The 559,869-nt window shown below is 44.9% G+C and overlaps 16 protein-coding genes and 4 long non-coding RNA genes across 45 annotated transcripts; 12 read left to right on the top strand and 8 right to left on the bottom strand.

The window, feature by feature from the left end:
* The first annotated feature begins 44,753 nt into the window (after window positions 1-44,753).
* On the top strand, window positions 44,754-56,630 carry LOC311420560. The gene is made up of 4 exons (XR_014684364.1): window positions 44,754-44,872; window positions 55,173-55,420; window positions 55,520-55,902; window positions 56,340-56,630. It is a non-coding gene; the product is annotated as an uncharacterized lncRNA (long non-coding RNA).
* On the bottom strand, window positions 54,008-56,631 carry LOC311420559. The gene is made up of 2 exons (XR_014684363.1): window positions 56,518-56,631; window positions 54,008-54,452 (listed from the first exon to the last, which is right to left on the bottom strand). It is a non-coding gene; the product is annotated as an uncharacterized lncRNA (long non-coding RNA).
* Window positions 56,632-65,532: 8,901 nt separating this feature from the next.
* On the bottom strand, window positions 65,533-69,796 carry SDF2L1 (stromal cell derived factor 2 like 1). The gene is made up of 3 exons (XM_084539071.1): window positions 69,578-69,796; window positions 68,617-68,813; window positions 65,533-66,675 (listed from the first exon to the last, which is right to left on the bottom strand). The coding sequence occupies exons 1-3, from the start codon at window positions 69,744-69,746 to the stop codon at window positions 66,397-66,399; spliced, it is 645 nt and encodes a 214-aa protein (XP_084395197.1). The 5' UTR covers window positions 69,747-69,796; the 3' UTR covers window positions 65,533-66,396.
* A 6,118-nt stretch (window positions 69,797-75,914) lies between these two features.
* YDJC (YdjC chitooligosaccharide deacetylase homolog) lies at window positions 75,915-91,210 on the top strand. 3 transcript variants are annotated; one of them, XM_084491610.1, is made up of 6 exons: window positions 75,915-76,072; window positions 76,434-76,606; window positions 85,746-85,905; window positions 86,461-86,560; window positions 87,341-87,518; window positions 89,664-91,210. In XM_084491610.1, exons 2-6 carry the CDS (start codon window positions 76,449-76,451, stop codon window positions 89,992-89,994), a joined length of 927 nt encoding a protein of 308 aa, XP_084347736.1. In that variant the 5' UTR covers window positions 75,915-76,072; window positions 76,434-76,448; the 3' UTR covers window positions 89,995-91,210. The 3 variants fall into 3 exon arrangements, with proteins under 3 accessions (XP_084347736.1, XP_084347737.1, XP_084347735.1); XM_084491611.1 differs by lacking the exon at window positions 75,915-76,072 and adding an exon at window positions 76,214-76,304; XM_084491609.1 differs by lacking the exon at window positions 75,915-76,072 and having other exon boundaries at window positions 76,343-76,606.
* Window positions 91,211-94,273: 3,063 nt separating this feature from the next.
* Window positions 94,274-337,425, bottom strand: UBE2L3 (ubiquitin conjugating enzyme E2 L3). Of its 5 annotated transcripts, XM_084491615.1 has the most exons (12): window positions 337,357-337,425; window positions 267,658-267,833; window positions 252,698-252,859; window positions 250,570-250,724; window positions 220,820-220,922; window positions 190,713-190,795; window positions 181,819-181,913; window positions 144,403-144,548; window positions 125,178-125,339; window positions 102,397-102,492; window positions 98,475-98,661; window positions 94,274-95,094 (listed from the first exon to the last, which is right to left on the bottom strand). In XM_084491615.1, the coding sequence occupies exons 9-12, from the start codon at window positions 125,187-125,189 to the stop codon at window positions 94,940-94,942; spliced, it is 450 nt and encodes a 149-aa protein (XP_084347741.1). In that variant the 5' UTR covers window positions 125,190-125,339; window positions 144,403-144,548; window positions 181,819-181,913; window positions 190,713-190,795; window positions 220,820-220,922; window positions 250,570-250,724; window positions 252,698-252,859; window positions 267,658-267,833; window positions 337,357-337,425; the 3' UTR covers window positions 94,274-94,939. The 5 variants fall into 5 exon arrangements, with proteins under 5 accessions (XP_084347741.1, XP_084347742.1, XP_084347740.1 ...); XM_084491616.1 differs by lacking the exons at window positions 181,819-181,913; window positions 190,713-190,795; window positions 220,820-220,922; ... (2 more) ...; window positions 267,658-267,833; window positions 337,357-337,425 and having other exon boundaries at window positions 125,178-125,342; window positions 144,403-144,654; XM_084491614.1 differs by lacking the exons at window positions 125,178-125,339; window positions 144,403-144,548; window positions 181,819-181,913; ... (4 more) ...; window positions 267,658-267,833; window positions 337,357-337,425 and adding exons at window positions 108,898-108,933; window positions 109,684-109,807.
* On the top strand, window positions 162,614-237,210 carry HIC2 (HIC ZBTB transcriptional repressor 2). Of its 12 annotated transcripts, XM_084491599.1 has the most exons (6): window positions 162,640-162,957; window positions 228,137-228,275; window positions 229,717-229,849; window positions 230,134-230,162; window positions 231,194-231,247; window positions 234,507-237,210. In XM_084491599.1, exon 6 carries the CDS (start codon window positions 234,543-234,545, stop codon window positions 236,253-236,255), a length of 1,713 nt encoding a protein of 570 aa, XP_084347725.1. In that variant the 5' UTR covers window positions 162,640-162,957; window positions 228,137-228,275; window positions 229,717-229,849; window positions 230,134-230,162; window positions 231,194-231,247; window positions 234,507-234,542; the 3' UTR covers window positions 236,256-237,210. The 12 variants fall into 12 exon arrangements, with proteins under 12 accessions (XP_084347723.1, XP_084347725.1, XP_084347724.1 ...); XM_084491598.1 differs by lacking the exons at window positions 230,134-230,162; window positions 231,194-231,247; XM_084491600.1 differs by lacking the exons at window positions 229,717-229,849; window positions 230,134-230,162.
* LOC311420567 lies at window positions 246,894-247,831 on the top strand. The gene is made up of 2 exons (XR_014684368.1): window positions 246,894-247,043; window positions 247,542-247,831. It is a non-coding gene; the product is annotated as an uncharacterized lncRNA (long non-coding RNA).
* Window positions 337,426-337,952: 527 nt separating the features above from the next.
* PI4KA (phosphatidylinositol 4-kinase alpha) lies at window positions 337,953-397,838 on the bottom strand. Of its 2 annotated transcripts, none has more exons than XM_084539253.1 (55): window positions 397,605-397,838; window positions 395,865-395,981; window positions 394,280-394,373; window positions 393,532-393,620; window positions 392,956-393,028; window positions 392,350-392,609; window positions 391,560-391,626; window positions 389,640-389,788; window positions 389,005-389,070; window positions 388,051-388,147; window positions 387,566-387,757; window positions 386,709-386,809; window positions 385,891-386,020; window positions 384,282-384,411; window positions 383,509-383,604; window positions 382,860-383,043; window positions 382,054-382,157; window positions 381,204-381,372; window positions 378,374-378,424; window positions 365,815-365,923; window positions 365,227-365,363; window positions 364,500-364,633; window positions 363,311-363,393; window positions 362,971-363,041; window positions 362,747-362,871; window positions 362,224-362,305; window positions 361,424-361,507; window positions 360,907-360,996; window positions 359,647-359,766; window positions 358,561-358,653; window positions 358,055-358,211; window positions 357,683-357,810; window positions 356,384-356,542; window positions 355,981-356,132; window positions 355,356-355,463; window positions 354,486-354,613; window positions 354,286-354,405; window positions 353,585-353,664; window positions 353,250-353,443; window positions 352,420-352,510; window positions 351,467-351,634; window positions 350,867-350,920; window positions 349,494-349,614; window positions 349,056-349,185; window positions 347,400-347,470; window positions 346,531-346,603; window positions 346,348-346,418; window positions 345,649-345,758; window positions 344,882-344,986; window positions 344,317-344,442; window positions 343,893-344,013; window positions 343,092-343,251; window positions 341,686-341,775; window positions 340,763-340,846; window positions 337,953-338,653 (listed from the first exon to the last, which is right to left on the bottom strand). In XM_084539253.1, the coding sequence occupies exons 1-55, from the start codon at window positions 397,821-397,823 to the stop codon at window positions 338,602-338,604; spliced, it is 6,369 nt and encodes a 2,122-aa protein (XP_084395379.1). In that variant the 5' UTR covers window positions 397,824-397,838; the 3' UTR covers window positions 337,953-338,601. The 2 variants fall into 2 exon arrangements, with proteins under 2 accessions (XP_084395379.1, XP_084395378.1); XM_084539252.1 differs by having other exon boundaries at window positions 384,282-384,414.
* Window positions 367,415-375,564, top strand: SERPIND1 (serpin family D member 1). Of its 2 annotated transcripts, none has more exons than XM_084539254.1 (5): window positions 367,415-367,565; window positions 369,462-370,349; window positions 373,666-373,939; window positions 374,525-374,669; window positions 375,067-375,564. In XM_084539254.1, exons 2-5 carry the CDS (start codon window positions 369,494-369,496, stop codon window positions 375,256-375,258), a joined length of 1,467 nt encoding a protein of 488 aa, XP_084395380.1. In that variant the 5' UTR covers window positions 367,415-367,565; window positions 369,462-369,493; the 3' UTR covers window positions 375,259-375,564. The 2 variants fall into 2 exon arrangements, with proteins under 2 accessions (XP_084395380.1, XP_084395381.1); XM_084539255.1 differs by having other exon boundaries at window positions 367,418-367,565; window positions 369,478-370,349.
* Window positions 397,839-397,883: 45 nt separating the features above from the next.
* SNAP29 (synaptosome associated protein 29) lies at window positions 397,884-407,936 on the top strand. The gene is made up of 5 exons (XM_084539256.1): window positions 397,884-398,327; window positions 399,415-399,611; window positions 400,575-400,660; window positions 401,725-401,829; window positions 403,572-407,936. Exons 1-5 carry the CDS (start codon window positions 397,899-397,901, stop codon window positions 403,727-403,729), a joined length of 975 nt encoding a protein of 324 aa, XP_084395382.1. The 5' UTR covers window positions 397,884-397,898; the 3' UTR covers window positions 403,730-407,936.
* A 3,896-nt stretch (window positions 407,937-411,832) lies between these two features.
* LOC311446297 lies at window positions 411,833-421,073 on the bottom strand. 4 transcript variants are annotated; one of them, XR_014698826.1, is made up of 4 exons: window positions 420,810-421,073; window positions 416,058-416,620; window positions 414,860-415,159; window positions 411,833-413,959 (listed from the first exon to the last, which is right to left on the bottom strand). It is a non-coding gene; the product is annotated as an uncharacterized lncRNA (long non-coding RNA). The 4 variants fall into 4 exon arrangements; XR_014698827.1 differs by lacking the exon at window positions 420,810-421,073 and having other exon boundaries at window positions 414,860-415,049; window positions 416,332-420,115; XR_014698828.1 differs by lacking the exon at window positions 420,810-421,073 and having other exon boundaries at window positions 416,332-420,115.
* Window positions 421,074-421,190: 117 nt separating this feature from the next.
* CLTCL1 (clathrin heavy chain like 1) lies at window positions 421,191-457,852 on the top strand. 2 transcript variants are annotated; one of them, XM_084539258.1, is made up of 33 exons: window positions 421,191-421,348; window positions 429,351-429,558; window positions 433,773-434,041; window positions 434,290-434,451; window positions 435,247-435,360; window positions 436,746-436,919; window positions 437,317-437,514; window positions 437,911-438,111; window positions 438,235-438,387; window positions 439,037-439,159; window positions 439,890-440,027; window positions 440,264-440,428; window positions 440,880-441,060; window positions 441,439-441,602; window positions 442,349-442,474; window positions 442,793-442,935; window positions 443,549-443,783; window positions 445,657-445,779; window positions 446,190-446,335; window positions 446,729-446,912; window positions 447,486-447,678; window positions 448,165-448,322; window positions 448,415-448,579; window positions 449,006-449,113; window positions 449,486-449,653; window positions 449,735-449,884; window positions 450,669-450,800; window positions 451,175-451,285; window positions 451,875-452,045; window positions 452,845-453,066; window positions 453,775-453,795; window positions 455,949-456,024; window positions 457,065-457,852. In XM_084539258.1, exons 1-33 carry the CDS (start codon window positions 421,307-421,309, stop codon window positions 457,178-457,180), a joined length of 5,040 nt encoding a protein of 1,679 aa, XP_084395384.1. In that variant the 5' UTR covers window positions 421,191-421,306; the 3' UTR covers window positions 457,181-457,852. The 2 variants fall into 2 exon arrangements, with proteins under 2 accessions (XP_084395384.1, XP_084395385.1); XM_084539259.1 differs by lacking the exon at window positions 453,775-453,795.
* Window positions 457,853-465,327: 7,475 nt separating this feature from the next.
* SLC25A1 (solute carrier family 25 member 1) lies at window positions 465,328-476,614 on the top strand. The gene is made up of 9 exons (XM_084539268.1): window positions 465,328-465,484; window positions 473,486-473,593; window positions 473,709-473,808; window positions 473,963-474,101; window positions 474,191-474,275; window positions 474,479-474,583; window positions 474,795-474,910; window positions 475,046-475,119; window positions 475,310-476,614. The coding sequence occupies exons 1-9, from the start codon at window positions 465,394-465,396 to the stop codon at window positions 475,422-475,424; spliced, it is 933 nt and encodes a 310-aa protein (XP_084395394.1). The 5' UTR covers window positions 465,328-465,393; the 3' UTR covers window positions 475,425-476,614.
* A 153-nt stretch (window positions 476,615-476,767) lies between these two features.
* LOC311446295 (somatomedin-B and thrombospondin type-1 domain-containing protein-like) lies at window positions 476,768-479,842 on the top strand. Its single transcript, XM_084539269.1, has 5 exons — window positions 476,768-477,562; window positions 478,261-478,443; window positions 478,536-478,626; window positions 478,979-479,152; window positions 479,268-479,842. The coding sequence occupies exons 1-5, from the start codon at window positions 477,349-477,351 to the stop codon at window positions 479,371-479,373; spliced, it is 768 nt and encodes a 255-aa protein (XP_084395395.1). The 5' UTR covers window positions 476,768-477,348; the 3' UTR covers window positions 479,374-479,842.
* Window positions 479,843-479,986: 144 nt separating this feature from the next.
* On the bottom strand, window positions 479,987-482,726 carry LOC311446262 (uncharacterized protein; the record flags this gene model as incomplete). Its single annotated transcript, XM_084539231.1, has 4 exons — window positions 479,987-480,453; window positions 481,075-482,145; window positions 482,260-482,490; window positions 482,645-482,726. 4 exons carry the CDS (start codon window positions 482,724-482,726, stop codon window positions 480,245-480,247), a joined length of 1,593 nt encoding a protein of 530 aa, XP_084395357.1. The 3' UTR covers window positions 479,987-480,244.
* On the bottom strand, window positions 482,436-494,037 carry LOC311446288 (tRNA (32-2'-O)-methyltransferase regulator THADA-like; the record flags this gene model as incomplete). Of its 2 annotated transcripts, none has more annotated exons than XM_084539257.1 (31): window positions 482,436-483,126; window positions 483,250-483,455; window positions 483,595-483,861; window positions 483,976-484,158; window positions 484,344-484,582; window positions 484,812-485,018; window positions 485,165-485,390; window positions 485,472-485,708; window positions 485,810-486,035; window positions 486,308-486,458; window positions 486,734-486,934; window positions 487,091-487,195; window positions 487,332-487,475; window positions 488,020-488,168; window positions 488,292-488,468; window positions 488,614-488,774; window positions 488,975-489,135; window positions 489,213-489,322; window positions 489,415-489,567; window positions 489,650-490,331; window positions 490,450-490,647; window positions 490,967-491,103; window positions 491,309-491,393; window positions 491,665-491,816; window positions 492,077-492,197; window positions 492,406-492,528; window positions 492,631-492,779; window positions 492,860-492,887; window positions 493,211-493,297; window positions 493,412-493,589; window positions 493,925-494,037. In XM_084539257.1, 31 exons carry the CDS (start codon window positions 494,035-494,037, stop codon window positions 482,855-482,857), a joined length of 5,628 nt encoding a protein of 1,875 aa, XP_084395383.1. In that variant the 3' UTR covers window positions 482,436-482,854. The 2 variants fall into 2 exon arrangements, 1 of the variants encoding a protein (XP_084395383.1); XR_014698825.1 differs by having other exon boundaries at window positions 482,992-483,126; window positions 483,250-483,367.
* Window positions 494,038-498,144: 4,107 nt separating this feature from the next.
* GSC2 (goosecoid homeobox 2) lies at window positions 498,145-500,167 on the top strand (the record flags this gene model as incomplete). The annotated part of the gene is made up of 3 exons (XM_084539232.1): window positions 498,145-498,442; window positions 499,293-499,540; window positions 499,973-500,167. The coding sequence occupies 3 exons, from the start codon at window positions 498,145-498,147 to the stop codon at window positions 500,165-500,167; spliced, it is 741 nt and encodes a 246-aa protein (XP_084395358.1).
* A 104-nt stretch (window positions 500,168-500,271) lies between these two features.
* ESS2 (ess-2 splicing factor homolog) lies at window positions 500,272-513,511 on the top strand. Of its 2 annotated transcripts, none has more exons than XM_084539261.1 (11): window positions 500,272-500,414; window positions 500,558-500,726; window positions 501,825-501,920; window positions 502,511-502,677; window positions 504,570-504,687; window positions 505,305-505,438; window positions 505,584-505,686; window positions 507,028-507,137; window positions 508,054-508,169; window positions 508,707-509,990; window positions 512,095-513,511. In XM_084539261.1, exons 1-10 carry the CDS (start codon window positions 500,295-500,297, stop codon window positions 508,990-508,992), a joined length of 1,419 nt encoding a protein of 472 aa, XP_084395387.1. In that variant the 5' UTR covers window positions 500,272-500,294; the 3' UTR covers window positions 508,993-509,990; window positions 512,095-513,511. The 2 variants fall into 2 exon arrangements, with proteins under 2 accessions (XP_084395387.1, XP_084395388.1); XM_084539262.1 differs by having other exon boundaries at window positions 500,274-500,414; window positions 502,489-502,677.
* On the bottom strand, window positions 509,276-512,095 carry TSSK2 (testis specific serine kinase 2). The gene has a single exon (XM_084539267.1). The coding sequence runs from the start codon at window positions 510,915-510,917 to the stop codon at window positions 509,949-509,951; it is 969 nt and encodes a 322-aa protein (XP_084395393.1). The 5' UTR covers window positions 510,918-512,095; the 3' UTR covers window positions 509,276-509,948.
* A 1,446-nt stretch (window positions 513,512-514,957) lies between the features above and the next one.
* Window positions 514,958-559,704, top strand: DGCR2 (DiGeorge syndrome critical region gene 2). The gene is made up of 10 exons (XM_084539260.1): window positions 514,958-515,308; window positions 534,487-534,609; window positions 544,341-544,466; window positions 546,644-546,854; window positions 547,830-547,906; window positions 550,529-550,705; window positions 552,649-552,852; window positions 556,841-556,993; window positions 557,666-557,902; window positions 558,671-559,704. Exons 1-10 carry the CDS (start codon window positions 515,230-515,232, stop codon window positions 558,910-558,912), a joined length of 1,629 nt encoding a protein of 542 aa, XP_084395386.1. The 5' UTR covers window positions 514,958-515,229; the 3' UTR covers window positions 558,913-559,704.
* The last annotated feature ends 165 nt before the right edge of the window (window positions 559,705-559,869 follow it).

Here is a 559,869-nt window from a genome sequence, read left to right on the forward strand (position 1 = left end):
GGGACAAAGGCTCACCTACTAAAATGATGGGGAAAAAACACCAGAGTAAAGAGACTGTGGAGCTAAAAGTGCCCATTTATCACTTGCAGCACTTCTGCTCACTTTACGGCTTTCTTAAAATTGATGAAGGGATGCAGAAGGGATCAGTGTGTATAGGAATTGATCCACAGGGACAGAACAAGAGAATCCAAACACACATACTGTGTTCTAGTTTGGTCTTGTACCAGCCACTGTGTAACCCAGCCCAGTTTTGGCATGGACAATAATCCACAGTCCAGCTCCTCTCCAAATGCAGCCTGCAATAGCAGAACAAAACAGCAGAAAAAATAAATAAATAAAAAATAAAAGGCAACATGATGCTGACCATCTAAAACCTGTGCCCCCACACACATGTAATTGCACTGCAGGCCTGAGGGTATGGCTGGGGGAGAACAGACCCCAGCTGCTTTCATGGGGTTACTTGCAAATTAACAGCAACCCACCCATGGCCACACAAGGCACCAGTCTCCAAGCAAGTAGCTGAGATCTGGGTAGTGCAGCCCATGTGGGAGCCTATCTGAGCAGAAAGATCTGCATAAGTTGCAATCTCACCACTTTGGTGTAGACATGCCCTAAGATCACCAACCATCAGCAGACTCAGCATGCTTCAACATCCGTGGAAAGCTTGTCCTCCCAGGAGAAGCAGAGAAGTCACTGCCACAGGGACGCTGATGCACAAGTTTTCTGAGAGCTGAGCTAGCACCCCAACTCCTGCACGCTTTTCCCAGCTGTGGTTGAACTTCACCTGAGAGACCTGGCTTTGCTCTTGCTCTGCTCTGCGTCCAGCTTCTCATTTTCCACCCTGAGGACCTGCTACTGCTGCCCACACTCCCTGAACCTGCCTCAAGGAGTGCTGGCACCAAAACCAAGCCAATAAATTCCCAAATGAGCTAGATCACCTGGAGGCACTCGTGCAGTCTCTACTTCATGTCCCCCAGCTATACGTACACTACTGTCCCATCTATAATACTGCAACAAGGAGACATGCAAGCTGGCCTGTCAGAAACCCAACAATGTTCTGGCAGAACAGACGGAGGTGTGCCCTGGCCATGTCTGCATTGGGTATTGGCTATAAGTGACTATATTTGCAGTTTTTAAATTCTTGTTCAAACGATACATAGATAACAAAAGAGCATGGGTAAAAAATGCTAAAATTGATACCTGGATGTGAGGAAATATGTATTTTGTAGTCTAGAACCATACAGGCATGTTTAGACAGCCTTGTAAAGTTTACTGTATAGCTAATTACTCATGTCTGCTTTCCAAGTGTCTGAGCTGTGTAAATTAGGGGTGAGGTAAATTCTTTGCTGTCACTTTGCAGAAATCTCATCTGGCTGTTGAATCAGTTTTTACTGGGTTTGGAAATTGGGATTTCTGCTCTGAGTTGGGCTTAACCCTCACTGCCGAGAGCTCTGCCAGCTGATCCCTTGTGGAGCCAGCCAAAAGCTCATCTTTGCCTGAATTTCACATCTCACTCAAACCAGGATGGGGCAGAATTCAGGACCTTGAAAACTTAATTGCATTTTTATGTTTTATCCTTTCTTATAGTTTTTCTCTATTCCACATTTCTAAAGTTAAGATTACCTAAAGAACCATAGCTGGGCTGCTCTTTGCTCAGGGACAACCTCCCATCTCCCCTCAAGTCTAGGACCTAGCTGAGATTGAAGCAGCTGTGAAAAGCTGAAGAATGAGTCTTGGAAAAAAAATGAAGACACCTTATAACCAGAAAGTTCTCAGAACTTAGTTCAGAATTACTGTGTTCTTAAAATTACACCTAGATGAGAGCCTCCTCCTTCCTCTGCCTGTGTCCATCGCCTACCCTAATAACAAATTTTTGCCTTTGAGTTGTGGGGTTGCTATTTCACTGCTTGTGGCCCTGGCCTTTGAGCCATGAGTCAATTTTGTTATATATTTGGAGCTAACACCCACGTTTGTGCCGAAGTCCACATTTGCCTTGCATCTCTGCTATTTGGAAGTTGTTTTGGCTCTGGACCCAGGCCACAGCTCCCTTGCCACAAGCTCCAGCGAGCGTCCTGCCAGCCCAGGCACATGCAGAGGCCAGGGAAAGGAGCCCCACATCTCAGCCAACTCGCTTGCTCTGGGCATTATAAGACCCTTTCCCTCTCTCCTACAGGAGACCAACACTTCCCTCACTCTCTACAATTACAGGTGAAAAAGCAAACAAAAAGATGCAATGGGGTAGAAACGTGGTAGAGAGGAAGTCTGACTGTGTTAGCTACCAACTCACTTGCTTTGCAGCTCCGAACAGCCCATTGGAGCCTACATTGGCACAAACTGGCTTCAGAGTCCTACCAGATACAACCTCGTGAGCAGAGTACACCCTTCCTGATGGGTTAGCCGTGATACACACTGAGAGCCCTGAGAACGAGACCCCAGACTGCTTTCTTCTGTCAAAGCTTGAGTTCATGCCTGCACAGCTTCCCCACCTGCCATGGGCTCTCCGCAGGCTTTTGCCTGCTCCCTGTGCAGCTTCACCATTCTCGTGTCTTTTCTCCCCACTTCACATCTGCGGCACAGTGGGGGATCTAAATGGGGAGATTTAGAATCTCCCACAGAAACCTCTCAGGGTTGGATTTACAGAACTGCTGCATTGTGGCTCTCACTTGCAGCAGAGTTAGCATCTTTGTGAAACAGGTCCCATTAAGACCATTACTACAACAATGAAAATCTCTTACTTGGGTTTTATTCTCCAGCTGCAACTACCTAACCCCACCTGGATAGTAAGAGCCATACAGCCTCCATTCAGAGTACCTTCAATGAGTTTGTTAGCCCAGAAATAACATCAATCAGCGATTGTTTTTGAGGTAGGGAAGTAACTTGACAGATTCTTTCAAAGGAGAATTAGGTTCCTAATTATCTGTGACCTTGCGTGTTTCAGAATCATTACAGCCATTACAGGACATCACTTGTCTTTACTTTGACTGTTCCTGCTTCCTTTGCATTCCTCGACATTTTCCTATTGATTTTCAAAGAAACTGATGGGGTCACGCTGTGGCCCTCAGCGGAGGAGATGAATCCTCAGTACCTCCAGCAGCTCATAATCAGAGCGTGGAATGAAAAGCCATATATTGCAGGATTGCTTAAACTCTGAGCCCTGTGCTGCTGGCTGGGAGATTGAGACAGAAGCAATGTCCACGCTGCATCGGGGTGGGCTTGCCAGTTAGGGCAATAGCCTGAAAAATGGTCTGGGACCCTGCTGGGATAATTCAGCCTTCCTGGGACCCTCCTGACTGTGCTGCAGATAAACCAAGGTCCTGGAAAGCGACAGTCGGGCACAGAGCCTGTATTTGCTGGATTTCCCAATTTCTCATTGCAGGCACTTGGCGGGAGTATAGCTGCAGCTCTTACAGGGAAACCTGAACAAAGCGGAGAGCTTTACATGGTGACGGGGTGGTGCGACTGTTCCTGTCTGAGTATTTTGAAATCGCATTCCTCTTTGCAATTTGATAGCTCTGGAGGTATTTTAATGCACAGCCTGCTGCCATCATTGTATCACCTGAAGTTGATGGGAGAGAGGCTGGATGAGCCAGTGGCAACATGGTATTTTAGACATATATTAACTATGAGCTGGAGCTGAAATCAAAGAACAGCCAGCTGTCGAGAACATTTCCATGGGAGGTGCCTGAGGTCATTTTTCCATCGTTTTCAAAATAACTCTTCACATCTCCGCAGAATTGCCTGGAAGACGCTGCCAAGGACACTTACACTCCATTTTGAGCCTCCATGGGTGGAGTGATGGAAAGGGTTAACCGGGCAAGAGGATCGTGAATCCTGGAGACATTTTCAGATACCTGGGGTACCTTCGGCTCCACAGTGTTGACCTCTGACTCTCGAAGTTTATCAGCACGTTCACTAATCAGGGGTGTTTAATGGAACAGCCACACAGATTCCTGGCATTCTTGAAACGTTATGACCCTGTCAGTTGTATGAAGACTAAAAGTCTCTCGCTTTTGAACTCGCTAGAGTTTGCACTGTCTTAGAAGCCTTTGATAAATACTTGCTGGATTTCTTACCTAGCTGCTCTAATCTGCCCAAGGTCATCATTCCAGGAAAAGAAAAAAAAAAAAAAAAAAGGTTTTATTCTGTGGGCATTCATCACTTAAATGGATCAAATCAATGTTTTCTCAAATTGTGGAGTGGAAAAAAGCATTGTGTGCCTTGTTTATGAAAGCCAACAGATAAAAGATTTATTTTCATGTTGCATGTGGTTTTTTTTTGTGTGTTCAGTGCCAGTCTCTAAAGACCAGTAAAAAACAAATGTCAAATAAATTTTTCCACAAAAAAAAAAAAAAAAAAAAAAAAAAAACTAACATTACTTAATTATCTCACACAAGTACCCAAAGGTTTTATCAACAGAGTCCACGTGGGTGTTCTTCCTTCACAGTTCACACTGGAGAGCTTCAGCACAAAGGTCTGGATTCAGTTACAATCAGGGATCCAAGCCTGGCTGGAGGAATGTATGATCCAAACCTTGCTCAGAATTTAAATGGACCTAAATTCAAATGGGTCAAATTGCCCACAAGTGAGGTGCCCAAGTCACTTTCAAAAATTAAACTAGTATTTGGCAGTATTTTTAATTCATTAATTTATTTTTATTTACTTCAAGTCCAACATACAAATATAGGACATCCACCTTCAAGTAAAAGTGCTTCAATTTTGATCAAGAAATATTTTTGTCAAATTTCTTTTGAATAAGTTCCACAGAGAGAAAGCCTTGCTGGCACAGATCGTGTGGGTAACCAAGCTTAACTCACCAGGGTAAGAAAGCCTTGTAATCAGAGTATGGCACAGCAGGCAAAGAAAAGAGGCTGGAAATATTGGGAGTTAACAGGTGACTTGATATGGATGGCTGTCTCTGCTACAAAGCTTTTAAAAGCAAACAGCTCACATAATTTATGAATGATTTCATAGGAAGGCTCACATTTATCCTAAAAGGCCATGCCTCAGCATAGCAGACCTCCCAGGAGACTTTTCGGGTGACTCTTCCTTTATCAACTTCATTTTATTACTCCTAGTTCTATTCTTCTGCCATTTCTCCTAAAACAGCCTTGATATTTTTAAACCCTTCACCTACTGGCAGATTATCATTAGATTACATTGTTCGGCTGAGCTCCATACCTCTGTTTCAAGATGGACAACAGTAAGGGCTGACCCTTCACGGGGCAGGGGAGAAGTGTCCAAAAAGAACTGAGGAGGGCAGATCCTGCACACGGAGGGAGCCAAGATGCTGCTGCTAAGCTGAGCACTGAGCAAAGCCACGTCTTTTGTGGGTGAATCTAATGCTCACCTATCACATCACATGCATCGTCCTCCACCTCTAGCTTTTACCCAACGCTGCAAGGAGCCAAAGAATGGAGACACAGTGAACAAGGCACTTCCCCTGTGCTCGACGCCACCGGCACCCAGGCAGTGCAGCAAATACCTTGTGTCCTACTGAGCCTCACAGAGGGGGGCTCAAGCCCAGGAAGAATTTTGTAGTGATCCTTGGAACATCTTGCTCTCCTCGTTACCTCTCCTGACCTAGAAAGAGGTGGGATCTTTGTATCTAGGTCAGATCTTAATCTTTTTTCCCCCTTTACTACAGAATCACTCCCTCCTGTTTCCTCTCAGCTCTTTTTAGGGTTTGCCCTTCAACTGCTAGTCAAATGCTTGTCTGTCATTCTTTCCTCCTGCCCTCTTCAGCCCTGGGAGAATCCTCTGTACTGAACAGGATGGCACTTTTCTTCATTTTTGCTCACTTTTCTTCTCCCCTCCCTTCTGCTCTGCCCCCACATCTGACGGATGTAATACAACGAGATATTTAAAACCACAGAAACTGTTGCAGAAGTGCCCACGCAAACCAGATTCTTTATTGCTCCTTGCTTACCTACTGGCAGAGCAGAAGTCAGCTGAGGACCCACTGGTGTAAAAGTGGGATAAAACTCCCTTTACCAGTGAGACTTATCTGTCCCCGGCCTCACGTTCCTTTGGTCCATGAGGCCACACAGCAGATACAACCACTCTGTCTGCAATCCAGCAACCACATCATCCAGCACACAAGGCCATGGAGGAGGATCAGGCAGGTCATTCAGTGCCCTTCCCTTACAGCCTGAGGGACACGGTGCCTTTCCCTCCATACCGCTCTGATGCTGGGCATACCTCTGCTGCCAGACCATTGATCCTGCTCGGAACTGCATCACCCTGAGCACGTTTACAGCTGCCCTTTCTGGGTGACTCAGTCCTGAGCTTACTGTACCTCTGTGCTCCAGGTCCTTGAATCTCGCTGTCACCTTCAGACTCAATACGTCTGAAGACACAGCGTCTCCCTTGAAAGCGATTCAAGGGCAAAACAAACCATCAAAAAACCAACCAAACCTCAAGGCCTGTAGTCACAAACACATCCCGTGAAGTCCTGAGCCTTGCTGTATGCTCTAAAAGCTGCAAACACCATCAAAATGCAACAGAAGTTGCAGAAAGGAAGGCCTGTGCAGGGGCTGCCCTACTGGCAGCTCGGTTGTATGTCAAATCCCAGGGCTGGCTAGCAGATACATTTCATGTGGTGTCCCTCCTTAAGAGAGCTTCACACTCGGTCCTCAAATACCTAGTTTTTACCTTGCAATCACTCCAAAGATACCCCTGAGACAAATAATTCGCACAGTCACCAGCTCTAGCTCCTCTATGTGAGGATGTTCTTCCTCTCCGACAGGGAGCCGAGTGCACAGAACCAAGCAGGTAGCTCTGGTCTAAGATCCAGCATAACTACTTGGCCACAGTCTACAAGTCCAGTCCTCGTTGACATTTTTGTCTACGCCTTCTATGGCTCCAATCCAGGTCAGCTTCACCATTAGCATCTTACAGAAGGAACCACAGAAGTCCTTTTGATCTAGAGTTTGCACTCACGGCTGTTGCCTGAACCAACACCAAAAGCCAGCCCACAGCTGCACTGGGACTCACCCCACATGCACAGCCCTTTGCAAACCACCTTGCAGCCCTGAATTTCCCTGGAGCAAGTGGCAGTTGGATGAGGAGACCATTGCTAACACAACCCTGGCACGCACTGCACAAGGCTTTGAGTAGAACAAAATGTCATCACTGATTTAACAAGTACCAAAATAAACTCAGAAATTACCACAATAGAGGGAATTGCAGAGCAATGGCACCACAAGAGAAAAGCAGAAAAATACCACGAAAGCCTCGAAAGGCAGCAGCAGCCAGGCCAAGCACAGTGCTCGTCCCAACCCCGCTTTCCTTGCAGAGGCAAGAAAGCAAGCCAGGGCTGAGCCTGCAGCTCCTCACCCATCCTAGGTGCCAACAAAGATGTTGATTTAACCAACTAGCTACAAGTAAAGCTTTTGAAAGGAATATCAAATAAACCATGGAAGCCCCATGTGTAAGAGCAGGCAGCATGGCAGTGCAACTCTGCAAAGGCCAGCTGAGACCTGTGCTAACCCAGCCAGGATCTGGCACTTGAGAAATACCAGTGGGACAAGTCTGGGAGGCGACTGCTGACTTGTACAAGAACTGCTGCTATGATCTCCCTCTTCTACCTATTCTTGTCGGGCAGGAAGGGCTGGACCAGCAGTCCCAGCTGCTCTGTTCCTCCTTTTCTTCTCCCATCGAGCCTGTGGACTCTGATCTGCAGCAGGGCCAGGCTGTGGGCACTCGCCCGCTTCCAGTCGCCAGCATTCGGCTGAGAGGCAGCTCTCCTGGTTTGCCCTCATTTCTCCTCTCCACAGCCTCCCCCTGCCTTTTAGAGATTATTGCTGTCTGAGAGCTGAGCATCTTCTGTGTTATTAAGAGCAGCTGAGTTAGTTTAAAGCAGCAGAGCGTTGCCAAGCTGACCTGGCTCACCTAATTCAGGCTGTGCCATGAAGGGAACAACAACTGCAAAGGGAAGGACAGCCGGGAGCTCAGCCCTGGGGAAGGCTGGAAGAGAAACTGGAAGGGGGGTGCAGCTACAGGTACAACAGTTAATAGAGCCCTGGCTGTCAGACGCCAACTCTTCCGTCAGCAGAGACAAGTAGATCCCACACTTTGACCACGTACTTTTTTATTTGCTGTTGCAGCTACTTTGGTTGCACACAGGGATGTGTCCAGTTGGAGGGTCAGCTTGGACATCAGCCCATCTCTCAAGGACCCAGCTCTCAAGGACAGAGCAGGAAACGAGCAGGACAGCAGCTCCTACCTGGCACCTATCCCCACCCCATCCCTCTCAGCTCTTCCTCTAAGAGTGAGTCCTGCTCCCTGAGAGTCTGGGCATTGCATGCTCAGTAACGCTGGGCAAGTACTGGGTTTTATTCCTTCACATCTGTTCTTTCCTCCCCTATTCTTCCTTTTAGGGAAGGGGCAAGAAAGTAAACTCTAGAAAGCGTTTGAAACCCGCCAGCCCCTTGGAGGCTGGAACATTTTCCACTCACAGGAATGTTACTGGTTTAAGGCTATATGGCAAATTGCTCATTTAAAGCGAAGCTCGTGAAACGTTAATGTGTCCATATCCCTGCTAAGGCTGCAGGATACTTTGGCTGCTGGTGAAAGTTTAATCGTCCAAGCTAAAGTGAACAATTTAGCTGAACAGTTGGTTTCATGCTTCACTTACTGAACCGCTCCGAGCCGCGAGGCTCCCCGTTAGCTGTGCTGGACACTGCTTGCTCTCCACGCGTGCCACTTGTGCCTGCTGCTCAGATTCCTGTGTGCGCTGTTAAATCGGCACTGCGAGGGACTAAGGTGGACAAGCCGACAGCTGGGAACTTCAGTCACTGCCCCAACAGCTGGCACTCACGGGAAGCGCCACGATCTCTGCGGGTTGCCAGCAGAGGCAGCTCTGCCGAAGGCTGGCTGGAGGCTCCGTCACTCGCACAGCTCTCCCGTTTTTGCTCCTTAGATGAGAAGTTATTTTTGGCTCTGTTTTGCTATATTAAATATTAGCTCTAGGCTTTCCCCTATGTGCTGCATAATCCTGTTCTGTATGGGTTTTTATATATTGTTCTTTTGACATTATCACTATTGCGTATTAATAAATTAAACTTTCAATTCACGCTACTCTTATGGGCCAACGTATATTGCTAGGGGGTGAAAAGAAGGGATTATACTGGCTTAAGGTGTTCTGCTCTCGTATCGCATTACAGCAGATACGTAAGAAGGATCAGGGAGTTTTCTTGGCTCCGAATCATTATATTAATAGAAGAATTGCAGGGTCATAATTTTTATTACACTCTTTTAATAAGCTATTGATGTAGACACTTTTTACACCTATGGGGAATATACAATTATGCTGGAATTGTAACATTGGATGTTCTTAGTGGAATATCACAAGGTATTAGGAGGAGTACAAGACTTCACGTTACATTGAATGAAGTATTAGCAAGCCTAGGGGGAAGCAAAGGTTTGAGATAGAAGAAAGAATAAAAATGTCTGAATGTCACAGTGTCTGGGCTTTGCAAGTTTGCAATTAGCATAGCAGTCAGGGAGCTGGTGCCATAGGCTGACCTCCTTAACAGGAGCACATGCAGGTAGGTGCCTGATATGATGCTGCATACAGTCAACAGGATCCAGTAAGAAGAATGCACCGGAGGACAGCCCCCTGGTAGCATGTAGCTTATGCAGGGGCTTCGAGGCATATGTTGCATCTCTGCCTTATGAAATGCAGGGCTGAGTTGTACAAAGGTGAGGTGTGGAGTAAAGCAGTGTCAGATGCAAGTGCCCCACCAGCCTGCTCCGAAACAAGGGAAAGGCTAGAGGCAACTGATTTTCTTTGAGATGGAGCCTGATGAGGTAAAAGAGATTAAGCACTACAAAAATCCCTAAGAAAAAGCAGAATTATAGGATTGAAAGCTGGAGTCAGAGAGGCAGAAAGCTCGCTCCGAGGCGGGCAGCTGCTCTGCGTTAACTCCGGCACACATCCAGCCGCACTGCAAGTGCAGCCCTGGCCAAGCCACCTCCACTTCTGCACTAAAAAAACAGCAGCTGAAGCCATGTGCTTCCCCCAGAAAACCCATGCCGTGTCTGACTATTGCAGGGCATCTGCTATAGCAGGCACCTCATTCTGAGCACATCTGGCAGCTCTTACAGCCAGCCTTACTGCCAGTTTGTTTCTTGCTCCAGCAGCCAACACCGCAAGCCCTGCATCTGCACTGTCAAACACATTCTGTCCATGGCTTAAAGACTGTCCCCAGATCGGATGTTCCTGTAGCCTCAGAATCATACAACATCTGAGATATTTACAGTTTCATAAGGGGCCTTTAGGTGGACAAATTCAACTCGCATTTCCTATGCCTATTATTATGATTATTTTGTATCCTGCAGGACTCCAGATGTGACAGGCTCTTTACAAATGTTAAAGTAAGTTGGTTCCTCACTCTGAAAATCTCAGAGAAGAACAAAAACCTGTTGCCTTAACTGCTTTGTTGTTGTTTAGCACTTGGCACCAGCCACCAGCTGAGATGCAAACAAGTTCTGCAGAGACCTTTGCATCTGAGTCCCAAACAGTGACTCCTGGGTTATGATTCCTGCTTGAAGCCCTGTCAAATGTATCTTAATTTGTTAACGGTTTTGCTCCATTAGGCTGACTTTGCTAAAAGGCTATAAAAAGTAATAGTCCATTTGTGAGTTTACTACTATTAGCTACAAGTGTTAATTCATGCGCAAAAAACTGTACAACTATATACATCCAGCCAGTAATGAAGTAGGGGAGATTACAGAGTGGGTGAGGAAATTATTCCCACTGTAGATTTGGTGCGTATTCATCTGTAAACAGCCACCCCTCCTGCTTCAAGAAAAAAAAAAGAAAGTAATAACTTCTTGGTTTTAATCACACTCTGTCAGTTCTAATTGCTTCACAAACAACATCACGGGGTGGGTAATTGGCTCCTCAGTTTCTCCATCCTAATGGTGTGACTACTCAGGAGAGGGAAACATCCTCATCCAGTCCAAAAGCTAAAATACACCAGTAACAAGCGCATGGAAAACGAGCCTTCTAATTTCTGTGCGAGTCATGAGGTACCTCTGCAAGGCAACACTCGCATGCTAATGCTTAATTAGCGAGTGAGAACAGGGATTCCCCCCAGTGAGCCAGCCGATGAGCCTGCAGACACAAAACTCTTGCATTTGGAAAAGTGCAGGCTGGGGCCCATCACCTACCTGCACAGCGGTGTGAAGGGAGATAAGCCCTTTGCCACCTTTCCCTGTCCTGTTTGCCAGTGCTTTTCCTTTTCCCAGGACACGCAGAGAGGAAAGTGAAGCCTGGCAGGCGCTGGGCCCTGCTCTGCTCTGCATGTGCTCTGTGCCTCAGTGCTGGGCAGAGCCAGCACCAAGGCGACCAAAGTGCTTTTGGAGAAAACTTGCAGGAGCATCAGATCTTCCAGCTAAACCCCTGGCAAGCTGGCATCACCAAGCACTTCTCCTCTCAAGTGATCCCCTAACTGAGCCCTAACTATTGAGGATAATTTTTATTTTCACTAGCTAGAACAAAATTCCTCAAAACTAAAAGCCAGCAGATACCAATAAAACACGGTATTCCCTAGTCTTGAAGATAAAAGAATTGTAGTCTTCCAAGAAGAGTTCCTAATCATGTTGTGTTTCAGGAGGCCACAGAATGAGGAAAGTCTGATAGCACAGCGTCCCATTGCCACAGCTCACTAATTACTCAAACACATTGCAAAACAGCATCAAGGAAAGGCCCCAGCCCAGCAAAGCACTCGCTCCGTGTGCATGCAGCTTCACTTGTACCTAAGCCAAGTGACTTGGGACTCTTGAGAAGAATTTTCTGGCTTTCTACATCAGCTCTGTAGCACTAAGAAATTTTTGCCTGTCTTTAGCAAAATAAACATGGCTGTGAAGATAAGATGAATAGGAAAACAAAAGAACTTATCATAGCTAAACCGAGCCTCAAGTGAGACCACATGGAATGAGACAACAGGGAAGCTGAGAAAAGAAAAATATTAGAAAAATGCGGGTTGTATTTAATGAAACAAGATCGTGAAAGTCAGTGCAAAGCCATAGTGGAGGAAGGGGAACTACTCAGAGAAATTAGATGTTTTCTCAAGAGCTACATGTGCGGGATATCCACTTATGAATAAAAGACTCCAGTAGAAACTGTGCACAGAGACCTGGGATCAATGCTGATCAACATTGCAGACTTGCTCAGAGTAAGAAGCTACAGAAACAAGTACGGTTTGATTATTTTGAGCCATTAACCAAGTGATATTTCTCTCTCTAAAGCCTTCCTATGGAGCAGTTGGGTTTCCTGAGAGATATGAGAGAGGAGTAGGGAAGGAGCATTGCGCTCTGTCAGTCTGTGTAAAGCTCCTTGGCATTTTCATCAGGGCCAGGGAGACTGAATTTGCTCACTTGTCCTTATTCCAGGCCAGGTAGGCACATTCTGCCTGCTCAAGGCAACACTGCAATGTCTGTGCTGCCTGCTGTGCCTGAATGCTCGAGGAACAATGCTACAGAGTGTTAGGTCGCTCCTGCTCTCTCCTAGGCAGATGGGTGAGCTCAGGGTGGGCGATATAATCAATTGAAAACATGAAAATGTTTGCAAAGCAGTACCAGTTCCTGTAGGATACCAAGTACCAAAAACCTGCCAGAATTTGTTATCCTGTGTTAAAAATTTATAAAGTTTCTAATTGATTTATACTGATTAAATGGCAAGTCACCGTAGAAAGGTCTCTGGAAGAAGATAAAACAGGTTGTGACCAAGGGCCAAAAAATAAAAATAAAATAAAATAAAATAAAATAAAATAAAATAAAATAAAATAAAATAAAATAAAATAAAATAAAATAAAATAAAATAAAATAAAATAAAATAAAATGCATGCAAGAATCTTGTGCTATATCACACTGAGCAGAGAAAGCTCAGGAGAACTTAACATCACTTTGACTGCCCCATGTGTAGAAGTAGGAGACACTAAATCCAATATTAGCATTTATCTGGAGAAATTTCTAAGCCCCAAGGAAGTTCTCACTACCCCCTATGAGAATGGTGAAAACAGGACACGTTTTGTGATTTGTTGATCAGCAGCAGCATGTGGCCACCCATTGCCTGCCCACAACAGCCTGTGTTATGGTCAGAGGCACACAAACACTCTGGCACCTTCCACCATATCAAGTCTGCCCTGGTTAAGACAGGTCTGGGAATATTCCAGAACATATGCTTAGCTCCTGGGGAAGAAAAGAAAATGACAACTAAATTAAAACAAACAAACAAACAAACAAACAAACAAAAAAGAACATCACCACTGTTTGCTTGGTCCAAACTTCTTGCTCACTCTTGTTTGAATGAGTTTTAAGAGGGTAACTTTTAATGATGTTTTCATTGAGTTCCGCCTTGTTTGCATTACGTCACACAAAAATGCACTACAGGAAGGTTCTTCATCATGCCATTATGCTATTAGCAATAGTGGGAGAAATTGCTATATTTGAGTATCAACAGAAATAGCTTCATTGCCTTTCAGAAGAAATGGGAGAGGAAAGAGAAAAAGGGACAATCAGCTGATATGTCAAACATCCATATACAAATGATGATTCAGAGAGGGGTTATAATGGTACCAAGGCTAATGAGACACTACAGATAAAATAAGAGACACAAAATTGAGTTCACTTTACAATCTGAGTGTATTATAGAGCTAATCAAGAGGAAGGAGGAAAACAAATCATTTCTTGGAGAAGTGGAGATGGGGAAAAATATAGTCAGATGACTCAGTGCTTCTGGGTCATTGCGGTTTCAACTGTCCATCAACCTGCCTGGAGAAGTTTGAAGAGCACTTTTAGGAATGTTTTTAGAAATACTTTCTTGACTGATAAGGCAAAATGAGGACAAGGAAGTGGTATATGTTTCTAGATCTGACATTTACAGCTAGGGAAGAAGCAGAGCAGAAGAGGGAATCTTGACAATGGCTAATTAGAGAAATAGGTATGCTTGCTACAGGGAAGTATGCATTCATTATATCACCTGATATTGCTCCATTGATCAAACTTTTATAAAAGTGTTTTGCATATACTAGTGTTTTACATATACTAGTCTTTTAGTAACAACTCTTTTGGGTTTAAGTTTTAGATTTGCATCTCTTTCATTGCTTTCCCTGTACAAGAGGGAACATAATGCTTTCACATGCTCCCTGCTAGCCAAACCTATGAACAAGGCAAACATCCAGCAGTTAGTAGTTTGACAGATTTGAGAAACACACAACCAGGATTCACATCTGGACACTGGAAATAAAAGGGAGACAGACTCAAGGTGCAAACTCGCTACCTCTGGGAACAGAGAGTACAGTGAAAACCTGATGTTTCTCATTGCCTGCCTGGGTCCTGAGCTTTCCTGAAAAACCACCCTTGATTTGGAGCACTGAGTTAGAAATGTTTCATGCTATGCTTTCCAAATTTCACAGAAGCAAAGAGACCATTTTACGACTTGTCTAATGAAGTATCTGATGCATTCTGTTTACACTGGATATCAGCACTGCTGGGAGACTCTGGGTTTAGGTTCTTCAGACAAAACTTTTTGCAAGCTTATGTAACCAGAACCGGTTCATCTTTGATCCAGTTTAAGAGAAATTCACTCGTCTATGCCCATCACCAGCCTTTTGTAGACGATGCACTAGATTAGCCCATATATCTTGTCATAATATATTCTAAGTGATATGTGATGACGGCAAATCTGTTATCCATTAAAAAGGTGCTGAAGACCAGCTTGTCGGAAGACTTTTTTTCCAGTTTTGCTCCTCATTAGTTTTTGAAGCCTGGAAGTTATAGAACAAAGTTCATGTTAAAGGCTACCACTAATATTATCATGCTGCTTTAATGCTGAAGTAATCAAATATGTGAAAACTATATTCCCAATTCCTAGCACCACATTTTTATTCTAAACATTAGAAGAGCACACACATCCTGGAGAGAAAAATGTTTGCAGCTGACTGATATTTATCTGAAAAGTGTGATTTCCTCAAAAGCAGCTTGATGCAGCTTCCTGCCTGCATGTCTCACACTGCTGGGGCTCTCATTCAATACTTGCATGCTCTGCGAGTGGACACTAAAGGGTGTAAATTCATTAACCTCTATTGATGATATGCTCCCTTCATACGCATATGCTGTTATAAAAAGTGAAGTCAGAATAAGACTCCAGGCTTTATTTAGCAGTATAATTATTTTTTCATGACCATGGAAAGGTACTTCATTTGTTCCCCCCCCCCCTCACCCCCCCCCAATAACAATGCAGAGAGGTAGAATTAGTCTTATTCTCTAAACAAATTCTAGTGGCTATGACTATTTTTCAAGGAATTGATTTAGCTTTAGGCATCAGGCACTTCCCTCTGATTGAACTGAACCCAATGCTTTTCACCACAACCTTAGGAACTAAATTTTATAGTTTTCCTCTTATATCAACCAGCAAAATATCTCAGACATATCCACTCCATCCTTACTCAAGGAATTCAAGATAGATGAGAAAATATTTTGCACATCCATCATTTGGAAGCAAATGCCTCTATGCCAAAATTTTCCAATCATCTTCACATGTTGCTTCGATACCTTAATACACTTCAAAAGTCTATTATAGACTTTTGTAGGAACTATTTGGAGAGGTTTCAATACCATATATCAGAATCTGTGATGACTTGGAACTATTTTATAAATCAGAGAGTTTGGCAAAGACATGAGCATATCTCAGTGTGATCTTGTTCTGACTGATGCGACAAGAGAAACTTCACATCGGAGCACAACGTGGAAACAGACGCTTGTGGAATTCAGGGGTCTCCAGCAAAGCCACAGTCCTGGGCTGTGCAGGGGGCAGAACAGACAACACTGCACATCTGGTAGAGGACACAATGAAACTCAACTTGTAGGACTCCGAGTGGTCACTTCCAAGTATTTGGAAGTGTTTTTCAAGTAAGACATGCAGAGTTCACAGATTTTGTTTGATGCAAGTAACATTTCCTAATAATAATAATAATAATAATAATAATAATAATAATTCTAGAAAGTATATTATGAAACACTCAATAATCAGCATTATTCAGACTTCTCACCACCAGAGATACTCAGGTGCACAACAAAGGACTGGAGCCTGTAGCTGTAACAGCAAGAGTGAGGTCTATCACGGTAACAGAAGTGGTTCTCAGAGCATTACCTGCTCGTATGAAAACAGCAAGTCTTGGAAGGGACCCTCAGAAAGCTTCCCTGGCCACATTCAGCTCTTCTTCACTCCCCAAAAGCTGCTCTCCTAAGACATCTCTTTGTAAGGACAACCCTGCATCAGCACATGGCAGCTTTCCAGTATTAACATTCTTTCCTAAAGGTACAAACAATGATCTTTATCAAGAGGTTGGGCTTTCCTGACCCTTTAAATGATCACTTGAAAATCCCTCCAGGTATTTTTAAAGGTTTTTAAAGAGGTCTCTTTCAAAGAAGGAAGCACAACAGCAGAAGCTCTCTCGTGGCAGAGGGTTCCAGAAAGATTTTGCACTTCTGTTCCTCAGTAGTCACCGTCAGCCTTACTCTTGTAAGTGTTGGAGCCCTTCATTCATATCTCTGAGTATGAGGAAGTTCCAGCATCATTGTAAAGGGTGGGAGCTGACGGCAGGCACCACCTACAGATAGGACTGTTTATGCTGACGCAGGATAAATGGATGGAGATCTCCATTAACTGTAACCACGGGGGTAAATCTGGAAGTGTTTTCTTGCACAGAGAGATAGCACTGCCAGCAAGGAGTGCAATGGAAGCTGCACTATAGCTGCAAGAGGTGCTTCGCAAGGAGGGTTCCTACTATTAATATTGTCACTATCATACCAGATAATACAGTAAAAAGCAGCAGCTTGCAGAAAGGCTTAGGCTAGAGTAAACTGAGGAGTACTCTTTTGATTACAGTGTGGGGTAAAGTCCACGGGGTGTTCTCATATCTCTGCAAGCTAAACATTTGTTGCACACTGGGACAGCCCTGCTGTGTGTATTGCAGTAACACCTAACTAACACCTAATGCAAGAACCGGCAGCAGGGCTGCCTGCTGGGTGCTGTGCAAAGCAGTGAGCATCAGGGCACGGGGACAAGATAAAGGCTGGGAAGTGTGAAAGCCCTGCTGCCCATCACAGCGTGCTGACGGGCAGGGAAGGCAGGTGTCCTGCTCAGCCATACCTACAAAGCAGGGTCCCAGCCAAAGGTACTCAAACCTGAAGCTATCCTGGTCACCCTGATTGTCCCCGTGATTCTCCTGGCTGGGAGCAAATGCACAGGGAAGGGCAGACAGCAAGCCTGGGAGAGCAAACATCCCTGGTTCTGGCTCCCAACCACATGCTGATAGAATGGTACAGGAGGACACATGTAGGATATCACTGGAGCACCCTGATCCGCCATGGGAGGCAGATGAGAGCAAAGCTGCTTGGGGCCAGTCCCACCCACTCCCATCAGAGATCTCTGTGGCAGACAAATATTTCTCACCTCCAAAAAGAGCTCCAGCACAAAGCTTTGAGTCTCTGGCAGAGGTGTAGCTCTTCTTTCCACGCACCAAGTATTTCCAGATCTACTTTCAGTTCCCTCCTGCAAAGCAGCACTATGTAACATGCAAGTCAGTGATGAAGAACCTCCCCCTTTCTGAAGCCTTTAGAAATGGCTAATTTACTACAACACAGAGAGGAAGAAAGGACATTGAAACACATCCCAGCCTGGGCCTCGGAGCCATCTCGGGTTCGGGAGGGAAGGAAAGCACAAATAGCTCAGAGACCCCCCAGTCTGGCTTTCTGCAGGACCTCTACATATCAAATTGAAATGGGCCTCTTTTTGCCCCTGGCTGTTCCTATAGTTTAAATGCTTTAACCTTTAAAGGTAGCATTCAGGAACCATGGTACTTAAGTGTTAAAACTAACTCGGAGTGCATTTTTGCAAAGAGGAAGGAGTTTTTCAGGGGCTTTTACCTCCCAGACATGCATTTCATTTCAGCACAGGTCATGTGCAGTGCTGGCTCTGCCCGTAACCTGCCCACGGTCCTTCATCTCCCCAATTTCCTCAGCCTTGTCCTGAGAGGATCAACAGACTAGGTACAGAGGATTTAAGGCTTCTTTTACAGTGGTGCTGAGCCCCCGCTGCTCCTGGCAGTTTTGGTAGGAAGGGTGCTCAGCACTTCTTGAGGAGCAGGCAGTTCATCAGCCATTTAAGCTCCCCGAATGTCAAAATCCCACTTCTCTGCTCATGCAGCTGCTTGTCCAACCCCCTGCTCCTCATTCCTGATCTCTGTCCTCTTTCATTCTGCCTCCACTGTTACTTCCCACTTCTTTTGCTTGCTGTCACGTCTACAGATCTTGGAAAAGGCTTTTCCTGACATGATCAGATTCGTGCCTCCTCCTTCCTGTTGTTTTCTAAGCTTTGCTGTTCTTCTGTGTCAAGTGCCCTCTCCTCCATCCTCTGCACATGGCTACAACCATCTCCCTCCCAAATCTCTCTTCTGGTTGGGGTACCAGCAGTCTCCTTACAGCCAGGCCAAATGGGGACCTTTTTCTTCTTGCACCTGAAGATCAAATCTTCCTTGGGCCAGGGGGTCAGTGTTCCTTCTTTCCAGACTTCCTCAGCTACTAATTCCCCCTTTTCCCTGTCTGAAGCTCAGGCTTCAAGTAATTTTTTTTTTCTGTCCTACCAGTATGCTGGCCCTCCATAGAGTTCTGTCCATCTGCTATGCTCTACGATACATTTTTCTCTATACATTTTAACCACCACCAACTACCTCTGCAGGTGAGTCCCAGCTCATCTTGCAGTGAGAAAAGAGCTTGTTTTCCAGGACAAGTCACCCCTCACAATTTGTTTGCTGAAATCACCCACAATAGCATTGAAAAGATATTTTTTTCTCGTAAGGATACATCTACATTGAGAACAAGAAGCAATCAGTTCTTTTCATGCTCTGATTGCCATTAAAGTAGTTAGGCTTGGGGTTTGCAAGTAATTACCTGCATTCCTTATATAACATGAATATAGCAAAATTTCAGCTGCAATCTCCCTAGGACCGAGTAGCCACCAGACAAAAGGCAGCTGCATCTCAGCCTGCCTTGCATTTGAGAGCAGGGCAGAAAGGTGAACGTTTCTATATGCCATTACAAAACCAAGCTTCCAACCCAGCACAGCAGCCAACAGCTTCTCAGTGTGCCCATGGCTGTCTATCACAGAGCAGGTACCGGAGCACGCATATGGGGCAACCAAACCCACTCACCAGAGACCCAATTTCTGTAAAGCCTCCAAGAGCAAATACATTTCATGTTTCTGGCCAATTCTTCTCTAAAACTGGAGGATAACAGGTGATATCTCCACCTAACCAGGTATAACAAGCCAAATCTACTGCCACCAACACTTCACCTCCTAACTCCTGCCATACCCTCCTAATTTCCCTATTTTATTAGTCACCTCTCTAGACAGAGGCAAGACACAGCAGCAGAATACCTTGATTAGAAGCCAAAGCAAGAATTAAGTTTTGGGTGTAATGGCACATGGACACAGCTTGCAGTCAGGTCCCAGAAAAAGACAAGACATTAAGAGAGGGGGAGAGCACAAACTGCAGTTCTACCTTGTCCTCCAAAATTCAGGAGGTAAGACATAAGCAAACTGCTTCAGGGTGGGGGGGAGCACAAAATAACCTTATAAAAGAGTAGCCCAGCTGAGTCCCAGCCCCCAGAGCTCACCAGATGCCTCAAAACAGTCTTCAAGCAAATGTACTCTAAGGAAAGAGGAGAGGCTGAAGGAACTCAGCACTGTTGAATGACTCCAGTGCTTGGGACAACAGCAAGTGCCCCCCAGCTGTGGCATCCCAAGAAGGTGCAGCATGAGGGACACATGGAATGAAGAAATAGCTAGCCAGAAAGCAAAGCCCCCTTAAAAGCGTGTTTACTGCCTGTGGATCTGCACTTGGTTGCTACTAACAAGCTTAAATGGGTTTCCAAGTCAAAGGTGGTTATTCTCTTGAATGCATTTTTCCTCGTTTTTTGTTTTCCTTTTTATTTTCTTTAAATAGCTTTTTATTAAATAATCTTCATCTTTCCTAAATTGTCGTTTCCCTCTTTCTTTCTTGTTGGTTAAATCTGGGCTGAGGTTCGATTGCTGTAGGACAGACGTATGTTAGGAAATTTGATGCAAAGGACAAGAAAACAAAAATCAGAGGTATTTGGTCTGAAAAGAGGCTTTGTCCAAGGCATAATTCTTGTGTGTTTAAGGACAGAGTAATAGATTTGGAAGGATAAGTCATATATCTTAGGATTTTCTTCCCTGCCCCCTTTGATTGATTAATTCCAGTCTCTTCAGATCTTTGCCTGTTCCCACAAACCTGGAATCTCAGGATTGTTTGATTAAGTCATGGTTACCATGACAATAAAAGTGCCTCTGGCCAGTTTGACCTTTGACTGGATTCAATTCACTGAGAGAAATGGACAGAGACTATAGAAAAAGCTTCGGCTTCACGTCCACTCCTGCATAAAGCGGGCTCCGTGCACTTTCAGGGAGTGAGCTGGTTGCCCTTTTCAAAAATATAAAGCAGAAAGGCTCTGGAAAGCTTTTCTGAGGTTTTGGTAACCAACCTCATGGTTAATATCACTTCAGATATAAAACGCACACAATCACAAGGTGGGAGACTTATTGGAAAATGTGGCATTTATCACAAGAAAAACAAAAGCTGGGATCGGGTTTTGCGTGTCTGACACCCAGCTTAAAGCCACGCCACATACACATGCACCAGATATTTTGTAGGTATTTACGAACACCTACCTCTGTAAATATGTAGGCACACAGAAAAGCAGATTTCAGACTTAAAGACTCGTTTCTTCCCCTTCCCCTCCGGCCCCACCCCCATGCTGCAGGCATTGTGCTGCTGTTGCTCATATAGATAATTATTCCTTTTCAAATACTTTCATTGTAAATCCATTTCAGCAAAAATAGGGGGGGTGAGGTGGCGGGGAGAGATTTCAAAATTAAACCTGTTACGCGATTTGTAAATGGGCCTGACAGAATGACAGCCGAGTGGCCGTTGCAAGGCAATTCATGCATGCAAGATTGCCAGATCCCTGGTGGGAGAGCACGCCGCGCCCGGGCGGGGGCTCCCCTTGCGCCGTGCGCCTGGCTGCTTGGCGCACTGCAGCCCCCTCTTTTTTACTGCTCTTTCTCCATGAAGGAGAGAAATCTTTTCTTTAGCCTAGGTCAGGGCAACGATAAAAGGTGGCTAAAAAGGAGGCTTGCTTCTGAAGCCACTGGCTCCCCAAAATGCCATGGATCAACACGGTGGCAGACGGAGTCAATGGTGGAAGCCGTTTGGGAAGAGCGGGCTTGGCTGCGCATGGACATCGTGCACACCTCCGGAGAGAGGGACGGCCCCTCCTCAGTACGCTTGCCCAAGGTGAACATTAGCCAACGAAATGGCACAGAGCCAAATAAAGGGAAGAAAAATAAACCCAGGCACTGTAAAAACAGAGTGAAAGAGGGTGTCTGGGCTGAGGCAATAGCTGCGTTGACCTTACTTGGGTAATAGACGCCGCTAGCTTAAAAGGCAGACTGGAGTAGGCAAACGGGAACTTAGAAATTCATTTTCCCAGTGTAAGTCCAGTTTTGGACTTTGATTTGTTTCTTATTTATTGTCAGGAAGCTCTTCCTCTTCTCACCTAGTTACCTTGAATGCTGAAGCCATAGCAAACTGAAGGGGATTATTCGAGCCCTCCCACACAGGCTTTTTGGACACAGAACCCTCCCGCTTTCTGTGCCAGCTGTCAGGACCATAGTCTGTCAAGTGGCACATTTTCAACAAGTTCAGTAGAGAGCTAGCATTTAGAGTGTTTTGGTTCAGAGAGTAAGTATTGGAAGAAATATTTGTTTGGGAGGGGATAGGGAATTGAGGACTTTGGCTATTTTTATTTATTTATTTTTAAGGTGAATGATAACAAAGGAAAAGTCAAGAGAAGTGTACAGGAAAATGATCATTTCCAGAAGAAACTCTCTCCCCAGTGGAAAAGCATTTTTGCTTCCAAGAGAAATCAAAGATAAAATTTTCAAGAGCACCTACCTGACTTTCAAGGAAAATAAATTCCTAGAGAGCCTCTGACTTTGGCAAAAACATATCTGAATCCTTCTACTTCCACAGTTCCTAAGTGAAACTGTTTGAATCGGATGATGATTTTGCCTCTGAAGAAATAGCAGGCACCTACCTCACTGGCTCATTCACCATCCTTTGCAGCACGACAGGAAAACATTATTAATGTTGCATTTGCCTGTTCCATCTCGGCCTTTCCCTCCCCTCATTCTTTTGATGCTGAGTGCTTCCAGTTGTGCCAGTCTGTAAACTCTCGGCAGTATTTTGTATTTTCCTTCAGTCTCTCTCTCCTTCTCTGTAAGATTTCACCAGCCTATTAGTGTTAGAATGTGAGTGTTTATTAAATCCAGATATCTATTTATCTATTGGTCTATCTTTATGCAATTCATATACATGCATGTCTGCTGAAGCACGGTCCTGGGTATAATGTTCCATTAGAGTGAAATGTTTACATAAAGGAAACTGAGGAGTTTAGCTATTATAAACCTGGACACTGTCAGTTTACTTACAAGAATGTCATATACAGTCCATAGCCAGCCTTAAATTGAGACCCTATCACATCTCTCCTTTCATATCTGTCCCTTTTTGTCTTCACGTGTGGCTTATCACAGGCACGGCATGGATTACTTCAGATGCAACAAGAATCTCAGTATTAGCAAGTAGTAAAATTCCTGGCAAAACAATGTATGTGCATGGCGACTATCAGGCAGTTTCTTTTTGTCCAAGAGGATGTCTATCCCTATAACTTCAGGAAAATATCACACAGACTGGTAAGTGTGTCTCTCCCTCAGGAATAAATCTATGCGTAGCCACCAGGTTATTTCTTTATTGAATCAAAAGCTACATGCCAAGCCGCTGGTGCCCCTCTGCCCAAGGTAAGCAGTGATTTGAGAAGGGCTAGGGAGGAAGCAAGGGTCATGGGATGAGTCAGGGATACCCGCCACCAGGAGAGCAGCCTGGAAATACCTGCCAGTTGGTACAGGCAGATATTCTGCTCCGGGAAAACACGCCTTATTTTTAGATCCAGTCAATAACAGGATGTTAGGTGATCACCGAAGACAGCTACTGCTGCATTTCAAACCCTGCCAGCTAGCTGTACTCATCTCCAGAGTAACCCTTAGCATAATCACAAACAACTGGTGTGATTTTAAACATAAGTGGCTGACCGTGGCTCGCGGTGCCATTAGCCAAGCAGAGCCCCGTCCCTTTCCCCCGCCAGAGCCTGCTGGTCGCACGGCGGCTCTTGCTGCTGCTGCCTGCCCGCTGCCTCCTGCCTCACCCTGAAAGGCAGCCGAGCTCTAATGACCTCCCATGCACTTACATCTAGCAGATACGTTCCTGAAAACAGAATCAGACCTCACACATCTACGACCACTTTAAAAGGCTTCCCACCGCACCTTCTGCTCTCTGTTCTCTGCACTTGAGCGGAAGAATTGCACAAGTCTCCCCCTCCCTCCCATCCTTTCCACCTAAACTCTTCCCGACAGCAAGAAAAACTCAGACCAGCGAAAGGAAAGTCAAAGAAACAACCCTGGGGCCTGCCTGCTCAGAGAACAATTTCCATATCTGGCTTTCACTGCTTCTGGTGGGCTGGGTGCAGCCGTGCTGTGACTTCTCTCCCTCTGTGCCCTCTGCTTTCCATGGCTCCACGTGGGGAAGGATTTTGTTTGCCAAATCAAAGCAGTCAATGGGAGAATCCTTCCATCAACACATCCCCAAAACTGTCCCTCCTTTCCCTCTGATGCCCACCCACTCAGCAAAAAAGGGCAAAAGAGGTAACAAAAGCAGTCTTGGCTCTCCCCTTCTCCCCTCACAGCTGTGACTCCCAGCTGCCAGGTTTACAGAGCACCTCTTGCTGATGGCCATGGGCTGAGGCACACGAGGACAAACTCACGGGGCACGTCCAAGCCACGTGCCACAGCCAGGGCGCGAGCAGGGGCTGGAGACAAACAGGCATCGCTGACGCAGTGCCAGGACTCATTCACCAGGCGGATACTCAGAGCTGCGCAGCAGCATAATGGGTGACTTCTCCACACCAAAGCACGTAACGCTGTGGTACAGGGTCACGGTATCACACCATAGCTGGCACACCCTCCTAACAGCTCTGCGACAGACAACCGAGATGATGTGATGTGCAGCCACACACACAAACTGGTAGCGGGGCCCAGAGGTCCTTCAACAAGTCAGTAACACAGTGAAACTATGAGGTTTTAGGCACTGGTCCACAAAAGACACAGGCAGACAAAAAAGATGGCTTTCGTACAAACTCAACCCACCAATTTTTCACTGAAAGCAGATCACCAGGGCAGCCTTGTCCCGAGGTCTCACCTGCCTGTGCCGTTCCCTCAGGCTGTGCCAGGCGTTGCTCCGCAGATCCTGTCAGGTGCTCTGGGCGGTTTGGCAGGACCACGACCACACAGCCATAATTCGGATTGCCAAAATTTTAGATCACTGGGTTACCAGGGGCTTAGCAGGAACAATCCCATATCAGAGAATAGCACAATTCAGGGCAATGGCTTAAATCCAAAGCACCACATCCCTTCTTCAGTACAAAACGCCCCCAAATTTCCTAGTGACTACAAGGGACTTCCAGCCATGTCTTTTTTAAGGATTAGTACCGGAGAGAGATAGTTTGCGTGCAAGATTTGTGACACCTGTATATCAAAGGCTCTCTAAAATATAAATTAGCACTAGTAATGGGCTGAGTCAGATTTTCACTTTACCAGATAATAGCTTTTGTCATACAGATGTATACATAACTTCTAATCCCACCTACATTCTAAATTAGCATATGAAAATCTTAGCATAATTGATTTCTGAAGAAGTAAAACAAATACCGATAACTATTTAAAATTAATTCAAATTTGGAAGAGGAAAAAATTCCCCCAAAACCTTGACAGCTTCAACTCTCAGAATGAGATGCCATCTGGGCCACCTTCCTTTACTAGTCCTAGTTGGGATTTCTTTAACTAAATAGTTGTAATAAGTTATTTTGGAGAAGTAAACCAAGAAGACAGCTGCAATCCCTTTAGTGGAGCACAACACACATACACCTTCTTCCATTTCCCCTCTGCTGTGCTACATTCACCTCCTTTTGGGCACCCACCTTTGGGGCTCTCTGTTCAGTGCCCCTTGAGCCCAAAGGGCTCCCAGGGCAATGGTTTACCCTCCCCAGACGAAGACTCATTGCTCCTTTGAGTTTTTCTCTCTCCCACTAATTATCCCCTCCACTTTCACAGTCACATTGCCTGCCCTTTGCTACGGTTCAGTCATCTCTTCCCTCATGCCTCTCCGGTGACTGGAAGAAGGCAGAAGGAAAGCAGTGACTCACAGCAAGTAAATGGGGTTTGAACTTCCTTTGGGTCTGCATTTCTTCTCAAACAGAGCTAGGGAAGCTCTGCCAGCCCAACACAAACCCTCCTCAACCAGCGCTCTCCCTCACTGCTGCCCTGGCCTTATCCCCATTTCGGGGGAGTGAGGACATTCACTGTTGAGAACCAGCCGAGGTGAGGAGCTGGCTGTTCTTCTGAGGCCAAGGATGCAAGGTGGCAAACTTAATTCTCCTCTCTTAACTGCTTCTTCACTAAATCTACGCTGCCTGCTAATCTCCCGCATCCCTATAGAAAAGTCACGACTGAAGACTCAAGTTGTCAAAACATCACATGTCTTTTCCACCAACGCTGGTGGAAGCATGGCTGTGCTCAGCTGGAGCAGAGTTGAGCGAGCTTTTAGAGGGTCCCTGTTTCCAATTTAGCACAGCTCCCAGGAGGTATTACATTTCCTGGTGCAGAGCAGAAAACGCTTTGAGATCCTCAAGCACAAAGCCCTGTTGTTTTATTCATTTGTACTGCTGAGCAAATTCTCTTTTCAAGGCTTCCAGTGGGGAAATGTCCTCCAGTTTCTTCATAGCAAAGTCCAGATTAAAGCTACCTTCACCCTTTTAATGTCTAGAAAGCACAATTCCTTCAAAGACCAGCTTTATTTCCTGTATTCCTGGAAGATCTTTTTAATTGCAAGAAATACACCGTTCCTAATTACAAAAGCATTTAAGCTCATCCTCTATTCTGTTGTGTTGTTGGCAAAGCCCCTGGAAGAGCTCTCCAACCTGAAACTTCCAAGGAATCTATTCGGAAACCCATTGCAGCTTCCAGATAATGCCCTGCCAGCGTTATTAAAAGAGCAATGCACGAGCCGGCTCATACTCGCATTGCAGTCATTCTTGGCACTCCCGCGGGCTCCTCCATCCAAGAATCCTGCGCAGCTCATTCCACCAGCTGCCGCTTCCTACCGGCCCCATGACTGACGCGCGCAAGCACCTTCCACGATCACCTGAAGCTCACGCGTTTTACAGCACTTCATGAATTACGCTTTACAAGGACCCTCTGGTGTCATCCCCGCTTCTCCCACGAGAGAAACTGAGGCACGGAGCTGATCAGAAGCAGCTGCAGAGGTCCTCGCACCAGCGGCCGAGGGCAGGCTGGCTGTCTCGGGAATTCGGGACAGGCTCTCTGATGTTTAACATGGTGAACACCGCTGTCCCCGAGCACTCGTGCTGTGCTACCGTCAGCCAACCACATCCCAGCATTTTTTCTTGAATTTTCCCCAGATTACAACCAGGGCAAGTTTGCTGCTGCTTCAAAACAATGTTTCTCTGATTACAACCTAGGCTGACAATTATAGTGATTTAAAACCAAACTAATTGTGAAGTACTTTGATCATGCTTAGCACAACTTGTGGTTTGTAGGCTGAAAATAGTTAAAAGGAACCCTTGGGTTCACAATTTCCTTGCATATAAATTTTATTTTGATACATAAGGTATGATTTTAATATTAAAATTAACCTTGTGCCTGTGTTTTCCCCTCATCCCATTTCTTCTTTGAATATTATTGCCAGTATAATTTTCTCTCCCTTCACTTAATATTTACCACACAATTTGTTTTAGCTTAAACTTAGCTTTCCTTATTTATTGGCTTTTATTGAGATGAGTTTTCTGAAGTATGTCTTGATTTTGGTCTCAGTTGCTTCTTTTCCTTTGTCAAAAGAAAAAGGGTTGGCAATGCAAATCGCTCCCCTGCGGGGGCAGAGAGAGGGCATCCGAGCAGCAGACCCAGGGTACCGTGAGGATCTCTGCTGATATCACAGAAGCCCTGACAGCAATTTGCACTGCGTTCATTCAGCTCATGCACAGTTTTTGTTAACATAGTATAGGCAATAAATCCTGTTTCCCTGTCCTTCCTTCGCCTTGCTGAGAGTACAGGACGTTTGCTTTTGCAGCGCTGACAAGCCTCATCGGTTGGCTGCAACCAAACTTTCTGGCCAAGCACCGTATGCAGACCCCTATTTCAAACCATGTTTATTTGTGGCACAGCTACCAGGTAGCCCTGGGCCCTGTGTTTGGAAAACCCTCACGGCTCCCCTGCTTCCACCCCGCTGCTTCTGCCCCTTCCTGCAGCAAGCCTCCACCCAGGGCTGCTCTGGACTTTTCCTGCCTCTGGCCCAGCGCGTGCTCGTTTTCGGCGTGATTTCAGGTACAAGGGGCTGCTTCAAAGGGAGGTGCACATGTTGGTCCCATCCCCGAACTGGCGCCTCTCTGCCTGGGAAACCTGAGAGTTTCTGTCCCTGCTTATGAACCGTGACATCTGCGCATTCCTCGGGCGCTGACCCCCGGGGGCCACAGGTCACCCCCAGGTCAAGCAGTTTCCTCTTTCACCACCAATAGAGACCTTGACTAGAGGTAAATTATGTTGCAGTTTAAGGAAATAATTTGAAACACTCTTGTAATTATAATAAATTTTGCTGTTTACATTTTAATCTTCAACCCTTTCACCCTCTGGTTCTCTTGTTTAAGGAAAAAAAAAAAAAAAAAAAAAAAAGTGGGGAATTATATATTTAGCAGAAAAACTCCTGCCATGGTGGACAGTTGGGTAAATAACTTGAGTCCCAGTAACGCAACAGCTCCAAGGTCTTTGTCTGCCTTCAGCATGAGCGTGCACTTTTGTAAGTGCAAGATCTACTTAATCTTCAGATAAGTACGCTCGTGCAGTGCGGCTGGAAACATAATCCAGTGTCAGGAATGCCACGTGATAACCAGTCCTCGCGGCGAGGAACTGTAAAGTTACTTGAAGCAAAATCTTGAGCACCTTACTCAGGCAAAATTCCAGTCGGCTCCAATGAAATCTTGCAGTAAACCAGACTTTGACTCATGGCTATAGAAACAGCAGCTGTTTTACTGAGCATACGTTGTCATCTGATCATTTTCGCTTGCTGCTCAGGAGTGCTGATGGGGTTGGAAAAGTCTTTCATTCAAAGGAAAGCGTTCAAATAACCAGAACAAAATCCTGCTAGCTTTCAGCTGGGTACCATCACTCCATCTGATATTTTACAATGAGACCCTGCACACGTACAACCATTCCCCACTCACCCAATGCACACCATCATCCAAAAACTGAATGTGGGGCAAAGAAGAATGACTACAGCAGGAAGGTGACATCGAGTGTTGCAAGAATGAACACTCAAGGAAAGTGGAGAAAGCAAAACTACTTGCTACCAAACTTGAATTCTCAGGACGAAAGCATGGGGCTTTTTTACAGGGAAACCTGAGCTTGGTGCCCATCACCACTTTGAATGAGCAAGAACTAGGGCCCCCCTCCTGCGGGTGTCGGGGGTTTGCCATCCCACATCACCCTGCTTGAAGCTACGTGGTGTCAGCACAACACAGCGAGGCCAGGGGAGCAAACGGAGCAAGTGCAACTGGTATCAGCACACTCTGATCTTTGTTCTGGTGCAGACCAGTTGTGTGTCCTAGGGCAGACAGCGTAACTCTGCTCTGCTTTAGCAACGGCACTTGCAAAGCAGGTACAACAATCACCTTCATAAAATGCCGTCAGATTTACAACTGCAAGCTGCTACTCGTAGCAATATTGGATCTATGTTAGGTATTATTACAGAATGCCACGTGCTTTGAGAGCTTTGGATAGCAATGGCTTACAAAGAGAAAAACATTGCCTTTAAAAAACAAAACAAAACAAAACAACCACCACCAAAAACCCACACAGACTAGCACAGGCTAAAGGTACTCACTCACCAGCAGCCACAGAGGAACCTCCTGCAAGGCACAGTCACTCTCAGAATTAGCCCTACAAGGCTGAAGTAGCCGGAGCTGTCAAACTTAAAGCCTAGCCCTGCATGCAGCGGGGCTCTCTGGGAAGGGGGTCCCTGTAACAGCGGGCTCGGTGCAGCTGGGTAAGCATTAAGCGGTTTGCTTGCTGTAATGAGCAGCTCGCTGACACCAGGTGGTCCTAAAGCATGGGCAAGATAAGCCCCAACACTGCTTACTGAAAGAGGAAAGGGAATATAAGGAATCACTGACCAGTTTTCTGGATTTTCCCGTACTTGTTTCCGGAATGAGCAGGGGCAGTCAGTCCAAGGAACTGCTGCCTGCCTCTGGGTGCTGCTTGTGCATGGGGGAGCCAAGGGGCAACCTCGGATTCCTCCTTCCCCAATCACAGTCCTATCTGGGGCAGCACAGCTCCAGCTCCCCACTGCCAGCACTTTCCCACCTCTCACCATGTCGGTTATGTACCTGACGGATGCACAGTCTGTCCTCAGCTGAAATAATGCTGTTCTGCTCTAAAGGGAGGACCGTGGCGGGGAGTAAGAGAGGACAACTTCCTCTGTGGGACCAAGGGGAGGGAGGTGTCTGTTCTCTGCTTGAGAGCACAGGGAACAGCGAGACACTGGGCTGAAATGTGGCAAGAGTCTGTAGCTGGCAAGCACTGCATTCCTGTTGGCAGAGCATGGTCTAAGCCTCTTTATCCTTTTTTCCTTCCTGGGGATCCTTTCCCTGGCCAGCTGGAATAGGGTACCAGTGTCTTGGTCTTCTGTCGTGGCACGTGAAACGAATCCTGTTGTAGCAAGCTCTGATGGCAGCGTCCTGCACCTCTGAATACGTACTGTCCCTTGAGACACACACACACAGCCTCCAGCTGGGCCAATGAAAGCCGCACGCCTGTGTCCAGAAGCAGTTTCAGTCCTCACGCTGATCCACATCAATGATTTCAGCAGAAGATGCTGTTGGCTGGTTAGGGACTGGAAGCTCTCCAGACCTCAGTTCTGGGCTGCAGTGGAAAGTCTGTTTCTTTAGCACTCTGGTGCACTTGTCGTCCTGCACCGACGCAGCCTAATAGTGTAATTCTACCTGCATTCAAAGCCAGCAGCACAGTCCCACTGCTTTCAGATGGAAACTGTTCCAAGCCCTTAATCTTCAATTAAGTGGCCAAATTAGAAATGAATAAGCGCCTTCCATGTTCAAAGGGTTGAAAACAGCGATACTCTATGTCTTCCTAAAACACGACAAACGAACCATTTCCAAACAGTGTAACAAAGCAGGGCTACACAGAAAAGCATGGAACTGGGTAGTAAAACAGACACTGCTTTACTCCAAGTGTCCCCCCCGAACTTGGTCAGCTCCCACGTGGGACCTTTTCTACACTCTGCATGGACCACAGGAAATGATCTCGGCTTCTGCAGTGCTTGCTTTTCACCCATCTGCTGCTGAGGGGTTTCTTAAAAGCAATCTCTGTCTCAGTGCAGAAGTCCTGCCAGGAATAGCTGGACTAACAGAGCTTTCCTCATCTCTAGTTTCTGAATGCATTAAATTAGATCGGTATCTTGTTTCGGGACAAACCTAGGTAGATTGCTCTTTTGATCTACTAGGGCCATGCCTGTGTTCCTCTGATGACAGGATATCACAGAAATCTCGCAGGAGTTTCCATGGATCCTTCCCAGGAGCAGCAGGTATCTGCCATTCCTATCAGCAGTACTCAGAGCCGTGGCAGCAGTGCTGATGGAGCTGCAGCACACAGGTGTACAGGAGTGGAGACGAGACAGTGCTAGATCCTACATCGCAATGAAATGTCTTATTGTCTGACTTCTCTGAGGTTTCAGGAAACAATGGAAAGCAAGAGAAGGCAAGTGAAAATCTGTCAGTAAATAGGCTGGTCCACATTTTTGTCCAGCCCTAGTTTCTATGAGAACTCCTCAGTTGCTTTCCCCAGAGGAGCCGTTGTCTCTGCGGGACAAACCAGTCAAATCCCAGAGACAGGTTTCTCTGGGAATTCAACCACGGGACTGCTGCCCAGCCCTCGCCCCAAGCCAGAGACAGAAGGCTAAAACTAAAATCCAAGAAGCGTGAACTAAGGACACATCAGATTATGAAAGCAGTCAAGATACTGTGATCATTAGCAATCTCCATGCCCTGTGCTAAGAATATTTATTTAAGCAGATCTGTATTCTGTGGGTCCTCTAATATATTTTCCCATCAACCCGTAGACCGTTTACAATGTTCATGCTCAAAACTTCAGCTCCCTCTCCCATTTTCTCTCCGGAGTGGAGAGCAGATTGCCCCCCACTCACACACACTCACATCTAACCAGACACATGGGTAGGAGGGGTAGAGATGGAGATATTTGCTTTCCCCACAACATATAAGTACAGGAGGGATCAGGGTAAGACCTCTTGTGATTTCATCCTCTGAGAAGCAAGCAGATGCCTTAGTGACACACTCACAGGATTCCAGCATTACTCAGAGCATTCTCTCCTCTTGTATCCAAATGTGGATGATGATGCACGACCGAGTTGTAGTCATCTTGCAAGAGGGATGTTCTACCACTGGGGAGTTTTGATTCTCTTCTTACAATTTATTACTCTCTCTCTGACTTTCATTTTCATTTAGTTATTAAAGCTCTGACAGTGAGGATTTTGCCCCACAGGGTTAGAGACTTGATCCAATTTATTGCAGCTACTTTTTCTTTCTTGAAATAGCAAAGTTAGCTGTTAAAATATTTTGGTAGATATTCAGCAAACTTAAAACTCAGCTGGTGCTTAGGTAATCCCATGGACCACAGGAGAGCATCGTGGGGAAGCAAATGGAGAGGGTAGCTGATTCATTTTCCACACCTGCACATTTCTAACAGTGTCTGGGACTCAGATGAAAAACGAAGCACGCTGCCTGCTGTCCATGTGCTGGCCAGTCCCTGGTCACCTGTAAAGCAAAAACTGCTTGTATTGGGATAAACACCTTGTCTGAGCCTTAAAGCAGTGCCAGGGGAGGGGATGGCTGGTCCCAGCAGACAAATGAAGGAAAAGCAGAGTGCGGGGCATGCACCCTGGCACAGGGGAGCGGAGCTGGGATACATCATTCTCTCTTCAGTCTGACTCCAAACGGGCAGTGCTGTATTGCTGAGGCTGCCTGCAACAAAAAAAGGGCTCTGACACCTGTGGTGTTTGTGCGGTATAAACTTTGCCACTCTCTCCTACTCTCTGGGCTCTGACATTTCTCCCACTTACTCTTCCCACAAGCTGCACAGTTCAGGAACCCACTTCTGCTTCTGTTCAGGCAGTGCAGATTACTCACGTCTCTGCTGCCTGACTTAACCCTTTTTACCTCCTGTATCTCCACCGAACGCAGAGCTTTTGTTTGCTGCGTACATCCTTGCAGTCAGGAGCCAGTGTCTCTTGGTGCACTTGACACCTTAAGAAGGAGGGACCCACAGATTTGCACTGGAACTGAAGAAACCACAGTAGAGAGGAAAAAAAAAAAAAAAAAAAGGATTTTGGTTGTGTCTCCCCTACAAGGGTTGACTTACAGTGAGCACCTGGCACCAGAAGCCTCTGCCTCAGCTGCTGCTGGGAGGCACAGTGGCAGCAGTAACAGCAGAAATCTCACCAGGACAGATTTTTATGTGAGCGACCTGCTCCCAGTGAAATCACTTTGAACAACAAGACAGCTTTCTTCAGTCTGAAGAAATCGGTACGCTCACCCCAGCCACTATTTATTTTATAAGTGTCCTGCGTGTAATGAAAGGAACAATCTTTCTTACCATCTGCCTTACTGAAAGGCACATTTTGTGTGTCGACCAGTTTCAGAGAGCTAATGGCAAAGTGCACATTACGAGCCCAGCAGTGAAAGCATTTGTAAACATCATCATCATCAAAGAGGCCTAGAGCTGCAAAGGCTGTTTTTTGCCTTGTGAGTTTATGTCTGTAAATGACTAATTGGTAAAGTTTTATCTGCAGAAGGTGGTTGGTGGTGGAAGATATTTACAAGAAAGAAAAGCAGGAAATAATTCATCTTGAGAAGCTGAATCTAATCCGAGATGCTCGCAAATTAAAGTGGGCTTTAAAAATGGGTTTATTTTCTTTGAAAACATATCAAAAAATACAATTCTAGTTTCCATGAATGAGGAATGGAAACGGGCTGCCAGAGGGTGCAAAAAACTGGAAAACAGGTGAGCAGGAGGCTGCGTGGCTGGCTGCTGCAGCCAGGATCACCGCGCAGGAGTTTCGGGATGGAAGAGCTGAGCACTTACACCCACTTGCTGCACTTGCCACTAATTTACTGAAAATAAACAAGATACTGGATTTTGAATGACACAATGGCTCAGCTGTGGAAAATAACCACTTGCGTCTTACTGCTTTATTTTATGCAACCCTCCAAAAATTCTTCTTCTTTGAAACAAAACCAAAAAGGAAAAAAAAGAAAAAAAAAAGGTATTGTAGGCTAGAGAGCAGTATTTTCCTTTAGGCCATGAAGTTGTTAAAATCATTTCAAATGAGGTTAGTGTTTAGTCTTCGCTGCAGGAAACATTGCTCTACCTGTCTGAAATGGCTCTTATCAGGAAAATAACGCTCGCTACCTCTGCCGAAAAATCAAGGGGTGACTCTTTAAAACAGTTATATGACCTTTAAAAAGTACACAAAATAAAGGAACAACAAGGATGTTGGGATCCCCATTAGTTAAATGGCCTCCTAGGCTTTCATTGGGTTATGGATGTATTTAACTAATAGAAAACATCGCCCAGTCTGATTCCTGTCTTAGAAGGAAAATAGGGATAATTTAGTATCAGGAGTGATTAATGTCATTTACTTACCCATTTTGTTATAGCTGTTACTGAATTTAAAATGCTACTCACAAATTAAATATTTTACAACCATTTTGCTCCTAATTGGTTGCAGATCACAGATTTCCTTTAAACATAACGGCTGTTTAGGTGGTGGGGTTTGCAATGCACATTGTTTTTTTACAATCACTTTCGACATTTTGAGAATTTGTTTAATTTTGATTAATCTTGGTTAAATGAGATGAGAGTGTTCTCAGACTATTCTCTGGAACAGTCTGTTGTTTTGAAGTGTGGTTTAAGTGCACAACAACCTTTACCATATTAATTTGCACTCTTTGCCATATGTATGTTGGTTTTAAGAGTCTGAATTAATGTAGCTTAAAGAGATGTTATCTTGATTGTTCCTTGAATCAGGATAGTTTAACAAACTCTTACTAAAAACACCCCATCACATAATGAGTCTAAAGGTTTTAGGGATTTCTTTTGATGATGTCTTTTAAGGTAGCAGTGAATTCAAACCCAAAGGAGCAGTGATGAAGCACAGAGTGTGCATCCCATACATGAGCAGTGGAGGAAAGCTGGTTGCTTTTTACAGGAGGCTAACAAATAGCAAGTTTTGGTGTGCCAGAAACTTCTGAAAGTTGTGCTGAAACCAAGATAAGGTCTGCCAAGAGCCAGGGAAGAGCAGTAAATAAACTTTACACTGCATCCGAGTCAACTCCTGTTAGACAAAGCTTACATGCATACTTGGAAGAAACCCTAATAGTCTGTTTTAAATATTATCAAGGTATTCTTACTGTGGGTTGGTTTCTTTGTGTGTGTGTGTGGTTTGTTTAATCACAGTCAGAGCACACCTCTCCTCTCTTAAATTTTTACATAGGAAAGAGAAAAGCTGTCTGAGCTGAAACATAATGATGCTTGAAGTTTCCACTGTCAGGTCTTAGGAGAGCATTTTTTCTCTTAAATTCTTAAAATTTTAAAGGATTTTGATGGTGTTTACAGCACCAAAGCAGCTTCATTCTAAGTTGAGGTCCAAAAAACCTGCTCTCTCTGGTTTCTGCCACAAAGCACAAGTCTTCTTCTTCACTGGTAATATTAAATCAAGTACTTGGAAGAACTGGTGAACTGCTGCTGCCCTGCACTCACTTTCCCCTTTCTCTAGTTCCCTGTCACTCCTGTCCAGGCAAAACCCTACCCTTCCTTGATGGCACTGTAATTCCCCCCAAATGTCCTCTACCCAGAGGAGCTGCCCAAGGACAGAAGCCCTGCCTTGCCTCCCCACTGCAGCTCTGCCATCCCACAGCATTTGCCCACCTCGAAATGTGTGCGACGTGCTGCAGCAACCACGCATGGGCTGTATTTGCCCCTTCCTTTCCCAATTCAAACATTTGCTCCCTGATCATCCAAATATTGATTTAAACACTCTTTGATGTCATTTGGGAAAATACATTTGAATGTTTTAAATGTGGACTCAGTCCACTACAAGGAATACTCGGAGGACTGAGACAAACACGGACCCCTTGCACTCCGTTAGCTAATGTCATATTCCCTCCAGCATTTACTAAAATCATTTAGTCAGAAAGATAACATTGTGGATAAGGAATATTTTTAAATGTTTTCAAAAGCCCCTGTTATCTGTTTGATCTTAACAGATGACTTCTGCAATCTAAATTCCACCTTCACCGATAGAGAAAGCTACTATTCTGTAAGAGAGTGTTTATAGTAAACCCTATCTGAATTTGTCCTGGGTTTGGTCACAGGCTCCTAACAGGTTTGAGCTCTCACTGAAGAATTAGTTCTCCTTGTGGGTTGTTATTTTCCAGGTACAGATCTCAATTAGCGTGAAAAAGCTCTAGTTCTCACAGAACTGCTCCCAGCTACAGGCTGCTGCATTTAAGCAGGACTTCCCAGTTTCTAGGTGTATAAACACCCAAATTTCATTGCTATTTTTTCCCCATTGACATGAAAGGCATACATAAACATGCTCAAGAGCTAGCAGTGTTGACTGAAATATTTCTAAAGGCTCTTTTACACCTTAAGCACCCACCACTTCCCTGTGGTTAAATGCACAATGTGTGTGCGATATTAACCAAAGAAATTCTGTAATTGCAAAGATTATTTTTCAAGGCTTGTTAATTCATTTATTTTCATTTTCCACTTGTGCCAACAAAGCCTTGCTTAACTAGTTCAGTATCTTTCATTACAACTGACGAGGAATGTGAGGTTATAATTTAAGGTAGGTGCTCTGCTCAGTTAACCAGAGGGATCTGAAATCTGGATGTGAACTAACAAGCGAGATTTTAAATATAAGTGAAGCACTGATCTCTGATGAACTCAAATAATTGGTATACAGCTTGAGAGAAAATAATTTAACAAAATGCCAATATTAATTGTTTGGGATTTGTGAGAAGAGCAAACCACACAAGTTTGAAGGTAATGGGAAATTAATCTTGAAACAAAGTTTTAATAAAGGTGGTTTCAAACGAAGCCTCGCTGGTGCTGCTGAACAATACAAAGGTTAGATTTAACTTTGGAAGCACCCACCAAGGCTGCAGGTTTAAAACAAAGTTATATTGGTTAACAGCTAAAAGCACTGGAAATCAGTTTTCAATTCATTTCTAGGACGTAATTCAGCAGCCATGCCAAGCAAAACTGCAAACACTTCTTTCTGCAGTTTTCTGTTTCATTCTGAAGGACAGTTTATGAGCTAGTCAAACTGAGAGCACAGAGCCACGGGTCACCCCCCGCGCCCCCCACATTTAGGCTGAAGATTCACAAGGTTTGTGAACTAAAGCATCGGTTTGATAATCAAACCATAACTTCATCACTCCATCTGTGCAGGTCAGTTACTTTTACATACACAAAGTGCATCTGCACAAGTGTTTGCTGGTGGGATTTTGAAGTTAAAAAAGGAAAGGGTGCTCCCAGCATTAATCAGGGAAACAAATACTTCTGCTCACACCGCACTGAGACAGGCTGCGGTTGCACCTCAACAAACACACAGCTATCCTCGTGTTTGGCACATATTTTACAGATAACCTAAGGCAGAGAAAACCTCTATACTGATTTATTTTCATATTAAATTCTTAACTCAGAAGTGAGATGTGACCCTCAGATAAATCTCCCACAATACCCTGCTGATTCCTCCCGTTTGGTCAGGGCTAACAGATTCGGATTAATTGGCAACTCTGCTGGGGGGGTAAGGAGGGAGGTTTGTTCTGCAGTTACTTTTCTTGAATGTCAAGCAGATTAGTGCACTAAAATGCCTGGGAGATAAATATGCTGCAGATTTCAAACAAATGAAATTCCAAAATTGTTTGTTGAGATTAATTCAGTGAATGAAGGAAATCACTCTCCTTTTTTCATGCTCTCTGAACTGTGGGTTATACAGTTGATTTTGTTTTGTTTGTAAAAACAAAAAAACATTTAACTATTTCAAAAACAGCCACTAGATTTGGAAAGAAGGAAAAAATTAATCCCAGGTTTGGCTTCTGATTAAATTTAGTGGATTTTTTTTTTTAATTATTATTAACTAAATGTTCTTCTTGACACCAAAAGAAAGAGTGAGATCCTGAAATACTTTCAAGTCTGTGTTTTGTTGCTGCAGAGCACTCTTAAAAAAATGCTTCCAACCCTTCACAGCACAGCTCCCTGGCTAGCTGGAAGCACATTTTAATTGTTTGATGCAGCAAAATGACCTTTTTACTTTTGTTCCAAACAGAAGTTAAAGCACATATTCACAGAATTGTGAAGATAAGCTCATCCTAGGTATTTTAGGAAGGGTTTTTTATTAGTAAATATTTTGTTTTAAAATGCACATATGAAAGCTTGTACAATGGTGAAAGGATGAGTTTCCTGAAATTAGCTAATCCTGAAAAAGCTTCTTTCTATTTAAAATTGTATTTGTTACTGAGAAACCCAGGGTTCTCTAAAAATAATATGTCCTGGAAAGCTTCCTAAGGCATATTCTGAACAAGCTAGAAATAACTGTTGCATATTTGTCTGAATTAATACAAAATGTTTGGGACAATTTTGTCTAAATAAAAATCATTAAATAAAAATAGGAAGCATTTGAACTGTGATTTAAATACAACTTTACACTAAACAATTTATTGAAAAAAACTCTTTAGTTTTAGTTATATTAGACAGAAAAAGTACTTTTTTGTTGTTTTTTTTTTTTCCTTGTATAGCTCCACTTAAATTATCTCGCTCAAAGTCGTGCACTTTTGAACCAGTAAACTCATTCCTCAGTTAGTGTTACACTGATAAACTAATTTCAAACAAATGTAGCTCAGTGCCAACACACAATTTCAACAAGTAGAATTACACCAACAAATATCAAACAAACTATTTGACTGTTTGAGCCCGTGTGAAATCTGAGAAAGGCAGATTTCTCAAACAATTGTTACAGGAACTTGGGGTTGTTTGCTGCTTTGGAGCTTTTTTCTGTTAGATGCAGCCACGTTACATTGTACTGATGAAACACTTTCAGGCTGCTTTTTGCTTTTAGATTTTACATTGAAACGAAGCTTCCAGACACAGCTATGAATTTTCTTTTAAATGATGATTAAGAACTGCTTGCTTTCTAAGGAGAGAACGTAGCTATTCACTTTTAGACCCATGCCAAACCTCTGCAGTATTTCTTTGAGCTAACCTTTATCCCCTTTCTGGACTTGCCTTGGTCTCTGCTAGAGAGCAAGTCAGCTGTAATTACTTACAGGTGAGTTATTCCATACTAATGAAATAGCTCTATGAAAACGATGTTATTGAATTGAAACGTAGATGGCAGAAACACATTGATTTATTTTGCATGGATTTTTAAACGCTTAACAATCCCCCCCTCTCCCCTCGGTGCTAAAGAAATTAAGACCCAGCAGCGAAGGGGAAGTTCCCTCCTAAGCGAGCCCCGCACCACTTTTGCTCGGGCTGGGGGCAGAACGAAAAACCGGCTCGGTTTAAGAGCTTCCTGGCAAAACCTTTCCTTGCTGACTTCCAAAAGCCCGGTGCTGGACATAGCAAAGCGCAGCACCCTCGCCTCGCTCGTGACACTCTCCGCCAGATGAATTTGTTTACCCCGTTGTGCCTTTTTTTTTTTTTTTTTTTTTTTTAAAGCGTGGGTAACTCCACCCATAACTCTGCAACTCCCCACTCTCCCCGTCCTTTTTAACCTGTTAGGCACTGCTCCTGACCTCCAGCCATCCTCCCCGCCGCTCCGGCCAGCAGGCGCTTTGCAGCCCCGGCCGTGGAGTGGAGCAGGAGCCGCCCGGAGCCCGCAGCCCCTCGCCAGGAGCCCCCAGCAGCTGCCAAACCAGCGCCGGGGGGGCCCTGCCCTGCGGGGTGGGCGCTGCTCGGGGCTCCCCTCTCCCCATCCCTACGGAGTTATTGTTATGATTATTATTTAGCGTTATTTTTTTTTTCCTTTTTTTTTTTTTTTTTTTTTTTTGGCGGGGGAGGGACGGGGGGGTTGTTTTGTTTTTACAGCAGCCATGCAGAGCCCCGGCTATTGATTTTCGGGCAGATGAAAGGGATTTTTACAGGCCTTCCCTGTGGAAGGGAGCAGCAGTAAAAGGTGATACCACCCACTCCGAAGGAATGCTGTGCATGCAATTAGGAGCGAGCTCCCAGCCGGGGGGTTCCAATTCAAAGCAAGGCGAAGGCTCCCCACCCCCTCAGCCCCCAAATCCCTTCAAACTACCGAAGCCATCAATACGGATCGATGCCGCCCGCGCCCCTTAACCCCTTCGTGCCCGCTCCCCGCCGCCGCCGGCCATGGGGTCGGGGGTCGGGGAGGGGGGGGGACGCGGCCACCGCCAGCTCCCTCCGCTCCCCGGGCACACCGGGGGCACCGTGGCCATCCCAGGGGGTGCCCCCACCGCCGGGGGGGCTCCCCGGGAGCGGCATCGCCCGGCCGGGGCAGCAGCGAAGCGGTTAATCAATAGCGGGGCTGCGGGCAGGGGAGGGGCGGGCTGGAGGGGGGATAAAAAATGCAGAAAGGAAGGAAATGGAGGGAGTGAGAATTAGAGTCGCTATAAAACCTCCCCGGCCTGCCTTACAAAAGCGGGAGGGGGCGGGGGGGAGCCCGGCCGGGCCCCGAGCCCCCCGCCCCAGCAGCGGCCGTGCGGGGCTGCGGCTGCCGGCCCGACCCGCACAAAGCGCGGCGGGGCAAAAGCGGCGGAATTCACCCGGCTTGGGGCAGGGGCTGCGTCTCCCCCCCCTTCTCTCTCCTCTTTTTTTTTTTTTTCTCTTCCCTCCCTCCCATCCAATCCCTCATTCATAACTTGCATTTAGCGACTGTTTTTCTCATTCATGTTCCCCTCCCTCTCGGACACTGTCAAAGCGAGCACAAGAGCCTGCTTTGTAGGGGTTTGATCAGCAGAGATTTGAGATCTTGGGGCTGGCTGCGTTTGGGTTACATTCAATCACTTTTGAAGCTATCGATTGGATATGTTTATGGAAACACGAAAGGTATTTCTGGCCATCCGCTAGCTAGGAAATGATTGAGATTATTTATTTTTATCGAAAGGAACGAGGAGGTTTCTCCGGCTCTCTGATTTTCAATCCTGCAGACAGGGAAATGCCATTAAGAAACTATTGCGTTTGTATCACGTTAAAACGATTGTTCAGCCTAAATAAAGACGTGTTTGGGGGGGTGGGCGCGGGTGCGTTTTAAACTTTTAAAAATCGTTTCTGACAGCTTCTCAATTACTAAAACGTTTCCGAGGGTGGCTTTTTGTCGTGAATAGTTCTTTTGTTTATATTTTTCATTTAAAAATCCTCTAAGCAGCTGCATTTGTTGAAAAACTCTAAGAATGAAAAAAGGAAAGAACAATTTGAATTTCACTGGTGTGTAGCCTCGTATATCTGAATAGAGATATACACTCACAGAACAGTTTTAAACTGTTTTGTTCTCCTCTGCCTGAATCGAAGCCCATTCAAATAAAACTTTTCTGTAAACTACTTGGATAAAAATACGAGGATGGTGAAATCTCACCTATTTTACTGGCAACTTTAAGGATCATTCAAATGAGTGCTTAAAGAAAGGGTCCACTTCATATTGAAGACTGTGTGTTAAAAAAGAAAAGTCGAGGTAGCTGTGCAAAATGAGGTTTAGGATTTTAGACGAGCCCAGAAGTGACTTTGATTCCCAGACTACATGCAGGGGCTTTCTGAAGTTGAGACAAACCAAAAGTCCAATCTGTTTAAGCTTAAACATTACTAGTCAATGCTGCCCCGTGAACATTTTACGAATCTATTTGTTCCTGTCTCCTGTGGAGTTTTATCAATTCGTTTTGAATCCAGCCTTACAGTTTTGTCCACAGGAGCAAATGTTTGCAGGTAGTGAGCCGGGAAAGAAAGCAAAAACACAAAAATCAAATGTATTCTTCCTAAATGTAGCAATCTTCCACAAAGATGGACTTTAAAGTTAATTTATAACAGCCTCTGTAAATATCGTTGGAAACTTCTATGAAATTTTCCTTGCCCTCCTCTTTTCCCTTTGTTCCTGCCTGTCACCCACATTCACGAAGCATATGTATGTTCAAGACCTAATTAGGAAGGTTTTATATGGGTTTGTACATGTGTTTTCACACAGACGCTAACGGCAGAGCGTGTTACTGTGCCGCTCGGGTGGGACTAGGGGAACCTTGCAGACGGGAAGAGCGTTATTAAAGAAATCGTAATTAATAGCATTAAGAAGCTGATTAAAATAAAAAACGCGTTATTGCAGCAGGGGTCTCATTAAGAAATAGTCATGCCTGTCTGCCACAGATTTAAGAACTTTCAGCCACAAGGCCTTGAACCGAGGCAGCCCCAGTTGAAGGAACGCGGCGCAGACTCCTCCCCCGGTGACATCAGATTGAGTTACACTGCAAAACCACCCCAGGACCGGGGAAAAAAATTCTGCTTTTCTCCCTCCCCTCCTTGATGTTTAAAAATGATAAAAACGCCATTCTTCTCCAGCGCTGGACGTTTGCAAGGAGCCCTTCTTTAAAGCGACCTAACATCACAACAAACGTCTTTCATCCGCCTTCCTTTCCAAAGGGAGGGAAGAGCACAACTGCCCGTTTGCAGCAAAGCACCACCAGAAAAATCCAAAGAATTCCCCAATGTCCCCCAGCCCTGAAACACAAAAACCCAGCCGGTCGGCCCGGCGTTGAGGCAGAGTAATGCTCCTTTCGTAGAGCAGGAGGAGCCCGGTGGGAAGAGCTGCACGACGAGGCTGCGGATCCGGGGCTGGCGAGCAGAGCTGCTGATGGGGAACTTCCATTAACTTTATTTACAGTTGGGCCAAAATTAAACTGACAAAGCCGTTCGGAGCTTGCTGTAAAGTTACACATTTTTCATGTAAACATCCAAGGCAGTTGCCTTTCTCTAGGATGTGTCATTTCCTGTGTGGCTGCACTAATATATTAAGGAAAGGGATTGCAGTGGATTTGCATATTTGTGCACGTATAGACACTGGGCGTAGGAAAGCTAGCAGGATGTTGTATATATACAACAGCAGAAATCGGCAGAAAGCGTTTTGTTCAAAAGTTTGACCACCCTGCAGTAAGAAATTGCTTCAGATACTCTTGACGTTCAGGACAAGGCTGGCAATGAAAGATTTGTGGACAAGCCAGTGTGGGACAGAAAAGCCTCTATGTTTAAAGACTCGGGGAGGAGGATGTCATACTCAGGACACAGGTCACCAAAAGGAGCTACAAAACCAACTTAGTTCTTACCGGCTCCCTCACTCATTATTTACTGTGCCTCGCTCAGTGCTAAACATTTAGCAAGGCAGCTGCAAAGAGACACGGACCACCGACAGCAAGCTGAAGGAATTAACTGCAGGGATACAGGGGCTCACCTTTGCTCCAGGAAGGACATCTTTCTGGTTTTGCTGTAAGATAACTTTTTTTTTTTTTTTTTTTTTTTTTTTTTTTTTTTCCAGCAGTAAAGTGTCAAACCCACAAAGGAAGCGATATAATTAGTGCTGGTACCTACTACAGACCCGGATCTCTGAAGAGACCAGTGCAGCTTTTCAAACGTCTACCATTTTGAAATCAGAAAAACATTTTCTAACAGACAGAAGAATCCCTCTTGAATCCCCCCTGGCCCTTTTGAATTCACGCCCTGCCTTACATCAAACGCTTTTTTGCTGATTAACTGCACAATCAGGTCCCTGCAGATCAGGGGAAGAATGGAGAAGAGAAAAGCAACCTCTTTTCCAGAGAACAATACCATTATTTCAGCTCCATTGGACAGGAATGTGTGATTTCACAGCCCACTGCCCTTCTCTCCCATCTCCAAAAACACTGCCAGAGATCCACTGCCCCAAGTCCCCACCCATTCGGCCCCAGAGCCAGCGGTTACAACTTGGGTTCAGTGTCTGTGCGTGGGGGCTACGCTCACACGAACATACTTATATGGAGAAAATATCCAAATGGGAACCGACTCCCAAGCCCAGGAATAGATACAAAGGAAGTTTAGTTTATTTTTGAAAATAGCTAATATCCTTTTTCTTGTATAATGTAAAATTCTTGTTCACATGCACACGAGATAGATTTTTGGGTCGGGCTGTGTTTGAAGGTAGTTAACAAATGAAAGGAAAGGAGATTTTGAAACAAAAATCATTCATCACTTTAGGGAGAAATATGTTTTTCAAATACTGATTACTTAACAAAATGCTAGCAAATACAATAGAAAAAAAAAACCACAACTTTTTTTTTTTTACATACAGAAGTGTATCACTTTCTTAAAGCTTGTTCAGTTCATTTGCTGTTAGGTTGGTCTCGTTTGAGTGCTAAAACACTTTCATTTTAAAAAACATCTGTTGAAAACAATTGTTGAATAGCTGATTCCACAGGAGGAGCTATTTATTTCAGAGGTGAAAGCAACTGCACAAACGTGAGTTTGTTGGTTAACAACGTGGCAGAAATCTTTTCAAACAAGAGCCACCAGCACATGCCCGTGTTACAGAGACCGTGCCTCATTGCTCTCCCGGTCCCCGTTTACCCATTTTTTTCAACAAATCCCGCGCCGTGCGGCTGGCAGGGTGGGAGCCATACCACGCAGCCTCCCTCCCTACCCCCAGACTCGGCGATAACGCGCTGTGAGGTCAGCAGCGATGCCCGGGGGGAGCAGCCCCCGCTGTCACGCCGTGCCCCCCGCTGGCCCCCGGCCCTCGGTGCCTGCCCAGCGGAGCCCAGCCCTGCCCGGCCCGTACCCAGCGCGGCTCCGGCACCGAGCGGACCCGGGGGAGCCGGGCCCGGGGCTCGCACACGCGGGGTGCCCCGGCTCGAGCAGCGCTGCCCCTCCTGCTCTGCCCAGCTCGGCGATTTGTTTTGCCAAGGCAGGGCTTGCTTTGCTACTCGGGTCGAGCTTCGAGAGGGCAATATGCACGGAGTAGCCGCGATCTCTCGGGCAGAGCAGAGAAACACCGACCACACCTCTCAGATAAGGGACCGCTGGGGCTCGGGTTTGTTCCCCCAACACCAGCAGCCCCGAACAAAAGAGAGAAAGGGGGGAGAAAATAATATTTGCTCAGGTCCCCCCTCCGCTCGCCTTTGATTTATCTGTTTACAGCCGGGACCCCCTCAGTTGAAACAAAAAAATCAATGAAAATGTAGTTGCAGAAAAGGCGGGCAAACTACTGAAAAAAAAAAAATTTGTGAATGGAAGAATGTGTTTGTGCATTCATTGTTAAAATAAAGCGCAGGCCGTGACGTCGGCCGCCGCGGGCCAATGGGCGGCGGGCTAATATTTTTAAATATCCTCCCCGGCGGCCAATGGGCGAGGCGGTGGCAGAGACTAGCGCAGGGCCCGGCCAATGGCGGGGCCGATATGCTAATGAGGACTTGGTCAGGCAGGAGCTGAATGTCAACTAGTCAAAGATGGAGGCCGGAGCGGGGAGGCCATGAGGTTCGTACCGGAGGGCTTTGCCCCGAGCGCCGGCGCTCGGGGAGCGGCGCCCGAGCCCGCCCGGAGCGGGGCCGGGGGCTCGGGGGGGCTCTGGGGAGGCCCCGGGGGGTCCTGGGGGGGCAGCGCGGGGCCGGTCCCGTCCCGTCCCGTCCCCGCTTTTGCGCCTCTTTTGGGAAGTTTCGCCTCCCCGCCCCGCGGAGCCCGGCTCGCCGCAGCCGGGGGGGCTCCGGGGCTCCGCCGCAGCCTCCTCCGGGGTCGCAGCCTGGGGGGCCGGGGAGGAAACGGCGGGAGCGGAGGGCCCCGAGGGGGAGCGGGGGGACGGCGGGGAGCGGCCCCGCTGCTGCCGTGCCCGTGGGGGCCCCGCGGGGCTCGGGGCAGCGGCGGGGGCGGCCCCCTCCGGGCGGAGAGCGGGGCGAGGCGGGGGCACCGCGGCATCCCCGAGCCCCGCTCTCCCGGAGCGCTTTCCCCGTGGGGCGGGCGAGCCCGTCCTGCCCTCCTTCCCTGGCTCCATCCCTCCTCGCCTCCATCCATCGCTGCCTCCTTGCTTCCCTCCGGAGCGGCTCCGGCGGCGAAGTTGCTGCCGGTGCCCCGGCGGGGGCCGCGGAAGGCGGCGGCGGGGCCGGGGAGCGAGGCGGGGAGCGGCCGGGGGCGGCCGGCGGCCCGGTGCGGCGGGGAGAGGCGGGGATGCGCGGGAGGCGTGCGGGAGGCGGCTGCGGGCGGGCTCGGCTGAAAACGCTTTGCCTAGGGGCGAGCCGGCTGCTCCCCTTCTTGCCCTTTTCCTCCCCCTTCTCCCGGTCCCTTCCCCGATGCAAAAAGCTTCGGAGAAAGCCGAGCGCGGTCCCGCGCCCCGCGCTCCGTTCGCCGCAGCCGAGCCGGCCCCGGGGAGCTTTGTGCGGCTCGGCTCGGTCAGCGCTGCTGCCGGCGGAGCCCCGCTGCTCTCCCCGCACACACGGCGTAGCTCGCTTTCCTCTAAGAGGTCCCGCTCTCTTCCCCCCTTCTCTTTTTGTGTCTCTTAAAACCCCCGAAGAGCGAGGCACTAAGTCACATGCTATCTCCGGCCAGTATTTATATTGGCTTAATATTTAAATCTCGTAAAAGTAATGCTTTGCTTAAATAGTCCAGAGTTTTTGCAATAAACCAGGGTGCGCAGCCCAAAGTGTTTCTTTGGCATTCTTGCACTTTGCCCCAATTCCACTCCGTTTCCCTCCAGTGTGTGGTCTTGAGTTGTGTAAGGAAGGCTCGTACCCTCGAACACAAACTGGGGCTCGGGAATTTTTAAAAAAAAAAAAAAAAAACTTCCCAAAGTTTAAAGCACATTCTTTCTTCTATCTCTCTCTCTCTTTCTCTCTCTCTTTTTTCTTCCCCCACCCCCTTCTCTCTTTCTTTCCTCTTTTAAACATCTCCAAACTAGCCTAGGTTTCTGGGTTAGGGAGAAATTCTTGTCCAAAAAAAAGGAGGAAAAAAAATAAAATTAAATCAGCAAATAACAACGATGCAGTTTAAGATTCTAATTGGTTGGGACACTTCCAAATCAACTGGCTTTTTGTTAATACTATTCTGTAAATTTGACAACCAAAATTCATTTAGTGCATTTTCTCACTCAGCCCAAACTCCCCCAGACTCAAATCAGTTTAATTCATTGTAGCATTTGGTACGATTCTTACTCATCTGTACAGCTTATGGAAAATTGTTTTCAAGTTTGGATTTCTTTGCCTAGAATTTCTTTGCATTGTTTGAAGCTTGAAATCAAAGTATTTTGTAATTTCTCCAGTGATTCTTATTTAACGAGTAGTTACGTTTTCCAGCTTTAAGTTTGAAATTGTTTAAAGAAACAAATGGTAACCAGTTTGAAACCTAAAGACTAACAAGTTGACTTTTAAATGTTACTTATTGCTAAAATTATTTGGAATGTCTGATTTGTAATGATTAACTGATGTTTTCTCCTCACTACCCCTATATTCTTTCTGAAAAAAAAGAAAGAAAATAATTCAATAGTAATGTTTTCACGATGAAAGCAGATGACTTTTAAAGGTCTCTCCCCTCCTGGATGGCAGTTGTTTTGAAAGCTTGTTTAGATGCTTGCAAAAAATAGCAAAACTTCCTCAGCACTTAAAAATAAATAGAAGCAATTTAAACTACTAGCAGGCATGTATATAATAAATACCAAATATTTTAGCAGATGATTCAGATGAAAGCAATAGAAAGAATATGAACTTCTCCTGCATTGTGTCTTTGAGATAATGTTTAATCTACTTCATTACACACCTACTTTTGTAACGTGCTGGGTCCTGAAATGCAAGGAGGACAATCCAATTCTGGTCTTTGCTTTCATGTGCTCTAATGCAATACATTTGTCATGGAAAAGAAAAAAGTCCCTAAAACAACCTTGTCTAAATTCTTGCTGAATTAAATTTTAAGATGCAGTTGTGAAGTATTAAAATCTGACTTTAAAGAATAGCATTGATTCAATGTGGTTGTCGAAGAAACTCCTTTTTTTTGAATATAACAAATCTGTTTTATAGTAAATCATGCACAGAAGGCCATCACTTGGAGAAGTTTCTAACTGATTTATCACTTATATTGGAAAGTCTCTGAAGTATGCTGTTGTCCAGAGCCCTTTTTCTGTTGTACTACTGGCAATTATGATGAGCAGTGCAATATTAAAAGGGCATTGGCTGGCAGAAACATGACCCCCTTTAGCAGCCCACCCTCTTCAGAGTGGGCAAACAACCCTAAAATAGATGCCTCCTCCAGTGTATTTATGCACGTGTGTGAAATAAGGTTTTATACATGTGGGAGTGGTTTTAAGTAAGGAGACAGATCCTGGGTTGTAGATTTTATTTGTCCTTATATATGAAAGGGCTGGAATAGTTTAAACACATCCTATTTAAAACAATCTCTAAACATTTCTGGGAGCTTTCAAGGCATCACATTACCTGCTTTGTTTACCGATATCCTGTGAGTAATTCATTATTCTACACACTTAAATTTCTACACACTTTCATGCAATATCTACATGGAAATTTTATAATGATTTCTTCATAGTTTTTCCCCCTTAGAAACTCTTCCCTGTATGTTCAAGGTGGTCCCTACCAATGTCTGTAGGGATTTAATGCTGTTGATTTGTTTCTATGAATCTGTTGTGTTTATGCTGTGATTTTTGAGTGGTGACACTGAGATATGCGTGAGATTGAAGCACAGACACTATGTATTTTTGTATACAAGTCCCATCGTTTCTGTAACATTTTCCTCCACAGCAAATCAAAGCACTGTGTATTTATACCAGTCTATATATACACACACATCAGGCTTTTTGGTCTGTACTGGTCAACCACTAGAAAACACACAGCACAATTAAGAAAACTTCTGAAAGCACAGGAAGGGGCTGGCACTTTGTGTGATTTATTTAAATCGTGCAGTTCAGATTCATTGACTGACCAATTTAGTTTTTATAGAAACACATACATTTGGGAATGCTGAATTAAGCCCCTTGTTCTTTTTATTCTCCATTACTATAGCAAAATATTTGATTGTATAAAACCTTCATAACGTACCGTGCCTAGATATACTGGGCATGTAGCAAAAGCCTGAATGGTTTGTTTAACAAGCCATACTAACAGTGCTCTTTCTCTCTCTCTCTTTCTTTCTTTCTCTCTCCCTCTCATTTTTTTAACTAACTTTTTGTTATTGTTGTTTTTTTTTTACCTTGTCTAATTACGATTGCAAATAAACTTTGTCATGCAGAGTTTTATTGGGGCTAAACATAAAAACGTTATTGTGGTTAACACTGTAATGTAACAGTCCCTTACAAAAGGATGCAGGGCAGCTGTGCAGAACGTGACAGTGGCTGCTGGTATCGCTGGCTCTGACAATGTTGCACTACTGTCTGCACAAATAAAGCAGTGCAATAATATTGTCAAAGCATTTGGTTCCAGTCCTAATACATCCTTATGATCAGTTACTGTTGCACACCCAGCCCCTGACATTATGGGATTCTGTAGTTATTTAATGCATTTTAGGAGGCAACCATCCCCCTACTCTGATTCCTCCTCCCCACCCTGCCACAAAGGCTCGAGCGAGCGTTAAATTGTCAAGCTTGTGTAGAAATTGCCTAAAAAATCCATCCCCTCGTGTTTGTTTGTTTATTTTGTGTTTAGGTTGAGTGGTCTGTATGGAAATTCCTTGGGTTTTGTTCCCCGTTTTGACTGCTTCAGTGTACAAAATGGATTGCCCTTTCTGCCACTAGCGTGGGTTTGTGTGTCCAAGTTGTAAAATAAAACGCTGGCCTATTCACATTTTAAAGCCCTCTTGTCCTCCTTTAGAGCAATCACCACCTTTAAAAATATCCTGACCAAGTCTGAATATTTTCTTGCTTCTGCTTTAAAAATTAGTCTTAGGAACGTCAGGATGTTGTTATTGTGTATGGAATTCAGTGGCTTTAATATATACACGTGTATTCACAGGCAATTTAATTTTTGCTTCCTATTGATGTATCTTCCAAGTTCCATCGTATTTCACTTTTAGAGGAATTACTGTTAAGACTAAAGCAATATTGATACCTTCATTTTCATTAAACAAAACAAAAAAAAAGAATAGGAGGCGCGTAAATAACAATCAATAGATTTTGAAAGACAATCTTTCTCTGCAGTTCTCAATAGCAAGCGTGGAGCGGGTCTGAGAGACGCAGGGATGATGCAGGCCTAGGAACCGTAATATTGCATTCAGAATTGATCTTTAAATAACAATCTGTTGGTGACTGTCACTCGCGGTGTGGTTGGAGGCAGATGTGGTATTTTCACTTGCAGCTGCTAAGAAAGGGGTTTGGAGGGCTGGGGGATGGGACCTTTCTCTCTCTCTCCCTCTCTCTTTTTTTTCCTGAAGCCTTGAGCTGTTACCTTGGGAGCAAAGGGTGGGGGTGGGGAGAGCCGTCATATTGGAAATCAAATCTAGGTAAAGGAGCATTTTCAGATTGCATTGCGTACCCCAAGCCAGGCCAGGGTGTGCTAGCGAGCGAGCCATGGGGAGGCAGAAAATGGAGGACCACATCCTGAGGCGGGGGGGGAGGTAGGATCCCATTTTAGAGGGACAAGGGGAAGCCAAACCTCAATAACGCCCTCCATTCCTCAATGAACAAGTGAGCAAACAAAAGGCACCTTTTCGGTCCCCGGGGTGGTGAGGAGCTGAAGCCTGCCTCCCTTTCACACCCCGAGGAGAAGGCTAAGCCTCTGAACCCGAAGCGGAGGCTCGGGGCCGGTGGCGGCTGCGTTGCAGTGCCCAAGCCTCAGAGGAGGTAACCCGAGCCTCATGGCTCCCTCTCTCTAGAGCTTTCCTTTTCCTCCATCTCTGCGCGTTGCAGCCCGGTTGCCATTTTTGCGTGCGGTAAGGAGCAGGGAGGCCTGGTTAGCTGAGGCGCCTTCCCCTCCTGATTTTTAATTAAAAGCTAGGAGAGAGCAAGGTCTGTAGAGACCCTGGCGGTGAGGGGGGGACACCATCCCCCCACCATCACTGGGAGCAGAAGAGGGAGCAGAGGGGATGCGTGAGGGGCCCTTCGCTGCCTCCCTCTGAGGAGGCCGGCAGGGAGGAGCGGTGCCCGGCTGGAGCCACCCCGCTGCAGGCAGCATGGAGCCCACCGGGCACTGGGGGCAAGGGGCAGCCACGGCTTTAGGCCAGGCTGTAAGATGGCCTCTCCGAGGCCCGAGCCCGCCTTGTTTGGCGGTGCAGAGCTCCTGGGGGGAACGCACACGGAGCTGCGTGTCCATGTAAAGTCCTGACCTTACAGACCAAGTGGTAGCACTGCTTGGAAACCTCCCCTGGGCAGGGGGGATTCGAGGCGTGCGATGCAGGGCAAGGCCTGGGTGGTGACAAGGACTGAGTTCCACTCGCCAAGGGCCAGGGGCCATTATCAGAGTCCTGCTTATGGCCACTGGGGCCACTGCAGGCCCTCCACCGAGCTCAGGCTGCCAAAGGCAGCCCTGGGGGCATGGGGGGCGAGGACTGGGGTTCCCTGCAGATCTGGGCCTGGGATGGAGGTTACACATTCCAAGCCCTTCCTTCCCCACTCGCTCTTTCTCTCTCTCTTTTTTTTTTTTTTTTTAACCCTGCCTGGCTGAGGAATGTAACAGCGAAAAAAAAAAAAAAAAAAGGCACTGGAGGAAAGCAAAAAAAAAAAAAAAAAAAAAGCGGGGGGATTCGGAAGCAAAGGCCCCTTCAGGAGTCTGTATTTGTGCAAGGGAAACCATTTGCATGTGTGTGGAGATGCCAGAGTTTGTCTCCAGTTGGGTCGGAGGGGGAGGGCGCGGGAGGAATGCGGGGAATCAGGTCGGGCTGCGGGGGGAAGGGCTCCGGCAGAGCCTCCATCCTGTTGTTGCATAAACTTGTTAAAAGAACCCCTCCTCTGTGGAGGCAGCACACATAGGGTATTAGTGTGGTGGAGGAGGCCAGACCTGCGCCCTGGCTACACAACCAATTGGAGCGGAAAGTGAAATCAGATGGTTTAAGTTTTCAGAGGGATTTTTTTTTTTTTTTTTTTTTTTTTTGCAGGGGGACTTTTTGAGTCATTGCATTGAGTGCTCGAGCCCTGTTAAGGTCGCTCCTGCTATCGCTGCTCTTGGGTGGTGCGGGGACCGGGGGTGGGGGGAGTGCAGGAGGTGCCCGCTCCCCTCCTGCGGGGCCTTGCGGGGAGCGCAGCCCTGGGCGAGGCGGTGAGGGCTGCCCCCAGCCCTGTGGGGCTCCCGATGGGGTGGCAGGCTCCGAGGTCAGCCCCACACACACGTCTCCACCAGCTGAGGCTACTGGCAGATGCCCCGCTCACCCCGCTGTATGCACAGGGCTGTAAGCGGGCCCGGCCCTCCCCAGGTGATAGGATTTAGCCCTATTTTGCTCCTGCTTTCAGTACCACAAGTCTTTTTTTTTTTTTTTTTTTTTTTTTTTTTCCATCAGACAGCAGAGCGCTGGTAAACACCACGCAGAAAAGCCGTATTGTGGGGTTACAAAGTCTAGGCTGTTTAAGGAGCTCTGTCATTCCTTTTAATGGAGCTCACTGACGCAGATCTGGCTTCTGCCAGCCGAGGAAATGTTGCTGCTGAGAAAAGGGTTATTGAAACCCACAAACTAAATATTATAAGCAAGAATCAAACGGCGGGACATTCTGGTGTGTAATCCCTCCTGATTGCAGGCGGAGGGAGGGGGGACATGTTGATAAGTGGCTGTGGGTGACAGAGGCCCCCGGCCTGGTGGGTGAAACGGGCTGGGGAAGGCAGCGTCTGTGGGGAGGACTGCCAGCACGGCCTCTCCGGAGGCTCACACCTGGACAGGTTGACTCTTGCATGGAAGCAAGAATCCCCTTTTTCTCTGGACGGATTTGTAGTAACTTGCAAGATAGACTTAAGGAGCCAGGACTGGAATGCTAAGAATTTTCTCTTTCAGAAAAAAAAAGGGGGGGGGGGGGGAGAGAATTAAAAAGGCAACACTTCCCAGTTTTAAAACAATGATACAATTACTAAAGAGGTTGGAAAACTCTAAATCAACCCTCAGCCTACAGCTGTTTCCAAAGTGTTTGCTCTGACCTTTGGTAATAGTGTCAATTTTGCTGCAGAAAATATATTGTGGACTATATAATGTATTTAATTGCAAGATGGCTTTTAAATGGTCTCCTTTCCCCAGGCTAGCGAAATGGCTGTGACCAGGGAAACGAGGCTGGACCGAAGCTTTGTTGTCCTGCCATGTTTTGTGAGGTTGCAACCAAGATGAACGTTTTAAAAACACTCTTGCCCGAAGTGGCACCTTTAACCACAAGGGAAAACAAACAAACAAACAGCAGTGAAGGGAAGGGGAAATGGCTCCCTAAACTACACCAAAGAGGATGAGGTCTGATCTCACATGGAGCGGGAGGCCTCTGAGCTCCAGAGAGGCTGCTCACTACTTTATATTTATCCCCAGGCTTCATCATTGGGACACTTCAGTCTCACCGACGCTTTCTGCTAACATCAGAAAAAGGGGGCTTAAACATCCAGCAATGACTCCACTACAGTTAGAGATTTCCCCCCAACACTGCCAAAAAAAAAAAAAAAAAAAAAGCTTTGATTATTGAGCAACATATAAAGCGTTATTTCCATACTAGTCTGGGTGACATTTCCATTTAGTTTCTATAACTGTGATTAAAGGCGAGAGAGGTTTCTAAACATATCTAGAGATGCTGAGCCTCCTGGAGTATAAATAGCATGCATTTCATAATCTCGTGTTTAAACGTTTATTTTAAAATAACCCCCATATACATTCCAGAGAAGTCTCCCTGCTATAGGGCATAGATTGACCCTGGCTTTGCACATATTGTTTGCAAACTGGGGAAATACTATTGGGTATTTGAAGCTGCCTTTATTTTTCCTGTCTTGTTAAAAAAGAAAAGGGGGGGAAGTGTGGGGAGTCCTGTGCCAGTGCACCACTTGGAGATAAGGAAATTCTTGAGACACATCTAGGCTCTCAGTGCAGATCCAGAAGCATAAAGGCATAGTATCTTAATTGCCTTTGCTTGGACTTTAACTCGTGGCTGACGTCTCTAATTACATCCCTTACTCCTTCCTGCCAGTTGTAGCTTCTGCAACTGCTGAAATTCTTAAGTTGTGTAGAAATTGTCAAGCCGTGCTTTCCCCCACCAGTACTGGTGCATTAGCAACGTCACTCGATGTGTGAATTGTACGTTTTGACTGTACGCTCACCAGTGGGCTTGTCTTTGGGCCACTGGAGAAGTTAAATTGTGTGTGTTAAGCATAAGTCTTGTTTGAAATAACATCGAGGCTGAAGAGTGGAAAACACATGGTAAACATAAGCAAAATAGAGACTGGACGGGAGTAGATGGAAAGGTAAGGCAGAGCCTAGCTGCATTTTTTTTTGTTCTCAGTCCAACTGGATGTCTAGGTTGCAGGGATTGCTGAGAAGCAGAGTGGCAGGGTTAAACGTGAGGGTTTGCCAAGGTAACAAGAATACCAAAGTTTGATAAAAACTCATTCTGAGCTGCTTACAGCAATCTCTGTGAACATGGCCTCTTAATTAGCGTGAGCAAAGGTTAATACAAATAAATAACGTGGAAGAAAGATTCCTGTTTGCTTCCAACAAGCATCACAAAGGACAGGGATAGGGAGGGGTTGGGGCAGACTGGAGATTTTGTTTATCAGTCCATTAGAAAAACAAACAATTAATGGAGCTTCCCCTGTTCTCTTTTCTTTGGCATGTCCTCGGTTTTCAGCTGCTTTGGGCAAGTCAGGCAACATCAAAGGGGATGCAGGGCTGCCTCACACCAGCATGCCAAACGCCAGGGATCTCTAATGGCAAAAACCAGATCAATGTGGTATGCATAAATTAGCCAGGAATCCATGAATTAGGGGATTGTCTCTCCATTACACTCTTATTTAATCCACTGGAAAGCAGGCTGAGGAAAGAGAAGCTTAAAGTGTCAAAATCATGAACTGGTTTGGGATGGCCTGGGAATGAAGTTTCCTTCATCTTCCTCTGGACTCTCAAGTGTTCCTACGTGAGGAAGGCGCTGGGGCAGGTTCACTGGGAGCAGGATTACAGAGGAAGAGCCCTGCTGGCAAAGCAGCCCCAAAGCTGGAGGTGCCTCAGCCCCTCCCTGGGATTCCTTTCTGTGGCCGCTGGTGTGCTGAGCCCCAGCTGAAGATCGCGCCTTCCAGCCTAGGACAGAAAAGGTGCCAGGGAGGGGGGCAGGAGGAGAACAAGCTAAACAAAACCAGCTAGGGCACAGCACGCGTGCGTCTCTAAACAGTGTCTGATCTGTGTGCGTTAACGTGAAGTCAGTGCTGGAGAGCCAGCCCTGCCGATCCTGTTTCGCTTTCTAATTTTTGGTGTGTACTTAATCCCGTGATTTCCAATGAAGGGAGGGATATTTTCAAACACTGGGCTCTCCAAGTAGGACAGCCCTGGAAAGGAAGTTCTCCGAGGGCTTGATGCCTATTACTAAGAGGTTCAAAATACAACTATCAATTAACCAAATAAATAGTGCTTCCCAGCCCCTACCAGCTCAGGCAGCTAATTGACTGAGTTTATTAATAAAGGAGAAATTCACACGCAAGAAGAAGGTGAGAACTGGGGACAGAGGTACAGAAACCTGGGTAAAATCCACACTGGTGTTACAGACATCCTGGGAGAAAGGGACGGTGTCCCCGCACCGATTCTGCGGGGCCAGAGGTTTACTGCTGCTGCACCCTAGCCTCCCGGGAGCACAGGGTGCTGCGATGCACAGGGCAGTGCGCTGCTTTCTAACTTTTTACCCCTTCCCCATTTGCAGGCATGGAATGAAGCTCCCTCCAGTCACCTGCCGCAAGACACATTGTCCAGCTTCCTAACCTTAAGGATGAGACCCTATCAATATTGCCTCTGCTTTTGTGCTCAGGGTAGTAGTGCAATATTGCTTATAGGGTCTTTTCTTTTGGGGGTATTCTTCATGGAGAGAAGACAGCCACAGCAGGAAAAACTAATCCTATGTGCCCATCGAGTTAAGGGGAAAGTTGTGAAATATCGAGCCTTGTTAGATAGGCAAGTAATGGTGCGGAGACGTTACTTGTGACAAATAATTGTGCTATTGTGGTGACTCAGGTCGTGAGTAATGGGCGTATTTTCGATGCTATCGCACAGGATTCAAAATGGCCTTGTGTTTAAAAAGCTCACGCGGTGACTGAAACTGGAGAAACCCATCGTGTCTCCATTTTAAATAGCACGAGTCCCGAGAGGTTTGAAGGGTGCCTATTTTACATCACGCTGTAAACACCCACCGAGGGATGGGAGGAGATACATAGCCACACTTGCTGTTTCCGCGCCTGATCCCAGCCCGAAAACCAGCACTGTGCGAAGCAGGGCGCCGCACAAAGGGGCCGGGGCTCTGCTCCCGCTGACCTCCCCACGGCAAAGCTCTCGCCTCTGCCCGGCGAGCGTGGCCGGGCCCGCGGCTCGCAGCGGGGTCGGGCGGTGGAGCGGGGCTGGGCACAGCCCCCGGCCCTTCCCCAGAGCCGTTCCCGGAGGTACGTGGGAAAGGAGCAAGGGACGGGGGCGTTAAATCTCTCCGCTTTGTGAGGGATCAGCTGGGGGCTGACAGCAGCCGGGATGGCCGAGTGGGTGGCCCTGCCTTCCATTTCAGGTGGTCCCCGCGGTCCCTTTTGGGACCTCTGGGGCCCAGGGAAAGGGGTGGTGGGAGGGGACTTTGGGGCCAGAGCGGGGCTCGGCGGAGCAGCCGCTGCCTCTGCAGGGCTTCACAAGCCGCTCTCAGGGCGGTGTGGGGCTGCTGCAGCACAGCCAGGCTCGGGGTGCTGCCGGGGCTGCACTCGCTGCTTGGGGCTTCCCCCCCTCACACACCCACCCAGCATCGCTCCGGGGGGAGGCAGCCAGCTCGGGGACAAAGCCAGGAAATTCCTCCCCCCCCCTCCACCCCTAAACCCGGGCTCTCCCTCTGTGCCCCCAGCCCAGCAGCCGGGCCAGCGCTGGGACCACCGGGCGGGCTGCCCCTCTTTCCCTGTTGCACTACTGTCACGGTCGCAGCGAGCAGTGCAATAATGAAAGGGCGTCAGTGCGCCGGGGAGCGGCGAGAGCCGGGGCCGAGCTGGTGACAGCGAGCAGGGCCGGGCCCCCCACCCAAGAGCTGTCTGACGGGGGGCCGGGGGGAGCCGGGATGATGACCCATGGCCAGGGGGAGCTGGGCACAGGGGCAGGGCGAGGTGAGTGGCCCCACACAAATAAAGTGACTTCCCATGTCCCTGTCGCTGCCTTTTCTTCCTCGGGGGGGTTTCTTGCAGGTCACCGGCCTCCCCAGCGGCGGCGCACAGATGCGGAGCCCCCGCAACGTGGTTTTGTGGGGCCGGCCAGGCCTGTGCTTTGTGGGGAGAGGCTGAAGGCACTAATAGGACTGGGGGTCTTCCTGCCCTGTGGAGAAGCGGGCGGGAGGCATGCCCTGGTGCTGGGCTCGGCGGTGGGGTGGGAGGGGAAGGGGCTGCAGTAAGGGAGAGCAGATCGGTGCTCTGCAGCTGGGAAGGCCAGGAAATAGCCCCGTGATTATTAGTGGCCATGGCGAAATGGATCCTTCTATAAAAGAGGGCCGGGGAGGGTTATTTCCTTTAGCAAAGGACCTTTCCACTCTGGCCTTTTGAACCCGCGCTTCTCCCTGGCACTGTTTCTGCTTCATCATGACTTTTTGCAGAGGAAGGTGAGTGCAGAAAGCGGACCGGCTCGAGGCGAGGGCTGCAATCTAATCCTGATGAAAAGGCTTTTACAGCCTATGCTTCATTTCCTATTTCTTTTGGATTCTCTCTTCCGCCTCTCACGTGCACAAGCAGATAGAAAAGCCGAATCCTTCCCTGCAGTCTCTCTCCCGGGGAAGAGTCAGCCCCCTCCCCAGCTTCACCTCCAGGCTGTGCACACACAAAATGGCTGCAGCAGCCTGTGGGTGGGCATGGAGAGCTCAGGAAGCCGCTTTTCTTTTTCCCACCCTGCCTGCCCAGGAAGCCCTTCTGCTTTTATTTTCTGTGGCATTTCGCTCTCGCATAGCTCTGTGCAAATCCAAGGGGGTCTCCTATGTGTAAGCTATGCATGGAATGGGAGCTGGGGAGGGAAACGGCCAGTTTGCATGAGAAGGGGACCTGTCGGGCCCCAGTGTTTATTTTTTTGCTGACCTTCTGGGGATATGGTCAGTGAGAGCTGTGACAGCTGCTGGAAGCGGCAGGGGCTTTGAAGATTGTGAAGGTTGTGACCTCGAGGCCCCTTTCCTCTCTCTGTCCCAGGAGCTGCTGAGTCAATCAGGGAAAAGGGGAGGTGAAACGGGGGCTGCTCTTTAGCCATTTTTCAATCGGTGAATGAAACAGGAAAGGACAAATGCAAGAAGAAAAAAGAGCGATTACTTCCACTTTGGTGCATTACTGAGAAGGGGGGATATCTCTTTGGCAAAAGATTATAACAATAATGGGAAACCACTGTGCTCCTGAGATCCAGCACCTTGAATAAAGGGGTTGACTGGGCAAGGAGCTGATGGCAGATCAATAACGCTAAATTAGGGGGAAAGCCTACAAACTCCTCATGGTTCAAAGCAAGAGGAAATCCACCTCTCATTTCCACCTGATACTAGCTCTAGATGTAGGGGGGGAACCCGGGTACCACTATCCTCCACCCCCTCCTGGACTTCACAGGACCACGGCTTCACCTTCGCTGAGCTCAGCTGAACGCTGTGGCTGTTGTAGAAGCCACCGAGGAGAGCTGCACCGCACACGCCAAAATAAAGGGACAAAGTACATTGTGCTGCATCCCTGGGGTGTGCATGCTTTCTAAGAGCACGGGCTTGCTTAGAAATCCACGCTCCGGGCAGCCCACGAGAGGGCTCTCAGCCCCCAAGTCCTCTCTAAGCCCAGAAAGTGGGGTTTAAGTCTTTTTCCCTTTCTGGATAACATGATCCTATGGATCTATCCTTTAAAATAGTAATCAGAACAGCAAACACAGCGCCTGGCTTCGGTTGACCAATACACAACAGAGGCAAAGAAGGCAAACAGCAGGCTTTTCAGTTAGTTTACACAGGGGGCACTTAAATACTGTATTGGTTACATAATACCATTTGGGGGTTGGGGTTTTACACATTCTTCTACTAAATATATCTGTGAGATTTGTTTTAAAGTGATCAACATAAATCCAGCCACAGCTTTAAGGGGGAAAATTCCTGTGATTAGACTTAATACCAGTAGGTAGCTCACAGTGTATTTACTGAAAACCAACACACAATAGATTCCCCCCCCCAGCCTCGTGCTTTGCTGCGGTGGAGGGTGTTGCTCTCCTCTAGAAGGGCTGCCATAGACAGCCACTTCCCCGCAGGAAGCACAGGCTGCTGGTTTTAGGGCCATATCCTGCTACTGTTCCACATCCAGCCCTCAGGATTCATCCCAGCGCGGGCTGAAGGCAGGATATGGTCTGGCAATCTTGACAAACTAAGTGCTAAGCAAGAGGGCGAGGCATATAAAAAAAAAATAAATATCTGAGAGCCTTCTTGGCTGCGACTGATTATAAAAGCACAATTCACTGTTAACTCCTCCTGAGAATCCCATTCACATGGGATACCTGAAGGTATTTTCCCTTCCTGATGAGCCTTCTAGTAGGCTCATGTTCCCATCCAAAGGGAGTAGCAGGTGGCCAAACTGCCCCACTGGAGGCTTGACAATGGCATTAGCTGAAGCCTGGCTCAATCTGTACACAACTCCTCAGACTCCAGCTAAGCCCTTCCTGGGAACAGCAAGCGTCCCCGGGCAAGGCCCGGATCTAGCAGCCCTGTGTCCTTGCGAGGCACCCTCTGCTCAGAAGCGAACAGATGGGAAGAAGCGTCTCAAAGCGGCACAGCTTTAAAACCGTGCTCTTCTCTTCAGCGTGTTGTCACCAGCACCTCCTCGGGCAGAGCTCTCTGCCATAAGGAGCGAGCAGAACGGCGGGTGGGCGGCTAATTGAGAAGGGGAGTTCCTCGGGGGCAAACCCGAAGTCTTTGCGGGTGCACAGAACAAGGTACGCTGCCTGCGCTCAGCACCAAACTCCAGCTCAGTACAAATCCTGCTTACTGGCTCACCTGGGAGGTGGGTGCGCCTGGTCCTGTAAACCTCCTCAGCCACACAGTGACCGGGTGGTGGCAATAAGCTGCTGTGCACGGTATAAACTCAAACCTAACAGTCTGCAGGGGTGTAATAAGCCAGTTACCTTAAAAGTCACCCTGCTACTACTACACCAAATGGCAGACCTCTACCTCCCTCAAAAACTGATCTGCTGAGAAGCACCACCTTTGCCAGGAGCTGCTACTTCTTTACCAGCAATTTACCCAGTTACAACCAGTAGGGAGTGACACTGGGTACAAAGGCACACTGCGCTAGAAGACAAACTCTGCTTTGTCCCTCCTCTGTGAATCCCCATCACGTTTCAGGATAAGTTTGGGTTGACAACAGTCGGTTTTACACAGCCCACCAGCAATTCTGTTGCTTAATTTTCCCTTTACAGCAGTTACACCTTTAACATGATCTAAATAATTTAAAGAGGGAGGAAGAAAAAAAAAAAAGAAAAAAAAAAAAAGGAAAGAAACAAAAGGCAGACTCTGCCCTGAGAAAAGCAGAAAATGAAAGACTTCCAGACCTGAAGGAAATGGGGATCTCTCAACAGCCCTGGAGAAGCAGGGGAGGCCACCTCATCTGTAAGCTGTTAAGAGACACCAAGCACCAGTAAAGGATTCCTCACTGCCAGCCCCCTACACCCCGACACCAAGCAATTCATTTAGGGCGTTTATGGCAGCGTTTGGAGCAAGTCAGAGGGCAGTTTTGGCATTCCCCTGTTGAATCTCTGGTCAAATTCTCTGATCAAAATCAACTCCTTCCCCTCCTCACACACAGACATCCACCCCACCAACCTACAGAAAGGTGAACGCTTGAAAAAAAAAAAAAAACAACAACAAAAAACAACAACAACAACAACAACAACCCGAACCAATACAAACAAGAACTCCCCCCAAAACCACTACAGACACACCAGCAGCAGGAGAGCTTTTAAATCGGGACGCGAGGCAGGTAGGGGTGGAAACCGGGTTAATCCCGAACCAGGGCTCCCGCACCGCTTTCCATTATCCCGTACGAGGCAGCACCGGAGCCCCGTGCAGGTGGGGCGCAGCCAAACCCCGCAGCATCCCCGCCGGCTGCCGCCGAGCCCCGCAGACCGCGGGGGGAGCGCAGAAAAGGGGCTCCTGTGGCTCTCGAAAGGAGCCCGCTGCCAGCCGGCCCCGGCGCTGGGTTCCTGCGGGGTTGCCCTAAGGGAAGGCGGCCAAGGCCGGGGACGGGGCGGTGCGGGGGGAGCTCCGGCCAAAGCCCCTCCTTGAGCCTTTTTGGATAACCCGGGGGCACGCAATAAAACGGGTGTGGGGAAGAGAGACCGCTCGCCAGGCGGTGCTGAAGCTAGGCACTGCCACGCTTCCAGGCATCCCTGCCCCAAACATCCCCGAAACCCTCGCACATCCCTCCCTGCCCCTACGCTCCTGAACCCTAAACCCAGCGGGGTGTATCTGCTGGACCACCAGAGAGCAGAAAATGCGCCCTAGCGTCAAGGTGCCTTTCTGGCAAGAGCGGGCAACTTTCCTAGGGAGAAGGGCACTAGAAAGCAGCCCAGAAGGAGCGCAGTCGATACACATCATTATTTTTCCTCCCCAAACGCCCTTTATCGCAGCACCCCGCTCAGCACCAGCCCCCCCAGCGCCGCCGGGCAGCATCCCGGCCCGCAGCCGTCGGAAGCTCCGCGGCCGGGGCTCGGCGGCGGGGTCTCAGCCAGGGGGAGTAGGGAAGGGCTGGGGACACGGAGCTCCCCCCGCCCGGCCCCCTCCAGGTCCCTGCTGAGCCCCACCGGGCTCAGAAAGCCTCTCTCCCCGGGGGACGTTAGGAACACTTGTTCTCCACCCCTAAAAGCCGCACGGGGAAGCCTCACGCCTCGGGGAGGGTCGGGTTTTCCTCCTTTTTCCCCCTTGCCCAGAAGCCCTGCAGGGGCTGCTGCCCGGTGAAGGCAGCTCCCCAAGGGCCGACCCGAGGGGCTTTCCCCCCCCAGGGGCTCCCAGCCCGGTGCCGGGGCACTGCTGGGAGCTTTAAGCAAGGTCTCAGCTAACCGCAGGGAACAGCCTCCCGTCTCACAGGGAAACCCGCGGCCACGCAGGAGGCAGGTAGATTTTAACATTTTACCCCAGAGACTGAATTTGAAGCTCGACTGGGAGACCCCCTCCCCACCCTGCTTCTTTTGTACACGGTGCACCACAAACAGGCGTTTTGCTGCGCAGCTTTAGGTAAAATTCCCCCCGGCTCGCCAGGAATCACCTCCGCACCCGCACCCAGGGAGGGCAGAGTTAATGCACGCAGCAGGATGATTTCTGCAGGAGAGACAGCAGATGGTGCTCCCTCGGGAGCAATTTCGGGAGGAGCCTCGCTTTCTGCGCTTCCCAGTTTCTGCTCGAGCCGCGCAGGTTTGACGCTGCAGCAGCCGTGTACAAAAAGCTGCTGGCACAAACCAAGAATCCGTCCTCTTTGAGCAGGAGGGGAAGATACAAGCGGAGCAGGTCGGCTGTTACACGAGTGCCTCACCACTTGGCACCCCACGAGTCCTCCGCATCTAACCCAGTAACCGCGCCAGCCCAGTTTGGAACAAGCTGGGAACTGCTGGAAGCTCGCTACGGGGCGCTCCCCCGCAGTGCCAGCAGCCGGACAGGGCTGGAAACCCTCTCCCTGAAGCCCTCCAGCAGCAGCAGAACCCTTCAGGTGCGAGGTGAGCGCTGGGGGCGCCTGGCAGCGCCCCCCCGGGGGCTCCGGCCGGCTCTGTCGGGCGGGCACCGGCGGGCAGAGGAGGGAGCCGGGCTTTGCCCGCAGGCAGGAGCCGAGGGGGGGGACACGGGGACCTCCGGCCACCCCCCGAGGACGGCGGTGGCGGGGCTGGCTCCAAGCGCTGCCGCCTGGGCTCGCAGGAGGCTCCCGATGAAGAGCGGCTTCGCGCTGGGTGCGGGGGAATAGCGGCGGGTGGCTGATGCTGGGAGAAGGCTGCCAGGGAGAGGCACAGAGGGAAGAAAAAAGGAAAGCAAACCAAAACCCTACGTCCACTTGGCGAACGAGCCCCGGCTGCCCTCCAGACGCCGCCGGGCCCCACACAGAACCGGGCTGGCTCCGGGGGGGAGAGCATCGCTGCTGCCGGGAGCCGGGGCGGGCACGGGAGCGCTCCGGCTTCGGCTTTTGCTTTCGGAAGCTCGGAAAGACGCCGCGGGATTGCTGCATGCACCCAGGGAGCTCTTTTCTCCTCCCTTCAGCCCCCCTACACCGAAACCGGCACCTCCTTTTATTACGCAGCTAACTGCCCTGAACCTCTAACCTTAAGCAAGCGGACCTCAGCCTTGGCCGCGCTCCACGGGCAGCCAGAAACGCCCGGCGCATCCATCCCCTGCCAGCCTGCGCCCCCCGCACGCTTCCCTCCCACGCCAGCCAGGCACGGCTGAGGGCAGCGACCCCCGGGGGCGGCAGGGACCACCAGTGCCCCCCCCGGCCCCGGCCGTGCCGGGGGTGCGGGCTCCGAGCCCCCGCTGCCTTTGCCCGGAGCCGGAGAGCCCGGCACCGGCGGGGCAGCAGCGCTCGCTAGCGGCAGCTCGCGTCCCGCAGCCTCTTGCGGCTCTCGCAAGGCTTTAGGGCTTAAAAAGGGGTAAGAGAAAAGACCCAGGACCTGCCCGACCCCTTCTTTCCCCCCCCAGGCACAAGAGCCCTGCTCGCGCGCACGCCCCCCGAATTTGGTGTAGGTAATTTAAAGCGCTGTTTCCCACGCAGGACGGAGCAGTCACCTGGATTCTGGTGTCGAGAACAAACCCTGAAGCGTATAAAGGATCCTACGGGTCTCCATGGGGTGCCTGCAGACCCAGGAACGAGTGGAAGGTATTGGAGGAAAGTAACAACATCAAATACCGCTGATTAAGCATCACTGGAACAGGGGTTGGTCATTTTTTTTCCCCTTCTTTCAACTTTTTTTTTTTTTTTTAAATACTGGTTTAACTTAATAAGAACAGATATACCCACTTAGCATTCCCAAACATAACGAAATAAAAATGGTGGTTTATCTTTAGCTTTGTCATTCAGAATTAAGGATCAGCCTGCAGTAAGTCTCTTCTGGCAATTTAAAGCAGTGAAAGCAGTAACAGATCTCATTTATACTGACAAAGAAGGCAAAGTATGCGGCAAGTGTCCGTATGCTGAGCAGTTAAGACAAACCTTTAAAAAAAAAAAAATGCAGGAAATAAGAGAGTAAGAGTGTTTGCAGTCACAAGTTTCCCTATCCCCAAATGAACATGCCTCCACAACTGCGCCATCCCACACTGAATTAGGTATAGTCTATATACACACATTTACATGAAATAAATGCAGCATTTGTCAGAATTTTCAAAGTAGACAACTTGAAGCAGATTTCTTTCAGCAAATATTCCCACTGAGAACAATTATGAAGATCCCTCTAATGCTTTTCCCCCCAAAGCTTTTCTAGCTTGTTAAAGGCAGCATAACACTGGCACACCTTCTCACAGAGCTCCTGTAACAGCACAACGAGCAACAAATTGCAGAGCTCCTACCAGTTGTTTGAAAGCACTACATTCTGCTAGCATCAGCAACCAAAATGTGTTTTTTTTACTTAACCTTAGAGCGCACACAGAGCTTTGGAAGGAGGTACTATAGAACTTGCATTGCCACAGTAGAAAATAACAAAGGGAAAAAAGATAAAGAAGCAAAACAGTGTTTCAAGCTTTCATATCTATATCTGAGTATTTCACGTTTTAGTCAAAGTCTCAACATCTTTAGGCAGATAAATAACACGGAAAACAAGCAAAACCAAAATCCAATAAAAGAATCTTCAGTTTCTGAAGTCTCTAGTCCTCAGCTGTGGAGGATGAACTGAAAACTTGAATTCTAAGCAGTCAGAGTAAATAAAAACACTTGAAAGAGATTCTGAAGTCTCAGTAATGCAGTTCAAAGCATAAAATACAACATTAAACAGATACTAATGGAGGTCTTGTAAGTCTAGGAGTTATATAAAAAGGGAAGCACATTAGCAGTTGTACAAGCCATCATTTTTTACAGCTACGAACCTCTGCATTTCCTACATTAACTCATGACTTTTATAGTCTGCATTTAGCACGTTACCAACGACAACAGTTATCTCAGCATTCCAATAGGCTTTTCCAAACTAAGAGGTACTTCAACTCGAGTTGTTTAACAGCATAACTTCTGTAGTGAAAAGAAGCAAAACAAACAAAGCTACCTGGCATGCAGACTGATGTGAGCCACACAGACCTACCCTTTCTCAGCTAAACCAGTATTCCATAAGTGCACCAACGAACACATATTTAACTCTTACTGACAGAGAACTCATTGCCAAATTTATTTTTTCCTTATGTAAATGCAACACCTGCAATCCTTAAATAGCAACATTCAACTAAGATTCATAAGAAAACAAAATAATCTTACCTTATTTGAAGAATAATCAGGCATTGCAGAATGACAGCTACAGAGGAGTCTTGTTTTGTAGGATGTGAAGGGTCTTCCCTAGTATCAAAAACCCTTAACTAAAAACTGGAGCTAGCCTGTGAAGCACCACTGCATAAGGCACTAGATAAGAACCATACAAGTGTAGGTACAGCTAAAGTCTAAATGAAACCGTGTTGGTGCGTTGCACCTCATCAACACAACTCTCTAACACAGCACCACATGACTGACAATTTAAAAGCAGCAAATCACTTTCCTGCTTCTTTAACTGATTGACTAATTCAAGACATAATTAGCAAGCTGTTTACACATGGAAACAAAACCACCTGGGTTTTCTGACTTTTCACACTCATTTAGCGAGCTTTCCTGTTTAAAACCAATAGAAAATGTATGGTACTTTAAATTTTAATCAGTGGTTCCAGCAACACTGTATAGCACATACTCAAGAGTTATTTTTTTATAAAAATAAAACACAGGAACACAGAAATTGATGCCTTATTCATTGTAGATTCCTTGCCAGCACTCTATAGCATACCTCTCTGATAAAAATCTAGAACCAAACCATTTCTAAAATTAATTATTTTTCTGGATTCACACAAAAGAACTCCACGTGGGTATAAGTCCCACTATTTATTCATCTGGATTCTCATACTGGTCTTGCGGTGACATGCAAGTACAATATAAATCAAATTCCTTCACATCAGTTTATAAAATTATAGTATTAATTAAACGAGAGTAGCTTCGTGCACCAGTTCTTAGAGCAAGACAGTCTTACCATTTGATAATTAGCAGTATCACCATTGCCAGAAAACCCGAACTTCTTGGGAGAAAGGAAACAAAAACTTTTGTCTTCTTATGCCAATATATACAACATTTTCAACTCTTTCATACATATACAACAGAACTCAAGAAAGACACTGGAAGCAATTTTCAGACAGGCTGTGATATTTTTCTGGAAGGCTGAGTAGCTGACTTCAAACCGTTCAAAAGATACTACATTCCAAGCATTATATTCCCTTTCTAGACTTGCTCCAACTCCTCCGAAATAACATTCTCCCCATTAACAAGTAGAAGGAAGTTTCCAAATATTTAATGATAATTGGAAAAAGATTACAAAATACAAAGTTTTGCTGTATTTGGGACTACAGAAATGTATTACTTGTTTTTTTTTTTTTTTTCCATTTCCTTTGAATTTGAGAAAAAATAACAACCAAAACAAATGATAGTGAAAACTAACAGACGTATGAACTAGTTTCACCAAATAAGCTTGAAAATTTAGAAAGGATTTCTTAAATAAATCTCAGTGTCTGAACCCAGCAGATGTCATTCCCCACAGAAGTGCTGCATTCCTAGAGTGAACTAATGCCCTTCAGTAACACAGAAAGTCAGTCACTTAGGCAAGGCAGGACTTGTAAGAGACCAAGGGTTAGCATCTCCGAACACTGGAGTAAGCTGAAGCATTTTGGATCCTCTGTCAATTCAGAGCTCATCGTGTTTTGCAGGGTCCATACTGGGTTTGATGAAGACTCCTTCCATTGCTTTCCAATAGTTGTGGTGATTAGCGGTGGGCATGCCATGAACTTCCCGTTGGCCTCTAATCGGATGGCCATATTGCTCCCCCGTTATCGAAAGGAACACCTCAGTTCCTACGTGCTTGAAGCGCACCGCATCCTCCCGCTCCCAGTGTGTCCCACTGCATTGTACAATCCATATATCGAGGTCATCGCCTTCACCATCATCACCAAAGGCACTTACTTCCTGTTAGAGACACAAACTTCCTGAAGTGAAAATGTAAGCAAACACTCAACACGCACACAGAAATATCAGCCACGGAGCCAGCAGAGTTTAAAGGCAGGGATGGAGAGGAAAGACAAATATGTTCAATTGCTTTGTCAACAGCGGTCAAATCCTGAAGCAGTAACTTTCTCACACTACAATCTGAAGATAAGATGCCAACAAACTCCAATGCACAATCTGAGCAAAGAGCCACCAAACCCCAACATATATTAGAAATTAAAGAGGACTTGAGCACAGAGATCAGAACAATCCTTCTGACAAAAAAAAAAAAAATCAAAAGAAACACTAATGCTGATAGAAGTTTTCTCCACTAAAACAAGTTTGTAACTGTAAATATTTAGCATGACCACTTTCAGAGTTACCACTGCAACAGACTTTTTTCAGCATAATGTGTTTTTAATCACAACATTGCAACAATTTAGCCTAAGTAATTGTATTCCTTTTTTACTTAATGACACCAAGATTACAACTGGGTTAACAACTATTTTGGTTTGCACTCTTACTTCAGACAGACAGTTGAAGGGCTCTTAAAAAAAAATAATAAAAAAAAAGATAAAGCAAATGAATTCCTGCTAACACAGAAATTAAAGATCAGATTTCATTACGCACCCCAAAATATTCCAAGAGTTTGCAGAAACACGGTAGGTCTCAGCTCAAACCATTTAAGACTCGCTACAGATTTTAATTCTTAAAAAATTTGATGACTAGAAGTGAATAACAACTTGAAAGTAGAACAGAAATAGTTTGTACCTAACAAGTTAATGTTTTAGGGTCATGTTATTCAAGTTTATGTAGTCCAAACAGTGTTAAAGGCAAGCTATTAATTGAAAAACACACTTATTTGTTAAGAATATGAAATTAAAGTTTGTGCTCAAAACCACACCATGCTTCAGTAAGATAAGTCACAGTACTATCAATCTCAGGGAAGCCACGCAAAATCTCCTTTTGCTTAGAAATTATGCAAGCACATAGCTAATGCAAAGGGAAAAAAAAAAAAAAAGACAGTTGCTGAATATTTTTTACATTAATGACAGTGTTAAATTGTTAAATTAATTGTCTAAATTGACAAATGGTGGAAGTTTTAAAAAGTCCATCTGTTCTTTGAATAATTCTTCTGATATGTTATTTTTCCATCACTTCTTTTGTTTTGATAAATATGTAAAATAGATGTTCTAAACAAAACTAGACCTTATTTTTTCAGCCACCTTCACACAAATCTGTTTCAAACAGAGTCTGGTCTTTCAACTTAGAATCGAATGGCCTAACAACTTGGCCTAAAGGAAAACTAAAATGACTGCCAATAACCAATAAATTTGGATTTTTATTTTTATTTTTATATAGTGAGAAACAGTGTTCTAGAAAATTATAAAATGACAAATAAATGTGATTGTGAGATGATTTTTTTTTCTAGCAAAGTAGACAAATAAATAAGAATAGAGAACTAAAACAGGGACAGGGAGATGATTGAGACTAATGGATTGGAACTCCAAGAAACCTGGATGCAGAACAGCCTAGTGTCCTAACACCAGATTTGCTGTCTGGTTCTAGACCAGTCTTTATAATGCTCAGGAAGGTGCCCAATCTCCTGGACTGTAAAAGTCCTGAATACTTCAGAACAGCTTTCCCAGTATCAGTGGTGCAGAATAGAGAAACAAATACAGGTTTGTTAAAACTATTCTGGCAAACAAGTACTGGTAAATATTTCTCTTAGAATAATGTATTAAAGTTCTTGACAGAGACAAAGATGCAGAGAAGAATCCATCTGGACTCAGCATATCCAGCGATACACTTTCTGGCAGTACACATGCCTGATTCTCCATTTTTCTTGTTTTTGAAGAGAGTTAGTGTCAAAAATCAGCCATGCACTGTTTATGCAAAAGCTTAAGATCTAGAACAACTTACCTGGTTATTGGAGAGCGGTGATGGGAAGTGATGAGTGTGTAAATTTTTTCCTGTGTTCACATGGGTAAGTCGTATTGCTTGCCCACATTTCACTGGTGTTCCACGTTGGCAACTGCCATCACTCTTCCCCCGAATCCGCCAGTAACTGTTAGCATCATCTGAAGCTTCAACTCCTGTCACTGATTGCTGCCCGCTTCCTGTTGGAATAGAATTAATGGCAAGAGACTTAACCCACTTCTCCAGTTCAAAAAGTCCTGAAAGAATTAGAGAAATCTGCTTTAATGTTCTCATGCCCTTGTATTTAAGAAATGCTTAGTTCCCACAGTCTGTTCGCTTACTCTGGTGGGAATGCAGGTACCATACAATACTGCACATTGAGGCACTTCAACACGCTACATGTTAGCACATGCAAATTGCCAGAGCTCACAGTGAAGTTCTGACTCATGACAAAATTACTAAAAAGTTCTTCAACAAAGCACTCAGCAGCCTCAGTCTCACCAGAGCAGGTGCTCCCCAGAAGGTGCTGCTGAGGCCCCAGACCCAGACCAGGGCTCTCCTCGAGGACCAGGCAGCACATCAGCACCCCAGGGCCCATGGGGTTCACCTCCAACGCCTTCCCGCACCCAGGCCTCATTGTCCCCCTCTCCCTGCTGGGCTGCCAGGCCTCCAGCCCACCCCACAGCCCCACCTCCGGCCTGCTGCCCCCTCTGCCCCAGCGACACGCACCTCAGAGACCCCAGCTTCCCTCCCTGCTCCCCTTGCAACCCCCCTGTCCCCTCAGGACCCCCCCGGCCATCTCATTTCCCCTCAGCCCCCTCTCAGGATGCCCCCACCATTTCCCTGACCCCAAATCCCCCCTCCCTGCCACTTCCCTGTCCCCTCAGGACCCCCCCTCACCTCCCTTCCCCTCAGGGCCTCCCCCATCTCCCTTCCCCTCAGCACCCCCCCCCCCGCCGCTCACCGGAGCCGTACTTGACCTCGTGCGAGTGCAGCCTCACGCTGTGCCGGGTGTTGAGCAGCTTCAGCACCGAGCCGCAGGTAACAGCGCCCGGCGCCGGCTCCCTGCCGCGGCACGGCCCGCGCAGCAGCGCCAGCAGCAGCAGCGGGAGGAGGCGGCGGCCGCCCCGCATCGCGCCTCAGCCCGCCCGGCCCCGCTGCCCACAGCGCTTCCGCACCTCCCTCCCCCCTCCGCCGCCGCCTCGGCCAATCGCCTCCCGACAGCTCCGCGGCCGCCCAATCGCCGCCCGCCCTCCGCTCGGCTTCGCTCTCTCATTGGGCAGCGCCGCGGCGATCTCAAAGCCCGGGGACCCCCGGCACGGGGAGCTGATTGGGCCGACGGGGAGAGGCGGCCAATCAGAGCGAGCGGCGTGGCACCTCCCAGGGGAGGACGCGAAGGAGGACTGCGGCGCCGCGGGCGGGCGGGCGCGGGGGTTCCCTGGCTGCTGGGCAGCGCTGACGGGAGCGGGCGGGGCGGGCGCTGGGTGGCGGCCCCGAGGCCTCAGCGCCTCAGCCCGGGAAAAACGAAGCCGGGTCTGGTCAGCGCCGGGCGGTACGCGCTGCCCGAGGAGCTAATGGAGACACTTAGCGTGTGGTGATTTCCTAGGGTTGCACCTGCCGCGGCTGTGTCTCTGAAAGACTTACACAGGTTGTCAGGAGCTGTCCTGTACAAAAGGGTCACCACTCAGGTTAACACACGACCCTCACTGGTTTGGAGGCTGCAGGTTGGCAAAGGGCACGCAGCCCGTTAGTTTTGCCTCAGAAATCGCTCGTTGGGTTGCCCCGTGTATCGCATCACGGGCGGCCTGGTGTCAGCCTCAGGTAACACTCCCAAGAGTACAACAAATTTATACTTTATCAGGATTTTTATCTTAACAGCATGGAAACACTTAGGCAGGCACCTGCCTTGGGACTTCACTCTTTGTAACAACTGGATTCTGTGTGAGAACAGCACAGAACTGCAACACTGCACCATTACAGGATGGTTTAGAAAGTGCACACGTCCCTGGCTAGGGGAAACATCATGCGATGCGCAGCTGACTCCTTATCACCTACACCGATCTGTGAGGCTTTTTCCTACCCATGTGATGCCGCCCCCTTGAATGGTTAGTCTTCATGCTGGCTCTGGCCTGGTTTTTGTATCTGTATCTCTGAAGAATCTCTGACTTAAATGTCAGGCCTGCATTAAACAAATGTGGCTCCTGAACCTAGTCACACAGGCGTACATGTGCACACGCATACACACAGGCCCAGTGTGTTTTTCTGAGGACTAAAAGTTCGTGGCCCCAGAAATGTTTTTATTTGCTCACAGAAACAAACACAAACCCCACAGATTCGATAGTCAAACGCCGTATTTCTTTGTCATCCTAAGAAACCTTGTTCCTAAAACTAAGACAAGAGCTCACATTTGCTGCCCTTGTTATAAACAGGGCAAAACCAGATGTCTGTAGTTGCCATTTTAGCCGTGGAAAATCAATAATATGGGGCTTTAGCTGGCACCTGTCTATCTTTCTGGGAGGTCACTCAGTCTCTGTGCATTTAGTGCCATTTACATGGTGCTCCCTACAATGCTTTTCAGTTGTACTTTAGAAACATAATTGGGTTAGAACGGTTGCCAACAAAGAACCCCATCAATGCCAAACACCCATGGCAATTAACAGCCACCTCACTGTGACAAAGCCCACTATTGTTTCTAGCAGGCTGCTGCAAGCTGCAGGTAATTTTTTTGTTGAAATTAAGCGATGGTGCAGGTTGGTAATGGAAACGACAGCTATTTATTTATTTATTTTAATAGGAATCTCATCATGACTCTTTTTTAATGCACACAAAATAGTTGAACAACACTGTAAAAGGGGAGAATGCAGTATGTAACAAGGATGCCTTCTGCCTTCAGTCACTTAACCCTGCAGTCATTTTTCACATTTGGTTCTCAAGGACTGAATGCACCTACTATCCCCACTCAGGTGTGCTTCAAAGTGTGACCTGCCCCTCCCTGATAGGCAAGTTTTAGTGGATTTGGCAGGGCCAAACGCTTTCAGTGCACATGAACAGGAGACCTGAGGCACATGAAAACTGGCAAACTCAGAGAAGCACGTTACAGAAAAGGACATTCCTTCTTTTTACATTGACCTCTGTTAAACATGCTTTTGGTTTCTATTTATTTTGCATGACAAAAGCAGTGACCGACAACTAAGGTAGCATAGCAGGCATCTCCTGAGCTTGATCTACAACTGAAAAAGCGCTGGTGTATCTTTGGATAGAGACAGCCCCCAATTTATGAAGAACCTTGCAATAATATTGCCTGGATTCTCTTCCACAGACTGTCACTAATCTAAGACAAAATATATAGGGCACAGTTCTGACCTTCTTAAGACCTTATGCAAAAATAAATGTGTGAGCTTTTCCATCGACTTTTCTCTGCATCTAGTCCTTTCACTGATGTCAGTAAGGACATATTGTACTGAATTCAGGGAGTAACACTGGGGAATTAGGCCTGTAAACATTCTGTGGTTCTTTCTGTCTCCTTTCACCCCATGCTGATGAACTGACAATTATAACCTTACTTCAGATCTAGTATTTATATCCATTGGCATGCCTTACAACAGAGTTCTTCTAACTGTGACCTCTAAGCATGACCTAAATAGTAAGAAGTAGTAATAACAACAAAATGCTGTCACCCAGGGAGAAACCAAAATGGCAAAAAAAAAAAAAAAAAAAAAATATGGCTTGCAAAAAATTTACATAATTACAGTTTATCATTTAGCCCATACTGTTTAAAGGATTAGAAACCCAAAATCAGATATCCAGAATTTTGCATCAGAAGATAAAAGTAGAATATAAGAATAAACAGAATGGAGGAGTAAGCAAAATAAGTAAGCAGAAGATATTTGGCAAAATATACAGATATTTAAAGTGAAGCATTTTTCATCTGGGGGAGTTTTTTGACTGCCATCTTCTGCTTCTAGACTGTGAAGAATTGAGGACTTCCTTAAAAGTTCTGCAGAGTCCTGGCAATCTGTGTGTGGTAACAGTCAGCATCTTTCATCTACTCTTCAGAACAATGCTTGTGCTTCAAGAAGATGGGATTTCTCCTCATAACTCCAAGGGAATTATTTTATGTGCCCATTCAATCAGCTGAGATTTTCCAGGATGCTTTCAGTGATGCTGAGAGATGACAACGCTTGCTCTAAGTGATCTGACGGATTCAATTCCATGTGTAGTAATGTTACTGAGAAGCAGGAATGAATGGGCTGACTTTACATTATCTCAAACTCAGTCAGAAATCACAGATGCTGTAGCTTAGGTCACACTCAAATATTAATTTCTACCCCACATTGGACACGCTGAAGGAAAATCAGCAGCAGAGAGAAAATAACCCTCTGAAATAAATGGGAAGTGTCTCCCTACACCTCAACATGGTACCAAATGAGTACCAAAAACCTCCTGTCTGGGTCACAGAGGATTTGAGATTGGCACTTGAGCAGTACCCGATAATTTAATGCAAATGTAAAGTTAATAATAAGGTCGTGGGTCAAACCTTGCCTTTCACTTTGTGCCCCCACGCTAACACTGTGCACGTTGAGGCACTGACTGAAGTTTGTATGTCTGTAAATTCAGAGGATTTCAGAAGGGAAGGTGACCGATACGCCACGTGTTATAGTGTAGGGAGATCTCTGAGCTCGTAGCAGACGTACCCTAGAACTTGGGGATTTCGCCCCTTTTGATGCGAGAACCCCCAGGGCTTTTCCCAGCGGAGGGGTGGCTGCGCACTGCTCCTCCCACTGGTTGGGGGGGGGTTGGCAGAGCACGAACTGGAGCAGAAGCGACCCTGCTTGGTCCTGCAGCAAGCCGAGGCCGAGGCCGAGGTCGAGGCCGAGCCCTCAGCGCCCTCAGCCCCCTCAGCAGCCGCTCCTCGCCCCGCCGTGCCCGCTCCCCCCCACAGCCCCGGCCCCTGGCCACAAAATGGCGCCCACGTGCCCGGGCCGCGTCTCCTCGCTGCCGGACCGGGTCACTACGCAAGCGCAGCGGCCGCCCCGCCGCGGAGCACGCCGGGAGTTGTAGTGCGGGATGGCACCACAGTGAGGCGGGAGGGGCCTCCCAGCAGCGGGGCTGGCGGCGGGGCGCGGCCCCCAGGGCGCAGAGATGTCCTCAAGGAGCGGGGAGAGGTGCTTTGCTGTCTCACCCAGCGCTGTGAATTCTATGAAGCCTGACCTGGAGTCCAGCTCTCCTCAGCACAATGTCCCTTTGCTCCTGGTCAGGTGTACTCAGCACAGATACTGCGAGTTACAGCTAATGAACACACGGCCCTACAAACACTCCTGTGTGCCCCATACCTCAGCCTTTCTGAGAGCCCACACCACCTCTTTCCCCTTCTGCATCTTTTTTTCCTCTGAAAACAGATCTCCTTAGAGGGATGAAAGGGCTTTAATTTAAAAATTAATACACTGAGTTACAAGATTTTGTAAATATTCAAGACGGGGGAAGAGAAAAAAAAAGTTAACATTCTTTCATTTAAAGAGTGGATTTTACATCATCTCATTCAAACACCTTGTCTTTTACAATTCATACTTTCAACAAAATTTCATGCTCAAGGAAAAGACAAATGAAGTCCTACTGTGCTACCATTGTAATCCCAAATGAACTAACTCACTGCAGCTGAGGGAACAAGAAAAGCAGCATACATTTTCTATGTCAACAACCAGTTTATTGGAAGCATTTGCTTTTAGGAAATGCTTTTGTGAAATACAGGAAACCTCTAAATCTGCTACTGAATAACTGGAAGTTCAGGAAAGAAATGCAAGCTGAAAACCAGTGAAGCCTCGTAACTTGAGGATGGAGAAAGTTCTTGCTGGCTTCTGTGACTAGGACAAGGTTGGTTGGGCTATGTTTTTTTTTTTTTTTTTTTTTTTTTTTTTTTTTTTTTTCAGAAAGCTGGAAGATGCAGCTTGTGCTTTGTATGTGCCCTGGCTCATGCAGTTCATCCAGAAATGCTGGCCAATATTCTCTTTTGTGACCTTAATGAAGAGGAAAGAGTAGCCAGATAAAACCTGCCTTGCCTTTCAGCTCTAGGTTGATTTTGTAAGCGGCTTTCCTCCAGACTACACAGAGGGTGGGATGCAAAGGCTATTTTGGCAGCCTGCAAGGGTGTGCAGGCTGCAGAGGAATCATGGTTCTGGGGTCTCAGGGAGATGTGGCACTGTGGCAAAATTTGCTTGCTGTGTTTGCTTCCAGTCACAGGAAGGAGAGCTAGATAAACAGGAATAAAATCAAAAAATAAAAGCCTCCAGGAATTGCATGCAATATTTAAGAAGGATGTTACTGTTAATAGCATTAAACACACACTAAGATTAAGAAGGCTGAGAAGCCAAGCTTTGTCTAAGATTCTTATGTAGCACCTCTCACCTGTGCAGAGGCAAGCAGCACTGTCGGTACTAGAAAGAGGCAAACCAAAACCCAAGTGGTTTGCATTGGCAAAGGCAGGATGTACTTGTTTTTCATTCATGACATTACTTCAGAGCCATGCTGACTTAATCTGTTATAGTAATAGCCTTCATCGGTAGATGAAGCCTTGAGGGAATGTGAGGTTCACGTCCCAGAAGAGGAAGCAAGCAGCGGTTGCACAAATATCCGCTCTGAAATGCCAAGGGCACTGGAAACCCTTTCAGAGCATCAAAAACTTGTCTGTAACAGAAACATACAATGTGAAATCATGGAAATACTCACAGGTATAGCCAGAACAGAGATTTAACAACTTCTCTAATGCATTTTAGCATGTTTCTGTTTGGTTTGGTTTTAATTTAATTCTGTGTAATTTTTTGATGAGAAAAAAGAGCCACTAAGGGGGCAGAAGGCTGTCTCCACCTGTGCCAGCAGGAGTGGCCAGGTACCTGGGGCTAACATTACAGCCCGAGAAGGGATGCGCTCTGCTTTGGTGGCACTTCAAGTTCTCCTTCCCCAGGCAAACCCGCAGGCTGGCATCTCCCCCACCCAATTCCTGAGGCGCTCAGCGCTTTCACTTCCACCCCGGCAGCCCGAGACCAACACCCGGGTACCCCGGGGGCTGTGAGGGAACCCCTGGCTCAGGCCTCCCGCAGCCCCAGGCCTCGTTTTCCTCTCAGGAGCCTGAGGCAGCGCGGCCGGGTCCCCTCACACGGGGCAGGGCCGGGCCGGGCCGGGCAGCCTCGCCTCACCTCAGCGGGGCCGGGGGAGGCCGCGCTGCAGCCCGCGGCCGCCAGGGGCCGCCGGTGTGGCGGTGCTGCCGGCCGAGGGGGGGCCCGGCGGTAGCGGCCGGCTCCCCGCGGGGGCTGCCCGGCGGTGCCGGGGCTGTGAGGGGATGCGCGGCGGGGCGGCGCGGCCCGAGCTCCGCCGCCGGAGCCAGCGGCCCCCCGGGACGGCAGCGGAGGCGAGCGGGACCCGCACCTGGTGGCGGCCCCGGGCTCGGCAGCGGGCAGGAGGGGAGGTGAGCGGCGCCCCGCAGCGCCGGGGGGGCGGCCGGGACCCGCGGACCCCGGGAAGGGCCCGAGCTCGGGGGCCGCGCCTCGCCTCTTGCCCCCCGGGCACCGGCGAGGCGGCGCCCCGGGAGCTTTGCCCTCGGGCCCTGCAGGCCGGGAGGGAAGGGAATTTGCCCCCTGGGGCGTTCGGGCGGCCAGGTAGGGAGCGAGCACGGCCCGAGCACGCAGCTGCCGGCGGAGGTGAGGCAGGAGGGGTTGGCCACGAGCTGAGTCACGACGGGGCTGCCCCCGCCGAGCAGCGCCTGCTCCTGCTCGCCCCCGAGCTGCCGGCCGTGCTGATTGTGCCTCCTTTCCTTTTTTTTTCGCCAGGGATGACCTCTAAGGATGGTTCAGGTGAAGCTCATAGTCACGGGAGATGACTTCGGCTATTGTCCTCGGAGAAACCAAGGCATTGTGGACTGTTTCCTGGCTGGAGCGGTGTCTAACGTGTCCCTGCTCGTCAACGGAAGTGCTGCAGCAGATGCAGCCAAGCTGGCAAGGAGGTAAGCTGCTTTCTTTAGCTCCTTTGTGGACAGCCTCCTCAGGCTACCCGAGGGAAGCCGAGCCTGTGAACTGTAGTATAGTGTAGCCCTAGTATAAACACTGTATCATAACCTGGATTGGTATAAGAAAAATGGATTATAGGCATCTTAACTAACTCCTCATATCAAAAACACCAACCTACAAGTCATACCCAAAGTGGCTTTTCCTCTGGTGTTAGCTCCTACACCACTCATTTTGTTATGGTGATAGAAGGCCAGTTACACAATTTGACTGGTACGGTTTGGGTTGGTGGATTTTCTTTCCCCACACTTCTGAAAGATGTGCCATCAGAATGAAAGTCCACACTATCCTGCCAGACTAAACTGCCACCCCTAAAACTATTGAGGCATAAAAGCACTAATTTTTAAACCTAATCTGATTAATTTCAGCCAGACTGAACATGGAATTAACCAGATTGTTTTTGGAATCTGGAAGCAGGATTGTTCTGCAAAGGCTCACCTATAAAGCTGGGCAGTGGAAAACTCAACTTTTTCAACAACAAAAAAAAATTTAAAAACACATCAGTATTTCTATTTATTCTAGACTTGATAAATCCATTCATAAAACAAACAAACAAAAAACCTTCAAGCATAACAAGAGATGATACCTTATACCTGTCTTGTACCTATCACTTTTGCTCCTTCATGAACCTTTCAGAGGTTTCTGGCACGGTTTGCTCTGTAGCAAATCAAATGGCATGCATCGTTCTGTTGGACTAGCCCAGCAAATCCTTTAACAGGAAGCATTACTTCAATTTAGAAGGTAGAACCCAGCTAATACTATAGTTCCGGAGGGGAGGCACTTTGGAGCTGGAGCACATCCTGAAAAGAAGAAGAGCAGGGCTGAAAAAAGGGAGGAAACAAACTGTAATGGGACTAGATAAACGGAGACCTTATGCCTTACGTATATGGCTCCTGCAAGGGACAGTTTGATGGGAGTCATGCTGTCCTTGTTCTCCCAGAACACTTCTCCCTGATTTAATTGTACTTTTGGAGGTACTTAGAAATTGCCTGCAGCTTCCCTGGTGAAAATGAGTATTGTGTAGTGCAGGAAAGTCAGGGTGCGGTGTTAGTGGCAAACTGGTCTTCTGTTAAAAGGGCTAGAAATGACACAAACACTGGGAGGGAACCACCTCTGGGCTGATAAGGGGAAAGGCAGCAGGGTAGGCACAACACTGCTGAGGTGTCTAAAAGCCTGTTAGTAAAACAAATGAAATGTAAAATGAGGAGGTAGAGGCAGCACTTCTCTCAGACATGCAGGCACCATGAAACCCTTTAAGCCCAAAAGCTGCGGTAATATTGTCTGCTATTTCAGCTGTGGTCTTTAGTAGGCTTTTAAATATAGAATCCACCTGGCCTCATTTCCCTAGCCAGAAAGTAGGCTGTGCAGTCAGAGGTTTAAAAAGCATCTTTGAATCCAGGTCATGACACTTGTGCTGACAGCTGATAAGGGTATGAAAAGCCAGGTTGGAGGGCTGGTGACAGCAGAAGCTGCTCAACCTGCTGCTGCAATTTTCCTTTTTTAGGGGCGGTTTTGAATTGTATGTGTGAACAAAATGGATTAAAAATCTATTTCTGAGAATATAATCTGGGTGACTTCAGGAACATCTGTTAGCATCAGCAACCCACATTCTACAATTCCTCATTCCTGAGTAACTCACTGCAGCTGTATTCAGGCCTACCCCTGCACTGGAGAAATATTTGCAGGTGTAGGACACAGGATTTGTCTAATGCAAAACCTCAATTCACGTGCTGAATATACATGTACTAAATTGGCATCTGAACATGTAAACAAACTTGTGTCATCCCTCATGTTCCCATCATGCAGAGATTTGCACAAAGTTTTGTGGACGCAGATGTCTAATAGGTTGGACTTACTAAAAACATAATTGAATCCTCATCTTGTGGTGCCATGATGAAAGGCAAACGGGAGTGGGAAAGTATCACTGTTGCTTTGCTGCCTTGCCACTGTATTGCCACTTCCCCCTGCTTGATGTTGTCTCCTATCCCACTGTGAATGATGATACCTTGCAGCATTTTATGTTTTAGGGGATGAAAATCTGCCCTGTTTTCCTATCCCATGTTTGTCTTCCCCTACAGCCACCCTGCTAAGCAAGTACCAAGCACACACACACACACACACACACACACATATATACACACATGCTCAACTCCCCAGGAGTGCTTTCAGCCTGCCACTACACAGAGGTGTAAGCCGAGAGGCTGGATCTGTCACCAGTTGAAAAAAGGCTTGAAGCAAGCAGCTTCTGCTTTCCTGGGGTGCATCCCAGTGCTGTGGGATTTGAACTTCTGCACTCAGTGCCAGGATTGTCAGACTGCTGGCGTTTGTGACTTGTGGAAATCATCTGTGTGCTTCTTGGTTAACTATGTCCTGGCTGCTTGTCACTGAAGGTCTTGAGCTCTCCTCACCTGGTCTGCAGTTAATTGCATGCATGCAAAGCTAATTAGTAACAAAAAGGCTTTTCTTGCAGGATAGTCTTTTGTAAGCACCTTATGCTGTCCTGCAATGTTAGGACTCACCATCCTTCAAAAACACAGTTCTGGAATTTCATTCTTCCCTTCATTTTCACAATAACTCTGTAGGCTTCTGGGTATGCCATCTGTTGTCCTGTGCTTTCATTAGAAGAGCTGGCAGAAATGTAACTGTAGTCAGCAGCTGTTTGTACCAGCTCTAACACAAACTAATTGCAAAGCAGCAGAACCAAGCAGTAAATAATATACCTTCCATCACATTCAGGCTCTGGATTTGGGGTTTTTCACACTCACTTTCACAACTGGGCTAAAAGAAAGGGCCCACTCACTTCAGGCAAGAGAGTAGTTTCAGCAGAGGTCTGATTCATCCTCAGATGACAAAACTATTGACAGCAATTGCTAGAGCAGTGTGTAACCAGAGCAGCAGAAGGGAGAACAGATTTCTATTGTTTTTTTTTCCAGTAACTCAAAAGTTTTCTCTTTATGAGGCATAAGGCAACGTGATATCCTGGTTATCCAAAAAGGTAATCTTAATTGTGTATTTTATCAAGCCCCACCTTGAATTCTGGCAGTCATCTTGGTGCTTCTAGAGCCTTTCCCAGAGATGAGAAGAATTGTTTTGTTAACTGAACAGGTCTCTTCATTTTTCCTTAGAAACAAATATGGAGATAGCAGAAATACAGAGACCTGTGAGTGTTTGCTGCCTTACTTCCCCCACTGTTTATCACTCAGCTCAGTTGTGACTTTTAGGCCCATTTTCTAGATGATTATATCCAAACACTTGATAAAGAGTGGCATATTTTAGAACACAACCTCAGTCATCTTCTTTTTCCTTTCTGTTAAATGCTGAACATCAACTACACAAAAGCTGAAGCCCCCACATCTGGGTACATTTAACAGAAGAATCTAACAAAACCACATTTAATTGCTGTCTATGTTTTCACTTCCTTTCCCATCAACACTAATTGCAAAATGTGTGTGTAAATTGTGACTTAATTCTGACCCTCCCAGTTGACATCTGACTAATCTAGAAGTCTCTCATGCTTTCTCATCATCCTTTTATCTGACTGTTAATCACACGGCAGACAGCCCAACTGTGTTTGGATTAGGGTTAGCATGCTGAGATGTTAAACTAGAGACCTAGATCAAATTAACTCCACTGGAAACAGCACTTTTTGCTGATGTAAGGTTATGGATGTTAAACCTAAAGCCAATAAAGATGTAACTGAAAAGAAAGTCAGTTCTAAGCACTGTTATAGTACTGGTTCTTAATACAACAGAGGCTTTGGAGTGCTCCTCCCACCAAGAATAAATCCTTAGCAGTAATGGAGCAAGACAAGATACAGTTTTTTGCGATAGAGTGAAAGTGGGGGAAAAAGCGTGCAAATGTCCACCTGAAGAAACTGAGATGTGCCCTTCTTTGTGCGGAGCACAGCCTTGCTTTGCTTGGATTCAGACACTTGGACATTTACTGAAGCAGGATGTCTGCATAAAGATATTTACATGGGGCTCTTAATTGCATCACATGGGCTGAAACCCGATGAGCCAGTAACTTCCCAGATAAGGATACAACCAGGATGTTGAAGGTGGGATCTATTTACCCAGCAAGGAAACGAGTAAGTGCCACGCTTATCCCAGAGTATGCAGCCTTGAGTGAAACAATTGGCAAGGTCTGGGCCTGGGGAAATCACACAATTTCCACAGCTATTGCAGCTGCTCGCAGGGACTGCACAGAGTCCTCTCTGTGGCCAGGCAGGGCACTGTAGTCATCCACTGAGCTCAGAAACGTGCAGCAATGCTGGCAGCATCATAAGGAGTGCCTCAGTACAGTGACACGGTCCCTGGGGACCCTTTACTGCTAAGGACATGAATGAGCAGGGATTGCAACTGCACAAAAGCCCATTGCCTCAGCTGGGCCATTTGTTCAGAGCACTCGTGTGGCAAAACAAGCAACTACTTGAAAAGGAAGCAGTTTAGCCGATTGTATTTCCTCTATTTGATAGCTGGGCTGGGCGTGTTGACTGAGAAAGCTTTCCAGACTTAATTCCTTGTTGCCTCTTGGAGCATTTGTTGCAAGGGTATCTCCTTTCTTCCCCCCCTCTACAGGGGATGCAGAGCAGTGAGCTGCAGAGCTGGGCTCCCTTCAACAGCCAAATTGCTCTCAGTGGAAGCAGCTCGCCTTAGTGGCTGCAGAAGCTGCTGGCTTAAACTCCTCTCAGCAAGATCACAGACCCCAGCCCAACACTCCTGATGTAGAAGCAGGAACATGCATTTGTAGGCATTGTCCTTTGGGTTCATCAGGATGGAATTAAACCCTTGTGCTAAATTCACTTCACATCCGTGCATTCTCCAGGGCAGTGGGAGTGCAAACACCTAGACATGCACCCCTCCGAAGAGGGGGGTGGAAGGGTCATTGCTGCCTTAAAGAGCCACCAACAGGAGTTAAAAGAGACCAAGCCTCAGCATCATGTTTTGGCAGTAGTAGCTGTTAACTGCAGCTCTTTTATTGCAGAGACTGGTGCTCAAACCTTGGTGCCAATTGTTTTGGATCAGACCTTGAGTCGAGCAGTTAGATTTGGCTGGTAAGGACCAGCAGGGCTCATCCTGTCCCATCTATGGGGGAAGCCTGAGGGCAAACCCACAACAGCTGAGCTCTGGTCCCAGTATGGCATCACCTGCCGAGCAGCTTGGGCTCTTGGTATCTGCTCCAATATTCTGTCAGCTTCAATATCTCAGTTACTGCCTTTGGAAAGATCTCGGCAACTATCAAGCACGTTGGTGTAGAGGAAGCAGTTACCTGCCCGCTGCTGAAAAAGGGCCCTTCCAGGGCGTTCCTCTAACTTCACTTTGCACCATGGCTTTCTTCCAGTGCCACGTGCCTTGGCATTGCCCTTTGGTTGCAGCAGCTACATTTCACTGGTGAGAGGCAGTTGAGAGAGTTAGTCCAGTGCTCACAGGAGCAGAGGAAAGCCTGTGGAATCAGTCTTAAAGGCCAAGCCTCCAGTCAGGACAGAGCATTACTGGAGCCCAGTTTCCTGGGGCACAGCCCAGCAGTTACCATAATGCTTGAAGTTTTGCTCATGTTTTCATCCTTTCACTTCGGGCTTCAGATACTTGTGCAGTGTCAGACTGTTAGGGACACTCAGCTGCAGGGCGTTTGGTGCTGATTAGGAGCATTTGGCTCATTTCTTGTAGAGGACATGCACTGGCCTGGGTACAGGAAAATGCTAGCTAGCAGCAGAATGCTGCTGAGCCCACTGCGGTGTCCACCTTCACACGTCCTTAGAGCTCCTGGCATGCTTGCTTCTATGCATCTCCCACAGACAGATACTCCCAAAGAAGTTTCTTGTGTGCTGTGTTTCGAGTTCTGGTTTCAGTGCCTTTATCCCAGAGCTATTAAATGCTAACAGTTCCTCTTCAGATGCCTCAGTGTGGACAGTCTGTCAGACCAGACCAGCCAGGACTAACTCCAGGAGAAAACTATTAAGATACTCAGCTGGTGTTAGCCCAAGCTCTGAAACACGCTCTAAAGTTACGGAGAGAGGCTCTCCTTACAGCAAGAACAAGGCCAGCTCTCTGCACTTCCACATTCTGCGCATTCCCCAGCTCCGGGGCTGGCTTCAGCTCAGGCAGAGGAGCGGCTCCAGTGTTCTGCAGTGCAGTGCTTGGCTCCTCGGTGTCCCACACCTGTCAGAGGGGCTTGCCTTTTCCTGGGGATCGCTTCACTCACAGCATTTGAGGCATCGCACAATTGGAGGCAGTTCATTTGATGCCCCTGGGAAGCCCAGCTGTTCATTTCTGGCCCTCCTGCAACACATGAGAAGGCAAGTGCTCCACAAGAGAAGTCATCCATCTGCTGATTCATGGTAGCACATGAATCCTTTTCTTGTTGACAGCAGTGGCTGTGATGCAAGTAGTGCTGTCAGCTGACGTAGTCAGAGCTTCCCAGAGACACGGTAACCAATCTGCAGTGGGTTTCCAGAAGAACAAGCTCCCCCTCTGCCTTTGGGCTCATGCAAGGTATGCATCAGGTGACAGGAGGGAAGGGATGCCCTCTGCCACAGCTCCTCTTCTGCACCGTAGCTGCCTCCTGCCCTGCCACCAGCTGCCTGTGAGCTCAGCAGAATGCCTCAGGGTCCCCGCTCCCAGTGGCAGCATCTTCCAGCGATAACTTGGACACGACCACGCTAACTCCTTCCATGTGCTCAGGCCCCTGGTGTGAAAACCAGATGGTCAATTATACAACCAGGTCCTGCTGCAAAATCACCAGATCAGAGGAGTCTGAGGACCTTTTCCTCCCTCCACAAGCTGTTTTGCTCCATGAAGCAGACATTCAAACTGCAGAGACATGGACTCGTTTTGTTTCACAGAGCTGTCCATACAGCTTAACACTTCTGTCTGCCAGGAGGAGGAGTACCTAGCAACAGACTACACCATCCACCTGGAGCACAAGACATGGAGGAGCCAGGAAGAAAATTTCAGTCCTTCAAGGACTAAAACCTTAAAACCTGGAGGAGCTAAATGGTTCTGATCCAGTCTAATCCATCCACAGTCCCTCTGCCCCCTGTAACTTGGTACTTCACTAACCAGCCTCAGGGCAGCAGACAGAAGGGGAGATCTGGTTTTCCACCAGCCCTTTGCTTGTCTTGGACAAAGTTCATGGCAGTCCATCTATCCCGGGGCACCTCTGTAGGTTTTCACATTCTCTTTTTGCAACCAGAACACCATGGAGTGTTTCAATGAAATCACTCCAAAATTTAGCACCCTTCAGCCATCCTGTTTCCATTCCAGAGAAATCTGTTCCAAAAACAGGACTGGAAGCAACCACTGCCACCAGAGATCTGTCCTCCCATAGGCATTTGGAATTATTGCAGAGCTCCTCAGAGGACCCTGAGAACATGTCTGAACAGGAACCAATTTATGATAACAGAACGTGGAGCTAGAGCTGGACAGGACAGTTTTCTGATCCCATAAAACTTTAACAGGCATTTCCACATAGAGATGAAAGAGATATCTGACTTGGAATAGCTCTGGGGGAAGGTCAGTTATTTGTAAGCTGGGCGTTAACTCTCCTGCCTTGCTTGTCATTTGTGTCTTGGGAAGGAGTTTGTGATGATCCACATCTCCTGTTGGAACTGTTCTGTTTTGCAGATATCCTTTGAGCCACGGGCTTGATGCAGTCTGCTACAGTCTGATGAGTCTTAAAACCCTGAACCAGAAAGGTCCCTCTTCCATGAATGCCTCTTTGTGTGTGGAAAAACTTAAATCAGCACTTACATCAACACAAGGGAAAATTAGCTCCTAGGCTGGATAAGAAATTTTCTCATTAAAACTTCTTGTCCAAACACGAGCATTCTCTGAAATGCATCTGTTTCAGCTTCATCTGGAACCACCCTCTCTCTCAAGACAGCAGGGATAGAAGGGAAGTTGGTTGGCCAGAGAACTTGAGTTTTCCTAAATGGATGTTGCTTTTGGTCTCCTCCTTGTAGTACAAGCATTGCAACGGGCGCAGACCAGGCCCTGTTTTAGCAGCTCTGTGCAGAAGTTCCAGGAAAGATTTAAACCATAGACTTGTTGCCTTGAAGTTCACTTGGCACCGTGACTCAGGCTGGACAGCACAGAAGGGGCACTGCACTCCAGCTAGAGGGTGTCTTGGGAGAAGTCTCAAGGCATCATTTTGGTCACCCTGAGAGGATTTTGGGAGCAGCAGTGAGACTCGCACAAGGCTGAGCGCTCCCAGGTCCTGTTCTCATTTTAGGGGAAGCCACAGCACACAGAAGGAAGCACCAGCACTGTGCAAAGCCTGGTGGCTGACAGGAGCTCTGCAGATACACTGGTAGTTTTTGTTTTAATTTGTGGAGTGCAACTTTCTAACAACTTGGACCCTTTCATCTCCTTAGCAAGGCCCTACACTTACACCACTAACCTCCTGTGTAACTCTTCCTCTGTGCTGGAGATGCCACTTGGTACAACCCAGCTCTGTCATCTGCACAGGTAGACAGAAACCTAGCCACTGCAAGCAATTTCAGCTGCTGCCTCTCGGACCAGGTTACCCCTAAACTCTGGCAGTATCTACACTTGCAGCCTGTGCTGTTGCCATAACTGCTGTCTTTGGCACTGCTGATACATAGCTGGGTTCTGCTTAAAGGCAGCTTTAGAGGTTGTCAGATAAAACTCTGATGTCTCAGAAACGCAGCATCTTCAGTAGTGTGAACTCAAGGGAGTACCTGGGCTAATGAAGTGCTTTAGAACGGAGTTGCAAGGTCCAGATTTCTGTCAGTCACCAATGAGTTCAGCACCATGCAGTTAGAGCTTTTAGTGCAGTTACAAAATTTAGCCTGAAGTGCCTTGTGGCTGCTCTCCACTCGAACTAGGATGAGAACAGAATTGTGGGTGTCTCAGAACTGGACAGGATTGTTATCTGGTGATATCCTGCTCTGGTCTAGTGTTCTGCTTTCTTTTCTAGAAGAGCAGAGGTCCAAAGATGTACTCGTGTAAGCACAACACTGTTTAGATCAGAGTAGCTCTTTGTCTGAAATCTCATCCTTTGGACCCAGTAAGGAAGGTAGAGGTGCAAAGCTTAACAGATATTTCAATCCTGTTACAGATACAACATCCCAATAGGACTGCATGCCAACCTCTCCGAGGGCTCCCCTGTATGTGAGGTGCTCAAGACAAACTCTTCTCTGCTCAATGAAGATGGATTTTTCCACGGGAAGATGGGATTCAGAACAGTCCTATCAAAAGGTCTCCTGAACATGTCAGAGGTAGGAGAAAGCCACATACAAGCATGCAACTGATAAAACTTAGCCTGCACTTATCCCAGGATGTAACAGTTGAAGGTCGTTGCCAGGTCCCAGCTGGGAGTACACCTACAGACAAATCTAGGTTGTGTTTTGGCATCTGGAACTGCCTGTGTCCTACACCTAATTTCACCACAGCCTCTGCAGCCTCTGAGAACCCATTCCTCCCTGCTTCAGTGACACACATGCTAATGTGCTGTTAGCTGCTTATCTGATAGGGCAGAAGAGACATTGGAACAGAAACTTACTAAGAACCTAGAAATCAATAAAAGGAAAATGTCAGAGAAGTGCTAAGTAGGCTTTGCATCACCTTGTCAGAGCCTTTTGTTCTCTAGGGAAGTGGCTGGTTTTGCCCCATGAACAAAGATAAATGTGTTCAGGTGATCAAAACTGCCTACAGGATTAAAGCTGCCTTTCATTTTAAAGGGAAAGGGACAGCAAAATCTCCAGGAGGCACTATGTGCTCTTCTGACCTCAGCCTACTGACAGGTCTTTCTTTAACCCCTTTCTACTGTACAGGTGAAGCAGGAGCTAAAGGCCCAGGTGGAGCTGTTCCATGAGCTGACAGGCCACCTACCTCCTCACATGGATGGGCACCAGCACGTTCACGTCCTCCCAGGTAAGAGGGCACTCCTCTTCTTCCCAGCACCAAGCAGGTGAGAGACAGTCAGCTGAGAGATGACTCCACTTGCCATGGCTCCCTAGGCAATAAGCCTTCTAAGACCTTAAAGAGGCTCTACAATTGCAGTTTGAGCATTCTCACCTGGGTCAAGTTAGTCACTGAGACTGAAGCTGGTAGCTCTTTGAAGTGCTTCAAGATCTCTATCCTGTCAGTTGCATTTCCACACCAATCGTTGCAGGTCTCAGCATGCTTTCCATCGGTGGGCAATGCACGGGATGGCCATCCACCAGCTAGCAGCAAGTACCTGTATCCCTGCTTTTCAACTAAGGTCATTGTGGTAGAGATAGAAAACAGCAAAAATCAGTATTTCCCCATGTCAACACAGCTGTCTCTGGATGACACTGCTCTTAGTAATTTACTCTTTCAACAAATACATCTGTGCAGAGGCTTGGTGAAGAACTTCTTCCCAGCTGTGCAGATGCCTCAGTTGCACTCTACTACTAGGCTAATTTAGGAGAAGTTGGGGGACTAAATGCTTAGAGCTGAGGGGAAGATGAGGCACTTGTAGCAGGTGTTGAGGGAGTAATGTTCCCAGATATTCCCAGTTTAGAAGGGGACTCCCATCAAGATGAACAAAACCATTTCAGCAGAAGAGAAGCCAAATGAGTTTTTTTTTTTTTTTTTTTAAATGCAGAGAGGAAAAGATGTCTCTCTGCTAACAGGTTGCAGGGGACGTGTTTTGATTCCTGACTAAAGTAACTCTGTTTTTACTTACAGAGGTCAGGAATGTATTTGCAGAGGTGTTAGAAGAATATGGGATCAAATACACACGTGTCCCAATAGAGCCAGGCCTTCATAAGTGTGACTGGATCACACCATCCCTGATGGACTTCTATCTGGGAGTAGAAGAAGATTCTATTAACACAGTGGATGTGTTTACAAGTCATGGAATAAGGTAAGACAGGCTTTACTCATCCTTTTTGTGGTAAAGCTTTAAGATCTTGTCAGTTCCTGATAGGATCTTTTCAGGGATGGAACAAGACCTTGCTCTCTTCAATTTGGAGTTTCCAAGGGGATTCAGCAGCAGTACTAAAGCAGTGGAGACACTAAGGGTAGCATGCAGTTTTGTTTGAACAGGGATAACTCACTTCTCACCTGAAAGGGATTGTTCTTTTCAGGGTTTGCTTCTCAGCCTTTCCAATCAAGTAGATTAGTCTGGCCTCTGGGACAGTAGGAGACTGAAGTGCTACTTTAAGACCGAAACTTTGTAAGTAAGATCACGGGGAAGGTTTCAAAAGATAACTTCTCATCTCCTTGGAATAGTGGAGAAAGGGTTTTAAGTAGCAGGAAAGAGACTAATTAAAAACAAGTATCTGCAGTTATGGGGAGACAAGGTCAGAGAGCTTGCAGTGCCACAGCAAGCGATCACTGCTTTAAGCAGTCTTTTCAGTGTCCTGCATCTCAAAACGCAGCACCTGCACCTCAGTCCCGCACCTCAAAAGCTCAGCCCTTCCACCAGTAACATACTTCTTTTACAAGCTTAAACTAGCTTTTACAGGTGAAAAGTTCTTTAGCTGAGATCCTTGCAGTCACCTGTCCTTTGTGGCACATTTCATTACTTTCTCAGTCTGCTGAGGAAGTTGTTTTCTTGGCTTTTACACAATTTATTTAGGGTATCAGTTATTCTCAACACCAACAGAGCACCAGCATTTCACTGTGCTTTTCCCAGGCAGAGCACACAGACTCTCCTAAAACAGCCAATTTCTGAGGAGAAGGGCATGGTAACTCAGAGTGGGAAATCAGGAGAGATTAACCTACCTTTTAGGGCAGCTTCGCACCAGGAATAATGGAGGGGAGCTTAGCAGAAATCCTGCATGCTCCAGGGCTCTCTGTGCTATATCACAGGACCTCCAAGAAGCCCCTGTTGCAGCACCCACCCTGCTGGTCCTCAGAGAAAGGGCTGCTATGGGAGCTGCATCTTTATACCCGCTGTGGCACTGCCCCAATAAGTGGGCATCTGCAGCTGCCTCCTGCCCAGAAACACTGCAGTGGGCCAGGCTCCTCCTCTTTCTCCAGGTGCCAGGGAGAGTGAGGAGGAATGGACTGCTACCAAAGAAACAAGTAATGTGAAAAAACGCAGGAAAATGTGGGGAAGGTGGTCAGCTGAAGTCACAAGAGAACAAGCTGCAATTCAATTTCTGCATCTGTGCAAGGAGATACCACACCGAGCCCTCTGAGTACACTTAATGACACTGTAGAGGGCAAGACTGTGCTTACTGCGTAACAAGGCTGTCCTTTGAGCAAGTTTGATCAGTTTACAGTTAAAAAAAAATGTTAACTTTTTTCTTTCCCCAAGTGCTGCAAACTCAGATCTGATGAGGGCATTCAGCTGGGCTCATCCTTGAGCACATGGGTAGAGCATCTAGCTTCTTCCAAAAGCCTGCTCATTCTGCCCTCAGATACACTTGTACATCCTTCCTGGGCTTTTATGCACCAAGCTAGAACTGCAGTTTGCAGCCAGACATGAACAAAGAATTGTGCTGAAGCTACATAAGAAGCAGCCTTCAGCTGGTGTCCTCTTAGCTGTGTATGGTCTTTAGTAGTAACAACATTTTGCCCGGTGCTTCATCTTGTCCTTTGAGTTCTTGTGGCTCTTTGACATATACTAGGAGAATGATTTGTTAACCAAGGTTGTTTCCATTTTATTTCAGTCACTTCTTTTCCCTACATAGCTGAAGGTTATTATCTGGAGGTGGTTATTATACAGGTTTTAATTGGCCTATAAATAGTTATTTTAATCGAGTGGCATTTCTCAGTTTAGCTTCATTCTTCCCTTCTGTGCCAATGACGTGCACCTGTAAGCTCTCAGATGCCACACAAGGCCAGTGCTGCGATGCAGTGTGCGTTACCAGAGTAATAACAGAACCGCTGGTGTCGGGGCTCTGCTGTGCCTTTCTGCCAGACTGCAGAACTGCTGCGCTAAATAGTGGCTTGATTTTGATCAGGAAAGAAACTGTGATTCCTAAGCCACTGGACGTGACACACTCCTGTCTAACTGCCTTGTTAGCATTAATATCTGTGTTCCCACCTCTGGCTGCAGGTGGCCAGACATTTACATAGGTTTGAGTACCATGGGCAAGAACATGTCCGTGAGCACCATCTGCAGTGCCATCGACGCTGCCGTTGTGGAGTTCACATCCAAGGCGCCGTCGCCCACACACCCGATGCCACGGAGCAGGACCGTAACGATTGAACTGATGGTGCATCCAGGGTACCCGAGCATCCCGCCCATCGGTGGCTGTGGGGAAGGACCAGACGATTTCTCACAGTCCTGGGAGCGCCTGCACGAACTCCAGACATTAATTAAGCCAGAGCTGCAGAGCCATTACAAAAGCAGGAACATCCAGCTCTGTTCATTCAAAGATCTCTAAGGAAGCAAACATACACACACACACCTACGTTTGTATTTTGGGGGTGTGCAGAAGCCAGCCCGCTGCTGTGTTCGTGCTACCTCCCTGACAGGAGCCGGGGATGGCCTGGGAATGGCGTTAGGCCTTTCATGGAGGGTGCAACACCCTGTGAGCAGTGACAGTACCCCAAAGCCCAGTTTTTAGGTCACAGCAGCTGCTTTGAATGTTGCAGCTCTTTGCAGTGTAGCCCACTCGCACACCATTCCGTGGCACCAGCGTGGCAGCAAAGGTCAGCTCACACTACCAGAGGTCAGTTCTGGCTGATGTGATGGTAAACAGCACGAAGACATTTGCTGGGAGACCAAGGAGCCTGCTAGCACCCTGACAGGCACGATCGTTTCTGTTTCAGCAACATTTTTCATTTCTGGACTTATTGCCAAAACAAAAATCAAACCCACACGCTGGGTAGCAAATGCTTTGGAACAACCCATTGTTGCAGGCTGGCTACAGGGGAACTAGAAACCTGCAACATTTCATTTTTTTAACGCATGGTCTTGCTGCATGGACCCTCACCTGCTGCTCGTGCCTGCCCACGGTGCCAAGGGCTCGCTGCTTCGGAGCATTTCCCCGGTCAGAGCAGTCGGAGCGTGGTTTTAGCCTGACGGTGAGCGCAGCTATGCTCCATGGATGTCCCCGGCCAGCACCACTTAAAGCTCTTTCTATTTTTGTTGCCTCAGCGTTGAGCCATCACAGGAGAGTAACCATCAGTGACAGCCCTTTCATACTTTTTTTTTTTTGGGGGGGGGATGACTTTACAGGAACAGCAACTGTTGACCCAGCTGCTGTTTCAGTAGCTGCTGCATGTAAGAGCTCACCAGCACCCGTTACTGCGCTGCCCGCTGCCTGCCATGAAAAATGCACGGGATGGCCATCCACCAGCTAGCAGCAAGTTTTCAAGGGGACAAAGTTCTTGTACCTTTGTTCATTTTTATTCCAATCATGAAAGCATTTGAACTCCAACAAGCCCTAGTTAATCCCATGTTTAACTGCATTTTTAACTGTGGCCCTGTCACTTGCTCGTAACTTTCATGTGGGGAAAAAATATTGTTTACACTAATTTTCTGCACAAAAGCACTCTACTTAGCATTACTTTTAACTGTTTTTAAAATATTAAAAATTTCAATATGACCATCATTCTTTTAAATGAAGAATAAACTCAGGCCTTTTTCTATTGTAATGCTTCAAGAGACTTTCATTTTTATTTTTAGCTAAAAAACGCTCAAGTATCCACTCTAACTGTGATCACCTGCAGAATGCCAAAAGAACATCCTTTTGTACCATTAATGGGAACCAGTTCACCTTTCCTTCCTTTTGGACATCTGAGGGAGTTTTTGTTCTGTACAAATACAAAAAAGAAAAACATCACCAGGGACATTTTATGAATATTTTTTCAGGCTATTTCCTAGATTACTATCACAGAGTTAATTTTACTTTTTTTTTTTTTTTTTTTAAACAAAAATCTGCCACACCGTGCAAGTGCTATACAAAGCAGTTTCAGGTTACAGTAGTAGCTAGCATGTGGAATGACAACTTCTGAAGCTTGTCGCATTGGTGTTTGATGGTAAAGTTTTTGTTTCTGTTGTCAATACAACATATAAAAAAAAAAGATGGTAAACCTGTGGAAGGTGACTGAAGATCCTGAGCGCAGTTAGACGTGTGAGTGCCATCTAGTGACTGATGGTATCTTACGTACAGGAATATGCCCAACACCCATGCAGCTTAGCTAATAATAGTTCTCTGCTTTTAATGTAATGGGACCATATTTTGACATGTAATTTTTAACCTTATTTTTAACTTTTAAATTGCACCATATCCTGATTGATCAATTTGCTCTGATCACAATCAATGGGTTACAACACGTTGACTTGTGTGCATTTTCTGCTAGCTCAACACAGAAATTAACGTGATGACAGCAATCTTAACCTGAGTTGGCTCTGTATCGTTAAGAAAAACATACTATAAATACCGTATTTAAGTGAACAGCATCAAAACACAAATTTTTCTTTTAAATTCAAATGAGTTTTAAATTGAAAAATGAATAAAGAACTACTAAAGGACTTCTAAATAAGAAACCTTTCAAATACATAAAATGCACAGGGTGAAGTTTTCTCAGCAATTCTATGAAAGCTTTAAAAAACAACACTGAGTTCAAATTAAAAATGCATTCAGACCACTACGTATGAATGACGCTGGATCAAGATACTTAAAAAGAAGTCTGAAAACAAAACCATGCCACACCACCTTTGAGAGCAATTTTTATTAGGGTAGCAGTATGGAATTGCAGAAAGCCTATACCAGTGCTCCTGGGTGTAGTTTCACCAGTACGTTGTTTTTATTTTGGATTTTAAACTGCATGTTTAGAATTCAGCATGGCTTAGGGAACCAAAGAGCACAAGAGCTTGATTTCCTGAGTTAACAAAGGATTTGACTTCTCCCCTGCCCCCCCCACTTCAACCATACAGTACAGTATTTGATGTCTCATCTTTCTTTCCGAGGGCCACCTACAGACAAAAGCCATTAAGTATGTTACACACCTCATAGTTTAGAAATTGAGCTATGAAGAACACACAACGAGAACTGATAGCAACACCTGTCTTCTACATGATCTTTACAGATGAATTCGAGTAGCCGGTGTATAGCACTGCTAGAGGCCTGTATGAATCAGCTGCAGCTCCTTGAATTACACAGCCCTTCCAGTTCCCTTTCAATGGCATCCACGTCACACTGATTCAAAGAAATGCAGTCTTTAACCTGAGAGGCTTACAACCAGAAAGTATATTGTTTAGTAGTAACAATGGCAGCAAACTAGTGCCAGAATTGTTTTAAATAATGATGATAAAAAAGCAAATTTAAAGAATGGAAAGTTTCTATGCCAGCAGACATGATCGAAAGGTACAGTGACTCATCTGATGCAGAAGTTACACACACTTCAGTTTGACAGATAATTTGGCATTATTTTATTATGAATCCGAGTGAGCATGAATGAAACAAAATCAGTACCAACTTTCTGCAAATGAAGACACAAAGATGTGAAAATTTGGTAATAGACAGTGCTCTCACAAGCCTGAAAACACTTAGGAAATGCAAGTTTCCGTAAATAAGGTGAATGTGGTTTAACTTTATTTACCTGCCAAAGAATCTGTCTAAGAACACTTAAACATAAAATTTCTTAGCTCCCTAACTTATAAAAAAATTTACTTTCAACAGAGGTGAGGTACTGGGCTGTCATTGTTTACACTAAGTCTGAAATAAAAGCTGGCTGGATGAGAAGAGTGAATGAAGAAATAGCAAATATACAATACATTAAAAACCAAAAAAAGAGACCTACCGCTTGACACACTAGTTCTGAAAGGTTGCAGAGGCTGTATTAAAACTGAATTTAGGAGTAAAAACAACCATCTGGGTGTGAGGGATTTTCTAGTTCAACTTCCTGCACATCAGCGTGATATGTACTCCCAGATACCTATGGATTTCTGGAAACATGTTTGCTCATTAACATACCCCAATTCCACAGGTGGGGAAGAGAAGGCAGTTTGATTGTATGGCAGTTTGACTGTGGAGCTATGATCACACTTCAGATTTAGGACAGGCAGGCAGAAGAAAAGCAATACATGGAGTAGAGGGTGCTCAGTTTTGAGCAGAAAGGGCGGCCTTCAGCATGGGCGTGCCCTGGAGCAAAGGGAAAAGAGCTCTGCCTGATTAAGTTAGGGTGATAGAACAATACTTGAAGTAGTCATTAAACCATCTAATGTGTATTTCTAAAACATAGGAACAGCAGTAGTGAAGTGTACTCTATTACAGTTTATTGCTTAATCCTATTCTCATACTATTTTAAGTAAGAACTGTACAGCAACTGGGCAGGGAAGCAGCATGAGTGCCACCCCTAAAGCACAGATGTTCCATATGCATTCTGATGAGAAAACACACTCAGATAACTAGCAGTGCTGACAGATTTAGTATTTGAATTCAAAATAATTTCTAAAATCAAAATTATTTCTAAAATACTGACTTTTGACTCAAGAACAGTTTATTACTTTGGTACCTCTTGGTCCTCAGTTTCTGGAACTGGTAGCAATGTTCTGTGCATGTTTTCCTAGCTACTCTGCATAGGCATAAAGAATAGAAGTGAAAGGAGTTTGTAATCACATTCCACTACTTGTTTGCTACAGATTAGTTTTTTCCATAGTTTTCCAAAAGCAGGACATAAGCCATATTTTAATTCAATCACGCACACAGAAACTTGGGTTTCCCCGTTTAATAAACATTTTGTGGTAACACCAGCCAGATTTACATAAGACCTGGACATTATTTCTGATTGTATTTGTGGGGTTTGTTTTTTGTTTATTATGTTACAAACTGAAGTTAAAGGGAACTTGCAGCAAGTCCCATAAAAGCACAGTGCAATGTTCAAAGAGAAAAGTAAACAAAACTGCCAAACACTCAATCATTTTCTGCCAGAACTGGGATATTTTTTTCTAAGACATCAGTTTGGGGGAAGGAGAGAAAATTCAATGAAGAATTAAGTGAACTCAGGATAGTGGGAACTGCAAGGAAAAAAAAAAGAAATGACAGCCACAACCTTTTCAATTTAAGGGCAGAATATAAGTCTAAGATATTTTTGATAAATTCTGACAAGAAAAAGAAAACAGCATACTTTAAAGTATATTGAAGCAGTGATTTTTAAACAAAGAAAGCAGAACTAGAACATCTTAAATTTTTAATCCTTTCTTTACAGGTTACCTAGCCCACTTTTGATTAAGAAAACTGTAGAAAGTTAGTAACAGCCACAAGTTAACACCGAAAGGTGGCACTTGTCAATTTTCCATAGAGTCCTGCTTTACGGGGTGTCTCAAATGCACTGCTCCGATCTTCTATCATACGTTGCTGACATCAACTGTGTCAGATTTTAGTCCACTGGTCGCTTTTCACCATATTTCTTTGTAAACTCTTCAGCGTTCTTACAGAATTTTTTACGGTCCTTAGAGTATTCTTCAGCTAGGTCAGCCCGAAGGGGGTGCTCGGGCTGTGGATCATTCACCAGTGCTATGAGGGACTGGATTACTGTCAAAAGAAGTATAAATATTGTCAGATACTAAGATGGTTCATTTTTAATATCAAAATGTAAGCAAAATTCCCCAATAAGAAAATAACTTTAGCAGTATGCCAAGACTGAGTTTGATACAGTGAACGGGTACCAAAAAATCCTATCTGTAAGCAAGATCAACTACTTCAGCATAGATCAAAATGCACTTCAAGTTATTTCCCATGTAATTAGCATCCTATCTGTGAAATACTTTTCACACAGCTAAGGAGGAAACGAAGTTTCACAGACAAGCTCATCTAAAATGGACTGGATGAAGTGAACACTGGGATCTCCATTGTGAAGCATTTTTTCCTGACACCTGTCACAATGAGTTACACGATCCAGTTGTAATTGGGTCTGCTTCGGGAAACCATTTCTTCAGCTTTATATCTTTCTATGACTCTTACCTCCCCTACAAACACCAGACAAGTCTTGTCATTATTCTGAACTGCCAAATATATCTCCTAGTAGAGAGATACTGCGGAAAACAAATGGGTAAGAACTGTAAGATGCTTTTTACCTTACTGTTGACAACTATTTCATCAGCACTCCTCATCACTGTCAAAGGAAGTCATTCTTACAATAACTACATCGCACTTCACATTTACACAATGAACCTCACATACTACGATGTCATTTATTGCTACATTTTCCTCATATACATTCTCATGACCATTTAAAGCTAAATTGGTTACAACAATCCTGAGATCTGATACCCATCCACTGAGAGGGAGGTACATAACAGGGCAAGCCTACAGACAGGACACAGAAAAACACATTTCTCTGTAAAAGAATAGCAACAACATTCCACTTGAAGTAAGTTTGGGCTATCCAGAGCAACACAAAGCAGTACCAAGATACTTTAAAGTAAGCGTACCACACCTGTTAACTGCATACATTACACACCACAGCCAGCCTCCTTCTGAACTCACATCAAATTCTGAGAGCCACAACATCCAGTGGCAGGGAGCTGGAGCTCCACAACAGAGCTACACGTTGTATGGAAAGTCAGGTGCTATTGTTTGTTCTGAAACTGCTGCCTACCAGTTTAACTGCATTCTCCCTGGTTTGGCAATGTCAGTTCTTACAGTACCTATCACTCTGGTAGATTCTAGAACAGCTTCTTTCAGAGCACAAATCTCCTCACACTCGTACTCTTTTCTACCCTTACCTGACACAGAGGAGGGACACACCTCTCAAAACAAACTCCCAAGAAGTAAGGTTGTCAGTATATTGCCAAGCAGGAACCTTTCTTAACATAAATCAGAGTTTAAACTGTAACAAACTTTCTAAGGAACGCAGAACTGGTACTAGCTTACTTCACAGCAACTTGCCTGTCCTGTACTTCTGAAAAATGTCATCATATTGCTAGTATTTACTTACGAGACTAGGATCAATACTGTACGTAACCCTTTTCACTCAGTAAAACATAAAGCACTGTAACAATCTAGTAACACTTTATAGGAAGTTAACCCACAAACCAGGAAAAATTAGCATTTTTCTTAATTCCCTAAATTCCTAAAACCAGTAGTTGTCTCAACAGCCACAGCATTTTAATACCATACTGTCACCATAGTCTTAGTATTAAGCTAAATTAATAAAGTTCAACTGTAAACACTATACAAAAGATGAGTTGATGATCTATGATAAACCTCATTTCTCTATCCTCTGACACTTGACTGATCAAAACCAATTATTTTGATATCCATAGTAATAACATTGCCTTATTTCCAGAAAAAGGCCTACACAGCAAACAACCTGAAGTTTATTTTTCTGTGCAGAACAGTCCTACAGAAGAGGGGACAGACACTTAAGCAGGGCTGTAATGATATTGTTGCAGGCTCATATAAGGATGAATTAACATCAGACATTGACACTAAAATGACTTTTTAAAGAGGAAAAAAGATGCACAAAAGACCATAAAACCGCAGAATGAGAAATTTGAAATATTTTGGTACCCAAGATCTGTTCCAAATTCTAATTGTAAGGTACTTTGTATTGCTTTTCTCAGAAAAAGAGGATTTTACTACTTCTTCAGGAAACTCTATTTCCCACACACAAATGATTTCCTCAATAGTTCCAGCTGACACCAACTCACACTTCTAGCCAGGTGGAGCCAGTAAGTCATTCCTTTTCTTCAACTTAATTAGCTTTCTCTAGTTAAGACAACTACTAAGTTGTTCACAGAAACCTTCTACACATTGCTTCAACTTCATTTCTCCAAAGGATCTTTGTCCTACATAATCTAAGAAAAATCCAGAACAAATTGCAAGATTTTCACTATCTACTTAACAGGTTCTTTTTGCTTCTGTCCCCACTTCCCCCCAACATTCAACTGCTCATTCTTTTCCAAAAGACATTTATATGTGTGTATATATATGTGTGTGTGATATATATACAGATATATATTTATTTTGTCATTGGGGTAAGATGGTGCAAACTAAGTAGTTTTATTAGCATAGAAAAATATACAGAAAAAGAAATCTTAACTAGAGCATTGTTTACTATCAGGAACAAGGTTCACATGAAAATAATCCTAAAGAGTCTGGAAGATGGAAATACCTTTTCCTACAGACCAAGACATATCAGTGCCATTGAAGTTCTTGCACTGGATTAAACTGCTACAGATTTGCATTCAACTTGTTAAAACAAGCAGTTATTGCAAGAATGCTTGCCTTTTTTTTTTTTTTTTTTTTTTTTAAAAGTGTACAGTAGTAATCACTTAATATCAAATTTCTCGTTCCCTGCCAGAAAAAAAAGTGAAATTCTCACCCCAACAGGAACAACAACAGACAAAGCCTATTCATATCATACTCTCAGTCTGGCCAAGGACCCAATGAAACTTTTACCTTAAAATATTTAAATTCTTATCCAAAGACATTCTACACACTAAACCTCACAGCAGTGATCTTTTAAGAGCTAAGAGTTGTGTTATAATTTAGTTTTTGCTTAACCAAACAAGGCAAACGACACATCTGGATTATAAAGTCACTGTTTAAAATGAAACACGAAGTAATACCCTCACCATTCTCTCCTGACTACCAAGAGAAATGACTTTTTTAAAAAAAAAAATATACCATGAGCTACCACCTTAATAAACTCATCAGTCATTAAGTTTCGTGGTTTACTGGAGGTGGAAATGCCACAAGTCAGTGTCATTACCTTATGTTCTAATAACAAAATGAGATTCCAAAAGAGTTGCACACTGTGCTCACATCATGTGATTCATGATGCAGAGCTTATGGAAACAGATACATCAGGAAAGCAGTCACTGCCTGACAAGGTGAAACGCTACTAGCTTCAAACACACAGTGCAAAGTCTCTTAATATCTGTTTTTTTCCCCCCATGGACTCCTACCTTGGTCAGTTTTGGTTGCTGGCTTCCAGTTTTCAGCACTAATTACTGGCAGACAAACCTGACCCTTTTCATCGATGTTAGGGTGATAGATCTTCGTTTTAAATGTAATCTTAGGAGGTTTGAATGGATATTCTGCTGGAAAGTTGATTTCGATTCTGAAGGCTCCTTTGTCATATGGAGGATTGTCCTGCAATAAGGTAACAAAAATCAAGAATGTAGCATATTCTAACAAACAAAATTTAAGAAAAAGCAAGCTCCAGGCTTCAATCTATCAAATGACCTCGTTTTAAAGCACTTTTTTTCCCCAAACACACTGACATGTCCATGTGTCAGAACATCAGAACCAATTTGGTAAGAAAGAAGCAATACAACCTATATCTTTGTATTCACCCTGGAAAAGGAGAATTATCACTGTTCTGAAGCAGGCTGACATTTCTACTGGTAGGAAAGCACCCAATACCATTAACTCCATGATCAGAGATCTATCTAGTAAGTACTTTTATTCCCACACCTTTGTATTTCAAAAAAAAGCATTGTAAACCCTTTCTGAGACACTAACAGGAAATCTGGCAAGGAAATTGGTTTCTCTAAACCTAGTTATTTTGTGTGTCTCACAACATGGTGGTTCGAACAGCAAGGCAGTTTGATTTGTCAGATTTCCCTATACATTCTGAGAACCTTTTTGTGCTGACTACATAAAAATCTGCTGAGCATTCATTTGTACTAAAGATAGATATTCACTGCGTCTGCTGATGAGAACATTCTGAATTCGTATGCAGTTTTAGCACCCACTGTTATCAGATCATGTTTGAAGGAGTACGATGAAAGAACTGTGAAGGAGGCAAAGCAGATCTTCCTGCTGTAACAGAAAAAAACAATGCCTAGAACCTCATTTAGAAAACCTGTTAGACTATTGATATTGTTTCAAATACTAACTGCAGAAGAAAGGCAGAAGAAAAATAAGTTATTGCTACATTTCAAGCTGATAAAAATGCCATTCTGCAATGAAAACTAAAACTGTCATGAAGCCTTTCCAGATACTTGAAGAAAAACAGTTGAAGACTGAATGTTTCCAGGCTGCGTTAAGTATAATCACGCAGATCCTTCAAGACCCATCAGATAATTTCTTTCAATCAAACTCACCCACGAGTTAAAAAAAGCTTTACCAATATTTGGGGGTAAGGAGCATTTTGAAGTTTTATTTTAGTTTCATCCACGTGGGGAAGGCTGGCTGTGCATTTCTAAGAAATAAAGCACAACTTTTTGAGTCAAGGCCAGAGGTAAGTAAAGTGCCTTAAAATCACTTTATCAAAGCAATCATAAAAACCTGGTAAATTTAACAGGTAACTTTCTGGTCATAGCGACCATTTCAGTATTTAATACCCTTTCCCCCCACCCTGTTCACTTGTTCTTACCTCCACCACGTGCTAGAATTTGTGAAGATGTTCAATGAACTGATACAGGAACTGACCTGGCTTAGAAACATCCATTTTCTGCTTGGCTCTCTTTCAGTCAGAACAGTTCTTCACTATAACTCACCAATAAATTTAACTAAAAATGTATGTAAAAGGGTTGCTCATCTTTTCAATAGACAAAACACAAACTATTCCAGCAACTAATTTCCAATAGTTTGTTACATTTATTCTGATACTGACAAGGGAGAGAATCAGAATTATAGTGAAACACAGATCAAGCAGTTGACTTACATTCACCTGGAGTATTTTGCTCTGCAAAAGTTTATCAAAACTGCTTGCTATGGACAGAGTAAAATGAAATTCATGGTACACCAACAGTCCCTCTTAAAAGGGCAAGGAGCCTGAAGTTTTGTACTGATGTTTGAAACAAACAGTGTACTTTCCCAACATAGGGTACATAAGGTGCCCTATTCTAGGATTTAGAACAGGAAAACACATTGACAAGCTGTCTCAGTTGAACACTCTGGAAAACTAACAGTTGTTCCAAAGAGCAAAATATGATATATAAAGGTTTTTAGAGCAGTATTTTTCACAGTAATTCTGCATGAACATGCAGAACTAACATACTAACCTTCATATCTTTTAACACTTTCATTAAGAAATTGACCAAAATAATGCCTAGTTAGAGTTTAATAATCAGTAACCAGTTAGTCTTACTAAAATATGAGTAGTATGTCATTAACCCCTTACCATGCACAAAAATGGAAAGAGCAAGTAAAACTTCAAAAGCAACAACTCAGGAAAAGAAACAAAACAAACAACCTATACTTGCAACCAGTTTGTATTTGACATTTTTAAGCCACCAACCCCAAGAATGCAATAGCTAAAAAATTATGCTTCATAGAAAGCATTTGTTTTTAGTATTTCCTCTGAATAGTCATCCATACTACTCTTTCAACACTTACAACACATAATTATTAATTACTATAATAAACGTAGATTTCGTGACAAAATTCCCTCTTAACTACACCAGTAATGAATTTATTTATGTGCCCTTGCAACAGGGCACAGTATAAAGCAAAAGGCAAGCATAAAGTGTGGCTCATTGCAATGATGCTCGAACACTTGCAATGTGAATCTCTGCAAAGAAAACAAAGTTCATGCTCATACCCTTGTGAGCAGAAAGTATTAGAAATAGAAATAGTACACCATGTACTGCAAATTTTAACAGGAATAAACTTTCTGGTGTTTTGCTTTATTAGCCACATTAGCGTATTATCAGAACACTATCCTGTTATACATGAACCACAAATAGCGGAGTGGCTTACAAAGCACACCATTCCTCAGTTATGCCAAATCCTAGTGTCAAATCCTGCATTCTGTATTTGCGAGAATAACCTCAACCACTAGAATTATTTGCAGAAATGCATGTAAAGAGTAAACTAAATCTGTTTTACAGTACCTCAAGTTCAAAGGCCTCGCAATTATCTCAGCAGAGACTGCATGATCCAAGTTCGGGAATGCCCTTCAGCTAACACAGCACAGGCACTGCCAGACTGTTTCAAAGTGTTTTAAAAAGATTTACGCTGGTCAGGAGACCTTTTAGGTAGTACTAAAGGGAAAGCAGAACTGATGCTCTACTGGCACGGCTTCTATTGCTGCAGACATTCGAGTAGCTCATGTAACTAAGTAAGCGTGAGCCATGGCTGTGGAAAATAAAGGAGGTGAAAATCCACATGACTTCAATTTAAAGAGTTCAGTTCTGGGAATCCAAACCTTTTCCTTGCATCAAACTTTTTCCAATACTAAATTTTGTTCTAGAAATACAGTCAGTTACAAACAAAACAATCCAACCAACCAAAAAAAAAAAAAAAAAAACAACTGAAAACCGAAACACACACCAAAAGCTATTGAGAAGTAAACGAAGTATTCACAATTCAGACTTTATCCTATGATGTAGATTTTGTACTTTCAGATTAACATAACAAACCACAAAATGAACCTGCCTCTCTTTTACAAAACCTTTCCATAGTAACCCAGTGCCATCACTGAGCCCCAGCCCTTGCCAGTTGCAGCTGTCTGTTGGACCAGGCCTACAGCTGCGCAGCATCCAGCCAGGTATCGATCAGAGAGGTCTAGAATCTCTTTCAATTACGTATGGATTTTTCTTCACAGGAGTTATGAGAAACACCGACTAACGTAATCAGACATGGATAGAATAAAACCACACAAGACATTCAAGTAAAATGAGACAGGAAGGTCACAGTATTTGCCTAAGATCAGAGAAGTCTAAAGAGAACCAAGAATTAAGTCTAGGGCTACATTAAATGCCCAGAAAACCAGAACTCCAAAAGCCAGTTCTTACAGCAGTAAGAAATAGTCTTGTGAGGGTGCAAAACTAACAGCACTAACAGTCACTAACAGCAGTGCTAACCTGTGCATTTGTGATACAAATGATCGTTGCTTTATTTTAAAGCTCATTAGAATAAGGAACCATCTATACTCACAGGAACAATAAGCCCTTGCCAGGTCAATAAATTAGCTTCATCAACCTGGATATTACGGAAGTTTTTCATTCCACATTTGCGGATTTCTTCAAGCTCCTGGAAAACAAGCAGAGTGTAAGCGAAAGTTAATAGTAACATCAGACAAGATGCTCATATCAACATTTCAGAATGCTTGCAGGTCAATGTGGGTTCTTTAATACTAAAGAATATTGAGATTTCAGTGGTGGCAACCCACATAAAACAGAAAATTTTGCCCCTGTGGGAAGTAAAATTTTATGAGACAGGGTATTTAAAAATAGTTGTTTTTTGGTAGGTCACAGATACAAAAATGCTTTGTTAATAACACCACTATACATACAATGAAGTAGCAGTATAAGAAAAAGTATATTTTTTAACTGTTTTTACATCTCAAATGCAAATCAGTGCCTTTGATAACAGCAAAGAACAAAAATCAAGTGCAACTGAGGACTTTTCTGAATGAGAACTATTGATTCGGAAGAATTACTTCATAACAGCTTTAAACACTTAAGTCGCTAGACAGACCCATTATTTCAACCAAAAACTAACAGATTCCTGCTAGATCAACTTAAACTGATGCAAATCCAGTATCCAACCCAAGGTAGACTTATTTAGATCAGTAACTCAAGAAGATGCTTCTTCATCTTTGGTTCATACCTCTGAGTTAGCAGCATTTATTAAGATGCCGCTCTTTATAACTACATCACTCTTGAACAAAGCATCTTTCTGCACCCATCAATCACCTGTCAAATTATTTTCGATTGGTTAGTGATCTATCACCAAAACAAATATTTTAGCTATTTTCATATTTAAAGTCACCTATAAGCCCTACTGTAGCAACTGTTTTCCAGAGTATTTCATCTTGAAGCTTTAAGACCAAAAAAAAACACCTCAAGGCTCCACTTTTTTTTTTTTTAATTATTATTTTTAAACCCGGTAGTGATAGGCCTTTGCTGTTGAATTAAAGAGCTTGACCTTTAATGAGAATTTAAGTGAATTCAAATTCAAGTCATCCCCAGTGAAACGTAAAATCTTCCCGATGATTTCAAGACTGAAGCACATGCCTGTATGGCCACACACATTAGGAAAAATGTTGCTTCTGTGCACTCTGCCAGCACACAATTCTTTGCTGAGTGCAACCACATTCGTGAAACTAAGCTGTATGTTATGATAGGAACTCCAACTATAAACTCCAAAAACACTATATGCCGGAAAAAAAAAAAAAAAAAAGTCAGGTTTCACAGTAAATGGGTTTCTTTTTTTTTTTTTTTTTTGGCTAAAATATTAGTATTTCATCATAGAACAACCTTTTCTGCATCTGCCTGGCAGAGATTTAATACTTGCAGTGATCTCTTCCATAAACTTAGCAACATGATAAAACACAAACACAAAGGGGGAACAAGATTTCCAAATGCACAAAGAAAATAAAAAAAATCATGACAGCTACACACTAGAAGATGAACATTTCCACTTCCACCCACTGAAAGCAGGAGCACACTCAGAACACAACAGTTTAACCTTGGTGTCTCAGATATTGAACTGATGCCCAACACAATCTTCATGACACTAAAACCAGCTGCTTAGTCTGGATCTCTGGATTAATCCCCAAATTCCACTGCTGTTAGATTTGTGCAATATCACAGACATTTTTGTTGTTGTTATTTTGCTTTTTTTTAAAGGATAAGAGGATTATCTTATTTCCTTAATGCAGGAAAACATACGGAAAAAAAATAATTCCATGAAGCACATTTAGAGGGATCCAGAGCAAGCCAAAGTACCCAGATGAAAATAACCTTTATTATCACAGGTATGAGAGATCATTTTTGACCTCTGAAACTGCAAATCTGCACGCTGCTTTACAGCTGGCTTTGAATGCTCACTGCACAAAGCATCAGCTCAGGAATGACCTGACCAACACTGCTCATCCTGGCTGGTTCAGGAAAGGAACTAACTCACAACACTGCTCTAAGCTGCTTGCTGTCTACACTTACAGAACTGTGAAGGCCTGCAAACAACCCCTCCACAGGGTGTAATAGGGATAAACCCCCTTCTACACCAGATGTAACGCACCAAACACCAGGACCAAAACAAGCCAGATTAACCATAAGGCAGTCAAGCATGAATAAACAGGCAACACAAGTAGTTTGCCTCTAAATCACGGGAAGAAAAACGGGTTTGGATATTTTCTAGTCAATATATTTAAAATGTTACACGTATATGGAAACCTACAGAAATCCCCAAAACATCCCAGTGAGGGTGCAGCTTCCATGTGCAAATTATCATCACAGGTTTGGAAAAGTCGCATGAAAGGAAGAAAAAATCAAATATGCAAAAATTATTCCCTGTTTTCCCTCAAGTCCACCACACGGGAGAGGGAATTAAATAGCCTGGAAGACACAAGGGCAAAGAGCAAGCAGAAACTGTGTTCAGGGCACCTTCCTCTTTTAAAATGACTTGCTAAGCCTATGCAGGAGTTCCCTTTCATAATCAAAGAAGTGGTAAATTACTGCAGTGCATTGGGACTACATTCTGTGCTTCTGCGGCTGCCTTGGGTCTTGAGGTAGTAACTAATAACTGAAAAAGGAAGCAGAGGAGTATAAACTCAGCAATTCCTCTCCTCACACAGATATGACTTGCATGAATTATTTGCTTAAGACGAGTTCTAATTTATCCTAGAAGTGTATTTACAGTGTAATACTATATTTGCAATTCATATTTTTAGGTTCTTTTTTGTGTGTAATTCATCAGGAGTGATAGAGATTCAGTACTCGGGATTAAAAGGGCACAGGGGGTGTTTGTGTTTTTTTTTTTTTTTCCTGGCAACTGACAAAACCCCTAATAAAGATCTAAATTACCTCCGAATTACAGAGGCAGACACAACTAAAGCATACACATACAGTTAGGAGTGAATGAGCTACTAAATACCATCAAACAGCACAGATTAAAAGTTCATACTGTATTTAGCATGAGCTTGAGTAAGTCCAAAGAGACAAAAATTACTTGATGATGTTAAAGGATATAGTTCAAATATTTACTTTAAAATAACCCTTAGGAGTTTAGGCAGACAGTGAATGGATTAATTCCTATTCCCATTCTCTACCCCTTAATTTTGTCAAGTAACATAATTAAAGGCGCACAGAAGGAGTGTAACTAGAGGTTAGAACACTGCAGTAAGAATTTAAGTCATCTTTCATTACTCTGTTATCAACCTTGCACGTGGCCTGCCTGCACTGGTTTGCCCGTTTATAAAACAGAAACGTCTTCTTATTTCAGGGGGCTCCCTTGGGACAGGATGTTTGTAGTTTGGAGATGTTCAGAGAAAGTGTTACACACAGTGCGTGAAAAGGGGAAAATGTTGTTTTAGAGGCAATAACTGGTCTGAAGGCAGTCCTACAAGTATGCACTACCCTTCTCGTATATAATCAATCAATAAATTGTTAAAATTTTAATTTTAGCTTTGAACAGCACAAATGATTACATGCTATTGAAAATAAAATGTTTGAAATGAAGAAGAAAATTAAGTGGCATCTGCTTAAAACATACTCAACTCTTAAAAAGAAGGTTCAAATATTAAGTATACACCTAAATCCATATATTCTCGTTCTAATAATTTTTAGAATTCCCAGTTCCTCTAAATTCCATCCAGGACTAGGAAAAAAATGGTTCTGAACACAGGCCTGCAACTGCTTTGCCTGTGCATCTCTGAAGTTTGGGGTCTTGTCTAAAAAGAAACAAACCTAGTATGAAAACACAGCGAAGACTTAACACCAGTAAGAGTTTAATCCAAGATATGGGAGTAGGGGGTAAGGGCTTATCCTGACTTCACCAAGTTCTGCATCAAGCCCAAAATGCTATTAAATTCACAGAGAAAAATGAGTTTACTGAAACAACTCCTCATTTGTCTTGTGTTTACAATTTCTGTTTACCTGGTCATAAATAGAATCTCTAAGAGAAGTGTGACAAAGTTAAACAAGGCTCCAAAGCACTGATAAGGCGCTGGCCAATTTTACTCTCTGAATCTTGTATACTGCTGAGAAAGGTCAAAAAACAAAAACACACATTAAAACCAAGTATAACAGAAAACAAAACAAAACAGATTCTAGCTCTTATAGGAGCTATTATTAAGTTTCCACTGTGACATTACAGCCTGTATACACACCATGTTTTTTATTTATTAATTCTACTTTTTGGCAGAATATTTTCCATCTGATCTTTATTCAGAAATGTTTTCTTAAGATGTTGATTATAAATCCTTTTGCCACTCTTCAGTTTCCAAATAGGAAAGTAAATCAGTATTCTCACTTTTCCATAGGGACAACCATAGCTGCTCAAAGCCAGACTTCCCTTGTTACTGAGGACCAATGTCTGGATCCACGTAGAGTAGTTTTTCAATAGCGAAGTTGGTCAAAACACCTTTATTTGGAATGGTTATACTGTTTACAAGACCACAGCATACTGCAGATTGCAGGCCATCTACAGCAGGTACATGGGTGTGGCTTTGTTTTTCTGTTTTATCATGAAGTTCAATAGTTGCATAAATGTTTGCCTATGCAATCATGGCAGCAGAGTGAGAACAGCAAGAAGAAAATACCTGTTACTTATTATTTAAATCTATTTTCAGTTCTTAACGCTAAAAATACTTTTGATATCTAAAAGACAGGAACAAAAGCATGGATCCTACAGAAACCTTGGCTTGCTCATATTGCAGATGAACACAAAGAAGCAGCTCCAAGCCCGGGACCAGCCAGCCTCCTCAGATGTTGCTGAAAAATGCCAGTTGAAGGCCCATGTCGGTACCACACGCTACTCAAACCCCAAGTACTATGACTATCCAGCCCCGAAATAGCCTTCCCTTTGCAACTACCCACTACCTCTCCACATATCATTTAGCTCCAGATCTCCAATGGAAAGCGGCTTGTTTTTACATCAGTGGGTGGCAACTGTGAAAAGCACTCGAGTGAAATCTCTGGCACGTCTCCTGGAGATCTGTGTTCCCCATCAGAAGTGTTTGGAGACAATTTGATTTTTACGAGAAAGGGTCTTGAAGCAAAGCAGCTCCCTTGAAAGAGAAAGCTATGCTGCTTTCCTAAATCTAATTACTCTGTATTTGCCGTTTTTTTTTCCCCCCCTCAAGAGATGATCCAAAACAACAAACCCTTGTTGAAGACTGCCTTATTCCCACCTCTCACATTTCATGAGGAGCTGATATCTGACAGCTGTGGCTCTTTGAAGAGGTGTAATGGTGGCTCATAGATCAAAACTCCACCTCAAATGTTGGTGGAACGTGATTCATTAGCTATGAATATTTCACATTTTTACTAACCTAGGTGTGCTCCTGGAAAGACTTGAAAAAACAGTAGAGAACACTTGAGTTAGACTAGTCAATGGTATAAAGTCAATGGCATAAAGCTACAGGAAGCCATAAATAAGGTCGCTGGCCCATGAAATGTAACTTGTGCACACAGAGCCTGATATAACAAGACAATCTTATGCATGTTATAACTTGACTTTTTTAGGACTTGATTTTTTTTTAGTACTTCTTTCACAAGGAGGCTTGTGAGTTGAAGATTCCACCATCAGAAAAGGACATCCACTTCCACCTGCAAGGTGGCAACAAGGCTCCTGTTGCCAGTTTTCTGTGTGCAGGTAGCATGTTATTACAAACTTACTACATCCAGTCTTTGTGCCACTGTGATTAATGTGAGTAACTATGCTGCATGACACGCATCCAGAAAAAATTACAGTACTTCAAAATGCTGGCAAGAACTTACGGAAATGGGAATTACTTTATTTTATGTGACCTATAAAAGGTTCAAAGTTTATTCTCAGCTACCAAAGACAAACTTGATATTTAGCCCAAAGAAAGACAGTTAATGCTTATCCTAAATTATTTTAGGAAATGGAGTGACATGCTGAAAAACTATTTCCTTTAGTTACCATCTCTCATCATTCTATGGCCCTGAGAAATAAACACCACATACCCTTCAATATTGCAAAACTTTAACAGTGAAAGACTTTAAAAAGTCATTTGCTGATCTATGAATTTCCACTTTAGAACTTAAACAACGGTATCAGGTTGATACAGATGAGATCGGACCTGCAAAACACCATGCTGCAGAGATCCGCATTACATCATCTGCACAAGAGCTCTGGTTTGTTCCTACCGAGATGAATGAAGACTCAAAGCATGTTGGACCCTGCAAAAAGCAGAAAGGTAGCTGCCTATTTAACAGCACTGACAAGTTACACAATAAAGCATCTCACAGCTGTTGAACTCGCATAGAAAAGCACACAACGCACAGTCCATAAATATAAGGCAATAAAAATGAAAGTAAAAATGTAAGAGGGAAGTTACCAATGCCTTCTTCCTTCCTAAACCACTCCCTCTGAAGAGCAATTGCCACACTGTTTTTCTAGAAAAGAACATCACATTATCAAAAGTCATTTTTACGGTATGCTTTCAGTGGAAAACTGAAGTATTACCTGATGGTTAAGAAGCATAGTGAAACTGAACGGGGGCTGAAAAGCAAGAGGCACTGTAAATATTAAGGACAATTTACTCACCTCCTGGATTTTTATGTCCTGTGCTATTTTTTATTTTTAAATAATTACACTTTTTCCCCTCTAACAAGAAAGTAGCAATGCTCTTTTGAACAATTAACAGATTTTTCAGAACTAGCATAGAAACTGCTTTGCAAAAAGATAGTTAACAACAGTTCAGTTTATCTGAAACAAAGGACCTTATCTGAGTACAAAGGAACAGGCATATTGATGATTCTAAAGCTGTGGCAAGAACAACTGCTATCAAAAATGAAATAAACGAATGTCATCTCACCGGGATCCTTAAGGACAATTAAAGGCTTACTCCTATTGATTCAATATATATGAATGACTCTGCACATAATGTATTTACTATTTAATTTGTGATGTCTACATAGCACAATTAAAATGTTAAAACTACTCTTATGGAAGCAATACTAAGCTATTGTTTTCTCCAAAAGTGACCGAACTTCAACGGTTAATTAAGCATTTGCACACTTAAGGAAATACAATTTCAAATATCTACATATCCCAGCCCTACCAGGGGTCTGCATCCTTGAAGATGCTTCTAAGTCCTGTATTAAAAGGCTAAGTTTAAAAGAATCACCCATATATATGCCAAATCCTAGTGCACGGTTACATTGTACTCCACAGGGAGGTGGTTTCTAATCAGGTTAAAGCACTGCCTGATGGTCTGAGGGTCCTTCCCCTACGTTTCACAGCACTAACCTGTAAAGTTCATTGATTTATGTTCCAGGCATGCAGATACTGTAGGGTACTGCCACAGCATTTTACAGATGACCAGATTTTATGTCACTAAGTACGCGTGTCCTAGGCAGATTCCACTGCAAACAGCTTGTGACATGAATTGGCAATTACATACAACACACAGAAGAAGCTTGCACCTTTTGGGGACAATGAGTATCTTTTTGTTTTTAAGAAGTATCTCAGCCCTCATACAAGACGATGATAAAACAAGCCCCTCAGACGAAACGTCGGTTTAAAACAACACGCTGCCTTTGTCGAAGCCGAGCTGCAAACAGCACCGCACTCAGGCGCGAGCCGCCGGCTGGGGACGCAAACATCACCGCGCCCGGCGGGGCTGAGCAAAGTGCTGAACCCGGGTCCAGACTTCACCGATAAGCCCCGGCCTCACCCGGCCGCCGGCGCCCGGAGCCCTCCCCGGCAGCCCCCGAGCACGGCACCCCCCGGGCAGAGCCCTCCCGGCCCCGGAGCCCCGCTCGCTGCCCGGGGCAGGGCTGGGGCAGGGCAGGGAGGCCGGGGCGCCTCTCCTCTCCTCTCCTCCCCTCGCCCCCTTCCCTTCCCTTCCCCTCCCGTCCTTCCCCTTCCCTCCCGACGCTGCCCCGACCCCTGGCAGCGCCCCGGGGCTCGGCCTCTCTCCGCGGCGTCCCGGCAGCGGCGCTTCCTCCCCCCCCGGCCCTTCCTCTTTGCTTAGTCACCGCGGGAGCCCCCCGCGGGAGGGGACCCGGCCGGCCCCCGCCCAGCGCCCCCGCCCAGCCCCGGGCTCTCGGCGGGGCCCTCGGCGGCGCCTCAGAGCCCGGCGGGCGGCGGAGGGGGGGCGGGGGAGCCGGGGCGGCCCCTGACGGCCGCGGCCTAGGTGCCGGCTGCTCCCCGCCCGGCCGCCCCGGCCCGGCGAGCGGCGAGGAGCAGGGTGGGAGCCCCGCCGGGCTGGGAAGGGGCCCCCCGGCCGCCGGAGGGGCGCTGAGGGGGAGGGGGCGGCGGCGGGCGGGCGCCCCCCGGCCCGCGGCGGCGCGGCGCTGCTGTTACCTTCATCAGCCTCCTGCTGGCCGCCATCTTGGCTCTGCTGCTGCCGCCCCACAATGCATGGCGGCGGCGGGCAGGGCGCTGCGGGACGGAGCTTCCTGGGGCGGCGGGCGGGGAGGGGCGGGGCGGGGCTGGGCGCGGGGCAGGAGCGGCAGCGCCAGGCCGCGGGGGGCAGCCTCTGAGGGGCAGCCGCAGCGCTGTCAGCTCCGGGTCCGGGCACCTCAGTTGCTCCCCGAGGGGTTCTCCCTCGCCCCAGTGCGCTCAGGAGATGCTCCAGGATCTGTCCTGCCCCTGGCTGGGAGCTTGTTTCCCTTTCACTCTCCCTCGCGTCAGCCAGTGGCCTCAGCTGATCTGACACTTGTTCTACAATAACGCCACTTTTATCACCCAAAAAATCTCCCAAGTTTTAAAATCAGTTTTACAGACTCAGACAAAAAATTAGGTGTAGTTATCAGAGGAGGCTTCCGGAACTCAAAAATGCAACAAAAGTTGATCGTAATGAACAACAAGCTCATTATTCCCTGAACAACTATTTGGTAACAAATATTTTGCATTTATATAGTGCTTGTTGCTCCAAAACCCACTTAATGTTTGTTAATGAAATAAGCTATACAGGAACCAACTTAGTATTCCCCACTTCATATGGGTGTTGTAAAATAGTTTGTAAACATCTTTGAAGATCATAATGTAAAATGAGATCATAACTCTAATGAATGTGATACATTCAAAGATTACCACATCCATTTTACTCAAGGAAAATGGAGTCAGAGGAAGCTAAATGAAAGGGGCAGACGATCTGGCTGAAGTAGCGGACAGATGTAAAGCAAGCAAGTGTGCTGGCCAGCTGGAGAAATTCCAGGTGTGTCAGGCAGGTGCACACAACGTGGAAACAGAAATGCAGAGACTCGAAGGAGTAGTGATGTGCTGCTGAAGTGGGGTGCTGGTGCTATCGATTAAAGAATTCTGGTCTGATAAAAGGGCTACCTCAGATTATATGCTATTGAAGTTCAGAAATACCTAAGTCTGATACCATGGTAACTTGGAAGAACAGTTCTTACAAATTATTTTACAGATCTCTAAAAATAATAAAAAATAAAAAATAAAAAAGCTGCTTTAGTTATTATCTTTATGTGACTGAACTCTATTCATATCTTAATTCAACTCTTTAATTTTCCATGACCAGCATACGTCTGAAATATTCTCTAATTTTTTTTGTTCAGAAGAGTTACTCAGGCCCTTGCCTATACCTGCACAGAGGCACGTAGCCTCCATGCACAAAAGATAATACTAAAAGCAGCACAGGGAAATCTGTGTTTACTATCTATAATTTTAATCCATGATTTTTACAGCTTGTAAGAGAGTGTCAGAAGTATCTGGGATAATTACTATGATAATCCGCATTTCCTTTGACAAGAAAAAATACCACCCACAGTATAACTAACAATAGCCCAGCCAGTTCTTAAGAAATCATTGCTGAGTGTAGCTGTCCTCACAAACTGCCACTTGATGTCGAAATCCTTTATTACAGCAAGGTGTTTGAGAAGTTTAGGCAGAACTGTGCACATTTCACATACCTGCCACCAGCATCCTGGGTCCTTTCAGTGTCCAGTTTTGGACTGTATACAGAGCAGATGCTGTGATGCCAACACTGTTGAATGATGCCTTGTTTATTAGCAAGGGCTGAGCAACCATGTTCATATTGCTGGATCTCTCCGGCATGTCAATTACTGGCAGTCATGCAATGCTGTTGTTCAATACTGAAATAACAGGAATTTCCCTTCAGACAGAATTTCATCAATCACACCTCTTACTTCCCTGCTAGTGACAAGAACAGGTCATTACTTATACTGACTTTTGCAGACAGTTCTGCATTTTTGAACTTGTTGTTGTTGTTTCCAGGTTGTATCATTTTAATTGACAAGAGTACCCAAAAGACAGGTTTTAGCACTTGTCTTGGGATGTCTTCAAGGGACTGGCAGATGTTACATCTATGCCTGCCCACTTCTAAGATCATTTTCTATGATCTATTTCTATTTAGATAAGGGACATAACCGTTCAACTTCAAAAAGAAGAAATAAAAAAAAAGAAATTGTGTAAACAGCTTGAACAGGTGAACCACAACATAGCCCAGTCCTTGAAAATTTTAGAGAAAAGAAAATTTCTGTGAATATTTTCCATTAGGAAATGACCGTCTGAAAGAAAGCAAAAGAAACAAACAGAACTTTGTTCCCTTTGCTATTCCCCTTTAGTTTTCACAAATCTGTTGCTGTATTAATTCTGTCTGCACAACTTGAATATATGAGAAATATGCTGATTTGCAGAACAGAGACAAAATTCAGATGCAAAAGTTAATTAATTAATTCAGAACACAATAAAGGGATCTACCTGTGGTCTGCAAGGGTGAAGTTCACCTTCAGAAGCAACTAAGATAAAAACATAAAATAATTAATGTCTTAAATCATTATATGGCTCTAAATTGGAACAGTTAAAATGGATTAAAAAGACTTTTTTCTTTTTTTTTTTTTTGAGAATCCTCTACCCTATATTCCTGTACAGTTGCCAACAAATTTAAGTTTTTACACAGGTTTTCTTGTCCCATCAGTCTCTTAGATCTCCAATGATAAGCATTTTAGAGCAATCAACTATATATTGTGATAGAACAAATATATGGTAACTATCGTGCATCTAGTAAAGAATTATAAACTCATTTTCCTCCTCCTGTGTTTTGTATTTTATGTACATTATTAAATTGATTCTGCCCTTTATGGAACCCTTTCCTCTTAAACACAAGATTCCTTGACTATTTACAGAAAAAGGAATACATTAAGTCCCCTTTGCTCCAAGGTAAAAGGAAAAAAGAGCTCTGTTGATTTCTTGTGTACTAAGAGTAAACTTAACAGAATCTGGATCAAGTTAACACTGCATTGCACATACCATTTACCAGTTTGTGACCAATTTCTAACTCTGAATTACTTCCACTTCCATCCATGATCATGTAACACCCAGCTGACTTATTTAAATAACTCAACTGGCTTATTTAAATGAGTCACATATATCACTATGTTTTTAAGTTGCTTTCTAATGAAGCATAGCAGCAGAAAAAAAAAAAAAAAGGGAGAGCCTGTATCCATGACCTGGTCAGCACTGCACAAATGAGCACGAAGTAGAGAAAAGCACTGCAAGTTGCTGCTCTTGCAGCAGGCAGGAGCTCAGCTCAAACCTCACTCACACCTAGCGTCTCAGCTCAGTTCTTCAGTGCTGTGAGACAGTTTGAGGAAGGTTTCCCTTATAACTGCATAACTGTTCTGACAAGGTGGTGGTAGAAAGACATTTCAAAACAGCTTTAATAAAATCATTGCCAAATTACACCATGTTTCAATAGCAACTGTTTAAGTGTGCTGCTGGAAACCGACACACAGATGGTGAGGGAAGCGTACGAACTACCAAAGCAGCTACACCATGAACTGCAAATATCCCAGTACTTGAAAGACTGCTAGCAACGCACGCCTTCTGTTCAAGTTGCATTAGCATCTATAACCTTCAACCAGAGACGAGGTCCCACAGGTCTAGAGACTCTTCATTATCACAGTGATAAAGACAGATCTCTCACTGAAAAAACTGAGAAGTGAGCGGTGCATCCCTCTCCGAATAACTCAGGAGACAGGATGGCTGGTAAATGCGTGTGCCATTGCTTGGAAGATTATTGAAATGTACATTACAGCAGATATCTTGATGTCTCTTCTGAATTCCAAAGCTGGGCAGGTCCTAGTTCCTGAGGAGTTGTTCTCCTGTCCCAGTTTGGGGTGGGGGATGAGAATGGGGCTGTCCCAGTGTAAGGGTTTTAGATGGCCCAGCAGCATTACAGTTTGGGTAACAGACACATGGCCAACAGCTTTAGGGATAAATTGTTTCTCTCTAAGTAACAGTACAGTAACAAACACTAATCAGTCGTACAATTATCCATGTTGTTTCATTAGTACAATGAACTGTATTGGAACAACAGCAGATCCAGTAATTCTCTAGTATTAGAGTTACTGCGGGCTAAACTTCACATCCAGGTGCACAAAGACTGACAAGAAGCAAGACTTCTTCAGGCAAGTGACTCAGACTAGCCACCAGGCTTTGGGAATTCCCCGTTCCCGGATCAGACTGACCTCTCTTGTTGGTGAGTCACGGCAGCACGACCTGGACTTGTCAGCCAAGCGTCACATCCCACCTCTGCTCCTCCTCTGTGCCCTTTTTGTCCCTGGTGCACATGGGGCCTGGAAATAACCACTGCTATGGGCTGACCCCGGCCAGCAAAAAGGGAACGTGATGAAGCTCAGGTGAAAGAACTGGAGAATCAGCATCAGAATCAAACAGAATGATATCAGTCACCATTTCAGGAACTTGAACAGCTGAAAAAGAGGGAAAACATAAATGTGTAATTTAAGAGCTGCCACATTGCATGTTCTTCCATGGCACAGACCTCGGCGGAGGATTCCAGTGATCTTTATAGCATTAAAGATAACTCTGACACTTCTGAGAAGAGCCCTGGCATCCCACGTCAGTACCTCAGAATCAGATTCTGTACAAAACAAAAAGAGCCCTAGGTTTTTCCTTCTTTCAAAGAAGGACAATAAAGGATACAGAGAACCATTAACAAAAGTGTTCCTTAATAGTAGAGTTGCCAAGACAATCTCCAGCAAAACTTAACCGAAAACTTAGCTGAATACAGCTGTGATCTTTCTGATGATCCTAAAAAGCAGCCTGAAGCAGAGCTTCCTCTAATGGCTAGAGAATAAGGTTTATTCCTTTTGAGGTATGGATGAGGCTGGTTTCTCTGAGGAAAAGCTGACAGGCGGCAGAAGAGGACTGGCTCCCTCTAATTTTATAGTTTCAGATGATCTGATGACAATTTTGCCTCCACAGCCAACTGATTTCTTGCAGAACACAGATCATGAAGTGAGTTTTTGCAGCAAAGTGTTAGTATTAGAGGAAAAGGGGGTAGTCTTGACAAAGGAATCTCTGTCAGTGTTGGCTGATAGACGAGGAGACAGAGATTCCTCTTCATCATGCAGCAGTACCTTATCCAAGAAATCTCATCCTAATCAAACAATTTGCAAGAAGTATTATTATTGGCTGGGAGCCTCCACTTGTGCTAGCTGCGTGGGAGGAGGTGCAGAACTATAACATTTATGTAGATACCAAATGTAGTTTATATAGCCAGAATGTGAGATTTAGCTCAGAGACTCAAACAGCGACTGAAGGCTCGGATTTAAAGAAATAAGACCTACTGAATTTCAGCTCAAAGCATAAAATGGAAATGAAATTCAGATAAGAGGCAGCATACTATCCTGGTAGGGAAAGACTTCCAGACAGCTCCAAAAGGTTTGAAGTTTAGGAGTATCATTCCTACTTCAGAGGTCACTCAGAAGCCAAGCAGCAGCAATTATTTGCATGCTGTGTACCTTAATGAAAGGCACTGTGATGCAGCAAAGCCAGGGTTCTACTGCTCTGCTTTCCAAAGCTTGCAAAGCAACACACAGCATGAAGCAAAAGTGAGAGTGTGGCCTAAAGACATGAAATAGCACATTAACCAGAAGAAGCAGGAGGAAGAATCAGCAGCACTGAGACTTGTTACTCCACCTGCACAACTACCGCATGCTCCACTGGGTGTTCAGGTGGTAGCCTGGCTTCTCAGCTGTACCAGCGTCAGTTAATTCTGGAGGCTCTTCCAATGAAGACTGCTGTTTATATCAATGGATAAAGTGACAGAAGTTGCATCTCCAGCACTGGGAGCACCCTGGTGGTTCTGCCCCATTAACAGGTGCTCCACATACCTCAGAGTTTTCATAATTACTTTGTCTCCAGAGGAAGGATCTGTTGTTTCTACACAGAACGTCCTACACTGAACGTCAGGAACAGGAGACTGCAAATTGAATCATCCTAACTATCATAGTCATAGTTATGGTCTTTCTTTTTGGAAGAAGAGGGTCTAGCTTCAGGTGTTTGGGGGAATAAACAGCATAGAAACAGGAGATAACAATAATCCTACCTTGCAGGAATCTCTCTTTCCCTTCACAACATGTTTACATCAGAACAACATTGAGAGCATAGGCCAATTCCTGACATCTTTGCTTTCCAGCCCATTCTCAGGGGAGATAGGTAACAACAATTCTCTAAGTATATCTGTGGCACTTTTTGACTGTGATCCCATATCTATGTCACCTAATCTTGAGGCAGCTGAGGGTAAGGTGTCATGTAAGAGAACTCATTAAATACATGTGGAAAGTAAACCTCCATGTAAAGCTCAAAGTATTTGAGTCTGTGAATGATGATGGATTTCTCCTGCATGTGCAAGGACAGGGGCAGAATTATATGGCATATTGGGTATAAATGGCAAGGTTTTGGAAGTGGGGATCTGCTTGGGTGCCCTCTGTGCGAGGTGGTCTGAGGTGACCTGTGCCAGTCATGGTTCCAGCCAGCTCTGCAGCACACCATAGCTGGCGGGGAAGAAGACCGGCCTGGCTCAACAGAGAATTGTGGCTTGATCTTAGGAGGAAAAAGAGGGTTTATAAGCTTTGGAAAAGTGGGCAGGCCACTAAGGAGGACTTTAAAGAAGTAGCGAGGCTGTGCAGGGACAAAATTAGGAAGGCCAAAGCTCATCTGGAGCTCAATCTGGCTACTGCCGTTAAAGATAACAAAAAACGTTTCTATAAATACATCAACACAAAAAGGAGGACTAAGGAGAATCTCCATCCTTTACTGGATGCGGGGGGAAACTTAGTTACAAGAGATGAGGAAAAGGCGGAGGTGCTCAATGCCTTCTTTGCCTCAGTCTTTAGCGGCAATACCGGATGTTCTCTGGATACCCAGTACCCTGAGCTGGTGGAAGGGGATGGGGAGCAGGATGTGGCCCTCATTATCCATGAAGAACTGGTTGGTGACCTACTACGGCACTTAGATGTGCACAAGTCGATGGGGCCAGATGGGATCCACCCAAGGGTACTGAGGGAACTGGCAGAGGAGCTGGCCAAGCCACTGTCCATCATTTATCAACAGTCCTGGCTATCGGGGGAGGTCCCAATCGACTGGCGGCTAGCAAACGTGACGCCCATCTATAAGAAGGGCCGGAGGGCAGACCCAGGAAACTACAGGCCTGTCAGTTTGACCTCAGTGCCAGGAAAGCTCATGGAGCAGATCCTCCTGAGAGTCATCATGCAGCACTTGCAGGGGAAGCAGGCGATCAGGCCCAGTCAGCATGGCTTTATGAAAGGCAGGTCATGCCTGACGAACCTGATCTCCTTCTATGACAGAGTGACGCGCTGGGTGGATGAGGGAAAGGCTGTGGATGTGGTCTACCTTGACTTCAGCAAGGCTTTTGACACCGTCTCCCACAGCATTCTCCTCAAGAAACTGGCTGCTCTTGGCTTGGACTGGCGCACGCTTCGTTGGGTTAGAAACTGGCTGGATAGCCGGGCCCAAAGAGTCGTGGTGAATGGAGCCAAGTCCAGTTGGAGGCCAGTCACTAGTGGCGTCCCCCAGGGCTCGGTGCTGGGGCCGGTCCTCTTTAATATCTTCATCGATGATCTGGACGAGGGCATCGAGTGCACCCTCAGTAAGTTCGCAGATGACACCAAGTTAGGTGCGTGTGTCGATCTGCTTGAGGGTAGGAAAGCTCTGCAGGAGGATCTGGATAGGCTGCACCGATGGGCTGAGGTCAACTGCATGAAGTTTAACAAGGCCAAGTGCCGGGTCCTGCACCTGGGGCGCAATAACCCCAAGCAGAGCTACAGGCTGGGAGAGGAATGGTTGGAAAGCTGCCAGGCAGAGAAGGACCTGGGAGTGATGGTGGACAGTCGGCTGAATATGAGCCAGCAGTGTGCTCAGGTGGCCAAGAAGGCCAACGGCATCCTGGCTTGTATTAGGAACAGCGTGACCAGCAGGGCTAGGGAGGTGATCGTCCCCCTGTACTCAGCTCTGGTGAGGCCGCACCTCGAGTACTGTGTTCAGTTTTGGGCCCCTCGCTACAAGAAGGACATCGAGGTGCTTGAGCGGGTGCAGAGAAGGGCGACGAAGCTGGTGAGGGGCCTGGAGAACAAGTCCTACGAGGAGCGGCTGAGGGAGCTGGGCTTGTTCAGCCTGGAGAAGAGGAGGCTCAGGGGCGACCTTATCGCTCTTTACAGATACCTTAAAGGAGGCTGTAGAGAGGTGGGGGTTGGCCTGTTCTCCCACGTGCGTGGTGACAGGACGAGGGGGAATGGGCTTAAGTTGAGCCAGGGGAGTTTTAGGTTAGATGTTAGAAAGAACTTCTTTACAGAAAGGGTTGTGAGGCATTGGAACAGGCTGCCCAGGGAAGTGGTGGAGTCACCATCCCTGGAAGTCTTCAAAAGACGCTTAGATGTAGAGCTTAGGGATATGGTTTAGTGGAGGGCTGTTAGCGTTAGGTTGGAGGTTGGACTCGATGACCTTGAGGTCTCTTCCAACCTAGAAAATTCTGTGATTCTGTGATTCTGTGGATGAGCTTGTGGTACCTCTGTGAAAACACATTCAAAAGAAGGCAGAAAATTCTGAGGAGAAGGGAACGTGGGAATGACAGAACAACAAGGTCAGAGCACTATGAGGTGCCCCGTAGTGGAGCAGGCACACCCCTGAAGGGACTGCAACCTGTGGAGCGCCACGGTGAGCTCCAGGATGTCCACAGCAAGCTCTGCTGGGATGCCAGTGGTAGCCAGGCCACCCATACTCACCAGGCCAAAACAGTTGCAGCTGGAAGTGTCCTCAAACACATCCCAATGTGGTTTGAGGAAGAGCTGCCTGAGGGCCAGGGGAAGGTGAGCAAGCAGCTGGGGGCGGCCTGGCTGCTGGCCGTGGCCGGCCCACCACAGGTGGACAGAGGGGCCTTGGCCCTTCTGACTTCCTAAAAGCTTTCTCAAAGTAGGAAGACAGTAATTTTAAAAATATAATTCTATCAAAGAGGGACACAGCTTAAAAGCAAAGCAAAAACAAGACAGAGATTAAAAATGTGATTGTTACAAAAAACTAGTATGATTGGTATCCATAAAAAGCCTCCAGCCAATCTGTACATCTACCGTTACATGTGGCAGAAGAGACCACAATGAAAATCAGTTCCACTTCAAGTTTTAACCATTAAGGTAATATTGCTCTTTTTTTTTTTTTTTTTTTTTAAATGAAAAAGACAGAAATGCTAGTCCTTAAAAGAAGGAAAAAGGAGCTCTTTCATCTCTTATTAGCTATATGCATACTATCTAAATGGCTGTTGCCTCCACACCAGGTAGAAGTTGTAGCAACAGACATGAACTTCTACTGCTTTTCAGGTCTTCTGCAAGATAACACTCACTCAGTTGCCTGTTCCTTCTCCCTCTGATTTCAAGTTCTGTTAAAATGGAAGGAGCAGCTCCTTACCAGCAGTAAGCAGAATATTGCAGCAGGAGACAAGCCGCAGAGGCACTTCAGTTAGTACAGAGCCCTTTCATAGCAGAATCCATGTGACTTAGACTCATGACATTCTCATACAAATCCTGTTCATCTGAGATCTTAATGTGAAGAAAGACACTGCTTTCTTCAACCAGCAGAAGAAAACCCCACACAGCTGTTCTCACTAAACTTCATTTTATCTGGAGTGAACTTAGGAAACGTATATTTTTTTACCATTATTATTTTTAAATACTGCAACTTTACCCTGTTTGTTAACCCACAAATGTCTCTTCACCAGCTAGGTGTGTATATAGTGTCTCTATTTTTGTATGTAGAAGCCAAAAAAAATGAACATATCTTGTCCCAATTGAACTGAGTGTTTTTTTCCACTGACTTTCAAAGTATACAGCTAATGCTAAAATTCTTGTCCACTTCTAGATAGAAACACAGACTTTTATACCAGAAATATGTCTTAATTGATACATCACAGAGGAGTGACTGCCAAAAACAGTCTTCTGCTAGGACATGAATGAAATACCTATGAACATCATAAGTTCTCCTATACTCAGAAAAAAGTTATTCTTAGCTCAGATTTCAAAATGCAGGGTTCTGCTCAGTTAGCACTCAGGTATCCAGTTTTACAATGACTCCATCCATGTTGACAACTCCACCAAGTTACATCCAGAATCACCTTTTGTGCACTTAATATAAGGTGTTTCCCCCCTCCCCCCATAACTGATTAAAGCATTTTCTCTGTAGATACTTGTTTGCTTGGAATGTTACACTATTCTACTCATTAATGTTTAAAAATACACTAGAAATAAGGCAAGTATTTCTATATGAAAAAAGTATGATCGGATCTGGCTATGTTACATTTAGGGTATTTTAAATATGTAAGTGTTAATATATTTAAAGAAAATTCTTTATATTAAAGATAATTTATTTAGACCAGTGGAAGGCTTACTTTATTTTTTTTTAATAGTATTGTTTGTCTCTTCCCATATTTCACTTTTTAGAAAACAAATTTGTTTAGTTTTTGGATGTTGGAGATGGCTTGTTTTTAAGTAAGCCTTTATAGCAATAAAACACTCTTTTCAGCATTTGCTCTTGTCCTTCACTGAATGGTGTTTTCAAAAGTATAACTTTAATAAAGTTATTTAGCCCTTCTGATGTATTTCATTCCATGACTAACTGATAAATCAATCTCTTTGACGAGCAGGGGATCCTGTGACTGGGAGGGGGGAAGAAAAACCCACAGTATTCCTTTCCAACATTCAGTCATTTCCTAGAATTCTATAACTGAAAAACAATTGATAACGAAAGAAACACTTGCTTCTAAAGCAGAATTAGCCACGCAGAAAGCAATTTAAAATGATTGACTTCAGAAATAGCGATTAAAGCCATGAGATGGCAGCAGAGCCCAAGAAACGAGTACCTTATGGACAGTGACACAGCAGGGATGTCTGCGTTATCACCTCTGTCCTAAATGACTTTCCTAAGTGCCTCTGCTGTTACTTGCAATAAGAAGTCCAGAGAATGCTAATCAAAGCGCCTGTTCTTCATTTGTGAGTTACATTTCTTTTTGTATTTCTCACAGCTGCGATAATTTGATCAGTAATCAGATCTCTATTTTAAATAAGTGACTTCTCCCCTATCCCCCAAGTTTATGCACATTCTTATATCTGCCTCCACTTTGGAAAAGCCCGTTTCAAAAACAAGGATGAATTTTTAAACCAAATCTGAATTTCTAGTATTCATTGCTTTGACACAAGTAAGTTTAGGAATACTCCATTACAGAAATGTAATTGTACTTAAAAGCATGTATTTTTTTTAAAGATATCAAATATTACAAAGAAAGGTCTAAATTGAATATAATGGAATGGAGAAGATTGCAAGACTCAAGGTACTTAAAGGAAAAGTTAAGAAGCACTTTTACATCAAATAAATTGCAGAGAGATTGTCTCCAACCCTTAAAATACTTTAATACTTCTTCCCATATCCTGTCACTCTAAATTACGTCACTTTCATAGTGACCAAAAAATGTTTAAATATCACTGTCATATGGGGAGAAAAAAGGGACAAAGAGACAATCTTTTACCACAGTAACTGTTAGTAAAGATAGATATGAACTCAAGCAACATAGAAAGGATTGAGAGTGCTGTCAGAAGTCTGTCTCTCTAGTTGTATAGCTACAAGTTTGGGAAAAAAACAGAAAAATGAATAATCCAGTGGTCTAGAACAAGCACGGGTCCTGAAGATTGGGCCTGATGAAGTCAGGGGTGCAGGACAAGATCAGGACAGTTTGGGGATGGATTCTGTCTCATTTGTGGGGAAGCCATGGGGGTAGCAGGAGGCAGCGTGTCTGACGGCTCCTGCTGGGAAGGAGGGAGGACGTTGTACGGCTGCTGAAAGCCTGGATCAGCCATATCCTTACGGATCCCCAGCCACAGGTCAGGTTAGCTCTCAGCTTGCAACAGCCAGCAGGAAAGTGAGCCGGGCACTGCTGCTGAGTAGCAGCTACGAACTGGGCTGCCTGCCATCGTGGGGGGCACAGCCTGGGTCCTCAGATGGAGCTCACACTGAGCGGTGCTGAGCCAGGCTGAAGCAGAAAGCAACGCAGCAATAGGTAGAGCACTGGGTTTTCCTGGGGCGTCCTGAATACCACTAGGTACAGCTGTCTGAGATATCACCACCTGCATGTGAGCTGCAAGTTCACTGAAATACTAGGCAGCTGAAGGACAAAGGTGGTGTGTGTGTATCATTTGGCTGTGGACCTTGAAGGTGCTGAAAGGATGACTGGCAGGTCTTATGCCCTAGGAGGTGTTGTTTTAATTAAAATAACTGAAATTTCCATGAGATGCACAAAGACAGACCACTCTAAAGGACTCAAGATACTATAAAAACAACTGCACATTCACAGAGAGATGGCATTATATGACTGATTATTATTTTAATGTCCAATTTCTATGTTTAAGTAGGGCCATGAATGCCTAATTTAGTATTAAAGATATATTCATTCACATCCAGGGTTTAATTTGAAGAGCTATTGAGGGGTAACATTTAAATGAACCACCCTCCAGAAGCTGAACACATATTTTAATAAATCAGCTTTGAAAGAAGGCGTCATCTCTCAGCAACCATGTTCTCCAACAAAAATAATAAAAATCAGAGGTAATGGTCCAGACTCCTAAGTCAAGCCTTTGCCTACACCTGTGCCCTCAAAACTAGATTGCTTTGCTGCCCAGGCTGTGAGCTTCTGAGCCCGGGCTCAGGCATGGGTGAAATTCAGCCCTTCAGGCACACAGGTATGCAACATGACTGGTGGATGAGTGGCACTGGCAGACACACACACAAGCCCATAGGGTGGTTCACATGTCAGTCCTGTAAAATGCAGCCAAAAACATAATGCATCACTCCAGAAGTATTTCCTCTAAGAAATACTTTTTTTTTTTTTTTTTTTTTTTTTACAGCAAAGCTGACACAGGCTGTGCACAAACAGTCACCCTTCACAAGAAATGCTTAAACATTCTTAGTTTCTCAGCTCAGTTACTTCTGCACACATTTGATGGAACAGATCCTGTGGAACAATGCCACAAGGCCAAGTCTAGTTTTATTAGATTCCAGTATTTAAGAAACAAAAAACAAAAACAAAACACAAAAAACTAACAAAACAACACCCTAATATTATTTTAAGCAATGAAAAGCAGGAGTGGCATCCACTTTAAGGGGATATATTTTGCTATGACTTTTACCCCTGACCTTTTCCTGCACAGCATGTTTCATCCTCATGGCCCGAGCACAACTGGTGCTAGTGACTCAAGCTGTCACATCCATGTAAAAGGAGGAAGCAGAGCTGGCATTATGCAACTTGCCGCTTACTCACAGAGTGAATGTGAGTAAAGACAAATCCATGAAGTATGTGGCAGCCTCAAGGACTGCATCCTTCAGAGCACATTAGTCGTCTGGTTCCCCTCCACATGACCAAAAGCATGCTGTTAGTGTTCAGAAAGCTCCAGCACAATATGGTTTATAACAACTCATCTATGAAATATGGGGACCAAAAAGCTGTCTTTTTTTTTTTTTTTAAAACTAATGTTATCCATCCCATAAGAAGAACATTCTTAAAGGTTTGAAAAATCAAATCATAAAGTAGGAAGACTGAATTTTAAATTAAACTTATACATTACTTATCATCTCTAAAAAGGCAGGCAGATGATAAGAAGTATGACAAATGCAGAAATCCGTATTTTTAGCAACATTTCTTTACATATTGTATTGCAAAATAGCCCTCCAAATTCTAATAGAAATCACCATGACTTACTTTACCCTAGTAAAGAAAAATAGAGTCTAGAGAAAACACTGCTTCCATGGCTTATAGCTTTTAGAAATTACCTGCCAAGTGTGTAATTTTAAAGTGATTGTCTTCCATTAGAGCTACAATAAACAGCATGGTGGAAAATTCAATCTGATTAGCTTTTCTAATGAGCTGCAGGAGGTTGCGGAGGCCAGAGCAGAAGAATCTTAAACATTTCATCACTGATTACAAACCTGCCTCTGAATTAATCAGATAATGAAGTGCATGGATTTAAGGAACCTAATGCTGATCAACAAATTATCAGTGATCCTTGCAGATTTTTGGCAGGCTAAACTCTTTTTTTCCCCTAAGATTTCCTAAATCACCAAGGTTACAAAAAGCATGTACTATGTATGTAGCTTTCTCTGCAGTGACCAGCAGATTCAAACTTCATAATTTACAGAGCTATTTAATTTACTCACAACCTGTTCAATTTCCTTTCAGTCTCCAGGAGGGCTGTTGATATCACATGTGAAATTTAATTGAGACAGCAGCAATTAAGAAGATAAGATAAATCCAAACCTCTTTTAAGTACAGTTTCACTGGAAAAAAAGAAGCTCTTACTCTGTAAATGAGAGCAGAAAGGGTTTCAGGTATTGCTACTGCGCATTGTGCAAATCCAGATTTCTAAACAGAAACTAGCCCTGTCAGTAGAACTACTTACCACAGTGAGCATTCAAACTATGCTCGGGCTGACCTGCTGTTGTCTGTGCTGCTGCTGCATTCCTCTCCAGCCAATTCTTTCCCTTCTGTGTTGCTGGAGTTTAATCGTGCGCTTCCATTTTGCAGCAGAAAAACTGGCTGGAGGACCCCAAAGCAGTTGTATCTACTGAGGCAAAAGAACACAACAAATCAGTGCCACTGGTACTCAATATTTATATTTCAGCAACCCCAGTGCTCTCTGTAAGCATGTGTAACACCTCATGGTTCGTACTTCCTGTGAGACCTTGAGCTAGGTCTGAGGCACAGGGAGAAAGAGATTCACTTGCTGTTTCTTCTGAGTTGTGGAATACTTTGCTCTTGGGATTTCTTTTAATTTTCTGCTTAGTCACCAACTTAATACTCACTGAAAGATCAAAGCCATTACCGTTAAAATCTAATATACTGCTCTTGGCTACTGCCAAAATCAGGGTATGGACTAGATAGACCTTTGCTCTGATCCACTATGGCAGGTCTTATGTTCTTATTATGACTTAAAATTTACTTTCCCCAAAGGGATGTGCTTGTAGAAGTACATCTGTCAAGTGATTCATGAGAAGTGGACATAAAAGAGAACTGAATATGACTAACTGAATACATTAAAAAATTTAAACAAGTATTCCTGGCAAATGAATACTTGAAAGATCTTATGTAAAAACCCCGAATAACAACTTGAATTTGTCACTGCTGTAGTATCTGTTTTACACTTTAAATAGTTGCACCTTTAATCAAACATTTTTTTAACATTATGTATTGCCCTTTTCTTATAAAGACATATGGGTTTTTCCTTTCTGTCTCAGTTGTTTTGGATTAAAGAAGAAGAGGCAATTACAGGAATATCAAAGAAAGAGACAGAAGCAATCGCATGGATCAAATTATTATCTCATTGAAATCCAGGAGCCTGTTACTTTGTGAGTTCAGTCAGACTAGGATTCATCCTCATTGCTTGAAACAGTGGCAAATTTGTTTTAATCTCTGCACATCACTCATCTGTGCCCAGTATGACCTATCCTGCAAGGTTAGATTTTTGGTATTTGTCTGAATAGCTTTTAACATAGATAGCTCTGGAAATCAAAGATACTCTAGATAAAAATGCCAAAACTCTTTTGTAAAGTAGATTTTATAAGAAATTTCATTTCTTATTTCAGACTTCAAATGTTCAGAGTTACTGTGAAAGTAGAGGTGATTGATAGATTACTTTTTGAAAGCACGTTTTATTATAACACTTGTTCTTGAGGAGTAGGAATAAGCTCAGTTTTATGGGAATAACCATTTTATACATTACTCCTCACATCAGTGTGTATGCTTTCAAGTAGTGGCATGCACATGTTGTAAATAAGGTGTCTTTATGATTCCGATAGCGCATAATCCAAACAGGTCAGCCAAGGAAATAGAAATGGGACTGCATCTAAAGATGGAATGGCATAACACTGACACTCATATTAAACAATCTCATTTTTCTTCCAACTGCAGACAAAGCACTGCTCAGTGTGGTTTTGAGGGTGACACGTTGTCTCTAAAATGTCTTTTTCTAAGCACAATTTTGAACATCAGCTGTCTCATTGCTTTGGAGTTTTCATGACAGGCTCCATTTATAATGTTAGAAAACAGGACGCTGGAGCACCAGCAAGCCTTTCAAAACATCCAAACCAACAGGAATTCTGTTGGGTGCCATCTTAAGTTAAGTGGAAAGACGGCAACACCTAAAAATAAACAAAGATGAAAACTCTCTTTAAGCTATGATCAGTGGTGATTCTTGAGACATAAGAAAGGGTTTTCCATATCCCACCTACCTGTACAAGCAGACAGCAGAACAGAGTTGGGGAAACAGGGGAATAAAAACAACAATTAGCTCAGACCTGGCAAGTGACTAGTTTAGTTTAAAAATTTTCCCCCTCTGGGATTCCACATCCTCCCTAGATAACCTGGTCCACTGCTTCGCTGCCCGTAAACTCAGAAAGGAAGCCCTACCATTTAACCTAATGTACCTGCTGAAAATTAGCCAAGTATTTTTTGTTTTATGTTAGTAAACCTAAAGAGTGACTGATTGACACTTTAAGACATCAAATTAAAACACCATTTACATTGTTGGAGAATAGTAGTTTCCCTCATCACTCTTCTAAACTCAGAAAAGACATTTCTTTTAACCTTTCCTCCTGGGTCATGTTTTTTAAACCTCTTATCACTTTATCTCTCCCTCTCTCCTCTCTCCCCAGTTTTGCTCTTTTCAAACTGCAGAGTCCAGAACTAGAAACAGCAACTGGGCTGAACTCTAACAAGCACTAAACCGATCACAGCAAGTTTTCCATATGTGCTTTTTGTAGACACAGTCTGTGATAGATGACAACCCTCCATGCCATCCAGCTCCCTATGCACTAGACTCCTGTGCATTTATCTCATGGAGAACTAAAGTATTGCCACAAGTAACCAAGAGGAAAAATCATTCTAGATTTTAAAGTTAAGCAAATGTCTGAGAGCTAGCACATCGCCATGTGTTCTGACCTTGAGCAAGCTCAGCATCATGCCAGCTGAACACTACAGTAAGTGTAAGAAGGCCGTCCAGAGAAGTCTGTTTACTGGAGCATTATGATGGGTCAAAGAAAGTTCTTGGCAGGCTACATAAGCTCACGGGTCAGATATTATACAGGCCTGGTTTATGTCTTGCCTTTTATGTAGGAAGTTCTTGGGAAGTTCTTCAATAATAAAATTTCTGCTGCTCTTCTACACGTTGTTCCAATCTCTGAAGACCTACAGACTGAAAATCTAAGGTGCATGCTTTTGTTTACAGATGCTTGAAAATTCACGCATTTGCTATTGAAAATTATGGCCAGTAATTCCAAATCATTTAACAAAATAGAACATTTCCACATGGCTCCCAAATTCCTGTACCTCAAGGTCCTTCATGGCACACAGTAAAAATTAGATGGAAAGTCTGTAAATTATGGACACATATGGCGTGTACCTGTAAGGGTACCTTTAAATGATAGAAGATAGGCAGAACCCTAATGGATCAATGTGTATTCTTTACATGTATATGATTCTTTATATGAAGCTGAGAATGAAGGTAAGTCTTCAAATTAATTTTCTTTTAAACTTTCTCCGTTTTTGTAAAGCCCTGTAAAAAGCAACACTGTAAGTAGTAGTGGCTGGTAGGAGAAAACCAAAGTTTTAAACTGTACAGGAGCAAGAATAACTTTCAGGTCAGCAGTGTATTTTAATGAATTATTTTTTAATGTCCATATGCTATTAAAGTTATGTTTTTTTTTTTTTTAATTATTTTTTTTGGCGGGGAGAAGAAAATTAGTTTTGCATTTTCAAATACATGGCAGCATCTATACGAGGTTAGAGCAATGCAACGTAAGGCCAGCTCCAGCAGTCCTTACTCAGTTCTGGCTCGGTCAAGCAAGATCCACTGATCCTGAACAAATGTACACTGGACAATGACTTCAGGGCATGGCCTACAGAGAGGGCTTCATCCAGAGTCTTCGAACACAAACACACTTGTTAAGGCTATCACAGAATGAGTCGTTTGGTATGAATTTCCTTCATTAAGAGTCTAAGAGTGTCCCTAATAAAATTAGTGGAAATTGGCCTTCTGTCTTGAAAGAAAGCATTTTGGGGCATTCAGCTGAAATTCACAAGCAAAAGTTATTGCCACACAAGTGGGTTAGAATTTGGGTGAGACTTTGCAATGAGAGGAAACTGGGATGCTCTTTGGATAACGTAAGAGCAGTTTTTCATAATAAATGCATGGAGATGGCCAAATTCACTGCTGTCATCACTGCTCTGACTGTCTTGATTTAAATGAATTTCTCTCCCTTTACTCCAAACTGAGTACATCTCCTGGCCAAATACTTTTGAAAGCTTCCAGACTATCTAGTGACACAGCTAGACTTGCTAGATTAACTGCACGTACAAATTTGAGTGACCCAACTGCCACATGTTCACTAATCACTCGGGCCTGCTGGCAGCCCGGACCTGTGGCTGCTTTTTCAGTCCTGCAGAACGGTGAAGGCTGCAAGTCAAATCCGCTTTAGCTGAGCGAAGTGACTCGTATGCCATTTTTTGAATATATAGCTCTATAAATCTCAGGATGGCCTTTTGAACTGTATATTACTATAGAACTGTGGGAAACCCCTTTTGGGAGAGAAGTGGCACAGTTGATATTTATCACTACAAAGTCTATTGCAACACACTGTCTCTTTCCTTTGAAATAAAAGCTTTTGAATTACAGATGATCAAATATATTCACACCCCAAGCGAAACCAGAATATTTCTGGCTTTTTGCCAGTATCGGCTTGGGTGTGAAATATATGACATTTTGCATTATTTTTTTGCAGTAATAAAAGCACTTTCTCAGCTGAAATCTCCTCTGCCATCTAGCAAGTGCCACTGGGCTGCAGCTAGTTTAGATGCATGAGACTGAATCTATCGGTCCCATGACTGCAGAGAACAGTCCCAGGCACTGTGCTACACACTGCTTATAGATGCCACCATGGTACAATCACTGACCACATCTAGAATTTGACAGATTAGCAACAAGCAATACTTTGGGATATCAATTAATAAAGGTAATTACATTAATCTCTGCATGTGACCAGTGAAACAAGGCTGCTGTGCTGTCTGTGTGGAATGTGGCTGAGCTGGCGCTGAGAGGCATCTTACCTCAGCATTTCCAAAATCTCCAGCTCTGCAACCTGAATGTTGCATTAACTTATCTTCCCCTTTCATGTATTGACATTTCTTTCCTTTGGGGAAGGAGGCACAAGATTTTAACAAACTGAGAAAGAGGATGTTAACCTTTTAGAGGGATCAGTCGCAGAGTGAGTTCTGAGTTCACCTCCAATGCTCAGTGATTTCAGTGTTGCTGCTAATGTGTGTTTTTGTTTCAGTTCAGTGGTGCTAAAGAGGAAGAAGTATTCCTCTCGACAGAAAGGAGATGTCCCCTTATTAAAACCTGCTCACACCGTCAGGGGAAGAGAGTCTGGCAGATCAGCGAGGCCTCGCGGTGCAGAGGCTGACAGATTTCAGCCTGCTCAGCTGCCCACCTCCTGCTGAGCCGCAGCGAGGGAGCGGCTCGCACCGCCTCTGCAGGACCTAGAGGAGAAAGCAGAGCTGTCAGTACTGCTTCCAACGTCTCAACCCAATTGTCTTCGCTGTAATTAAACAGAAATAGAGAAGAACAAAAATTGCTTTTTCCTGCTACAGCAGTCACTTCTAACAGTCGATTTGTCTCCGAGCAGAGATCTCTTACTTGGGGCTTCATGTGACAGACAGGATCCTGCCGCCTGGGTCTTCATTTCCAACAGGGAATGCGTCAGGCTACGAGGCTTAGAATCTCACTTGGGGCTTATTTGTGGGCTGCCACCTTGGGCCTGATATACAAAGGTATCAAGGCCCCTCATGATGCCGACAGGAATCCAAGACCCTTAATTCATTTAAGCCTCTAAAGCCATGATCTGGAGTTTTGTGCTTAAACTGCTTAGAAGTTTATTAATCCCTTCTGGACAGCTATCCTCTTCCATTGCTACTTAAATGCCATTGTGAATCAGGAATGGTTTCATTCTTCAAATTCCCCCTTTCTTGAAAGGATTTTTTTTTTTTTAACCAGCTGCCACCTCCAGCCATCGATGTTTGGCACGGGCTCAGGATGCTGAGGGAGATCTGCGGTGTGTCCGAGTGCCCGTGTGCATGCGACTCACCAGTGGGAACAAAAGGCCTGGTGAAGCCTGCGTGTGCCCCACGCTGCTTCAAATGCTGAAAGCCACTTTTAGGAGACAATTTACAGAAAAATAAAAAAGTTTACAAACTGCTTTACGAGACAGTTAAATGGTTCCTGAGGGGGGGTCTTTATAATTGAATTATGAGAACAAAAGGAATCTGAAGAGCAGGCAGAGGCCTTAAGGCCCAACATGCTTGACCTCATTTGGTTTAATTGCACTGCTGGCTCTCTCACTACAACCTTCACTTGGAGAACAGTCTCTGGAAATCATTTAAACTCTTTGCTTCAGTTGCCTTTGTTAGTGATTTAGTCAATAATTTTATTACCTCTTTGGTGAGATAGCTCTGAGTGCCCCAGTCTTTAATTAAAAGCCTCTTAGGTTTGACTCTTTTAGCAATATGACCATATCTATCTGAGATCTTTATCAGAACCTCCCATAAATTTTATAACTTCCTCCGAGTCATCCTGGAGATGCTGTTTTCCATTGTGAATAAGCCTGACTCCCCCTGTGCTGCTCGTGTGTCCAGAGCGCGGTGCAGAGCTGAGGGCGAGCCGAGCCCTGCGGGTCCCCTCCGGCAGCAGAGCAGAGCCAGCGGGAGGGAGGCCAGGGCCACGCACGTCACTCGGCACGGAGATCGAAGAAGTGTCTGCAACTGGGGCCAAGTGGGGCCAGCAGAGGTACTGCAGCACTGCTGAATCGGGATTCGGTCCTTCCCCTGCCACCTCTCTCCTGCTGGTGGCTATGACAGTATTGATGCCACAGTCGCCAAGATTCTTCCCTCTCTTGGTACATAATGATTGTTAGATTTTGAGCAAGCCCTTCCTGCAAGCCTTATCCTTCAGACTGACTTTTTGTTTCTATCCTCCCTCCACTAACTTCTTTATTTTCAATACTGAGGCTATTTTTTAAAATGAGCTCCTGTTTTTCAGGGTGGTTTCTGTTCAGACCGTGATCTTCCTGAATCACAAACTCAGTGCAACATTTCCAACTCCAAGTGATCTGAAGTGAATGCCTGCAAAGCTGGAAGCAGTCACTACCCCTCTGAACACTACAGCGGTGGTGTTCAGTTCACTGGGAGCAGAGCAAGGGGCAGTAATGATTACTAAACCACTACAACTCCTGGTAACCTGATTCTGTCAAGGCTCGATCCTGCTGTGGCAGGGCTGTGGAGGGTGGCCTCCCTGGGAGCACATTCTGGAAACACATGGGTTTGATCCTGGCCAGTGTCATGCTCTGAATCCTTGTGCAAAGTGGGTCGACTGTGCCCCTTAGCAGATCTGTTCAGCCCCAACTGTAAGAATGGAGAGAGTTAGACAGAAACAGCAGCAGTGGGTCCATCCCAGCTGTCTCAGGTAAAGCTGCCAGGGAGAATATGCCAGGAGGTGGCACGTTTTCCCCCCATCCAGAGGTTGCTTCCAGCCTCCTCCCAGTGCAGGACTGGCCTTGGCAGACCCGCAGAGGGGCTCACGCATGCAGCAGCTCTCAACTGCTCACTTCTTTGGCTTCTTGCTGCTTGCTCAGCAGCTCTCTGTGCAGGTTCTCTAGGACTGGAGGAAGGCTCCCTGAACCTCCGACCCCACAGAGAATTTGATGACAATCTGCTTTCTAACAACACCAGTTCAGCCAGCTCTCCCATAAAAAGTGCCTGAGCATTGGTGCCAGCTGTAGCGCTGTCCTCTAGCTCCAGGCTCAGTCACAACCTTCCTGCCTCAGTTTCCCTTTCTGCAAAATTAGGGTAATCGTGCTGGACACCTCACGGGGGAGTAGAGGGGGCTCAAAGAGATTAATGAGCTCTTTGTAAAGTGCTTTGAATATGGATACAGCTACGGATAGTAAGTGCTAACTATCAATTATTAAGTGGGAGTCGGGTTTCAGGAGCTTTATAACAGGGAAAGGTTAAGCAAGTGTAATAGCAGAAGACATGTAATGAAGCTCAGCGCTGCCCTGTAGCACCGGCTATGAAAAGCTAATATCCACAGGAAAAATTCCAGCTCTGCGGCCTATGCAGAGTATTTTGCTCTGCTGCTATAATGATGACACTTAGAATTAGACCGACATAACCTAGAGAGCTCTGGGGACTCATCATCTCTGAGATTTCACTTAATTATTGGCAAACTCTGTCATTTAGTATCCCGAGCAGGCTGCGCTATGTATAACCAACACATCTAATTTGATTTCATCTTGAATTGCTCCTATGAGTGGTCTTGAATGGAACCGCATCTGGTATCTTGGCAACGTCTCTTCTTCTCTTGGAGAGAGCTGTCCTTGAATCTATAAAATGGATCTCTTACGGCGGGGGGTGCGTGTGTGTGCGTGTGTGCGTGTGTTGGGGGGGATAAACCCTCTGAGGGCACACAAAGGGAGGCTCTGCTTACATGCACATTTGATGTGTTCAGGTTTTTAATATTTTTTTTCCAGATAAATTATATCCACGAATCTTTGCGTGAATCTTTTTTGAACTAGGGCAGTGGATTTAAGAAGCACTGGGGTTACTTTACCCTTAATTGGGGCTTTCAAGAAGGAATTGGTTGTTGGTTAAATGCACAAAACACTGTTACTTTCCTCTATTTGCAATACACAATTAGAAGGGAGGGTGGGGGGATCAAATTTCACTGAGGAAGAAATAGTTATCATATAAGTCTAGTCAGAAATGTATTTTTCTGTGTAAGAAGGCTCAGGATTTTCCATGTGGGACACGAGGATCACTCGAGGATTCCCACTGCCTCAGGATTTCTCTGTCCAGCCTGCTCTTTCCCCTAACAGCTGGCTTGTGGAGAAGAAAACTCACCCCAACTTCCACATGCAGCAGAAAAATGGGAAACAATTCACAACTCATTACCTTCTTCAGTGTTTCGGATCTTAGGGAAAGCTCAGGTAAATAGCCTGTGGGTGAATGGCAATGGGTAAGTGGTGATGAGAAAATGAAGATGTGCCTTCTGCTGCTCTTGTTCTACATGGGGGAAATGTGCAAATAGCGCACACACATTTACGTGTGATTTTATTTTAGTAACTTCTCTCAGTTCCTACTATTCCTTGATAAAATGCCATTTTTTCTGAATTACTGGAACTTTACCTGCCACTTAAAACTTGTCCTCCTCTATTGCCGTACTATACTTAAATCACTGGAGTTATTCCAGACACTGCAGTATCCTACTCATCAATAAGAATCAATCCTGCAAGGCTGAAATCACAAGACTTTTTTCCATTTCTTTCCAAATATGGAGGATTTTATCAAATTTATAACCTAAACAGCTATGGGGAATCCTCTCCCTTTGTGTCATAAATGAAACATATTTAGGATCATATTTTGGAAGTAGTATGGCACTTTCAGCTCTGAAAAACAGAGAAGTACAACAGGAAAGCTCATGTTCTTGTTATTTCAGGTATGAAATAACTCAGGTTTATTTTTATGCTCTACAACTCAGAAACTGACACTTTTTTCAGTCTTCTCTTGTTTTTTTTTTCCAGACTATCAAATTAAAGTTTTAGTTGGACTAAAATATAGATTGGAATCATGAACATTATCAGCTACTTGGTAACTTGATGAAGTACTTGCCTACTTGATAAACTGATATTCTTGGAACTTTTTTTTTTTTTTTTTTTTTTTAACAGAAGGATCTTTTTCTGTTCCAAAGAAATCTGTAGTTACTTCTTGCATTCAAGACAGAATTTTATCAGAATCTAGGATGGCACAAACTGCCTATGTGCAACAGATACTTACTATTTACCCTTCTATCCTTCTTTGTCAATTCTCTTATGCAGAGTAAAAATGCATTAACACACGCATTTGTGAGTACACTGTGTTTGAGTGGTCAATGTGCATTCATCAGCTGTAATAAAATGCTCAGTGCTTCCTGGATGCACAGGATATGAATCAGTTAATGTGAAGAAGATGACCACATAGCATCATCATTACAGAACCGTATTAGCATTCTGCTGCCTGTGGAGCAGCTGTGGCAGTGTGTTACTACTCTGCACATTTCAACAGACTCAGCCAAAGAGAGGTAGATGAATGCAGTCCTCTGCTCAGGCACACAGAAGCTGATCATGAAAAGGTGTGATCTTTGTTTGGTATTTTCTTCTGGAGTTATATCCCTTACTTACAGGGCTTCTTTCTGACTGTTCTTCCCAATAACAACATGCTTTGAAGCACCGAGTAATAATTGCTGTTGTTATTTGCATTGCAGGTTTGATTGGATAGAGGACCTTTGTATGACGTTCCAAACAAATGGAGAAAATAAAAATGATGCTGACATGATGATGTTCTGGGTGATTAATAAGGGAAGCAATGTTTGGAATCAGGGTGGAGTTGGTAACATTGCAGGGAGATCTGTACGCCCTGCTGCAGCACAGTCCCTGCAGCCTGAGAGCTGTGTGGGGGACACTTCCTCTGGTGCATTGATCCCACTACATTTCAACGAAGCTGGATTAACTGGTAAAGAAAATGTTTATGAGCATCTATGAAAATAAGTGATGTCAAGACAAAACTAATCAGAACAAGTGGACTTGTACCTGTTTTGAAGTATAAGCAGACGTGGCTTTAATTTTTCTTTGATAACAGTTACTCAGCATTGGCCTTTCTCCAATTTAAAGAATAAAATCCAATTTCTGGTTGTTTTTGTATTTAAACCATCCTGCTGGCACTCTGCAATGGTATAGGTTAAAAAAAAAAAAAAAAAAAAAAGCCAGGACAGTCCTTTGATTAAAGAAAATTGATGACTGCCAGACTAGACCATTTCTCAAGGTCTCTGCCAGCCTTATGTTTCTCTCATTTGTCATCAGGTCTGGAAAAGTCTCTGCTCTCACTCATATCCATGTAGCTGCACCTCTTCTTTTTAGCCAAAGCAGTGGTGGTGTACAGAACTAGCTTGCCAAGAGTCAAAAAAGGAATTAGTGATCACGTCTGCGCAGAAACCAGACTTCTGGTTTTCCACTGCATAACCAGAGAGCCTGGCCTCCGACGGATCTGCTCAGCTGTCAGATCGGTCCCCCAGGGAGATACAATCTCTGCAAACCTCAGCACCTGAGCCTACCAGTCAAATGTTGAATTTGCAAACAATGTTTTTTAGGAATTCCTTTAAAATTCCTTCAGCCTCCTTCCAGTTTCGTTCTCATACCTGTCTCTTCACACGGCCACGCATCTCTTGCACACTTTCCAGGCCTCATAGGAAAGCTGCTCCCATCGCTTCCTTCCAAACAGCTTCTGGAGGCACAGCAGAAGGGAGCACATGTGCAGAGGTGGGGAGAAGAACTGGAGACAGGTTGTACTTGTGGGAAGATCAAATAGTCTGAAGAAGGGAACCCAGACTGTGCTGGCTTTGCCATAAAGCAGAGCATAAACGGGAGTCTGTGAAAGCTCTCAGAGGAAAATTTAACACAGAATGGCCAGAAAAGGCCAGGAATGTTTCAGACACCCTCCGGCCTGCCAGCAGCAGGTGTTAAATGCCAGGGCATGTGTGACACCTATGGCCATGAGACTGCAGAGTTCCCTTCCCTATTTAAATCGAACCTGCAGTGACCCCTCAGGATCCGCCTTCCACAGAAAATGAGGCTTCTGCAGTCTTGTTGTCTGCCTGTTCCTTGTCCCAGTAATGTTCGCAATGGATGACAAGTTTCGAGGAGAACCGTTTCAAAGATAGTAAGTTCCTACATTTCATGAAAGTGAGTGTCTGGACAGAATATGAAAGTTTTTGCCATAAAAATTTCCTGTAACAAAGATCTGGAAGAAGAAGTGAGGTTGTCCATCCCACTCTGAGTTTCATTCGAGTTTATCTCATTTTCCTCTGTGAAGTTTATCTCATTTTCCTGTGTGAAGAGTTTTTGAGTCTGAATCTGTTCTTGAAAACCTCTAGCAAGGGGATGCCTCAGCATCCGCTGGGAAACCCAGAGCTGCCACCCAAGGCTTTGCCTTCCTCCACACACTGCTGCCTCACCAGCTTGCTATGAAAGACAGTTTTAGAAAAAGTGAAATTAAGAAGCTTGAAAGGACATAGAAAAAGGAAAATACTCCTGAGAAACAACATTAGATATCAGCTCGGTATCCTGAGACAACTGCTGCAGACCACAGCAGCTGCCTATAGAGGCAGTCCCTTCCAAAATTTAACAGAATATTTGGAGAAACCAGTCCCAATAGTCCTGTAAGCACAGGCCAAAACACAGCAGTGCCAGATGTTGCCAATTTGTTGCAGACAATGTTTTGTATCACAACTCTCACTTAGGAGCAGGGGATGGTAAATGCAGCCCTACTACTTCTCTCCGGTAGCCTCTGCTCCTTGTGTCATTTCATTTTTGCTCCAAGACTACTCTACATACCATATGCTCTTGTGAGAGGCAGGGACCTGGAGCTAAATGTATATAAATACCACCAAGACACATCCCTCAGCCTTGAATCCGAGCGAGGATATTACTCCATTCTGAAGTGCAGCGAGATAAGAGCACGCAGCCAAATGCCAGCTCCATTAACAGCTCCGCAGAAAGCACACGGGTGCGCGCAGCACAAAGGCACTCAGCCCGCCGTGCAGCCACCTCCCGCACACACAGCACACAAGACCCCAGCCCTGCAGAAACTCAGCGTATTGCTGACCCATACATTTGCCTCGGGTCCCAGGCCGGCCCCAGCTCCGTTTGGGAACCCAGCAGAGGGCAGTCCTAAACAAGAGCCAGGAGATGTCTTGGGCGGCTGCGGCAAACCTGCGTTGGGGTCCTGCTCTTGTGATGCGAAGACCAGCCAGCTTGCTTTCTATTCATGCAGGGGCATTCAGCAAGGGAGGAAATCCTGACAGAAAACGAGCTTTCTGGGAAAAAAAGCAGAGACATTCGTTGGCACATTGCTCCTCTGCTGTGTGTTTGGTTTGCCAGGGGAAAAAGTGACAGCTTTCCGTGTCCTCCAGCTCACAGCCGTGGCTCCAGCCGCAGTATTTCTGCCAGGTTTGCTGGCAGTGCCTGAGAGCTGGGGATTATATTTCAGTATTTATTAGAAATAAAGCCAGGATATAGGGAAGGATAAAAAATCTTGTTTTAATGGGGAGAGTGCAAATGAGGCGTCAGCAGTTTTTGCTCCCCTTCACACCTTTGTGCTATCTTGTTGTTGCTGGTCTATCTTCCCTTCTCTCTGCCATCCTGCCAGACCAGCTCCCGTTGCCCTTTCACCCCTGCCATAGCGCAAAGGGGGGTTACAAATCCATCACTGCTCACAGAAAGCATTCAGCAGGGCTGCTCGGTCACCCTCTGCTTGGGTTGCTCTGTCTCTCAGCAATAGCTCGTGCATTTTGATTGCAAGCTCCGTGGGCCATAGCCACCCATAAATAATTAGGAAATACTGAGGGATTTAGCTCTGGCTTTCCCATTTTCAGAGCTGTCCTTTTCTCTGCTTTCAGTATCATATTTTATTTACTCTATGCTGAATATTCTGTCCCTGGACCTTCCACGTTTCCAGGAAAGTTACTTCAGGGTTTTGCCAAACTGGCTGGGGTCAGACAGACAGGGCAGGGAGGCAGCCGGGCATTCACACCTTCTTCCCAGCACCTCTCACGGCTCCGGAGTGTGCCAGCTCACAGTAAATCTTCCTGCTGCTTTCCGGGGAGCTAACTGCTTCTCCGCATGCAAAATTGCAACGAAGATGTAAGGAAGACTTAGTCAAATGTTTTGTGAGATAGGCCACTGTTTAGAAGGTAATCGCAAAGAATCAGGGAGGGCAGGAGCTGGCAGATGGCTGTGGGACAGGGGGTGGAAGCAAGCGCTGACTTCTGAACCGCTTCTGAGCAACGCCACAGCCCGGCCCGGTGCAGGTTGTGCTGCAGGATGGCGAACACGGGCACAATCTCTCTTCTGCCCTCCCGATTTAACGCCTGCAAGAAGAGATGAAAAACTTTTCTTGCCCTCACTCACAGGAGGGAAGTGATGGGTATGACACAAACCCCCGACTTTGGGAAATAAAGGCACTAAAATCAGTTCTACACGGGCTCCTTTGCTTCAGGTTTCAGCCAAACCCACCTCTGTCTCTCCATAGGCTCAGTTCTCCTGTAAGTGACAGAAATGTCTGTTGGACCAGGAGCTCGGGTCACGGCTCAGCCTCCAACACAAAAGCTTGTCCATCTATTGCTGGGTGTTTAAGTTCTTAGGTTTTGAATTCTTGTGGGCGACTCAAGGAAATAAATCTGATTTAGTGGCATTTAAAAAAATTATTGCTTGTAAGAGACACAGACAGATTGCAAACAAAGGGCTGGTTCCTGCTCCTGGTGCAGGCATGGAGCTGAGGCACCAGAGTTCACTCCTGACTGCTGCAGGACAAAGAACGAAGTAAGAGCCAGCTGGAAGGCCAAAAGCAGGCACCGACTTGCTGTCAGACCCTCGTGATTACCTCTGAGGGGAGAAACGCAGCTTGTAAAAAAAATTATAAGAGGATAACTGCACCTTCTCCTTCATGAAAATGAGCGAATTCCAGAGTGTTTCTTCCTCTGCCTGCTATGCGATTTGCTTCAGCTTCATTTCACGTGCTGTCTCACACAATAGCCTCCAGGGATTCTCAGGGAAAAAAAAATTTAGCTGCCTCACCTTCTATGCCCAACTCCTGCCTTCCTGCAAGAAAATTATTTGCTGCTTTCCTAACAAACCAGCTTCGGTTGTCACTGTAGTTAAGGTTATGTCAACACTTCTATTATAAACTCCTCTTGTCAGGAATTTACAAGTCGGCTGTAAAAATTCCCTTTGCACTTAATTCTGGCGTAGATGAAAAAGCCCCAGGAGCACATTAAAAAAAAATAATCAACATTTATGTATTAGATTTTAACACTTTCCAAGAAATGAAAATTTCCATGTTAGTGCAGACACCGTATCAGCAGACAAAGATGTACACCAATGGCTCCAGTCAGCGTGTGAATCCTCTGCTGAATTAAGTCACCTTGGAACGCTGCATGCCAGGGTTGCAAATGCAGAAACATCACTTTGAGAGGTACCGCTGGAACAAGAAGACAAGTCCCCCCCCAAAAAAGTCACCTAATTAGACTGCAGTAACTGAAAAGCAAGCCAGTCCCTTTACTGAGGGATACATCCTGTCTCTTGTACTGAGAAGCTGAGTTTAATGTATGAGGGTTTCACAGGAGTTGAGGAAGGATTATTTTCACCTGTCTAAAATATTTATCTCACCTTCATCCTCATTTGAGTTGCCCATAATCACCAGCACATTTAGCTTTTCTGGTGCATTACTGCCGTTTATTTTCATTTCAGAGACCGAACAGCGATACGGAGCGAGGTTAAATGATGTGCCCAAGGTCTCAGAGGACAAGCCTCTGGATTGGGAAAGGAACTTGTACCCGTGACTGGGATCCACCCTGGTAGATTCTCCATCCTCTCATGGCTTGCAAAGAAGTAACAGCAATTTATCGTCCTTAATACAGCTCTGAGCCTGCAGTTTCTTCCGTCTTCCCTAGCTACTGCTTGGCGGGGTTTAATAGCAGCTAGCTTCTCTCTCTCCCTCCGCTTCCCCCCTTGTTTTTTAGGGTTTAAAGAAAAGCCTTGAAAAGATCTGGATTTGGCTATGGGGAAGTCTAGAGCTCATGCATGGGCTCTGCAAATCCTTTGTCTATCGGAAGTTTTGCTGTTTACAGGCTGAAAGGGAGACAGGCCAGGATTTGCTGTGTTCACAGAGGTATGTACTTTGGGGTTTTATCCAGCCCCATACAGAAACAGCAGATTACATGGCGCTAAACAAACCTCCGTATGTCCTGAGGAAAAAAACAGGGGAAGGCAAGGAGAAGGAATAAGAAGATATATGTTTTGCCAGGGCAGACTTTAGTCTATTTTCAAATGTTAGAGGAAATCAACAACCAAAAGGGATCATAAACAATCCAGTCAGAACTAGTACATCTTCAGTAAGACCACATTTTAAAAGTATGATTCCAGCTCTGTAAACTATTTTACATATTTAATTTATGCAAATACCTACACCCATGAATATGATTTACCTTTGCAAAGTTATGCTCACGTTTGCAGCATTGCAAGCCACATTTTAAACAAAGGTTCAGATCTCTGTCTTTTACCTCCTTTCAACAGCACTGACACATGTACAGGGAACACTGCTTACTACAGTGACAACTAAGAAGGACAAGAAGTAACCCTGTGATGATTTAAGTCCAGTTTTGAGCTTGTGATGGTGTAAGTCTGGAGGGAAAATCACTGAATTTTGTGCAACAGAATCAGTCCCAAGAAGCGCAAAAAGCATTTACAAAGCAAGATTTTCTGTAATATGGTCCATTGGCTTTTGATAATAAAAAACACATTGTAAATGGCCAAGAAATTAATCTTTAAAAGGCAGCTGTAGCCCATGTGTATTAACTATTTTTTCAAAGACATTTCCTCTGGATTTTTGTTACCTTCTTTAATACGTGTTTCCAGCCAGCAGAGATGTTATGCTCTGTGGGCGAAATATAATATGCATTTTTAAAACATTTATAAATATGTATACACCCTATGGACTCACATGGCACTGTAGGAGCTGTGTTCTGGTCTGCCTTGAAATGAAGGCAGTCTTTAAAAAATAATTACAAGTATAGTAAGGTGTACGTTCAACACAATGCATGGGGATTTAGCCAAATAAATTTCATTAGCACTAATGAGAGGTGTGCAGCTAAAGCCCTGCATATCAAGACATAATGCATAAAGAAAAGCCTGTCTAATGATGCAGTTACTTATTAAACCAGAACAGCTCTGAAGGGCATGCATGTTTATCTATTTTTATTTATTCCTTTTCGAAAGAAATGAAATGCACACACACACATACACACACACAAGAGCATCAATATTCTACGCAACAGAGTATTTCTAAATTTTGATATATTATTATATTGAGAAATCATTTAAGTGATTCTTTAGCCATTATTATTTTCTGCAACAGTCATGATTAAAATGTCCCTTGAGGACATAAACCAGAAACATGCAAATAATTTGACTATGTGCTATGGCACTTTTGTGCTAGAATAAACAGGTGTGATAATAAAGGCGTTGGTGGGATATTTTAGTTGAGTTGAGACTGTGACATGTACTACTCAAAGCTGGGAAATTCTCTACCTTGTTTTCTTTGCTATCACTTTTGTCTTTATAAAACTTCTTTCCTTTTCTCAACAGCAGGGCATGCAGAGGGCACACAGTCTGTGTTATGGGAAAGCCGTGTATTTAGTGCATGCATGGAGGTCAGTAACTGGGTATTTTTCATCAGAGTTTTGTTAATTTCTGGACGTGAAAGGATGCATTTTTATTTTGGTTGTGCTATCTGAAGTAATTGTTTATTTTCTTCTGTGGATGGCAGGTAGGTTCCTTTGCTGAATAGATACAACGTGCATTTGCTGCCAAGTTCAGGGTCCGAAGATGCTGCTCCGATGTATCATTTCAACACTTCGATGCCATCTACTAGATCATTGTGTTATGGGGCCAAGTTAGGGCCAGCAGGGTAAAGGCAATTTATAACCCACATAGTGACATCAATCTAACCTAGCAACCTCCCTAGCAACACTGCCAAAGCATCACAATGTGGCCCCTATAGCTCAGATGATATGAAGATAGTAGCATTGTTAGGGTGGGAGGTTGCCACTTTGGCCTAGCAACAAATAACAGCCTGACCTTGGGATCTATTGAAAGCTGAGAAGCCAAGCAGAACAGAGGGAGAACCACCAAATGAAAACCCACGGGTTCCTGCCTGTTTCTTTTATGTAACCTAAACAAATTCTTCAGAGAAAAATATGGCTATGCTTCCAGACATGGTGCATGCATATATATTCAACATTGCTTTTCCACATGGCTGCTTACGAGCTGTACAGCTTTTATGCTGTGGTTTGGAAATCATAAAATCTGGGTGCAGGCAAATGACAAGTATAGAAATCACTACAGCCAGCTCAGAGTGGTGGCAAATGGGTTGCATGTTGCTGTTAAAGTGCACTGATGTGTGAGGGCTCGATGCACACAGGTATGGCACATGGTAATCCATGGGCTACACGCACGCCAGGCCTTAGGTTCACTCAAGAAACCTAGCTGGAGCCAGCTTATATGCAGTGTTTTGTCACTGAAAATAATGAAATGGATATAAATCACATCCCCCCCCTTCCCTTTCTTCTTGTTACTCATTCAAATGAGCCCCCTATACATGTCATTGTGCCAGTTCACCACAAGCAGCTGCTGAAGCAAGGTAACGTTTCTCTCCCTTATATACATCAAGTGCAGGGCATCCTCTGAACACACTCTGGAGCTATAAGGAGTTGCACCTGACCTTCTTGATGTTTCCAGTTCCTAACCATAATCCTATACTTCTGGTGTTTGTAACTGAATACCACTTACAGCATCTTGACAGTTACAGCGATTCAGAGGCAACTGAGAGAAACAAATGGAAAGTGTGGAAAAAGTAAGTGATGTGTTTGTTTCTGTGCAGGTGGCACTGAATGAGTATATGGTGATGGAGGTTACCTCGTGCTGAGCCTCCAGCCACTGTTTGGTCTTGCTTAAAAAAATCTATAACAATATTAGCCCAACAGTTCCTGTGAATCATAAACCATGTCATTTCAAAGCTATCCTGTACAGTGACTGCTTCTACGACCAACCAGTGGGGATAATTCACCTCCCCCTCCCGGTTTGCTGGCTTTAAGCTACCAGCTGGCCAGTGCAGGGAAGCTCAAATTGCAGCTGCCTTCACCCTGTTTAGCATTCAAGATAAACAGATGACTTTGGTTTTCAGCAACAAAATATTGCAATGGAACTATTTTATTTTCAGAAAAGCTATTTCTTTTGTTAAAGTAAATATTTGCAAAAATGCATGCATCTGTGTGCATCTGTGTGTGCATTAGACATGCACATATTTATATATAATTATATATATTTAAATGGGGATTTTTTTAGGTTTTTATTATCTTCTATTTTGTGACTTGTTTCCCCATTGTATAACACTTGGTATCACTTTCAGTTTATAACTTCACTTGAGAGAGTAGCCACAAGCCACAAATAGTCAATTGTACACTAGCAGCAGACTTTAACAAAGGGACTGATAGAGCTGAACTGGAAACGGTATGTCTATACTGCAGTCACTGCCACAGTAACCACAACCATCATTTTGGTAACACAAAATTGGGTAATTTATCTTACAAAAATGTAGTGTAAGTTTCATAATACAATATAGCATCTATTAAATCCTTTTTGTTTTCTGTTGAGACCATGACAAATTCAGACATTGTGCAAAAGTGCATGGAAGTTTCTCCTTTTGCACATTTCTTAAACTGAAATGTCTATATGCATTGAAAAATAGTGGGCACTGGGAGAAACCTCTCATGTTTTAGTGCCACTTTATCCATTCCATACTTCTTCAGACTGAAACTGGCCAGCTGGATTTTTCAAATACCTTGAATTTCCCTTAACAGCCCGTGTTGCAGATGTGCGTACCCAAACGGTAAAGCAGAAAGGGTGCAGTGGTAAACAAAGCAGCGTGCCTACCTCCCTGTGGTGCAGTGCTGCTGGGATTCCCATAGACACAGAGCAACATAAAATTTCAGCTCCCTGAAGGGCTTTCCTGCCCGTCTGCTCTTCCTCCTCCTGCTGCTGTCCCCGTGGCATGGTCTCCTCAGAGGGCAACTTCCAGGCTGTGAGAGAATGGGAGGAGAATGGGAACATGGATGAATTCTTACAGACCGACCATATGACTTTCCCCATGTGTTTCCCACTAAGCTTCTCGGTCAACAGTGGTAATCTCTCCCTAGCCCTAATGCTGGCTTTCCCCATGGGTCTAGAGGCAGCTCCCCAGCAGTAAACGAGCCTTCCCCCCGCCCTTTTCCATCTCATTTCCTTCCCCTCTTTGAACCACACTTCCTGAGGCAGGGCAGGGTCGCGTGTGGAAGTTTCTCCTCCATGCAGGGCTGCCAGAGAAGGAATGGTCGCTCCTGGCTGTGTGTCTTTTCCTTGGCACGGTGTTTTGCCACTTTGTGGAATACCGTGTGAAGTAGACTTGCACAAAATAGCAGAAAAGCAGCTCATTTCCTCCTCCTGCACCCGCTTTAAACCCCCTGCCATGGCAGCCTGACCTCTCGCCAGTCCCAGCCACTGCATTTGAAAGTTCCAGCTCCAAGCATCCTCTGCTCTGCTGCAGTGACTTCAGCCAGAGCAAGAGCCCGGTGTAATGAGGAACCAGGAGGAGATTCAACAGGACCCAAGGCCAGGAAAACAGCTTGATCTCTGCTTAAAAAATTCATTATGATTCATTTTTTTTCCAGTTCTGAAACTGAGTAATTGAGGCGAGTCCAGAGTCAGTCCCAGGTACTTAGAGGATGAGACAAAAGACTCTTCATGAATGTTTCAAGATCAGGCAATGCTTTCACATGACAGAGGTTAGGACTGCCTTGCATGGCTTTGTGGATGCGTGTACACTTAACATTCTTAATAGCTTTGTTATTTAAAAATAAAAGTAATCTTTAAAAATAAATACACCTGACTAAATACTTAAAATTCTTGTCCTTTCCCCTACAATTCATTCATAACTAGCATTGAAGCTGGGCCATTGCAACTGGGAGAAGTGAATGATTCTTCAGACAAGATACAAACACACTCTGCTAAAAGCAGACAGATCTGAGCATTAATGAGCACGTGGGGCTGGGGCAAGATGACAGCAAACTTGGGTTTGGATCTGGGATTTATTCCACCTGCGAAAGGGAAGATGATGGATGCAGAATCTGGGACCCAGTATACATAGAGTTATCTGTGTCTGATGCAAATATAGGGTCCTCTTTGGTGTAAATCATGGTAAACCTCATACACAAGCACTTGGGAAAGCGCAGGCTCACTCAAACCCATTCATTCTTGCACAGGAGGGAAAAAGAAGTGGCCCTGCATTTGTGAGAGGAATGTAGCTATATATAAGGATCTCCAGTGCCTGCGGTTAATGCCAAGGTCAGCTCCAGCTGACACCCGTGCCTGAGGCTGTGGGGGAAGGGGCTGCTGTACTCTGCAGTGGAGCCACAAGATGTCAGGAGACTGCTGCTGTGCTGCTGCTGCTGTGCTGAGCTGAGCTGCGCTGCTGCTGCTTTGCTGCTGCTGCTGTACTGAGCTGAGCTGCTGCTCTGCTGCTGTGCTGAGCTGCTGCTCTGCTGAGTTGCTGCTGCTGTGCTGCTGTGCTGCTACTTTGCTGCTGCTGCTGTGCTGAGCTGCTGCTCTGCTGCTGCACTACTCTGCTGCTGCTGCTCTGCTGCACTGCTGCTGTGCTGGCACCAGGGTCTGGGAGCTGCCTGCAAGCTCCTACTGTCATTTCTGGGGGCCAGCTTGCTTCTCCAGTGGGCTATCCAGCCTCCTTCCTGCGCCCCTTCATTTCTTGATGACAAGGTGTCACCAAGGAAATGAAGAACCCTCTACCTTTTGACAGCTTTTCCCAAGTCCCTATTTTACAGCTTGCTAACTCCCTCACCGTGTATCTACATGCAGCTTCCTCTGTTCTATCTGACTTTATCTGGTTGAGTGTGTTCATGTTCTCCACAGGGTCACTGGTGGTTACTTCATGCTATGAGGTCACTGATTCACCTCCTTGTTTTCAGAACCCGCCCTACAGCCCCCTGAAGTAAAACTGAAAACCGGTCATATGTGAGAAAAGAGCAGTTTGCAAGTACGCTCGCAATAAAAGGGTAAACAAGATCTTACTTGGGACTGTGCCTGGGCTTGCATCCAAACACGTTGTGCTCTACCTTTAATATAGAAGGATGCTTATAAAATGCATTTCATACTCACTGCATGCACTCCTCCAGTGAACACCCTGATAACCAGACACTAAGCTGGGTGCTATGTGCAAATCCTGCAGGAAACTGCTGGAGGAATAAATCCTTTTCCTGCACTTAAAGCACACCCCCGTGCTAGTTCCTGCATGTCAGACAGCCAGACCACAGCTGTGCACGCTTCTAAAGCAGCAATGCTCGTTCCACATGGTTTAGTTCAAGCAGGTGGTATTTAGGGTGTATATGACTGCTGCGAAATTGCACCTACATGTAATTCCTTTAAACATTCCTTCAGATCCAGCCTGGTGCAGAGCCAGCATCTATCTAATGGACTGACAGAGTGCTGTCCAAAGGGGAGCAAGTGATCCCCATTTTGTTGCTCCTGCCAGACCAAAACCGAAATGGTGGCCCAAGGAGAGGAGCAGCATCCCTCTCCCCCTCACAGGCACACTGCCACTTACCTGCCTATACTTGCAGAATTGAAATTCTTTTACGGAGAAGCAATTTTTTTTCCAAGTGTAAAACTGTTTTAAGTAGAAGATATGTGTCGCCAGATCTGCACAGTGCACAAACTGGACTGGGAATTTCAGGGGCCAGTGCTGTATGTGGTTGTTATTCTCATCCCCTTGCTCTGGCTGTAAGCCATTGCTCGTCTGAATCAGGAACTGTCTGTGAGCGTAACAGAAACACAAGCCACTTACCTGCAGGGAAGAGTCAGTCCCTTCTTCCACGCTAGGAACTTTATCTCCCTGTATGGTAAGTGCTGCAAAAGCTCAATTGCTTTGGACAATCTCCACTGTTAAGATACTTTCTGGTATGTGTTACATCTGATTACCCAAATGGCTACAGCAGTATACCTCCAGAGACTCCAAGGAGACCTGAAAGCCTTTGTTATATGGTGGCACTGCTGGTGCCAGGAAAGGATGAAGCAGTGCCACTGAGGTACCCCATCCTGTTCATGATCTGATCTTGACTGTATCTGAGTCCCTCAGCTTCTGGATACTGGACAGACACAGTGAAGTCTCTCTTTTGACACTAAGCAGCATCTGCTAAGATCTAAGAAAATCAGAAGACGCTAGAGAAAAATGAAGAGTACAAAATTTGTTAGGGTGATAGCACGTTTGCCAGGGCAACTTGAAGAAATACAACACAAAGACCAGCTTGTCTTGCTCCACATTGAAGAGTCATTGCCAGGGATGTCGAGGTGGGATGCAGAAATGGATGTTAGATAATTCGAAAGCAAAGCACAGGTACTGGCCTACAAGATATTTTCATGCACTGAACACTGCAACATTCAGCTCAGTAGAGACTGGAAATTTTCATTTCACAGCTTTTGACTTGCTATGTGAAATGACATGAAAACCACCAAGTTTATGTTCACATCAAAAAAAAAAGAAAAAAGAAAAAAAAAAGCACCAAAAAACAAGCACAGATGGCACCGTGTCTTTCTGGCAGCGTCAGCAGGTTGTATAAGGATTAAGCAGGTAAGAAGGGTGAAATGCAGGCCCCATGCCTGCCACTCATACAGCTCTGCTGCTGGAACTGATTTCGGCAGCATTGCTATTCTCTCCGTCCTGTCCTGTCTCCCACACGCTCATGCTCTCTGTCAGGCCTGAAGCTCATTAGTGGAGCAGTGCAGGATGCTCGCTTTGTCACTCTGCATTTGGTGCCTTGTAACTAGAAAATTTGTTTTCAGCTCTGTTAAGCAAGCGACTGACTAGCAAGTCAACTAGGAACATGAGTTATTTGGGAAACAGAGAAGTTACAAGCTCCTCCTCCGCTTTCAGCCCCACTGAATGCATCTGGTGCAAGGATGAGAGAAGGCAGGGAGTTAATGAGTGATGAGTGCTGAAGTTAAGTGGGAAAGGAGGATGTTTACAGGTCTGATCCTACTACCCGGCAGGTCAAGTTTTATGTCAACTTACTGCTGTAACTGTGAATTCTGAATTGAGCACTGATGTGTGAGAATGTACAAGTTGTGCAGGACAAGGCTGTAAAATTCACAGTATTTACCAAATTCTGCATTTGTTATCGTAATTGAATACCTGTATTTTATGAGGAAGTAGAGCATGCAGACTAATTCTTACTGCTGCCAATTACCGAAACATCAGGGAAGCAAGAATTACAGCCCTCTGCCTCTTTTAGGGATGGTGCACACTTGCTTCATGTAGAGCTCGACTGTTCTGTCATAGACATTTCTTTTGTGTGATTGCAATGTAGACCAAGCTCTGTTAACAAAAATTGTATGGCATTAGTTTTGTCGCTGTGACACCAGACTGGTGACAAAAATATTAATGTATTTGGCATTTTGAGTTGGCAAGCATTGAGAAATTATGGCACTTTCATTTTATCTTAACAGCTTATTTCCCAGAACGGTAGGGAGAAAGCTGCTAGATATCAAAACTGCTGGTTACTGACACTCTTGTACTTTAAAAGCAATTCTTAAAGAAAGCAAAGATAATGCTATCAAGAGCTGGTAGATAAAATTCTGCAGCATAATCTAATGGGATGTTTTTGCTGTTGTTATAAATAAAGTTTTTGATTCTGTAGATCCTGACTCCTTATTCATTAAGTGTACAGTTTATGTTCTGTGATACATATTAGTTTCTTCCAAGAGAAACTGCTTGGAGTTTTGTAAACTTACAGTTTGTTACCAAGTCAAGTAAGAAAGGTTGAACCTTAATAACCCTGACAATTAACTAACTTCCTCTATTTCAAGTAAGACCTTCCTTCCACTGCACCCAGCCCTCACCTTACCAAGCACATCCCAGGTGTTGCAGTACCTCCTTATCAAGACTGCCTTTTCCATGCAAATGTCTTACAAACCGACTTCCAGCTTGAAGCAAAATTTCTTGTGACTACATGGTGGTGGTATCCTGTCTGAACTGAAAACTGCGGGCTGACTACTTGCACGGTTGTGAGCAGAGAAAAAAATGTATTAGTTTCAGTGAAGCTTGTTTCCATGTTCAGAGTAAGACAAGCAGAAGATGCAACAGATTAGGGCAGCTGAAATGAAACTTCCCTATAAATATTTGCAATTATTTTCAAGAAAAATATTCTTATTACCCAGCAATATCTTGCTTCATATATGATACCAAGCATTTTAATAAGTGAACTCTCGCACTGGTTAGAATGAGTTAGCACTTTTTTACTTTCTGGGAAAGTTTTTTTTGCAAAACCACCCGACTCAGGCTGAGCATTAGCATGATGGATCTTTTTAGAAATAAATATTAAAAGAACCTGTGTTCCACGAGCCCAGCCCTTTCGCATGGAAACAAGGACAGCAATGTATTAGGACCGCTGCATGGTGTAGTGTGGTTTTGCACCTCACGTTGGTGGAAAAAACAAGTCAACAGCAGCCCAATTTGTAAACCAATTGCTGCTTCTGGAACTGATGGTCTCACGCTGCTAACTGGGGGTCTAGCAGGATCAGGTGTTTGACTGCAGCGATGACCAGACAAGGACAAATTAAGTGCTATCCTGAGCTGCAAGGGAAATATTACATTTCTTGCTCTACGTTAGCAACACCGAAGTTTTCATTTAGACTTCAAAGGCTTACACAGAGGCCAGAGCAGCATGTTGCTCTGCGGTGAGTTTACATCAAAAAGCAACAATGCTGGATTGAAAAGAAAACAAAAAGCCACTGAATTTGCTCTTGCATCGAAAAGACCACAAACTCTGTGAGCATTTGGCAGCGGTCATGTGACGGCCTTCCCCTGCCTCTGTTTGGTGGATTATCGGCAAAACTATTCGGACACACACACATGACCTCACAAAAATGTGCAGTAGCAAAAATTTACTTTTTCTCAAGCCAGAAAGGGAACATTTTTTTTTTTTTTTTTTTTCATAAGAGAGACCTTGCTTTTGCACTAGTGATTGGATTAGGTAATCACTAATTAGATGAAGTCATCACTTTCTATGTCACATATATCCAGTATTTATGGAGAATTTGCTCTTTCTAATTAACAAAGTAGGAATAGTTTCTCGACAAACTTCATTTTCCTGAAACTAAGAGCCTTGAATTTGTTCCACTTTTGATCTTTCTTCGGTGGCTATGTTTGCTTTACATTAAAATAACTTCTAACATTCCCATTAAGGATAATCCCTCCAGCAGCCACAGTATGACATTTCTATATTAATCTTTTAAGCATTTTAGAAAAGCAAGGTTTCATGTTTTAATAATCACAGTGTTTTTCTCCAAGGAGTTGTAAAAATTTATGGGGCCTTTCTATCCTATTTGACTTCTACATCTTTAGAGTTTGGTGCTAATGGCCCATTCAGCCTGCTTACTCTTTGACTCCTTTTTTATTTCTTTTTCATCTTCTTACAAAAGAAAAATTGCTTCCGTGCCTTATGCTGTTGCAGATGCTATTCAAGTGGTAAGTAATTTCAACCAACTAGCTGAAGAAAACCCACAGTTTACCCTCATCTTGGAATCACTTGGGGGTCTCCACTGTAGACATGTGCATTTAAGCACTTTAATTCTTAATTAAGAACAAAATATAGCCATTTGTTTAGAGCAGCAAAAGCGGAAACAGCAATATACATACATACATGTTAGCACGTTACCGAGCCATTAAAAAAGTTATTTTTCTGCTTTAAGATTTTATCCTATTCTTGCTTTTTTTAGCAGAAAAATAAAAGAGGTGAAGTATTTATGCTTATTATAATTTTAAGATGGCCATAAAAGTGGTTATGCAGTGCCCCTAGAAGCACTCTTGTCCCAAACCAGTCATGCTTTGTTCTACGCAGCGCCAGGAAAGCCACTGAGACTACTAAAAATCCAGCCACGCAATCACAGTAACAAAACCAGCAAATTCCTTGCTGTGTCACCTACACCTCTCTTACTGCTCACCATCACATGTTCTGAGAACCAAGTCTCAGCCCTTTAGGACAAAGCAATTTCCAAAGCAGAGAGAAAACAATATGCCCTCTTTAAGTTATGTTTGTCTCTGTTGATTTCTCCTGCTGAAATCCCTGTGTCTCAGCTAGGCAAGTCTCACAGCACTTGTGGTTACGAAGGACAAAGCCAATAAATACACTCTGTTCCAACGCAGGTGGAAGGCATTCAGCAGGATCAATTTCCTGTGAGATGCTTCGTGCAAGAAACAGGTTGACGTGCTTCGCACAAACGGCATTATCATCAGAAGAGTCCCAAACTTGGTTTTAGCCCTTACTGAAGCCACCATGAGTCAGTTCTCAACTGCCTACCCCGCAGAGAACCAAGGGGATCAGGAAGCTTTGCAGCACTTTATGTAGCAACAGTTACCTGTTTCTTGGTGCAGTCCCACTGTGACCAGCAAAGATACTGGGACAAGAGGATAAGGAACAGAGCAGTCAGCAGCACTTTGGAGTGAGTTTGCTAATGAAGGAGACAGAAGTTTCATGGGCTGGGAACACTCACCGGGTAAGCTGCAGTAACTCTAGAGGAGTGGGAAAATGTAGTTTCAGTTGCATATTCAGGACTGCAATCAAAGAGATAAGTGCCAAGAAAATCTGCAGCATCCAGAAACTGTCAGGGTTGTCTTGCCACAGCTTCCTCGGTGATCTTATCCTAAGACAAGTGTTTCATAACAGATTGAATGATAGCTAGACTGCGTGTGTAAGAATATACCAGGAGGATGCAAGTCTTTTTTTGCACCAGAAAGCTCCGTGCCATCCTCAAAAAAAGATCCTGTCAATCACCCCTGCCAGAGTCAGCAGTGCCCCAGTGCCCTGCAGCCCAGCAGGCAGATGGGGCTCCCTGCACCACAGCCTCTGTGCCTTGCTGCGTGCACACAAAGCCAGTCGCAGGAGTGCCTCTGGATGATCCGCAGAGGCGTGGGTTGCTCAGCTAAGCAGGGGAGTGGGATGCAGAAATGCCTGTGCTCCAACCAGTTTCTGACACGGCCTCCTGTGGCCCAAGGCACGTCACGCTGCTTCTCAGCCTCTGGGCAAGTTCCCAATTCCTAAAGCAAACCTCGAGCACTTTCAGACGTGCTGTTTGAGGCTCCAGGAGAAGGGGGGGAGCTGGCAGAAGTGCCCAGCTGTTCCGCTCCAGCTCCCCTTCCTTCTGCGCGCCCCTCATCCAGCCCCGGGGGGAGCACCGAGTCACTTGGTATGCAGCAAGGTGCGAGGGTTTCCTTCAGGAGCCATCCTTTGTCTCCTGCCTCTGGGAGAGCAAGTGCAGCGGATCTGTTCTGCTGGATGGAAAGGGCAGCGGTGTTGCTCTTCTGTTTCACAACCACAGACTTTTTCTGGTCCTTTGCTACTGCAGAATTTTCTTTGGGCTCATGTTTGCCCAAGCACTTGGAACAAAGATGTGCCACTTCGTTTCTCTAATTGTACAGCTATGACTGTTAAATTTCCTGCTCCGTATCCTTCTCTAGTGTTTGTAAAGCCATTGAAAAATATAATGTCTGAAATGCTGCATTTCCACTGACAATCTATAGGTATCTTTCGGCAAATAGTGTAGATGATAGATATTGTTTTGCTCTCCACATAAAATTCAATCTTCGGCGGACTTTTGGGATAAGTAGGCTATTACCAGGCAACGTGTTGCACAGTTTGCAAACTTTACATCAAGGAATGGAGCCAGCAGCACAATTTAGAAGCTCAGAATTCGTCACCAGAAGTTAAGCAAAAGATGAAAATATTTTGCTGTTATTCAGCCCAGAGTTCTGCTGGGGATCTCCCTGGCATGTTAATGCTGCATGGGTGGGACTGGGTGGCCACTGCAGTGTCTTTGGTTTTCCCAGTCCATGATATTTATAGTTCCCTGTCCCTGCACCATCCTGTCACCCATCACTGGTTAGGGCAGGCTAAAAGCTGCTGTAAATGACAGTCTGGCCCAGAGGCAATAAAATAGCACCTGCAACTCCCATTTTTATCTGGGTTTCTCGTATGTTGCTTTGTACATGCATTGTCCTTAAGCTCAAATGGTGTGAGAACATTGCCAGAGATAACGTGCCTTCACAGAAACTAAAGGAAAAAACAGTACAAATAGTAAAAAGAGGAGTGAGAAGCACAGTTTGCATTCCCATATATAATCCCTAAACTGGTATTATATCTAGAAATCCACAAGAAACCTCACTCAGCTGTTGGTGCTGATACAGAAAAGAATGAAAAGAAATTGCCCCAAACATTCATAACCACTTTTCTGTCTGCTCTTGAAAAAAAAAAAAAAAAAAAAAGGAAAAACAAAACCCACCACCAATCTCTTGTTCTTTGTCCTCTGAACTGTAGTCACCTTGCATTACACGGCATGAAATGACTAGCCAGGCTCCCCATTGTCGTCGGTGTTAATCACAGAAGATGAATATGAACTGACCAACAGTGTTTTTAACCTTGTTTAACAATGTCAGGCACTGGGCTGGATTCTTCTCTTCCTTTCTCCTGTATCATTCCAGCAGCTCCAGTGTAGTTATTCCTGATTTACACCAGCACCAGTGAAGTCAGAATCTAACAGAAAGGCATTTTCAAGAAGGAAAAATCCAACAACACGTTTGAAATATAAAAAAGAATGAGAAATAATACCAAAACACAGTGAATTTCTTATTTTTTTTCCACTCGGGTGCACACAACAGACACTTTCCATGAAAACAACATAGCATGTGCTAGAGTAAGACAGGCTGGCCTCTGAAGCAGATCCCTGCCAGCATAAAGCAAAATATATTTTGCTCATGTCTTTTCACTAGCATTCATAAACACTTATGCAAAATCATAGCAAATACTGTCCACATTGGTACCAAACCAGAAAACGTTTCTCTGGTGGTAGAGGAACTTTTATCTTCGATCACCAGTGCCCTGCTGGCACTGGAGCATATTTATTTTTTTAGCATTCAGTGACCTTTGGAACCAGTAAGTACAGAGGGCTGCCAAGCTGCCCATGGGCTCTCCCATGCCAGTCTTTATCTGTTTGACAAGAGGTAAATAGGGCAGGTAGCAGCACCCTGCAGGGACCATGCCCCGAGTGCACGTGTGTGTGTGTGTGTGTACCATGTGAGTGTGCCTGGGGACACACACACTGATTCTGGGGCCACCGATACTCAGTTTATGCACACCCATGTGTGTGCATGTAATCAAGGGGACTGCACCAATCTATAATGGGCAGGCAGAAGTAACACTTTGTCTCTCATATATAATTGCTACTGTATAATACAAAAGGAGGTATTGCGTGTCCATTGGATTTAAGGAACAGTCTTCACCTGGGTACAACATGTCCTAATATTCTGGTCTCCACTTTACATAGAAATGAGCCTTTTTGTTGTCCTTGCCTCTTGTCATTATCTTCTTCACCACATTAATTACAAACACTGCTGTGAACTGACCAAACGTGGAGTTCTTCCTGGCTTTACATTTTACACCAGGGCAGTGCTAACTCTGGGGAGTTTGCATTGCCTGACTGCTCCAAAGCAATTCCATTTTTTCCTGCTAAGCTCCCAGCTGGAGAGGCACGTGTTGTCCTGAGCTTGCTACTCCCATGTGAAGTCCCAGCAGTGACAGTTCACCTAGATGTGACTCTGAAAAAATGCCAAGTTGGGGAGGGAGGAAGAGGTGACTTTTGGTTAGACCTCCCCCAACTCAATCAAGCTAAAACTGCCTATGCCCTTTGCTTAAGTGCCACTGCTTGAGAAACAATCTCACTACGTGTGGCAAACATGTAACCTCAAAGGCATTCAGCTCAAACCAATCCTTCTGCTGTCCCCTGGTCACCGACTGGCAACAAAGCTCCACTTCGACACCCATCTGGCAACCTGTAGAGTTTGCCCTCTATTACATTTTGCTTCTATAAGCACTGCTATTATTGGAACTGCTTACTTGACCATATTGTGTGCTTTACCTCCATCTGACAATAAGTCATTCTTCCAGCCTGCAGCATTAATTACTTATGCATACTGTACACACTGCCATTCAAAGCACACACACAAAGAAAGCAAAAAGATTTTTTGTACAGACAAGTTTGCTGTTCTGTTGTGGGCTTTTTTTTTCTTCTGATTTGTATCAAATGTGAGGACAAGAACAGATTTTATGCTACCTGTAGCTTGAAAATCAATACCACGAATACTTAGAAATACCATTTAACAAACACTGGCTGGCTCTGTGGGTTATTACAAACCATACAAGATACAGCTTGGTATCTCTTTTATCTTCAAAAGAAAGACCATCAAAACATCACTTAAATGTGTGTGTACATGTGTATGTACACACTCACATATACACTTACATGTAAACTCAAAAAAATTAAAGTGGGACCAAAATTAGTCAAAATATACACATGCTTTTGGTGATAAACACTCTCCTATCTATTCCTATTCCTATTCCTATTCCTATTCCTATTCCTATTCCTATTCCTATTCCTATTCCTATTCCTATTCCTATTCCTATTCCTATTCCTATTCCTGTTCCTGTTCCTGTTCCTGTTCCTGTTCCTATCCCTATCCATATCCCTATCCCTATCCCTATCCCTATCCCTATTCCCATGCTAGCTTTAGAAAGCTAGCATCTCTCATCATTACTCTGGGCATCCTGATAAATGAATATCTGTCTTAATCCCTGTGATGAGATCCTACACAACAACAGACACAAAGGTCTAGCAGCGCTTTGTATAATGGCAGTGGTGCCTTTCTATTGCTACTGGAAGAGTTTCATCTGGGATCATCACATTTATCACTTCTGTTACTGCCTCACGTATCCATGGTTCACAGTCATGCACTGACAAACTAATGCATTCAGCTCCTTCCTTTTTTTTTTTTTTTTTTTTCCTTTTCTTTTTCTGTAGTCAGTTTTCTTCCTTGAAGAGAATTTATTTTCTTCATCCTTCTGTATGGGATCCTTTAGAGCTAATAGAGAAACTGACACATCCACAAAACAGTTCCTCTTTTCCTAAATTAGGAACCCAGAAGATGTGGGACAGACCTCCATCCCTGAGGTATCTTACTCTCTTTGTTGAGTACAGAAGCCTTGATGACCAGCTTGGTCATGACTAACTTTTGATGGCTAATGGTGAAGCACATTCCAAATGTATGCTTGTTTTTGCATGGAATTGTATCCAATTTTCACTGCTCGTTGCTTTCAGTGTCTTCCAGCTCACTGTCCATGACATTATGATCTTTTTAATGTCAGTGCCTCTTGATTTCATAGCATCAGACTTTTTTTTAGCACACTCCAGCTTAAATTACAATAGATCATTATAGTAAATATTAAACAAGTTCTGTCTTGAATCACCAGTAATCTCTCTATCCCAATAGTAATCTATTGGCACCTCTCCCTCAGACAATTCCTTATGCATTTTACTGTTCTTGTACTAATCCCCATCTTCACCATCTTAATTAATAACTTCCCATGTGGCATCATATCAAATACTTGACTAAAATCCATATAGATTAGATCTACTACATTTCCTCTTGCTTAGAATATCAGTTATCTCAGCAAAGAAATAGTTCAGGATACTCCAGCAAAATCAGCTTTGTGGTTACATTTTATCCTATTTATCATCTCTTTCGCTCTCCTGTTGTTGGGTTATTTTGTGTGTGTGTGTGTTTTGTTTTGTCTTTGGTTAATTGTATTTTCCTTCAAAACTCTTCTGAAAGCTTGAAATGGTCTCAAAGTCAAGCTAAGGAGCTCAGTGGCTACTTAGGTAATTTTTTATTACTTTTTAAAATAAAAGCATTCTATATATGTACTATTTTTAAAACATGCAAGAACCACCTCCAACTCAAAAGTGTATTTTAAAACTTTGCTATCAATCTGTTGTTTCTCTGGAATTCTGGGATGGAAATGACCTGATCTCCCTCACTTGAATATGTGGAGCTCTTTTATATTTACTTTCACATTTAGTGGGATAATTTCTATTTTCATTCCCTCATTCCAATTAATCACAGTGTTTTTGCTCCCTTCTTTAAATCCATTCTTTCTCTTAAAAGCTATGGCCAAGCTTTCATTTAGATTGTGTGTGCAAAAGTTATCTTTGCTCTTTTCCTTGTCCACACACTTCATAGTAGCACCTGTTCTTTTTTTGTTGCTCCCTGTTTATTTACATGGCTAAAGAAACGTTTCCTTTTTCTTTTAATTTCCTTTACTCAACTACTTCAGTGTTATTTTCAGCAAATCTCCCTTTATTCTTAAGACCTATAAGTTGTTTTTTGTTTTTTTTTTTTTTTTTTTCATCAGATGTTTTCCTTATTTTTTAATGCTCTCCCATAGTCTAGTGAAATTGTGCCATTGCACAGACTGCATTAACTAACAGGGCAGACACAGTTAAATACAGATGTTTTGTAGATAGGTACAAAGTGAGCATTCAGCAATGAAATTCATGGGCCAACAGAAATCAAAGATCTTGGTATAATGGAAGCAATGTTTTTATCTGATTAGAGTAGCAAAAAACCTTGCATCAGCCTCGCGTATGCCAGAATGCCTAGCAAAAAGCTTCAGCTTCTAGCAATAAAAATATTGTATGTTCCTTCTCTTCCAAGGAAATTAAAACTTTCTATCACTAAGAATACAACAGAAGCAGAAGGGTACAAAATGGTACTTTGTACAAGCACTAGATGACTAGCATTGTTTTTCAGGATGTTACCTTCAGGGTTTTTTTTTGTTTTTTTTTTTTTTTTTTTTTTTAGATGGTTTTCTAACCCCATGACTTTTAAAAGAAACCTTAAAATGCAAGCCAATGCAGAGCTGAGTGAATCTGTGATTAGTTGCAGTATAAAACTAGCTCAGAACTGGGGATGTTTGTAATTATTTTTGATACTACGATTTCAGATTACATTTAGAGATTTCGATTTGCCTTGATTATCTGTAAGTTTCCTAAACGACTGTAGTTTGCTTTTCAGCTGCGTTAGAATAAACCTGTGAAAAAATTCATCGTAGAATTTGGGTACTATCAACTTTCGGTTAGTAACAACAGGAACAGATATGAGAAATTAAGGTATCACTATAGAAAGGTCAGAACGAAATATTCTTTGTGTCCATCCACCTGCTGCAGTCAAAAGACCAAAGAAAGCAGTGGGGGAACCAACTCATCCAGTGAACTATATAGGGGCTTCACTGAGGATAGTATATTCATACATAGAGGCATCTGCAGCTAAGAAATGAAAGATTTTCACAACACATCTTAGCATAAAAAAATAGTCTCCCCCACGGACACTTCGAAGTCTGTTGGAAAAGACCTTCCAGACCTGTGTGTCACGCTGCAGAGAGATATTTCTATTGAGGAGACAGGAAAACACCTTCATTTCATGAGCTATCACCGTCTGTTCTGTTGCCATTCAAGCAGAACTCAAAAACTTCTCCCAGGTCACTGAAATGCCTCCAAGGATGCCTGGTTTTGGTTCCTATCTGACATTCTGGTCCCCAGCATTTTTAGGCACTGTCAGGACGACCCCTCTGCAGAGGCAGTAACTGCAAACCACTGCTCAGAAGCGTTTTTATTCCTGGAGCTAAATCCTTTTTCATTCTTGAGGAGCAGGCTGGCCAGCCCTCGCCTTCGCTTTGCTCTCAGACACACTGCTGGGTTGCCATTCTCTGCCCCGTGTGCTTTCCCGAGTTCCTTGAATCGCTGTTTTCTTCCTTTTCACTTCAACTTTTCCTCTCAGCCACCGGTTTACTACTGTAAACAACTGTTTTGCCTGCTAGATGGCACTGGCCATCCACCAGCGTCGGGACTGAAGGCAGGTGGCACTGAAGAGCTGTGAGGGCACATGGCCACACTTCGGTCGTTCCTCTATTGACTTTCTGCAGTGGCATTTTCTTTGCTCAGATTTCTTCATTCCCCATCCACAGCACTGACTCGCCACTGTATCAATTCTACCCACGTCCTCTTCCTGTTTTATGATGAGTATAAACTTGCCATTAGCACCGCTACAGAGGACGGGAGGTGCTCCTGAATCCATCAGTTGGTCGGAAACGATTAAAAACAAACCGAAGCCCTGAAATTCCTCTGGGTTTCTGCCACCACCTTGATTTGAATCCAAATATTTTGCCAGCAAGAACTTGGGGGTAAGCAATATTAATTACACTTTTATGCCTGAAAGCAGCATTACAAAGCTATTTGTGAATAGATACTGAGGGCTAACACACAAGGATGGCATGACATTCCCATGTGCTTTGAATTCTGGTCTGAATTCATTTTATGCAGTTAGGACAAAAATCTTTTCTTCATAGCTACCATGGGCATGTAGTATTCAACGCATTCATCAACACATTGGACTGGGAAGTCGAAGCTTTTATTTGTAGCTGCAGAGCACCCAGCACAATCCACTACCGAGTCCTTACTGTGCGCTTTTTAAAATAAATGTTAAAAAAAATACAGTCAAGCCAATTTTGGAAACAAAGTTAAGCACAAGTATCTATCTGGAACCAAGGTGCCTCTTTCTTTGAAGTGTCCATGAGCTCAAAACATCCTTCCTGATACACTCATTGTGCCACCACACCTGCAAACAGAAGGCCACCGTTGCCTTTTTATTCTGGTCTTTCACCTGTGAATGCCATTCTCCGTGCCGCAGTAGGCATTTGCTTTTCACGTACATGGGCACGGGTTTCACCCGGTGCTAGGCATGCCCACAGTGGGTGTGATTTCCTGGAACTTGAGGGTGTACCCTCTGCTTGGATGGCAAGTTCCCTGGCTGAGGTTGCTTGGAGACACCGTAGGTATCATGGTATCTCCCTTGCATGCCTGTAGATGTTTTCCAGGTAGGTGTGGTCATACTTCTACTTGGCTCATCAGATTCTCCGCAGATGTCCATGGTTCTAGTGACAGCGCCAGGTCTAGCTTTCTCATTAATTCCTTTTCAACCTTATAATTATCATGTATATATGAAGCTGAATGCAGTGTTGCATCCTACCATATCATTTCCAGGTGCCAGACACCTAATTTCTCTCTTTTTTTTTTTTTGTCTTCACTGAGACATTTCCTCCATTTCCTTAGGGATGCTCATGAATTGATCTTTCCCAAACCTTGAAAGGATTCAAATAAAAGTAAAGCTTTTTGCACACCAGCTCCAGCAAATCTTATGATGGGATTTTAGGATGTTTTTCCTCTTCTTCCCAACCTTCTTCGCTCTGTTCACACTTAGAGGTTATCATCTGCATAGCAAAGTTGGCACACAGACTGAAATGCTTATGCCTCAAGCCATTCCTGTGCAAAACCTGGCACCTTTGTTCAGATGTTTGATGAAAGTGGGTTTGAACTAAGACGTGGGTCTGTGAACTGGCAGGGACACACAGACTGTTCTGCTGACTCTGTTTCTGGGGCGGTAAGCTTCTGGGGAAGGAAGGAAGGCTGAGGGCAGGCAGTGGCATTGTTGAGGTCTTGAAATGACACACGGATTCACAAAAGTGAGTCTTTCTAAACTCAACTGCCTAAACCAGCCTGAAATAACTCCAGGATGCATTTTGTTTCCCTGTTTAGGTAACATGGTGCAAGGACTTCTGTTTATTTGCCTACCAATTCCTCTTGCACAGCATGAAGCAAATGGCTACCTACACCTCCCTGGCTATTTGCAAGGCCGCTTAGCTTTAAAATACAGCTAGGAGCAGCACCACCAATCTTAAATTAACTTTCCCGGTGGGGGAAGAGTCTTGAATTGATCCTTATCTACTTCACTGGGTCTTGTGCTGACAGTCAGGTTTGCTGTTCTCACTGCGGTTAAAGTGTTCTGCTCTTTATGGGGTGTACTGTGAACAAACCACCAGTCCAGACCTTTCTGATACGGCTGTTGTGATCTGTCTTATCTTTATTTGCTCCTCGAGCCACTTTGGTAGGGCTGAAGAAACCATCTCCTGCAAAAACACTTTGAACTCTGGATGAGCAACTAAAAAATATCTTTATTATCGGAGAAGGAGAGCTTAGGCTGCAGCTGCGATACAGCTGAGGTGTACGCGAGCTGCAGAGATCTGCACAGGAAGTGGCCGAGAGCCGCTGGTGTTGGAGCTGTTAGGGAATTCTTAGAGCTGTGCTAAATGGTAGGCTCGGCTTCACTAATGAATCACCTTGCTCAGGCTGCAGGGAGTTTTGGTTATGGGTGGCAGGGATGGCACAGAAGGACAAAGAATGTCATCTCACACTTGCAGCTAATACAGTGATTCTCACGTGGGATGGCGGAAGAGCTCTTGTGCATAATTACTATAAAAATGTTTATATGCATTGCTCCTGTATTACAGATTAACTAGCTACTGTCTTTATAACACTGAAGGGGAGAAGAGGAACAAAGGTACAATTCAGAATTCTGCACAGTTGTACTTCGTGGCAATGGTCAGTAAGATTAAAATATCAGTTCACTTAACATTTTACAAAATAGCATTTTGAGCTGGCAAGCTGTGCACATGCTTGGTGTAAGCATCTGAGTAGCCTCTGCTTGCTCAGAGTGATTACTGATGCGCTTAAAGTTAAGCGTGCATGAAAGTCTTTGCAGGACCAGGGATGCAAAATACAAATAACTTTTTCCCTCAATATACTTCCAATAGGTAAACTAACCAAAAAACTAAAACTTCAGATTTCTACTGATTCTATAGGTGCAAAGGCCACGTCTTCATCTGTGTCATGGATGGTACGAAACGCACTGTCAGTCCTTAACAAATAGACAGGAGTGATAAAAAGCTAATATGCAAATTGTGTTAACATGAGCATGCTTTCTTAATTTGTGTATAAAGCTCATTTAGGATTCTGATACATGTGCAAGTTATAATCTCTATAATTTCCCTTAAAACACACTTGAGACCTCATCGGTGATGGGGGAAATAATCTTAATAAATGCCCTTTTTTGCTGCTCAAAATCTGGGTGGGAGCTGCAGTATTTGGGCTGCTGGGAGCCAGTGGTCGGGCTCGGGGCTGGGTGTCGGGGTGTGGGTGGCAGGGAAGGGGGGCGGCTTGGGGTGGGGGAAGCCCTGGTCCCTCAGTGGGAATTACCCAGCTCCCATCCCTCTCCCAGCCCTGCCGCTGCAACATTTATTGCAAAAGCAGGAAATTGCTTATTACTAAACTAGCTGGCAAGGGAGCGGGAGCCGATGCTGTTCCACACTGGCACAGCACTTGCTTAGCTGCTGCTTCCCCTGCCTCTCCTTGTTCCGCTCTTTCTTCTTCTTCTTCCCCCTCTTTCTCTCTCCTCTCTCTCTCTCTCCTCTTCTTTTTTTCATTTTGGCTTCTATTCAAATGTGGGTCAGGGGTGAGCGGCTCCCAACGTCACAAGCTTGCAAGATGGCGCTGGGAGGAAGGCTGTGAGATGAGGAACAGGCTGGTATAAACCGAGAGGACAGGAGAGGGAGAGGAGGAGGAGAGGGGCAGGGGAAGCCAAGCTGCTGCTCCAGATGCAATAAGAAGGTAACGCGGAGCGGGGCGCGGGCGCGGCCGGGGGCGCGGGGCCGCGCGTCCCGTTGGGGCCGGGGGCTGCCGGGCTCCGCGGTGCAGCCCAGCCCCGCTCCCCCGCTCTTTATCCGCCACCCTCTTTCTGTGCCCGGCTGCACCGGGGCCACCCGGCAGAGCCGCCGGGGGGGTGGCCCCTCGGTCCCTTTGCCCTGCGCTAGCCGGGCGGCAGTGCCCCGAAAGCAAAAAGAGGATTTTCCGTGCTCGGTGCCGTGCCCCCTCCCTTCCCTCCCGGTCCCCCCCGGCTCTCCCAACGCGCTGCCCCCGGAGCTTTGGGGTCGGGGCGTGCAGACGGTGCGGTGGCCGCGGCGCCTGGCTGGGGATCGCCGCTGTTGGCTATTTGGTTGGAGCGGCTGGAAACTTTCCCCCTCCTCCCGTGCCATTTGTGTGTGTGTGTGTGTGTATGGGTGTGTGTGTGTGTGCACGGGGGTGCGCTGCCCCTTCCCCGGCGGCGGGGGGCTCGGGGCGGGGGGGCCGCAGCTGCCGCCTGCCCGCCGGGGGTGCCCGGCAGCCCCGGAGCTGCCTTTTCCCCATCCCCACTCGTGCCTTGCAAGTGAGCCGGAATTTTTGTGTCTTTATTTATTTATTTTTAACCCCCCCGAAGGGAAGGAACGGAGCCTCGGGGTGCAGGGGTGGGGGGGGTGGGGGTGGGGGGGCGTGTTTGTGTTGGGAATCTGGCCGTATTGTGGAGGAGAGGGCAGGGAAGGGGCTCCCGGGACTCGCATCGCCTCCTTCCCCCTCCCCTGTCCCTCGGCGGGGCTGCAAGGCGACGGAGCCAGGCCGGCATCCCCCAGCCAAACCCCCTGCCCCTGCCCCACCGGGCACCCCCTGGCCCCGCAGGCACCGCGGTGAACTTTTGCCCCGGCTCCCCCCTTTCCCCGCCGCCCCCCTGGGCCGCTCGGGATGGCGGAGGGAAGGAGCCTCCGGCCCCGCTCTCGCTGCCCGGCGCTGCGGGTCTCTGGCTTTTGTTACGGCACCGGCTGGGATGCAATGGACGGAGCGCAGGAGCGCGCACCCTGCCCGCCCGGCTTTGTGCCCCGGAGGAAATGCACGCCCCCCGCCCCGCCAGCCAGGGCGCAGCGCTGTTCCAAAAAAAATATATAAAAATATATATATTATTAAAAAAATAAATAAAAACGGTCCGTCCGGGCTGGCAGCGCTGTGGCCGGGGCTCGCTCCGCGGTGACGCCGGAGCCGCGCTGCCCGGTCCCGTGTGAACGCGGCGCGGAGCGGGGCGCAGCCCGGCCGGGCTCCGCATCCCGGGCGTGCCGGTGGCGGGGCGAGCCGGGCTTTTTGGTGGTGCTGGTGGTGTTGGTGGTCTGCTGTTTAAGAGAAAAGCAAAGCCTTGGGCGGGGAGACGGGGGGGGGGTGTGGGCGAGCCCGGGGGGTGCGCGGCCCCCTGCGCGGTGCGCGGCCCGGCTGCGAGCCCCGCGGTGCCCGCGGCGCCCTGCTCCCTCCCGGCCCCTTTTGTATGGGGCGAGAGCCGGCGGCGAGAAGTCAATAATTGACCCGGGCTTGGCCGCGGCCCAGGTGGCAGTGGGCACAGCGGCGAGCGGGCGGCTCTCGGCGCGCCCCCCGCGCCCCCCGTTATCGCGGCCGCCAGCTGCGCTCCGCCCGGCCCCGCTGCGCCATCGGGCGCTGGGCTCTGGGTGCCCTGCAAACTTTTCCGCCGCCCAAGCCGCAGCTTTTGGAGAACTCGGCTCGCCCCCGGCGGGCCGCCAGGCTTGTAACTTCACGCTCGGTATCCGCGAGTCGGGAGGGTGGACGCGGCTCGGCATCAAATTAATGAATTGGCTGAGGAAGCGAGGGGTTTAGCGGTGGGTGCTGCGACCGCCCTGGATGGTGCTTAGCTGTTAGAGTGGCTCAGAGGGAGCAGCCAGAAGGCAGAGGGAAGAGCATCAAAATTGCATTCTGCTAATAAACTGTCCTTTGACCAAAACTGGTTTAAATTTATTGCGGAATGCTGTTTATATTTGAATGGCTTCCATGTTTTTCCACAAATTAAAGGGGAAAACAATATGCAATAGTCACTTTCGTTGGAAAATGTCAGAACTGCGAGCAGATGTTTGCTATGCTTGATAAATACAGTGTATAAACAACTAGTATTTCAGGATGACTTATTACTATTTTTTATGACTCAGAACTATTGTATATGCTACAGCGGCTCTGGAGAGAAAGCTGTAAATGGCTCCTTAGGATTTCACAGCAAATCTACATGGAGAAAATGACATATGGAAAGAAAATTGACTTATTTCCACAACTGCAAGTGGCCTCCTTTTTGCGCCTTTTCATTAGCAATCTAATCCTAAAAGCATTAGGAGCAATTATTTGCAGTGGTGCCTGACATTCTAGGTCTAATTATTTAAATCAGTTTAACTTTTGATGGTTGACCCATCAGGTCAAATCTGTGTGCCCTTTGTTATATTTATTAAAAAAAAAAAAAAGGAGGGGAGGGGGGTCTTCAAACTTGCCACCTGCCACTGACATATCATTTTAGCTCCGGAGGAGATCAGCATTAAGAATAAGCAACCTCTTACATTTGTTACTTTCCATTCTAACACGGGTAAGGAAACCCTACATGAGCGCCGTGCTCTTTTGCATCTAAAATGCATTGCTTAATCACGGCAGACTTGTGTGGCTGGAGGGGTGCAAGCAGGAGGAATGGGAGAATCTGAGGATACAGCAGGTTTTTCTTATGTCACGCTTCCTAATCTATGTGAAATGCAGATGAGGCACAGATACATAAAAGGGATGATTTTTCAGTGTTTGGGGAAAATGCTTCTGCCAAGGAGCTGGGTGAGCTCTAAATCTTTAATGCATAAAGACATAGCTCATGTTAGTATTCACATACGTTGCTGGGCAGAATGACTTATGGATGTATAGATAGTAATAAGTATGGCAAGATGCTTCAAGCACTTGGTATCACGTGGTGCGTCCTAGTGTCAGTGCTGAATTGTTTGGCAGAAGCCAATGTGTGACAAGGGGTGGGGGAGAGAGAAAGAGAGAAAGAGGAGGTTGGAGGCCTTATTCCGGAAGGGTACGCGCTCAGTGCACTTTGGTTAGCTGTTTAGAATGACTGGAACAGAACCTAATGTTAGTCAGTTTGGCTGTGTTAGTCGGCTTGGCTGTGAATGACTGAAACTCCCTAACACGGCTACTGTAGCCCCAAATTGGTGGTCGCAGTACAAAATTTGAAGTTGTAACCAGCAGATCATGCAACAAGAGTTCTTATTTTCTAGCACCTTTACAGCTCACAGTAACTAAGAACTGTCAAACATAAACTGCATGTTGTGCATTCCTTTGACCTTGTCTAGAAAATAGTGCACGGCTACACGGCTATTTTTTGAGCTCTTGCTACCTTCTTTGATGACAGATGTAGAGAAACAGGATAATGTTTGAGAGCTGAAGTACATTTCCATTTGTATCAGAACTCCTGTATGTGCTAACTGCAGTGTTTAACCCTCATATCCAGTCTGATGAACACACTATAGCTTGAAAGACAGAAGGTACTGGCATTAGGAGGTTTTTGTGTTTCTCCTACAGAAAACCAACCTTCCAGCCCCCTAACCAAATCATCCTGATCAGGTGTAAGAACAGAGCTGCCCTCCCTGGCAGTATCAGTGGAAGAATATTGCCACAAAGTGGCATTGCAGTGTAGCAGCAAATGTGGTCTTGGAATGGAATAAAATAGAAGACATTTGTGACATAGCCACTGTATTGGCTATATGGTGACGGGCAAAGCTCAGTGGGAAGGAGAACCATTTCAGCATCAGTGGACATGCCCACCCTGCTGGGCTTGGAGAAAAATTAACAGGGCTCAGCTGTGGAATTAGAACAGAGTCCTGACCCAACCGTAATATCTTTTAAAAATAAAGATGATTTCTCCTTTGGTTTGGTGTGGATTGAACCACTAAGGCTGCTTAAATTGGTTTTAATCTTGCTGTAGTATCAGGGACAAGGACAATGTAATGTAACAGTGATTTCAGTTTGCTGCGCTGCAGCTCACTGGCAAAGCAACTGTATTGGTTTGTTTAGTGTTTTTTTCTTTTTTTTTTTTTTTTTTTTAATCAGCTGTTACAGTGTGCTTACTCCTCTCAAAACCAGCAGAAACAATGTAAAAAAACGTTCCTGAAAGTTGTATTTTCTTGTTCAGTTAGCATCTCCAGCTTCCAACAGAATGCCAATTTTATGCTGGGTTTCTTTCCTTGAAGTGTGTGAGTATTACGCGCTAGCTGTCCAAACATGTAAGTTACTCACACTTCTTGTTTGTAATTCCTGGAAAGAAAATTCACCCTCCAGTGCTGGCTCCCGCAAAACAAGGAAGAAACGAAACGGTGAGGTCAATCCTGAATTTTAAGCTGATATAAAAGGGATTGTTACAGTAGCTGTACGAAGGCGGCTACAACACCGCAATAGCTGTACCTGCTGTAAATGACAGGTGGGAGAAGTTTTGTTCTTTTTCATCTATGCCTGGATGACGGCCCAGTGCTGGCCACAAACTGCAATCCAGGATTAATCCTCACATAGTGTTTTCTTTCTATATATCAGATTTCTCATTTTGTTAATAAGCACAGCCTAGCATGCACTTCAAGTCAGCTGTTCTGGAGTGGAAGCAACAGGGTTGTGCATTATTGAAATGACGGCTCGCAGGCTTTCCTAGAGACCGTTTTGTCTGACCAGGGCAGGGCGGAGGGTGATCCTTGTAATCACAAATCCTAAACAGGGATTCTAGTTACTGATTTTACTTAATGGAAAGGGGTGGGGAATCTAGTTTATCCAGGATTACGTACGTACATTTTCTTATTTGGAGAGGCTAAAGAGTGATCTTTTACACTGAAAACCTCAAGTGGATGTTCAGAAATGGACCTATTGTGGGAAATGGTTGTCAGCAATAGGCTTCCTTCAGTGTGGGTTTATTGCTAATGTCGAGAGGACAAAACTGCTTGGTTCTGCTCCAGAAGACACACTGCAACATGCGCAGACAGCTAAGCTGGGAGATGAAGGGTCCCAGTCTTCAGCAGACAATTAGAAGAGTTTATAGAAGTGTAGGGAGCTTCCTGCTCAAAACAGTCATCAAGGGCTGCTTTCCTAATAAAAATGGCCCTGAAAATAGGATATACTTGCTCCTTTTGTAAAACTTTCTGTGACTTCTATGTGGGAACTAGGAACAATTCCCTCCTGTCCTTGCAGTTTTAGATACTGGATAGAAAAACTTGCCAGTGGTGTCCTCAGTCAGGTTCTGGATGGGAGGTAGAGAGCATTTCACTTCAGTATGCTGGCCTGAGGCATTAGCTGTCCTTCTGTCTCTTGGGTAAAGGAAGAGGGGATAGCTTTCAATAATATATGTTTGCCCTATCCACTACCTTCCCCCGCTGAACCAAACAATATGCAAGATAAAATTGTCTTCAGATCAGCCTTTTACCATGGGTTTAAATGAGACACAACAGACTAACCGGGGAAGAAACCTCAGATGGCAAACAACCTCGCTACGTTCTTTACACTGGGCTAGTCCCATTTATACATGGGCTGGTTTAAGACGACAGAGGTGTACAGCAGATTTTTTCTGATAAATGTGTGATCATTCCCTATTGTATAAGAAAGGATTCAGTGTGTGGATTCAGTTTTCTGGGCGTCACATAAAGACGCTGCCATGTAAGACTCCACTTACAGTGTTTCCATCTGCTGTCAAGATGCCAGCAGTCAGTTTGACAGTTTGGAGGTCTTCTCTTGTCCGATAAAGAACAGAATAGAGTGATTTGCATTGCCAATTTTAACTGTGAATTGACACCAGCCAACAAGAAACCTTATTTTAAAGCTCTCTTGCTTGCCTATATAGTAGATACTCTCCAGTGGAAAGACTGGATCTCACTGGTTTGTATCTATTAAAACACGTGGACATGCAACTAAACATACCATTAAATTTGGCATTGTTTTCTGTTAAGCAGGAAGACAGGGCTTAACACATTCAAGTTATGATTTAACATGCAAATCAGAAGCAAAATTAATTTACTATGTTATTGTTTATGATAAATATACCAAGCAACTTCTATAGCATTGATTTCAATTAATGCTATAACTGAGTATTTTGAAGTGCTAAATTAAAAATAATACTTGGAAAATGCTTTCTTATCAAAACACTTCTTGATGTCCTCCTAAGATCCCTTCCTATGTGACTTACTCCATGATTCTTATTCAGCTCCATTTTAAATGCAAAGCAAATGAAATGTTCTTCAAGCAAAAGGGGATTCATGATTTTCTAGCAATGCTGGTTTTTTATGAGTTTAGAACTAGCAGATACTAGTCTCTAACACCTAGTTTTAATTTGGAAGGAAGCAAGCTTTCCTGCCCTTCTACCCTTCCCAAATTTCCATTGCTTTCTCCAGTCTGAAAGAACTGGTTGTTGAACTAAAACTAAAACTGGAAGAAAACATCCCCTCTGTCCCTTTACAAGAGGGTACTGATGCAAAAGGTTAGTAAAGTGCCCAGAATTTGATGAAACAATAAAGTAGTGGCTTTCTCTATGTAGGATTTGACTTTCCTCAGATCATATACAATTGAAGACCATCGTTTTTTTAAAAAAGAGCTATTTAAAAGTATGCTTGAAATTATGCCAGTGTATAGTGAGACTTGAACTTGTGCTGTTTTTATGTAATGTTCTTTCCCCCACCTCTGGAAGGGTGAGTTGCTTTGTTGTTTTTCTTAGTTTCTGTTCATCCTTATAAAGTATATAAAGGATTCAGAATGGTCCTCATGTGGAGCTTTTTGCATCAAACTTCTTGAGTCCTTGAAAAAGGCTCTTTGTTCATTTTCTAGGCAGTTCAAATGCTCTTTGATAATGTGATATTAATGACATGATCATGCTCGGTCTTCAAAGAAAAACGTGGATGTCCTCCTTGGCAGGAAAATATCTACCAAAGTTGTATATGGCAGGGAATCCACTAAAAAATACAAATGTGCATGTACATCTATGAAGTGTACACAGCCAGCACTGAAGTACCAAAACACTAAATAAAAGGAATTCGGGGGTGAGAACGATAGCTGTCTTGTACTTCAGATATCACCAGACTGGTATTGGCTGGGAGTGTTTTAAAAGCAAAGGAACTTGAGACTTGGGAAATATTTTACACTGAAAACCTGGTTTTAGGTATTTACTGTTACGAATTGGTGCAGTGCTTGAATGTATGCACACATTTAATTCTTCTGGGTGAGCTGTGGTCTAGGGAACTCTGGGTTCAGTTTGTGTCACCAATTTAAATTTTCCATGCTATGGTCATAAAGGAAGTTAAGCAACTTAAGTTTTCTGCATGTTTAAAGTATGGAGAATACAATGTTCTTGGTTTGTCTTGTGTATTTATCTTATAAATACTCATCATATTTAAACGTTTGCACAACGGGACCCTGACCTTAGCAGGGGCTGTAAATGCTGTCATCGTACACATAATTCTAATCAAGCTTCAAAATGGTAAAGTTGCCAAAGGACTAACACTACGGTATTCTGCAAAACTCACACTGGGCAAGGAAGAATAGAAAAGATCGCTCTCCTGTCTTTCAGATATGCTGCATTTCTCTTTCTTACTGTACTTTCTCAAACAATGTTTCAAAAATTGTTATGAGAATTGAAACATGCCAGGTATAGCATTCCCCTGCATTGAAAACTATTTTTTTGTATTTTTTTTGGGGGGGGAGGTCTGTTTTGCAATGCCGGTCTCTTCCTGGAAACAAATAAGTCGCTCTAAATAATCGCTTTCAGGATGCGCTGAGCAGCAGCTTTGATTTTTTTGCCTTTCCTCCTTGGGTTGTGTGGTGCAGTGCCAGCATACAGCATGACGCAACAGTCTTGGAAATTCTTGGAAAAGCACTTCCGCTTGCTCTAGGTAAAAATTGTATTGGCAGCAAAACTGACTCTGCTGTTTACAAGTTGGCAGCATTCTTAAGTGAACTCCAAAAAGAGCAGTTAAATGTATGTGGTTCGGCATACCCATCCAAGACGCAGAGGTGTTTGAGACTGTTGGCCTGTTATTATGGGTGGTGCCTCTGGAAAGGGAATGTCTTGAGTATTTCCCCAAGAGTGGACTTCTTTTTAGTAGCTGTAGACAGCTGGCTTGTCCCAGTTTTGCTGGGCCTTCCAGTTTCTGGCTGTTCATTTTAAGTGATGGGTGTAATTGCCATAGTGATATTGCTTAGCTCCTAAGTGAGGGAAAAAGTCACCTGGGTGAGGGGAGAGGACTGTTACCCATTATCTTCATTCTGACAGTCAGTGTTACTGGGGCTAAAACAAAGACTTGAGTATGAGAACCTGCTTGCTGCTGATTTACCATTTGAATCTGGAAAAAAACATTTCATCTATCTGTACACCTCTCCATTGCTACCTGTGTAAGGACAGGATAGTCTGAAGATGGGCAGAATTTCCATTATCATTTAATCATCAGTAAATAACAGTAGTAGCCGCTATTGTCTAATATTTCACCCTGCTAATGGTACACGAGGATATCATGCTGAATGCTGTGCTAATAATTCAGTGGCTTGTAAGAGGAAGCAAATGCCCAGAACACCAGCACACTTAATTGTGCTGCAGTAGTGGAAACCACGCTGTTATTTAAAAGCTGTGTGAAGGTGTAACTAACAACAGAGGACAGTCATGGAAGACGTATATTTTAAGGGTCTTGCTGGAAGAGTGATCTTTGGAATACGGAATTAAAGTATTTACCTAACCAGCAAAGAGATTCTTTCTACCCTAGGATCTCAAAATGCTTTCTTAATTGGTAAACTATGCTTTGCAGTTCTACCTCTGGTATCTTCATATAACGATGCTATGCCCAGCATTTTTGAGATGTTTTTTATGACTTTCTGAAAGCTGCACAAGGGTTCTCCCTTAGCAGAACAGAGGGCACGGCCACAGCCAGACAAACCAGCTTCCACTCCCAGCAGATGCAGCAAACGACTGATTAAGCACCCCAGTTTTTCTCATTTGTAACAAACAAACAAAATCTCCCCTTCCCTTCCAAATTTTGAGAGGTTCACGTGAAATGGACCAGGGCTATGTGACACCAGCTGTACCATTTCAGGAGATCTATCAGTCATTTTAAACCTAAAACCCAGAGTATCTAACACCATATGCCAGAGGCTTGGGATGTTCCCCAGCCCTGAACTGGTTGGACTAGAAAGGGGGAAAGGAGTCCAGGTGAGTCCAAGCACATTTCCATGTGCGTCTACTCTGATATTATTCAGAATATTTGCCTATTTGTGCTTGCTTCCTCCATGGTTACACATGGACCTGTGCTACCCCCGTGTTTGTCTGCAGCGCCTTGGGTTGCATCCCCACCAAAAAGCAACCAACGAACAAAAACAACAGAAAAAGCCAACCAACCAATACCCAAAGAAACAACAACAAAAGAACACAACCCGCAAACCAACCAAACCAACCAAACCCCTCAAAGAGCCACCCTGAGCCTAGCTGGAGCACAGGGCAAACGTAGCCCTTCGCGAGGTGGAGGGGAGGCTGCTTCCCTACAATGGCTTTGACCATCAGAAGCGGTGCGTGGGAGGGTATCTGCCAGCGCTGGGGCTGTGCATTGACTGGCTGGGGTCACGTTTTTGTAAGTGAGAAGGTAGCAGCTGTCCTTTGTGGCATGCAGGACGCAGCATTTCAGGGGAAGTTGGGGATTTTTTTCCGCTCGCTCGGTGCTGTGCCACGCTGCTGTCCCACCCCCTCCCCCTTGTCTGCTTTTGGGGGGAAGGGGCTGGGTGCCCAGCAGGAACGGCAGCGCTGGCACCGGGAGGGAAGTTGGCCTCTGCTAAGCTTACACACGACCGGAGGCTAACCGGTCACGTTTGTTGCTTTAATTTTGGATTCGGTTCCCAGTTCTTTTAAATCTTCAGGGAGGGAAGGATGGCAGCGTCTGAAGTGGAGTCAGTGTAATGCCAGGGTGTGGGATTTCTATAATTCAGTGCTCGACTGGTTACTTTTTAGCAAAATGCTTGAAATTAAAGAAGTGGAGAGGCAATATGGACACGGTGGTTTTGCAATAAAACAAAATAATGAACAGTGCAAACTGGCTGTTGGTCAGAGCGCAGTCTTCAGGGGAAACTGTCTCTAATAGATGTCATTGTAAGGGTAATGCTGCACTTGGCACCAAAAATTAGATTTAATGCCATAAATGGAGATAAAGCACGTTGCAGCTGACAATATACTTCCAGACCATGTCCCTGGCTAAGAAGCTTGCAATGCAAGGCACAAATAGGTGCAGTATAGATAACTGCCTGGGGGGGAGCAGATTCTGCAAATGCTTACTCAGGCACTTCGCTTGAACCCAGTGTGACTGCTGGGGTAAGAGCTTGCACAATCCTGCCCGAGGAGCGGGGCTGGAGCCTTATAGCTGTTGGGTAAAGCAGAACTGCTCGGGGGGGTTATTTATTTTTCAAGTGCCTGGTGAGGCTGGTGTTAAGTAAAAGCCTGCTTCCGACCCTGACTTGTATGCCTGCTTATTTGCTGATATTCTTAATCACCTGTAATCTAGAATTGCAAAACTCCCGTGGATACGCTAGTGATGCCTTTGTAAAGGTTCTCTAGCAGAAAAAAAAATCAACTGGATTTAAAAATCACATGCTTCTTTCAACACGCTTAGCTATAACGTTCAGTCCTGCCAGCCTGGTGGGCTGAGGACATTTCGGAAAAGGTCAGAGGGCCACACTGAGTACTATGGGTCCAATTTCCCAGGCTGATTTGTTGCCTGAACACTTTAAAGGGAGTGGAGCACCTGCAAATCCCCTTCTGGGGATTCCCTTAAAATGTGGGGAAGCCTCCAACAGGTGTGTGGAGCTGGCATGGCCTTGGCCCTAGGTGGGGAGAGGTGTGGCTGGGACACGTCTGAACCCGCGCCTGGGCTGCAGCAGGGAGGCAGAGGCTGTGCTGGTAGCAGCTCCCAGCTCCTCTCACTTCCCCACGTGTAGGGGAGGGATGCTAACCTCCACAAGGCACTTCTGGGAGCTGTTTCTACTTTCCTGCAGCCCATGGAGAGGAAGTGGGCAGTAGGGCAGCATTTGTAGGGCAAGGCAATTGCAGCTGCTTGTCCCCCCCTTGGAGAGGCAGCGGCTTGGCTGCAGAGGCAGATGCTAATTGTATCAGGAAAGAAGTGGGAGGCAATAGAGCTGATTCAGATCCCTGGTTTAAAAATCCTTAGCCTCGCTGTGTGAATGCCTGATTAATGTATTTTCTTCTCAGATTCATTTGCTTTGAGGTCACAGTTCAGAGGCTCGAGAGAAATTGGCCAAAACATTACAGGTCTAGCGGGAGGTATGGCACATGCTCATCGCCTAGGTGCTCCTCATGCAAAAGGCTCTGACAAAGCTAACTCCCAGACAGGCTCCAGTACTTCTGTGCCAGAGAAGGCTTTGGCTGGGATGTCTGCTTGGGTAGGGGTTTGAATCTTCTCTTTTATTAGGGAGCAGTTTGTTGGCTGGCACTAAAAAGTTATTCCTTCTGATGGGTCACTGGATCTTGCTCGTAAAGCTTATTTAAAAAAACTTTATGTTTAAGGAATAAACAAAGCATTTATTTTGCTTTCATAAAAAAAAAAAGCATAAGCACTGATTTTGAGTAGGAAAGAAAAGAATTATTATTCATATGAAGTCAGTCTCTGCAGTGAATGACCAAAAAAAGCCAAATTGAGAGGGTACATCAATTCTACCGAGGGCAGAAGGCTTTTAAATTCTGTTCATCCCCAGAAGTCTTAGAGAGGAATAAGTTTTCTCTCTCTTGCTTCTTGTCAGAGGATTTGGCAGAAAGAAATCTACCTCCTTCTCAATCTAGTTTTTAGAATGCATTTGCTCTTTAAGAACAAGTCATCATGGTAATCCTGTTTCATGTTAACTGCTATGAAATATGGTGTTAACTTTTTAGCCCTATAGTGGCAGGAAATGGGATTTAAGATTTTTTTCCTTGAGTATGGAAGAGCTTAGGAGCAGGATTTCAATAATAAAATTCCTTACAATCCTCCCTCTGAGTCTATTCCCCTAGACTAATCTTCTTTCAATTCGTATCATTTGTCTATTATGCAATTTGGTGTACGACTAACCATGATAGTCTTTAAATGCAAGCTGATGCTTTAGATCCCAGTGCTGGCTTCGACTTAAGAGTCCATCGAGCCATCTTATTTTGATTTGTACTTTGCTTTGCTAACTTGCTGGATTCTTTACTTCCTCCAGAATTCTCAGCTGTGCACATACTTGCTTTGTCCAACCATTTCTACATATTTGCCCTATCACTGTAATCAGTTCATTCTCTGGCATGTGCCCATTCCTATCTGTTTTCTCTGTCTCTTTCCACACAGACTTTGCACCATGTTCTGGGATGTCCTTCATAAATACAGCAGTCATTTCTTCACTTTAAACTACTCCAGAACTTCAGAGAGTCACCAAAATAGTCTCGGACTGCATCCACGCAACTGCTGGTGTGGCATCTGTTTGTGCGTGAAGCCTCTCTTTAGAAGGAGATCTGTGACCCAAACCTCCCTGCAAACATTAGTCCTACTAGAATACATGAAAACTGCTGGGCAGAAATATTTTTTATTTGTGACTTGAATCAAACTGAGATCCCAGTAAATAAGAAAGCATCATGCTTTTAGGGAGATGAAAGAGAGGAATGTCCATTATGACTTGTAGGAAAATCTTCTGGCTGTTCTGTTGGAGAAGATGCCTTTCTGCTTCCCTCAGTTTACCTTTCAATGTTTGATTAATTCTTCTGGAGAAGAAGAGTCATATGATAAAGTTCTGAGGAATATTCCAGAAGAGAGGAACTTTGATGTTTTGCTGCTTTGTCTTGCTAGATACCAGCGGTTACATTGAAGCCTCTGGTTGTACAATTCCCACTTGTTTTGAGGCTCAAACCTCCAGCATGTGTCAAAGTCCTGCTTTCCAGGTCTACATGCCCTTATATCTGAGGGAACTTGTGACTGATGGAGGGTTTGATACCAAGTGCTCTCAAATCCCATTGAAATGAGTTGAGAGTGCTCATTGCTAAGATCAGGCCCAACAGCTGAGATGCAATTTGCAGATCAGATCAGGCACTTGGGTCACAGAGCTCTGGGGAGAAGCTGTGTGGGCTCATTCCCTGCCAGGGACAGCTTTGAGCCTTCTCATTACATTGATTATTACTTAATAAAGGCAAATATAACACATGCACTCTTTCTCTCATTTGAATATTGGTATAATACAAAACAAGAGTGTGCCTGTGTGGACTAACTGAACACATTTACGCTTGGTGCTCAGTTACAGCAGGAAAAAGTAGGTTTTGGTACTTAGTGCTGAACAGCAGAGGCCAACTCATCAAGTTTTCCAGCTGCAAATATTCTATGTCTGAATTTCTTAAATAGTGTGTGTCTATCACAGGCCCAGAGACATGACAGCACATGTGGAGCACATGAAGGGGAAGACACAGGACATGAATTTTTCTGCAGGTTTTAACAAAGCCAGAATTTTCTGTGCCCTCTGCTCTGCCACACAGAATGGAAGCCCCTGGGGATTTGTTTCTAGAGTCATCTGAGAGCTGCCAGCACAAAATGAAAGCCCCAAGGGTTTCTCCAGTCACTGAAGGGGCACCCGGTGCCTGTAAATGTGAAAATGCAACTAAGCTGCACTTTGAAAGTGAGAGGGCAGCAGCCTGGCACAGTCTCTTGGGAGTCACTGAGCAGTAGAGACTGACACAATGTGGAAATCACGAACATGTGCTTAAAGAAGTCATTTGGTTAGCCAGTATGTGACTTCCTACATCTGGGTGGCTGTTGGGCCCCACATCCCAAATGGGGCTGTCCCTCTGCCACCTTCCCCATGTCTGTGCATAAGGCAGCTTCCCTTCAGGAGGGGCAGGACACCTGCTGTGACACCAAGTCCTCCTCCATCGCAGAGCTGGGCCTGTGGGATGCCTGGCTCTAACGAGCAATGTGGGCTTTCCTCTGCTGTCCCTTTAGAGGGCCTGCCACCTCTGTGTGTGGAGACAGAGGTCTGCATGGCCTCTGTGGGGAATTTCACCATGAGCCTGCTCCCACTTCTGGCTCCATCAGACAGATACACAGGCCGTGGATGTGAGTGATGTTGCTGCCCTCCCCAGCTGCCTCAGGTGCAGCTCACCTTGGGGAAGTGGGGCAGAGAGCGCTGCAGGAGGGCGCTGGGGGGGGCGTGGGCAGCGCAGGGGGTCTGGCTCCAGCCCCGGGCTGTTGGGACCCCCGGCAGCAGGGCTGCTGAGTGGCTGCGGTCACGGACAGTTGCACCTGACGTGTGGGAGCTACCTGGCACCTTGTGGCTGTAGCTGCCCATTGATTTTTGTGGAATTGATTCATAGAGCTATTTAATGGAATTGATTCTTTTTACAACTTTTTTCCTCTCTTAAAGACCAACTGTTTTTCTTGAGTGATGGCTACAAGTTCGTGTTTATGTATTAATATACTCACGCACCCACGGCCCTGACTGTATTCCTTCTGCTCACACTGCGAAGGAAAGTTTCAATCTCAAATGCAATCTTAAATTTTAATACTACATTTGATGTATGACCTGGAATAAATTAAACATGCTAGAACTTGTGAGCTGAAATCCTAGTGGTGGGTATAACCACAAAGCAGTGTTCTATTAAGCCAAGGACTGTCGAGAATGTCTGTTGTGGTTGTGTCTGGGTTACGAGTGGCTCCCTTTGGTTTAGTGTAGGTGGATATTTTTATTCTGCCTGGCTTGTGAACAAGGGGATGAAAATTCAAAATTTACCTACGAGAAGTGTAGGACTGTGCCGAGTTTTCCTTTACAAGCCCATAGGTAGGAACCACATTTTTATCCTAAACCCAATATTTTTATTGTACTTAATCTCTTTCATTGATTGTTGCTAACTGGTTTGCATTAAGAAAATCTGGTATTATGTGCCTGGAGGAATACTATGAGAAACACTAAATATTATCATTCTTTGTCATTGTTTTGTACCTTGTAGGTCAGTTCTACCAGTAAGTTTAACTTGCCACGAATTTCTTTTATGTTTTTAGGATTCATTCTTTTTTCCTTCCTTTCTGTCTTTCTTCTTTTAAGAAGCACCAACATAAATTTGGGCAGGGTCCTAGCTCTGTGTGAGAATCCTGAAGGGATATTGCACCACCCAAACTTCCAGATCAGAGAGACTTAAAAATGTTGCTGAGGGGTTAGGATCCTGCTAACAACTGCCTGTCAGGATACACTGAAATACATAATCTCCGAAATAGCCAGCACCCAAGTCATACAAGGTATTAATAATCCAGAAGTATCTCCTTGAATGGCAATGCCAAACCAACAGGACATCAACAATCACAGTTGTTCCGTGTGATCCCTGTATGAAATTTAGCTAAGCAATTTGGCAGCTGTACGTACTACTAACTGCAGCCCTAAGCATAGTACATTTTGGTAATCTAGTTATCACCAGAGAAGTGACAGAGATAGTACAAGCCAACACCCTATTTGAATAGAAGAGCTCTCAGCTTCATGACTGCATATCAAAACTTCCACCCCTGCCCAGCTATCATTTGTAGCCATCTAAAAACTGTTGAGAATCCAGCAGGGCCCCCTACTGTGCATTTAACTTATACTGGGAGTTTAACAGGATGGCCAAGAATAATATCATTAGCATGCTGAATGTGCAACTGCTGTAGAAGTGGGTTGTACATGTGAACAAAGCTTAGTAGGAAAACTGTAGATGGTACGTGCATGATGCAGAGCAGATAATAGCAGTTCATCCGGTTGTCTTATATCTGCAACTCTAAATCCCACATGCCATTAGTTTTGGAAAAGGACTCCAAATGTAAGCAAATTGCCTTGACCCAGATTTTAAACTGGTAAAGGGACTTGAATTCACATGCAAGATGATATGGGCCTTTTTGCAAAACATGGTATTTAAATGTGGCTTGCTTAGAGAGGCTTCTAACAACAATCAGCCTTAACCATGTGTCCCAGAAGACAGCTAAGACTTTATTCAACATCTTAGTGATCCTAAATGGCAGTCTTTGAGAGGGAAAACTACATCATTACTTTGTAAATTAAACCTGCAGCAGTTGAATTATACTGTAGTTTTACAGAGGTGTTTTATATACCACAGCCACATTGTAAACTAGATTTTGTTTGCTTGGAATTATACTAGTGATTTGTAGTCTGTCTCTGACAGATGTGTATGTGTTTCTCTCTAACCATCATATGCCCTAAGCAATTATGCGGAGTTAACAAAACCTACAGAGAAGGCAACTGCTCTTATCTGTCTTGCCCCATGCCAAGTCTTTGCCTTCCAGTCTCTGCTGGGAAATAGTAGAAATTCCAGGCATTCTTTGGAAGGGAGAGGGTTAAGTTTAAAGAGAAGGGTATCTTGTCTTTCACCACTACTGGGGTGGAAAGTTTTTAACTGTGCCTGCTCCCTAAAGGTGCTTCATTACAGATGTGATGATACGGGTTTGACATGTCCTTGTAGGATAGCTTGGACATTAAGGATCTGTACTGCTGAGGGTCTTCCTTGTCACATGGACAGATTCTGGCATCATGACTCTCAGGGTATCAGAAGAAGCATTTATGTGAGTATGTGAGATTTCATAGTTGGTGGTACATATATTCCTCTATAGCAAAGACTATAGATAAAAGCGTTGTTTATTTTAGGGAATGCAAAGCCCTAAAGCTTTCACTAGGTGTGGTACAAGCACAGTCTCTTCCCTGAAGATGCCACAGTGTAAATGGACAGGATAAGCAAAAGGCAAGAAAAGAAGCAAAGCCATGAAGAGATGCATTTGAAGCCAACGTGTTATGACAGATACAAAGGACTAGGAGAGGGAGAGAACCTTGAGTTCCAGTTTACCTTGCTACCAGAACAGACTACTGTTATCATAACACTTTTTTTTTTTTTCATCCTTATTCTTCCAACTAAATTAACTTGCCTTGCCTCAACAACTGACCCAATCCCTGCAGTCTTCTGGTATATTTTAGCTGTTCCAGAGAACTGGACCAGCAAGCACGCTAACAGCTTACTGCACACTGACGGATCACTGCTGACACTCAGTATGGGAGTCTTTAGCTCATGGCAGAGAAAGGTAACCAGACAAGACAGCTTTGTGCCCAGGACAAAGGCAGCCACACAAATAGAAGTTGCTTTTGGGTTTGCACAGCTACATGTCAGTCTTGCTAGTTCTGGAGATGCTTACCTTCTGTTTTGTTTCCTGGTGCTTCCCACAAGCAGGAGTAAGACAAGACAGTGCTAACACCACACGCATCTGCCTTAGGTGTGTTCTGGGCATGCACGTGCATCTTACCTGAGCTGTGACTGAGCTGTAGCCAGCTCTCCGATTAAGTCATAATGGTGCAAGTTGTTCTTGACTATTTAACTTATAAAGAGCAACATCATTCCCCAAGACCGAGTCCAACCTCTGGGCACCTACCCTCAGAACACAGAGTGGAGGCAGTTTTTATGTGTCTTCCCTGAGACACAGCAACAAGAAGATAAAACACATACAACTTCTTACCACTCCATACTGCACAAGAGTGGTTTTATCAGAAAGGTCCTGTGGTTGTCTGCTCTAATCTTGCTTGTTTAAATTTTCTTGCCAGACTCCTGTCTTACCAAGCATTTAAGGGATTGCATTTCTGCAGTGCTTGAACTTGGAAAGTTGTGAGATGGAAACAAATATTCCCACTCCAGTATATGGTAAACTGGACCAAACAGTTACTTAGTCTTTGTGAGTTGCCTTGGTAAACTTAAAGACTTCCTTGTATTAAATAATGCAATAGCAAATTCTTCTCGAAAAATAAAAATAAAATGCCTGTAATCAGATAATGGTTGCTCTGGTGCTAGTGGTAACATGGCATTGAATATCTCTTGGTTTGGCTTCCACAGTTCAGGGGTGAGGGGAACTGGAATGGTGTTTACTGAGCCAATAAACTTCTCACTAAACATAATTCATGGGCTCTAGCTGGCTAATAACCAGGACCTCAATGCACTAACAGTTGGCCTCATACATTTTAAAACAAAGCTTTATTTGAAGTGAAAACTTTAAGAAAAATAAACTTTAGGATTTAGTGGCCTCTAATATTATCCGCCTCCATAGGCCATGGGAGATCTCATAACCAAGGAGTGCATTTTTAAATATTTCTATTGCAGATTTTTGACCAATGCTAAAAGACTGCTTGCTCCATAGATTGCCTCAGCATCATTTTTTGTTTATTTGTTTTGAAACTTACAGGAATCCATACAGCTCTTTTAAAACAACACTATTCGGGGATATTTTTGCCCTATTTATGTTTAAAAGGAATTTCTGCTGGCCATTTGAGTGCTCCAGGCAATCAGCGTTTCTTCAGTTAAAAGAATAAGGTGAAGCGCTGAAACAAGGCTCTCTTAAGATGGCATTTTTGAAATTATTTCCATGACCTTTCTTGTAGTATTAGATTTCCTCCAGAGAGGAGAGATCTTCATCTGAACAGGTTTATTTAAACACTTGCTAGGTTATGAAGCAGCATTTTCATTCCTCGCCTCATGAATGAAAACCTGTGCTTCTGCAGGTTGAATCAAGGAGTGCTTCTACTTGGAGCACTGCAGAACTTCAGATTTGGATTGGTTTCCAATCCTCATCTTTTGCATTTGTGGAGAAGAGTACTGCATTCCATATTTGTTTAGTTTCTAATGAATGTGATTTAAATTCTTAAATAATCCCTAGCAGTTCTCGGAGGAGCGTGGGTGAGTGGTGGTTCTGCCCTCTGGTGCACGTCTGACTTGTACTGGGAGCAATGTAGTTCCTTTATAAGGACTGGGAATTAGTTAATTTAGATTTCTGCTAATGGTTTTACCTTGTCTGGTAGACATTGCCACTTTGTGCTTCAGCTTCTTCCTTGGATGGATGGAGAAACAACGCCTGCCTGCCTCCTGTCAGCTGCTTTGAAGTCTGTAGATGAAAGATATCATATGAATGCAAAGTACTTGCCAGTTAATGTCAGTAAGTCATTTTGCTTGTACCTTGATGGAAAAAGCTTTATTGTAGGCTTACAATGAATAGATTTGCATATGCACCAGCAGTTCTTTCCCTTTTACTTAAGTCTTTTGGAGAATTATATTGACTACCTCTCAGAAAGATAAAGGGAGGTTAAATAACAAATAATAAAAGATTATTAGAGGAAATTCCTTGTCATGTGATACCTTAAAGATAATACTTGTTAATATTTTGAAAAAGAAAGAAAATAACAACTATGCACCTAGTCACAAAGAGTTCCTGCTAAAGAGTATCTCCTGTCTTTCAGGGATTATTTTCTGATGCCAAGCCAAACCTAGTTCCATCAATGCAGAGAGAAGTTCTATTATTGTACGCTGATTTGATAAGATAATATAATTAGTGTCTTGGTCCATTGATGCAGACCTCTACTGTCCAAAAACAACATTAGGTTATTAAATCAATTCTCATATTTGTTACAGTAATAAGCTAAAATAGCATTATTTAGATACCACTTGTCTAAACTTAGATAAGTCATTCAACTGTATCTGTGTTTGCTTATCCACATTCTTCTGCTGCTTTTAAAAACCAACACAAATTCAATAGGTAGGTGTAGGCTTTGGATTTCCTGGTTTTTATTATTTGGTGTGGCAAGGTCTTTGCTGTCGGCTATTTGTATCTTGTCTGTTTAGCTCTGCCTCCCCGTGAGCAGATGGGCAGTAAGGAAACGAGGGCTCCACTGGATAAATGCATCATCATCAGCTGCTTTCAAGAGTACCCATGAAGCAGGCTACAAGTGAGATAGTGCCTGGGCAGCTAATCTGAACAGGTACCTACCAGCAATTTCTGCTAACACACAGACTGGGAGACCTGGGTTTGAAGGTTAAACTGGCAGAGAGCCAAAATCAACAGATCGAAGAATATTCAGGTAGAAAGGCAGGGCTAAGTTTCCCCAGACTACAGTTGGCTTGAGGGACTTGGAAGCCCTCTGGCTCCTAGACATTCGAGGAAGAATGGGCCTTGCAAAATGCCCATTTCAAGTATAAATGCTATCTCCAAATACCTAGTTCCTAAGCTGCTACAAGTATTTATGATTCTACGGGAGATGTGCTGGCTTATTCAGAGGTGGCAGAGAATAGGTTTTGTAGGTAAACTTTGATGGGCTCTTTTTAGCTGTAGAGACACAGATTATACAGGACAGTCTAATGTAGCCTGATGTTGAGGGACTATTGTGTCTAGTGAGATCTGTGTTTTTTTTTTAATATTGCATTCTATATTAACTTGGGCTGCAGTCCACAATTTTGCTGTGGCCCCCTGTTCTGTAACACATTTACTTGCGTGGGAACATCCTGCTTTTTGAATGAGTGAGGACTTCCAGGGTGAGAGCCGAACCCTGATCAGCTTTGATCCCGATTCTGCAGTGGAACACAGAATTCTTTGAAAATGTAAAGAGCCAAGCTCTGCTGCTGTGTGCTCCCAGCGTGCTGCTGGCAGGAGAGCGCAGGGCCAGATGGAGAAGGAAGGCTATTTAACGGGCCGTGTGTTATTGGAACTTGCCATCTAACATTCCTCGCTTTCCCCAGTGTGTTCTCCCCCTTCCAGGGTGGAATGCAGTAATTGCCATACCAGAAAGAAGCCATGATCTGTCTGTCTAGTCTGGCATCCTCTCTCCAAGAGAGGCAAACACCAGATGCTTGAGGGAAAGGTACAAGAACTCCTAAAACAAACAACTAAGCAATAACTTGCCTATAGAGGAAGTTAGTGGTTGGCTTATGCCCGAAGGCAAGAGAGTTCCTAGCCTTTTCGTGAGTGTTCTGTGTAGCTGGGTATCCTCCTTCATGTACAACACACTTGCAGTTAATCCATTCTTGCTGACTCCTTGCCTTTTTGGGCAGGGGACCAAGGCACACTGCAGGTCAGCTGTACCGCTGTGCACTGTGCTCCAGTGGTTCTCAGTCTTCAACTTTCTGTGGGACAGGGAAAGCGAGATGTGATGTTGTTCCTGGGTGCATCACTGACATTGTTGCCTACAGACCAGTGCTCGCTCTGGGCAGCTGCTATTCACACCTCCTTTTGCTTTTCTTTCTTTTGCCAGCTGTGTTTGCTGACCTTTTTAATTCATCTGCCATCAGTAAGTAGCCCAGCCTCTTGTGCTAAAGGCATGAACTATGTTTGGCAGTGTGCTTTTTCGTAGGGCTCAGTTTTGCACATCTCTGTCCTCTGCTCTCAGTCCTTTCCACCTCTGTACAGAAGTCTTCCCACACTGTGCACGGCCTTATGCTGTGCCTCATCTCTTCCTGCGTGCTGGGCCTGGTTAACGTAGTAAATGTCCCTGGTCTTTCTGTAGATTTTCCTGGAGAGGATCCTGAGAGAGTGTGTTCCAGGTGGCACCACCAAATGATCGGATTTACCCTGTCCAGCAGAGTGGGATCTGAGCTCTCTCCTACTCCTCCCTTCCAAACACAGGAGCAGGAGGCTGGCTCCACTGGTGCAGAATCAAGGCCACCAGTAAAGGGCCACTGAACCTCTACTGCAAGGCAAGATAAGAACTAGCATCTAGTTCCCTCCCTCCTGGTGTTCTCCAGTGGCTAAATCTTTCATCACAAGCTGCACATACGGACAGCATGTCCTGCTGCACAGGAACATTGCTGGTAACTGGTGTGAAATAGCCTCCAGCAACTGAAAGCAAGAGGGAGAGAGACCTGCCTAGAAATGAGAAAGACCTCAAGCAATATCTTCATTCTCTGGTGCTGATGTGGAAGTCAATATTATGCAGGACCTGTGTTCACCTCAGGGATGAGGAAGGGGAGAGCGCTTTTTTAATTATGTATTGCTAATTCTTTCCCAACCAGCCAGCCTGGGATTTCCTTGCATTCTGAGGCGATGCTTTCATGTGTCTCCTGTTAAACAATCTTTACTTGCTTGAGAAGTTGGTTTTCCCTCCTGTCGAAGCCTGCATCAGAGCCAGAGTGTTGCTTACTTAACATTTATAATAAAAATTCTTTATCCTTTTTTTCTTCTTCTCCTGCTCAAAAAGAGGAGCGTGTATTTCTGGAGGGGGGGAGGGGAGAGGACGATCTTTGGGGTTCAGCCTATTTAGTAACCACAATTACCAGGTGCTCTCACTTCAAGCATTTGGTCAGTTTCCCGTTGGCTAGCTGGACTTCTGTAGTTCATTTATATAAATATAAGAGGCGTTATTGTATAGGTATGACTAGCAGGGAAAGAACTGGGTCTTCTGGTTCTGGTTTCCTCCAAGATGTCCCAGCAGTTTTAGGTAAACTGAAGTAGAGAAGTTGAGTCTCATTTCCTAAGTGACAGCTAGAAATTTACCATTGCTTGCTATTTCTCATCTATGAAATGATCTTTGCTGAACACTTGTGATGAAAAAATGTTGTGGCCATGCAGCTGAATTGTGGTGTTGTATGGCCATGCATGAAGCTAGCTCTAAGAGGTTTGGATTGCTTAGGTAAGCTGGAAACATACCAGTTGCTTACAAACAGCACAACAATGTTGCCCTAAAGCTTGAGAACTGTCTGGTAGGTGGTAGATGTAGGTCATGGAAATGGTGGAAGTCAAATCTAGATGTAGGTCCACAAGCAGCCTGTTGTACAGATGTGGCTGGGGTCTGGCGTCTGTCATTTCACTGCATGAAGTAATATCATGAGTGTTTCTCATGCGCTGCTGTCTTTTCCCAATTTTTATGATATCAACGTCCTTTTTCCTCACTTTTGCCTGCTAATGCTTTTATTCTTAACAACACATGTGCTCTGGTACATTGAAACAGAAGGCAAATGTAGAGCCAGAATTCTGTTTCATTGTTGTTTTTGTTTACTTTTAATGCAGCTTGAGATTTGTAGATATTAATAATTAGTAAAGTTGAATTTATAATTTTAGTTTGGCTTGTTTTTAATTGTGGGTGATAATTAACTTCAGCATGGAAGTGGGGGGACTTCCTATGCCACATTCAACTCCAACGTAACGTGTAACTTCATCCTTTGTTCAGCTCATTAATCCTGCATGGGCACTCTTAGAATTAAAATGCTCTTAATTCAGTAAAATGAGATAAACCAAATTAAAGTTCCTTTTCAAACTGGATGAGTGTGCCTGCACAGAGATGTGGTTTAGCTCATTCACTTTAAATTTACAACTTTAGTTAATCTGAATTAAGTTTCCCAAGTCCTGCATGTAAGACCTCTTTATTTAGAAAGAGCTGCTCTTGTGGAAAGAGGGATGGACTCAGCCCTGTCCTGAGGCATTCGGGCGTGCAGCTAGCTTTTTCAGGGAGAGTTTCTGGGCATTAGCAAATTGTCTACCACATCCTTTTCTTCTCCTCCCAGAACGCCTCTGTGCCACCTCCTAATACCAAAGTTTCTGAGCCCTTACCCTGAATACTTGCTCTGTTCTTATTTGCGGTGCAGCTGGAGAACCAATATTTCAGCAACTTACATTATTTAAGAACAGGGAAAGGCAAACGCATTGTAAAACCAGCCACGAACATACCCTTTGATTTGAAAGTCCTGGCTAGTGGACACTTACTGCCCACTCCAGATACAGAGCAAGAAGCAAAATGTGGCATCTCTCCACAGCAGTAAAGGTTTGCATTTCGATGTGAAAGCCAAACTATTAGCAGAACTATTTTTTGGGGTTGGACTTGAGCTTGGAGATTTGCTTCTGGACATACATGTTTTTCTGCCTGGAAGTGATCTTGTGGCCATGTTACACTTTTCTTATGAAAAGACAAACTGGTCACATGGGTCAAGTATGTCCATTTAGGACAAACACTGCTTAATGAAACTTGCTGCTTGCCAGATGTAAGGAGCGTTGGACCATGTGAGCTCTGCCTGCAAGTTTCACCCAGTCCTGTTTATTGCACTGTTTTCCAACTCTTGCCCTAATGGGATGTTGTTCACAGAATCCTTGCATTGTTTCACAGGTTGCTGTTTTTGCCAAAAAATCAACTGGGGAGGATCAGTTGGCTTCCTCTAAATTTTTTTTTCAGTTGGAATTTCCAGTACATTGATCACGGATGTTATGAATAATGGGGAGGAGATAAAAGAGCAAAAATTTTCTTTCACTCCAAATCTGAGCTGGAGTACAGAAGAAGACAAACACAAGGGAGGTGGTTTTCTATGGATCAGTTGAAGAATTCCTGTTCCTTCTAACTGGCAAAGTCATACGTAAAATGCTGAAGTCTCCAGAAGCCCCGAAAGCATCATGCACTGTGCGCGTGTACTATAAATAAACTTTTAAAAACCTGATTTAAAAACACCTCTGGCAAAGCACATGCTTAACTGAAACTCAGTTGGTGGAGGTTGACTCAGGGGTGTAGGAAGGAGATGGGGAAAGAGCAAGTGGGAGGAAATAAATGGAACCTGCTGTCAGAGAAAAGCCACTTGTTTGTAATTTTTAGGCTGTCCAAGCTCTTGGCATCTCAGCTTTGGGAGATCCCTAGTGACTTTCTGGATGTTTGCCCTTGGCAGGCATATGTTTGTGTGAACTGAGAATTCAAGTATTAACAAAGCTGTATGAGCAGGTTTATTCAACCTACTAGAAAAGGATCAGATGTCTTGGAATTGCGGTTGATTCTCTGGCTCTAGGAATCCAAATGCCTCTTGCTGACAGTTTCCAATCAATTAGACAAAATAATTTCAACAAGCCCTCTTAATGAATTTTCATACATTCAACCTGCAATTTAGATATCTGCATCCCTTTATTTTAAATGGACAATACTTTTGATCTGCACAGAACCAGAGGCTGTTTGGGAAGATGGAGCTCTCTTAGGGTAAATTTCCCTGATAGTATCTGTGTAGGTATGTAATCCGCATTGCTGCTGACTCAAGGCAGGGCTGGCTTACGTGCTTGCTTGTTTTTCAAGGATGTATGAAACCATGATGCATCTTTGAGGAGGGAAAATAGGTCTTTCATACCTGAGCCTTTTAATGTCAGCCACTAAGGGGTTAAACACATTGCCCAGTTCTGAGGAAGCCCCTTCCAAGGAAGGCATTGACTGGAGTAAGGTTTTGCTGCAGACACAAGCTGATGTGCTTGCAGCAAAGATTGCAGGCTTATCAGTAAAGATAAACACGCAAAGGCTTCTAAAACTGTGTGTCCCTGCCACTTGTTTGGGATCCTTTTTCAGAGACAAAGGGAAAATACAAGATCTTCTCCCAGATAGATGCTACGGCGAAGCGGGCAGCCAGCAGGCTGTAGAAACAGAGACCATGTATTACTGCGTGGTTTGGAACAGGTACAGGAGGTATTAGTTTACCTGATTCAAAATAGTACTTGAGACTTTGCAGTATCATGTGGGGTTGGCTCTTTCCACTCAATCATCAGCCTTTTGCAGAGTGTCCAAGTGCTGGACAATGCTGGGTTTTGTTGTCCTCACTTCGTTACTTCCCATGGCTAATTTCTGCATGCGGCTTTCTGCTGCTGAGCAATCTCCAGACTTTACTACCCATTTGTTTGCCATTTCCCACAACTACTTTGAATGTTCTTTTATTTTAATCCTGGTGCTGAGAGGAGGGGAATGGAGATAAAGTTTCTTTAACAGAATGGAATAAAAATGTGCAGGATCTGCTACAGAATTTCTGGGCATAGAACAGACCTCTTGAGTTGCCTGCAAAGGCAGTCCCAACGATAATATTAGGCATTAATAATACACCATAATTATGGTGTAGCCTTATATATCATATATTTGTCTTTATTTCCCCCTTTTCCTACTTGTATCATCAACACTGCAAAACAGCAGATGCAGAAATCAAGCAACTTGCCTCTTCAGGTCAAATTCAAGAAGTCTGCATTTTAAATACAGAAATTATTCCAGATGGGTGAGGACTGGCACTTTGTTTCTCTCCAGGAAAGTCTGTGCCATTCTGAAATCTCAGCCTGGGTTCCTCTGTTTTGCCACAGAGTCTGATTGACACCTACATGTGTGTGGCCCTTTTATACAGGGGAGGACTTAAGTTTGAAAATCCGGACATTTTTGGACTGTGACAACAGTTGGTATGGTGTTTCAATCCATATTTTAGTTTTAAAAAATTAGGTTGATTATTTAAAAAGAGATTGTAGCCACTTATTGCAAAAATCAGAGAGGTGAACAGTTTGTAGGTTTTATAATTTAAAAGCTTCTCTCAATAAAGTGATTCTTTGAATTTGAAAAGAGGGATTTGTACTATTTTAAAAAATTCTCTTCAACTTGCAATGTGATAGATAAAGCTAGTTCTGAGAATGTGAAAATGTGGGCTCCATGTGCTAAAGCTATTTGAAAAGAGGTGTGAGTGAAGGGGCCGAGGTTGGTGTGAACGTCAGACTTCCTGCCTTCTGCACTTTCTGTGTCGCAGCTGTAGCACGTTCGTAGTGTGGCACTTTTTTTAAAAAGGGACTCTGAACTTACCCAGCCTTTCAGGAAAAGACTAGCTGCAGCCAGAAATTCTGGTCCATTGCAGGATGACAAGAGGAAGAGCTTTGTTACTAGCTTGTGTTTGATCTTAGCTGCTTTTTTTTTTCTGCTCTCAGTAGCATGCTAATGATACCTGTGGGAGGTGAAAAACGGGTGAATTCCTGCTAGGGTGCGGACAAGTTCGCAGTTTAGTTCTTGTCCTCTTCTTCCCCTCTGGTAAAAATTTTGGGGGCTGTCCCAGATACATAAAAAGGAACTTTTTCATAGAATAGTTTTCTGTCTTACATCTGCTGAGGACTCTGAATCAGAAAGACAGTAAGCAGTTGACTCAGTTTGTTTTGTCTCCTCTCCCCCTTTCTTATGTTTAAAATGATGAGTATTTATGGGAAATGACTGGCTTGAAAGCCTAGGACAAGTCTGAGCTGCCCATAAGCCATTCCTTTGCTACAGTTCAGGTTTGCTGTGTTTATTTTAAACTTTAAAGCTGAAATGCCAAGTGCATCCTGAATTCTCATTCTGCTTCAAATGCCAGTTGCCAGTTTTACATTTCTTATATGTGATTCTCGATGTATTACTCCACTCTTGGTATCAGAGAACCCAGCGAGTGTGGGTAAGCTGCACCCCAGTCAGAAGAACAGGGTAATGGTGAAACAGAAGGGTGCCAAATGTGGAGGCAAATATGCTCCAGTTTCTGCTGCTGCCCAGGAGAGGGTCTGTAAGTCTGTGATAAGGAATGGAAAGAGACCAAAAGGGATGGGTGGGCCCCCAGAGAAGGCGATCTGGATGCCAAAATATCTTGCTCCAGCTTTGCACGGAGCAGTGTGCAACTGCTTCAGAGGGAGGGCTAGCTGTGGTTTGTGGTTTAGGGAGTCGACACAAATAGTCTCTGGACCCTTTTTACAGGCCTGCAAAGCAGTGTTCTGCCCAGTGAAACGGAACTTGCCCTCCTTGGTGTAATCCTTTCTTGCTTAGCAGGTTCGAGGCTCCGTTCAGAGCAAGAAGTTCTGTCTGTCTGTCAGAAAGGCTCCCAGCTTAAGAAGTAGGGTTTAGCATCCTATGTAGTTTATGCTATGCTAGAGTTAGATTATGCTGGACATGTCTGTAATTAAACACTTGGGTTTGGGTTTCTGTTTTTAAACTACTGTTGTAAACCAGCAGTAAGTACCATGGCAGACAACCCATGAAGATGTTTCTGTGCCCAAGAACCACATGGTAGGCTAGGCTATTTTTTTCTTCTCTCAGTAAGTGAACTGTGTAACTTTTTTGTGGACAGAAAATACAGAACAGTGTGTTGACCTTCATTGCTGATCAAACTTCAGTTGCACCCAGATATAACTGATAGCAGGCCTTACCTGGATTTACTTTCTCTCAATGCACGTAGCTGGTCACAGGGAGGGGAAGTGAAATACTTCAGTAATACACACAGCATAAATGCCTGGATGGAATAAAGACAAACAAAGCACATCAGAAGGGAAAAGGCACTACAAATATTTCAAATTCAATGACAGAAAATTTCAATAGTTCAAATATTTCATTTTGTACGCGAGGCTGATGCTGTGCCCCATAAAACTCATCCAGACAGGGGGAGATCACTGCTACGTGATACTAAAATACCAGCATGCCCATTGCCCAGTACCATGCTCCTCATACCTGGCAAAGCATTGGTTATGCTAATCTCTCACTCTGCTTCCCTTCCAATTGAGTGTTCTTCTATAGGGATGACCAGAGGGAATTTTAGTGATACTACAAAGAAGCCTGTTTGCTTAAAGAGGGCATATGTATATCTTTTAACAGTTCGGTTGTGTACCTCCTTTGTGGGAGGATCCCTGATCTTATACAGAGGGGGACAAGTGCTAATTAACTTAATTCTGGGAACAGGAGGTGGTATGACCTTTTACAAAGTGATTCTTTTGGGCTAGAGTTTATGGAGAGGTATTTGCTAGATCAGTGCCTGAATTTCCTATAAAAACACTGTTTGTTCCCTGGTGTGGCTGAGGGAAGAAATTAACCTCCTGTCCTGCTGGTTTGGGTTCACAGTTCCTTGCCTAAAGATTGTTGGCAAGATTTATCCATCTTATCTTTTAGCACTGAACACAGCAAGTAGATCCAAGTTTTTAAACTTAATTTGGCCTCCACTCACCATATGTTGTGAACATCCAGTCTTTTACTGGTACCTCAGGAGGAAATTCATTTCTGGGGCTTTTTTGTTTCCTTTGTAACTATCAAGATGTTGTCTGTCCTGCACATCTTAAAAAATTCTCCCCCTTTCACCAAAGAAGTGTTAAGGATCCTTAATGCCATCTCTTTGCTGCACCCCCTCTGAGCTGCTCAGGGACACAATTACAAACGCCCCGAGGGTGCCGATGCTGTTTGATTTTTATTCTTCCTACCAGCACTAAGCGATCAGTTCCAGTGGCCCCAGTGTAGACAAAACCAGAGGCAGCTACAGCACTGCCTTAGCACTAACTGAAAAAAGCAGAAGTTACGAGACGTGGCTGATATTAGCTGGACCGAGGGCCTTTGGTCTGAGTGCTGAGGAACCGAAATGCAGCCCCCACAAAGCAGGCCAGACCCTCTGGGTCACCACGTCCCTGGCTCACAAAGCACCTAGGAAGCCCCTGGCTGCTGAGCAGCGGGCAGAAAGCTGGCCACGGGGTCTTACTACCTTGAGAGAGGTAAGGAGGCAGCTGATGAGACTGAATTTTCCTCACAGAAAGAAAGATCTTTGGTTCCTGCCCCCTGTTGTCTTCTAATGTTTCAAAAAAAAAAAAAAAAAAAAAAAAAAAAAAAGCAACTCTAGCAACTCTTCCTCATTCCCCACCACCACCCCCACCACCAAAAAAACACCCACAGGTTTGCCGGACCCTAAGAGAAACAAACGTAAGCACCTCTTTGGAAAACACTCCTGAGGCCTGCGGCCATCCGGCATTCCTGAGGAGGCCGCGAGCCTCCCGAGCCTCCCAGCGCCCGGCGGGCAGGGCAGCGCTCTGGGGGCTCGGGGCTGCCCCCGTCACAGCCAGCAAACCCACTCAGCGCCGTGATTAAAGGCTCCGGCCTCTCCTAAGTCTTTGGGCTACTCGTGCTCGGGAGATGACGGTTTAGTTTTCTGTCTCGGTCTGTCCCATGCCTGAAGTGTGGGGAACTCGTCCCCGTCCTACCAACACAGCAAAGGAGATGCCGTGTCCTCATCTCACTTGGTGCCACAGCATGGCCACTGCAGCGAGAAGTCATTTGGTAATACAGCTAGGTAGGGGGGATTTATTTTGATCAAAATGAAGTGAAAATCTCTATTTCCCACTTGGTTTGACCCCTATTTACAGAGACCTATCGGTATGCGTATGTAGAATAAAGATCTACATGAGTGGAAATGTGCCCTGCTAATATTAAAAGGTACACTGTGGAATTTTGCCTAAGGATAAGATGTAATTTTAATTGAAAGCTGCTGTAACTTGATAGGGAATATCCACAACAGTCTTGAGAATCTACTTTAAAAAATAGTTAAACACAGAGCCAACTCCCATCACTCTGTCTCTCAGAGCTCTGTGCCCTCTTTGATCCATCCATGGTGCTTACGATTCCTCAGAGACACGCACACTGCCAGTAGTCAGAGCTCATTAATATTTATATGATTCCTTCCATCTTAAGATATGCGCTTTGCGATTATTAATTAAAACAATTTCACCGAACCCTAGAATTTAGCTCCATTTTTATAGCTTACAAAACTGAGACCCAGAAAGTTTGTGTGTCCTCGCATGAAGACAGAATGAGATCAAGAATGAGGAAGCTCTAAAGCACGGACTCCTATTAGGCTGCATTTATTTATCTTCTCCAATAATTGAGGAGGCAGCACAGGGCTCCTCTGGCACTAAGGTGCTATGTGTCTGTATAGCCTGGGCAGTGCTGAGAGGGTGAGTGAAGGGAACCCACTCTTTTATTTTGGTTCTTCACACGGCACTTGGTTGCTTTTTAAAAGCCTCTTTAAGAACACAACCTGGGAAGGACTCGCCAGCCTTGCAGAAAAGCGAATGCATTACAGCTTTCCCCAGCACGCTGCGTTTTAGTTCCAGGGTGGGAGCAGACAGAAGGGATGGTGGTTATAATCCAAGCCAGACGTGGGCTCTCTCCTTGCTGTCCTTCCTGGTGCATATGGAATGAAGGAGCTGGGCTGAGTGTGGGACTGATAACGGGAGGGAGGGAGGGCATGCCACGCGATTAGACCAGTTCACTGTAAACACCTAAGTTGCACAAGTAGCTCAAACTTTGATCTTTTTTGTTGTGGAAAAGAAATCTGAGACTGCGAAGCCTGCCTTCAGTCACAAACAAGGAGGTGGACATTACTCAGACCCAACTTTGGAAATGTAAATACAGGTAAAAAGGATCAAAATGGGAAAAGCACTATTTTTTCCCCATCTCTGGCTCCCTGGCATAGTCTGCTTTCAGCAGGGGCTCCTACTCTGACTTGTCTAGCTCTGTTTGTGAATGCAGGCCCCAGTCCCACACCTGAAACGCCCAAATCCAAATGCTCCCAAATACTGTCTGGGATAAGGTTTAAGCCACAGGTGCAATTAAGCTTTTAAGTGGTAAGCCTATTTGGTTAGGGGCACACCTAGAGCCTACAACAAGCTGAGAGAAAAACGATCAGTCTTTCAAACTGACAGGCGGTTCCCGAAATACTGCTGGAAGGGTTAAGAAGAAGCTACAACATTCGTAATTCTCCTGGTATTTATTGTAACGAGTCTCTGAACAAGTTCTCTGTGGATGCATCTGGCTGCCCTAGTGAGGTGGGACTTGCTTTTAATTACAAATCTGGTAATGGATTGTCAAAATGATGGTGTTGCTAAGGCCCTGGGCACACTTTTCTTTGCCCTCTCTTCTTTTCCCCCACCCCCTCCTTCCCAAATCTGCCTGAGCAAACACTGGAGCAAAAGGAGAAGTTTCACAAGAGTGTAGGCTGTTAGCCTGTGGCCTCTTTTCCTATTGGCATTTGGAGCTCTGATTAGATTTTTAGAGGAAAAATGTCATAGCAGGTTAAACAGTAAGATACTGACGAAGATTTTAGACAGAAATATTCAGAGACACTCAACGAGCTTATGAAAAATACTGGGTGTAACACGGGCTGATCCTCGCCATTCTGATTTCTTTGCACCATGTCGTAGTGCTGCCCTTACAATCACTGGGACAACATCAGAGACCTTTGCTTTGCATAGCCTTGAGTTCTTGGGCAAGGATTGAAGCGTGGAACATCAGGACGTGTTAGCGAACACGTCCTAATTAGCCTCTGCCTTGGCTACCACAACCTTAAAGGCCGTGAGCCTTGCCTCCATGATGCCTCCCAACATGTTCTACAATATTGCATTTTATCCGAGTCTAGACAAAGTCTTAAGGGTTACGTTGTCAACTAATCACTCGTTTTAGTGGGAAAACTGCTTTCCTTCAGGTTTGTTTCTGTGCCTGCTTTTTCCCCATTGCTGTCTCTTTTCTCCTCCTTCCCTCTGCATACCTTCCCTGCAGCAACTCCCGTTCCATCTGCTGTAATGTAAGCGTTAACTGTTTAATTGCTGATTAGGGAAATCTCATCACGTGGCCTTTGGAACCACACTGGAGTGGGAAGAGTGGGGTGGGGGGCAGAGGAAGGAGACGTGCGAGTTCCCACTTCTCTCTCACAGGCTGACCTGCGAGGGCATTAGTCATTTTTGACACATGAGGGTGTTTAACGTCTCCTCGATCTGATGGGTAGAACTGGTGAATGGGATTTGGATGTAACTGAGTCCTCGTCATCTTCTGCTGCTGAACTTGCTATTTGACCTTGAGAGAGTTCGGCCTGGCCTTTCATCCTTTAAGTGGATAAAGGGCAAGTACTGCAGCTTCATTCTGGGATTCTTGAATGCAGAAGACATACTCATGCAAAGGACTAGTGCTCTTTCTGTATAATAAAATACTGAGTTGCTGAGTTTTCTCCATTTTTTTTCATGGTTTTGCATCAAGTCGCAGAGAGTGAGATGATAAGCTGGAGGAGATCTGCAGTTCTCAAAACAGTGAAAGCCCTTTTAGCTCTATGTTCCCAAGCAACCATATGGGGGGCTTTTACCCAACTAACTTACTGCATTGTGCGATGCGCGTTCAGCTGGTGTGCCCCTTCTCTCCCTCTGGCACCAGCTATTCTAAGCCTTCTCATGTTATCAGCATTTTGGCTCCTCTTGCACTTGCAGCACCTAGCTGCCACAGCAGCTGTGGCATGCAGAATAATACTTCAGAAAATTTGGCAGAGACCTTGGGGACCGTGGGCGACGGAGGAGAGGAGGTGTGCAGGTGGACTCTGATACCCACGTAGTCAGTCTCTGCTCTGAAAACTTTTTGTGACTAGATGTAACAGCCAGTTTCGCATTTGGTTTTGCAGGACTGTAGGAATTGCTTGGAGATACGAGCTGGACATTTTCCTTTCTGTCATGAAAGGAAATATTTTGATAATTGGCAAACTAATGAATTTGCCATTATAGCAGAGAAGAAAGTGGTATTTTTAGCAATTAGCAAAGAAAAGCATTTTAGTCAAACTGAAACTATCTTCTCATTTGTATGGGGATTTTATTGCTAGCAGATGTTTAATTTCCGTAAGCAATTAATGTTTTGGAAAGCTGAAAAATTATTTATACACATGTAAAAAAACACTTGTATTTCACTTCAGTCAGAGAGTAAGCACTCACACGGTGCAAGCTCAAAGACCCCACAAAGACCAGAACTGGCATTCTTCATACTTTCAAGGAGCAGATGGGTCTACGTAGAGGAGAGCATAAAGGAGAGAGTAAGTGTATATATGGCAGGGAATGGAAATAAAGGGAAATATACCTTTGAGGAGAGGGACAGTAAAATGCCAATATACTTATCATGCTGTCTGCCTTCATCACAAAAAAATCCACTCCTCTTTTTCCCCATCCCCACCCCAAAAAAAGTCCAACTCCATTTAGAAAACACCCTTACAGATCACGTGGCAGCTGGCAGAGGCTGCCTGCCCTTCTGCTGAAGCCAGCTTAAACTCCTGAAACAAAGCAAACTGGGCTGAAATTCTAGGCATTAAAAACCCAAAGCAGCTGCCTCCCTGACATCCTGGGTCGGACTCTCATTTCAGTTTCGCTTCTGCTAGATCAGGTAATATCATCGCTACGGTGTAACTGAAATCAGGGTCTGCTCATCGTGACATCGGTCACCCGTTGGTAATCCATTTGTTATCTCTGCTGCGTTTGTGGGAGCACACCCACCCACTCCCTGTAGGCTGCGGTAATTTATTTGGCCTATTTTACGTCTGATGGTCACTTGAAACTGTACCTCTTGCCTGTCAGCAGCTGTAGTTGTTTTGCTAAGTGACTATCTAAAGCGAGACTTCCTTGTGCAAATGTGGATTTTAGCCACTGTCACCAGAAATCCAGTGGTCCTCTTCTCTCCCGACCCCTCCCGTCCCCTTCAGCTGTTTAAGTTTCAGGACACATGGCTGCCACGAACGTGTGCTCGGGGTTTGCAAAAGGGCTTGGGTGACAGGAGAAATCGGATCACACAATGCGCGTTCAGAGCCCAGCCACCAATTGGTACGGCAGGAGCCTGCAGCTCCCTCACGCTCCTTATTGTCTCGGCCTAACATCGAGCAGCCTGCCTTTCTCACGTCCCCCCCTCAAAAATGGTAACACAACTGAAAGGAGCAGGCGGAGGAATGTCAGCACCTCCCGCTGAGCGGCCGGGCTGTCAGCCTGCGCTCGCTGTGGTACCCCCAAGGGCTGTGGGTATCGGGGTGGGGAAGGGCCTGCACACCTCATTGTGCCTTCTTGCTTACGCTGGAGAATCTCCAGCTTATCCTGCCAGTGCAGTGACTGCATGTGGAGGAGGGGGAGAGGTTGTGTTGCAACCTCTGAGAAAATTAGTTGTCTCTATTTTATCTTTTGCAGCTGCAGCACTTTTTTTTCCCCTCATCACCCCCCCCCCCCATGCGAGTGGTATGTCTGAACCATATCCTTCAAAACCAGTTTTCTAAGCAGATTAGATGGGTAGCAGAGACAGCTATGCAATCAGGCAAAAATGTGCACTCAAGCCTCCACTTTTTGCAGTGGCCGGAGCAGTAAGTGTCTACCACCTGGATTTTTTTTTTCCTTATTCTCTCCCTTTCCTGTTGCTGCAGTGCTGCACTCTGTTGCTGTTGTAGGCTCAAACAAAATGCTCATTTGGGATCTGAATTATATCCCAAATAGGGAGAGGAAGGAAGCTGGGTTCCATGCTAATGGTCATTAACGTGCAATTAAAGCAGACTCCCTGGCTGGCATGCTGCACCATGCAAAGTGACATTTGCTCCCTGTGACTGCGCTGAGGGGTAAGCTGGGGATTACCTCGGGTCTTCCAACACCAGCCCTCCCCTGACTGGTCTGGAAAAGCAGCGTCTAAGTTTACTGCCCCTCTGAATTCATTCTGCTCTCATGGACTGCAGCTGCAAGTGAATTTGGTTTCTTGCTGCCCCGTATCTTTCGGTGCTCCCTGTCGGTCTCGTTGCATGCTAGGAATCTGACAATAATGGTCGTCACCTGCTTGGAGATATCATGAGAACTCTTAAGCATTGGTATTGGTTTCACGTCTGGTCTCTTACAGGACAACGAGCTGAATTTAGGGCTAAGCTCTTCAGACGAGTTTGGAAACCTTGCAGCTTGTTCAGTGTGGGTGGAAAATGGGGATAGGTTAGTGGGCTGAGCGGCAGACCTGAGGAAAAGAGTTGAGTAAGCTTTGGCTTTCTTCCATGAGAGGAAACAGAGCAAAGTGTCCCAGGAGGCATTTGTTGCTTTTCTGGAGGACAGGAAGGAACCCAAAGCAAAGTGATCCAGAAATGGTTTTCACGGCGAGTCTGGGGAAACAACAATGCTTAAGGGAAGGAGGGAGAGAACTCAAAATATTAAGCCAGAGAAGTTTAGGATTGCGATTTGGAAGAAGAAGGGGGAAGAGAAAATAAACCCTTTATTTGCCATATAAGGCACAGGAAAGAAAGAAAAGAGAAACTATCTTGATGACTTTAGTGTGCTTGATGAGGTAAGAAAGAAACTACCAGAAGCCCAGGCAATTGAAGTTGTATTTGAAATATTGATAGAAAAATGAGCTTTAACGTGTTGGCACAATGCACTTGTTTATCTTCTGCTGATTCCCCAAAAGTGAAGAATTAATTTGAGAAGATGTAGAAATTACACGCAGAAGGAAGATCCAATCTTACTGGTAGAAAGGGGGTGAAAAAGTGGGTGGAAAGCTGGTTGGATGTGTCAACCACAAAAGCAGTGAGATACGATCATAAAGAATTCGGGTTTTAAAACCCAAGGAAATCATGCAGATACCTTTCTCACTGACTAAAGCAGCGTCTTTGGGTGCGCAGCGCTGCCCTTGTCACAGGGGCAATGTTCGGTACGTTCCCACCAAAGCCATGCGCCATCTGTTTGTGTTGCTCAGAGAAAAGGTTCGTCTTCTTATTCCCTTTGTATTAGATGTGACAGATTAATGTCTTTGAGGGCAGATCACTGTTAGGCTAAATCTTTCTCTGGTTATGATTCCTTATAACTATAAAACAGTCACAAGGTTATGGGGTTTAAAAAGAGAGGTTTATTACAGTTTCCAACACTAAAACTACAGGCTAAGTGTCTCTCTCTTTTTTTTTTTTTTTTAAAGTAAATCAAAACCATGCATCCACAAGCACTCTCTCTACCTTCTCTCGGATGCACAGACCTAGGGGTAAAAACACACATTACGAGACAACCTTTACAGATTCTGCAGGAAAAGTGCTAAATTAACTTTCTGTGAACGTACACTAGACCTCATTGAAACCTCTCGCCTTGTTTTAAGAGCAGTTTGGTGAGCACGAGCTGGTGGCAGCCCTTAGCTTTGGGGCAGAACTCAAAGCCTGCAGCAGCTCCACCAGCACTCGCCTCCACCTCACCAATGCAAAAGCCACGGCCATGCCTCGGCCAGAAGCGAGGTTCAGGCATCTGCTGCTAAACCTCAGCCTCCATCCTCGTCAGACCCTCTCTAAACCAGACGTTATACTTGGTCGATGAACTCAGTCCTGCAGTCCTTGGGTCACACCAGGAGCTGTGTAGGAGGCGGAGGGGCGCTGATATTGCTGCGATATAAGTTCCCTGCTGGGGAAATTTCTGTAAGAGTGAGCTTCGTTCACTGCATTGCTTTTAAGACAGTGTGTTCGAGTGCCCAAACGAAGGTGCTGCTGTGGTCGGTCTGAGCCTGATCTGAGTTTTCCTTTGGAGTGGCTTTTCTGGGAAAAATAGTTTCTTTGAATTAGAAACTTTTTTTTTTTTTTTTTTTCCCCTTAGAAAAGCCCAATTCTAGATGTCTGTTTACCTGTAAAACTAAGAAACTTGCTCCTTACCAGAACTATTACATTGACGGCTCTATGCTGTGAGAATGGGCATACTTCTTCCCTTTGCTTTTCTTCAACTGGTCTGAAAGATTTCACCCAGATTAGTTCAAAACTTTGTGCCACACTCCTCACCGTGCACGGCTGCTCAGAGAGCAGCACTGTGATGTACCTGTCCTCCTCTGGACTCCCGGGGACCTGGATGTCCCATACAGCTCTCCCTGGGACCACGCTGTGCCACGGGGCCTTCCAGCCATGGAGACAGACCCAGCAGTGCAAGCAGGGTTATCAGGCTGCCAAACTGCAGGGCCTCTGAGGCTGTGTGCCAGTGTGAGAATAAAGGCAGTTCAATAGGGTACTGACTCAAAGCAAAATTTCTTGGGTCAGGTCACCAAAACAAAATGAACCAACCTTGGTTTCAGAAATGTCAAAATATTCCGTTTCAAAATGCACTGATGTTCATTAATAGGTTTCTCTTCTTTTTTCTTCTTTTTTTTTTTTTTAACTTGTGAATTTCCATCTAAGAAGAGTCTCTAATTTCATTTTTTCTCCCCAGTTTGGGATGAGAGCAAATGTTGAAATACTGGAATTTCTTCCTTCCTGGGCAGGAGGCAGCTGATGAATATGAGCAGCCAGTTTGAGGGTTAGGACAGCTGCCTGAAGCCTTGCACACTGGAGCGGTGAAGGTGATGGGGGGGCAGATACAGAAAGGTGATGGAGGGGGGCGGGCAGGCAGAAGGCAGGCAGTAGGAGACAGGAACGAGAAGTAGCAATGAGGGCAAGAACAGAAGAGAAAGGAGAGAGCAGAAATTTCTATGTAGGTCCCTGGGCCCTAGGAGCTGCTGCATTTTTGTACTGTTGTGCTGCTGGCCATGCCTAGCACAGCACCTTCTGTTTTGCTGGGCGACCAGCAGAAACACAAGCTGGTGCTGCACCGAGGGCTCCATCCGAGAGAGCTTGAGGCTTATCTGAGAGAGGGCAGAGCGGGGTGAGGTGGAGACCTGAGGTTCACCCCAGCGCACAACCAGGCTGCGCTGTGCAGTTTCACTTCTGCTCACTGCGCGGTTGAGCTCTTCCACATTAATCGAACAGGGGTGAAAGCAGGGCTAGAAGTTGAACATTTCTCACGGCACGGAAGCCCTCATCAGCTACAGAATCTCTGTGCCACTAATTTTTATTTTTATTTTTCCAAAGAGAAAGAACAGGAATATTCCTCTGTGATGTGACTGGGAAGGAGCACCAGTTACTGTTCCTAACCTACTGCACAGTGTTTATAGTGTTTATTATGCTGATGCTTTTATTATTTAACAAGTTTCTTAACTTTTTTTTTTTTTTTAAAGTATACCAAATTGATACACTCCATCCATCAGCAATGCCCTCCAGGAATGAGTAGCTAATTAGAGAGCAGGACTTGTGAAAAGACAAACCTGGGTTATGCACAGAACAGGTTTCTCCAGTATTTATTGCCTACATTACTGGCCAAGCTTCCTTGTAAGTAATAGTCAAATAATCGGCCTGGGTCCTTTTGTGAATGGCTTGAGTCTGTGTGGTCTTCCTTTGTTAGAACAGCTCATGGGTTCTGAAAGCTCCTGCACCCCCTGTTCTGAACAGCAGAGCCTGGTGGCACCAGCTGCTTCTGCCTGGAACAAACATTTGCATGTGACATTAAAAAAAAAAAGAGCCAATTTAAAAAATGTATTTGCTTTTCCTTATCCCCTCATTTTTCAGGCCTCCTTAGAACTCTGGAAATATTTAAAAGATGAATATATTTAGCTTTTGCTACAAGCATCTTTTAAACAAGTAAAGCTTGAAGAGGAAAGAGAAATCTTTCCTTCAGAAATAAAGCAGCAGCCAGTGTTTGGAAATATTTTAACAATAGACCATATGGGAGTCCCAAACTATTAAGCTTTATTATTCAGAAGGCGGAAAATGTGGTTTGATATTCAATTGATATACAGCATAAATGAGAGCCACAAACTCGGCTCCCTTGAGCTGGGATTCAGATGTTCTCTTGAATATAATAACTAACGCTTTGGCCTAGTTCCACAGAATGCATCCAGCCTGCTGATCACAAGCCAAGAAACTGGAGGCTTTTTTTTTTTTTTTCCTTCCTCTCTCTTCTCCAAAGTACTTTCCTCTCCTGCCAGCGTGAGCTTTTGGCCTGAATATAAATCTCCTGATATTAGATGTGTATAGAAAATGGGGAGGATGCTAGTAGTGCACAGCAGTGGAGCTGTGTGTGTGTGCGCGTGTGTTTGTTTTTCGTCTGCTTTAATGATAATAAGGTTTTCCTTCTGTGATATACTGTCAGGGGATTATGTCGGTCATCCTAGGTGGGAGCTTCTTTGTTCCTGTTTCACTGTTTGTTTCTTATTGCTGTGGGAGCAGGTGAACATCTTTTGGGGTTACTGTGAAGTAGTGCCAGAGACCATGAGAGTGTGGAATTTGTTGGATAGAGAGACTGGAAGTGGTTTCAGTTTCTCTCTTTTTTTTTCTTTCCTGATCTGACTTGCATATATTTATAATTGCCCTTTCCCATTTGTATCAGGTCTCTTTTAAATTTCTGTCCTATAGGGAAAAGAGACCATAAAAGTTGCCTATAAAGTAATACATATGTGGACTAAGAATGCCTATGTGCAAAGGGAGACTGCAAGTTACGTAGATCCCGCGACCAAGTAATTGCAGGCTGGGTCACCTGCTATTTTTTGACATAGGATCCCTGATTCACCCAGTGTACGGGATGGACCAGCTCTGTCAGTGTGGATGTGGGAGGTGTGGGATGAACGAGGAATTGCAGGGATACAAAAAAAATGGTCTGGTGGGTCTGGCAGTTGAACGCTGCCCTGAAATACTGAGTGCTGTGCCTGTCTTTGTCAGAGTTCCTTGAGATGCCAGCGTTGTCCTTGCAAATGGCTGAACTCTGGCCACTGACACTTTCTGCCTGGGCATGGGCTTCTGGCATAGGAAATAGTGCAGAGGGTCGAAGTGGGAAGTGCTGTTTATCCCTGCAGTTGGTGGGTGAAGTGACAACAGCATGAGAGTGGACCTGAGAGCAGGGACTTCTTGGGCAATAAGGCAGCAGAGCTTCCTCCTGAGGCCACAGTTCCCAGGAGAGGTGCCAATGTGCTGGGGCCCCGCTTACAGAACAATACCTAGCACCAGCTGAAGAACTGGCTGTGATGCTTGACAGCTGGGTAAACCAAGTCATACCCTGACAGCCTAGATGCAGCCTTAACAGAGTAGTGTTTTGTTTCTGTTCCTTCCCTGTACGTGTAATGGTTCTGAATATGTTTCAAGTGGTAGATGTTCTCTGAATTTTGTGCTGTAGGATTTGATAAGTATTTCTGAGTACTACTCTACCCAATTTTGTAGCTGTTGTCCTCGCTATGTTGGGTCCTCTCTTTTCCAGCCTCTCAGAATCTTGTTATCAAGCAGAGTTCTCTATGGATCTGCGACTTCCCCTGAGCTGGCTGGAAGGCTCCAGCATTAAGCTATTTGGCACTTTTCTCTATAAATGTGATGAGCCCAAGGAAAAGTCTTTCACTTTACGTTTAAGTCCAGGAATGCCTGTAATACAGAACACTAGAGAGAATATAAATTATGCGGTCTGAATGTGAAGTTCAGTTTTGGCTTCTGTCTTTCTTCCATTTCTCCTCTCAGTTGTTCATGATAGCTGAAATTTTCCATGTTTTTGTCTCAACCCACACACAAATTTTTTCCTTTGGGGAAAACTGGAGCAAAATCAATTTTAGTGCAATTTTTCAAGCCTCTTTGACTTGCACCTACATCTGTTTGGTGTGGGGGAGTGGAATTTTATCATAAAACGTTTGATTTATTTAATGTATTCAATAAGCATCCAAGATGTGCCAGGTACTTTCTCAGCCCTTTTTGGATGAGAAATCTTGCAAGCTAAGAACTTAATAAACAAAGAAGCTACAGAACTCAGAATTTCCCTGCTGTTGAAGTGTCCATATATCTAAGGAATAAACCAAGTTTGAACAAGGCAGTCCCAAAGACTTCTAAGTTACAAAATGTCACACGCAGTACTGATGAGATTTAACATTAAAGGAACAACTATTTTTAAACCTATTTCTTGATCCTGTAAACTGCCCAAGGTACAACAAACTCAGCTGAGATGGGTCCACGCAGCAGCTCTACTCTCATTGCAGCTAGGAGTCTGTTTTTATTGACGAACCCATCACACTAACTGTATGATAATGTACTAACTAAGGGCACATTTACACAGGGTCACTGATTCAGACCAAGGTAAGTTACAGATCTGAGTAGAAGAGCTGTTCCCAGTTAACTTCATAATCCTACCGAAGAGGTGATTGGGAATAAGGAATAGCTGTTCTGGAATAATCCCTTTTTAAGACAAACCCTTACTCTTTCTATAATTGTATTCTAGGAAGCTATTCTGTACTGAATCAGCATGGGATAGAGTGCCTAGAAGACGTTCAGACCAAGCACAGCTAGCGGTGAGTGGGGCAATGTGCGCTGGGATGCCCTATAGCAACTATTACGAGTGAGCAGAAGAATAGCAAGATGGGTTGCCTGTGCATCTTTCTAGAAGGCAACTGGGAGTATTGTAACAAAATCACTGTGCAAAGGCCTCTCACTTAGCAGGGATGAAATATTAGCTACCTGTCACTGTCTCAGCATTAACTCCATGTTATGGACAGAAAACATGTTTCAGCTCGTAACTGTCACAAGTGCATTAAATGTTGGGGTGTGGAAAGGACTTGTATGCTTTTTTCCTTGTGTATATTTACAGTTTTATGTGGGGAGCAATCAATTTATCAAACCTGTCTGATTATTCAATAGTGGGGAAAGACAGTTGTTCAGAAGAAAACTATTGTTTCTAAGAGGGCCAGAAAGTAATCTTAGATTTTAAAAATGCCTTTTTTTTTTTTTTTTTTTTTTTTTTTTTTGTGGAGAACCTATACCAACAAACTAATTAAAAAAAAAAAAAGAAAAAAAAGAAAACCCAATAACTTATAATGCCAAAGAAAATTTTCTTTTAACATTAAATTTTGTGCTTGACCTTGCTAAGGAGGATGGGCTGGAATAGAGATAGTGCTCTTGTACGTTAATGCATTGTAGTTGTGATATAGTTGCTGTTAATTCATAATTCTCTTTTGGACTCCTGGAATTTGTCCCTCCCCATAAAATGGAAGGTGGCAGGCTGGAGTGGAGAAGCTCCAACTGCAGCCCTTTGGATGTTAATCCACCCTGACTTTCTTAAGCCTCCTACTTAAACCATTATCTTAATGAATCACCACTGCTGCTATCTTCCGTGCTACATAGGAACATGCAAATTTTAAACAGCCTGGGGGAAAGACCTTTTTGTCTGTAAAGTGCTCTGATACTTGCATTTAGATGTTGCCATGATAGGTACCTTGGATACTACTTTCTGCCTAACCCCATGGATAGATCATGGGCTCTGTGTATCCCGGGTGCATGCTGCTGGGCGGCTCTCAGGGCTTGCCTCTGAGAGGAGATGGATGGGATTCTACTGCCGACTGTAAGAAGCAGCTTTGCTCAGGCAGATGAAGCCAGATCACTGTGCAGGTTTGTCATTTATTTAACTGCCCGTTGGCTATCCTTTTATTTAGTTACAAGATGATGAATAGTTAAGGGACCGGGGATGGGGGGCCTTCATCACCTCTGCAGCTGCCATTGTAACTTTGAGGCAAGTTTCTCCACCCCTATACTTGACTTTTTTTCCCAGCACAAATAAATATGCCATGCAAATGTTCATATACCAACTAAATTTTCTCCCAGATAGATGAAGAAGGGAAGGAAATTTGATACAGCAGAAAAATTACCAGCTTGCAAGAAAATCTTAAGAGCATTTCTTTGAAGAAAAAATGAACATAGCAAAGCCACTGCAAAATATCTCCAAAACTTTCATCATTGTGTTGTCCAAATGTTTTACTTGCAGAGTCAGCTTGGCTAGGCATTGAGCTTTCCCTCTGCCAGCTCCTCTAGATGACCACTCGAGAAATGTTTCCTTGTAGACAGTGGGTATGGAAAGGGAGCAATGTACAGGTGCTTCAGATGGCAAATCCTTATGGCTATTTTCAATATACATTGAAAGGCTTGATTCGCTTATCCATTAAACCAGGAACAGGGGAAGGCATTTTATGCAAATGTTCTGGATGATAAGAAGGACTCATCTCAAATTGCAAACTAAATTCACCCACAGTCCTCTTTTTGTGGCTTAGAAGAGCCCATTCCCTTCCAGCAGTAATAGTTCTGCTTCTGGAACAATGACTCCGGGTGAACAGAGATTCTCGAGTCTCTCCTGGAAGAGGACCCTATTAACAGAACTCACATGCATTTTCTGCAATAACATGATGAATTGTCAAGTCCTGCTGGGAGAGTCACACCCACAAGAGGCCAGAACATCTACCTCCAGGTGGGCATCCTCATTCTTCTCAGCCAAATCTTCTCCAAAACCAGTTGAGCTGGAACTAGATGTTTTTCAGCTATGAAGAAATGTGTTTTCTTGGCTCATGCTAAAGCTAAATAACATGTCCTTAATCAGTTACCAAAGAATGGGGATGTGAGCAAACTGCACATACTGACTTTTTGCAGCTGAAAGCCTGGACAGAAGTCCAAAGTGAGGCAGGAGATGTTTCCTTACCGGTTTGTGCACACCTTCCTAGATAGCAGCAAGTAACTAATCCTGTGACTCCAACTTCACAAAATCCCTACAAAGAGTAGAAATTTCAGAAGAAATACCAGAAGTGATGTGTGTGTCTGCGTGTGTATAAACATATGTATGTCTTTCAAAAGAGAGAGAACGGAGACGGCTAACATTTGAGCCTGAGTACAAAACTTAAATGCAATTTTATCTCATTCCAGCCTTGAAAAACACTGGTGATGGGTGTGGGCAGGTCGCTGGCTGACTTTCTGAATTGCCTCTGTCAGAGTTCCAGCAAAGGATTTGCTGGAATTTCTCATCCCATTGAGTAAAAGTGATGTTCTGTCCCACGTTGGTTTCCTTCAGAAGCAGAAGGAAAGGGATTCTTCTCCCCAGTACTTAACACGTCCGATGTTATTTTTGCAGGCACTGTATGCAAAACATTCAGAAAATGAGATACCCAGAAGGAAAGTTTAGATCTCAATTTGTTCAGCTGGCTGGCAATATTCACCTAGCTTCTGGATGCTATCTGACGCTTCTGGGCACTGGTAGAATTCTGTCCATGTGCAAAGGTTGTCGTTTCAACCATTTATTCATTCAGATTGAGAGGTTTCTAACTGTGGAAGTAAAATGTGTTTCTGCTATTATTTTGTTCAGGTGTCTTGAGCTATCTTTGTTAACTACGTGTTCACAGCCATCTGTTTGCTCAAATTACCTGCTCAGTTTTCTGCTCAGCTATGCTGAGATGCAGTGCTCCAGCTCGTAACTTTGTTTAGTGTTACCTTTCTCATGGTCCGTTATAACGCTTCCCAGAAATTCTGAAGCTGGGGTCAAACAAACTGTTCTGATGTTTCTCCCAATATCCACGAATTTGGCAGGATTTGAGCTGCTACTAAGAAGCACGGAGAAATGGCAGCTGAGCACAGTGGCTGACAGAGCTGTCACGAACAAGTGATGCACGTGGCATTAGACAAGATTTTGATCTGCAAGCATATCTATCATTAATTTTAAGGGCTTTAGGAACCATGTAGAAGAGAGGGGAGATAAGCCAAGCAATTAAAAGGAGCAGCTATATTTGGTGAAGCATGCCTCTCGGGATTAGCGGCGACTCATGAGGCAGCATAGTGAACTGAGTGCGTTACGGTGCCAAGTCTGACTGATCCTTGCAGGACACTCATTAATACAGGAACACTTGGGAAACTTCTTAAAACTGAGGTATTTGCTGGGATGAGCTTATGGAAGTTTTGCCTGGGTTGGTCAGTATAGATTTTAATGCACCCGTGCTTCTTCCTGCCTGCTGGGGAGAACCACGTCCTTTCTGCTTCTCTGGCTTGTGGGACTTCCTCCTGGGTGTGCAGGTGAAAGAAGAAACTGAGCTTTGAGGAGCTGCAAACTGATGTGCTCATGGGAAAAGGGGAGAGCGGCAGGGATTTGAAAGCTGTGAGTGTCATAAGAGACAATCAGACTGGGAGAAACGGCTCTTTCTTGGGAGCAAGGAACGGAACAGAGGAGTGGGAGATGGAAGAGAAGGACCGCAGGTACCGCTCTGACCAGCTCGAGGCTGTCTGTGGCTTGTGCTGCTGCTGTGCTTTGGCTCAGCTCACTGTGCTGCTCCAGCTCTAAGCCCGGGGTAGCTGCAGTACCTGGCACACTGCAGGCCAGGAAATGGGGGGGGAGGGAGTGTCATTTCGGTGTTTCAGTAGATATTTGACAGTACGGGAGGAAATTACATTGTGAGTTAAGTATACACCAATGAAACAACCTGCAAATTTGCACCAAAGGTGAGCTTAAATTAGGAAGAAAAAAAAAAAGTAAGTTTTAGCATTTTTGTTACTATTTGTTTTTAAGCAAGGTAAAGAAGGCAAGGTTTGTTGGAAGGTCTTACGTAAAACCAATTACCACAGCGGCAAAATCAGTTAAGGACTTGGGCTCAAAAGGTTTTTCTGGGTCTAAATGGGGGAAAAAATAACACACGTGTAGGTCACGTTTCATGTTTTAGCCTGTGGTGACAGAACGAGCTTGGTTTTGTGCTGTCCTTTCCTGGGGTCCTGGGACTGCCTGATGGCCACCTGGAGAGTGCCAAGCAAGCACCCTGTGAGCAGCCTCGGGCTCCTGCGGGGAGGAATCCAGCAGTTCGCAGGGAGCCAGAACACCAGCATGGGTGGAGGGGCGGTGGTGGCAATTGTAAAAATCCACCTCTGCATAAAAATGTAATTCTTTAAGACAAAGAAGGAAGAGAGCTTAACGCGAGCTGAGGGAAGTTAGTAAGCACCTCAGCTGTGGTGTCTCTGCAGATGATGACAGGGCTCGTCCCTCATGGTTCTGGAATGCCATTCTCCTCTCTCTTCATGCTGGAGCAGTGCTTTACAAATTACTTCTGCCTACTTTAATCCCCGTGTATTAAAAATAAGAAACAAAACAAAACCTAACCACAAACAAATCCCTATTTTTACTAGCTTGAATTGGGTAAAAAGTTTACAGATCTGCGGTGGCACTTGTTTGGAGATGAAAATGCTCACTCGCCATCCCAGCAGGCTGCTTTAGAGCACTGGTTGAAGTGAGTCCCCAAAATCTTCTTACAGAGAGGCCATGGGCCAGCTGGGAGGAAACGCTACACTCCCTGAGCGATCAACAAGCTCTCTGGATGTTTACCCAAGCTGGTAAACCAAACAGAAACCATCAGTATGCTGCTGTGTAAATTCGTGGTGTGTCAGTGCCCTACACACCATGCAGTTCTGACTGCCACCTCTCCAAGGCAGTGGTGGACTAGGGACGGTCCGGAGACCATCAAAGACGGGTCTCAAGTCAGTCAACAGGATTCCTCTCCTCACCATAGAAAGGAGATGACTTATTACAGAAATTGCAGCTGTTCTGTGCTGTCATGAACAGGGAGGGGAAGGGGAGGAGGGAGGGATTCTTCACAGTTCTTGTGTTGTCTTAACTAAACTGAATCAGATCAGGCAAAGACAGCACACACTGTCAAGCAGCAGTTACCACGTGAAACACATTGCCAAAGGGTGTTATGGATAGCAAAAGTCTAAACAGATGCAAAAATCGATGAAGGGCAGATAAGTTCTTATTAAAAGTGATGGCCTGGATGCAACCTCAGGATCAGAAAATCTTTAACAATTGCAGAGGGTATTAGAAGGGAAAAGACTGCCTGTGCTCTACCCTATTTCACTGCCTCTTTTTTCCCACTGTTCTGGCTACTCCTGAAGAACAGATAGGCAGCTAGACCTTTGCTCTATTGTAATATGGCTATTTTTATAGTTCAAAAGTAGAAGGGAAACTAGCTACACTGCAGTGCAGGGAACTAGTTTTGTCTTGCAGCCTACAAGTACTGCATAGCACACCGAAATAAAGAGAATTAGGAGCCAAATGCCTCCTAATACCTTAAAAATCTGTTATGAAATGCTTCTGTAGCCTGCTTACTTCATTAAAACTCTGACTTAGCAAAAAGCTGACCGTCTTAATGAAGCAGTGAGTCACTACAATGTTTCTGGTTATTTTTCCCACCTCTGTGTTTCCTGCTAAGCAGTCAGCTTGCCTGATAATGCACCTAATGAGCTGGCTTAGGCATTTGAGCTCAAGTAGTAGTGACACCTTGGGCTGGAAGCGGAGGATGCTTTGGGAGCACAGCAGGGAGAGCAGCAGCAGCAAGCTGAGCAGGAGAAGCTAAAATCCCTTGCATATGTAGAAAAGCAGGAGAGTCTAATACAGAGCAGGGCGTCTCGTTGTGACTGCAGTGGCAACAGTCAGTTGGTATTTGGGAGGTGAAAAAATCAGTTTTACATTTTGCTAGACGACTGTACTGTAATACAGCAGTGCCTCCTGGCAGGGAAAGCAATGTAATGTAAAGCAATACAGCGTGGTAGAGCAGTTGGAGTGCTGTCAGGAGCTGAGTAGCTTGGAATGCTTCCACGTGAACCTGGGAGCAGGCGAGCTCACTGCAGCATGGCATTCCCCGGCCGAGGAGCACGGACTGCAGCGCGGGCGTCAGCAGCGCATCTTACACACGGCGCAGGCCAGCTCTGGGGACGAGGGCACCGGGAGGCTTTTCAAGGCAAAATAGCGAGTTTCTCTCTTCTCTCGGACTTTGTCTCTTCTTGGACGTTTGGTGGTTTCTTTTCCATGTTATGGAGCCCTTCGGAGTTTGCATGCCAGGCACCCCTGGGGCAAATGAGTCTGTACCTGTCAGCTGTCACTGCCTGCCACACCCGAGTACTCAAGGGCACAGGGTTGCCAAAGGTTTACCAAAAAGCCAGGACTCCACAACACAGGCTGCAGGACAGCTGCTCTGTCTGACCCGACTGGACAAACAAGGAAGTAATGACTTTTTTTAAAAAACAGTTTATATTTCCAGAGGGCTTTGGAGCATGGCTTTTATTCCAATTTTTAGTTGTTGGACAAACTTAGCAAACTGACTTGTGGTTTTTAAGCCTCCTCCCTTTCCCTGTCCCCAGCATTCTCTTCCCCTTCAAATCCTCTGCCCGACTCCGTGTATTGCTACTATAAACTGCTCTGGACGATGGGTCCGGCTTCTTACTTGGAGCCTCTGGATGCTATTAACAAGTAATTGCTGGGGAAGCTTGTTTAAACATCAAAACAGAACATTATTTTTTAAATTGCCCTTTGAGGTGGCTAAAATGCTACTGAAAGATTACTTTCATTTAATACTGAAGAAGGGACTTTATTAAGAAAGGGAAATGGCATTCTCACTAGGGTATATTGAAGAAGGGACGTGCAGCTGTACTCCCTCTGCTTGCCCCTAGCTCCATACCAGCAAACCAACCGATGTTTAGACAGAGGAGCAAGGAAGTTTTATGGCTGTACCTCTTCAACAAGTCAGGATTTTTTCAAAACTCTGTAAGAACTCAACACTTCATTCTCCGTGCTTGCTCCCTAGCCACCACTGAAATCCAGCAAAAAGTGGATCAGTTACCCCGAGAGATTCTCTCAGTGGCCCAGCTCCACACAGGAGGGCTGTCCAGCAAGATGCAGACCAGGGCACTCTCTAATACCTGCTTCTCCTGCTATAATCACACCAGTCAGATTACTGCACGGCTAACCTGTGGTCACGGATGAGCTGCATCATTCTGAAACAGGGCTCGCTACACGCACGCTGCACCTCTTGTGGTTAGGAGGCTGTCAGATCGCTGAAGCACCGGAGGTCTCATTCAGGCTGTGACTGAGGTGTGCTCCGTCCATGCACGGAGTCACTGGGAGCCCACCAGCAGCCCCTGGCTGGTCAGGTGAAGCCCGCATTTCTTTCACATACTGATAGCTGTTAGCAAAGACTTCCTCACGAGATCAGTGTCTTCTGACTCCAGGAACAAGTGGTTCACTTTGCTTTGACATTTATGCAGTTGCAGGGACACAGTAAATGTATTGACTTTTTAATCTGGTTTTGCCGAGGCATTTCTTTTCATTTCAGTCTACTTAATGCAGTAAAGGATTTCATTCAAAGCTGAGAAACCAATGAAAGCTTAAGAAAATTGGGATGCTTGTTTTCCTTTTCTAAGTTGGTGAATAAAGACTAGGTATAATGGGAGGCAAATATCAGCTAGCTCTACATTTTTAAGGACGAGGAAATGAGAATTCAGTTTTACATCATCAGCTACAGCTCACTTCTCCTTAATAAATCAGTTTGTTTTAAATGTTAAACATGTTCTGACTTAAATGCCTGATAAGGAAATGAGGTCAGAAAATTCTCAATGATTGGTTATTTTTTTGAGTTTTCAGGCAGCCTAATTCAAATGAAAAAAATAAAATGTCTAACAAATGTCATTGGCTGTTTATTAAAATAATAAAAAAGAGGGAAAATGTCAGTTGGATAAATACCTGTAAAATAAAATAAATGTTTCAACTGGAGATCGTGCATCCCTCCAGTTAGCAAAAAAATAATACCAAATTGAGAGCAGGAGAGCAGGCTACATTTAGATGTAATTTAAAATGGCTTAGCAGTTACCAGCTACTGATCATCCTTTACAGAAACAACATGAGCATAAATGTAAAACAAGATTAAAATTGGTAGCTTTAGATGACTGTTTTCAATCTACCCTTCCCTCACCATTGGACACTATTTGAAAAAAGGAGTAAGTAAAAGCACCTTAACTGCTGGCATGGCATTGCCACGGCTTTTCCTGTACGGGCTGTGATGTGACAGACAAAGGAACTCCCTCCGTGTGTGCATGGAGTAAGTCAATAACCTCACTCTCTGGTCCCCTTCTTCTCCCCTTCGTCTTTCTCTCATCTCCACTACCATGCCCAAATATCAAAATGGGCAACTGGATTGTAAATTTGTCGCGTTGTACATACTTCTCAAGGTGTGTGAGTTGCCTCTGGAGATAAGTGCATCTGGCCTCCTGTTCTCCTGTCTTCTCTATGTTTGATACAAACTTCAAGGCAGCCCTAGAGAGGTTTTCCTTATTTTACTACTGGTCTCATGTTTGGTACTGTAACTTCTGAAAATTAAAATTAATTATGACCTTAGAGGCAGACGGTCCAACGGTGAAATAGCTTGTAATTTATTTGAACTCTGAAATTCTGCTGGTTAAAACTGTGTAAAACTTTCCAATAATTTGTTTATATATTTCAAGAAAAAAAACACCTTAATTATTAGTCTGGTTCCTCAATAAAAAAGGATAGCTATCTGGTTAATCATGGCTATGCACTAGATCACTAATTTTCTTCTTAATGAGTGGGATTTTTGCCATTTTCCCCTGTAAAACTTCTTCAATTATATAATGCCAGCATTTGGTTTAAAGGGACGCTGTCTAGGATTTTCTGCCCCAAGACAGGCATGTCATGAAATAGCTGTAGGTTGGTGAAGAGCCTCTCTTGGATTAAACGCTTGCAAGTACTGACAAGAGTGGGAGTTGAGCATTTGGATGGAGGCCTGTACAGAGGCTCATGGACAGCTCTGTTCTCAGCTACTCCTACTAGAAGTGAGCTATTTTGTTGCTCTCTTACCAAGAAATTCAAACTTCCTGAACCTTCAGAGAAAATGAGTGCTGCTGCCTCCCCACGGGAACACAGCTTTACCTGGCTGTATGTAGAGCTTTCTGAGAAGAAGGCCTGGTTTTCTCAAAGTCTGAATTTTTATCTGTAGAAAAATGACATGAATGATTGCGCTCCTGTACAGAATGTGGGGAATTTCTTTAATGGTTTCTTAATTATTTGCTTCTGCATTAGATGCATCATTAAAAATGAATGTTTCTCAATATGCACATCCCATATACCGCACAGATATAAAATACAGCTGGGCCTCCATTTGTCTGCTGGGGACACAGACCTGCCCTTGTGATTTGGTTTCAAGTTGCTTGAGAAAGACATGGCAGTGTATATTCTAAGATGACAGATGTGAAGAGTGAAGTGCTCTTACCAGGCTGGCTGCTAACTGGCCAGGAAGTCACTAACACTGCGATCACCAGAGTAGAAATAAAAATGTAAAGATGTTAAATCTTGGCTATGGGAAACTGCTCAACATTTAAACTCCTCTTGTCTGAGAACATGGGGTGGCATTTGTAACAGATGCTTGTCTGGTAATCAAAGCCCCGGTGTAATAAATAGTTGGTTTAAGAGTAAGAGTTCACCTGGCGGTTAACGCTGATTTTTATGGCTATGGACTTGAGACCTCCTGAAAATGAGAAATGGCAGCAGTAAGAACTGTACATGTTTCTAGGGTTAGATAGATTTGGGGGTTTGAGGGTTCTGCTTATTTGTCTAAGAATGAAGTATCACGGCATGACCTCATTCTGGGATTCATTTGACCAGAGGCAGCCAGTGGGCTGAAGGTATGACTGGGACGTAGAGTATGTGAGAATTTCTCTTTGCTTCCAACCTGTGCTGGACTGATGAGTTGGGTACACTGAACCCTCTGTGTCACCCAGCCCTCGAGGCATTCTGGTGGCCTGAAAAAGTTCTACATACGCCACTTCTGAGGAACGTTTCGTTTGGCACTGCCTCCACCGCTGCCAGCTGCTTGCACGGCCCGGGGCCATTTATCGTAGGGATGAGCAGACAAACCTGATGTGTGCTCAAACCTGGAAATCTGAATTAATTAACCAGTGGAATAATTTATGGATGTGGTAGATTCCTCATAAATTAGACTTTTCATTAAGATTGGTGCGTGCACTCTCACTCGTGCACTCTCCTATAAGGTGCTGCCTGAATATAAGAATTCCCTGCTGGAAAATGAATGAAATTAAGGAAGAATAAGGCAGGAGGGTCCTGCAGGGCTCTGCAGTACTCCGCCTCTGAGCCCATGACTGCTGGTCAGCAGCTTCTTGCCTCCATCAGTGCTCAGTCTCCTTGTCATGTACTGCACGATGCCCTTCATGAGATGGGTGGCATGGGAGCAGTTCTTCATGCTCAATACTTCTGTGCTGCGACGCAGAGCTGTAGCAAAACCAAGCAGCTCTTCTCTTTTTATTATCTGTGCCAAGCACAAAGACGTGATACAAAAACTGCCATTAATGCATTTGCTGCCCCCAGAATTTTCTTGCTGGCTTTTGCAGCCACTTAGGCCAGCAAGGCCTAGTGACGAATTAGGCTGAAATTGCCACGAGGTGTCTGTTCCTGCACTGACTTGAAGAGATGTGTGAGGCTCGCTCTCCTTTGTCCTTCCTTCATCCTGTGCTAGCCATATCTGTCTTGTGCCCTGTCAGCATTTTCTGCTTAGGAATGGCTGAGTGGACTTTGCTTTGTTAGCCATGCATCTTTTTTTAGTTAAAGGAGATCTCCAGAGTGTCTGTTTGGCATAAATCAGTTGAGAATTTGCTGGTAGTAAGGGCAGAGGAGGGAAAAAAGAGAATTCTTGGAGCTCTCTGCTCACCGTCACTTGGCAGCGCCTCGTCATTGCTCTTGGAGGAGTCTCTTGCCCGTCCCTGGATTGATCCAGCCCCTCGAGCACAAATGCTGTGAAGCTGCAGGCCCGGGGTCGCTGTCTGTCTCCGAAAAGTCACGTGGCGAGGGCCCCGCGTGGTATGGAGAGCGGCTCCCCCCGTGCGAGGAGTTACAGGATACCGCTGGGGGTAGCTCCAGCTGGTATGCACTGGTACTAATATAATCCCCCAGGACTGTGTCCATGAGACACAAGTGTGACATGTGAGGTATTTAAGGAGACACACCTGTTCTAGGCACAGGCCCGGGCACTGCATGCTTTGGAAATGGGAGGTTTTGGTGGAGCAGGAAAGACTCCTATTTCATCCACAGGAGGGCTTTCCTTTCTTCTTTCTCCCCAGCCTCACAGTATTTTATAATTTCCTAATATCACGCGATCTTGTGGCCTTGTAGCACTGGGCTGTTTCAAAGGCCAGGCTAGCATTTTGCATTTGAACTTTTTTTACCTTTGTGTGATTCCAGAGTGATTAGCACGCGAGAACAGCTTCTGGACTGAGTGATGGTTTGGGTGTAACTGCTCCCAAGAAAGGGCAGAGAATTTGGAGAATGCCATCTATGTGTGGGGCTGGGTTTTTGAGTCCTTTAGATGATTTAGATTTTATGCTGTGTTTACCTGTATTTTTATTATAAGACCTCTCTCTTGCAATTTGGAGCAGTAAAACACATAAGTGATATCAATTTACCAAATTTTGTACAAAAATATGTCATCCCTTTGCTTTGAAACCTTTGAGTGTCTTTCTCTCTTCTGCCCTACTGCCCCCCATCCCCAAAACTGTGAATGGCTACTTTCCACGGAGAGAAAAAAAAGCCAGCAAATGCGAAATAAATCTCATGGTTGTGTACTATAAAGAAATTAAATGGCTTAGATTTTTATCTCTCTTTTTAAAGTTAATTTGACATTTATTTGGCAGAAGTTTTTCGTCATTGAAAAAGGGATGTATTAAAGTGGAGAAAAAAAAGTTGCAGAGTTTGCCATATGACTTGATTTTATCTGTTGTTTTGGTTTTGTTTTTTTTTTTTTTTTCAGTCTTTCAAGTAGAATGGAATTTTTTATCAAATTTCTTTTCATGTGCTTTTTTGGATGTCAGTATGGAATCTCCTAGTTTGCCTTGGTCCCACTCTGTATGACACTTCTCTTCACGGATTCCTGCTCTTGGTGGTGTGGGACAGCTTCTAGGAGTGGGGCCAAGATTTCTCCTGTACCTGATTGTTGTGTGAAAATAGTAGCAACTGGATGGTCTTTCCCTCCCATACTTTTTAATAGAATTTGCCAATAAATATCCAATATTTAGTTGTTTTTAGAACTAATAATGGCTGGCAGAAATACAGGAGAGAAGGTCAGAGGTATGTTTTATTTCAGGACTTGGTTAGTTTGGGCTGTTAGGTATTGAGGTGGGAGGTGGTTATTATCCCCTTCCATAAAAGCTTTGAATTCTGAGCACGGTGGTAGAATAACCAGACCCTGAGGGGACAACAAATTCTCCTTTTCATATATGAAATGTTGTTGGCAAGGGAGAAGACGCTGGGACTGGAGATTCCTCAGCTCCAGCCTCACCTGGCCCATGGGGCAGCCCCAGAGTGAGCAGGTCACTGACCCTTATGGCACAGGGACATCTGGAATCTTGTTGATCCTCTTCCGAAAGGTGGCTGCAGTGTGGCTAGAGCCTCCCTGGCTGCATGGGTGAGCAGAGCTGCTGACCAAAACCCACGGCTCTCTTCAGTCCCTGCACGCTGGTATTCCCAGTTTGGCCAGCCCCAAAGCCTCAAGTCCGTTTTCCTCCTTGTGGGCAGATACTGGTTTCAGTCTTGTGCAGACACATTTTTGTATGGATTAATGTGAAAATACCTTTGATCATGACACTAAGAAGCAAAATATCTCGTTGTAAGGGAAGCATTATCCTCGGCTGGGTGTGGTGCCCCCCAGACCTGGCCGAGCTCTGTATCTCTGCACATCAGTACGTTTTGTGGCAAGGACACGGCCTAGGGTAGACACGGCCTCACTGTCCCTGCTGGCTCGTAATGGTGGGCTCTCTCCCACCCCTGTCCCCACTGGATTCCCACAGTTAGTCAACTTCCAACCAAAAACTGGAGAGAAAACTGTTTTCTTTTTTTCTGTTTTTTGTTTTTGGTTCCTTAACTGCACCCCACTGCAAAATGTCCCTGCTCGGTTGTTTCCAAATGCTAGCATCTCTAGGGAAGGGGTTATAAATTGCTAATTTAAAGCCTGCAACAGGATAATTAACTAACCAGTTTGATGTAAATGGCTTAATGGGGCTTTACTAGCCCCTTTGAACTTAAAGTAGCACTAAAAAGTAAACTGTAAATACCTTCAAGGAAAGTACTGGCATGCTTGAATGTGGGGCTGCTTCATTTTAAGGAGCAAGCCTGTTCGACTTGCCAGGAATCTGGTGTCCTGTGTGACAGCAGACATGTCAAGGGGGTGAGGGGACCGACCAGGCACCCCTTTGGGAAGGCTCTGCAACTGCTCTAGTTCTGCAGGAAGTGCATAAACTCTGATATATCAAGCTTTCAAACCTGCCCTGCCTGCTTTGGAAAATGTAAATCACAACCTCTGTTTAAATGCAACTGTAATGAATTTCATCAGGATTGAAGAAAAAAAAAAAACCCTGAGGGGGAGGCAGCTACTAGAGTCCACCCTAATTTTCCTGGAGTTGTATTTGCATTAAGGTCTTTTGGCAAGTCCAGGCAGAAACGCGCATTACATTTTGTTTCAGAAGCCCTTGTTACCCACTAAATCTGCTGAGACAACGTACTGCAGCCCTGCAGCAGCTTTCAGTTTCTGATGCATCTTGGGGACTTTGGGGAGATCCTCTAAATGTTCATCCTTGCCGGGCTGCTACAAAATTCCAAGGGAGGAAGGCAGCAATTATTAAGCATCTAGAAATGAAGATTATTTTAAAGGAGGAGCATCTCTCATTGCTAGGCATTGATCTTCTCACTGGAGTGTCAGAGAGGAGAACTTCAGGCCCAAAGGCAGGCAGGAGTATTCACCTCTGTCCTTCTCTTTGATAGGAAAGAAGCTCCTCCTGGTCCAGAGTGCTGCTCGGATCCATCTTTTCATTGCACATGCACCATGCAGTGCCAGAAAAATTCTCACCACCTTCCTCGTCTTCATTGTTCCTCTGTCTCCCCACCATATTCCACCCATTGCCAGCAGCCTTCCTGGATAGGGGAGGATGTTTTGGAGTTTGAAGCACGATCCTCAATTACTTTTGTGACCTCTGACATATGGGATTTGGCTTTACAGCCAGTTTTGCTGATGAGTGTTCCTGGTCCTTGGCTGTGCTTTCCTGCCTGCTCAGCTGCACTACAGTGGAAGACCATGGGGTGTATGGCTGAGCCAGAGCAGGCTCGATGCGGCAGGAGGGCAAGACCTAACCTTTACAGTGGCCTCCTTGATTTGGATGGCCTAAAACAGATCACGATGCCTCATCATTTATAGTAATAGATTTTATTTTTTTTTCCTGAGCTGCAAAATGAGGAAACAACGTACCTGTCTTTCCCACTGGCAATGTTAATGCTGGCTTTAAAAAAAAACAAAGGTGAAAGTAGGGTGGGCAATGATATAGGAGTGCTACGTCTTATCCTAAAAAGCATGCCTGACATGGGATTCAGCTCTGCACTCTGATCCTGCAGGTGTTGATGGGCCCGTTACATGCTAAGACCAAGATGCTCTGCTGTCCTTTGGAGGAAGCGCTGTGCCATGGCACGTCTTTGCCCCTGCACGCTGCCTGAAGCCGTGGCACTACCTGCGTGCTGCGCGTGGGTGGGAGCAGTGCGGGATTCACGCGGGGTTGGTTGTGTGAGCAGGGATCTGACAGCAGAGCGTGCCCAGCTGCCTGTGCGAGGCTGTAGCTGTTAATCCTTCGCTTTTATGAGCACTAACCTAGATCACATATTTAAAAATAAATAAATTAAAAATGCATGTGCTACCGGAGAGAGAGACTTGCAAGCAGGAGAGCCCTGTGCACACGCAGTGCTGACGGCTGGAGACTCCCTAAAGAAACACCAGAACACCTTAGCATGCCAGCATTGATATCTTGGCATCTGACTGGGAAATGCAAATCCTCAATCTTAATCCATCATTCCCACATGCTGACTTGTATCCAAGGGGAGCTTCTGTGAAGCTTGTTATTCCCATATAACTTCAGCTATTTCTTTGCTTCCCAGCATCACCCCACCATGTGTCCAACTGAGCGTGGTGTCTTCCAGGCCTTTTATGGCAGATCTTTTGGATTTGTTTCTCTCATGGGAAGGCAAAAGGGCATTGAGTGAGCATGTGTGGCAGGAGGAGCAAACCCTGTGTTTGGAGGGGGGGGGTGTTATCATGAAGCTTTTCTAGTTTTTACCTCCCTGACGAACTCTTCTTTAGAATTTTTGTATTCCTTGGTCAGTCCTTTAGATATTATGATCAATTAAAAAATAAATGAACAAAAAAGTTTTTTCAGATGAGGAAAACAAAAATGCAGATAAAGAAAAAAGTGGCTTGTAATAATCACCCTCTTTCAAATGAGAGACAGTCTGAGTTGGGGATTCTTTCTGAAGCTCTGGTGTGCTTTTCACAGCTCCTAATAACCATATTTTTGTCTCCTACGATGAAAGTTTTATACAAATGGTGAAAGAATACATATAGGGAGAAAAAAAAGCTAGGAAGCCTAAGGATTTTTACTGCACCTTTGCTACATTTATCCCATTGCAAGACCCAAACTCGTCAGTTATTTTGGGGCATCTCAGTCAATTTTAGCACATTTTTTTAGGCTTTTCTGGAGCTCTGCTTATGTCCCAGTGACCCGGTCTCTTCTGAAGGGGAAGAAGTAGTATTTTCAAGATGGCAAAGCAGAATTTATTTTCTCAGCCATTTCACTGTTTGTTATGAACAACTGTCTTCAAAAATAAAACAAAACCAAACACAATCAACTCCCTTCCAATACACCTTTTGTTTCAAAACCCACCAAACCCGACACCCCTACTTGATTTGTTGGTTCAAGAGTAACAGGGAAAATGTGAGCAGTAAACCCTGGCCCAGCATTTTCAGTGACTGCTGCTAGAGAGAGAACAAATCATGTGTAACAGTGCTTTCTTGACCTTTCCTCTGTTTTTAGAAACACAAAAAATTTCATCAGCACTTTCTGGCTACTACAAATAATAGAAAGTTGTGTGAAAATTAGAACATAATGAAGACAAATTTTAGAGTGGTGTCTGCTGCAGGGTCTTGGGTGTGTTCGCTGAATTGCCTCCTACTTAGAGAGGCGTTGGAAAATCCAAGTCCTTTCCCAACATGTCAAAACCAACTTTTTCAAAGGATGCAGTAGTAGTGCCAAAGCACCTTGCCTGTTTGAAAGCAAATTCATAGCATTGGAACCCTCTCTGCTTGGGCCAGCATTCTCACATGCAGCTGGGCTGTATTAAATCAATTTGATGAATTACCATGTAACTTTTTTCTTCAGGCAGGTCCCTGCTATTTTTCCCCTGCAGAAGATGAAAAGGATTTTTATATTACGTACCTTGTTTTAAGACTTTGATTGGAGTGGGTCTGTGTATGCAATGACTGGTCCTGGAAGGATCTGGGGATTTGGGATTATTGTCAGGCTTCTTACATTGAGGTACCTGAGAGAGAAAGAGTGTAAAAGCCATGTTAGCATCACGGTGGCCTGCCTACAAATGAACACAGTCTCTCTTAGACAACAGATGTTTTCCATGATGGAGGATCCTTATGGTAAGAAGGATGCCACCTATGCCACAAATTCAAGTTCTTTACAGGAGACAATTGTTGTTTGGGGATTTTTGAGTGCTTTCCCTGCTGCTAGAAAAGGTGTCTGCCAATAAAAGGTTTGGAGAAGCGATCAATTAACCCCAGATGGATTGACCTGATGGGTCAGAGAAAGTTGGATGGCATCAGAACACCCCTATGTCTTACAAGGAAGATGAAGCACACCTCTTCTCAAATTGATGAGCTTTAGGACACGTGTGTTTTGGAGCACCTGCACTGTGGCATAACAGTGCTACAATTTATTTAGCCCTCCTCCAGGACAGAACTGCATGTGGCTGAATAATGTGCAGCCAAGGGCCTGGGACTGAACGCAGCTAGATACTAGATACAGGTGTATGGTAATGCACAATGCCAAAAGAGAGGTTTTAGTCCAAATATACCCTCATTAAACATACTTTCTGCATCACCTGGAAGTCTCTTGATGCTATTATATTAGCAAGCTCTGCTGGAAGTGGTAAGGATATAAGAATTTTATTTTTTCCTTCCAGTCCAAGGTGTAGCACTGGTGTTTGTTGTGGCTGTTAGCAGTAGTTTGTACATATATTACTCCTTTGGCCAGATTCTGATCATATTTATGGAGCTGTAAAACTGCTGAGTTGTTTCATCTGTGTAACGGAGGTTTCAGTCCCTCTGGCTGTTTTGGTTTTTCTGTTTTGGTTCTGGGTTTTTTGTTTTTTGCTTTTTTTTTTTTTTCTTTAACCACTTTTCTTGCTGAGAGGGTAGAGCTCTGTGGGAAGAGATCCAGCAAACTTTTAAAATAGCCTTTTAGCGTGTGTTGTTTTTTTTTTTTTAACTCTTGCTCAAGGTTTTAAATATGTGAATTCTCCCTGTGAATTCTCATCTAAGTGCCTATGAAACCTGCCAGTCAAGCCTGAATCTTGCAGGAGGTGCGGCCACGTTTGTGTTCTCAGAGCTCTCTGGCACAGACACCTGGTACACCTGCGTCTCCTGCTAGTTTCAGTACTGTCACAACTTCACCCCTCGTGCCTGTTTCTCTTGTACCTCCTGTTTTTCCCAAGGTTATCTGCTATAAATAGAATCTGCTCCAGCTTTTCACTCCCCCACACCCATCTTGAGGAGAATAATTACCAAATGAGATGGTTTTAATAGTGCTGAAAGAAGGAGGGCGATCCATTCTGCTGTGCTCTTTGAGGCTTGTTTCTGACAGGAAATAAATGCACAAATGGCTTAGCAATTTCCTTAGGTGACGACTGCAAAGTGAGTAGCTTTCGAAATACTTAAGCCTGAGTATTTAAGCATTTGATAAACCATGAGTTATCTGAAGAATAAAATTCTTTTAACTGTTTTGGAACCGACAGAATTCTGAGCCAAGGTCTCAGTCTGAGTATAAAATGTAGTTGTTTCCTTAATTGTTGCTAGGCGGGTGGAGATAATTGTGGTATCTGTTGTTCACCTGTCCAGAAACCAAAGCCGTGCTCAACCCAGGCTAGCAGAGATGCTTTGGGTGATGCAGCTTGCTTTCAGCAAGTGATGCAGCAGCCAGAGGGTGCAAACATGTAGAGCGTTCAGAAACCATAAACCTTCTTAAAACGAATGCAAGTAAGGGTTTAAGGTGATGATGCCAACTTTGCTGTGCTTTAAACTATGCTCACAGCAGCCCAGACGGTAACGTGGTTACAACAAGAGAAGCGAAAGAGAAGCTGTCTGTAGGCTCTATGAAGCAACTGGTGAGCAATCGCTGAGGTGCTGGGCTGCTCTGCGCAGAACAAGTGCCTACAGATACAAATGCTGTGCGAAGGAACCATTAGTGGCACGCAGATACACGCTGGCAAATTAGGCTGGAGGACGATAAGACGCTCCTACAGCTTTTAAAGTCATCCTTGTCATGATCACTTCACCATAAAATATTAATTTCTCCAGCGCAAATAAAAGCACAGCACATCTCCCAAATAATCTCTTAAAACCCAAACAGACCGGTAAGAGTAAACCAAGTCTGACCGCCCAGAGCTCAGAATGAAATGGGACTGGCAGTACTTGTTCAGGCTTTACAGCCACCTCTCTGCTCTACTCTGACAATTATTTATTACCACTAATACTGTGCTTTGTAAACTTATCCAGTGCTTTATGAAGTAAGACATGTTTCCTATTTTAAATATGTTATAATCTTGTGTGCTGATAAGGGGTGCAGGTTATGCCTTGGATGTTCATAAACAGCATTAGCACTAAGAGTTTTATTAGTGCTGGGTCCTTTCAAGCCCGTGGCTCTTTCTTTTTCGTAACAACCCTTTCCCGGTCAAGTGCTGGAATAAGGATTTTGACACCTTCATCTTCCAGGCTGGAACAGCGTGGGCATGCTTTTGTTTTGCTGGTAGTGAAAGAGCAAAACCCAAGCAGAGCTCCAGTGGAGTGACTGTTGCTCTGCATGGGTTTAATCCACTGCCTTTTGATGCTTCTTTGAGACAAATCTCGAGTTTGGATGATGGCAGCAGAGAGCCAGCTTGTGAGATCGGAGCGTGTGTGTGTGTGTGTGTTCGCGCGCGTGTTTTAAATAAACAAACAATGGAACAGCAACTTCAACAAATTGTGAGTGGTGCTAATTTGTTGTAGCGCTGTCTTGCCTTCTGGCAGTGTTGATTTAGGAGAAGCTGAGCAGGCTGGAAGGGCTGAGGGAGATGCTGGTTCTTTTGCTGCGGGGCGTGCATATGGTTCAGCATAAAGCGCTTCGGGGGTCCCGTCCTGAAGATGCAGAGGCTACCAATTCCCCTCTCAAATAAAATCTTGGGCAAAACTACCTTATCCTCTGCCTTGCCCCTCCCCTTTCACTTTTTTTTTTTTTTTAAATGGAGGCATGTTTTGAGCCGTGATTCATGACAAGAGCCTATAATTTGTGTGTTTTGAGAACTGCCAAATAATCCTTGACCTTGACAAGAATAGAGTGTAGGGAAGGTAAGTAGTAAGATACTTTGCTTTGGATTGTAGCAAAGCTTTCAACATCCCATGACCTTGCTGGGCAGCTTTTCATAACCCTCCTGGGGTTGTAATCACTGAAGCTGAGAAGCCTTCTGACAGAAGGCTGGCCAAATGTGCCTGAGATATCTGCAGCCCTGGACCACAGTTGTGCAGTGCTGCAGGGTGAGGATGGCAGGATGCAAACCTCACTGGGAAGAGATGGGTTTGGAAGCATATGTGGAGTGACCTCCCTGTAGCCAAATGTAAAAGTTTGAAGTCTCAGGTGGAGATGAGAGAGGAATAAAACAGTTGAAATGAGAATTTGGTGTACCAGTAGCATTTGAAGACAGTCAGAGAAGGAAATGTGAATTTTTAAAATGAGTAAAATCACAGAAACCATTCCTGCAATGCCCTAAGCTCTGCTGTCCCCTTAGGATATCTTCAGCTTGGACAGATTTGACTGCAATGCAAATAGTTTGCAAGACCTTGAGTCTGTGTAAGGCTGCCTGCTTTTACAAGTGATAGCGGCTTTCTGGCATCTTCTCGTTTGCCAGGCTCAGAGTTGCAGAAACAGTGTGGTGGTTACACAGCACCCAGCACCTGAGTGTTCAGGATGCTCAGTTAAGCGTAGGATTTGGAGGGGTGTTTGATGGGCAGTGCAGCACAGGGTCTGGATTCCACCAGGACTAATTCTTCAACAGTGCTGTGCTCAAAAGACTGCACAGGAGGGGAGCATACAGGAAGAATTTGAGGCCAGGCTGGTGCTTGGAGGCAAAGATTTCTCTGGAAGTACAGGCCTGAGCACACGGCCAGTTCTTGGCAAAAAAAATAAATAAATAAATAAATAATGATGGATACAATGCAAAGGGTGCCATAGTTAAAGCATTGCTTATTTGTGTTAAGGAGAACTGCTGCTGCAACCACAGGTACGGCTGAGATAAGGTTATGAGATTTGATCTCGTAGAAAAAAATGGGACGGCAAAGTTTGTTTCTCTACTCACTGGCACCTGGCATATGGTGAGAGAGATGACATTTTGGTCCAAGACTGTGACTGCCCACGTCCTCCCCGCACCCCTCAACACAGAGCTTAGTGGAAATGTAAACTACTGCAACACGTTCACAGCATTAGCGGTGTTCTGTATGCAGATGCTCCTGCGCAGACTGCTGCTCTCTGCAGAAAAGTTTGCTGAGTCCACAACAAGAAATAAAACTAAGCAGGCCAATTGAGAGGATCTTTATCAAACCCTCTCCCATTTCTTCTAGTACTCCGAAGCCTTGTTTGCTCTAACAAACCCTGTAACTAAGGGGTCTGAGTCACAACAGCTCGTGGATTTCACACTCCCAGCTGTCTGCCTCATCCCTGTCCTGGAGATCCCTCCCCAGTCGCAGGGACAGCTGAAAGCCATGCATTTGCTCCAGAATTGCTGCATTTCACAACCCAGCTATCAGCTTGTACCTGCGGTGACTCAGAGCCCTAAAGCTGTGCTGCAACGGGGAGGCTGCTGTAAGACAGCCTCAGCTGGAAAAGGGTCACAGTGTTCCTTCCCCACCGCGCCCCCGGAGCAATGTCCGGCACGAAGCTGCCACCCCGAGCACCCCCTGCCAACTGTAGCTCACCACAGCGAGGAGCAGACCCCGTGCTTTTAGGACCAGAAGCATCTTCTCACTCCATGCAATTCATAGGGTTGTTGATTCTGCCTAACACTCTCTAGGATTAGCTGGGAGGTAGCAGCAGTCCTTTAGTCATGTCCTAAATTCTTGCATTGTAAAGGGAGAATTCTGTATGCCAAGGCTCAAAGGTAGCTGGGAGACAGGAGTTTTGCATACCAAAGGGCCCCTACCTGGTGGGTGGGTAGGGGCTCCCTTCCTCCTCTGAGGACTGAGCTACTCCACTGACTGTGTGGGTATTTTATTGCAATAAGGAGTCCTTAGATCAGTGTGAGGCATCAAAGCTGCCTGTACCACTTGCAATGCAGTTCCAAGCTGGAGCTGAGCCTGCTCAGTTGCTGCAGGGCTGCAGGAGGACCCGACATCTATTGCTGCTCACTGGCTTCTGAGCCTTTATTTGTGCCACTGCTGTGCTGACATCAACTGTGCTCTGCAGATCTGCCAGGGTTTGTGGTGCCTGGCTCTGCCTGACAAGATCTCCGACGTCCATGCCTCTGCTTTTCTCCTCGCATCTGAGGGATCTGGGCAGTCTTCATGTTAACGCTGAGAATAGATGTATAGTATACAAAAGCTCTGTTTAGGAATTGGCAGGAAGCTTTATTTCTGACTGCAGCGTGATGTTCTAGCAGTAGGAAACACCTTTGTGTTAAGCAGTTCTCTGCTAATCTCTGCCCTAGAGGGGAAACACAACTATGGAGAAGAGCTTCTTGCTTCACAGTAGCAAGAAGTAAATTGCTGTAATCTGGGTGTAAATCTGCTCTTGAGCTACTGTCTCGAAACCAGTCCAAAAAATACCTCAATGCAGCATTCAGCCTTCCTTAAGCTGAGTATTGCTGAGGGTTTTGCAGAGTCCCGATGCTGGCAGGCGAGGTGCCTTGCTTTTAGGCAGTCTGGAGGGTGTGATCTGCTGGAGACGGGAGCTCCAGCTCCCCGGGGCTCAGGCCCTTTGTGCCTAAAGCTGAAGGCCGTTTCAGTGTGGGTTGGCCTGTTTGTGCTGGCAGCGGCCCGTTGTCCGTAGTTCAGCAAATGCTCTTGGATCAGCGTAGCCCAGGTCAGTAAGCAAACACTTGCTTACATTTCACTTCTTCATTGTATTGACAAGATTTAAAAATCGACAGCCCATAGCAGTCAAAACAGGACAATCTGAATACAAAAGCCCTGTTAGCTCATTGTGGAAGGGATTTAGTTACAGAACTGTGGGGTAAGAACGCAGGTGGGAATAATGGGAACATGCTGTCCTGGGCCTGAGCCCAGCAGATGTCTGGGAAGAATGAAGATCTCCTTACATTCGGTGTCCTTTTCGTGAAGACACTTCCTAGCTGCCAGGCCACTGTCCCCCCTTCCATTCCCTGTCCTCCAGATAGATTCCTTATTGTAAGCCTTTTTCATCCGGCCTTTTATCTTTTAAGGTTGAACTGATAATCGATATTCTTCTAACTTTTCACATGTAAGATTTCTATCTCCAACAGCACAGCTGGAGACATGCAGCCATCAAGAGCTCTGCAAAAGCTCCATTTTGCCAGGAAGGTCTAAAACCTATTTTAAATCCCTGAACAGCCACAGGCTTATTTCTGGTGGGTTGTTTCTTTTTCCCACTGGGGGAGCAGCATCAGTTGTAGAGAGAGACCCATACTTAGCCATCTATCCTGCAAGTATCCTCTTTGATAACTGCCAGAGCTGATTACAGGAACTGCTGGAGGAGGATATGTGCTGCAGAGGATATCCTAGGTTTGACAAGCTGAGTGTCTGTGGGACGTGCCTTTTCTTGACATGCAAAGGATGTTGTTGTTTTTACCTTTGGGCAGGGAAGGGTGGAATTACACCTCAAGTTTTGTGACTCTCGTATGAGCTGCAGTTCACCATGAATCAGCTTCATCTCCAGTCTCCAAGAACGGAGACTCAAATTGTTAGCGAAGCATTATTATAAACAGGAGTGGGTACACAAGATTCCCTTTTTCCTCCTCCTTGCTCCACAGATGTAACAAAAGCCAAAGGACTTGGCTCAACTATGACCACAGGCTACCAGGGGCTCGGGAAGAGGGACAGGGAAAAGGCCCCACCGCAGAGGATCAGCATTCATGTGTTTCTTTCATTGCCTGTATGTGGGGAACAAGACCATGAAGCTCTGGCACCGTGCTCTTCTTGTTGTAGAAGCATTTCTAAATGACGATATTTAGTTGCCTGAGTTCGTGGGCAGAAGGAAGCTGGTGCAGACACCCTTGGGATCTGCTGCTCCTGGATCCGTGTCGCCTGCTCCCCCCACAGCTCAGTGCCGTTGGAGTCGTGAATGGAGATGGCCCGAGCAAGTCAGCAAGAAACTTGCAGAGGCCTTCTGCCGTGTTCACTGCAGCTCAGCAGCTCCGGGGAGATGGGTGGAGGGGAGGTTGTTCTAGCACTTACATTTTTAAGGCAGGTGGCCATTTTAAAATGTACGTTTCAATTTTGATTGCAGTTTTTTAATTGCATTTAACAGCGCCTGGTTCTCCATTCTGCATCCGTGCAGCCACGTTCTATTGATGGCCTGTTGTGATTTCAATGGAACATCATGGGATGTACCTGGCACGTCGGGCAGCACTGGATGGAGGTGCCTTTAGCCCAATGTACCTGGCATGGTAAGCGGCAACCAAGCGGTTAATCTGCATTCTACTGCTCGTAGTCTCAGCTTGTATAGCAAGGTGTTCCTGCTTTGCTGCAGCCTTGCAATGACTGGAAATCACTTTGCTCTCCTGATGTTAGTGCTTTCATGCACGTAGGGCCCCTACCCCTTTCACCGATGGCGATTCCCCTTCCCTGTACAGTTTGCCATGCAGTAGGGAAGGGACTAGCCATGTCAGGCTCTGCTTGCTCTTCTAGGACAGGAAAGAGAAGGGACTGGGGACATCATCTGCCTCTTTATCTTCTCTCCTTTTTGGGGCAGGAGCTGGTAGCAGTTGAGCATGTATTGCCCACGTACCAAACGTCCAAACGTTGCCGCACGAGGGTACCAAACAGGTGCTTGTGTCCATAAGCAAAACAATTTCTGTGGGAGTCCTGCAAGAGCTGCTTCAGGGAGCCGGGAGGGCAGTTCTGCCTGGCACTAATTGGAATGTAACAAACTAAATAAGGGCCACTTTAAGTTTGCTGATGTGGTATCCTCTGTGAAATAATCCTCCATTCTCCTTCTCCTTTCCATGTCCACAATTGCAACAACAGCTGCGCATCCTGCTCTGCCTTGCATGTCGCTTTCTCTCCCTTGCCCAGCTCGCAGACCTCTTTCCGAGTAACTCGACATGTTGTTCTTACCTATTTTGAAGTGTGAGATATTCCTGTGTGAAAACAAGGGTGCTGCATCCTGTTTTCTGCTTGAGATCACCCCAAAGAGCTTTTGCTGCTCCACTGCCAGTGATGAACAAAGTGCATGTTCTTGCCTCTGCTTCCACATTCTGCTGTCTGCCTGCTCGCAGGGGCTGGGGATAGGGAACCGTGTGGGCTAACACAGCTCGTGCATTCCTCTGTCTGCCTCTGCTGCTCTGGAATGTGAATACATTTACAAGGCATGGGCTAATGACCTGCCAACTGCAGCTCCTAGGGGGAAGGTTAGCAGCCATGAAAGACCACCTCACTGATACCTCAGGAGAGCCATGGAAATAAGTTCTGTTGGGATGTGGGGAGAGGAAGATCAGATGAGCCAGTGAGCAACAGGAAAGCTCTTCCCACTGGGGTCTTCCAGTGTTCTAAAAGAGTTAGTTCCTCTGAGACTGAAGGGTGGAAAAGCGATCTGTTTCAGTTTCACCCAGATCCAGTAGTAGATAGACAAAGTATTTTTAATATTAGAAGTAAATTGGTGGAAAGAGCAACATAGGAAATGAGTGATTCTGTTTTGTCTTGTTCTTCCCCATGCTCACTACTGCAGCGTGTGCTCAGTGCAGCAGAACTGCTTGGGAAGGCAGAGATATAAGCCAGCAGGCCACTATCTTGTCCTAAGTATATTATAACATGCACAGTAGGCTAGCGCTTTGATGGCATCTAATTTGATACATCACATCTAATCTGTTTGTTGGTTTTTATCTGCAGTACGGTTAGTGCACTGCTCAGGTGCTCGGTGTCTAGCCTTCTCATCCATCCACAAATCCTCTACGTGAAATGAGTGATTCCTTAGATCTGTTTTTGATTGATTCTTTGCTTCACTGGTGTTGCTTCTTAAAAGGTAAACAATATTCATATGCTGCAATCTATAACACAGAGGTGAAATCAAATAGCATCTCCTGCCAGAGGTTGCTAGGATAACCCATTTAGCATTCATTCAGGAATTACTTTTATGAAGAGATGTAGCACTATTAAAGAGAATCAAACCTGTAATGAATATGTAGATTTTATACTACTTAACGGGGTGAAGGCATTCCTCTTCTCCTGTATTTGGCAATCTAATTTTAGTGATTTCCAGAGTCCTTATGGAAATTGAGAGCAAATTATGTTTTTCCTGCTTTGTAGTGAGAGCAGCAAAGCTCCTGGAGCAGCTGGTACGTTCTGCACCATCTTCATACCCACTGGATCACTGTGTGCTCCAGGCTGGGCACAGCAGCTCAGTTACCCAGCTCCCTGGGCACAATTGCTTGTGAAAATGCTATCAGCTCTTAGCTTGCGTAGCTTTGTTTGATGTGTGGCATCTGCTTGCAGCATTACTGCATTCTGTGATTTGTGCCCTGTATTTCCCACACCTTTGCATGTGCTGTGTCTCAGTGCCATGGATATGGTGGAGGTAGTGGAGAGCCTCAGCCTTGCTTCCTTCCTCACTTGCACAAGAATATGTGGCAGGTTCACTGCTCTGAGAACTGCGTGCCTTGAATGACTAGGAAGCAACCTAAATCTGAAAAAAAAACATCTCGAATGCTAATTGAACAAAGCCTTTTGTGATTGTTTTAAATGCAAAGGAATGAAATTTTGCACACCAACTTCAATGCTAATAGACTGTGGCCCCAGTGAGATATTTACATATTCTTTAGGTTTGTTTGGTGTTTTTTTTTTTGTTTTTTTTTAACCTGAAATGCAGCTGAGCCTTTCCTTAGCCAGGGCTCCTCTGAATGGGGAGTTTATTTTTTGTATTTATGTGCAGAAGAAAGAAAAGGAAGGGGTCTTAAAAATTGTACTGAAATACATGGAATATAAACCACTGTAATTTTTCAGGGACTTTTGGGGCTTTTGTTGTTGTTATTGGTGGTGGTAGCCAAATGTTCAGGGTTTGTTAAGAGCCATTCTCTGCCAACTAATGGATAGCAAGGCTTTTGTAAGGCTGCACCTGCCATTTGTTTGGGAAGATCTGCTAACTTTTATGCTGGACTTAACCTTGTAGTTATCTTTGGTCCCATGCTTTCAGCTAGAAGTGAGATCTCAGGAATGCCACAGATTAAGGAATAATGCCTGCTTCTCTCTTTGCTAACAAGATTTCCAACACCCCCCTTCTTTCCCTACCCCAAAAATGCATCATTGCTAAGAAGTGTTTATAACTGGTCAGCTCTGGAAGACATCTCAGAAGGGATTTCTTTGTGTTCAGGACTACACAAGATACCGAAGCCAGGCTGATGCTATAAAGCTTTTGCCAACAAAGGTACGCAGTCAAAGGGTGTGTGCTCTGACCCACCTGGCTGTCCTGGGAAAAGTGCTCAGTGGGCAATGCCTGGCAAACCTTTAAACACGGGGCTGTGAACTAGGCTGAAGGTTTTCCTGCCTTGTTAATTACATTCATTTTGTTGGGGCTGCTAAATCCACGTTAGACTTCAGCTAACAAATTCAAATGTGATAGGCAGCGTTGTAGTACTTAAAGCTGACCACTGCTTTTAAAACCTCCTAAAGGTAATGACCGACCCCATACTTACGTCCTACTGAACATGAGTACTTTTGTAAAATTTGACAGGTGAGATAAATAGAAGTAATTTAAACAACTTGTACTATGCTAATTTTTCTGCTGCAGAATGTCCTGAGATTTAATAATAACATTATCTTCCTCATAAAGGTCAGTAAAAAGCAAAACTATAATTCTACGTCAGCTTCCCGGGCTTTCCCTGCAGGCTCATTACCTGGCTTCAAGATCATTTAAAGCAGAAAGAAAAAACAGAAGTAAAAATCCCAAAATATTTCCTGCCAGTAGCAGCAGCAATCCTTGACTTTTTGCAAAGGCTTAGACAAACACGTACACAGAGATTTCTAGGCCACTGCTTCAGGTGCCACATGAATGGGAAATAAGCTCACTTTTAGTTCAATAACATACTTTTTTATCAGTGTGTTTAGGAAAAAAAATACTGGCTATGCTGTTTCCTTTCCCTTCCTGCATTTCTTTTTTTGATGGAACACTTACAAATCCTATTGAGGGATTTTGTGTGTTATATGCGTGGAGAAGCACCATTCTATCTGCAGTGAAAATAGTGTAGTAATGGGCTGTCTCCTGAGCATGATGCATTTATACAGAGAGATGCTGTGTTACGTTGCAAGCCATGTTTTTGTCCTTCCCTATCGATATATCTTGGTGACCCAGAAGTAAGTGCTTTTACTGGCCTGGTTAGATAAAAGTGGGTATTTGGTGCCTCTCTTGTTGCTTCCTCCTTTTAATCAGCAATTCTGGAAGCAAGCCACTAAAGCCAGACACATCGCCTGCGTGCTGCAACTCTGATGTAGCTAATTACAGCAAAACTTGTTTTTAAAGTGCTCAACACTGCTCAGCGCTGGTAATCCCTGTCTCTGTCGTGTTTTTGTGATGCTGCAGAATGAATTTCTATGGCAGAAACACTACAGAGAGAGAAGAACTAACTGGCTAATGCCACGGCAAGCCTGCATTTCCTTCTTTGGCTGCAACTCTTTTTAAAGGCAGCCACCTCAGGGAACAGTATTCATGTGCCAAAGGCTCAGTGGTGGATGCCCCATCTACTGGGTTCTCATCCACTGCTGGAACAGATGGGAACAGAAGAGAAAAGCAGAGCAGGCATTTTAGCTGTGGGTCAAGGTGAAAAGCCCCTGAGATCCGTGCGGGTGCAGAACTAAGTGGCAGGGCACTGAGCAGGGGCCACAAAATTGTACCAAACGCCTAACCGAATTTCAGGCTAGCCAAGTGGAGACATGTGTTCCGTGGAAGAAGGGAGGCACATCCTCGGCATTTCTTTTGGTAACCACAAAAGTACCATGCTAGCGAGTCAGCAGTATGGGAGGAAAAAATGCATTAGTTTACTTTTCTGTAGCTTTTTTCATAAAGAAAAATCTTTTTGTTGTACAGAAATGGATGAGGTAAATTTACCACCTTTCTGCCAGCTGAAATCTTTCTATTAATCACCAGTCAGTAAGAATCACGTTTGAAAAAGGCTTATTTTTACTAATGAGAGTCTCACTCATATTTCTTTTCCTCGAGTACACATACTTGACCCCGAGAGAAGATAATTCAGTCTAATGCTTCATCATTTGAAGTCTGATGGGACAGAATGTGGTAATGGGGCTCACAAGCAATAAAAACATTAACTCAAGATGATTTTAAGACAAAACTTAAGCTCTTCATTTCTATGGATGTATGGCCCGCTCCTCCTTCAAAAGCAGAAATCTGTTTCAATAATAACATGAAGTGGGAAAGGAATGAAGAAGGGGAAGGCTAAAGGTAGCTGTTTTATGTCTGGTATTTAATTCCTATGTTTGAAATTCAGCAATTGCTTTAAACCAACTTTAAACGAACAGATAAATGCCTATTACAAATAGTAGCTGGCACTTTCGAACAAAAGTCTCAACAACAAAGTAAAAAAGAAAAAGATCTTGGATTTCTGAAAGCAGCCCCAACTTTAAATTCTAGTTATTATGTGCTTTACTAGCTACCAAATTTGCAGTTGCAGTTAGTTAATTCTGATCCTCCTCAAAGTAGATGTTTCCTAAGCGTCATACTACTGGGAAAGTCAATATAAATATCTAAACTAAAACACATCATAAATACTGTTTGTGAAACACATGAACTACGTAGAGGGAACCACAATCTTCCTCTCTTCTCAGTATTTCAGGGCAGAGAGACCGTGACTTGAGACAGGTTATTTGACTCTATCAGTTTAAACAAAATTCCTTCAAGCTAAGGGAGGGGAATTGACTTAAGAAAACAGTTTCAGATTGCTGAAGACTTTTGGTGGCATTTGGCTCGCTCAACACCCTGAATTTCAGCCAGCTCGGGGTTGATTCTAGCCCCTGAGGTTAGTGGATTGGGCTGTGGACATTGCCAGGGGGCTGGTTTTTAAAGCAGCCTTTCATACTCTTAAGGAGATTTCCCATTCACACCTCAGTGTGATTAATTCCATCTCCTACAGATTTAGTTGCTACATGTCATTTTCACAACCCCAGAGCCACCGGGTTTTGTAAGACTTCAACATGTAAAAGCCAGGAAACAAACTCCATGGTAAAGCAGGGAAGCTGCAGCTTATGCCAATTATTTTACATGCTCAGATACGCAAACGGCAGAGAGGTAGATGCTTCTTTTTTCTTCCCTTTTTCTATCTCCCCATTCACCCTTCAGATTTGCACCAGGGAAGGGAAACAGCTTTCCTCTGTACCTAACTATTGTTTCCTTGCTGGTAGCTTTTGAACGCTAATTCCAGCCAATGCTGATTTCTTTTGTAAAAAGATACTCGCAAATCTGAGTTTTGAGAGAACCAAAAATGAGAGCCACTGATGAGAACCACTCCTGTCTGTGCTCCGAGCAGGATCACAGCTTGCAAGGCTGGATCATTCCCAGGCCTCCTTAGTCAGTGTCAAGCCGAAGGCAGCCTGCACCGTGTTAAGCCAGTCTATTAAATGTCGACTTGCTCAAGTGGAAACAGCAGGTTCACACTTCTCGTCCTCCTGTTTTGCAGGTGGTAAAGTGAAGGTGAAAGGAAGAGAAGGTGGAGATGGAACTGCCAAATCATGCCAAACAACTGCTACTGCAGCTGAACCAGCAACGAGCCAAAGGTTTCCTCTGTGATGTGATCATTGTGGTAGAAAATGCCCTGTTTCGTGCCCATAAGAACATCCTGGCAGCCAGCAGCATGTATTTCAAATCCCTTGTCCTGCATGACAACCTGATTAACTTAGACACGGACATGGTGAACCCCACCGTGTTCCGGCAGATCTTGGACTTTATTTATACTGGTAAGCTCTTAACGACTGACCAGCCCGGTGAACAGAACTTTAATGCTCTCCTCACCGCAGCAAGCTACCTCCAACTGCACGACCTGGCAGCTCTCTGCAGAAAGAAGCTGAAGCGGAGCAGCAAGTCCTTTGCTGGCAAGGCCGGCGGCCTCGGGGTCGGGAGATCCGCCAGGAGTCAGAGACTTTCCACCGCTTCGGTCATCCAAGCTCGCTATTCAGGGTCAAATGAGGGGATGAAGGGCTCGCACTCGAAGGAGCTGTCAAAGGGAAAGCTCTCCGATGACGAGGTCTTCATCAGCAGCTCCAACCAAGAGAACTGTCACTCCTTAAGCAGGGGAGCCAGTAAGAACGGCGGTGGGGGCGGCAGCGCGAACGGGAGCACCGGCGACCAGGAGCTAGGCCTCGACCTGTCCAAAAAAAGCCCGTCGCTCCCTGTTGCAGCCTCCCACGATGACACGCAGCACAGCGAAAGCCAGCACGGCTCTCCCCAATCTGCCTCAGCCCCCGCAGCCAACAGTGCCTCATCGTTCGACGAGTCTGGAGTCGGAGCCCCTCACAGCATGGCGGACAGCAGCGACCCCATGGAGATGGATCTGAGCGAGGAGTGCCACCACGCGCTGACGGAGAGCAGCCAGCGCAAGGGCCTCCGGCACTCGTCCCGCAAGAAGGAGTGGATCAAGAAAGACAGCGCCTTTGACCGAAAGGAGGGGAGCAAAGACAGGGACGAGGGCGAAGGGCTGCCCAACGGCATCCTGCTGGGGCCCTTGTCCAAATCTGTGGAGCGGAGCTTGGCCGGAGCCTACGGTGCAGACCTGCCCTACCCGTGCAAGGAGGAGGTGGAAAACGGGAAGGAGAACAGCGACGACAGCGGCCAGAGCGAGAGCGAGAGCGGCGGGCACACCAGCGCCAACTACGTCTACCGGCAGGAGGGGTTTGAGCCAGTGGCCTACGGCGACAACCTGTACGTCTGCATCCCCTGCGGCAAAGGCTTCCCCAGCTCCGAGCAGCTGAACGCCCACGTGGAGACGCACACCGAGGAAGACCTTTACATCAAGGAGGAAGGCACGTACGGCAGCAAGGATGAAGCTGAGGATTTGTCCAACCCCAACCAGGCCTACGCCGCCGAGTCCCGGCCCTTCAAGTGTTCGGTGTGTGAGAAGAGCTACAAGGATCCAGCGACGCTGCGGCAGCATGAGAAGACTCACTGGCTGACACGGCCCTTCCCTTGCAACATCTGCGGCAAGATGTTCACGCAGCGGGGCACCATGACACGGCACATGCGCAGCCACTTGGGGCTCAAGCCCTTTGCTTGCGAGGAATGCGGGATGCGCTTTACCCGGCAGTACCGACTGACAGAGCATATGCGTGTCCACTCAGGAGAAAAACCTTACGAATGTCAACTGTGTGGTGGGAAATTCACCCAGCAGCGCAATCTGATCAGCCACCTGCGAATGCATACCTCTCCCACATAAGCCAAAGACTCCAGAATGAGCTTCGAGCCCATCCGCAGTGATTTACCTTTCTGTAGACTTGCTGCTTAAAAAAAAAAAAAAAAAGAAAAAAAGAAAAAAAACAAACAAACAAAAAAGGGGGCAGCTCCCCACACTCTGTTCAGTCATGGGAGGCCTAAACAAATGTAGCTTTAACATTTAAAAAAAAAAAAGTTCCTTTTTTCCCTTTTTTAAAAAAAAAGAAAGGTCCACAGCCAAGCTGAGGCATTTAGTCCAACTCTCCCTCCAAATCTTGGTGATCTGGCAAGAAATGCCGCTTCTCTTTGAGCACGTTGACTTCTTTGCCATATTGATTACCTGCAGCGGGAAGCAGGACTGTGGGGGAACTTTTGACCTCCGCTGGCTGCCTCCTCCCTGCCTCGTTCCTTTGTGTTGCTGTTACCCTACTCACGTCCTCTTTTAACATCCAACTCAGTAGGGGCATTTCTTGCCATTAAAGAAAAAAAGTACATCTTTTCAGCGGCCAGAGCAGCTGTGAAATAACACAGCATCACCCTCACTAGCGTGGCAGCTGTGTCTGTGGACCATCTCACAGGGTCGGCAGCCCCTTTGGATCCGGTGGGAAAGCCACAGCAGTGGTGGGACCCCCCAGCCGTGCCCATGGGCTGCCCAGGGTGGGGAGAGCAGCCTCCCGAGGCGTGCACCGCCAGAGTGCTTCACTTCAAGAAGTGGTGATGCTTCCCTCGCCGTCCCTCCCTCTTTTCGTTTTGATCTTTCTCCCTGGCACGCATAACCACACGCCACCCTTCCCCACAAAACACGCAAACCTCTTCTGCCTTACCCATGACTGAACAGGGCCTGGATGCCCTGGGAATTTCCTTCAGTGAGCAGGGGGTCGTCTTTACTTTTCTAGTAGTTTCGTATGAATATTCTTTGCTTAGAGGTACTTGTTTTATTAAAGGAAAAACCATTGTAACGTTTATGTGAATGTTTGAACTGGAAGGTCTGAGGTTAATTCTAGGGTGGGTGGGTGGGGAGGGGGTTTGATGTAGGCTGGACTTGCTACAAGTTCCTTAGGTACTTTTTTATTATTTTTTATTTTATTTTTTGTGTGTGTGTATGTTTTTAGCTTTCCTCCCTCACTAAAGAGCGAGTCTGTGTGGACAGACTTGTTACCTTTGCTACCTCTTGAATTCATGAGAACAATAAGATGGTTAGTGAAAGATTAGGCATTTTTTTCTCTTATTGTAAGTAATTAAATGTATAAAAGTAGAAGCTAAATTAAAGTTAAGGGATTTTTACCACCCTGTCCTTCCATCGAAAGTCAGCTAGAGAAATGTTAACGCAAAGCTTGGCCAAAGACAAAGCAAAAAATACGCAGCGCCAGAAGCTGTGCTGGCTGCTTGGATTGGCTTGCTGGCAGTCTCTTGGCTGGTTGTAGTAACTTTTAGATAAAAGAAGAAAACTTCTCTGAGCTTTCTGGGCCCTTTCCAGCTTTGTTTATTGACTCTGGATACTTTGGGGAGAGGAAAATGTCCCCCTCATCTTCCGCTCCCCCAGCACATCTGGGTCAGTCTGCAAACACCTGGCAGGACAGAGGGTGAGGGCATAGCAGCCTATAATTTACTAGAATCCAGAGTGCAATAAGGTGGGGGAGAGGAGGAGAAAGCAAACCAAAGTGTTTCATATCCTCCCTTTTAGACAATTTAACACACGCACACAAAAAGAAAGAAAAATGAAAAGAAAAAGAAACAAAATGTTCTTGCAACATCTGCATAAGACATCACAGCCAACAGCTGCTATTGGTTTAGGAGAGAAGACAGAGAACGTAGCCCACCGATTCTTGGCCCCCTTGACTTTGTTGGCGTGACCTTGTGGAAAGCTATGGCTTATTTCAAGCCTCCCGTGACTGTGGTGGTAAAAATTCACAGCCAGTAGAATCATCCCTTCTGAATTGAGTAAGGTTTACACTTGCGTTTTTTCATATTTTTTTTTCTGCTCAAACCAGTATAGTCTCTATGCGTAGGGTTTACCAAACCTCACATTTTGTCTTTTTTTAAAAAACAAAAAACGAAACCATTTTTTTTAAGTTTTGACCAAAAAAGAAAAAAGAAAAAAAAAGGAAAAAGTGAGCATGTTTAACTAAAACAAAGAAATATAAGCTTCATTTTGTTTTGTTTTGTTTTGTTTTGTTTTGTTTTGTTTTAAGGTAGACTAGTCCAAAAGAAGTTTTTGGGTCAATTGAATGAACTGAGGAAACTGGAATCCAGGCTCCAAGCAATAGAGAACCCAACTGCGCCTTGGCCTGGTGTCACGTTACAGGGAACACGCTCGCCCCTCTCCTGCCCGCTCCGCTCTGCTTCTGCTCGTGCCATTGTCTGCCTGCTCCGGCCCCGCTGCGAGCTGGGGGCATGAGGGGAGCCTGGCCTTCTTTTTGCTCATTGTGCCGCGATGCACTGTTTTCTTTTGCAGGGTTAGGTGGGTTTTTAGTGTCTTTAGCACTTCCACGTTTTGAATATATATTGAATTCTTCTCCCCTCGATTCCCTGCCAAGCCCTGAGAACGTCCCCGGAGTCGTCTCGGGGTGAGACGGGGAAGGCCTTGCCATCTACCTTTTTCTCGGAGCAAGTCTCAGCAGGGCCCAGGGACAGCCGTGCGAGATGAGTTCCTAGGCACTTTGACCCTGCCTTTCCCTTCCCTCCAGCAGCCCGCAGGCTGAGCTGGACCCCGGGCTGCCTGCCGAGCACGGCTCCCCTTGCCTGGCTCCGGACCCGTGGAGCCCAGCTTGCCCGAACAATTTTTATCTCTTTTGGTGAGCGGCACGCGGCTGGCGCTGAGCTCTGCCCCCCGCTGCCACTGCCCCCCTTGGCTGTGCCCTGCGGTGGCTCTGGCCCTGGGGACAGCAGGAGCCTGAGCAGAGCCCCCCTGGGAGCAGCCGGAGCTGCTGCCCTCGGTTAGTGCCATTTTTACAGCACGTGTGTGGGTGGTGCAGCCTCTCCTAACCCCTCCGCCCCTCCAGGCCCCCGCTTCATTTTTTTTTAAGCCTTGAGAATCATTGTGACGATTCAGGACCCAATGCTATTTGATTTTTTTTATTTTTTTTTTTTCCGGAGCGTTTTTTTAAACTTTACCCCCCTCCCCCAGCACTTAAACAATACGACATAAAGTCTGTGTACAGCGAGAGTATTGTACAAAAGGAAATTTTGTTCTTTTTTTTTCAAGTAGCTGTGTAAAGTTGTGTTCCATAGATTGAGTATAAACAACATTTTCCAAATTGTGACAGTAATAATGAATAACTAATAATACTCAAAACTTCAGGGACTGTTTAAGGCCTGCTTTGGGCCTGAACACTCAACTGCATTTGTACGACATAGTATTGTATCAAACATTTTTCTGTATTTTAATGAGAAAGCAAAACACTAGTTTCATATTTAAGATTTTAAGAGTTTTAGGGTGGGGGGGAGGGAGTTGCATTTTTTTTTAATTTTATTTTAATTTTTTTTTTGAAATACACAAAGAGCCTCAAGAGGAATAAAGCAATTTAAAAACAACAAAAAAGAAAAAAAAAAGAAAAAAAAGAGGCCTGGCAGCTTAAGTATATGCTTTAGTCACTTAGTTCCAGAATGTTTTCGGAATAACAGGAAAAAAAAAAAGATAAAATAGCAAAAGTTGTATAAAAAATAAAGAAGCTCATACCCAAATTCACAAAACTATTTTTTAAACCAAAGCACATTTGAATGAGTATGGAACCTCACTTGGCTCAGAAAAGTACTAATATATTTATCTCATTGTTTACATAAACTTTTACAGTTTCAGACCTCAACAGATCTAGGGGCCAGTCAAAATTAATCTTTGCTTTTTCCATTGGTTTGTCTTCTGAAGGCTACTGCAGCGTTCCCCAAACCGAGAGGGGAAACCTGCGACCCAGCCTGCATTCCAGCACTGCTCGGGGAGGGCGATCAGAAATACGGCACGGAGATTTAGGGGTTTTGTCTTCAACCCACGAGGGGCATCGCAGGAGAGACCCAGGCAGGACCGCAGAGGCACTCCTGGGAGTGTCTCCGTCTGGGCAAGCAGGAGGTGCTTTGGGCTAGGGCCACCGCAGCCAGGGCTTCCCAGGCCCTCGGTCTGCAGGTGCGGCAGGGAGGCGAATATTGGTATTTGGCCTAAACCAGCCGAGCTCTTCCTCAGAGGAGGAGGAGTGGGTAAAGAAAGGGTAGGGAGAGACGTGAGAAGCTCTGCAGATCAGAGAAGGGTGTTGGCAGAGGATGGTGGGAGCCGCTGTACCCAGCACATCTCCTTACCGCTAGCCATTGGTGAGCTGGGCTGAACTGTTTTCCAGTCCTTACTGCAGAACGTCCAAAACCAAATTCCTGGCAAAAAAAAAAAAAAAAGCCCAGCTCTGTGCATCTGGGGGAGTTAGCAGGAGCCACAGAGACCACAGAAGACACCAAAGAGCTATTGGCACGCAGCTTCTGTGAGGCTCTGTGGCTGCTGACGTGGCAGAGTACGCACAACTCTGAGCCGCCCGCCGCGCCGGGCAGGGGCTGCGCAGAGGCGGCCGACGTCCCCGCGAGGATGAGGCGGTGACTTGGGTAGCTTTAAGGGTCTGGGGTGAGGCAGAGAGCGCAGGTACGTGGCCTCCTGTTTCTGTCCAGAGCTGTGCTGGGGCCTGAGCTTCCCCGTTCGGACTGTCTGAGCCACCTTTTAGTTGAACAGCTGGATGGATTCACTCCAGACCTTACAGTCACGCGCAAAGAGACCGACCAAAACCTGCAAGGCTTTCTAGGTGAAACCTAAGCTTGATTTGCATGTTAGAACAGTCGAAAGATGACCAATGAAGATGGTTTGCTAAACTACCGCTGAAGCCAAAAAAAAAGGATTTTTTTTTTTTTTAAATTCCCCATCATTAGTCTTGACCCTTTGTAGCTTTTACCTTCTACACCAAAGCCACCTCAAACATTTGAGGGGGGGGGCTGATGGAAAATGAAATATTAATTTTGCCTGGTCTTAATATCTAACAAAGATGGTGCAAACACTATTTGACAGTGTTGTTTTTGTATCAATATGTATGTGCAGTAATGAATGTATTTATTTCTCAGATTCTGTATGCACAGTTTTGCAATGTAATTCAGAAAGTTGCAAACACAAAGATGTGTCCGCAGGGTCTTCTCTACAGGATTTCAAAAAAATGAAAAAAATATATTAAAAAAAAAAAAAAAAAGAATCTCAGAGACTCTCAGCATAGCCATAAACCATAACCTGTGAAGACAATACAAAGACTGGACTTTTGTAGCTTTGCATAGAAGAGGAATTTATGTTTTGCTGTATTTAAATGTTTCCAGTTACAGTGTCACTCTTTTAAGATTCCTGTTTTGTTTTTTTTTTTTCTTCTCTCTCGTGTGTGTGGAAAGCATTGTTTTCAAGCAGTGCAGGTTCAAAGTCTGGGTTAGCAGTATTTTACCGTGTCGCTTCAGTTCCGAAAAGCAGGAATATGGGTCTTGACCAGGGAAACATCCAGCGCACTCAGTCAAACAAAATTAATTCTGGGGTAAATGCTGGCAAAATTCAGAGAATGTAAAAGTTATCAGAGGAATGGTTGTGTGCTTCTGATTGCAACTCGTGACTGAGAGAGGTCTACGTCCTGCCTGAAGGTCAGGACAGAGCTCCTTTACCGACCCCCCTCTCTTCCTCCTTTCACTGTTTACTGTAGGTAGAAGCAATAAGGTCTGAAAGGTGGGGAGGTGATGCCCAAGGTAGCTGGAGGAAGCTTCGTGCCAAACTCAACAACATTTGTGCCATTTTGTGATGGGCCTCGCAAATGACGTTGAAGCGTCAGATTCCCTGCCAAGTGAGGTGGTAAGAGTCCCTGGGAAAAGCTGTACTTCACAAAGCCTCTCGTGCCAGTATTGGTAGAGTTAGCAGTTATGGTCCTGCAATAACCATAAAAATGAGAACAAGGAAAGAGATGTTTGTTGGTTTGAGGGTACATGCCAAATTCAGAAACCTTCCCAATCAGCTGTACTGGAGTTAAGGGAAAAGTAAACCAAAAACAAAGCAAAAAATCCTCCCCACAGTTTAAATGGCTATGAGGTGCTAAATGGTAAACATCTAGCTCTCTCTAGCCAGCAGAAATGCTTACCACTGAGATGGCATGTTTGATTAAACACTTATTGAAGCAGGAATTTAAATTCTAAATGAGCTCTGACCTGTGATCCTGCAGTATTTAATTGGTCTTCTAGCATTTTTTCTTGTTGTTGTTGTTTTTGTTTAAACTTAATGATTTTCTCAACTTCAACAAAGTCTCTTCATTTACTATAACCCCCCCTTTTTTTCCATAGTTACTCTTTCACTCCAGAACGGGTCACATTCTTGAAAACAAAATTTGGAGGTTGCTTTCAGCAGCTGCTTTTGCAATATTTTAAGTCCCATGGTACCTTATTGTCCTTTTTTTAGTGCAGGAGATAAGGAGGCAAGCAGTCGATGATTTTCAGCCCCTTTCTACTCCTTGTATTTGCATTTTTTCAGGGTAGGGGAAGAAAGCAATTTCACCTTTGACGATTTCCGAAGACACTCACTATATTTGCTACTTTCCTTGTAAAAGCAAAAGCTCTAGGATCCTCTGTGAGGCAGTTCAGCTCTGCTGTGGAGTTCCCAGCTGGGCCTCTTAGGAAGGCTTCTTTATTTCAGCCCTAGTTCATCTCTGTGCCACAATGTAACAGCTATTTATTCTGCTTTCCTTTTTTGAACTAACATGACTCAAAAATACTGAAACAGAAGTTCAGAGAGAGAAATTAATTTGTCATTCAGTCCTTCCTGCTGTCTCTTCTCCTGGAAGCCCAGTGGCTTCAAAATATAAACGGATCGGTGTTTTCTGAACAGAGGAGACCCTGTGGGATGCTGTAGGGAAGGTTTAAAACAATATTTTGTGCTGCAGTATTTGCTGGCAGTTAGGGGACACACCTCATAGTGCTTGCTTTTCCTGAAGAGTGGGATGTTTTTTAAACCTTCTCGTTCACAAGTTATCAATCGAAGCACCCGGACAACTGTTGCTCTAAATGCCACGAGAATTGAGGATAACTGGCTGAGGATAACTTTTCTAATGAGGACAGGACCTTGTTTTGGCTGGCTGGATATTTTCCCCCACTTTATTTTAATACTTTAAATACAACTAAAAAGGGGATGCTCCATCTCTCTCTCTCTCTCTCTCTCTTTTTAATTTTAAGCCTTAATTGTCAGTCAGTCTAGGTGCCCTGGATGTTTCCTGGGGAGGGGGAGAAGAGGGCAGGGCGAGGTAAAGGCCGACATTCCTGCTGCAATGTTCTGTTCATTTCCTTCAAGAGCTTGAATTCAGGTCAGAGCCACACGGAGTTGTGGCTTCAACTCAAGTGTCATATAAAAAGATACAGAAATTATAATATGATCTCAGCATTCAGAAATTTGCAGTCTTAATGTACAGTGATGAGAAACTGTTATTTTATGATCTTTTCATTAAAAGCTTGATTGAAAAATTACCTCTTCTGCTCTAGAGTTCACCTTGTTCCTACAGCTGACTGTGTCCATGTTTTCTCCTCCCTCATTTGTTCTTGCCCAGGGATTTGAACCAGCTGCTTCACAAAGAAGAGCCACTGCCTCACACAAACACAGCCAAAACAGCCACACACAGCAGTTTTATGCACTTACTGCTTGTAAGCCAGAATGTGGTGCTTGTTAGAATATAAGAAAGGATAAATAACATGGGCCAGGCTGGCATACAGGAAACGTGCAGGTGAAGGACAGTGGTGGTACCCTAATTTTACCTTTCTTGTTGTGACCCTGAGCAACCTGAGGCTGTTTCTGAACAGTCACTCTTGCTTTGCTCTGCTCATGTCCTAATGACAGTTTGAAAGCAGCCTCTGTCAGAGACAGAAGGAGGCAGATGCACCTCCTGATCTGCAGATCCCTGCAGTCTGTTTGGGCTGCACGTCTAACTCTGTAGGCCCATCTCCGAGGAGCAGAGAAGCATCTGATGCAGAAAAGTTTCCTAAAAGAAATTAAGGTTCTCTATCCACATGTGGTGCACATAAACCAGGGAAATGCTTCCAGGGAAGATGACTGTAAGTAATGACAAAAGCACTGGTTGCAGATTTTGCCCTCTCAAATGCTAAAAACCAGTCATTTTTCCTTGGACAGGTGAAGTATGAACCTAGTGAAATTAATTAACATTTCTTTGGTCCATGTTTTAACAGCATTCCCAGTTGTTCCCAGGCCACCTTTCTGGATCTAAACATGCTTTCATATATATTTAATGAAGACAAATTAAGTATCTGCACCATAATGCAAGAGCCAAGCCTGATATTCTGCACCATTTCCCTTTGTCACACTGCGCATCACAGCAGTTGTGCTGTTTCTCCCAGAGCCCGTTGGAACGTCTTAATATTCAGCAGAGTAATCCTGGTGTTGAATTCCTGTATTTTGTTCTTCCTCTTCTTTTTAAGCGCAGTGCTGACTATATTTTAAAGTGACTGACTGAAGGAGCTTCAAGTTTAGTCAGTTTTCTGACAGGTTGCAAAGTCAGCAGCGCTGGTAAGAATATCATTTTTATTTGTCCTTGGAGATGTGTTTTACCCGGCAAGGTTAAGTAGAAGGACAAAAAGGAACAGAAAAACAGATGAAGAGCTACAGAAAACCAGCGGCTATTTTTCAACAGCTCAGATGTGGTAACGAGCCTGTACTCTTCTCCCAGCTACCGGTGACTTTTTTTCCTTTTTTTTTTTTTTTTTTAATATTTTTCTTTTTCCTTTTTTCTTCCCTTTTTTTTCCCCCTTAATTTCTTCTGGAAGTTTTTGCTTCCTGGCACCCACTTCTTTGTGGCATAAGTGGTTTCCAGCATAGTTAATAGATTGCATGTTCTATTTTACTTTCTTTGCCGCGGTCAGCTCCTTTTCATCTCCTAAGATCCTGCGACAACTATACAGAACTCTTCATATAATAACTCATGACTGAAATGCAGCTGCTTCTGTGGTGGAACACTGAAATATGTACAAGTGAAGTGCCCAGCTCAGGATGTAAAGGATACCAGATATGTCTGGAATGCCTGGGAATTTGTACTTTTCATCCCTCTGCTTTCATTGCTCCCATTTATTGGTTGGTAGGACTTTTCTCCCAAACCCACACTTGCTTTCTCTCCAGTGCCTTTCTCCTTCTTGAGGAGTACACAGACGTTGGGTAAAACCTTCGAACGATAGCTTTGGTTTTGCTCTTTTGCAGGGAATACAATTTCAACAAAATTGGAACTCTTCCTTGGGAACAAAACTTCCAATTTTTTGTTAAATGAAATTTTGTTTCAGCCACTGCTGAAATCCAATTTTGACCCTGCTGAGTAGATACAGATGCAGAATGTTTGTTTCATAAGAATTCTGATGACAGATATCATACTAAGAAGTTAAAAGGGAAGGACAGTTTTTTTTAATAAAGAATAACTTCAGGTCAGTAGAAGCCAAAAGACTAACACCTCATTTTGCAAATTGTTTCTAAAAAACGCCTTCATCCTGTTTTGTATTGAAACTAAAATCTGAAACACTGTTTTTTATCTGCAAGCAATGCCAAATTTTCAACAGCTCTTAGAATGCTGAAGCTATTACCACCTATTAATTCTGTGTATCTGCCTGGGTTTTGTTTGTTTGGATGTACTACAAAGTTGCCCAGGTTTAAACAAATTGATTTTGCGTGCACTTGTGCAAAGCCTGCTATGTACCAAGTGTAGTGTGACCTGGCTTAAGTCTGCAATAGCTAAAATTATGCATTTGCCTTAGCAAAACTCATTGTTCTTTGTCTACAAAAAATTTGTTATAGGAACAAAACCCTAAGCATGTCATTTTTCTAATTTTCTTCTCTTCTGAGAGAGGAATTCTTCTCAAAATCTATTACATATACTCTCTCAGACCATGAAATGTTAGAAGTATCTAAGAAAAGGCTTTCTTCTGCTGGGGTAAGAGTTATGGGCTGGGCCTCTTGCACAGTGGGAGCTGCGTCCAGCAGCACCCCTTAAACTGCACCTTGAGAATCCAACTGAAAGGGCTCCCACTGGTACCAGCAGAGCTGGGAGGTCCCTCACTCCTTTCATCTGGTGGATATAGCTCCCCATGCTGGACCACAGGATACTTTATGGCAGGATGAAAACTGCCTAGAACTCCAATAATTCAATGGTTGCATCCATTTGGAAGCCTAGCCCCTAGCCTGCAAATGTAATGTAGTTTTCATCCTTCTCTGCACGATGGTTTGTGTCCTGTCACAGCCTGCTTCTGGTCACAACGCTGTTTCTTGGTGTTGGTTTCCATGAGATTGTGTTCTTCCAGTAACTGAAGCCAACACCCATCCCACCCCACACCTTGAGGTACCTGTATGCCAAAACTTGGCACAGAGAGCCGGAAATGCTCCTAAGTTTGCTATTTGGGACAAAACCACTTCCCCTTGCACTCCTCTGGGCGCTGCTCTTGCCTCAGTTCTAGTTTCCTGCCTCCTCCAGGTCATCACAACACATCTTCATTCTTTCCCTTCATGGGCTCTGTAGCAGTTTTTTGTTTTTTTTTTTTGTTTTTTTTTTTTTCCCTCTGCAGCTGTGCTATGTCTTATTGATGAACACGATTGAAAACTGCTGCAGAGCAAGGTCTGAATCCATATGTTTCAGCTCGGTCGGTTGAGCCAGTTCTAAGAAAGCACGATCTCCCTGCAATTACAGCGCGTCCATGGCTCCAATACTATATAGCGAAAAACATTCATCATACTGTCTGCTGTTCCAGGTGCTAAGAAGAGAGGCCAATGTAGCTGGTATGTATCAGCCGAGGAGGTGATGGATGGTCCTGCCCACATCCTTTGCTTTCTGCTTCTTACCACTTTGCCCCTTCCCTTAGTTTCTTGCTCGGTTACAGAGAGGAGCACTGGGAGAAGAGGGACATTGCAGGGCTCTCTCAGCAGGAGACTGTAGTGATTTTTTTGTGGATAATTTGGCTCTGAAGCGAAGGCCTAACTCTCTATCTCTGTTCTTGTCCATCCCCTCCTTCTTGAACTCAATAATTAGATTTTAAAACAAAAAAAACGGTCCCACACCCTTCTTCCCTGGCTTCAAAATCAGCTGCCACATTAAAGCTACAGGCTCCTTTACTTCTGGTTAGAGAATCTGAATTTAACACAAATCAAGAACTTGTCCAGAAGCCTGACCTGAAGCAACCAGCAGTTAAGGCTAGGAAAAACATGGCAAGGCCCTCCCTTGATTTCAGGGGATGGTGATGGTTGCCTGCTCTGCCTTTTCATTTTTTTTTTGCTCAGCCTCCCTGCAGAACACGTGTGTATTGTTTCGTTGCTTGGTGTGCGCCCACTCACCAGGATGGGCATGGAGGATTCAGCTGCAGGAACCTGACCAGAGTATGGAACCACAGCCCTTGCTGTGGCCACCTAGCGAGCACTTTATGAGCACCAGGAATCAAGCTCCACACCAGTCAGGTCGCTTTTCTGCAGCCTTACAGCTCTGGGTGCCTTTACTGTAACTGGTTTGGCCACTCAAATGCCATCTGGGCTAGCTGGACAGATCTGACTACAGCACAGTGGAGAGGGCAACATCACCACATGTCACTTGTCTCCTCTCACTCAAGTCTAAAACATGCAGAACTAAGAGCTGAGTTTCTGGCCCTCTTGTCACCAGAGGCTCTCCCTACCCTACTGCCTGGCACCAGCCTCCTGCCAGCTCCAGCTGGTCCCCTTGCCACAATAGCAGCCAAAGGCCAGCCAGGGAAGATTGCACAACCAGGCCTTGATCTGTATTTTCCACTGCTCAGCCAGCAAACCCCTCCTTTTTTCCAGCCCAGCTGTTTTCCATCTCTGCTCAGGAAGCATGCCCTGTTTTTGATTCCTGGGTCTTGCTTTATGAAGCAATCATGGGCAGGCTGTCTGGGTGGAACGGGTCACAAAGTGGCTGCGGGATAACTCTGGATTCTGAAGCCAACACAGAACAAAGGGGAGCTTTGCCAAGGCTCAGGTGAGCCTGGGGTCAGCACACAGACAGGCTACTGACGCAAGCATGAAGGCAGGGTTTTCTTTCTCTGGGCCACAGGGTTTGAACTCCCCCCTCCCTTTTCCTCTCCTGCCTGCCTGCCACAGCCTTTTCCCTGCTAGATCCACATTTCGGTAACAACGGGCGGGTGCAAGCGTGATGGTGTCACTTTTTTCTGAATCTTACTCACGCAGAACTAGACTGAGGTAGCTGTGTCTTCTTAGGCCACCAGCCTCGTGTCACTCGGTTAACAAGCTGCCAGCCTGTCCCCCTCCAGGCATCCTGGTTGACTGTATCACGACACACAGCTGCAGCTTGTAGCCCTTCCGTTACAGACACCTAGCCCACGGCGCAAGCAGAGGACGGTGGGGTGGCAGGCCATGGGTGGAGGCCTGGGATAAAGCACAGACCCGTTTGTGCTCCATTCAGGAACACCAGCAACCAAAACCACCCTGGCATTGCTCATCTTGGCACCCTCCCCAAAACACTAGAAATTAGCCAGCTCCCTGCTCATATCAAGCTGGAAATTAACTGGCTTCCTTAAGGGTTAGGGCATTAGTGTTAACACCATCTACATTAACTAAAAATAATGTGTGCAAAAAGGTCTGAGTTACAGCTTTACAGGAGTCACACCTTCACTTCGCTGAGCCCTTTACGTGTGAAGTGTGGTCCTTTGCTGTAAAGCCCTGTGAAGTGTCAGTTCTCGCATGTCTTTAGGCTGGAATTGGTTGAAGGGGCAGTTACAAAGAACAGCCTTGGAGCACACAAGGATTTGCTCTACAACAGGCTTTGAGATCACCAAGGGCAGAACAACCTTTTTCTTCCCAGAAAGAGCTAACAGCAACTTCTAAGGCAAAGCAGCTGAGCACTGCAACCAAACTGCCTGGCTGTGCATCTAGGTAGAGGCAACAGACAGAAAAAGAGAAGAAAAGCAGTGTTCCACCTCCTTTTCTTTAACAGATTTACGCTCGATCAGTTCCTGGCCACTCTAACTGGTTTAAGTGTCCACACAAGTGACTTACTGCCCTACGAGGAAGGATTCAAAAATCAGCTAATTGAATCAGGACTGTCATCACACAAGCCACAGCCTGCAGCAGCAGTCGACATTTGGGCAGCAACTAGGACTAGGGAATCTGCTGCTACAGCTCCTGCCTTGCTTTTAGTGGGAGTCTTTGTTTCAGGGCTGGGGGCATGGGTGGGAACTGGAAGGAGGCAAGGAAAGCAAGCAGGCTGGGATGTCTCTAGCAGCACTCTGCAGTCCTGCCCAACAGACAGATGCAGCCTGCTCTTCCAGTCTCTGCTTCTGAGCAGAGCGTGCCACTCACGCCAGGTTGTGCAATAGCAGTTTAGGATGTGTACAAATACTGGCAGCGGGAGAGATGTCAATTCTTGGTGTAAACTCTGACCTAGCCTGGCTTCGAGCCACAGATCGCAGTGGATAGGTCTGTATGTGCCAGAGCTTGTCACACGCTCCCTGTGCACTCTACCCTTCCTGACAAGGTCCGTCAGGCTCCTCCTGTGCTTTGCTTTATGTGTGTACACAGAACGCTGTTTATGAGCACTTTTGTCCTCTTTATTTCCTTTGAAGGCAGCAGAAGTGAGGGGGATCTCCATTATTTTAGAGAGCATTTAGGTTAATCTCCTGAACTCCTAACAAGATGGATATCTTCCAAACCTCTTGAACACTGTGAACACTTTCTACTGAGGCATATTAATTTCCCTTGATTGAGTTCAAGTGCCTACCTACTCTCATTACACTTTTGCCCTGCATGGTACTGTTCTTCAAACTACTGCAGTGCAGAGGGCCTCTGATCAAGAAGTTCTCATCAGTTCCTGACCCTCAGCACAACTGCAGTGTCAGTTAAAAAAGCAGTTTTCAGAAGGATCAACCTTCTGTCAGCATCAGCCCAACAGTGCCTGATGCGTGGTCTATGGGGCACATCTTCCCAGCACCATGGCCCTTTCACACCCTAGGAACCAGTGAGACAACATTCTTGAGCAACAAAGGGAAGCGTGACACAGTGGCACATAAAATGAACTTGTTAAACTTCTCCCCTGCCATCTTCTTTCTGCTGGGCTCTGATTTCGCCTATCTCCAATGGCAGTACCTTGCTTTTACCTTCACCCATATTTTCTTAACTCAGTGTTACAGTTTCACTTTGTTTTGTGTGAAGCACAGTTAAAAAAAGATTACAGAAAAGGAAGACCTGCTTTGTTTTGATGCCGAAGGTCAATTTTTTTCATTTCTTTTTTTTTCCTTTCTCTTTTCTTTTGAATTTTTTTTAGTCTAAACAAGAGATGACATACCTTTTGAAAAGCAGCTCTCCTGTGGTTGCTTGTGCCCTGAGAACGTATGCACCTGGAAATTCCAGTGCTTGAGAGAAGCTGTAGATCAGTCCACAAATGTTCTTGCTGTACTTGGGGAGGTAGAAGATGGACTGGATTCCATGTCTCAGTCTTCCCTAGAAATGACAAGAGAGCGTCAACACTGGAATATAAGAGCAGACTAAAAGGCCAGGCTTCTTTTTCTTCAACAACATATCTGAAAGAGCCTTCCTCTACCTCTCAGTAGAGTTGACCCTACTGAGACATTCAGGAAGGCAATGCTTTGACAACCTGATCTCAAATTATGCAGTATGCTAGCGTACCTAAGAGATCTTTTAATACTGCGGTGATGTTACATGGCCAGAAGCACAAGACAATGTTTTTCCAAGTCTTCTTAGCAAATAGACCTAGTCCTAAATGCATCTTTATTGGCTTCTTCCACCTGTCTCATTAAGCTTGGAGAAAGGACAGAATTAAAGTGCGTTTTTTTTAATATGAAGCAAGACCTGACCCTGTCTGCTGCTGGAGAGCACTAAGTTCTTCAGACAGCACAGGAGTGCTTGAAGAAAGGATCTGCAAACGCATACGAAAAGATTTGCAAGCAATCTCTGAAGTCTGGTACAAAAGCCAGAAAAGTTTAAGCTGTGCTGCCCTACAAAGGAGGCCTGTTTTGGGCAGAACTCGGTAAAATCCCATCTGAACCAGGACTGGGTCAGTTATGCTGATGGAGTTGAACATGTATGAACCATGGAGTGAGGGAGAAAAATTCAGAAAGGGCCTTTTACATCTTACATGATCATTACCTTGGTGCCTGCTCTAGCCAAAGCACTCCCCAAGGCAGCCGAGGGGCTGGCTGGTTTTGAAGTGTGCAGAGCAATAAGGAGAGTTAGCAAAGCTATGTCAGGTTGCTCTATGCCTTATCCAATCACGTTCAGAAAATCTCCAAGGATGGAGCTTTCACAGCCTTGCTGGGTGACCTGTTACAGTGCTTAATGCACTCTTACTGCAAAAGCTTTTTCCTTATATCCAATTTGATAGGTAATTCGGTGGGCTGAGGGGTTTGTCCAAAATACCAGCCTTACGCTTTCCTCCCTAACTCGACACGTTGGGGCTCCAAACCATGGGGAAAGTCCCACAGTGCCTCCAACACAGAGGGAGCCTGCAGTGTAATTCTGTGTGGGCACACAGGCTGCGGAGGCCCAAGGGTCTGGAGATGAGGACACACACAAGAGCTGCTAACTGGCTGGGCCTTGTCTTTGTTCCCAAGGCCTGTACAAGCCATGCTGCCAACCACGTGTGGTGTGCACATTAGATAATAGTTGGAAATGTTTTTCCTCCAGAGGCATGTTCTGTGCTCATGGTCTCTGCTGCTATGCAGAGAGCCAGCTCTCCTTCTTCTTCCTGAACTTTGTGAGCTCGGGACTGAGCAGAAGTCAGCCCATGTAAGGGCTTCAAGGGGCTTCGAGTGTGAGGCTGCTTCTGCAGGGCACAATCCTGAGCAACAAGCATGATAGAGCCCAGAGAAGGAGAGACATGAGAAGCTCTGTAATACTGAAAGCAGCATATTCTCCTCTTCTGATCTGGGCCAGCTGAACCTCAGTGGCTTTATTTGCTTTTACACTTTAAGTTACAGAGAAATCCACATTCAGAAAGTAGCAGTTGGAAGAATTCAGCTAGTGCCACCATATCTGCATCTACTATGCTTTTATGGGTACGCAGGGCCTTACTTCCTTCTGATAAATGGGTGAAGGGAAAGGCCAGGCATTGGACGTGTATTCAGATGCTGCAATTTATTCTCCTGGCTTTAAAAGGCTTAGTTATAGTAGGGCTGAGAGCCAAATACAACTCTGTCTTGAGCTATTCCTTCTCCTCCCCCCCTGAAGAATGATCTTTAAGGTCTATACCCTCATCTCCACCCAAAACGACGGCCCTGATTTATTTTATGCTTTTTGTTGTTGTTGTTGTTTCCTTTTAAATAACTTCTAAGCTTAGCCTTTGTTTGCCAAGCTTTCAGCCTGGAGCAAGATTTTACAGTTGAATTATAACCTTCTCTCCTTCCCCTTGAAAAGAGGTGTTTTTCTGGATATGCTGCTGTCCCACCCATACTCACCTAGCTGCGGGGAGGCAGGGGAGATGACAAGCTTTTTACAGATCGGCAGCTCGGAGTTCAGTGTCACAGGCATGGGCACACATCTGGTTAAACCATTTCCCTGATATCTTGGCTCAAAATCCTTGGCTGAGACATCTCATGGCAGCAGCCGTGTCCAGGGAGCTGAGAGGGAGGGAATAAAGGAGACAAAGTGGTTAGGTTTCTCAGAAAGGGAATGGCTGTGGGCTGGAATATAACGAAATGCCAGGACTGCAGAGTCTGCTCTCTCAGCATGTTACAGGGTTTTTGACTCACGGCAGCATGATGCCAACCCACACTTGAAAAGCCCCCTCTGAAGCGCGGGGAGCAAAAGGCAGAAGGCTGCTGAGGCCAGCGCCTTCCACAGAAGGAAGGAATGGGTGATGGTCTGAAAAGGTACTATAAGCTGGAGCCTCAGACAGTTTTGGACACTTCTCAGGGGTTTCAGTTTCCCCACTCAGACCCCAGTAAAACCTGAAAATCCCTGCTCAGCTGCCAATGCATTCCCAACACTGAGCTGAAGCCAGGCAGGCTCTGGAGAAGACATTTCAAAGCACGCAGCGTCACCTCCCCAGCTGCCTGCTTTACCAGTGGGATCCAGTCCCCTGTGCTTACTCACAGCATGCCTGAAAGTGTTATCTGTGGTCCAGGATGGGGTGTAGGAGCACGAAGAGGAGGGAAGTAAGGCATATTTGGTGGGGAATTCCCTGTGGATGTGTCAGACCGGGACGGTAAGTCCTTCACTGGATTAGGGATGTTTCTTGTACGGGAACTGGTGCCCAAATTTCTCTGGGTTAAGATCTTTTATTATTTTTATCAGCACTCTCCTCCTCCCACACGATCAGTTGACAAGAAAGGTTGCCTCTCCTCGCTCCAGGCAGGCTGCCTGCCTGTCTGCCACACTCCCTCTCCTCCAGCATTGCTCCATGTCAAGGAGCCACCCTAATGTGTAACCTGACATTTTCAAACACGCTGATATTGGCAGCGAGTTACGTGATATGCTAGGCTTTATCCACCCTGCACAGGTCTTCTAGAAAGGCTACTGACTTGGAAGGAGAATGCCCAGCATTCAGCATAACAAAAAGGCCACTCCTGGTGCTGAGCACCTCTGCAAGGACAGAGCTGGACCCAGGACTAACTCTGAATTTGAAACGTGAACTCTGTGAACTTCAGGTGTGAACAGCCATGGCAAGGCTCAGAGGTAAGAAAACCACAGGGCAAAATGCATCGCTGTTGCTTTCCCCTGTGAGTTCGAATCCAAGTGAGGGACAGCGAGAGGAGCTCCTTCCTGCATGCAAGCTCTCAGCTGCATGCAAACCCCCACGGGTGCAGGGAGTCTCAGAAACCAGGGACAGAAAGGGAGCTTCTGCTCTGTCCATCTGCTTGCTCCAAGGCAGGACAGTTCAGTCTGCAATCTGAGACTGAAATTTTTATACCCTGCTTTCAGAACTGCCTTTGTAGACCCTGCAGCCACTGTTGCACTTTATTCCAGGGCTTCATTAGCCTTAGCGCTAGGAAGATTTTTCCTAACGTCTTGCTGTAGTCAAAAACTTCGACATTTTGTCCTATATGCCCTGGGTATGGAGAACAAATTACACGCATCCTCCTTGTGTTACTTGCATTGTCCCTCCAGCCCTTTACTACTTCATGATGTTATCGCAATGCTCCTTCATTCTCCTTGGCTCAGAGCCTCAGGCTCTCTGCGTTCTGCTCATCGAGACCTCCTCCATCCTCTTCTCATACCTGCAGGCAAATGCCAAGCTTACTACCTCAGCAGAGAATGGCACAGGCCCACACTTTGGGGGCAGGGACTGAAGTGCAGTTGCATGACGGATTGCCTTAAATAATAGAGCTGGCTTAGAAATTTCCCCTTTCCATTGTTTCTGCCGTGCTGCAGCTCATCCCTTTCCTCACTTGTGATTATCAATTAGTCTGCAGGCTGTGTTCCAGCACAGCCTGGACAAATATACCTTAAAAAAGACGCGTGGAGAGTTGTTGTTAGCTGGGATATTTTCAGAGACCTACTGAGAACGTTTGAAGCTGGTTTCACCTCCCAGGCAGCCTAGCAAACTACCCTTTAACAAGTGTTTTGCAAACATAGCCACAGAATCACGGAGTTTAGAAGCATCCATGGAGACTGCTTGTCCAACCCCCCTGCTCAAGCCAGGCTCAACTACAGCAGGCTGCCCAGGAGCTCTCCAGTTGGGCTTTGAGGATCTCTGAGGATGGAGATTCTGCAGCCTCTCAGGACAACCCCTTCCTGTGTTCAGTCTCCCTTACAGCAGAAATCACTGAGAAGACTGTGGCCTCATCCCCTTTATCCCTACCCATCAAGTGTTTGCATAGATTGGCGAATCAGGTCCACACAGAAGAACCTGCTCTTTTCTTGCCTCCACACTTCCTTTTCCCACTAATCCGTGCTTCAGTGGGTGAAGCAGATTCCAGGTTTCGGGAGCTGCCGGGGTGAAACATGCAGCTAACAACCCCGGGGGAGCCCAAGTGTTTGGTGGCTCCTGCTCTGGTCAAACCTACATGACCAAGGCTGTGGTGCCAACGCTTACTGTACTTCGCAGCGACAGAGGAACACGGATGCAGCACCACAGATGTCAAGGCCAGCATCAGAAGATGAGGGTGAAGCAGTGCTCTACTGATCTTCTGTATTACATTCTTGACAGTCATTAAAAAAGGCAAAAATAAGCCACCATCATGTCCATAAGCCTGCAGGTGATAAATGCATAAAAGACCGTGCGTGAGGAATCTCATGATGTCTGCCTGAATCTGCAGACAGCCTGAGAAGCACAAACAGCCTCCACTTATCTCAGCATAAGATAACTCAGGACCACAGATCTGGAAGGGGTAGGAATGGGTACGGCAGCGGCCGCCTGGTATCCTCCCCGAAACACAGGGTTTCTCACCCAGCCTCCACACCGCCACCCCAGCTTTTCCAGGGAAGGAGGACATGGTAGCATGGAGACAGAGATAAGGGAACTGCTCCTCCCTGCACCCTCAATGCCTCCGTGGTGTGCCAAGATCCCAAATTGCACTAATTTGACCTTGCCAGACTTGTCAAGGAAACAATTACCTGAGTCTTTGCCCTTGGGACTTTACATTTACTCCAACCCTTCCAAGATGTATGCACTTGTGTGGCTCCTGCACACCCCGACGTGATAGGAATGAGTTACAGATGAAGAAGAAAGGCTGGGACATGCAAATTCTTGGGAGGTTTGCTGGAGAGCCGAAGACAATCACAGACCTTTTTTCTGCATCAGGTGAAAACTGTTACAAACCATGGAAACTCGCAGCCTTCCCCCTCATCTGGAGTCTGCTTCTTCCCTGCAATATTTATGTTTTCCAACATTTCCCCTCAGTAATGATCTAATCAAGCAGAATTCTTTTGGTATTAATCAGAAGAGCAGGGAGACACTTCTGTGGTTACTATTATCAATTGGGGATGTCAGGAAGACTTTGACAGGATTACCCTTGGAATTTGCCATTTATTAACCAGGCTGTGAGCTAACATGGCAGGGCCGGGGTGCGGCTGCTTTTGCTTTGCACATGGGAGATGGCTTGTTTGAGGGTGGGGAAGCTGAGGGTGGTGGAGCTCTGTCTCCATCTGATTCAGAGATCTCAAACAGCTGCCCTGGCAGCCCTGAGATATCTCTCCCCATCTGTACGTCTTTCTTTGCTTTCATCATCTCTTCCCATTATTGGGAAACCGTCACAAATCAGGCTGCACGCGGAGCTCGGAGAGCTTGCACCACCAAGAGTAGGCTTGCGGTCCTGACCCAGGGAGGACGGGAGTGACACCCTGCTCACAGGGTGTGCTGCTACGGGAGGCCAGAGATAAGTGCTCCAAGCCCTCAGGCCAGGGCTCCAGGAAAGAGAAACTGGGTTTAGAGGCATTAGACTTGCAGAAGCAGCTGGGATGCAAAGTAGGCACACGTGAAAATCTAGCCAAGTCAGGAAACAAAATGAAAAATTGCTTCTCTCTCTTTGAAATGTAGGGCTGCTGTTCACCCAGCACAGACAGAAGGTTAACCGTGGTAGGTAAGGGACAAATCCAATCAAACATAAAAAGGGAAACACAGGTCAAAATACAGCTGCAATCTGCCCACACCCCTCCAAAAAAGCAGGTTTTGCTCCCATATTCCAATGGCACCAGACATCGTTTACTGTGGTTCACACTACTAGATGGCCCTGGCCCATGGCTCTGACCCTGCAGGGCAATTTTTGTGCTGTTTCAAACCCCCAAATCACAAAGGCATTGACTGAGAGCTTTCAGCAGCTCCCAAAGTTTGTGCTCCGCAGTACCTGTCACTGCATCCACATACCCCACAGCATGCATTTGTCGTGAGTGACTCAGTGGAGTAATGGGACACACTGGGTCCTTGCAGAGTGTTCAGGCACTCTGGAAAAGAAGCATTGCTCTTCTAGGCCTGAACATTGAATATTGAAAGGCAAAAATGTTGGCATTCATTTCTAAATCCTGTCCTGGCTGGTCAGCTAAAGAAAGAATTAATGCTAGAATCTAAAATGCTGCAGGAACAAAAGCAGATCCAATCCATAGTTTCCTCTGCTTCGATACACACAGAGAGCTTATTTATGTAATTCTGTCCACTTCAAACATTGCACTTACGCATAGGAAGGCCCTTGAAATCTCAGTAGAATTTGTAAAACGGAGTTCCTAGATCATAAACCAAGGTCTTGCATCAGCCCTTTACCATTTATTCAGCAGGAATAGAATGAACTGAAAATTCAACAGCTAGTCCATAATTTCTCACATTGCGTATGGAAAAACCCATCAACTCATGTCTCAAAATCCAGGTGTGAAATTCCTTCTTCCCAATTTGTTCCAGCAATTGCTCTGATGAGGGAACATCCCAGAAGAGGTACTTCTTCACTAGGTACTTTCACAAGCCTGGCTTCCAAACCCAAATTCCCTATGCCGTCTTCCCAACGCCTTCTTCTTCACCTTAAGCAGAGCACTTAGTCCTTGGTTTAGAGAGAGGGCTATGGGTTCTCCTTGAGGCAGCTGGCTTTGTCAGAGATGTCCACCCAAAAGATAAATGAAAAGCCAAAAAAACGTCAACATAAAATAGAGACTCAACCTAACAAAACTGCTGCTGATATTTGGGAGCACAAACCACATGCCTCTTGCCTGAACAATTTCCAAACCATAAATGGTGTTTAATGTGGAAAAAGTCATAAATGTACAAAAGTTACTTCTAAAACCAAAAACACAGAGTTTCTTACTTATGGCTTTGATGAATGAAGTGTTTTCTATTCTGGCGTCACGCTTGGCGCTCTGAAGAACCTTTCTGTTAGGTGGAAATTACCGGCACTGCGTGTCAGCGTGACCACTGGCTTTGCAGCAGACTGGAGAGCGCCCTTCCAGGTCCTAACATGGGCTACTTCTGTTGGCTACTCAGCAAAATGAAGTATGTTCTCCTTCCATCAGAGGTATATTGCAAGAAAGAGTTGTGAAACAATATTAAAAGGACTTAAAATGGTGCTGTCTGTTATGTTCTTCCATGCTCTCCATTCGGAATTGTCTTTCAGCTACATGTTCTTTACTGTCTGTCCGACCCAGCAAGAGATAATGCATGAATAAATCACACACCAATCACAAGCAGCTCTCATAAAGCAAAGCAGATTAAGGTATTTCTAAAGGACACAGGAGTAAAAGAAGGGATGCTCTGCTGTCCTCTCCATTGCTGTTGATCTGCAGACAAGTATGTTTCCAAAGTATGTTTCCAAAACTATAGTTAAAATTAAGTTTTTAAAGTAAACAGCTTGCACCGGGTGCCAAGATTGTTTTAAGGCCAAAACAGAAAACACTGCTTGTCTGGCACACGCGTCACTTTCCAAGCAGGAAATCCAACAAAGCTGTAACACAACAGACATCATTTGATAGTCTCAACTCAGACGCCCACTTGGCACTGGCAGTAACCAGTCTTCCATCAACCGGATCCAAAAATGATGCTTGCCTAACTTGTTATCATGCAAAACATTAATGGGAGTATCTTCCTCTTTTGAAGTCCATTGGAACTGGAAATGTGGGCTGAAAATGCCGGTACACAACCACGCAGAACAGCTGAGAACCAGCCTTCCAGAATAGCAGCGCGCAGAGGAGCAGCAGCAAGCAGAGCTTCCCAGCCGTCTGTGCTGTGAGTCACATCTATGCACGGTGCTGGGAAAACCTTACGGGAGGTCCAGCCACTGGGAATACAGGGAAGCAAAGCTAATAAATACTTGATATATTTGTTTGAGTAGCTGGAAGAGGTCAGCGAGCCTGGAGCTGCCCTGTCAGCTCTCTGAAGGCAACTAGTGGCCAGTCAGCAGGCCGCAGGTTTGAGTACTGCTATCGAAGCCCTTTTCTTTTTTTCTCACTGCCATTTATTTTGCACATTATGTAATCCCAAACTTTGTCTTTTCAAAGGATCTTTTCCTCTTATGCATCAGTGTGAGGCATGGGGTCACATCTTGACCTGGGGTGAAAGAGAGCTATATTAACACCTTCACTTACAAACAGCAGTGACTTCAAAAAGCTGAGAGGGGTAGTATAAAAGCTACAAGTATAAATGCTACAAGACTGCACGTATTGCTGCTCATAAACATATATATGAACCCCAACACCAGATTCTCAAGACGAACAGCCTTGCCATCAACACCTGAAGATTCATAGTTTTCCTAGGCAAACGGCTAGGCTGTTGAAAGAAACACATAGCTGAAAAGAATACATCAGCACCACCACCATTTGTTTAAGCATATTCCTCTGTGACATCCTAAAGCCTTGCCCCTACTCAGAGAAAAAGCATGCTACCTACCACTGGATCTTTTTGAGCAGGTCCTGATAGCTGTTTTCATCATTTCTAATAGCCAGTGACTCAGTTTTCCTTTCTTCCTCTTGCACCTCACTCGCTGCATTAAACTGGCTGTCAGTGGCTCAAGGCCAAGTCTGGCCCTTTCTGACAACTCGCTTCAGTTTTGCTGTTCAAGCACTTCTCCCGGGACAGGTGCCCAATAAGTGCTTTAGAAACCAGTGTTTACTATTCCCGATCGGAAGAATTTCTGGAAAAATACTGTAACATCCATGACTTCTTTTTTTTTTAATCGCTGTTATTACAGACGTGCAGTTCTGGCATCCCAGCGTTTTCAATTCACCTCTCCTAGGGCCCAGCCCGCTCCAGGTCGCCATTCTCTGCACTCGCACAATGGAGTGTGCGTTGCCTTGGGTCTAGTCCTGCCCACATCCATGACAGTGTTATTCCTGGGACAATCACGTTGGGAACAGTTAGTAATATGCTCCTTAAAGCCAAGTGGTGAGAACTGAAGTATTTCAGAGGAAATGTGTTCCTTAACATACCCACTGTAGCACAGCTGGTGTCTCCTTATGGCTGGAACTGGGAACCCCACATCCTTTGTGTCTCAGCAGACACCTAAATCCTGAACAGGCAACAGAGCTGACTGAGTGCCCTACCAGCTCGTGAAGCTCTCTCACTCTTTTTCACTGTCAGTTTATTTCACTATTGACTTTCTTGGGTCTTTCTCCCAACCTAAACAGCTCGTACATCCTATCAGTGACTGCTGCAGCTAGGGCAGGGTCCATACACACAGTGAGGTGTCAAACACCAGAAGCAGCAGGAATTAGCTCAAGCTCCACGTGTACGATGTGGCATTCTTCATCAGTGACAGTTTTGTTTTACTCTCTTGCTCATTATCGAATCCTGCTCCTGCTTCTCATCCTCTCACAATGGGTCTATGTCTTCAGGCCTTGTGCGTGCCCCCCAGCGATCCAAGCATGGCTCCCATGCTCATACCTGGTGCTTGCTTCTCATCACCTTTCCTGTTTTTGCTATCCTCTTCCCAAAAGGCTGAGACACTTTTTTCTTTGCTTTTTGTTAGCTATAATACTTGTCTTCCTCCCACTTACTCGAAACTCACCACCATAACAATCCAACGTGCCACCACTGTCCGCCTCACAGCAACAACCTCTGAGCACTCACTCCTGGAGCTGCTATGGAAACACAAGTATTGCTGAAAGAGTTTTCTGGGCATCTCGCAGCTCCTCACTTGCAGCCCAGGGGCTAGGGATGAAGAATTCAGTGGTCAGTTGTTCAAATGGATGAATATCCTCACCACTGTAACGCCGCACACTCTTTCCCACTTAAATTTACTGAGCCTCAGCATTAAGCCACTGAATATAACACACCAATTTTGTCCTGACTGGGCAATTTCATTATCAAAGCTGCACTCTAAGCAAGTTACTCTAAGCAAATGTTAGTGTAACATTTGTATTCTTTTCTGTATTGGTAAATGGGTGCTAAGGTTGATTCTGGGTTATCCAGTGCAGAAGTCTCCAGCTCAAAACACTTAGAGCAGGGACAACAAGCACTGATAGACCTTTGAGTCAATGGAAATGTGGGGGTTATTTCCACCTGCACTGGTGAGAGCACTGCCAGGTTTTACAGCAATGAAGAGACACTCCTGAACCCCAAATTCCTGTAAAGAAGGAAATGATCCTTAGACTGGGCTTGAAGCTTTCTAGTGAAGAGGCAGAAAACTTTGTCCTGTTGCCCCGCAGACTTTGTTTGGTGACTAAGTATTCCTGAGTATCTTGTTAACATGCCCAACGATCTTGAAAGCTGACCCTTTGCAATACGAAGTGCGACAAAGAAACAAGCTCTTGAACAGGAAAAAAAAAAAAAAAAAAGGCTGCGTGCCCCAAGCACTGTAACCCGAATAAAGGTGCTTTCTGCAGGAACAAAGATGCTTGTACACAGGTGCCTGCTACAATTGCTGCTCCTTGAGGCAGTGGGGAAAGTGCAAGACGGCAACACTGCTGGGAATTGGGCAGCACGGGAGTTTGAAGCAGGGAGGCTCTTGCTGCTTAGCCTCTTGATTTCACAACAGTTCCTGAAAATTTCTGAGTTCCAGGAGAGCTGCCCGACTTCCTCTGAGCCGCTGCCTCCGAGCTGCGTTCGCAACACTGGCGGCCTGTGTATTTCAGGAATGCGAAAAACTGGCACAGTGAGGTCTGTGATTCAGCCAAGATGATGTGTTGGGACATGACTGAAGTTAATTAAAAGGAGCTTAAGACAGACAGACAAAAAAAAGAGTTTGCAAGACTTCTTAAAGAGCCAATTAATTATTATTTGTGGCTGCACACGCCAGCTGGGCCACAACATGGAATCTCCCCAGCCCTTACCACTCACCTCAGCGCCTTCATACAAAGCCAAAGAAAGCCCAAATGCAGGTCAGCTTTCGGGAGCTCTGGGCCAGTGTCTTCACACTGTAGCCAGGTAAAACTTTACTGAAATCAGCAGAACGGCATTGTTTACACCCACAGATTTAGGGTAGGTCTTACGGGTGAACACAGAAGCAAGAAATGAGCAGCATCTCCACTGACATGTAAAAAAGCATGGGCTGCTCTGGAGCCAGGTCACCTCGTGCCATCCATTGTCTTTGTGCACGCGGACCGGAAAAAGGAAGGACGGTGTCTGCCTGGAGAGAGGGTGGGGGCAGAGGACAAATGTGAATTTCATCCTCTCTCGACTACACGATAGTGATCGTTTTCAGAGCTGCATGAGGCACCCACATGAAAAGAAGCACAGTTTCACACAACACACTTCCAGAGCAGTTTCCCATAAGGAATTCAGCGCATCCTTAGCAATTTCCTACAACCCTGAATTCCTCTGACTTTCCAGAGACTCCACATCAGTAACTCCAAATTCTGAGTCCTGACTCTGCGGCCCTGCATCCTTCATCACCTCCCCAAGACAGCAAAGCAACGGTGACACAGCCCAGCACGTAGCAACCTCCTCGCGTCCCGCTGTGCTCACTGAGCACCGTCCCAGAGGCAGTGAGCAACAGCAGGAACGAGCCTCACCACAGAGCTGCCTGGCTGGGCACGTGGCTCCAGCTGCCCTGCACAAAGGCAGAGCCACGCAGAGCGAGCGGGCTGCCTGACCAAAATCTGTGCTTCTCATCCTCACGAGGAACAGACCCCCCTACGCCCTGCCAGTAACTGCCGAGTATGTCTAACAGGAGGCTGCAAATTTTAACAGAGGGGACTTTTGGCTTCGGCTCGCTGTTGTGTCACTGGTTGTGGCAATTAGAGCTCGTGAGGCTGCAGCGTGCGTGTGACTGGCACGGCTGCTCCCCTGCTCCCCCCGGCCGGGGCGAGGAGCCTCCTACCGCTGCAGGCCCCACACCTGCTGCCGCAGCCCTACCTGCACGTCTGCCTTGGCAGCCCCTGTGGCATTTGCTGGGGTGGGGGTGGGAAGCCCATGGTGTCATTTACACATAGGTTGAGCAAACCAGGTGCAATCAGCTTGGGTTTGGCTGAAGAATCCTCCACCCTGTGCAAGCTGCTTAACCCCTGCAGCGCCGAAGCTTTCTGCACGCCCACGGCAACGGGAGCGTGAGCCTGCAGAGAAGGAAGCACCAAGTCGGTCGCCATTCTCAGGTTTCTGAAGGCACCACAGGAGGGGCTGGTCATATTAAAGACCTGCTGCCTAAAGACAATAGCCAAAGCTCCAACTGCTGTACTTGGGAAATTATTTTAACCTAAGCAATGAAAGCACACAGCACATACTGTGAAACCAGCTGGCACTCGGGTCTGGTTCCATTGCCTTGTGCCACCTGCCCTGGGACACGTTCAAACAGTGCCTGGAAACCCTCTGAGGAGCTCAGCACGGCCACCAACGTGTTCCAGGTGTGAGGGGCAAGCAGACTGCAACTTGCCCGCTCCAGGAGGCTGCAGTAGTGCTTCTGGTGCTGTCCTGGTGTGATGCTGAGAGCATGGGGAGTCTTGGGGGTGGCTTCAAGACCCAGTGCTCGGTCACGCTCCATGCAGGTTGTGTGCGGAAAGTGACCTGAAAAGCATCTCCTTCACACGGCTTTGCAAATGAGCCACCTACTGCAGGCAGGAACACAGACACTGGAGCATCAGTAGATAAGCTGTGGCACTTCTGAGCTGCGTGTACCCCAAAAGCACTTCATATGTAGCTAATGACTTACAGTGAGGGGTGGACGGGGCCTGCTGGGCAGCCCAAGCCCTCAGCACGGGGAGCAGGGTGGCAGTGCCAGCCTTGGTCACGGCTGCGTGTTCAGCCCAGCTCCATCCTGCAGCAAGGCGAAACCACCGGGACCCACGGTCACCTCTGCCCTGCAGCTCACTCCCTGGAACACCAACCTTTTGCCTTCCCACCCACCGAGCCCTCTGGCTGCTGGGGTATGCATCCCGCGGCTCCCCGACAGGGAGGTTTTGGTACGTGGTCTGTAGGGGCTGGACAGTGATCCAGCCCTGAGCTCGGTGTCCATAAAGCCCACTAAGGGCTGCTTACTCCCGGTCTGTTACGCTGCTCAAAATTAATACCACCATGACAAAAGCTTACGGTGGAAACCCCTATGGGAAATTGCTGACTGCAGATCACTCAGGCTGAGAGGAACGTGTTTGCAGAAAGCCCTGAAACGGTGGATTTTATTTGAGTTTCTATCTCCAGTTGTTCTTCTAACCCTTTCACAAAGGCTTGACGAAGCAGGGGAGGGACTTGGGGGGAACTCCTGATTGAAAGTAGCTTAACACCTTGCTGGATCCTCGCCAAGCACGGTTTTACGTTAAGAACTCCAAACGAGCAGGGAAAACGCTTCTCTCGACCCCTGGGGGGTCAGCGAGAGACCCAAGCAAGGCAGAGCTGGGATCTGACACAAAAAGACAGGGCTGCTCACCTCATTCAGGGACTGAAGCCCCGAGAAAGGGGCACAGCTTCCAGGAGGGGACAAAGCCTGCAAACCCCACAACAAAGGCTACTTTTCAGCAGCACATAAAAGAAGGAGGGCCTGGCTCTGCCCCTCCAGCCAGACCCCACCCCTCGCAGCGTGGAGGCCTTCGCCGGAGCGCCAGCCAAATCTAATCAAGTCTGACAGACAAGACAAGGCGGACAGCCGCTCGCCTTTGGCACCCCCAGCCTCTCCTCGCCCACAGGCCTCTCCCCCTACCCACGGGGGTGCTGCCTCGCTGGGAGAGCCCACGTCAGCCCCACGGCACCTCAGCCCATGGGGCTCCCTGCCCCGAGCCACCTCCAGGCCCTCACCCTCTGGAGCGAGGCATGTGCCCGGCCATGGCCCTGCCAGCCCCGGGGAGGACGCAGCAGGAGTCTGGGAGCAGAAGCCTGGGACCTTCGCTGCCCCCAGTGCGCCCGATGCTGGGCACCCACGGGTGGGTGGCACGTAGCCGGGGGATTCTTGGCCCCCCGGGTCCTTAGGGTTTCATGCAAAGCCTGGCGTTGATTCGGGTAAACAGGAACTGGGCCAGATCCTCAACAATACGAGTTTCCCTTCAGACAGAAAAAAATAAATAAATGTAAAGCTTTAAAAGAGTTTGTTTAAGCGTTGTTGGGACAAACAAGCCGGTGTAGATGGTAAAGAACAGCTTAAAGCAGTCAGACCTGTCCTGTAATAGCAGGGAAGGCCGAATATTTCCTAAAATTGCCCCTCCTGCATTACCTACTCCGCTCCTCAGGTCAGGGCTCAGTCTGCTCCGGAGCAGGGAGGAGGTGGGGGGGAGAATCTACAAAGGAAAGCTGAATAAGCATTGCTTGAAAGGGAGGAGGCAGGAATTCACCAAAGAGAAGAGGAGGAGGAGGGGGAGACGGCACAGGCTGTTTTTAGTACTGGCACCACCTTAGTCTGCAGCGGCCAGGAAACTGGTTGGAAGCCCCATGACTTGAGCAAGACACCCGGACCTGGGAGCCAGAAGAGGAAGGGACTTGGCAGAAATTCCCCTGCAAAGCAAGGAATCATTTCTGCAGCACAATATTCAGCTTGGCCTCTCCGCAAGCAAACCCTGCCAGATACCTGATCATGCCACCAGAATATTAGCGCTCTGCTCCCCTGCTGTAATACAGCCATGAATCTTCCTCACCCACTTCTATCTTCCAGTTGGTCTCTTTTAGTCAGCTCCCTCAGTCCTGGTCTTCCTGCACTGCCCTGGGGCCATCACAGTGCTCAGGGACCCAGAGCAGCCCAGCTCCCACCCCCTGGCTTCCAGCTGCCCACCCTCATTCCTCCCACACTTGCCCTTTGGGCACCGTTGTCACTTCCCTGTTTCCCCCGTCCATCAGGAGGCCACAGCTCACAGCACATGGAAAAATACTGTCCTGGACTTGCTAGGGTTAAAGGCAGGGAGGCCAAGCATCAAAGAGCCAACTCAGGGAAGCTTTGGCACCAGCAGGAAGCTGAGATAACCTGGCTGCTGCACTGCTAAACTGCTGCAGTTTATCTTTACCCTTCCTCTCTGGGACCAGCTGCGTACAGCACACAGCACGGCGCGGTGGTATAAAGCCCCGGGCAGCTGGAACGTCTGCAGAGAAACACAGCAGATACGGCACTAATAGAGCAGCACATTAATTCTCTGACTTGCCATACAGAAGGAGGCTCCATAGCAGGCAGCTGGAGTGCCTGGCACCCACACCATCACGGTGGCGTTGAACTTCTCCTATCCATCCTGCAGAAACGTTTGTGTCAGGGGCTGGCAGTGCCAGCACACACCATAAAGGCAGTCTGAGAGGTTTACACACGTGCCAGCTACAACTTCAAGAAGAGAATACCACTTCAGATACAGATAAGGCACCTAAAAGCTTCACTGTACAGAAGACAGCCGTGTCCCAATTTTCTGAATGTGGCTCTTTCGAATTCATAAGAAATGAAGCAGGACCCTTTTAACCTTTTAAGACATTTCCCAGGGCAAAACACCACACTGAATAATTTCCCTTCACTATAACCCATGGAAATAAAAATATCCCTTTTAGAAAAAGCTGTAATCAGCTGCGTAGTGCATGTGTATACTTCTCCCCAGCAGACACAGAAAAGATAAATCTACACTGGAGTCATAGTCCTGTTTTAACATGCATCTAACAAGGCTGTCGATTCTAGTCCAGCTATGAATATCTGCTGGTAGAGGAATAAAATCCTAGCTGAAAGTTTAGAGCTAAAACATAACTGCCCTGGAAACTTCTTGTTAATGAACAAATGACTGTGTAAAATGTACACTAGCATTTACAATTGTATTTTAATTATCCTCTCTGTTGAAAAGAAGCATAAACATACCCAAATCCACTTGGAAGAGCTCTACAGGGAATTCTAAAAAATGAGACAGAAGAAAGCAAAGTTCACTTTGGACCTGATGCTTGCCGCACTGTTTGAAGTTACGCAGAAACAGCCCCTCCAGCAACAGTTCTGGTTCCAGACCTTCTGTCCAATAACTCCTGCTGCAGACCAGACCCTGCATTCTTCCCCTTTTAAAAGAAATGCTTGCACAGGGAAGGCCTTGTGCCCACACCACGGGCTGGGTAACACCAGCAGGCACAGAGGATCTACATTAAATGGGTTTGATCGTGGCTGAAGGGAAAGACTGATAAGCAGGAAAGTAAGTTCAAATTTGTGTTGTTGGCTACTTTAAATGAGAACAGGTCCCTGTCTTTGGGTCTATGCCTAGTTTTTGCAAGCTAGCTGGGTTCTCATCCTGTCTTTCCACATGCTCACGCTGGCTATGAGTATAAGGCTCCTGAAAGGCACCAGATGTTTGGGGGATTGTTTGTTTGTTTGAACTCCCCTTGCAAAAACAACAATTAAAGAAGGGAAGAAGATTGGATGACTTAAGATTTACTTTCCAGCAGGGTGTGACTGAAGCAGGGAGGTAGCTTAGTAAATGCACTCAGGGAGGACTATAGGAAGGAACGGAAAAGTATGGAGAAACTCAACAAAAAAGGAGCAAGAAGGATAGATGTTTCCAGACATTAGTGGGGTGAAAAAAGGCCTGGAAGGGAAGAGCCAGGAGTTTAATCCCTAGGCAGTCTAAAAAGGACCCAGCAGACTGACAGCTGAAGCAATAGGTGAGAAAAGTGAGGGCAGGAGACAGCTCAAGAAGCTGGGCTCACTTTGTGATGAGCAGTCCAAATGTTGTGCTGGAACCTGGTTGGGTTAGTCTCTGCTGTGTTACTGAGGACTCCTCTCTGTCCTTCTAGAAGTTTGTAGCATTCAAGAGCTGTCTTCTACAGCGAACTTGTTACGCCTGCATGGAAGATCACAGTAACCAAGGTGAGCCACAGAGCAGCTGTTGGGGGTAAAACAGAAAAGGTGTGAAGGTAAATATGAATGAGTGTCAAAGGAATCCAAATTGATCTTGGGCTGTGGGACAGGGACAATCCAAGGAGGAAAGGATAATGTAGACAAAAGGAAAGCCCTGGAAGGAGAAAACAGAAGTTCTTTGAACTGAAATTCTGCTTTCCTTTAAAACACACGCATTGCAACAGAGATGCGCACACGCACGCACACACACAAACAAGTCAAGTATCCACATGTACACAGTTGGTTCTGGATATTCCTTCTTTCTTTAATTGGTCCCAGGTGAGGCATCAACAATCACATCTGGAAATTTTTATACAAATGGCAGGAAAGCCAATGACTCGGGTCACAAATATTTCACGCTCTCTCTTTGCCAGAAACACAGGACAAATGTGGTTTAAATCTGCCTCCCTATAAATACACACACTCACACTTGCAGGATTCTCTGCTACGGCTAATACTTCTGTATGCAAAAGCAGAGCTGGTCAGCATGCCTCCCATCTCACTCAGCCTGGACGTGGTCAGAAGTGAGAACCTGGATGCTGGGTGACAACCGTGGCCCAGGTCAGCTTCTCATTAGGATAAGGCTGATGAGATGGCAAAGACAACCAAACTGACTGTAGATACTAAGCACAGAATCAAATTACATGGATGAGCACTTTTAAAGGCTGCTGCAGCCTCAGCCTTCCAGACCCAGATTCTCCAAGAGACCACAGGAGAGGCACACCCAGCTTCTGCCTGATGTGCAAGCTCGGCATAGCTTTCAAAAGCTCACCTTTCAAGGAAAAATGTCGCCAGTCATCCTTCAGTGCCCACCCTTTCTTGCCTCAGCTGCTAACAAGCTTGCTGAAGAATGGTGGTGGCAGTAGCTATGCTGTCTATCCAGTCATATTCAAGAAGAGATCGCTCTGGTTCTTGTCGATGATACACCAGTTTATCTAACTACTTTGACCTGGCGTGCACTGGTGCTGCAAAATGTTACATCAGTTCAACACATCTCGGTAGCACAGACATCACTCTCAGACATCAAAGTCAGGACTCAGATCAAGCCTTAACATCAGCACTGGTTCCTACCAGTAACAGTGCATTCAGCTTCATTTTGGGATGAAGCCTCAGAGAATGCTCAATATCCTCAGCGCTGTCCGTGTGTGAGCATTACAGCTGCAAAGGATGCTCACAGCTTCCTTACTGTCAGTGCTCCCAGGACTGAAGAGATGTTCTTCTCTTTTCTTTGGCATTAGCCGATTCTTACAAGAACCACAACTTCTTTGGTTCTTTGCTCTTCTGAGACGTCCTGCTAGCGCAGATGCTTCTGTTGGTCCTTTGCAATAAATGCTGATTTAGAAGTCTCCTGGGTGCGATGGAGCGTGCAAGGAAGGCAGAACTGGGCAGGAGCAGTTTACACACTTCTAATGAGGCAACTCAGATCCTATCTATGGTAACTTTGTGTCGCTCCAGGGATAAAGAGACTGCCGAAGTGACTTAACTATATGCCAGAGGGAATCTCCTACTACTCCAAGCAATCCATTTGGCAGTTTTTCATTCCTTCTGCCCTCGGCATAGTGGATATGACAGTAGCTATTTACAGAGCTCTGCCAGCCTCTGGGTAGGAAGATATAAGTGCACTGCACTGAGCTGCAAACCTACAGCAGCCTAGTGCCTGCAGCTCCAGGATGATGAAGCTGCTTAGGAGACTTAGAGCAAAATATTCTCCCTCACCAAGGAGACTGCCCACAGCTAAAGACACCTTTGAATATGCTTCACCTACTTCTGAATGCCCACTGTTCTGCTTCATGCCATCAGAATCTCTAATGGACAAGAGTTAACAGCACCCCGTTACTGCATCTCTTGTTTTTTTGTGCTTGAACCGTGGCATTTAGCTAGAGCACCTGGCCATGTTTTCCTTCATCTAAAGCTTTAAACCAAGTTGGCAAGTTCCACATATGTTCAAGCAAGAGTTGGCCATGCAAGCAGAAGAGCAGAGCAAGATGCACATTCCCTTGAAGTCAGTGGAATTCTAAAGGAAAAGCATTTAAAATTGACAAGAGGTCATTATTTTTGATGCAACTTTTAACACATACAATTTACCTCTAGTCTCACTTGCTATTTTTTATTTTTTTTAGCAGCCAGGCTAGAACGTGTGATACCGCTGGTACCTGTCCTAGTCACTCTAGTCCAGCCCATGTACTGCCTTAACTGTTACCTTGTTAGCCTCACTTTTTTGAAGTTTTCCTTGGGATTTCCTACAACGTTCATTACTGGAAACAGATCAGTGAACTGACTGACAAATTCATCGTGGATGGTTCCCACTGCTCTCTTCTGCAACTTTGGGAGTTCCCCCGAAGCCCGTACCAGGCCGGCCAGCATCACTGCAAGACAGGGGTAATGCAAAAAACTGAAAGAAACTGAAGCAAGTAGGAGCAGAAATGTTTGGAATCCTCATTCAGAGTGCTGACAGACACTGCCGCGCTCTGATTTATTCTCTGTAGCCTTTTTAAGGGCACACATTAAAATGACCTCCCCACGTGTCTCCACCAGTGCTCATCTGGTATGCCACAGGTGTGAGGCTGTTGCTGCTCTTAACATCTTTTAAATGTTCCACCAGATGAAGAGATGAATTCCCTTTGTTCCTCAGAGATGCAGTTTCTTTCATTTCCTGCATAAGGATGCAGTCCACACTTCCAGTGGAGGGAACAGATGATGTAGGCCTAGAGGGTAAGGGTGTATTTGCATGGGATGGGTTATCAGGTGGTTTTGCACAATTAATCATATATGCCCAGTGGGCTGTACGAGGCTGGTAAGAGCAATACATTGCCGATGCTGTGCTCTGTTTTGCAAGAGCTCAAGAGAAGAAACCATCCTTTCAAATCCCTTTGCTCTCAAGCCCATGGACACAGTCCCCTTAAAACCAAAGCTGAAAGAAAGGACCCTGATTTGACCTATTTGCATATGTGATTATGTAAATCAACCTACTGCATCTTATCCCATGGCAGCAGACCTGCCACACTATGCTGCAGAAGAGCCTCCAGGTCTGTGCCACAGTGGAGAAGAAGATTGGATTATAGAAAGGGACATATGTGTGAAAACAGGTCCTAGCTGCATATTCACAGCTCATCAGCAGGCACATGGGAAAAGTCGGCTTTAACCCTTCACGGTCAGAGAGGCGGGGGAGAGGAAAGTGGTGCAGCAACCACAGAGAACGCTTAGGTGTAACACAGCAACCTTTGCTTGAACGTGTTTAAGGAGAAGCATCCTGTGACCATGCAGGCAGGCAGCAGCCTGCTGTGTGCAAGAGCATCAATGCCCTTAAGCCACCAGCTAGAGCAGGAAGTCACCAGAAACCCAGATGGTGCAAGGCATCCAGCCCCGGGATCACCACAGGATGAAATGCCTCGCTCACACGCCCGTCACTTTGTACCATGGGTGCACCACCTGCTTGTGCCTCACCAACGCGCACGCTGCGCTACCCACTGCTGCCATCTGCCTCCAGGCCTCCACCCGTCCAGCTGCCATCCCATAGAAAGCATCCAAACCACTGCTGGCTGCACTGCCTAGGTGTCGGGGACATGCCACAGCCCAACAGCTCCTTGTTTTTTATTACAGATCTGCCCACCCAGTGCCCCACTACCTCCTGGGGCGGCTGGGCATCGGCCCCGTGGGGTGCTTCCAGAAGGCAGCTCTTACCAGGGGTAGGCTCAGGTCAGTGCAGCAGCACTGCTAGGGTTAACACATCCCCTGGGTGACGAATCTCAGCATCTGTAGGAAGTGGAACATTTGTAATGCTGTGAGGAAACTGCTGCGTGGACGACAGAGGCAAAGAGACCGGGCCCCATCTCCATCAAGAGGAAATAGAAGCAGTGCTCAGGGATGCATGGAAAGTGCTGAGTAGTCACAAGACATATTTTGCAAGCTCTAAATAATCTCTTACTAGGGCTAATAAGGCACCTCCCACAAAAGTATGAGAAATAACAGAAGGAAAAAGAATTGCCACTTCTGGAGACCATGGGCCATATGCACCAGCCATCTTCCAGGGACAGATTTCAAACTGACAGTAACTTCAGGGCTCCAAGAAACGTCCTGAAGCAGAAGTTAGAAAGTATCTGGATTTCTCTTTGTTTTGAGTTTTAAACTCAGGCTGGTTTTGGCCAGGAGTCACTCAACCTTTAAAGCCAACCTGGCCCAACCTAAAGTTTCCAAAGCAGGGCAAATGAAGTGGATCTGGCTGAGTTTCCTTTGGAGGGAGGGATTTTGCACGTGTGACACAAATTCAAAGCAAAAAGTTTTTCTGGGGGGAGTTGGTTTTGTTTCACTAATTTTGCCAGGGCTAGGCACACAAGGAGTGGGTTTAGCAATACTATAGGTTGACCAAAGACACTAACATCTTTTCAAACACTGCTGGTTTTACCTGCCCTGGGTCGGTTACCCTCACCCACCCTTTGTACACACGCTGCCGTGCAGAAGCTGGTACTGGCTGACTCTACCTCATCTTCCTAGGGCGTGCAGAACCCAGGTGAGAACAAACAACGCTGACTCAAAACCAAACTTAGCAAAGCAGCAGTGCTACGCGCAGCCCTAGCAGTCCCAGAGGGCCTCACTTCAAATACCCATGGTTTGAAATGTAAAAAATAAAATTTCTTTGTTTACAGGATTCCACATCCTTCTAACCCAATCTTACAGCTTTGATGCCCCTCAAAGGCAAGAACAAATGTACAAAACGAGGGCATCTGTGCTGCAACTGTGCTCTAATCCTGCAGTTTAGATGCCAGTTTCCTCTTCTGTGGTAGAAGGCCCTGTGCAGAGTCATTCTCTGAAACCATCAAGCAACCATGAGTTTCTCTTCATTATTTCAGAGTTAAACCAGGGGTTAGCTGTGGAGTTCCTTGCACCCCAGCTGCACTGCTCTAGCCACGGCACTGTATTGATTCTGTAGTTAGAAGGATGACACCATAAGAACAACATCCGTATAGCTCCAGCAGAAAATATTCTGGCAACTTGCAAGACAATTACTAAGCTTCCATTCATTTGTGTTTGTTTCCTCACAGTGGAATCCAGGGTATGTGGTGGTGGAGTCCAAAGCCCTAGAGGCTTGCACATGACTGCCAGCCATGGCCACTCCAGAGAAGAGCGATAAAGCAATGAGAAAGAAGGAATCCAGCTGTGGGAAGGAACATCCGTATGGACAAACCCATCCTGCTGAGCACTGCAAGGAGGAGCAGGGTGCCGAGTTCAATGCATCCTTAGGGATGGAGTCCGGAAGCAATGGGAAGGACTCTTGGATGTGCTCAACAACAGCAGGACGAGCTAGCTATTGGCAAGGACCCTCACTGGCAGCATTCACATATTATGTTTCTCTTTCCCCTTTCCTGAACACCCACAGCAGGCCTCTGCCACTTGAAGGTATCAAGCCTGTATATGCATGGACCTACCGTGTTACCTGTACGTGAATCCTGCTGTTTTTGTGCAGTCAGGAACCGACAGACAGGTGGGAATGCTGCAGTACCCTGCAGAGACAGCTGCACCAGCTGGAAAGGTAGCTGCTGGAGGCTGGAGGCCACTTTTTCCAGGGGTGAGACTAAGGCAGTCTAACAAGACCGAGTACTTCTTGCCCCAATAGCTGGGCGCTCCTCTACCCTCTGTTCCATGTGTCCTTCCCCTGCAGTCCTGTGGCACCAGATAAACCAGCCCAAGGTCGAAGCACATTTAAAAGGCAGCTGCTGTAACACCCATAGTGCCCTGGCCCTGGCCCGAGTGAGAGCATCGCCGACACGAGGCATCCGGCACCAGCCAGCCCAGAGGTTAGGCTCCAGCAACGTCTTCCCATCCCCGGCTGGCTGTCTCCCATGTGGCGACGCACAGCACTATTCACCCGGCCATTGGCCCAGCCCAAAACTGTTTTTATTAGAAAACACTAAGGCAAGCCTTTCCAAGCCTCAGAAGAATCATCTTGTAAAGATCTGGGCTTGAGATGCCAAATGATTGCTGCTTTGGCGGAGTCTGCACATTCATTTTTTATTGGTCACAAACGCTTTCCAGATGCTGGCATGCTGGCTGCAGATTGCAACTCTGGGGACTTGGCTCCCAGCCCCAGTCACTTTGTTAAACTCTTGACCTGCTGTGGGTTAAAAGAAGCGGGGAATGGGACTGAGTCACCACGAGGGCATTGCTAAGAGAGAGTGCGCTGCACAGCAGAGACCCATTTCAGCAGCTTTCTGTGCTCAGCTGGCATGGAAAACATTTAAGGTGGTCCACAGCAATCCAGCTCCACTGCCAAAGCTGGTGAGAACTGCAGCACGACACCAGCCCGGGGCTTAGCAGCGGGGACGGAGAGGCTGTCCCGCAGCTGGATTTTCCACACTACAGCCCATACACTTTCCATCTTTTTTTCCTCTGCACAAGTGGATTTCCCATCCTTGCTCCAAGACTAAAGCGATCCTCTGAGCCAGAGCCATGTGCAACATCAGACTGAAAGCTGAAGCCAGGAAACCTTCCTTGGACTCAGGTTTCATGACAAGCCTGAAGCTTGTTCATCGAGGAGGTTTGCAAATCTTTGGGGAAAAAAAGACTTTCTGGATTCTGAGTTGTTACAGGATGTCCCAAATAAGGGAAAAATGTGAACAAGGAGGAGGAAACACCATTTTGATAGAGCTGTTTGATATTTTTCTGATTGGAAAAAATTCCCTTTGAAAAAACACAGCTGTTAAAAGGAATTGTTGTCACCCCCCACACATCATAGGGGATTTTTTTTAAATTAACATTTTGCATTTTTGATATATTTCTCAACAGAAATTCTTTTGCAGTTGATGCCTTTCTTTAATCTCAGCTTTCAAGAGGAAAAGGTTCGCTTAAAACCTCAGTTCAAAGAGAACTCCATGAATGGAAACAAAGTTTTTCATTCAGCCCTGAAACATCACATCCAGGCAAAAGAAGTGTTTCAGAGGAAATACTTCCATTTGGAGCTTCTGGACAGAAAGGAAAATGGTTCTTGTCTACTTCTGCTGACCCGAGCTGTGGCTCACGGCTCTGCCCTCTGCTGTGTGGGCACCCACCTGTAGGGCTCCAAGGAGCAGGTTCCTCGGCAAGGCCTCTGCCCAGGACATCACCTCAAAGCTCTTGTTCCCAGTTCTGTAACCAAATGCTGCCTAAAGCACAGCCCTGACGAGCTCCTGGTGTCTCTGCGAGGGGCAGGCAATGAACAACGCTGCGCTGGATGCCAGGCAGGACAACAGGACAGACGCTGGTGCAAGGCTGCAGACCCCCAGCAATGAATCAGCTCCTCTGGCCCTCCCAAAACGCGGTGGTGGTGACAGCTGCTCTTGATGCCTGGGCAGGTGTCTGCTGCTGCTTCACCTGCGGGGAAACTGTGAGCAGAGGTCAGACTTCCTCCCATCCGCCCTCGTAGCTGGGGCTGGAGAGTTGCAGGACACAGACAGAGGCTGCTCGGGGATGGCGAGGTGCCTCGCTGCTCTTTTACTTGTTAGCCTTTAACCTTTCTTCAAACCTGCGTGGGAGCTTGGTGTCCTCCACGGGCAGTTTGTTACCCTGGGGCTGGTAGGGCCTCAGGGTCTTGACCCAACCAGGGAGGAGACAGCGGGCCAGAGCTCCTCAAGCCTCCAATAGTCGCTCAAGAGACAGAGGCCACAGGCAGAGGGTTCAGCAAGTAAGCTGCGACCTGCCTCTTCGTACTCCTTCTCCTCAGCAGAGCCTGCTCACAGCTCTCCTGCCCACGTTTGCAGGCAATGCACAAACCTTTCAGCGTACAGAAAGCACAGCACTCCTGAGGGAGCACAGGGAGAAGGTTTTATCCCATGGAGCTGGTCCAGTGATGCTAATTAAATCATCACATTAGAGCTGGGGGCTTTCTTGAGTAAGTGTTGCCACTTGAGCTGAATCGCACCTCAGAGCACGGCCAGGTGTGCTGCCTAGCCTCCAGAGAGCCCTGCCAAACTCATTTCACTTGTGATGCTGAGGCCAATTCCAGCAGAGTCTCCAGAGATTAATAAAATAGTGGAGCAATCCAGAGTAAACCCAAAACCTTTTAGGTTCAGCCAAGTGGAAATCCAGCCTGACTCCCCACCCAAAAACAAACAACTGAGAAAAAGAAAGAAAGTTTTACATAATAATCTATCCAATGTTGCAGCAGACAGGGTTTCTCCGAGGACATTATGTAATGTCTCGTAAGGGCTTTTAGCTGAATTATCAGGTGACTTTCACAATTACTAAAGCAAAAAACAGAAAACCAGGTGAGCAGTGGGTGTGAGAATACACATCTGCCTGTTGTGCAGCAGGAGAAGTAATTCAGAATCAATGAGATCTCATTGGAGATAAGCTCATGCTACAGACCTCAGATGTGGAGCTGACGAGCTGCAAAAGGGCTAGCTGCTCAGGGCTATGTTCTGCTCCAGGCCTGTCTTCTCCAGCGCTGAGGAGGGCCCTTGCAGAGGGGCAGGCTCCCCAGGGTGAGCTTTGCTGCCTCCTTGTACCTTTAGGCCTTTGCACCAGGAAGCTCTGCTCTGGGACTGATCCTCTGTGCCACAGAGGCACAAAGGAGAGCTCTCGGCTATTTCCTCTCTCGTCCTCCAGGATGGGAATGATGCAAACCCTCTCGATGAACTCACACTGCATATATGCTGAGGTTTACTTGCATGCTATTCTCTCCTCCACCCCTTCTGCTGAGGACTGTGGGGACCCAGGACAGAGGGAGGACATGCGCAGACACCACCAGTACATCAGACACAACCCCTGTGACAGCTGACCGAGGTCTATCTTAACCTCATTTCCAAGCAAGAGAGGTGAAAAAAAGCACAACACACAACAAAAAGCATCACTTCTTGGGAGTTTGTTCCAGAATCTCTCTCCTCTGATGGTTGGGAACCTTCTAATTACCAGCCTAAAGTTACCAGTGGCTAGATGACACCCATCTGTTCCCGTGCCAGTGTTGCCTTTAGTTGAAGCAGTTGCTCTCCCTCCTTGGCATTTGCTTCCCGTTTTCCTCCCGTCCTGGTGTATTTATAGAATTTCTCTCAACCTTGCACTTTGCCAGACTAAACTTTTTATGGAGGGGAGATTTATCTAATGGGTTTCACATTTGCTTTTGCTATGGATTGGTCAGTTATTTGTCCAGTCTCGATGTCTGAGCGGGAAGCTTTGCTTTTGCATTAGCACTGTCCTTTTAGCATGGCACTGAAGAGGTACCTCATACATTCATCAAATGAGTGAATGCTCTATTACTATGCAGAGTGCTTTGCAACAGAATAAACACTCTCAGGAAGATAAATCTATGAAGTGCTATCAAAACAGTAGTGATTACTGAAGCAACAGGTAGATATTAGCACACAGAAGGCAACAGAAGAACCAGGTGGATGGTATTGAGAGCCGTTTGAAAGAGAAAAGAAAAGGCACTTGGCAGAATGAAGAAGAATTAACTTCCAGACATGCGGAGAGACCTCGCACTGCTCTTCAGCAAGCCCCTCGGCAACACACCAATGGTGGATGGCAGCAGAACAAACTTTTCCTAAAGAAGAGGAAAAAGCAAATGTTGCCAGAATTGTTATACTAAAATTTATTTTCAGTAGACGGTTCTGGTAATATCAGAGTAATTCTGCACACGGAATCATAAAATTACACCACAGCAAACTTAAATCCTTAATATCCTCTCACTTGCACCATAACCAAATTGCTAGTATCATAACCCTGGTGCGGCAAAACCAGCCAGACCAGCAGAGGGGAATGCCTCTTGGGTGAGTACATGCAAGTCTCACATGATGGTGGGATGAGATAGGAAGGCTTTGTCCTGTCTGCCTTTAGGTTCCCTACTGCTTTTCAGTATAGCACAATAGCCTGGATGCACACTGTCCTCTCTGCTGTGAGTGCAACCCAGAGCTACACGTGTGAACCCAAGCCAGTGTATGCAGCTGGCTTAAATACATCTCTGCAAACAGCATTCCCAGCAAAGATTGCCTTAGACTGTATTTTCTGGCTAAATTACTGCTCACATTTTGAAGTAGTTTCAACTGGAGACATTTTTAAGCCTAGATTTTGTACAGGGGTATAAATCAAACAATTCCTCTGACAGTTGAGGGAATTATTCCACATTTCACCAGGGCAGCTGATATAAAAATCTCGTATTTTGTGTCCCTCCCAAACTCGGCTGCGAAGTCCTGTTGGTTCACTAATTTTTGTGTTGCACCCCAGAGCAGCTGCATCAGGCCAGAGAGTGAACAGCTCTGGGAGTTAATCTGTTACACCGTGATGCTTCCTACTGAGAGAACAGTGCCCAACAAGACCTTAGCCCATTACAATTTAAGATAAGTGCAACTGATTAACTAGAACTCTGGGAATCACCCAGCAAGCTTTAAAAACACATTCATATTTCTCTTAAATGCATTTAGTGTCTTTCTGCAGATTTAAAGACTTTTCCTACCCCCTGCAACAAGCCACCAGCAGCACCTACTGTTTAACTGATGGGTGACCTACCAACAGCTCTTCTGCTCCCCCTAGCACTTGTTCCTACTACTGCACATTATTTACTGCATTGCCAGTTACTGCTAATTTGACAATGTTCTGATTGCAAAGCAGGGTTTCACCCTCCCACATGAAACCTGTGGGAAGGGAGGATGGGTAAAAGGAGAGCCAGGAGAAGATTCCCCCGAATCGACCTGAGAACAGCTGGTTTCAGCTCACCCCACGCGTGCTGGTCCTCACTACTGCACTCACAAGGAGCTGCAAGAGCTCGCTCATCCCAGGGCCCACCACAGGCCAGGAAGGCTCCTTGGCTTTGCCTCCATTCTGGGACCTCATTCTCATTGCACCCTTTTTGCACATACCCAACACGCAACGAGAATAATAAAAGAATAATAATAAATCCTAGCAGTCCTTCCATGAAATTTTTCTGATTTTAATTCTTTTATGTGTAATTACTACTACCTTAACATGTTTGCAGGACATGCTGATGCTAACGCACAGATCCAGTAGATGTCAAACCTCGCCTATCGTGGCTCTGTGCAAACAGATCAGTTCCTTTCTGAACAGGCACTCAGCCACAGCTCTAGCCCGAGCTGTAGGTACAGCAGTGAGCTGCTGTGTGCACGCAGCATGCTGCCTCCGTTTCAGGGCATTTGCAGCACCAACATCAGCACCTGGCATCAGCAGTCTCATTCCTTGCTGCCGTCCTCTGTGACTCACCAGCTATTCTCACATTCTCACCTGGCTCTTTGTAAGCCTCTCTCCAGTAATGAATCAATAAACGTACATATCCACGTCCACAGCCATGCTCCAATACCCCAAACCTCCACCTGACTTTGTCGTGCTGGTAGGCTTCAAGAACAGAAGGGTGGGTTTGAGGTCCCTTAGCAAGGGACAAAGATTGATGTTGATACCCAGAGCCTCATCCTCAGCCTAGGCTCTAAGAAGGACAAGTGAAAGACAAGAGTTCTAGGGAGCAATCCTTGGAAAGAAAACTCCCAAACTCCAATGGACAGACCATCTAGGTTCCCTGAGGTTAAGACAGGAAAAGGTTCCCCAGAACACACCCTGGGGTAAGGGAGATAGGAGTATGACTAATTCAAGCACATCTTACCTCCTTCCCTCTGGAAATTAAGGAATAAACGCTGACTGGCAGGGAGCTGCCAGCAATTTGGGACTGGGACTCAGTCTCCAGGTATTCCTGGCTCTCACCTCTTTGCTGACTGGCAGATCAATTTCTGTCTTAAACACTTCCCCATTTCTTTCTCTATCACTCATGTCTTCCCTTAAGAGTAAAATGAGTCAACTGGTTAGCAGAACAAGAAAAAGAAGATATGTTTATTAGAAGCTGGATAGAGTAAATATCTTCTATTGCAGGGATTGGCACAGATTCCTACCCATAAAGATAAGCCTCCACAGCCTTAGCTTTAGGAGGTTAGATCTTCCTCCAAGCCTGATAGGCCTCAATCCAGTGGATAGTACAAAGAGATCAGGGATTTCCCCAATATTGGTTCATATTATGGTAAGTTCCACCTTCAGGCAATATATAATGGATGAATTATAAACCCTTGAAACCTTTTTTTCTAGTACAAACATTGGTAGATCCCTGAAACACTCATATTGATATAACAATTAGACTGGATAGCATTGTTTGCTAGCTGCAGTAATATACCACAATAAACTATAATCTACCATGATATTATAATAGTGTACTGTGATTACAGCTAAAACAAATATTATGCTGAACTGTGTGCATGACACTTTCACATTCTTCTACTCAGCCACACCTAAGGCAACTGCTTTAGCACATAGAAAAATCTTAGCTTAATTTCAAGTTTCACAACTGCAGAGAATGCCAAAACAAATTGAAGTCCACAGGCAGAACAAAAGGAAATGGAAAGTTATGAGACCAGCATGCTTCAAAAAGAAAAAGGGAAAAGACTGGCAAAGGCGATAACTGGCAAAAGGAATCACTTCACAGAACCTGAAGGAAGGGAGTGCTGGGAAGGTCACAGAGCAACATGCTTAAAATGGTCACAGAAACATTTGATTTCCATTTACTATTATAGGAGTAACAAAATAAACTGCACGTGTGCAGTGACAAACTATTTGGTCATATTTGTTTAATGCATATACATCTGAAGAACACAGTAAATAAACATCCAAACCAGAACTATGCTGCTGTTCCTGCTCTAAGAGCAAGAAATGTCGTAGCTGGTCTATGGGCTGCCGTATCCTGCGGAGAGATGTTCAGACTATTGCTCAACCACTTCTAATGTCATTTGGTGCTTCAAGAAACCTGGTGAGAAAGTTTACAGAGCCATAAATAAAAGTCTCTTACACCTAGATCATCACTCAGGTGTCTTGACTGATAGCAATTACTAATGGTGCTTCATAACTGCTGACAGCTGTACAGTTTAGAAACCGTGATGTGGTAGATACCTGAAAGCAGGAAGATAAATCCATATTCAGGTAGAAATTAAAAGAAAACATTTCCATTTGCTAACCTTAAAATTCATGCACATGCACACAGAAACGTGCACACACACCCTACTTTATCGTAGTGCTTTCCCAACACGGTGCTGCTGCACAGTGCCTCAGAGCTTTGGGGTGATTGCTCTGAATGCTTTAGGATGCCTTTTTCTACTCTCCAACCTAATGTAAGAGTCATATTTTTTTTGGCTTTTACCCATGCCTGATTTTGTTCAGTGCCAGTCAATGTTATTGTTTGCAGTTATACGTACAGCAGACTTTTCAAAATGGTGTTGAATATTTATGGTAACCTCACAGTTGCAGTGAGCAGGCTGGACAGGTCTTCCTGGCCTTCAGAAAGGACAGAATATGCCACCTCTTGGTTCTGCTCCTAACCCATCTTCGAACAGCCTTTTCATTTGCCTATTTCAGCGGTGGATCCACCCACGACATGAAAAGCTCAGCAACCAACATGCAAACTAGCAGGGGTTTGTGCAGAAGTTCTACATACAGGCAGAGCTACAGTTACCATGGTTCTGGTCAGCCCCATAAACCCAGCATCTCCGACCTTTCAAGCAGTGATGACTTCCTCTACCACACCACACTGTCACAGGTGACCCAAAGTTGTAAACAATTTCCATCCATCCCAGCCTCACCCTATTCTGAACAGAAGCACGTGAAACACTGCTTGTTCATGTCACAAGAATGTGAAAATTAGGGGGTCCGTATCGGAACTGGTGTGCGCTTACACACTTAGCCTGGAATATCACAAGCACAGTTTGCCCTGAAATCACCCAGTAAGCACTCATGCCCCAGCGATAGCTTTCTGCTGCATTCTCGGTGCTGTTACAGGTGTGCAAGTGTCAGTGGAGCATGAACTCTGCATCCATCCTTTGGAGTTAAGGGAGCAGGAGGGATCTACCAGCGCTGCAGATAGGCAGAACCACCACCGAAGTGGTTCTGCTATCTCTGCACTAGGATTTAGTCACTCTGATTTAAGAAGAAGAAAAAAAAAAAGATCGGGGGCTGGTGTTTTATGAAAGCTGAGATTCTCCCCCTCTGCGTGATACCATCTGCCACATCAGAGAAAGCCCAATAGCCCTGGGCTTCCCATCCAGCTCTGGCTCCTCTATGGCAAAGCTGCAAACAAACTCTAAATTAGGCAATGACTTCAGGTAAAAGCAGAATTACCACACACTTGTCAAGCAGCCAATTCAAAGCAGCCAGACCTGAGGAGGAGGCTGAAAGTTTGATGGCTTTGCTGGCTTGATTGGCTGCCATGATGCCCAGGATGACCGATGACACTTTCTTGGGCAGGAGCCATCTCCTGCAGGGCCCACACCCTGATCAGAGCCTGCTCTCCTTCAGAGCAGCTGGCTCCTGCAGCGGGTTCACTGCCTAGATGTTTGCTTCTTCCCGACTCCTGAAACAGGTCCTACTTGTACGGGGGCTTGGTGTGTCTCTGGTATTTATAATTACACATTTATTGAGCTTGTGCAATCTAAGCTCCAGCTTCAGGCCAAAAGTTCATTGCTAGAGGGGTTCAATAAAGAATTTCCTCCTGAGAATGGAGCATTACATCACTTGCCAAGTGTGTCAGGCGGTTTTCCAGCCTCCTGTTGGGTCACGCCCATTCTGACTGCTCTAGTGCCTGGGTACTGTACATACCTGCCCTTACCCTTATGCTCCATTGGGCTAATCGTGGCTATACTCCAGATGGCAGAAAATTGAGTGAGGTTGTCACACTGCCCCTGCTGTCACAGCCCTGGAACCCAGAACAGCTGAGGGAGTGCCGAGAGGTCAATGCAGAAGGATGAAATCAAGCTTCCAAGCAGCAGACTGCCAACGTTTAATATTTTGCAGGTACACCCCTAAAATACCAGACCATTCGTTGCAAATCTCAGCACACAAGCAGTCAGTGGTGACAATGACATTTTTTCTGACGGAATGCTTAACCATCTCCCAGCCACACCGCTTATCATGCTAGAGACAGTGCATACATTATGGAAAGTGACGGTTCCTGCCCCAAAGAGTTCAGGCTCTGTTTAGCACGAGATCATGTTCCTTTCGCTTTATTCTTGTAGCATCACGAAGAGCTGAATCCTTAATAGCACATTATCATCTCCCACTTAAAGGAATACAAATACTGGTCCTTCCACGTGCCATTAAAGGATCATTGCCTGCCTCTTCACACGCACACGCCTGAAGATGCTGAAGTTAAGAAAACAGCTCATTTCCAATTCCCCTATGGGATATTGCATCATGCTGCCATGCGGATCAACAGAATAATCCTACTGCAAACAGAAACTAGAACCCTTACACAGACGGTTTTAGTTTATTATGGAGCCTGATACCACTGCTGGTAGAAAAAGTAGGGGAATGAGGCTCATTTTGTTATCGATGTCACAAATCACGTGAGTACAAATGCTCTTCCTTAGCCTTGCTCTATCGGCTTCCTCAAGGACCTTACTGCACTAAGCCTTACACCGCTTGCAACGTGACAAACAATTCTGCAGGTGGGGAAACACAGGCAAGAAGTCAGAGGTGTCTTTTCAGGGGATCACGCCGAGAGTGAAAGCTGCACCAAGAGCAGGTACCTGCTGCTAGTCTGTAACCTCCCCTTCCTGAACACCGGGCTGAATTTCCTCCGCCCCAGCTGGGAGCACTGGTGAATGGGTTGCTGATGAGAAGCAAGTTACAGGAAGACACGGGTTTTAGTAGGTGAGCAGACTGGAGCGGACAGATTAACGTTATTTAATGGGTCACTTGGGGAGGAAAATTGGGAAACATAAATACCATCCTATTCAGTAAAACTTAACTAGCAGATAAACCAGGCCCAAACTGTAGACAGATATATTGCTACAGATAAAAGGTCCTTTTTCTCCCATGGAATCTAACAGCTCTGTGCCCCCCAGCATTCAGGGATCTGTATTCAGAAAGGAGCAAGGAACATGCATATACGATTTGGGGATATACAAACAGCACAGCCTGGTGATTTCTTTCCAAGCTGAGGTTGCCAGAATCAGTATAACCTCCCCAGCTCCAGCCCTGATGCAAGAGCACCCTCAGCTCTACCAATTCGGGTGGAAACCACGCAAACTAAGAACCTTGTTGTATTCATCTCTTTGTTACAGATTACTCTGACACTGAGGCTTTGAATTAAGCCAAGGATCTTGTGTTGTCCTGATGTCCCTGGAGCTGAAAGCCCAGAATAACACATTTTTTTCATTCCCCATGTCACACAGCCTGGAGCCAGCCTCGTGTCTGGGATAATGGCCAGTGATGTTTCTGAATGGTTTCCAGACCCTGCCAGAGGTCTGCGCCCAACAGATCCCAGTAGCAGGCACACATTTCCTTGTGATTTGAGACTGCCTTACCACGGCTAAGGTGGGCAGCACGACCTGCCACGTTAGCCCCCTAACACGGGTATGTCAGCCATGTCATACAGCCCTCTGGTCTAAAGAAATAGATCACCAAAATGCCCTGCCCATCTTTAAAGCTAATCACCATGGCACAGCCCAGCTGGAAAACCCCATGAAACGCAAGGCAACATTTGCAGGGACAGACGTGTGTGTAAACCCAGGAGAAAAACGGGGACTGGAAAGAGCCTCCAAATAAAAATCCCGTTGTTGCTGACCAATAACTGTGCCAGACCACCTTAAATGGACACTGTGCCCATCTGCTCTTCCTCCCTCCTCCCCCACACCTCCTCCCTCAGGGTTGTAAACCATCCTGCAATATTTAAAGTAGCATTGTTCACCTCCCTCCTGAAGCCCCTGGACCATTTGAGTGGCTATATATTCTCTGTGCTGTTTGTTATTCCTGAGGACATGCACATTGCTGAACATACTAATAAAAATTTCATAAAAGAGGTTGCCAAAGGGGTGTGTGTAAGGGATTCGTAAGGCGCGCACACAATCTCCATCCACCATTAAGAAAGGTCTGCAGCAGGCAAGAGCAAGTACCCCTAACACAGAGAGAAATGCCCTTGCTACTGCACGGGACTAGGCGGCCTTTGGTAACAGAGCACAGATCTGTGGCATCCAGTAACCCAACGTAAGCAAACACTGAAGTGTTCCTTTGCAGTTCCCAGCAAGGTAAGCGAGAGGCAGAAGGAACCAGCAAGCAAATGCCTGTTTGAGGTATGCCTGTGCAGCAGTGCTGCGTGTGCATGTTAGCGTCCTGCCTGCTCATGCACCCACCTGGGGCCTGCCCGCACCTTCCCCCAGTAGAGCTCAGCAGGACAGGGAGACATTGGGACTAGAAATGCGCTTAGGGACGGTGGCTTATGGTTGGTTTTTTTTGGTAGTTTTAGTGCTGGACTATCAGCTCTAGAGACCGAAACGTGGAGCCCTCGTGCTGCCTGCTGCAGATGTCAGCATCTTCCCTCCCGTGGGTCCCTCGGGGACGGCTGGGCTCCCCGCCGGGGGCATCTCCCGACACCTGCCCCCCCCTCAGCTTTTGGGATGTGGAGGTCTGAGGCTTTCCCAGTTTGCTTCCTTTAAAGGTGACCAACCACGCTGAGGTCTCTGTGGCTTCCTATTGCTAACTACTTTTGGTTAGGATTGTTGGTTTTTATGTTACTGTGCTCATTATCTGCGGCCTGGGACTCCGTGGAGAAGTGGTGGGGCTGGTACTTGACTCTAAGGCTGTACAAATTTTAAAAGCAGCTACGTAACAGTTTCACTGAGGAAAACCTTTGCCCTCACAGACTGTCCTGCCTCAAGGCTAATCAGAAATAGGTTTCATACAACTGCAGATATCTAGAAAGCTAAGGTGCTAAAGAATGCTTTCTGGTGATCTGTTTGATAACTTTCTCCCTTCGCATCATTCCCCAGGGGATCAATGTTCTGCTTAGCAGAGTTAACACTCATTTCCAGCAATTCTGAGATTGTCAGTTGAGATTTTCTGTGCAAGACAGGGGTTTTAAGCGGCTTTTAAAACTCTTCAATCTAGTCTGTGTGCAGCATCCAGTGGACGCAGCGCTCTACCTCTGAGCAACTTCTGTGTCGGTGAAGTCACACACGGCTTATCTGCGATCCATCTCTGCCTCCTGGATGGAAAGCATGGTGTAAGTGTGTGTCATTATAATCAAATACAACCAGCAAAGAAACAAAAACCCACAAGATCTGCAAACGCATGTTTTGACTGCACTAAAGAGGTAGAGCATTTATAGAATTGTAAATCAGGACCTAGTGAAGTCAGGCTCTTTGTTAAGCCATACGTTAGGAAACGAGTGAAACGCCGGCTGTTGCCCTCACAGCGAGCAGCAGCCCGTGCAGAATGGTTATGGCACAGCGCTCAGCTACACGTTGGGGATGTTTTTGTTGTAACACATATTTACAGGCTTCGTGATCTGTCTTGTAAATACATATTAAGGAAATGTAAGCAGTCAACTTTCAGTGCCGGGCCTCAAATATTTGCCAGCTCTACCTCAGATAAACAGGCGCAGGCTGCACAGGATGTAGAGCTTTGTTTGTAGTTGCTGCTATAGGAAATACCCAGAGAGTGCAGGAGTTATTTAAGCAAGCAGCAAGCTTAAAGGAACCAATTGCCTTAACGGTAAGGAAAGAGGACTTACATGCAAGAAGTCACACTGCCCAGGGCTGAAGCCTACAGCACTCTCCGACGTACATTTACGGAGCTGTGGACGTTTGGGTAGGCTGGTGGCCTCGCAGCCTGAACGTCCACAGAATGTCTTCTGTAACGTGAGGAAACTATTGACACTGTTTTCCACCCAAGACTCATGCATGCTGTACTGATGTACCATAACAAGCGTTAATAATTATTATACAGGCAAACAGATGTATACTGCGTGAAGTGACTTGGCTAGAATTTTACTAATGTGCAAGAACACATTCACTAAGAAGAAAAAATTGTTTTCCAGATTACAATCTCTGTGCTGAATATTCCATATACATTCACCAGCCCAGCAAGCTCCACGTGTATATAAACACAGAACATACAGATGTTTGCTGTAATTTGCCTCGGTGAACATCGTGTCTATTTAATCCATTTTGAAGGTCAAACATATTTTAATATTTCTGCAAATGCCTTTGGAACCAACTTAATTAAACGCCACGGTTAAATTGGGCAGTAGGGTTTCCTCAAAAATGCTTACAGCAACCAGCCTGAACAATTAACTACAGGCTTAGACCGATCCCGCTGGAGGACTGCAGCTCGGGTGCCTGTGCTCTGCCAGACCTGCGCTGCCTCGCAGCAGATCCACCTGGGTGCTGGCGTTGCTCTCCTGGCACCGCGCGGCACAACTGGTGACAGAGCAAGAGCAGAAGGCCTCGAGGCAGAGCATGACAAAAGGAAAAGTGGGAGCTGGAAAGAAAGGAAGTGAATCAATGAGATGTTTAGCATTGGTCTAACCCTAAGCGCAGCTCATCTACAAAACGTCTGAGAACCCCTGTCGAGAGCTCCACGTGAGCAGTAAGGCAAAGGACTGGTGTTCCCAGGAAGGTAACTAAGGGCTGGGACTGGAACCCAGTTGTTCTCAGAAGACACTGCCTTCATGTGAGATACACACACAAATACACGCTCATGGTATGCATGTGTACAGCACAGACGCCCTGCTTCTCCACACGAGTGCTCGTGCAAGACACCTTTTGCATGTCAGCAGGACTTTCTGCAGGCTTCTCACATGAAATGTACATCTTATTTTCACACGTCAGCTCAGCAGCGTGTATGAACACCAGATTGCAGGCACATGTGCACATGCATGTGTTCTTGTGAAATACTCTGGCAGGAAAGCAAGCTTTAGGAAAATGTTCTGTCAGATATTATGTTGACAGATGTAGATGCAATGCCTCTTCCAACTTACAGAAACCAGCCCAGACATCATCTTTCCATACACAAAGCCAAAACTGGAGTGTTAAAAATTCAGCATTGACATCACATCCAATGTTTTAATTGTTATCACTTGACCCTTTAGTCCATGCTTGTTCAAGGCAGCTTCTTTTTTATTAATATCTCAGCACACTGTGCGACACAACTTCAGTGTGTCCTAATTTAATTTTAATTAGTGCCGACTTTTGCTTTCCTCACTAATGAAACAGTGCTCATTACGAAGTGTAATTGAAGACCCCTAGAGGGAGGGGCGCCTGGAGACCTCATTGTGTTGGTACCCGGCATCCTGCCCAATAAAATTCCCTTCTGAACGAAAGCAGTTTTATCATTAATTCATACAGCAGGGGGGCTAACTAGCTGCCAGCCGCTGAGTTCATACTGCTCTTAGGAAGAGCCCAGAGCCTGTTTGTTTTCTCCAAAGAAACAATTCCAATTTTCTAATGACTAAAACACTTATATCGTAAATCCTTCGCTCTTGCTGTTAAAAGTATCTTTGAACACGGGCTGTTATGAAAGTACGTCTCTTCATTAGAAGCAGACTATTCATGAACTTTGTGTGTGTGTGCTTTTAATTGAGCTTGAATGATATAAATATTGAGTTGTGGTTGACTCCTTTCAAAAAAAAAAAAAAAAAAAAAGAGAGAGAGAGAGAGAAGGAAACGTGCTCAGTTTACTAACAGGCTGAGATGACCCGGGCAATTCCAGAGAGAAACAAACAAACCCAGAAGAACAGCCCAGGCAGGTGGTTAAGCGACCACCTTCGGATGCACACGCGGAGTGCCAACTGGAAAGATGTCTGTTTGCCCAAAGCAGCCCCCGAGTCTCACTTTCTTTGCTCTATAGGTGTGTAATCTCTGTGACTGCAGCAAAAACATTCTTTAGACAACTGCATGCATTGTGGTTGCAGCAGACTCAGGACTTTTTGTAATTTTGGCCTCAAGTTTCCCCTCTCATAGTTGCTGGAGACAGAACTGCCACTGAGTTCTCTACAAATAATGACAGCGTATCTACGGGGATTTATTCAGAACAGTTATTGCATCTTAAATTCACCTCCTGCTTCAATCCAAGCTAAGGCTGGAGCACGTCAAGCCTCTATAACAACAGGACAGAGTAAAATGGGGCCTCCAGGCTTATCAGAGCTATTGCCATCCTCAACGCTGGAAATGGCAAAGTTCTGCTGGCACAGCGCGTGCCTTGAATCCGGGCCTGCGGTGGTACCATGGCTGGCAAGAGCTGAGGATACGCTTGCCAACAGATACACAAATCTGTCCAGGAAGGGGATACAGATTTACATACAAATCTCATCTCATTTTGCACTAAAAATTTCACTTCACCAATATGGGATTAGGTCTGTAACAAGGTTTAAGCTAGCATTTGCTGGGATTAGAGACACTTATCTAGTGATAACCCAAATGGTGTTTGTGTGAAAAAGGCACCTCCTGTGAATGGATTGCTGAAAAAGACAGAGCCTTTTTGCCAGCACTGATCCTACGAAACGGCCAGTTGGGATTTTCCCCAAAGCCTGCAGCAAGCATACACACACCTTTTTTAGAGCAGTGGGGATTCCAATGTCTTTTCCTTCCATGGCTACAAACAATGACACAGCTTGTATTCTAATAACTGAAGAGTGAGACACCAGAATGACTTGCACAGTCTCTTGGGATTTTGGTCCCTGTGAGCATAAAATAAAAAAATCAAAATCTGTGGATCAAGCCCCGATGCTGCTATAGATAATGGCAAAATTACCTTTTCTGTTTCTGATCTGAAAATGCTTCTCTGGGCTAAGGTTTCCCAGTCAAATTTGGTGCACACATGCTGATTTGCAGCATCCTCTGCTAGCCCGTTCCTGGACAGCAGTTGCCAAAGGAGAATTGTTTCCAAATTTTTGTTGTCCCAGTTGAATGCACAAGCTTTCTCTAGGGCTGAGACATAACTTAGTACCCTGCAAACCTGGCCAGACTGTATAGGGCACTCAAAATGTGAAGGAAAATGGTGTGTTGACACAAACCTAGTCCATTTCCCTAGACTCAAATTAATGACTCTTCATTAACTCTCCTCAGATGGCCCTGTATAAAGCAGCAGCAAAGATCCATGAACTATTGTGCATTTAGATGACTCCATTTCCAGCTTAGTTCTGGAGCTGAACCACAATTTAATTGCATCTCATAACAGTAAAAACCTCTGTTCTTGCGTCCTTTTTAAGCTTGGGCTTTGGTGATAAGAAAGTTGGGGGAGACCCAGGGAAGGGATTTTGCCTACTGACTCACAGCACCCATCGCCAGCAAAATATCATTAGCAAAACTCAGTCCCTTTAATAATGAAGTGCCTGATAGACACCGCTGCTGCGGTCCTGCTATTAATCTTGTCCTGACGCTTCTACATTAGGGGATGTAAACTATCTTTTCTCTCTACTCATTACGGAAACTGTGCAATTCACATCCTCCCAGGAGTGCTCCAATTAGCCAAGCCTGCATCTCACTCGGCTTTCCATCAGCTCGCTGCATTATGCTGCGCTGGAAAAGCTAACCTCCTACCACAGGCATGCACAGAAACAGCCTGTGGTGGCATATCGCTGCTGACGCTTCAGATACATTCTCTCTAAAGTTGCAGGTTTTGGTCTCATCAGCAATTCCTGAATCTACACAAGAAAAGTGAAACCAACAATAAAATATTTTAAAGCAGCTTAGAGACACACACAATTCTTGATTGTAGCAGAACTATACCCATTAACTGGGGGGAAAAGCAAAGGTGACCTTAACCGGTTTACTTTTACCCACCAAGCACAATTTTGTACTGTCCAGCACAACATGAACAATGAGAACTGAAAGACACTTTTTACAGCCTGAGTAATCATTTGATGGCACAGTCAACTATCAAATAGTTAACTGATTGTTTTGTGCATCTGCCAGCGTTTTCAGCTCACCTCTTGGGCTTTCCTACCTTGCACTTAGTACATCTACCCCAGTGCCAGAGTTTCACACAAACAAGTGGGTTCTAAGAAGCGATTGGACTTGCTCTATTTTCTTCTTCACTTTAAAAGCAAATGATTTCTGCACTGTTTCTGTAGTTAACTTCATTTTGGGTGGCGAGCACAAAATTACTCTGACTCTCTTAGGTGAGATCATGTAGGGCTTATGGGTTTTGCTTCACGAGTGAATTATCCTCTCCATGGGAACTGAAGCCTGCTTCAGCAGAGGATGGCTCCAGTGGCCTGCAACGCCTCTCTAGGGCTCTGCTCCCACCTCTCGGTCTGGATGCAGCAGACAAATGATGATGCTAATTCCCTGGTGCAAGCCCTGCCACTGCCTGTCTGATCTGCTGGCGTAACTACAATTACAGTTGCTCCCTAACTCAGTGCTGCTTGTTGAGAGCTGGCACAGGGATGCAGAGGCTTATTGCTGCTTTGTGTGCCTCACCTACAGCCAGAACAGAGCATGCAAAAGTAACCCAAAGCTTCTGGTTAACCCAAAGCTTCTGCACTTGGTTGTTGCCAACACTTCAGGGCTTTGGGGGGACGGTAGAAGCACAGTAATCAAGATTTCATCCTTTAGAAGTTAGATTCACCTGTCCTGGAAGTAGGAAGGAACAACTGCTTATGCAAATTGGTGCAGAGCTGCTGATTACAGAGCCTGCAGCTCCCTAGGCGCTGCGTGCTCCCAGCAGCACGCTGACCATGGAGCTGGGTCAGCGCCAGCAGCGCGCTGCACACCAGTGCACGCTGCAGCACGGCCGGGCAAGCAGAAAGCAGTTTTCAGAGGATGCTGCACAGACTGAGCAGCCCACAGACCCCATTGAACAGGCACTGTTGTGTGCTCCAGGAAGATGGGAAGGGGTGTGGGTATGTGTGTTAATTTATTAATTTTAAAGAGCTCTCCTGCAACATGCAGCGTTTTAAGCAAGTTCTAATCCTGAAATTGCTTCATACATCCCAACTATGGCTGGTGATAGAGCCCAGGTCTGAGATTTGGGGATGGAACAGCCATAAATAGGATTTTATATGCCCCCAGCTCTCCTTAGCTCAAAATACAAACTATGTATATGTGCATGAGCAAAATGGCACATTCCACTGTGAGGGGAGTGAACCACTCCAGAGGTGACATTGGGCAGGGGTTACATGTGTACAGAGCAGCCAGCTGATGTGTGAATCCATTACTGTTATCAGCAATGCATTCAAATGACCTACTTTTTAACAATGTCACAATGGCCCCACTGAAGAATTCAGTAAACTGCTGGCATGCAATTCTCTGCCTAGAGTGACAGAATAATAACCCTGCAGAAACACAGCAGGTTGATCCTCCTCAGGTATACGCTTCTCCATGCAAAGTGATCAGAGAAAGGTGGAAGAAGCCAAGAAAGGTCTTCTCAATGGTCTGAGTGCTCTCTTCCAGCACTGAGTCATGAAGGTCGCTGTGCAAGCTGCTGCTGTAAATGGCAAGAGCCAGAGATCCCCCTTCTCATACAAGCTGAGGATGCAGGAGCTCATTCAGCAGCACCTAACCGGCACAGACAGCTTGTCACTGCCCCCTTCCTTTGCTAGGCATTGTGCTTTTACATTGCTATGAATAAACTTTCTGCCTAAACAGCAACTGCCTTGTTCTCAAGTCAGAAGAGCTTGCTGTAAAACCTACTACAGATCTCCATTCTCATGAGTAGATGTTATTGTTTGTCCTTGTGTTCCTTACATGTTCTCATTTGGGACTGAAAAAATGAAGTTGCTTTCACCTGTAGCAATGTACAAATGCAGGTTCATGCATTTCAGCATATCTTGATCTAATGCCTACAACACAAGTCCCAAACTTAACTGAGCCCATTCAAAAATATTAACTCGTAGCTTTTTATCTTTAAAGCAGAACAACTGTATTGACTATAAAAAGATAATAGTAAAACAGTAGTCCTATTACAAGTGCATTGCAAATGCATTAAGGATATGCTGAAAAGACATCTATAAATCTTCTGTGTTGCTGAAAAGACATCTATAAATCTTCAGTGTTCACTAGAGACGCGCTTAAGTAATTAAGTAACTCAGCTGCAACAATCCCACCGACTTCAACAGCGCCAAGTTTTTAATCCAGGTCTTACTGAGATGAGGACCTGCACGCATCTCTCTCAGATGAGCTGGAGTTACAGAAAATCCCATCTTCCAGCCCGATCTGTAGAAATGTGACACATGCCCGCTCTTCTAAACATACCACGAGAGACACTTGGGAGGCAGCAGGCTGGTAGGGTTACTGAGAGGGGCTGCTCCAAGCTGCCCCCATACTCTTGGCCAGCAGGGAACTGAGCGCCCAGCATAGATACAGCACCTCTGAACTGAGGTCAAGGAAAGGCATGAAAATACAAGAGAAGGAGCTAATTCAAAATCTGCTTATCTCGGATAATACCATGCTGGGAAGCATCTCTCCTCCCAGCGTTTTACGGAACAGGGAGCATTTGGGAATCAAAATCAGTCTGTCCATTACTCATCTGGGGCCAGGGAAGGGATACAGACCGCAGCACGATGGTAAGGCAGAAATTTATCTGCCTCCCCACTGTCCTGAACACATCTACACATCCGCTCTAAGCAGGAGAAGTTGCTCTACAGCTACGCAGGGCTGAGACACCTTAGGCCAATAAGCACTAAACATTAAAAAAAAAAAAAAAAAAAAAAGACAACATTTTCTTCTTTATAGGGAAAAAAAAAAAAGCCTGAGCAAAGGATACAGAAAAGCCCCATGTCCTCACAACTTCCCTTGCAGGCTGTAGGCACGTAAAGGTATCTGTGTACTACTTGACACCACCAGGCAGATTTCATGTCATAGGGCATGCACAGAAAGCAAGTAGAGCCAACAGCAGCAGGAGAAACTAAATGATTAGCTTTAGCTTAATAAATACGAATATACAAACAGACAGACCCCCAAGCATGTCTGTGCACACGTGCATCCCCACGGCCACACACACGCGTTCCACCCCTCGCATTAGTGGGAAACCATCTCCATTTGTCTTTTTCTCTCTGTTGTTCTTAGGATTGCAAATACAGCTTAGCAAATGGCCATTCCAGGCCACAGCAACCACCTACAGTGTGATGTTTTTCTACTTAAAGCTGTTAAAACGTAACACATGCAAGATGGGCACTGACACTTGCAAAAGCTGGTGAAGGAGAGAAAGAGGCTTTCCAGACCTGCCTAACCCTGCAGTCCCCAGCAAGAGGACAGCAGTGTGGGAAACCTTGTCACGCTGTAATCACACACACAACGTGCCGTGTATTAGCAGTACAATGGCACCAACTTGCTTTGGCTATCTAAGTGCAAGGCCCCACAGCTGCATTTGGAGCACAAAAGCAAACTGTCTGCCATCAGGCTACAGAGGTCTCGAGGCTTAGAAGCAGCCCTCCAAATTCTTCATCTTCAGGCATACGGGGACCTTTCTTCTATAACCACAGCACGCAAAGTGCTGAACCCTGCAAACCACTTGTGCCGTATGAAACCTTTTTACACAGCCTGCTGAAGATCCTCCTCAAGGCAGCGAACTCATCGCAGAGGCTGGAGCATTCATGAAGGCTTTTTTCATCAGTACCAGCAGCAGGGACCGCTCCAGCAGTGGAATTTCTTTGCCTGTCGGTGCTCAGAGCAGGCCAGCCCCTGCAGCCACCAGCCAGAGCCCAGACCAGCTCCTGGTGCTGGTTCCTACCAGCCAGGAGCTGCTGCAGAGGTGCCCGTCACCAGCACTGGTGCTTTTGAAGCGTGCCACCTTGTATCTACACGAAGCGCCTGCTTTGCAGGCTGTCTGTTGTGTGCTCCTCCAGCCAGATGGTCAGGGCTGCCCGTGAGCAAGAGTTTGGGAGTCTGTCTTCACCACGCTGCTCAGATCTGAATTAGCAAGCGAAGGTTGCAAGGCCAATTACAGAGGGATTTTTCCACAAGTTTCTTCAAATTAAATAATGAGCAAGAAATGCAGCTTAGTCCTTCAAAAGCTGCAATTTGCTAAGGCCCTGAGGGCTTCTTGGCAAGTTCTTCATAGCTTCGTTCAAATATTATCTACTTCTCTGTGCTGCCAAATTTCAGGATAAACCTCTCTTCCGCAGATCCCTTAATGTGTGCCGGGTAGTGAGGCTGCAGTCTGCACACTTGGGTGTCCAAACCAGACCAGAGAGCTCAGTTCTCCCTCGCAGGGCCACTGGAGCCGCACAGGTCACAGGAGGAGAGGACAGAGACTTCTCACCATCGGAGGGGGTTGCTGGGATAAGTGGGTGCCCATGGATCAGTGTTCAAATGACAACCCTTGCTGGCCTCTAAGAGCACTGCTGCTCTCCATTTAGTTCTTTCTTGTTGCCATCACTCACTAACACCAGTTCCAAATTAAAATCACTTCTCTGTGTTCTGCATAACAAGGTCCTCCCTTTATCAGAAGGAAGAGAGGACCTCGGGCTTTCACTTACAATGTTAACCACACAACTCTAATGTTCATGAGATTCCAGGGCTTGTTTCATGGCAGGAACTTTGGTGTTTGTTACACGTCTTCCATCCTTCTGGGACCCTGGAAATGCTGAGGTGTCAGGAAACTGGAAACGTAATTCTTTAGCATATAATTCCAACCTTTCGCAATACACGGTTTCCCTTATCTTTCTCTTCCCAGAAGCATCACACACTTTCCAGTTTAGTGCTACTGAAGTTCTATCTTGCAACCTCTAATTTTGTGTATTACAGCCTAAGTTAACTGGGATAAGCACAAAATTCATGAACTCTTTCACTATTACAAATGTCACCCAAGAGGACTTTCTTCATTCCGTTTCAAAATGGGTCATTTCAATTCAATTTCTTTAAGTTGCATCCCTAACTCCTTACTCCTCTAGGATTGCGTAATTGATCCACGTTGGTTTTGCACCATATCTGGTCAGGAATATGTTAGTAAGCATTAAGTAAAAACATTTCAGTTCTCAAATTCCTCGTTGTGCTCCCTTTGCTTTTGTAGTAACTATAATCACTGTGCATGAAAAGGAGACTGAAATGCCCATTTTGCACGATGGGACATGCTCTGGCATGAGACAGCTTTGGAGCTGATCCAAGTGCAGACCAAGAGACAGCTTCAAAGACGACACAAAACAGCGATGCTGTATTAGAAGTAGCTGTATCTTCTTGGTAAATCCTATTTCTTTTTTTGACAAATCAAGGCTTCGTCCTGTGAAACCATCATTGCACAAGAGTGTCGGATCAGCTATGAAATAATGTGCAACCCCAAAACATATGCATGCACCCACGTAGCACAGTGACGTCCAGAGAATGTGCATTTACTCTTTGCTCAAACTATTTTCCAAATGATGAAAGATTTAAAGTTTCTAATTTTTTCCCTTCCCCTGATGAAGGATTTTCACTTTCTCAACCCCCCAGGGGAGCAGAGTCACAGCAACAGCAGCAGGGCACTGTAAATCTTTGAAACTAATAATTATTAAACACATAAATCTATTTAATGCATAGAGCTCCCAAACACGCTGACTGGATAATATGTAAGAGAGAGAGAGAAAGGAGAATGGAAAGTCTAAGTGAAGGAAGCTATCCACCATCAAGGAATCCGCACATCCACAAAAGAGCCTTGCCATCTTCCCAAACACAAGGCTGGAATTGGATTTCAGTGCTAAGGCTTCACCTGCCAAAGCAGTTACCTGGCATGAGCCTTGGGAAATCCTGGGCTTCCAGCTTTTCATTCCGTGCTACCAGCAGCTCCGATGGGCTCCCTGGTGTTGAACTGTAACCCCAAACCGGGGAACCAGACCTTCTGAGTTCTTTTAATGACCACAGCTCCCCACCCATGCCAAGCCCTCAGCAGATTTAGGCCCCTGAATAGGAAATAAAGCTGAAGGAAAACTCTTCCCTGAGCCTCATTTCACCTGGTTCCCTCTTTATTGCTTAGTACCTAAGACAAAGCTGCGCTAACCCGTGCCCCTTCCTCAGACTTGATTTTCAACCATGCCAAACAGGGTTGCTTCCCCTCACAGAAAAATGGCATGGATGCTGAGTGTGAGATTCAGGGCAGGCGGTTTTGAGTTTCAGAGTTTGCCTCCACCAATACTCTCAGGAAAAATGGGAAACAAGTGCAGCATCCTCCATCAGGAAGCAGCTTCTGTGCTAGGCATAATGTAATGCTCTGGTAATGTGACCAAAGAACAAGCGCCCTGCAGCAGCCATGGGAGAATTAAAATCTCATTCGCTGCTGACCTGAGGCTAGAAGGAAGGGTAATGGACCTTTACAGGTTGCATCTTCCCATTACAGTTCCCCTTTTCAGTCCCAGCAGCTTCCCCAGCCTTGCTGTTTTTGCACATTTAGCTCCAGTAGCCTTTTGCGAGAGAATGCAGCTTTAGCATTTCTAACGCATCTGTCTCAGCTGGCATAGCCTTGGCTTCCGGCAGGCAGCTGCTGAGTTCAGCAAGCACCTTTCCTCTGCAGGAGGCAAAACGGAGCCTGGCGTGATGGCAGCAGCTCTCTTCTACCCCAGAAGGCTTGGAAGCACCACTCCTTCAGATCTCATCTTCTACCTTCAAAACAAACAAACAAACCAAACCAAACCAAACCAAAAGCCCGCAGCACACCTACAGCAGCAACCTTCCTGCCTCCAGCTGGAGCCTGGGAAGAGCGGGAAGTGTCAGATGAGGCAGTTCTGGACCCCATGGGCACATCCTGCTTGTGACTCACGTTCTGCCACGAGAAAAATAAGGTGTGATGACTCTTTGTCTGTTCTCAGTTAGGAGCAAGGTACTGCCAGGTTCTCACAGGGGCTGTGGCCATCCTGTGACACATCCCACCACTGCGATTGGGCTTCTCTCCATAATGCACGTGCACCCCATTCAGGTGCCAGGTACACAAGTTCAGAGCAGAGCCCATTGTTAAATGGGCATCCCTAAAAACAAAACATCTTTGTTTTATAGAAGTCTGGTATTTTCAGAGAGTAAAAACTTCAGATTCTGGTTTTACAACAGCAATTACTGGGGAATTTATAAATATATATCACTGCATGGCTTATACAGATAAATTAAAATTCGGGTCCATTAAGAAATGTGATATGTTCTCTGTCATGTTCCAAGTGATGCTAACTGAATACATAGGGAAAAAAAATAATAACACATAAAATCTAATGTACCTTAAAATCTGTTTAATTTTCACCACCAGCACTATGACATTTCTATCCTAGTAACAAATTCGTATCACTGAAAAAGACAGTTAGCTATTTTTGGATGGTTTTCCATTCCTTATTTTATTCAGATTCTTTTAAAGTTTTATCTCAATTCTGAATTCCCTGGTCATGTAGTGCCCAGTGGGATCCTACATACAACAGACCCTTGCAATGTTTTACCCCTCAGTCACTGACAGGTATTCTTAGCTTCAGCTCCATTTTAACACAGACTTTCCCTGGGACTGGGATTCCGAATGCAGATCCAAATTTTGCATCTGAGGACTGCCTACTGCTATTTGCAATAGAAATATCAAGAATAAAAGATGCTCCATGCAGAAATGCACTTAAAAGGAAGTAATTCATAGGACTTTTTAGAAAAGGCAGTGTATAAATGTGACACTGAGGTCTACAATATCAAAATTCAATATTTGATGAGGAATTTGAGCAGAAGATTGGACAAGATGGTCTCTTCCAACTCACATTATTCTATGATTTATGAGAGTATCTCATATTTTGACCACTAACAAATTTGTCTAGTTCTCCTCTTACCACTCTTCCCATCTCACCAGAACAGAAACCAATAAAATATTCCATGTTGCTCTCAATCCCGCCGCTGGAGAAGTGCTAGATAGTCTGGACCAGGCACTCCTCCTGCCTCTAATGGAAACATGCTGCCTGCGAGTGACTGCACTTTGAACAGACAGATCAAACACTGTGAGTGACAGGTTAAGAAAATGAAACAATCATCTCCATATTTTGTTGTATGATTTTTTTCTCCGAGAAAATATGAAAGTGAAATGTGGTGGACAGGTCCAAGGAGACTGAAATTAATCTGCTTTTGAAGTTGTTTGTGGATGGCAAAAATAAACGTGAAAATAATTTCTGGACAGATCTCCTACTTTGCAAACTAGTGGAATTTGCTGAAACAAGACCACCAGCTGCTTGCTTATAGTATTTTGCACTGGGTTCCAATACGTTCATTTCCTTCTAACAGCTACTGACTATTCCATGCTAAAGATGGACCTCAGCCAGTGCTGCAGATCCAAACATCCCTTTACCCTAATGGTACTACAAATTGGAGGGTACATTTCTCAGCATGGAAAGTATGAAGAATCAAAGAAAACCCTCAAGTCAGTGACCTCTACCTTCTGAGTGTGTGCAACTGAGATCTTGGTTAGAATCCTTAAAAATAAATCATGAACTTCCTGTGTACAAATGGCCAAGATAAAACAGATATTTGATAGGAGTTTTTTAAAAAGCATTTTAATGTTTATTTTTGAGCAAACATTTCTTGGAAGTCTGAAAAAGTTCAGATACTTTTTTCCAAACCATCCGTTACTTACAGGCTGGTTTCCTGAGAAAACAAGTCTTGTGCAATCCTGCTCTATTACATGCTTGAGCAAGTCTCCCCATTAATAACTGGGCCATTTATTAATACCCCTGTACTACAGATTGTCTACCAGTTGTAACTCATTGGCCAAAGTCAACCAAATTTGACATCTGAAGATCTCAGAGGTACTCAGATCTGGTTTTAGCAAGAACTAGCTTTGCTAATTCTGCATTGTTTTGCACAGAATTGCTCTTTTTGCAAAGATCTTTTTTCTCATTCAAGTCGAGACTGTCCAAGAAATACCTACAACTGGTGGGACTGACAGTCCACTGCTCTTCGTCGAGACAAGGAGGCTAGCTAACTTCTGATGCAAATGTAACTTACTGAAAATTTGATGTCCACCGTCCTCTACTAATGAGCTCAGAAGAGAGCAGTGAGAATGGTAAGAGCTTAAAAAATGTTCTGCAAATGTTCTGTTTAGTTTAGACTCTTGAGGAATAAGAAAACTCCATGAAGAAGTATAACAGAAGTCCTCAAACACAGAAAAGGACGCGGCAGTGGGAGGAGGTAATTTATTCTCTATGTCCATGGCAGATGTAATAAAAACAGTTGCAAAAGGAACCCAGGACAGTCCAGGTAAGACACCAAGAGGCCACTTCTTATGGTAAGGAATAACAAAGCAGCTGTCTGGGAGGGTGCAGAAGCTCTGTCACTGGAGTTCCTTAAGGACAGGCTGGACGTCTCCCAGGAGCAGACACCAGGACAGAAGAGCCTGCCCTGACTGAGATGAATAACTTTACCTTTTGAGATCCCTTCCAGCTCAATTTGTCTTTACTTCTGTAGGAAGTAAAGTGGGTTGGGCAAAGGAAAGAAAGAAAGAGCACAAAGGGGGAAATAGAACAGCCAAGGTGTTTAGAGAGGCAACCAAATAAAAGTGCTCCCTCATGCTATGTGCAACCACAGCTGCTGGCCAGAGAGCTTATTTCAGTGCAGAATGTGAAGTGCAGAGCAAGTGCAAGGCCAGGGTGTTTGTTGCCGTCCCCTGTTTGTGCCAGAAAGCTTTCCATCTGTCTGTACAACATTGGGAAACCTTGCAAGCCTCTGTCATCCTTTGTCTGACACCCGTCACTGTGTCCCAACACCACCCACCCTTCCCAGCTTCAGAGGTGGCCTCCTGGCAAGCAACTGGAGTCTCCAGCTGTAACAAGCAGAATAAGGAGATGCAGCTTGGGACCAACGGAGACAGAGTTATAGGTGCCAGTTCCACCACACCCTGCTCCCAGCTCCGTGCTGTAATCTTGTAACACTCTGCCCTCCAGACTCCCCACCAGGCACAGCGTGTCCTGCTTGGAGTTACAGATGTGAGCCCAAACTCAAAAGCCTCTGGAGATGCCTTTGGGACTCCTGGAGTGAAAGGAACCTGTAAACGCTCCAGGAGCATTTTTTTCAACATCAAGATGCTGCCACCTAATGGCAAGAGAGGACGAGCAGCAGTTGGGTAAAATGCCAATGACCATTTGCAACGCTTGCAAAGGTCTGGGTTTTCTTTGCAGACCTGGAGAAGCCTTGAATTTAGCTCAACTCCGTAAGAAATCCCATTCACTCTCCACCCACTGATGCACCTTCAAGTGCATCGTGGATCCCTGAATACCATCCTCCCCACACCACTGTTTACTATTCATGCAGTAAGTCACTGTTATTGCCTCCAGCCCTGTCCCTTCCACGCATCCTAGTCAGTAAAACTTCCCTCGCGGTGTCACATACACATTAAATAGCCATCCCCATGATCCACGCATGATCGATCTCCCCATCCCACATTACAGTCATGATTAACCTTCTCCCGCTACGTCACATATTCAATACACCTCCTTTACCTCCTTCACTCAGACAAAATGAATCTCCTTAGTATTGTCAATAATAATTTTCTTTATATCCTGCATAACAACATGAGGCAACCTGACAGAGCACTCAGGCAATAATTCAATCTTAGCTTCCCACCAACGTTCATTAAACTGAATATAACTTCACCAGAGCTGCCACTGAATTATACCCTCATATCCTTGTGGGAATTGTATATTATTCCCTGGGGAATAGCAGCAATGCAGCTGAAGATGAAATAATTCGTTTTAAAAACCCCAGGATTGTATCTGATAGCACATCATTTCTTCATCTCATTACTCATTTTGCATTAGTAATTAGCAGAGGTTATTTCCTCCCCCCTCCTTCCCCCCTTTTTGCTTCATTTCATGTCTGATAACATTAGTCCATGGGAGATAAGACGCTGTAAGATTTTAATACAGCTGAAATGATTGGGATCTTCACTAGAGGCAGGCAAACCCTAGGAAATCCAAATTCAATTTGGCAAACAACAGAAGCCACTCCCCCCTGCATTTTGGCATCTGTCCCTTCCCCTAGAGAAGGAGCCTCCCCCGGGCCTCCTGTGCAGCTGGATGGTGTGAGGGTCAGGCGGTCCCTGCGCCACCATCTCAGCAGCCCTGTGCTTGGGCTGCACTGCCCACTTCTGAAGAGCTGTGATTCACTCCAGCCTCATGATAAGCACAAGATGCTCCCAAGTCCACAGTGGTTTCTCGCGAGGACTTTGGAAGCTGCTCTGTGGTGCTGCTGTGCAGGGGCTGGGGAGGGTTCCCTTTGCGCCACAGGAGCCACAGACGAGGCTGTACCTGTACATGACCAAAATAAATCGAAGCACGCAACTGAAGGTTTCTTCCTGCCTCGTGCAGCCTCCTCCACCCTTCCGGGCCTTTGAGGAGTTCCCTTTAGCCAGCACATGTGCCACAATTCCTGATTTCTTACAACAATGGAACTACTTCAGCAAGATGGCTACTGGTCACAAAGCAATGAGAGCCACTCTGACATGCGGGCATCAGCCCCTGTCACAGAACTGCTTCCCAATCTTCTCCAAAGCGAACGGGGATAAAGAGCCCAGCTCCGTCTCTGCCAGGCTGCGAGCAGCAACCGCCAGGCTCTGCCTTCTGCTTCTTTTTCATGGGCTGTTTGTTCCTGCGGTGTTTGGGGACAGAGCCCAAACATTCCCCCTGCCCCCCCACGTCAGTCTCCCGCTCGTGCACACGTTGCCTGCTGTTAAACCTTACCCTGCTGAATACCATGTGTTTGATATTAATTACATGTCCGAGCCCCATGAAAGTCATTGAAATTTAATGAGATGCAGGGATGGAACCACTGAGCCAATGGCATTCATTAAGGGTTGCCATGGAGATCAGTTTGCCAGGCTTGACCCACATTAAGTGCCACTGGTCACCTCCCAAATAGACAAAAACATGAAATTGGAGGAAAAAAAAAGAGCCAATTCCTGAGGGGTCTGGGCTCTGACCGCCTTCATTCAGTGCAGCTGGGGCTCACCAGTGCAGCGTGTGGCTTGTGGTCTATCAGGGAACGGGGTTTTAACAGAAACTGGGGGGTGCTCCTCAGTGGCATCTGCAGCAAACAGAAAAAACAGCAACTCACTAATAAAAAGAAGCCGGTGAGCTCTTCACATTTCCTTTCTGCTCCTTACAAGTGGTTTAGCTGAGCAGGGCTGTCTTTGAAACACATCGTGTTCCGCTTCCAAAATAATGCTGTTCCTGGTGGATGGAGGTATTGTGGCTCTGAGACCACAGACACGGGGTGACAGAATGAGAGACGGGGAGCAAAGAAAGGATGTTGTAACTTATGGAAATATTAAGATGGAGAAATTTAAAAATAGAAGGCTTCAGCAAAAACCAAGGACGCCTTCTGATAAGGGCCCTGCACTTGAGTCTGGGAGAGATGACAATACTTTCTGGCTTAGCCAGGGTCTCTGTACAGCCTTGGCCACGTCTCTTAGCCTCTCCCCTTTCCCACTTAGCCCTGCACAAAACAAGGGTCACAACACGTCATTTTTCCCCACCCTCTTCTAGTGAGATAGAAACCAAATCAAAGTAGAAAGTGTCCTGCCCACATGCTTTTCAAGTGCTTAGTGGAGGGGGGGTGGGGGGTGCCTGACCTCAGACAGCTCTTTGAGCTCTTTGTAGTCTCTCAGTATAAACAGTAATAATCAAACAATTAATTAATCAGCTCACCAATCTGTCTACTTTTCAGTCCATCAATAATCTGTAAGAATCAGACTCAGATGCAACTGCAGGAGAAGCCAGGTGGTGATGGGGAGGGCTGCCTGCACGGCTTTGATACCCGGGCAGTGTCTTCACCTCCCGGGTAAAGCTGGTGCCAGCACAGCGCGGCCCCCTATGCTGAGCTTGCTGCAGGTGATAGGGTACTGCAGCAGCAGAGCTACCTCTGGGTTCCCAAACATCTTTTAAGACTTTATTTTTCAACTTTAGCCCAAGCACTTGCCTACAAGCAAACGCACACAACTGTCACATCCCTAGTCCTAGAAACAAACGTGCAAGAACAGGATAGTTTATGCCAGGTTTCAACGAAATGAAAAATGCACTCATCACAGAGGCAAAAATGTAAGTTAGAATTTATAAGGCAACTAACCCCTAAGCACAAGGGCCATCCTTTGAAGCACAACCCAAAAACCCACAGAAATTGCAACAAACTTATCTGAGTACATCTGGTTCACCTAACCCATCTGCAGCCCTGGGAAAGAACCCCATTGCCAAAAATGGCTGAAACCTTATCCTTATAGCCTACAGGGGTTCAGATAATTATATCTGACATGAAAACTTGTAGCACATACAAAAAAAAAAAAATGGAGGGGGAAGAAAAGGTCAACTGTATAAAGATGCAATCACTGTAGAAGGGGCCAAGTTACAGCATGGTGAGCTGTTTAAACAGCCAAGATAAATAAGACACAATTAGGGTTACATTGGCTCACCCTTTTGAGATCCCATATGTGGGCGTATGAACCTTAGAAAAAAGGGGCCAAGTTATCAAGACTTGCTGCTTATTTAACTTGGCCCATTCCGAGGCTCTGCTTGTACTAACTTCATCCCATCTTTGCAGCAAACATCCCATTTCCAATATTTTTGTACTTGTTAAGTGCTTTGTGATCACATATCTCTTCTTTTTATTGTTTTCATTAGAAAGAGAAAAGTGCTGAGAAAGGGAAGAGAATCTGAACTCAGGGCTTCCTACACCAAAGTCAGCAAACCTTATCCCTTTGTGCCACTCAGCCTAGGGTCTTTGGTCAAAAATGAAAGCACAAGAATTTCCAGCATGTTTAATTACCAACCACAGGGAGCCTGGTACAGCCCCGCAGGGGGAATAACAGCATTCTGAAACTGGCAAAGGAAAACTGACTGAAAACATTCTGTGGAAGGGCCACGGAGTTGAAGCCCACTTCTGGAAGGATGCAGAATTTCATGGGAATGGGATGTTGGCACTTAAAGCCTGGCTCCTGCAGAGCTGCCCAGCCCCGTGCCTTGAGATCAGCATTCCCCAGCCTCTGCAGATATTCAGAGCTGGATTTTTACATAGTTACCACACTGAAAGGTGCTTGTAGGCAGCAGTAAGGTTAATACAGAACACTTACAGCTGTGCCCAGTTCAAGGCACTGTAAAAACAGTCAGGCTCTGGTTACGTATTTATGTAGTTGTTAACATCATGGTATCTGAGATCCTTCTTGCTATTTCACCAACACCACACCACTGGCAAAAGGCAGGAGGCTGACTCCATCTCTTACTTTCACCCCTGTGCCACTCCACGGAGGCATAGGAACCGTGTCTGGAAACCTTTGAAGTGTCCTCATTAACATGTGAAACAGCACCCAGTTACCTGATGGTGGGAGCACCCTGGCGACAACCATCTGGGGCACAGATCACAGGGCAGGAGGGCGACCATGGCAATATAATGGAAATACGGGAGCTGTGTCCTAGCTGCAGGGGAGAAGAGGGAAGAATCAGTGGTGCAAATCTTTTGCTTAGGGTATCGGATTTGACAAGTCTGTTACGGCCCTGCACGGAGCAGCGCGATGAGATTGCCTTGCTACAGGCACACTGCAAGTCCGCCAAGAGCAGCCCCACAAGGGCTGCAGCAACGTGCTGCTGTGGAGCCCTGGAGGGTGAGCAGTATTGCAGGCGTTCTCCTTTTGGTAAGAAAATTGCACGCTGCCTTTCAGCGAGGTTCACTGATGTAGAAAGATGGCTGTTTTATGAAAGAGTAAGTCTGCCTTTCTCTAGAATTCCCTGTCCCCTTAACTCCGCTCGGTGGTCTTGCTCCTTCACCAGGTCTGTGCCTCCGCACCCCATTTCAAGCAGCTGCCCCCCAGTGCACTCTAGGGGGCACCAGAGGCCTCCCAGTGCACCCTACAGGCTCCAAGGGCTTCCCCTGTAATTTAGTGTCCCCGTGGAGACCTCACAGTGCCCCGAAGAAACTCTCCAAGGCTCTGTAGAGGCCGCCCAGGCTCCGCAGTGCCTCTGGTAACCCCTGCAGGCTTCCCAGGAGTCCCAGTGCACTCTAGAGAGCACTGGAGGGCTCCCAGTGCAACCTAGAGTCTTCCAGGGCCTCCTGGTGGAGTTTAGCAGAACCTGAAAGCCTCCCAGTGCCCCCAGGTGTACTCCAGTGCCACGCGGAGACCTCAAAGAGCTCTCAGTGCGCTCGAGGGCACACGAGGGCTCCCAGAGCACTCGAGCACCAGCTGGATGCCTCACCGGGCTCTCCACTGCCCTCTAGGGTGCCGTAAATGCCTCCCAGTTCACACTAGAGGCCACCAGTCGCCCTCTGCTCCACCCTAGATCCTCTGCAGGGCCACCCAGCGCACTCTCGGATGCTCTAGGAGCCTCCACCTGCAGCCTAGAGACCTCCCAGTACTCCCCAGTGCACTCTAGGGCACACTCCAGGGCTCCCCAGGGCCCGGCCGTGTGGTCTAGCACCAGCTGGAGGCCTTGCAAGGCTCTGCAGTGTCCTCCAGAGTGCCCTAAAGGCCTTCCAGCGCTCACTGCATGCCTCCCACGAATCTCCGATCTGACCTAAAGACTGTGCGTGTCTACGAGGGCCTCCAGCCCGCTCCAGCACCCCCAAAAGACTCAAAATGGCCCCTAGTGTAGTCTAGCATCCACTAGAGGCCTCCCATTGCAGCCTACAAGCATCCTGAGATCTTGCAGTGCACTCTAGTGTCCCCTGGATGCCTCGCAGGGCCTGCCAGTACCCTCTAATACTTCCAAATGCCTCTCAGCAAGACCCAGATTGCTATGGCATACTGTACAGACAGACCAGGGACTCCAAGGGTACTTTAGCGATAACTAGGGGTGCCCACTGTACCCTAGAGATGCTCAAGAAATCCCAGTGTAGTGTGGAAAACACTGAAATGAGCCTAAGCAGTGCTGCAGTGCTGTAACACTACTCGCAACAGCACTCTGCTTTCATTCTCTCCAAACCCTGACCCTAACGGTAAGAATTACCCTAACCCAACATGCACCTCACCAAAGTCTCCCATGAAATAGTGCTCACGACAGAAGCCTGTCAGGAGACCTCAACTTCTGAAGATGATGAGATTCTACATGCTTACGTGGGGAGAACCTGAATTTATCAGTTACTAGTGACATATGGATGACGACAAGTCAGCTCCTGCAAACCAGCAATAAAAATTAACTTCTGCAAAATCCAGAGCAGCCAAGAAGACTGGATGCCAATGCGGGATGATGCGTTTGGAGACACCCTGTTTTGACCAGTAATGAAACAAACAGAAAAACAAACAAACAAACAAAACCAACCTGATTTTCAAGAAGAGCTGAAAACAAGTTTAGGAAGGCAATTCCTGTTCCGATCAGTTTTATAAAACTACGACCTGTAAGACTCCAGCAGTGACACTAAAAGACAACAATCAGAGCGACTTCTCACCAGATTTCAGTGCCCTGAGGTACTGACAGATGCACAGCCACCTCCCAGGAACGATTAGCCCTATTCATTGGTGTCACATGGAGCACATTAGGGTTTGTGAAGGAAGTAAATGCCCACACGGCTCGTGGTTCCCCACATCTCTAAAAGCAAGTCACCCAACATCAAGCAGTAACTCTACTGCTCTTGTCCTGAGCTTTGCCCAAGGCTCAGTCTGCACTAGAAAGCTTGGCTGCTTTGCTAGAGCAAGGCACCTACAAGCTTCCCCAGCCAGGCAGACCTTGTCTTTAAATGCATTCTGTGCAGATTTTCTTATGCTTGTAGGGAAAATGGGACGGTCACCTCTGGCAGCACTGCCCAGAGGCGCTGATACGCAGAGGCACATTATGCTTTTTCCCTTCTTCGCAACACCACGCTGCCCCTCCCCTTGCCTTTTCAGCCAAAGAGCCGCACGCCAAATACCTGGAAGGAGTTTGCAGGGGCTGCTGGCTCACACAGAAGCAGAACAGCACCCAGCAGCTGTGGGTCAGTGCCTGGAGGCAGGAGCTGAGAGTGGCTGCTCGCTGCAGCAGCCGATGGCTGAAGCTTGCCTCCTGCAAGGCAATCCCCCCGGCTCTCCTGAGCTCAGACAGCATCCTCACCTCCTCCTGCCCAGCTTGGAAAACCCCCTACCAACAACCTACCTATCACCGTACCTACCTTTATACTGAAACTTTTACCCCTGCAACCATGCAAGAATGTCATAGTCTAACCATTTTTAGATAAATTATTAAAGTTTCAAGCCAGGTGTAAGTCAAACTATTTAAAAGAAACCCAGAAATAGATCCTTTCACAATCAGTGTTAGAACAGCGTAACACATCCTTATCTGATGCTTTATGCAAACATACTACACAGCAGCAGAGCTCCAATACTTCCAGGAATACCTTACTTATCTGGAATATTTGCAAACAACTTGCTGCAGCTGTTGACTTTGAGCATTCTGTATTGGAACACTGGTGTGACTAATTGTCTAAATCATATTTCTACCTTTGCTGCTTGCCTAGATGCCTCCTCAAATAAAAATCAGCCTTCAAAGTAGCTGCTGTTTCAACGTTAATACTTGCCTATGTCCAAAGTTAACCCAATTATTTACAGGGGTCCCTTTTCCCCAACACCTCTATAAATTAAACTGTGTCAGAGCGCCTGGGGAAAGCCAGCAGAGAAGTCAGAGATATCATGGGGATGACGTTCTGATAGCTTATGCTGAATTCTGCACTGAAACTGAGACAGAGCAGCAAAAACCATCAATTATCCACCAGTGGCCTTTGTCAGCAGCCGTTGAGCTCAATCTGGTACATGGCAGTCCTCCCACTAGTTAACTCAGGCTTCTTGTCTCATTGAAGCTGTGTGCTAAAACGATGATTTACACTGTTTAAAGACAACCTCACATAAACCAATACACAAGCAAGCCTGCCCCATTCCATCCTGGCAACAGCAGACTTAAACCTAACCACAAGACCAGCACCTGACAGCCATGAGGACCTAAGGGTAAAACCCAACTGTTGCTTTATACTTTTAATTGGCTGGTAATGCGTTTGTTGCATCAGGCTGCTGTCTCTCATTGTGTACTCAAAATTGCAATTGCTTCAAGGCAGAGGCCATCATTTTTTGTATGTTTACACAGTGCCTACAGCAACAATACAACAGCAACTGGAAATCAGATAATTAAGCTGTTACAGTAATAATGACAGGGCTGAGTACCAGTGATTCTGGCTGTGTCAAAGCTGCATAAATTCCTTTAAAACTTGCACAGATTTTCTAACCTCCCTTGTCTAACTTTTGGGGGCAGAAAACAGGGAAATAAACCAATGCACGAAGGGCTAACAGTCCTAGGTAGGTCAATGCATCGCTGCTAGTTGGGGTGACATGATGGGGCAGTCAGGGAAGCAAATATGTGTGACTGCTTCAAAATTCCTATCGTGAATGCCATGGGTTAAATTCCCTCTAACACACAGAGGGTTAGAACTCAATTTAAAAAAAAAAAAAAAGGAATGGGATTTTGTTTTCATGAATGGATGCACTTGTAACAGAGAAATTTCTCAGATCTACAGACTAAGTCAGACTTGGCGTACTCATCCCTTGCACTGCACACAGAACAGCATTCCTTTCAATGAAGTTCAAACCTCAGAACTTCCTTTGGAGCCTGGTGCTATTCAGTTAGTTAAAATCAACAGCACAGGGCTCCATATAGCTGTCGTACACAAACCTGAGTGCAAAACCACTTGGTTTTTAGTCCAAGAACATGAACAGTCGGTGATGCAAATGCAGCCACGTGTTCAGCTCTGGCTCAACTACTGGTGCATCACTCCCGTTAATAAAAGATCTCTTGGTCTACGTTACCACAGGACCGTGACCCTGCCCTGAACTGATTACAGTCTGAGTTAATGACAGGCGCAACAGGTAGGTGGAACAGAAGGAGACAGAAAAGGAGACAAGGCAATGAATAAAACGAGAGCATTTTGCATTTGAAGCAGTTATCCCATTTCTCTACGCCCTCAGATTGACAGGGACCCTTTCTGCAGTCCTTCTGCAGAGTTCATCCACAGGACCTATTTGTTGTTTGTTTGACAACTTCTACAGCCACCTTAGAGAACCACCTGCTGTGATGCTTGGCACTGCAAGAGATTCGGACTCATACCCAGACAGGCTACAGTGTTTTAAAACACACTAGATAGGGCACCAGACACTAACCACGTTTCCACCTGGCCTAAAAACTGCAGCCAGAGACCAAGGCCCTACAGCCTGTAGATGTCACACTGAAGTACTGTACTTCTGGGCTCTGAAATCTTAAAATTTCACCAGACAGGTGGGGAACAAGGCGTACAGTTCAGGTGCTAAAGACAATAGAACAGACTAGGAAAGGACCTTGGAAAGACCTCAGGTCTCTTGTGCACTAGCTCCAGGTTTCACCAAGACTACCACTGCCTTGCCCACGTTTTGTCTTGCAGAGCTCAAAGTTAAGACTGTATTGTCAGTGCTTCCTCCAGTCAGTCCAGACTGTGTTTTGTCAGTGAGTGCCTCTAGCAAAGCAGAAAAGGGGGCAAGTCATCTCCTGTATGAAGCACCAGGAAAAAATAAGTATCACTTTTCAGGCCTGTGTTTAGCTTTTCCATAGCTGGTCACTTACAGAAGAACCAAACTCCGAGGAAGAATCAGCAGCTGATGTGACCCTGAAATCAAAAGAGCAAACAATCAAAAGGCTCGAAGAAAGACTTTCTGTTGGAGGTCACACACAGGGCCCAGTATCCATCCAATTAAACTCTAGCATATGCATTATTTATGGGATCATTAGTAAGTCAGTGGCTGCTGGCCACCCAGGCCTACCCACAGTGCAAAGAGCCCAGACAGGATGCACATGTGTCACAAAGCCCACGCGTCACCCTGGGAAGGTGACAGGATCCTGGGCCCAGGTTTAGTAGGCAGCTTTGCTTTCTGTTCTGTGACCCCCAGCCTCCCATGCAGCCACTCGCACTTCTAGTGGTGGTGACCATTTCCAAGCCTGGAAGAAACCTGAGAGGTCAAGAGAGGCACCAGCCCTTGGCTCCCTCCACTCAGGGAGGCAAAACAAGTGGCAGAGCTGCAACAGAGGCAAAAATTATTCCCCCTTGCAAAATCCATCAGTCTCACACCCCACTCATGAGGCTCTGTGCAACATTTGCTCTGGAAGGCACAGCAAGGTCAGATGGGAGGTGTGAGAACAAAACTGCTGTTCTTCCTTGGAGGAGCAAGCAACAGAATCCTATGGCCTGCCAGGGTGGCTGCAGGTGAAGCTGGCTCACCCCTGCCACTCAGCTGTTTTAGCAGCTTTGAATTTAACAAGAGCAATGTCAAAATAACTACGCTAATTTATAAAAGCAGGCAGGCTATGTCACATTTCTATTACAGAACACCCGACCAGAAGATTCCCTGATGCTGTAGCAATGCAATCTCACATCACGATGAACTCCTCTCTGTAGCACGTACAAGGAGGCTGTGCTGGACTGGAGCAACAGCAGGGTTTCATTTTTCTTCCTAGAGCTGAAGGAAGTTTTGTTACAGGCTTTGGTGGTGATAAGATCAAGTACTAAATCCATAAGTAACCACTTACGTTGTTTGCATCCACTTTCCTGTTCATGTCATATAACCAGCATTACATATCTCGTGACCATGCTGTCACTGCAACATCTTGCAGCACACTGCTCTTCCTAACAGCTCAGACTGAAACGAGGGCATTCACTTCGGAGGATGTTGCACAAAACTGTACTATAATTTCTATGTTCTACTTCATGGCTGAGATTTTTAACATTGAAATACCGGACCACTGCAGTTAGTGAAAGGCTCACATTACAGTTGTTTAGACTCCTTCAAAAATCTCAGCAACCTATGGGAATCTATGGATTCCTCTCCTGTCCAACGACAGCTGCTAGAGCGTACTGGAGGCATTAACAAACTCCACAAAACAAGGTCAGATGCCGTTAATCACACCAGTTTAAACCCAGAGTCACTCTGATAAAATCGATTGGATTATTGATATTTACAACAGTCTACAGGAGAGCAGAATTTGACCTCTAATCCCTATCACATGGGTTGCTGCCCTGCAGCAAAACACAGGTCCTAGTAATCTGTTCAGGTGCCACTGGTGTAGTCTGCTGTAACTCCTCCACATCTAGCCCATGAGTGTTACAATCAAACAGGGCAATTAATGCTTATATCCAAGGCAAGCACTACTCTATAAAATACAACATGCACAAAAATGCTGCAGTATATTGCACGAATTAGCTGTTTGTGTCAACTGAAGCTGCAAGCTCCAGATAGCCTCCCTGCAAGATACTACCAGCTTTACCCTGCCTGACTCAATATTCACTGGACCCAACTCTGTTCTTCTCATCTCAGTATAAGCATGATGGCACGCTCACTTCTCCCTTGCTGAGAGCCCTTCTGGATTATACTCATGCCCATGACTGCAGAACCTGATTTGCTAATATGAATGGATGTTGTAGAAAATAGTCTTCTACATTTTAGCCCTATTTCTACTAATGTTAAATGGTGAGCTTTCTGGAATGTTCTTTTAATATATATAGGCCTCATCTGTACAAAAACAATTTATTTTTTACAATCACTACAGACAACACTTTCTTGTCTTTTTCCACAAAAAAATAATTTCTCTAAAACTGGTGTCCTTCTTTGCATCATGACTTTAAAAAAAAAAAAAAAAGTATATCAAAGCCATAAAGTGTTTTTTTTTTTTTTTAAAGTACATTCTTCTAAAGACACTAAGCTCTGCTCTAGATACCTGTGGATTCTGACTATGCCCACACCAGTCCAAAGACAGCAGCAGCACGTGTTCAATCAGAACACACTTTAAAGCTATTCTCTGCCCCAGTCAAAAGGCACACGTGGTGTAAATCATAATCCCAAAGACTGACACTAAAATTGCCTTAGATGTCTCACAACTGGATATGGCTAAGCTTTTACATATTAATTTGGCTTTAAAAGCTCTGCCTTTCTGGTATTCAAACTGCAAGCACGATGCAGGGGGATGACTTTTTTGCAGGTAGGTGGGCTCTTTTTCCATCCTGGACCGCTGCTGAGTTAAAGGCTTACAGACCACAGCAAGCTTGCCTCTGACACTATTAGAAAATGATGCCATCTTAAAATAGCACAAAGGCACGTCTCAAAGAAAATAGCATGGTTTCCTTCCACATGCTAGCCTATGTGTGTCATTCTCGTTTTACATGGACAAGCATAATGATAACATCGTAGCATCGTTCTGTATCTATAGCTCTAAAAAGTGTACCTAAACGCTGATACTGCGTGGCTCTAGTACCTTCTTTGTAACTGTCTCCTTTTCAGCCCTTGCTCACCATAAATGAATTACTTCTTAAACAAGATGATGCTCATTTAGCTTGTATGTGAGAGGCCTGTGTGTGGAAAGCAATCCTTCTATAGATTTAAGTGTTGGGGAAGGCTGCTCTGTGCTAGTGCAGGTTTGTTGCACTAACGATTGGATAAAGGCTTCCAGCTACTTAGGTATTTATTATAAAACCTGACAAATTAACATCAACATTCAAGCAAGTTGAAAAAAATAACTTCCCCTTAAAGCACAGTCGGTTTTCCTTCCCATTCCAAATTCAGCCCAGCCAAGCACCGGGTGGGATGGCTGCAGGCAGGCGGCCAGCTGAGCACTGCTCCACCTGCACAAGCAGCAGCAGTTTCTCCCTGGTGTGGAGTGACAGAAACTCTGTTCAGCAGCTCAGGACTTGGTGCACTTTGACATTTCAGTGCTTCAAAATCTAGGTTTTATTTTTGTTTGTTTTCCTTTTTGTTAAGCAATCCCTAGCAGAGATCTCAATGTGAGGAGCTTCACAGCAGGTGAATTACAGAACGATCTGCCCAGAGGGAAAGTTCCTTCCTAACTGGCACAAGTCAGAGTTTTTGCCTCGGCATACGGGGTTCTTGTAGATTTATTGTTTTATTTCACTTCACCCTCTTTAAGGCAACTGTTGAAGTTCTCACCACAGAGACAAGGAGGGGATCTCAAGCTCATGACTGCAGGTTCAGCGTTCATTTAATTCCCACAGCGAGTCAGATGCCCAAACTGTTTCTTTTGCCTTGGAAAATTCTTCTCAATTCTTCTCTGGATTCTGCTAAACTCCTGGCCCAGTGCTACATTTGGTGGGATGTCCTGAAGCAGGTAACAGATTGTTTTCTTTAGACATTTTTTTTTTTTCCTTTCAAAGTTACCAAACATCTCCTTCCTCTTCTACTGAAACATTCAGAAAGGGGAGTTCCTTACCATCATCATGTTAGTCTTTGTTTCACCTGCTTCTAGGACAACTCTCCATCATTCCCTCACTCTTCAAAGTAAATAAACTTTTTGTGTGGAAGCTACCTCACATTTCTAGGAATAATCACTTACTCCTGAACACTTTCTATTTCGGTACTGCATTTATGCACTCAGAGTGACTGAGAAAAGACCCAGGCTCCCAGGTGAGAAGGTACACTGCATGTACACTGCATCTGATGCTGGAGAGGAAACGTTCCCCATATTAACCAGGAGCTGCTCCAGCTGCTGACGGTCTAAAATCAAGTTGGCAACCTTTTCCACACCCCGGATTCTAAATATTTTCCAGCGATTGTCCCATGCTTTGTCTACTAACTCTAAGCACGCTGACAACAGGCTCACTTTCCTTAGTTGCACTTCGAAGAGCCTCCAGAGCACAGATCATAAATCACTAAATCAATGGCCTTAAAAAGAGGTGCGAGCTCCTCGTGCAGCTCACCAAGGCGTTAGCACCACAGTGCAGTAACACGCACATCAGCACCAGCCTGACAGAACCATCACCCACGGGAACACCAAACCATTTTGCAGTTACCAAAAGATTTTGGGAGCACAGCTGGAATGGTCTGTGTTTTCAGCCTGCCCTCTGACTCTGGAGTCCTGTTTTGGAGCAGGGAGTTTAGAGAAATTGTTTCCTTTCCTATGGCCCTGCTTAGCATTAATATATGTAAATTTTCATGCAAATACCTGACATTTAAAGGTAAAATCTCCAACCTATATATAATAAGTACAGACACTTCAAAAGAAAAAACGTTGTTTAAAGACCTGCAATTAAGAGATAAAAGAGAGAGCATAGAACTACCATACTTAATGCCCTACGTAAGTTAAAATGGATGCCGAAGCTGAGATAGGATAAGATTTTCCTTTTAAAATTCTAACCCAACAAGATTCTTGAGCATATAATTTAAAACACATAAATAAAGCCGGTTAAGAAATACTTGTTACTTCTCTAAAGAAAATTCTGGAAGAGTTTTTCATTTCCATTAAAATATTTTGTTTCCCTAACCATACATTTTCAAAACTGAAAAATTTCTTCCCAAAAACTAAATTTCATTTCCCTTTGAAAGGGAGGAGACAGTGAAATTGTCTGTGTATTAAAATTCATTGCAAAAATCTATTTTTCCATTTTTTCCTCTGCAAGCTCTTCCATGAACCTGAGGTTTACCTCTACCTAATACTCTGCTGAAACAAAGGCCTGAGAGGGCGCCCTCAGACAGGCAGGTTAGGGCTGGGCCCCTCAGCCTCTGCTCCTGACCCTGGTGCCTCCAGCAGCCCGTGCCCAAGGCACTCGGTGACAGCCCAATGCCACAGCCCAGCCCCGGTGCTGGGTCCCAGCTGCTGCTCACCTCCAGTTGATTTGTGCCTGCCCCGAGCAGCGCTGTGTTGCAGGGCTTGCTCTCCTCACTGGTGAGCGCTGAGCTGCTACCCCACGTTAGATGACACAGATGAATAGGGGGCAGACATTGGGAGCAAACTAGGGCCAGCCCAGCCTTGAATAACTTACATTCGTCTAGAAGAATGGGTAAAGCCATGGGCAAATCATCGAGTATTATCTTAAGGAGAGAATGACATGAGCTGTGCCAAAGGCAGGAGCGTGCCTGGTCCCGCTGCCAGCAGCAGGGTGAGCCTGTCCCTTTCCTGGGGTACCAGGACCCAGCAGCAGGTGCCCACACAGCACTCAGGCACGGTGGCTTCAGCCTTCTCTTACCTCCCAACCTGCCAAGTTGCCTGGCCTTGCTTTGCACTCGGTGAACTGGGCAATTCCCTCCTCAAGATGAAAGGTAGGAATATGAAAAACGTACACAAAATTAATCTAGGCCAATTACAACCTGAGGATGGGGGGAAGGGAGGAAGATTTATTCATTTTCATGACAATAGCCACAGAGAAAAGAAACAGTCTCCTGCCTCTCCCCAGGGACCTGAATTGAATTCCCAAGGCTGCCAATCAGATCAAGAATTTAACAGCATTTATTCTGTGGGGAGGCTGTCTGGAGCCAGCACATCAGCATCTGGATGCTGCCCTCAGCCTACACAAGCAGAGCAGCCAGGAGTCATGAATTTGCCTGGCTTGCCATGTAATGAGAGCTTCTGGACACACAAAGAAACTGTTTCTCTCTCATTTATGGCAACATAAAGCTGGAGAGTCAGGGAAGCCCATATTATTACACTAAAACCAGGGGACACCAGCTTCAGACCAGAAGTCACCGGCATTTGGGCACGGTGTGTTGGTGCAAACCCCATTCTCACAAACTGGGACCCTGACTCACTCTTGATGACTGGGAACTGACTGGTTTAAGCAGTTCCCACTTGGAGTGGTGGTTTTCTGGGAACTATGCCAGTGCAGGCAGAGGAAGAAACCCCGCACTATGAGGCTGGCTCTTCTACAGAGATGGCTTTCAAAGAGTTAAGCTGTGACTTACGTTACTTTTAGCCCACTGCTTGCAAAATTAATTCATGTTTCAGGCTGTAGAGAACATGAACCATTCAGAGTGCCAGGATGACAATAAGCTTTTAGGGTCATTATTGCACAGATGTGTCCCACTTCAGTTGCCACTGATTTCAGTGACAATTCCACATATATTTGTCTATATACTTAGCCTATACGAGTTAGTTGCAGCCAAGTCCATCATCTAAAGTATTTTTTTCTAAATATCCCTGAGTTGTTATATTTATTACTACAAAGTTTGCACAGCTGCTTCTACAGAAACAAACAGGACCATATGGGTGTTTCTGACACTAGCAATTCAATCTTTCCCTCCCCACAGTTTCCTTTCTTCCACTTCTGTTAAATCCTCAAAAGAAAAATCATGGTGCGAAGAATGCCGACCCCTTCTTTGTTCTTTCCCGGAACATTTATAGTACTGCCATTTCTTAGATGTTGCTTCAAGCACGGCACAACCAGTGCAAGACACCATTATTCTACTGAAAATCCTTGAAGGATTGAGAACCGTCTTCTACTGGTAGAGAATTTCCTCAGAAACTGGAGCACCAAAGGACAGGATCTTGCACTGCAGCCACGAGAACTAATTTCAGCACACCAAATGTGAGTTCCGGCAGGCTCCAGGAGACAATTAGTTACCAAGAACTGACAAATCCAGCACACAGTGATGGACACAAAGGCATCACTGGCATTGCCCCAGCTTTCCAGTGCACCAGTACGAAACCCGAATATGAGAGGACTTCATGTGATGCGCAGGAATTTGTAGCTACTACCAAGGACTCCATTGCAGTAGCACTAGCGATGACAACAGATGTCAGAAATTAGCACACTGAATATTCTCTATATTAAGTTCAAGGTATTTTGATATTATATGCGTATCCATTGCAAATTGAGCATCTTTCTTTCTTTTTGAAAGGAAATGTTTCTGTATGGAAAGGAAGAGTTGATGTGGGGAGTAGCAAGGTTTCCTTGAGAGCACCATGGAAAAGGTTATGCAAATAACTGCCAGAAAAGCAGTCTGTATTTTAGTGCAACTTACAGACTGATCCAAACTGAGAACTCTCTATATTATTGTTATTCACCCATTTAAGGTCCTATTTTCACTTCAGTTTCCATAGTAACCTGTTGTCCTAAATCTGCAGCACTTATAGCCTTTTAGTGTCATGGGTTCTTTCTTTACAGCTCTAATTACACCATCATCCATAAGGGGAAATGGCTGGGATGCTTTTCCCACCACAGAAACATTCAGGAAGTGCTGCTCTATAGACAGAGTGAATATAAAACCTAATCATAAACCTTCAGACATCGTCCTTTTTGGACAATTCCCCTATGTCACAGCTGTATGCTTTATTGTTTGGTTTTGAACGTGGGCCATGGTTGAAATAAGGATGGAATTCGCAGAGGAAAAAACGCAGATTTTAACGTTTGGGTTAGCTTGTCCCTTTCCTCTCTTTTCTGGTGTATGGTAAAGAATAATTAAATATGACTGAAGAAACTGGAAAAATACTTGTAAATTAACTACCCTGGTGTCACACAGATATTAGATATATAAGCCTGAACGAGGCTGTCAAGCCATATGGTCCAGAAAGACCTCCCACCGCCAAAGGAATGAAGCTCATGTGCCCTTTTGTTCACTTAATTCAGCCCTCAGGTCTGCATACAATCTTCTTCTCAGCATATGAGGGGTTAAGGTTCCCACCTATGAATTCCTGATAGACTCAATGAGACTTTTCCAGTGTGCTAATATGAAACACACAGAGACCTTTGTCTTCCTACATGCTGGTAAAATGTTTGTTGTGCTATGCAGATTATTATTGTTATTATTATTTCTGGCACTGTCACTTCTAGCTATGGTGCTTCAAAGCAATGATATTAAAACCATAAAGGCAGGCAGCCCTTTGGAAATGAGGAATTGGAACAGCAACGTCAAGAACTTTTTATAGCAGCCCTTACAGAAACATCTGGAGGAAGTATCATCTAATGGTTAGTGAAGATAGCTACGAACTCTGGAGTCCTGGCTTTTGTTTCTAGGTCTGTCACTGTCACTTACTGAACATAACCCTGCAGAAGTACCTTAAAAATTATGTAAAAATAGTAGCAACAATACTCTGCTCTTTTATGACGGGTAAAGAAGTTGTCTCAGATCTGCTGAAACGAACAAAAGGTGTGTCTACACTCAGACAGTTTTCTGCTATCACTCCAGCGGTCCAAAGATGTTTAAGGACACGATCAGCCATCACCACCCAGAACCAGAGCCTACCTCCTCCAGCTGCTTGCCTACTTCTCCCATCTCTTTCATCCTCCCTACAGAGGTTGTGTTTCCAATGATTTGCCAAAGAAGCACTTTCAGTAAGCACTCCCTAATTTTATTCAGGCGGAGCCAACAGGCTTGCTCTGGGCAGTTTAAGTGCACAGAGTGTGCTTAAGACACTCACCTTTGCCAGGGGGTCTTGCAGTGATCAGTGGAGAGAGTAACATCGGTTGGTGATGGTAGCATCTTTCACTAGCACAGCTGAGGCTGCAAGACCCCTTTGCCACTAATCTGACTGCAATGCAAGTGTTTTCGTTAGGGGAAAAGAGTAACATTAACGAATTTGCATCTGTGTTTGTTCATGTGTCCTTATATCTGCATAATTTTATACAGCCTAGAGGCTGCCCCAGTGCTTGTGACACTGCTCCTTACCAATAGAACCCTAATTAGCCAAAGAACCCTACTCCTTACCAACAGAACGTATGCAGGTACAAAAGTGGTGCATAGATCAAGCTTTGAAGACGCTGTTTCGATGGGAGACACATGCCTCATTGCTCCACTCCCCAAAACACTCAATCTGAGGCCAGTTGGACATCCCACAGACCAGCCTCCTTGTGGATTAATCCAGGATGATATATATGGTGAGAACAAAGTGGCTACTTAGAGTATTACCAGGTACTTACAGTAAACCTAAAAAAGGGTATGGTAGGGAAGACAAAGTTATTGCTCTCTTAGGTAATCTTAAATCAGATTTGAAACTCGAAGAAAATATTTAAACTGAATTTTTCCCTTTAACTAAGTTTAAAAACTCAAACCTTCTCCCTCTGCAAACACTGAAAAGTCTCTAGGTAAACGACTCAACAACAGTGTCTCCACCATGTGCTGAGTGTCATGGTGTTTCCAGTAAGACCTTTTGACGTTACTTACTCTGCATAAACATTATCTCAGAAAATTGAGAGCCCCATGAAGCCAGAGTTTCTCTCAGACCTCTTACCTAGCAGCAGCTGGAACTGTTCTGCCAAACAGCATCACAGAGGTCCAGCCAACACTGTGTGCTGTAGCTGCGATACCAAAGCTCTGTCTTTATTTTGTATTTAGGAGGTTTGCCCTGCTCTGATTGTGCCTCCTTCAAGGGAGAAGTGCGTCTTATTAGTAAAGGAGAAAAAAAGATCTTCATTGGCGTTTGTGACATCAAAAATACTCTCATGTACGGGGAGACAGCAGTGTTGCTTAATGGCTCCACAATGAACAGAAAAAGACTTTGATCTCCAATATCTATTTCACCTGGCATTTCTATTAAAATGATAAAAAATATTAAACTGTTCTTCAGACAATGGTAAAGCTTGGGTGGGAGGTGGAGAGGACACAGAACACAACACTGTCTTTTTGCTATATTCACCATGTGGTGTGGTTATCACTTAGAGTCTCCCTATCAAGTGATAGGGAGAGATAGAGAGCTTAGAATCTCCTTCTCAAGCTAGAGTATCAGAAACATAAAAATTATGGCATCCTGACCATCCAGACACTCCTCAGAGCAAACATGGAAAATAAAATAAAATAAAATAAAATAAAATAAAAATCCTAATGAATATTCATTTGGACATATGAATCACTCTTCTAACCACTGCTGCGTTCATGCCATAATTTGTGTGAATAACTTCTGCTGATGCAGACAATCACGGAAAGCATCTTTGGAAGCCACTTGCATAAGTCTTTACAGAAACAGATTAACAGAACTAATCTCAGCAAAGTCTTCACTACAGCTCTTTTTAAGGTTAGGGAATGTAAAACATTAGTCATTTAACCACTGACAGCCACAGTTACCAAGTGCAGGCAGCTGTTTAAAAGAAAGCCTGCAACAATCCAAAATGCCTACTCTCCACCCTCCAAAATGCCACAGAAATCTGACAAATTTTGACTAATGAGCAAATGCAAGAAGAAAAATCCATATAAGGAGCAGGGCTACATTTGTAAGGTAAATTACATTTCTTTGGTATTCTACATCCCTACACCCTCGAGAAGCAAGGAGGCGCTGAGGTTTACCAACATTTCCCGAACACATAACGCTTCCGAACCAAACACACAACACTTCCGAACCTTGCTAACCCCACCAGCTAGGGCTGTTTATCCCCATGAGCAGTCTGATACAACATTAGTCTCATCAACCTGGTACCTGTTCCAAGTGTTTGCAGCTGGAAAAGATCTGCATCAGAGGCTGCCATTATGTCTTTGTTGTTACCAACTCTTGAAAGGCTTCCTTTAAAAATAGTTCAGTGCCATTTAAATTACAATACTGGGGGGTGAGGCAGAACCTGTGTCCAGCCTTCACAGCCAGCTATGCCAGCTGCCTGCACACAAAACATGAGCAGCTCCCACATACGATGAGCAGGATGTGGGAACCAAATCACTGCTTGGGCACCAGCAGTCCTTGCAGAGCTATTTCCAAAACATGCCTTGGAAGAAAAAGAGGTCACCGATCTGCTCATTTCCAACTAGCATGTGCTTTGAGATCCAAGCAGCCTGTGTCATGCAGTACACATACACTGAGGTACATTTCATGGGGACGGGGCACTGGCTGGAAGCTACTCAGGAAGAAAAGCACACATGTATGTTTTACATCTCGGGAAGAGCAGGAATGCAGCAGTAACCGTTCATGCAGCAAAGACGGCATTATACACAAACCAGCCACTACAGATACTGGCATTAAGCTCAAGCTACAGGAAAAGGAAGTATTAGAGGAAACCTCTTGTTTCTTCTTGCCAGAGGTGACTGTTAACATCAACTCTATCCTCCTCAGAGGCCCGTGAGCCCCCTTTTCACTGATGCTGGGTGAGGAGGTTAACTCCACAATTAGCAGAAGCACGGGAGGCTCCTCTCTGCTGCCACAGGCAGCACTTCAGACTGAGCCTGTGCTGTGCACTGGCAGGGATGCTCAGCGTCATGGATCTTCATACTACATTCATTAGTGATGCCCACAAAGGCTCAGTCATCCCTTTATTTACTGTCTCATTTGCTGATCTGTCACACTCAGAGAACGTGACCCTGGGTGGGTGTGAGGGACACGTGGGTGTGGCTGAGCTCATGTAAAAAACCTCTGAGCTCACAAGAGAAACCCAGCAGCTCCAAGATGGAGTTTTTCCTTCCGTGTTCTAGTTAATTATGGCTTACCTCACTTCTCCCCATCAGAAATCCCCTTTGTCCTTTGCACTACCATGCTATTAAGTGTAGCACGCTCAGCCCTGACAGGTGACAAATGAAGCGTAAGTTGGTTCACCACGCTGACCCTTCTTGGCAGGGTTTACCGGGTTGGGACTGACCTTTTCTTGCAGGCTAAGCAAATTTCCCTCCTCTGATATTCTGCTCACGGGGTGCTGCTTTGTGGCTAAGCACTGGAGTAGAAGCTTCTCACTTCCGACTGGGGGTTTAGGAGTCCTCTCCTGGCACATCACTCAAAATCATCAGGAGAGAGCAAACTTTGCAGAATGTGGGGGAATGTTCTTTTGATACCCAAACTAGAACAATCAGATTTTACAGTCAGATTAGACACAGAAGAAAGGGGACGAGGGAAAATCAGAACTCTGCTGTAGTGCTGTATTACTGCCGGCAGCTTGTTGACCAGGGGCCTAGATCAAGCCCACACTTTGGAAATGTACAGTGCAATTCCAGTTTGCTGCAATGCCACCCATCCCTTGTTCCCCCCATGAAATACCAAATTTTCTGTACAGATTTCAGCAAATACAAGCTTTCCAACAGAACCAGTCAGCAACAGTCTGCTTTCAAGACAACTTGCGAAGAAGCAAGCAGGAGGGGTGACTTGTAACCATACCAAAAGCAAACCACAAAGACATCCCGTACAGTAGATGCACACAACGCTGAGCTCTGCACATGAAAATGCTCCCCAGAGGAGGAGTCAAAGAATCAAACAAAGCAAAGGAACAGTGACAGAAATAGCCTGACTTTCCAAGCACATCAAAGGCCAGAAAACAAGTCCCTCTCTACCCTAGAGACCAAAATAGAAAAGATCTAATAAAGAATTCAAATCTCATGGTCATATAATCCAATAAGCTACAGTTACACCAAAACACGTCTTTAGTGAATATTTGTGAATGGGAGAGGAAAGGGCTCCCAAGTCCTAGGCACTGATGCCATCCTTCCCTTCCTCATGTTAACACGTCACCTCCTGTGCAGCAGATCTAAAGGTTTGCTCTTGGCATCAAATTGGCACAAAAAAAAAAAAAAAAAAAAAAAAAAAAAAAAAAAAAACACAGAAAAGGCAGAACAGCATCTTGTTGATAGCACAGCAGTGTAGAACATGCTCTGGACTGGACTGGCCTGCCATCGTGGTGGAAGTAGGTTAAGATACGTAAGTGAGAAAGATGAGAAAGGGAGAAAGGCTAGAGGCTGGGAAAGAGAAAGGGAAGAGAGGGAAGAGAAGAAAAACATCCTCTTCAAGACTGCTGCTGAGGTTAGTCCCTGTCTGTATCCTCCCACAATACTTCTCCACATCCTGTTTTCATCTTCTTTATTCTCTTCCTTCCCCATGTCTCACTCATCATTTCTGAATCTCTCCCCCTTGTTCTCTCTGGGGCTCCCTCAGTTGTTTCAGCTCCCCTAGGTGCATCTCTTCCATCATCTCCCTGACAAGTCTGCCAAGAAGGTAAATGACCTTTACGTTGCCTTTACGTGTACAGCAGCAGCAGCTGTACAGAGTGTTATGAGTGCGAGGCAGTGACCCTGATGCTCACGTGCAGCTATCTGCTTGGTTACAGACGCCAGAAGGAGCACCTCTCCTGGACACTGCTATTGGCACCAGCCAGGACACCTCTGACACCCTAAGTACGACTGTCCCTTTCTCCGTCCAAGCTCAGACAAGCAGACAGGAGCAGATGTAGGGGGAAACTGTCCTAGCCTGAAGAGGGTAGATCCAGACTTACAATCCTTTCTTTGACAGAAAGCCCATGCCGGACTAACTTCAGTGATCAGGGAGACCAAGTTTTGCTGACATGCCTCCCTGCAGTACTTACTGTTATACAAGTCTTCCCGCTGCAGTCAGTGAGTAGAGAGCCCTAAGTCTCCACGAAACACAGCAGGAGATGGTAGCACCAGAAAGGGTCATTTCCTTTGGCAGAAACTAGCGTGAGGAAGTGCTGTTCAACGGGTACAGAGCCAAAGGAAGAGGACCTCGGCTCCTCTGACACATTTGTTTATACAGATGCTTCTGGGGAATCCTAATGTTGTTCAGCGATCTGTACATAAGCGGTTGAACTAAAGTTCATAAATGCAGCAACCTTGTGCTGATAGAATTCCACCCTTTATGACTTTTCCTTTCTGTGCAGTCTCCTGACACAAGGCCCTCTTCTACCACACAAGCCATGTGCTAATTCCTCTTTTCTCTGCCTTAGAAAATATTCCTTATACAGTGCTTTACTTAAATCTATCCAGATCACATCTGATGATGATCCATGACAATCGAGTTTCCTTACTACAGAAACACATGAAATTAGTTGAACACATGAAGACTGAACAGAACTGGTTGACTTGAGTGTTCCTGCATAGCCCTGGGATGCCACACGTGTGCTCACGCCAGCAGCATTTTCACACCTGCTACCTCTGTTTTCACAGCAGTGGAAAGCGAAGCACTTGTACAAAACCCTGGCAAGGCATGATGAAGAATTCTGAAGTCTGGTGAAAAAGCACTTTATCTTCTCTTTAAGTAATCATTACAGAGGGGAGCACAGCTCAATGCAGCCATTACTATTCTAAGAAGGGGAATTAACTTATTGAAAAAGGTTGGGCAGTAACCCAGACACATGACCCCCATATGGAATAAAGCCAGAAGGGGTCATCAACTCTTTTAAACTCCTTGCTTTATGCAATATGAAATCACTTACTGTTGATGCAAAACATGACAGTACTTGCATAGGTTATTCAGGAAAAATCCATTACCTTGACGTGCTACATCCACACAGCTGCAACAGAGCCGTGTGTGAGCACATTCACACCAATTGCACAGCGAATTTCAGAAATGGGAATATAGAAATAGAAATGGGAAGGAAATGGTGAATTGCTGTATATGATCTTTTACATGGTGTGTTATCAGTTGATTTATGTAGCAAGAGTCCCACAGAGTTAGTTCATGATAAATTCATGAGGCATGTGCTTTTGATCGCACAGTGCTCTTCTCATGTCTTGTCGTTTTCAGCTCCCTCTTTACCCGGCTTCCAGAGGCAGTTTTCTATCTCACATGCTAAAGGGGTACTACGGATAATAAGGACCAGCCTGCAACAGTTGCCTCTTCTGACATGCTGCGCTCTGGAAGGGAAAAGATGCCGCAAGTCAGAAGTCTGGGAGATGTTAGTGCAAGCAGGCTGACTGAGGGGGTTAAGTCTCTGCTAACACACTCAGTGTGTGTCAGAGGGAAGAAAAAGGTTGACTCTGCCACGTGGCAGAGTCACAAGGCTGTGACAACCACAAGGTAGGGAGGAATTGCACAAGGAAAGCAAACCAGATATATCACAGAATGACCTACGTCTTCGTTTATCCATCTGTAAGATTTTACAGCTGGGAAATGCAGAGCAGATAGGACCTGCACGAGCTTAAGACTGCGTGCTAAGCTTGAGCTTTCTTTTCAACAAGGAGAGTTGCTGTACCTCAGACACCTGGTGCACCACGATTTGCACAGGTCCCCTGCTGCCCAGATACTCAGCTCTGATCTACTGGGTGGTGGGAGAGCCCCTGTACTTTTGAACATCCTCACTAACTGTTGCATTTTGGGAGACAAAATAATTAGCATAATTGGCTGATTCAGCCTCTAATAATGAACAATGCAATCATTAACCTAATTAACCCTACCCAGCACAACAACCACCACAAACAACGGTGTGTTGAGCACCTACGTGGCGTACTCCCAGCCCCCTCCCTTGGAGATGGGACGTGCTGCCACCTGGGCAGGTGTCAGCCGTGCACTCAGCTTCCTTCAGTGCATTCACAGGGCAAGAAAGGAGTTCCTCTTCCCACAAGGTTTTGCCTAGAAGGGACTAGTGCATTTAATTAAGCACTATGGATCAGCTCCCCCCAGCCACACACACACAAATGCTACTTCTTCACCCTCCTCCTCCCTGGAAGAGTCTCAGGTGGGATTCACTTGCCTGCTTTTGCTGCTGCTTAATTCAGCCAGGCTGGTAAATAATTCAGCAGGCACTCAGCCAACAAACAAACTGGCAGGCAGCACAAATGGCCAGAAAGGGAGATGGGAGAATGAGAGACCAAGAGGGTGCAAATGGGAGAGTGATAGCCTTTGCTGGAGCTCCTTTTCTGCAGGCAAGACTTCAAGCAAGAAGCAGCACACACTTCTTCATTCCCTGCAGTCACACTCTTATCCCCTACAGAAGCAGGGAGTCTACTGCCGTGACCTGCTGTTGGCTCACTGGTTGGGGCCCCGCCAAATGGAGCCCTCTGCCTTTTGCTTAGCTTGTAGGGAGGGCTTTGTTGTACTGCTTCAGCTCTTCCCTTCTGAGAGCTCTCCGTAATGGGCAACAGCAGCTCTTGGCTAAAGTTGGGTATGTGGGAGTCTATCACTGACTCAAGCCTGTTTTCCTCTGTTTTCCCAGCTGTAAAGGAGAAAATTAAATCCTTCCCCCCAGAGTCTCAGCAGACCCTACAAATAGGAGCAACTCTAGGGGCCTGACAGTTCTGATGAAGCACCAAGCCTTGGCACTTTCAGTCCAGGGGTCACAGAGCACTTTCGATAGCAGGTTCTTCACATTGTCCAGCGTTACAGACTGGCAAACAGACCCAGGCCATTTGGCTGACCTTCTCAAAACAGCACAGCCCATCAAGCAGGGCTCCTCATTTTGTCAGCTCTGTGCACCACTCACACCCTTTCGGTTACCTGCATAAGCAACTCTGCAGGACTCTCGCATCCACACAGGAAGGTAACTTTGCAGAAGCTTGTTGGAGAGTGGATGCAGCACAGCGTTAAACAGAAGCAGTGAAATCTGACTAGCAAAGACAACGCTTCTAACTTCAGGTTTTATCTGAAGGACCCAGCACTAGACCAAGCTGTTACCCACTTTGCTATCCTGTGTGTAAATGTGGCAACAAATGACCAGGACAGGCAGCAGAACAGAGGGAAGCCTGTGCTGATTCTCCCAAGCGCCTGCCCTCTTCTCCAAACTACATTTCTCTGTCTGTACATCAGCTTGCTGGGTTGCTTCTTTCACATCAGCATGCAGAAAGTGAGCAGGCAGCAAGCACTAACTTGCAGAGCGTCAGTTCTCAGGCAAGAGATTCCCCACCCCCAGCCAAGCAGAAAGCTACAAGCATTATAGGAATCCGCACCAAAGAGGCTTGCTGCAGTGCCATTTCATCCTGCTAAAGAGTTCCATTCAGCCTCACAGACATTCTGCATGACAGTCAGCCTTTCAGGAGTCCAGCCCCTTAAGCAGAAGTCAGTCACAGAATAAATGAGAAATCCACACTTACAAGCACTGAGGTTTCAGTACCGTTGCTCTTTCCTGCAAGGCGTAAGGTCTTTCATAGCTCAGGGTGTACGGTGCTCCCAGCACAGAGGTTTGGAGTTTCCTCACTCCAGTTTCTGTGCCAGAGGCCATCAATCCTCTACCACTGGAGGAAGCTACCTTGAATACTATAAGCCTGGCAGAGTGTGTGGCAAGGAGGGAAAAAGATACAGGCATTATTCTTTTCCCTATGCCTGCCCTGTATATGAAAATAGAGAAGGGTTAAAGGTGAGAATGAACAGCTGCTAAGAATGGTCTTAGCATTCAGAGACCTCAGCCCATTAATTCTGGAGTAGTCAGAGCTGCACAGAGCCCTGGAGGGTGCCTGACAGCTCCACTCAGCTCCCTCAGGCATCTGATCCAGAGGTGCTTCACAGGAGAAGGAAAGCAGTTGTTCCTCTAGTATGTTGGCCCTCTGGAACAAAAGTTCACACAGGACTTGAGGAGAACACTACCGGCAGCATAAGTGTACACTACACAGCGCTGGTTGCTAGATGTAGCTGTATCTTTTGTCTTCCAGCACAGCCAGAAATCTCTGCAAGATGACACGCTGCCCAGAAAGCAGTAATTTTCTTTAAGCAATAAAGGCTGTGGGGAGTGGGGGGAGGAAAAAAATTGCAACAGATTTTGGAAGGCTTATCAGGGATGAGAGTCACCTGACACTGCCAGGAGTGAGACTAACTGACCGGCTCCCATTTGCTTTCCCATTTGATGGTCTGGCCAAAGCAGCTGAATACCATGGGACTGGAACAACCTGGTGCAGCCCAACACGTGCATACTACACTTGGTGTCTAGGCCATCAGTACCCATCTGTGTTACATCTACTACTGACCCATACGTGTTGCCTCCTCTGATCTGTCACGGTGTCAGTTTTATGCAAAACCCATAGTAGAGTACATTGGGCTTAGCTACCACAGTGTAGAAAGGAAAGAGTTCGCCTCTTATTTCTCCTTCCTGTAGTCCTGACTCTCCCAACGTCTAATGACATAAAGTGTCAGAAGAACGAAGTGTTTAAACTGGGAATGAAAATATGCAATCTCATTAAAAGCAGCTCCTGTGCTGCAGCCCCGCACAGTAACAAGTGTGGTACCTGTATTTCAAAAAGCCCCTTAGGGTTCTCTGGAGAGCTGCAGACTCAAAGGCTGTATGCTGGTAAATTCATTTAGTTGTTAATTAAAAATAGGAGTAATGATACTGTTTTTCCATGATGGGCAAGAACAGAGTTTCTGTAAAGGAAAATCCCATTTTACTAATCCATTAGAGTTCTCTGACTGCTTCAGTGAATACAATAAACAAAAGACAGTGTCACGAAGCACCAGCCTTACATTAAAAGCCAGCTTCCATAAAAACATTCCAACCAGAACACTTTTGTGATGATCCAAGGTAAACACTGTGCTGGTTCGTCTACAGAAACAAACAATAAACCAAAATATTTGTAGTGGGGATTTCTGTGATGCTTAAATTTACAATAGTAATGAAGCTTTTATGAATGTTATTTTGAAAAATACTTCTACACACAGAATAATAAAACTGTATTAATATGGTTAGTTTGGTTTTGCTGGTCATCTGAGCATCATATGAAAATATAAATTTGTGAAGTCAATAACTTGGGAAACTCCCATGCACTACAAGGTTTCCAAAATAAAAACCAGATATCCATGCACTTTTGAGAGCCACAGTATTTCTGAAAAGACCTGTCTCTCGAATTGCCAGGATCCCTCTAGGCCATGACTAGCGTGGCAGACACTAGGGCATCAGGCGTTTGGGGTTGCTCACACACAATGTGCTCATTAGGGGAATGCCTACCTCACTCCTGCTGACTCCTTGCTAAAAGACATTTAACCAGTTTGCATGTGAGGATTGTTGCTGAGGTGGTAGTGGAAAGACACGAATTTCAAAGATGACAGAGCACTGTATAAACATCTCTTAGATTATCAGCTCCCTGAATCTATCCTTGGAGCCACGTAATTACATGATAGTTGCCACACTCTGCTAAACAGAAATACCCTTTGCAAGAGTCAAAGACACGCAGGTTGGTTTAGGAACATGTTTCATGCAAACATCCTCTGAGTCTCATTGAAAGGGATGGAAAAAAAAGCAATAGGAAAAAAAATAATGGAAGAGTGGCTTTAGTAGATGTACATATACAGTAACTACAGGAGAAAGAAGCTTTTTCAGGGTAGGCAATAGCTAAGCATTTCCTCTACCAAAAAAAAAAAAAAAAAAGAAATAGCACACAATAGCCACTGCTCAAGGAACAGTTAAGCAGTTGTAACTGCTACACTCTGTGCAATTTAAAGAATGAGTGCCCAGAAAGACACCCCAGGAGAAATAGATACCTCCTGCTGGTATGCAAGGAGCCAGGCAGTCCATCAGAAAGCAAAGTGCTCCTGGAGACCAGGCTGCCTCCATACCCCTCACTGAGCCACCACGATGCTATGGTGACTGGCCGTGGCATGGCAAGGTGCTAGCAGCTAGCATCCAGTTGCCGACCGCCCACAGTGACAGCAGCTTTAAAGGGAAGTGGGGCTAGAGCTGACCGTGTCTGGATACCGTGTTTGGGTTCACACCTGGGCCCACCTCGGGTGAGCAATGAAGGCACGTGAAACCTCCTTACAGTGGTTCACGGCAGGGTCGCGCAAACCCCTTCTGGCTCTAGCTCAGACAGGTTCACATTTCCTGAATCTGGGTGAGATTTTGTTTCAAATACGTGTAGGCCCTCCACGCATAACCAACAGCCAAGATCAGCCTGGTTGCAAGTCAGATATTCACATGGCTTCCACCCCTAGCCATAAATCCCACCCTGTCACCTGGAGCCGAGCCCATTCTGCTCCAACCTGCGATTTGGAGGAAACCTGAACCTGGTTCATGGAAAGTTTGTGAATCCAGCTCATGTTCTGGGTTTGTAGCAAAACCTCCAAAGCACACCAAATGCCCTTGGTCTTAAGGTTGATCTGGACCTTGTGCCAGAGTCATGGTGTCACCTAGTGGTGGCAGCTTGTATGAGCGCGCACAGTACCCACCTCTACTTCCCAAACATTCTCCGAGCAGTGCAGTGTAATTCCAGGTCCAGGGAGTAACTTGCTTTGCATCAATTCTTTGAGAGGCAAACCAGCCACGCTATTTCAGCAAAAGCCATTCACATTTAGAAGAGATTTTTTTTTTTTTTGCAAAGGGTCCCAAATAAAGGGAAAAACAAGCTCTGCTTATCCTGTCACTTCTACACAACAAGCAAATGAGCTCCTGGGAAAAGGGCAAACCACAGTAACTCTGAGGGACAGCAACCTGCAGGCTCAGTCACGAACCAGTTTCAAACTCAAGTCATTCTCAGCATAAAACTTGCATCAGCTGAAATATCACTTTTACTCTGCTGTTACCACTACTGCCGAAACATCCCAGTGACAAGACAGCAGAGGAAGGAGGACTCAGATTTCACTTCATACTTTCAGCTCCCTTTGCACAGCCATACAAATGCACTCGGTTCTCAAGAAGCAGTTGCTGATTTTTGGATCCCCAACAGACATCCCATTGGCTTCAATTTTCCTAAGTACTGAGCAGCCAAAGGAGCTTCCAAATTTAATGCACAATGCTTGTGAAAAATTGAGCTCCTTGTGTCTCACTTCCAGCATTTCTAAAGGGATTTAGCTCATCATACATCCCATGTCATGGGGCTACGGCAACAGGAATTCCTGCTCCTCAGTGAAGTTGTGAACTGATGTAGCTGCTCTAAAGGCTGCTCTGGTTTTAAGGAACTTTCAGTGAGATTTAAGTTCAAGAGTTTTACCTCTCACCTGAGACAAAAGAGGAACACAAACATGATTGGTTATCCAGGCTCAGCTGATGTGTAGGAACTCAGTCACCATCAGACCTGTTCCTATAGCCTCGGGCACTGCGCTGAGTCACTTTTCCCACAACTCGATAAGAGTGAACATCTCAAAGGAAAGACAAATTTTCACATTGGAAGAAGGATCACAGTATCAGCAAAGAAGTGGAGGGGAAAATAATTTCAGCATTGTCCTGGTAACCAACTGGGTTTTCAGGTTTCTGAGGTCTTTGCAAAGCTTCACCATGGATCAAGCTCAGGTGTTTCCTTAGCAGGTTTGTCTTCTTACCTAGAGTTAATCCCTTCCTCTGATCTAGTCAGCCTGTCTGCAAGCTAATGAGCTTGAAATTACTACACACTTGTTTGCCCCTCTCTGAGCTCTGATCTGTGACACAGCCACAGCTGTAGCTGGAGTTATTTCTCTCTTCACTGACGGGTTGCAGCCTAAAGGCGAGGCTTGATGCTGAGAGCACTGAAATTCAAATCTGTTTCCATGTGGGGTAAAAGGGAGAAAGAACTTTTTAGAGCCAAGGTTTAATTTGGGATCCATACCTAGACAGCATTTTTTTTTAAAGCCTTTTAACAGCACAGGCCAGGGCTATCTTCATGGCACAGGATTCCACCTTTGGCACAAACAGCAAGGGGAAGACTATTAACGAGTACTTGCCTGGATTCCAAATGACCACAGGAATTATTCATACTCACTGAGTTCTTTATACCTGAACTGTTTCTGTGTTTTCTTCTCTTGCACCTGGTTTATTTCCCCATCCTACCACTTGTGTGGTTTACTCTGAGACTTGCCCCTGTGAAGTGTTTAGCCTACGTCTGTGTCTACTGTGAAGGTGAAGCGCAAGGTGAATTACTCGAAGTAAGAGATGAAGTTAAAATAGTGTTATCTAAGGAAGGTTTTATTTATATATATATATATGTACTCATGAATCTTAAGCAAACTATGGGACAACTTCCATCTGAGCCTGCAGACTGAGTATCTTTCAAAAAATGGAAAAAAAGCTGCTTTCCAAAAATGTACGTGCACAGACCAACAGAAATGCAGCCACCTCTGGAGCTGAATACAGCTGCTGCTTATCCAACACAGCGCGATAGTGACATGAACCATGGCATTATCCACAGCAAACCTCTGGTTTTTGGTAAATTCACCATGGGTTTCTGCATGCTTGCTATATGGAAGGAGACTCATATATTTAAAGACTTCACCTGCGACAACAATGCAGAGTCAGCAGAATGCATTTCCTGTATGTCCCTTAGAAGGTCAAAAACGTCCCCAGCTGAATATGCCCGAATACAAACTGCCAGGCTCTTGAGCAATTTCATATCTGATATTCGGGTACCTCACTAGCTCTACCACTCGGTGCCTGCCGTGACAGATATGTCACCACTAAAGGTCACGGCAAGGTTTTCCCTGTCAGTGTTCCTCGCCTTACAGGAAAGGCAGATTTGTTTCTCTATTCAATTGTTTGGTTCGTGTGTCCCAGGTACTATTGCTTGTTTCACAGTGCCCTCTACCGCCCAGCCCACACGGCTGTGAGGCTATAGGTAATGTGCCGAGAAATCAGTAGGATCTTTGTGGGGACAGACAGCACTCAGCACCACACAGCCTCGTGTCAGCTCAGAGGCCCCGTGCTAGTGCTGAGATCTGAGTTCAGCATCTGGTTCCTGCCAGAGCTCTAAGTGCGGCGGGCTCAGAAAGCACTGCCACATGCCAGAGATGCACAGCTGATTGATTTTCAGGTCTGTGTTCAGTTTCTGGAGGAACTGTACCTCAGCTCACAACCCGCACCTCCCAAAGCTCTTGCCCTGTTCTGATTGCTCCTATCTAGGATAGAACAGACAGGTGACACCCCTTGTACTAGCACTGCTGGGACCCCTCCTTTGCAGCCACAGCTGGCAGCTTTACTCTTCACTGCTACTCAGCCCATGTCATCTGAGTAAAGAGTAACTCCCATCTGCCAGGGAAAACAGGAAAGCTGACTTTCATCCTGACCTGGCACAAAACCTGGAACCAGGATTCCTTTTGGAAGTGGGGGTCCTCTGGAAACTGCACTGGAAGTTTCTGTCTAGGTGGTAAGAGACCAGATATTCCAGGTTTCTACTGGCATACCACCTCTACTGCTTGGCAAAGCTGTTTAGTCAGTCAGGTATCCTAACAGCTCCAAGAATCCCCACCCTTACCAATAATCTTTCTGCCTCGTGTACGGAGAGCAACATGTCCAAGCTGGTACAGGCAGCCAGGCCTGACACTAAGATTAGTTTCTGACCCTCAGTGCCAGAATATAAAGCGTTCAGAATAAAGATGTTCCTGCAAATCTGTTACTTACCTAAGTTATCAAAGTTCTTTCAAGCCCCACACCCATAGGTCACTCTGTTAGATCGCTCACTCGTGCACACTTGGCTACCACACATGCACTGCACTGTGCGAGGAACAGCCCTGCAATACATACAGGATTCACTGTGCAAGTCAGGTGTTGTGAAGCATTTAAATCTGTGTGCCAAAGAGTAATGCAATGCTCTCTGGAAAGGAAAAGAGTTCATATGTGGGCATGCAAAAACACACAGTTTTCAACAAGCATCTTAAAAAGCTTAGGTGTAATAATTGTAAGCAAGTCTCACACAGAGAAAGGGAACTTCACGATACCAATACAGGATTTTCTCTCTTCTGTTATCCAGAGACAGATTTCTGAGGCATCACTCTGATACCACGACAAGGATGAAATTCCTCAGAGAGCTATAGACTCACCCTTCTCATGTCAGGATCACGGTTACCACCCCATGCATCCACTCCTAAGCAGTACATGCAACTGGGACTGTCTCCTAGATTTGCTAAGTTTAGACATTTTTTCCCCATGGCAAAAGCACAATTTGGCCAGGCTTGCTATGGCAATGATGAGACAACTTGCTTAAGAACAGAAGAGGGTGCATCCCTCGATGTTCACCTGTCACCAGTGAGGGATTTTTCATTCACAAAGGGGTACGAAAGGTGGTCAGAGTGTATAACAGAAGGTATGGGCACTTATACCCAAGATTCCCAATTCCCTTTCGGTTCCCTGGCTTCCCTTGGGAAGAGATACCTGAACGCAGTCAGGTAGGTAACTCCTTCAGAGAGCTGCCAGCCGTCGTTGCCATGCACACTGCCAGCATGCATGACTACTGAGGTCACTTCTCTGTGTCACTGTGTCATCCTCCTTTGCTCTGCAACCGCCCTGTTCTGCTCCTTCCTGCCAGGGACGTACAGCCAGGAAGACAACAAGCAAACACAGCTACACAGTGTTCATAAACCTTAACACGAGCATGTTCTCACTTTGCTGCTTCTGTAACAAGTACCAAGGATAACCACAGCAGCACTGACCTTGAGTTGATGTGTTAGAATAACAAGACTAACAGAAACACTACCACTGATACTGCATGAAAAAAAAAAAAAAATAGCACAAAAGCATCACCTAGAACTACAAAGCTCTAGCAATAAGGCTGCTGCAGTTGCAGTAGCCCATCAGAAACAGTCCCTTTGGGGAGGTCGTGTTATTTAATAAACCAGTTGATGCCAGTACTGCATATATCACAGCTCATCTGCTTTTGCCAGCTAAGTAGCTTACCTAATAAATATACTTTGTCACGTTACAAATTTTGCTTCTTTACTATTACAAACCCCATGACCTCCCAAATGCAGAATTATGACAAAAGCAGACACAAAACCAAACAAACCAGACACAACAAATGAGCCCACCACTGACACGGGGTAGGTAACAGCTTGGGGTAGGTCTCCTTCCCACCAGGCTCGGAAACTGACGCAGCACCCCCAAACTTGATTTCAATCTGCTTTCACTAACAAGGTTGGCAGAGAGCCTTTATCTAGAAACAATCCCACATTTTTTCCTTGAGCATGCCACATGCTGCCCAACCTATTTTAGTCCTGGTACATGACAAGCAGAAATGCCACGTCGTAACACTGGGCAGCACAGGGTGATCTTTTTCATAAGGTCAGACAGTTATTAATCATGCCTTTAAATTGTATCTGCATCCAAGACAAATCATTTTACTTACTGTTCTTTTCCCACAGTGTTCATTTGGAACCAAAGGGAACCAGTGGGCATATTTAAGGTAAAAAGGAAAAAAAGTGTTAACTAAACTGCTTTGTCAGCAACAAACCTTCATTCCCTCCCCACTCTCTCTCCTCCCAGCCCATCCCAAAGAGGAATCTAGCTTCTCTTCCCGTGTTTGACCATTCCATTGGCTCCTCCACTGAGGTGTTCCCGTTCTCTGCCCACATCAGCCCCAGCGCAATGCAGCATGTGCTAGATGTCCGCAGGGGGTCCCACGACCCTGAGCACCAGCCAGAACATCACAGACACATCGCACTAATGGAGCTGGATTGCTGTGCTTCAGTCTCTAACGCACATAATGAGATTAGCATTTGAATAGTGCTGATCAAGTTACCAGTAGCATTGAACCTGGGGTCCATCAGATGCAAATGAGCCACTATAAATTTTGCTCCTTTCTTAAGGGCTCTTTATATTCACAGCCAATGCAGAAAGAACTGCAGTAGGTATGGACAGGGAAATCTGTCTCTCACTGTGACCTGGATTTCTGACAGTGGAGAAGTGATGGGAGCATCTTTGCTGAAAGATATTTTTTGAGAGAGTGCGAGCATTTTTCCCTCCCTCTTTTTGATGCTTCTTTTCTGCCAGGGCTGTGGAGGCATTACAGCATATGCTGATATAACATTTACGGACAAAAACATTCAGAACGCCTTTATGTAGGTCTTTATTTTATCTGGTCCTAATTACCTCAGTGACTTCTGAAAGCCTGCCGGACTTCTTGCACAAAGGACTCGCATCCTTCCTGGGTGGGAGGATGAAGCTGAAATAAGCCTGTCACCTCCAACTGTCTCGCTTCAGTATCTCCGAAGTGCATGCAATATATCGGAGCACCTTAACCATCTCTTCTCACCTCCCCTCCTCAATCTCCCTAGAGGAAGATTCAGAATACATCCATTTAGGAAGAATCAGCTTTAGGGTACTGCTTTGCATGATTAAATGTACACTAGCTAATCCTCTCTGTATCCCAGCAGATGCTCAGTTATAAGGGAGGTTTTTCCTGTCCCTGTGCCACATGCAGGAACCCTGAGGAGCAGGAAAGGAGGCACAATCAACTTGTGAATATGGAAACTGCAGGTGTCTGCAGGTGAGCTTTGGTGCATGCCATCACTAGAAACCATGGAGAGAAACCAAGAGCTCATCTTTCCTACTAATATTTTTTTAAACACGTTTACATTTCTGCTGGCTCCATACCAGAAGAAACAACACAACCAAGAGATCTCAAATACAGTCATCTTTAAGTTTTTTAAGAGTGCATTGCAAGTATAACTGAACTAACTTGTTCTTGTGATGATTCCCGTTGACCTGTACATTCATTTGGCTCCAGTAGCCTTTTTTTTCTTTTTCAGAAACTTGATTAAAGAAACCAAGATCACGTCAGATCTCTAAGCAGCCTGACTGAAGTACATAAAATAAGCAAATATTGTGAAGAGCTCTCAAACTCCTTCACTTTGTGATACAAATCCCTAGATGGCTTTAATTGCATTCTAGCATACATGAGCTGAGATCTGCAACTGCGAGTGACTTTCTGTAGCCCAATCCCAGCATGTGCAGAGCTCCACATAATATTATTTTATCTAATGTTATTAATCACTAGCTGATACTTCTGGAACCAAATCTTCCTAACAATACTACTGCAAGTTTTTGCTACAGCTTTAGTGAGGACATTTGCTATTGTTAGTCTTCATTTACCCTGGACTCATTCAAGATGGCAGCTTCTCATGCCACCTCCATTTACTGCTAGCTATTAACTGACTTTCTCATCATAAGGCTGCTTAAGATGTTCATCTGGGTTTTCAGCTTACACGGTGTGCTTGTCTTTAGGTGCAAGAAAGGAAAATACATGCATTAGCTTTAGTTAGCTAAATACCAGAACTCCTCAACCCCTCCCCTGGAATGAGAAGAGGCCTTCACACCCTCACCCGCTCTCCGTTTCAGGAACAGTCTGAGTAAGCACACTACGTTTCTAATATTGTTCAGCTCCTTTTCCTACAAAGCCTAAGTGGTTACAACCAGCTTCAAGCTTGGAGCACAAGAACTACTCCACATCCCTGCTGCTCGTTATTAAAACTGAGCGAAATAAGCTTGTACCACAGACTTACACGCTACTTCTCCCCAGTGAGCAGGATAATTCGTTGGGGGGACACTCGAAGGTGCTCCAAAAGGGACCCTAACAAGGGCCCGGCCGCCCCACACGCAGCGCCTCCCCCGGCCCCCGAGGGGGGCGCTCCAGGGCCCCGGGCTGGGCGACGACACCCCAGAGCCATTTTCCTCGAGGGGAAGCTTCCACAGGAGACGAGGGCCCCGGCGTGAACGGCTGCAACCTCCTCCTGCAGCACACAGCGGCCTCAGGCTCCCCACGCGTCCACCCCCTCAGGGCCGGACCCACCTCACGAAGCCCCCCCCCCACCCGCCTCAGGCCCGGTTCCCCCTCACGGCCCCGCCGCTCCTCACCTCACGGCTCAGCTGCCCGGCGAAGCCCCCTCACACCAGGGCGGCTCCCCGGGGCTGAGGGGAGGCGCGGCCCCGCCGGGCCCCTCCCTGCCGCTGCCCTCAGGCGCCCGCCTCAGTTCGCCACAGGGGCGGCGCGCGCGGCCCGCCCGGCCCCGCCGTTTCCCGCCTTCGCGGCACGAGGCCGCCTCAGGGCGCGGCGGGGCCGTGAGGTGACCGCTGAGGTGGCTCCCAAGTAACCATGAGGGGCTTCTTTTTCCCCAGAAAGCCACAACTGGCATCTAAACTGCACAAGAAAACATATGAAAAAAAGAACGGCTAAAAAAGTAGATTTTACTTTCTGGCCCAACCCAGCAAGAAGCATTTGGAAAGCATTTGTTCCTACATTTCAGCTCCTTCAGCTGCGAGTCTTGGACAAAACATTTATTTCATGAATAAAAACTATCATTAAAGATGGATGAGAAGCTGAAGAAAAAAAATATCACATTTCTCCAGCAGAAAGGTCACAATATAATGAACAGTGGCCAGTACACAAATGTGCAGAATGATGTAGTGTATAAACTAAAACTCAGTGCACGCCAAAAGATTTGCAACAGACACAAAGTCTAAGGTCTTTTATTACATTTTATAGATTAAATATATCTTCAGTAGAGTCTCTCTTTTAAAACACACAAAAGGAAAAAATACATTCTTCATGTACATATGAAATACTGACCACGTAGCAGGGACCATGTACAGTGCAAAGTATGAACATAGCTACACAAGATATCACCACCTTGGACGATTATCTTTTTTTAAGTAAAAATTGAACAATGCAACATTTCCACTTCCAAAGAAAAATCCATACACATCACTTCCATAGCATTTTGTGGAATCATGCAGGAAAGTGTTTTTTTTGTTTGTTTTACTTTTTAAAGGTATTATAAAATCCTTGCATTGCATGAAAAATTATCAAACTCCCCAACCTTTACCTCTTTCACACATTCATAATCGTAGTACAATTTTTATTGTGATTGCAGCCCAACTCCAAAAATCCAGGGACAAAAATAAATATATATAACCTGATAAAGAGAAAGGAATGAACCAGACTGATTGTTGCAATGTCTAGGAAACATGTACCCACATGTACACATACATACACAAAAGGTGGAAGATAGCAAGGTGCGACTGAGTATCTCCTATTTATTACAAGTCTGGAGCAAGGGCTCTGGGCCACCTGTTTCACTTCAGCAGTGAATCTTCAGACTCTCAGTATGGGATGTCATTCTGGTAGTACTGGATCATGTCGTATGTTCTACTCCTAGAGGAGAAAAGCAAAGCCAGGGTAAATGAAAGTTAGAAAAAAAACAGAACACTGTATCCATTGTCATGAAAACAAACATCAAGATCCCACAGAAATAAAACATAGGTGAAGCAAATTAGCTTATAATCAAAACCAGTCTTACACACTTTGAGGGCACTGTGAAGGCCCATTTATTGTTACGGACAGCACAAAATGTCCTGCTCTTGTTTAAATTAGCTAAAAAATTACTTCTGTGCTTCTCACTGTGGAAAGAACAGTAAGACATAAGATGGTGCCGTTCTGAACACAACATATTCGTGCTGCAATTGCCGTGTGGAACCTGTTTGGATAAACCAGAAGCACCTCATGTTGCATCGGCCATTTGTTTTAGGAGAAAGAAATGCATAATGAACAACGCAGGTCTGTACAGATCCAGGATCATGTGGATATCAAAGTAACCTCAGGGAAGGAGAATGCTAATAATAATTAAAAAATGCAGGAGAAATAGCTGCATTAATAGCATCATCTCTGATCAGTGACTGAATAATCATATCTAAGCCTTGTTACAGACAACTCAATTAATCCATGGACAGAGTTTGCTCAGGACGCAGACTGACCATGTCACAAGAAGAGAAGCTCAACCTTGCCACAACTAAGCTGTCTCTGATGAACACAACAGTGTGACTGAGTTCACAAGTCCCAATATTAGAGTTTTATAGCAGATGCACCAGCAGGCACTTGATCCAATTGAGCTCTAACAGGGCTGTATCTGAGCCAATGAACCTTACTGTTCCCAAGATGAACACGTGCACAGCTACATAAGAGTTTGTATTAGATTCTCCAGCATATCCCACAAAATTTGCATTAACTGGGATACACACACACACACATACATATATATATATAGGTCAGGTGACAAAAGTGACTGTTGTATTTTGTACTAATAAACAGTTAGATATGGTTCATATCACTGATGGACTAGAAGCAAAAGCTACAGATGGAGAAATGTCAACAGAAACCCTTATCAAAGGTGATAAAACATGTACTTAGGATATTTAAATATTAAATTTATTGTACATATTAACTACATTCAAATTCCAGTTTATGTGTAATTTCCTTTCATGTTTTTTGTACAAGATACTAAACTACTTATGTAGATGCTATACTAAACTGTAAGATACTTGAAGGGAAAAAAACTACAGTTGATTGACTAGCTTGTCATTATGATTATTTTTTAAATTGCTAATTATCTAGATAGAATTGATTATGCCATTCAGCATATTGAATAGCAGATCACGAATGTGGCCCAGCTACACAGATATTAAAACACTGCATTGCCAGTGCTCTCTACTTGAGAAATTTTTCCCTTTCCAACATTATACAGTAAGTAACATATGGTCTAGCAAAATTATTAGCAGATTAATGTTAATATCAAATCACAAGAAAGTTAGTGGGAAGCCTGGAACTCATTCATAAAGAAGAGTTACATACATTTTTGTGAAGAATACTAGCTTTGAATTTCAGAAGGATATTCAAGCAACTTAACACCTGCAAGCTACTATAGAAAGGACTCTGTAAAGGTACTGCAGTACTGTTGCAGCTTCATTCATACTCAGAATAATGGGCCATGCACACTTCTTTTTAAGAAACCTTCTCCTTACAAAATAAAGGACAACAAACTTCAAGATAATCCCTCTTTATTCTGACCAGAAAGCATGCTATTCCTGTTGCCATCCGGTACTGTTCTTTACTATTTATCCCTTCATAGGTGAACCTACCCTACGCAAAAGGGGATGCACAAGTAGACATATCCCCACAATAGTACAGTTGGGCATACCCCAACACAGAAGACAAAAGACTTTACTTTTAGACCAAAGATTCACCCTAACAGAAAATCTATTCTTTAGACTAGCCTGCCTTGTTGTTTGACCAGCCTGGACTTAAGCCTTCCTTTCCAACATAAAAGGGAGGAGACACAATGTGTTCAGAAGCAAAGCTCATACCTCTTAGTACTGCAAGATCAACTAAACGTTTGGTGTCTGAGTGATAAAAACTGTAGTTTTTAGCTCTGCTCAGATTCACCGGCTTATTTTGGTTGTAGAGACAAGACATACATAGATGGCAAACCTGTTGCTGAGGAAACAATTCTGGATGATCTTGATGATGAAAGTTGCAGCCTCCCGTTCTGTCATGTTGGGGCTGAACCTGTGTCTATATGCAAAAAAAAAAAATCACAAAAAGTGAGAGTACAAATTAGTGTACTTTCTTTTGAGCGTGATACAAATGTGTCTTTGCAAAAGCTCAGCCTGCTGTCAGTTACTTGCTGCAAGTACCTACTTTCTGTAAGACTACCTTGTACAAACTGTGTAATATTTTAAAAGCACTTGCCTCTATTTTTACAGTGGAGACAGAGGCTATGAACTTTTAATCAGTTTAGTGGTAACTATAGGAACAGCAGATTCCTCTTTCTAGACAGCTGATGCTTTTAAAATATCTTTGTGCCTAGCAATAACCTTGAGCTCCAGCCCATCATACTTCAAGAAACTGTGCTCACGTTTAGGAAATTGTAGGAAGTTACGTGCGGGAAATACTGATTTAACTCTGGAGGCATAAGCCTGAAGGGCTGTTTAAAAAATCACATCATAATTTGTGTTTGCATAAACAATGTTACATTCATTACTGCATTATCCACAGAACAAATTCCAGTTGCTATTCCTTGGATTGCAACACCATTTCAGAGGACATTAAACTCTGCAACACGTTACCTCTCATTAAAGCAGACCTTTCCTTTAAGTAGTGCTTCCTTCATAGCGCTAAGAACTGAAATCATGCACTCACACAGTCACTGCACAGCTTGAACTTAATTATATGAAAAGGCCTTTGAAATTCCTACTTGGAGATATTCTATAAACAAAATGTTACTATTTTTACAACAGTAAGAAATTTAAGATATTTGGTTAGCATGACAATACTCACTGCACAAGCTGTGACAGTTCACATACTACAAAGAACATATGAAAGTTTTCCAGTTCATATAAATGCTGACTTACTTTAGCAGCTTGATTGTCTGCCCTCGGAAACAGGGCAGCCCTGTATCCAACATCAATGTAACCAGTGAGACTACAGCATCCATATAAGGCCTAGAGGAAAAAGAGGACAAAAAGGTTACAGCACTCAAACTTCTGCAGCCTTAGTAGGCAAAGCAGACAAGTTGAGGAGTTCAACGAGCTGAATCACACCTTTTTCTGTAATTAAATCAACACATGTAAACCTCTCTACATTTGCTGGTGGAGCTACACCATTGCTTGCAATCTCTCACTTCAATTAAATCTCACTCCTTTATGTTGGACTACCAGATACTCAGAATGCTGCAAGATGAACAGCCTCAAGGGAAATTATACAAAGCAATACTTTTAGAAATAACACTTCTTTGGCAACAGAAAAGTAAATCAGTGCATCAAAACAGTACAGATGGCTGAAACCAGCAATAGCACAGTAACAGATTATCTGCTACTTCCTAATTACTCTATGTAATTCTTTGCTACAACAGCCAGGCTTCCCTACTCCCTCCTCTGCTCCCACTTAGAACATTACCTACTATTACTCCACTACTTGGTTGCAGAGCAGTATTAATATAGTGGCATTTTACTCTAGCATCACTCTAGTAGTATTTTATAATGTTACTGTAGTATTATTCTGCTAGTATTTCTGGCTTGACACAGAACTTTCTCCAGATTGTTCCCCTTCAAGAAAGCAAATTTTGCCTGACTTCAAGACAGCTCCTTCTGGGGCTATTAGCTGAAGAAACTCTGTAAGGTAACATCAATAATACTTCACACTTACGATAGAGCAATCCCTTATCTGACTCTCATACTGTCCTCCTAACCACATACAACATCTGCTCCATATAAATTTAGTAGTGCTTATGCATGTTAAAGCAAACCTTGTTTGCTTGGTGTGGAGCTTGGTAAAGCTGCAAGTCTCTACTGTGACTGGCTGGCAATCATAGCTGAAAAGCAGAGCTAACAAAACCCCTGCATATTTTACAACAGAAATCATAGCACTTTTACCTACATAATTATCTCTAGCTGAAATAGCAATTAATATGATTGTCCTATTTGGGAAAACAAGAAAGATAGTGATTCTCCTGGAGCTTCTTAATGCAAAGTTTTATCAGCATACTAAACTGAGTGAGGAAAAGAGACCATCACATCTATAAATTGAATATAATACATAAACTTCTCAAATACATCATACAAAAACAGAAAAACAAAAACAAAACCATGAAGTTAGGCTGTAAAATTGCAGGATTCTTAAGTTGTTTCAAAGATTGCAAGATGTAACAGAAAAGTCTGACAAATTCAGCCCCCCTACAGACTAGTGTTTATTATTTATCTTCCTATCTGGTTTTAGGCATGCAAGAGCATCCACCTTTGAGCAGTTAAGAATGCCTTACCTGACTGCCAGATAGCCTCTGACACACATCTCCATAAACCATTTGAAAGGAGTTGCCTCCATTTTTCCTCCCATTATCATCACCATCTCATCAGTCAGCTTAATGTCAGGCTCCCATCCCAGATTTCCACCAGGTGAGCTTTCAAACATGAATCCAAAATCTGTGCACAAAAGATAAGTTGCTTCAGAAACTTCGTTGGCTAGTTGTGCACTGTCAAAGCTGACAGAATAAAGGAGAGGTGGATTTTGCATATCTATTTTCCTACTAGCATTTCAAATCCAAATAGGAAAAAGCTTTGATGAAGTGTAAAAACACCAATGAAAGAATCATCACTGTAACACTAGACTATACTCAAGGATGATGACATCAAATAAATTTTGTGCTGAAACATCTGTACAGTTCCAGAAAAGCAAAGCTAAAGCAGAAGTTACAGCCTCATGTAATTACATAAATTTACTTGTCAAATTTAGTTCAGACCCATACACTAATGAAAGAAATCCAAAGATACATTTATGTATTTATAAATATATAGTTGTATATATATGAATACATGTATATTTATGTATACACACATAATCCATACACGTGTGTTTATACTTTCCTGAAGCTGGTTAAACCTTGTAAAGCCAAATTTACACAGAAACAGCCAACACAAATATACACAAAATACTACTAAACAGGCATGAAAAATGTCCTATGTATATTTACAAACCATGAAACCAAATTAATCTCAAATGGAAATGGCTTATTAACTTCTGTGAGCAATACTTTACAGCAGAAGGAAAGATGACTACAACTGACCAATGTGAATGATGTGTCCCTTTTTGTCCAACATGATGTTGCCATTATGCCTGTCTTTAATCTGGAGCAGAAACAGGAGAAGGCTATATGCAGCCATACTGCGGATAAAATTATAGCGAGCCTGTACAAATAAGAAGTTGAAACAAATCATAAGAACACAGAATTTAATAACTCTCCATACTAGAAGCAGATACAGCTGAACATTTTATTCTTTTTTATGATTAGTTTGAAGCAGTGTTCAATGATATTTTCCATATATCTACAGCTGCAATAACTTCTAACTTACTCATAGCTAAAATGAATTATCTGCATCAGAAGCCAGATACAGCATTATGGTAGTCATTATCTAATATTTGTCATTATTTCTTATAGCTAGAATGTTTCTCAGTTGAGATTTTGCTGTGCCTGCCAACTGATATTTTACCTTCTGGAATGCAAGAGTAGACTCATCTCCATATTGCCTTGTAAAGTAATCATACATCCCAAAGTCTGTCTGCCTGCCCAGCTGGTCACGGGATGTACAGTCAGGAATGCATTCAATAACACCACACTGAAGGGGGAGAAGAGAAACAGGTCTGTAAAGCACACTCCCAACATATATTTTGTTCATGGCTCTTGCCAGTCATGCAGGTTCCCCAGGAAATGCAGGGAAGCCTACAGATCACCAAATGTAGAATTTCTAGTTAATTCTTAAAGAAAGTATATCCAAACTTCAAGAATTTCCATTCAGCATAAGACAATATCTGCTACTTTCCATAGACTTGCACAATGTAGTCCCCAAAATCAAACAGCAAAATTTCAGAGCCAAAAATTTTAGAAACACAGGAAGCAGGAGAGGAAAGACTCTCCACGTCAATGGTAATCCAAACATTTGGCATAAGCAATGTTGTCAGTATTTCCTTGCAGTATGGAAATTTATGTGTGCTTTTTTTTTTTTTTTTTTAATTAGGAACTATTTTCTACAGCAGTACAGTTAAAGGCCCACTTACCCCAGGAGCTGTGGCGACTACTCTGTATGGAAACACAAAAAGATCCAGGCCTACCAGCTGAAATATGTTCTTGAAGAGATCGATGATTTGTAAAGCTAACATGTCCTGTTATACAAGAAAAAAATTGCATGAACATTACAGGGGTTACGGATAGTAAGTCAAATTACAAAAAAAGCTCTGAAGAACTCTGAAGTGAACATTAAGTTCCCCCAGAAGGTCTGCAGATGTGTGCTTGTGCATACACGGAGACTCTGGGGGAAATCAAAAAAGGAAAAAATAAATGTTGTTTAAATGTGTAACAAGCAACACAGAAGATTTAACTGCTGACAAACTATGAAGAACAAACTTTTCCATCATTCTTTGATTAAGAAGACTACTAATAACTCCAGAAATAATAGCAAGCATTCCTCCTTAACGAAAAACAATCAAGCTTCAACATACAAGGTATCATCTTGGAAAGTACTTTATGTTACCAATAATTCTGCTGAAATAATATATTCTAAAAAAGAATAAAATGTAAGTCATTGCATTAGATGAACTATTTTGAAAGAATGACCTTTGTTTCCAAACCAGATTTTTCTACAGTGGTACAACACAGTTCTGTTCCCTCAAGCACAAATCAGTTTTCTCCCTCAGTCCACAGCTAGTGGGGATTCTCAAAATTCCAAAAAAAACCAACACATTTCCACACTAAGATTATTTCCTTCTTACATACTGTCACTTACAAATCTGTCTTCTACAACTGCAAAGCCTAGTTAGCTTTGTACCTGTCTGCAGTCATCGCCCACTTTAAAGATAGCTGCCTGCCAACAGATTTTCTTACTGTCTACCCCTTCTTCTGCACTTTCGTCTATGGAATCAGAACGACATCGCAGACCTGCAAGAAGAGTACAAAGCAAAACCCAGATGTAGACTTTGGTTACTAACCTTCTATCATGACAACACCTTAGCACTCAAAACCGTAACATTTCACACTGCAGATTCCACTACAGAATTTTCTGCTTTGCAAGGTGAATTCTGCAAGGCAGTTCCCATTCTATATTGGAATTGGAACATATACATTAAAATAATCTTTGTGATTTACTTGATAAATGCCTGAATTACATTAAGCTAGTCAGCTAGAGTATCCCACAAAATTTATTACAAGAAAAAGGTGCCAAAGCATGGAGTTTGTTACACACTAAAGACCAGAGAAAGGCAATTAATTTATGTTAGTCTAAAGTAACTGTTCGCATTTCTTCAGGACACGTATAGTGGCTTCCTTCCAGAGACTTAAAAAAAAAAAAAAAAAAAAAAAAAAAAAGTCTCCATTTTATGCAGTTTTGTTTCTAAGCTGAACCACTGCAGATAAAGTTCAATATGGAAATATTTTTACTGCAGCAGCACAGGTCACTAAAAGCAGACAGTTTTAGAGGAATTGCTGACTCTTCATTAGTAGCATCAATGATTAAGACCCATTTACTAACCTTCTTTTTCAAGCTCACTAACTCCACATCGCTTCACTTTAAATTTGGCCAAGTAGGGTGCTTTTGCTGCACTAAATTGTGATAAACACAAAGATGAAGATGAGCACAAGTTAGCCAAACAAGAACTTACAGAAAAAATATAATGAATTAACTTAAAGGAAGAATACAACAAGAGCATGTTACCTCTGCATAGGAGTTCCTGATTTGTAATCAATGTCCAGAACAATAGCTTCAGGATTGCTGGGCAAGTAGCAGCCTGCAAAATAGAACAGACAGCTGAGAACAAACTCATTGGCCAGTATGACAGTGACAGTCAGAGAATAACTGCTATTAGCATCTCTAGCTTCAGTACATGCTTCTGAATTGAATAAATGTTACAGATAAACTGGAGAGTACAGTCTGCAAGCCAAGAAAAGTGCAGTACCTTTTCCATTAGTCAGCAACTGCAAAACTACAAGAATACAGTTTTAAACTAATACTGTAGAATCTTTATCACAGAAATGTAAAGGTAAGGCTTCTCTTATAATAGCCTTTAATAAGATGCGGCAGCATTTCCCAGTGTACTAGGGAGGGCCCTTAGCAACAAAAACATGGTACAAGAATTGAGACTTGTTACACAGAGGTCAGGACAAGCTTTCATCAAAGTCCATTTTAAAGGGAAGATTCAGATAGGGAAAATATGTTTAAAAATATAAGGACCTTGAGACGATGATGTTACAAGGGCGTGTCTGATGGGAGAAAAAGGAGAATGAAGGCTTATTTATTGTCTCTTTTCAGATATACATTGCTATTTTTATCTCTATGTTACCTAATTTAACTGCAAGCACTTTTGGGCAAGTTTTGATGCACCACGTAGAAATTATTGGCAGCGTAAAAATATTTGAGTTGTTTCAAGAGAGAAACAATCCAACTGTAACAGAAGAGCAGTCACCTAGTCACAAGCATCAAAACTGTGAGTATCCACTTGCCAGACATTTCAATGTTTGCTTGCAGAAAATACAGTACTCATACTGAATGCAAAAAGTCCACTACATTATTAAATCACTTCTTACCAGGTTGCACTTTCACCTCAGACAGGGCACTCAAGCAAGCTTTTTTTCTTTCATCTCCTTTAGGAAATGGCCTAGAAAGATAAACGATATTTTATCTACCTACATACTATATACTACCCTGAAGTTCGTTTCAGATTTATACAAAACTTCACAAAATACATTTCCTTCTGTAATGACAAAGATCTCTTGCTGCACCTCTTCTTAATGCGTCTTCACTTTGTAGACTTAGTCTTTGCTTTGCAGATCTAACACTGACTTGATATACAGGTTGCTGACAAAATCAAACAGTAAATGAAATGAAGACTCTTCCTGGTAGAGAAATTCAAGCATAATCATGCAAGTATTGCTACAGTTATATTGATACAATTTTCCTTTGTGGACCTTACTCCAGAGTAAGAACATTGCCTTGGAAGTAGTACAAGCTAACTGGAAAAGGACAAGCCAGTAAAATGCCTATGCAATTACACGCCTAATTTGCTCACGTACTTAGCATGACTGCAGGTGTCAACTGGATAATTGGTAACATGGTTAACGATTAGCATGTGCAATTACCCAATTTGCACAGGCACTTGTGTTAACCATCTATTGAAATTAGTCATGTAATTGCAAATTGCACACTCACCTGGAGTAGCAGCATGTAACTGAAAGGTATTCCTTATGCTCTGGTTTAAGAGGTACAGCAGATTACTGAGGCAGTAACATAACACTTAAGCTAATGAAATAATCACAGATGATACATTTGTTCATTTATGCCATCTACAAAGCAAATAGTATCTCCTCTGTGTTGTCTTTACATGAAAGATGCATAAAAAAACAGATGTGTTTTAAGTCTGGGGTGCAAAAAAATGCTTGCAATGCACAATTATAAACAGTTGCTTAATTATGACTAACAAATTCATCCTAAATATCTAGATATTCAGACCCTAGAGACCCATTTTAACTCCTATTGGATGAAAACATTTTGACACATGCATAAAAGACACTTAATATTTGACAGTTTTAGCAAAACAAGTGTCCTTTAGCCCAATGCCCTTATACTGGTGGTTTGCAAAGCTTCATTTTAAAAGAGGTATGTTCCAGGAAATACATTTTAAATGCCTTTCAAATACTTGAACACACCAGAGAATGTTTAAAAAATATGCAATAAAACCACATTTACAGACTTACAACTTGTGTGCTGAGCTGCTGCCATCCACTGGCAAGCTTTATAAAGTTAAATTAAATACCTTGCTGCAATCAGCAGTGAGAATCTGTGAGCAAGACTTCCAGTTTTAAAGATATACAGTCCAGTGCTTGTGAAACCACATCTTTCTCCATAACCACAGGAATTCTTTTCCTTCCATTTAGGAAGGAAGGAAAAATACTTATAAAACTGTTATAGATGTTTCAGACCGAAGAACTCTGGTCCAAAGCACACAGATCAGACCAAATATAAAATATCAATGTAAAACGAGCCTTTACATCCTATTATGACTCTTAAGTTACATTAAAAACAAAATCAATTTCTTATCATATGAGTGATTAATTCTTTTTTTTTTTTCTTGAAGACACTATCTTCAAAAACACTGAAAGCACTTTAGCCTTTTAACCATGATGCTGGGAATTTCCAGAACTACGAGTCCCAGAAGAGCACAATCTCTGCAGCATAACACTTACTTGATAATGGCTGAAACATTGGTGATTTTATTAAAGAAATCAAATTCCCGCTGATAGAACTCCTTGGCTGGGCCAGATAATGAGCCAGTTATCTCCTCTACTAGTTGCTCCAGGAGTTCCCCAATGTCAGCTGCATGTAAAAAAGGAAGCATCTGCATAAGAAGCATATTTTTAAAAGCTAAATATCATGGGTGACGGGAATAGCCAGCTACGGGTAGTATTCAAAAGAAAAAAGTATTGATGCAAACATTGCTGCATCTCTTTTGATACATTCTGTTAGGCAGGACACTTCTATAGAATGGGCATGGACCCCATCTCTAAAAATGAAAGAAATTCTCAGTTAAAAGGATTCCTCCTGCCAAAAGCGAAAGCAGAAGGGAGATTTATTCTGAACTAAGGCAAGGAGTTAAAAACTATATTATATTTTACATCACTCACGATCTTTTTGGTGTCCTTCTTCATCCAGGTAGATATTAGTTTTCATGTTCCAGATGAATTGGTGAGCCAAGAGCTGGGATTTGGCAGCTGCCCACAGGATGTATTCTCTAACGTAACCCATCTGCAATCATATCCAGTTCAGTAAGCAAAGATCATTATAACTCAAACAGATTGAATTTTACTGTTTCTATCAGCAATTCTTCAAAACAAAAAAATATTTAAAGGATGAAAGGAAGACCACTGCAATCAAATTCACATTGTTAAAAAAAAAAAACAAAACACATTTAAAGACTGATGGTGTATTCTAACAGGCAGGGAATTGACCTAAACTGTTTTCAGCTTTATTACTGACATACTCCACTACTCTATCTTCCCACCTCTGTTCCATTTACTATATGTTCTATTTGGATTTCAAATCTCCTTGAGATCTGGCTATCTCCTAGAACGTGTACAATGCACAGGAACTGCCATAGAGGCATTGGTCTTGCTTGGCATCACTAAATGCTCCTGTAATATCAGAAATGGAGACAGAATTATACAGACTGCACATTTTGGTGTCAAGAGCAACACATCTTGGCACAGTTCCACAGAAATTCTAGGTAATAAGAACAAACTTACAAAAGAATTTGAAATGTATAAGGGAATTCTACTCATTCCAGGGACAGCATTCCTTTTCCTCTACTTGCAGCTGCTACTTCAGTCTGTGGAGGTTTCTCTGTTTGACTGACAAGTCAAACATCTGATGCTCATGATCTGCATCACAGAGGTTATTTATTTATAAAAAGTTCTTAAAAAATAACTATATACAGCCACCTAGTTTACTGTCTGTGGATGTCTTAATGTGAAAATAATGCACCAGCCAAAGTTCACACACCTTATTGGCATATAACAATGACCTCATATTAATGAACTGTGAACGTGGTCCTCAAGCTTTGCTCCTTACTTCTGCAAGATAAAGCTAAGATCTGATTTCATGTTGGTGATGGAACAGTGAGACACCCCTAGATGTTTTTTCTGGATAACTCCACAGGAAAATGCTTAAGGATAGTGATTTAAAATTAATTTCATTATTTCTTGTCTCATGCAGATCTTCAGAAGCCATATTCACAGTCCTCAGCCGAGGGTTCCCATACCAAAATTTTGCTCCTGACAGATGAGCTTCATAGCCTCTGGTTTCTCAAGTTTACTTGTTCATAAAAGCGGTGTATCCAAAGCAAGTTAGCCTCCACAGACATTTGTCTTTTATATATTAGATATAACATAATAATAAGCAGCAGTAGTTTAACCTTAGAGTTTGACTAATTTGCAGTTTTAAGTCTGAAAGCTGTTCTAGAAGTTTGCTTGGTTCATATACAGCTGTTTTATATCCTCACCTTATCATACCGTAGTGCCTGAACAATCTGTGGAATGTAGAATAAAATGGCATCCTGGAAAAGAAAAGACATCAGGGTTTTTATTGTTATTGTTTTAGCACTCAAGAATGGAAGACAGGTCACACGCACATAAAAGCTTCCTTCAGTTACATGATGGAATAAAATTTCAAATACTGCTGCCTCTTCATTTTAAACTCTATACACACGCATTATCTTCTCAAATCAAAGGATTTTTTCTGCCCTTTCTGACTTCAAAAATATCATTAACAATCACATATTTTATAGTCCTAATACAAGTTTAACAAGGAATAAAAATTATCCAGAGAAAGGAAAAGATCTGCAAGGAACTATTTGAGAGGTACACTCTGAAGAATTAAACTTGGTGTGATTTATGACAATAAAGTTGGAAGTACACAAGCCAGTATTATTTGGGACTCTCAACTTTAAATTTTCATCCCAATCTATTCACTCTCCCCAGTGTGGTGTGCCCATTCCACATATGTGTCTCTCCACTGTATTAAAAACTAAGAGCCAACTGCCACAACGACTAAGATCATAACCACACTTGAAGCATTAAGGCTGTCTTGGAACTCATCTTACCGGAGGAAAAGATCGCAGGACTTTAACCCCATACTGAGCTGTTAGAGGATGAGGTGGGTACATGCTTGAAAAATAGGAAAGGCCAGTTGGTGGATCCGTTGGTGCCCAGCACAGAACGTGGCTGAGCTCAGGTGCATCAGCATCAATTGTATGCCAGGTAACCAGGTACTGGAAAAGCAGGTCAAACACATTAGAAGTTTACATCACCCAGTAATGTCTGGGTAATACACAGCAGAGCAGACAGTGATGCTATTATCTAGCTTATTATCGCAAGCCAATAGAAATATCCTACGTTTTATTTTACAACATCATAGCTATTTTATCTAAAGCATTTTTCCCATGGAAATCTAACTATTGGAATCACCTCACCTCCCAGATCACTAGATGAAATTAGTAAGTCAAATTACTAAAAGCACAACAGAGGAGTTCTAGCATGGGGAGAAAGAAGAAAAAATAAGCCCTTTTGCAACAGTCAAAGAAGGTGAAGTTTTCTTGTTTATTTTGCAAGTGACAAGACTGTCCCTCACATGACTAGAATGCTTTACTGCAGATCAACATGATGAGTCTTCTCCATTTTAGGAGGCTTGGCCTCTTGACACAGAGAATGGGTTAAGCTTGAGATAGCTTCAGCAGCAGTGCTCACCGTGACTTGGTCCTGGGGTCTTTTTACACATTATGCAAAATGAACAGAAATGGTGGATGTACTGCAAGCGATGAGTTTTCAGACATTCTGTGTATGGTGACAATAAGGCTGATAGCAAGAGCTAACTAGCCTTCTATTCTTATTCCTGTGATTCTTGCCTCAGCATCTTATTTCCAAAGCTCTTCTGTCATTTTCTCCTATGGAAATATGCTTAGCACTAGAGCATGCACTGTGCTAAGTAAAGACTGTATTCTCCAATGTAACTGAATGAATTATGGGGCCCTGTGACAGCGTAAATATTCACAAGTACCTTTATTGCTTCAGGAACATCACTAACAGCTCCTGGGTCCAACCGAACCAGACGAGTCACTTCTGTTCCAATAGCTTCAGTGTTCTTAAATCTACGTATAACCAGGAATATAATATTCTTATTAGAAAATTGTGAAAGCCTCTTCTAATTATGCTGTGAACTACAAAAGGTATAAATGAATATGCTTAATAAACAAATAGTCCAACTATGAAATAATGCACACTGAGGGAACAATATGCTGTCAAAAACGGATTCAGGAACAACTGGTCCTCATCCAGTGCTTTGTACAAACCACTAGCATTTTACCCCATTATTGAATTCTTGACTGAAATATAATGTCTGGGATTCTACAGAAACCTGCACACAGAATTCTATTTGGCAAAAAGTATCACTGTTGTAATAGGGAAAGAATTTCCTTTCCCTTCCAAAGCCAACTATGCTAATTCTCCTAGCATACTTATTAAAGTGCAAGCCAATATATAGCTAGTACATTTCATTCAAAGATATTTTAGAACTGTTTAAATTCTATGCCTGCTAATGGGTTAAACACTATTAAAAAACAAGCATAATTCTTGCTGAACAAAACACTAAGTATTAGCATAGAATGGATGGAAAGAATGGAAACCAGATGCCACTAGAGCTTAAGCCAAATCACTATCTTTTAAAGTAATCCACTTCTTTATATTTGAAAGGTCTCAACCAGCTGTGAAAGCACGTAAGTAAGCTGTAAATGGGAGCAAGCAGCATCAATACTTACAGAGTCAGTATTCACTCAACTTATAAGAAAGGCAGCAGGAATTACATCAGATTTTTCTTTTGAAATTTCTCACCTGGTAGGGAGCTGTACAGCAAGATGAGGAGAAATGCTCCAAGCCAGATTCACATTATCCTTCCATTGCTTCTCGCTAAGACTGATATACTTAGACCTCCAGTTTGCAACACTGCTCTCTCCAGTTTGATCCAACTCTAATTCAGGGGAGGAGAGTGGATTGTACCATGTGATTAAGCGTTCAATCTCAGTAGCCTGAGGGAAACCGAACAAAATACATGTTTTCTGGAAGAAGATAAAATACTCCCATTTCACCCTCACAAGATACTTTAGTCTGTGCATCCTGACAACACATTTATAAATTCATACAGTTTCCCCATTCTTCTAAACACTCACCAGCAATGAGAGCAATAACGTCCTTCGCTTCATGTAGTACTTGTGTAGCTGTGTACCTCTGTTAGTCTTCTTAGACATTCCTTGAGAAAAGGATAAAAAAAGTTTTTAGTGGCTTCCGTTCTGTATGTTAAATTCTGCTTTCAATCTGTCTACACCCAGCAACATCAACACATAAGAACTGAATCACCATAGGACACCTGTAAATTTACACTGGAGTGACCTCAAAGTCAGCACTACTCATTGTGCAGTTGTTCTCTGGATATATGGAGTACATCAGGTTACAGGGATACTAGTTTAGCCAATGTTGCATTCACTTTAGAAACACAACAGCCTATTATAGAGTACAGTTTGTAAAGGTACAAAACACACTTCACAGTTTAATGCCACTCTGATGACCCCAGAAAAGCACTAGGGGCATGCCTGCGGAAAGCAATTTCTTTATGGATTTCAATAAATCTTGACCTCTATTCTTATATCTTCTGTACTAGAGAATTTAACATTCTATCAAATAAAACAGGTAATTTCAAAAATTTGCTGCTTGTTGTCAGTAAGACTACTTTTTTTCTCCTCTCCAGACTTGGTATTGGTATGTTCTCCTCCCTCCAGGAGGAGAATATGAGCCCAATGTTAAATACTGACCTTAAGCAACATCTGCATACAAAATATTCTGTAAAGTTGGCTGGTTAGAATTGAAAAGATACCTGATTTTTTAGATATGGTCGACATGCCACTAGACAAAGGGTAGGTATTTATCCATCCTTGTGTGGCCTGCTGCCGAGACCCAACATTGATATCAAGGTTGCTCCTGGTGTCTTGATTATCTAATAACAGAACACAGATCTAATGTAGAATGCAATCAAAGAAACAACAGGCTTTTGAAACTGCAAATAAAAGAACTTACCAGGTGGCACAAGTTGGCTTGCTGTCAGATACTTTTTGTCTGAGAACATTGCTGTCCAAAACTTTATCAATATGCTGATATCCTCACGAAGCCTCTTTTCCCCTTGCGTAGGAAACTTTGAAGGACAACTTAAAGAAATCACACAAATAATGTGAAGTCAAACATATTATATTAAAAAAGAGGGCCACAAATTAATCACAACTTTTTTTCCTTCTGACCACTCTTCAAGGATGAGACTACACATCACTATATTTTATCCTCATTGCTTCATTCTGTCTGACTGAAGCTTCCTATTATAACTCAGTTTCCTATTATAACAGAAGTTTCCTATTATAACTGAAAATTAACATGGCAGCCTGTCAGCATCTTGGATTTGACATTTGATGTTATGACTGACTAACCTCCTTACATTGTCAGACATTCCTATTAACTACATTATTGTCTGCTGTGTCCACATCAAATCATGAAATCAAATTCAATGTGGGTGTATTTTAAAATGATAAAACTGCATTTCAGCCATACATTCTGTAATAGCAGCCTTTTACATCTTATAAATCTAGGTACAGTTTTGAGCATTAAGTTACCAAGATAAGGTAGGGAAGAAAAGAACAAACAGTCCTGAAGATACTACCTTATAGACCACACATAAAAAAATGGAACTTACACCTAAGCCTTATCAAGATGGTTCATGAACTACACCAAAGCACAAGGAAAATAAAAGCCTTTGTTAAAATGGGCAAAAACATGAAAGGAAGTGAAATCACTAGAACAGAAAGACAGCTGGTGCTTTGAAATATCATGGAAGGTTTAGGAAGTCAGGCGCACACACACACATTTTTAGTGAGTAGTTGCAAATAAAACAAAAGGTACCTGAAATAATCAAAGGCAGTGGAATAAATCCTCTCCCTCAAAACATTTCGAATAGTTGCATTTGGAACCACATCAGCATGCAGCAAAGACAACCCCAGAGTCAGCAACCTAACATACAAAATATTTACAGAATGAAAATTTTGGCATTCTTGAAATGGTGACCAATGCAACACCATACAAACCACAGTTACAGCTATACTACAGTTATAATCCCAGTTAGGTCACTGAAAATTGTCTGTTTCTGAGTTCTTGACAACTTTTTTTCATCAGTCTGTTCCTAAGGCTGTGATGACCAAACCATAGAAAGTTAAAGCCCTCAAGCCACAAATGTGAAAACAATTGGTGGAGCAAAATTATTCCCAAATGATGCACTGACTAGATCGATGATCTGGACAATTCACTATACAAAATTATACCATGAAGTTTTCTGAAGCACCAAAATGACTTTCAAACTAAAGTTATCTACATCTACTTTGAAAACAGAGCTTAATCTCCTTATAATTCCAGTCTTTTAAAAGAATTTTCACCACCTTAAGCCAAGGACAAGATATATATTTATTTAGTGTTTAGTTCTTTTCTCCCATATACTGTTATTGTTTTCAACAAGGAAGAAAACCCTGCTCACTTGAAACGGGGTCCAATTGCTGCCACATGCCGATTCAAACTGCCCTTCGCCCCTCCAATGTTCAATGAAAGTGACCGCTGGAGCAGGCTGGAGAAGATCTCTATTTGGTCAGAACTGCAGTACTTGGCTATTTCAAATCTCTGCACCAAAAACTGAGAAGGAGACAGACATGCTATGCTTTCTTTGATGTTTTTTCAACTCAAAACAAACAAACAAACAAAAAACACATGAATAAACCAGTCTCCTCCGTTTCAAACACCTTTCTCCCTCCCAGTTATTATACTCCTCTAAAAATAGTGTGTCCCTGAGGCTTTGTGACAGAGGGACTACCATCATGACTCCACTTAATCGCAGCATCACTGCAACACCATCATAGGTGGGACATTCCAGATGAAATACACACCTCTATCCATATGTAATGTGGGGTGACCTCTGGCGGACAAGGCCTTGGCTGGCTCTCTTCTGAGGCTGCTAATGGATCTGCTTCTTTCTGCTCAGCAGAAAACAGGCCAACTTTCTGCTCCACTGTCATTTGCCAGGCTCCTGCCATTTCCCGCATGAACTGCACAAACAAAGGTTTCAAGAGCATCTTCTTGTATGGGAAGCATACTATTTCTCCACAGGGCACACAATGACCTACTACTTCAATTAAAATTCACTGCAGCACTAACAGAGAGGCAAAGACAGGTGTATAAACTCCACCTGAAGTAAAATGTCTTTCACGTGCTAAATCACAAAGGGAAGAAAGACTCCTTCGGAAGCTCAGCTAATAACAGAAGGACTAGAGGGAAGAGCAGACAAGTGCTGTATTTTGTTGAAGAGGCCCAACTGTTAGATCACCTAGTGCTGACCTTTTTCTCCCTCTGCTAAAGGTTACCACCTTTAACACTCGGTAGACTCTCAACAGAAAGATGACACAAATTCACTTTTGCTGAACCTTCTCTAGGAAGTGGGACCATCTAATAGAAAAGAGGCCAAGAAACTGTTGGTGGCTATCTGATCTCCTCAACAAGATACAAAGAAATTTCCCAGAAGCTTAAGAGAAGAAATTAAACTATTGCTTTAGAAAGCTAAACACTGAAACATGCACAGAACTGACATACGTAAATTTTTAGATAAACAATTATATCCAGCAAATTAAGTATTTAGTGCTCACTAACTGCAGCAATTACCCCAGGCAGCTTTCTCAGCCATGTGTGGATTGTCACTTTACCATGCTGAGTTGGTTTATTACCATTAGATTCATCCTTACATGAGAAATACAGCTACAATGCTAGCCTGCTACAGGATTAGTACTTTTGCAAGCCTATTTTTTCTGCAAGGGAGCAATGCCAGATACCAGAGGCTCTGAATGGTGAGCAGAGACATTAATTACTATTTGCTTTAAAACAGCATTCTATAAATCATAGTAGTTTGGGACCCGATTCATGAGCAGCTCAGGTATCTCAGCAGCAAAGTACAGCGGAGAACCCAACAGCTTTCCCTGCTAATGAGAAAGATCAATTTCCCACACTCCACGTAGCGAGTGAGGGCATTCAGACTTCCAACAATACATAAGCAGAAACTTCCTGGCAGGTTAAAGTGATTAGCAATGCATTTAATATCCTTGTTTAACACAGATTCACAACAGCTGTGAATCTCTCCCTATCTCTCTTCCTCCCTCTTGCGGTGGCAGAGAAAGAGTAGTTAGATAGCTTCCTACCGGCACTTCTATTCCATTCTTGGCAGCAAGTAGCCACTCCCAGCAAGCAATTGCTGTTTCCATGCCATGTTCATTGAACATTCGCAGAGGACCCCAACACAGATGATGAAGTAGCTGGGGATCACAATCTGAAAACAAACATTCACACAGATTTCTTCAGCAGAATAAATAAATGCATCATCGACAAGAAAATCGATAATAAATAGCTTCTAGCTTAAGCACCCTTTCCTTAATATAAGCCTGACTGAAAAATCTCCAAATGCAGCTTTGCATCAAGTTGATGTGTATGGGGTTTGCATATAGGTAGCTTTTGTAGTTTATTAATCTTGGCATTCACATCCACAAAGCAGAACTCCATTTGGTTTTCATTACCTTTGCTGCTTATTAGCAGTGCAGTCAACTTAAACATTGCCTGGGTGTAGAATTCAGTCTGACCCAATTCAAGAGCATCATTCAGCTCTTTGACCATCAGTTTATTCAGGTCAGATGTTCGTCCTGTAGCATTTGAGAACTGAATCATTCCAGAAACCTGTAAAATATAATGAATTTTTCAACAAAGAACAATATTTTTACAAGTCTACTTTGGTATTGGTCACGTGCTGAGTAAGGATATCCACAACAAACAGATCTCTCTTCTTTCTACGTTGCTAACACTACATAGGCTTGTCTGCAGTCTAAGAATTCTGCACAAGACCAAGAGTAAAATGAGCTCCTTAATAACCCAGGAAAATTATACCCTTTATCCTGTAGAAATGTAGAGTCCTTTTTTAAAAGAACATAGAATCACAGAACAGTTTAGTTTGGAACGGACAACATCCCCTAAAAAGCTATGCTAGAGCTGGTGAACACTCCACACGCTCAAAAAAGTATGTACCTACCTCTCCTGCATAGCGGTTGCGCAAATTTAGAGAAGCCATGAAGTTGGAGTAGTCCTTCTTCACACAAGTAGGTCTTTCAGTTAGCTGGGTTGCCTGTGACCAGAACACATATAGCTGTTTATACTGTTCATATCCAACCGCTTATCTCTTTTTCTTTTTATACCTTTACCTATGCTTTCAGCTTAGCTTTCTTTGTGTTTACAATCAGAAGAGTATCAGGTCTACTAGATACAACAGTCGCAGGACTGATAAAAATGAAATAAAGAAAATGTGCCTTAGTTCCATGTATACAGTTTGAAATTTTTTAAGGTTTATACAAACACACACTTTTGAAAGACCAAAAAAAGCATTAAAAAGGTAGTAAAATTCTAGAATTTGACAGCTTTCTAAAAATGCTTTTGTCACTTGATTGGTTACTTCCCTGCCATATTTCTTTCAGTACAGCTCTTAGCATGCAGGAGGGCTCTAATGAAAACAAGTACTGTGAACACATTAGGAAAATGAGAAAGTTGTTTCTCTTATTTACTTTCCAGTTTTAAAGTTTCTTCCATCACAGTCTCTATTTTTCTCATTTCTCACCTTGCCTCTTTAGAAAACAAGCTGGCTGACAATGCAACATACTCTACTGGGTGTTTCTTCAGGAAGTCAGAAATTACAACCACATATGAGAAAAGAGGAAATGTAACAAACTACATATAACTGTATGAAACATGCAATGCAACAGTATATTTTGAGTATACCTGTGTAAAATTAGAGCAAATGGATGCGGCTCACCTTACTATTCTAGAAAGCTGCTTGTTTCAGCCTTGTACAAAGATACTACTTTCAAACCACTAAAAATCATCTCTAAACAACTCTTAAAAGACACCAAAGATGTATTTGATTCCTTGCTTGTTACCACCCTACTTTTCAGTAATTTACAGTACAGTAATGTGATTGGAAGATACTTTGACTTGAGATGGAAAGAAGTAAGGTATCTGAATAATTTTCAATTGCTACGACAAAGATGATTTAGGAAATCTGTATTATTTAGTTAATTAATTTTGTTACAAAATTAGCATGACAGCTACACAAGCAAATACTCACGCCCAAAGTGGTGTTCTGTCTGTTGTAGCCAGCAAAGTGCAGAACACTTTCTGTAGCCATAGCCAGTCCTGTGTGCTGGGACAAACCTGATACCCAGTTCTGATGTTTGTTTAGGTATTCCTGATGTACACAAAAAAAATGTATTTGTTGAAAAATTACTATGTTTTTTAAAACAAGACAGCTCATAAGCAAGTGTTGCAACATTACAAACTACCAGAAAGCTTAATTACATATGCATCTGACAACAAGTATACCTTCTCTATTCATACCTTTTAGGCATTGCTCCCTGGCAGTAAGAAACTTTAAACACCATCCAAAATACATAAAGAGTAAGCCTTGGTCCATTTTGTAAAGGGATGAAGTGAATAAGGTAATGCTTTAAGGCCTCTAAAAAGACTTTTCACAAAAAGAACCTTAAAAAACAAAGTGCTCTGGGCTCCATGGAAGATGAGAATATATTTATTATTTTATATAAGAATAGAATCCCTTGGGATTTTGTTTTTAGGAAAGGAAAGACTAAGTAGATTTTCAGTGTCCAAGAGAGTTCTTGAGCCTACACAGAAATTCTGTTATCAGCTTCAAGAATACAGAACGCTGGTCTAAACAGAACTACATGCTTTCTTCAACTACTGAAAGGGTTAACAAAAAGAGACCTCTATTTTATTGTAGTGAGACTTCTTGTGTACATATAGTATTTATTTTATTAGAACATCATAAAGAGTCTTCTGTAGTCTTTGCTAAGTCCTTTTACCACTTTCTGCTGAACTCTGCCACATGTGAGCATTTTCTACATTCATGCTCTAATAATTAAAGTCTGTAGTTTACAGTGGTCTCATATATAACAGTATTTCTCTGTATTTGAAAAATGAACTGCATAGATGGAAAAAAACATCCTCCCAAGAGGGAAACAAGAAACAAGTTTTACAACCTAATTACATTTTTCAGTCCACCTGGTATTTTAAGCTAGCTATAATTAAACTTTGCTAGCCAGAGCTTTCTGTTATACTAAATTCTGATTTCTGAACTAAGTCCAGGCTGATCAACTGTTTACAAACAAGTCGTATTAAATATATTCAGATTTAGACTATATCAAAGCAACATTTTATTCTCTGGTAATGATATAAAGGGAATCTTAGAGTGACAAAAAGAAAAAAGTAAAAATGAAGCTTGAACAGTTAAAAAAATAAAAAGCAACACAATTTAATTCTGATTTTGAAGATGTACAAGGATTAAATTCTTTCACAGAAACAGGCTCATCACCTGTAGATGAGATTTTGTAACAGAGGGAGCCCACTTCATTGCTTCTTGCAGAATCATCCCACAGCGTGCAGCAAAATCCTTGACTATACTCTAAAACAACAAAGCACCAATACATCAGTAAAATACAGGATATTGAACAGGAGGCATGGGTTTTAATGGTGTAATAAGCACTACAGGGATTAAGAAAGGTTGTAGCAACATGATACAGTTAATATTTTCTCTAATAATGAACAGTTCACTTGGGTAAGAAAAGAACTGTCACACTTCAAGTCAAGTGAAATAATAAGACCCAAAAATATAGATGCCAAGTGTCAGATGGTATTAAAAAAAACCTTACCTACAAGTAAGCATTTTTAAAAAAAAGTTGGTTTTTTTTTGTTCGGTTGTTTTTTTCAAAAACAACCATTTAGAGTAGCTCAGAGTTACTTACTGAGACAAAAAAAAAAAAAAAAGAAAAAAAAAAGAAGAAAATTCAGGCATTAATTTACTGTATAATATATTAAGAAGGACTGCCTACCTCTCTGGCTTCATGTGTGTCAGGGACAGTTATTCTATATGGAGCATCAGGAATGTCATAGTACGGTTGGTCCTTGTGAATGTCCTCAACAAAAAAAGTTATCAAGTTTCAATAAAATAAAATTCATCAGCACTTAACTTGAACAATACAGATAGCACACTCCCTGAATAAAATGTATGATTTAACACAACATTTTGTTCATATTTGTTTTCAAAATCAGTCTGAATAACTCTAAGAGATGGGGTCTATTCCAGTTTGGTTTTCTGTGTAATTCTAAAATCCAGAGACTTCTCCTCTATGTTTAGTACAAAAATAGATCTTGATAAAGCATTTCCACGTTCAAAAATACTAACATGTAGTATTTGTAGTATTACAGATTAATAATATATGCTAAATCCAAGAGATTACATACAGAGACTGGAAAGAATATAATCTGACACCCATTATCATTCAAAAAATAAAAACGAACCAATAAAAGAATTCATTAGTTACAATCCAGATTGGGTAATCCTATGTTTTCTTAATGCTAAATTTGATTTTCTGAACATCTGACAACTTTCAAGCACTATTTTACTGTCTATGAAACAGAAGTGCAAATTTACTCCTTATGTCATGGAAGTCTACTGCTTAAAATTGATACAATCTTAATGATGAAAGCAAAAGTAAATGAAGAACTCCAAAAAAGGAATTATCAAATGCAGAAAAAAAGCAAAAAAATCAGTTCTGTGAAAGGGGAAAAAAAAAAAAAAAAAGGAAATATGCCCCTTAATTCTTGATAGCATCAGTAAAAATACACTTACTGCACTAAGTGACAGTGAGAGTGTCTGCAGAATATCTAGCATAGTCTTCAGCACCGTTCCACTCCACAGCAAGTGAGGAAATCTAGAGCAAGACAGCATTCAGAAACACAGTAACCATGGAGAACTGAGGAAGGAAATTATTTTATCAAGAAATGGAGCTGCTCAAAGAAAACTATCTCATACTGCACAGAAATCACAAAGTTTGCCTTGATTCACAACAGACTGGCTCAATAAACATTTGAAAGGTCTCTAAAAAGCAAGCTAAGGAGAGCTATTCCATTAAATAAAGGCAATGTCAACTCCAGTGGGTGCTTTCCTTTGTTCAATCTGTGGGAATGCTGGTGGACACAGACATTTTAAGCAGTGATTTCAGAGCCTGCATTAAAAATACTGTTGGATGTCATTTTACAAGACCATGTTTCAAAAGTACCAGCCACCAAATCCACATGACTGTTTTCCTTAGTTGCATAAATATTCACTAAGCAGTCAACGTGAAAAAAAGAAAAGTGAAATCTAGACTTACTTGTCTACCAGACCAGATAAGTACTTGTCTGCAACCCTCCTGATCCTCTTGTGAATGTGGTTAAAATTCACCAGTAAGAACTGAGCATGTCTCTCCAGCTCTTCTTCATTCTCCTTGGTTTTAGGCTAAAAAACATATTATAGTAGTATAAATCCAAGCATACTTTCATAAACTGAATGAGAACTTGTATATTAATTTTAAATTTTAGTTGTCATGTAACCTACTTTATCAGCCATCATTGTCAGGAAAGCTTCAAACACCTTATCAGCAACAGCTATCACACACTGCATCATTCCTGAAGAATTGAGAGAAGTCAAAGGTTTTCATAAGAACTGTGTTTTCTTTATGCTTAACAGTTACAAAATTCTTTATGTTTACACCAAGACAGCATTGAAAAACCAGTTTCAAAATGAAAACAGCATTCTTGGCAAGAATAAGACAACAGCAATCTAATGAATGAGACTCATTATATTATTTAGTTGCCTGATTTGTTATAGTTTGGCATGATTGAAAATAACTTCATTGTATTTCAAGTTGCAAGATAACCTAAATAAGTAAACTTACCAGATTTGTCTTTCTGAATTGCTTTATCTTCAAAATAGCAAAACATGACTTGGAAGCGATCTTGGTCAGTTGAACGCAATACCCTAGGAGAAGAAGAGTTCTGCTGTTGTTTTTTTGTTGGTGGTGTGTTTTTTTTTTTTTCCCTTTTATCTAAATACCTTCAACACAAATCTGTGTATTTTAACCCCGTATTGCAAACCCCACACTTACAGTAACGATTCACTTCATGGTAATTTTAAGTTGTACTAAGTGTGATATTGCTATGTTTCTACATTCAGCTAACTAGGCTCAGATGATAAAACATCAATTTGTCACAGAGAGTAACTTTCACACCCCAGAAGCAGGAAACCTGACGATGATGCACTTATACAATCACCAAAAACATATAAATACAATACAATCTTTGGCATTTCTAAAAGCTTTGGATCAATCACCACAAATGCATAAACATCACAAACATACAATCTTTGGCATTTCTGTAGGCTTTGCTTCTATTGAATTTGCACTAATGCAAATATCACTTATCAAAAAATTGTTCCTAAAACACAGCCAGTATGTTTCTGCAAACTGTTGTACAAGTTAGCTATTGACAAAGAAAAATGTGATGGGGGAAGTTTCTACCTACTTTCCTTACTGCTAGACTTTCACCTCAGCTTTCAGCTACACACTTCTTTGCATAGCAGTAATGAATACACTTCTAAAGAAAAAAAATATGTGAATTCAGTAAATCAGAACAGTACAACCTAACACACACTACTGAGAGGGAAAAACACCATAAAAATGTTTTCACAGCTCCTACATTACACTAATCTCACGGAAGAGATTATCTTTCAGATATTTTATCCTTCTGAAGAGCAAGCACAAGACTTCAATTCTGCGCAGAAGATATATTACACTTGCAAGACAATTCTCTGAAGAACCCTTTTACCCATCTGTTATTAGACCCTACACAGAGGAGCTCCCATTTTTTGGGCCCTGCTATATTATTCCATCGTTTTACCCATCCCCATTTCTGTACAGTTGAATACTCAGTCTCAGAATCTTCAGTGGAGTATTTTGACTCAAAATACTGATCCCCGTTTATCATAGTGCCTGGAAATTCTGTCTTTAACATATACAACTTAAAAACAAAACAAAACAACAACAACAACAAAATCAAACAGGGAAAAAGGTGTGTGTGTGTGTGTACCTCATATACTCCAGGCGGTAAACAGAAAGGAGGTAAGTAGACATGGCAAAGTCCAACTTATTGATCAACGCTGACACCTCTGGAGGAGGATCCAAGAGATTTATTATGGTACTCCGTAGTTCATTTAATTCAGCCTAGAGATGAATACATGCAGTTATCTGAAGTGGGAGGACTATATTAGTTTGTGTTCTGAAAACTTTTGCTTTCAGATATTAGTCTTTTTACTTTTTAATGTTCACAAACAATATACTTGACCCCCTCTGAATGCAGACTAGGACCAACTTGCTCTAACTTAGCAAGTTGGATTCTTAAAATACAGAATTAAACAGAATTAAACATTGGATCAAGCTCTCTGTTGAAGTAACTAATAGTTTCTATGCAAATACATTTTGGAAATTCTTTTTCATAATTCAAGTTTTGTCTGTCTGATAAAAAAAATAGATGAAACTGACTATTTATAGCTTCCATCTCCAGAAAGATTTTGTTTCCACAGCTAATCAAAAGAATGTATTACCCTAAATGCTTGTATTAAAACACAATAAAACCAAATCCAAGCCATTTATGTATACTGTTAACATAAGAGTTGTGTAAAAGAGCTGTTTTTCACTAATAGGAGGAAGGCTGGAAGAGTATTGTGCTATGAAATATGCAATATTTCTTTGTTGGTACATCATGTAACACCTGACAGACATTATGGAAGAAGGTAATCGAAGAAATTAATTCTTACAGAAGTCACAGTATCATTCTTCATGGCAGAATTATACTGAAGAACAGATCGAAGTGGTTCTTTGCTTGGAAATGTGAGTAATGGAGACTTGGTGGCAATTTCACATACACCTTCATACCATTCCTCTGGCCAGAGACCTGAAGCACAAGTGTAAAGAGGACAGTGGGGCAGAGGACAAAAACAATATTAAGATTCACAAAGTCAATCAGCATCATCAAGCTTTGTACCACTTCCTAAACCCAGTTTCTCACGCACTTAAGCACAAACAGTCAGCACAAGTGGTTCATGTTCCAAAAGTAACCACTTTTTCAGGTAATTCTGAGAGCAGCTTCTCAATGGTAAAAAGTTTCTATTTTTTTTTTCCATTGTACACTAGTCTGATCTTCCATTTCAGAAACTTGCCTATCAAAATTCATACGGAAGTCATGGCTAAGTTCCATCTTTTCTTAAGAAAAACAAACAAACAAACAAGAGTCTAATAATAAGTTGTATTGTGCTGAGCCTCATAGCAAAACAGATCAGTTATACTCCGGTTCATCAAGAGTCTAAATGCAAGAAGCAATGTTATACTTTTAAAATTTACACTACCTGATCCTTCCACAGCAAAACCCATGAGAACTGAATACAACCAAAAGTCTCGGAACAGCTTTTGCAACCTTGGCTTAGCCTCCTTGATGGGTGGTAAGCGTCTAGTAAGCTAACAAAGAAATAAATATTAAAATCAGGAATCAGTGGCAGTTACAATAACCCAATTCCACGTAGAATCATAGACTCACAGAATCATTTAGGTTGGAAAAGACTCCTAACATCAAGCCCAATCATCATATAACACTACCAAGCCCACCAGTAAACTCCATCTTTTAAGTGCCACATTCACACACCTCCAGGGATGGCGACTCCACAACTTCCCTGGGCAGCACAGGAATCAATCCATGTACCTTCATCTACTCTGATTTAGAAACATAATATTTTGTCACTTCTGGAAACTAATACTACATTGCTATTGTTACACTGGGGAAAAATAGATTTTGTTAGAATAGCTTAAATATTAACATTCAAGATGCTTGAAGTAAATTTCCTTGGTTTCATACACATACCACCGTACCGATACAGTAATTTCTGAAGAGAATAAGTAATATTATTGTACATCAATTGCAGCAAAGAGATCACATGGTCCTTTAAACTGTGTGTTGAAGACAGTGCCATGCAGCTTTGCTTCAGTACAAAGGAACTCAAAACCAAACAAATATTAGTTAAACATACTTCTGGTTGCTATTGTTTATTGGCTTTGTGGAAATACATTGAGGCTCCAGTTGGGGATCTTTCATTGTTTGCACCCACGCACATAATGACATCAGGCCTGGGGAATTTACTATCTAAACAAGCAAGTAGAAGAGCATTATTTTCAACACATCTATTAAAGTTCTCTGATACTTTTTTCACAAACAGCTGCTACTGCTGGAGCACAGTTTATACTCTCAGACAACATGATACATAATTTTAGATACATTTTTAAAACAAATCTAAGAGTCTGCTACCCTGAAATTGTTACAAGCACAGACTGTGTTTAAAATCTTAAAGGTTCATTAAACTGTCAGCTTTATCCAGTATGACCAGATATTATTACTGCAAACTTTATTAGAAAAACAAACAAACAAACTTGGATTCTAATTGAGCTTGAAGATATTTTGTACAAATTGTACAAAATAGTATTGTACTCTAATTGTACCATAATTCTCTTGTGGTAAGAAAACCAACAGTACTTAATAAAATGTTATATAAAGCCAATTTGGGATGTATTTGTAAATCATGAACCAGTTTGTTTATTAAGAAATCCTTTACAACAGTAAAATTGAGAATAAGCCCTGGGGAGCTGTCAGCAAATGTCTGCACATATCCACACTGACTAAAGTAGCCTGACCATCACAACCCCAGCAGCCTCAGATACATTTGAAGTGACAAACAGCAATATATCCCCAACTCAGCACAAAACAGCAGCGATATGGTTTCTACAAGTCATAAACAGCCAAGTTTATGCGCGTGCTTGACTTTGAAACTTTACATACACACCAATTTTTGCTCAAAGATTTTCCTCAAAAGTGAACAAGTACCTGCAAAGCCATAAAAGCAGTTTAACAAACAACAAACCAAACGATCCAGCAGAGATCACTAAGCAAGGGAGGGATTTTGGCTGACGAAGTAAGTTTAGCAGTGTTTGGTTTAGAGAATGTTTACTTTGGGAGATAGACAAAAAAACTAGCGTCAAAGTTCAGATTTAAACCCTGCTATTCCCCTCACTTGAGCTATTCAACACATCCTTTCCGTACAGTGGCTTAAAGGTAAGCTTCATTTACATCTTCTGTTATTTTCGGTAGATCTAACACAAATATATAAATATTGCAGAGTGGGGGAATGCTTTGCCTGCGTTGTGGAGCTGAAGGATAATTACATTTTGGTGAAGATTAGAATGTAATGTTGGGAACTACAGACAGCAAACTCTTACGTGACAAAAGCAGAAAACATTTACCAGTGGTTACTGGACAGAGAATCTCAGCCCAAAGGGCCTGACTTCTGGGGGCGGGGAAAAAAAATTAATGAATTTATGAAGAAACCAGTGCTACTGAGTTGAGACCTTCAGCCACAACGTAAAACCTTTTCAAACGTACCTTCCAGTGATTCTTCATCATTGTAAAACAATTCATTTTTGATATGGGATAATCATCTTGAATAGTTTAAAGATTTCAGGCTTATTAGCTTGAGGGGGGTTTATTAAATTTTTAGCTGTTACTTCAGTCCTCCTACAACATGTTCGAAAATATTTGACACAAGCAGTGATTTACAGATGTGTATCTATGTATTTTACTTCCACAGAATACCTCTTTGGACTATTTGCTAATTCACAAAACATTTTAAACATATTAGTAATTTTTTGTTTTTATCGTATTGAGTGTTTTTTTTCCCTAGATCAAAATACTTAAAAAAACAAAAAAAAACAAAAAAAAAACACACACAACTCAGAACAAGTACTATCAAAAGAGATAAACTTTATACAGTCACCAACCTTCTAAAGTGCGATCAAAAATCAAGATCCTAGTATTCACTCACCCATTTTACAGTCTCAGTTGACATAGTTATTAAACATTTTTATTTTAGTCTTTTGACAGGCACAGAAAGAAATTGCACTTTTTCATATCTGAGATCACTATAGTTATTGCAAGCCAGTATTATGGTGAAAAGTCTCTCAGACCCACCTCTTTTTAGTGTTTGACAGATGAGTAAGGCTTATGAATTCTCTTCAAATTTTATGTATCTAAGACTAGATTTTGATCTTAAAATCACAAAGAAAAAAAGCAGTCCGATAATAGATGAAGAAGAGATCAAGTTTCCCTTTGGAAGAAGCAGTGAAGTGCTTTTCATAAAGAAAACAGCACTACGTATTTTGCAGTGCTACACAAAAAGTAAACTGAAACTAAATAAAAAGCATAATCAAGATAATCCAAACAAAAGTGACAGATGCATATATCACAGCTGCAGAAAGTGTACGTGACCATGGAGTAAAACCTGAGTAAGATGATGAGTATGCCAGTATGTACATTTATGCCTAACACTTCACACAGCACAGCCCCACTAACAATATTTAGTACAAATAAATGCCTTTTCCCAGATTTGTTGCTACATCCCCTGATCTCCTTTATTCCATCAAATTTCAGCTTCACTCATCCAAAAACACTCCCATAAAATTCTCTTTTTTTTTTTTTTTGCTGTAGCTATGCAACGTCTGTTTTGCAAATTCTTCAGCACATCTCAGCCTTCTGGTATGCTCCTTCAGTGGATGCCTAGTCCCTCCTCCTGCCAAGCTCAAATCTTTCAGCTTATCTTCACCTTGTATTTTTAGCACACGTTAGTAACACAGTTAGTAAACGTTTTAAGTGTTAGTGGTTTATATATAAAAAGTCCAGTGCATTTTAGGCAACAAGTTTGTTACCACTGAAATATGTCAATAACAACTGCTTCTGTGGGAGAAGTTCAACCATTCATTTGGCAGGGTGGAGGCATTATGCAAGCAAAAATGATTACCAGTAAAACTGATTTATCCATCTAATTACGCTCTGTCCCACTAAAAAAAAACTGCTGCTGAATAAAGTAACTACAGACTTTCTACTCTAACAGAATTCATTGTAGACCTAAAATTAGTGAAGAGACAATGAAAATTCAATTACCCTCTGCTTTCTCAGGTCTGTTGTCTTTCAGATTGTGACCTGCCAGAATGAAGTTCCTGCTTCATTTGCTTGCCTTTGCTGTCATCATAACCTCCACGTTTTGTGGAATCAAGGACTTCAGTGAGCATTTTGAAAGCCTCAAAGATGCACATCCAAGTGAAAATGTGAGCTACGATATGCCAAACTTACCACTGGAGTTCCACAGAGAAAATACCATCACTAATGACTTGATTCCTGAAGAGGAGGAGGAAGAGGACTATCTAGATCTTGACAAGATACTGGGTGAAGATGACTACAGTGACATTATTGACGCTGCTCCATACATCGTTTCCGAAATTCAGCAAGGAAATATCCTTGAACTTTTCCACGGCAAAACCAGAATCCAGCGCCTTAATATTCTTAATGCAAACTTTGGCTTCGACCTTTATCGGAGCATGGCAGACAAAGCCAACTCTTCAGATAATATTCTCATGGCACCTGTTGGTATTTCCACTGCAATGGCTATGATTTCCCTGGGTCTGAAGGGTCAAACTCAGCAGGAAGTATTATCAGTTCTTGGCTTTGAAGACTTCATTAATGCAAGCACCAAATATGAGCTCATGACTGTTCATAATCTCTTCCGCAAACTCACTCATCGGCTCTTCAGGCGCAATTTTGGTTATACTCTGAGGTCTGTCAACGATCTTTATATTCAGAAGGACTTTTCTATTCTGAATGATTTCAGAAACAATATGAAAACATACTACTTTGCTGATGCCCAACCAGCTGATTTTTCAGATCCTACCTTCATAACTAAAACCAACGAACGCATCCTGAAGCTGACCAAAGGATTAATAAAGGAAGCTCTTGTGAATGTAAATCCTACAACACTGATGATGATTCTTAACTGTCTTTACTTTAAAGGTAAGTATCTGATATTTCAGATTTTAGCTGTGGATTTTCTTACTTTGTATTTCACTGTATACTTTAATAGAAACTCCAGACTAAACTTCAATCTACTCTACAGTTCAAAATAGCCTATTGATTCCCTCATTAAGAAGAATCTCTATTATTAACACAAAATTTGCATGTTTCCGTAGCACTCTGATGTTCTAGTCATGCCCTGAAGTTAGTGGATATTGTACAGGGACAAAAACACTTATTACACCTAAAAGCTTATAGTCTAAAACTGAGACTAAAAAATAACATGAATGTGTAACGACCTCAGAAAGCATGGACTTCATGGGAGTCTCAGATGGTGAAGCAGTACTTTATGTGCAAGTTAATGGTCAGATTCTGTCCTGCTTCGGGTTAGTGGCTTCACTGAAATTGTAAAGGGTGATTTCAGTTACAATACACAATGTTTATGAAGTATTCAGGATTCACAGCAATGACTATAGAATTTCAGCTTAAAGTATGTATTTTTACATGATCATGGTGTGATCCTTGTCAACAAGGGGACTGAAGACAATAATCAAAACATTATTCTTCTAAAACTAAAACCACATTCACTAATTGGAGTACTTCAGTAATTCTGCATGGACTGCCTGCAGCTTGCAGCTACAGGCTCCTACGTGTTCCACTACAGGCTGAACAGTTAAACAGGCTTGAAATACTTTTACTATAAATATATTCTGTTACTAAAAATTCTTACTTTCAATCTCTTTACATTTTATTTTGCAGTCTGAAGTGAGGTTTTTAACATTGGTTATCTCCCTCAGGTTGGAAGTTTTGTTGTTGTTGTTTGTTTGTTTTGTTTTGTTTTTTAACATTTTTTAAACAGCATGAAACGAGCAAAGGGTGGGAAGTGCAAGTGAAAGATCTGAGGACAAAACCAAGATCTGTTACTGCCTGTATAAAATAAAATCAGATAAAGTAAGACATCAGTAAGAAAAGAGAAATCACCATAATCGGATAGCAATGTTTGGAAGTACAACATACTGCTTTCCATAACTTATAAAGGGAGCTTCCTTCTCCTATTTATGTCCCTGCTTCCAGGAAACAGATGCTTAAGGTCATTCTTGCAATCGGCATTGTCAGCATTTGATCTTGCAACAGTGTTCCTCCAAGTTTACAAAATATTACCTTTTTCACTCACTTGCAAGGCCTTACTTCCTTGAACAATGCTAATTCTCTCATTAAAAGTTCTGGAGCTGTCCTTAGCTCAAGATCCAATGATACCCTATTTTGAAGTGCCATCCAAAACCAACTTATTTGTACCCTTAAGTACATCTCCAATGATAATACCTTGTCATAATAAAGGCATGTCTTTACTATCAATTAGACCGTTACACAATGTGCAACAGATGAATTATTTTTTCCTGATTTGGTCATATTTAAAATACTTCCTAATTGAGAATACGTACTTTGAAATCATTAAATGTTTGCACTATCTCAAAAAAAAGGAAAAAATAAAATTAAATAGCTTTAGAATTGAAACTCTCAAGTAATCAAGACCAAAAAGACTTTTGGCTTTTTCTTTCCTTTATGAAGTCTTGTTACTCCAAATTACCTCAGTGTCTGCTGCTGAAGGCTATCATTTCTAACCCTCAAAACCAAAAAATATGTATTCTATATATCAGTATCTTCCATTCTTACATCTCCTGGTAATTCCACTTCAATTCAAACTACTTTTCAAAAGCAGGTTCTGCTCCTGGTATTCTTAGTGTTCCCACCACTCCTTAAAGACATACCAATTTTTGTCCACATCTTTCCATTTATAACATTTACACTGTTTGTGTCACTACAGAGAACCTGTGATTAGCCCTCAGAGATAAGAAACCTGTGAGTATTCTCAGGTACAGAGAGATGCTCAACACAAGAAATATTGAGTAACAGAATAGCTGGCAGACACCATTAAGTCTTAGGCTCCTTTTACGCTAAATACAAACAAGAATTCGTTGGAGGGTATTTAGTCTTGGTTAGAAGTAAGCTTTAGCCTGCATTGATATCCATTCCACATCTACCTGAGATCTATTCTCCAGTTTGCTAGGGTTTAAATGAGCTTCCTATTAAGTAGAAGCTGGTTATTTTAGCCATGATAGACCATGGCAGCTTTTGATAACTGAAAAATTTTAACAGGTTCTAAACTGCTTCTTTTGCTTCTCTGCATTTTCTTCTATTGCTTCTCATAGACTAGACACATCAAGAAAATATTAGAATGAAAGTTGGATTTATGTGGATTTTTTGTTGTTTTTAATTTTGTTACTTCACAGTCAGTTTAGATTAGTCAGATTAAAGGCCTCAGAATCACATGCAATTTTTTAGAAGGTTAGATTGAAGTTAAATTTGTAGTCTCTCCACATAGCAGCAGCCACACTCCTCACCCATTTGCTTGCCAATGGTGACCTATGGTCTAGAGTTTAAATAGGAAATACCAACAGCCTTATTTCCACTGTGAAATTCTAGTTTTGCCCATTAAGAAAGAGGGATGTTGTTCCAGAGATACCGTTCTGAAAAGATCAATAGCAATTTGCTTTGAAGAAGTGTTGTGTTTTTTTTATCCCATTCAGTTTTCACAGTCAATAAATATCTGGGGATGCCCAAAGAATCTTCATGTATCTTTACCATCAGGGTTTGAATCACGCTTTCTCAGCTGCAAAACATGGTGAATCACATGCTTTGGGAATAAACCTGCCAGATAACATGCAAATGTGCTAAAATCAAATCAAACTCCAGCACAGAATTGGGCAGTCAACACCTAAACTCTTCAGGAGGTCTTAACATGGTACATTGATTAGCATAGATGAAGTTAAGTCCAAGTAATACCTTCAGCATAATGCTGAAATCGGCTATTACCTAGCTCTGATGCACGAATACCATGCTTGAGGCAGTCCGCTGCAGTACTGCTTTCAAGTATCAGATCTCTCAGAACACAGAGCTGCGGCTGTTGCTCCACTAGGTGCGAGCCCTGTCAACTATTTTGCATGTTTATATTTTGTAATTTCTAGATTTCTTGTAAGGAAAAGAAGCGCACATGAAGCCATTTAGGATCTCCAGTTTGTGTTTACCTCCTTTTGTAATTCAGACCATTCAAATAAGACAAATAAGTTAAAAAGTCAGAAATTTTAAAGCTGTTTTAAAACTTGTCTTCTTATTCCGGCTTAATTAAAATTAATCTCTTTCAGCAAATCCAAATTCACATGAAAGGAAGTTTAATATATGTTGTTATTCTGGGAATATTTTTCTAAATAAGGTCCTGGGGCTTTTTGTTTATCTGTCTTCTGCACTGTATTAACAGGAACATGGGAGAATAAGTTTCCAGTGGAAATGACAACCAAAAGAAGTTTCCGACTGAATGATAAGCAAACAATAAAGGTTCCTATGATGCAGACTAAAGGGAACTTCCTGGCTGCTGCAGACCCTGACCTAGACTGTGGTGTGATCCAGCTCCCGTTTGTGGGTAATATCAGTATGCTGATTGTACTTCCTCACAAGCTCTCTGGCATGAAAGCCCTAGAAAAGCAGATAACCCCTCAAGTGGTGGAAAAATGGCAGAAAAGCATGACAAACAGGTATCTGCTGAAAATTACACCTTGTTTAAAGTCTTAATATACTTTCTTGATCATGTTGGGAATGGTAAATAGCATAGAAGATAACACATGATATTTTTATTAAAAACACAATTTTCTCTCTGGTAAAAAATGACCTTGCCCAAGGCAGGCTGTATGACAGACTAGATGGTAGTCTCTCCTCTGACTTGAGAAAAAGATAAGAGCTGTTCTGACGTGTTATGCAATTGGTCAACCTATTTCTGTTGTACAGAAACGACAAATCCCCACCTGAGTACTCCAGAAAATTTGTCAGTTCAAGCACATCCAATCATGTACTGAAATGCTCAAAGTCCTATATACTATATACACAACCAAAGTAAAGCATCATAAATTAAATAATGCATTGACAAATTAACAGTTTGGGGACAGGAATTAATTTAAAGAACACAGCTTAAAATTAGTGATTCCCAAGTTTTGATAGTAAAAGTATAGTACAAGTTCCTGTATATTTGTGTCCTACTTGCTGGAAAGTTTAAAAAAGTAAAGCAAAGGAGATATACAGATACACATCTCCTTAATTATTTTTTTAATTTTCGTTTTTATTAGAACAAGAGAAGTGGTTCTGCCTAAATTTAAGCTGGAGAAGAGCTACAACTTGATTGGTTTTCTGAAATCCATGGGAATAGAAGAACTATTCGATGAAAAAGGCGACTACTCTGGTATATCAGATGAGAAAGTCACCATTGACAGGGTATTTATTCCTCTCCTGTTTTCATTTCCTTTATGATTAAGCTTTATCATCCAAAAACAAAGCAATGCAGTAAAAGTTATTCAGATTAATAAACTAAAATACTGTTTTATAGTCTTTCCTGGAGGATATTGGAGGGATGTGGGTTTCTCTGCATGTCCTTATTGTCCGTTTACAAAAAGAGGAATATGTTTGATTAGATGTTAAATTACTGGCAATGTTGTGGTTGGTCAGTCAGTCTACCTAGAACCCAAAACCAAAGGATTACTGCCCCTGGGGGCTGCCAGCAGGATTGTCACAAGGGAGCCACATGCTGGACATGGGTTGGTGGGCGGGGGAAGGCTGCAAGAACATCATTTCAGAATACTGAATAGATCTTGCTTTATTTTATTTTTCACAGTTCAATCACCAAGGCACAATAACTGTGAATGAAGAAGGCACAGAGGCTGGAGCAATAACCAACGTTGGTTTCATGCCTCTGTCTACTCAGATTCGCTTTATCGTCGATCGCCCCTTTTTGTTTCTCATCTATGAACATCGTACCAGTTGCCTCCTGTTCATGGGTAGAGTTGCCAACCCTGCCAAGTCTTAAAAGCAGAGAAGACCTCCAACATGCTTTCATACACAGGCTGTATTCATTAATATAGCAGTATCATAAAAGGCAATTTTCTTTGTCATATTAGTTGATACAAAAGCCATTGGTATACAAAAATATATATATATATATATAAGTGCCTAGAAATAGTTTCACATGAATGGACTCATAATAGTAGATGATTTGTCTGCAGTGGTTAGTGCCATATATAAAACAAGTGTGTTAAAAAATTACCACAAAGTCACTTATACTTTGTGTTCTACTTCACTGTATAAAATGTAATCAATAAAATATTTAGACTAACTGGGTTTTTCAAGTTCAGCTCTAAATTTGTGCTAGGGCACCTGTTTATAATAAATAGGAGTAGAGAAATCCTAAATACCAACTGACATTAGAAACCTGTCTCTCCTGGGTATTTTATATAACCTAACGCTATTTAGAGTAGGTGCCTGCATTTTTTGCTTTTGCTTGCATCATTTAAAAATCAGCAGACTGCCACAGAACATAAACTTTATGGACCATTGTATCAATTAAGAGGAGATAAAAATGTATTGGAAGAATTAAATAATAATGGATCCTTTACTTTTCCCTAGCCTAACTTCAATGATTTTGATACAGTTTTCCAGCACTCATCAGTAGCAGCAATTTCAGGGTTAGGCCAACCAGGTAATACTTTAGAATACCTTATATATTGAAAGCAGCTAGGGAAACCTAATCCTCTCTACAAAAAGTGATTTCCAGCAATTTCAATGTTTGTTAAGAATTCAAATGCACTCTCCACACGCCATTCAATGGACAAATCCTTGCAATGCCTGCACTAAGACTGTGAACTTTCTGACTCATTCTGGTAGCAATATGCATGCTGTATACAAGCTTGTTTCACATCTGAAAAAGCAAAAAATTATCTGCATTCCGTAGTGTATTACTGCCAATGTGGTGCAAGGGACAGAGTTAGACTTCACATGTGAGTTATTGAAGTCCATGAACATACTCACCTCTTATATCTTCCATTGTATCATAACTTCTAAAAGATGTGCCTCATAAACCAGTGACTTTTTTATTTGCAGTGTCAAAAACTGTATCACTCTAAATATATTTGTATTATAAAAGTCTCGTGTTAGCAAAAATACAAAACGCTATCAACCAACAGTTAAAGGAGTAAGAATTCTCTTAAAACGGTATTTTTCAATATTAAATTCAACTTACTGATTATACTTCTACTTGTAATTTTGCATGTACTACAATTATTTGTCCCCATACATAAAGCCACTTAAACATGACAGCCAAAGAAAGATTGGTATTAAATGACACAATGACAAAGAGTTAACATCTAATAAAAAGTTCAAATCCTTCTCTATTCCTAGCTTATACTGTTCTTACTCATAAGTCCATATGGCAGACATAATTTTCAATATTGAAGTTTCACAAGAGAAATCATTATCATTCATGTACTCATTGTTTTATCTAAATTAAAAAAAGAACAGGATATTCAAAAGATGACATTTTCATGTTGCAAATTTAATTAGTATATCAAAGATTAAATGAGATGGATTTTTTTTGGGGGGACCCAAGTAACCAGAACTATTCAAGGTAAAGAGGTCAAGCAGAAAAGCAAATCAGCTACTGCTCGAAACTCATGATCTTCATATATTGTGCAAGAAAGTCAAATATTTGCCTCAACAACCATAATGTAACCATTAACTCTTGCTTCAGATTCTGGCACTATCTGACTATTTAAAGGTCACATCGGTTAAGGAAAATAGTTATCACCAGCTATTCAGAACAGACCCATCATCAATAAAAATTTGAAACAGAAAACTATTTCCATAACTTTTATGTTAGTGTCTCTAACATTTATTTTTTTTTTTAAATACACAAGGAACGATCTTGCACTCTAATCAGTGATATTACCACTAGCTTCACTGCAACTCAAAAATACTACCGCTAGAATATCTCTCGACACAGGATCGGCTAGTTTATTCAAAAACTGGGCAGCTACTGAATAATAGTAATCTGAGACACTTATAAATACACTCCTGGATCCTTATGAGTGTTGGTGAATTTGCCAAGAGCTTATGCTGGAAACGGATGAAAGATGTGGGAAGGAAAGGAACGGTTCTGAAATCTTCAGTGCTAATTTAAGGCTCTGCTCTTTGAAAAGCTTCAGTAAAGAGGTTTGTGAGGGAAGAGTATGAAATTAATGCTTTTTTTATTCTTGTTAATGGATGTCGAGCAAGTTACAAATAGGCATGCTTACTGCAAGTATGTAATATATTGTCCCCTCTTGTCCCACTAGCTGTGCAGAAAAAAAAGCCACAGAAGAATAAAGCTTCAGAAGGGGACAAAATGATCTGATGTTTTTTCTCCTCCAGTGAGTTTGTCTATGGATCTTCTAGACATGATTGCTCTGTAGAAACTGTTAGAGTTAGATGACTAGTCCTACTGACTTGGGAACCCAAACTTGGACATAATCAAGTTTTCAGCTGGGCAATCTATAAAGGTCACACATCATTTTTGACTGGATTAGTAGTTACATTTTATTTAAAATAATAAAAAATGTGTAGACCCCAGAAGAAGTCATCATCCAAGACCAAAAGCAGATAAACATCAGAACAAGTGACCATAGAATGGTCAGCATCCTTGCACATTTCCTTAAAAGCCTTTAGCATGATAGGCAGTTCAAGTTTCAGGAGATACACAATACTTTTCACTCTTCTTCTTCCTTTCTCAATCATTTTTTTAAGAAGCAGAATTCTCTGTGCTGCCAAACTAAGTTTTATTTTTAACTCTGTTTCTAATAAGTTTTGTTTTTCATTGTTCTTAGGCCACTTTTTCTTCAGGTATATGCCATTTATTATGCACTGCACACAGAAGATTATTCAAAGAAATATGCCTTGCGGTATTATTTAGTTCATTAATCTCCTGAATTCAGGACAAGCAACAATTTAACTGTGAATCATGAAAGATTAACAGTACTACTACACTACTATATCTTGGACACTTACTTCTACACTATTTGTTAATCAAACCATTTGACTCTGCAATAGCACTCGTATTCGATACACATGAACAAAATTATTCTGTTTGTAACTACCAATCATTGGATACTCACCACAGCAATGACAGGAATAAGCACACCAAGATTCCCTGCACTACTGGAGGCCTGGAAAAGAAAAGCGAAGTTATATCTACAAAAGCATTTCTAAATTACTTGGTAGGTAACATTTCAAGCATTAAAAATTCCTACTGTCTGCAAATGGATGCAATTTCTTCCATCCCTGGGCTACTCAATAGACATTTATGTTAACTGCTAGCAATAGAAAAAAAAAATCCTTTCCCTCATAAAAGCCACTTCCACATGGCTGAAAGATCTGGTTTAAAACAAATATATGGAATGCCACTGAAGCATTTTAATTGCTGGCAAGCCAATTTAATTCCATATAAAAGCGGCAGAGGACATGGGAAAACTGACAACCAACAAAGAGAAAAAATGCCTTTGTTTTGGAGCACAGCATGTACAATATCTTACCAACCTCAGTTCTTCCCAAAAAATAAGTAATCTAGTCCTCAGAATTTCTTTCATAACTTTTACTCTACATTGAATAAAGAGTGTTCTAGTAAAAACTACTCTCAGTATCTTCAAAATAAAGAAACACTGCCTCCTAGCTCAAAATTCAGGCTAAATCACTGACATTTTTCCATTTGCAGACAACCTTAAGTCAGAGCAGCAGTTTGTCTCCCATAGCAATTTAAAATGATAACAGTATGACAACATCCCTGTAAAGGGAGAGGGTGGAACCTAATTTAAAAGTATCATTTTAGTGTAATATTTACAATCCGTTTCAACATTTCAGCTTGCTTATCTGTGGTAAAAGAATCTGTAACAGCTGTGCAGAGATGTCTTCCAACATAAACTTCATGGAAAGCAAATTCTGTACATATCTTAGTTCCTTTGTAAAAGCAGAGTTGGCATCCCTGATTAAATGCAGTCTACCTTTAAAGCAAACATTCTTTTCTGAGGGATTCACCAACAGTTCACCCATTCCATAAAGGGATAAAGAAAGAACTTAATACTATTACAGTGTAGCATGCACAGAAGGGAGGGTGGAAGAGGTCAAAAATAAAAAAAATGTTTCAAATTTGTTATTGGTGAAATTTTATGAGCAAATATTATACTTAAGTGGAGTATGTAGATAATACTAACCTCACTTTAAATAATAATTTCCAGCTTAAGTCAGTACTATCTTTTAACACTTGAAATATATCGAGTCCATAAATAGCCATATGAATGTAAGGAACAATTATTTGAACAGAAAGACATTTGGCCCACTGTGCTTGTTTTTGAGACTCAAGTAAAAGCATCAATAAACTCAAGTGGAATTCATCTCTTCCCTGACCTTCACAGGGAAAAAAGGGGAACTAAAATGCAGGTCAATGCAACTCACAGGTGAGAAGTGTGTATTTTGAATTCCCACAGATACAAATGACCATAAATATGTTCCATTAAAACGAAGAGAATGCACATTTAGTGGCATAAGTCAGGAGCAGGTCTCAAGTAAGCCAATTAATTTGCACTTTGTCTGTAGGATATTCTCAAAAATACCAGCAGCGAATGCAACTAAATACAGAGTACTACAGTAATAGACTGCACAGACAAGTGGCATTTACTTTCAAGTGTTTATTGAAAAAACTCCATTTAAGATCTTCAAAACTAATCATAAAGCTCAAATACTGTCTTGCTAGATAACAGTCAAAAGAAGAAAAGCAATCAAGACCTGCACATCTTTCTAAAGCATTGATTCCACATGATGATGTGTAATTTTTCCTTCCCTGAAAACTCATGAATCACTAGAGTTTGGATGTATAGACAGCCCATTCCTCATCTTGCAAAGATGAGAGCGCTGATACAAACAACATGTAGGAGGAAAAACAAAAAGCAAACACATAGATCTTAGATTCCTTTTACTGCTAGGACAATGTGTCTATTTCAAAAGGAAATGTTACCTGTCTGCCTTAACCAAAAGCAGACATCATAGCAGGGAACTGCTCTCAAAGCACATCTCAAAAAAAAAAAAAAAAAAAAATTAAAATTAAAATTAAAAAAAAGCACTATCAAACACCATGAGATTTTTAAAGTTATGATAAGGAACAGCGTAGAATGCCAAGAAGTTACTGTATTTGAATGCTAGGGAGGAAAGATCTAATTTTCGATGAGTAGGAAGCAACCACATTTTGCTTTTCAAATGATAGGGTAGAACTCAACTGCAGAAGTCAAGGTTAGCAGCATGTTTATGAGCATATTTTAGAGTAAAGAAGAGAGGAAAGTACTGTGGGAAACGCTGAGACTGTTATATGCTTCTTAAATAGAAGAAGCGTATCAAGAATTCCAGATACTGTACTGAAATAGGAATAAAAACTAGTATGAAGTGAGGTGAAAGTCTTCAATAATAAAAAAGCAGAACTCTAACTGAATAAAGTAACTGCATAAAAACTGCTCTTGTAAAAATTCAACTAGCATTTAAATCCATTTCTCTTCCAGACCTTCTCATTGACTTTTACATGTCAAATTTTTACATGTCAAAATGGCCAGTACATGTCAAATTTTACAAATTTGAATTAAAAAAAAAAAAAAAACACATTCAGAAAGAACTCTATCTTAAAGCAAAGGTACATAAATGTAACCTTCTGCAAAGTATTCCTATCATACAAATTCAAAGAGACGAGTCTTGCCATTCTTAGGCAAGCTTTTTGAATAAACTTGCTCCCTAAATAAAGCACCCTTACAAGTCAGGGGAGATTTCTTTTAAGTATATAAAGTTTTTTGAAAAGCGTACAAACATTTGGTTTTGATTCAAAAAAGGATAGAGACTATGCTTAGTAATACCATGTATGTAAATATAAAGCTGCATGCAATTAAAACCAAAAAACAGTTAATATCTTACTTTCAGAGCTGGTCCTTTTTCACTTGCTCTCTCACTAGCTCTCTTTCCTTCTAGCCCAAGCTGAACAAAGAGTTCCAGCAAATTCATCAGCAGTTCATCCACAAGGTGTTCTCCTTGAATGTTAGCAGCGATGTTAGCTAGGGCATTAATGACAGCTAAGGAACAGTGCCTGAGAAAGAAAACAAAATGATGAACAAGCAACTCCTCAACAGAAGCTTTCCTACCTTCAGTCCTTTCTTAGTAATGCTGATCAGCAATGCTTTTAGCAGGGCTGCTGACATCAGTTTTTGTTTTTTTCTTAACTCCTCTCTGAACTTTTTTGTTTCTATGAATACTGGTAAATCATTTTTATCAATAACTGAATTTTTACTGCAATCAATATTTAAGTAAAAAATTAGTTGTCAACTTTGCCTGTGAATGATGTTGTCATTGCCAAGAGGAAATTACTTTCCTGTATCAGATATGGATACAGACAGAAGAACAGCAAATGGCTGTGTTTCTGGAATGGGAAAGGTCTTGAGCAGAAGATTCAGAACTAGTATCAGTAGTTATTAAAGCTGGGATCACACTGGGTCAGAGTATGCAAAAACAGTGACAGGAATAGTCCTAATAATTACTCAAATACTGTATTAAAATATACCCAGTTTAGCCCAACTACCAATGAAGTCAGTGATTATCTTTATACTTCAGTCCGTGTTAAAATTATACTTCACTTACTAAGTAAAGAACAGCATTATTTACAACATCATTTGAAACCTGCACTGAAGGAAGAGACTGAAAAATCCATCATGTAGAATAAAGAATATTCAGTATAATAGCTGTGCCCCTTAAGTGTTTGGATAAATCTTACCTGTATCCATGATCCTTATAATCCTTTGTGGCAGAGTACACAACTGAGCTTGCTTTAACGCTGATTTGCTGAAATAGATTCCACACCTCCTGGTAAATATATTGCTGTGAAAAAAAAACAAACACATGCTAAGTAGAGTTTATTGAATACTATTTCACTGAAGAATGACCCTGTCAAATAAATTGTTACGAAGTTCTTTAACTATCTACTCATACCCTGAGCTAGATTTTCAACTTCCAAAGACCATGCAGTGGAAGTGCTTTCATTAGTGCTTTCAGCTGCTTGGACTTTACAAGGTTTATTCATTTCTTTAACTATCTTTTTTTTTTCCACCCATTTTTTTCTCCAGGTTTCTGAGTTCTGGCAATTCTTAATTGCTTGCTCAGAAAAACAAGTTACATTTGGAAAAGGAAGAGTCAATGTTTGCATTATTCAAGTCAACTTCTACTTTTAAATATATGGACCTAGAAGACTTCTAAGCTGATTACTGATACAAAAAAAAAAAAAAAAAAAAAAAAAAAAAAAAGGATTATGTGCATCTTTTGGGCATACAGACCGGGTTTAGGAACTATTTAACTTTTGAAAACATGGAGTTGGTTTCCTAAATTTTTATTATTTTCTGTGGGGACTAATCTTCTTTACGGGGGACAGCATTCTACACATTATTAATTAGCTTTTATTTTCTGATGTCACTGAGACAAGATTGTATGAGTGTGAACAAGAAAGATATGCAAATACAGACTTCCTTTTTAACTAAAGGAAAAAAAGTCATGAATTGGAAAACTCTTGGACAGTTCTTTCCTTACATTTCCAGTGATGACCAAGCAGCCCAGCTGGTCAATGATGAGTACATCAAGATTAGAAGGTGGCTGGCAGAACTTCTGCTGTAAGATCTGTAGGATGGGTTCCATCATTTTAGGGGTGTCCCTCAGTGCCACTGCAATGTGCCCTAGAGCACGAATTGTATGGTCAGGAATCAAATGAGCTTCCCTGTTAAAAACAAACAAAAAACCCAAGGCAACACATTTAACTGTACAGCAGTTAACAAGACCTCAAAGTACAGTACATTTCATGTAAGAAACAATTCATGAACTAAATTTAAGCATCACTGAACTTTACTATTACCCCTCTACGCACCCATCTACTTAGCATTAGAGAGGTACATGCATAGGCAAAAAGAAAAAAGCAAAACAAAATAGAAACCAGAACCCACAAGCGCACTGCCTAAGAAACTCACACTAACCTGCATGCAAACTGCTCTGTAAACAACAGTGGAAAGTAATATATGTGATCTGCAAAATATTAAGACACAACAGTCTGGCCAGCTACTGTAGGACTTCCCCTCACTGATCTCAGTGACATTTAATTCTGAAATAATGCTGTCAGTAATTAAGTTTTAGAATAAGCTTCATGTCCAGCGTGAAGGAAAACGAGTTTTCACAATCAACAACTTACTTATCACTCTCCTGTGAGATGTACAGACGGTTAGACAAACTGGCAAGAAAGGCCTCAACAATCACTGAATCTATCGTCAAGCCAGCTTTCAAGCACCTGGAATAACAATGAACAGAGAACATGCTAAAACAGCCAAAGGAAAAAAACAACACAATAAAATCACATCAATTAAACACTTCACATTGTACAACTGTAAATGCACACCAAGTATAAGGAAAAAGAATTTACACTGAAGTCTAAGAACCAATTGCCTAGAACATCACAGATGTATTTAAAAAGATCACTGAAGTTTCTACTGCTGCTTCTTCCAGCAATAGTAAAGATGCAGTAAGTAGTAAATAGTAAAATATGTAGTAAATAGTAAATACGCAGTAAGTCAAGTTTAGAATCCATTCCTTTAGCAGCCTTAACTCCTTGCCTCTAGTCACCAACTATTTGTCTTTCCTATAGCTCTGTGCAGCTGTCTAGAAGGGAAGAATAATCATTATAAAAAAAAACAAAACCTGCTGTGTACCAAAATGTGACTAGCATGAATTGCCTTTGTGGGAAGCAAAACAATTAAACAAAACAATTTAACTAAATGAGTATTTTAAGACTAGGACATAAAACCAAGGGATCATCTGAAGAAAAACAAGGTCACGAAATGAAAAGGGCAAAAAGCCTTTATAACACAGAGCAGCACCTTCTAAATGGTCACAACACTTTTCTGCTAGAGAAACAGAACATATATTCCAAAATGGTGCAAGCCTCCTCTGTTACCACACACCTCTTACCTGCAGATATTGTCTATGGCAATGTCCCGGAGCTGTTCATACATGGATGGTTGACTTTTCTTGCCAGGCATTACGTTTAGAGTGGACTCTGAATGCTCATTGGTTACACTAATCTTGATGTCATTACCACCTACTAAGAATACAGAGTACAGAAATGAGCACCTTCAAAAGGTTCCCCCCCCAACACACAAGTTGAGAGTACACAGGCAGAGCTATATCTGGCAAATGCAAAAGAGGATACTTTACAGTTGAGCTGAAGAACTTTGAAATTGCTTATGTTGTCAGTACTTTTGTGAGGTAACACTTAATACAATAATTCCTAAATTTAGTAACCTCCGGTTTTCATTTTTATCTATTCTGCCTTAGCATTATGATATTGTTTTTGCATTAGGAAGTGATTTACATGGAACACTTTCTTTTGGGAAATCACAGCTCAATAATAAAATTCAAAAACAATAACAAAAGAATCACTGGGTGCCACCAAAACAGTCAGAGGGCTGAAGAACTCTGTTTTAAAATTTGAGCCATAACTATAATAGAGATTGAATAGTTTAAAATTATGAAGCCTCTCCTAAACACACTGAATCTGCATATCCTATCTACTCATTTTCTTTCATTCATATTGCACAGAGAATTCTACTCTATGTTGGTCATCATTAACAAAATTTTCTTGCAGAATTTTAATGCCACCCTTCTGTCTTTGCTGTCCTGAGCAAGAAGATTCTACTAGGCTGTCAAGTCAGGAAAACCAACATTTTCCATGGCAAACTGCAGTCACAAAATAAAAACGGAACAGTATATTGATAGCCACTTTTTCCAAGATTAACTTTGGACAGAAAGCAAGCCTTAAAAGGCTTGCATTTTTAAAGATTACGAAGCTGATTCATAACACTTGCTCACCCCATTGTGCATGTAAGCACACCCTTCTACACACAGATGCTGACCCACTAAGAGTGGCCAAAAGGTACCAAAGTGCAGCCACCCGTTTCCTCACCCACTTCAGATTTGCCTTATAAAGCAAAGAAACCAAAAAAGCAAACTTTTTCATCCACTCTATGCTGGTATCATGCTAATACAGGTCTAATATTCAACCTGCAAACTGAAAGTAACCATTCTCTGCTTATCAACACATGCTACACCGTCTACACAATGGGACACTATTTCAACTCCCTGCTGGAAAAAGCACATGCTTTTCTGGAACTAGAAAAGCATATGTTAGTTCTACTTAAAGCTAAATAAGCTGACATTGCCAGTAAGTTTGTCGTAAGACACACATAATACAACCTTTGATAATGCAGCATCACACCGCAATTGCTGGTGATCTCACTTAGTCTTATCTCAAGCACTTTTCTCCTATCGCAGTTTCAGCATACAAGCACAGCAATATTGCTCCTAGAATGAAACATAGCTCTACGTACACTGCTAGCACACAGATATACTTCTACCTTGATTTGCATTATTCCTCCTCTCCACTCTAAAAATCAAATTCATCTCCATTCTTCCCCTACAGATCCATCATCACAGAACATCTAAAAGCATCAAAAAGCCACAAAAGTTGTGAAATGATCACTATCATATCCTTTGGAACACGACACCACCCCCCAGTTACCTGTGTGATACTGGCTATGATACTTGTAAAGCTTCACAAGCACTGGGGAAGGTATCACAAGGAAGTCTCTCAAAGATGGATTGACAGAATGAACCACAACAGGGAACCTCTCACATAAACGACCTAGACCCTAAAAGCAAAACAGGAAAAAAAAAATCATTATGTAGCATATATCATTTGAAATAAAAACTGTGCTGCTATATTCAACTGTAAGCTTTGCACCAAAAACAAAGATAGTCCTGAGGGATTCAATATTTAGTATAAGACTGAAGACATTTAAGCCTCTAATTCTTTTAGATTATCCTAGCATTTGGCATGCTACTCAAGCCTTGCTGTTTTCTTCACAGTTAATTTCACAGGAAATATATTAAATGAATTTCAGTCTAAAAATAAAGTTACTGGACAAGTTCCAATGTGTACAGAATCTTGATAACTTACTATCCTAACTTCACAAAGTACCACATCTGTAAGACTGCGTCCAACAAGACGATGAAAATTAGAATAACCAAGTTTTAGTCTTCAATGCCAGTGATCTGCCAGTCCCAGCTTAGCTGTTTATGTAATAGGCTATAAAACTAAATATTTCAGAAATGAAATACAGGTTAAAAACATTCATCAATATAATTCAAGAACAAGCTGAGCTAAGTACATTTTGATAGCATTCCTCTTATGCAGATCTACTTTCAAGACCAAATCTCTAAAATCCAAATGAAGAACACATTGATGGAAAGTAATACAAACAGGAGATATAAAATGCTCTTCCAGCAACCTGCAACTCCCTCCCCAATATAGTCATGTCAAATATAGTAAAGACAGACCTGCAAACAGCAAATTAGCAATGGCAAATGAGCAATGATGACTTTGCTGGAAGTTTTTGACTGCAGCTTCTCTGATAACTTGATGCACAGGTTTTCTGCACCTTAATACCGAAAACACAACAACAACAAAAAAGTAAGCTTGTCAGATTTATTACGCCACACACAGCTCAATGTCATTGGAATGCCTAAAGCATTAAGAAAATTTATCAGCTTCACTCCCTTTGTACTACAATTCCTCAAAGAGATTTAGTACTTTTTCTAAAAAAGAAAAAAGGTTATGTTAGTGTTAACATAAAATCTTAGCATCTGCACTATGCCCTGTCAAACACTATGATGGAAAGAATGGTAGTACTTAAAGTTGATTTTGAGGGTACTTCACATCTGACAGAGAGGAATTTTTGCAAGGGTCAAAGGAAAAAAATGCTACATGTACTCAGAAGATGTTTAAGAGTAACACAGAAAGAAAACGGAGAAAAAGTGAGGAAAGAGTTTACCGATACTGATAGCAATGAAGAAAAACATTTCCTTTAATGAATCACTAAGAAACTTTTAAGACATGAAAAGCAGTAATTGAAAACATAAAACAAACTAGAAAATAAAGAGCAAAACTCAGCAATTGTACTGTCCCTTCTAAACGAGCCAATAGGAAGTTTCTGATTTCATTTCTATAAAGAGATGTCTACCTGGCCAACTTATTTTCATTAACTTCTTGGATGAAGTTTAAGTTGTGTATTCTAATAACTAAAAGTATTCAACTAAAATTTATTTATATTTCTCTGAGGTTTCAAACAGCTTGTAAGTATTCCTACGAGTTAAATATAAATCAGACATTCCAGAGACAGAAAAGCATTTTTCACCTTGCTCATCTTTCACAGCCCACACCATGAGATCCACACAGGCAGCATTAGCCTGACAACGCAGTTTTAGAGGACTCAGCTCATTGTGCAGTCGGTCAACATCATGAAGGATTTTCTGAAGTTCTGATTGACTGGTATTGAATTGTTCAAGCACAAAATCATGGATTTCCTTCACAAATGAAGTGGGAAGATCTAAAGAAATAACAAGAAATAGCATTGTAATAGAAGAAAGGGAGATAGTGTATCAGAACGAAAGCACATGTGAAATTAATTGCCATGTCATGAATAATTTCATGAAGTTTATGCCCTACCTAAAAAGATAAATATTGTAGCAAAGTTCACCCGTTATCAGACAATTAAAATGCCGTCTGTAAATCATTCCAGTGGTGTCATAAGAATTTTTTTCTCTATTTCCATAGCACCTTTACATGGAAACATCTCAAAATACATCAGAAATTACATGGCAAAATAAATAAATACTATACCTTTCATATAGTATAATGTGTCTCTCAGCATTTTAAACTGCGCAAGATAAAGAGGATCACTGAATGTTTTATAATAGAGATCTGTATTAGCACCTGTCTGCAAGAGAAAACAAACAACCATCCAGATTAAAGTGCAATATTTTCCATAACATGGATAAATAAATCTTCTCATTCAAGTCACAATTGTTTTACCCCACAATGTAAACAGAAAGACAAGTACAAGCACTTTAACAACTTTACAACCACCATTAAATACAATTCAGTCAGTCTTTTGATTTGAAAAGCTCATACATGTTCTCAGTATTCTAATAATAATACATAAAAAACAAATTGATCATTTTACTGAGACAGCAAAGGAGTAACTGAAGCTGTCTCCACTTAAGCCTGCATTTCAAATATGGCAGAACTTGAAAGATGGCTGGAGAGAACAGCACTTGTACTCCCACACAACTGAACTCCTTTTATGACAGCTTTACACCTCCAACAAAATGGGACTAACTCCATAATATGTGGTACAGGAACACGTATGTCACCTCTAAAACTGAAGGTCCAAGAATTGTAATGCTATGACATTTCTTGAAATGATACCTACAAGAGCAGCAGTGATTTCCAAGCCAGAAAAAGGAGAGAAAAGACAAAACAAACACACACCACATTTTAACTACATGAAAAAAGACAATAGTGTAATGAAATAAGCAACAATTCTACATTCTGAGCCTACAGCAAACCCGTTTGGGCAACCAATGCTGTAATTTAGTAGGGCAACAGAGCTCAGTTAGCTGAATAATTAAAAGAAAATAATGATTTCCTTTTTTGTTAGTGAAAAATATTCTCTCTCCTCATTTTAACACAGCCCAAGGCTAGCTTCAAAAAACTGAAAGAAAGCCAATTAGCTAATTTAAAAGTATTAAGACAAAACATTCAAGTCAAGAGAAAGAGATTTTAAGAACGTACCTCTGCAACTTCAGCTACAACTGCATCTAAAGTCTTTAGCAGAGAATCCCCAACAATCTGTTTTACCTACAGAGGGGAAAAAAGAAAAAAGGACATTTTATATTCATGACTCTAGATAGAAAGATGATACCATTTTGCATGTGCGAAGACAATGCCCATCACTACTGCAAAGCATCCGATGAAATTAATGCTACAAAAATTTTTAGTTGCAACAAGATTTAATATTTTTCAGCCTCTGTGCAATATTCCAAAATAGCTGGTGCATGAAGCAGCCAGGGCCAGTAGCCTCTACCACTCAGCATGAATTCACAGCAACAACACTCTTCTGGAAGAGGGTCTTATTCGCACAGCAAAAAACAATCTACTTCAGCAACTGTCAGTACACAAGTACCACATGGTCTGAGACACACCAAAAGAAAGAATCTGACAAAGTTATTTGATATTCCAACTTCACATCTCCACTTTGCATTTCAGGAATACTATTGAAACGTGATGTTAAATGCCATAAAAATAACATTACAAAAAGCTTGAACGATAAGCACAATCTTTTTGTTTGCACTTCTAAAAGCTTAAATAAACTGCATCTTTCTCTAGTATGGAAATTGCTGCAACCTTCATAGTAATCTATCACATACCATGTTCAAAAGCTGGCGAAGCATTTCCAGTGGGATGTTAAACTCTTTATTGTTAATGCCATTAAAGAGAGGAGAAACTGAAAAGCTGGAGCTGATCGTAGTGAAGTAATAATCAGGATCCAGTGCACTCCCATCAGGAAGATATGAACCTGATCAAAAAAATAAAGTATGAGAAAAAAAAATTTGGGGAGAGAAAGGATACATAGATTTTGTTTAATGGCAATGTTTAATCATCAGTAAAGAGTTATTTCCAACATGGGCGCAGTCTTTAACTGACAAGTTATCAAGAGGCTCAATTCAGCTAATCTGCTGGCAAATCAAGACAAAACTACAATGAAAAACATATTTGTTCATCAAATAGCAACAATCCTGTGTGAGGAATTGATTTTAGCCTGTGTTCATGTCACAGGCACTGCTGACAACAACTCTTACCATACTACTGATGTCCCTTTACCTGAAATTATTTCTGTAAATGCCATTTTAGTATTGAGCAGAGATACAAAAAACAGGCTCTCTTGTGAGATTTTTCCTTATCTTAGAGTGAATGAACATGGAGCATAGCTTTAATTTTAGAAGAGCCAGTTCATTATTGCAGTTTGAAGATAAAGACAAAATATTTTTTTCAGATTCAAATATTACGCAAATAGCTTGCAAATCGTACTGCTTTGGGTACTGCTTGCTGTTTAGAACTTACAACTTCGCCTTTTTTAAGTACTTAGCTGCCTGTGCTAAAGTAGTGTTCTTGCAACTAATAGACTTTCAAGCAGCACTGTTTACTAACAACAATAAAAAAAAAAGTCTTTTTTATTTCCCCAAAACACTTAGCCAGAAAAACAAACAAGACCATTAGCCTTATTTTCTAAATATGATGATTATCACAGACTATACTACAAAGAAAAATATAAAGGCTTGCCTCCAGGCTTTAATTATGCTTTGCATTTTGCTATTGTCTCTTTAACCTGATGGTTTTTTTTTGTTTGGTTGTTTTTTAGCACTCAAAACTTCAAGAACCTAAAGCTGAAGATGTGTATAGGTTGGTTCAACAGAGTAGACAGAGGATAACTTATTTTTCTTACTTATCCACTTATGATGAATTACCCTGCATCCCATGATATGAGGAAGGAAGACAGATTCCTCTACAAACAGTAACATGAAGAAGACAGAAAATGTAGTGTGGGAGAAATCATCTTAAACCAGGGTTTCAGAGACAGAATGAACACAGAAAACAAGAATGTCCAAACCATTAAAGACTTCGGAGGTCCAGACAAAACCAAAGACACCTCAGATGCAGAATCAGTTTGCCACTGAACTTGTGCAAATATGGTTTATTTTCAAGCACTGCTTCTACATGTCACAGCACAAAAACTCAAAGCTGGAGCTGTACCAAAACCCAGTGGTTAAGAGACAACTTCTGTGTCTCCTTTAATATTTTTCACTTCAACAAATTACTAGGTCCTTAAACAGTGACCCACACCAAATTTACTTCAAATGGAGCTGTTGTTTTAGAATCCTAGAATTTTGAGACCTTTGTGGTACATTCTAGACACTAGTCCATCAATTTCCTTGTTTAGTGAAGAATGGCATTAACACTTGTTTCTGAAAGTTACTCAGTCTAATCTGCCCAAATATTTTTGGCTTAGTCGAATTAAGCTCTTCAGGACGAGGCACTGCCTAGCACAGGGAAATCATGTCTCTCAGAAGCCTGCCAGAAACAACTGACCCTGGAGATCAGTAGTATTAGTGACGACTACTTCCTGCCGTCTTCACACTGCAGTTTTTCAGAAATCTAGCAGGCATGTGCCTTAGAATTACTGTAAGAATCCGAGAATGTAGAAGAGGTCAAAAGGATTTTGGTTCTCAATTTTCTGTAAAGAGAAATAAAAATAAAGGAATCACACATTCATTTGCAAAATAATTTACCTTCAAAGTAATGAATTGCAGATCCTCCAGGAGAGCTGGGTGGGGGAATTCCACGTTCAGGACTAACCTGAAACATCACACACTTTTTAAAACCATACTTTTAAAAACTATGGAGAAATACTCATCAGTGTGTTCACACGCTTTATAGTGAAACACAGCTTTAGGTGAAACTACCTGAACAATGTATTGACAGGCCTAACAGCTCAATTACAACCAAAAAATGGGAAGATAAAAAAGGCTAGTTCAGTAGTTTTGATTAAAGGAAACAGATCAGAATGACAACTCCTGTACTGCACATAACTATGCTAATAACAATCCATGGTTTCCAAACAGGCACCTGAACCCATTTTCCCCCTATGATAATGAATATGCACAGCTGCCAGTAAAGCCAGCAAGAGCTTCTATAATCTCAGCACTTCTGAAAACTCTAGCCATCAACTGACAGTTTCCCAAATTTTTTAATAAACATTACATATATATGTATTTTTTTTTTTTTAACATGAGGATAACATGAAACATAATATAAAATCAGGAATAGAATTGGGCATCCATTTATTATCCGGATTTATTGCTACAGTAATTAGTTTAACTGTCACTAATTATTTTGTAGCTTAGAAGCTACAAAAATCATTCTGAAAGTCAGCCATAGAACCAAAATAAAGATTTCTGAACGTGGTCAAATAACATGTTAAGAGACAGTCTATGTATCCAGGCTTAAGGCAGCCTTAATCACATCAAGGCCACAATGTCATTGTAGCACCAATTCCACCACACGGCAAGTCATACAGACCTGTGAGATGCTAGATACACTGCTAGCTTTTCTCTTTAGTGTTCCTTCTTGGCAAACAGTGAGCAGAGAACTGGGAAGAATGGATCTGAAATCATTAAAGGATCGCCGGCGAATTCCTTCCAGCTCTTCTGGAACTCTCAGGGAATGTGGGGGAATTTTTGGGAAAAGCTTTGAAAGGAGAGCCTCCTCTGAATTGCTGTAGCGACCAAAGGCTCGAGAAATTCCTATGAGGCAGGGGACTGCATACTTGCATAAATATTCTGGAGAGGGAAAGGAAACAAAAACAAAAGATATAAGAATATATTAACAGTAACGTAGCAAAACTGAGGAGAGGTAGTTCTACCAGTTCACAAAACTGCTTCAGCATAAAGTGCTTTACAAAGATTTGTTCAAAAGCAGAGGAAAAATTATAAAGTTATCTTAAATTAATATACATCTCTAGCTTCTGTATTTCATTTACAGCAACAGAGTAAATACATGCTAAGAGAAAAGCCAATGAGAAAAGCTTCTCATTTCTCAGGAGCAATCCTAATAGTTTGAAAATACAAGAATTTCAGAGGACAAGTTCAGATACAGTAACAATATAAAGAGTTATTTTAAAAGTACCTTTATCATGCATCTGTGGGGTCTGGCACATTCCCAACAGGAACTGCATTACTTGTAGAATTGCATCCAAAATCTAAAGTAATCATGACAGACGTACAAAAACAGATGTTGGTAAAGAGGTTTTATCATCATATATGAGATCACTACAACACATATGACACTTACTTACGAATGTGAGCATCTCTGTAAACAAGATGTTTTTAATGCTGTGTGACTACAAAAGTATATTGGTCTCATTCAGCTTACAGAGCTTCCTTTGTAAAGCCTTCAGCCAACTGGTGTGTACAACAGAATAAAATTGCAGAAGCCCTGATCTTAGTACCAAGCTTGAATTCTAGAACTCTGGACTCAGTGATTGTCATACTTTGACATCCAGAAGCAAAAACAGATTTAAGAATTTCTTCTGTGTACCTGACTTCATTGATTGAAGCAAAGTAATGCAGCAGTATACATGTCAAAGCAACCAATCCCTTGGCAAGGAAGAAGGAAGGCAGCTGTGATGTACTCCTGCCTAGACATTTGTCAGTTACACCACTGGAGAATCGGGTATGAGGTAAGCACAAACTTAAACTCTACCTGCTCTCTGAGAGAGGCGTCCCTGTAAGCAACATCTGATAACAAAGTTACCAAGCAGAAGCTGAAGTTTTCTGCTACTGGAAGCAACCCTGCAAAGTAAGAGGTAAGTACTGTTAGAGATGGCATATTAGAAAAAATAATAATAAAGACAACACAACAGATTCACATGCCGTACAGTTCTGAGACAGCCTGTGGGTAGAGTCCTACACACATGATGTAGAAGTACTTTCTAACCATCATAATTTCAGTGTGAAGCATTAAAAACCTATTTTTAAATTTGTAAAATCCCTTCCCGGTTTTCAAATAAATAAATAAATAAAATATAATATGCTTTGTGAAACAGAAGTATTCTTATATTATATTTAAGTGGTATTAAGGGAGGAAGAAATTAAGTGGTTTCACAGCAACTAAGTATCTAACTAAAAGCAGATCATAAAAATCTCAGGTTCCATTCTCCTGACCTAACCGCCATGCAAACTTCTCCAATTTAGTCCCAAAATATATTGAACACAGATTTATTTGGAAGCGCAATTTCTCATAAAGCAGTCAAGAAGAAAGCTGGGAGGTATTCAGCTTTCTCTTTGCTTATAAAGAACAACCAGTATTAAACACTGTCAAGTCAAGAGCTGAGGACCTAACAGGCCCTCTCCCATTTCTCTTTTTACCATGTCCTGAATAGGCTTTGTTCTTTCTATGTCTTGTCTCCTGTTCTATGAGAATGATAAGAACACACAAAAACAAACATCACCTCTGCCTTTCCGTGCATTGCTTTCTTCTATCCACTGGACTTTGGGAAGTCCCTTCAGAAGTCGGAGGAGGTACGGAACCACATTATCTTTGTGCTAAAGTGGAAAATACTCTATTTAAAATGGAAACAAAAAGCTGAACAATATCTGCTAAAGATATTTTAGAGGCATGGAAACACTACATTAAACAAACATAGAACACGCTTTTTCTAATGATTACTCCACAGGCTTCTTGAATATTGCAAAATATATTTCAACACAGGCAAAGGAAAGTAAATTAACTCAGTTCTATAAACCCAAGCATTTTGTTCTGGGCAACCACTCGTTCTCCATAAAAGTTGGGATTAATTGAATTAATTAATTTTCTCTCCAATTCGTTCATCAATTTGCACCAAAGTCACAAGATAATTTTAAGATGTCTAGATATTTAGAAATGCCAGTCCCAATTCAATATTGGAAATCCATCCCTTAGCCGTAAGCAAATCACTTTGCACACCCACTTAACACCTCAGTTAAATCTGCAAATCCAAGAAAAATAATTTCTTTCCCCACAGAGCTGGATTAGTTAAAACTGATGTTTTCAAAACCATCACAAAAATGCTAAAAAAATGAATACAATTGCTTTAACTTCATACTAACAAAATGCAAACAGGACAAAGTTGTTAATACTATGTATGCAAGCTATATCGTAGTAACCAGGCACCAAAGAGGAGGAAATTCGGTATCAATCCAAACCCCAGCATCATTAAAGGACTTGAAGTGAGGTGAATGTCTTTGAAACCAGGACTCCATACATCCTTCCTTTCTTCTCCAAGAAACAATACCATCCCCAGAGTTTGAAGAGAAGAGAACCAGCTTGTCAGAAACAAGCTGACAGATACAAAAGGGATATTTGTATACAATGCAACCTATGCCCGGGCATAAAAAGGCTGTTACAAACCTGACATTCAGGAGCATGTTTGCTCCTGAAACATACCTGTTGTTTAGAAGCTGGTGAGAGCAGGACAAGCAATGACACACTGAGTAAATTGCACCGAACAGTTTGCCCACACCTATAAAAACTTCTTGCACTTCCACATTCAGCCAACATATACTCTAACAATGAGAACTTCTACGCTTCATGCTTCCTCTTAAAAACCACTTCCCTCCTTTACTACCTCAAATTTAATGCCACAGGGCCAATTCATCAGCTACCTTTTAAAAATCTACAAACAAGTGCCTTTGTGTTGGTTACCACCCCCCAAAAAAACTCTACAAAATGATTTAAGCTTTCCTGTCCCTCCTTCAGCTGTGACGACCAAGAAACATGACAGCAGTTTGGCTGTGGCAGTACCACGACTTCTGTCATCAGTACCGTCCTTGTTTCCTTGTGCTCCCCTGCCTGCATCCATCTGTTATGTCTGATCTTTTATCTAGTCAGCTCTTTATAGCAAGGACATGAATATTGTACCATATGTCTAAGGCATTCACATATTTCATTTTCCCCGAATTACAGTAATTCAAATGAATATTAAATACCAAGTTTTGATTCATTGAACAACTATTTCAACATCTTTCAAGTTAAATATCCCAAGGGAGGAAAAATACCTGAAGGTCAGATTCAATTAGAAAGATTCCCAAAGCAATTACAGCATCTCTTCGACGTTCATCTAACTGGAAAATTCCATGGAAATCCACTGGACACATACAGAGCAGCTTTTGTACCTGAAAAACAGCGATGGGAAAGGATGGGAGAACAAGAGCAAAAGCATCAAAACAATCCAAAGGAACAACAGTGTTAAAACTGTCTTTCAAAAATCTACCAATAGACGTTTGGTAAGGAAAGCAATGCAAATATCTCCCAACTTTTTGTATAAGGAATAGATGTAGTCATCATGTCCACACCCTAGAGCATGCCAAGCAATAGACCTGGGTAGTACTAAGACAGTTGTAAATATTTTCATAACAGAGAAACAAGCTGACAGGCTGTGGTTTTCAAGATTCATTCAGACCTCCAGTGTCTGAAGTGGTGTTACAACTGCACCAGTGCCTTCCTCATATACAGCCCTGAACAAACGCTGCTGCATAGCTGAGTTTGACTTTTGCTCTGATCCTTTTAACACGTTAAGTTTCCAGACCTTATTTTCCCCACAAGTTACCTATCAATTCACTGCATACCCAGCAAATGCACAACTAAAGAATATTTCAAATCTCTAAAATGCTTAGTTTGCCTATGGAACTGTTATAAAAAAAAAAAAAAAGAAAAAAAAAAGAAATGCAACAAGCAGATGGACTTTCTAAAAATCTGATTGATGCTAATAAGTAGTAACAGAAAGGGACAAGACCTGTGTTTCAATGTCAAGCTACTTCCCATTTACATAGTAAACTTTAAACATTCCATCTTGAAATTTGTAAACTAAGAAACTACTTTCCTAGAGGATTAAAACAACTTAGTGGATGCCCAATGTAACTACAAGACCTGTAATACAACACAGGTAATCCCCTTGATTAGCGTAAAATGCGGCAGAGGAAAATATGAACTTCAAAATAACTTTTAATTCCTGTGTTCCACGTCAGATTAGTATGTGGTATAACGTAACTGTAGCTAGATATGACCTGTTGATATCGTTTAACTCCTACGTGTACTCTCTCAAATAAAAAAAATAAACACCAGATAAGAGTGAACCAACAGCAAGATGTTAAAGAAAACGCTTACAGGTGGCTGTCAGAGCACTGACAGATTTCAAGAACAAGAACTACGCAAAGACACCTGCAACAGCTGGCCAAGAATAAGTCATGCGCTATGATTTTTGCCAAGGCAGAGCTGTGCTTTTCACCAATTCAGCCACTTCTCATGAAGGCCCGAAGCAATGTGAAGGCTCAGCCCCTTCCAGCTAGACACTGACACACGGGGTGTCTCAGCGCAGCCACGGGAGCTCACACCGACAGCAGGACCCACAGAGAGAACCCTCGTGAGGCGAAAATTCTCTTATTTCATTACGCAGTCACTAGATGCTTACCTGAACCCAAATTCCTATTTTTTTCCGTTCTGCTTTTTTTTAACCTTGAGCTGATTCCTTCGCTTCCATTTCACCAGATACACAGGATAACCCAACCAGCCCTCGTTAGGCTGGCGCTAATTACACCTCACAAGCTTCAGGGCCGGACCCCAGCCTCCTGCTCCCCTCAGCACCCCCGCAGAGGACACGGCCGAGCCACGCGTGACAGGGCCCCGAGGGGCACCCGGACACCCCCTCACGACCACCCCACAGGGCCCTCGGAGCTGCGGGCGCCCCGGGGAGCAGCCTCCCCTCAGGGCGAGCCCCTCAGGGCGAGCCCCTCGCTCACCTTCTCCAGCGGCGCCGGGTTCTGCACCGCCAACGAGCGCGCCAGCGACAGCACCGTGTTGAAGTAGAAGCCCCGCGCGGTGCCCGCGCTGCTCCCCCGCCCCGTGCCGGCCGAGGGAGCCGCGGCAGCCGCCGGCGCTGTGGCGGAGCTCCCCGGCGCGGCCGCCGCCGCCGCCGTTGCTGCGGCCGCCGCCGCCGCCGCCACCGCCGCGGCCGCCATGTTGGGAGGGAGCCCCGCGGGCGGGGCCCCTCTCGCGGGACGGCGTTCCCCCGGACCGCCCCGCGCGTCAACAAAATGGCGGCGCCCGCTGCGGCTTCGCTGCCAGTCACCCCCCCACGCACCCGACCTCTCAGCGATGGGCTCGCCCGGCTCCCCCTATTCCCGGCGGTGGGCGGTCCCAGCCGCCGCCCGCCTCAGCGCAGCGCCCGGGGCGGGACGGGGAGGGGCGGGGCGGAGCGGGCGGGGCCGCCCGGTGCTTGTGTGGGGAAGGAGCGGCGGTGGTGCCTGAGGCCGCCCGGCAGCGCCATGTCGGGCCCCCCGAGGAGCTACAACCCCTTCGCCGAGGAGGATGAGGAGGTTGTGGAGGAGGAGGCGGGCGGCGCCGAGCGGCAGCGCTACCTGCAGCGGGAGGTCCTGCGGCGCTCCGCCGCCACCGCCGACAGCACCGCCCGCTCCCTGTCGCTGCTCTACGAGTCGGAGCGCATCGGCGTGGCCGCCTCCGAGGTGGGTCCCGGGCGTTTATAGCGATAGGGTTTGTGTCTGTCTGATCGGGAGGTTTCCAGCTCTTCCCTCGCTGATCGAGGCTCCTGCCGGCCGAGTTGTTTTGTTTACCAGGCGCTCGCTGTCACGCCGATTAATCACTTCCTTCGTGCTCACGGGCCCGTTCCGGGGGCCAGGCCGGGCCCGGTTCCTGCTAACGCGGGTCCTGCCCCTGGAGTCACCTGCCCGGGGCTGGGCCTGCCAGGGCTGCCTCGGGGAGCTTCCTGCCTCGTGATCTGTGTGTTAAAAACAGCCTAAATGAGGAATTAAGAACTCAGTCTTGACGCAGGGGTAATGGTAAAAAAGAAATTGTGTGGGCTTGCTGCTGGAGGGAGAAAACAACGGCCTTTAACAATAACTCCCCAAGCTTTGGAGAGAGTATGAGGACAAGCCCTTTGCTGTGCACTAGTGTTGGCTGTGGGCAACTCTTCTGCCAAAATTAATCTCAAAATTAAGCTTTGGATTACTTTAGAATAGTATTTGTGACACTGAAATAGAAAATAACACAGCTGTGTATATCAGAACTTCTAAATCTTGCAGTGTTAGCCAAAAAAATATTCCTGCAGTATGAAAAAATCTAGTTGTGTTTATTTTCTTCAGTTATTCGGTTTATAAATTATCTGAAACACCCCAGTAACATGAAAATAGCATCCCTTGTTAACTAAAGTGTCATTCACAACTAGAAATAGTTCTCATTTCCCCGCCATAAACCTTTGCATTTCCACTACTTTGCCCACAGAGGACAGATACAAACATCAACCTGACAAGCGGCCAATACAGAAAATTCCTGGCTCCCCTTTGTGGTACCTGTCAGGAAGCTGGCATCGCACTGATGAGGGTTTTATAGCTGGTTAGTGCTACAGCTGACTAGCAGCTCGATTTAAATGCCCTGGAGAAACAGGAGTGAGTGAAAAGGCTGCACTCCCTTAGAGGTCATCTACATAGATGGAAGGAATGCTCTTATTTTTCTTCAGAATGTCTGTTAAAAATATTTGACGTTTCAGTTTATCTTGGCTTTACTATCTTCCTTTTATCTGTCAATATCTATTAGGAGCTTGTACGTCAAGGAGAGTCGCTGAAACGCACAGAGCAGATGGTAGATAAAATGGACCAGGATTTGAAGACCAGTCAAAGACACATAAATAGCATTAAGAGCGTTTTTGGGGGGCTGGTTAACTACTTCAAACCCAAACCTCCAGAGAGCAAGCCAGAGCAGAATGGAACTCCTGAATATTATGGTAATAGTAGGTAAGGAAAATAAACGTTTCACTTGGGAATGATAGTACTTTCTTGGGTTCAAACAGGAGACCTGTCTGTCATCAGAAATGTTCTGAGATATTCTGGATCTAGAACAGTTTTTCTGAAGTAATTCTTAAAGTGGAACCTTTTTCTCCCCAGTAATCTGTAATTAGCTTATTCTGTTATCAGAGTCCTGGCTGTCTCCTGTGTGTATGCACACTTATGTTACTTGATCCCTTCAATTACCAGTCTCCTGGGGAGAGAGAGGGTTTCCTCACAATGTCGCCAGTTTCACTCGTGTATCTTTCCCCTAAACTCCTTACCTTGTCCATTTACCTTTTTAACTTTTTTTTGAGACATTTCTCACAGCATCTCTGAAATGTCACCAGAAAATCAATTATAAATTTGTTGATTCTGTAAACTCCTGAGATGGTGTCTGATTCCCTTTTTCTTTAACTCTGAGAAAAATATTTGTGCATCCCTTTATATTTATAGTGCTTCTAGTTAAATACTACGTATGTTTCACTAGTGTTTATTAAAAGCTGTAAACAAAAATGAATTGCTGTGAAAGTACCACCTCTTACAGTACTCTCTTCAACTGAGAAGTTTGTGTACAGCCTGGTAATGCTGCATGGATTGATTTTTTTTTTTTTTTTTCTTTTTCTCTTTTTTTTTTTTTTTTTAAATTGTTACTATTTTCTTTCCTGGCCTCATCTTCCATTAGAGAGAAATAGATTGCCTCCAACACTGAAGATTTGGTTTTGTTCTTGATATCAAAGCTTACACTATTTTCAGCACTAAAGCAACCAATTCTGCTTTCACTGAATACAATAATTTATTGTAAAGGGACTTGTTGAATTAAGTCTAAACAATATTTTCTTGGATACTTTTGATGCTCATTGTTGTTTAATGGATCTAGAATGAAGCCTGTGGTCCATAATAGTGTTTTAATTTTACTCTCTTTATTACCAGATTAAAAGAAGCAATGACGTCTAGTAAGGAGCAAGAGTCAAAATACCAGGAAAGTCATCCGAACTTAAGGCGGCTAGATAATTCTGGTTTGTTAACTTTATTTTATACTGAATGTCTGTCATCAAAGTGGAGGGAACTTGCACAGTGGTGAAGGCGGAGACCCTTTAGCCTGCCCAACTGCTGACTTGGATTGCTACCCAACTTCTGGAGATTGTATCCCAGTGTTTGTGACTTTCAACTGTAGGGAATTGTCTGCCCCTAAACCTCTTATACCCATCCTGAAGACTTGAAAATTTTTACTTGCACCTGGATTTTATCTAGCCCTTCCTGCAGGGGATTTAAGCTATATGTAGTAAGGACTGTAGTGCATCTACAGATGTAAAGACATCTAGTGCTTATATTTGCACGGAGGAGATTTTGGCCAAGAATCCACATAATGTACAGCCTTCCTTGTCCTACATTGCCAAAACGTTGACTTGTACTTTGAGGCTCTTCTTTTTAACCATGGTTTGCAGTAGTTTTTGTATGTGTTTTCCTTGTTATTTGCAATGTGAACTATAACCCTTCACAATGAAGTCCTTGCTTTGCACAAGGAACCATACAGGGTTTGGTCTTGTTCCCATTCTTAGGAGTTAACTTTGGATTACTTTTATGTACAAAGTAACTGTTACTTCTTAAAGTGAAGTTTTAATTATTTAGTTTCATGAGATTGAGAAAGCTGCAGTTTATAGTTGTAGCTCTGTAAGGCAAGAAATACTTTTTGGTAACATCAATCTCCATTCCACTCCCTATAATATTAAAAGTCTGACCAACAGAGGGCAGAACTAACTCTCTGGTGGGTTTACCTGAGGGACGGCTAAATGCAGATAGAAAGCAGGTAAGCCTGTTTTTTTGGTTGTGTATTTTTTTTTTCATCTCTCGACTACCCAGCAAAACTACAAAACGCAATTCAGAAGAGTAGTTATAGCTTAATAACTGTTAATTTTGAGCATGTCCTATAGATAGAGAAGTTGGACTGCTTTGATACACTGACTAATAGGTGATATGATTTCATGGCATCTGTAGTCAGACTAATTTTTAATAGCCCTTCTAAAACTTGATTTTTCTTTCTCTTTATTATATAATACTATGTACTTTATATTCTTGGCAGACAGTGATTTCAGCAACATAGATTTAGTTACTTCAGTGCAACGGGATGCCTATCCAAAGAATCAACATCTGCGAGCTTACCACCAGAAAATAGATAACAACTTAGGTAAGTGAGAAAATTGAAACTGTTTGACATAATACAATTTTTAATTTTTGGTTCTCAAGCCAGGGAGAGAATTTCTAAGCAATATGTTCTCAAGAAGCACTTTTTTTTTATATAGCTCACATACAAGCTTTGAGAATAACAACATTTACTTGTAGACTCTTTCAGAACTATAACCGTGACAGAATCCAACATTTCATTGAGGCATGCGTTATTTGAGTAGTTCTATACTGTGGGATGTCTGTGGGTCAACTACCTGCACATATTAATAACAAATCTGAGTTAGAAATACCTTTCCCATGAAACTAGCTAGAAACAAACTGGGTAGGATGCCTGCAATAGTATAAATCTCTTATGGAAACAAATACCCTATTGGCATCATTTTAACTCTTCTACATGCTTGTGCTTTAAAACTATTAGATTTTGAACTGCCCCTGAACAAAGAAACTGGGAGAAAAAAACTACACCCAAAGCATAAGTCCTGTTGGATCATAGATTGACCATAAGAAAAACAATCTTACTAAATGTGAATATGCTAGCAAGTTTCTGTTATTTGAATGAGAAAATGGTGCTGATGTATCCTATAACACCTGTACTCAGGATATGAAAATATTTCTTTGAATCATCCTGTAAGTGGAACGTCACTGGGACAGGCAGGCTAATTCTTCCATTCTGAAAAAAATAAATTATTAAACAGATACTAGTAATATTAAGAAGGAAATAATGCCTCATATTGACAGCCAGATTAGACCAGTATGGATACTTATTAACTCATTATATAAAGCTTGCCACCTGTGTTGAAAGATGCATTCAACTTATCTCACTGACAGTTAAAACCAAGATATTAAATTGTACATCAGTTTAAACCCAAAGAGTCTACAACTGTGTGCAACTTTGGAAAAAAAAAATGCAGAAAATTGAACAATCAAAAGGCACTAAATATTTCACATGTGAATTTGCTGCATATGTTTGTTTGTTTTTTTTTTAACTTCAAAAAATATTCAGCTGATTTTTCTCTTGTTTTGTAGTGTATATATACAAAGTGCCTCTTTGCTTACATGTGTTGCTGTTTAGCTGACCTAGAAAGAAGAGATTTGAAGGAAATCAGAAAGGAACAGATCAAAGAGAAATAATCAAGTATAAGAGCTAGTGGAAGCACATTTGTTCTACTCCCAAGCCATGCAAAAACTTACTAGCCTCAGAAGTATTTGTACCAATCAATCATGCAATAAAAGTTTCCTTGTAGCCAAATTAGGAAATGTGGAAATTGATTTTTTTTTTTTTTTTTTTTTTTACATCTGTTAAATAATTAACTGCTTACATTTTAAATTTTTCAGTGTATTGATGATATCTCTGCATGAAGAACATTTTAAAGCGGGGAAAAAGAAAAGTTAGTGAGCATATTGTGTATATCGACCTGAGAAAAGATGTATCCCAGCCTTCTATAAAGTATTTTTAGAAGTAGAAACTATATTGCTGGATACCTCATTTTATAAGGATACAATTTGGTTTTAAGCATTTAACTTTTAATGGGAAGGAAGAAGGAAGTGATTACTTTCTGACAGTAATTCAGTAGCCATGTCAAAAAGATTGCTGCTTCCACTATTAGAGAACACTTGGACTTGAGCAGTCTTAACTAACGTTTCCTAAATCCAGGTTTTGGCAAAGAGGGAATTCTGATAGCACACTGTTTAAACGGATGCTTTATACTGCTTTGAATCCTTACGGTCAATCTCTGTTGACAGATGAGATGTCTTCTGGGTTGAGTCGTCTGAAAAACCTAGCTCTTGGTCTGCAGACAGAAATAGAGGAGCAAGATGATATGCTGGATCGGCTAACCAAAAAAGTAGAGACACTGGATGTCAATATTAAAAGCACTGATAAAAAAATCCGACAACTTTAAAGAGCTTATAGAAATTTTTGTCCAGCATTAGTTCTTCTTGGATATCTTATCTCAACAGATCTCTTTAAAAAAAACTTGGACAATATCTATTAATTTTTTTCTGGTATGTTACTGATTTTGTTGCCATTAAAATTGCATAATCTTAAGTGCAGCATAATACCTTAAGTTTCTTCATAATGTACGTAGGAAAAGTGCACGCTGAGTAAAATCTCTCAGCACTCTGTTAATTCTTTTGTGCTGGACACCTTTCTCAGTTGCATTACTGTGTGTTGTGTGCGTGAAGGAATTCAGAGTCTACAAAGCTTCAGTGTCCTTGGCCTGAAAGTTGTGATGAGAAAAGTAACTACATTTCCCCTCTGTTTTGGGGAGGGGTCAGGGGGAACAGAATGTACTTCTTTGTTCAGAGCAAATGTTGCTAATTCTGTTTACCTACAGCTATTTAAAATTCTGAAAAAATGTCGATTTCCAGCTGTAAAAATAATTGTAACTGACTGTCCTCTGGCATTTCTGGAGCTTAAGGAACAAACTGTTCTATGGAAGTTGTAAATTGTTAACTATCAAGGGTGTCATGCAAGAATGATAAAATCCTCTGCTTTTTTACTTTCCAAAGACCTCTTTTCCCAAGAGGTAGAAGAACTGGTTGTTATGACTGTCAGTGAATGCTATAATCTTTGTTATTATCAGTAAAGATCTACAGGCATGTATTATGGTTTACACAAAATCTTGATTGACTGACAGAAACCCAAAAGGTTTGGGTAACATTGTCATTGTCTAGTTTTTATTTTTCTGCCCTTTCTCAGCTTATTCAGGTACATGGTTATTTGAAAGTAGTTTCCATTTTAGTAGTTTCCATTTTCTCCAAGTGAAGAATTGGACTGATACTGTGCGAACAGATCATAGATCATTCCTTAATTTAACATTTACTTCAAATAAAGGTGATCAGGGAGCGAGTAGGTGCTGTGTCCTCCTTGGTAATGTGACTGGTTTTAAGATGCACAACTATGATTGGCATACTTCTACATAGGCATAGCAGGTATAAAAAGCTTCTGCAGATTAAGAAAGGTTTAAAAAGTTTGAGTCTTCCAGATAAATGTTCAGCCTTCCAATTTGTTTTATTCTTTATTACAGTAATATCACTGTAGAATAAAATAGTTACAGCTCTACTCCAACCTGAAGACATGACAGGGAGAACTAGATGTCTGTCTTGAAAACAAATAAGCTATTTCAGTTTGGAGAAGACCCCTGTCAGCATTGCAACTCTTAAATATCACAAATGACAATGAGTGACTAAGACGATATAACTTCTTTGAGCTGGTATCGTGTTACCGTATGAATTAAATTAAAACCTTGATGTTCAGGACTGTCAAGCTTGCATCCTTCATGAATATCACATTCAGAGTTTCTCCTTTCTTTAGTAAAAGGAACTGTTACCTTGAGCTGACTGGCTATAAAGTGTACCAAGTTTAAGGAAGCACAGGAAAACTGAAGCCTTTTTTGTTTTACAGTGTCTCCTGAGAGTTCCCTTTAGAAAAATAAATCATTAAAAAAAGCTACATTTCTTGAGTATAGTATTATGAAAAAACAGGCATATATTCCTGCGCTTACTAGCACAGTACAATTGTGATTTAGATTGAAAGTGAGCCTCGGTTTCTCCTTACCTTACTGTTGTCATTGGTTTTGGTCCCTAAAAGAGATGTGCCTCGTGGAGACTTAAAACTTTATGAGCTATTAGCATCTTTATTTGCTTTTCAACTTTCACTTTACATGTCACTTATACTCATGTGGAAGCTTGGAAAACCTTATTAATGACAACTTACCTACTTTTGTGAGTGTATATCATAATTAATTTTCTTTTACTCTGTTAGAATATTCATGAATTATATGATTTAATGTCTCAAGAAGGTCAATAGATTTATTTAGAAAATTGTGCCAATCATTAGTTTTCAAAATCTTTAAGAACTTCAGTGATGGAATATTGGAATTGAGTGTACCTGTTTTAATTTTGTATTTGACTCTCCCCTTTTTATTAAAAGTAATTAAATAGTAGCATTTGCATCTTAAAAATGATATATCAAGCCTGTCGAGAATAGAGGATATTAAAAAAAAAAAAAAAGCACAGTAATTAAAAACATTCATTTTAATTTGAAATCTGCCTTTATCCATATGCAGCTATTTAACAATTGCATTTTTTCCAAAGTTAGACTTTGGTAACTAGGTTGTAGGCTGAGGTTTTCTCCACTAAGTTATGGTTAATGAAGGAAAAATGCATCTGGAAGATCTAGTTATGTTACATGTAATAAGAAATGTGAAGCTTGAATCCAAGCAAAAATTTCGACTGATTTAAAAGTACATTGTCTTTCTGATGTAAGCTCTTCCTTTTTTCATTCTGAATTGTTTCGTGGAACGGGCTCAATTTTTTTGGTCAACAGTTTATTTGTATCAGCCTTACTAAATGTTTCCTGCATTCTGGGTATCTCTTGATGCCTTTGAAAACAAAGGCAAAAAAAGAGGAATAAAATAAATAAATAAATCCCTATTTCTGCTTTGAGAACTTCATGATCTGAGCAGACTAGAAAACCAAGATCTCAGCCATGTGGAAGTTAGAGGCCTAACATTTCATCTCTTCTAACAATTCCATTCACAGTCTCAGTAACATATGTCTTTGTTCTCTTGCTATGTAGGCTTTTCTGTGCTATTTATTTGTTTGAGAAAACATGTTTGTTTGTTTTCTTGCTGGTTAGGCTTTCCTGCTCTATGTATTTTTGTTTTGCTTAATAGCCTTGTTTTAAAGGTCTACTTCCCACATTGAGCTTTCATTTTTTGGGGAAAAAAAAGATTGTGCAAGGATATAAATGAGTATCTGCTACAAAATTAATTTGTTTTCACAACTTACACAAAGGTGCTTTATGCTTTCTGCTGATAAGGAAGTTTAACTGATGTGAAGAGACAACTCTATTTTGTAATAGTGATTTTTTTTCCTCATTAGAGTAACTTTCTATCCTGCAGGAAAGGGAAAATTAAAGGAGAGAAAAAATCAAAACAAAACAACAGACACAAGTTTTGCCTTTCCAGGAAATGTCACTTTATATATGTTATGAAGGACTTTCTGCAACTTTTCTTACTATTTCCTGATATGACATACAGTTTTATTTCTTCTTGGATACTTACCTTGTATAGGGTTTAGGACTTTCAGAAGACACCAGTGCTAACCTGATAAGCTAAATAAATTGTTTTGCCTAAATATTCATGTTGGCGTAGAAATGGGTGTCCTTGCAGCCACATAGCTCTGATTAATTTTATGCTTACTGACTTGAGTAGAAGTTTAATACTATGGTCAGCATAAGAGATCAAAAAATTTTTTCAATCTTCTTTATAAAAGGGTATTTTCTTGTTTCTACAAATTTGCTAATATATTTTGAAAAAGTGTTAAATACTGGAAACATAGTAAGATACGTTTTAAAAGCAGGAAGGAAAGGAAGTGGGAATAACCAGATACTTGGTTACTAGTTTCCTCAGTGCATATGATTTTAAATTGCTTGAGTGTTGAATTAAATACTGTAACAAATGATATGTGTCTGGATTTTCGTCTGTACTGCAAAGATTTGTTGCTGTGCTGAACCCTTTTGTCTTACTGAAATCACTGGGACGCTATATTATATCCTATGAGGACATAGCAAGACTTCCATCTAAAATTTCTAATGAAAACTACTGCCTTTATTTGGTTTATATACAAATGCTGTCTGAAATCAGCTGGCCTTTCCCTGAAGAAGGTTTTACAGCTGTCGTTCTGTTTTGTTTTTTAATTTGTAAAACTTACCTGAAATATTTGGCTGCCTAGTATTTTTTGTGATGTCACTTGTTAAATGGTGAAATAGAAAATACCTACTAACCACTCTGCCTTCTAAACAGACAGACTTTCACAGGCATTTTTTGAGGCATAATGTCATGTGGAGGAGATGTATTAAGTTTGACTCTGAAATCTGTGGGGATTAATTTCTAGAATCACAGGTAGATGTGTCTACAGGTAGTTGTGTCTACAGCTTTTTTTTTTTTTATTTTAACAGTACTTTAGTTCTATACCACCCAGGTATAACACTTGCTTTTTCTTTTATTTAAATGCTAAACTGGACTGTACTTCATCAGTTTAGGAAATTGAATTAAATAAGTGTTGAATGGTAAGATGGTCAATAAAGGTGCTTATTGTTAATGGAGAGTTTTTGCATTTATTTTCCATAATTCTTTCATTACAACTTCATTGATACTTCTGTCCCATAATAAGATCTATTAATGTGCTGGGCATATTCTGTTAATTTTGTGTCAAAATGGAAATTAGTTTGCAGCTGGTGGGTTTTGTTTTCTTGGAATAAAAGAAGGGTATTACCTTTCTGGGTGGCTCTTGAGTAGGTTGTCTTGGATCCCGAAATGAATGCAAACAAGCATTCATTTATGCAAAACCTTAACTTGTGCAGACAAAATAATCCGAGATGTTGCTTGAAAAGTAATCTTGCCATAGTGCTTGTTTTCATCTGGAGTATCATAAACTGGATATATATACATGAAGAAGGCAGGCAAGATAGGAATAAGGCTAAAACAATTGTACAATCTTGAAAATTTAAAAGCAACAGGTATGTAATATTCCTGCATGGTCCCAAATTTGCTGATTAAGTCCTCAGAATGTCTTGACCTTTAGCTAGGTTCTTATCTGTATGTGAGAAGAGGAACTTGGCTTCTGAATTTCTTTTTTCTTCTTTATAACAGAGATGTAATTTTCTTTGATACCATAAAGCCACAGAAGTGCTACTACAGAAGCTCTGAAAAGTTAAAGTCTGAATGCTAGAGAGATCGACCAGTTTTTAAGATTCAAAGAACTGTTTTCCTGCCCTTGTGCTGAGAGTTCTCCAACAGACGGGATCTGAGAGCTCTTCCATCTCTGCACCTTATTGTTGCATATAGAAAAATCAAAACAATGCCAAGAGTACAGTGGAAGATTGTAGACAGTGGAGTGGTGCAGTGAATTCTGAGTCTCTGCTAGAAATATTCTTAGCTTGCTCTACTTGCATGGAGAATCAGACAGTCAGAAGAGAGAGTATTTCATACTGATTAGTTTATGGCTGGTCTGGCATTTCAATCCTTTTGTGCTTCCTCAAGGACTTCCTGTCTTACAATGCAGTCCCTGCCTTTCTGGGAAATGGGGTGGTAAAAAAGATGCTCATGCAAGTATGAAAAAATGGGAAGAGCAGGTGCTGTGCTTCTGCCTGTCTCTTTTTCCTGTGTCTGAAAAGCAGCTTGGTTTGGTTTTAAAGGAGGGAGTCCTACAATTTGCATTTTGGTTTTGTACATCATATATTGTACATTGCTTCCAAATAAATATGTATATTTGAGATCCGGGGATCCGTGGATCCAGAACTGATGGGCTGATAAGGCGTACTTGAAAGAAAGCAGGGAGGTACCCCCACAATAAACAGTTGGCCAAATTGGGAAGACCCCTGGAGGGGGGCCAGGCAGGGTTTTCTAAATAAAGTGACCCTGGAGCCCTGCCTCAGCTATAAAAAGTCTAGATGGATTGTGACTTTGTTGTTAGTGAGGCAGAACCTTCTAGAAAATGGCATTCCAGCTCTCTGTAAATGTTTTTGGGAAAATAACTGTCTTCCTTGGCATCTGTATTCTAGTTGATTCTTCATTTTCCTCTATATTAAAAAATCTGTTCTTTCTGTTAACAGATAGCAGTCATTTGCCAAAGACAAGCTCTGCCTGTAGATCAGTACTCCAAGAAACTGCTACATTTTGTATTGCTTAGAAGAAACCTTTGCCTGGCCTCAGTGTGTCTCACAACCTTCCAAGGCAGCTAGGGGAGCAAGAGTAAGAAGAGTGCCACTGAGGCCATGCTGTATTCATTAATCCTTCAACACAGAAAGATAATGATACAGTTTGGAATGCGTTTGTCAATTAACCAGGTGCACATCTGCCCTAGAAAGTGGGAAACCCTGCCCCTAAATTTATAATCTAAGAAAAGGTATGTTAAGACTTGTGAGGAAAAATCAGAATTTGTCTTCCTCTGGCTTTATTCAACAACATTTCTTGCTGACATTACATATTTTGTAAAATTGATAAAATGTAAGCTATTTACTTCATTTTTTAACCTCTCCCTGCATTCAATCAAGTTATTAACGTAACATTTTGCTTCTTCTAGCTGATTGCTTCATATGTCTTTTCCAACTTCTTCCTTGTTTTATTCTTTACATTCATCCACTGTCCATCTTATGGGGATGAAAGAGCTAACCGAAGGTGCTTGTATTCAGTACAGTCTCACTGGTATACTAATTCTGCCAGTCTAATATTACATCGAGCTTGATTATGGGGGTACTAAAATTTGACCTTCTTGTCCTAGGATTTGAGCCCTATATTTCTCTTAGAATTTCTGTGTAATACCAGTGTTTGTTTACATCAAATATTCATCTGCTCAGTGGGGTTCACTAGGCAGTACATTTGAGTGCCTTTGAAGACAAATTCCTGCAGGAATTCCCTTGTGAGAGGTAACTGAGAAGGGTGGTAATGCAGTCAGTCTGTTCTTGGCTTCCAGTAGGATCCACAGTAATGACTACAAAGTTACTGCATACTAACACTCATGAAGTCGGTCTTTACTGACTTATTTTCACTGTTGCCTTATGCGTGGATTGGCCAATCTATTTATGTCTCTGCCTACTGGTCCACTTGGATGATGACAGGATGTTCCTTCCCTCTTCAAGTGATGACTAGGCAGAAAGGCAGCCAGGAAATCCAGCACATATGAATACTAAGGCTACACAACAGTCTTGTAAAAAAAAAAAAAAAAAAAAAAAAAAAAGCTTTGCAAGAGAGGGACAGCGTCACCCTGGAACAATGTATACAGAATGACCTGGACTGAACGTCCAAGGATTTGTCAGTTGTAATCTGACTCTTGTGGAAAGCCAGGAATTCTTAAAGGTGGGAATTTGATGGAGACTGTGGGACAATCCCAGATTCAAAGTTCTGCAGCCTTCTGCCCTGAAAATACTTGAGCTGCTCACTCAACACTGCAGGGGAGACCTGTGAGTCATTTCATCTGCTTCATTGTACATTTGCTGTGTTACAGGCTGTTGACATTTCTGGCTTTTATTTTTATTCCTAAAGTGGCATGAAGTAATGCAGTACAGATAGGAGCTAGCAGTATTTGTGGGCGCTGATCCTCAATCCTCGCCTTTGGCATTATCCCCGCCTCACCCAATGTGCTCCAAATGGCAGCAGAGGCACAGTAACGATGTCGCAGCCTGCTCTGCTCTTACCAGGCTGCCGGCTGTGGCCTCCCACCTGCAGTCCACAGACTCTGTGTTCAGTTGTGACTCACAGAGATACAGAGAATATATTAATTGGAAAATACTGTGGCACGAGATGGAGAGAAGGATGTTGTTCTCTAAGGGACACAGTTGCAATAATTCAGTGATGTGTTAGTTTTTGTTGGTACGCATTTAGCAAGAACAAATGCACCAAAACTGGACTGCAACAGTAAGCAAAGTACAGGTGGGAAAACTGCCAGAGTCCTGTTACCAGTGCATCAACCCTTAATAAAGCACAGAACAAATCAAACAATCAAACATGCTACAAACTGGCATTTATGGTACAGCCAAAGTAGCCTTGTTCTTGATATTTAAAAATGGCTTTCTAGATACATACAGTGCTTTAGCAGTGGTGCTTCCTCCCTCTCTTAATTAGGTGGCAGTGTCTTCCCAATCAAGGAAAAACATCAAGGGGAACAGTTGTGCTGAATCGCAGCAGATGCAACTTTGCTTTTTATGTATGTACTTCCTCTTAATGCTTACTTGTATCACTTAGGGAAGTCTCCTCCTGTATCAGTACTATTTTCAGAAATTCATGTAAGTTGTAGCCCAACTCCTCTGTCTGATTTTACATCACTACTGACACTGAAAAGTGTGTTATTTTTCCATAGCCATAACCATCAGCAACTTCATGTGTCATCCAAGCAATGCATTCATTACCGAAATGTGTATGATTTAATAATTTCCTGGCACAATGATCCCAAAACATGTGGAAGGGAAAATAGAGCCTGATTTTTTTTTTCCATCTCCAGGTGTTTATTTGTTATGGACTACATCCCTGCTCTTGACCCTTTTGAATAGCTCTTTGTTGAGCTGTTTCCACTCCTTGTCCAGCTCAGTGCCTGAAAGTGCATGGTCAGATTGTCATCCTTGCAGCTGAAAGTGGTGGAGAAGAAGCTTGTTCTTAGGCATCTGATGCACCTGACTGCTCTAACATTTCCAGCTTCAAATTTCTGGAGCTGTTTTCATTCCTGCAATCTCCACAAGCTAAAGACTTTTTTTTTTTTTTTTTAATTGTTTGCTTTACTATCGGGTGTTTGAAACACAGTATTGAGGCCTTATTCCCCTCTCAATGTAACATGTGCTATGCTGGGTTTACAGCAGCAACCTGCCAAAAGCCTGAGGATTTCACCAGGGCCCAAGAGAGGTAAGATGAACAGCACAACCAAAGCAGCTATTCACTATGGGGTACAGCAGGACATTACTGGTTTCCTTGTATCATTAGATGCCAGCAGCCAGTGGCAATAACAGAGCAGTGGGGCCTGGGTGCATTAGAAGGCAAGAAGCTATGTCCTGAATTAAAAAGTGCGTGCTTAAATTTGTGCATATTTCTTAAGCATGTTGAGAGTCACATTAAAACCACTAAACTTCCTTACACCTCTATGGTTAGGCATATATAGACATACTTGCTGAGTCAGTCTGATGGTGTTCATGATCTGTGTGAATCTGCAGGGAGTGTCTTTGCTCTCTCAAGCATCAGGATTTCGAAGCCAAGTCCTGTAAGAACAATTTTAATTTGGTGTTTGAGAGAACCATTAATTCCAGTTTATCCTTCCTCAGAATAGTGATAAATAATGGAATTGATAACATCTGGAGAGATTTCTTAAGCCTCTACCACCTTGTTATATACCCACCCAAAACTACTTGAACTGTCTTTCAGGAAAAGGAAGAGAACTTCTGATGATGGTCTCAGATGTTCTGTTATTTAATTGTTCAATTATTCATAGGCCATGTAGTATAAATATATAATTTAGTTTTGACTCTCGTCAACTGCTCTGCCATTTTAGTACCTCTGTTGTAGTACGGAGTGACTGGAAGGTTGCCAAGTAAAAAGGAAGTCTGTGTGTGAACAGCCGGGAGGGATAATATGTAAATCTGGTGGAAAAAGGCAATTAAAGGCAGTGTTGAGATATAATGGAAAATAGACAATATTGAGCCTCATCAGAAATACCAACATAAACAACAGCTACTGTACAAAGTCTCTGAAGTGAACTTTGTGGCTTTAAATAACTGCATTCTACAGAAAACAGATGGGTTATGAAATCTGTGAGCAGACTTCCAGAAAACAGCTTGGTCTTCAGGAACACGTCCATGTTGATGTTCAGCATATCCTCCTGGCACAAGGGGACAAAAGGCTTCTTTTCCCTGCTGTTGTATTTACATAATAGAGAAAGGAGCTGGAAGGTTGGATAAAGTGCAAGCCAAATATAGCTGAAAATAATACTACATGTCATAAGTAACTATGAATGGAAATGAATGGAGAGGAAGTGATATCTGAGATAAGCAGTGTAATAAATGCTAGCTCGTTGCTTCGTAACCCAACAGCTGAGGAGGTGACATACTGATCAAACAGAATCAGAAAGCCCTGCCTGACCACAGCAGGGCCATGCCAAAAGCTTAGCAGAATCTTGGTATCACCAGCGAACACAACTGCATCATTTTTGACAAGAGTGGTTAGACTGAGAGGGGACGGACCATTCAAAAATGTTTAACTTTGTATTACAAATGAGGATGGATTCAAGCTGTATTTTAATCCCATGGCCGGGTTTGGTATCATTGATCAAACAGCTCAACATGGAGTTTCCTGTATTCTAGCAAATGTCTATACATCCATTTGTTCTCCTGCTCTGTGAATGAGTACGATCAGTCACAGTGCAGACACAGCAAACCAAGCTCCCGTCTGCAGACATGAACTTGGCAATACGCACTAACTGAGCATAGTTCTTGCATCAGGCAACACATCATGTGCTGCCTCAGTCACATTCTCAGCTAGAAGAGAAACATGCAGATATTTAAGGATCTTTGGGAGGACTCACAAAAGCGGTGTTTCTTAATGCAAAATGTGGTTCTTTCAATTACTTAGCTCTCCTCTTCCAGCCTATCCAAAGAAACAAAAGAAGAGCTGCTTATTATTCTTAACAGTTATGTTTCAGTCCTTATAAAACGTAAGTGGATAGAAACACACAAAGACAACTTCTGATGTGTTCTGGTAGCATAGCCGTACTTGATCCAGCATTTTAAATACGCCTACACTAGGCTCTAGTTGAGTTTGAGCAAGTGATTTATGGATAGCCAGGAAGGAAGACAGAACTCTGACACTGGGACTAGAAATCATCTCTTTGCTTCCTGGATGCAGTATTACATGATGCAGAAAGAGGGAGGCAACAAAAAGCCACTGCATAACTGGACCTCTATATGTTCTTTTTGAAATCAATACTCTGTTAGATCACAATATTCCATGATTAAGACCAAACATCTGCAAAGTATGACCACAATATGCTAAATAAATATTTTAACTAGCACTTTGTATGCCTCTCCCTTTTATTTTTGCATTTGCTAAAGACACTTTGCATATTTGGAACAGCATAATTTGCCAAAAAATGATACTGCTTTTTTTATGTTGCAGGCACCTTTTAGGCCTCTAGAAAAGCAGGAAGTACTGAATACTTCTTAAATTCAGGAAGATCTTTCTAAAAGATACACATTTCTAAAAAGACCGGATTGCAAATTCCCTCTTGTGTTTGTAAAGGCTGCCTCTGCACCATTTTTTTCTCTTTGTTTAACATTCCCGAAACAAGCAGTATCAGTTACACAGCAAGCACTAGCATAAAGGGGCACAGCTGCTTTAATCGTTGTCTCATCTAAATTTATTCTAGTGACAGGTAGCAAAACTGCTATTATATTGCTTCTGGTAGCACTGGTAGGATTATTTTTAAAGGCAAATTTTTTGTTCAGACATTTCGTTATGAGGACTTTGACCACACAAATCTGTACTTACCTAAATTTTATTCAAACTTAGCAGTCTTGTTTGTTATTTTCTGAAAAAATCTAAAAGGCAGCAAATGTACAGCCATTGAACCTCCCTGGGAAATGCCTTTGCGTTGTGTTTGTGTCTCAAAAATTTCAGTTCAGACTGATGTTCCAGAAAAGCCAGTCTATTTTACTCAGGTTATATACGTCACTAGGAACTATAAAATGTAAAGAACTTCCATTAAAACCTGTTCCACAAACAATTCAAGACTGAGAAAGCTGGGAGTAAGAAAATTAGGATGACTTCTGTCTTGAGCTTCCTGAAATCCTACAAGACAATAGAAGAAAAAAATAATTATATTTATATATTATATATATATATATATATAAACCTCTGTGTTACATAGATTAGCACTACATAGTACAATGAGAACCCATTTGTGAAGGGCAGAACAAAGTTCAGAATGGTGTTTTCAGGAGAACATTTCTGAACCTATCTATCTTTAAGGTTAATGCAGACAAAGGTACGGATTCCTACAAAAACGGGAATTTGGGTGTAAAGTGAGCAGAAGTATTTCATGAATAACTAATCTAATGCAAGAAAATGCAAACCTTGGTCAAAGATTTTATTTTTTCCAAGATTTGGGTTCGTCGTTTCGTGGATTTTCCAGTAAGGATTGAACTCTCTCTTCAGCCATTCTGTCTAAATAAAAGTCTCTATCCACATTCTTGCTGCCTATTTTCATGAAACTCACAGAAATACAATGTCTGTGAGCCTGTTCCTCTCTATCACATGGCTGAATTTGGCCAGTGGTCTTAAAATTTACTGTGGTGGGGAAAAAGAAACAGGAAAACATAATGAAAGCATAGTCGTAAAAGTCTCGTTTCCTTCTAGGGATAGGGGGAATTTGCAGCTGATGAATTTAGCAAGTGTTTCTTTCCAGGATTAATAGAAGAGAAAATACATTGTAAAGGCCCTACAAAAAATTAGAAGTCTGTTTACCATCTGCATGTTTTACTACTGTCCTCTAAAATGTAATGGGGTTTCTGCTTTTCTTGGCTTTATTCTGTTTCCTGGAAAATAGAATAATGTTAAGAAAATGAACACTGAGGTTTCCTTGTCAAGGGTCTGTTTCAAAGGAAAGAGCTAAAAGGCCCTAACAGCCAGTATATTCAGTGTTTCCCAAATCACCCTATTAATTTGTGATTAGAAAATATTGACTTACTCAGTCTCGCTGTAGGGCAGAGGTAATAACCAGAAGATGCTTTCAGGTTGTTTCCAGCCTCGTATGTTCATAGCCTATTCACGCTCACTTACTAGTTATTCTCCTGAATGGTATTTAACCACTCAGCCAATTTAGGCTAAGATTTCGTCTGTTTATAATTAGAGCTAGGTTTCTGTCATTCCAGAACTAGTGAAATTAGCAATAGATGCAAACTTGATCTATATTAGCTGCCGCATTTCTTTTCATTAGTTATATTTTCAAAAATCATGCTCACCCCCTATCCATTTAATGGATATGTTGCCAGAGAAAACACTCTGAAGGAATTCAGCTTCTAAAAATGTTGACGTAGCAGGCAGCCCTGACCCAACTGTCACGATTTTGAAGACAGACGTTGACTCCCATGCCCTTTATTCTGCTCTGCGTCACTGACCACTAGAACTGTTTTTACAAGGTTAGGTTGAAGGGGTTGCAATTTCAGCTGCCTTATCCATTGCCATGCAAGTTATTCAGCATCTGGGCTGCACACTCTGGAGAACGCAGGTGTCCAAAGAAGAACCAAACTCCTGTAAGAATGCAGAGAGAGCATGAATGTCAGCGCACTACACAAAGACAGACACGGCTTCTTTAAATGGAAGAGCTTCTGGGAGGAAAGACGGGTGTATTGCTTACAAGTTACAAGTAAATTATGTATCATCATGGCATCAGCTCTGTGGGGAATCTGGAGACCTCCAGCCCGCACTGCTACTGCCTCTAGACACTTCTGTTCATTTTGACATTAAATACCATCAGAATTTATCATCTCCAGCTGAGCTTTCCATGAGCAGGGAACACAGGATGGGGCTTCACATACCAAGCTATAAATTCATAATAAGTGACCTTTATTGAGAGCATGTCAGGAGTTAAATCCACCATAAAAGGGGATTTCCTTTAAATGCTAAGTGTGTACAGCGACATTTCCCCACCAGAGAATGAACTAGAGGGGATTTAAACATTAAGCACTCACCTACTGAACAATGCTGCTGCAGAATCTTTACATTTCAAGTTGCTTTTTCCAAAACATTCCACGTACAATTTTTACCAGCCTGCTGTCAGGAATTTGCACAATGTCTTACAAAAACCACAGAAGAACCCCATCCAGAGCCACAAAGTGCTTGATATGATCCAAAGCTCAATGCATTCAATCAGAACAACAGATGGGGCAAGAATTGAATTTCAAGGGAAAAGGACATTACTGGAATGGAATTTTGTACTAAAATGGAGAATGACTCCAGGACACACACAGGGAATCCATTCTGGGGAGGAGAAGATGAGAGGAGACAGCTCTGAACTCAGCAGCAAGGAGCCTGCTGGAAGGAGAGAAGAGACAGACGGAAGGAAAGGGGAGGGCTCCACGGTCTCCAGGAGACAAACTGGAAAAAAGTCCAAGGAGTGAGGGTGTGGTTTGAAAAACAAGCAATACGATTTCAAACTGGATCCTGAAGCAAATAGGGCAGTCAGTAAGGAGCTTGAGATGCATGAAATGTAAATTTTCTTTGTGAGAACCAAGTCAGAACTTTTGGAGCTGCAGTGATGCTCTGTCTTTGCTGCACCACCACACCTTCATGCTGTGTGCCTAAGATCAGCATTGACACCCAGACTGCTCCAGCCAGCTTGTGGCTGGAAACAGATGTGGATCAAACCTTCTACATTCATTGCTGTGCCACGTGCCTCGGTTCTCCAGCAGTTCATGGCTGGTCAGCAGAATGGACATGCAGGTCCAACCTGCAGACTCCTTGTTGCTTGAGGCTTTATTTGTTCGCAGCTCATAGGCTCTGCTGTCAATGAGCAGGCACTCTCTCATCTAGGCCACAACATGTGCAAGTGCCATTTTATTTCTTTACTCAAAACAGTAGAGTGGCCAAGCTTTTGCAAATGGAGCACTGCTGTAATTAAACTGTGATTTGAACTGATGTTGTGGAGCAAGACTCTGAAGCAAACACTTAAGAGAAAAGCATACTGCTTTTCCAGTGACACTTCTTTGGCTGATTCTGTGGGAAGAAGACTAGGAACATGCACTATACGTGGAACATTTTTCCATTTAAATAACAGCCCTTCCAAGTCAAGAATGTAGCTCTTCTCAGGGCTGTTCCCAAAGACTGAAAAGGAGCATCAGGCTGCCATCCATAAGAGGAGCCAGAAAACCAAACCTCTGGAGGAGAGCAAGCTCTGAAAAAAAAAACAGAAACATTTACTAGAAGCTTTTCCATTTGTGCTGTTAAAGGATTGCTAGGGATTATACCCTCATCAGCTCTTAAGTGCTGTGGTTCTGCCGTTATGAAGGCGCAAGTAAGAAGGAGTTACTTAGTCTGAGGGGTACTACTAGAGCAAACACGTAGAGACTTGAGACCCTTTATATTTCTCTTTTATAGATTATAAACTGTAGAAGAAATGCCTAAATAAGGCCAGTAGTGCCTTTCAGTTGAGAGATCCCAAACTAGAAACAGAAAACAAGGTTACAAGACTCAGCTAAATCATCCACACACCCAACCAGCTGTACAAAGGTCAAGATACTTAACTATGGAAGCTCAGCTAGTTGCAAAGTGGAGAAAAAATGGCAAAATACTTTCCCTATTTTTTGATTTGTGTCAAAATTTCAAACTTTCAAAACAAATAATTAGTATGAACTAATTAGTATGAACTAGTATGAACTAATATGAATTAGTATGAATTCATATGAACTAATTAGTATGAACTAATTCTTTGGAGATGATCAGGCTGCAAATAATCTAGCCCCTGTGATCAGCAAAGCAAGGTGTTATAAAAAACAGATATTTAAACACAACAGTATAAAGAAGGTACAAACAAAGAGGAAGACATCAGCGTGCCAAAAACATGTATGCAAAGTAAGATGCCTATTCTACTACAGAAAGGAGGGGGTGTTGCAATTAGCAGGCTTTGGCGAGCTAGGTGTGGGCAGGAAGCAGTTTTATTAGGACTGGCTTGAAGAAATAGAGCAGACCCTTCATTCTAACTACACTTTGAAAGAGCCTTGACTCCCCTAGCCAGTGATTCCTCTTGTACATGTCCGCAGTTCAGCATCAAATTATTAAGAGTGACTGCACACAGGAAACAGTGATTTTGTAATCCTTGCTAATAACAGTATCTCAGAAAAAAACTGTTGCTGCCGTCCTTTGTCACGGTGTTCTTTAAAATACAAATGTAACATAAAAATATACATCCTATAACTAAGCACATTACTTAGAGGTCCTGCTTCATTTATGAAATAGATGACAAAAGCCTATGGCTCAGTTGTTGGTTTTGTTTGTTTGTTTGTTTGTTTTTAAACAGAGCTTGTTAGCTATAAAATTTGAGAGCAAAAGGTATGACTGGAGCTCTAGATAAAAATAATTAGCGTCCATAAAGTGATTGTGAGGGAGTGCAGTTGGATGGAGGCAAATACAGAACGTGCTTCGTGTACCAAAACGGAGTGGTGACAGATCATGTCCTGATGTCGCACTGATGGTCTTGTTTCTACAGCACATTTGACTTGCCTTTGTTTAGGAACTGATAGAGCTAACGCACTGTAAATAAACTGCTATCAACAAACCAATGGTGTAGATGCAACTCAACCCCCTCCTGAGACCACATAGAGAAAAAACGCCTTCTCTACCTTGGCTCCATTTTTCCTTGCTTTTGAAAGCACAGCCCTTGGTGCCTAAGGGGATACAGACCCCACATTTCCTGAGGGATGTAGCAGTAGCAGCACCTCAGTCTCGGCACCTTCTGCCACCATCTAAGGGATTTCCTTGGTCCATTTGGAGACCTTCAGGTCTCCCACACATGGCAAAAGGGTCCCCATGGCTGCAGCCAGCGATTGTGCGCTCCAGGAGAAACCAATGTGTCTCGGCATTGCCATGCCTGTGATTCCTTTGGAAACCTAACCCAGTTTTGGTAATTCCCAGCTCCGTGCACTGAAATGAATGAGGTTAAAATAAAATGAATGAGGTTTTAAATTGCAATATCTTAGGAATTGTTTTAATCTGCCTTCTGGTTTCGAGTCTTCAGGGGTCCCTTGTTCAGTTTTTCTTTGCAACCCACAGCATGAGAAACTCATTTTTAAAAAAATAAACCAGAGATTGTCCCATAATTTCATGTTTCGCAGAGCTGGGCTCTCTGGGAAAATGTAAATAACATGATGCGCAGGGTAAAAGCTAGCAACACAGTAGCAATCAGTTTTCATCTCGAAGGATAAAACCCAATTACTGTAATTTCAGAGGAGCACAACACCAGGAACGTTACCTACATCTCCCCCACCTGACGCCAGTGGGCTAACTGGGAGCGAGGCTCAAAAAAAAAAAAAAAAAGAAAATGTGCTGAAACACCTCAGTGTTGGACCCTTCGCGTCGTTACTCGATCCCTTTCCCATCTGCGACGCCGACTGTCGGGGGAGGGCTCCGCATTTCCCTTCGGAAGCCCCACAGGGCCGGGGGGGCTTTGCCTTTGCCAACCCACCTGCGAGCATCCTCGCCCCCGGGGACCCTCCGCCGGCACCCCCAGAGGCCGCGGGGCAGCTTTGGGGGCCGCAGCCTGGGAATCCCCCCTCGGAGGGGCTCCGTGCGGCCGGGGGGTGGAAAAAAGGGGCCGGGGGGGGTCCGTGAGGGGATCGCGAGGGGAGTGTGAGGGGAGCGTGAGGCGGCCGCGGCGCCCACCCGCTGTGGGGAGCGGAGGGGGGGGCGCGTCACGTGGCCCCGTGTGGCAGCTGCGGAAGGATACCTGGCCGCGGAGGGACGAACGAGGGGGGGTGAGGGGGAAGCCCCCTCCCCTAGGAGCTGCCTCAGCGGCTCCGCCACCCGGCGGGAGCCCGGTGGTAGCGGGGAGCGGCGAGGCGTCGAGGACGCGGGGGTGGGCTGAGGGCTGGGCGGGCGAGCAGGTCGAGGGGGGGAGAGAGAGAGAGAAAGAGGAGGCGGCGCCGGGAGAAGGGACTATTTACTCGAGGAGCCCCTGGCAGGCTGGTGAGGGGCGGAGTGATCCCGGGCCGCGGTGAGCGGCCCCGAGCTGAGGCAGAAAAGGGAGGCGAGCCCGCCGGGCCGCCGGCCCCGCCAGGGCACTGCGCCTGCGCCGCCTCCCCCTCCCCTCTCCTCCCTCTCCCTTCTCCCCTCCCCGCCGCCCTGTGAGGGGTGCCGCGGCGCCCGCCCGCCCTGCCGCCACCACCGGCCCCTCACCCCCCGCGCCCCTCACCCCCCGCCCCGGCGGGGAGCTCGCCCCCAGCCATGGCCCAGATCCTGCCCATTCGCTTCCAGGAGCATTTCCAGGTGAGCGCGGGGAGGGGGCGGCGGAGGGGGCTCCCCCCCCCCCAGGCTGGGTCCCGCCCTGCCCCTCAGAAGTGAGGGGGGGGGGGGGGGGCGCTGTGAGGGGCCGGGCGGTGCTGAGGGGAGCCCCGGGGGGGGGCTGCGGGGCTCTGCCGCCTCCCCTCAGCGCCCGGCTGCGGCGTGCGGGGCGGCCGCGATTTGTGCAGAGTCACCGGGGGACGGAGCTGGGGGGAGCAGGGCCTCGGGGGGGCTCCTCAGCCCCGGGGGGGGCCGCATCCAGCTCGGGGCCGCGCTGCGCTCCCCAGCGGCCGCCGGGCAGGGGGGTGCCGGGGACCCCCTGGGTGGCTGCGGGGAGGAGGAGGGGGGCGGTGAGGGGGGGGCTGCGAGGAACCGCCCGGGGTAGCAGCCGCACGGCCTCCCTGCTGAGCACAGCGATGGGCAATGGAGAGGGAAAGTGGCTGGAAAGGACGCGGCCGTGCTGGGGGCAGCCGCTGGGAAGCGCAGTGCACGGGGGGGGGGGGGCGCAGCCGGAGCTGTCCGCGGGTCCCCGTGGCGAGGGAGGGCTGGGGGGGGCCGGCAGCCCCCCAGCCGAACGTGCAGTCGGAGGCAGGAATTAAAGGAATTCGCTAAATGAATGAGAGCACAGGAAGTGGACTTGGCAAGTCATCCCTGCTGTCTCCGCACCGCCCCTGGCTGTCAAACCAGGCATCCATTTCCGAACGGGCACGGGGGGCTCGGTGCCACCGCAGCACGGGGGGATGGCTACGGCCAGGTCCAGCTCCTCTGGGGAAGGGGCTCTGGTTGAATGTGGGAGCTGCCTTGGCCTTTCTGTAATGAGACCAAGCCTGGGAAAACAATGATAGGGCGAGCGAGTTCCAGAAATATCTAATCTGTGCCAGAGGGAGCGCACACCTGTCTCCCCAGAGCTCTCCCAAGTCAAGAGAGTTTCACATAGGGGAGAGCTAGGCTGTATCTTCCCCTTCCCCCAGCAGCATCCATGGAATAGCAGCGATTGTAGTAACACAAGATTAATTCATGAGAGTGACTGTGCAGCAGTCTGAGTGAGAAAGTTGGGATCAAAGCATTTCTGGTGTCAGGCTCTCCTTAGGGAAGAAGCATCTCGTTCTCACAACTTAAAGCTCGCAAATGTAACCCATCCTGCTGGTTGTGTTTGGCCTGTACAGTAATGATGGGAGAGCATCATACCTAATAAGTGTGCTGCTTTGCATATTAAATGAATGTTTATGTGAGGGTTAGTTCTGTGTCTTGCAACACTGCCAATATTAGCGCTGTAATACTTCTGTTTTGGGTGGGGGGCTAGCAACATCCCAAGGGAGCTGTACTGAAGTCACATTCTATTTTTTGCTGCCACCTGCTTTTGCTCCTAAAGAATTTGATCTTACTGGACGGATGAAACCTCTGCTTAAGGGACTTTTCCCCCAGCATGGAAGCTGTGTGAGGACCCCTGCCACCAGCGTTTGGGACCAAATTGTTCTTCAGGATTCACTCTTCCTCATTCCCCCTGCTGCCCCCCCGGAGAGCAGTAGCTCCAAAGCAGTGCTCTGCGGATGGGGAACTGAGATTAGTAGCTGGGAACAGGAATGCAGTCAGCCTCCTTGGTGTTGCTTCTGCATTTGTCTCTACATGGCAGGAGAAATGGGGAGGGAGATCAGAAGGAATGTGGGAACTGGTAGTGTTTGCTCTGGCTGGATATCTGAAGTATGGTTTTATCAGCTCTAACTTCTTATTATGTTGTAAACATCTCGACTTGCTGCTTATCGTTGGCTGGTAGGGAATTTTCTTATGAAAGGACTAGGCCTTCACTCCTGTTCGTAATGTTTCATTATAATCCATGTTTGCATTTATCAGCTTAATCTTTCTTTTTTCCAGCTTGTAGCCAAGCCACTTCCTTGGAAGCAGTTAAATTGCTATATTTAAAAGGAGTAGTATGACAGATCTACTGCACTGATCTATGATGTTAAATAAAAAAAAATTTTTATAATTGTGCTGTGTGTCAGTGGTCCTGTATCGAGTCTTTCTAACCTTAAGTCAAACTGTGTACTGTTTGTATCTATTTTAATTAAATATGGCTTTAGGAAGAATAGCTTTTAACTCAATTCCAAATACAGCTTGTTGCTGATGGAACAGTATTTCACTTATCCTTAAAGTCTCCCCTGTACTTCACTGGATGGAGAAATGAAGGATGCAGAAAGCGTTCTTCAGGGAAGCTAAACATAAGTTGTAGTGCTGAATACGGAATTCTTCTCTCCTACTCTCTAGTGGGAAGTGGATAAACGATGATGTGAACTGAAGCAGTGATCTTGGTCCACGTAAAATTGGAGGAGTGCTAGGAATCAGACTGTTTACATTCCTTGTGAAGCTCACTTTGCTTTATGTTGATCATTCTTCTGACTGAACTGTAGCTTCCAGCTTGTGCAGGACAAATGACTGTCAGTCACAGTGCACATTAAATCCCAAATTGCTAGAGCTTGTACATTCACCTCTGGTGTGAGCATATGAGCTGTAAGAGGGAGAGCAGCTGCAGTTAAATAAAGATACCCAGGTACTGGTGGGGCAATACGCAAGCTGAGAATGAACTCATCTGTTTTACTCTTTCTTAAGGTCCACTTAGTGCAATCAAACTATATAGTTTTTATTTGTGAACTCTTCACAAATCCATGAAGAACCAGCATTTTGCTCATCCTTCCCACAGAGGTTATCATAATTAACTTAAGTAATACAGCAAGGGATGGGAATAAACAAAGGGCTTGTTTTTACCTCTGATAGTCAACCAGCTGCAGCTTCTGTTGGAGCAGTGAATTATAAATTTACCAGATTGAACTCTTCCAGTGGGATTATAGTTTACTACCTTTTTCTTTCTGTAGTCATAGGTTTGTTCTTAAAAGCTTGCCTTCATCCCCTTGTGAGCTTCTTTCAGTTCTCACTAGCAGAAATCTCTGCTAGCCTGTGCAGAAGACATTGGTAATGACAACTCTGAGGTTTCTAGGTTGGGAGCTTTGTCCCACAGATTTACGGATATATGGACCTGTAGGCAGGCTTCTGCTTTCTGCTGACTAACTAATAAAGGCTTTTAAACACAAACAACTGAAAAAGAAAAAAATTGTGCATGATTTATGCCTTTGATGTGTAAGTTTTATGCATCTTGGTGCAGCACTGAGAAGTTAAAAGTATCTGGGTCTTAAACATAAAAGGATGTAGGCTTCTGGACAAAACCACTTTTTTTGAATAGCCTGAGATGTCATCTTAAGAATTACTATCTGTTGTGCAATAGGCATGACTGAGCTGAACTGTAATGGATTTCAGAAGTTTGCTTTGGCTAGGCATGTGGGTGTAAAAGCACTCGGGATGTTTTCAAGCTGCAAATGACTTTCTTGGACTTGTATTCAAAAGGTAGGGCTAAATATCATGACTTGATTTGGCTGTTTAGTGTAGAAGAGACCACATTTGTTCATATTTGGGTTGAAAAGTGCCCTACATGTTGTGGAGAGGCTTACTGAACGGATCTAGTTGTCATCACTGACACACAGGAACAGGGTTTTGTGTTGGGAGTAACCAACATTTAAAATGGAAGTGTTGAAAACCTAAAACCTGTGATCCCGTGGTCTTGCATATTTCAGTTCTTGTGTGTCCTTAATGTCCCTTGCCTGTCAAGATTAGAACAACTGTAGCAGGAGCCAGAGTGGGAGTGGGGGAGTGGGGAGGGGACGTCCAACAACTGTGTGTGTGATTCTTGCTGGGCATGTGATTAAAACTTTATACAGCCACACAAGTGAAATAAAGTGTTCTGAGAAACTATTACTGCGTTCCTGGTTTGTATAATGCTTTAAATGATGCATGTTCTTACTGTTCTAGCAGGCAGTGTTTAATATCTAGATATCTATAGCTTCTGTCCAATCTTAAATTCCCCAAGTCATTTAGAGTCCAGGACTTAACTGATGATACAACCTAAATATTTGGGTGTCAGCTGTATTTCCCATCAGAGAAATGGGCTTTGTTTGAAGACTCTGTACTGGTGTCTGCGTTGGTCTCTGCTCAGTCTGAATGTCTGCACTTCTACAAAAAGAACTGTATTAGAAAGCCCAACATTTAGAACTCATGTAAAAGCATCAGTAAATAGGGATGAGGAAAGATTACTAAATTTCAGATTAATAGTGATTTCATCCTAAGTGTAGGATTTAAATAATACACCTCAGGTTAATTTTTACCATGTCAGAAGTTCTCAGTATCTAAGATGCTTAAAAATACGTTTGGTAGGCAGTGATCTAATCCAGCCTGCAGTAATACTAGATATCTGCATAGCAAAAATCCTTATCTGGTTCATTCAGCCTGACAGTGAATATTTTTTTTGTACACGTAGATAACATGCATTAGGGAATAAGAAGGGTAGGGGAGGAGGAATCAGGCTGTTACTTCAGAACAGAGTGCTGTCCCTTCCTCTGGAGTGAGACCTACATGGGTGTGCTTAGTGGAGTTCTCAACTGGATTAGCAAAAGGTAAAGTGGGAGGTAAAATCATCAAGGAGGTGCTCTCCATAATAAATGCCTCTGGAACAACTCTGTAATATCAAGTCCTACTTTTCAGAAGAAAGCAAAACTGGTCTGGGAGTACTGCCTGCGTAAGCAGTATAATAAAAAATGGAAATTCAGTAGCAAGTAGAGGCCTGCTTACTCCTTCACAAAAACTGTGAAAATCTCTAATGTATGTAAGCTTCAGTACTGACGTGGTGCCTTTACTTCAGGGTTTAAGACGTAGAGCTAAATGCATGCTACTACTGTAATAAAGTGTTCTTAGCTCTGTACCTGAGGAAAGGGAGACAGTGTTTTAGGATAATGAAGTCCAGACTGGCCCAGCAGGAAGTCCCACCCAGGCTGGAAGCAGTGCTGCCTAATGATCCTTTACTTGGTTAGAAAGGGAGTCTGCTCTTAGGTGTAGTCATAAGGAACGTGCATCTTGCACTGCTTCTGTGGAGTGCGTGTCCTCTGAGGAGGATGCTTCATTCTGCCCTGATGGAAGGAGGAGTCTTCAGTGTTTCCACACTGCTAATGCAGGAAGCTGCTTTTCACTGAAGCCTGCAGTATTTGCGTGGCCATCCTTTAGGAAGTACTGCCATTTTGCCTTTAAAAGGTGTGACAGACTTCCGTAATAATGCCAGCAGCAGCAGTCGTGCAGTAGTACTGGCACTTTCTGAGACCTTTGCTAGATGTTATGCCAGTTAAATCTGGAAGTTACAATACCGGAATTTGATGCAAAATCTTATTTCTCTTAGTGAAGGTACATAAAGGATTATGATTCTCCAACATAGATCAGGTTTTGAAGTGAATAAATTTGGGCTTAAAGCTGAAGATGAAGTAGGCTCACGTCTCCAGGTTCTCACAGGCTGAGGTTCAAGCAGCTTTCTTGGAGAGGATGTCGAGCCGAAGCACAGTAACTGAGAGGGGACATCGGAGAGCCTGCACTTCTACTCCAGTACTCTGAGCTTGGATTAATTAAATCGAGTTAGAAACTTGCCTATGCTGCAGTTAAATCTCTTACAACACTTCACTCTATCAGTGTTTTATAATGGACTATACTTTGGTAGATGGGCTTGGATCATGTCCAGCATTAAAGTGTTCAAGTGTCTGCTTATGTGAACATGTAATTTGTCAGTAAGTGGACATTGTCCAGGCTCGGGCATGTGAGCAAGAGCCCTGTAGCAAAGGGACGATCATTTATTCCTCTTGATCAAGCTCAGATGATGCAGCTACAACTCCTGTGTTTACTGGGTACCAAAACTTTCTGCATTCCTCACGTGTAAATGTTTTTCCTTCCTGACACAGAAGCCTGTAACAGCTGCATGCCCAATGCACTGTTCTGGCAGACCTCTGGGGATGAGCAAACATCTTTTTATATGTGCATACATTTGGCTTGTGTTGTGCTACTGAAACTTCAGGATGTCGAGATGAGCGGTTACTGAGCTGAAGAGCTCCTCAGCAGAAAACCGAACAGAAAACAGCTCCTGAGGCATCCTGGGCACAGCTCTGACACCGCCTCACTGCTCGCTATCTCACTTAGGTACCCAGTTCATGGTTTGGTGAGTGGCTCTGCAGGAGCTGTAACAAGCCATGATCAGCCAGATCAAAACACACTAAGCAGTCTGTGAGCTGCGTGCCCCTCGCTGCCCAAGCGGTTTACTCTATTGTGCGAGGTACTGAGGGTGTGCATGGAAGGAGCCTAACGACTGGGTGATGCTGATGGGATTTCTATCCTCTCTGCCTGAGGGTAGTCCTTTCTCACTTGCAGTGCACTGAAAAGCAGAGTAGGTTAATCCCTTAAGAAGCTTCAGTGAAGCTGAAGCCTCTGTTCATTTGCTTGGAAATCATTGCTGTGGGGCATGAAGCAGGTGCTTGGGCTTGTCACACTTACCGTGGCACAAAATGCAGCTTACATCCATGCCCAGCTGGGGCGCGCTGCACAGGTAAATCTGATTTACTCCAGACCAACTGAAGCAGATCCTCCTTCACTGGCACCTCTTCTTGTTAATCTGAAATTGGAAGTGGCTGGAAACAAAGTTAACATAGAGGGATGAAAGTAAGAAATATTCCTCTTCTAGGGCATTGACACAGAATGATTTAAAGTTGCATTAACATAGCTACTTTGTATGGTCATGTGTCTGAGCCTAAGTTAGCCTGAGCTGGACTCAGAGGCAAGGTCTGCACTGAAATCCCTGTCTTTGCTGTTAAGCCAAGTGCTGTGGCATGCTGGGCAAGGGAAGATGAAATAATTGATTATTTTAACATATTTTTCTTAGCTTGCACTAGTAAGGACTAAATTCAGAGAAGTCCATTTATAAAAATAGGCCATTGAAAACTGCACTGAGCTATTTGTGTGAATGATTGCACAGCGTTTCCACTAAAGCTTTGAAATAACCTGGAAGCTTTAATGCCAGTGTTCCTAGGAGGCTATGGCAGAAGTGAGAGGCTGGACAGCAGGAAGTAGCTGCAATTCAAAAAAAGCAGATTAAATTTGGTACCGCTGTAACTTAAGAGTTTCTGTCATCTTGGGACAACTTCATAGGGGCTATATCTAGAGGTTTATCTGAAAGAAATCTGAGGTCGTCTGGGGGAGGAAGCAAATACCACCACGATACCCATCGTTTGGCAGCAGAATTCAGATTTTTCCTTTGTATAGTATTTTGGTTGGTGTGACAGAAGGTAGATTTTACCAAACCATGATAGCTATTAGCTAATAAGAAAAGACTGTCTAAACACAAGGTATGACTGTAATCCAGTGCATTCGAGGTTAATGTGTGCTGCCAGGGAAGTAGTTGGTGCCAGAGTGATCTCAGAGGGAAGAGGTATCTGAGATATTCCCAGACTGAATGAGAACTCCTGGACCTGCCAGTCGTGTAGCTTGTTTCCAGGTGAAAATGGGATGGAATTTTATCTTAGCTGGCTTATCCTGTTTTTTAGTTCCAGCAGTACTGTAAAGCTGGAACATGGCGTTCCAGCTTTGCCAAGGTAGACGTGATGAGGTCTCTGCGATTAAGACAGGCCCTGGAGTGATGTGTGTTCTTCATCTGTCTGTTGCTCCCTCAGCTTTCTTTTTCCTAATGAGATGATAGGGAGTTGAAGCTTGGGAGGATGTAAAGATAAAGGAGTTAAGGCTGCTTCATTAATTGCGCTATAAATACTATAGATGTTTCAGTTGAATATTTCTGACATCTTAAGGCCCTTCCTTGGAAAGGAACTCGTACTTAACATTGCAACCTTGGTATGTTTGTTAGAATATCTGTTTTAGTGGAGAAGCTGGCATAAAACCTGTAAAGATAAGTGATACTTAACAATTCCTGAACTTATTCTTGTCAATGCAATAGTCCACATTAGACTATAGTGGTCAGAACACTGATGCTTCCTTAAATGCTATGGGAATACTACAATACGTAGAGGCTTAAGTTAGACACGTCCTCAAGAGAAGAGTAGTAAAGCACACTGTTTCCTCTTTTTAGCTCCAAAATTTGGGCATTAACCCAGCAAACATTGGATTCAGCACCCTAACAATGGAATCTGACAAATTCATCTGCATCAGGGAGAAAGTGGGAGAGCAGGCGCAAGTAGTGATAATTGACATGAGCGACCCAACAACACCCATTAGACGTCCAATTTCTGCTGAAAGTGCCATCATGAATCCAGCCTCTAAAGTAATTGCGCTGAAAGGTGAGTAACCCTTCATTCTTGTAACATGAAACCTACTGTTTAGCTGTGTTACTGCTTATGTATGCTCTTAAGCGTAAGGGCTGTGTAAGCTTTCTAAGAAGAATGTCTATTAGAATAACAAGTCTTGCCTGAACTTGCATGCTGTATTTTGGTAGTGGATTTTTCAGTAATCTTTGGATGATTTGCCTCCAAGTAGGTGTGAGATGCTTGGGCTTGGCACTACAGCCTACAATTTTCACTGAGGACCAGGTGAACGTATGGTATACTTTCCCTTAAAGCAGATGTTCTAAGCATAATGGACACTTATAGACATGAATGGGAGGAGAGTAAAGCCACTCTTTCTCTCTGCTGACCTCTCTCTGATTGTAGCTCTGTAGAGCTTACTAGATGCCAACAAATTGTTATAAGGCTGGCCAGTAACTATGTGAGTCTGAACATACAAAAGCATGAAGGTACAATCATGTTAAGTTTGATAACTGAGAACCTGCAGATAGAAGACATCTGTTTATCAGTACGTGTAGCATTGATCTTGGCTTTAAATAACACTGAGCTGAAAGAAATCATTTTTAGTATATCTCTTTTCTTAAATGGGTAACTTCTAGTATTTACGCTCAATAACTGTTTGTTTCTGACTATGTACTTTTCTTTCTGCATCTTATCTAAACAGATGGTGAGTGAACTTTGTCATGACATTTCATGTTCAGTAGTACAGAATGGTCTAATCTCATAAAAAGTACTGAACTTTGAGGTAGCCATTTGACAGTTCACTTCATAGCCATGTAGAGGGGATCTTAATCCTCAACTGGTATTACAGTTAAAGCGTTCTCCATTGGCTTGTTGCTAACCATTTGGCTGCTTTGACTATTGACTGTACCCAGTGGAGAAGTGTGTTCTTAGTTCGTGTGTGTTATATATATGATGGAAGTACAGTTGATAGACAAAACCAAGTTGCAATACTTTTATGAGAGACCTCTGCTAGCATGTCCTGTGTGCTATTCATTTCTGCCTAAGTGTGGTATTCGGTGTGAAAATGTGTGACAACGTTGCTTAGGGGTCCAAGAAATAACTGTCCTCAGAACTGGTACAAAGCATATAACTTGATGTCTACAATATATGAGTTACACTGACATGAGGTGAAAACTAATGTGTTAACGTTTGACTTCAGCTGTAACTGTGGTGCACCTGGGGTGCTAATACCTCCTTACCTGGGGTGTGGTTAAAGGTAACGATGAAAAGATCTATTGCAGATCTGTTAGCATTCACTGTCCTTAATCTTGGACCCCTTTTTAACAAACCTTATTGGCAAGGAAAGTGCCTTTCCCTATACTAGGAGAACTTCATCTAACTCTTAAAAGGAAACAGTAGCATCTGTTTTTAAAATGTACCTAACACTTACGAAACAGATTATCATCAGTTATCATACTATCATATATTTTTATTCTTGCCAGTGTTAGACTTGCTCTAAAGGAGTATTGTTCTGTCCATGCAGAGTGAATAAGCTTGTCCTCTGAACAGACAAGGCTAAGTGTATGATTTCACATTGACATGCAAAGTTGTGTAGCCAGGTATTCCAAACTTAGAGCTTTTCTTGTATCAATAGTGTAATGGCCAAAGGTTTCGGGGGAGAAGAGAATAAATAGAACCACCTAACCCACACACTGTTGCTACCCAAGATAACCAGTGTAACTACAGTAAACTGCACTGAGGATATGGTTTTAAGTCAGTCTGTTGCACCAGACTTTCCCTGCTGATTGACTGAGGTATTAGTAGTTAAAACTGTTGCGTATTGTGACTGAGTGTGCCGTGATTGGGAGTTGCTCATAATCTGTGGATTATTGAGCAATAAATATTCAATCCCACTCCCAAAGAAGAAATGAAATGGTTCTTGAGTTAAAGTTGAAGAGTGCACAATTTCATTTCTGGATTGCATGTGGCATTCTCCTGGTGTACCGAGCTTTATGCATTGTCCTTGTGTCCGTGATTCTCTTGCTTTGCTCTATACCAAGAGTACTCCCCAGTTGGTGTCAGCGGAGAATGCAGCACTCAAGGGATGCTTCCATTCCTTGTGGAATGGAGAAACTTCATGCTCCAGTGAACTGAAATGTAAACTCTTGTGCTGGTTTTATAAAAACAAATCAAACCCCCAAAAAAACACAATAAAATGTGCTTGCCTGACTACACTTGCAGAGAATAGTCTTAAATATACTGATGAGTCTTCTATATAGGTTTTCCTGGCCAAGATACGAGTCTGGCTTTTTGTCTCAGATCTTGGCCTAAGAAAGCACTCAAGTACATGTAAGATTCAAACTCACTCAACCTTGCTGTTTGTGACTTCATAGTATGTTCCACTCTCTCTTAATCCAGGTAACTGAATTATTGTAGTTTAATTGCAGTTTAGAGCTCTGAACCTTAAACTCATGTAGTCATACTTAAATAATATAGCTTTGGAGCTTGTGGTCCCCACCCACCATCAAGAGCTAGCCAGTTGATGAAGCTTCTTAAGCCATTTCCAGCTGTGACACAGCAGTTCAGTTTATTCTAGACAATAGACAAGCATGAGCTTTTAGCTCATTTTGTTAGTTTTTCGGTTCTTTCTATGTTCTTAAAACTAGGGGCATCTTGCTGTGTTTTTAGGAAGATTAAGAGCAGTTTCTGTGTGTGCACACTGGTGTTCCTGTTTAGGTGGTGAACTAGAGTCCTTCCAGAACTACTTGTCTGCCTTCTGGATACCAGGCACTATTCCCACATCAGTCCTTTGATAACACCAGTCTACTGCTGGACAAAATGTCCAACAGAGTAAATACATTATTTCCAACTATCAGTTTACAGCTGATGTTAGGCCTGGGTTTGTTGCATTTGTGTAAAACAGTAACTGCAACTGCAGAGGTGGCAAGATGATCAGAAACAGGCTGCTTTCAGTCTCAGGAAAACTAGCAAGCTGTCCAAGGAACTAGCTGATCAGGATAACAGATCTTTATGCTGTTAGTACAGGGAACATAAATGCTGCATGTGGGAATTCTGAAGTGTCTTGCTTTGTCTCTTGGCACTGTTATACAGTAAATTGATCGTATTAGTTTGTTATACTAAAGCCTTACAGAGCAGCCTGAGTTGCATGTTAACTTGGGTTTATTGTCTCTTGGAAATGATTCCACAGTGGCCAGCAGCCTTCATCTATCAAGACTTCCCAGTAGAAGCAACATCTACCAGTGTGACAATCAGAAGTGTTACTAGCAGGGAAAACACTTCAGAAATGTGGATAGAAATAAAGGCATTACAAGCCAATACTCTAGCAGTCTGAGTGGGTGTCTTGTGAACAGAAAACAATATTCCTAGAGCTGAATAGTCTTAGTTGCAGTCAAGCAAAATATTACTGACTTCCTGAAGGGGATGGAATCCCTTATTCTTTGACTAGTCAGCTCATTGGTTCAATTACGTTATTTTTAATAGTCTACCCCTCCTTGCTTCTGGTGGTTCAAACAGATGCTAAAGTCAAGCTTAAACTTGCAATATAGTCACCCAAATCATGAAGCAGCACTCTTAACTGGAACTAAAGCTCCAAGCCTTTCTGTAAACTTTCTGACCTTTTTCCTGACCTCTTCAATGGGCAGTTGTTGTACTACTGTTTTACATAGCCCATCCATTTCCCAGTTAAGTGCAGAGCCTGTTCTGCTCCAACAGAAGGACAGAGTGGAAGCTATGGTTCTTGGCTAGCTATTTCAAGAGCTGTTGCAAGTCTCTTGCTGTTGGATTCAGTTCAGGTGATCTACAGCAGCTACTGAATTGGCACAAACTGGAGCCATTCTTTCTATTAATTACACTGCATGACATCAGCTAGACAGCTATAAGTTGATACACTAGTGCTGCTACATAAACTAGTTTACTCAAGCTCTGTCTTATATTGTTTTGTTGTTGTTGTTTTTTTAACTACACTTTATAGTAAGTGAAAATATCTATGCCTGTCAGTCATTGGTTGGAATGCCGTGTAAGTGTCCATAACAAGTTTTTTTGCATCAGGGCTGGAGGAGGTTGTGGGTTGGGAGGAGATTTCGTTTGGTACGAGTCAAGTATCAAAGGACACTCTGGTGTGACAGGACACTGACCTTGTCTGTAACATCACTGGAATAGTGGGCTGAAGGATGCTTGTAGGTAGGCAGACTACAGGATGGCTGTCGTAGTAATTGATCTATGATGTTTCTTGGGTTTTGTCATACTAGCTGGGAAAACACTACAGATCTTTAACATTGAGATGAAAAGTAAAATGAAAGCCCACACCATGGCGGAGGAGGTGATCTTCTGGAAATGGATATCTGTGAATACAGTTGCCTTGGTAACAGAGACAGCAGTCTACCACTGGAGCATGGAGGGAGAATCTCAACCCCAAAAGATGTTTGACAGGCATGCTAGTCTTGCAGGCTGCCAAATCATCAATTACAGAACTGATGAACACCAAAAATGGCTGTTGCTGATAGGAATTTCAGCACAGGTAAGTTACTTGTAAATATTGCACTATGAAAATGATCAGGAGAGCCTTGGCCTTACTTAATAGCTGCCGTGGTTTCTTAAGTTTGGTTTCTTCAAAAATGCCTTTTGTGGAGGAATAACCTGACCTTTAATGTGATTAAAGCATTGGAAGAGGGGATGAGAGAGACACTTGTCTCTTTTTAGTTAACTGTCCTAGTGGTATTGCATTTGAAATCCTACCTCTAAAAGCTGACCTTTTTTCTCCCCCAGCAAAATCGTGTGGTTGGTGCAATGCAGCTGTACTCAGTTGATAGAAAAGTCTCCCAACCTATTGAGGGCCATGCAGCAGCTTTTGCAGAATTCAAAATAGAGGGAAATGCCAAACCTTCCACCCTCTTTTGTTTTGCTGTGAGGAGTCCTGCAGGGGGCAAGGTAAAGTTTGCAACAATTTGCTTGTTTTGGTATAGCAGAACTCAGTACCAGTAGAACTTAAGTGATCTTGCAGTTCACTGTATGCTGTCTGAAGAACAGCTTGCGGACCTTGTATACAGCATATTTGGTCAGTATGAAAATGTTTTATTTTAATGGGATAGAAACTGCTGAAAGTGTGAGTTGCTTTCATGAAACTTAAGCATAAGAACAAGCGTAGATGCAGTAAGAACTGAGCCCAAGGTATTAGAGCATCAATTTATGCCCAAGTTATGCTTTGTGTATGAAGGGAAGTCATCAAGCAGCCACTTATGTCTAGAATCCAGTACAGAAGAGATTTGATAAGCCTTAGTGCTGTAGGTAGGTTGTTTGCATCTAGCTGGTAGTGGGTCTGAGCAGCAGCTGAATGTATTACAATTTCTGAGTGGTCTGTAAAGAGCATTACAAATTCTTATGCTTTCTAGTCTTTTACTGCACAAATTGTTGATAAATTGACAAGAAGTCTCACTCAAAGCTTCTTGAAATAGAAATACACAGTCTGCTTTCATAGAAAACATGTCCTTTAGCTTTTTTCTGATTTTTTGTTTTGTTTTGTTTTGTATTATCAAGTTCTAGGGAACTTGTCCTTCGGATAAGTGTCTGGAACACAGCTGCCCAGATTATATTGCTTCAGGATTGGGCAGATATTTAGCAGCCAGCTGTGGCAGACGACTTCAGTAGCTTATCTGAATAGAGGAAATTCTTTAATGTGGTTGGTCTTGCAGGCAGTCTTGTGACATGTACTCTTTTACTTCCTAGCTTCACATAATTGAAGTGGGTCAGCCAGCTACTGGGAATCAGCCATTTGTTAAGAAAGCTGTTGATGTGTTTTTCCCACCTGAGGCACAGACAGACTTTCCTGTGGCAATGCAGGTAATTGTTTGACCAAAACAAAAACCAACTTTATAGCCTGGCATGTAGCTGGTGTCTGTCATAAATAATGTTTTCTATTGTGGCTTCACTGTTATTCCTCCTAACTTTGGAAGGACCGTTAATGGATTTATGGGGAGCAAACTGCACATTAAAACAGAAACTCACACACAAATACATAGGCTGTTCCAGTATTTGTCTGGACATGTCAACTTAAGGTTGTATTAAAAACAAAATACACACACACAAAACCAATAGTGTCTTCTGGTAGAATGTCTCTAATATCAGTCAACCTTCTTGCTGAACAGCTAACAAGTGTGACTAGCTTCTGTCTTATTGACAGCAGTCCAAAAGTAACAAGACACCAAGTATTGGACAGTCAGTCAAATAAGCAGTACTGTAACTCATGGGTTATTGTCTATACTGATAATTCTTGTTAATAGCAGATAATTCTGCATTTTCAGGCTATTGAACTGTCTACTAATGATCAGAGTTCTAGATATGAGTGGTACAGCCCCTGATGCAACTGGGCATGAAAGTGGCATTTCATCTACAGTAGATGTCATAAGGCAAATCGATTGGAGTTTCCTGTATTAGCCTACCTCCTGTACTAGCAGCACAGAAAAGGTACCTTAGGACATTACTGGGAGGTTTTTTAGGGAAATAATATGACTAGTTGCTTTGAAAGACAAAACTTCACTTAGGGTGTCTACAGGACTACACATTGTACTTGAAAAACAAACTATCTCAGAGCGTGCAACTGCTGACCAGTCTAACAGACCGGCTCCATAAATAATCCAAGAGAAGCCATAATAAACTAAAGGAAACAAAGCAAGCTGTCTTCATGGGAGGACTCATGGATCTCGTTAATAAAACTTTTGAAGACTTGGTCCAAAGTGAAAATACTTCTAAATACCATCTTGGTTTAAAAGTCTCCTTGTTTTTGTGACTCGACAGCTAAACTGGAGTCCTCAGCAGCTGAGCTCGGTTTAGGTTCTGCTGGTGCTTTGGGTAGGCCTTTATGGAAAGGAGTGGAATTATCTTGCTAATATTTTTGAACAGAAACTTGTACTGACATATCTGACTAGAATGCTAGTTATGTCCAATCTTTATTCCTTATCCTGGCTCATTAGGATGAGGAGTAGTCCTTTGCTGCAGATGAATCTTAATTTCCCTTCAGCCTCAGTGTTCAGTGGAGCTCTGGCTCCAAATGGCAAGCAAAGCTATTCATTGCTTTGAGTGTGTAATGAAGAAGCCTGAAGCTATATTTGTTCCTAGCATCAGTGCAAAGGCACGTCACTGCAATACTGTCTTGTAACTAGGCTAAAGGCAGCTGTCTTAACTGTTGTAATCTTACTCTTAACTAATGAAAACTCATCTTTTGGCAGATTGGAATTAAGCATGGCGTTATCTACCTGATCACAAAGTATGGTTATATTCACATGTATGACTTGGAGTCTGGAGTTTGCATCTACATGAACCGTATTAGTGCTGACACTATTTTTGTCACAGCTTCTCATGAACCTACCTCAGGCATTATTGGTGTCAACAAAAAAGGACAGGTAACAAATCCATCAATCTGTTTTTGAGTCTTCTAAAGCTCAGATGCGTAACAAACCTAACAAGTGATTTGATGCAACAAACATCATGGAAGGGATCAAGTTACTACTTGATTTCAGTCGTGTCTTAACCTCTCCTAGCACAGGCTGCTTGAGAGGGAGAAACTTGTTTGTGGGTTTTGATTTTATATATATATATATATATATATATATATATATATATATATACACACACACACACACATATATATACATATATATATATATGTATATATACATATAGTTATTTTTTAATAACATACCACTTCGCTGATAGTCTGCATAGCCATTTGGTTGCTGTATTTTGTGGTAGTTGTGGAAAGGAACAGTAGTTCTCAATTATGCCTTTTGTCCTTTCCAGGTGCTTTCTGTATGTGTTGAGGAAGACAACATAGTGAACTACGCTACAAATGTTCTCCAGAATCCTGATCTGGGTCTGCGCATGGCTATACGTAGTAATCTAGCTGGCGCAGAGGAATTATTTGCCAGAAAGTTCAACACATTGTTTGCTCAAGGAAGCTATGCGGATGCTGCTAAAGTAGCTGCATCTGCACCAAAGGTAAGTAACTCCAAAGGCAAAGGTTAGAAGCCATAAGGATTGCCTTAGCTTAGTTGACTTGCTTAGGTCACCTGCATTTCAGCACTTGACTTTCAAGAGCTAAAGTGCTGCACTACTAGCCTTAGTTTTCTGCCGTTCACTTGCTTGTTCTGTGTAATACATTCTCCTGTATCCGATCAAGGAGCATCTGCCATACTTTTCCAACCATGGGCTTGACTTGCTGTGGGCACTGACTTCTAGCTAGAACATTATTGGCTTGGGTTTGACGATTCCCCACCCTGAAGGGTTAAGAATAGATGCCTCAGTACATAGCTGAACTTAACATCTGGTTTTTGTCTAACACTATTCAGCCTTCAAAAATTAAACATTTCTCTTCTGTATATTGTGCCTCTGCAGGGAATTCTACGTACCAGTGATACAATCAGGAAGTTCCAGAGTGTACCAGCTCAACCTGGGCAGGCCTCTCCCCTGCTCCAGTACTTTGGGATATTGCTTGACCAGGGACAGCTGAACAAGTTTGAGTCTCTAGAGCTCTGTCGCCCTGTTCTGCAGCAAGGCCGCAAGCAGCTTCTGGAGAAGTGGCTGAAGGAAGACAAGGTAGGCTTGATCATTACACTAGCTTAATTCTGTTGCCTTGTAGCAGTTGAGTGTGAACAATTCTTTTGTTGGTACTACATCTCTGAGTTCTTGTGCTTGACAAAATACCACTTCTGTATTCAGCTGGAGTGCTCAGAGGAGTTGGGAGACTTGGTGAAGACAGCTGACCCTACCCTTGCGCTCAGTGTCTATCTTCGTGCCAATGTGCCAAACAAAGTGATACAGTGCTTTGCTGAAACTGGTCAATTCCAGAAAATAGTGCTGTATGCTAAAAAGGTAAATCTGCTTGTCACAAACTGTTAGACTCTATTTTATGTTTAATGTGTGCATTCTCAAATTATCTTCCATGAGATAAGTTTAATTTCTCTTACTCAAAACTGATAATTAGCGAAGATTGAGAAATAGTGGAATTCATGGTGTGTGTCTAAGGTTCAACAAAGCAATCCACAAAAGTTAAAATCAGAACTTCCTCAATTATATGAACTATCAAATTGTGGATTAGTTCAAGTTTATTCTAGAAAATAAAGATAAGATTCTTTGTAAATCTATAAGGCAGGTTTGTTTGTTTGTTTGTTTGTTTGTTTTTTGTTTTGTATAGAATTACAAAACAATTTACCTGATGTCCACTTGCAAGTTTAGGACCTTGATTGATAATGCGTTAAGATGCTTGTAAAAAGTTGTTTCTAGAAGTTTTCTTACCCAATAAAAAATATACCCTAGTGTAAGTTCAGCTACTTACTAAGTAGGTGAATACTGAATTTTTGTGTCAACATACGGATAATGCTTTTGTCTGTGAATTTCTGGAACGTGGGGGATGGGCATGGCAAGCCTCAGAACAGTTCACAGTGCTTATGCTAAAGATTCTGAAGGCTTAAAAGTGATTTAAAGCCTCCCAGACATGCATGACTCTTTCTGAAATCTCTAGGTTGGCTATACCCCAGACTGGATCTTCTTGCTGAGAAGCGTGATGAGAATCAGCCCTGATCAAGGCCTGCAGTTCTCTCAGATGCTGGTACAGGATGAGGAGCCACTGGCTAACATTAACCAGGTGATGCCTACAACAAGAGTACTGGTCTCTTTCTAGACAGAGGTAATAGCATAGTACCATTCTGGGGACTGGTAAGGCCAGTTCAGGTCTTTAGTTGGCTTGGTCAGAAAAGTGACTTAACTATTCTAGTCAAGTTTGATTACTTTAAAGTCTTTAGAGGCAGGTGTGCTCTCAAGTGCTTGTGGAAGCTCTCTGGATTCTTACAGTAAAGTTGGTAATGAATCTGTCACAGTCTTAGTCAAAACAATGAGCGTTACTGTCAATTTAGAAAGCTCCTACTGTTGGCTCTAATGGAGCAGACGTGAACTCTTCCCATAGCAGAGAAGTTACAGGAAGATGAACAAACAAACCTCAAATGAATGCTGTCTTACAGAGCCTGTTTCTGGTTAAACTGACAAAGAACTAAAGCAACAACTTGCATTATTAAATAACTGAAGCTGCTTAGAAAAAGGAAACTGTCCCAAAAATGGACAAGGGATGGAATTTGCTTACCTTGTGAAAACTGAACAGTGGGTGGCAAAATCTAGCATAACAGGTTAAAGTAATGCACTCCTTGCATTCTAGAGGAAAAAAAAAAGCGTGAAACTTGTCTCTGTTACTATGGTAGTAAACAAAGGAAATGTAGCATGTTAAGCGCTGTGATGAGCTGCCTTCCTAGCCAGGCCGTTAGTATACACAAATAAACATGCACGTTTATGTACAGACCCCTCTTTTCTAACAATCTCAACAGATTGTGGATGTGTTCATGGAGAACAGTCTTATTCAGCAATGCACGTCCTTCCTGTTGGATGCTTTGAAAAATAACCGCCCTGCAGAAGGCCACCTTCAGACTCGGCTGCTGGAAATGAATTTAATTCATGCCCCACAGGTAAGACTCTTAACCTAGTTCCTCCAGAAAGTGAAGGAAAGACATTAGTAGGCTTATACTGATTTTCTACATCTAAAGTTCTTACAACAGTCTAATGTCCGGTACTGATATCTGTATACAGTTTACCGACATCAAGGACTACTAACAAGTCACTGCTATGTCTTTTCAACAAACTTCAGTTTGAGCTGCTGTGATTCTCTAACAGTCTGAGTATGAAATGAAATGTAATCTCCCAGGTTGCAGATGCCATCCTTGGAAACCAAATGTTTACACACTATGATCGTGCTCATATTGCCCAGCTGTGTGAAAAGGCAGGCTTGCTCCAGCGAGCTTTGGAACACTACACCGATCTCTATGATATTAAACGTGCTGTTGTTCATACTCATCTCTTGAATCCCGAGGTAAGTTTATTGAGCACAGGAAAAAAAATGAAAGCCTGAGCTTCAGTGGGTGAAGTGACCTCTCCTTAGCACTTCTGTAACTGCTAAAATCCCTGAAGCAGCTAGAAGATGTTCTACAAGTACCTAAGCAGCACATGTAACTGTGATTCAAGAACATTTATCCAGTTAATGATTTATTATTGTTAATAATATTAATGTTAATAGTTAATGATTAAACCTTAGCTATACTTTTGATAGCTTGTCTGCCTTCAGTTTCTCAGGTGGGCATTTCAGATCTTATTTCCAACCTGCATTTTTGTTGCAGTTGTAAAGATGATGAGTCTGTTTCTTTTCAAGTCTTTGGTCTTAACACATGAAAGACTTGCCTGGGGTAGAAACTTTGGCTAGTTGTCCTGTTGTGAGAAGTCAAATGAATCCTGTATAAGTTACTCAGTAAAATTTCTCTTTGCAGTGGCTTGTGAACTTCTTTGGCTCTCTCTCTGTTGAAGACTCAGTGGAGTGCTTGCGTGCTATGCTGTCAGCCAACATTAGGCAAAATCTACAGCTTTGTGTGCAGGTTGCTTCTAAGTACCATGAACAGCTTGGCACCCAGTCTCTTGTGGAGCTTTTTGAATCTTTCAAAAGCTATGAAGGTATAGTATTAAAAGGAAGCAGCTTCCTCGGAGGCACTACTCAGCTGAAGCTTATAGTAAGGATTGTAGCTTTTATAGGAAAGGTACCTTCACATGGCTGAATCTTGGAATGCATTGATCAAAGTGCTGAGCTCATCACAGTGAATAACTTTGGGGGTAACTTTGTCTTGAAACTTTCTTAACCCTCTTGAGTAAGTCTCAGAGAGAGACAAAACCTGAAAGCTGGGGTGGGGGGTGGGGGGGAACAAACTTCTGCTTTTCCTGCAGTTGAAGGAAAACTACTTTCAGCAGTGCTGAACAAAGTTAAAAGATGAAGCCCATAAGTAGACTTGCTTCACTCACCTTTTAACTATATTAAAAACATGTGACTCTTTCTAGGACTGTTCTATTTCTTGGGTTCCATTGTAAACTTCAGCCAGGATCCAGATGTTCACTTCAAGTACATCCAGGCAGCTTGCAAGACAGGTCAGATAAAGGAAGTAGAAAGAATCTGCCGTGAAAGTAACTGCTATAACCCAGAACGGGTGAAGAACTTTCTGAAGGTAAATATTCTGTCTAACAAATCAAGCAATCCTCTGTATGTTTTGCTTAGCAGCAGAACTACAGCCTTCTAAATGGAGGGAAATAGCAACTCAAGTATTATCTGGCATGGCCATGAATAGTTTACTGTGTAACCAGATAGGAATCTAGTCCTTTTGCAGGAATATAATAGGTCCTTCTGTGCTCTGTCTGGAAAAAAACAAGTTCACCATTCCTATAAAACTAGCTGGTATGATATTCATGAATTTGGTACAAGCTGTGTTTTCACCTAATGGTAGGTGGATCCAGGTTGGAAGAAGGAAATACTATGCTGAAGTATCAGCCAAAGGTTTATCAAGGGTATTGGCTAGACAAAGCTTGTTAAAACAGGACTCATCGTGCACAACGCTTTGCATGCTTTGTAACTGGTAAAATGGCATTTTAATGCCATTTAATTTTGCAGTAAGATCTTGGCCCAGCGATGGTCTTCTGAATTGATATGTGAATTGATAGTCATGTTGAAGCTAGGGATGTGGGCCTAATACGGCACTTGTTGAAGAGCCTAAACTTAAAACTCAATTGTCTGACTGGCTGTGTGGCACTCATAGTGGCAAACTTGCTTTTGAAGTCAGTTGTCTGCTGGCAGTCTTAAATTTTTGAATGCGTTGTGATTTCTAGTGTTGGGACAACTTGGTCAGACTTTACTGCTTTGAAAATGCTTTGACAAAGGATGGTAGCTTTCTTACATTTTTTGTTGCACAAAATACAGGAGGCAAAGCTGACAGACCAACTTCCTCTGATCATTGTCTGTGACCGATTCGACTTTGTTCATGACCTGGTGCTCTACTTATATCGCAATAACCTGCAGAAGTATATAGAGATCTATGTACAGAAGGTAAGAAGAATGCACTTTTAAGCTCTTGTTCTTTCCTTCCTTCTAAGGAACTTAACCTTTCAGTTGACTAAAGCAGGTTTGGCTACATCTTCTATGCTCACACTTCTCATGCAGAGGCTCTTCACTGAGCCCTCCTCTATCACAAACCTACAAGTGCAATTTTTCCTGGAAGTCATATACAGATGTGTTAGTAACTTAAAAATCAATGCTCTTAAAACATAGTTTAAACTGTTAACTATAACTTTCTTCATGTGGAAGACTGGGGATGGGTTATTAATAATGCTAATAACTGATTTTAATGATTGTGGCTTATTCTAGGTGAATCCCAGCCGTATACCAGCAGTGGTTGGAGGGCTTCTTGATGTGGATTGTTCTGAAGATGTAATTAAGAACTTGATCATGGTGGTTAGAGGACAGTTCTCAACAGATGAGTTGGTGGCTGAAGTGGAAAAAAGAAATCGGTAATGAAAACTGATCTGTAAACACCAGTGTCAGGCTTTCCTGACCCTAGTACACACCCAAATTTAATTGGATGCGGTTCTATTGAATGACACAACATTAATATTGTTTTATGTTTCTTTATAGAAAAGCAGTTCAGATTTGCTAGCGAGTCTCTGAATTACATGGGCAATATAAGATGCCTGGCAGCACTACATGATGGATAATATGGCATATGAACTCTAGGTTCCTGAACATCTTCCCATGGGATGTGCCTTTGGAGTAAATCTGGATAAAATTGTCTTAACAGTCTCATTGTAGGCACATGGCAGCTTGTGTAATTAGTTTGTAGCCACCTGTAAAATGTACAAATGGGTTTAAGTGTGAAGAGCTACTTAAAACAGAAATTATAAAGAAAAATTACAAAACTAATGCCACCTGCCAGCTTCCCTGATGTTAAACTGCAGACCTGGCCTCCATTCATTTAAGACCTTATTTAAAAATAGGTGGCTGTTTTCCATCTGCTTTTGAGTTTGACCAGAAGAACTTGCTTGAAGGGAACGCCAGGTATTAATTAGTATCTGTCATGCATACCTTGGTCAAACTTATAAACCTAAAATGTTTTCTTCTTCAAAGGCTTAAGTTGCTGTTGCCATGGCTCGAATCAAGGATTCATGAAGGCTGTGAAGAACCTGCGACTCATAATGCCTTGGCCAAAATCTACATTGATAGTAATAATAATCCAGAGCGGTTCCTTCGCGAGAATCCTTACTATGACAGCCGTGTAGTTGGCAAATATTGTGAAAAGAGGGACCCTCATCTGGCCTGCGTTGCATATGAGAGGGGGCAATGTGATCTGGAACTCATAAAGGTTGGCAAAATTACATTTATAAACATACTTGCTGCCTGAAGCAGAAACTTAGCTTGCTATTTGACTAACATTTGCAGAATCCTGTCTTACAGTCTCACTCAGGAGTTGAGGTAGACAGGATTCTTCTACGTGGAGACAGAAATTTTTATGATAACAAGGAGTTCTCATGCTTTATGTCAAAACTAAAGTAATGCAGCTCTGCAGATTTAAGGTACCATTCATATCTTTCATCCACAGACTGCTCAAAATTAGATCAAGTTTACTTGGCCCATCTGACAAATATACCAATGTTAAACCTCAGTTAACTTGAGTTTCTTTGAGCATTGAGCATTTGATCAACAGAAAGGAGAGGTTGTCACCTAGTTTAACTCAGTAGGAGGAAGAAAATCCTCCCTGAAACTTTGGGTTCAAACTAGAAAGGGGGATGTGATTTTCCCTTGCTGTGGTTGACCCTTGAAGAACTGTTCTGATGCACAACTAGAAATGAGGAAAATAAATGTTGACAATCAAACTGCAAGGACTTGTTCAGATAGCATTCTTTTCCTATCTTAAGCTTATTGATTCCTTGAACCTCCCTTAGAATTTCAAGGGCAAGTGAAGTTCACAGTGTTTTTCAAATATGTTCTAGTGTCTGATACTGAACACTAAAGCTTAATGTCAGATTGCAGTGTTTGTGACTGCTGTTAAAGAAAACGTTCTCCTACCTGCACTTCTGCCTTATATAGTATATGCAAAGAATGTCAGCAGTGTAGGGGTAAGAACTAGCTTGTTTTGCGCTGTGTAAAAGGAAGTAAATGCTGTTTCCTGACAAGACCCCCACTGTAGTTGTTAGAAGGAAGGTGTAATCTAGAATTGCCACTAAACGTGGATGACTTTTCAGCCTGAAGCAACTATTTTTGAAGCAATACCTCCTTTGTAGCTGGCTATATTCAGCTTGTTTCTTGCTTCAGAATATGAAAGTGGCTCTGAATTGTTTCCATAGGAGACTTTGTTAGGATAGGCTTTAACTTTCCAATTAATCATAAAAACCTGTCAGTACCAGTTTCTTCCTTGAGCTGATGTTCTGAATGGGTGCTTCAGGGCATGAATGAAAGCTTTTCCTCCTGTGAGAACTATTCTGGAGGCATTGCTCCTTCCTGGGAAAGGGCTCAACTCCTGAAACTAGGCAACTAATAGATGTATAATGTAAAGGAAAATTGTGCTACTACTAATTTGCTTACAGTGAAGTACTTGAGATTTCAAGAGCTAATTCTGATACTAACAGAACATGACCTATTGGTAGAAGACTGAATAGGCCTTCAGGTTTCTACTTTTCCAGTTGGACATTTAAATTAGTGGCACTAATAGGGTCATAACTCATAACAACTTGTTGCTCTTCTATAGGAAATCCAATATTTATTCTGTACCCTTAACGTTTTAACAGGGGAAACCAAGCCATCTGCTACTCTGAACATTTCTAGCATAAAGTTAATGATACCAAATAGGTAACCTATTTCTGGCTTTAAACACCAACACCATTCCTCAATTCACTGCTTAACACCACTCAAGCAAGTGGCTCCCTTTCTTAGATTTAAAATTTAAGTTCTTCAGGCTTCTGCAGGTCTTCACTTCAAACAGAAGCAAATAGTTACTGTGAAGCCACTGTCACAGTACTTTTGTCGGGCAAAACCAAGAGAAGCTATAGGAATTCTGCTGGAGACCTTCTCCATGAGCCTTCCAGATCAGAGGTTGGGTAAGAACTTTGTCTGTGGCATTAGCATTGGTCAGCAATTAGTTCTAGTCAGTTTTTTAGACTGTCTGACTCAGCTAGTTAAACCTGTCTTGTGGTACTAACTCTTGATGTTAATTCCGATTTTTGCAACTTCTCCTTCAGGTCTGCAATGAGAACTCACTGTTTAAGAGTGAGGCTCGCTATCTAGTACGCAGGAAGGACCCTGAACTCTGGGCAAATGTTTTAGAAGAAAACAACCCATTCAGGCGGCAGCTTATTGACCAGGTAAAGCACAAAGGGTAAACTGTCACTATAAGGAAAAGTCAGAACCATTGTGAAACACTGAAGTAGCTGTCTTCCCCACAAGGTTCTCTGAGGCCTCATCTCAGTTGTACAAAAGTTTGTAAGAGTTTGAGTGGCAAGTATTAGCTCAGAGCTTCATGGTCAGAAAACTTTAATGATCAGTAAGATGATATTGTTCTGTCCTATGGAGCGACCCGCAGGACAGAATGAGTCTCTAGTGAGTTTGCTCCCTGTGCAGTCCCAACGTGTGACTTTTAATATGTACGTCTAGTACAGCAGTAGATCTTTCTTGCTGGGTATGACAATACTTTCAAAGTTCTGAAGCCTTAATTTGTAGCGGTAAATATCTCATTTGGGAAAAATGCTTAATATTCTCCCACGTTCAAATCCAGGTTGTCCAAACAGCTTTATCAGAGACGCAGGATCCAGAGGAGGTTTCTGTCACTGTGAAAGCTTTCATGACTGCAGACCTGCCTAATGAATTAATTGAGTTATTGGAAAAAATTGTCTTGGATAATTCTGTATTCAGCGAACACAGGTAAGAAGAGAGCTTTGTTCACAAATCTAGCCTAATCAGTGCATCGCTTCAGGTTGTGAAGTGACCCAACTTCTTTGTGGGCTTCTTGGTTCCAAGACCTAAGCGCTGCTATATGTGAATAGGCAGGCCAACAAGGAGATCTTAAGGTTCTTTGTGATTTGAATACAGAGCTAGTTCATGCTATCCAATTTGCAGTGATGCAGTGAAAGAAAACACCAACACTGGTAAGCAATTTCATTTGGAAGGCAAATATCAATATTCCTCAGTCTGGGAATTAGAGGTCGTTGATATCAACAGCAAGCAGGTGTATGCAGCTGTTGTTGCATGTACAATATGTGTCACTTAAGCAGTGCACAACACCTGCTTATAACCTATGCCTTTTGTTAACCAAAGGAATCTCCAGAATCTGCTGATCCTGACTGCCATCAAGGCTGACCGCACCCGCGTGATGGAGTACATTAATCGACTGGATAACTATGATGCCCCAGATATTGCAAACATTGCCATCAGTAATGAACTATATGAAGAAGCCTTTGCTATATTCAGAAAATTTGATGTTAATACTTCAGCAATCCAGGTGAGGTGTGGTTCCTACATGAACATATAGAATGCTAGTAATAGAGAAAATGGAAAAAAGTGTAATGTTACATTGATTCTCCTGGAACGATTATAACTTAAATCAATTAACAGTATGGTTCCTAAATTATATCAGTTTGTAGCAAGAAGTGGGAATACGTGCAAAGAATAACAAAACAGATTCAAACTGATGAGTTCAGATGCAGATCTGTTCAAAGTAATAAAAAGATTTTTGAGTGTTGTGCTACACGCTTGTGTGCATGCTGCGTTTGACTCTGAATGACTGCCTTGGAGAGTTACACCTGAAAGGGGCAGGAGAATCAAATGCTTCTAGGCGTTGTCTTCAGGCCAGAATACTGACTTCTTCAGGGTAGAGGATAAATGATAGCAACAGGAGTTTTATTCTTGCTGCTCTACTTCACTGGACAGAAAGGGCTTTTCTAAAAGCAGTTAGCTTTGTATCGCTTACTTAGAACAACCTATGTGTTTGAAGGAAGAGTTTTGTGGAAAGGATGATGTTACAAGGCTTTGATTTTTATTTTATTTTTTATCTTGCAATTTCAATTTCAAACAGGTACTGATTGAACACATTGGCAATTTAGACCGTGCTTATGAATTTGCAGAGAGATGTAATGAACCAGCAGTATGGAGCCAGCTAGCCAGAGCACAGCTGCAGAAGGACTTGGTGAAGGAAGCCATTGACTCCTACATAAAGGCAGATGATCCATCTGCCTACATGGAAGTTGTTCAAGCAGCTAATAGAAACGGTAAGCCAAATTATCTTCAAACTTAAGATTGCTTGGCTAAGAGTTGGGTTATTTCATTTACCTTGAGCAGCAAAGATTCTTGAGATTTGCAAATTCTGTTTCAGAATAAATTGGACCAGCTGGTCTATGGAGTGGATGAGTCAGTTTAGTGAGAGTCCTGTCAACAAACTTGTCTGTTTTGCTACAACAGCAATAGACCTTCCCTCGAAGATAATTTGTACCGTTATGGTCTAAATACAACTGAGTATAGTGTGCTGATTTTAGCTGTATGTGGCAGAATTGCTTGCCAATTGAATTCTAGGATAGTTGTAAGAAGTTCAACCTTATATGAAGGTGACTCAGTGTTTAGCAGAGTATACGTTAACTCAGATGCAGATGACTTACTGCTATTGAGCATACTGGTGACAACTGTTTACCTGATGTGAGCAAGGAGAGCAAGACAGAATAACTAAATAGAGGATCTGAAATATCTCTTTTCTCTTCAAGATAACTGGGAGGACCTAGTCAAGTTCTTACAGATGGCCAGGAAGAAGGCTAGAGAGTCTTATGTAGAGACGGAACTTATTTTTGCCTTGGCAAAAACTAATCGTCTCTCAGAACTGGAGGAGTTTATTAGTGGCCCTAATAATGCCCATATACAGCAGGTATGTCTTGATCACAGTTCCTATGTCTGACTTGCCACTTGGCAGACTTGATTCTTGCTGTTACCCTTCTTTACCTTGGACTCCTAATCCAGGTTGGTGATCGCTGTTACGAAGAAGGGATGTATGAAGCAGCAAAACTACTCTATAACAACGTGTCTAACTTTGCTCGCCTGGCATCTACCTTGGTACACCTTGGAGAGTATCAGGCAGCAGTGGACAGTGGCCGCAAAGCCAACAGCACAAGGACTTGGAAGGAGGTAACTAAAACTTGTGGTTTTTAATAATCTGCAGAAAGCGCTCTGTTGTTGCTTCTGAGCATGTTGCTTTTGAGCATAATTGGACTCCTTTCTTTGTCAGTAATGTGGGAAATAAAGAACAGTTGATTCATAATCATCTGTGATGATCTCTGATAGTGACCTGCTGTTTCTGGCTACAGAGCACATATGTATCTTCATAAACTGTCATCTTTCCCAAGATAATAAAGGTTATTTTCAGAACAGTGTAAAATGAATGGCAGAGATTTTAATTCTAGAGCAAGTATTACAGTAATAGCTATTTGGAACTCTAGTAAGCCATTAATTTGTTAAAGCTTTGCAAATTAACTTTCTCCTTTAATATATGGGGTCTATATAAGCATTGCAGTATTCTCCTGTGAACTGACTGTTTGCTGCCTCTCATTACAGGTATGCTTTGCATGTGTGGATGGAAAAGAATTCCGCTTGGCACAGATATGTGGCTTACACATAGTCATTCATGCTGATGAACTTGAAGAGCTGATTAGTTACTATCAGGTTAGATCACTGTTTATGTCCTAGAAAATTTATACAGCATACTTGTATCTGCTAATAAAGTGGTCCCAGCTAAAACCTGACACCCTGTGGGACTAATTTTTAATGACTGCAGAAGTGAATTGAATTTATTCTTCCTCTATTTCCTAATAGTTGCATGCAAACTTTTTATAGTAAATGGATGGGTGATAGCTTTCACTGTCCCTTCTTTTACAATTCTGTTGCCTTATTCGAATAGTGTCTTATAAAACTAAGCACTCTAATTTGGAGAGAAAAGTTTGTTGAATTTAAATAAATAAGCTTTTTATTTTTAGCAAGTTTTAAGTGCTAGTTGGTTATGAATTTTCAATTAATCCTTATTTTTCTAATATCCAGGATCGTGGCTACTTCGAAGAACTGATTGCTCTTTTGGAAGCTGCTTTGGGTCTAGAGCGTGCTCACATGGGAATGTTTACTGAACTTGCCATCTTATACTCTAAATTCAAGCCTCAGAAAATGAGGGAACATCTGGAGCTCTTTTGGTCTCGAGTTAATATTCCAAAGGTATGCAGCAAAGTAACTACACTGCAAGTGAAGTAGGGAAGCTGTTAATGCATCAAACTGACTGTCTTCTTGTTTTATCAGGTGCTCAGAGCTGCAGAACAGGCTCATCTCTGGGCAGAACTCGTATTCCTTTATGACAAATATGAGGAGTATGACAATGCAATAATTACAATGATGAATCATCCCACCGATGCCTGGAAAGAAGGGCAGTTTAAAGACATAATTGCCAAGGCAAGTTGATAGTTGACTGAACAAAGGTGCTGAAAGATTCTTTCAGAGCTGAGGCGAAAATGCACAACAGAATCCCCACTTAAGTTTGCTTGAGCTACTACTATCCAGTTTTCATGCTGTATTTAAAACAAATCATCCAAACAGTTTAGCACAATAATTAATCTAAGCTTGTACCCTTTGTTTTCTGTTGTGTAGCATGTTCTGCTGAGTGGCAGCCTATAGCACAGAATGTTTTCAGGGACTGTTCAGGATCATAGGTCACAAGCAAGGGCACAACCTCCTCAATATCTTTGACCTGACTGTTGCCTCAGTCTGAGGTTGTAACATTTCTTGAAAAATCTTTGCAGATGTTTCCAGCTATTTCAGTGGGAGAATTTGGCTGGGCAGTCCTATGAATGCAGTGGAGAATAGGGGGATTAATGAATAGTTTAGTCAAAGCAACAACTTAAGAGTGGTTAAGTTTACAGCCTTTAGGAGTTAAACACATGATCACATTAAGTTTAGTGGGCTGCCAGTGCTGGGATCTCTTAACCGTGGATGGGTTAGAATTGGTTTGAACTGCTCCAGCTAGGTTGTAACTTCACCATCTGGAAGCAGATGACACTAGAAGCAGTCATGAGATTCAACAAGAATTCTGCATGTAAGTGTAATGCTACTGTCCGGTAGAAGAAAATTTAAGCTTTTATTTAAGAGTCAGATAAACTCTCTGCTGAGTTAAGTGATCCAAACTAAGCACCTTAGATTTACTTGCATTTGAAATACTAACTAATGTGTAACCATGCAGGTGGCCAATGTGGAGCTGTATTACAAAGCCTTGCAATTCTACTTGGACTACAAACCTCTGCTGATCAATGATCTTCTCCTTGTATTATCTCCACGACTGGATCATACGAGGACAGTCAATTTTTTCTCAAAGGTGAGTTTGGAATATAGTGGGTGAAAAGAAAACCCCCGTGCAAGTTAAGACACTCTACTCTCTGTCTGAAGAGGAGAAAAAAAGGGTTGGCATCTGTCAGGTGGCTTTCCCTGCAGTATGAAGGACTAAGAAGCAGTCCAATCCTGGTTAATATGGAAAGCACTAGAAGAGTTAGCATAACTGGCCTAGGAGGCTGTTTCATTTTACTTGCAGCAACAATGCAATGTGACTTGTCTGTAGTTCTGATAGTAAGCATACACAGTCCTGTGACAGAAAGCATAAACTCTTGCTATAAGAAATGGGAACTTGTTTCAGGAGTATCAAGTGTCAGAACTAGTATAATTAATTTTGTATTGAAAATATCTTAATTCCAGGTTAATCAGCTACTTCTAGTAAAGCCTTACTTGCGTTCAGTCCAGAACCACAACAACAAAGGAGTTAATGAAGCTCTAAATAACCTTTTAACAGAGGAGGAAGACTACCAGGTGAGCCCCACAAAAGAGACCAGTAGGCCTGATCAAAAAAATAGTCATGGTTTAGTTCTTTCCCAGCTGATGAGGTGTAATTCCCTTGAGCAGAAGGAAACTTCTGCAGTGTAACAGTAGTACGGAATAGAATCAGACCCTTTGGACCATGGGGTGCTTTGGTCACAATCTGATAACCTGCAAACAAAGCAGATACCACAGTTACTTCTCTCAGAACAAGACTTCTCAAAGGTCCGCACTGGGTGTGTACTTCAGTAGACAACACTTCTGTAAACAAATTTGCTTCTGGCCCCGTTGACTGCAATTTGTAAGATAAGATTTTCTATTCTATTTAGTCTGCAAAGTGAAGTTTGTACAACCGAGTTAAAATCTTGCTTTATTAAAAATAGTTTTTGGGAGGAGAAAGTTGTTGTGAAAAACTGTTTCAAACTTGCCCAAAATATGCAGGGCAAAGAAGCTGTAGCCAGCCATAGCATCAACATCTGTCTGGTATAACCTAAGCACTTGTGAAGCATCCTTGGATGCTTTTCTCCTGTAGCTCTCACCTACTATCATCTGGAAGCATGGGTAACAATTTTATTTCAAACAGGGTTTGAGAGCTTCCATTGATGCCTATGACAACTTTGATAACATAACACTGGCTCAGCGTCTGGAAAAGCATGAACTAATTGAATTTAGGCGTATTGCAGCATACTTGTATAAGGGCAACAACCGCTGGAAACAGAGTGTGGAGCTATGCAAGAAAGACCATCTGTATAAGGTGAGTTAACACAGCTTTTCTCCCTGACTGTCAAAGAGTCTGATCGCTGAAGCATAGGCTCCTGGAAACTGAATGCATTCTGTTAGTTTCAAATCTGGGATTCCAGTGAGTCTTAGCCCTTCCCTTGAAGTTTAAGGAAAGAATCTTAGAGCAGAACAGCTTGCAATTTCAAATGTAGACCTTAAATCTAATTTGATAATGCTGTCATGTACTCAGAGATTTCTCTATATCCATCAAAGGCATCTGTACAATTTTCTCTATCAGTGCAGAACATTCCGTGTAGTCCTAAAGACTTTGTCCATATAGGGTAGAGATGAAACATGAGTAGAGTGGTACAGCACTTAAGCCTGTAGTGATTTCACATGAGCCAGTTCTTGAGTGCTCTGTAGGAAAGCTGACAAATAGTCTTCAGTCTCACCAGATACCAAGCAGTTGATGCAGTAGTTCCTTCTGCTGTAGGTTATCCTTAATGTCTAATTGTGAAGTAGGTGGGATACCAGAAAGTTTATCTTTGCTGCTACAAAACTAAGCAAAATCTCATTGGGCCACTTCAAGTACTTAACTGAATGTACAACAGGCTTTCCTTAAAATGAGCACCAGGGCTGCCTGGGAATAAGAGGACTTAACTGAGTGTGTATACTGTAACTTAGCTCCTACACAACATATGTGGTGATGTGAAAGACTAACTTCATGGTATGCAAAATACATGGCTCGTCTAGCTAGCAGTTTCATATACATAAGGTGTAAAACAACAAACTCACAGACAAGGGTCAAGCTTAACTGTTGTCCTTTTCTCTAGGATGCTATGCAGTATGCTGCAGAGTCCAAAGATGCAGAACTAGCTGAGAAGCTGCTTCAGTGGTTCCTGGAAGAAGGCAAGCAGGAGTGTTTTGCAGCCTGCCTTTTCACGTGTTATGACTTGCTGCACCCAGATGTAGTCCTTGAGTTGGCATGGAGGCATAACATCATGGACTTTGCAATGCCTTATTTCATCCAAGTGATGAGAGAGTACCTTACCAAAGTGAGTATTGCATAGGCTAAGAAGTTGAGTGTTTTAGTCTGCTGGGCAATTAGTGTTATGCAAACCAGGTAAAGCTCTTTGCATGTATTTAGAGTATTATTATTCCTCACACCAAGTCCTCTGGGAATTTCTCTGGGTTTAGTCACTTCAGGCTAGATAGCTAAACTTCTAAATAGAAAGCATAGGACTTGAAAGAGGTGTAGTTAACTTTTGCTTGTAACAATGGGGGTGAGCAACTGTATGCTTCTTAGAGCAGCTGCATAGTTGATGAAGTTGAGGACTTGCTGAAGTGAACCTGCATCATTTTTTACTTGGTGTAACTGTGAAAGTACTCTGTATGTTTTCTTGTTAGTTATTCAAAAACTACACTCGGTAACAGTACCCACTGTTCCTACATCAGCTGTATTACTAAATTACTGAAAATAAGGTGTTTATGGAAGACAGAACTTCAGATGCATAGTCTGGCTGTACAATGCTGATACCAGTAGCTAGTCTTGAACTGAGAAGGGAGAGATTCTGATCATGTGTGGTCCTGCAATGCTTGTCTCAAGCAGCCCCCAGGATATTAAAGATCCTTCCTTAAAAGGCTCTAGTGTTGTGTAGGACATCACAGTGGAGAATTCTATTGAAATCAGTAATCTAGAAGTGACTGCTTCAGGTTGTCTCTCATCAGTCATGTTAAGTATTCCCCTCTGAATTTTCTTGCAGGTTGATGGGCTGTTCTATAAGGTGACACTCTGATTTCAAACTCTTTTGTGTTCATTTGTGTCCCTCAATACCCTAGGATTCTTTTACAGGAATCTAGCTGTAGCTTCTGCCAGAAAAGCAGTTCTAACTCATTTTCTGTTCATTTTCTAATGCTAAAAGGATAACTATTCACAAGCAACTTGAAAATCCAACCAGACTCTGCTCTTTTTCATGAGAAATGGAAGCAAGTAATTGAGGACTTGACTGTTTAGGCTCCTAATTACTGTATTACAGAAAACACGTGGCAGGTATCTTTTACAGATACCTGTAAGTCTTGCCCATTAGTATAATGAAAGTACTTTCACTGATCTTAAACTCTTCCTCCTCAAACTCTACTGAGGTGAAACTTGCCACACAAGATCACTTGTTACTCTTCCATGTGAAGTTTACCTTCAAGATCACGGTTTTTAAATTGCTGGTTGGATTTACAAGTGATCTCTTACTAAATACCAGATAACTTGCCAAAAGGAAAATCTGCATGATGAAAATGGTTTACAGTGGAACTAATTTAGTCTGAATTAACTACAAACATAAAATTAGAGAATGGGTTTTATAAATGTTGTAATATGTCTGAAATTCTGTCATGTAACTAACTTCAAAGGTACAAAAGAATAGACTGGTTTATCAGCTGAGTCTGTAAGTCCTCCAGAACTTATTTTTCTCTTATGCATTAAACTAAAGGTGTGAAAGCATAGAATAGCCTATGTCCCAGAAGGGGCTGGGTACAAAAAGTATGGTAACATTGATTTGGAAACCTTTCGAACAACTTCACTTCTAGCCATCAAATCAGAAAGTTCAGCCTTTGCTGGAATTGCTGTTTTAGTCCCTTCTTTAGGGAATCTGCTCCCAGCATGCTTGCTGTTTCTCCAACAGAGGGAGTAACTGCACTTCTGTTCCAAATTCCTTAATGCTTTAGGGCCAGTAAAGAGTAAAGTCTAACTCAGAAGAGAGTGGGAATCCCAGACCATAAATACAGCAATACAACTAGTTTGAAAGCGGTAGCGCTCAATTGCTTTGACCCACAGTAATAGGGACAGCATTTGTAACACTAATACTGAGTGTTTTCCTGAAAAGCTGTTAGGTTGACAGCTCTGAGGGAATGAGTTAAGACATACTGCCACTCAAGTTATTAATTTGAGCAGCAAAATTAAAAAAAAAAAAAATCAGGAAACTGTTAGGCAACAGATCCAGATAACGTCTCTAAAATATAATAGAGACCCCTTTTGCAGCACTCATCAAATTGGATATGATCGTTTTAGTGGGAAAGGAGGCTGAGGAGCAGCTGAAATACAGCATTGGGCTAAAAGAAGGTTTTCCCAGATGTTAGTACTATCTGTATCTGGATATGAAGCTGTGTGATTTTATGCCTTCGCAGCCTTCAGTCTCAATGGTTCACTTACAGAAGACGTAACTCTTAAAACATGAAAGAAGGAAGGTACCGTTGCCTTCTCTGCCCTCACCTCTCACCCTCCCACCCCCAATTTAAAGCTGTGTTCAGAGCTCCTGCACTACTATAGCACTCTGACAAGTGATTTAGCATGAACAAAGCTTTATTTCGCACAACACTGGGCTCTATATAAAGCTGATACAACTAGACCACTTCCTGTTATGGTTCTAGAATTTCCTCTAAAAGGAGTCTATGTGGATATTAATACATTTAAACCAGTACTCTGTAACCAGAGTTAGGCTGTAGTTGTAGATAAGATTAAACTTCATGGTCTGGAATATTTGCAAATATCTAGGTGCCCTTAATGAAGGGGAGAGGGCTTGCAGGTTAATAGACAATGAGGCAGACAACTAGGTTAGGCTCGTTTGAGATGATCCTTGGAAGTACAGTGAGCTGACTTGTTTTCTTTATCATAGAGATAACAGTAACAAGAGCAGGGCTCCCAAAAATGCTGTGCTTGAAGGTAATAGTGGTCTTTCTCAGCTACATTTGACAGCTATTGCAATAAAACTAAAGCAATTGGGAAGGCAGGATTACAGAGTTTCAGTCTACATGTTCCCAGCCATAGTCTCCAAAATGTACTACAGTAAGGAACCCTTGATAGCTAAGGTACCAGGCATTGAAAGCCTCGTGTATAGTGCAATTACTGGGCAAGGCCTTCATACATCTCCTGTTCACTTCAATGTAGGTGGATAAACTTGATGCTTCTGAAAGCCTAAGAAAAGAAGAGGAACAAGTAACTGAACCCACTCCAATAGTATTTGGTAGGTGAAAGACTTGGTTTTAATTGATTACCTATTGCCACTGCGGTCTCTCTTTATGGAGGTTACTTGAATGACTGTCTCCAAAGTAAGCTGGTTTCCAGTAGCTAGTAAAATGGTCGTCTCTGCTAGATGGACTGTACAAGTTGTTGAAGTGACATCTCACTCTTACAGTACTTCTACTCTTCAGCGAATGTATTACTCCTCTTACATGGCTCAGAACCCTAGCTTAGGAATAGCCTTTTAGTATGGTAACAGGAGAGGGGATACCAAGGTGTGCACAACCCCAGAAATAACTTAAAGAGCATGCTAATTCCTCCTGTTGTTCCTTTCTAAGAGGAATGTGTCTGCTTTCTGCTCTTCCAAGTAGAAAGGCAGACTGGCTTTCTAGTTCATCCATTTTAAGACAAATGCAGCCAAAAAACCATGGCTGTCCAAGTGTGCTGCTATTTTAGAAGCCCCTATGAAGAGGCATTCTGCTAACAAGCACCTAGAAGTGGCTGGTAAGGGAAGGATGTGACTGGTTCACTGTCTAATGTAAATGTTAACTTAAATTTAATATATGCATGAGGCATGTGTGCTCCTAGTGATGAAAACAAATCTTCTATCAAGGTACATTCAGGCCTTTTGCAGCACTTTCCAGACTGAGACCTAACTGACCTAACTAATTGCTTGAATTGTTTTACTGTTGAGTTCTGACCATGCATGGTGTTTAAACAGATTCAGTTTGGCTTTTAGTGTGGTCTTTTCAAAACAAGCCACGTTTATCTTGCCATCAAGAACAGCTGATATTCCTCTTCCCATCTGAGTCTTGCCTTGCTTTCTTAGTTTTCTGGTAGCGAGAGCAGATGGCCTAAGTGCCCACTCTGTGTGGTGCATGTTGAGTAATAGTGTAACTTGCTAGTGTGTGCTTGCACAGTGGCTGATTTTTAGCTAAAAGCCTAATAATTCAGTCCCATAGTACAGCTAGCATCTGGGGACCTTGGGTACTGAAACTAACTCTTTTTTTTTTTTTTTTTCTTTTTTTTCTCATGCTTTTCCAGGCCAGCAGTTGATGTTAACAGCAGGCCCCAGTGCAGTACCTCCCCAGGCAAACTTCCCATACGGATACTCAGCACCGGGATTCACCCAGCCACCTGTTTATGGTTTCAATATGTAACTAGCTCTCTGACAGACCTTCGCTGTCTCTGTTCTCTTCCTTCCCGTCCCTTTTTAACTTCTCCAAGAAGTGTACAATGGTCCTAAAGGCACAGATGACTTTCTGTTGGCTGAACACACTTGCTGCCCTGCTCAGTGAGGAGACTTCAACAGGATGCCTGTTACTGTTATTTATTGATTATTGTCCGGTTACATTTCAACCTCTGAAAGGCAGCTTTTGTTAATGACATTGTGAGACTCTTGTCTGAAGTTAAGGCACTATTTCACTAACTCATATAGCAATAACTGCTTGAGGCCAGGGAGAAGAGCATATTTTTTTCTTTTGCAAAGCCCATTGAAGGCAGCTGGGAAATTGCCTGGCACCAAGTTGTTAAAGCTTTAGCTGAAGCTACTGAAGTAGCAGGGTTGTTAACAATTCAGTGAAGCATCTCCTTAATAATGAATTGTTGAAAGCTTATGTACATCTGACTACCCCATTTTGTTTGCAGTCTTATGTGCAAAAGAAATTGGGCTTTCTGATATTTGTGCTCTGAATGTTTAGAGGAATATTGGGAAAGCTTCCTTTTCTGGACAATAATGCTGTTGGGGTTCAATGCTGTTGGAGTCTGTTCTATATTTTCTGGAGTAGATCTGAGACTTAAAGAAAATAAATCTTCTCATGCCAGAGAGCAAACATTTCCCAGATCCTTTTTGTTTATCAAGAGGAGAGCATGTTACTTGTTGACGTTAAATGGTACTAAAGGAAACCTCAGCTATGTGTGGCAAGTGAACATGGGAGTGTGCATGGCCTGCCAAAGTACTAAAGATGCAAGAGCACAGCGTCAGGGCTGGGGAGGGGGGCATACTGCTAAAATAATGAGGCGGTAGGGAGGGCCATAATCCTGACTTTTTTATTTGCACCTTTAATTGATTCTGGCATTGGCTTCTTGCCACACCATGTTCTGACCCTGTCTGGTGGGCAGTCAGCACCATCTGAATTAACAAGATGCAGTGACTCAGTTCTGCTATGCTGCAGTAGTATCAATGGTGTGTCTACCACCCACCTCTTTCTTTGAGAATGCCAACAGGGATGTATTATTACTTTGTGCCACTCTTCAAATACATGTATCATTAACGTTTTATGTACTTAGATAACAATGTATAATTTATGGTTATGAATCTTGTGCTAATCTTGAATATTATAAAAGTCCAACTATAAATGTAAAACTGCAGTATCCACTGTGTGGTTCTAGTCTTCCTATCTTGGGGGTGGGGACTGGTTAGTAGTAATGCACTACCACTTAAAGCATCAGCTTTCTTAATCTGTGACAGCTAAGGATGCCAGACAGGACAAGGGATAATTGTGCCAAAGCACATACCGTAGAGGGCTTAGCAAGTAACGTAAAAGGGGGTTGTGGTCTCTTCAATGAAGACAGTACATGTTGTCATGTGCAGGGGTCATGCTGCAGGAGGCGGTCACATGCTTACGTGACTTCATTCACAGGACTGGAAGAGTGTAAGCTCAGTCCTGTGCTGGGGGAGATGCTGCAGGTAGTCTTCTAAGTCAGCTCCACTGAAATACGTTAATACAGCAGCAGTATTGGTAAGCTACACCTTTCATATCGAGTTCTACTTGAATGGGGCAAAACATCTTTATGTGCCAACTGGTAGAGACTTAACAGTGCTGTGAAATCCGTAACAGTAGACTGTTTTAGCGTGATTCTAACTAGTACATTGTCTCCCTTGCTTGCTGTACTGTGTGATAGCAGTGGCAAAGAGATGTGCTATCTACTTTTCTAATAAAGGCCAGAGTGCTCCAAGTGCTGATGTAACACACTAACCTTGGTTTTGTACTGATCAGCACTCAATGGCTCAGCTTGAAATACTGAGCAGCTAACGAGTTCAAGCAAATCTGCACTCTGTCTAGACTTATTCCTAGCAGGAATTAGCCAGGTAGCGTGCTATTTTCCAGGCAAATAATACTTCCATTTTGTAACCAGTTCTTTGTGGGTCAACAGGAACTTGGGTGAGGCAGCTAGAAATGAAGACAAGCTTGACAATTAATATGACTGGGAGTTTCCTTCCCCTCAAATTGAGAATTTACTGTGACTTGATAGCAACAATTACAAGCTGATGGTGAAATACAGTAAACCGCTGGATTAAATAGTAGAACAGCTCGTGACCTGTAGAGAATTGAGCTAGCCTGGGGATCTTAATTTGTTTCAGTCGAGAAATCTAATTACAGGAATGACTGAGTTCTCAAGGAAGGCAAGGCTGTCAGCTCTGATAAATAGTTGTGCTTTAGTTGGTCTCCTGGAATCTTAAGCTCTTGCTAAGTGTAATGGCTTTCATAAATTCTGTAATCTTCTTACACTCTAAAATGCATCCAGAAGTATACTCCCTGCTGTTATGGTGTGGCTGTACCTAAACTGTGGAACAAATGCTTGCACACCAGATTATTTAACTGTTTCTTTAATGGTTAAGTCTTTTTCAGCAGGAAAAGCCCCTCTTTTAGTGGGTTACGTGGAAGACTTAATACACTTTATGAAGTCGTAGCATTAATCCAAGTCTGAAAAACTCGGATAAAATTGTTTGCACAAAACCTCCTTTGAAACTAAGCTTCTCACTAATTCCCACTGCTTCAGTGAGACTGGGCTAGTGCTGTCATGCAGAATGGACTGTTCATGCAGAACTCACTGCACAGAGCAGTATCCAGAGACCAACTTCTGGGCTTGCGATACTGTCAAACGGTAACTTCGTTAAGGACCTGCATAGTGTGTCTTACATACTTGTGATTGTCCTGTAAGAAACCAAGTATGGATTTCCTTTGTAATAGTTTTTGCTATTTGCCAGACTTCAGGGGGATTTTGCCCCATCTGTCAAACTCTGGGCAGCTACAGGTCTGGCATCAGAGATGACAAGCACTGCCGTGCAGCCACTTTAATGTCTGGTGAGCTAGGTGGAAATGAACCTTGCAACAAATGTGTGCAGGGGCACGTGCTGATCTTGGCATCAAATTCTGGCCTGCATTCAGCTGCTCATTCTGAGCTAGCACTTGAGCTCCTTACCACTATTGTTTGTTCCCTCACATCTTCAAATGTTGTTGGTTTATTTTGGTATAAACACCAAGTGAAAGGGGAGAGAAGGATGAGTGCCTAAGAGCTGCTGTTGGAAGCAGAATTCTCGTGTAGCTGCTGCTGTCTGCTCTGGTGGGCCAGATGAGCTCAGGAGGAATGTGTTGCTGGGGTAAGTGCTGCTTCTTGTCTACGTTAAGTTGTGTTTCACAAGACTTCTATTCATCACCTCTCTTTCTAGGGATATACAATTAAATGGTAGCATAGCAGAAGAAAAAGTTCCTAAGTGCTTTTGTTGCTTGAAAAATAAAAATTATGAGTGGATAAAGCCTGTTCAAGTAGGTACTGATTTGGGGGGTGATAGAAGAAATAGTGACTATAAGGTCCAAAACTTGATTTTGATTTAATAGCTTTTTTTTGTTGATTTTTATTTATGTATTTATTTTAGCAACTGCAATGCTGAAAACTGGCACTTAGAATGACATGGATCCCTTAGTAAGGTTGCATAAAATGAGAAACATTTTTTTTTTCTGAATAACAGTTGCTGGTTTTGCTAAGGAAGCATAAAAAGCTTCTGTTCCCTCAACTATAAAACTGACAAGTACATTTTTTGTTGTCTGATGTCCACTGGCTTAGATGTGTGGACACCTTTTGTACTTGGGCACGTATGATAGATATATTTAGGCAAAGCTGATTGTTAAACTGCTGCGTAGTAAGATAATGCTTGTGTGTGTGACATTTTAATTGGCAGGCTAGAACCTGCCAGGCCACTGAGAAACTTTTAGCGTGATTAAAGCAGCATGCCCGTGGATCAAATTTGCACTGAAAAAAAATGAGGCTATACAACTTGCAAATCTTAGAACAAGTAATATGTATTTAATATGTATTATATTAATATGTATTTAAGTAATATGTATAAACCTGGTACTATATGTACCAGGTTTCCATAATAAGCAGTTTGGAAAGCATGCATAAAACTTTGTGACAGGGCATATTACTTAACTGTAGAACTTATTCCCATTTTTCTTGGTCCTTCGTGTTCTGTTGTAAGTGGTTTGGCTTGTCACTGTTTCCAACCTGAGTATATTTTTTTTGTTGTTGTTTTACAGCATACACCAAGAGTGCTTCAATCTCATTTGTTTCCACCAGGTCAAACTGGGACGTCTTGAATCTGTGATAAAATATAATGGAACCCAGAGCTGAAAAATGCTTAACGACACAAGAGTGCTTTGTAACACTGGTGTGTAATTACGTTGTGGTTTGCAGAGTGAATTAGTACTTGCTATAGCAACCTGCAGGTGTACCAGTCTAGCTTAATGGTCTTGGGGTCTTTTTATTCTGTTACATCTTCTACTTCAACAAGCATTCAGCTTTCAAAGAGTTTGTTGCTAGTATAGTTTTCTTGTTTTTCATTACTATGTATTTTCTGTGGGCATATTTCCAAAGGTAATGATAGATCCTGACTCACATTTTACTAATAAAATACTGCAAAATTGTTAGCATACATATATTTTAGTCTAGGTCTTTTAGCGTGGAGACTTTTAGGTCTTTCAGGAAGGTAGCAAAAAACATCAGTTTTCATCTGAACTAGAATAGATACTATAATGTTGTCAGCTTTTAAGTATTAAGTTCTTATGAACTTGAAATGCAGTCAGTAAAGGGTAAGTCTTGTCTTCCTCTTATGTGTCAGAATTTAAAAATCCTGAGTCAAAATTTGAGTTTATTCAGTCATACATCCTGCATGGTTCAGTGAGTCAAGGAAAAACATCTTTTTTTTTTTTTTTTCTCTCTGTCTGCTGTGGTTATAATCAAGACTTAAAAAAAAAACAAAACACTTTGTCTAAAAAAATGTATTTCTCCTTTTCCTCCCCCTAACGGTTATGAAAGGAAAGAATTGCCAAGTCATCTGATACGTTCTTTTCCACAGTAGCGAGGTCTACAATATTATGCAGAGCCCAACTTCCCAAAGTGCTGGTTATCCAGCCAGGAAGTTAGGAGGTGTTTGGGTGGGAAGGGAAAATGGTCTCATCTACAGTAAACAGCAAACTGCTCATCAGCTAGAGTAGTTCTTTCAGTAATATATTGTGCTGAGAGGGAAGTGTTACTATAGTCTGGTAGGAGAATGAGAACATGTAAATGCTTTGTGCACTATGTGGATTTCACTCATCTTCTGAGTCAAGGCCACTCAAAATGTTAAATGTCACAGGGATTTCTGCTGGGCTCTCTGGAGAATCAGTCCTGGTGATCTCAGTAAATACTCTTGAGTATCAACAGGAGCTCTTTTTGTATGGAGGAGCTCTTTTTGTATGGTGTACTCAAGTGGGAATCATGCAAGTTGTTTTGGAAGAGCTTTATCTTATAGTCATAGGTTCCCTCTGCATACACCTAAAAGCTGGTGAAACACTGACTCAGAAATGTCTGACACGATTGCTTCTCCTTGAAGTCTGTTATGTGTAAGATCTGTTCCGCCTGAAAGAATTGTCTGCTCTGTCAGGAACCCTGAGAGGAACTAAGGTTTCTTAGTGTACCATAAGACCCCGAGTGATGTGGATTAATAATGCGTGGAAAAACTTGTAGTAGTTTGAGTTGTAATAATTCTGAAGACAGCTGTTTATTCAGTGAGATTTTCTGATACAAGGATGTTTAATAGAAAGTTATTGGTCACTTATGGTCTCTAAAACCATGGTGTTCATGAAAGTTATGCCAGTGATAAATAAACAATTTGAGGGAGGGTGAATGAGAGCAAGGGAGGGATAAGTTGGAGCTGATCAAGTGTGGTCATTGTTTACGTGCTTTTTGGAATCCAGAATGCTCTGTCTGCAATCAGTGTTTGTGTGTTCAAAAAAAATTCTGAACATTGCTTTCATCTTCAGCAGTTCTTTTCAATTCTGATTGTTGGGTCCTGAAAGGAGTGCTCTGAGGTCTATGAACTACTATAGCACCTGTCTGTGTATTTAACAGTTCTCCTATCTGTTTCTATGACAGCAGAAACAAGTGCCAGACACCAGCAGTGGAAATGGGTTAAGATTGCCAGGTGGTTGTTTCTGTGAAAATTCCTGGTTTGAGAGCAGTAAAAAAGAGGACTCAATACCCTGTCAGTAGTAGAAGCTGCTCTTTTATGCTTTGACCACCCAACTCTTAGGAGATGTTCTTGACCATATGAGTCTGGTCATCTTTACTTTCATGTAAATCGCAGGATTTAAAACATGCTTTTTGCAGCTTCTAGTATTTTAGAGGTTGCTTATCTTCATTAGATGCTTCAGGCTTTCTGCTGACAAGCGTTAGCAGCTTCTTGGAGGTCAAGCTGAGATTGCTTGCAATCCGTGTGATTAAGTATGAATAATCCTTTCTCTGTTCAGCAAAGTAAGCACCTCTGTGAATCCCATTGAGGTTGCTTACTATTAAGCATGTGGGGAAGTATTTTCTTGGACAGGATGGGATTGTGCACCAGCCTTGGAGCCTTGGGAATCTGTAGCAGACAGTGTTTTGTTCTGAAGGTAATCATGTCCCCACAACAGTAGGTACACATGTCTACTGGCATACGTGAATGTTATGGTAATTGATGGAAAGCTAGTGAGGTGTTGCAGAGATTGATCAGAAATCTGAATGCATTTCAATTTGATCACCATCTTAGAAAGGTTTTATCTTATTTTTGCCATACCAGTGCTGCTAGCCAGAGCACTGAGTAAGCTGCTCTGCATCTGGCTGGGACTATTGGTGTTTGTTTCTTCTCCACACTCTTTCTTCACGTTAATTTTTTTGCCTTTATTTCCCTAGTGCTGGATTTGAAGTGAGGGTGACTGTATCCATATAGCTGAGTTGAAGGCAGATGGACATGGATGTGAGCCTCATGGTGTTGTTAAGCCCCCCCAGCTCTGTGCTTGCACAGGGCCTAGCGGTCAGTACTCACGTAGAGAATGAGGCTGTGGGGCAGGTGCAGGGTTTGTACTGATGAAAGAGAGCAAAGGTCTTTCTGACAGGGGTTTTGAAATTTAGTAGCACACGTGGCAAAGGAAACAGCCAAGTGCATTACAGTTTGGAGCTAAAGGCCTTCCTGGGGAGGGGTTTTGTGCCCCAGGGAGCAGCCTCTCTCCGCTCTGCAATAGTGCAGGTGTGTATGGGAGGCTGGCCCTGCCCGCTGCTGTCCTACAAACCAGCGGGGCAGAGCCTGCATCACGGCCATCGCCACAAGGCCACCCCACAGGACTTGCCTCTGACTGCCGGAGCTGTTCTGAAGCCCCACACACCTCTGGCCACGTCTGGGAAGGAGTCCTGCAGTGCCAGCATGCATTCATGTGCATGCCTGAGTCCTAGCAGAATAAAGGTGCTTCAGTTTCCCGACCAGCCTTCCTGCAGGCGGTTTGCCCACAAGGCCACGGCCGCAGCGCTCAGGAGATGTGCCCTTAGCCTTTGCCCAGGGTCCTGCCACCGGATTGTGGAGCCTTGCTGAGGCAAAACTCATTTCACAGTGTGCACAGGCAGCAAGTCTCGACAGGAGCTTGCACTTTGCATGGCCGGGGGAGGTTTCTTACACAAAATGTTCCCTCTGTGGAGCAGGGCAGTGCGCTTTCCCTGCCTGCCGAGCCTCCCTGCAGCACGCCCCAGCTACGGAGGGGGCACGGCTGGCTGCCCGGGCCTGCAGCCCATCCACACTCGTGCGAGCTGCTGCCTGAGGAGTGGTTTTAGCTTTTCACTTCGGGGATTTATGGGGAACCCCCCCCCGAGCAGCCTGTGGGGTTTGGTTTCTCTTCCGCCTCCGAGCGCTGGGCGTTCCTGCGGTCACTGCCCCGGGGCTGGCGTCCTGCTGCCCGCCCGGGGGGGCAAAGCGGGGTGCGGAGCAGCACCCCCGGGGCCAGCAGGACCCACACCCACCTTGCACCGCTGCCAGCCCCCAGCACCCACAGCCCAGGCTGCTTATTACACCCAGCCCCGTCCTAAACGCCCCCGGGGGAGGCGTCTGCGGCACCGGGGGGGTCCGAGGCTGCGCCCCAGCGCCTCACCCCCGAGCTGCGGGGCTGGCCCGGCCCCGGCTCGGCTCGGCTCGGCCCGGCCCGCCCCGTGAGGATGTGACGCCGCCGGGGCCGCCCCCTCGGCGGGCGAGGCCCTAAAACCCGGCCCCGGCCGCCGCCGGGCAGCGCAGGAGCCGCGGAGCAGCGCGGCCATGCCCGCCCCCGCCGCGCCCCGCAGCCTGGCCGCCGCCGCCCCCGCCGGCAAGGCCAAGCTCACGCACCCCGGCAAGGCCATCCTGGCGGGTAAGGGGGCGAGGGGGGGGCCCGGTGGCCGCAGGTGGAAGGAAAAGGGCGGTGGGAAGAGGCCGGGGGCGTGCCCGGAGCCGCCGGTGCCAGCGTGGGCATCCGCGCCCCGCAGCGGGGCCGGGGGCTGGGTGCAGCCCCCGGGAGCCTCCCGGTGTGCGGGTGCCCCCGGCGCTGCTCCCCGCTCTCCTGCCCGTCCCCGGGGGTCCGGGAGGGTGGCGGCAGGCTGGGTGTGCTGGGTGTGCTGCTCCCTCCTTCCCCTGCCAGGCGTCTTCTTGCGGGACGGTGCCCAGAGAGCGGGCGAGCGGCTTCCTTCTGAAACGAGCCCTCGCCGCCTTCGCCCGATCCGCACGCCCAAGGCTTTTGTGTTTCCCAGCCGGTTCCCTGCTCCCTGCGGTCCTGCCTTTGTTCCTCTGCCCAGCTGCCAGCTCCCCGCCGAGCCCCGGCCTCCCGCAGCAGGGGCTGTGGCTGCCCTCACGGCTGGGTGCCGGGAGCCCAGCCCCGGCTGCTCCCCTCCTGCTGCCCCCTGCCCCAAGTGGATGCGGGCGCTGGGGTGTGCAAAGGGCACCAAAACCTCCCCGGGTCACATCCTGCCCTGCCGGAGGACTGGGGTGCAAGCAGGGGGCAACCACGGCCAAAGGAGCCTCATCCAGCAAAAAAAAAACAGTGAGGGAACAAGCTGCCGGCTTGAGCTCCGGATCTGTGCTGCCACCCCCTCAAAGCAGGGAGTTAGCTCAGCTTTGCTCTTACGCCTTTTATTCGGAGGCCTTTAAAAGACAGTTTAACCCAAGTTTAGGATGGGGAAGGACTGGCTGCTTACTCCCACCCAAAAACCCCAATCTCTCCCAGCTCGCTGCCCACACGCTGTGTCAGGTTACTGCTGCCAGGACCTGTGCGTCAGGAGGCTTCGGCAGCTCCTGTGTGGGTCCCTAATCGGGGATCATCAGCTGTAGGTGGCTTAGCAGCGAGTGCTGCAGGCCTGCCCTTCCCTCGCTGGCCAGGACTCCTGCAAGCAATTCTGCTCTTGGAGGAGCCCTCATGGGTCCACGTGAGGCTGCGGAGGTGGAAGAAGGGCCCCATTGAGATGCTAGTCCTCTCCTTGCAGGCAGCAAATCAGAGTAATTGGTTAATGGGCAGAAGTCCAGCCTTGCCTCTGTGGCATCTAATTGTGTTACAGAAGCGCAGCAGTGGCGGAGCGCCGCCGTTAACTCGCTGCGCCCCAGGCTGCTCGGGGGTGCGGTGCAGTCAGGGGGTGCCCGCGCTGACCCGAGGGCGTTCCCTGACCCCTGCCAGCACCATGCGTGCCCGTGCTCCAGAGCTCTGCTTTTTGGAGAGCTGCAAGTGCTCAGGCGAGACCATTCCCACTGTGCTGTGCTTCATCTGCCTTGCACTGCCTGCGTTAAGTATCCTGCTCCTATCCTGCTCTGGGTGCACGTCTGCTACCGCACCCTGCGCAGCCCAGACCCTGTGCCATGGGTCCCTCTGCTCCCTTGCACCTCCTGGACCCGAGCAGCATGGGTCTGGCACTTAAAGGATCTTAAAGGATGCCAGCAAAGCTCTCGCTGCCAAGAGTTCTTCTTCGTTGTCACCGCAGACAAACAAAAAGTTAAAAATTAATTTGCAAATGGGCCCTTCTGTGTCCAAGCAGTTGCTGTGTGCCAGGGCAGCCGTTCACCTCGCTGCGGCCACAGCGCCTGCACCTCTGCTGAGAGCGCTGCTGGTGCCGCGTGGCCGGGACGCACGAAGGCAGCCTGCCCGTCCTGCGAGGCACTGCCTGGAGCTGGCCTCAGAGGTGCTGCGGGCACCAGCACGTGCGGTCAGCGAGGGGCACGCCAAGTGGGTGCGGGTCCCTGCTGCTGCCTCGCCTCCTGGCCCTGAGCTCATATTGCAGAGCTGTTCTGGGGTCCTGGAACCGTCTCAGCAGTGTGACGTACAGCTTTGGTGTGACTTTGTCTTGCTGAAACTTGGTTAAAAGATGGGTAACTGTGGGTAACTGTGCAGGCTTTGTGCTGAGTGGGCATGATCTGTTCCTTTCTAACTCGCATGCTGGCTGTTATCTGGTGTGAAGCTGGCATGGTTTTCCCATGGGCTGTGTCTGGTCTGACGGCCAGCTTGTGCTGTAGTGCTGGGTGAGCTGCTAGCAGGAAATCCAGCCGGGTCTCCCTCCTCACAGCAAGCTTTTGTTTTCCTTGCTGCCAGCTTCCAAGCAAAGCCTTAGCCCATGGGGCTGCTTGCTCCTCCCGCGGCGCCAGGCGCTGCCGTTCCTCTCACTGAGAGCTGGCTGCAGAGCCGGCAGGAGCCAGACCCAGAGCTCTCCGAGCTCATTTTTTGGGCACCGCAGTGCTTGAGGCCAGCCCTCTGGGGTTTGTCAGAGCCCCCAGGTAGCAGGCAAAGCCCCACACCCCTGCGCTGCTCGTGAGAACTTTGCTCCTGGTTAGCAGCGGCTGCCTGATGAAAGGCTTTGCCTGCCCTGCCCAGAGTTAAGTACAGACTGACTCCGTTTTTAGCTGGCTTTGAAGCCTGGGGTCTGTTCCCTCCCCCGGAGAAGCCGCCTGCTGCCTGCACTGTGCCTCTGCTCGCCGCCCCTGCCTCCGTGTAATCTGCCTCGCCGGGGAGCAGCGCTGCTGGATGCTGTCCTACACGGCGCTTGATTTGGAAGGAGCTGGCAGTGGTCGTGGCTGCTGCTCTGTTGTTTGCTGCGAACATCAAGTGCTGCTGGGAACAGCAGCGATGTGTCCTTGGAGCGGGGCAGGAGGGAGAGGGGCTCCTGTAGGCAGGAAGGGAAGGGCACGAAGCTGCACCTTCAGCCGGGAGTCCGGGGGCAGGTAAAGAGCAAAGTAGCAACTAGAGCTTTAGTTTCCTCTTCTTTGTTTATCTCTTGATACAATCTTTCTTAGGAAGCGCTATACCTGCTGAAGAGGAGTCCAGGACTGGGTGTGAAAGCCGCTCCTTACAGGAGGCTCCTTCCCGAGTGTCCCCAGTCCACCAGGGCACTCCTGGAGGGCAGCAGTCTTCCTGCCCAGGTCCTGCTTGTTCCAGCTCCTCTGCTTGCGTGTGTGGCTGCTGAGGGAGCAGGGGAGGAGGCTGACAGCCCCCCGGGCTGCAAAACTGCATCAAGGTACTCAGAGGCTGTGGTCAGAGCGAGCTGTGTGCGAGCTGGGGGTCAGCCTAGGTCTTTGGAGCATGCATCACCGAGCTGTCTGCCTGCCCGACGCTCTGCTTGCCGTTCTGCAGGGCACCATTTTCTGTGGGCTGACGTAAATGGTGGGAAAGAGCCGTCTGTCTTCCCGGCGGCACTCAGCAGCGCGAGCTGACAGCTCGGGGATGTTGCAGTGTCTCCCGTCGCTGGCGGCCTCGTGCATTGCATGCCAATGGGAGGCCTCTGCTCCTGCCCAGGCAGGGAGCGGTGACCCCGTGCTCGGCCTCTGGAGTCTCCGTGTTGCCCCCCTGTCAGCAGGAGCTGATATTTTGCTGTCTGTTGTCTTGCCTGGTACGGCACAGCTCCCCTGTGCTGGCAGCTGGGGAGCAGGGACTGTCCCCAGGTCCCAGCAGTGCTCCGTCATCCATGCCCAGCTGGAGATCATGAGGGGAAGCATCCAACAGCCCCCAGCTCTGGTGTCATCTCCCTGCTGCCTGTCTTCAGAAAGATTTTGGATGTTTAAAGGTAGCGTCTGGAGAGGGGTGGTGGAGCAGGGAGCTAGCATTTGCCCTGTGCTGCTGTCACCCCTCTGCTCACAGCTGGTGACACCAGTGTGGAGCTGGGAGCTCGGGCTGCACAGGGGGATGGTGTGAGGACTGGTTGAGCCAGGGGCCAAGTCAGATAATGCTGTGACTGTAAGCAGGGGGGAAACAGCTTCTGCCATTACGCTCACAGCCGAGGCGTTTAGAATACACTATAAAATGTTTTATTACAATATTGGCCCATTCAGAAGCAACTGAGTTGAATGAGCAAGTTGTGAGAGGCTGGCCTGTTGAAACATGACAGCTCCAGTAAGACTGGGGACAGGTTCCCCCATCCCATCCCCGGGACTGCCTCCAGCACTGTTGGCACGGGGATGTTTGCCGACACGGGGTACAGAGGCACTTCGTGTTTGTGCTGCTGTGCGTGCCCCCGGGCCTATAAGGCTTTCACCAGCCTGTCCATAGCCTGTCACGGTGACGAAAGTGCCCACGTGTGTGTTTACCAATGCAGATGATGAAACCCAGCGCGCCCCACTGGCCTTGCCCGTATCAGATGGGAGACTTTCCAGGGCCCCAGCACCCGGGGCAGCAGAGATGTTTTCTGAGAAGGGCCGACCTGTCGCAGGACACTTTCCCCGTTCAAACAACACCATGGATAGTCCTCGGGTAACCTGGTTTTGAGGAAGCAGCCATGCTGAGAGCAGTCCTGCCTCTTGTTGCTGCCACTGAAACCCACAGAGCAGCCCAGCCTCGGTCGTTCCCGAGGACGGGGCTCCCAAGGGGAGGATGTGGAGGTGTGCTGCAAAGGAGGTGGCCAAGTACGGCCCGGGAGGCCCACAAGGTGCTGGTGCCACCCCAGCCGAAGCCCTCTCCTTGGGGGGAGCTGGCCCAGGCCTTGGTTTTGGGGCCTGGCGCTCGGGGCCCAGCTTTCCCAAGCGGGTTGCACAAGGAGGCTCAGAGCAGAGGGTGGAGCCCGCTGAACCAGTTTCCCTGCTCCACACACGGAGGGTTTCTCCACCACCCGGTTTAGCCCGGTTGTGTAAATCAGATGGCGCAGAGGGGCCGGTGCCGCAGGGCATGGCAGGGGGGTTTGCTGCTGCCAGGGCTGCGGGGAGCCACAACGGGCTGCCAGGCCATGGTTGGGATTCCTGACTTGGAGCCCTGCTGGACTTTGAATTTATTTTTTTCCCCCATCTCTGAAGGCTAACCAGGCTCAAGGGGAAGGGCACAAAGTCCCCTCATGAGGGAAGGAGCCACAGGTACGGCATGCACCAGGCGTGCGGCCTGGGCCGTGACCCTCGGCTCCCGGCATAGACCTGAGTGAGCCTCCCACGGGGGGAACGTGGGGCTCGGCTTCCCCTGTGGTACCAGGGCCCGTGCAGGGCTGAAATCCCTCTGTTCCCCACACACTGCACCAGGCGTGGGTCAGCCCTGTGCTGCCAGGGCCTCAGGAGTAACATCCTGAAAGGACCTTGTGAAAGCTGAAGGCAGGAGGAGCTTTTTGTATGGAAATCAGGTGCTTGTGTGTCTTCGTGGGAAACTTCCCTTAAATTGGAGAGGCTGGGATTGCTCTCCAGGTGCCTACTTCTCATCAGAGCCGTGCAGGCACCAGCTGGTGCTGGTGCTGCAGGACCAAGGAGCAAAGCACATCACCACAGCCCCCAGTGCCTGCCTGGCTCCCAGAAATGGTGGTGGATGCCAGCTGGGGCTTGGTGGGGTCTGACACTGCTGGGGGCTTCCCTCAAGGCCCCAGGACACAGCCAGCTGTGTCCTCCTGCCCCCAGCACCCATCCTGTGGGACAGGCTGGTGATCGTGCTGCTGGTGTCCCCAGGGCCCCAGAGGAGCTGCTTGCTAATGGTGCACAGGAACCCCAGCATTGTCATGAGCTGTGCATGCTCATGCCCGAGCCACAGGGCAGTGCCCTTCTGCTGTCCCCAAAAACCCTTTTATCCTTCCTGCCAAGTCCCCGTGGCAGTGTCCAAGAGCTGTGGCCCAACACTGGTCTCGCCCATCCAAAAAGTGAATTATATTTATTCTGGGGAAGTAATGCCAAGCGTGTTTTTGACAGCGGGTGCCCTCCTCTGCCTTTCCACCGGGTCTGGGTGTGCTGGCAGCGCCTGTGGGCTCGGTGCAGGCGGGGAGCGAGCCCTGGCACCGGCAGAGCCCCCCTCAATGCATCCCTGAAGGACGTCCTTGTCGTCTCTCCATCTCATCTAGCTAATGGCTGAGAGCCTTGGTTGTTTCTGGCCCGCTTGCTCTTTCACCTCCTGAGCGCTCGCTGCTGCTGGTGCTGACTCCGCAGTGTTGCAAGAGCTGCAGCGGCCGGTTAAAGTCCGGGTAAACAGGTTGCAGGGCCCTCTGCACCCCCGGCAAGGGAGGGCGTGTTGGAAGGACCCAGTGCTGGGCTGGCTTGCAGGGGATGGGGTGATTTATTTGCATAGAATAAGGTTTCTGCTGGAATAAAACAGCGTGGGGAGATGAAGCTGAGACAGCAGGGCAGGACCTCTGCTTGGCTTGCCTGCCTGGCTGGCTCATGTTGCTCTGCAGGCAGAGGAAAGGAGGAAAAAGCTGCCCAAAGCTCAGAGTTCCCACGCTGTCCTGGCATGCCAGAGCTGTGTGTCCTGTCCCAAAACAGCCGGGGTGCTGCAGAGGCTCTGTGGTGCTTGGGCACGGCCCCCCCCAGCAGCATCCCTCCCTGCTGCCTCTGGTTGCTTTGTCTGCCCTGCCCGTGGGCACTGCTGTTGCCTGGGCTGTGGTTTGTTTCGGGTGCTTCCCTGCTCTGGGAGCTGCCAGGGCAGCAGCTGGCACCGGGGGAATGAGCAGGAGCAAATATTGACAGCTTGTGAAACATCCGCAGCGGGGCAGCGGTGGGGAGCGCCGTGGTGCTCGGCGTGCCGGGGCTGCTGCTCTCGCATCGCTGCTCTCAGAGAGCCAGGGGCAGCTCAGGAGGAGAACAAGAGGCCCCTGTGTGTGCAGGGGCTGGCCCTGCATCCCCTGTGAGTGACGATGCTCTTGGCCCCCTGCATCACTCTGAAAAGTCCTTTGGGATGGCCCCCAGTGGGGCCGTTGCCCTCTGCTTTCAGAAGGCTGAGTCTGAGATAGGGCAGTGCTGCTGCGGGTGCTGCCAGCTGGGATGCCAGGGGCTGACAAGAGGGGTTTGTGCTGGGTGAGAGGGGGCTGTGGGTGCCAGGGCCCCGCAGGTTTCGCCCTGCAGTGGTGGCAGCTGCTGGCTTCAGTGCCTGTCTGCTGGGAGAGGAATTGAGACACTGCTTTTGGGGCTGTGCTTTTGGAAATGTGCTCTGCTTTGGCACCCACGCTGGGAGCTGGCACAGCATGACCAGCATGTGCCCAGCGCTTTGGCACCCTCTCGGTGCTGGTGCCGAGCTCCCATTCTGCCAGCTCGGGCTTCCCAGCACCCCCAGGCGCTGCTGCAGCCAAGGAGCAGCCTCTGTCCCCTATCAGTGTCGCCTTGCTGGGCACGTTGGAGTGCTGATAAGTCGAGCCGTGCTCTGCTGTGCAGCACGGGGGCCGCGTGTTTTGCTGCAGACCAGAATAACCCACTGCCTGCCTCACCCTGCTCCTGCCCTGGGGGGCCAGTCCCTGCTGGGGACACCCTGTGGCACCAACCAGGGCCATGCTGGTGAGGCTGCGTGCTGGGGAGCCCAAGTGCTGCTGGAGGAGGTGAGATGCAAGAGCTGTTTGCCAGGGGCAGGCACCAGCATGCAGCGAAACTGGGATTAAACCCCCTCAGGTGGTGCGAATCCCCCAGGCTTGGTGCTGCTGCTCCCAAAGCTCTGAGTGCACAGGATGGTGATGGTGCCCGGGGTGCTGGTGTGGCCTTGGGCAGCGCTGTGCAGCAGGCACGTCCTCAGCCCCTGTAATCAGCACGCGGCAGCTTCCTCCGCATGGGTCCTGGCAGGGCAGCCGGAGGGGGTTGATTATAATTGTGCCTGTGTGCCGGCACCGCGCCGTCTGCGAGTGGGCTCCTGCTGGTGCTGAGTTGCTGGAGAGGGATGTGAGGAGGTTGTGGGGTGAGCTCCGTGCCTCGCAATAGGAGCAGGGGTTTGGATGGGGCATGCGTGGTGCTGTTTGGCTGTGTTGGGTTTGTAAATGGCACCTCCTCGCCTCTGGGCTGCAGCCGGTTGGTGAGGGAGCAGTGGTTTCACAGAGCACCAAAACAGATGGTTTCCGAAGGAAAATGCTTGCTCGCTGCATGCTTCTGGTAACCTGGCCCTTCCTGGACAGACAGCCACCATGTCCACGGGGTCCGGGGCCGGCATGGCACTGCTGCAGCCCAAATTTCCCCTCCTCTCTTCCAGGTGGCCTCGCCGGAGGGATCGAGATCTGCATTACATTCCCCACCGAGTATGTGAAGACGCAGCTGCAGCTGGACGAGAAGGCCAACCCGCCCCGCTACAAGGGCATCGGTGAGGGGCTGGGCCTGGAGGCTCCGGGGGGAGCAGCGAGCAGGTCTGGGGGGAGGATGAGCATGGGGACCCTTGGTGCATCGGGTGGTGGTGACACCGCTGTGCTTTGCCCCAGGGGACTGTGTGAAGCAGACCGTCCGTGACCATGGCATCCGGGGGCTGTACCGGGGCCTCAGCTCGCTGGTGTACGGCTCCATCCCCAAGGCCGCCGTGAGGTAGGTGTCCCCTGCACCGCGGGGGGGTTCCCGGGCTGTGCTCAGTGGTGTTTTCACAGCAGCAAAGCGGGGGTGGCTTTGGGCTCAGCATCCCCCTGTCCCTTGGTGGGGTGTGTGGGGCACCCCCAGGGTTGTCACCACGGCCTCTCCGCAGGTTCGGCATGTTCGAGTTCCTCAGCAACCAGATGAGAGACGAGAAGGGCCGGCTGGACAGCACGCGGGGCCTCATCTGCGGGCTGGGTGCCGGCGTGGCCGAGGCGGTGGTGGTGGTGTGCCCCATGGAGACTGTCAAGGTGGGGGGCACGCAGCAGGTCCTGGCTGTTGTCTCCTCCCTGGAGGAGCTCCTGGCCTTGGCCGGCACCAACGCGCCGTCTCCCCACAGGTGAAGTTTATCCACGACCAGTGCTCCCCCAAGCCGAAATACCGCGGCTTCTTCCACGGCGTCAGGGAGATCGTTCGGGAACAGGGTGAGTCACGGGGAAGCAGTCACAGGGGGGCCTGGCCACCCCCGTGCTGGGGGGATGGGCAGAGGCTGGGACCTGTGGCTTGGAGGAGGCCAGCGGGAAGGCCTGGTCTGTACCCGAGGCTGTGGAGCTGCATGGGGCCCCCTCAGGGTGGGTGGGTTTGGGACGAGGCTGGTGCTCCTCTCCAACACCTTCCCTCACCGCAGGGCTGAAGGGGACCTACCAGGGCTTAACCGCGACCGTCCTCAAGCAAGGATCCAACCAGGCCATCCGCTTCTTCGTCATGACGTCCCTCAAGAACTGGTACAAAGGTACTGTGTCCCTGTGCCCCCCCAGTGCCACCCCAGCTCAGCCCCTTGTGATGGGGCACGATAAAAGCCAGGGGAAGGGTGTCCTGGCTGTCGCGGGCTGAAGGGCCCTGGTGCTGAAGCATCTCCTCACCTGCCCACTGTCAGCCAAACCTGGTGGCCTTCTCTGTGAGCTGAGCTTTGTCACCACCTTTCAACCTCTCCTCCTCTCCAGGGGATGATCCCAACAAAGTCATCAACCCCTTCGTCACAGGGGTGTTTGGAGCCCTCGCAGGAGCTGCGAGCGTCTTCGGCAACACCCCCTTGGACGTGGTGAAGACCAGGATGCAGGTATGGCACAAAGATACCCCGTGCTCACTGTTCCCACCAGTCAGTTCCTCCTGACTCACTCCAGCTCTGCATCGCCCCTAAATCCCTCCCAGGTGCCCTACTCCAGTATCTGACCCTTCTTTTTCCTCCCTGCAGGGGCTGGAAGCGCACAAGTACAAGAGCACCTGGGACTGCGCCTACCAGATCATGAAATACGAGGGACCCCTGGCGTAAGCCCTCCTGCGGGTGTGGGATTGGGGCTGGAGATGGGTGGGAGCGGTGTCAGCCCGAGCTGGGGGACAGGCGAGGTTGAGGGGGGTGAGGTGTGATCCAGCAGCAGGAGGACAAGGGCAATGAGGGCACTTGTGGGGCATCCCCTTGGCTCCCACCCCCACCCACCGCCCTCTCCGTCCCTGGCAGGTTCTACAAGGGCACGGTGCCTCGCCTGGGCCGCGTCTGCCTCGACGTGGCCATCGTCTTCGTCATCTACGATGAGGTGGTCAAGTTCCTCAACAAGGTGTGGAAAACAGACTGAGCGGCGCGGGCCGGGGTGGCCGCGCGCCTCCGCCACCACCACGAGGCCGCAGCTGGAGAGCGATGACCAAGGCCGGAGCTGCCACCGCCGCCAAGGACCCAAGTCTCCCGCACGTGTCTGCGGGCCGGGATCACCACCCGGCCTTCCCGTCCCCCCTCCCTCCGTCAACCCAGTAGCCTTTATTTATAGGAACAAGCCGTGGAGCAGTTTAAATTATTGGTTGTGCGTGAACATGGCCGGGGAGGCGGGGGAAGCTGCACCCCCACGCCCCAGGCTGTGCCCGCCCGGAGCAGGGTGGCTTTGTGTCCCAGCAGGATGCGCCAGCCCCTTTCCCCGGTTGGGATGAGCCTGGTGCTACCTCCTCGTGGCCCCTGGTTCTGCACCCTGCAGCACCCCGGCAGCCAGCAGCTGCAGCCCCTCAAGCTGCCGGCTGCTTGGGAGCAGCTCTTTTTGGGGCTGCTGAGAGCCACCTGCGAGCCGTACCGGTGCAATGCCCCAGCACCACCCTTGGGATGCGCCAGGCTCCCAGGCTGCTCGGGGCGCAGCACCTCACCCCAGGTACCCCTCATCCCGGGGTGCTGAGCAGGCACCACCCAAAGTCGCCCAGACCCTTAATCCCCCTTACCCGGGGGACAGGACCGGGGCGAGCCGGGTGCCGCCTCCACTTGCGGTTTACAGTTGAGACGCGTGCGAGAGACGGGGCAGGGAGGCGCAGCCCCCGTCTCAGACTTGGCCCCTTGGCACATCCCCTCAGCTGGGGGCAACCTCCGATGCAAAACCCTTCTTCCACATTCCCCCCCTGCCCTCCCGCCGCCTCCCGTTCCGCTCCCCGAGGCGGCCCCATAGGTGACCCCGTAGCTTTCGGAGCTTCACCCTGACCTGTCACTAACACCCGCGCCGCAGCCTTGCCCTGCCCCGCGCCGGGGCTCAGCCCCTCCGCGTTCGTGCCAAAACTTTCACTGGGGGAGCGGGCGCGGGGCTGGAGCTGCTCTCCCCTCGTCGCGTTGTCAGCCCCGAGCACAGCCTTAACACTAGCGCGGGAGGGCCAAGGAGGAAAGAGGAAAGCCTGGGAGCGATTCCCCTGGGGCTTTCTGCTTTGAAGCCAGTGAGGTTTGTTTTTTTTTATTGTTATTATTATTATTCTGTTTTACATTCGCAATTTGAATAAAATCGGTCTGGCTTTAGCGGCTGCGGTGGTGTGCGGGCAGTGCTGTGTGGGGCAGCCCTGGCGCTGTGGGTGCGTGCAGGATGCGCCCCGTGGTGCTGCGGTACGCGGGGGCTGCTGCTGCTGCCCTCCCTCCTGGGCTGCTTCCCAGGGAGCCCGGCTGCTGCTCACCATACGGATGGGGCTTGTCTGCGGCGTTGGCCAGGTCCCAGCCTCACTGGGGGTATCCAGGGTGCTGGGTGGAGCGGGTGCCATGCTGCATCCCAAATCTCCTGGGTCTTGCGCTGGGCTGAGATAAATCCCCAGGGCATCGCTGCTCTGCCTCCCCCAGCCAAGGAGAGCCCTGAACCCTGCTGTGGGCTTTCTGCAAGCGTGGGGGCGATGCCTGGGGATGCCAGTAGCACTTTTGCCCATCGTGTGCAGGTGCCCGAGGTCCTGGGGGTGACAGGGAGCCTGGCGAGATGGCAGCGTGATGGTCACAGGGCTGTGCCACCACCTCAGCGTGGCTGGGGGCTTCATCGGTGCCGGGCTGGGGGCTGCAGGAGGGGAGCGGAGCTGTAGCAAGCCCTTCCTTCCCTTTGCTTTGCATCACCCCCGTTGGGGCTGGGGCTTGTGCCGTGGCATCCCCACACCCACCCGCGCAGCCCGGAGCCGGGGCGCTGGAGCAGAACGAGACGTGCTTGATCCCCATGTCCAGCCGAGGGGCGGCGCAGCCCAGCTCCCCCCCCGGGGGGACAGCCGGGACCTGCAGGGACAGGGATGCTGCGGGGCAGCATGCAAGGGCTGCTGCTGTGCGGGGGGTGGCTGCTGGCCACCGGCTACGTGCTGGGCGGCTGCCGGCACCGCTGCTGCCCGGGCAGGAACAACGCCTGCTGGGCCCCGGGCACCCACCGGGCTCGCTGCTACTGCGACTCCTACTGCGAGAGGACGGGCGACTGCTGCCAGGACTACCAGGCCTCGTGCCGCCGCGCCGGTGAGTGTGGGGATGGGGAGAGGGGGTCAGGCTCGGCCCCTCAGCTGCAGGCTTGTGGGGCTGACCCCTCAGGATTCTCGGGTGCAGCTCGGGCTGGCCCCAGGCTGGCAGGGGATGGGTGATGCCTCTCGTTAGAGCAGCTGGTAACAATGGGTGACAGCAGGGTGGTTACCAGCAGGTAGCTCTTGGTGGGGACAGCAGCAAGGAGCCCCCAGCTCGGGTGGCTGTGCGTGCTGGCAGGTTTTTGCCATTGGAGCAACATCCTATTCGCCACTTTTTCCCCACTGGGGCATTCTGGCTGCTCCCTGTGCACTGACAGAGCCTGCAGCCAAAAATAACGGGGTGATGCTGCCCCCACAACGCCCATAGCAACCCTTTGGGCCAGCAGCACGCCTGCCACTGCTGCGTGGGGACACAGGACCCAGGGCTGGGGCTGTGCTGGGATGCACAGAGCCGAGGGACACAGCCCTGGGACAATCGCAGCCGTCAGCCCTCCCTAATCTCTGCAGAGATTAGCGGGGTCCCAGCTCAGCTCGATGCAGCAGCACGAGAATAAAAGCCTCCGGAAGCGGCACACAATGCTGCTGGGTTGGGGGATGAGCCATGCAGGGGTCCCACTCTCCCCTGTTTGCAGCTTCTTTGTCCTTTACACTATTTAAGCTTTTTTCTCCCTCTTTTCCCTCCACCCTGCCCCTCAGCGGTGGGTTGTGTGGTGGGACCCTGGGGGCCCTGGAGCAGCTGCAGCTCCCCATGTGGGGTCGGCAGCAAGGGCCGCAGCCGCCAGGTCACCGTCCCGCCCCGGCACGGCGGGGAGCCCTGCCCTGACCTCAAGCAGCGCCGCGGGTGCCTGGGGGATGACCCGGCCTGCGGGGCTGCCAAAGGTAAGGCGTACCCCCTTCCGGACCCACACACCATGTTGTTTGTCCGCACTGCCCACACTGGGGCAGCTGTGACCCTGCTGCTTCCGTGCCAGGGGTGGCCAAGGTGCTCCCCGACTCCTTCAGCCAGGACTTCAGGGATCCCTGGAGAAGAGCCGGGCTGCAGAGGCCGGAGGAGGCTCCCAGGTAGGTGCAGGGCAGCATCCTGGTGGCCCCTTGGCACCCCAAACTGTGGCCCCTTTGCACAGCCCCTCCAAAGCTACGGACCCCGTGCATCCTGCTTGGAGCTGTGGCCTCTGTGCACGCTCCCTGCACCCAAAACTTGGCCCCTTCACAGCCCTAAACCCCATGACCCATTTGCAGCCCCCCCAAAACCGATCGCCCCTTTGCACCGCCCCCCAAACCCCACTGCCCTTCCCACCTCCTGCACAACCCCGACCCCTAGACACCCCCAACCTGCCCACCGAGCACACCCCACCAGCATCCCCCCCGGCCCTCCAACCAACATTATTTCTCCCATCTCCCCCCTCCCCGCCAGCTCCCCCCTCCCCAGCTCCTGCGGCTTTTTCCGCCTGACGCAGGTGGCGGCCGCCTGCCGGGGGCAGCCCTGGAGCCGCCGGCTGCAGCGGGACCGGCGCGTGTGCGTCCAGTGCTGGGGGGACACACACCACGGGCACCCCCGCTGCGACGGGCACGGGCTGCAAGGAGCCAGGTAGGTGGCACTACACCTCCCCGAGGGGTGTCCCCCCCTAAAAACCCAAGAGCAGCTCCCACAGCACCTCGCTTTGGTTTTCACAGCGGCAACCTGTGCCCGATTTCCCTTCCAGGACGTTCTGGGTGGCCGCCTCCGTGGCGGGGTGTCAGGGCTCCTGGGTGCAGGAGGCACTGCAGGACGGCTGCACCTGCCCCTCGCCAGCGCTCGTCTTTGTGTAGCCCACCCCCCGGGAAGGTGAGCCGAAACTCCCCTCCCTTCTGATTTGAAAAAGCGGGGAAATGAAACGGGAACGTCCCCGCCCTGCTTTAATTTCAGCCCTCTGCACGCTTGCTGCCTGCCTGCGGTGATGGGAGGCAGCTCCTCTGCGATTTCCACTACTAAAAAACGAGGGAACTGCTCAGTCCGCAGCCAAGTGACTAACACGGGAGGAACGGAGGCTGAATCCAGCAGGAGGTGGGAGGACAAGGCAGCGCTGTCCTGCTCCGCTGTCACACCAGCAGCAGCAACAAGCCCCCGAGCAGGCGTTTGGGAGCACGCAGGGAGGCAGGCAGCATGCTTCCACCCAGACCAGCATGGTTTTGGGGCGTCGTTAACGTGACTGCAGCGAAACGTCAAGGGCGTCTCGGCTGCTGCGTGTGGTTTGTGGAGCGAGATTAAAGCTCGGCATGGAAAGCAAGGCGAGGCTCTGGCGATGCTGTTTGTGCAGGACGCTGTCCCTGCAGGGCTGCCCACGCTCACCGCCTGCCACGTGTCAGCCCACAGCCGCCCCCCTTCCCGTTCCCGTACCTGTGGGACCCCCACCCCGTCCCTGCCCTACGCACTGGGCGCTGGTACTGCAGAGCTCACCTTTATTCAGCCACATGTGCCAGCGCCCAGGGTGCTCTGAAATGTCCCGTATCCCCCGGGAGAATGGGCTGGTGGATCATGGCCATGGGACAGGGCTCCCAGAGGAACCATCCCCACCCCGTAGCAGGCAGGGGCTGAAGGTGTCACAGTGCCCATCACCAGATGAGCAGCTTGTCCCCGTCCCCGTCCCCATTCCCACCATGGGGGCAGCTGCCCCGCACCGCCCCGCTGCCCGCAGCACCCTCACGTGCCCAGCTCCCTGCGGAGTTTGATGATTTCCAGGAGGAGCTTCTCCTTCTCCAGCAGGATCTTCTCCTTCTGCAGCTGCAGGGTCTCCTTCTGCAGCTCCAGGATCTCCGTGTGCAGCCGGCTCTGCTTCTCCGACACCTCCCCGGCTGTGTGGCTGCAGCCCCGCGGCCCCAGCAGGGGCTCAGCCGGTGCCGTCGGGCTGCCTGCACGGAGCAAAGGAAGGAGTTAGAGCAGGAGAGGAGGCAGAGCCAGGGCAACCGCTGCCTCCTGTGCTTTCTCTCCCTCCTGCAGTGCCCTTTCCATCGCTGAGGTGAGCCGGGCTGTCTGTGATGGGGATGGAGGCACAGCCGTGGGCTGGGGACAGGCTGGGGGTGCTGTGTGCAGCCCCTGTGAGCCTCCAAAAGCTCAAACCTGCAGGATTCAGCCTGCCCCTGAGCTACCTCCACATGCTGCAGTGACGGGTCTGGGGGGAGCAGGGCAGGATGTGACCCCTGTGCCGGCACAGACGTGGCACTGGCAGGGGGAGAGGCCGGGCTCCTCTCTTGGGAAAAGGCACATTTTGGGCAGATGGGCTGTGGCAGAGGAGACCCCAACAAACAGCTGGAGCATCGCTCACCAGCACAGCCCCTGCCTGGACTGGAGCTGGCAGCCAGCCTGGCTGCAGCACTGTGTGGGTTTGGGGAGCTCACCCCGCCAGGGCTGAGCATCGTGGCGACTTCAGAAACGGGGCTGGGAGCCTCAGTGCGGGGCTGGCTGACCCCAGGTAGGGACGGGTGGGCACGGGGGAAGAGGCAGAAGGTTAGGCAGAAAGGTGGGCACCTCACCGTTCTCCTGGGAGGCCGGGGGGCCGGGGCTGTCCCCGCTCTGCACCGCTGGGCTTGCTGTCACGCCGAGGCACGGCCACGCCAGCGCCGGGCTCAGCAGGCACTTGATCCGGGGGGGCTCAGGGGAGCTGGACGGCAGCACCGGGGCCGTGCCCTGTGGCGAGGCGGGACCGGGGGCTGCCGTGCTGGGGGGCAGCAGTCTCTTCTCCATGCCGGGCTGCGGGCCTGCCGGCAGCAAGCTCTGCTTGGAGTCGGGCTCCGCACCGGGGGTGCCGAGGAAGCCATCAGGAGCGGGGCCGGGGGTGCCGGTGGCACAGAGCATCCCACGGGCCGGGGCAGTGGCACCGCTCTGGCCGTGCAGCAGCAAGTCCGGGGCGACCTCCAGCATCCCCCCGGCCACGCAGAGGGGCGCGGGCGGCCCCGGCGGGACCCCGGCCGCCATCACCCTGAAGGACGATCCCGAGAGCAGCGGGTCGGGCAGCTGCGGGCTGGGCTTGTTGAAGAGGGCGAAGATGTTGTGGAAGAGCTTCTCCTGGGGCCTCTGGCGGAGCAGCGGGTGCTTCTCCATGGCCAGCTCCTTGCGGGCGTCGATGACCATGTTGTGCCACTTCTTGCGGATCTCGTCGGGTGTGCGCTGCACCAGGGGGCTCAGCGAGTTGACGGCGGCCGCGATCTCCTCCCAGGCCCGCTGCCGGTCCAGCGTGTTCTTGTAGCGGCCGCTCTTGGGGATGAGGATGTCCTTGCGCAGGCTGAACTCCTCCAGGATGAGGAATTTCTCCTCCTCGGAGAACTTGATGCGCTTGGGCTTGGCCGCGCTCATGCTGCCCCCGCGCCGGCCGAGCAGGGGGCGGCTCGGGGGGCTCCGGGGGGCTCGGGGGGGCCCCGCCGACCCCGACCCCGACCCCCCCGCCGCCGGCAGCCGCCGGGGGGCACCCAGCGGGGCCGCGCCGTCACCCGGCCGGAGCCGCGCCCGGGGCCGTGCCCGTGCCCGGGGCCGCCCCCGGCCGCCCCCGCCGCTCACCTTCCTCCGGGGCCGCGCCGAGCGCTGCGGGAAGCGGATGTGGCCGCATCCTGTTCCGCGCCGGGGCGGGGCCGGGACCGGGGCGGAGCGGCGGCAGCGGGAGCCCCGCAGAGCCCCGCAGCGCCCGGGGCCGCCCCCGCTGCGCGCAGCCCCGGGGGGCGCACGGCTGGGCACCGGCACCGGCACCAGCCCCGGCCCCTCCGCTCCCTCCTCGGGCCGCACCCGCGGCTCCCCGCCGCTGTTCCCCCGCTGGCTGCTGCCCTCCGGTGGTCCCCGGCCCCGCCCGGCTCCCCTCTGATCTCCCCCCGAGTAGGGCCATGGAAAGGCTTTGACAGCGAGGTGGTTTCGGGGTTCTTTATTTGGGGTAAAAGGCTCCCGCAAAAAGAGCCAAAATCCTGGTTGAAAACGGTCAGCGGGTGTCCCAGCAGGGGACAGGGGTGCATGTCCTGTCCTCCCGGCCGGACCCGGGGGCAGGGAGTGCTGCAGGGAGCAGGCACAGGGAGGTGATGCTGTGCTGGTGCCACCGGGATGCAGAGATGTGAACCGAACCCCGTGTGAACCGAAGAGCAAAGACCTGCTCGCTCCCACCACCAGCACGGGCTGCTGCACCCAAAGTGAGCACGTCCCGCATGGCGAGTGGGGTTCCCCGAGTTCCACCGCCGAACCTGGTGCAGGGCTGCAGCAAGCACCCAAAAAAACGCAGGGACACAGCAGCAAGAGCCAGAAGCTCAGCGTGACGCCACTCCGTGCCCGGAGCCATCAGTCGTTCCCAGGCAGTGATCCTGGTTCCCTCGGTGCATCGCCCTGGCTGGGCGCAGGGGCCAGCCCATGCTGTGCCAGCAGCCCCTGTACCAGCGCCAGTTCCTGCTCCAGCTCCTGGACGTCGCAGCCCAGCCCCGGTATGGCCCCGTGGCTCTCACCCAGCACTCGCAGCGCGTGGGCCACCAGCCTGGCCCTCACCAGCAGCACGGCCAGGGCTGCCCGCAGCTTGGCACAGCCCAGAGCCTTCATCCACCAGCGTGCGACGGCCTCTGCAGAGAGAGGGTAAAGACGTGGTGAGTACAGCTGGGCTCCGCCAGGCAGGGTGACCCTAGGGGTGAGGACACCAGGTTTCCTATTCCAAGGGCATCCCAACGCTCCCCAGCTCACCGTACCTTGGCTCCAGAGGTCCTTGCAGTACTGCAGGTCCCGCAGGACTCCAGGGCCTGTGGCCTTCAGCCAGCACAGGGCCGAGGCACGGAGTGGGCTGGCATCGGGCACCTTCTCCAGGAGCTGCAGCAGGAAGGGGAGCAGCTGCTGTGCCAGGACAGCCGGCTCCGCAAAAACGTTGGGTTCGTCCTCCTTGTACAGGCTGGGGGCTCTGGGAGGGAAGCCGAAGCACAAGGGAAGCCCTGGAGGCTACCTAACGCTCCCCGATGCCCAGGCATCTGAGATCCCTCTCCCTGACCCTCAGGGTGGCTCTGCCCACCACCCTTTTGGCCCTTCATCTGTGCACTCACTTGTTGGCCTCCAGCTCCTCCACGATGCCCCTGAGGTCGAGGACAGGCAGGTGCTGCAGCAGAGAGCCGAAGGTCTCCGGGTGATGCCTGAACTCCTGCGGGAGGAGCTGCAGGAGGCCCAGCAGCCCCACATTGCCCTGCACGAGGACACAGCCGCCTCCACCTGGCTCCCCCACGCTGTGCTCCACGAGGCTGGCGAAACCCGCGGCCTCGTGCCGGACTTCCTGCTCCTCATCTTGCAGGAGGTGAATGCCCACGTTTATCACCCTGGGAGGGAGGGAAATAAAATGTCCCTGCACAACCAGCCCACGCTGCAAGGAAGGCACAGCGCCTGCAGGCAGTGGCATTCCCGTGAGCCTGGCCACCCAGCTCAGGACCTACCGCAGCGCCGCGGGGACGAGCCAGGGGTGGGCAGCCCCCAGGGACCGCCGCAGCACTTCCATGCCCGCCGTCTGCAGGGAGCGTGCAGCCGCCAGACGCAGCACCTCAGCTGACAGCGACCGGCTGCACACCTCCAGCACCGCGACCCACCGCCACACCAGTGGGCTGTCCTCGTCCCCAAACCTGTCCAAGGGCAGGAGATCCAGGTCAAGCACACCTCCCAGCTCCACTGGGGACACCAAAGGCTGCCAACTGCCCCGAGATCGTAGGATCCAGGCACAAAGCAGTCATGAGCCGTGGCTCTGTTTCCACCGAGGGCTAAGAAAAACATCCTCAAAGGTTCAGCCCCGGATGTGGCACAGACGTACCCGAGGGCGAGCAGCAGGCTGGTGGCACACAGAGCCTGGAAGAGGAGGTCCGGGCCAGGATGCTCCGTCTCCATCATGAGGAGCAGCATTTCCACGCATGCTGAGGAGGAGCCCTGGAGCTTAGGGGAAGCTTCCTGGGACCAAGATGAGGGGTTTCTGCAAAGATGCATCAAAGCCTCAAGGTACAATTTCAGGAACTCTTTGTTCCTTCTGTCTCGCAGCACAGACTGTAAGTTCTCCTAGTCAACAACGGGAAAGAAGGTACATGGTTAGTGCCCCTGGGAGCATGGGACCACGCAGCCATCAGCAAATCCACCAGAAAGGCTGCACGTCAGCCTGAGCAACATGCTCTGGACCTGTGCCTCCTCGAGAGATGGCACCAGGATACAGGAGCACCAGGGACCACTCAGTGAGCACCCATCTGTGTGCTGCTGTGTGTCAGTGCCCCACTTCTGAGCCTCATCTTACCAGCAGCGTCAGCCGGAGAGCCTTCTCCAGCTCCTCACACTTGTCTCCCTCCCCTTCGATCACCCAGCTGAGGATGGCAAGCTGGACATCGGGATTTGGCTGCTGGAGAAGCGAGCAAACAGCACCGATCCTCTCACTGTCGGCCAGCCATGTGGCCTCGCTGCATGTGAAGCGCGCCATGGTTTGGTGGAGGACAGCTGAGCCCACCTGGAGGGAAACCAGGATCCACTTCCAGCACTCAGCCTCAAGTGAGGCACGTTTGTGGGCATGGAGTGAGCAGGACAGGTCCCCACTCCCCATGCCCCAGCTTCACAGAAGGGCACAGCCATGATGTCCCCAGCAGGGAGCAGTACCTGCAGCTCAGCACATCCCGGCTCCTTCCCCAGCATGAAGCTGCCCAGCTCAGCGCTGATGGCTTCTCGGATGCTCTGCATGAAGCCAGGGCTGAGGGAGGCGGGCAGGAGGGCGAGGACCTGCAGAAAGGCAGCGCGGACGAGCGGGCAGCGCTGGGCAGGGGTGAGCAGCCAGCCCCGGGCCTCCAGCTGCAGAGCCACGGGGCGCAGCGCCTCAACCAGCAGCCTGCGGGGGGATGAGCATGCCTCAACGCAGGGCCACACCAAAAAGGTGCTGGGGCCGCAGGGAGGGTGCAGGGCCACTCACCCATCGGATCCTGGGGCTGGGGCCAGCAGCGCCTGCATCTGCAGCAGGTGCCCGTGCAGGGCGTTGTGCAAGCGGACCTCTCCAGGCGCGGGGAGCTGCTGGGCCAGCCGCAGGAGGAGTGCAGGGCGCCGGGGCGGCGGGACGACGGGCACCAGTGCCTTGGCAGCCATGGCTCGCACGGCGTAGATGGGGCTCGCTGCCAGCCCCAGCAGTGGCTCCAGGAAGCGAGCGGAGGGGCTGCGGAGCAAAAAGGGCACAGCGTGGTGACGCACCCTCACGGCGAGCCCTCGCTTTGGGGCAGAGCACCCTCACTGCCACCCCTGTCCGCTCCATCCTACCTGTCGGGGCCATCAGGGCCAGGCTGGAGCTGCGCCAGGAGCGTGAGGACAGCGTGGAGCGCGGGGCGCAGGCGGGGCCCCCCCGTTGTGGCTGCCCCCAGCTCAGCCAGCAGCACGGTGCCCAGCTGCGGGTGCTGCCCCAGGAAGGCGGGCAGGCTCAGCCCCTCTGCGGGGCTGCCCTCGGCACGGCTCCGCTTCTGGCCCAGCAGCCGGCTGGTGAGAGCGCCTGCAGGGACGGGGCAGAAAGCAGAGTCAGGCCCTGTCCCCCTGCCTGCCCTCGGCACTGGACCCCAAGGGCTGATTAAACATCCCTGAAAGGCAGTGCCAAGCTGCAGCTCTAGGACCTGCTGGGCACCAGCATGTCCCCACTGCGCTGTAGGGTGCAAATCTGGTCCCTGTTCCCCCATGGGCATTGCTGCAGGCATCAACCCCTGCTGCTGGCGCTGCCCTTTTTGCTAGCAGGGACAGCAGGTGCAGAGCACAGGCTCAGGTACTCACTGAAGAGCTGGATGGCCGCATTCCTCATGGCCCAGCAAGGCGAACCCAGGCCCTGCAGTGCCAGGGCCACCATTGGCGTGGCGTGCCACAGCAGTGCGCTGCCCAGCCCTGCTCCACGGACCAGCGTCTGCAGCACGTGCAGGGCACACACCTGTGGAGAGCATGAAGAGCTCAGCTGTGCTGCACTGAGCACCAGGATGCAAACCAAAGATGCTCAGAAGAGAGCAGGGAGCCAAGGGGCCAGCAGCTGCTCCTGGGCTCCTGGGATGCGCAGTGCAGCCAGGGCTGTGGCTTTGGTTCACCCCAAGGTCTCTGTGCTAATGCAGCCTCACACTGAGGTGCAGATCCTTCTGGGCAGCCTCCTGCAGATCACCCTGTCCCCAAGCCAGATGTAACTGCAAGAGGCTCGGTGCCCGCTGTGCTCACCTGCGGGAGGTCAAGGGTCTGGTCCCAGTCCTGGGGCAGGGCCGTGGAGGCCAAGGCCAGCAGGGTCTGGATGCAGCGGGTCAGGAGCGGCCGGGCCTGGGCTGGGTTTTCCCCACTGACGATGCAGAGGAAGAGCATGGGGAAGCCGGCAGCACGGCGCGTTATCGAGCTGCTCCGAGGCCCGCTCAGTGCTTCCAGCCCCTGAGAAACAAAACCCATCCAGACCCCGCTGGAAACCTGCAAGCTGGAGCCTGCAGCTGCCCCGCAGGGGAGGGGACCAGCAGCCAACACCGGGACTGCAGGGACACAGACACAGCCCTGGGGACGAGGGAACATGGGGAAGAACAAGCACAGCACCTGGTCCAGCATGGTCTGTGGGATCGCCTGCAGCTCCGTGTCGGGGTGGTTCAGCAGAGCAGCACAGAACTTGGTGAAGCCCATGCTGCAGCCCTCCACCGCTCCCTAGGGCAGAGCGGTGTCAGGGCTCCCTGTGCTCCCACCTTCCCACAGCCCCCTGAAACCTCTGCTCGGGGCTGATGGATGGGTCTGGAGGGGCAGGAGAGCGGCCAAGCTCCCCCCAGGTGGGACACGCTCTTACCCAGTGCCGGCACCTCAGCAGGATCTCCTGGAAGACCCTTGCGGCCGTCTGTAAGTTGTCAAGTGTCAGGAGAGGCCCCGCTGCATCAGGCAGCACCGGCGACAGCAGCAGCTCAGCCAGGCCTCCCAGCAGCAGCCCGATTTCCTGGGGAAGAGGCGAGAGGTTAGAGGAAAGGCAGTGGTGCTGCCCAGCACGGCTGTCCTGCCCTACATTTGCTGTGGCAGGGGTGCCTGGCAAGCGCTGCTGTCACCCCAGAGCACACAGTGCCAGCAGCTCAGCCCACGACTCCTGAGCTGACTTTGAGCACACAGCATCTGCAGCACGGCGTTTCCTCAGCCTGCTGCAAGCCCTGCGTGGCTGAGATGTCCTTTTTGCAGCCAGCCACCGGGCAGGCTCTAGGGGAGAGGCTGTGACGGGTGGCTGTCGGAAAGGAGCTGTGATGGGCAGCTGTCAGAGCAGCCTGGCTGCGAGCAGGGGCAGCCCAGCTCTGGCACAGCTGGGGTCCATTAGCGCTGGGAAAACAGCTGGGCTACATAAGGGCAGGCAGGGAGGAGGCTGCTTTTGGAGCGGGGGGCTGCAGCAGCCCCCAGGTAAGGGCAGTGCTTGCCCTGCCTGCCCCCAGGGAGGGATGTGCCCAGCTCCTGGGTCAGGCTGTGCAGTGGGTGCTGCCGTGTGGAGGTGCTCCTACCTTCACCGACACCCAGCAGCAGGTCAGGATCAGGCTGTGCTCCTCTGACAGCAGGACTGAGTCCTCCTCCTCCTCCTCCTGCTGCCCCTTCCCCAGCGTGATGAGGGAGCCGATCGCATTCCCCATGTCTGCAAACGATGGGGCAGCCGCTGGGAAGAGGAAAAGAAGCGAGCAGCGTGAGGGAGAGCCTCTGGAGCTCATGGCTGGACCAAGGCTGCTGCGGTGAAGGTGTGGGTGGCTCCCAGGGCTGCTTCCCCTGGGGACCTGCTCACCTTGCTCGTTGGCACCAGGGCTCTGCAGAGCACCCAGCAGGAGGGAGGTGATGTCCCTCGCAGTGGTCACAAGGCTGGTGAGGAACTCCTGCCAGCTCTGCACCGACTCTGCCGCCCGCATGGAGGCAGCCACCTCTGGCACCTGCAGCAGGCACCTCCGCAGGGCTGCAATCACGCCTGCACAAATGCCCAACCCACGTTACAGCGGTGCTCAGCACCATCCTGCCCCCTCCCCGCTGAAATATCTCCCCAAAATGGGACGCGTGGATGGAGGGCACACACCAAGCTGTGGCCTCTCTCCTCCAGCAGCCCAGGCACGCACCGTGCATTGGTGCCACGGCTGCTGCCCGCAGCAGGTCCTGCTGAGCCACAGCGTGCTGGGCCTGCAGCATCCGCAGGAGGTGCTGGGCGAAGCACAGGCCATGGTTTGGTGGTGTCTGGGCTGCTTCAATCTCCAGGATCTTCATGGTGCTGCCATCTGACCTGCAGGAAGAGGCACGTGCTGCTGGTGCTGTGAGTACAAGAGTTTTCTGCCCAACTTGTGCTGTGCAGACCCCATCCCTCCCCAGCTCCACCACTGCAAGGCTAACTCAAACCCAAGCCACTGCTGGCTGTGGTCAGCCCCAAGGAGATCCTGGTGCTGCCACGGGGCTGCCATGCCTTTGCCCACCCTGAGCTCATACTTCTGTAGGATTGTCTTCATCAGCACAGCTCCGGCTTCAGCCTCCTGCACGCGGGGGCTGCTGAGGGCGTCCTGGGCCAGCTGGAGCAGTGCCGGGGTGAGAGAGGAGGGGAACGCCGTGGGGAAGTAGCGGACGAGCAGCTCCGAGGCCAGGTCTCTGATCTGCCAAGGCAGAAAAGAAAGGGAGTAGGGACACAGGTGGCAGACGCAGGGCAGGAGAGGGGGCTGCTGACACCCACCTCGTTGGTGCTGTCCTGCAAGCAGCTCAGCAGCGCCAGCAAGTTGGGCCGAGAGAAGAAGTCCCAGCAGCCGCTCTGCCTGGCGTGGCTCAGCAGCGCAGACATGGTCCCTGCGAGGACAGCGGGTGGTGGGATGGGATGGGGACCACCAGGAGCGCCCCAAGACCTGCAGGGATGCTCTGGGCAGGCTGCCCCTACTCACGTGGGGGCTGGCCCTTCTTCCTCTCAGGGCTCCAGGTGTCCGTGCAGGTCTCCAGAATGGCAGCCAGGAGGAGCAGAGCTGTCTTCTTCCTCTGGTAGTTGGCCCCGGGGGTGAGTGAGGAGACGCTGAGCTGCAGCAGCCACTCCACAAAGCCTGCGGGGAGAGCGCACAGCACTGTGGCAGCCACTTGCGAAGCCCTGGGGGCCACTGAGAGGTGCTGCAGCAGCTTCCTCACCTACAGCCTGGTCGGGCTGCCCCGCTTCCTCGCCTGGCTCCACGGGTGCCTTCCCTCGCAGCCGGGCCAGCGCACTGTCCCGCAGCCGCACCAGCGCCTTCCTCACGGCCGCCTGCAGCAGCTGCCGGAAGGCAGAGGAGTCTCCGGTGAGGTTGAGGGGCAGGAACTCCCGCAGCAGCTGCTCCTCAGTGCCCGACAGGGCCTGCCCGCTGCTGGGGCTGCAGCACAGGAGGCCCAGCGCTGCCAGCCGCACGCCCTCCTCGCGGGCCCGCAGGCAGGTGCGGAGCTGTGCCAGCGCCTCGCCCTGCAGGGGCAGGGTCCCCACGATGCTCTTCTGTGCCCGCAGCAGAGATACCCAGGCCCGGAGCGCAGCAGCATCCTGGCCATCAAATTGGGCAGCCAGCAGTGCGTGGGTGGCCGGGAGCTGCCGGAGTGTCCAGACAAGGAGGTGGTTGGCGGCGTTGCTCTGTAGGATGGGCAGGGGTGAGCGCAGTGCCTGGCACAGCAGGGGCAGCCAGCGCCGTGCCCACCGCTCAGCCAGGGCCTCCTCTGTGCCCCCTGGTCCCTCGGAGCGCTGCTGCCGCACCAGCACCCTGTAGAGCTCGGTGGCTGCAGGGCACAGGTGGTTGGTGGCCAGGCAGCTCAGGAGGTGCTGTGGCAGCTCCGGGTACGTGTCCAGCACCTGGGGGAAAGGCCGGCAATGGCTGTGAGGAGTACATGAGGGATGTCCTGTCTGCCACCTCCGCACGCTGCCCTGCCAGCCTAAAGGCTCCGTACAGCAGGGACTCCACCTTCCCTACCTGCTGGCTGCCCACGTAGGGGACGATGGCACACAGGGGCACGTATCTGGCCTTGATCTGCCACGGCATCGAGACCGCCCTCTGCAGCATCTGTTGGTAGAGGGGTCTCTCCTGGTCCTTGAAGTGCTGGCACTCGAGGTCATAGATCTCCAGGAGCAGTCGAAAGGAGCTCTGGATGAACTCAGACACCCCCTCCACCTGGGGGGAAGGACGGCAACCAAGAGAGGTCAGTGTGGTTCCCACCTTCTGTCTTTCTGCTTTAGAAGACTCCTTGCTCTCCTGTGGCCACAGACTTTCAGTACTAAGGATGTGCCAGCAGATGTGGCCCAGGGCTCTTTGGTCAGCTGGGGCTGCCCTGCTGCATGGGGAGCAGGGGCAAAGCTCTGCTGCAGTGGGGGTACCTCCATCCCTGCCCTACAGGGTAGGGCTGTGTATGTGCAGCAGAACAAGCTGAGCTGGTCAAGGAAAGGGCTGTTTCTGGTCATGGTGGTGCTGGGGGTGCACACTCCAGCCTTACCGGGGTCTCAGCGTTGTCCCACACCAGCTGGGTGAGCTGCTGGAGCAGCTCGGTGTCCTCCGCCAGGATGCGGCCCCCCCGCAGGCACCAGAGCTCAGGCAGGTTCTCCTGCAGGCGCTGCAGCCACAGCGCCAGGACTGAAAGCAGAAAAGCAGACACAGCGATGCAGCCACCATGTGTGGCAAAGCCCACCCAGGCTGGGGAGCAGGGCACAAGGGGAGCGCTTCCCCACCAGCCCACACAGATGTACAGCAGCCAGGGAGGTTTGTATTCGGTGGGCTGGAGCAGGTGTTAACAGCCTTAGCAGCAGTCTTCTGCCATGGTGGGGTCACCGTCCCTTACCTTGGAAGCAGTAGTAGTGGCAGTCCTTCTGCTCCTTGTTCAGGGCACGTACAGCAGGGAAGAGCACATCCAGCAGCAGGCAGGCCTGCAGGAACACAGCCCATCAGTGAGCAGGGAGGTGCAGGCTTTTGGGGTAAGAAAACCCCATCACAGGACAAAAGACCACAGCACTGCTCTGCTGTTCCAGCAGCTCAGGGTGAGCTTTCTGTGCTGCTTTGGGAGATCAGCCCCAGGTTCAGGCTGTGTGAGGGGGTGTGGGCTGGCTACATCAGGAGGTTTATCCCAAACCCCCACTGGTGGCTGTCAAAGCAGAGCTGGGCGAGGGGCTCCAGACCCCTGGGTATGAACTCTCCTACCTGTTGTGTGGGGCTGTCCAGCCGGCAGCTGAGGATGTCGCCCTTGCAGCACGTCAGCAGGCCTCTGCTCAGCACCAGCCTCTCCAGCCCGGCTGGATCCAAGACTCTGGGATTTTCTACCACCAGCTCTCCAAACCTCAGCTCCCTTACACCTGGTTGAAAACGGCTGTGTTAACTGGGGGAAAGACCCAAACCCAACTATTTATCCACGACCAAACTGCCCAGACTGGCTTGCCTCATCCCAGAGTGACTGTGGCATATTGGGCTCCTGCACCGCAGGAGGGGGACACAGCAGCAGCCTGGCTTTGACTGCCAGTGAGTGGCACTGTCCCCTCCATCCCCTCTCGCCCAGCACGCCTGTCCCTGCTGCCCACCCAGTGAGGTGGTTCCCAGCTCAGGGAGGAGCACACACCTTGGTCAGCGAGCTGGAAGAGGGCCTGTGCAGCACCGGCCCCGCTCTGGGGCTGCGGGGCTGTGTTCACCAGCATGCTCAGCGCAGTGCCTGCCAGCAGCTGCGTGTCCTTGCTCGGGGCCTGGGCTCAGAAGGGGAGGGAAAGGCACAGCTCAAAACACCACATAAAAAAAAAACAAAAAAAAAACATGCATAAACTGTTTCCATGCCCCTGTGACACTTATGGCCAACTACAGAGCATCCCCAGATGCTGCAGTGTCTCCTCAGGTACAGGGAAAGAACCACGGGAGTACAGCGCTGTCCTCCAGTGCCACCAGGCTCACACGCACCTTCCCCGCCACCACCTCCAGCAGCAGCCCCAGGATGCTCTGCAGGGTCTCGCTCTTTGCTGCTGCACTCCATGCCAGAGGGGCCACGTCCTTCGGCAGTGCCTGGAAGAGCTGGAGGCAGGCCTGGAGGACCAGAAGAGAGAGGGTCTGCATCCCTTGTCTCTGAAGAACACGCAAACCCCTGGCTTCCCTGACTGCTCCTTCTCCCCCCAACATGGTTCCTACCTTGACGGCCAGGTGGCCCCAGGTGCTGCTTGGTGCCGGCTGGCTCTGCAGCACCCAGCGCAAGGTGGCAGCCAGGCGCTGCAGCAGCGCGGCCAGGTTCTGCCGCCAATGGTCCCGGCCCAGGCTGCTGTCCTCGATGAACATGCACACTGTGGGTGAGGGCACAGCATCGGTCCCTGTCCCTCCTGGCACCCAGGGAAGCCCCTGGGGACGAGGAGCAGAGACTGACCTGCCTGAAGGTCCTCAGGAGACAGCATCTGTGGGGGCAGAAGGACAGGCACCCTTCACACCCAGCACAATGGCAGCAGCCATGCTACGCAGTGTGGGTGTTTTGGGGAAAAGCCTCCAAGCAAAGCTCCCCACAGCTCCCAGTCCCTCCCATGCAGGAGAGTGGTCAGCAGCGGGCTCTGGCGCTGAACCCCGAGGCAGCACAGCTGATGTGCTGCAGAGCACGGCTGATCCCCGGCCGCAGGCACTCCCTGCCCGGCTGCCTCACACCCCAAAACCTCCTGTAGCCGGTCCCCACGTGTGATGCTCCCAAATCTGGGGTGTCGCTGCCCCACGTGCTGGGTGCTCTCACCTCTCGGTGCGGTGCCAGGCCGGCCAGCAGCGCGCCCACCTCCCGGGCCAGCAGAGCCTCCTGGCCCACCGCCAGCTGGGTCACAATCTGCGGACAGACCCCAGGGTCAGCCACCCACGCGGACCCCCGAGAAACACGAGCTGTGTCGTGCTTCTAGGGCAGCTTCGGCTGCGTTTCTCTGCCTGGCGGTGTGTTACAGACCTGCTCCAGTTTGTGGAAGGCGCTGGAGCTGCCGCTCGCCTCCAGCTGGAACGCCAGCACGCAGCGCAGCAGCGGCCGTGCCTCCGCCTCGCCCAGCGCCCGCAGCTCCTCGCTCAGCGCCCGCGCCAGCTGCAGGGCCTCCTCCAGGTGCTGGTCCCGGCATCTTTTCGTGGTGCTCCTGCCATGGTACCGGGATGGACGAGTTGGGGCGCCCCAGGGGGGCTCAGCTGGGGCTGGGGGTGCAACGGGAGGGGAGCATGGGGGACACCCCGGCTTGATGGGGGTTAGGGCTGCTCCATGGGGGGTGTGGTGGGGGTACCCTGGTGTGGTGGGGGGTTGGGTGGGGACGCCCTGATGCTGTGGGAGGTTGGGGTGGGGGTGCCCCATTTGGGTGGGGGTGGCTTTGATTCGGAGCGGCGCGCTCCGTACTGCGCGTCCCAACCGCGCTGCCCGAACCGCCCCCGGTTCCCCGTGTCCCCCCGTGTCCCCCCGTGTCCCCCCGGAGCCCCTTACCCGGCGAAGAGCCGCAGGCTGTGCAGGCAGCGGAGCGCGGCCCTGCCCGGCCCGCCGGGCCCCAGCGCCCCGTAGAAGGCGGCGCAGGCCCGCGCCTCCCGCTCGGCCCCCATGGCGCGGCCCCGGCCCCGCTCGGCCCCGCTGCAGCCCCCCCTAGCGCCCGCCTGGGGGCCCGCGGCTTCCCCGGGCTGCGGGGGGGGGGGGTTGGGGTTTGGGGTTGGGGGGTTTGGGGTTGGGGGTTTGGGGTTGGGGGGTTTGGGGATGCACAAGTCGGGTGCTTCAGTGCGGTGTTTGTCCCGTGCTTCTCTCCTGGGTTTGTTTTTTGTTGGGTGTCACTTCTAGTTTGTTTCCTTAGGGTTGTTTGTGGCTTTCCCTTTGTTTGTTTAGTTATTTATTTTGTTATTTTTCCCCAGGTCGGGCGCTTGGTGTCCACAAGCCCTGGGGTTGTCCCACGGGTGAGCACCGAGCGGGGCCAGTGCTGGAGCTGCTCCCAGACCCCTGCTGCCAGTCCCGGGCTTTCCCGGAGCGATTCCCCCAAAATCCGCCTTCTTGCCTGCTCTGTCCCTTAGCCACAGCCACACTTTCATCATGCCCAAGGTGGTGTGTTTGCTTTAAAAGTAGAGGTGGGACAGAAGGGTGAGCATGATCTCACTTCACCTGCCTACAAGTTTTCGGCCTTAAAACAACGACATCTGGAGCGGTTTCCATAGTCGGAGGAGGAGCGAGCCCTGGAAGGACTGGAGGGGAGCTGGGCAAGGCTGAGGTGCTGGCAGAGGGGACATTGAGGTGTCCTGCACACCAAGCCCAACACTTCTGCTTGGCACAGCCGCCTCTCCCAACACACCACTCTGTACCAGATTGACAGAGGACATTGTGTCAGTGGCAGCAGGTTCTCAGAGCATAACCATGTCATTTAACATCATCTGTAGATTTCGCCTCCTGCCTGCTCACCACGGTTCCCAAATCACTAGCAGATATGTGTGCCAGCTTTAACCTGGTCCCCCCGCCACCCTCTTGTCACCAGCAATGGGACCTTCTGTCACAAGGAACGGGGTGAGCTCATCTGCTTGTTTCCCCAGGATGCTCTTTGCTGGTTTTGACCCTGCAGGAGTGATTTTTCCTGCTTTGCTTCCTGCAGAGGAACTAAGGAGAGTGATGGCTGCATCAGGCACCCAGGAGAGCACGGCTTGGAGGACACCAAGACGTGGCTCCCAGGAGAGCACTGCATCTGGAAACCGACAGACCATGTTTTTCAGCAATGTTTGCCAGCCCTGCTCTGCTTTAGACATTAACCTGGAAGTCCAAAGCCAGCCACGGGGCCAGGTTTGCCCTCACTGCTGCTATTATAAACCAAGGAAACATCCCTGGATTTCCGCCCAGTAAATCAGGGTGGCACAGGAGGATGCTTGCACCCGCAGACCGACTCCTTCCCCAGTCCAGCACTGCGGTGAGGAATCAGGGAGTGCACTGCCTAAGCAGAGCCCCCGTGCCCATGGTGCCTGCACCCAGGCAAGGGAAGGGGCTCCCATGTTTCAGGGTCTCTGAGGCTGTGGTTCCCTTTCCCCTTGTGCTGCCTGCAGAAGGCAGGGGTCGGGGAGGAAGAGGAGGATTTTTCAGGTTTTGCCATAGGAAGGATTTTCAACCCCTGTAAATTCACTTTTGACAAGCAAACGGCTAAAGCAGATTAACCTTTTTGCTAATCCTCTATAATGGCTTTGGAATCTCCTTAACCAATAAGAAAATGATAAGAGCCTGTTTCTTTTCTTTTTATCTATATCTATATTGTCCTCCCTTGTCTGCATTTTTTTTCTTTCTTGTTTTATTTTCCTTCCCTTTTCTAATATGAAATAGCCCAGCGATCCTATCTCTCAGAGGCTCAGTAAACAGAACATCAGTAATCCTTTTCCTTTATTCCTCTCCGGTAACAGGGTGCAGAGAAGTGTCTGCCGATTGGGATTTGATTACCAGCAGCTATCAAAAGTCTCTTTGTAAGATCTGGGTCCTAAATCCCATAATTCTTTGATAAAAGAAGTATTACCAGTCCATTTTCTGAAGTGAAAGGTACGGGAGAAATGAAAGAAAGCAATCAGCGGAGATACTAATAGGCTAAGTGCATGTGTGGTGGGAAGGCAGGGCCAGGCCGAGGAGGCCAGGGAAAGACGTCCTTTGTGCAGGATGGGGAATGAGAATTAATCTGCTTCGGCTGTATGATTATCACAGCTGAGAGCAGGGTGGGTCGCATCCTGCACCTGCCCACGCCACACTTGCCTGCCCCGCAGCAGCATGGTGTGGGGAGCAGGACCCATCCCCATGCCATCTCCTGTGCCACTGAAGGAGAAGCAAGATAGGGGGATGGAAGAAAAAATACTGTTTTAAGTGAGATTTTAAAGAGATTTGAGGGTAGAAAGGCAATTTGGCATCCCTTCCTGGTGGTGGAAGACCAAAAAAAGGAAGAGGACCAGAGATGGGGACCCCCTGAGGACAGGTTCCCATTTCCACGAGGTGCCACAGGGATGTTTGTTGTACAGGAGTTTCACAGCTCTCGTGTATCTCCTCATTGCACCAGGAGTGTGGCTGGTGCCTTACCTCCCCTGCCAAGAAATACCGAGCAGGAATGCTCCACCAGTAAGTTCCCAAAGCCTCGCTAGCTCGCTAGCTTAAGGTGCACTGAGGGCAAGAAAACTCAGGTTTAAACTTTCCAAAGCAACCTGAGCTCAACCACAACTTCCCTGTTTTAGCTCCAGCTACTTATTTTAGTCATGAACCCAAGCACTTTGTCATCACCACCAATTTAACCGGAGATACCTATGCTGTTCCTTGTTACAAAGCCCCTTCCTTCCCCTGTGATGTATGCCATGGTGGCTGTGACAAAAATGCTGTGCCTGAGACTGAGCCCTTGTAAGAAACGGGGCATTTCTAGTGCTGAAGTGTCTCAGACTAGGCTGATACAGAAGGTCTCCCTTCTCCTGCAGAGACCGTGCCCACCAGCCCTGGTCTTTCTCATGAGGCCCAGCGCAAGAACCTCATCCGTGCCCAAGACAAGTCCTGGACTAGTGACTGCTCTTGGATATTACCTCCCCAGAGGTTCTGTTTCTGGACAGAAGTTGCTAACTGAACCAACAAATCCTTGCAGAAGCCTGGTTGTCCCATAAAATGGGCATAAAATCAGTGGTTAAATTCTGGGCTGCCAGGATTTAGAAGTATTTAGTCATGTTTCCCCAGGAGCTGCAGCAGGACTGCCTACATGCATGCAGAGGCAGTGCCCTTCCTTTCCGCCCCCTCCAAATTCTGAGTAGGGACACGGCCCCACTGTCCCCTCACAGGTGGCTCTATGGAGGTGGCTGTATGCCACTGAGCTGCCACGAGCTGCCACGTATCTGATTTCTTACGGGATTTGAATCCTGACAAAGAGCATGTTAGATATATGCAAAGCATCAGTATTATTACTCTGATTAGGGCAATGGAGGTGGGGGAAAGGAGGAGGGAAAATACGATTTCTCTGCTCTCAGCAGAAAATAAATCGACTTTTGCAGAGAGTTCTGGTGCAGCCAAGGCTATGCTATCATTAAAAATGACTTTTTATTAAGCTGAACTCTATTCTCTCTCATATTGTATGTTATGACAGCTCTCTTTTGATGGGAAAGCTTTCATTTGGCCAGAGAAAGGGATAATTTGCTTCTTTTAAGGAGTTAATCCTCCGGTCCATTTCCGGGCTGGGAACGGCTGTCCTCCCCCTGCCCTGAATTGGAGGCTCCGGCACAATGGAGATCATAACCGCCTCAAATCTACACCCGAGATGGAGAAATCAGATTTCCTTCTGGAGTCATTTTTGTGGGATTAGCTAAATCTTAGATCCACACTAACCCTTCACAAAGCCGCCAAGATTAGTTAGAATTTATTTTATTCACAAGGGGGTTTACGGTTTTCTTTCCAAAAGGATTATATCTCTCCATATATATTTAGGGTGGCTTCAGTCATAAAGCAGTTAGGTTAGAGGGAGAAAAAGTGCACGTGTGTATAAAATAAAAACTCTGCTGCAAGAATGACAGTCACTTGAAACTCCGGGACAAAGCAGCGATTCTGGATAGCCTCACTGGTCTGCTTTGAAGGCTATGTAAGCTGCCTTTTTTCCTTGCAAGACCCCATTCCAGAGTCTGCACAGAGAGCAGACCCTACTCAGCGTGAGCTCCTGTTCCCACGGCCGCTGCTCCTGGCCAAGGATGTCTGCAGAGCCAGCACCAGACACCGGCTCAGGCAGGAGAGGTCTGCAGTGCTCGTTCAGCATCGAGAACATCCTCTCCAGCCCAGCTGAGAAGAGCTCCCAGGTCCTGGTCCCGCTCTGCCTGCGGGGCATCTTGGACTGCACGCCCAAGGGACTGCGCCAGCTGGAGGCCATCACGGCCAGCAACCTGCAGGAAGAGGAGGAGGAGGAGGAAGAGCTGGAAGGTGCAGGTTGCAACTGCTGCTGCTGCTCCCACACGAGTGCCCGGCCCCTGCAGGACTCTCCGAGTTGGCTGGGTGAGTCTTTGGGATTGATGCACTGCGTGCGGCTTGTGGAGGGGCTGGTGCTGGCACTGGGTAGAGGGGAAATGCTGGGCATTGTGTGACGATGTGGCACTATGTGGCCTGCCACAGCTCCAGCTTGGCTTCCTCAGACTGCTGGATCTGTTCTCAGTGTGGCTGGGGAGAGCAGGCACCTTACCTGCAATGCTGCCAGGGTTTTAAAAACAACAGGTGCTATTTATCACCAGGTATGGCTGCTTTATTGTAAAACACACAGACTCTGATCTTTCCAGGGGTGGAAGTTCTCCAGGGAGTGTGGGGGCCCATGGTCATTCTGCCAGTGCACAGAGCTGTGCCTGAGCTTCATGATGCAACCCACCCTCAGAAATCTCACTTGTCCTCTAAGGGAAAGATATTCTTGGTTACATCTAGTAAAACTGCTGCATCTGGGAAAAAAAAAAAAAAAAAAAAAAAAAAAAGTAAAAAACCTCAAGCATGTGGTTCAAAAGTATCCTTTGAACCACATTCTGAACCACGTTCAGAAATCCCCCAAGTCATGATGGAGTCACAACCTCTATCCGCTATGTAAGTTTCCAGTCATTTTCTGGAGCTGGCCACTGTGTAACTGGCAAGTAAACAAGGAAAACACCACCAGTGCTCCCTGCCTGCACACTTTTCCCTGAGCGATGCCCTAAGCCCTTCTCACACTTGCATAATGATCGTGCAGCTTTTCATCCATGCCAGCTGGCCTGCTGTGCTCCTTCCACCTCACAGGTGTGGATGCAGTCGATGCCTGACCTGCCTTGAGCCAGGGCTGTGTCTTAGCCCCTTGTCCCCATGGCGCTGACTGTCCCTCTCCTTGCAGACGCCAGGTTCCCCTGGCCCATGCGGCTGCTTCACTCGGCAGCCAGAGCCTGCAGGAGTCCCCAGGGCAGCCCGAGCGAGCTGCAGGCTTTCCAGCAGATCCAGCGCCGCACGCGCCGCCATCGCACCATATTCACCGAGGACCAGCTGCAGGCCCTGGAAACGCTTTTCCACCAGAACCAGTACCCGGACGTCATCACCAGAGAGCACCTGGCGAACCGCATCCACCTGAAGGAGGAGAGGGTGGAGGTGAGGTCCTGCAGCCCTGTGAGGTGGCAGGGGGAGCGTTGTGCCTCTCTGCCTGCTGTCACCCCAGGGGAACACAGGCTGAGGGGTTGCACTGTCTGTGTTGGGAGCTGCAGAGGCAGGGCTTCAGTGTGAAACCTTTCTCGGGTATTTGACAAAAGACCTGAATTTAGGTTTGGCAAGTAATGGAAGAGTGTTAAAGTGCTTGGCTGGGGTATTTGTTCTGGTTTCTGGTGCCATAAAGCCAGCCTGTCACAGAACCACCTGTACAACCATGGACGTGCTCCTGCCCTGCACCTGAACCTGTGTCCCTTATGTATGCCATCACCCGGGGAGGGCTGATTACACTTTGTATTACATTTATTGTGGGGGAAAGTCTCTGCGGGGAGTCGCACTGATTGCAGCGGGCGTTCACTTCGTGTTTTGCACTTCCAGGTCTGGTTTAAGAACCGCCGGGCCAAGTGGCGCCACCAGAAGAGGGCGTCCGCCGCGGCGCTGGGCCTGCAGGGCACCAAGGAGCCCCCGGCCGGAGCCCCCTGCGCTCGGGGCAGCCGGGAGGACGGCGGCGAGGCGGCGCGGCCCTTCCCGGCCCCGGCTCGGGGCACGGCGCTCGGGGGGCGCCCCGGGTAGGCCGCGGGCTGAGGCGGGGGAGAGGAGGGACGGGGTCGGGACCGGGCCGCGCCGTTGCCATGGCAACGGGCCGCCAGGGGGCGCCGTGACGTCACCGCGCGGCGGCTACGGCGGCTGAGGAGGCGCCATGATGGCGGCGGCTCCCGCGGCCTCCGCCGGGGCCTTGGTGCCGGTGGCGGCCCAGAGGGAGGCGGCGGCGGCGCGGCCGGGCCCCAAGAAGATCCTGGACGAGGACGCGTACATCGAGGTGCGCGGCGGGCGCGGCCGGCCCCGCGCTCTGCCTGCCCGGCTGCTCGCGGCCTGGCCTGGGCCCGGCCCCGGGGCCCCCTCAGCTCCCCCTCAGCGTCCCCGCGGTTCGTTTACGCGTTGTTTGTTTCTCCCCGCGTGTAGAGTCTAGAGAAGATCATCCAGCGGGACTTCTTCCCCGACGTGGAGAAGCTGCGAGCGCAGAAGGAATATCTGGAGGCGGAGGAAAACGGTGACTTGGAGAAGATGAGGCAAATCGCTATTAAGTTTGGCTCCTCGCTGGGCAAATCCTCGAGGGACACCCCTGTGCCGTGTAAGAACCGCTCACCGGGCTGCCCTAGTGCTTATGCTGAGAGCGTAGGTGGCTTCCACAAACAAACAAACAAAAAAACCCACACTTGTGCTTTGACTTTTCAAGAAAGAAAAAAGGCTGCCTTAACTGTTTGAATCTTTATTTTTATTAGCTTTATTTAAGGTGGAAGGTTTTATATTTAATATTATGGCTCTTTTACCTAACTTCGTGCTGGCAGTGGTTGTCTTAAGTCCCAGGTAACGTCAGTCCTGATTCTTTCATATACCGCAGTCAGCAGTAGCCATATCTGATGACTAATGCTGAATTTCTCCCTGATGGCGTTTAATAATGCCATTTAGAAGGAGTGCTGTTGGGGGAGTGGGGGTGGAAACAGCTGCAGAGTAACCATAACTCAGAGCCACATTTTGTCAAGCTCGTGTGCTCCAGGGAAAGTTACATGTTCTGACTCGCAGTATCAGAAGCTCTAGGCTATGTGCTCAGTGATTATTATAGTTTCAGGGGATTTTGTTGCAACTGTAAATAAAGAAGAGTTTCATATATTTAGGATGGAAGTTGTTGAAAGTTCACGACTGTCAGAGGTTTGTGTAGCAGGCATCTGATGCCTTACTGTATATTTGCTTTCACTTTGAGTTCAGCTGTGTTTGAACTAAAGCCCGGTGCCTGGATGACTTCTAGCTGCGCAGTTTAGGTAACTAGCCTTCTCATGGCAAAAGAACACACCTCACCAAGTGGCTTCCTTTCCTTCCCTACCATAGGTGCTAACACTCACCTGGGTTAGATTGTTAACACGCTCATGCTGCTGCTTCTGTTGGTTAAAACTGTACATAGGATGGCAAATACATGGGGCCTTGGTTCTCCTGTGTATTTTTCTCAGCAGGAAAAAAATGTCTTAGAGCAAAATCTTGTTCAGTGATTAGCACAGTATTGAAAAGACTATTTTGTAGTCTTTTCACAACTTTTTAATTAAATTAGTCTTCTTGTGATACGTCTTCTGTGACTCATATTTGGTACGTGACCCATACCGTGATGCAAGATACCACGGACAGTGGCCTGTTCTGTGCTCTGGTAACCATGTAAACCTTCTTGTTTCTGTCTCAGATGTTACTCCAGCTACATTTGAAACCCCAGAAGTTCATCCAGGTGGTCTTCCACTGGGAAATAAATCCAAAGCTGGCATCAAAGCTGCAGAGGAAGGTAGGAGAATGATGTTCCTGTAGCTGAATTCTTCAGCAGCAGGAACATATACTTGTGAGCTCTGTCTCCTGGGAAGGTTTCGGGTATTTAGCCAATGTTTAAGCAGTTTCTTTTAACCTTCTAAGTAAGTGAAAATGATCACTTGGAAGTTGGGCTTGATGCACATTTCATATCGGGTGTGTGAATTCTCAGTTATGAGTTAGGGCTGTGCAAAGTCTTAATTCAGCTTATTTCTTTCAAAGCAGTAATTTTTTCCTGTGTCACCTGAAATTAGGGTCAATAAGCAATGGTAGTAGGGGTAGAGATGTTTGTATAGTTTACTATAGACGTCTGCTAGCAGCTGTCTGCCTGTGCATTTTCCCTTTAACACAAGTAACTATAAATGCTGTAGAAGCCTTTATGTGAAAATTGGTTGTCTTCTAAAAAAATAATATTCTACCACTCTGCATGTATGTACTTTTTTTGACTATGTTTAATTATTAGTGGGTCAGTAGAAGGCTAGCTCTCAGAAGGGACAAGGAGTTACGTGTAGGTCTGTTATGGAAAGGGAGGTATTAACCTTTCTCAGGCTTTTTTCCTCCTCTTGTTAGGAGAAGCAGAAAAAGATGATAAAGATGCACTTCCCAATTTGGACAGCTTCCTAGCAAAACACACAAGCGAAGATAATGCTTCGTTTGAGCAGATCATGGAAGTGGCCAAAGAGAAGGAGAAAGTCAAGCATGCGTGGCTGTACAATGCAGAAGAGGAGTACACCCAGGTAAGGAAATGGCTCAAGTGTAGCGCTGCTTTTCCAAAATGACACAACACAGAAACAACATTTTGCTGTATTTCTTGCTTGAATAAGTAATATATTATCTTACCTTCTGTTTTCAAAAGCTGCTGTAAATCCAGAGGAGAATTCATTGGTTTTGAGTATGGGGCTGTTGAATTATTGAATTTTGAATTATTGAATAAGAATAGAATTACTGAATTATTCAATAAGAATAGAAAGAACTTGATAGAAGGTGCATGGAGTGATCACATCTAAAGCTGAGCTAAGCCTGAGTTTTTTGGCTTCTGTGATAGCTGAATGCTTCATTTTGAAATCCTGTTTTTCCCATCTGTAATACAAGGATAGTCTTCAGTGATAAAAGTGATGTAAGTCACTGAAGATCTCTCTCTTCCTGGGGCTCTGAGCCTGGGAAGCACAGCACCAGGTACACATGTGAGTGTTCCTGGCAGTCTCTTCCAGAGGCAGCAATATCAAAGCGAGCAGCTGAAGTACAGTTCCCCGTGTTTGTCCATTAACCATTTATAATTTGCAGTTGGATCATTTTTCTTATTTCAGTTTTCTGTGTCTATTATCAGTAATAATCTGTTCAACTGCTGATGTAAAATACTACACACTGTGGCTGGCTGTGCTGTCTTCGTCAGCTAGCTTAATGGGAGATACAGGAGCTGTTCTGGGGCTGCCACATCAGTCTTTCTAGATCAGTAGTGAGTAGCTCGCACTGTTGCCAGATGTGTCAATGTGGATCTCAGCTGCAATGCCTTTTGAATGAATTTTGGCACTAATACATAAGTGAAGCTTGCATTGTTTTTTTTTTTTTAAATCCCAGCTAATGTGAAGCCTCAGAGCCTGTTACAATAAAAATACCCTCTGTGTATCCTTGTGCATCTTCTTGGCTAGAATGCTTTAAATCAGAATTAAAAGGCAGGCAGCGGAACATCCCCAAAGGGATTGTTTTGGGTCAACGCAAGGTTGTCAGAGCCAGCCTGGTGCTGATGCTCCATGTCTTCCTGTCAGGCAACGCTGTGTGTTCAGACCTTGCTCTTCCTTGCGCAGCACGCCTGCTTGTGGAGCAGATGCTGTGGCCTCGTTTGATGTGTTCAGCAATGATGCTGCTTTATAAGTGTATGTGGATGATACCTCTGGATGATATCAGTTAATCGTTCTGGTAGTATTGTCGAATTTTAGTGTGGAAAAAATAAAAAGTGTAGTAACTTATCAATGGCTGACTGTATTCTGCTAGCTTCTTGTAACTACTAGTGATGCTACTGTGCTGGTACCGGCATGCAGGTAATAGTGTCAATATGGCAAGTACTTCCATAGCTGTATTCCTGGGGAAAAGCTTACCAGTTCTCTGAGTATTCAGGCAGTTTCTGCTCTTTTCTTACTTCTTATGTCAGCTAATACATTTTGCGTGAGACTGGGATGGTACAAAGATTCTCCCAGGGTTACTCTCTTTGGCCTTGTAGACTGCCTTGATATTAGACACATAGCATGTCTTGCTGTTCCCTTTTTTAGTGACGAAGGCTTCATTTTAATTTTGATTACTAGAGAAAAAGGTTGAACCATTCTAAGTGTTGTTGCAAGATGTAATTGTATTAATCTTTCTGAGAAGTCTTTAGTCTTCACTTGATTTTATACCAGAATTTCATACGGAGTTTTCGTTTGTGAAGCTCACCTACGGGACAGGATGTTTTCTCAAGTGCCAGTTGCTAGAGAGAGGGAACTGATGCTATGCAGGTGTGAAGTGCGTTAGGGCACGTGGCTGAGCTGGTGATTGAGCTCTCCAAGTAATATATATGCCTGATTAAAAGATAGCAGGAGTCTGTTTCATACCTATTTTTTTATTTTTATTATTATTACTATTTACATTCTTCCAGCGACGAAATGAAAACCTGGCACTTCCTTCAGCAGAGCAGCAAGCCCTGGAGAATGTGAAAGCTGGGCTGGAGACCTGGGAGTACACTGCTCGAAACACCCTCATGTATTATCCAACAGGTGAGGCATGCAAGTCTCTCAGGAGATGCACTGGTTTAGGTGGGTTGACTCCAAACAGTGCTTACAGCACTTCTGTAGGTGACAGAGCAGCTCTTTCTGGTGATACTGTGCTATTTATTCTGTGGAGCTCAGAGATGTGCAGTTGTTAGTCTTCTGCACCCCGCCCCGTTCCTGGGATCTTGCTTCATTGCCTCTGATTGCAAAGCCTGAGCATGTTCTGTCACTGAACACAATCACTGAACATGTTACAGAAGTGCTTGTTTACAGGAGCCGTAGATCTTTCTGGTTTGGTTTATCTTATTTATAAGCATTTTTCTGTCATCTTTATTCATTCCTTGCTTCTCAAAGCACCTTTTGTTTCTTGGTCCCTTGGTTACTATAGAAAACTACATCATTTTGTAGCTTCCATTCTGGCTATAAATATACAAATGATAATTTCTACAAAAAAATGAAGTAGAGAAAAGAAAATATAGTTGACTCTTTTCTTTAATAAAAACAAAACAAACAACCACAACCAACCAAACAAAAAAACACTGATCTTAACTTATCTTTTTTGTGTTACAAATCGTATCCTGGTGGTACCTGAGCCCTTCCATAAAAGACTTCTGCTTTTCCAGGTGTACCTGATGAGGAAGACACATTCAAGAAGCCCAGGGAAGTTGTCCATCGAAACACTCGTTTTGTGAAGGACCCTTTTAGCCAAGCCGTGAGCAAATCCCAGCTCCAGCAAGCTGCAGCCCTCAATGCTCAGGTTGGATAATTTTACTGCTTCTGACCTAAGCCTTTTAAAACTGCTCTCTGATGTTTGTCAGCCAGGAGAACTGCGTGTGCTTGATACAGCTGACTGGCACCTTTCTCTAAAGACAGATGAATGACATTGTCTTCTATTATTTTAGTACAAACAGGGCAAAGTGGGACCGGATGGGAAAGAGCTGATACCCCAGGAGTCTCCAAAAGTGAACGGATACGGATTTGTGGCTACCCCCTCTCCTGCCCCTGGTAAGAATTTTTGTTGTTGTTGGGTCTTTGGTGGTGGTGGGTTTTTATTTATTTATTTTTTTTCTCCCTGTGATATAAGAGGATTGCTGCTGCACTCGTTGATGTACTGTTTGTTCAGCACTGGAGTGCTGTTTTTGTGATGAGGAGGCAAGGCTGTATGTGCCTCATGTGCTGGTGACTTGTGTACCGTGTGTGCCAGTTTGATGCAGTGATTAAAAGTCACGCAGTACCAGAGACTCTGAGCAAGCTGCTCTGCCATTGCACAGGAATCCTCTAGAGGGGTGAGCCATCCTAGGCAACCTACACCTGGTGTTCAGTGGCTGCTATTATTTTCTTTTAATCTCTGGGTGAGGCTTCTCTAGTGCTTAAAGACAGAAATTCAAACATTACCCTTCCAACACGTTCAGTTGGTCCTTTTACAAAGTGGAGAGCGTTCCTGATCATGTGTCCTGTAGGTTGTTGTGTGACGGTTCAGCCCAGCGCATAGGGATATATTTTATCTCACTGGCTTCACACTGTAACATAGTATTTTCCTCCTTCCTATTTCTTCTTTTCATCTTAATACACTTGCGTGTAACAGATCATTTTGTTCAGCTGTATAAGCTTTGGGATACTTTTAGTTAGAATATACTGGTGGTTTTCTTCTACTTCAGATACGGTATCCAAATTCTGAGCTGTTCTTCACCAGTGTGGGTTTCCCTGTCTTTTATCACTGTGCTAAAAGGTGAGCACAGTGAGGCTTTTCATCTGAGAGGCCTGTAGGTGGCATGTGGAACGCGCTTCCTTTCCTCACTGTAAATGCCTTTCCTAGATGCTGGACAGCCGGATTTTCTAGCCGGTGACTTAGCTGGGCTCGTAGCTACAACTACAGAATAGGCTCTGTTAGGCAAGATGTTGTCACTGGTTGGCACAGGCTAACCTCAAGGTGAATTGCGAGTACATCTGGCTTATTACATACATTACTCATTTCCCTATTTTTAAATAGTTCCCCGTGTTGAAGGAGCTTTCAGACCATAAAAAAAAAAAAATTTCACTAAGCAAAAGCATACCGGATAGAAAAATAAACACATGGAAGGAACAGCTTGGGTGTTGTAACCTAGAGGGTGTCACAGCCACAAGCGGTCCTGGGAGTTTAAGGTCATGCCTTTTTAATGGGAACAACATGTCACTGTTCAAATGGGCTGTGATTTCCTCTGCAGGAGAAGGGCTCGTTTGTGTCTTGATAAATCTGCCTCATTTCATAATTTGGCTCTCCGGATGTTTTTTTTTTTGCGTGTGTGTGTGTGTACTGCCCAAATAGTCAAATGTCCTGCATGAATGACTTTACAAATTTGTTTTTAGGTGTGAATGAGTCTCCTTTCATGACGTGGGGTGAAATCGAAACCACCCCTTTGCGTCTGGATGGGTCGGAAACGCCATATGTGGACCGAACACCTGGGCCAGCTTTCAAGGTATTTTACGTCAGGAGTTAAGATGTCCTTCTTTTTTGTGGGGATGGACTAAGAAGAGAAAGACAAGCAAGTAACTAATAGATTAACATTGTTGTGGGATGTGTGACACATCTCTGGGCTGCGTTCCAGTCCTTGAGACTAATAACCTGGGTTCTGCTTGGAGGGTGGAGGTGGACATGGATGCACGTGAAAGCTACTTAGTGAAGGTACCTGAGATGGAACACACAGTTGGCAAGAGAGTGAGACTCAGAGTTCGATGTTGGGCCCAGATGAAGGGGCTTTTGGAGGTGCCTGGTTTCTCTGATTTTAATGTATGAACAGGCAGAAATCATAAGCTTTTATTTTGTCTTGATCTTCTGTCTGTCACCGTCTGAGGCAGCTGTATCATTTGAGGGTAGGGAAGGTACTCTGGCTTTGCTAAAGGCACCTGACTCTGTATGCCACCTGTCTCCTGCTGGTGTCATTGAATGTGAGTTGTCTGAGATTCCTTAGTTTAAGGAAGGTGTAATTTTCTGTGTGTGCCTCTGTTTTGTCAGACGTCAAAGTCCTTGACTGGTTTTCCTGCTGTGTTTAGCTATGGCTGTGTTTGCCTGAGAGCCGGCTGGCTACGGGCCAGGCTAGGCAAGACACAGGTGACATTGTTTGTCTACCAGAGACAGCAGGAGGGAGGAAATGCCAGAGGTAATGGCTGCTTCCTTGACTGAACTGGTTTTACCATTTTTGTTACTTGCAAAGGCAGGTTGAAGGTCTCTGTGTCCTCTCTGGCTTTTATGTAGCAGCAGAGAAGAGTGGGCTTATCCCACTCCTCCCCGGTTTAGGCCCTTGTCAGCTGCAATCCAACCGTGGAGGTGCTTTGTCTCACTACGCAGCACTCATGCTAGTGCCTTGACAAATAAACTGTGTGATGTATTTATAGATCCTGGAGCCTGGGCGTCGTGAGAGGTTAGGACTCAAGATGGCCAATGAAGTGGCAGCTAAAAACCGAGCAAAGAAGCAAGAGGCTCTTCGAAAAGTCACAGAAAACTTGGCCAGGTGAGACTTCTGTTCTGACGGCGGAATTGGGAAGGGGTGTTTTCTGATGAGGTTTAAATCAACATACACAGAAAGGGAGGGATGAGAAGAGTGCTGGGAGCAGAAGGGGTACAGGCAAGCCAACAGCTTTAAGAAGGAACTCAATTCCCAAGGGAAGGTGTGTGGTGGTGGTTTGTGGTACTCCCTCCTGCCCCACACCACCCAGGCAGCGCACCTGGCCAGTGTCTCGCCTCACTGCAGTAAGAGGAGATGCGATACGGTTTGCTTGGCTCAGTCACAGGAGGGACAGTACAGGCTCAAAGGAAAAAGGCAGGCTGAGCTGGTCACGTTTAGGAGGGGTATTGGATGTTTCTCCATTACTTCTCTCTCTAGAGAGACAGGCTGCATTTACCTGCAGGCAGAAAGACCTCTGCAGCCAGTGGGTCTGGTCAGTGGAGGGAGTGGATACCAAGCTCTCCTATGGAAGCATCGATAGTATTCCTGATAAATGGCAATTTTTTACTGTAAAATCTGTTAAAACTGTCTTTTCTATTCCAGCCTCACTCCAAAAGGACTAAGCCCAGCAATGTCACCGGCCTTGCAGCGACTCGTAAACAGGACTGCAAGTAAATACACTGACAAAGCCCTGCGAGCCAGCTATACTCCTTCCCCAGCCCACACGGGAACGCCGGGTTACAAGACCCCTGCAAGCGGGCCTCAGACACCCACAGGCACCCCGCAGTCTAGGACAGTATCTCAGACACCAGTATCTCAAGACACGACATCGATCACAGACAATTTACTGCAGCTTCCTAAAAGAAGGAAGGCATCTGATTTCTTCTAAATGTTCCAGTCATCAGCAAGGCAGTAGTGAACTGTCTGTGCTTAGCTGGCTGCAAGCTGGATGTCACAAGCCATCAGTAGTGAGGGGTATCTAGGTACAGCTGCCAGAGCAGAAAGCAGCAGTTACTAGATCTGGGACCAGGTCTAGACTATGTGGCTGAAGTAGCTTTGTGATGTGCTTTTGGAGGCAAAATATCTCCTGCTGTGGTATAACTTCCCTCTGAACTGCACGGATGTGTTACACGGGGCTGCTGTATTGTAAGGATGCTTCCTGCAGTGGCAGAGAAGAGTCTGGACTCTTAGAAAACAGCGATAATTTTTTAAAGATATATTTCTTTTTTTTTTTTTAAGATGGCCATGCGTTTAAATACATTTCTGTACAGATATATCTATTTATAAAACATGGTAAGCCTTCCTAAAAGGTTGGACTGGACTTTCCTCCTGCTTGTCAAACTTCTTTGGTCTTGTGCTTTGCAGAAGAGAGGATATAACCGTGTATATATTGAGACATGACCCAGAATTTTAGAGGGCTTCTGTTTAATGTAAGTGGAGTTCAAACTGATGCTCCTGAGTGTACAATGGACCTGTCAAGAGAATTGTTATGTTGTGAAAAAAGTATGCATGCGGTTCCAGACATCAATTCACACTTCCTAATAACCTGCACTGTTACTTACTGAATTCTGCAGCTGGTATAATCAGAAACTTGAGAAACGTGTGAGAAATGTGTCAGTCAGCAGCACTGTGACCTGAAAGTTTTCTGATGTGCTTTTGACCGTAACTTCTGGTCCCTGCAAACCGTATCAGACAGGCCTTTTAAAACAGCAGTGTTCGTTCAGCTCAGCAGATGCACTGTATTTTGTGTTTCTATACTTTGTAAAGCAAAAGATGAGGAGTGTTTCTTAAAGGGTTCAGAGAAGCTCAAGTTGAAAACCAGCAGTTCACAAGTTGGACCGATTTTTAAGAGGATCCATTTTCCTTCTGTCCTTCCTGTTCTGCAGGGTGGGTTTTGGCTTCCTGTTTGTGCTCAGGCTTTTTGTCATGCAGGTTTTGGGAACACTCACCAGTTTCTGCAGCTGACGGAGAGGTTGGGATTTGGGATTTTGGAGTCTGCAACCATGAGTGTTTCAGAACTTCATCTATACACAGCCTCTGAGATACATCGGGCTGGAGCAAGTGGTAAATAAGGTCCTTGCACTCTGTAGTCAGGTATTTTGACTTGGGGAAGGGAATCCTGTGTTGTTTCTGAATATAGATCATTTTTCTAACATTGGAATCATCAAAGGGCATTAATGCGTAGACCATTGTATAGAGGATGACGCCCAGGCTCCATATGTCAGAAATCTTGGGGTCGCAAGGAATGCCCTGCAGCACTTCAGGGGCTGCGTATGCAGCAGACCCACAGAAGGTTTTACTGAGAATAGTTCTCCCATTTTCATCCCGAGACAAGGGTTTGGAAAAGCCGAAGTCTGACAACTTGACATTTAGGTCTTTGTCGAGAAGGATGTTCTCACATTTCAGGTCCCTGTGAGCAAGGTCTGAGTCATGGCAGTGCTTGATGGCAGAAGCCAGCTGCTGGAACTTTAAACGAGCAAAGTCCTCCTTCATGGCTCCCGTGATCTTGATGTAGTCCAGGAGGTCTCCCTTCACCCCCAGCTCCATGATGATGTACACTTTCCCATTTGATGTCTCAAAGATCTCATAGGTTTTGATGATCGATGGGTGGTGCAAGCGTTTCAGAGCAGCTATTTCCCTGGGCAGAAATCTCTCCAGGAAGTCCCGGGGAGTTTTCCTCTTGTCGATTATCTTTACGGCCACGTTGCATTTCAACTTGTTGCAGTAGGCTGACTTCACCTTGCCGTACGAGCCCTCTCCCAGCGTGGCGCTCAGGCTGTAACCTTTCCTTTCAAGCACCGCAGCATCGTCCATGGTGGGAGAGCTTTGGGGAGCTGTGTGAGCTGGTGCTGGTGAGCATCATGCGTGGTGGCAGGTGGTGTGGCCGCGCACCATGGTGGCTGCCCGAGCTGCTGGAACCGCGGGCGAGCGGCCGGCCGGCCCGGCACCGGGCGCTGTGTGATGTCACAGACAGCTCCCGCGGTCAGATCGGCAATTCCAGTCCTGCACAGCCCCTGGGTGACCTCATCCGAGGTAAAATGTGGTGGCAAGTCTGAGGGACAGTGGTCGTGCTCCACCCTTCTTCATAAAACAGTCTTTGTGTTTAGTTTTGCTGATAGGGTGGAAGCAGCTTAAAAAAGCTTTCTTTTTTTCTGAAATGTGCCTACATCTTTTATATCTAACGTTGTGTTAACCAGGAGCTCAGCTGTGCAGTAAATAATTTGGTAGACACATTTGATTGGTGTGGGGAATTATCTGTGGCATATCAGAAGGAAAATGAATGTAATCACACGGGGTGAATTTTGGGAGGGGGGGAGGTATCCTCCTCTTCAGTCTTTGGTCTGCCAGCTTCCTCCTCCCTGCCCTCCTCCACAGGGTAATATGAAGGAATTTTTCATAATGATGTTCAGGAAAAAGCTCCTTCCCGAAAGCATAAAGCTATTGGAAAAATGTTTTAAGTAACTAAATTTAGTGAAGTAGAACTCCTTTAAAATATTTCTACTGCTGAAGGTTTCCTTTTTTACTTAACAGATTGAAGTCTAGTCTTAGCAATTCTTTTGGTTATCTTGAGTTTACAAAAGACTTGTTGTTAAGTTTCTTAAATGCTTTCATTCCACAATGGACCAGTTTTGTCTGCAATGGCTGCGTTCAAGAATTGCGGTGGGTTTTTGTTTGTTTGCTTGGGGTTTGGAAGGGCAGGATGTGCCATCCCTTAACTTCATTTCCTTAGTTTTCATTCAGCCCCTCCATTCCGCAGGTCATGATTTGCTGCTTTTTGTGGGCTTTGCATCTGGCTTTTTCTTAAACCCTCACTCTTTGGGAAGTTCTGACTTCCAGCTTCTGGTATTCTCGAGAAAGGTTCAGGACAGCACCTTCTTCAGAGCTGTTTGGAGGATTCCTGTTGTTTTGCGTGTTGATTGCTTCACTGTCATCAGCCTCTGGAGCTTTGTGCTTTGTGTTGGTTTCAGCTTTTTCAAACTTGATTTTTCAGCTTCCATGTGTCAGACTTCAAAGACTTGACGGCGATGGGAACAGCACAGGGCTAGGGACAATCGTGCAGTCCCCCAGCATGGACACCAACAGCATTCTGAAGAACTGAAGCAGTACCTCAGACAGCCAGACTGGGGCTTTTTAAAACTTTTTTCCTCCCTTTCTTTGAAACTTCTGGCTAATCGTTGTAATTAACCAGAAGGATGAAGAGCAGTTTTAACCATTCAGAGCTGTGCATGTTCCAGTAAGAGCTGATCTCTGAGCACCTTTTGAGCAGGAAGCAGGCGTAGCCACGTGTGTGCCCTTCTTGCACCACGCCTGAGTACAGGGCAGCCTGTGTAACACTTGGCAGTCTTGACGTTTGCCATAATCAGGTGACGCTTTACCCAGGGAACATCCGTGGAAATTTTTAGGCAGCTCTTTGAGCGGTGCCTGCAGACCTGTGTAAGGCCCGGGATGTTTGCCTTGCTTGTCCTGGTGGAGAGCTTCCTCTCGCGCGGTTTCCGCTGCCGCTTCCAAAACTCACGTCCCTGAACAGGAAGCCCTTCCAAGTGAATAGAGTTTTTATAGTGTACCTTGTGAAAAGGAACTGATCAATCTGGCATTGCTGGGTTTGTGGCTGCATGAAATGAAGAGTTTTTGGTTTCTTTAATTTGGAAATAACTGAGGGCTGAGTTGTTCTTCAGGTAAACAAACAAAAACTATTCTCAGATGTTCATAAATGAACGTAAAGAATGTCTGTTTACTGATGCATCCATGTTTTCAGTGGCCCTTGAGGACCAAACTGGGTAAATAACGATGAAGTTTTTAGGTAACATTTCTATTCATTTATTTCACAGTGTTCTGACAATCAGTGTCCCTAGTTAACAGATGATGCTCACACACAGAAGCATTTCTTTGCTCAGAAAGGCCTTGGCTGAACGCTTCCTAGTATTTCAGGCTAGTTGTGCTCATACCAGGATGTGGCCAGCTCACAGAATAACATGTAGACAAATGGGGAATCTGGGAAGTGTTAGTTTCGTATCGTGCAATTCATGCCTAAAAGCAGATTGCAGCAAATATCTTGTGGGACAGTGTTGGTTCTGTCATCCCTGGAGTGAATTAACCTACACAACCTTACTAACATCCTAGTCTTGATTCTGCCAGATTGAAGGGCCTTCGTGTATTTGCTGGAACTATAATTTATTTTCAGTGAAATGCTATAAAACTGGATCTCTTGAAGGTTATGGAGTGCTCTTCAGATGGGCTATTCCTGTAACACTTGCTTTGATGTCTTGTCTCCGCTTCCTGCTGCAGCCTTGAGCACCCTGTTATCTGTAATTAAGGAATCAGTGGGCTCTTTGTTGCCAGATTTTTTTGGTACTGTAGCACTAGCAGATAACGTGCTTTACATGGCCAAATCAAAAGCGAAAAAACCAGCTTGTTGTTGATGACTTCTTACTTTCTGAGTGTTATTTTTCTTTTTACAAGCGAGGCCCAAGCACGCTTCCTCCCGCGGCTGCAGTAAGAGGCAGAGCACTTGCGGAGCTACGGAGGCTGTCGGCAGTGAGCGACGCTGCGAGGGGCAGCGCTGGCCTGCAAGGAATTGTGGTGGCCCCCGTGGAGCTGGGGCCGTGGCCCGAGGTGGGGCTGTGATGTGGTAATATCGGTGCCCACGTTACAGGGTCTGTGCGGGAAGGGGCAGCCCAGGGCTCGGCTCCGTGGGGGAAAGGAGATGGTGAGGGATCCCTGCACAAGGGCTTCTTGTTTGCGTAAGTGGGAAGAAAAACTGGGGCATTCTGGCTCTTCAGCAGTGTTGGTTTTGGCAAGGGCAGGCTGTAATTGTTAGAGAAAGTTACGAGAACCGTTACTGAAGAGCCAGGAGGATTGGGATGAGTTGCTGGAGGCAGGAGGCAGGCCCCGTGCCTGAAAGCAGCAGAGGGGTGGCACGGGGCTGGCGGGGGCTGCAGCCTGGCCCCGCAGCTCTGCTCGTGCCACGGGCAGCCTCTGCCGTGCTTGGGGCCCTGCGCTGCTTCCTCCTGCCCTGGACGTTTCGCACGGATGGGAAGCTGTGGTTGGAAACACTGGGTTATTTTGGGGTTATTTTGGAGGACTGGGCTGTTCCTCTGCAAAAATAAGGGAAACGAATCCAGCCGGGCAGGGGAGGGGGAGATGGTGCCGTGACTGCTTCCCCCTCGGTGCAGTCCTCATCCCTGGGTTATCGGGCCCGGGCCCCACTCCTGCTGGGACGCTTCGGGCTGTGCCGGGGGCCCTGGGTGCGAAGCGAGGACGGAGCAGCCCCCGCTTGGCTTGGGGCACTGCTCCCACCCCACGCTCAGGCCCCAGGTGAGGTGGGCTTGGGGTCCGGCTGCCTTTGGGGTCAGCACACCCCAACCTGGTGGGCTGGGAGCTGCGTCTGCCCGCGGCATCGTGGGGAAGGAGCCCCCGGGGCTGGGGCTCGGCTCCTGAGGGGCGCAGGGCGAGAAGCTTCAGGCAGCGTGCGGGGTGCCACTCACCCCTCGTCTCATTAATTAAATATTAATTAAATATTAATAAAAAACAAATAAATAATTAAAAAAAAAGCACCTCAGCTGTTAGCCCTGCTTTTGGCTGCACCCCCCCAGGCACCATCAGAGGTTTGGGTGCCCCCTCCCCACCCTCCCCCCTTGTTTTAGGTGCCCCCCCCCCCCCCCCGGGTACCCCCCCACAGGTACCCCCCCCCCCCTTTTGGCCACCCCCCTCCCCTCACCCCCCTCCCACCCCTCAGTGGGCGTGGCCTCCCTCCCGCCCCGCCCACCCCCGCGCCGCCGATTGGCCGGGAGGGGGCGTGGCGGCGGCGGGGCCGGGGCGGTGAGGCGGCGGGGAGGCGCGGCCGCCATCTTGTGCGTCGCCGGAGCCAGGCGAGGGGCCCGCGGCGCGGCGCCGCCCCGACCTCCGCGCTCCCCCCCGCCGCAGCCAGGGCCGCCCGCAAAGCCCCGGGGCGGCGGCGGACGGGGCGGGGAAGAGCCCGGTGCGGCCCGGGGGGACCCGCGGCGGTGGCGGCTCCTCCTCCTCTTCCTCCTCCTCCTCCTCCTCCTCCTGCCGCTGCCCTTCCTCCCGCCTCCCGTCGCCCCGCGGCTTTGTGGCGCTGCGCCGGGGGAGGATGAACGGAGGATAAATGGTGCCCAAAGCGGACAGCGGCACCTTCCTCCTGCTCTTCCTGCTGGTGCTGAGCATCACCGAGCCGCTGCGGCCAGGTAGGGGCGGCGGGGCCGGGCCTTCCTCCCCCTCCTCCTCCTCCTCCTCCTCCTCCTCCTCGGCTGCCCCCGGTGCAGCCCCGGGGGCCTCGGCCCGGAGCTGGCCGCAGCCGGGGGGTCGCGCCCCGAGCGGGGCTCCCGCCGAGCTCCCTGCCCCTAAAAGCGCCCAGGGGGGGATGCCCGGGGGGCGGCGGCGCCCGTGCAGGCTGAAAGCGGCTTCTGATATTTGGGGGGGAGTTTGGGGGTCGGGGAGCCCCGGTGGGGCCCTGCGTGGCCCCGCGCTTCGTTACCGGGGGCTGCGCTCAGCTGGCTCCGTGCTGCGCCCCCAGCCCCCTCCGTGGGTGAGGCTCCCGGGGGGCACCCGCAGCACCCCCACACCGCCCCCTTCCCGAGCCACTCCGAAAAGAAAATCCTCGTGGCATCTCGCTGCTCCTGTCGCCTTCCCGCTTCTCTTCTCGCTTCTTTCCTCCTTCCAGCGTGATGGCGAAATCCATGCGGCCGGCGCGGTGGTTTGAAGCGTCAGCGCTGTTAACTTTCCCCGAACGCTTGGTGCGTGCTGGCTGAAGGCTCCCACTCCTCCAACTCCGCCGCTCGGTTCAGGTTTCTCCTTGGGTGCTGAGCTCCCTCGGAGCTTGGCAGAGCTCTCGCCCGTCTCCGGCTGCTCCTGCCAAAGAGGATCGATAGCCAGAGCGCGGGGCGGCCTCGCAGGTTTGGAAGCTGTCCTCCCGTTGCAAAGGGAGGGTACTCCTGGGCGATCCTCACCCTTGGTAAATAGGAAAGTAAGAGCGGCGGCGTTCCTCTGGTAGCTTCGAAATTCCCTCATCCTTCCTCTTCAAAATAGCTTTTACAACCCAAACCAATAAAACATAACCGTGTTAGTGAAGTGTGCACCAGCAAGTTCTCGGTACGGCTGAAACACAATTGGGTCAGTGTAGGCAGCCTCGCTGAAATAACTAACTTGGATGTTGAAACTGCTGCGTGTGTGACTTGCTTTGTTTTATCTTGTTTTTTTGGCACCGTTGGCAGCGCTGTGTGTATATATAGGGCTTATGATGTGCGCTTAAGTAGCCAAAAAAAAGAGTTGCCAACCTAGCTAGTATTGTTACAGCTAGAGGCTTGTATGTGGGAGAAGATACTGCGTGAAACTGATTTCAGGCAAATTCCTTTATAGCTGGCACTAAGTGCTATGGGCAGCCAAACTGCTGGCTGGAAACATTCAGCAGAGATTCACGGTTTTGTGTCCTTTTACAGGTGGGTTTGGCCCTGACCCCCAAGGTATGGAACTGGGCATTGTAGCCTCCTAAAAACTAGGCACTGGTACTTTCCATGCTGTGTCAGAACGGTTGCTGCTCTCGTATGGTATCAAATGTCAGTTAGCAGCTGATGCTTGATGGAGGAAGACAAGTTTTTCGTTGAATTTTGCTCCTTTAAGGTGAATGTTTTTTTTTTTTCACGGTTGCTCTCATGTATCTGCTTTGGAGATCTGTGGTCTTGTAGCTACGCTGGCAGAAACATCCTGCTTGTAAACATGCCCCAACTGTCATCGTCTCGGGTTGTACAACGCTGGCTTTGAAACCTGTAGCGTTAGGATTCCTCCGCAGCAGCTCCATATGCATCGCTTGAACCTTGCGCGAGCCATATGTGTCGTCCCATATGTACCGCGTGGTTGTGCGTGGAACCATATGTCAGGTACGGACCTCAGTTCACCTTCGCGTGAAGTAATGCAGCCACGTGCAGCCTGGCATCTGGGACTCAGCGCTGTTGGAGGAATTTCCGAATTCCTTCTGGGATGCCCTCGCCCATCCTGTTTACTGGAGCGCCCTGCTTGAGCTGTCCATGGTGATGCCTGTCCTGCTCTCGGGGACGGCCGTGAGCTTGGGTCATCTCTCCAAGGTGACCCTTGTGTCCCTCCGCCAAGGTTTGCTATCAACTTGCTTCACATACCACCTCAAATAGATCACCTCTTTAGTAGATTAAATGGTGCCGGGGTTTATCCTGAGATAAAAGGTGCAAATAGGGAAAATCCGGTTCATGCAGGGATGCGCAGAACCAAATTTCCCATTTTAAACAATGGTAATGATAGTGAGGTCTCCCTTGTCTCTTCTGGGCAAGTATATGGATGTCTTCACAAAGAGTTAGAATAGTGCCTGGAATTTATTTTTCCTGGTGGTGTTTGTTTTTCTTCCTGCTTCTTTAAACCTGGGTATTGTAGCAACTGTCGTACTGGTTTACAAAGGATGCCTGCAGCTTGCTTAACTTAAATCTGTACTTGGAGCTATCAAATGAGTGCTGCAGAGTGATGGGAGGTTTTATGTACTCGGAGATGAATGTGTAGTCCCTTCACAATTCAGTCCCGGCGAATCAGGCACCTCTTTGTACTTCCATGTTAATTTGACACTAGCTTTGTATCCGTGTTCTTGCTGTGCTCTTCAGATAAATAAAACCTTCTTTTAAGCCTCCTCAACTGTAGTATCTTTTCAGGCGAGCTGAAAGGCAGTGAGTTTACAGGAACCTATTTTTTCTGCGTTTAGGGTGAGATAGTTTCTCTCCTCATTTATTAAAAGCTAATTTATATTTCCTTTCTTTGTGGATTTTTCTGTCTTGGTTACAGAAGTCCGTTTTGCACTGTTGCCATCACTGACATCAGGTACATCCATCAGCACTGGCTGTGGAGATGCAGATTCCTAAAGCTACCATGGGCAGTTACGTTTTTCTGAGCTCGTGGGCTTTTAATGCCAGTTTTGTGCCTTTGAGAATCTCAGCTTGGACATGTTTGTCCCACAGTGTCTCTTTCCCTTTTCTTTCCCTTTCTGTTTTGACCACCAACTGTTCCTTTTGGCTACTGGTCTGCTTTATAATGCATTGTTGCAAGTTCTTTTTTGTTTGTTAGCAGAGCATTTCTCCTTAGCTGGCGTTACTCATTATCTTTGGAAGCTGCTAACATGGAGTTGAATGTGTCAGACCTTTGCAACTACATGGGTGTACAGGGAAAGACTGCCGTAATGTTTCGGTTAAACACTGACTAAATTGACTGTATCTGCTGTACAGACACTTGTTTGAGCTCTTCACTGTGGTAGGGTTTGGCTTAATATCTTTTCCAGGAGACCTCAAAACATCTGCCTCAGGTTGTTGACCTGAGAGCTGTTGCTTTTAGGTAAAGAAGTATTTTGGTGATGTTTTCACTGAATCGCAGTAACCTGTACTGGTGCCAGGCTGGATTTAGACACTCGTGTGTTTTTGTCAGTTGTCTGAAAAGCATCAGAGGTTGAAATCGTTAAGTATTCAGTTCTGTAGTATGGTTTGAGCATGTGTAAGAAGTTCCTGTCAACATCCCATCACAAAACTGAAAAGCGAAGGTTTGGGGGTCTCTATGGAGTATTAGGAGCTTAAACAGTCTGAGATGATCCAGACGGCACATTTCAGAGTAGTGTTTAGAGGATTAATTAAGATCATCATCGCTAACGACAATAACTTGTTTTCATGTTTCTCTAACAAGATACTGCTGCTTGCTAATGGAAAACACTTAAACGTGGTCAGGCTTTATATTGGATTTTGTAATAGTGGTTTAGTACAGAGGCTTGTGAATGTAGGTCATTGGGCTCTCTTGTTAGAGCATTTACCAGGCAGCTAAAAGCCAATTGAGTTCTCCTTCTTGCAGCTTTTTTTTTTCTCCACTTCAAAGCTGGCTAGGGGAAGTAATTCCATGACCTAAGTTTTGTTTCTAAAAAATTTGGCGCAACTTATCTGATGGGCAGCGCTCAGAACAATTTGTCGGAGCGAGGCGTCGCATGGCACAGCCCCACGGCCCCGGCTTGAAGCCGGCACCACCCCCGTGCCTTGGTGCTGCCCCTCGCTCCGTCCGTGTGGGGCTGAAACACGGCACGGCTCCTGGGGACAGAAGTCCGGACACACCCCTAATAAAACCGGCATGCTCTGCTGGAATTTGGCTGGTTTTTACTAATTATATTGCATTAGTTAATTCGGCGGAGGACTCAGTCATTAAACGTGACCTAGGCACAGCCTTCCTCTGCTCTGCAGAGGTTTCGTCAGCAAGCAAATGGGAACCCTCATTGTGCTTTCTGTTCACTGCCTCGACTGTAGAGAAAGCCATGGTGAGTGGTATTTATTCGGCTCCAGGTTCTTGCAGTCCCTGTCTGTGTGCAGCCGGATTCCCAGGTGAGGGCTCCGTGATGTCAGACAGCTTTTTTTTTTTTTTTTTTTTTTAATCTCTCCTCAGTCAGTGTTGCTGGAAGTCAGCCTGACCCCTTGCCGAGCCCCCTTTTTGTCAGCCTGCCAGTTCTTGTTTTTTCCCTCTCCTGTTAGATATCAGCCTTCTCTCTCCCTGGTGTTTCGGGGCTCTGCTGTTTGCTGTTGCTACGAGCTGCGAAGCGAGGGTGATGGATTTGAAAACTCTTCCTTGCAGCTGCTGCCAGTGTGGCAAGGCACGAGGCAGGCAGTGCCGGGCCTCGTTAGCAGGTCTGATGCTCTAAGGCTGCTGATGGTCAAGCAAACTTTGGGGCACCAGTGGGCTTGCTGCTCGCTGTGGCTGCAGTAAAGGAGGAGAAAAGTTTGTAGACAGAAGGCAGCTTGTGTGTGTGGGTTGGGTTCTCAGGGCAGAAGGGGAATTTGCACAGATGTGGCCTCTGTGTCCCCATGGTAGATTCGGGAGTGGACTAAGATGAGGGCAGAGCATGGGGCGCTGCTGCAGCCTCGCTGGTTGTCAGAGTGCCCTGTGTGCCTCCAGTGCCAGGGGAACGGCACAGCTCGATCCAAGAGTTAAGGGCTTCAGGAACTAAGAAGGAAAGATGTGAAATCCCCTGGTGAGTGTCAGAAAACCCACTGAGGCTTCAGCGATCTATTCCATCTCCTGGAATTAATTTAGGGCTGGTTTTGGTGTTGAATTGTAATGCAAGAGTGGTAGCTGTCTCTACAATCTCTTTGGGTAATGCTCAAGTCTCTGCTGTTGTTGTTTTTTTTTTTTTTTTTTAAATGTGATTTCTTGCAACTTTTATGAGGTTTCATTTCACTCCGTGGGGTGCCCAGAAATAACTTGTGCCGTGACTCGCGGGAGTTCCCGTTCTGCTCCTGGCTGTCAGGCAGTAGGGCCAGGAAGGGAGGGGGTGCGATACTGCACGCCTCGCTTTGTGTCCTGCTGCCCCGCGGCCAGGAGGGGTGCTGAGGTTTGAGGCAGTCCCCCTGCCTGTCCCAGCACCAAATCTCCTCGGCACAGGCAGTTCCCAAAGGCTAGCTAACCGTCTAGCACGTCTTTAATGATTTCCTGTGACAGAGTCTGAGCAGCAGATTCCTTTGGTACAGCTACTTGCCAATCTGTTGCTCATCCTGCCGTCGCAGCATATTATCCCTGTCTAAATACAGCACTGCACACGTATCTCTCACGCGCGGCACTTTTGAAGAGCAGTTTGCCAGCTTCCCAAGCCCGTCCTGGTGCCAGGGCCACCGGTGTTTAATCGCTGACAGTCCTTCCTGGCCGTGCTCCAGGCTGCCTGCCTCCTCAGAGGATTTAGGTACCCTCACGGCTCAGACACACCCTGACACAGCTGGCAGTATGGTTTGTACACAACCTGCTGAGAATCGAGGAGAAATCTGCATCATTTGGTGAAGTCACTGATGAGCTGTAGCGAGTGAATTCTCAAACAACTCAGTGGCTGAGTTGTTGGAAAACGCGAGTTCAGGATTAACCTTTAATTCGCGTTCCCCACACTGTCCAACCCTCTGGCACGGCGTGGTTTCCCATGAAATTTTTAGTGTTACCCTTGTGTTATAGGGTCAGCCTGCTGACGCTGTGTTGGCTACAGCATCGTAACGATGGTGGCTATACGGAGCTCCTGAGGAGGTGGTTGCCAGCGTTTGCCTCCTGATTAGATTATTGAGAAATACAAATTTTCTTAAGCTTAATGGGAATTGATAGTTGCCTCATTAACAGGAGCTAAACAACATAACATTCAGCTTCCTAGTTAATTAAAATTAAAGTTGGTTGATCTAACTGTGAATTTAGGTTCCACTGTTTATTGACTGGTGCTTTGCAGCCGTCAGCCAGCTCTGAGCACGGAAAGGTGGGTTCAGCTGTGTGAGTTACGTGACTCTTTGACTGCACTTAGGCTTTCGCTTCAGTTTTGTTCTTTAACTTACTGATTTTCTTCTTGTTGTACTTTAATTTATTAGTTCTATTTCCTGTGCTGTATCCTCTCCTTTACATGTTCTTCCTGTGCTGTGCTTCCCCTTACCTCTTGCTCTTTGGGCTGAATTACTTGGGGTACACAGTGAGGCTTTGTGGAGACCAAAGCTGGTGGAAAAAAAGGTACGAGGTGGCGTTTCTTGCAGAAGGACGAGCAGCCTCCGTGCTGGCTGCAGCTGTGATTTCCTGCGGCAGCCCTGGTGCTGTGACTGAAGTGCCCAAGTGTCTCCGGGGCTGAGTTTGGGCTCGGGTCTGGGGGCTGGAGTTGAGCACGGCCTTGGCACGGGCAGCAGGAAGGGATTTTATGGAGCTCTGGATGAGTGTTGTCCTGCAGCGTTTGTATTTATGGATTTGCTTTGTCCGTGCTCACATTTTGTTAGTGATTTGAGTAGAAAGGATTTCTTCTGCCTTAAGAGCGACGTGTTTTGTTCCATACACTTTAAAAACAACAGAAAAAAACAAATTATCCATCTTCTGATGACTGCTTGGTTTGAGTTTGTGCACTTTGCCTTGTGTATGCCACACTTGTAAAATACATTGCAACTTTTCTATTCTAGGGATGGTCAAAACTGCAGTTGTTTTATTTCTGAATTCATAAAATTGTTACGCCTAAATTGCTCTTTACTGGCTAAAATGCGACAAACACAAATGCAACTAACACAAAGGTGCTGTGTTACTGAGATCTTGGAGTGAATGATGAAAAGCTGGGCAAATTGGGAGTCTTGCAGCAGAGGCAGCCAAGTGCAAAGACTTACTGAGAAGCACCCCCCAGTTCTGGTGGAAGAGCGGAGATAAATCGCCCAAGGATGCTGCATTGTGTTAAGTGCTCATCTGTGGCTTTCTAAGCACAACAGGGTGGGATGAGAGTAATTTTTCTGCTGCTGTGACAGCTAAAAAATGGCAAAGCCAAAGTTCTGTGCTGTGATACCTGACACGCTCACATAATGGAAGGGGGTCGAGGAGCTGCAGGGCGCTGGCAGTGCGAGAGCAGGCGGAAGGCACGGGGAGCGATCCGCTGCTCTGGGTGGGTCGGGTGGCTCTTTGTGAACGCGTTGCACTTCTGTTTGCTGACTTCTGGTGGAAGCTGGGGTTTTGATATATGAAACTCCTCTCCAGGTACTCATTTGACTGCGGAGGAAGGCAGCACGCGGTCTCGCACGCTGCGGACACACGCACCAGGGGCTAGCGCTGGCTGCATTCCTGTCGTGTTCGGCTCCGCCGGAGCACTGGAATGCTATTCAAGGCACGAGCCATTTGCTCTGGTACATGACAGCTTCTGCACCAGCTACTTTGCAAAGGATAAAATGTGTTTTCAGCATCCGAGGTCAGAATGTTTCTGTGTATCAAATTTTTGCTTTCAAGTGTTCTGGGCGCTTGCTCCTCAAGTCTGGTGCAAGATGAAGGGAAAAAACAAAGCAGGAGCAAAAGCTTTTTTAGTGTGGGCGGCATTTGAATAGTGCTCGTGCATATAGATCATAGGATGATCGAATATCCCATGCTGGAAGGGACCCTCGAGGGTCATCGAGTCCAACTCCTGGCTCCGTACAGGACCACCCAACAATCAGACCGTGTGTCTGAGAGCATTGCCCAAATGCTTCTGTGGTGCCCTCACCCTGCTGGGCAGTTTCCTGTCTCCCTTAATTCTTAAATTCTTGTTTAAGACTGTGACCTTTAGGGCCCTGGGAAGAGCTTCTTCCATGATCATTTGGTTTTAAAATTAAGAAATGGGGTTAGTTTATGGAATTTTAGAATTTCATTACCTATTTGCTTGGCATTAAAGACTATCCCAGCAAGGTACTCTTAGTACACGCTTGACCTTAAATTGTGCACTTTGATTGAATTTGTTTGGATTGAAAGTTGAAGGATATGTTTAAAAGCTTCTGAATCCTTTACTGAAAAAAGATGTTGTGACATTCGCTTTTCTGTTTTCCTGCAAAGTAGAAACATGTGTTGTCTTGTTGGAAGTAAATGGGACAGCTTCCTAATACTCCTGAAATCTGGCAATTCCTACTTTCAGTTTAATGGTGGCTACAAATTAGCCTTGATTGCTCTGATAGTTCTTGAATTGCTCTTATCGTGTTTCATCTGAATACTCTTCTTGTTGAAACCTGACGTAAAGAAAATACTCGTGTAGTTCACGTAAAACTTCAGATTTAAGTTTTCCTCTCTTGTCTCTGTAGTAACTGTTTTCTTGCTATTTTTTTTACGCCTACAGTTTACTTGGTCATGGGGAATACTCTTTCCCTGGTGATCTTTCTTAAGTGGAAGCAAAGCTTTGCGTAAGAACAAATGTTGTGCCTTAGCTGTTACTGGCCTGATAGCATGTATGCTTCTCTAACCCTGAGGATATGATTGTTTGGAGCTACTCTGACATGTTTAGAATTTTTGAGGTAGTTTTAGGTAGGCACCTAGCAGGTAATAAGATCTAGCAGTGCTGTCTGTATTGCTTTTATCAGGAGATTTCCTAGATCTCTTTTGAGCAGCATTCCAGCAAGCATCATCTGCACAGACTGTGGAAGAATGGTGCTTGTGTGCAAGTACCTCTGATGGCCAGCCTGCTCCTTCGGGGGATGCTGGCTCTGCTGGGTGGTTTTTGCAGTCCCAGGTGGCTCTGGGCGTGCTGGAGGAGGTACGGGATGGGGAGCTGTCTGGATGTCTTCTGTGAGGAAAGAGGTGCGGGTAATGCTGCCAAGCTTTTGAGGTACAGCTGAGAACATGATGCTTTTTCCTTGTTCAGAATAGCCCCAGCTTTGTGGAAAAAAAAAAGAAAATGTCCAAGAAGGGTCCGTGTACATTAATAAAAGATTTTAAAGTATTTAGATACATGGCAATATGAGGATCTTGGCATAAAAGCTGTTTTCAGGAGGTGAAGCTTTGAGGTGTGAGGACTGGGGATGGAACCAGGACGTAGCTAAGCCGAGGCACCCAAATAGCCACGTCGGTTTAAGTATTCGTGGTGTACGTGGGATAATCTGTCCTGACCTGAGGGTGTGGACTGTGAGGGGCAAAATCCGTTTTTTATGGTACTTTTTTCTTTAACTGAATTGATGAATTGCTGAGCATTTCACTACTGGTATCTTTCTAATGTTTTTTTTGTCTGTTGCTGCATTTGTTGGGCAAGTTAATGTGTCGTATGTGACTGTGTTTAAGTTTTGTGTGAGGTTGGTTTCTGAATGTGCATGACCATGGTTCCTAAGTAATGGGGGCTCAAGGACGCTGGACTCCATCGGGCTCATTTCCCACGTCCCTAAACTTCCTCTGCTGTAGGAAGCTCGCCTGCCACTGCAGTGGGAAGGGGCAAAAATTTGGGGTTGCATGGGTTTAAGTCTCTGTTGTGCTAAAACCTAAAGTCCCACCTCAGGCTTTACGTGCACGTCAGAAGTCCTGAACGAGGTTGTTAGTGTAGTGGAAACGTAGGCTTTAATTGTGGGCCATGTGAAAGGTTTCTTGAGTACCTGTGGCTTTGTATTGAATGCTTTCTTGTGCCAGTGCTGTGTTTTGCTCTTCCCTTCTGCCTATCTACTTATTATCATAATATTGCAGTTTTTTAGGGAAAAAAAAGGCAAGCCAAGCTGTTGCTTAGCTGCTACGCTCACTGTTAGGAAAATAAAATGTTTTTCAGCCTATAGTGCTGCATTGCATAGTTCAGTCTTTTAGCTCAGTTCAAATAGCAAATTTGGTTTTGCTGTTTGGTTTTAGTGGTACTGGGGAATTGGGAACTAGATTTTTTTTTTTTCTTTTTCAATCTTAGGAATAAGTAAGTGGCTGCAGTGATGAAACACAAAGTCTGTATTTTCTAAGACCTAGGAAATCACAGCCAGGGTTCCCATTCAAGAAGCTCTGGTGTTGTTGCTTTGGCTGAGTGCCGGGTCTCTCGCACTGCCTAAGGTTGTGTTGTGTGTGTGTGTTTTCTTTTTTCTTTTTCTTTTTTTTTTTTTTTTTTTAATCCTTTCTGGCATTGAATCTACCCTGCAGACAAAGAGCAGACAATGAATTGGAGTGAATGACACTTGTGAGCAAGAAGAAACTGGGTCAGTTCCAAGCTCCTGCAGGGTGTAGGTATGTTATCGATGAGAGTGGGGGGGGCGAGGGGAAGTAGCCTGCTAATGTTCCTGAACGCGATGTAAAATCTTTTGATGGATCTTTAGGGTCATTCAGCATAACTTACTGTGACAGAACACTGAGTAGCACAGAACGATCATTAGGGTTATTCATTAGGTTTTACAGTTTTCAGCTGAGTGCTGTCACAGTTTTAGTTCATGAAACTGCATGCTGAGGTCATGCAGAGAAATCAAATGCCTATAACATACACTTATTTTTGAATTTATAATACCACTTTGTAGGGACAAATAAGGTTAGAGTCTCTAATTTTGAGTTGCTGGGGCTGAGAGGAGATACTGGCAGTGTTTGGCTCTGTACGTGTAGCACAGAGCCCTGTTGGGTGTTTGTACTCCTGACCACGCGCAGGCCATGACCAACCAAAGCTGGGTGACCCGAGGGTCGTGCCGAGGCACAATTTCAGCAGCATGGGTGAGCATTGTGTCTTCTGTGGAGCTGACAGAGGTGCAGCACTCTGCTTCTGGAGGCTTTTAATCTGGAAAACAGTCAACAGAAACAACTTTACTGAGAAACTTTGTTTTATTATTTCATCTGTGGCATGAATAATTGTCTGATGGTGACTTGTGAGCTTCACATACAATTTTTCTTTGAAAATAAAGTGCTGTTATCATACTCTGTTTTTTCCCACTGCAGCTTTATTTTAAAGGCCTGTATGTACCCTGCCATGCTGAGGAGTAGCATAAGGGTGAATTTAAAGACAAGTAATGGCAGTAAGATTTGCCAGGTGACATTAAGAAACCTGCCATGGGACGAATGGGTAGGGAAAATTTCTCTGATCTGTAGCTGAGAGGAAATACCACTTAGGTACAACTTCATTTTCTGAGAGTGGTCTGTGTGGGATTGTGGGTGCTCGGTACCTCAAAGACAAGTTAAAAAAAAAATAAATGAGCAAACCTGTTCAAGGATCGTGTGTCGGAGCATCCTCAAGCACAGTTCGCCTCGTTTCTGTTGTTAAAAGCTCTCCTTCAGTGAGTGACTTCTCACCGCCACGAGCCATCGCACCCGGGCTGCTGTTGGGCTCTCTACGTGCTGGCACGCTTTCAGCAATCACTTTTGTACCAGATTCGGTACCTGCTCCAGTGAGCTTCGGCTGTGGGTCCAAGAGAGGCTTCAGTCAAGAAAACTGCTTTTCAAGTAGAGTGGAGAGGGGTTTTCTGTTTGCTTCATGCTTCCAGTGAGGATTAAATGAAGAGAACCGTTGTGGTATTGTGCTGGAATTGTCGAGAATATTTTAAATTTCTCTTGCTTCAGTAAATACCAATCTAGAGAAGTATGGGTTATGTTATGCTTCCTCCTGAGCATAAATATTAGCTCTGGGGCTCTGTGTGTTGTTGTGATGAAGATGCTTAGGGAGTGTGCTTTTGTTTGTTTCCCATGCTTGTTTGCAGGCATTTGTTGAGCACTGGTGCTGGGTAAAATCGCCAGGGGTTCAGGGCTCAGGGGGTTAGGCTCCTTGCTGAAGATACTAGGATCTAATCACGCTCGTACAGTGTACCGTGGGTCAGGATATATAGGATCAGTGATTTAAGAAAAAAGCCTCTTTAACTTTTAATACATTCATTCTTAAATGTGTTAGAATTGAAGCCATAGTGGAATGTGCAGGTACAGGTCTTAACCTAAGCGTGTAGGTTTATTGTGATAAAATATAAGCACGACCTGATGGGCAAAACACCATCTGCATAAGAAGAGTTACTGGGCTAAGCACTTGTAGTTGGTGTTTTTGTTAATGCACAGTCAACTTTTGATAACAGTAATTGCCTCTTTGCATGTGATCAGAATATTCTCTTACAGGTTGATTCGTCCGGTTCGATACAATGAGCAACTCTTCCATTGCGAAAGCAGGAATTGTTTTTGTTTTCCTTCAGTCTGTAAATAAATGCTATGCCAGAGGATCTACCAGATCCTGTCTTGAGAAATCTGAACGAAATCAGTGAAGTAAACAAGGTACGCACACAACTTGCAGTGTTCATTAAAAGTTGGAAGTACGTGGCTTTGTGCGGAAGTTTCTTTTCCATTTCATGCATTTCAGTTACAGTAATAGTTTATAATTGAGATAACATTAAATGCTGGTTTTGTGCATTTAATCAAATTTCAATTTCCATACAAATGAAGCTCAGTAGACAAGAACAAATAATTAACATAGGAGATGAAAAGTGCCACTTACTTGTCTTAAAAACTGAAATAGATTCAAATCAGGGCTAGCTGTGTAAACACTAAAAGCTAACACGCATCAGTAATGTTAGCTACCAAGAGTATCTTAATGTATCAGACTTTACTGACTGATGAATCTCTGTAATAAAGAGAAATTAAGTCATTGTGACTAGAAGAACCAGACCTCCATCGTCAGTGACTGCAGTCACTGAATTTAATCTCTGTATCAAAGCTCTCTCCTGAAGTGGGGCTTGTATTTTATAGGCTTCGGTTCAGAGCTGTAGCTCCCCAGCTGTATGCTTCATGCATATATTGACTTCTTAAATTGTGAACTGACACCGCTGGTTGCTGTCTCACCAGTGGTTTAACTGGGGTTAGCAATGTGTGGCCCAAAAGTAAGGGCCACGTGTCAGTGATACCCTTCTAGCTTGGGAGATTCTGCTTTCAAGTGTTCTTTTTTTTCTCTGGGTCTTTGAGATGGTAAACATTGGTGTCTTGGAAATATAAGGCTGAAATGTGGATTTTGAGAACCTTGATGTGCTCACATAGTGCTTTATGGGAGATGTTTATTATATATACACCTGAGACGGAGCCTCTGGCACTTTTATTGGATGTAGAATTTCACTGGGCTGAGTTCCTTTTATGTCTTGGTCTTCAACTGAGGCAGATTAAATAAACCTGTAAGACAGTATTGAACGCTCTGTCACCCTAGCTTGTTTTCTCAGAAGTGTTTTGATGGGTAAATAGTGCCTGTAGACCAGAAAGGTCCGTGGGTAGCTGGCTTGTGTCACTTGGCAGGAGTTTTCAGAGCTTGGTGGGCTTTGCCCCTCACACAGATGTACTGCCACCTCTGCTGCTTCTGATATCTCCGCGCTGTGCTCTGGTGCAGCTCGTGGTGGGGCAGAGCTGCAATTCTGCTCGGTGGTGAAAGCTTTTCTTACCTCAGTCTGGTGAGGGTCCCGGCCCTGTTCGCAGGGCAGCCTCTGCTAGCACGGGGCTGAAAGTAGTTCTGCTGCTGCCAAAAAAGCACCTGCAATCCAAGTGTGATCAGAAGGAGGCTTCTGTAGGAGCTAAGTAAATGGAGTGTACGAGCTTGGTGGGCACACACCCCCGCGTTAACTGATGCTAGAGCTGGACACTGCATTTCTGCTGCATTTGTTGGAGCACATGTTTTTTTTCTGGTCGCGGGGGAGCTACCCATAGCTGGTCTGGCTTTATGTTAACGTGGGCAGACGTCTGATTTGGTCAGAAGCTTGCTCTTTCAAAGCGAGCTCATCAAATTAATTCAGAAAACTGCACTAGCAAGGTGGACTTGTATTGAATCAACACTTTGTTTCTTGTGGCTGTTACAGTCTTGATTTGATATTGGAAGCTCCAAATGAGATTTACTGTGCTGAGAACTGGTCACAGGTACTGGATGTGGATCCTCTCAGTCTTGCTTTCGATTACAACATTTCTTTTGAGGAACTAATCATCCCTGTGCCCTTTGCATGAAAAAGGGGAAAGATAAGCAGGAAATTAGTTCCAGTTTCAAAGAAAATAAGTGGTGTCCTTGTCCAAACTCAGCTCTGAAAGGCTTGAAATGAAATATAATGAAATATCTAAGAAATAGAGGTTGCAGTTAGTGTAGCACCCAGTGCAGCACGCTTACCAACTCCACGTGTGCATCTGCTGCAGGATCACTGCGCTGCGACTTGCACGTGTACAGGCCCCAGAAGGGAAGCGTCCTCAATTATTCAGAAAGATTAAATGAGATGATTAAACCTAGGAGGGCTTCCTGCATCGTCTTATAATGGAGACAAGGTGTTTGTTTTATGAAACCTGCGAAACTGTGCTGGAAGTTAAAACGTGCGGGTGGCTGTTTTATCCATCTGTCACGCGGTCTTCCTGGTTGAAGATAATGTGTAAATGACCATTTTGAGCACTTAGCAGAAAATCTGGAAATTAGTGTGCCATAAAAGCAGGGGGGAGGAAGCTCATTGAACCCTGTGTTGAACTACGTGATGGGTGCAGTGAAACATCTGGCGTTAGACATGGCATTGTGAAAATCTTTGCTGGAACAAAAGCTTTCTGTGGCAGTGCGAACAACCACTTTGAAAACTTTTTTCCCCCTATAAAACCTGGATTCTTATTTTAGTCAAAAATCTTGTTGATTTTGTTAGTGCCTAACTTAGAAAAAAATACTTGGCAGCTAAATGAGACGGAGACTTGTTTATATGGCACTGTTTAAATGTATTTACAATCTCGCTTGGAATTTCTGGTGTTTGATTAAGTTTCCAACTGTGCTGTAAGTTTTGTTTTAAATTTCAAACAACAGATCTGCCGCTAGCTTTGGCAAAGCTGCTTTCAGGTGAGTGACTCCCGAGGGTGGATTATGTTACCTAATGATGCGTCCCATTAAATCAATATTGTTTTTTTGGCCTTTGCTTGACAGTAAGCTTAATATCGTGCTATATGTTAAGCTTGTAGAACTGATACAAAGTCTGACTGGTTTTTCTTTTTCTCTTTTTATAAAGCTAAGGTGTTCTTTGTTTCTTGCTCCTGTTGGCCAATTTGTAGCTCTTAGGTGCTGCTTAGAGAGAACAGGTGGCCGGAGACTATATGTTAGTGGATGATGCTTCTGAAAGGAAAACGTGAGTTCAGGTAGGAGCGTGCTGGTGGGCTGGCAAGGTGCGGGGTGTTGGAGGGAGAGCACAGGAGCCGCATCCAGGAGAGCTGGCCCCTGCTCTCAGTCTCATCTCTTCGGAGGCAGCCTTTGGCCAGCTGTGCCATTTTCCTGCGCTTCATTTTAGGCACTGACAGAAGGATGCAGTAGCTGGCAAGATTGAGGGTTAACATTCTAGAAGTGCTTTGAGATGGCGAATTGAAGACGACTTATAACAACACCTTGCTGCTTGAAGTGTTTTCACATTCTCGCACCCTTGAACTTTGTAATGGTTTGTAAATTTATGCCCTGTAAAGAGCTACAGCTGTTGCTGTTTCCATTGTTTGCTTGCTTCACTTCATCCCAATGAATAGATACATTTGCTCTAAAGTGAGACTTGTATACCAAATTTTGTGCTGCACCAGAGAAGACTGTTTGATTCTTACAAGCAAAAGTACCCTTTTACACTAGAAGCTCGTGTGTGGATCCTAATTCTGCTGATTTAACTCGCCGTGTCCTATGTGAGCACAGGAGGTAGCTGTGTTTCCAGTTTTTGACTTGTGGCCAGTTGCTGACCACTGCGTGATGTGTTTGTACCTGTGCTGCAACAGGTGCCAAACTTACTGCATTTCATATTTCCTAACAGTACCAAAAGTCTTTCTGCTTTAACAGCTGGCAGCAATTAGGTGTGTGCAGTGCTGCTTTGCTGCTGTTTTGGAGCATGGGGAGAGAAGAGGAGCTGGCAGTTTGAGATGCTTTTCTTCCTCATCCTCTTGCTGCAAGTTACCATCAGAGTTGGCACAGAAGCAGGTCACCAGGGATGTCCCAGCTGAGCACAGCCCCCTCTGGGGAGTCCAGGTGGGAGAGGTGGGCAGGTTTCCTCAGGTGGCTGCGTGTTGTGTGTCTTTCATGCTAAAACACGATGGGCAGCAACCAGAAGCAGAACAATTAAGCTGAAGCTCTTCCAGACGCTGCACAATGAATAAAGCAGTTTGGTCATGCAGGGAGGTGTGGGCTCAGGGCTCGGGTAGCTCAGGAAGCGTTACTGGTGGTGTTTTCAGCGTCTGGAGACTGGGTTTTGCAACCATGCCCTTTAGTGTCACTGTTCTCTCTGCAGCAGAATCGCCCAGCAGCTCCTGCTCCTTGCTGTGAAATAATGAGTGAACCTGACGGGGTGTGCTTTCCGTCGGGACCAAGTGCCCTGCTGGTTAACCCGAGCCGTGTTTTAATGAATGTGTTTTGTGTCCCCTCGTGTATACACCTTCTTCTTAGGGGATTGCCTGTAATGCAGGGAGCAGCCACATTACGGCACGTAACTGGCAGGTTTTAATGACAGAAATGTGGGGATGGGGCTGTTTGCTTATTTGAACCTAATTTTCATAATCACACCTAAAATAGTGCATATGGAACTGAAGAGAGACACGAAGTACACTTCGCAGGCTTTCCCACATGCTTTCCTGGGTGCTGTCTGTGAAAGGTAGGGCTGCAGAGCAGCTTTCTTCTCAGCTGTGTGCAACTTCCACTGAAATCGGGCGACAAGCAGGTTGAAAGGGTTCATTTGAAGTATTGAATTGCGTTTTGCCATTGTTGGAGGAAGGTGTAATGGAAACCTGTAGCTGGGCTGAAAGCAGCCTCTCGTGTTGAAAACATCTTCCAGAGGCTCCGGTGTAAATTCAGTACTTGGAATGGCAGTGGTTGAACTTCTTAAGAAACTTTATGCTTCATGCTGATGCTGTGCAAACCGTGGTAAAACAGGCTGCGATGATTTATTGAGTTGATGCTTTCCTGTGAACTTAAAATTTGAGTTTAATTTTCAACTTCAGTTGTATTTTTTTGTAGCTTTAGCTTTATCTTTTTTTCTTGCTACATTGGACAAGTGAAGCTTAACCTTTTACTCCCATAATCACAAACTTTCTTCCCTTCTTTGGGCTGAATAAATTTCTTCAGGTTTTGTTCAGGGGAAAAAAGTCATCACATGTGACCTAAGCTACGAGGTGTGTGGGGTGGTGGCGGTTTCTTGGTTTTATTTTTTTATTTTTGTTTCCCTGCTTGTAATATTTCCACTGTGCTCTTTGCTGTCAGCGGATTGGATTGAATAAAACTCTAACTGGGTCAGAGCGCTCCTTGTCTTGCTGTCGTGTGCTGCTGCCGGGAGCAGTCAGGCAGGTCTGCTTGAGCTCCTTGTGCTTTGGTGACCTGGGTGTTTGCTCCGAGTAGGTGGTGTACGAGGAGCATGTGTCCGCTTCCATTCTGCTAGCAGAGCAGCTCTGGGATTTGGAGAGAAACAGGCACTGTTTCATGCTGTTTTAATATCTGGGTGTCTTCAAAAGAAGTGGGTTTGAGTCTACGATCAAACAATAAGCCTATCAAACAATATCCTATACTAATTATTAGGTATATGGGTATGGGTCTGGTTGACAGTGGGTGATTGCGTATCTTATTTTGCATGGCTGTGTTGTCCGGAAATTTAAACGTAACCTCTGCCTTAACTTAGTTTAGACGTGCATTTCGGGAAGGTGACAGTTGCGATAGAGCTTCTTCTCTTAAGCTGTAAACTGTGGATGAGAGAACGTGCATCTATATTGTAAATTGCTTAGAGCTTCCTTTCCCCCATCAATGAAAACAGCTACCTGCTTCATTCTTTCAAAGTCAGGGCTCAGTGTGCATTACTTTCTAAACCCTTGTTTGATTTTTATTTTTAGTAAGAGGTGCTAGTTCTCGAGGCATAGCTTAACTGCTGTTACCCAAAGCAGTGCAATATTGAGAACCACCGTTGTGAGGAAAGCTGCAGGGTGATGGTCTGGTGTGAAGGTGAGCGCGTCGATTCTCATCACTCGCAGACCCGCAGTCTGCAAACAAGCTTGGGGTTGTTCACCGTTTGTATAGACAGATTTTCCCTGCAAAATATAGTGAGGAACACAAAATTAAGCGGAATTATTACTTTCTGGCATTTGATGGATGGAATTGATACCTTTAAAAGCATTGACAAAAATTATACTTTTTATAATGCTAATTAGGACTGACAGTGTGATGACGGCAGGTAGGTAGTAATGCTGTAGCAGCAGGCACTACAAGTTTGCAGATACTGGCAGTTTCTTTTAAAGGATTTGCTGATACACAGGAATTCTACAAAAGAGTGTGAGCTAGAAAGTGAAAACAGGTCCATCAATATGGAAATTGTTTTACAAATAGTTACGTGAACTGGCTCGAAGTTGGGCTGGACAGTTGTGCAAGTCTGGGTGGGGCCTGGCGTACCTCCTGCTTGCAGTGGAAATTGCATTCTGAATTCATTGCATAATCTAGCATGTAAAAGCTACCAGAGCATGTTGTTGTTAAACTTTGCTTCTGAGGCAAGTAAGCAAGTTGTCTTAAGTGCATGGCAAGAAGTAAAAGGGGAACACTCACTGTGGTGATGGCTGTTACTGGGTTCCTGAGCTTGCAGCTTCTCCAGCTAGACCTGGGTTTGGGAACGTTGTGCGGATGTGGGTTTCCTTTCCTCTTCTTCTTTTAAAGACACCAACTTATTTTCAGATATGTGAAAGGAGCAGACTTAAGAGAAACTATGGTGTCACTTTTTTGGAATCAGTTTTGAAAATCCAATTTAGAAATCTGAGAAACTGTTTTGTTCTCGTGTTATCAACTTGTATTCCTGTTAGTATTTCGTAAGTGGGAAACCTACTGCTAAATGATATCCTTTCTTTATCCATTTTTTCTAGATGATGATAATGTAAGAGCAGAGTCTGCCATGGTCAGATCAGAGTACTGTTTGCCATAGAGAAAGCTGAACTGAAGTGTGTGTGTGACTGCATGAACCAAAAATCTGCCAGCTAGATCTTGCGTGGTGTTTTTATGAGGAAGTTTTTACTACGGATGTCTGATAGACTTCTTTCACAAACGCTGTATGCAGGCTCTCCTGTCTGTTAAAGCCTGTAAACGTCCAGTTTGAAATATGGAAGTGATCTGAAGCTCAATAGTTTTTAGCAGGCTGAGTTATCCAGAGCTTTTGTCCATTACATTATATGTATTTGGACTCAGAGGAATAAGTAACACAACTTTCTTCTTTCCTAGAGCTCCGCTGTACCCCAGGGCAGTTTGCGTGTCGGAGTGGTACCATCCAGTGCATCCCTTCAAATTGGCAGTGTGATGGATGGCCCACCTGTGAGGACGAGAGTGATGAAGTTGACTGTCCAGGTAATGCTAAGAAGACCACTTATCCCAATGTCTCCTTGTTTTTCATCAGTACTTTAACTCCTTTTTTTTTTTCCTAAGATCATCTGCTTATTTTTATTTGAAAGTAGAGATTGTTCCATAGAACTGCACCACTTTATTAACAAACTTTTTCACTTTGTGGGGCTAATACTACAAATATTTTTCAGTTGTCAGAGTTGCACTTCAATATAACAGCCTGAGTAGGTGTGCTGGAGGTGAGGAGAGTTTGTCGTCTAAGAGACTTACATGGCAAGGAAAAATCATGTTGCAATTAAGTCAAAATGACACATAGGCCTGAGGTTAAATTCTGAATTACAGTTTTGGTTGTATGAGTGTATCACTCAAACTGTGCTGGGTGACACTGCTGGACTAGGTAGAGAGCTTGGTTTATTGCTACCTGTTCTGATTATGCTGCATGTGCTTACGTGGAGAACTTTGATCTGCCAAGCAAGCTGGTGTATTTACTCTTCGCAAGCTCATGTATGTTTTCGGGGGCCTATTACCTACCAGCAGTGGTTCTCTGCTAAAGCTGCTGGATACTGAGCTGTCTTATTTATTTATTTATTTTTTGTGAACACAATCACAAATTTGAGCATTCACATTTGTGTTCTTGACAACCTGGCCAGTGCAATTCTTTTTCTGTGTACCTTACAAGAGAAGGGACCCGTAATTTTCTTCTAACAACAGTGCAGCAAGAATCTGAAAGCACGAGTTAAATTCTAACTATGGCGTAGTTCAAAACTCATATCTCTACGGCATGACTAAGCTGTGCCCAAAAACTGTTTTAAGAAGCTCTTTGCCATTGAGCCACGTAATTTGCTTGGTAGAGAATCATGTGAACTTCGCAGCGTTGTCGTCACAGCGTTAAGTCTGTCGTCGTTCTGAGTTTTAAGCTATTTTAGAGATGCTACAAAATAGTAGCATCGGTATTTTACAGGAACATGTTCTAAATATATTTTTAAATGGAGATGGTAAAGTAAATCTAACACTCAGACTTTGAAACTGTGCTTTAGTTAACCCTCTCCCCACTGTGCTGCACACAGACAAGTGAAAGAATGTGTTTGGTGCTCTTTTTAGGAGGCTTTTGGGTAGTTTCTGTGACTGTATATTTGCTGTTCGAAAGGCGGGCAAAAATCTGTTGGTAGTTTCTTCTGACACCAAAAATTAAGCCATGTCATTGATGTAACTTCTGTTTAAAGTTGTTATTAGGGATGCGGATGTCCTTAAAGTTGCTTTTATAGTTGTGCTGTTATTCTTCCTTTTGAGCTAGTTTTGACCAAATGTGAAGAACTAGAGGGATCTAGTAAAGTTCTGGAGGTTAACGAAAGTGAATAGCTAGGTAAAAACAGTCATGTTAATATTTGGATTATTCAGAATGCCGCAGAGGCCTGACTTGTGGGGATATTGAAATATCCTATTAGTGCAAAACGAGGTTTTTATCTTCTTGTCTATAATACCAGTCAGCAATCTTAAGGTGTAGCATGAAGGATGCAATAGGATGATGATGACGACTCAGTGACTGGATTTCTGAAGAATATTTGCTATATGGCTAGGAGAAGGATGTTTATAAATGTAACATTTCTCAGTAGATAGGCTCTGCACCTGCATTCAGGGTGTAGGTCTCATTGGACTGCCTGGCCTGACATGATGAGGAGAACTTCAAGGAATTAAAAGTATGTGGGAGAGACTTGATTCATTCCCATGTCTGTACACGGGCAGAGGAGAACAACAGAACAAGAGAGAATATTAGAGGGGGAAGTGATGGATAGCATAGAGGAGGAAAGTGCTCCACTTGATGAGAACATTAATCAGGTAAGTAATTGGTGAAAAGGCTGTACAGAGCTAAAAGAGCCAGAAAGCTGGGTGTGGCAAGGACTGAGATATTTGCACAGTAATGCAAGGAGTGTAGCCAGCAAACCAGAGGAACGAGAACTTCTGGTGTAGGACATAAAACTCTATTATACCTGTAACGAAAATTTGGTGGGATAGCATTGTGACCTGAAATGGGCGTTGAAGGGGATGCCTTATTCAGAACTGCCAAGAATAAGGGCAAGTTGGTTTGCTGGTGTGCGTATGAATGGTGTCTTGGAGTATGAAAAGGGATGGCATGAATAAAAGTAATTCTGCTGAGGCCATGATAAGTTTGGAAGAGCATGGTTTTCTTATGCTGGGGAAAGTATTAAATCTGGGAGCAGTCATAGGACTGGCTGACTGCTGAGACATGGACTGGGGAACTAAAGCAACTAATAATAGTAGCACACGGTCATAATCGAGAGTGATAACTTTCTTCTTTGGCCACCGAATTAACGAGAAATGATGCAGCTTTAAATTTAGAAAATACCTTCAGATTTAGATGAGTAATTGTAAGATGATTCAGCTAAATTTTAAATACTTTGTAATTAAGGTCCTTAATTTCAGTAAAGGCAGACAACACTAAAAGAACTAGCTAGTGAAGCCACCTGGACTTGTGAAACTTGGATCATTAAAATATCTTCAAATTACAAGGGATGAAGTCTCTCTGAAGCATTAAGAGAAAGCTTGCAAGGAAGGGCTATGAGTCTGCTTGTGCAGCCTGTACTTTTCGGCCTTTGAGCTACTATTGGCACCCTGTAACATAAGCAAGTCAGAAAACATCAGTGATGGTGAAATAGGTTTTTGTGGTGTTGATGAAGGTGTGTTTCAATGACTGCTTTGTCATTTTGCTATTTGCAAAGACTTAATACAAAGCCATTGTAAGTTCTTTGGCACCGTTCACCTTTTTTTCAACCTGATTTCATTTGTGTTAATAACAAACCTCCTATTGAACTAACTCCTGTTGAGGATCATTTAGTAATAAAATTGTTTGGTGATTGTGTTGTCCAAAGTACAAGAAACACCCCCAAAATCTAATACTTTCCTATTAGGATCATTTCTTTAAGCATCTTTTTCAGAACACAATTAGGTGAGGCATTCATTCACTGCAAGTCTGAATAAGCGTGTCAAATACATATTTTTGTCAGACCACGTGTATACAAAATATATATATTTACAAAAGACTGTTACCATAGCTGTTCTTATAGTCTCTTTTTAGAATGACCCTTTTCGTTTAAACACAGGATTCCTTTCAGTTCCAAACTTACAAAGAGTAAGGTGCTGTCCCCCCTGCCCTTCCCAAGAGGCATGTAATTGTTAGTGGAATCTACATCAGTGATTACCCTCAATTCATCTGTCTGGTAGACTAAAACTTTTTCCTGCTTGCTCTTGTTAGTGTACTAAAAATTGTTGGGAGGATTTATGCTGCATGTGTCTGTAACTCTATTCTACTTGAGCAGTGGAGACTCATGAAATCTGTGTACTGTTCCATATCAACTGTAATTGTTCCTAAAAATAATGTATCCCAAGGTGGTATATTCTGTGAAATGGTAGAAACAGGCATTTCTTACAAATAGGGATTTATTATTCCTACTCATTTCCTCTTTACCATTCTACACAAGAAATTGAAGTAATATCATAACTTCTACCTTTACAGAAGTTCCATGTGTGAACCCACAGGAAGGAAGGGCTCTGCAGTTTGCCTTTTTACTGCTCATTGGATTTCCAGCTTTGTTTCTGCCAAAATATCAGACCAACTTCTCTAAATATCCTGCCCTCTCTGTGGGCTTTCTGGTTAAACAAAACTCACTGTCAGCAGCCCAAGTAGAGCAGGGTTTAGTGTAGCTCTGGCTGTTCACCTGTTTTATTTTTATACTACAGGCTAGGTGCTTGTATCTGTTGCGTATGAACAGAGAATTGATGTCATAAATTCTCGTGCTTTTCGCAAATCCCGTCCACAGCAATTTTTTATCTTGCAATTATATTGGCGATTGTTCCATTTCCTTCATATTTTTAAATAGAACTGTTCCCAGGAATAAGTGATAAGACTGTGCTGTCAGCTGTCCTTAGGCTTTTCCTTTCAGCTAGCTCTGTAGCACAAAGCCTTGCCTCATGCCATATTCTTCCTTTATTAGGTATTTCTTGGTGCTGTTTTCTGAACCTGCTTGATCAGGGGCCCAAATGCAGCAAAGTTGCAATGAGCTGAATTCTTCTTTTCCCCAGAGCCTGAGGCTACAAACCCATCTGGACAGGCTGCGGGGCTGGGGCAGTAGTTGCTAGAGGAAGTAGCACGAGCAGCTGCTCTGCAGTCCCATGTTCACCAGTAAGATATTACATGTTTTGGGGTTGAGACCGGGAGCCTGATTTCATACAGAACCAATCTTTTTTAGGAAATTTAACTGTAAAGCAATGTCATCTTTCATACTGTTCTGAAGGACTTCTACAGACACCCTACAAGGAAGAATGTGTTGATTTGGAGGTTGGTTGTGCTAGTGCTTGCATGCTGTATCGTTTTTGGATCCGGAAAGTCCCCTTTATGGAGCCAGCTGAAGGTATGGCCAGTAACTGAAGAAGCAGCAGCTGTGGCACACTCTGGCAGTGATCATTATCAGCTTTCTGTTTCATTTTGCCAAGGGTATTTTGTGTGTGGTGTGAAGTGACTGAACTATCACTTCCCCAGCCATACGCCTACTTCACCCTCTCTCTTGTTCTTCCTATTTACCATTTTCTTTTACTTTACCCTCAAGAGCTTCTAGACTGGATGAGGACAAGTTTCTTCCAGTTCTGGGCAGTATCTACAACCAAAAGTTTTAGAGGAACGCAGATGGCTCCAGCGTAGGTGGTTGATATAATGTGTTCGTCTTCCACTATCATCTAATTGTCATTTTGCCTTGTGTGACAGGAAGCTAAATATTCCTTTCAAAATGGTTTCAACCCTATTCTTCCTTGCCTAATGATATGTTGGGAAAAGCATTTCCGTTGATTAGTCTTGCATTTCCTTTAATTTGACTGTTTGTGCATACTTTATGAACTACTACATACAGAGATTTGCAGTCTTTAAACTGTTGACCTTTGTGTACTTTTTAGTACGTCTCCTTTTTTCCATTTTTTAAAACTAAATGATAAAATGCCTCTGATCAATCACACATCTTTTCTGAACCCTTACCAAACTCCAAGGAGATGCATTGTTTTTACCCTGCTTTGAGGTGTTTACGTGCTGAGCTCTTCACTGCCAGGCAATCTATTTGTTTGACTGGTGCTCAGCTCAGCAGGATGCTGGTCTTGGTTAGCATCGATTTCCCAGCCTCACACAAGGGGTAATGCAAAGCGTGGAGCTGCCAGACCTGACAACAATCACCCCTCCCTGGAGACGCCTGAACTATGTTTCCAAATCTTTAGACGTGAAGTTGGATTTAATCCAGAAACTCTATCACCTCTCAAATTACCAGATTAAATTAAAAGCTTTCTGAAGGTTTAGTGGGTAATACGCTAGACAGAAAATTTGAGGCTTAGGGGACAAGGCAGCATTCATATGTACGTTTTGAGAGTCTGTGTTTAAACAGGAGTAACTCAAATCTTAGAACAAGTAAGGTATCACAAGACCTGGTAGCCTCATAAACAATCTCTTTTTGACATAATTTGAATGGAGAGATGTGGGAGGATTCCCCGTTTATGACGGAAATGCAAAGATTTGAGGCCAAGTGTTTGGAGTGTCCCAAATGTCAGGAGCCCGACTTCCTGAGTGCTCGGTGCCAGGTAGCATGTCCTGTGCTTCAGGTGCTCCTGTTGAATTTAATTGCAGATGTCGTAGCTTAGCACTTCCACAAACCAGACAGTCTTCACGCTGCATCCATCCCTGTGAAGTGTTTGGCTTGAGTGACTTGTTTGCTGTGGCACGGTAACTCTGGGAACTCGTTCAACTCCCCACATCCCAGCGTTCGCCCCCTGTGTGAGTCCTGACCCTGCAAGTGCCTCTTTAAGCCACTGACAGTCAGTCTGTGCCGTCTGCCCGTTTCTTCGATGCAAAGCAGACTGGTCCGTGTGGCAGATTGCAGCTTCTCCTGCAGCTCCTCGGAGCAGTTTCCCACTCGGTGTCATGTTTGTTCCCCCATGCAGCGCGGCTCAGCACGCCCATGGTCGAGCCTGCTCCTGTCGCAGCTGGTGCCAGCTCTCGCTTTTGTGTGCTCTCAGCTCCTCGGCTCCCGTGCCATTTGCACCACTCGGATTTTTGCTTCCTTTCACGTGGCCTGAGTGATGGAGGCACCGAGGGGTATGGAAAAGGAGCTTTCTGTGCTGCTTGTGTGCTTCCTTCTGCAAACGAGGCACCACGGGCAAAGTACTGACAGGAGATCCTGTGGATAATGCTGCAGAGCAGTCTCCGTGGATGTATGGTAAAGACTGTGGGTAATTTAACTGAATTATCTCCAGCTTCTGTGAATAATGGGCAAATTATTTTGTTTTATCTGTTTCTGACCTAAACCTGACAGCATTTGTCCCCTTCAATTTTTCCCACTCTCTCCATGAGGAACAGTAAAACTTGTGCGCACAAGAAAACTTTCTGTGAGCTGTCAGGGCTGTGTTTTACCATCAGAAGTGACAACACTTGTTCAACTAAAAGGTAGTCAGAAGTGGAAGCAAAGCATCTTCCCCTTCCAGACTCTTCACTTCTGTTCTGAAAAATTTTCGAACAGTATTGACTCAGACCTGAAAAAGATAACCCATATAAAATGCAGTAGGAGCCATCCAGCCTGGCAAACTCTCATTCTAAATTGGTAGCTTGAAGTTTTAAACAACTGAAGAGAGTCATGTAATCAGACGTGTTGGGTGGCTTTCCTGATGTGTGCTACTATTACTCAGTCTGTAAACATGCTAGAGTGAATTAGCAACTGTTTGTAAATTGGAAGGAGCTGCATGAATACTAATCATGACTTGATCCATTTGGAAGCAGTTTGGAGGATGTTCCTGTCAGGCGTGCTACAGTTTACAAGGGGAAAAGAGAAATTGCACCCCATGAATCTTCCCTTGAACCTGTTTTTCCCCTTTGCCCACCAACTAACAAGCAAATCACATTTCTCGCATAATTGTATGGAACCAAAGAAAATTTAAAGCTGTTTGTCTTGGCTAGTAAGAATGCTGCTGTTGCTGTTATTTCTTGTGGTGGTAGGATCTAGAAAATAAAGGATGTGGGAAATAGCTCATCTTCCCCAGTTGGATAGCTTTCAGAGTATTAAATGCGCACGTAAGCACTAAGAATCATTGTTTTGCCTTTTTGAAATACTGAAACGTAGGTTTTGGTCTTCTGGCTCAAGTTGTTATCCTAAAGCTCAGTCCATGGCACTATTAATTTGTATTTAAAGATATAAATATTGTTAATAAACCAGAACAGCAGCATACAAAGAAAATTCTTCTGCAGAGTATTGAAATGGCACAATAGAAAACCAGCCCAATTACACCTTTGCCACTAGAATCTGCAACTGCTTTTCATGACAGTCGAGTAATTTACAGGCTCGTTAGCATGCTCTTTCTTTATTGCCCTGGAAAAACTTGCCATCTTTGCTTTTTTCAAAGACAGAAAATTCAGGTCAAATAGAAGCAATTTTCTATTTGAAGAGCTCCGATTTATTAAGTGACTGACAGCGTTGGGCTCGAAGGAGAACTCGTGGTGGCTGCTTTTTGCCTCTCGAGTCCTGCGTGTTTTGGTGGCAGGTCTGCTGACGCCGGGGAAGGAAGGAGGGGATGTCCTGCTTCGGGTGGTGACTGGGCAAGCTGCCTTTGTGCGATCCGTGTAGCTTTTTCTCAAAGCATGTGGTATAAATTCTGTCAATTTGATGTTAGCGTGAGTAACCCGTTCTTAACCCTTGCGTATTAAAACCTGCGAACTTCTCTTTTATTCCCAGGGGAGTTAAATTGTTAAGTACTTGTGGGCGTTCTGTTTAGCCGTGGAGGGTCAGCCATATGGTGCTGCATCTGCTCTCACTTCTCAAAGGGAACTAATTCTTCTTCTGTTTGGTTCCAACTGGTTCTTTCTCTTTAGATGTTACCATTTAATGCCATGGGAAAATAGGGCTCCCCGGTGCTGAACTCAATTCATCTCTGATAAAGTATTCTACATTAATTATATTAAGACTTTAAAAAATAACACTAATTAAAGATTTGCTTTTTTAATGTATTAGTATCACTCTGATGATCATAGTGTAAATAATGCTACTGCAACATTAGGATTAACTGCAGGCAAATTCTAAAACTAAAAATAGTTTGGCCTTTAAAGGAATAAAAATAATTCATGATCTTCATTGTCAAATTATTTTACCATTTTGTGTCCTTTGAAATGTACGCTCACTGAATTTCTTGGCACTACCTTCTTTCCTGTGATACGTAGCGCATTCTAATTTGGAATATTGGAATTACTGCCTCGTTCCTGTGAGGCCATGTGAGTGTATCATACAGAGCCAGTTTTTAATGGGTGATCTCTATAGGCATGTAATTCCTAGGGTGACCTGGTAATTAAATATCCTTGCTCATTCCATTAACTTGGGGCAAACTGTATGCTAGAGCCACCTGAATGCAGAGCTACTCTGTTGTTCCTAGGCTCCTCCTTGAGATTTTTTGGTTTTGGTCATTGGTGCAGTTGGTCCCAAGGAGCACCTTGTTTGATGGAGGGTCTTCTGGAGGCCTTTCCCCCAGGTAACACCCCAGGCAGCCTCCAGCTGAGGGTTTAAATGATCACGAAATTGCTCTGGATGTCTTGATTTTTTTCAAGTTAGTGGAGAAAGCTTGATTCACATCATTCTGAATATATTTCAAACAGATGTAATTAAAGCTGTTGAAGAAGTCTATGTAGCTGCTCTCTATTTTGGACCATGGCTGGTGTATTTGGTTTAGCTAGTGTAAATAGAGCTAATCAGCTTTAAAGGGAAATAAGCTGATTTTTTTTATATACAGAAATATATGCCTATGTAGCTCTTTGTGCTGTGCAAGTCTATTAGCTCAAATACCAGCTGGCGGTATTACATGACATACAAGTAGGTATTTCTAATGCTTGCATTGTTGGGTTCTTTTTTTCTGTTTTTAGGTTAATTCCTTGTTTCCAGATGGAACTCTGGTATTCATCTGCCTTTTCTCAAGGGTTTCTGCCCACTACCCTTCTAGCCTTACTGCTTATAGTTCTGCTGGCAGTGTCTGCACCTAACCTGTGCCCCTTTTGCGGATTACATTTTACATTGTGTTTTCATAACCTCTTGAATCCACTTGTCTCATGCATCCATTCAGAAGCCCTGACACCCAGATTAGGGTGTGTATGTTTTTTGTTTCAGAAATAATGAGCAAACGTTTCCTTTAGAAAGCCTGAGAAGGAATGAAAAGCCTGATTCTTCTGGCCGAGGATGGACTTTCTTTCCTGGTTTTGATTTTGTCCTAGATCTTAGAGAATGTGTTGGAAAATATATTGGAGAAGTTGTCTTATATCTCTGAACACACTACTGAGAAATCGAGCAGCTGGAGAGTGGGTAGTTCTGTAAACAAGAACAGACAAAATGCACTGGGAATGATGCATTTGCTGCAGCAACTGAAATGACAAGTGTCAGGTTCTGTGCACAACTGCAGTTGTTGAAAATCAGCCAAAATATTTATCTTACTTTGCAAAATTCATGTAATGGCTTGTTGGTTCTTTTCAACTGCAATTATTTTTGTTATGAGCCATGTAAAATGGTAGATCCCGGCAGTAACAGCCTGGCCATCTTAATTTACCTGTCTGTATTACGTATCATCTATTTGTATTGAATTAAAGCCCACAGACACTTTCGTAAAATCAAATCTGCTTTTTCTTGCATTTTTCACTGGTACTGACTATTCCTTCTCCTCAGGCTTGACAGGGGACCAGCGAACTTACCATGGGAAGGAGAATGTGGACGCCAGGCATAATCGAGGGAGGGGAGGAGAGACGACCCGCTTTCACACTGTCAATGTGGCACAGCCTGTCCGATTTAGCAGTAAGTTGCAGCCTGGGAAATCTGGCCTATCTTTCTACTAATTAGCTTAGCAATTTAGATTAATTGTTCTCTTAAGGAGAAATTAATAGATTTTCTCTTGCGTGGCTTTTAGACCCGTCTTTGCTTAAATGAAGTACCCCTGAAGGTTTTTGCACACTTCCCTTATATGTGTGTTGTGGTGTTGCACAGTTTATATAGCAGGCTGATACATACGAAGAATCCAGCTTCCTTTGTAACACTACTTTTGTGCAACTGAAATTGTTTTTCTTTTATGAACTGTGGGCCTAGTTTTCTGTAATTGTGATGAGTTAAGTGATGGTTTCATCCTTCAGCAGGCATGATAATCTGTCAGCTGTCTCTTGATGTGAGTTTGCAGTTTTCCCCTGGAAAGTGGGGAAAACCAAAATTGATTGCTTTTGATTGAAGTCATTTCGAAGATGATCTTAGAAGAAGTTGCAGTATCCTTAGTAAACTAAATACATATCTGATGTTGTGAGTTTTGTACCCTTTTTAAGAGGGAATAATGTTCTTTAGGAAGTGGGGAACTTTGGGAAATTCTTCCCTTCTTGCTTCTCTGAAGGAAAAAGTCTATGAAGGAACTATCAAGGAAGAATGTAGGACCTGAATGGTTTTTTTCCTTGTTACTTCCAAGTGTTAGTTGGGAACCTTCAAAAATACCACTCTGATATCATCCTGCCCTTTTACCTGCATCACTGCTGGCGATGCTTTCTGCATCCTGGTACAAGCCTTATCTAAATTATAAATGTTCCGTAACTGTCCTTCTTACTGATTGTAGCTCGTAGTGACTGCTGCCTTTAAATTTCTTTAGGTCCAATGCATCAGTCTCCCCTGCCGCCTCTTTCTGGTGGTCTTCTCTTTTTTGCTCCTTGGATCATCCAGTGATTTGGGAATGAGACAGCACTGATCATGCTAGGAGGGAGGGATGGGGCACACTAGGAAGGGGACATGCAGAGAAGAAGATATGGCAGGAGTCTGAAAAAGTCAAGTGATTAGCACAAGTGAAAAATTACCTCTTTTTTTTTGGAGGGAGGGGGCTTATTAAAATAGGTATTTTGATTCTGGTATTTACTCTAGTAGCTAACTTGTTAAACAAATTTGTAGAGGACAATAAAACAACTTAGAAATTGATTCAGCAATATCTATAATACTCATGTTGTATTCTGTCCCATCCCAGTGATGTGACCAGTAGACCTAAGGAAGATATGTAAAGGAATTCAAATTTAAATGTGTCACTATTTTATGATAAAGATCACTGTTTCTGAAGGGAGTTCCTAGTCCTGAGAACAAGATCTCTTTGAATGCTTGCAACAAACATAAAACAGTTTGTGAATTTAAAGTTACTTTCTTAGGTGTCATGCAAAATTAATTCTGCAAATGCAAGTGCTAAAATCATATTTCATGTCTGTTTCTATTAGTTACGTATCACCTCCTAGAATGCCAGTCATCAAAAGCCCATGGGTCTGTTTCATCTAGAAATGCCTCGAGGCTTTTTTTTGCGTATTTCTTCAATTTAATTAATTGAGAAAGCAGAGACTACAGTTCATACTATCACCTGCCTAATTTCTAAGGATGTTCTGTGCAGTGACATTTTTCTAGAGCAAACCACCATTGCCCCAAAACCCCCATCCCATCACCTTTAGTGAGTGACCATGCACTCACTATGTGAACACTACTGAGCTTGTTTGTAAAATAAGGTTGAAATCCTCAGAGCAAGTTGGGCATACTGCTAACCACCTAATAGAAAGATGTGATCGTTATGTTGGCCACCTCTGGTTTATCCTTCCTGCTTCTTGCTGCTTGTTGTGACTAGCATTGATCCAACTGATTGGATTTATAAAGCTGTTCAGGGAAAACCTTCCACTGTAGATCATCAGTCTTAATTAAAGAATTTAAAGGCTGTCACAGTGCAGGGAAACATCACTAAGAGTTTTTCAGTGCATTAAAAGAAAATCCTTTGTCAAAAGCATTAGTAAAGGAAGTCTCCTGTGACCTATAATGCATGCATCTCCTACTGGTGAGGTAAATTACACGTGGTGTGTTGTGTATATGCATCCAAGTGATTACACATTGCATTGTCATAAGCTGATTAGGACGTGTTACCTGGAAGATCCTAATTTGGGGGGAATGGTTTCCCTTCTATTCTTCATGTTTCCTAGGAAAGTGCCCAACAGGGTGGCACCACTACGAGGGCACAGCTAGCTGTTACAGAGTGTATTTAAACGGGGAGAACTACTGGGACGCCGTGCAGACATGTCAGCGGGTGAATGGATCCCTCGCAACCTTCACTGCAGACCAGGAGCTAAGATTTATCCTGGCACAGGAGTGGGACTTGGAAGAAAAGACATTTGTAAGGAAGGACCAACGTAGGTGAGTAGGAAGGAAAGGACAGATCTCCCCTATTACATGAGAATGGTTTCTGCACAATATAGTTGGTGGTAGTTCAGTTTGCCTATAAAATCTAGTGGTAAAATTGACTACAGGCTGATAACCTTGTGAAAGCGTTTAAGAGCAGCCATCTCTGTATTTTCTGTTTTAATTAACATTACTAAATTAACAGGCTACAATTTAATGTAGTCTTTGTTTTCAGGTTGTCTCAGCAGCATACTAGTATTCTTGAACTCCAACAGGGAAGATGAATTTTACACTGACTTACTGCAGCACTATGTTGTATAGAAATATTATTTCGTTAAATTTTTCAACACAGTTTTTGTTTCCATTAAGTACCAGTAGCTTTGACAAAGACTGCAAGTTTGAGACAAGAACGAAGTGGAAAAAAAAACATGAATTGTAAGAACTGTGTTTTGGTGACTTGAGATATTTCATTCTGTGAGTTCACAGCAAACATAATTCCTTGTTTTTTTTTGCCTGTGGGTTTTTCGTCAGTCTCGTGGGCTGCCATGCTGATAGATCACCCACCAGCAGTGGTTCAGTAATATGTATCTCTGTCTCTGGAGACTTAGATGTTTTGATCCTGAACCGTGTCTGACATCAGTTGTGTATGTTTATAAAATATTTGAGTTCTGGATGCTTTTGTGTGGTTTTTGAGTTCGATACTGTAGTGCTGTTATAACAACAGAACAAGGTGCTGCTTATGCATGGAAATAAAAGGCATAGTGAGCAATTTGTAAACATAGAAAACTATCAAGTATTTTCCTTTATCCCTCAGCTGTAGTCTCTCTTTTTACTTTGCCCAATGTGCTAAAATTCTAAGAAAAAGGTCATCAATGTTTTCAAAGTTAATTTTCAAGATATTGTAAGGTTCATATTTTAATTTGTAACGTATTTCAATTTCTTAGTATGTTTCGGGCTTGTGTTTTTAGAATCTAACCGATTTTTTTGTAGGTTCTGGGTTGGATATCAGTATGTGATCACAAATCGAAATCACTCCCTAGAAGGCCACTGGGAAGTAGCTTATAAAGGTAGGCTTCTGAAATTATTACTTGGTTTCCGTGGTCCCTTTAAGTATCTTAAAGCATGGATATTATCTGCAAGAACATCTTTTCTTTCACTGATGGTGTTGAAATGCTGTAGAGGAACTGTTTTGCTTTACAGTATGAAAACAGAAGTATTTTAATACACATGCCTAATTTTCAAGTGTAAGAAATTTCATGACTTTTCAGTGATTTATTGTGGAAGGAATGTGTTTTTTAAGTTTGTTTGGGTTTTCCCCATGATTAAGCTGAGCAAAAGAAACTACTCTGTAGTTTCTCATTCCTTCTGGTAAATGTCTAGATTAATAGCTGATTCCTGATTCTAGTATTTGTGCAAACTAGTGTAGGATTTGTTTTTTAACTTTAATAGGTTTTTATATGCTTTTCAGTTATCTTATTTTGCAGAATTACCCAGAGTTTTTTGCACCCTGAAATAATGCAGGCAGTTTACTTAAACCAATAGAAAGTTTACCTTAGCCCAAAATTAGTAACTATTTTTATGGAGAATCAAGCATTAATCTGATAGGCATCTCTGGCTGAACTTTTTCAATGGCAAAAGAAGCAGCTCCCTCTGCTGCAAATGCAAAGACATGTTTTTATTCTTTTTATTTTTAACTATTTCAGGTGAGTGAGTAGTGTGTCTCAGTCATACGAACTCATATGTGTAGAATTGAATGTCTAAATTCTGTGCTGATTACAGGTCAAGGAAAACAAACAAACAAACAGGTTTTTACACATCAGCACTGTGAATTCCAGTGGGGTGTTTGAAAGCTAATCCAGAGTAGTTTTCTTCTCATATACAATTTTCAGTAACAGAGAATTTACAAGGATAACTGTCCATTATGTCCAGATAGATAATTATCAGCAGAATTTTGTGGAACAGTTAGATCTTGCAAAATACTACTTTTGATTTATGAGAAGGGATTGAACCTGCATAGGTTTCCAGTGATGGGACTTGTTTTACCTTTCTGCCATGTGCAAAAGTATTTATTTATTTTTGTCATTTAAGTAAGCAGATTTGGCTAGGTATTCAGAAGAAATTGCTCCTTCTTGTGGAGGCAGGAACATTTCCATTAGTTCCTTAAAGTAAGGCACCTAAAGATGCCTTCTGACAACAGAAAGAGGGCAGGGAGGAAGTTCCAACTTTCTCTCATAAGGGTTAGCTATTCCTCATCTGGGCAAAACTGTTTATGCAGGTAGGCTTCTCCTATGAACTCCAAGGGGAAAAAAACAATTCTTAAAAGGACCTTTCTTTGCTCTTCAGAAGGTTGACTGCACTGCCATCTGCTGACCAAGTGTTATGACTAGGCAGGCATAAATTACAGAGAATCGTAATGTCTGTTTATATCATAAATTGTCTTCAACTTGATTCATTATATGAATGTAAACCTTTTCAACACTGTATTTGCAAGTCTTTTTTTTTTGCTTGAAAGTCTTCTATTTAATAAAAACATACCTCTATGAAGTAAAGTACATATTAGCGTTCAGTAGCTTCTGAAAGATTTTATAAAAGTTCCACTGACTTGTAGTGAGGTAGACTGTGAATTCCTAGTATCTGTTTGAAAAGTGATTTAAGGTCCTATAGCTTGAAAATTTTAATCTATCATTGGGAGATGTGGAAGTTAAACCCTCAAAAAATGATGGGAGAGCTTAATTGCATTAATTATCAGACTTATCTGATGTGTTTGAAAGGACCATCGTGTGACTAGGCTGCTTAATATGCTAACTGCAGGAGCTGCTGAAGTCAATGTTTAAGCACAGATTTAGAAAGCAGGCTTCTAAAGACGTATCAAATAATCTAATTTTCACAATTGTTGTCTTTTGGCTTCTTGTTAATCTCTGCAATTTTGAAGACTGACTAATTTAACACTAAGGTGCTGGTCAGAAGCAAAATTTGTAGTTATACAATACCCTTAATACCTTTTCCATGCCCTGCAATGGGAAAAATAACTCGATGCTAAGTCCCCACTTGTTGGAACCCATGCCATGCAATCTGTTAACAGTTGCGTGGAGGACCAAAGCGTACATATATCCCCACTGCAGCAGCAGGAGGGGCATTGCAGCACAGCCCTGTTCTGCACTGCGCTCCAAACCAGCAATGTGGGCTGTGGGGGAGCAGCTCTGCAGCGTGCTGCACAGGGTAGATGAGGTACTGGAAGCACCGGTAGGTGCTTGGAGTACCAGGTATGAGATTTGTATAGGTTCCTGCTACACTAGTGTTAGGCCAGACCTTCAGGTGTACTGGTTACTGCTTCATTTCTCCTTAGCATGTTCAAACTCTACACTGTTTGACGGGGTGCATAAGAATTGGCAGGCAAACCCCATGGGACGCTGGAAAGAAGCATTTGTAGAGATAGCAGAACACGCTCCTACTGTAGCAGAATGTCAGAATTACACGGTTCTCTGACAACAGCAGCCTCTCCTCTCTGTGACTCACCCCTTCCCTCCCCACTCCTCGCTTTCTCCCGGAGGAGTGCTGCTAATGGAAGCTAAAGTTAGAGGACAGTAGCCTTGTAGGAGATGTGGTGTGCGTGCAATGAGTGACATTACAGAGCCTTTCTAAAGCTCTGCATACCCGCAGGCTGCTTACACCAATGCATCTTGTTCTAGGCTCTTCAGAAGTATTTTTACCCCCTGACCCTATCTTTGGTACGGCTATGTCTGAAAATGAAAACGTTCTTTGTGCCCAGCTTCAGTGTTTCCATTTTCCTACCCTTCGGCACCACGGTTTACACAGCTGGTATGCTGAAAACTGCTACGAGAAGTCGTCATTCCTCTGCAAAAGGAGTAAGTTGGATTTGGTTCGGTGTTAACTGTCTTGCAAGTTTAAATAAGCAAATAACAAATATTGGAAATCTGATAGCTATCTTTCTACTTTTCCCCAGTAAATTAAAAAAGGAGGAAAAAGAAGGAAGAGTTTGGCTTTGTTTAAACAGGAGCATCGCAATGGGTCAGCCACAGTACAGTTAAGCCTTACTAGTAAATATCACTCAAGTTGTTTCTTCATTTTACATGAAGCAAATTTTTATTGTTGGTTTATTTTGAATAAAGCAACTTCTATTAAATTCTCTCCAACCAATTCTTAGAACTGTGGGGCATGGGGAAAAAAGCAAGTGTAGCTTCTGACTTAAAGTGGAAAAAATGGCTCCCATTCTGTATCATGCGTGCCCTTATGCCAAAAGGCATTAAACTAAGAGAAGGGAAATACTTTTTAGCAGTATTTTCAGGTAACATTCAAGATGCCTGATATAAATGATAATTCCTTGTAAAAAAAAAATAAATAAATAATAAAAAAAAAATATATATATATGTATTAAAAAATTAATACATGTGGTGTTGAACTTTTACTGTGGTTCTTGAAGTGTTTTGTGTTTGCTTTCTCTTGAAAGCAGGATAAAGATTTAACACAAATGTTAAGGGAGGAAAATTCAGCCCTTCTCCGCCTGCTTTTTCACTGGAAATACTGAGAATTAGTAAGACAGGCTATTGTGATACCTACTTTGATGTGATAAACTTCTGGAATGTGAATTGAAGGCCATTTATGTAGTCAAAACATAACCATTTCGGTCATCTCCTCAGAGTGGTGTTGTGAGGAAAGCAGTAGCTCTGCCAGATTGTTAACCGAAGAGTAAGGGGGAAAAAGATAAGATGTATAAGTTGAGCAGAAGAATTCTGTATACAGTTTCAGGGACCCCCAGCATGAGAAGGGCACTGACAGGACCTTGCCAAATTGAGGTGAGTTCAGTGAGGGCCACCAAGATGGTGCTGGGGGCTCTGGTGCACCAGTGCTTTGAGGAGAGGTGGAGGAAATGAGGCACCTCCAGCCTGCAGAAGGGAGTGCTCCGAGGGGACCTGACAGCAGCCAGCCAGTAGCTACAAGGAGGTGATCAAGGAGACAGAGCCAGGCTTTTTGCATGGGTGTGCAACAGGAGACAAGGAACAAAAGTTAAAACGAGGTTTGAACTGATGTCAGGGAAAATGACCATACTGGATAAAATACTCAGCAGCAAAGTGGGACTTCCCTCATAGGTGATCCTGCATCGAACTAGAGACCTATTAAGGTATCTTCTAGTCTGAATTTTCCTGTAAGCCCTCGCAGCTGAGCTCTGCTTTGGGTGGAGAGGACTCACCACCCTCCCTGAGCAGTCGCTGCAGGCTGGTAGGTCCCCCAGCTGTCTGCGCCCTCTCTGGTTTGGTACGTCCCTTTCAGGTCTGTGGGAGGAAAGGATGGTGAGCTGAAGACATCTAAGCTTCATCCACTGTGCAGGAATTAAGGTGCAGCTAGGGCAGTGGTATTGCTATTGCCTGGCTCTCTTTTTTGGGCCTGACCTGTTGAGAGTGTCCTGCAGCTTGGTTCAGAGAAGTCCCAGCTTTTCCTAAGTACCAGGAGGCAGAGAGGGAGGTGCGGCAGGCGTGATGCTGAAGGCTGTCCTCAGACTGCTTGTTTTTCTCTGAGTCCTGGAGAGGACACCTGGAAGCACGTCAATTCCATTAAATACTTAACATTCACTTTGTCAAGTTTGAGCAGTATATCATCCCCGCACATCTCCAGACTATCCATTTATCTTCCGGCTCCTTGGAGATCCCTTCTAAAAGCTATTTTTGTGTAGAAGCGTGACTTTTAACTGATCATCTGCTTATGTTTTCAAATCATGTTTTGTAATAGATCAAACCGGGCTCGTCTGGCAGGCTCATAGACACTTGGATATTGATGTGCATTTCTGTTCTAGGCCAGACCTGCGTCGATATCAAAGACAACATTGTTGATGAAGGCTACTATTTCACTCCAAAAGGGGATGATCCCTGTCTGAGCTGCACGTGTCATAACGGTGAACCTGAGATGTGTGTGGCTGCTCTGTGTGAACGGCCACAGGGATGTCAGCAGTACCGCAAAGATCCGAAGGAGTGCTGCAAATTTACTTGTTTAGACCCAGGTAAGACTTGACTATTGCGGTTTTATGCAGCAAAATTACTGCAAAGCTCGGTTGTTTTGGGGTATAACTTTGTTTGAAGTGGTGCATCCTTTCAGTGCCTTGACACTGCTGGGTACTAACCCCATCTGGGGAAAAATCCCACATCACAGGAAATGAAAAACTTCAGTCTGTTGCTGGAAATAATTAGTCATCCTTGGTGCTACTTAGTGAAGAGCAGTAACTTGTCTCCTCTGTGGAGGCTGACAGCATCGCTGATTTCTAATAGAGCATCTTGCATGGTTTCTTTGTGATGTTTAGCTGTCACAGAAAGGAAAAGACATTTCTCTTGAGCACTAATTAAGTATCTTTTTCTGGACATGAGCGTTTATGTGTGGAAGTTTGCATGCAGGGATCAGATAGAAAGCACTGTCTTCAAATTATATGGAATTTTAATCATCAGGGCATGCAACCTTGATATTGAATTTGGCATCTTAGTGCAGCCTCTTGTTTTGGATCAGTGAAGTCTTAGGGGTCTTCTGTATACTGTTTGGTCAGTGGCCTTTTTGGGATGTTATTTCTTGTGTAAAGAGACTTGCAAAAATAAATTTATTTAGCATTTGTCATGAGCGTGGTCAACTACTGGAACAGGTAGGTTGTAGAGTCTTCATCTGGGGGGATATTTGAAGTCTGACTGGACACAGTCCTGAACAGCCTGCTCAAACCGATGCTGCTTGAGCAAGGTTTGGACTAGATGGTCTCAAGAGGTCCCTTCCAACATCAACCATTCTGTGATTTCCTGATATTTTAAAAGAACCTGGTCTTATCTGAGTGCACCAAGAAACTATTGTTCAGATCCTTCCAATATGGAAAACACAGGTCAAGTCTTCCCATCAGAGGCTTCCATTTCAGCCTATTAAAAAAAGGGGTGCTTATTGACATCCAAACTTGTCATCGTTCTTTTTCGTGTCTTATCTGCACAAGTTAATGATTAAAGGCCCCGATCCCTCCTTGCTGTCACGTACATCCATTCTGACAGCTAAGCTTAACAGATGTTTGGAACTGGTGTTGCAGGTTGGTTGGGGAGAGTCAGGGGTGAAAAAGCAGAAGTCTTCCTCCTACTCTTATCAGCAGAGTTAAGACTGTTTTCACTGTCTTTTTTTTTTTAATCTTCAGGAACAGTGTCAGCAAGGCATCATCCAACAGACAGGATAAGACGACCTGGGATAACCTCACTCAATGTTCTTTAATCCTTGCTTATACTGTGGGTCTTAACTATTTCATGAATACTGATTTGAAGACTGTATTTTATCACATCCTTTCTGATCCCTAAGCTCTTCTTCCTGTACTGATGCTATATAAGACTGTTTCATTACACTCTTGTCTGAAGTGTTCTGGTTTTTTAGTAACTCAGTTTTTTAGAGAAGAATCATCAAGCGGTTGCCTGACTTCATAGTACAGTTACTTCAGCTAATGATGAACACTGAAATTTTGAGATGACACACTTCAGTTTTGCTTCTGGGTGTTGATAAATGACTATTCCAGCTGACAAAATTAATGAATTACTTTCTTTAATCAGCATGTATTTATCTTTGTCCAATTCTTACATATATTTCCCCTAAGCTTTGTTGCAAAGGAAATAAAACTGTTTTACTAATCAAGGGTAAGTGAATTCATCACCCAAGGAGAGACTGGGGGGAAATAAATCCCGCTGTTGGGTTGGCAGGTAATCAGCTCGTGTTGTGTGAGTGGGTGAGCAACGATTACAAGTGGATAAAGAATATTACTCAAGGACTTGGTAGTAGGGGAATTTTTCAGTGGTAGGAGTAAGCTGAGCAATCCCAGCTGTACTATCTTGAAAGATGCTTCTCATTTAGTTGAAGATAAATAGCACATGAAAATCTTTTGTGTACTAATGCTGAAACTGAAGTCATTTGTCAATTGCCTCTTTAAGGATGTGGGACTCCTGTTGTTTCATGGGGTTCTTGTTTGTACAGATCTGGAACTCTCACTTGTGAAATAGAGTTGAAAGAAATAAAATATTTGAAAGAGCTGGTGATAGAGAAGCTTCTCTAGTGACTAAACTGGGACAGTTACAGGATATTACTGCTGCCCTGAGTGTAAAACAGCCTTTCTGAAATAATCCATTCCTGTTTATGTAGGTTGAAAATCTGTGATGGCTCATCTTGTTCTGTACAAGCTGGGTCTCTGTCCCTTTTTTTTCTTTTTACTTTAATCTAGGGTTTGACAATAGTTTATCCAGCTGAACAGGTTGAGTGGTAGGAGCTGTCAGAGGCTGGGAGCAGTACGAAAGCGGCCCAGCCTCCCCAGCAGGCCCAAGATTTGCACTTTTAGCTGGTCTGAAGAGAATATGTGGAAGAGGGAGTGTCAGGCATTCCGACTACAAGTTTGCATCATGCTTCACTGTCTGTGTGTTTTACTGAAGTCCTTTTATTTAAGGCAACTCTTAGAGCTAATTTCTGGTGGCCACAAAGTCGGCGTTGCCATAACACAGAGGAGGAATGCCGGCAGGTCCGTGCTGTTGGAGGGGGTGTTGGTTGGTTACTGCTGCTGTGTGACTGCATCAGTTCGAGCTCTGACAGGGAGAGCTGCTAAAAGATTTGACAGCACAGAGGCTTTTGTACTGCACAGCCAGATTTGAGAGGGTGTTACGTTGGAGTTCTATGCATAGTGCACTATTAAATGAATTACTCGGGAATGGGTTAGGTAATAAATTAGCCGTGTTAGCCGTGTACTTCTAGCAATGCCTAAATAAGGTGGCTTTTTCTATTCCTAGCATTTGTAGCAAATCAGTATTTACAGTTTTTGTGAGGGTTCTCGTGTTCTGTAAGGAATCTTTGGTGCAGCTTTTGCTGCTCAGTGGAAGGGAAGGTACTGAGAGCTCTTGCAGCTGTGGTGGGTGCAGGAAAGGAAGGAGAGGGACCAGGAGCTGGCAGCTCTGCCAAGTGTGCTGACGTGGTGCTGTACTGGCTGGGCACGGGGTTCATACTTGGTGCTGCTTGTGTTCTCTAGCGTTGTGTAACCGTCACGACCAGGTTCTGCAGCTGCTTCTTCTCCTTAGCCACATCTAACTTCAGTTCCTTTCTTGATCAGAGCTCTTTAACAGGAAATTTGGGCAAAGAGAACAGCACAGTCACTTCTGTCTGTTTTTGTGTAGAGTGTCTGTCTGTTTCCAGGCTACTTTAAGCCCGATTAGTTGAATTGTGAAAAATACCTCTTGTGCCTGGCACTGACAGAACAGCGATAATTTGCTCTCAGCAGCCTTCCAATGTGGATATGGTTAGCTCTGACATACAGCTCTAGAAGCCCTAAGCTCCTGGGTCTGTTCTGTGTCGCACCACTTGCTTTCTGTGATTTTAGGAAAATACGTAATTCCTGTTTATCTTCATCTCTTATCTTAACAATCTTTCAAAAAATTGAGAGAGATTATCATGTTGATTCAGCTTATTAAGGTATTTTTATTTCCTATTATTTAATGTTGATAACCATGGTACCTATGACACATGGAATTTGGATGACTGCATCTTGGTGATAATGAAAATGTTTAGCAATTTTATTGTTTGGAATAGACAAGTTAAGATGCCCCGAAGTCATGTAGAAATGCTGTGTAGATATGCCAGTTCTCGGGCCTTTCCCATAGCTTCCAGGCTTGCTGTTCTCTTTACTACAAGACCATCAGCCATGCCAGGGAGACAAGTTGATGCACAAAATACTCTTAACCTTTGTTTTTCTCTTTTTCAGAGACCTGAAGCCTTCAATATTTTGTGCCTTTTGCTGAGTAACATATTTAGAAGCATTTAAGTCTCCTTGCAGTAAATAGATAAATCATCTAATGATTCATTTTTTCTACACTTCTGAAGTCTGGAGAACTGTTAAACCAGGCTAATGAATTTCCACTCTGCGTTTTTCTCCATTACTGACAAAAGAACATCGAGGAAAAATGAGTCTTGAACATAAGTAACAGGCTTCTTTCCTATATTTTATGTAACAGATGGGAACAGCTTGTTTGACTCAATGGCTGGTGGAATGCGTCTGATAGTTAGCTGCATTTCATCCTTCCTCATCCTCTCTTTGCTGCTCTTCATGGTCCACCGGCTACGCCAGAGGCGGAGAGAGCGCATAGAGTCTTTGATCGGAGCAAATTGTAAGTAGCCTGTATTTGTAGTCAGTCTTGATCTGTAAATGTGTGTAGTATAAATGGGCTCCAGGATGAAAAGAGGAGAAGAGATACAAATCTATGTGGAGAACATCAGTGGAAGTCTGGTAATAAATTCTAGTCAGTACTGTACCCAAATGTAGCTATGTACTGGCTGCCTGAATGGGTCACGATTTGTACAAGTTTTTTTCTGTGAAGCACTCGTTTAAAAAAAATCAGTGCGTACTTCTCTTGCACTTAATGCTTATTGTTGATGTGTGGAAGTGAGAAGTATCATGGTCTTGCTCATTTCTGCCTCTTTGTGTGTAGTTTCTTCAAACCTGAATGTTCTTCAAACTTCTTAGCCAATAATGGAATAATACTTGTTTGTATGTGGTCCAAATCTGAAATATCTTGTGTGTGAATGATGTCCTTAGTTTGAAGAGCTTAGATACAAATTTAGCTGTGGTGCAGGACAAACAGGCTGGAAGCAGGTGGCCTTGGGTTTTGTTGTGTAACTGCAGCGAGTTGACCTGTATAGGTTATTTAGGCTTTTCTAGGTGTTCAGGAGACATGAGTTCCTTGGCTGTGAAAAGTGGAAGAAGGTGTTGAGATCTGCCTTAACCTAAAAAAGAAAATGTGGTATAAACTCCTTTTTTTCTTTCTCTTATCTCGACATAGTGCACCACTTTAACTTGGGCCGCAGGATGCCTGGTTTTGATTATGGTCCTGATGGTTTTGGAACTGGCCTTACTCCACTGCATCTTTCAGATGATGGGGAAGGGGGAGCGTTTCATTTCCATGATCCACCTCCACCCTATACTGCTTACAAGTATCCAGACATTCAACATCCAGATGACCCACCTCCTCCTTATGAGGCTTCTGTCAATCCCGACAGCATCCTTTGTTCCACTCCAGGTATGCAGGAAGTAACTTCTCTTTTCCTTCTTGTTTTTATTTTTTATTTAAAACAAGCAAACAAAAAACTATAGTCGTGTGTTTTAGTGATTGTGGTGAGAAAATACAAATCTAATTCCATGTGGAAAAGATTTTTGTTAGAAGTATCATTCAGCTTGGGGGTTGTGGTGTGGTTTTGTTTGTCTTCTGGGAAAGTCACTGAAATTAAAGTGGAGTCCATGCTGCGAGCAGCTTAACTCTTAGTCTTTACTGATTTTAAAGTCTTACCTTGGGTGGGGTACATAGTTTCCATCATGCTGGTACCTTTTCTGGTCTTCTGGAGCTAGGTCTGTAGAAACTGGTATTAAAGAGCAGAATAAATGCCAAGTACAAGAGATTTTAAACAAAACATATCCAGCCTCTTCTCCACTCCCCACTCCCCCCACCCACAGCCAAAAAATTTGACCAAAAATACCACTTTTTAATGATTCACCCAGCGCTCTTCAGTTTTGCAGCTGCGATATTAGCATACTGTAAAACTGATTCCAATTTCGGATTTCATAGCAGCATATCTCACAAGATAAGTAAGATGCTTGCACTAATCAGTCTTATTTATATATATCAATGTTATATTTTTGCTACATAATTTTCCTCCTTTGCAGTGTCATGTGCATTAATACAAAGACGGGAAAAGCTCAGAGCTTCCAGAAACCACAGATAGTAAATCTATTTGAGAATGTGAAATGACATACTTCACCTCCTGATTCTGCCTTTCTTCATCTTTTCCAGATGGAGTTCTTTCTCAGACTGTGCAGAGCAGTCCTCCATCTCTAGGAAACTGTGATGTATCCCCACAGCTTACAGAGGGATCACTTCCTCCCTCAGTTGGTCCTTCTCCAGTGGAGCTGGAAGACTCTGCTGACAGCAGCACCTTTCTTGTCCCTCCCGACACACCGCTAAATGAAAACACACCGGCAGAAACTCTTACGGGCAGCCGTCACAGCCACTGTTCTCTCAATACCATTGTATAAAGGAATAAAAAGCCGACTGCCGGTCAGAAATAGTTTTAGCAACTGTTTGCACAGACAAACACTAATCCATGGTTTGAACTTCAGAAGGAATCTCCACTTTGTTTTGAACACTGCTTTTATGTTCTAGATTAGGATCGTGCCTCTTGTTTTTGGCTGTCGTTACTCGTTCACTAATCAGTTTGTCCTGTAAATATGGACTGTATAACTGCTCTTTTTTTTTTTTTTTTTTTTTTTTCCATTGGCTATGGAAAAGAATGCAGAGAATTCCTTTGACTTCAAGGAGAGGAAAAGTATGGGTAGTGTTTTTTTTTGTTTGTTTTGTTTTGTTTTTTGTTTTTTAACTGAGAGGAAACAAAATCCACATCAGAAAAAGCTGCTTGGATTTGGCTGGATACCACTGGACCCAGGGAACAGACAATGGAAAAGGAGGGTAGGGGCAGTCATTGTTCAATCAGTTGCTTTCTCTCTTGCTTCAGTGCTACACTTGGAAAAGACAGAGAAGACTGAACTGCAGGGGAAGGGGCTAGGCGTCTGTTACACAGAGCAGAAACACTGAGGAGCTAAAACATGCTACCACGTAAGAGTTACACAGGATGAAACATTTGTGTTTTGATCTGCCTTGCTGTTTCAAAACACCCTAGGGACTGGAGCATAAATGATCTACGCAATGTGCAGCTTTGTCTGTTGATGGAAGTGGGTACCAAGAAAACCAGGATTTGCAATTACAGTTATTTGTTGTTGGTAGCTGCAAAATTTAATGTTGTAAGATAAACTTCTGTGCTATAAAGAAAATGGGGTCTGCGCAGTGCTGGCATCCCTTCAGTAGAATCCCTGTGTGTGTCAGGTAGTACTTAAGGGAAGAGGCGGGGAGCAGTTAACTTTGACACAGTCTACCTTCACTATACAAAGCCCCTGTTTGTTGTAATCCCATAAGGAAGGTTGAAGTGTTTTTTCTTT

This window comes from Aythya ferina (genome assembly GCF_964211825.1).
Source record: "Aythya ferina genome assembly, chromosome: 17".
Classification (NCBI taxonomy): Eukaryota; Metazoa; Chordata; class Aves; order Anseriformes; family Anatidae; genus Aythya; species Aythya ferina.

Excerpts from the sequence above, each read along its gene's own strand:
- LOC311446295 (XM_084539269.1), top strand. The coding sequence starts at position 477,349 with ATGCTGCGGGGCAGCATGCAAGGGCTGCTGCTGTGCGGGGGGTGGCTG. Across the intron at positions 478,444-478,535 it reads GGCCTGCGGGGCTGCCAAAG|GGGTGGCCAAGGTGCTCCCC; the intron begins GTAAGGCGTACC and ends CTTCCGTGCCAG. Across the intron at positions 479,153-479,267 it reads CACGGGCTGCAAGGAGCCAG|GACGTTCTGGGTGGCCGCCT; the intron begins GTAGGTGGCACT and ends TTTCCCTTCCAG.
- CLTCL1 (XM_084539258.1), top strand. The coding sequence starts at position 421,307 with ATGGCCCAGATCCTGCCCATTCGCTTCCAGGAGCATTTCCAG. Across the intron at positions 440,429-440,879 it reads CTCATCTCTTGAATCCCGAG|TGGCTTGTGAACTTCTTTGG; the intron begins GTAAGTTTATTG and ends TTCTCTTTGCAG. Across the intron at positions 453,796-455,948 it reads TTGATGGGCTGTTCTATAAG|GTGGATAAACTTGATGCTTC; the intron begins GTGACACTCTGA and ends ACTTCAATGTAG.
- ESS2 (XM_084539261.1), top strand. The coding sequence starts at position 500,295 with ATGATGGCGGCGGCTCCCGCGGCCTCCGCCGGGGCCTTGGTGCCGGTG. Across the intron at positions 500,727-501,824 it reads GAGGGACACCCCTGTGCCGT|ATGTTACTCCAGCTACATTT; the intron begins GTAAGAACCGCT and ends TTTCTGTCTCAG. Across the intron at positions 507,138-508,053 it reads CACCTGGGCCAGCTTTCAAG|ATCCTGGAGCCTGGGCGTCG; the intron begins GTATTTTACGTC and ends ATGTATTTATAG.
- PI4KA (XM_084539252.1), bottom strand. The coding sequence starts at position 397,823 with ATGGCGGCCGCGGCGGTGGCGGCGGCGGCGGCGGCCGCAGCAACGGCG. Across the intron at positions 384,415-385,890 it reads TCATAGCCAGTATCACACAG|TAGGTGGTAATGACATCAAG; the intron begins GTAACTGGGGGG and ends CTGTATTCTTAG. Across the intron at positions 363,042-363,310 it reads AATTCAGAAAGACAAATCTG|GAATGATGCAGTGTGTGATA; the intron begins GTAAGTTTACTT and ends TCAATTCTTCAG.
- SLC25A1 (XM_084539268.1), top strand. The coding sequence starts at position 465,394 with ATGCCCGCCCCCGCCGCGCCCCGCAGCCTGGCCGCCGCCGCCCCCGCC. Across the intron at positions 474,584-474,794 it reads CCTCAAGAACTGGTACAAAG|GGGATGATCCCAACAAAGTC; the intron begins GTACTGTGTCCC and ends CCTCCTCTCCAG. Across the intron at positions 475,120-475,309 it reads AAATACGAGGGACCCCTGGC|GTTCTACAAGGGCACGGTGC; the intron begins GTAAGCCCTCCT and ends CGTCCCTGGCAG.
- TSSK2 (XM_084539267.1), bottom strand. The coding sequence starts at position 510,917 with ATGGACGATGCTGCGGTGCTTGAAAGGAAAGGTTACAGCCTGAGCGCC.
- HIC2 (XM_084491597.1), top strand. The coding sequence starts at position 234,543 with ATGGAACTGCCAAATCATGCCAAACAACTGCTACTGCAGCTGAACCAG.
- SNAP29 (XM_084539256.1), top strand. The coding sequence starts at position 397,899 with ATGGCGGCGCCCGCTGCGGCTTCGCTGCCAGTCACCCCCCCACGCACC. Across the intron at positions 400,661-401,724 it reads AAGGCGGCTAGATAATTCTG|ACAGTGATTTCAGCAACATA; the intron begins GTTTGTTAACTT and ends TATTCTTGGCAG. Across the intron at positions 401,830-403,571 it reads GAAAATAGATAACAACTTAG|ATGAGATGTCTTCTGGGTTG; the intron begins GTAAGTGAGAAA and ends CTCTGTTGACAG.
- YDJC (XM_084491610.1), top strand. The coding sequence starts at position 76,449 with ATGGTTCAGGTGAAGCTCATAGTCACGGGAGATGACTTCGGCTATTGT. Across the intron at positions 76,607-85,745 it reads GCAGCCAAGCTGGCAAGGAG|ATACAACATCCCAATAGGAC; the intron begins GTAAGCTGCTTT and ends ATCCTGTTACAG. Across the intron at positions 85,906-86,460 it reads GTCTCCTGAACATGTCAGAG|GTGAAGCAGGAGCTAAAGGC; the intron begins GTAGGAGAAAGC and ends TCTACTGTACAG.
- DGCR2 (XM_084539260.1), top strand. The coding sequence starts at position 515,230 with ATGGTGCCCAAAGCGGACAGCGGCACCTTCCTCCTGCTCTTCCTGCTG. Across the intron at positions 546,855-547,829 it reads GTAAGGAAGGACCAACGTAG|GTTCTGGGTTGGATATCAGT; the intron begins GTGAGTAGGAAG and ends ATTTTTTTGTAG. Across the intron at positions 556,994-557,665 it reads GTCTTTGATCGGAGCAAATT|TGCACCACTTTAACTTGGGC; the intron begins GTAAGTAGCCTG and ends ATCTCGACATAG.
- UBE2L3 (XM_084491612.1), bottom strand. The coding sequence starts at position 108,859 with ATGACTTTTGATAATGTGATGTTCTTTTCTAGAAAAACAGTGTGGCAA. Across the intron at positions 102,493-108,769 it reads TAGGAAGGAAGAAGGCATTG|GAGCTTGAAGAAATCCGCAA; the intron begins GTAACTTCCCTC and ends CTTGTTTTCCAG. Across the intron at positions 95,095-98,474 it reads AGCAACCAAAACTGACCAAG|TAATCCAGTCCCTCATAGCA; the intron begins GTAGGAGTCCAT and ends TTCTTTTGACAG.
- SERPIND1 (XM_084539254.1), top strand. The coding sequence starts at position 369,494 with ATGAAGTTCCTGCTTCATTTGCTTGCCTTTGCTGTCATCATAACCTCC. Across the intron at positions 373,940-374,524 it reads CAGAAAAGCATGACAAACAG|AACAAGAGAAGTGGTTCTGC; the intron begins GTATCTGCTGAA and ends CGTTTTTATTAG. Across the intron at positions 374,670-375,066 it reads AGAAAGTCACCATTGACAGG|TTCAATCACCAAGGCACAAT; the intron begins GTATTTATTCCT and ends TATTTTTCACAG.
- SDF2L1 (XM_084539071.1), bottom strand. The coding sequence starts at position 69,746 with ATGCGGGGCGGCCGCCGCCTCCTCCCGCTGCTGCTGCTGGCGCTGCTG. Across the intron at positions 68,814-69,577 it reads CGAGGTCAAGTACGGCTCCG|GAAGCGGGCAGCAATCAGTG; the intron begins GTGAGCGGCGGG and ends CTATTCCAACAG. Across the intron at positions 66,676-68,616 it reads CACCGCTCTCCAATAACCAG|GAAGTAAGTGCCTTTGGTGA; the intron begins GTAAGTTGTTCT and ends TGTCTCTAACAG.